The 576,716-nt window shown below is 34.9% G+C and overlaps 1 protein-coding gene, 1 long non-coding RNA gene and 5 pseudogenes across 5 annotated transcripts; 3 read left to right on the top strand and 4 right to left on the bottom strand.

Moving 5' to 3' along the window:
- The first annotated feature begins 70,473 nt into the window (after positions 1-70,473).
- On the top strand, positions 70,474-70,592 carry LOC118609281 (annotated as a pseudogene).
- Positions 70,593-102,001: 31,409 nt separating this feature from the next.
- On the bottom strand, positions 102,002-137,956 carry LOC107517909. Its single transcript, XR_001598685.2, has 3 exons — positions 137,373-137,956; positions 105,260-105,379; positions 102,002-104,373 (listed from the first exon to the last, which is right to left on the bottom strand). It is a non-coding gene; the product is annotated as an uncharacterized LOC107517909 (long non-coding RNA).
- Positions 137,957-184,912: 46,956 nt separating this feature from the next.
- On the top strand, positions 184,913-462,362 carry PPP3CA (protein phosphatase 3 catalytic subunit alpha). 4 transcript variants are annotated; one of them, XM_016159033.2, is made up of 14 exons: positions 185,336-185,472; positions 321,590-321,790; positions 392,658-392,782; positions 400,998-401,109; positions 402,120-402,265; positions 405,034-405,173; positions 413,859-413,936; positions 415,687-415,781; positions 431,636-431,761; positions 433,985-434,059; positions 449,649-449,733; positions 454,350-454,447; positions 457,424-457,453; positions 460,544-462,359. In XM_016159033.2, exons 1-14 carry the CDS (start codon positions 185,415-185,417, stop codon positions 460,738-460,740), a joined length of 1,566 nt encoding a protein of 521 aa, XP_016014519.1. In that variant the 5' UTR covers positions 185,336-185,414; the 3' UTR covers positions 460,741-462,359. The 4 variants fall into 4 exon arrangements, with proteins under 4 accessions (XP_016014520.1, XP_016014519.1, XP_036083558.1 ...); XM_036227665.1 differs by lacking the exon at positions 185,336-185,472 and adding an exon at positions 281,324-282,364 and having other exon boundaries at positions 460,544-462,362; XM_016159034.2 differs by lacking the exon at positions 457,424-457,453 and having other exon boundaries at positions 184,913-185,472.
- On the bottom strand, positions 273,445-273,563 carry LOC118608923 (annotated as a pseudogene).
- On the top strand, positions 319,343-319,460 carry LOC118608741 (annotated as a pseudogene).
- On the bottom strand, positions 384,440-384,558 carry LOC118608971 (annotated as a pseudogene).
- Positions 462,363-496,766: 34,404 nt separating the features above from the next.
- Positions 496,767-497,076, bottom strand: LOC107517879 (annotated as a pseudogene).
- Between the last annotated feature and the right edge of the window lie 79,640 nt (positions 497,077-576,716).

Consider the following 576,716-nt stretch of genomic DNA (forward strand, 5'->3'; position numbering starts at 1 on the left):
CACCCCCATCAGCCCTCTAGGGTGCATCATTGCATCACCAAAACTCTGTAGGGGCCAATCCTCTGCCACAAAGGCTATTAGATGAGCACAGGCAGCAGATGTCCCAAGAAGTTAGAGAATTAAAATGTTTTATCTACCTCAGTGCACTCAAGTTACTTAGCAGATGACCAGAAAGGGTGGCTTAGTGTCACACAACCACTGAGAGCATGGACTCCCTGCCCAGTGCTCTTTCTCAGTGCCTCATGCTTTCTGGAGAGACACCCACACTTCTCCAGCCTCATGTTCACCAGGAAGTATGCCAGGCCTCAGGGGGCCATGCAGAGCCCTCAGATACACATCAAAAGGTAGGCTTTGTTTTAGAGTTGGCATTTCTGCATGCAGCATTGTGCCAGTCTTCTGGAAATCGATATTTCAAGGAAGTATGTGTCTCTCAAATGTAATTAAGTAATGTCAAATAAGCCAGATACATGACTCTTTTAAAGACTTCATTTTATCATATAAAAGGCAGAAATATAGTATTTATAATTATCAAATTTATCTTTGTAGATGATCTATTTATACCAAAATGTGGTTCAGAAAAATTACTTAACTATCCATGGTAGCCAGACTCCATAATGGTCCCCGATGATCCTCACTGCCTGGTATTCACACTCGAGTGTAGTTCCTTTCTGTGTTGTACCAGGGATGAGCTATCTGACCCATAGAATAAGGCACAGATAATATATCAATTTTGAGATTAGGTTATAAAAGACACTGTGGCTTCCATCTCGGCGGCTTTCTCTTACATTCTTTCACTCTTGGCAGATGTTGGGCAGTAAACAGCCTTATGGAAAGGTTCACATGGCAGGGAAATGAAGCTCTCGCTGCGCATTTGAGTGAGCTTGGAAGCAGACTCTCCAGCCCTCATCAAAGTCTTCAGAGACAGTAGCCAACACCAGCAGCTTGAGAGACCTGAGACATCACCACTAAGGCATACCCAGATTTCCGACCCACAGAAACTGATGTCATAATAAATATTTGTTATTTCAGGCTGCTAACCCTTGAAGTGATTTGTTACAAAGCAAAAAATAAATAAAATTAAAAAAAAAACTCAGCAAATATACTTCTAGGATAAGATGAAGTTTTGGCTGGGGACAGGCGTGGAAGCAGGGCATTACTAATCTGCCGTTCCTAGAAGTGGTCTCAAGAAATAGTATGTTAAAGAAGTTACAGATGAGAAAAAAGAAGACAGTTTGAAATCGAAATGCTGCTATCAAACAGGCATGGCAAAAAGATAGAACAAAGAACAAAATTCAAAAGAAATAGAGGGCATGGAGCCTAGAATGCCTCTTCTGAGGCTGTGGGATTGCCTTACATGGTTTTTGCGCCCTGGCAAAGGGCATGCTGGAAGCACTTAAAGAGGTGCTCTGAGCAGATGTTAATGTGACATTAAAGGACGGTCATAGTAGGGACCAATCTTATCTTTGCCACTAATCCTATCTCTCAGCTTCAAATAAACATAGTAGTTTCTTATTTTTATGGAAGCCATTATATCCAACAGGAATTCCCTGTCTCCTGCTATTCACATGTCCTCTTAGACTGGACTTATCTTTTGGAGCTGATCTGATTCCTTTTCCTCTTTGTAATCTCCCCTCAACAACAAAACTCGTAAAAATTGCTCCTTCCCCTTACTAAGAAATCAGCACTTGTGCCACTTGCACCCTCTCTTCATTCTTCATGCCTATCTCCACAATACGTAAACAATTCTACAGTGCAGGAGGCCTCCCTAATGCATTATTATATTTTCTACAAAGATCATAGTATGATATGATACCATTTCTTTGGCAGTAATGTAATAAATATTGGTTAATCGACTTCTATAATTTCTCTTATTACAAAATGAGTACCACTTTTTTGTGGACAGTTTTAAAGTCGATTGAAAATAGAAAAAAAAAAAATTACCACCCAACAATAACCACTCAGTATTTTTGGTGGTATAGTCTTTTGTGCAGATATGTGTGAATGTTATGTGTTGTGTGTGTGAAATAGAATCAAACTGATTATACACACACACACACATACTGTTTGACAATGACTAGCTAAACTTATTTACCTAATGCCCCATTTCTAGACCTAAATAGAAAATCCTTAGAATGTAATTTTTTTTTGATGTAGCTCCATATTAGTAAAAGGTGCTCTTTGAGTATAAAAGCAATGTGTGATTTATTTCAGACCCTCTGTGGGCTATTTCTATTAAAAGTATCATTATGATTATAAGTAACATTCTCAGTCAGTATGGATTTCAATGTCATGCCATAAACAATACCATCCACTACAAAGGAAGTAAAAAACCATCAAAGTATTTCAGTGAGATTTAAATAAAATGGATAAAAAAGTCAAGTATAACTCAACATCCACGTCTAGCAGATGGTCAGAAAGGGAGGCTCAGTGTCACAGCTGCAGACAGATCTAGGTTTCTACTAATGACCATGGGAAGAGTTACTGCTCCAAGAAAATCAGTCTACTTTCATTTTATCACATTTAAACACAGTTCCGAAAAGACAGAAAATGATAGAATTGCAACTCATTTTCTAATTTCCCTTATCTCTCCTTTTCTATAGTTAAAAAATTTTTCTAAATATACTTATGTTATTTACCTATTCAGTTTTATAATCTGCGAAATGGAAAAGATAATGGTACTTACCTAATAATATCTGGCACATAATAAACACTTAAAAATGTTACTACATATTATACCTGTCTTGTTTTCTCACCCTAATAAACACACTTTTGCACATACACGCAACACACACATATACACACTTTCTTAACACCAGTGAAAAGAACTCTTACAGGCTCCTTGATGTGTGAGTTGTGTCTATATTTCATTCCTGATTACTTCAAACAACCATCAGTTAAATAATTAATTAAGCAGATAAGTATCTCACAAGTAAAGCCAACAGATTGTTTCTGTTAAATAGTACAATGTCCATTATTTAAAAGAAAGTATAGATTAACAATCACCGGGTATTAATGCACAGTCAAAAACTTGTAATTAATATGAGATATCTTTTGTTACTGAGAATGAAGGATTGGAATTTGTAGGTTCATAATCTGTAGCAGAAAACTATATTAAAAGCCCTGACATTTGATCAGAATATTTTCTTGGTACTCTCTTAACAATTGTTAAATATGCCATGACGCTGATCATGCATCTTGACTACAAATCCAGTATGAACATATAAAGTCCCAAGCCTTCAACAGACTTATTACTTGCTCAGGAATCCCACAGACCATGAGGTGGCATGGACAGGACTACCTGCCCTAGTCACGGCTGCAACTGGACCATAAATTCCTGACCACATTCTCAACTAAACATGGCAGCAGCAACTTTGCACTCAGTCATACAACTCACTCTTGAACAGCAGTGAGAGCGCTGGGAAGAACTGGGTAGTACCATGTTGTCGTTCTCTCCTTTCTTTGTCACTTTCTCCCTTCAGTGTGCTCTTCTCTCCTGAACTAACTTGCACCTGCAGAAACCTTGGGCTTCCTTTCCTCTTTCTTACCCAAACTATTTACACTAATGTACAAACAATCAAGAATTCTTGCAGTATTATTTATTTGCATTCATTTTGGGCCATGCCTTAAAAAATAGAAACATCTATAAAAGTTAAAATTTAAGCATCAGTATTAAATTACTGGTATCTGGGGGACCAAAAATCTTTGAAAACACATCACATGGTCCCATAATTAGGCCATCTTATTAGCTAATTTGAATTTGAGAATGCAGTGACATATATCTGGTATTCTGTCTTGCGTCAGCTGAACAACTTTTACAGTACTTAGATCTGCTTTTGTATCACTAGAGACTAAAGTTATAAAGCAGATGGGGGGTTAATAATCAACTGATTTTTAAGAATTTACATATTTTATAAATACAATATTTATAAAAATTGAGTAATTTTATTCAATAATCCCACCACTCCAATAAACCATTTTTCTTTTTTTCATGTACATTAGTAGTTCACTTATCAATGTTTATTGAGAATCTTCTCTACCCCAGGTGAGTTGCCATGCTCCTTTCCAATCCTTCTAATCCTTATCCATGCAAAATTTTAAATAATCTGTAAATATAGAGTAGATAGATTTTTTCACTTACTATATTATAAGCATTTTTATGTGCTGCTATTTAGAGACATGACTTAAATTTGACACATTTTCCAAAATAATAATAATAATAATAATAATAATAATAATAATTTTGCTTGAGATTAACTGGGAAATGTGTCTTTCTTGGAATTACTGGGAGGCATTATTAATGTCATGAAAGCCCTTCCCATAATTCCAAACTTTTTTACCTGGAAATTTTCCAAGAAACATCATCATTTGTTCCCAGTGCAAGAACAAAGCAGCTTTTACTGGATTGAAGAGATACTAATAGCCCTCTGAGAATTTATTACGTATGATTTATTTACATACTAGACATTAGTTTGTGCTCACGAGGTGTTTTTCGGACTTCTTTGCACAAGAGCAGGCTTTAGTAAGAAACTGATTTGTTTCCAGTAAAGCTTCTAGGTCTTACAGTCTTGCCTGTCAAGGTTCTGATAAGTTTTAGAAACCAAGTGAGAGTGATGGATTTCCCAGGCCAAGGCCTCCTCTGTGTACAGTCATGAGTTTACTAAAGACTGAGCTGCAGGATCTATTTTGTTTTCGGATAAAAGAAAACTGCATAAAGACACAGGCATTGAAAGGGCTGTGAAGTGATCAGAGGAGGGATGAGTACAAAGAAATAGGGACTATTAAATTTAGGAATATTCTAAATTTAAGAATCAGCCTTCTAGGCTACCTTTCTATTTGTTTAAAATAAATATGATTCAAAGAAGAAGGCTATAAAATAGTTTTAATCTTCTCCTTCTCCATCCTTAAAAATATGGGTGAATATAAGCAAAACTTTCCTAAATCAGGCCCTGAAAAGAAGACAAAAGTCACATGCTGAGACAGGGTAAAGAAAGAAAACAGTGTAACCTACAGCCAAGTGCTCCCTGTTAACATGCTGCTACAACATGCAAATCTTAGTTGCCATTAAATAAGAAATTGAAGAAATGAAAGACAAGAGTGTGTGGATTTGATGTGTTTGGTAAGGTGACACCATAAATAAGTGAAATGTGGTTAAAGAAAAAAATTTTTTTTCTTTCTTTCTTTCTTTTTTTTTTTACAGAGACTTTCTGTTGCGATAAAAGTTCATCAATAATGAATTCTACTTCCTTCATTTTTTTGCCCATGACTGAACTGAGCACCTACCCACCTTTCTCTTTTCCCAACTCTAACTAATGGATCAACTTGTCCTTCTTATAGTAAGGGGGACCAGCCCCCGATATGTCATGAGTCGTCACAGAATGGTACATGCTACTTCTCCATTCTTTGCATTCCCTCCTCTTTCTCTCTCTTACTTTCTCCTTCCCTATTCTCTCCCTCTCCCTCTCTCCATCCCCTCTCTTCACTGTCCCCCTCCCCACCCCCTTCTTCCTCCCTCTCCTTCTCATCCCTGGCTCTTGAAGTACTACTAACATAGAGAACGTGCCAAATATATTTTTAAAATAGCACTAATCTCTATCAGTATATTACACACAAAAGACAGTAAAACCATAGGAAAAGTTTCTAAGGCCTATATTTTATGCTTTTTCAATGAATTAAACATAATTCAATTTTAAAGTTCTTATAGAACTAAAAAGAAAAACATTTAAAAAGAAAGAGAAAAACGACCCATCATTTCCTCATGTGGCAAGACAGGTTAAATAACTACCACCCAAATAAAGCGAAACTGATTAAGGAAATAGAAGACAGGCATCTACCTCGACATATTATAAATTTGTGTTATCTAATTTCAACTGAGCTTTCACTGCTGCTTGGCAAATCTCGCATTGATTTCGCAGCACATTCTTCAGAGCAGCTGTTACGACCCTTCTGCTTTCCCCAGGTCCCCATCCTGCTTCCCCCAGTCCACCTCTCCCCACCCCAGTCCAACCCTCAGCAGATGATTTGCCTCCTACTTCACAAATGGTAGGGCGAAGGGGGTGTATCGAGCATAAATTCCTTCATTTGCTCTTCTTACTCCCTCATTCTCTCTAATTTCTACTTGGCCAGCTCCTCCCTACTTTACACCATTCTGCACCCTCATTTCCCTCCTTGCAAGCATCTCTATCCTTTATCCCTGTGCTTTTTGCCTTCCCTTCTGCCTTTAATAGAGTTGCTTTATTCCCACATCTTCCCACTCTCTTTTTTCACTTCTGGGAAAAAAATATCAAGAGCCCAAGTTATAATCTAAGAAATCTTTGCCTAAAGCATCTACCAAAATTTGTCGTTTATTGTTTATTTATTTTTAATAGTGACCACTTTTGGTTTCTGTGTAGTGAATGAGAACAGTTGGGAAAAAGAGATTTCCTATTTCCATATTTAATAACCCTGAGAGATAAAATGAAGTAGAAATATACAAATGTATCACTAATATAAGTCTCAATTCAAAAATTTAATTCTACAAAAAATTCAATGTCTGGTTCAACAAGTCCCTGACAGTCATCTCAGCCCTATGAAATTCATTTTTTAGCGGGGTCACCTCGGTATTCTGAGGTGCAGGAAAATTAGACCATTAGCTACCTCTTTCTGAGATGTCCACCATTTATATGGACTTCAGTGATTGTCCCACACAGGTCACAGCTGTATTCTTCCTTATGCTCACCCAGAGCAGGACTCTCCTCACATCTCTCCCCTCCCCTCCATTCTGTATCTGCTGGTCCCTTTGGGAGTCTCTGATGTCCATTCTGCTCCTGCCTCATGCTGTAATACAGACAACTGGTGACTATGTCACACATATCTGGCTAGACAAACCACTCAGGTGATTTTTCTTAGGAGTCTTGTCAACTCCTTGGGTCTATGTGGGAAAAAAGGTACAAGTACCTTCTGCTATCACATCCCCCAAAATTTCTCTAGGGTTTGGTTATCACTGCTAAACCTCAGCTTGCATGGAAATAGTTCTCCCCTTTTTCAGACACCCACAGTGACTATCCTTCTCACTTTGCTTTTACCTCTTCTCACCCCCAAATCCAAAGCCTCAGGGAGTTTCAAGACTTGTTCTGACTCATCAAACATTCTTGTTCCCCTAAGTTCTCTTGGGGGATAGAACTTTAAAAATTTCACTGAGCTTCTGTTGCAACATTTCTTCCCTAAGGCAACTGATACTGTAAACTGACTAAATTACTCGTTACTATGTACAAAAGACATCCCACCACAGGTCTTTTCCCATTTACTCTAAAACCATTCATACTGATACATTTAAACATCTCTGATATTGGGGCCACCCAGCCCAAGGTCACAGCGTCACACCTCGCCGTGCTTTCCTACAACCGTCACCTACCACCTTCCTGTTGAATGAGGCACAGTCCCATGGGTGCTGTATCAGTACTCCTGCCCGCTGCAGCTCTACTGCTCTGCTCCCGAGCGCCCGCTGCTACAATGGCTGTTTGGCACTGGAGGTGCTGGTACCATTGTTGCTCAGAGTGGCCCTCTGGGACTCCGAACAGGATGGCTGCCGTGTTCCCTGCAAGTTGCAACTCTTGCTCAACCAGAACAAGTTTCTCACTGACCTATAAGATACTGACCATCAAGAATGCTTGGTTACTACGGTGGACAATTTCCTCAATAGAGAGAAGCAAGGACTGACTAAGAGAGCTACGTAACACCACTGAGCACCCTTCCTTCTCCATCCCCACCCAAAAGTCTATTGCCATCCAGTAGTTAAAGCAAGACTTAAAACAACAAAGCCAAAGCATGATGTTCATGTGCCCAAAGCTCTCCAATAGCTCCCCACATGATTGGGAGTAAAAGCTAAATCTTTATTAAAGTCTACACAGTCCTCTGGTCTCCTATCATCTCCCTATATTCTTGCTTTTTGCTTGTTCTGCTGTAATCTTTCTGTCTTTAACCCTGGCCCCGGCACACATTAGCATTGTCCCAGATCAGTCTTTGCACTGAGACTGTCTCCTTTCTTTATAATACTCTTTACTCTGATGATCTGGCTCATTTCTGTCTCTCTCTCAAATATTTGCTCCGAGGAGCCATTCTCACCGAAGTCTACCCTAGCTGCTCCATTTAAAGCTATAGTCTCCAGTACTCCTTACCTTCTTCTCAAATTTATTCTTCTTACTAACATCTATGACCTTCTAACACATGTCATGCATTATTTATTGACCTTGTTTATTGTTCCCCCTCTTCTATAATGTAAGTTCCATGATGGCAGTAATTTTTATCAATTCTCTTTTCACTTCTCTATTTTCAGTACTCTAAACAATGCCTGGTACATAGTAATATGTACAATAAATATTTGTAGAATTAATGATTGATGTGTTTTTCTCAGGAGCCCGCTGAGAAGTGAAGAATGTGGCATTCTTCCACTTGATATCAGCAGAGCTCCTTCACTAAATCCTCCAAGAAAATCAGTCTTTTTTGCATCTTCTTTACCTCAGCAGGGGTCTCCCTGTTTAGTAATTCAGTCTCCAAAGGAACTGAGTAAGCATTCATTTCCCCCCTTTTTATGTGTGAGGGATCTGAGCTGGTGCCAGAGACTTTTCTTTTCCACAGATATTTTATAATTTGGCTCAGTAAGTTCAAAGACTTCCAAGCAAATCAAAGCTGTGGTAGTCTTTTCTAAATTCTTAGTGTTCTAGATGAACATGGTCTTCCCACAAATATTAGCATAATAATGAATAAATGCCTTTCACAGAGCATCCTCTCTGTCAGTTACCATGCTGGGTGCTTTATATATGTTCATATTTAATCCTCAGCACCACCACGTAATGGAAGTATTAACTCCATTTTACACATAAACATGAGATTCAAAGAAGGAAAATAATATTTCATAGTTTACGAAGCTAAGGATACCGTAGCTCAAATACATTTCAGAAACTTTGTGAGCCTCTGTAACTCCCATGAAGATATCTATTCAAAAAACACAAAAGACTTTCATCTTCACTCATCTATAGTCTAACAAATGTACAAGGCCTATTGGGATCTAGGCTGTATCAATAGCAGCTGGTATATATTTGCCATATATTTCCTGCTAAATAAATATTGATTAAATTCAATGAAATCAAACTTCATACCATGCAGTAACATGATATTTTGACTCAATGTAATCCACAAAGGTAATTTATTAAATGCCTTAATATGTCTTGGAATAAATGATCATCAGAAATTTAGACACATATTAATCCCCGAGAAAGGAATAAGAGAAAGAAAGACTTGGATAACTATTATAATTTGAGCTGTGCCATTGTGTGATCACCAATTTTCAGCAATTAACAAAAATAAATATTATTTTATCGGCCCTGGAACAACATTCGTAGCAACAGAGTAGGAAGTAATATTCTCATGGAAATGGTCAATATTCAATCTTTTATTACTATTATTAATATTCTCTGAAATAATGAGCCACCCCAGGGAGCACAAATGAAGATATTATTATATTGCCATAAAATCCACTTGAATTATAGGTGACCAGGTGTTGATGTGGCTAATGTCTTTTGCATAAAATTGCTTTTTTCACAGTATAGCCATATCGTACCTATTTACTATATTTCTGCACAATATTCAGACATATTAGAGTTCCTAAAACATTCTGAATTTCTAGACTACAACAGAATCCTAGTAAATTCCTTGCTATAAATTTAGTTTTACCTCTACAGTGAGTTGAGTGATTTCCATGCTGACCATCTGGAACTATGACTAGGCTTAAAATGGTTTTTAAGTAAAAATACCACACTAGCTAAAATAATATTTCTAAGACCCATTTTCCATTTGCTCAGAAAACAAATGTACTCAACCTAAAAGGAAAGAGATTATTTGAGTTGCCATTTAATCCCTAATAGTTTTATTGTATTACTTACTCTTTTTATGTCCAACCGGAGATACTGCCTCTCTCTGGGGAATTGTTTCTACCGGCTGTGAGACTTGGAAAACCAGGATTCTAGGACTACTCTGCTACCCTAGCATTATTAGAGAAATACAGCATTTGTACTGGTTTCCCATTTTTGTATTCTAAGCTTCTTTGTTTCTTTCACAAAGAGAACATCATACTCTCAAAGAGAATCCTATCATTCGAAATTACTTTCATATAGATAGAATTTTGAAATATCTAAATGACAATAGCCTAATTCCTTACCAGGAAGTCTACTGAAGCAATCATAATAATATACATTAATAGAGAAACTAAAAACAAATTACCATACTCGGATAAACACTCAAAGTAGTGAGACAAAGTACCCCATCCATCAACTTTAAAGGATCAAAACATAGAGTATGTTATTCATTATCATTCCAATATAAAAAACAACTAATTAAACAAAACATATGAGCTAAACAATTCCAGGTTAATACAGTTAAATGTGATATTCCCAGAGATCGTATTATCTCAATTTCTAACATGTTTTTTTTATATAATTGATTGTTTTTAGAAATAATTTCAGAAGTCTAAATTTGCAGACCAAGATTAACTAGAAAAAGAGGTAATTAGTATCTTGATCCAAAACATCTTAGAAAGTTCAAAGCCGAGAGAGTGAATCCAAAACATAATTTCTCTCTGCCATGGGAAAATAGTATTATATCTTATTTGTACTTGTCTATTTTGAATAAGCCAGAGTCAACATGGACAAATTTCAGATCAAGTCTATTTTGCCTGACAGTTACAATGATGTAGACCTCACTCCAGTGAGACACTTCCAGGAAGACCAGAGTCCCTCCCTAAAAGAAGCAGTTCCTTCAAGTTTAGAACATGAATGTAGTCCTTTCTGTTACAGGTTTTTGGAACTAGAGCATTCACAAAACACTTTGGCATTCTAACCAAGAAGCCAGCTTCAAACAACTTTTCTTTCTTGCAGGTGTTGAAAGGTACTACTCTCCAAGTGGTAAACATCAGTGATTCATTAGCATAATGGCATAGAAAAACAGATGACCAATGACTGTGTGAATAGATTATTCTATTGCTGGGAGTTGTGGTGATGAATCATTATTTCCACTCAGTACTCCTCCCTTCTTCATATTTTAAGTAACTTTCCTTCTTGAAGAAAGACATTATGAGGAAGAGATTTTATAAGCCAGAATTGGTGAATTATGCCCTTCAGCTCTGACTCAGAAGGTTGGCTTAAGAAATTTAACTACCCATACCAATATTTCAAAGTTGAGTTCGATATTTTCATTAACTCTAAACAATCTGTTTTTTCTACTTCATTTTTACACAATGCAAAGAACGCAAATTTCACAAACACACACACAGACACACACACAAATGGTTAAGGCCATTTAAACAGATGACCAGAGGTCCCTTTCATAAAATATTTTCTCTTAAAAAATATATTTTGATAAAGTCCAAAGATATTTTTTGAATATCAAACTTTCTCTTCTTTTGAAATAAATGGGTGAGAATTTCTCTTAATCAACTTGACTAGTCTTGGAGAACGTCTCCTGACCAATGATTTAAAAGTTTCTTACAGTGAAGTAAAGTAAAAAAGAGAACCAAACCTCTGAGAGACCTATGAGACAGAGGAAAACCTAATTCCATCTAACAACTTTCTCAGAACCAGAGCATACGCTTATATTTTCATCTCTAGAATGCCTAATTTACAGGTCTGGGGAAGAGCAGCTATTAGCTCATCCTTCAAGACCTTCATCTCCACTCATGTTCTCATGCAGTAGACAATGGTATAGAGAGAAAGGAGGGGTATGAAAAATAATTTCTGTGAATAAGATAAAGTATTAGTCTTTGTTTTGGGCTTTTTTCTTTTCAACATAAAAGTCTGTACTAAGCTAAACCTAGGAGTAGAATGACAGCTGAGAAGCCAGATGAGAGGCAACAGATAATTAGTGGGAACTGGATTGAACTGAGAATCAAGAGAGCTGTATCTTACCTCAGCTCTGCCCCTACCTGGCTGTGCCACTTTGGCAAAGCGTCTTAGAGTTCTACTTCTTCATTCCAATTTCTACATTAAGGGGATTTGGACGAACTGAGCCAGTTCCAGTGAGTTTCTCCCATCGAATGCAAATTTCTAACTAAATAAGACAAAGCTAAATTGAGAACACATTATAATCTCTTTTATCTTCCATTGAAGAGAGGAGCCAAGTAATCCGTGTTGGGGAATATATTCCTGGGGTTCGGTCCTGCTAGTAACCTCACTGTATTCCACCAGGATACCTATTTTCAGTTTTCTTTAAAAGGTTTCCAAATCATAACACTTTTAAACGTAACCTTGAACAATATGGCTGAGAGCCACTATATAATAACCAACGTGATCTGAATCATTACAATATGTCTAAGATTTTGTAGTTACTAATAACTACATAGATATCAAATAGGTAGTATCATTATTTTCATTTTATAGATAAGAAACAAGATTCATAGAACAGAAGGATTTCCTTTTGAGGTTATAGTTATTGAAGAGAGAGCTGGCATCTGAACTGAGTCACAGCCTCTCCTCTCCGAAACTACTGCCTCTCTGCTCATGTACAGCTTGTCTGGTTCAAGATACAGTTCAATTTTTCAAAAAAAGGAAACATTCCTATCCATGTTATGGAAAATCATGCCTACGATATATGCCTGTTTTATCAGTTATTTAAGACTACCTCACCCAGGGGCAGCTAACAGAATTAAATAGCAAAAGTTGTGGTTTGCAGGGGAACAGTATATCTTATAAGCGTAAGGATGATAAACCTATAAGATTTCTCCTTTTCTCCTTAGCAAATTTTTCAAAATATTTTACCAAAACCGGAGAGTTACCTTTCATTCACTTGCTCTAATAGAGTAGAAACAGAGTAGAATTGACAGGGTTTCGGAAAGTTAAAGAAAATGGTTAAATATTATTTTTATTTATTCTTGCATGCAGTTTGCGTTTCGGGTTCAGAATAGTATTGTGTTTAGTCTCTACACTCTTTCTGAGAACCTGCCACCAGGCATGTGAACAACCTCAGACCTAGATTCATCACAAACTTTATTTGTGGACCACTAGTTCTTACTACTCTTTTGATAATTCTCTTGAAAATAATTCCTCTGTCTTGTGCATCTATCCCACCTTATCAAGGACCAGCTGTAGCCATTACAACTTAAAACTCGTTTGCACTTAGTTATGCTGCTAACTGCATGAAAGACATTAGTGGGTTAAAATAAAGCACATATTTAAAGTATGTATAATTTTGAATTCTTTTGATTCTCAAATTTGATGTGCTCAGCATTGTAGTCCATGCAAAGCAAAGCTATTAGCTGTTGAAATGAAGATATTTAAACATTCTATGTTTCTATTCTTTGATGTTAAAATTAGAAATGGAATTGCAATAACTCCTTAGGTACTATAAGATTAAAGTAAATAAATGTCATTAATATGAAAGCCAATTCAATACATTAGGCAATATAATGAAAGTGGAAAAGGACTTGAATTCACAGTATATTAGTTCTGAAGAGAAAATATGATGGAATAGAAAAAAACATGAGCTTTGGAATAAGTTTGCTCTGAGCTGAAAAATATCCTAACTTGAAAACTTACCAATCTGTTATCTTAACAAAGTTACTTAACCTTTCCAAAACTTAGCTTCTACATCTGTAAAATTGGATCCATACAATTTAACCTCCAGTATATTTATAGAAATTCGAGATATTGCATATAGAACAATAGGTGATTAATATCAGTTGCCTTAACTTTCTTGTGCCTATTCAAAACAAATGTGGTTAATGTCAAAAAACATAATTTATTATGGACCAATCTATAAATTCTAAAATCCTAGCAACAACAGCAGCGGAAGATTGCCCTTGGCTAGAGATTTTATCTGCTATTACATGACACACACGGTGCTTTCCTTTGGGAGAAATAGCAATGACTTTCCTAGGTTTCTCTCTCACTTGTAACTTTTAAAAATTTTCCTAATTTTCAAAAGATGTGAAATTAGGGAATATGTGAAACTAAACACCTATTTTTTGTCCCCCATATGAGGGTGAATAAATCCGAGGCAATTAGACTTCTGTGAGAAAGAAAAAGTGAAGAATGTGGTTTAAATGTGTGGATACCAGAAAAAAAGAGACTTGCCCACATAGTACCTGGGCAATGGTCCTGACTAGACCCTCCCATCTGCAGGGCAACCATGGGATGCACATGCAACACGAGTGAGGAAAGGAAAATATATGATCCTTGCATGCAGCTCATGTCCCAACAAAAAGAACTGGTAAAGATATGATGATACAATTCCTGCCACCAGACTCACCCACCGGATAAAGTCAATACATCATCCTCCATGGTGCAAAGTGTGCAAGAAAGTGGAGAGAAGCCAGCAGAACTCTACTCTTAAAGACCCCTTCACATGAAAAGAGATTATCGAGAGTAGAAAAGGAGTACTCCCTCACCCAACATTGATAAATTTACTAACCCCTTTTTGGGACACATATTTTAGCTGATGAACACAGACAAGTTACAAAAAAGGATGACCTATTCAATTAAAATATTTGCAAGCTATCCGAAACAGAAATGTACTCACTATGGTAGACGAAAGGCATGTAACAATGATAGTCATGACAATCACTACCACCATATATTAAGTCAGGCATTGTGCTCTATCTTCTTCCTGTATTACTTAGTAAACTATCTCAGAGCAGGTATTATTTTTCTCATTTGATCTCTTATAGAGGTTAAATAATTTACATAAAATCATACAACTTGTTGTTACATAGTAGAGCTAGAACTTAAATCATAATCTGTCAAAACAAAGCCTGTGGTCTAAATATCATATACATATATGCTTTTTGCTATAACAGGATAAATTCCTGTATCTTTGTTCCACTTCTCCAAGATAGAATACAAAATCAAGTAACGAGTCTGATGTTCAGTATATAAACTCAGCTTCTGTAAGTCCAAACTGACAGGAAGAATATCTTTCACTGAGTTTTCCTCTTCAAGGATTCATTAAAAGAAAACCCAAATATTAATCATTTGAACGGATTTTTCTAAGGCTCACTTATTGTACTGAATCAGAGGTGCCCAGTGTAACCAATCCATTAGACCTGACATTTAAGCAGCAGCCCTCCTGGCCTGCCTCAGTTCCTCATAATGTAGCTCAAATACCTGTAAACAACAGGGCCTGGTGTCAATGCTAAAGCTAACATAGTCTAGCAGTTTGGTGCAAGGCCCGTTCAATACAACAGCTGGTCCTGCAGTGTTTTCTCAGATGCTAGGGAGGACAGGACTGTCTTCAACAACAAGTGTCCTATTGGTTTATTATCAGTGTTATGGGTCATTATAACTTGGTTTTTTTATTTATTCATTTGCATGGTTCCTATTTATGCATAAGTTTGCCAACAGACAGCTAAGTCAAAGCAGATTCCAGTATAAACCACCTAAAGGACCTTCAACTTTCTTTTCGTTCAGGTGCTAGCTCATTGTTCCTCTTTCTGTCTCTTATTTCGGCAGCCTTGTTACTTTCTTTACCACACAACCTTGTTAAAAGATTCCTATCTATTCAATATTTTTAAATAACTTTTACTTCACAAAAAAGTACTTCAGGTCTTGACCCCTTCCTGCCAAAAAGATCTCTCTGCTCATAAAACAAATCTCTGTAGCTTTTTACCAACAATTCCCAGGTTCCCATAGCAATGAATAGGAAGAGAGGGCATGTTATAAGGCATTCTTTTTTTTTTCCTACCTCTTCTCATTTCCCAAACATTGCGTCACTCCAAAATAAGTGTACACCTTATCTAAATAAAATTTATATATTTTTTCTCTGCTATCATATGTATGGTACATATCTTCAATATATAAATTTGTATTGATCATCTTATCTTTCCGTCTAGTTTGAAAAATAATCCTTCTCTAAAAGTAATTCTGTCTCGATCCTGCTCTTTCCTAACTGCTGAGGGAACTCACACCTTCTTTCTCTCACTGAGTACACTTCTCAAACATCTTTTCCTTGTTTGCTTTTTTATCAGCATGCTTGCATTTAGCATCATCTCCCACATGCACACCCATGGCCTAACTATCATTATTTCCCTGTCAGGTTTCTTGAATGCATTATACATCTACACTTATTGATTTTATTTCCTTACCTTCCCATTTCTTCTGAACTTTTTTTGCAATCTATTTTTCCTAAACGATCTCTATCTCTAAGGTAAAGAATAGCTTTTTTTTTATTCTCTCACAAAATCTAATATTTTCCCCCAGCATCCTTTCTTCCGTTCCTCCTTATGGTAACTGGCATTTATTCTTTATCCCCCACAGCTGTCGTAGGCCTTGAACTTTGACATTTGCTCTTATTTTCTGTACTAATTCCATGAGAAACATCACCTACTTTCACAGATTGAATGACATCTGATTCTCAAATCTTTATCTTAGGATGTGACTTCTTTGTCAACTTTGAGCCTTTTTCCCCAGCATCCAACTCACACTTTGAATGCTCCATGAACTCAGTGCATCTAAACTGGATTCACTTCTGTCCCCATTCTACCTCCATACCCCAAACTCCTTATTTCAAAGATAAACATTAAAAATCTTAAATTTATCTTTTATTCTTATTTTCTTTTAATTTCTTATATTTAGTCAGTCATCAAATTCTATAAACTTATCCACGAAAATGTCTAAGATATGTCCTTTTCATTTTAATCCAAACTCTCATACCTTTTTACCTAAGTTATTGCCATTGCTTCTCAACTTGGCCAATCTAATTTCAGTCTCTCTTTCTTCTACATCCTGGACACTGTGTTCAGTTTAGTTGTCTAACACACAACAGTCCTATTTTCAGACTTATAAAATAAAATCAGATTGCTCATCCTGGCCTTTTAGCTTATGAAAAAGTGGTTTTACTGATTTCTCCAAACTTCTATTGTTTCGAATTGTAAAATTTTCTCCAGTTATATTTTTCTCACCACTTCCCCCAATTATTGCCTAATTTCCCCTCCCACCACTATCATACACAAGCATTCCTTGTTTAATATTGTCTCCAAATTTTTTATAATTATATTCTTAGACTAAAATAATGTATAAAAATGTTATTGAAGATAAGCCTCTCCTTCAAACTATTTTTGCCTCTATTGCTTCACTCTCTTCCTCATTTAACAGTTGTTAGTCACACTGCATGCTTTGTACCATACCAGGGGCGGTTATTCCTTGAAAAAATTAAACTGGGTTTCTTCCTAATTTAAAATTTTTAGATCACTGCCCAGTTAACTTACAGTCTTCCCTATTTAAAATGCTATTTTAGTTATTCGGATGAAATTATGATGATTGCCTCATTTAAGCACCATTAGCATTTGTTCAGCTCTCTAACTTGTTTATGCTTATGTATTCAGATTACAATAGCTTTATTGGCAGTCACTCGGAAGAGGAAAAGCAAAGCAGGAAATAAGACCTTATATACAAACTACTTTGAATCAAAGCATGAAATGAGACAGCATATAGTAACTACTTCAGATACAACAAGTCCATAGAATTTAAGAGAATGAAGAGAATACGATTCAGCAGAAATTTTGTGAGCATGTGTTACGTGCAGTAGCCTAAAATCTTTAGTGAGACAAGGCCCTTGGATTTGTAGAGTGGATAATCAAATGCAGGAATTTATTTCTTTTGCAATGACACATCATCAATATTTTAAAAAATATCTTAAACTTTAAATAAGCCAAGTAGAGGGTGGTATGCTCTTTTAATGTCATACTAGATCATTTTAAAAGACCCAACCAAGAATTATTTAATTATCTATATTAATTATCTTTGGTTAACTTGCTATTTATATATGAAAAAGATTAGTTATTGTGAAGCTACATAATTTCTATCCAGTAGAAAGATACCATAAAGGTTAGAGTTATTGTCCTGTAAGACATTAGCTATTTTTTATAGCTAACCTAGCAATCTTTTTTAACTTAATTGTCTTTAAATGCTCTTATAATTAGTTACTCCAATGAACAAATATGTTCATTTCATATCTGCATGACAGTGAGAACTAAAACCAACATAACTTCCTGCCCTTCCTTTTTTTAAACACATACAAGGATGAGGCATATTTTTCTGTCTCTATGTTAAACAACCCTGGGACCAACTTAAAATTTTTTTTCTGCCTGCTCAGTGAAATATATATGCTCCTAAAAGATAAGACTGTCAATCAATAAAAACAGGATATGTATTAAAACTCACAGCTCACTTATCAAGATTTGCTTCAAAACCTTTGTTTTGCTGTCCTCACCAAACCAAAGTTTTTACATATAAACTTAGCCCAATCCTAAACAATTCTCTGTCTTACAAACCTCACCCTAAAATCACCCTACTCAGGATCTAAAACCCCAAAAATAAATATTCTTACTAAATTTTGAGACCTCACTGTAAAATTCTCCCAAATGTCACCAAACAAGAAATTAATAAAGCTAAGTTTATCAAAACTACAGAAAAGCAGAATACCATGTTAGCAGCATCTCAGAAGACAGGATCTTGGGGGAGAAATTTATAAATTTTTGACTTTTGAGTTCAAGTGGTTTATTTAAGGCGGGTCTTTCAAAGTTTTCCGGGGAGGGGAACGTAAGGGGGAATGGGCAAATTTTGTAATACTTTGAGGTTGGTGAATGCAGTGAGATGAAAGTCTTGAAGCGAATCTTCTTAAGTAAATTACTATTTGAAAAGTGAGCTGCTTCCCAGATAAGCAGACTGTTATCTCAGAAAAAGCGATTTACATGAATTTTCTAAAGCAAACAGTGTGAGTATTTCTTGATTTACTGTCTTATCTTTCCAGAGCAAAGATTTCTTGGGACAACAGCATGTAGGTGCACTCATCTCAGTTCTTAGGGCCAACAGCTATATTTTGATGTAAATGGTCTCCTTTCTCACTAGGACTTGATCAATTTGGTATTTACCTTAGCTACAGTAAATCTAATAAACCCAGCTTTACTAGTTCAATCTTTTGGTCTTGGAGTCATTAACAGTCAACAGGAATTGTATTTTTAACTCAGAAAAAGTATGCTGACTTGTAGGTAAAATGTAAATAGTCTAACTGTAAATAGGTGATTAACAAACAATTGCTGAAAGAAAAGACATCTTATGACGTAAAATATCATAAAATTATTCTATTAAAAATAAAGAAGCTATATATTTTTATTTAGGTATCTAAAAATGTCATTATTGAACTACTTCTATCATTTTAATGACAAAGTTTATCTCTTTCATAAATATATGTATTATATGCCAGTAGATTACAAAGAACATACATGCAATGAATGCCATAAGTATGTCATGAGATGAAAGTTCCGTTGTTGTAATGAGTAATTTTATGTGTCAACTTAACAGAGTTGAAGGATGCACAGAGTTGGTAAAGCATTACTTCTAGGTACGTACGTGAGGATGTTTCTAGAAGAGATTAGATTTGAATTTGTAGACCGATTAGATAGGAGTTCCTTCACCAACACAGGTGAGCGTCATCCATTAAGGGCTTAAATAGAATAAAAAGACAGAGGAAGGACAAATTTGCTCTCTGCATGAGCTGGAACATTCATCTTTTCTTGCCCCTAAATACTGGCACTCTTGAATCGCAGATCTTCAGACTTGGCCTGGTACTCAACCCATAGGCCTCTGGTTCTTGGGCCTTGAGACACTTCACAATTATTTCTGATGTCCCACTATTGGCTCCCCTGGTTCAGGTCGTTGGGTTGGACTGGAATTCCACTATCTGCTTTCCTGGGCCTTCAGCTTGCTAATTTTGAATCATGACACTTTTCGGCCTCCCTAATTGTGTGAGCAAATCCCTCATAATAAATCTTTATAAAAATATACTATTAGTTCTATCTCTTTGGAGAACCCTGACTAACACAACTGTCAAACAAATTTGATAAATGATCATTCTGCAGTTCATATTAATATATAAATAGAACTGAGAAGCTTTATATTAAAGAACCAGTTTAAATTCTACACAGCATTTCCAAAATTTATTTGACCACAGAACACTTTATTTTATAACCTTTAACAGACTACAGGACTAGGTTAATTTATTTGGGGGAGAAATAAATGGTGATCTTGAACTTGTTCATATTTCTGTTATAATATGAGCTCAGGGCCATAGATACAGTCAAAGCTGTTATTGCAAGGCATACACATAATATTTACTTAGACACTTGATAATAATTATGATTGTTTTAATAAGTAACTTATTAAATAGGTAGTAAATGGCCTTTTTACTACTTGTTATTGAATTCCAACTTGCTAAAACTTTAGAACTAAAAGCTATAAATTACATTGAAAAATAAAACTAGTGGCATTTCATTACAAATTTTAACAGCAAAAAATAATCAAAATGTATTATAGTTTTGGGGTAATCAACACACTACAATTATCTTTAATGATTCTCAGTAATTTCAAAATAAAATTGGAATTGTAGCTCCCACTATTTATTCCATTGAATATCAAACCAATAGGAATGTTTCAATGTTTCTTTTTTTGAAATTATTTCAGATTTTAAAAGCTGAGATACTGATATCTTTACCTGATAATATGCCCATAGACATGTTTTTAAAAATAACATAAATAAAGTATTTTGAATTATCTATAGGAAAGCACAAGTTTTGTTTATTAAAATAACTTTATAAAGATAAGTAGGCTTTCTTGGCATTTTGAATTTGAGAATGATTTTTTTACAGAATCAGGCCTCTTTCTGTAGGAACTGTAATTCAATAGCAAGTAGTAGAAAAAAAGCCATTAAGTAACTATTTAGGAAAAATTTTTTACTTTCAGAAATGATTGGCCCTAAAATGTTCTCCCTTAATTTTATAAAAACAAGATTTAGGTAGAACTTTATATATGAAAAGAAAGTAAGCTAAAACAAACCAATAATGACGAAAATCATAAAAACTTTTAAGATTTATTGTGTTATATATGTTTTAGAGAACAGCCTTAGTTCTGAGTTAATTACTTTTTAAAGAGAGTTAGTATTCTCGTGTCTTATGAGTACCTTGAACTGTACTTTAGGAGAAAAGGGTGGAAATAATCAATAGAAAGAGCTAAAATCTTAGTGAAGGCGAAAGTCAGTTCCCTGGGCCTCAACCGTCAGCACCACTTTCAGCACAGTCGGCTCAAGCTGTCAGCATCCTTGCAGAAGCCTCCCTATCAATGCTGATACCATTCTTACCCATTTCTAAAAGGACTTGCGGCTTACCTTTCCAAGAAAACAGTTGTGCATGACACAAACAGCAAAGGAAGCTAGTTTATTCTAGAGCTCTTCAAGAAATTACAAGTAAAAAGAGAGAAAACACACACACGATTTCCCAGCATTGATTGTGCTTTATAAATTTTGAATACAAATTGAATATTCAAAGAAAAAAGACTCAAACAATTTTAATAGTTCTAATTTTTTCTTACATATCATACCCATGAAGAGTAGGGTGTGGATCTATTTCTAGCTTATCTCAAAGCCTCAAGGCACCCGGGGAGGATTTTTTTTGCCAGTTGATTGGTTTGGTTTTGCTTTGCCTTTTCCCACTTGAGAAGTCTGAGCAGTGACTAATAGAGGAGGAGATTTCCCTGGAATTTGGATGAGGTATTCGAAAAGTCACATAGACACTTGAGAGTTTATAAAACCTGCAACAGTGGCTATGTCCCTCCGGGCATAACAGTAACTCATAATTAGTCAACTGTTAATCAGGAAGGAGACCTCATTCTCTCCCTAAACGAGCTTTATGCTCTAGGCTCTGTTTTCTTGCCAGCAGAGAAACGTGGAAAGCAAGGCTCAAAAGGGCAGCAAAAGATTTAGCATTTTCTTACTAAGACATGCATCGCTTTAGTGTGTCCTTTAAAACACTGTGTTTAAAGCATTATAAGAGCACTGTATCAAGTTATGACAAAAGCTCTAATATTAAATTGAGTAGAAAAATGACAGGAAGGTGCATAAGTAAGTGTGAATTTACTAATAGCAAGAAGGCTTAGAAGGGATACAAGATATCTGTAAATATAAGTAGTGATACAGCAAAATTTCTGCTTCTCCCTGACCACATGCTGCACTCCCTTTTTGAAACAGTCTTTTAGAACACAAAGAGCTCAAGGCCAGTGGTCACGTGGCATAAAATTGTAGCATCTCCAAATTCAGAACCTCATATACATAAACTTTTCTTAAAATAAGTTCCAAGAGGAATTATGTTCACCCAATGTGAGAAGTGCGCTAGCAAAATCAAGTCTGAATTCATGGTGTCTAAAAGTCATTTAAACTCAACTAATGAATAATAAGACAGGTTATGAAAAACAATTTTTGTTTTTAAATATTGCATATGAAAACTCACTGATCTTGCATAGTCATAGGTAAGAATTTCTCAATAAGCAAATTTAACAATAGTTTTTGAGTCAAGCTTTTAATTTTTCTTCACAAATTTAGTAGACAATACTTCTAAAATGATTACACCTTCCCTGTCTTACCAAACAAATAAACATAACCTTTTGTGGGTGGCTCAACTTCATTAATAAAAACAGCAACTGTAATAAAGTGCTGGAAAAGTACTATTACCCTTGGTATTCCTGAGGTTGGCCAGATCGTTATTCCTAAACTAAATGTATCAAGATTTATTTATTTTTATTTATCATAACTATTTTACCCATTTTTATCCTTCTTGTCAATCTATTAGCTCTCGCACTAACAGTCCCTTTACTCATCATATTCTCCCTGAGTTTTCCCCTTCTAAACTGCACTAATGAAATGTCACATGTTGTCTCTATTTAAAAAATGAAAAAAAAAAAATGACCTGTATTTTATGACTGAAGAGCTGTGGAGTTCCTCTATGAATAAAGTAAAAAGGTCCATGAGCTTAAACCCTAGGATGTATCTTTTATCCCATGCAGAACTATTTTTTTAGTTCAATCTTTTTCATGTATGTTCTCTAGTTAAGTAATGTACCAGAAAAGTTTCTTTCAGACTCGTGAGTTATTATTATCTCTATAAAAAAAAGAAGGAGAATCTTACATACCGATTGATTATATAACATTTTTTTCCTAATCTCTTATTAGGGAAGATCGAACATCTCTTATTAGAAAGTGGTTTACCTAGCATGTAGTAGGCTCCCATAAATATTACAAATATTTATTGGATAAATCCATGCATGCCAATATTTCATGTATATATACATATATCTGTACGTACATATATATATATGTGTGTGTATATATATATTGCTTGTAATGGGTGGGCAGTTTTAAGTAGAATATAAACGTAGGAACTCCTATTATTATTTTAGTATTCATATGAAGTATAATACAAAACTAAGATTTTTTTCCCATTTGATTCCTTTTTGTCAAAGACTGGAGACATTTTTTTCTTTTGTCTTACTTTTTCTGAATTCTCATCTCTACTTTCTAAGAAAACTCTTCATCCTACCTTCCATGCCTAGTCTCCCTCCAATGTTCTTTGCAATTAAAAAACAAACAAACAAAAAATCTTAAAATGGCCCTGCTCTTTGAATGTAGGCCACGCACATTCCATGTGGCAACTTAAAAGGATGCAATAACAATTCCTTCCTTGTGCCTAAGTGTCCTGATCAACAGATGCCCAGGAGGTTGACTGTAATAACAGCTCAGGGTAGATGGTGGTGTTTATTGAGACATCACATGGAAAACAGATGGTTGCGACCTAATCTCCCATGACTGCTCAGCATGACCTTGTCATCACCAACTATACGGTGTCATTAATCTTACTTTGTGAACCAAATGCAAAGCATCCCATTTCTGGGATATTCACTTATTCAGTAAATTTCTTGGAGTTTCTCGGAAGAAAATCACAATCGTATTCAATCAATGGTAGATATTTGAAAAAAAAAAAAAAACCTGAAGCTTGGAGATTCCCATATTATATCAGAATCAGAATTCACAAAAATTGCTTTATTTTTGTTATTTAGTTGGAGAGGCATCAATTAGGTGTATAAAGAAAAGTACAATCAGCGACACTCCTCAGAATCAGAAGAACACATGCCCCATAATTTAGAAATATATTAATCTCACTCATTTCTTTTTCTGATTACTTATTAGAGAAAACTTTTTTACCTGATATATAGAAGTATCCAAAATATTTATTGAATGAATGAATGATATGCTGATACTTGATCAAAAGTTCAAGAAGATGTGTTTTCCTTTGGGCTGTACCAAAGAATTGCTAACAACCAGAGACAGGTGCTCTGGTATTCCATAGTAAGGCTGAGTTCCATTATGAAATAAACAATTACCAGCACCATTGACAGATCCCGTCCATTTTACATTAATTGACTCTGTCAACTCTTTAAATCTCCATTTAAGTAGTTTAAAATGTATCCTTTCTGAATTCTGAGGGGTTTGGGATGCTGTGTAAAGAATGCATTGTCTCCCTCCCAAGAGAGAGAGCCAGCCCACCACCATGCTCCTCCGCTTAGACTCAGCTGTTATTCCAGGGACTGAAAACAGTGAGGATCCCAGGGGAGTGCTGAGCTCAGCGTCTCTTCCCCCAAAATGTGTGCATATCTTTCACCAAAGTACAAATTAAAACAAAGGTAACTGATTCTATTTCTATCAGTATTTATTAACTCATAAACATCTGTGTCAGGGTTTCATCAGCTGTTCAAAGTCTAGATCCTCTCAAGCAAACCTGTTTCTCCCAGCACATATCCCTTTCATCTTTTAAAATGGCTATTGGCCTCTGCGACTTGTTTTTTGTTTTTTTGACTTCCTACATTTAAAGAAGAGGAAGAAAACAGGAGAACTAAATCTGCCTTCTTTTATTCTAACTCAAGTATTGTTTTCCTTAGAATCTTGTTTTAAAATGTCTCTTAGTCAAGCTTTTTTCTTCCTTTTAGAAAGAGATAACTCACGTTTATTTTATTAAACAATTGGAGCAAATTATACATACTGTAACAGACTATCTTTCAGATAGGAGAAAAATAGATTTTGCATAGAGAAAGTCAAAATTAATGCATTTACTTAATAAAGAGGAATGCTCTATGTTTACAGTGTAAAATTAAGAAAGTTACTCTTTTCTCTAAAACGACCTAAGACAAACTCCTTTGGCTCTATCCTCCAGGTTAGATTATCTTCTGATGGTAAAGAAGAAAGGTCCTAAAACAGCTTAAAATGGTAACTAAATGGTCAACTAACTTTAATCCAGATGAGAAAAGTTTTCCCTCTTCACTTAGTTCCAAAGGAGAGAAACTTTAAGATTTATTCAGATATATATAAAAATCATATTTTCAGATACTATCATATTTAACTTTTTCATTCCACAAATGAGGCTAGAAGGCCCATAGAGAGAGGGCACTTCTCTTTAGTAAAGAGCTATATGCAGTGAGAAATAATCAGTGATTTATGTTTAAATAAACCTCACAGCCATCGCCCGAGAAATATTTGCAACAGCCCATATTCTGCTCATTCCATCATTACTCTGTATTCTTTGTTTCCAAAGAATCAGTTTAATCATGAGGCATGATGATGTTAGGGGCTAATTTAAGACCTTTAGAGACCCTAAATATTATAAAGAGAACACACCCCACACACATTCAAACCATGACCAGTACTAAACCATAAAATCAACATTAAGAATTGCAATAAGTTTCTGATTTTTCCCATATCAACTTTTTGAAAAATATATCACATATACACTTATTTTTAAGAACCATTTGATGTTCTTGTTTGCTGAGCCCTATACACAGACTTTACCAGCCTATCGGCCATTCCATCAACAATATCTCAAACATTAACACTGCAGTATCACCAACTTTAGCATTTAATCTGTTTCTTTTATACTCATCTTCTTGAATATTTGAATTAGCAACCATTTTAATCACCACATTGGAATCATCTAATATAAGCCTACTTTGCAATACATATGGAAAGCAATTGTGTGCCACTGAATAATGACACTCCCAAAGACACCAGGAAAACGGCTTCCCCTAGTCTTTTCTGTCACTCTGCTACTTTGGAAACCAGTACAAAGGAGAGGAGAGTAAGCCTCAGGTTGCACTAAAGTCAAAACAGAGTAGTAGTCCTTCAGTATCAGCAATTCTCTTGATGCCAATAGCATGAACAATGGTGACACTCCCTGCACATGCGCATTTCTGTAATCTCTCAGAAACAAATTGGGAGTGGCTGGGCACTGTCCATCCTCCTACAGCAAAAACTTCCTGTTACTGCTGCTACTGTATTTATTCGGTATGGGCAGCACAGAATAATATTTTTATCTTGTCCAACCCATATTTTTATTTCAAGTAATATGTTTATACTATAGAAAGATGAGAAATGCCATCAAGCAAAAAGAAGACATGTAAGATCACCCTAAATACCACATCTTAAATATATTTTCTTTTCACATTTCAACATTATAGAGAATATTTCCTGGTAACAGCAGCTACATCAACAGTGGTACTTTAAGTAATGCTACCCAAGAGAAATTCTATACTATTTGGTCACACTCTCAGCTTGCAGAGAGAATGATCAAAATGGGAGAATTATTAAAATAAAATAAAATGGACACCAGGCTTGAAGATTTCCTGAGCAGACAAAACGGATTGAGCTACATAAATAAAAATTAATCTAGATTATTCTATGATTATTCTATGAATGTAAGTAAAATTTAACTTAGGTTATTCATTGTAAATGCCTCTGATATTCATAAATGCCTCTAACATTCATAAAAAGAAACCTCAGTTGTCTTAAATTGTATTAATCACTTTTAACCAATCCCATGCTGTCTGGAAACCCCCATTGGAATAATCAATTATTGTAAAGGTTAAACAATTGCCTTATTCACTCCTTATAAACCATTCTATAACATCATGCTTCTGAGCTTTATACTACATCAAGTTTGAAGTTTCCTTGTTCACCAATGTTTTGTTTCTTGCTCAAAATATTCATATAAAGTAAAGGTTTCTGAATTTTATTTTTCACAGTGTGTGTGTATGTGCATATATACACACACAGACATATACACATATATTAAATACAGTTTATATATAAAACATTTACATATAACTAAAGTATATTTATGTATATGTAAAATATACTTTCTTTTTAAAGAAATGGGATCATATTATATATCTGTTTTTTAACTTACTTAATCCCAGCTCTGCCACTTACAGCTTAGGTCAAGTTACCTAATCATTCTATCTTAATTTCTCTATAAAAAAGGCATTGAAAAATAATCCTTATATCATAGGATTGTTATAAAGATTTAACGAGTCGATACATGTGAAACACTTAAAACAGTAACCCACAAACAAACTAACCAACGTATGTTAGTTATTATAATACAATGTATTAAATGCTTCCTTATTATTATTCATATAAACTATAGCCAGCTATTTCTTTCATTATGCCAGATGAGAACTCTAAACCCAAAGAAGTTAATTGCATTGACAACTTGAAAGAATCTGACAGAACCAGGATGCCAGGGCTCATTCCAATACTACCTTCTGCCTACAACCAACAGGACAGCTAGTAGCAAGAACTAACATGCAGAGTGTTTCCTAGATGCAGAGTCCTGTGCTAGGAACTTTGTATCCATTAATTCATGCAATCTTTACAAATAACCTTAAAAAGGTGATTGTGTTGTGTTTCTAATCTTATCCATGAAAAAAACTAGGATATATACAAGTTATGAGTTGCCAATTTTACCAAGTTGTCACAATTAGCAAGTGGTAGAGACGCATAAATCCAGGTCTTCTGACTCCAAAATCCTTGCTTTGTAACACTATCCTATGGCTTATCACACAAAAATTTCTTTATACTAATATTGATGAGCCCATAAATCTATTTTATTATTAAGATTATAAAGGTCATTAAGACAACATATTTCCCAAATCACCTAACTCATTATAAAGAGACTTACACACCACAAAAAAATCAGTGGCCCAACCTTCAAAGAAATAACTCAGTTCACCAAGGTACTCACATTCCTTCTCTCTGCCTGAGTTTCTCAGGCACATTTACAGCATGAAAATCCCCCTCTGTGTGTCCATATCTCAGTAGACCTGTTTCCTCGGTTTTTATAAAAAAATAACGGAAAAAAAAAAAAACACAGTTGCTTTCAGTTGGGTTTTGAAACCAGCTTCAGTAATAAGAATAGTTTGGGACAAACGTTCTCAAATGGTTGGGGAGGGATTAGGGTGTTTGTCAGGCTGTTCTCCCAAGGCTGTGGGATACATCTGCTACAATGTAGGAAAGAGCAGGCATGCTGAAAATGTTGAATAGGTTTGTTTATGAGCCAGGACAGAAAGTCATATTTCCCCTTTTGAATAGAAAAAATTCCTAGGCAATCTTTTGTGTTGAAATATGAAATTATTCCATCCTTTCAATTCTTTGTTGCTCTCATATATTGCTCACTTGTATTTCATAGTGACTCATGCCTGCAGCAATCTAAGGCTTGTCTGCTTCATTGTAACCACCTGCTTTCTCATCAGCTCAGTTGATGAAAACTTCAAGTCAAGCTACAATATATGATTTTACTGATTTTTGTATCCAGACAAAAGCCTTCAAATGAATGTTGGAAAACTACAGCCACATATTTCAGCCATAAACAAAGGAAACCCAAGGTCTGAATGAAAGGAAAACTGGTCCTTTTAGTATAAAACTCTACATGTTCATTTCATAGGCCAGTTATAAAAAGTTCACAGAATATTTTATCCTTATATACAAATAGATACTTTTCTCTTTAGTAGAATTTGTGGTTTTGCTCAAGGGAGGTCCTGATAGAAGATGCCACTTTGAGTAAATAATGATAAATCCAAGAAAGCAAACTGAATAATAAGAATTTGTAGAATAAATTTTTTAAAAACCACCATTCTGCACATCGATTCACCCAATTAACTCTAGAATCCACTAGCAATAACCATGAGGGGTTAGAAGTTAAGAATATGCTGGAGCATATCAGAAAGACAACTCAGACACATCATACCTGGGTAATACTATTTCTCCAAACTGTGAAAGCTAACTTAACGCAATTATGTATTTAAATACATAAACAGTGCTATATATAGTAGATGTCAAACAAAAGTTAATTTTTCCCATGAACTTTTATCTTAGGGGAGTCACAGACTTTTTTTTTAAAGCCAGTGAATGATGTGGACATTCTCCCATGAATATACCTTGGAGTATTTGCCTCTGAAAACTTACCACGGAAGGGTAGAAGACATAGACCTCTCAAACACATCCAAGCAGCAGTGAGGACAGCTTCCACAGTCCACAGATAAAAAAGTAGGAACAAACTATTCCTTCAGGAAGCCTTCCCCCAATTAAGGATATTATTTCCATATCCCTATCATGGGAATTAACATTCTCATTCTACACTGCAAGCATTCTCTATAGTCTGTAAAACATGTAGAAACATTGAAATGTGCTAACGAAGTTGCTACATTAAGTTTAAAATGTCATGTGACTTTCAATTAAATTCAGCGACTACCAATATCACTGATAAAATTGTACTCAGGGTCTTCTTAAAATCCTTTTAGTCCAAGATTCTGAAATTTTTAAAAAATGTATAGTTTGCCTTTGTTGACCTTAAATAGACAGGCAGATATTTCTTCAGCAAAACAGATTTATTCAGAAACAACAAATAATTGCAATGTAATGACAAACCACACACAAGTCCAGAGAAACTAAGGAAGGGAACACTCTTTTATAAACTTGGGAAGAGGTGCTGTAAACAAAGAGTTCATTGACTCTTTGAAGAAACTGAAAGTTTGAAATATAGTGACTTTTCATTGGCTGAGCTGTTACTGGGAGAGGAAGAGTCTTTTCTTCCTCCTGCTGAGGTAGTGTAGTATTACTTCCTGTTGGACATGCAAGGTAGCCTCTTCCTCTTGGGGTCGGTAGTAGGCGTTAAATGACATGAGTGTGAGAATTCTTTCTTCTAGCCTCTTAATTCCATTTTAAGTAAGGTTCTGTTTATTAATTTGTATACCTTAATTTTTATATGTAAAGACTTAAGTGTGTCTTTCTGGTCTTAGATATTTTATATCATGTCTTTCATATAATTTGTTTAAGAATTTAAGATATTTAAAGGTCAGATCTATTTCACTAGCTCTTTTTTTATCATTAGATTCAATAAATCACATGAGTTCAAAAACAATTTAATTCAAGAGACATATAAGGAGCAGCAGTACGGTTTTCACTTGAGTGTATAGTAATTAGTTCTTATAGAAAGTTAACTTGGAGCTCAAAAAATTTAAAATTGGCAGTGAAACAAACAAAAAATCTTAACAGGCTTGTTTAGAGGTTTTTTTTTTTACAATTAATAGCACAAATACAGGTTTTGAACACTAATATGTTTTAGGCTTGGCTGGGATTGTTAGGTCAAGTAGAATCCACACAATTGTAGGGAGACCTTGCAAATATGAATAATTGGAAAACTATATAATTAGAAAATTGTTTTCCCACCAAGTAGCTGAGTCAAGATGCTGAGTCTAGCCTAAACCCTGAAACCAGCTATATGACGCTGAGTCACCTAACCTCGGCATTTATTCTCATCTGCAAAGTAAGAAAATTTCAAAGGAGGTCTACATTCCTTTTTACCTCTAAATTATGGTTACTTCATGTAAGTAGCTCTCTGATCAACCATTTGGAGGAAATAAACTGAGGGTGACTTCCACAGTGTACCATTTGTAATCTAGTTGACTACATCAGCTATGGTCTGATAAACTGCCTAGGAGGTGGGAGGTAGGCAGCTCTGAAATGCAACATTTGCCAATTTCCATGGTGTAAATAATCCCACCTTTGCCAATTTCAAGCTATGTGATACAACTGAACATAAAATTGGGAAGAGATGCACATACTCAGTTCTCAGGAACAGGTACAGTTTCAGCTCACCTCTGACTTAATTCTTCATGTTTAAAGCTTAGTCTGAAGCTGTAAATGACAAACATTCATTATCATGTTAAATGATGCCTTCATAATAAACCAAACCAAAGCTTTCCTGAGGCACATTTTTCTATTTGGATGAGAAGATAGAGTACCCATTTGTCTTGGCCTTGGGGAAATAAAAGTACAAACTAATATCCCTGAATGAAATGTACAAAAAAACATCTCAGTTTCGCTTCGCACTAAAGTGGGTTGCAAGTCTGCAAATTCTTATTCAACACAGCAGCCGAAGTGAATCCTTTCACTCCCATAACCTGGGAAGACATCCCTTAACATCATGCTACATTTACACCAAATAAAGTTGAGGAACAGCTTAAAGTTAGAGAAATTTCAGTTGACTAATTCGATTGAACACATCTAGAAATCTACAGGAGGTAGTTCTTCCTTTCCTGAAGACATCATTCAGAAATATCTTCTATACTGAAAGGTCTCACTACACCTTCACCATTTGTAGCATCAACCATATTTACAGTACAGAGAGACTTTGAAGAAAAGGTATATATATATTATCTTGAAAACTCAGCAGAAAGTAAACTGAAAAAATTAAAAAAAAAAAAAAAAAAAGAAGGCTTACCTGTGGGTAGTTTGTTTCTGGAAATGATCCCGGGGACTAAAAGTAGGGGATAGGGGAAAATGTAACAGGGAAAGAAGTAAAACTAATATTAAAGTACACTGTCAAGCTGGCCTGTGCTCCAGGCAACAGGACCTCAAAACTCTCTGTATGGCTAATCAATCTCAGTATTTTCTTCTCCATCGTGGGAGCTGGAGAGCATTTACTAACTATCTTTTCTACCACATTGGTCATGGGTTGCCCAATAGAATTTATTTTTCTTTTAATATTTTATTGAGATAATTTACATATAATATCCTGCATAGATTTAAAGTATATAATTTGATAACCATGAAACTCTCACAATAATTATCACTTTAAATATTTCCATTGTCTCAAAAATTTCTTTATGTCTCTTTTCAGTCTTTATGCCTCCTTCTACCTTTGTCACCAGGCAACCACTTACATATTTATTTCAGTGTGGTTTGTTTGCATTTCCTAGAATTTTATTTAAATGGAATCATTGATTATATACTATTTTGTCTAGCCTCTTTCATTCAACATAATCATTTTTAGATACATTATTTTTGTTGTATTTATCAGAAGTTTTTTTTTTTTTCCTTTTGATTATTAAGTGGTATTACATTGTTTATATCCTACATTTTTTTAAATGCATTTGTCTATGGACATTTTAATTGTTTCCAACTTAGGGCTATTACAAATAAAGCTACTATGAATATTCAAGTACAAGTCACTGCAGAGACATATAATTTTATTTATTTTAGGCTGTATAGTAGATGTGTGTTTAACTTTTTAAGAAAATGTCAATCGCTTTCCAAACCGATTGTACCATTTTACATTCCCGCCAGCAGCATATGGGAGTTCTAGTTGTTCCATATCCTTGTAAACACTTGGTATTAGCAGTCTTTTTAATCTTAGTCATTCTAATAGGTGTGTACTGCTTTTTCATTATGATTTTAAATTACACTTCCCAAATGACTAATGATGTTTTAATTATTCCTTCACATGCTTATTGGCTATTCTACTTTGATTACATGTCTGTTCAAATATTTTGCCAGTATTATATTTATGTTCTTTATCTTCCTATAATTATGCATAAGGTTTCCACATATATTCTGAATGTAAATTTTCTGATGTAAATTTTGTGAGCATTTTCTCTTCTCAATTTGTTGTTTATCATTTGTTTCCTTGATGATGTCTTTTGAAGAGCAAAATGTTTACTTTTGATAAACTTCGATTTAACAAAAAAAAATTTTGCATCCTGTTTTCTGTATTCTATTTAAGAGACCTTGGCACATACCAAGGTTATACAGATTTTCTCCTATTTTTTCCTCTAGAAGTTTTAGGTTTTCGTTTAAGTCTCTGCTCTACTTCAAAATAATTTTTTTGTGTGTGCCGTAAAGTTGAGATTTACATTCATTTTTGTTTATATTGATATCCACTTGTTTAAGCACCACTTAGTAAAAAGACTTCTCATTGAATTGTCTCATCACCTTAAAGTTGAAATACTTATACATAATTAAAGTTTTACTTTTCCCTTTCTTTTCTGTAACTTTGTAACTATTTTTCAGATAACGAGTCCATTTCATTTTTCACTATCTTCAGTTTCTGATTATGATTTCTACATATTCAATGGCTTACTATTTTTTCTCCTTATTTTTACATACCTCTCTGTACTCTAACCCTCTCAAAATACACTTTCTTTGAAACTTGAACTCTAGACTCCCTGTTTATTGATGTTTTTAATTCTCTATCATACTAATTAGAGATGTCTTTACATTAGAGTTTCTTAACAGTGGCACTATAGACATTTTGGACTTAATTTTTTGTTGTGGGGAGCTGTGGATTATAGGATGTTTAACAACATCCTTGGCCCCTACCAAATAGATGCCAGGAGCACTCCCCAAGTCTTCACAATATAAAAATGTCTCCTGAAAGGCAAAATTGGCCATGATTGAGAACCACTGTTTTATATCCATGTTTATATCCATGGATTATTATAGTCGAACATGTATATGATTTGCCTAAAATTTGGAGGTAAAAATAACCCTCAAAACATGTCATTTTTGAAGTTGGTATATTGAGTCCTCAATTTTAGCAAGTAACAAAGTTTTTTCTTCAGGTGTCAATTAGCATATAATATTGCATGAGTTGTGTTATCTATATAATGCTTTGTTTCTTTACCTGATTAAATTTTTTTTTGTCCTTAAAGAGCAATAAAATCAGCATAAACATGTGAATTTTACCTTAAAGACTTGTATTTTAAGGGAAGTCTTACATTCGAATTTCAAATTTATGTCACTTTTTATTTTATTTGCACTCTGAGGCAGTTGACTAAGTGGTTCAACAATCAAAAATAAATTTGTTTAGTAGATTAATGCTCATTTAGGTAATTTTTAAAGCATTTTTTAAGAGAAAATAACCATATTAAAGGAACATCTCTTCCAAAATAATAGTGGAAAAACTTACACAGGCCAAATATTTGAATATGTTTAAGAGCAGTTCTTCAAAGGTAGGGGGGTTAATTCTATACACATAGTTATAGTGATAACGATCTTGCTGAATATTAAAAAGAAAAACTAAAAGACATCAAATAAAAGCTGTGCTGTGTTAGGTTTAAAGTTTCAGCTGAGAATGAATCAATGTTCATAATCTTCGTTCATAGCTCGTTATGAGTTAAATAAGTGAAATGTGCATTAACTAATTTGGTTCTTTCTGTATCTTAACTGTTCTTGCAACTAAGAAAGATTTCTGAGATTGATAATAAAGATACTATAATTATTTATAAAAATTTCTCATTCACTATGCATATTATTATACATACTTGACATATTTAAGACTCTAAACTAATATATTGCTAATATATTCTTGCATCTCTATATATCAAGGAAAGTCACAGCCAAGCATTTTAGAAATTAAGCTCTAAAATGAAAATATAAAAGTGGGTATATTTGTGGCTAGGAGGGAAACAAGAAAGAAAATAATTAAAAGATAATTCATAATTTAAGCTATATATGTTATGTCAACATATCTTCTATATTCTAATTAAAGACCCAGGGATTTATATTAGAATTTTTGAAAATTAGGTACACTTCGGGAAACATTTTTAAAACATTTCTTTCTAAAAATTGTTTATAATTTGTACCATCTAAGAAAACTGTGACTTGTTTATTATAAAAGAGAAATGTTTTGTAATCATATTTAGTCAATATTCTCTAGTGTGTAACTTATCTCTTGTGAAGTTTGGCTTTCTTGATAGAAGTCCCTGGAACATTTCCAAAAAGATAAGCAGTAAGTAGTAATTAAAGACATTATAGTTCAGGAGGTTTAAGTCCATTTTTCTTATTGCCATAGATAATCCAGAATGCTAACTATACAAAGCAATGTAAAATTACTGTTTCATGAAGAAATTGAAACTATAAACCAGTTGTATTGGAGAGAGATTAAACATTTAGCCTTGAAAACAGGTTGACCTGGGTTTGAATCCTAGTTCTATGCTTTCCTTATCCATGTGGCTATGGTGAGGTTTTTTAACTTCCATGAGCTTCCATTTCCACATATGTAAAATAAGAATATTAATACCTTCCTTACAGGTTTGCCATGATATTCATTAACATGGCTAGGGCCCAGGAGGGCAAGGTATTGAGCTGATATTATTGTTGAATGTTATTTTTGTTGCTCTTGTTTTTTTATATTATTCATAATAGTACTAAAACTCTTCCACTTGAAATGGGGAGATTCAATTTATGAAAATTAAAAATATTTTTAAATTAAAGCCCCAAGGTACTTGTTATCATAGTTAAAATATGGAAAACATATGATAGGATCCAAAACTTTGGTGATACTTAAGACTGCCTATCTCTGGGACTCTGAGACAGCTAAACTAGGTTCCTCCTACGAATGTCTTCTCTTATCTCTGCCTGAACGTTCTTGATACTTGCTGACATCCATCTGCATGTCATCCTTCATCATAAACTTCCTACTCACTCCTGGGATTACACCTTTTTCTTTATTCATAAGCTTTCAAAATTCATGAAAACCCCCAATCACTGTCAAGAGATACAGAAAAATCTTTTTGTCTGTTTTCAGCAGAAGAGATTGATTTTCTTGCAATAAACTCTTTTAAAACTTATGTTTTAATATGTATTTCTAAGAAGAAATAAGTTAATTTACTTCATCAACATCAATATTTATGAAGTAGATAAATATTATAATTTCATTATCCAGAATGCGAAATAACAAACATAAGAACATGAGTATTTTACCCCGCTAAAATGACCTCTCCCTCTCATCGCCTGCCTCTATTTGGGGGCAGGCAAATCACTGCTTTGTAGGTGTTTTATTCAGGTGAACTCAGTTCTAAGGTAGCACAATGGAATCTTAAAGGAGAAAAAAATTACACTAAGGCCAAAACGCAATATCTTATTTTCTAAACATACTTTTTTTGATTATTTTATTCATGAGCTCTTCTCAATATTATCTCTAAGGACCCTCTTCCCCGTCCCCCTTATTTCAATAATTCACTCATATATATACTTTCTCTAATAACAAAAATAGTAATAATCATAGTTATTGTGTTTCCTATAAGCCAGGCACAGTACTGGGTACATGGCATATATTAACTCCATTGCAAGATGAAAGAAAGGAAGCAATGCAAGTTTAAACCACTTGCTCAAGGTTACCAGTTATCAAAGAACAAGGAAGGACTGAAGATAATCAGGATACAAGAAATTCTTGAGCTATCTTCGATCTAGTTAAATATGGAAGCCTTAACAAGTGTCAGCCACATACACTGTCCAGATGTTATCAACAATATGTTACTATCCCAAGGCTGTGCCCTTGAAAATAGCTCCCACTGTGGGAATGGTGGACAGAACATACATTCTAAGGACGGGTCCAGCTTGTGGGTCAAGCAGCAGTCATGTCCTCTTAGTGACCAACTCCAACAAATAATTTGTTCAATTTAGATCTGAACCCGAGGTAGTTTAAGTCGTGAATTTATGTACTTCTTACTGTATTAATTTGCCAAAATAGGGGTTGTTCATTAGTCCTCAAGTTTCTGATTAAGAGATAGCAATGATCCCCAGAAACATTTCATTTACTTTAAGGATTTGTTTTTTCTTTCTTTAAGGCAAAGAAGTAAAGGGCTATCAAAGCATCTCTCAGGAAATTCAAAAATATTTCCTTCCCCAAAACACCGACATTTAAGATAAGTGCTAACTTTAGGTCTGATACTTGTCTCAAAAGTCTGAAGCTGCAAACTCATCTAAGCTCAGAGTAGTTCCATGGGCCCTCTTATCAGACACCATATTATACCAAAGATGAGAGATGTACTGGGAGTCAAAGAAAGGGATAAGGTAAGTAGAACATTCATTAAAAGATCCTAACTTGCCAAGAATCTGGGGAGTTTTGTTTGTTACTTCTAAAAAAAGCATAGGTGAATCATTTTTAATGTTTATTTCTATTACAACCTCAGAAATACCTTCCCGTCTCTTGAATGACAAGATGGAAAAAAATCACTATGAAACTTTTGATTAAACAGATACATGTTCCAAAATAATCGCTGAGGACATACTTTTTCTTATGTAAAAGATGACATCATAGAATTACACTTCGAGTCTTTTCCTACACTCTAAACGACTAGCAATGATGGATATAAAGTGAATCTAACCACTAAAATGTGGCAAAACTAAAATAAAATGAAACAAAGAGATAAACATGTAACAGTCAAAATCCCAGAAGGAAACAGATGTCACCTTTCAACAGGTTTAAACTGTAAAGAATTAAATGAGGGGACTACCTGTGGAGATATAGTCAGGATTAAAAGAATCAATAAAGGATGAAAGTCACCCAGGGCCAGGTAGCAGGGAGAAGAATGATGAAGGAAGGGAATAATGACTCCAGGTGAGAACGAGAACCAAGACTTTCTTTAAAATAAACTCATCAACACTGGCCAACCTTATCAAAATTAAACAAATTATATTGTTCATTTTTAAATTCACTATTGCAGGTGCTATAAACCAAGACAAATAAGGTTCACTTTACCTTAGATATTATGAATTTTACTGTAGAGGCTTAATTTGTCTTAGTCTATTGTCTTTCACAACCAACCTTCTATTGATTTACTCTCTTTTTCCCTTCAAAGACAAAAATCACACCCACTATCCTCCATAGCACATTTATGTTTCTTTGTGACTTCCGAACTTATTAGAGTCTCAATCACCAATGTTAGTTTAACTCTTAACTGAAGTTATTAACTTCTGTTACAGACCAAAAAATACTAGAAACTAAACAGAACTGTCTCTCACAAACTAACCCGTTACCAGAATAGCAGTTTCAGAAACACCTGCACACCATTATACACCTCTACATAAGGTAGCCTGTATTATTGGTCCCAGTTCTTCACTGCTCTGCTGTAACATTTTACTTTCACACATTCACCACGGCCTCATGGTGGGTGAAGTATATTTCTTCACCCATTGACTTGGGATTGGCCACATGCCTGGTTTTGGCCATTGGGATGTTAGTGTACATGGGGTAAACAGAGTCTTGAAAAGCTCTTTCATGAAAGGGCACGCCCTCTTACACTCTGGTGACCTGGCTATCCCAGAAACATGCCCCAGGTAGCTAATGTCCTTTTGTCTATACCTCAAAACAAATACACTTGCATCATGGAGCCTGTAGCCTGAATCCCAGAGGTGGGAGTCCAGCCTAACCCAACAAATTGCAGACTACCTGCAGACATAGCAAGGAAATAATTATTTATTCTTTTAATCCGCTGAGTTTTCAGGTCGTTAAATATGCAACACTATTGTGGCAGTAACTGACTGAATCGTAGTACAGTCATATATATGCCTTTTATAGTTGTAAAGTTTAATAATAAACATGTACACTAATATAAAATATTTTATATCTTTTTCAACCAAGTAACTGATAGCCATTGTATAAAATATTTGTATATGTATCTTTATTGTATAAAATATATACCCAGATAGTAAATTTGGAATAATTAGTCCTATTGATTTGCAGCATGATAAGAAGTTTAAATAGTTAACCATTTTAGAAAATACTATTATTATAATATCGTTTACTTGTCAACTTAAATTGTACCTAAACATTTTATAAAACAATAATAATTTAAATCATAAAATTAGTTTATAAAATCAGAAACTACAGAATAGACTTTTTATGAATAAATAAATATGTCCTATATAAACTAAAACATTATAAAATATAACAAAACATGTTAATATTTTTTCAGTTATAATAAAATTAGGGAGATGGCATATATTGTTTTAAATCAAAATTATTAAAGCAGCATAATTTGTTCAAAGATTCACCTGGAATGGGAATATTGCCTTAACTCTTTCTAATATTTATATACTAAATATATTTTTAAATTCTTTTTTGTTTTGCTATTTTCTTTAATGCAATTTTTTCTTTTTTATTTTAATACTTTATTTGGACAAATGTTAATCCTAGAAAAGTTAAAAGTATTGACCACTAAATATCCATGTATAACTATTGCCTGGATTTACAAATTATTAACTTTTTGTCATATTTGCTTTATCTCTCTCAAAAGATACATTTTTTTTTACATAATTTTTTTGGGAGGAGAGCGTTACATTTAAAGAAAAGTTGTATCTTTTGTACAGAGAGTTTCTATACATCTTTCACTCAGTTTCCCCTAATGCTAACATCTTACACAGCTTTGGCCCTGCTGTCAAAACTATTTAATTCACATTGGTATATTACTATTAACTAAATTATCAACTTTATTTAGACTTCAGTATTTCAATGTACATAGAAGTACTGAAGTTCTTGTTCTTTTTCCTTGCTCTTTGTCTGATGTCAATTATATTTCTGTGCTTCTTATCTTGCAACCTAGCAATCAAGGTCATTATTTTAAACTTCTCTCTTTTTTTCCTTGAGGTATAGCCCAAAAAGTATTTAAAGTTTTTTTTCCGTTTATTAAAATTAATGAATTCTTGTATTTTAAATTTATATAAGCCTTACTATTCTTAATAACCCAACAAAAACAATAACTATGTTTAACTTGAGCAGAGTTATAATCTAATTCATCAATTTGTCTTTGGAGACAAATCACATAATGGGGTATTATTATTAAACTCTCAGGCAGGCTAAGAAACTCTGTTGGGATTTATAGTTTTATTTCTCCCTAACACATCAAGTGTTGCTTTTGGCAGTACTTAGTTCAGACTTTGGTCAGACACCATTTTATTTGCTTGTGAAGCTTTTCGTCACATCTTGACAGGAATCATTTATATATTCCTATAGGATTCCCTTATTTGTAAGAGAAGAGAGAGAAATGTCATATATCAGAAATCCACAGATTTCTAAGAAACAATAAAGACAAGCTGGAAGCCATAATTTTAATCCAAAAACACTCCGAACTATTTTTAAAATTTGGATCCTAAAAAGGCAAAACTCAGTTTCAGAAACTCTTTTCCAAGTCATTCAAGTACATGAAAAAATTGTTCAACTTTATTACTTATCAGGTAAATGCAAATTAAAACCCATTTGGCCACTTACCTGATAAATAATGGCCACTCAAATGGCTCCAGATAAGGAGACCGGCAACATTCAAAGTTTCTGACACAAGTGGAGCATTTGGGACTCTCAGACATTCCTAGTGTGAGTATAAAATGATAGAAGCACTCTGAGAAATAGTTTGGAAGCTTCTTATAATAAAAAGAAGCTACACATACCCACTGCTGCAGTGATTCTACATCAAACATATTTACATAACTCATGTTAAAATACATGCACAAAAAGCTGTGGATAAGAGTGTACATGTCATTTTCAGTTATAACAACCTCAAACTAGAAACAATCTGAGATTCCATCAACAGGAAAATATATGAACCAATTGATACTTATACACTGAGATATTGCTCAGCAATAAAAAAGAATTACTAGGACAAGATGGACAGATCTCAGAAGAAACACACACACATGCACACACACACACACATATGAAAACATGTTGTGTAAGTCCATTGATATAAAAGTCAAGGACAGACAAAGCTAACCTTTAGTAATAGAAATTAGAAAAGTAGAGAACAGTGGTTGTCTTGGTGGCAGAAGGGGGAATTATTGGATGTAATGAAATTATTCCTTATTTTGTTTACATATATATATAATTATTTGTCACAATGTATTAAGATGTGTGCATTTTACTAAAGGCTTTCATGGTTTTAAAAAAATCCATTATAAAAAATACAAAATTCAGGGTATTGTTTACCTCTGGGAGAGTCAGCAAAACCAAATAGACAAAGAGCAGTACTGGAACATTTTAAGGTTTTAAATGTAGTGATATGTTTATAGATGTTTATTTTATTACTATGCTATATAATATACATAAATTACACATGTAAATTCTTAATTATGTACAGTTGATCTTTGAATAACATGGGGGTCAGGAGTGCTGATTCCTAGCCAGCAATCCACATATTATTTTTGGCTCTCCCAAAACTTCACTAGTAATAACCCACTAATAACCTACTGAAGAATTACCAATAACAATTGATTAAATATATTCTGTATATTGTATGTATAATATATTTCATTCTTACAATAAAGTAAGCTAGAAAAAAGAAAATATTATTAAGAAAATCATAAGAAAAATACATCTGACAGTATTTATTGGAAAAAAATCAGGTTATAAGTGAACCTGCACAGTTCAAACCTGTGCTGTTCAAGGGTCAACTGTGTATTGTTTTCATTTATTAACTATTATAATATTTGAAAAAAATTCCCTCTTTTTTCACTTTTATGAAAGTTTAATGTTGCAATTGTATCTTGAAAGTTGGAGAGGAACCACTTATAAAACCAACCCTGTCTACAACATGCTACCCTGAACAAGCTAGATTTTTATCTGATCTCAGAAGCCAAGCAGAGTCGGGCCTGGTTAATACTCAGATGGAAGACCACCTAGGAAGATCAGGTGCTGCAGGCATAAAAAATTAAAAAAAAAAAAATAAGAGATTATAAATTGACAAAGTCCTTGCAATCTGTGAGGTCAACCAAGGGTTATCTCGCCTAAAAAAACAAACAAAAAACAAACAAACAAACAAACAAAACCCTGTCCTTGAGTTTGCTTTGAGAGAAGATTTTTAACTAGTAATATAACTTTAATTCTTAAATCAGTTTTAGCAATTATCTTTTTCTAGAAATGTGCATATTTCATCTAAGATTTCAAACTTTTTGACATAAGGTGTTCATAACTTCTCTTAACTTTCTTTCCATAGTCTACACTTTTTTCTTATTTATTCCTAATTTTTAAAAAAATTTTTTCTGGCTTTTTTAAATCTCTCTCCCCAGAAAGACTGATGTTTTTTTTGTTTTTTTGTTTGTTTTTTTGTTTGTTTTCCTGATTCTTTCTGTTATATATTTTCTCCTTCATTAATTCCAGACCTTATATTAATTATTACCTTTCTTATGATTTTTTAATATTAATTTTTAACTCCTTATGTTAGATGCTTAAAACATTGACTTAATTTTTTTTCTGCTTTTCTAATATAAGTATTAAGGCTTTATATTTGCCTCTAAGTATTGCTTTGGTTGTATACCATACATTTTTATACATAGCTTTTTAATTCTTATTTATTTATAAAGATTTTCTAACTTACATTATGACTTTTTTTCTCATAAGTAAAAGATTTCCTTATTTCAAAAGTATATATTTTTTTCTCATTACATTTTGTGATTATTTTAAAACTAATTTTAGTGTGATCACATGTGTGATGCTCCCAATCATTTGAAATTAGTAAGGCAAATTTGCAGAAGTTTCATTTATTCTACAGATTTAAGTTTCTATATATATCCATTTAGGCAAAGCTCGATACTTCTATTGCTCATTTCTTTTTAATATATGTGAGACAATATTCTGAGTGAATACAACTAAGATAAATGCACAAACAAAAAGTTTATTTATTCAATTAATTACTGCTTATTGGTAGTATTTAATTATTATTTAACCATATTATTTCAATAAATATTCAGTTAGTTCCTATTACATGATTCAAACTATGCTTAATGATCAGGGCCATAAGACATTTTATTTCACAAATATTTATTAACACTTCTGCCTGGTATTCTAACAAGGGAGGCAAATAATATAAACAGATACAATATTTGATAACTGATATAAACATAAGTTTATTTAACAAGATCACAGAGGTGAAACTAAAAACTTGAGAGATACCAGTAAGTCTTCCTAAAAGAGGCTGTGTTTGAGCTAGCCCTTAAAGAATGAATGGAGCAATATCTATTCGAGTCCTCTGTCCATTTTTTAATTGGATTATTTGTTTTTCTGATATTGAGTGTTTGAGTTTCTTATATTTTGGGGATATTAACCCCTTATTGGATATATCATTTGCAAATACCTTCTCTCATTAAGTAGGTCGCCTTTTTTCATCTTGTCGATGGTTTCCTTTGTTGTGCAAAAACTTTTAGTTTGAAGTAGTCCCATTTGTTTATTTTTGTTTTTGTTGTCTATGCTCTAGGTCTAGGAAACATATCCAAAAAACTATTACTAAGATTGATGTCAAAAAGATTACTGCCTGTGTTTTTTATCTAGGAGTTGTATGGCTTCAGGTCTTACATTTAAGTCTTTAATTCATTTTGATTTTATTTTTGTATCTGGTATAAAAAAAAAAGTGGTCTAGTTTTATATTTTTGCATGTATTTGCTTAATTTACTTCCAAGATCACTTATTGAAGAGACTGTCTTTTTACCATTGTACATTCTTGTTTTCTTCGTTGTAATAAATGGACCACATAAGTGAGGGTTTATTCTAGTCTCTCTATTTGGTTCCGTTGATCTGTGTCAGTTTTTGTGCCAGTACCATACTGATTTGATTACTATAGTTTTATACTGTAGTTAAAAATCAGGAAGCCTTGATGCCTCCAACTTTGTTCTTCTTTCTCAAAATTGCTTTGGATATTTGTGGTTGTTCGATTCTATATAAATTTTAGGATTATTTATTCTCGTTCTGTGAATATTGCCATTGGTACTATGGTTACTATTGGTTTTAATAGTGATTACATTGATTCTGCAGATTGCTTTGGGTGGTACGGACATTTTAAAAAGAGAAATTCTTCCAATTTATGAGCATGATATATCCTCCTATTTATGTCTTCACTTTTCTCCATTAATGTCTTATACTTTTCAGAGTACAGGTCTTTTGCCTCCTTGGTTAAATTTTTTCCTATGTATTTTATTCTTTTTGATGCTGTTGTAAATGAGATTGTTTCCTCTCTTTTTTTGTTGTTGTTATTAGCTATTCATTTTTTAATTAAATTTATTGGTGTGTCACTGGTTAATAAAATTATATAGGTTTCAAGTATACAATTTAATAATACATCATCTATATATTGCATTGTGTATGTATTTACCATCCAAAGTCAAATCTTCTATCGCAATATGTATTGTTTTCTTCATTTCTGTTGTTGACAGTTTGTTGTTAGTGTATAGAAATACATCAGATTTCTAAATATGAATTTTGTATCCTGATACTTTACAGAATTCATTTATTAGTTCTAACAGGTTTTTCGTTGTTGTTGTTGTTGATTCTTTAGGGTTTTCTATATATAATATGATGTCATAAGCAATTTAGATACCTCTTATTTCTTTTTCTTGTCAGATTTCTGTGGCTAGGATTTCCAATACTATGCTAAATAAGAGTGGCAAGAGTAGCCATCCTTGTCTTGTTCCTCATCTTAGAGAAAAAGCTTTTGACTTTTCTGGAATATTTCTAAGCCATAAAAAATGAAATCTTGTTATTTGACAACATAAATGAACCTAGAGGTATTATGTTAAGTGGAATAAGTTGGACAAAGAAAAGTAAATATTGTATAATTTCACTTATAAGTGGAATCTACAAAAACAAATAAAACAAAACAAAAATAAATCATAGATATAGAGAACAAATCTAATGGTTGTCAGAGGGGAAGGAGGTGGGTGGATGGAAAAAAGAGGGAAGGTGATTAAGAAGTAAAAACTTCTAGTTATAAAATAAGTCACAGGATACAATATACTGCCTAGGGAATATAGTAGATATGGTAGAAACTGTATATAGTGACAATTGGTTACTAGTCTTAGTAAGGTATATAAATGTTAAATCACAATGTTGTACACCTAAAACTAATGTAATATTGTATGTCAACTATAATTAAAAATAAATTTTAATAAATCAATAAATAAAATTCCAAATATATACAAAAAGAGAATAGAAAAAGAAATTTAGCACCCAAATTAAGATCTGCTAATGGGTAAAATATATACCAGATTTCAAAGACTCAGTACAAAAATATGAGATAATAAAACATCTTTATTAATACTTTTAAGATGTTAGGTTGAAATAATATTTTAATTATATTGGGTTAAATAAAATATTTTATTAAAATTTTAAAAAATGAATGAAATTTCTGTGACCTAGAGAAATGGAAAGCAGAGTAGAGAGAAATGGTATTTTAGATGAAGAGAACAGTGTTTGATTAGTGAAATTGCCAGCATCTCCATATTCCATAATTGGAATATGACGTGCTTGTGGAGGGTGGTAAAACAGGAAGGAGAACATATATGTTGGAGTCTAAATGTAGATTCAAGATGTGCACCAGTGAAATACATAAGTATAAATGCAAAGTATATTAGGATAAAATGAATGACCTGAAAGAGAAATTGATAGAAACAGGCCTGTTGAGAAGGTGAAACTTAGGCTGTGTGCTAAGGAAAGGAGTCTTTAAACAGAGTAGGACCAAAACCAAGAACATTTTTTAAATGATTAGTAGTAAGGCAAAGGCAATGGGTCAAGAAAAAGCAGATTTTTGAGTTCCTCTGGTGTTCACAATGGAAAACAATGAAGGGAAGTTTGAGAAAGATTAGGATAGGACTGAAGAAATCATAAATGCCATTCTAAAGGGTTAGTAATTTTTCCTATAGTCTCTTTAGTTACTATAATTACAAAATTAATTACACACTTAGAAATAAAATTTTCATTCATGAAATAAATGTTTTACAGTCTTTAAAAATAATACCTGTGAGTTATTATTAAGGACTAATATTAGGGAAAGGGGGGTGAGCCAGGGAAAGATTTTCTAGATCAATGATCTTCAATATTTTTTCTAAAAACACATCTAAACTTTTTCTTTATAATTTAATTAAAAATGTTAACTTGTGCTTATTGTAGTAGTATATTCAATCTTCTGATTGAATCATTACAATTATCACTAATATACATTAATTTAAGTAAGACTATATTCTAGCTTTTGAAAAATATTAAATGTGCCAAGTACTTTTTATTGGAAATTCAACCTATAAGAAAATGAATGGAGCTTTTTACAATTTGTTTATGGATTTGTGGATACATATTACTACTTGCTTAAATAATTTTTCATATTTATATTTATAAACAATGATAAAAGTAGTTTACATAAATAACTTGAGAAAAAATAAGTTTTTATAGGACTATCACTCAAGTTGTTGAAAGCCTTTAGAGTTATATATCACAAATTATATAATGAGCATTCACCAAATATTTTTAATAATTTACCAGTGAACCCAATTCTTTTTAAAAAAAAAAAACAAAGTAGAAACCATCTGACTCACCAAATAAATTTTTATCCAGTCATAGTGAATCATTCATTTTCTCAATTTCTGGGAAATATACCAAGAAACTCTACCAGGACTTACCAATGATTACAAAATATGCTTATAATTCTTTTGATAAAATTTGTCTTATTAACATGACATATTTAGAAAGGGTTGGTAATAGCAAAATGTTAATTTTAATATGCACTCTCTAGGACATTACTTTTTCAAGAAATTATTTAACTTACAATTTAAATATATATTTTTCAAAAGGGTTGGAACTGCAAACTTAGCTCATTAAAATTATAAAATGTTTGCTGTAAATTTAGTAGGCAATGCTTGTCTTCATTATCAAACCAATAACGTTTATTTTCAATCAGATAAAATATGGTTTAGTTTTTTAATTAAAATAAACATTTTAATACACACACTCATAGCAATCATTTCACTTCTGAATTCCAAATTTAAAAAAGATAGCTCTGGAAGCTGAACATGGATTTGATGTCTGAGTACAAAAGTGATCAATGCCCTCTTTGATTTGCTCTCTCAAATTTCTCTTTCCAAGAACTCAAGTAAGAAAAAGGTATATCTTACTTTTATAAAGTGAAAGAAGGATGATTTACCTGAGGAAATGTAAGAAAAAATAATTGGAACAACGTTGACCATTTTTGAAGAAATTATTTTTAGAAATACAAACATTTTTAGAGAAATTATTTTAAGGATGAGTTCATAGGAAGGTTGAGAATCTGGGAGTTGATTCTTTTAAAACTAGGTAACCATACAATTGATTAGCCAAACCAGGATTCTTTGAGAGTTAAAGGGGACTGATAAAAGACCAGCAATAGTGGCATAAGTCGGGACCATGATGAATAAACCAGGATACATCTGATCACTTTACTTGAAACTCTCTTTACCCATACAGCCTTTGGAAAATCTTCATCCACCCCAAAGGATACATATATCCAATTCGAAGACAACTGTCCCAGGTTGTAGACATGGGAGCATTTGCTAACATTTATTTGGGGAGTACCATCATCCAAGAATGGTATTATGCAATTTCTTTGCTTTAAATTAGTTAATCCTATTAGACTTTGTATATAGATACTCTTATGAGTTCTGTTTTACAGATAAGGAAAATAAACATAATGAGATGAAGAGAGGTATCCAAATCTACATAGAGTATATAATTGAACCTAAAATCATGTTCTTCCAAACTCTCATGAGAGGCTCTTAGTGGTATCAGCAAACATGGCTATGTAAGGGAGCCTGGCACTTTATCAATCTTCATTACAAAAGAATTATTTTGCTGATTTATTCCTTTATTCAGATTTTCATATCACTTATTCTATTCAATTCATTTGCTAAGACTCTGTTATATACCAAATGTTATTTTACTACTTACAAAAAAAAGCTTTATTTCATGCTTACCACTGCCCTGGGCCATAGGTCTTATCCACAACAACAACGAAACTCAAATAAGATTGGTAATGTATTCAGGGTCACACAGCTAGAAGGTCAAATGGTTTAGTTTAAACTTAGTTCTTTTGATTACAAGTTCTCAGGAATGTGTAGCATAAATGTTGAAGTAAAAATAAAATATAAATGATACTACAGTGGTTCTATGTATTTTTCAACAGGCTTTATACTATACATAACTTCAGGCTTCCCAAGAAATTCTTATTATGATATAATGTTTAATATTATTAAATTATTTTTACCTAACTCAACCTGACCATGAATATTGATAAATGAGACCTAAATGCTCTTCTCCATCATAAAAGAGCAGTTGAGTGGTTTTAGGTAGAGAATGCTGTTGTTTGCAGTTCTTAGTAGTTTGGTTACCTGAAGCTCCAAAGCTCAGAGCAGCAATTTAATATCTGAAAACCAACTATAGTAGATTAAAGAATTAATGTTCCTTTTTATAATAGTATCTCCAGAAAACATTTATGAAGTTATCTGGGTTGAGTTCCTGGTATGCTAATGAATATAGCTGATAATCATCATCTGTGAAAGGAGAATTATCTTTTAAATCTAACTCCAAATTTCAATGCAATTGATTTGCTAAGTCATTTAGCAAGCACCTCTCTCTACTTTTCCATAAAATGTGTCTTAAGAATATGAACAGAGATCTTAAAATTCAGTTACACAGACATTTACTAAATGTATATAAAAGGATATGGTGGGTCAGTTATATTGGTTTTCTCAAATCTGAAACTCTATTCCCTCTTAAGCCATCAACTACCTCTGACTGCATTTTCTAAAATAGTAATGCATTTTCACATCTCTCTCTCTCTCGTCTCTCTGTCTCTCTCTCTCTCTCTCTCTCTCTCTCTCTCTCTCTCTCTCTCTCTCTCTCTCATACACACACACACACACACACATACACAATCAGTATTTGAAAAACTCACTTTGTGTACTATATAAACTCCATAATATTCTGAAATGCAGCTTAACTTTTTCCTAGGGATACAAAATAAGTTGCCTATCCTAATTTGTTGCCAAAAAATTACATCATGCTACAAAATTAATTCATAATATTTTATAAGAAAAGATTCATATTGAAAGTAAAAGACTGACTTATTTTGTATTCTTTGAAATTTCTCTCCTTGTATTTGATCCAAAACAGTTACCAAAAAGTTATTTAAGATAAATTAAATTGAGGTAATGCCACCTATTCTATTTAATTTCACTGAAATATTATGATTGCTAAAGCAAATGCCACTGGCTGTCAGATTAGTCTTCCTAAAACACCACTATATTGCACATTTTTCTTTCTTAAGAACTTGTTTCCCTGCTTCTTACTGTAGTTGCATTATATTCAAACTCTTTTTTAAAATCGGATTATAATCTACAGACCACATTTTTCAATGGTTCTCAATGTTTATACCCCATCACCTTCTCCACTGCAGCCCTGTACCTTTCCATAAACTTTATTAGGAAAAACTAGTAAAGTATTTGTAAGGAAAATAATAAAAATTAGCCAATATGCTGAAGCCCCTGTATTTACTACCAGTCACCCAGTATGGCCACAGACACCCTTTTTATACATTGTGTGGTCAGCGCTCAGAGATCATGGACAGACGGTCACATTCCTATACTAACTGGGATTTTGACTCTAAATCCCCTAGTTTCCTAATGAGCTTGCTGGACCATGTGTGATCATGACAACTCCTCTAAGAGATAGGATAAGAAATTGAGGAGAAGAGATATTTTTCACTACATAAACTATGTGAAATCTTTGAAGATCAGGATATCAAAGATAAGTAAAAGAACAGACTGCAAAGGAAAGCTTGCTCTCAGATACCGTACTTTATTATCTTTTCTCAAGTCACATCAAAAGATCATCTTCCATTAATATGACCCAGTTTTCTCTTTTTCTTCAAGAGAGAGTTAAGATAGTCTTGAATACTTTCAAGAAGAAAGTGTGTATGAGCAACAATTTCTATTTTTCCCTTCAAGATAAGGTTAAAAGATGTCACCAGAATAACTGAAATTTTCCTTAATGATGTTAGTCCTCCATTAATTTATTCGTTTAATAAATATTCATTGAATATCTACTACATGTTATGCTTTGTTGTAAGAGTTCAAAATACGGAAGTGTGGAAATAAACAAAGACCAGGGGAGTGACATCACCAACTAACAACTATTCAAGAATGAGACACCACTAAGAGAATCTTGGAACGTGGGGGTAAGGCCAAAGCACCCCCTGCACCACAGAAACCAAGACAGACTCAAGAGAGGATCTTCGAATCTCTGCCAGCCCTAGAGCCCAGTACGCCCACACCCAGGCAAGGAGCTAAATCACAGCCCCATTTGCTGTGGAGAATACCTTCCAGCCCCATCTGGCCAGAAGGGCTGGCAACAACTCCTGGATGCAGTGCTGCGTGGTGGGCAGACAGTAGCTTTTAGAGCAAAGCCAATGGCTCTGTTCCATCAGAGAACCTGGGGTGTGGGTTGGCTTGAGTTAAGAAATAAATAGCTTTACCAGCTTTAGAGCTGCTTCTCATGCCGCACCCACACAGGGAATCCAATTTATAGCCCTGCTCATCAAGGAGTACCGTCTTCATGCTGTCCGGCCAGGGTACCTAACCAGAGCACATGAGACACATTTAACAGTACTATGTACAGAGACACTTGGACAGAGAGCATAGCCCGTGGCTGTTCCCACCTGCAAAGCAAAACCAATGGCCTCATCTGACCAGGGACTTCAGTACACACTCTGGATTGATTAGGGTCCCCAAACAATGAGCTATGCAGGTCCTAAGTTCCGTTCTGCTGCCCTGCTTGTTAATACCATAAAAGCATAAAAAGGTAGTGTAAATCTCACTGGTAATGAGAAATTATATAGTCATGATTAGATTCTGCAATATGGTAACAGTGGCACATAATTCACTTAAAGCCCTCATTTAAAAGTTGTAAAAGATGAACATAGTAAAAATAATTATAACTTCAATAATCTGTTATTAGTAACAAAATATAAAAAACATGTAAATTCAAAAGAAAAGCTTTCCTCTTCTGAAGCCTCGTAAAGATATAATAGAGAGTATGAAAGAGTAACTTATTCTTCCTCATTCACAATGACTCCTAACCTTCCCTGGAGCCTCTTCATCCAGGCCCCAGTCCTTCTTAGAGAAGCTCAGCTTCCTATCTATCCCTACTAGGTATTTACATGTGTTGCTTCCTGCATGGTTTTTAGTGTAACTTTTCTATCTTTTTTCTGGGAATACTTATTTTCAGCCGGTATAGACTGTGAGTCCCTATATACAGATATATTATATTCTCAAAAAAAAAAAAAACATTTATTAAGTATATAACACGCCAGCCATTGAGCCAGGGAATGAAGAAAGAAAAATGAATAGGAAAGAATGTCTGCCCTAGAAAACCTACAGTTTGGTCGCTATTATCATATTCATTTCTGTTTCCCTGACACCTTAGTGTGTGGGGGTGGTGGGGGATGGTAGGAAGAGAGAGGGAATGAGGCAGCATCTAATGTAATGTTTGCCATGTGCTAGGCACTTAATATGTCAACATTAAATTTCACAACAAACCTATTATCCTTATTTCACCAATAATAGGTATGAGAATTAGCAAGAGTAAATGTCAGGTCTCATAACTAATAATGAGTGAAACTAAGATTGAAATTTAAAACTGTCTGACTCCAAAATCAATAACCTTTCCACTAATTAGGCTATAGGTCTTAATCATCAGGTTAATTAAAAGAAAAACTGAAAGAAATTAAGACAGACAATTTTCTTACTGGTATATTATCTCCTGATCTAAGAATTAGAGTCCATTTTCAAACATCCACTTTTATTTATGCCAGCCTTAAACTTGTCACTTCTTTACTCAATGTGATCTCAGCTGCTTTCTGTATATGTCCAGCAGATCAGTTATTTGTAAATGTAATCCATCACAAGTTTATTTTAGTACTAACCTGAGCATACACACTTAGGAAGGTTAAAATAAAGCAAAATGAAACGGTTAATTCTTAGTGCCTGAGAATGTTCAGCTTCTCAAAAGCATTAAATATGGCAAGCTCTGTGATGCAAGGACAAGTATTAGACCACACATTAACAGTTTAAAAATCTTGAAAGGTAAATCAAAATTTTCTCTAACAGTAAAATAATTCATCCCTAGATATTTGAGGTCGACCCACAGGAAAGATGGGAAGTAGCTGGGAGCTGGGAGCTGATAAATCCATGGGAAGAGCTGGATCAGGGCACACGGAAGAAACACCCAAACACACTGCCAACAGCACATTGACTGTTGGTCAGACATCAGCAATGAAGACATCAATATTAAATTACTAGTGTTTTAGTAACCTGTGATGAAGGAAAGTTTATCGTCTTCATTTTATAGCAGGTAGGTTGAGGTATGGAGTAAGGCATAGGTCTCAATCATAAAACTGAGACCAAGACCCATCTCAGTGACTTTCAGGATTTTCTACTAGATCACATAGCCTCCCCCTAGAGAGTTTTGTTAAACTAATTATATTTTGAGCTCTACATGCTGCTGACTTCAAATTTTAGACATAGATAAACTTTAATAATAGAGGTGAATGGTTTTAATTACCAAAAGCCAACCCTCAGAGTATTGTACTAGCAAAAGAAAGCTTCACAACTCCTTGATCCATAAGAAAATAGGAAATCCTTCTTCATCCTTATCCTACTCTTTAGGACTCTGCACATCATTTTCCAACAGTTGTGATTGGCCATAAATAACTTCTCTTGATTTTGTTAGTTGAAGTTCATTAATAGCATTGTACTTTCTGATAGTTTTTTCTTTATCGAAATCACCATGTGAATTCTACAACTGGAATAATCTGTCAAAAATGAATATGTGCTTTGTGGCAACCAGTAAAACTCATGGGTTAACATGAAGAGATATTATTCAAATTTAATTTATATTGTATAACCCAAAAAGTAAAAGCTCTTTATTCTACAGATAGATCATGTTATGAGTATTATAATAAGAATATATCATAAGTAATATTAACACGAGTTTGGTGTCTGTTCTTTATATACATGGTTTTATATAACATGTCTTTATCTGTACTATCTCATATTTATAGGAATTTGTGTTTTCAGTGAAAAAAGTACTTAGCTTTCTCTAAAATTAGAAGAAATTCTATTCCATTGTCACTTCTTTTCAAAAGTGTTTCTGAAATAGTTTCTTCTCTAAAAATAGGGGAAAAATGGATTGCTTAGGATCAAAGAGGGATTTCTTTTGTGAACTGCCAAGTTCAACTTAATTGAGTAGAGGGTATTTTTTATTTTATTTTAGTTAAAGCTGGAAAAAATTATTAAGTGGAACAAGGAAGGAGATACAGTTCAACAAAATTAAAAATCTATAGCGGTACAGGTGAAATACTAGGAAATTTGACTCCATTGAAGCCAAACTTATTGCTACATAAACAACTTGACCACGAGGAGAATAAGAGGTTGCTCTTACTTTGAAAGAAGTCCTAAATAATATTTTTGTTTTTTATGCTTTCCTTGTACCACATATGGGCTCTTTTTAGTGCTATAATTAAATGTACACTTGGTAAAATTTCTATTCTAATATCCTTTTCTTTCCTATTCATAATAAACATTTTCAGCAGGTTTTCCTTGCCTTGTCCTTGTGGATTTAGGTACACAGTGTTTAAAAGAGTGGGTTCTATATAGACTCAGAACAAGGGTCAAAACTTATTCTGTGGCTTTCTGGCCAATACAGAGGTATCTGAAGGCTAGTTGGGGTGGTGAGGTCCAAGGCAGCACAATACTTTTTAGGTTTATCGATGTTGCCGATGGTAAGATTTCATTCTTGATCTTTGGAAACATGGCAAAGGGAGAGATGTCCCCAGAGCTCTCCCCTTGAAATAACAATAAGCTGAACATCTAAAACTCAAGAAAAAAACACCCAAACTGCACACCATCATGTCTGAGCATGAGATCTGTGGATAATAGCTACCATAAATCAGAAACCCGGGTGCTGGGAGGTGGACAGGAAAAAATAAAGAAGCTACCCCTCTCAGCTGCAGAAGCTACCTGTAGGAGGACGGGAAAGGGAGAAGGTGCAGCAAGTCCCATGAACAGCCCTGTCTGAGAAAGCTGTGAGCTCCCTATGGCTGGCAGCAGAGCCCAGTCATCAGGGCAGAGAGCATAGAAGTGAAACAGCAGAAAACAACAGTTGATTTTTACCAGCTGCAGTTGCAAAACCAAGGCTAAGCTGCAGCCCCCAACCCCCAACCCAGAGGGCCCCTCCCCCCATACTGTGCCTATCCAGGGGAATTTGAGCAAACACTACCAAAACTGTTGCTGACACTGACAGGGACTGCAACTGAGGATCGTGAGCATGATTACATATCTATCAGAAAATAAAAAGGCATTTTTTAGGCTTTATATAAAGCAGGGATCCAAGAGTTTTGATGTCACCTATGGGAAACCAAAAGAAAAACACCTTCTTTGCAGCAGGCTAAAGAGAGACCTTCATATAATAAATCTTCTTTCTAGAAAAAAAGCAAAATATATTTCCATTAATGCCTAGGTGGAGAAATAGAGCATTAAACACCATGAACAACCAAGATGACAAGGCATCTCAGAAAGAAAAAGAAAAATTTCCAGAAAATAAGCTTATAGAATTACATGACTTAAATGACAGAGAATTCAAGATGGCACTTCTGAAAAAACTCAACAAATTTCAAAACAAGTCATATCGACAATTTCAGGAACTCAAAAAACAACTAGACAAGTAGAGCAAGGAGATGGAAACCCTTGGAAAGAACGAAATAGAACTTCTGGAGATGAAGAACACATTGCAAAAGTTGAAAAATGAAATAGCAAGCTTGGGAAATAGAGGCAAACAAATGGAGGAAAGGATCAGTGATATCAAAGACAGAAATCTAGAAATATATCAGAAGGAAGAATAGAGATACTGAAGAATGAAAAATAATGAAAGAGAAATTCAAGAACTATCTGATACCATCAGGAGAGAAAACATAAGAATAATGGGCATTATTGAAGGCAAGGAAAAGGAGAGGGGACTAGAAAGCATTTTCAGACAAATAGTTGATGAGACTTTTCCAAATCTAAGGAATGAGCTGTAGTTTGGAATTCAAGACGTCAATAGAACACCTAATTATCTCGACCCAAAAAGGCCTTCACATTGTATTAAAATTGTCAAATATCAACAGCAAAGATAGAATTCTTACTTCAGCCAAAGAGAAGAAAACAGTAACTGATAAAGGAAAACTGATTAGATTATCCTTGGACTTCTCAGCGCAAACCTTACAAGCCAGAAATGAATGGAATCAAATATTTAAACTATTAAGTGAAAGGAACAATCAGCCTAGACTAATGTATCCAGCTAAGCTCTCCTTTAGTTATGAAGGAGAAATTAAGACTTTCCAGACATACAAAAAGTGAGGGAATTCTCTACTATGAGGCCTGCACTACAGGAAATACTGAAAGGGGTCAGCTTGTCTAAAACAAATTACAAATAATAATAATAATAATAAATAGGAATAAAGTGACTATCAGGCAAATAGAAGAGGAGGAGTGCAAACTTTACTTAGAATAGGGGATTATAAGCTTAAATAATAAGAAGAGAATTATTATAACAAGATAGTAATGAATGTTCAGCACACATAGGGACAAATTGAGATAACAATGACTGAAAAGGGGAGATTCAAAGATCCAGATTCACAGAAGGGAATGGAAATAAGGCATGTGCAGAAGAAAATGGATGACTGGGTATGTGTGTGTGTGTGTGTACACACACATACATACCATCCTTTACAAATTCATAATGGTAACCACACACGGGAGATTCAGAACTGAAGTATGTAACATAAAACAAGAAGAACCAGAGGGAAAATTCCCAAAAGTCAACCAAAATAAATAAAACAGAAACACAAAGACAAAGAAGCATTGGAAACACTGAGCTACCAAAAAGCAAAAGATAAAGCTGTTATAAGAAGACTTTATATTTCATAATCACCCTAAATGTAAATGGACTGAACTCACCAATAAAAAGGCACTGAGTTGCAGAATGTATCAAAAAACAAAACCCAACTATATGCTGCCTTGAGGAGACACATCTGAGCTCCAAAGACAAATATAGACTCAAAGTGAAAAGGTGAAAAATGATATTTCAAACAATGGCGTTCAGAGAAAGCAGGAGCTGTGGTACTAATATCAGATGAAATAGACTTCAAAATAAAAAAGGTAAAGAAAGAGGGACTCTTCATAATGATAAAAGGAATCATGCACCAAGAGGACATCACTTATTAATACCTATGCTCCCAATCAGGAAGCTCTGAAATACATAAAACAATTACTAACAGAACTAAAGGGAGAAACAGACCAAAACATTATTGTAGTAGGGGACCTAAATACCCCACTGTTGGATATGGACAAATCATCTAAACAGAAAATCAATAAGTAAATAACATCCTTAAATGACACATTAGATCAACTAGACATAATTGACATTTACAGAGCCTTTCATCCCATAACTGCTGCTTGTACATTCTTCTCTACTGCACATGGAATATTGACAAGAATCAACCACCTACTGGGACACAGAGATAGCCTCAAGAAATATAAGGGGGGTGAAATTATACCAACCATATTCTCTGATCATAATGCTTTGAAACTAGAGAGCGACTGTTAAAAAAGAAAATGGAAAGAACCACAAATATGTGGAGAATAAACAACATGCTACTAAAGATTGACTGGGTCGTAGAAGAAATAAAAACAGAGATCAAGAGATACATAGAAACAAATGACAATGATAGTACAACATATCCAAACTTTTGGGATATAGCAAAAGCAGTCGTAAGAAGAAAGTTGATATCATTAAAGGCCTATTTCAAAAAACAAGAATGAGCCCAAATAAACAACCTATTGCTTCATCTTAACAACCTAGAAAAGGAAGAACAAATGAGGTCTAAAATCAGCAGAAGGAAAGAAATAATCAAGATTAGAGCAGAATTAAATGAAATTGAAAACAAAACAAACAAAAAACCAATAGAATGAATAAAAGCAACAAAGAGCTGGTTCTTTGAAGTGTAATAAAATTGACAAACCCCTGACTAAACTCACTAAAGAAAAAAGAGAACGGACACAAATAAACAAAATCAGAGATGAAAGAGGAGAAATTACGACAGACACTGCAGAAATATGAAGGATCACACAAGAATACTATGGAAAAAATATATAACACCAAATTTAATAACCTAGAAGAAATGGACAAGTAATTTAAAAGGTACAACCTTCCCAGACTAAATCAAGAACTGGAAAATCTAAATAGAGTGATCATCAGTATGGAAATGGAAGCAATCTTAAAAAACCTACCAAAAAGTAAAAGTCCGAGCACCCGATAGCTTCACCAGTGAATTCTACCAAACATTCAGAGTAGACTTAGTACTTATTCTCCTCAAACTCTTCCAAAAAAATCAAAGAGGAGGCAATATTTCTCAACTCATTTTATAAGGCCAATATTACCCTGATATCAAAACCTGGTAAAGGTAACACAATAAAAGAACACTATAAGCCAATATCTCTCACAAACATAGATGCAAAAATCCTAAATAAGATACTGGTGAACCAAATACAGCAACATATTAAAATGCTTATACACCATGATCAAGTGAGCTTTATTCCAGGGGCACTGGGATGGTTCAACATATGCAAATCAATTAATGTGTTAAACCACATAAACAGATTAAAAAATAAGAATCATATGATCATATCAATAGATGCAGAAAAAGCCTTTGACAAGATACAGCATCCATTATGATCAAAACACTTTACAAAATCAGTATAGAAGGAAAATACCTGAACATAATAAAGGCCATATATGACAAACCCTCAATCAACATTATACCCAATGGTGAAAAATTAAAAACCTTCCCTCTAAGATCAGCAACAAGGCAAGGTTGTCCACTATTACCACTGTTGTTCAGTATAACATTGGAGGTCCTAGAGAGTGCAATCAGGGAAGAGAAAGATATAAAAGGCATTCGAATAGGAAATGAAGAAGTCAAACTGTCAGTATTTGCGGATGACATGATTCTCTATATAGAAAACCCTAAAGACTCCACAAGAACACTACTAGAAACAATAAGCAAATATAGTAAAGTTTCTGAATGCCAAATCAATGTTTGAAATTCCATAGCATTCCTATGGTCTAAAAATGAAGTGTCAGAAAACAAAGTGGAAAAAATAATTTCTTTTGCAATTGTAACATAAAGAATAAAATATCTAGGAGTAAATCTAATGAAACAAATGAAGAACCTATGTAATGAAAACTATAAGACCGTATTAAAAGAAATAGAAAAAGATACAAAGAAATGGAAAGATATTCTCTGTTCTTAGATTGGAAGAATCAACATAATTAAAATGAGCTTATTACCTAAAGCATTGTACAGATTTAAAGCAAAACCCATCAAAATCCCGTTTGCATTTTTTAAAGAAATAGAACAAAAAATCATCAATTTGTATGGAAGCACAAAAGACCCCGAATTGCCAAAGCCATCCTGAGAAGAAAGAATAAGTCTTGAGGTACCACTCTGCCCAAATTCAAATTATACTACAAAGCAACAATATTCAAAATGTCATGGTATTGGCAGTAAAACAGATTCACAGATCAGTGGAAGAGAATTGTGACTCCAGGATTAAACCTATATTTATATGGGCAAACAATTTTTGACAAAGGAGTCAAAAACATACAATGGAGAAAGGAAAGCCTCTTCAATAAATGGTGCTGGGAAAACTGGAAAGCCACCTGCAAAAGAATGAAACTAGACTGTTATCTAGCACCACACACCAAAATTATATCAGTGGATTAAAGACCTGAATATAAGATCTAAAACAATACATTACATAGAAGAAAACTTAGGAACTAAACTCATGGACCTTGAACTCAAAGAGGGCTTTATGAATTTTACCTCAAAGGCAAGGGAAGTAAAAGGAAAAATAAATGAATGGGACTACGTCAAAATAAAATCTTCTGCACAGCAAAAGAAACCATCATTAAAATCAAGAGACAACCATCCAAATGGGAAAAGATATTTGCAAGCAATGCCTCCAATATAGGCCTAATATCCAAAATATACAAAGAACTCATACAACTAAATAACAACCTACAAAATCAAATGATCCAATCAAAAAATGGACAGAGGACCTGAACAGATACTTCTTCCTAGAGAACATACAAATGGCCAGCAAATATTTGAAAAGATGCTCAACATTGCTAGCTGTTAGGGAAATACAAATAAAAACTACGATGAGATACCAACTCATGCCTGTTAGAATAGCTATAATCAACAGGACAAATAATAACAAATGTTGGAGAAGATGTGGAGAAAAAGGAACCCTCATACACTGCTGGTGGGACTGCAATTTGGTACAGCCACTATGGAAAACAGTATGAAGTTTCCTTAAAAAGCTAAGAATTGATCTACCATAGAATCCAGCAATCCCTCTACTGGATATTTACCCCGAAAACTTGAAAACCTATATTTGAAAAGATATTTGCACACTGATGTTAATAGCAGCATTATTCATGGTGGCCAGGACATAGGAGCAACCAAAGTGTCCTACGATAGATGATTGGCTAAAGAAGCTGTGGTACATATATACAATGGAATATTACTCAGCCATAAGGAGAGATGAAATACTGCCATTTGCAACAACGTGGGTGGACCTCAAGATAATCATGCTCAGGGAAATAAGCCAGACAAAAAAAGTTGAAAATCACATAATATCATTTATATGTGGGATATAAACCTAAAAGCAACAAATGAGCAGGATAAACAAACAGAGACTCATGGACATGAATCATAGACTAGTGGTTACTAGAAGGTAAGGGATGAGTGAGGAGGGGGTAGGTAAATGGTTAAAGGGGGTCATATATAGAGGCGTAGGTGGAAGGTGAAGTGGGTAAAGGGGATCGAATATATGGTAGCTGAAGGAAACTGGACTTTGGGTAGTAAACACACAATAGAATATACAGATGTCAAATTATAATGTACACCTGAAAATTATATAATTGTATTAACCAATGTTACCCCAATAAACTTAATTTAAAAAAAAAAAGAATAAGAAAAAGAAAACTCATTCTGCAACTTGCTTGATCTTTGACCCTAAATTCTTTGCTTCTTTTCACATCCTTATTCCACTTTGAGATAGGACTGACTGTATAGCCTTGTGGTATGGATACATCAAGCCCTTAAAGTTATTAAGTATAAATTCAATCAAGCCCACCCCATGATGTCTCTATTTCCAATTCATTGTTTGGTTACAGATTCTACTCCATCTCTCGCACAAGGGATTTTTAAAGGTTTTTGATAGGCTGACAATAATCACCCTTTAGTTCTTTCAGAGAATGCATAGCTAATTGAACATTTTCTAGCACTACCATAACTCAAAAGAATCAGGAGGCACCTAGAAATCTCAAATTTCTTTCTGTCTCCAATAACCCCTATGGGCTTAGATCCATCAGTCAGCATTAGAAAAAACTATAATGCTAAGAGCCTCTGCTCTAGGATCAGAATTGAGTCTGCAACTGCAAGACACTGTGAGAACTCCTTGAAATCTAGGGCTCTGCATCTTCTCTGTTAGTGTGAACTTGTCCTTGCCTTGGCAGAACTTGTCTTCCTCCAGAAAACCAAGTCCTTTCAGCCCTATTCTTTCAGAGAGTTTTTAGCTCCCCTTTTACTCAACATTTCCCCTTTGGAGAAGGATCTGGGGCTTTCCTTTGTGTCCATAGAAGTTCCACTGAAGAATATTTTCTTAAACAAAGGAGCAGTTTTCCTGAGTGTTAAATATTGCCAACGGTCTTGGTGCCATAAGAGCAGCCTGCAGGTAACTTTCAAATGGCGTATTTCTGATTCTGATATGAAGTGTTCATATGCTGTGATTGGAGTCCTTACAGAATCGAGGAGAAGCCAAAAGGGGTTAGTAATCAATTTTAACCTGGGTCCTTGAATTATAAGTTTTGCGAGCAGACATGGCAGGTGGGCACAACCCAGGCTATGCCTGGAGAATTGCAAGGGACTTGGTCCAGGTGCAACACAGACTGCAGTGGGAAAATGGGGCTCGGGTGGCAGGCAAGGGCCAGAGATGGACCATATATATCATAATAAAAAATCTGGACTTTATCCAGAAAACACGTCCTTCCAAACCTGGATGCACATCAAAACCATTGGAGGTTTTTGTTTTTTGTTTTAAAAAAACAACCCATTCCAAACCTACTAAACCAGAATATTTACAGGGAAGGCTGGCCTATATTTCTTAATCTAGTCATAATTCTTATTGTTTCCCACATCTCACTGTAACAGAAATCAATATCAAATTAAAAGAGAAAAACTTTACTAATTTTGAAAGTCTTGTAATGGAATTTCATACTGAACATGAATTATATGGAAATATGTAGCACTGTGCAGAGATACTAGTTGGTCAATAATTATGTGTTTGATTGAGGTCCTTTCAGCATTTAGATATTATAATAGGATTATTCTATATTCATTTGTACTTTGTTGATGATATTTAAATCTCACATCTTTGTCATGATGTTATATCATAATCATATATATAGATGAATATTTGTTCTTCTTTATGGCCAAGGAGAATAATAAAAAAATAAAGAATGAAGGAAGAAGACTGATTTGGAGAAAAATGATTGATATAAAATATAGAATATAATCAGGTACTATAATATTGGTTTCTCAAAGACAATGATGGTGAGAGGTAAAACTGGTATTGTCCCTATAATCTGCTACTAGAGCCTCTTTAAGAGAAAGATGATACAGTCTAAAGAGGGCTGTAGAATCTACTTTCATGTTAAAGAGATGGAGTTGACCTTAAATGATCACACCAACTGGGACTGGCATCTCCAAAATATTCAAAAGCTCAGAAATAAGCCAAAGTACACAAAACCTGTGATCTCTCTTCTGTTCTCCATGCATACCATCAGTCACGAGTCTTGATGATTTGTCTCACAACCGTGTTTCTCAGACTCACCTACAATCCACACTCCTTACAACTGACCTAGTTAAGTTTCTCATTTTCTCTTGCTTCTACTCCAACGAGCCTTCTCACTATGCATGCAGCCTTCAGCATCTTCCTACTGTAATCTTCTACATGTTATAAGCGTATCTGAAAACAGGCTGATGCTGGGATGATTGCCAAAATGTGAAGTATCATCTTGTTTTTATAATTAAAATATCTGATTACTCCAATTATGTTTTAGATCAAGTCCAAATTCCTTAACCTGGCACAGAAGGTTGTGCTAGGTCATGGGCTAGTCTTTTCATAATTCTGGTGACTCAGTAAAAAATGGAATCCTAAGGAATGTGATCAGGCTTTGGCTAGGATTGTTTTACAAGGGAGTAAATGAACAGTTGAGTGGTAACAGTCTCGCCCCCTGTCCAATGCGATAAAAGCTGACAGCCTCCATCTGCTACTCTGAGGTTTCACTCCATAGGCCACACTGCCTGTCAATTTTGGATAAGCCTGGAACCAGAGGCTAGTTACTTATTTGTTTCTTTATCTCCTATATTCCTTGCATAAGTTATCTGCTGATGTTGGTAGTAAAGCAAAGTAGAAGCAAATTTGAACATGATCTGAATAGTGACTCTCATTATTCATCAAATCTAGACCGGCCCTTTCTAGTCTGGTTGGAGATTTTTGCTGACATAGACCCTGCTCACACGTGCGGGCTCTTTTCCTTCCAAGTCTGTCACACAGCACTTTAGTCCAGGCACTCGAAACCACTCATAGTTCCCTCACAACATAATGCCTACGCAAGCATCCCTGCTTTGTTCTTGTAATTACCTTCTTTGTCTAAATATAACTCATCTTTTAGGATTCATTTTATGAGTAATTCTCCCAAGAAGATGCCACAGACGCTGTCCTTTCCCACCAGACTAGGATGGCCTACATTCACTCTGTCCTTTCTGGTCTCTTACATCCAGTGGCTAATGTACCTAACTGCAGATACAAAGAATATCCAAATTCTTATGCATCTTCCTATGGTCCCAAAAAGTCACGTCAGTTTAATTTGTGTTACAGGAGAGTTCTATGGTATCCTTTTCTTGTTTTGTGTTCGAAAAGAAAACGCCTTTGCATACTGGATGAGCAATCTCTGATGTTCGCCTCCACTTGAGAACAAACATAATGAGGTTACATTTGGACTAATTTTCATAAATAATAAGACAAATTGTATTTGTCCCAAGATGAAGAATTAGGCTAAGTAGAAGACACATTACAACCTAATCCTATGATTGCATTTGTTTACCATTTAAAGTGTGCCAAATAAAAACTTTGTCTGTATTTTGCATAGAGATTTGGGGAAAAATAAAGTCAAATTTATGGTTTCTTCTTATACCTACTAGACAACTCACTGATGATCAACCAGGACAAATTGCAAACCTTATTAAATAAGTTGTGTATAACATTATTAAACTACTATAATTGTGTTTATCACGTGATGTTGGACAGGTCAACTAACCTCTCTGCGCTTTGGTTTTCTCATCTGTAACATTAGGCATTAAATTAATCTATCAAACTAACCTTCTAATGATCCCAGTTAGATTTTAAAAGCAGATGGATATTTGGGATATAAAAGGAAACTTTTAAACATCAAATTCTTCTTTCAGATAGTGTTGCAAATGAAAAGAGTATAGATTTTGTCACTTGATACCATGAATTTTACTCCAAAATATAAAATTTACTAGTATATGATCTTGACCTCTTTGTAAAATGAGGAAATAACTATTTTTACTGTATAGGTGTCATAAGTTTTAAAAATGGTGTAGAAACTGCTAGCATATCATAGAGGCTCAATAATTGTAGTTATTTGGGACATAACTGGGTACTCACCCCAAAACCCTTTCATTCTTTTGCATCCTCACCTACGGTAGCAAAGTGCTTTTTACCATAGGAATTTATGGATGCTGTGGATGAGAAGTGATAGATGTCAATAAAAGAATAGTGTATCGCTGCTCTATATGTCACTATTGAAAATTTTGAACAGCCCAAGCAAACTCTCACTAAGCATGAGTAACCACAACACGAGAGGCTAAAGAAAAAGTCAGGATTCTAGTCTTCTGGTTGGGACCTCCTAGGGTCAGCTTTGACCCCTTTGACATTGACCACTTAAATGAGATCAAAAAGAAGGAAAATAAAATAGAAAGAACAAAGGAGATTAACAAAAGGGAAGGCCCTCTGGACCCTCATGTGAGGCCATTTCTGTTGGGTTAACATATGGTTGTTAGTAGTTATTAAATTAAAATTGGCTAGCACTTTAATTAATTCAAATATCTATGTGATGTTACTAATAAGATTTTGTTTCTTCTCTACCAACCTTTCTAGGTGTGCACAGTGACCTATCATTACAAGGAACAAAAACAGGAAAGATTTTATTTGTAATCTTTTTTTGTGCACCAACACTGACAATCTAAAGAAGAGCCAGTCACCTCTTGCGCAGATAAAAATGGCAGATGGACTATAATTCCTTATGTTTGCTCTATATGTTACTTTAATTTATATTTATTTATTCATCTACATCTACTATTAGGTCTTTAATTCTAAATAACCAACTTGCCACTCAGATAAAGAGAATGATTGATTTCCTGTCTCTGACAAACTTGCCTTACCACTAGTTCTCCTCACCTCACTGAGCATGGAAAAAAATCTCTAATTATCACTTCTTGTTCTTTTTCCCTCATATCATATACCCAATCCAACAGAGGCCATGTCCCCTCAACTTCTAAAATGTATCCTAATTCTTTCATCTCTCCATCTATACTATTTCCAACATAATTTAAACACTACAATGAGAATGATCTTTTAAAAAATAAATCACATCACACTGCTCCTAGTTTGTAACATTTCAATAGCTTCTCATCAAAATTAGAATAAACATAAGATTTCTTACCTTGGCCTACAAAGCGGTTCCCTCCTTCCTCATGACCTCATCTCCTCTGTTCTCCTCCCCACCCACCAAGTCCAAGGGCCTTCTTTCTCATTCTAAAAAGTGCCACATTCATTTTTGCTGTAAGGCCTTTCCCTAGTTCCCCATCTGCCAGCTTCACAGGTATGTGACCTGTGCAGTCACAGATGGCCCTGGTACCAAAAGGGGCCCACACTTGGTTTAATGCTCTATTGCTGCTGTCTAAAAATTTTTAATTTCACTTTTTAACTTGTGTTTTGTAAGTGACATCCGATGGCACAATGGAGCACATGGGTGAGCAGAAGAAACGTGCAATATTTCCATCATTCATTACCACCTCATTTGCATGTAGCACTTGCAATGCCTCATAAGCACAGAGTTCTGACGGACCTACAATGTGTAGGAGTTCATCCTGACTCAAAGTGAATACAAGGAAAGCATGTGATGTCTAGAACTGAGTAAGCAGGGACACTGACAGCTCTGAGAGGACACGCCTTCTGTTGAGAACCAGAACTTGCTTCACAAGTAGAAAGGAAGCAGTGGTGTTCTAAGAAATGTGAATGATCAAAGAGCACTATCAAAACCTTCACTGCTCATGTAACTTCCCAGTATTATCAAACCACCTACAACAAAAACTAAAATAGATAAAATAGAGAGAGAAAGAGAAAGGGTAACGCATAGTTCATTTTTATTTAGTCCTTTCTTTCTCGCAAGTAAGATCAAGGTAAGAGCATGCCTACCAGAGGTGAAATAAAAACAGTTGAATCAATTTTGTACAATGTTCCTGGTAAGAAGGAAATACATGTGTATACACAATCTATGAAATCAAAACTTGTGTAATTTCAATGATGCTGCCTATGAGTTAAATGCTCTCATTTTTGCTTTTTTAAACTGGCACCATACAATATAAAGATGAATGGTAATTCATCTAATAATTTAAAATTTTAATTTTATTTGCTTAGAATAACTTTAAGATATCAGTAGTGTTAAAATATGACAAATAACAGACACTATGACTAGTCCAGGAAAAGAGCATACAAAAAACGAGAGAGCTTTATATTTGAGTACATGTAATGGTACTTTTTCTGCTTTTAGAATAAGGGCACTCACATTTTCTTTTTGCAAAGTGCCCTGAAAATAATGAAACCAGCTCTTCCTGCAACTTCACAAAGCTGGATCCTTCAGGTAATTCATGTCTTTGATCAAACTCTCTGATTCAGCTTCTTTGAGAAGCCACCCCGCACCCACTAGTCTAAATCAGTAGCTGAGTATTCCCTCCCAAACCATCCTGTCTCAGTTTTCTGCATACAATTATACATGGATATTTGTCTGTACATTTCTAGCTGTCTGTCTGTATCCTCCCTTGTGGGAAAAGAACTTTGGCTTTCTTGTTCCCCACATTTTGGAGCCATGAATAGTGGCTCACACTTATTAGGCATTCACTAAGTATTTGTGGAATGAGTGAATGAATAGCTATAATGATTACTACAGTACTCTATTTGAAATAAACCTTTTTGAAGCTACAATGTAAAAAAAATATATAGTGCTTTCACTATTTAAAAATTTTAGAAGGGAAAAAAATCAATTTTGAACCATAGAGAACCACAGATTAATTTGGAAGTGAGCAACATCTAATTTTTGGCATATTTTATATAGTATGGTTACAAAAGTAATGGTGTCGCAATAATATTTTTCTGCTGTTGGTTACATACTTTAAAAGAAGCTTTCATTTCCAAGTAACTTTTTGTTTAAATGTTTCCTATGAATGACCAGCTAGAAGTTTCTAAGAGCATCATGCTTTTTATTTTATTTTTAAATAAATTCCTCATAAAACATCTAGAATAGGGAAGGCCAGTGCACTTCATCTTGTGTGTTATGTTGCTGGGTGGAAAATAGTTGTCTGAAATATTACATTTAAAATAACAACACTTTTTTTTTTTTTTTAATCTATTGCCATGTCACCCTGAACTGCCTGATCTCATCTGATCTGGAAGCTAAGCAGGGTTGGACCTGGTCAGTACTTGGATGGGAGACCACCCGGAGAGACCGGGTGCTGTAGGCATTAAAAATTTTTTTTTTTTTTTTGCTTTACTCTTTAGAATAGACTGCCCCAACGCATTCATGACACCTCCATGGTGTCGCCTCCGTGCACCTCCGTGTCATGTACCTGAGGTCATGAGTATCTCCCCATGCCTCATCCAAATGGGCATGGTATAAAGCTAAAAAAAAAAAAAAAAAAAAAAAAAAAAAAAAAAAAAAAAAAAAAAAAGATCTGTTTCTCTGGTCTAGAATTAAGTGTACATTTTTGTGCTACCAAGGCAACAATTTTGCCTTAGGCAACACTGAAAATAACTGTAAACGATAATAAGAAATCAAAATTCTACAGAACATGAAACTATGTCACCCTGTGATTTGTTATGAAATAGACTTTCTGTAGAGCCAAAAATATAGCTATATCCAGTCATTATAAATACTAAATTATGTTTTCATCTTTAATAAGTTAGAGTATAACTTTTTGGAGGGAAACGATAAGTTGGCATATTTGGGCTATTTGGTATATAAAGGGAAAAGGTATATATGTACTATATGTTATAAAAAGAATCTGATTTTCTTTGGAATAAAGGATTAGAATGTACTCTGCCAAAAGTCTTTGCAAAATACTTCCGGCTGTCGGTACCTGCAAGAAATTTTTTACCATATCCAATATTACTGTCTACACCAAAGATAGATAAAGTGGCATTTCATTTTTCTATTTATCACTGAGTACTCCATGACACCTGTTTGGAAATGATTATACAAGTTATACAGATCTCAGGTACTTCAAAGGGATATTTATGGTAAAATAACATATTCTAAGTAAATAAAATGTCATAGATAACTCTATAAAATGATGTGTGGGAATACTACCAGCAACTCTACATAAGTAAATCTGACAATAAAGACAAAATGAACCAGTTCCTCAAAAAGTAAAACTGGTCCAATATTTCAATGTCAATTAATATATTCCATTATATTAATAACTAAAGAAGAAAAATTACATAACCAGATTAATTGGTACAGAGTAAGCATTTTATAAAACTTAATACCTATTTATGATTTAAAAAAAAAAAACTTAGAAAACTGGAATAGAGGGAAAATTTCCCCCACTATCATTCAACATAGTACCAAAAGTTCTAGCCAGTGCAAAAAAAAGTCAAGAAAAAGAAATAAAAAACATAAAGATCATAAAAGAGCTATTCATATGTACAGATGACATTAAAATCCCAAGGACTCAAAAACAAAACAAACTCTTAAAACTGAAAAGCAAGTTAGGCAGGGTCATAGGATATAAAATTAACATGTAAAAATTAATTGTATTTCTATAGACAAGCAATGGATACATGAAAATAAAAATAAAAAAATATATATTTCCATTTACAATTGCTCAAAAAGAATGAAATACTTAGGTGTAGACCTAACAAAACATGAAAAGGCCTTGAATGCTAAACTCCAAAATGCTGAAGGAAAGAAATCGAAGAAAATCTAAATAAACATACATATATACCCTGTTCATGGATTGGAAGAATTAATATATTGAAGATGTCAAATCTCCAAATTGATATAGAGGTTTAATACAATTTTGTTTTTAAATCTCAGCAAACTTTTTCATAGATATAAAAAGTTCTAAACTTTATATAGAAAGTCAAAGGAATCAGACTAGGTCAAATAACTTTGAAACAGAAAAATAGAGTGGGAGGAATCGAGCTACCTGATTTTGAGAGTTATTGTCCAGCTACAAAAATCAAGACTGTGTGGTACTGGTAGAGGGATAGACACATAGATCAATGGAATCAAATCGAGAACCCAGAATAGACTCACACGAGTATAATTACGGTTGGCACAATAATAGCCCCCTACAAGTATATCCAACACTCAGAACTGTGATTATGTTAGGTAAAATGCCAAAAAGGGGCTTTGTAAATGTGATTAAATTAAACTAAAGATCTTGAGAAGGGGAGATTATCCTGGATTATCTAAGTGAGTACAATGTAATTCCAGGGGTCTTTATAAGTGGAAGAGAGAGGCAGAAAAGTTAGTCAGAAAGCGAAAGCGACTGAGGATGCTATATTGCTAGCTTTGAAGATGGAGGAGTGCCATGAGTCAATGAACCCAGGTTCCCTCTAGAAGCTAGGAAAGGCAAGAAAGACTTTCCTTTATCACCTCCAAAAAGAATGCAGCCCTGGAAATACCTTGATTTAGCCCAGTGAGATCCATTTTGTATTTCAGACCTCTGGAACTATAAGATGATAATTCTGTGCTGTTTAAGCCACTAAATTCATGATGAATTTTTACAGCAGCAGTAGAATACCATGCCCAACTCATTCTTGACAAAGACTCAAAAGCAATTCAATGGATATGGGATAGTCTTTTCAACAAATGGTGGTAGAGGAATTGGACATCTATTTTAAAAAATTGAACCTTAACCTAAAACTCACAACTTATTCGTAAATTAACTCAAAATAGATTATGGGTTTAAATGTAAGATATAAAAGTATAAAACTTTAAGAAGAAAGTCCAGGAGAAAATCTTTGGGAAATAAGGATTAGGGCAAATTATGTACACATGAGGTCATTTTATATATATACATATATAAATTGATTTTATTGTATATTTATATTATATTATATTGTATATTTATATGTAAAAATCTGTATATATATCCATATATCTATATCTATTGTCAATGACTTGGAAATATGTCATAATTTCATAAAGAAATGTCATGAATATTTGAATTTACTAGCCATGATAATATATCATAACTAACATTTTTGCTTATACCTTTTCCTTCTGAAGAAAAACTACTAAACATTATATTCTTCATTTCCTTCTAGGGGCTGCTACCAGGCACTTTCAGGTCCTTAGTTAGTTAAATGGTATTTGAAAAAAAAAGTCAATCACTTCCATGTCATAGGGCACTTTCTAAGTCAATGCAGAGTGCTAGTTTGTTACACTGTTCTCCATCAGCTCGGGACTATTTTCATTGCAAAGGCAGACAGTGGGTTCATTCTAAGCCAACAGGTAAGAATATTGGAAAGAATTAGAAAGCTTAAAATTAAGTTAGGTATAGAAAATTATAGCTCTTTCTTGAATCAATAAGTAGAGACTTTCTTTTCGCATTGTTTATGAGGAAAAAAAATGGCATTTTTTTCAAGATAGAAAGCATTAATCTTCGCAGAAGAAATTTTGCTACTAATTTCTCCCATTTACATGTGTTAAGATGTTGAAATAAAATGGCTTTTAAAGTAGTGTGGGCCAGATTATTGTAATCTTTTCAAAGTCTTCCACATTTCAACATAACTTTCCCCTCCCCTACCAAAAAAGCACATTTCATTTTGGAAAGTGATGCTTATTTTGAAGAAAACCTCTCCAGGAGATTCTAATGGTCTGCTCCTGATTGAAGAAGTAATTACTTACTTCACTTCCAGCTTTCAGTTTTAAGAAATTAAAAAAAATCTTCTGATCACTTAGCACAGAGGTCACCAAATTTCCTGGTATACACCCAAAATTCTTGGGCCTGCAGATCTCTGGGCTCCATGCCCAGAGATTTTGGTTCTCTTGGGGAGTCTGCATTGCACAAAGCTGCCCCTGTCCCAGATGGTCTTGGTGCAGCTAGTCTAAGGGGTGTAGTTTGATAACTACCAATCATTGGATGGTGGTTTCTAAACCTGAAAGGTCATCAGAATTACTCAGAGTATTTTTTAAAATAAAAATTATTTATCTCCGTAATTAAGTTCTGTTAACCTGGTTGGTCGCAGAGTATAATGTATGGCTATCACCTTTATTTTTTATAAGTTCTTCACATCATTTTAATGTGTAGCCAAGTTGGGAACCACTGCTTAGGGAACACTAGCGAAGTTCACAATGTTGTCAGTTCAGTCCTGTTATATCCTCTATGCTCTCTTTACAATAAATTTACTTAAAGAATATTTAGCATTCCACGGCTCTGCTACCCTGAACAAGCCCGATTCCTTCTGATCTCGGAAGCAAAGCAGTTTTGGGCCTGGTTAGTAGTTGGATGGGAGACCACCTAGGAAGACCAGGTGCTGTAGGTGTAAAAAAATAAATTAACAAATAAATAAATAATAATAATAATAAATATTTACTAAATACAGACAATGTACCAGGCACAGAGCTAGTAGGATACAGAGATGCAATGACATAGTGTGGCTCCTGAGATGTTTATAGTGTAAACTCTCAAATGAAACAATTTCAAGAGAGTGATGCTCAGTAATAGAGATATTTGCAAGCTGCTAACTACAGTGACCCTATGTGTTCAAAGATGTATCAGAACATATGAACAATGTAACTGAATCTATTTGGAAAAGTACATCCTCCTTGACAAGAGTGAGAAAAACAGGGAACAATTATTGACTTTCTAACATATGTTCTTAATTATGCTAGCTGCTTTTCCTACTTCCTCTCATGTAATCTCTGCAATATCTTGGAAAGGGTTCTATCACCATCCCTCTTTTACCAAAGAGGAAACTGCAGATCAGAGTGATTTGACCAAGGCTTTTTAAAATGTCTTCCAGCCAGCATCTCAACTTGAATCCATCTGACTCCAAAGCCCATGCACTTTCCTCTCCACCAAGCTAATGTTTACAGGGGGATGATAACCTAGTGTGTGCTGTACATAGGTCTTTTGTTCTTGCTTCCCTACACCTGAATTACTGATAGTACGAGTAAGCTAATTGCCCTCGTCTCTAAGAAGAAATACATAAACATTTAGAATATATATACCATTTTAAAATATTCAAAATAAAAATTTTGGCATAAAAAGGTGCTGAACCTTTTGCTTACAGTGAGATTTGAGGAATATCTATAAATTACATCATGTTATTCCTAGCCCTGAATTATTTCCTGTCCTTATACATTTTACTCTCTATTTCTTTCCCCGGGGGAGTAACTCATAAAATTTAAATGTGTAATTAGAACAAGCAAATACATACATACACACACACATACTATGTCCATATATGTATATATATATGACATGTGTGCTACATGTATGTATGTAATGTGTGTGCATATGTTTATATACATACATAAAACACTATATACACACATGTCATAGTTGAGGGATTTACTTCATTCTCTAATCTGTAGTTCTAGACATACAGGAGTATAGCAATGAAAAAGATAGACATGATTCCTTTCCTTGAATATATTGCAGTCTGGAAAATAATAAAGAAATAAAGTAATAATAAACAAAAGAAAGTATAAATGTATACACATGTTAGTGAACAAAATATGGATGCAAGATTTGGTAGTGAAAAGAAATCTTTCTCTTCTTTAATTTTTACAGAAGTTGTTACCTTGGTGATGGGTGCCATGGTTATTGATCAATTCTGGTTATAAAATAGAACACTCAACTCTGGTTGTAAAACAAATAAAATGTATTTCATGTCTTCTGGAAGTTAGTCAGAAAGTAAATAGTCCTCCCAAAGTCTAAATAAGATATTGATTCATCTGAAAGCAACATGAATTCAATATCCTCACAATGAGAAATATCCATAATCATAGAAAAAAATTCTATCCCCTGGGGCTGTCTTAAGAAACTATAATCTATTAATGAAGAGTTAATAACAAATTTAATTTTCTTAGTCACAAAGTATTTGTTTTCACTTGCAGCATGGCAGGAACTTTGCTAATTTTTGCTATTTTCCTTATAATAATGTAAAAAGTATTGTTAAATTAGTTTGATACTTTAAAGAAACAATCTGGAGTAAAAATTGCCTAACATGAAAAAATTTTCTCATAGAGGAATTTCAAGCTAGAAGAGAAAGTTATTCAGCAAGTATTTGTCTTAGGACTCTTCCTTTTCTAAAATCTAGAATGTGTTAGTACGAGGGAGATGTGTGTGGGGGAGAAGAGGAGAGAGAGAGAGAGAGAGAGAGAGAGAGAGAGAGAGAGAGAGAGAGAGAGATCCAATAATACATATCTTTTGTATAACTGTACTAAATGATCTTATTTTGTGCACTGTATATATCAGAGTAGGGTACATTGTCACATAGTAAACAAACAAAAAAACAAATTCACATATAAACAAGCAACTATCCAAGTGTTATGCCACCCAAAACAACAAATAGATCTTAAAAAGAGAAGAAGAGGAGGAAGAAGAGAAGGAAGGAGGAGAAGAGAGAAAAAAGGAGGAAGAGAAGGAGGAGAAAGAAAAAAAAAAGAGGAGAGGGGAAAGGAGGTGAGGGAGGGGAAGAAAGTGAAAAATAAAGTCTAACCACCACTGACGCTCATGGTCACCTTAGCTGACTACAGTCAAAGCTGTCCAGTAGGAGTGAGATGGAATCAACTTCCTCAGAAGTGTTATCTGACGCTGAAACACCAAGTCTTTTCAAGGTTTTTCTCTCTACATATGACAATTCGTCCCATCTTTACACTGAAAAGTAGTAAATACCTCTTTTATTACCTCTCTTTACTATAGCTATGCAAAAACTTTTCTTAGTTTCTTCTGTTTAAAGTCAAAACAGAAGCAAAGTTGACAAGGTGGAACATCAAAAACAGTTAATCGGGAGAACTGAGGAGCTGGTAGTTTTATGCACATTATCCATGAGGTCTCAGAGGAAATTTTTATAGCCCCAAAGAGTCTTTTCAGTCACATGATGTTCAACAAAGAAAAAAGTTATCATTTTATATTAATTATGATGTAGGAAAATTTGAATTATAGAAAAATAAAACTGTGACTTTATGTTCATCTAAAATTCGGGGCCATGTCTTCACATATAACTCTTAACAGTGGAATGAGTTTTGAGAATTCTGGCTTAATTGACATAAGAAAAGATATAAACTGGGAGGCAGAGATGATCAATAAAATAACAAGAGAAGCATGCTCGGCTCTAGGTGACCACTTGCCAAAGTCGCAAATAAATATGACCAGTAAAGTCAGAATCTATGCACAGAAAGATATGAAAGTTGATGGAGTGAATTCTGAAACATGGTTAGCCAAATTCCCAAATGCAAACTCTGCATTAGATCAGCTACCTCATCTTATTCAATACCTTGTTTGGGTAGACTAGTGGTAGAGCTGAGATTAGAACATGAATTTGTGGACACCCAGCCAAGGCATCCTTCTACCCAAATTTATAGTGCCCAAATTTGATTCGGAGGAGTTTCTTAACATTCCTTATTGAGTATAATTAACAAATAAAAATTGCATACATTTAAGATGTATGACTTGATGTTTTGATATACATATAATTGTAAAATAATGGCCACAATCAAGCTAATTAACATATCCATCTCTTCACACAGCGAAATGGGGAGATGTTGGTGAAAGTGTAAAATGTTATGCAAGAATGAGTTCTAGAAGTCAAATGTACAAAAAGGCAAATATAGTTAATATTGTATTGTATACTTAAAATTTGCTAAGAAGATAGATCTTAAGTGTCTCGACCACAAAAAAAGGTTGGTTTTAATGTTTTATACATAAATATTTAAGTCTATATTTAAATATATATGTTGCTGTCATGGTTAAATTCCAAGTTTATTTGAAACCATTACTAAATTTTTAAGTAGTTTTTATGCATTTTGTATTTTTGTCAATAAATGCATCAAGTCTGTGCAATTTATACAATTTTGTGAAATGTAGAGATGTTAAAAATGGATCTTCCTGAGTAACAGTGGTCAGATTATTTTCTTTATGCCTATTATGCATAAAGATATAGACTCATAAAATACTAAGTATGGAACTGTCACAGATACCTTGCTACCGAATTTCAATGATTACTATGACAAATATGAATTCTCAGTGACCCTATAAAAAACATTTGTTCTAGTGGCAGAAAAAGAGCTGAATGGACAGTAACTTATTTACCCTTTTAAATAGTTTATATCACTGTTTACTAGAGAATATGCTAAGTCTAAAAAACACATGCATCAGGCAGAGAGAATGTGGTCTCACAGGTAAAATCATTTGCTAATAGTTTCTAACATTTGCTTTCAGATTCCTCCTCCAGAAAAGCTCATACTCCAAGGGGATATTTGACAAAATGAGAGACCTGCCATGCTGACTTCCTTAGGTCTGGTCCCTCTGCTTTCTCCACTGGGCTTATTTTCTTACAAAATAACTCATCATGGGTTGCTATAGTTTAGGAACTTGCTATTTTTTATTTTATTTCTCTACAGAATCTAAGACATTTGAAAGAAACAAAGACAAGAACAAAAACATCTCTATCTTGATATAATGAGGGACTGGGATTCCCCACCAAACCTGCTGTCATTCTTGGTGATGTCAACAACTGCAAAGAAGCCATCAAACTCTGTGGCTTCTCACCCACTATTACTTCCTCTACCCCCATCCCACCCTTTGCCACATACTTTCATCGTCTCCATCAATAACTAGAGTAACACTTTTGAAATCTCAATGGCCAGCCAATACTGATTACCATCCTCTATTTTCTTGCTTATTACAGAATCTCAATAGCTATAACACTTTGTGGTAATTTCTTATCTTCATCAACCTCACCAATATCCCCTTTCTATCTCATCCAGTTATGTGGTTTGATATACTATCTACCTACTGATGCCTCCCAAATTTCTCCTATGGTCTGTTGAGGAACTGCCACAGCACAACACACTTAAGATTCTTAGATACCCTTTTTTTTTTTTTTTTTTTTCAGATGAGAGAGTCTGTTAAGCCCTGGTTGAGCAATATCCTTTAGCAGAGGATTGTACAACCACATACACAATTTAATGTTTATCCAAAAACCTCATTTGACTGAGAGTTTTTTTACCAGCTGGGAGAAAGAGAATGGGAGGTTGTTTATCTTCCAAACTAGCAAGTTCTGAGTCTTCTCTATTTCCCATAAATTCTGCTTGCAAACTAACCAGTCCCTAATAGCATATATCTCTCTTTCTGTACCTTATTATACACTACAGAAAGTAGCACCCTGGCACATTCAACATTCTATCTATAGATCTCTTTTGCCAGATCCACAAGTCTATTAGGTATATTCTCTATCCTGGAGTTTACCACAGACAATATTTACAGTAATTGTACCGTAATTCTATAGCACGGGTAGCCCTTCCCAGCCTCTACTAGCAATCGCCTCACTGCTCTTCCAGCCTCCTGTAGTAGTCACTGTCTATCATTGACCCATCACTGGTCTCAAACCCAATGCCACATTTTTTGTGTATGTTATAGCTGCAATTAACCTCTAGGTACCAATTTTGGTCTCAGTTAACCATTAACACATTAAAAATATTCCTCCAAGAATTGGTGGCTTAAAATGACAGTTTATTGTTGTTCATGACTCTTGGATTGACCAGAAGGTTCTCTGTTGGGCTCTCATGTGATTGAGTGGGCTGGTGGATTGCCTGGGATTGGAAGGTATAAGTTGGTCTCTCCCACATATCAGACAATTGATGCTGGCTGTCACCTGGGCCACTCTCTTTATGTGATCTCTTATCATTCAGCAGGCTACGCTGAGTTTTCTTAGATAGTGGTGAAAGCATTTCAAGAATGTGAAGGCTGAGCTGCAAGGCCTCCTGAGATATAGGCTCCACAACTCATATATCTCTGCTTTCTCCACATTCTATTGCCCAAGCAAGTCACAGGGCCAATTCAGATTCAAGATATGTACAGAAACAAACTCCTCCTGATAGAAGGAGCTACTAAAAATAAATTGTGGCCATATTTAACCTACTACACTCTATAATGGAAAGCATAAGAGTTTATAAGTTTAAAAATAGCAGAATAGTTTCCAGTGAGAGTTCCTTTGGCTTTGGAAAAACATTGGTTGAATTTAAATTATCACTGTCTCTTCCTTCTTATGTAACTTTGGGCAAGCAACTTTACTGCATTATTTCTCAGTTTTGTTATTTTTCAAATAGAAGTTTATATTTCTTTAAATAAAATAATATAAAATAGTCTTCATGTATTGAACAGCTAATGTCATTATTGGAGCAATTCTTAAGAAAATGAGGAGGAAAATTAATTCCCAACAGGGAACACTTTATTTTAAAGTGGGTATGAGCTATCCAGAAAGAAGAGAAAGGGTGGATAGCATCCAAAGAGACAGAGAGGAGCTGGCAGGACAGTGTCATGTAACAGTGATAATATATAAATGTCATTGAGCAGTAATTTTTTGGCAATTGCTCTCTATATTATCTCACTTAATTTTCACATTCACATTATAGGTGGCTATTATTATTCCCATTTGCACTAAAAAAAAAAAAAAAAAGGTTTTCAGAGAATTTCCTCAAGCACACAAAAATAGTAATTGGCTAAAGTGAGCTTGATGTCCAGGTGTTTTATTTATTTATTTATTTAAAGACAATAATCATTCTATTCTGCTATGCTAGAAGTGGCATTGTCTGATGAGACACTTATTGAAAAGCCCTTTTAAAATCAATTATAAAAGATGACTGAAAGTTAAGAATGAAATATGAGCTGGAGTCGACCTATCAAAATGAGTTTTCATCTGCAATGGTTGCCTTTGGAACCTCCTTAGATGGAGACCACCATTCTCTCAATTCTGTTTAGTTCAACAAATGTTTTTTGGGTATTCACTGTGTACCAGGCACTTTATTAGGAGCCTGTATATAAAGTTTTATATTGTGATGGGGAGAAGAAAATGGACATAGATTTGGGTTAAAGTTGAGGCTCTCAAGATTGCAAAGATACACACTGATCTGTGTTTGAGGTTCCAAGAGCCAGAGCTAAGGAGCTAGGGGTCAGGATAGAAATGGGGGAATCGGACTGAGAAGAATTTAAGAGGCCGTGAGTAACTGAGAGAAATATATTCAGGAAGGAAACTGAAACTTTTTAGTTTAGGTTGCCTGAAGGTTTGGTGTTGTTCCCTAAAACAGTAGGAAATAATAAGCTTAGAAGCATGTCTGGGATTTGAGTTTATTTCTGGAGAATGTTAAATGTATGTACAGATATATCCAGGCCAGGTGGAGAGGTGCAGCAAACAGTTTTAAAGTGAGACTGATCTGGATGAATGCCTTGGAAGTTATCACTCTATAACATGACAGTTAAACCTAAGCCCTCCAAAGCTCTGACATAATTACACTTCTTTGCTTCATGGAAGGGAGGTATGAGGAAGTTTGGAGATTAAGGGAGTGGGTTGTTCCCTGGTTGTTTCAGGCAAAGCCAAAGTGCTATATTTGACTAAATCATTTCTGCTGTTGTCATCTACATTTTAAGTTATGTAATTCTCAGATTAATTATCATACACTTGAGTTTAAGGTGCTATTGATGATAACAAATTGAAAATATGATTTTGTATATTTTCTAATTTAGGACCAACTGCTTTTTAAAATAGTTCACTAGCACTGCCTGGGTAATAATTATGTAAAAGAAAAAGCAAATTGACAGCAGTTTGGGGCCTGTCTTATGATACTCACTTTTCTACAATATTATTAAGCCTCTCCCTGATCTTTCGAGGTAGGTATTATTGAGACCATAACTCATTTCTCTGGATCTCTCATATTACTTCAAAATTACACTTGTTTGAAAAAGTGGTCTAGGCTTTGATTTCCACTTTCTCACTCCCCAGACTCTTCAGTCTGTTGCCATCGAGCTAACCACTAAACTGTCTTCATGATCAATTTTTCTTTCTCCGTGCAGTTGGATATGGTATGGCTTATTCTACCAGCTTCATTTACAAAAAGTTACCTTTTGCCTTCTAAAAATTGCTAAATCCAATGTTACTCCAAGTAAAAAAAATCTCAAAGTCTGGGGCAATATTATAAAACCCAGGCAATAAAAGCATTTCCCATAATCTAGCTGATTCTCTTTTAAAAACCCAGGAGGAAAAAATAAAAGAAAAAGCTAGGCATCATTTTTTGTTTTTGTTTTTGTTTCTTAGGCTAGCCATGCACTATTTTACTTGACCTTGTAGTACCATCAGAGCAGCAAGAAATTCTTACCATAATTTTTTTTTCTTTTATCTAAGTAGAAATTAAGGTCTATGTGATTACCACGGTAACTCTTAGTCATAAATTTAAATTTAAAGTTATTATTTGGGCTTCTAGGCAGAATTTTTGTCATCTATTATGTCCTCTGTAAAAAGTTTTATTGCTATGTCGATTGTCAATAGTGCCTTATAAATATCTTCTCTATTGAGGCTCAAGGGCAATATTTTTCTGATGCTCTTTGCAGAAGCCCAGTTTTCCAGGATTCAGATCATGCAAAGGCTGCTTAGGAAGACATTGGAGGTACATCTTTCACCTGTTGGTTTTAAAACTAGAGGTAGGTATTTGAGTCTCCTAAAATAATCACATCAGTTTCTGATGGAGTAGAATCTAGGATTGGAAGTAATTCTCAAATATATAAGCCAGACCTCTTATTAATTCAAAAAGAGATAACCTGTGGATACTAGAGAGGATTGATCTTATTGTAATCAAAGCCACTGGCAGTACTTTGGGCTTTGCCATTTTGAGATTCTTGAGAGCTTTGTTAACCATAGTTAAAGAATTGCCTTGTTCTCTTCATCTTCCCTGAAATTTAGACAATAAGAATGTGGCAATTTTGAGTGATTACTGTTTACAGAGTTCATTAATAATGGTATCCATGTTATGTGTGTCCCTATTAATGGAGAGATAAGTCGGAATTTCCCATGGTGGGACTTTAAAATCATATTGGCCATTGCTCCTATCAAAGAAAAGTCTCAATTACTTGAAGAATGAATAACAATAATTAGAACGTATCCATAGCACATTTGATAATATTCAAAGTGTTCTAAGGCTTATGTTTCCGTCCATGCCCTATCTTTATGGGTTCACCAAAACTGTGTTATTAGCAGGGACAATATGCCTTGAAATCTTCAATGGTACCCTTAAAATATCCAAAAAATTGGCTCAGTACCATGACTAATTTATTTCTGTTACTGTAGCATTTTGTAAATTTCACTTTTTTTTAGTCATAGAAACCTCCTTAGGTAATAGCAAAAAAGTTTCAGTTTCTTTAATTTGCCATCTATTTTCCAGGGGATCCTGTAGTAGTCTGGAAATCAATAAAACCCAAGCAATTCAAACTCATAAACTAACCCAAAATCATGTATCTCCTATCAGTATAAATATTTAATCTTTTACCTTTTCTTAGAAGGCAGGTCTGAGCAATAGCAGTTAATTTAGCCATCTGAACTGAATTCTCTGAGAAGTTTAAATTTTAAGAATTTATGTCTGTGATAGCATAACCAACATAAATTTTTAAGTTTTCCTTTTTAAAAATAAACATAAGTAAATCGAGATTACCGAAGAGCAATTGGTATGGGGCACAGATAGTTCTCTTAGGCAAATAATCTTATAGTTCTCCTGCCAGTAAAAGAAATAGGTGACTGGCTTCAAAGCATGGTCATGATAAACAGTTCATGTGAATGAAGAACGAAACACTATTTCATAGTCTGACAACTGGGTGAACAGTGCTAAGGCTATTTTGTTAATAGAAGAGTTTACATAGCATGGGAAACCATTAAGCTAAGTGGGCACTTTAAACCAACTGAAGTTTTCACAAGTTTTTCTATTACCGTATTGTTTTTAGTCAAGGAAATATGTTTTGGTCATCAAATCTGAAGGAAAACTGAAGTAAGCCATAGGCCTCTGATGATTTACACATCATTGAGTCATACCTCTAATACTTGTCCAGACTTTAAATGAACAAAAAGAAAAAAAAGGGAGGGGAGAAGAGGAAAGAAATAGGAAAGAAAAAATTTGTGATAGAATTTTAGAAACAAATGTTTTTGGTGAGAGTTACTGTACCCATCTTTGAGCTGAAACAAGAATTTTTTTTTAACTTAAAAACTATTCAAAAGATCATTTCTATTTAGAAATTTCTAGGAAGAAAAACATTCCTTAATTTTGGGGGTTTTGTAATATATATTAAGTTTGATAGATAAAAGCTTTCATAACAGTTTTATATTAATTAAAACTTACAGATTTTTCAGACAAACTGAATTGTTCCTGTGGTCATTTTTTTTTATAGGGCAAAGGAGGAAACCTTTGTGCTACCTAATGACCATTTCAGGAAACCCAAAGATAGTGTAGGCATAAAAGACATCTTAGTAGTTTCTTAATAAACATTTTTATCCTAACTTTATTTCAATTTTATCAAATATTTTTAAATATTTTAATTAACAGTTATCTATAACTTTTAATTCTTAGGACTTTGTTGGTATATGATTATTAAGGCAAATCAAAGGCAGTGAGAAATAGTCAGCATGGACTTGGAGGAGAATCAGTATTAGCTCCTGAGGTAACCACCTGTTGTATAATAACAGAAGCTTTAGTTCGGAGGAGGGCAGATGGAGAGAGGAGGCTGCCTCCACAAGCAAGGGAATTTCTGGGGAAGTTGGGGATTAAAGATCTCGACCTCAGCCCACATTTTTACAAATGTCCTCAAACCAGGTCTCGGGTCCACTTCTTTCCTGCAGTGTCCCTGCTTTAGAATGAGAAATCTAGCATTTAACTGGGCTGCAACTCTATAGTTCTCACACACATTTCCAGATTTGGAAGCCCAAGAGAGCAGGAGGAAAACCTTCAAAGCTGCCCTGGAGCCTTCCAATCTGTGTTCTTAATTGTATTTTTATGGCTCTTAATTTCTGTTCCTGCTCTCCGAGGCCCAAAAAGAAAAACTAGTGATTCCCCAGTCTTGATAATCATATTGTTACAAAATAACTAAATTCCCCAGCCAATCCATCCATGTCTTGCCCCTCTCCTGTTCCTTATTTCAGGCTCTCAAGCATGACAATGAGAAAAAGGGAGATTATATTATAAACCATAAATTATCCATGTCCCTTACATCCCGGCACAGAGGTTATCCCTGAGCTCCTTTAAATATAAACCACCCAATTTCAGACACCCATCTTTAAGGTGCATTTCTTGGATTCACTTGCAATACAAAGTATTTTATCAGTCAGGTTCCCAACAGGAAATAGTTGGCACACTCATGTTAGAATAACTCAAGGAGTAATTATTTACTAAAGAAGTGTTTGCAAAGATGTTGCAGGACATAATGGAACACAAGCAATGGTACAGGATCTTAAGGTTAATTAAGAACTCTTATCATCCTTCAGACTGATAGGATAAGAGGAAGGAACAGTTACCAAAACCTGGAAGGAGTATTTAGGAAGAGAGGCTAACTTGAAAGCACCTGCTGTCAAGGGACACAGACTTCCTGAAGTAATCTTGAAGGAAGGGAGGCAAGAGAATAATTACCTAACCTCACCCTTCCCTGAACCCCTGAACTCCTGTGGGTACCCTTCATTGGCCAAACCCAGTTGGAAGCTAGAAGACAAGGAAGACCACCAATATACTCCATTCAAGTCAGCCTTCTGTGACAGAAAGAAGGAAAAGAGAGATGAAGACAAGATCTGGAGAAGAGACGAGATGAGGTCTGCCTTGCTTGTGTTATTAGAGACATTCCTCTGTGTTCTTGATTTAGCTCTTCTGGTAACTAGAGTCATTGTTGGTACCTTTCATGAAATCCTATACTTCCTGATTTCCTGAAAAAGGCCTTTCTAATCTTTGTTTTTGTAACTCTACCAATAGTTATCTAAGCCTCAAATTCTTTATATTAATTTTCTTTCCACTAAATCTACCTGGAGTGGCTTCTGCTTTCGCAATCAAACCTGACTTATCAGAGAACATCACCTCCTTTAAAAGGGGCTCTATCGCCAAAAAGTAAGTAATCGGAGAGAAACAAACCCAATACTTTTTTCCCCAACTCTTCTGGCCAGGAAGATAATGAGAGCTGAATAGAGAGGAGAAGATGTTTTTCCTTTTGTTTCCTTGGAGACCAATGACATTTAATGAAAGGTCATGAGAAGTCTGAAATAATATATTTAGCCACATCTAGGAACACAGCATTTCAAGATCGATACACTTAAATGTGTGTATATAACACTAAGGCAGATAGATAGAGGTTTGTAAAGGCAAAATTCCTATAAAGGAGTGTTCCTTTTTTGTTCTTTCTCTCTCTGAGCACAAAAATCTAGACTGCAACAAATATACAGAAAACAACTAGAAAGGATCTTTCAAACCTGGAGATGTTTATTAATTCAAGACAGATGAAAAGTAAGGACTGAAAGTAAACGAACACATACTTTAGAATAAGAACCATCTGTAGGTCACTCTGCAGTTAATTTTGTCATGAATCTAGACAACAAAGTAAGGAAAAAATCTTACATTTATTTTTAGGAAAATTGTGAAAACCTTTTTAAATCCTGTCTCTAGTTCAGTCCATGCTGTTTTTCTTCCTACATCTAATGTCACTCTTGTTTGCCACACATTTTTTTTTCCCTCTTCTTGGTTCATACTTCAGTGTTATAGATAGAGGCTTTTGATTTTAAGTACCATACATATACTTCCTCAAAATTTATTTTAACTACAGCCTTTAACAATGATTAGCTAGGGGCAAATGAGAGCAGCTGCAAACCCTTGAGTACTTACTGACATGCCTGTCATTGCATTAGGCTCTCTGCATGTAACTCTAACAACTATATGAGCTAGTTTGTTATCGTTTTTATTGTTACCAATTCGTAGGTGAGGAAATGGAAACTTAAGTTTTCTGCCTAAATCCAAAGTTGGAATGTAAATGCAAGTTTCACTGATTTTAAAGTCATTGTTTGTAACTCTTACATTGTGCTTCTTTTCTAAGCAACTTGCCACCTATGCTGGGAAATGCCTTTTTTCTTGGTTTCCACAATAGTATTGTGCTTTTGTGTCTCTCTCTGCTGTGAAGTGATAATTCTATTGCCTGTCTTTTTTCCTGTATTAGTCTAATAGCAATTACAGTGAGGGAAGGGATTATATTCCTTTTTCAGGAAGAAAAACTTACCAATTGGAGTAAAAGCTCCAATGGAGGATGTACTGCTAATTTCTATGTAGCACTGTGAAACTCCCCTAGAGACAGAACTATTTCATGTCTTCTTTGGTGAGTGGGGATCACAAGTTGAGTTTTTACCATCCAATTACACCTCACATAACCTAGAGCCACATCCTATCTGCAGGCCCTGTGAATTCACAATTAGCAATGACAACTATTATTAGATAAGGGCTTAAATGACTCAAAGAGTCACTTCTCCCACCCTCCCTTTTTCATTTCTAGAAACTGTTCCCATTCTCAACAATTGCTTTCAAGAAAGGGAACAGCTCACATTTATCTTTTGTTTTTCCCTTATTCACCACAAAGAGTAGTCATAAAGTAAAACAAAACTAAAGAAAATCCAGATGTGAACACATACTCTATTTTAGCAGCTAAAAATATTTTCTCTGGATTGCTCCTTAATCCAAAAGATTTTAAAGTGTTTATAAAAGACAACTAACTAAGCCTTGCTTTAGTCTTATACACCTTACTAGCTTTTCTAAAGCACTTTCTTACAAGGTTTTGAAACTTTCAAGGAGAGCTTTTAATTCCACTGCAAACCAAAGAAAAAAAAATATTGTACCATCATGCCACTTATTGACAGGTGAAAAGTCAATGTACTCTGAAGTGTACCTGAAATCTGTTTCGGTGATTATCCGAAGCCCTCCACAGACTAGGAGAGAGGGCCTTCCTATCTAACTAACAGAAGGTGGTCAGAGAGGGCCACTCTACAAGTTTAAAAAGTTTAAAACGATGTTTTATATTGAAGGGTTTGACCAAGATCTGTAACTGACTCAAAATCCTATGCATGTATTAGAAAATGATGGAACGTTCAAATTCAGGTTGAAATTGCCCTGCTTAGGCGGAATTTGTTAAGTTCTTGGTGTGGATTTAATTAATTCAATTTTGGTCTAGACGTAGTGTATCCTGTGTGAAGAAGCCTGTTTGCAGAAGGCTTTTCTTAGGTACTTTTCCATGCTGCTCCACATGCTGGTGAAGTTGGAGATCTAGATCAGAATGTGTCACTCAGAGGTGGACTGCTTTTTTATGCACGTAGGGAGAAAATGAAACAAAGACTTTGCTTTTGTACACATTTCTCATGTTTCTTGCCTGATGCCATTGGAGGGCAAATATCTGTACTACATTTTTAAACACAATGACCTTAATTTCATACGTATTTAGCAGCTAGTGCAAAAACTAAATAAATTATGGACAGGACAATAAGTCCTTACCCTCAGAGAACTGCTACATGTACACTCATGCTCTCTTCCAAAGTAATACAAAATGAAACTTTCCCAGTAACAAATAAATTGTAGTTGTAATAAGTTGAGCAGCTTTATGGCTTACTAGTCATTTTCTTGGTAATATCTCTGATCATTTCAAATATCCACACAATATGAGTTTTCAAAATGGGAAAGAGCACAGAACGTTAAGGTAATGGGTTCAAAGATTGGAAGCCAGATTTATATACCAAAAAGGCTAATTTCCAATTGGTTTAAAACTCCACATTTAATGAAAGGATGTTCTTGAAGAAATTACCACAATATCAAGAGTTACTAATCAATTATGCAAATATTTGTTCCCAAGGGTGATTAAAATCTAGTACAAGTGCTTAATTCAGATGTATAACTGGCAAATTAAAGCTAATTGAAAATAGCAAATTTTAAAAATTAAACTGAGATAGTCCAGATGGCCTAGCTAAGAGAAAAGCTTTGTTAAAAATTGGAAAATAAATATAAAATAATAAAATGTTGTTTGAAAGGTGAACCTGTGAAAAACTCATATCTCTTCATAATAATTTTGAGAAAATGTCATTGAGTTAGAGGTTAGTGAGTAATCTCTTGTTAATCAGTCCTATGGAAATGCTAAATGGACAATCAAAATTTTCTTTTAATTATATATTATGTTTTGTATTTTCACATGAATATAAATTTATCTTCTGAGAATTTACAATATGGTAAAATAATTTATATACTAGTGGTTCAGCATTCTTGATAATTCAAATCTGAGTTTGGAAGAAGTTTATCTTTATGCTACCTCTATAAATAGAATTTTATTAAGCAAATTAAAATAATAAATGAGATTAAAGAGGAATGCATAACATCCTAAATGCATTGTCTTGAAGTGCTTCATAATTATATTACCCTACAAGTTAATTTATCAAGTGCTCAGCATTTTACATGTATTATTTAATTCTCATAACCTATGAGGAATAATGTGTATATTACTAGTATACTTGTTTCATAAGATGAAGAAACTGAGATGTAAAAAGTCTAACTTCTTTCAGGCCATTCAGTCAGTAGGTAATGGAATTTGAATTTGGTGAGTATTAGACTCTAAACCCCTCTCTCGCGCCATGCTCCTTCCTGGTGAACTCTGAAAAAGATGACCTTTTGCTGTAAGAATGTGGGAGTGGGGTGGACTATAAACAGGGACTCTTTAATTGCTTCCCTATTTACTCACATACTGTCACAGAGCTGTAGGAACTATTAGCGCACTGCCCAACCTGCTTTCAGTGCAAAGAGGTGATGCTTCCAGTAAAAACATCCATTAATTTATTGAACACCCACTCTATTCCAGGCACGGCTTTTAATGTTTGGAATACATCAATGAATAAAACAGGTAAAGGTATATATCTAGCAGGGGGAGACTGACAAACTATTAAAATGACAAATAAGTATATTATAGATCAATTTAGAAGCTGATAATTGACAGGGGGAAAAAAGAATGGTTAAGGGGATAAGGGAGTGTGAGTGGTAAAGTAGGCAATACTTTCAATAAGGTGATCAGGCTATTGAGAAAACACTTAAAAGAAATAACAGAGTTAGCATTCAGAGATATCTGGCGAGAGAAATGCCAGTACAAGGGCATTGCTGTAAGATCTTGCCTGCCAGTTCAAAGAACAACAAGGAAGCAAGTGTGATGTGGGTGGAAGGGTGGGTGGGGCAGGAAGATTAGTAGGAAGGCAATGCTGGTGCTGCTGAGCTAGCAGGTTTTCTTCGTGTAGGCGGAGGCATGGATTTTGGTTTCTTCTCTAAGCAAAATGAGGAGACACTACAGAATTTTGAGCACAGGAGTGACCTGACTTAAAAGATTGCTATGAATGCTGGGTCGAAAAGAGATGATAGGGAGCAAGGGAACAAGCAGAACAGTTGCAGAAATCCACATGAGCAACGTTGGTGACTGGGACCACAGGGGTAGCAGTGGCAGGAATAAGAAGAAGCCGGGCTCTGCATTCATTTTGAAGGTAGATCCAATGGATTTTGAAACAATTGGATGTAGACTGGGACAGAGAGACATAAGCTCTATGGAAAGCAAAGAAGCAACCTTAAAAAGGAAAACAATTCTGGCATGTGCTACAACATGGATGAACTTCATGCTTAAGTAACATAAGCCGGCCACAGAAAGATAAATGTTTCATGACTCCAATTATTTGAAGTAGCTACAGTTGTCAAATTCATAAAGACAGAAAGACAGAATGGGGGTGGTCATGGCTGAGGAGGAAAACAGGGAATTGTTGCCTCAGAGATACAGAGTTTCAGTTTCGCAAGGTGAAGAGTTCTGGAGATTGATTGCACAACACTGCGAATGAACTTACTACTGAACTGTACACTTAAAGATGGTTAAGATGATCGATTTTAAGATATGTGTATTATACCACAATTAAGAATTTGTGTGTGTGTGTGTGTGTGTATTTTAAGGAAGTAAACTCTAAGCCAAAAATGACTCCAAGTATTTTGTCCCAAGCAAATGAAAGAATGAAATTGCAACCCTAGCCCAGGTGTCAATTCTTATCCCTCTGAGAAATCTTCAAAAAGAAATTAACCACAGTTCTCTACAGTCCAAGGAATGTTGTTCTCCACTGAAATGGTAGTACTGTTATTTATTGTTAAGTCTCCTCTAGGATGAGAGTTTAACATATATTCTGCTTAGGCGTTCTTCTTTTGATGCTAATTGTCTTCTATATGCAAATACTAAGTATATACCCCTATCTTAAACACACTAGTTTAATATCAGCACAATCATGTGCTTCTTAGTACATACAAATACATAACAGCAGCTCCTATGTGTTATTTCTACATTTTAATTGCTTATTAGCATCATCGGTCATGATGTTACATTTCAAACAATTACTTATTATACTCTTTTGTTTAGACTACATCTGCCATTATAGTGACTTGCAACTTTTATGATAAAATGTGTTATTTCCACATTTTAATTGCTTATTAGCATCATCGGTCATGATGTTACATTTCAAACAATTACTTATTATACTCTTTTGTTTAGACTACATCTGCCATTATAGTGACTTGCAACTTTTATGATAAAATCCCTTTAATGGTATTACTTCCAACAACAGAACACTTTTTTCAAGTAGTTAGCTAGCCTTTCTGTATTGCTTTCTCCCATTTTCTCCATTGTTTCTCCCCAGCCTGGGACATGGGACGTTGATATCACACTGAATCCCTCCGCTGCTTTCCTTTCCTATCTGACCCACCATGGCCTGAGCTACATGTGCATGTGTAAGTTCCCCCTGGCAGCAAGCTCTGGAGGAAGCTCTTTCTGCTTCTCCGGGACCATCTTCTTAGGCTAAAGGGACGATGTTGGGAAAGTGGAGGGTGGGGAGGGAGTGGAAGTGGGTGTCACTCTGATTCAAGATAATCAAATATGACCTGTGAATAAAAGCTATTCCTTTCAATTAGTCACATTAATGGGACTTTATCTTCAGTGTTTCTGTAAGAGATTTTTTTTTTAATTCTTTAAAACAATATCATCAATTAAAGTGATAGTTGTATTCTGTTGGATTGACTCCCACACTCTTGATTCCTACCTTTTTTATAGAGTGATTTCTTATATTGCTGTAGTGTCTAGAAAACCAAAATCCATATTTCCCATACTCCTATAAAATCAGGATTCTAAAAGCAAATTAGCTTCCATTAATTATATGTAATCAAGTTAAGTTTTAAAGGCAAAAATGAAAATGAATCCATCTTTTTTGTCTCTCTTGATGGTTTTATAAAAGATGGTTTTAATGTAGGCAATTTTTTCTTGATCTTGTCATCCTTATCCCCAAATCACAGCTATATGTCCCCCCTCTTTAATTCTCCCCACTCCACTTTCACCCCTGACCTACAGATGTTGCTGTCTCCCCTTAAGAACTGGATTTCTAAAGGCGAGGCGTCTCCTCCCACATGCTCGCGGAGTGCACCCAGGACCTGGCACACTCGGTGCACTCGGGGGACCTGGCACACCTGGGACATGGAGCCACCCCCTGAGATATTTTATTGAACTCAATATTGAAGAAGTGGTCACAGAGGTTGCAGAAGAGTTCCCACGGCCTATCAATTCTGAAATAGTCCTTGAGAATCATCCTGAAAGCCCATCATTCCAGCTGTGCCAACAACCCTCTAGTGATTTGTAAGTACAGAAATGGATGGATTAAACCCCTGCCTTCCTTAATTGGAGAGGTCTGTTTTCAGAACTGAACATTGAGTAATGTATGTATGTGCACGTATACAAAGAGATGCATTCGAGGTCATGCAATGTAGAGCTGGTAGTAATGGCAAAAAGCTAAATATCAATAAGCAGACAGTGGTTAAGTAGATATCACTCTAACTGTATAGAGAAATAGGGGGATCCCCAGTATTTCCTAGTCAATTCTTATATTTTCTTGCCATTTCTTTCCCATCTCCATCCTGCAGTTTTGAGCAATTTCCCAGGCTGAAGGTTAGGTAAGTTTCAAGAGGCAATGCCTCAAGGAGTAATAATTAGAATGCACAAAGAGATCCTAAAGGAAAAAACTGGATGAACATTGTTTTATTACATGAAAAACTGAACCTGGCTGAGGCCTTAAAAACTATTACTAATTCCGTTTCTTATTCTTATTTTGTGGATAAACACACTGACCCGCCACAACTACCCTTATTTTTCCTACAGTGATGGTGATTTGTCCTGTTTATTTCACAGAAAGTTGTAATATTCAATGACTTATGTTTTCACAAGGGATAACATGATATGTAATATATAGCTAAAAGTTTTAAATTTTAAAAACAGTTTAAAGTAACAGTTCAATGTTTCATACAGATTTTGTGTCTTCCAAACAATGACCCATGCTTTTAAGAACAGAAATCAATAGAGCCACAAGCTAATTTATAAAACATTCTAATTACATGCTCAGTTGAAACTCGATAAAAACATATACAGTAGTGGAATCAATGGTGATTATGGCTAAATAAATCACTTAGAGAATGTCATTGTTGTAGAGTGCAAAGACCACATGTGTGGGTATAATAAGAATGACCGATACGGTAGGCCATTAGATTCACTCTCTTAACTTCAATATAGTCATTCTGGTAACAACAACAACAACAATAATCTAGCTAACATTATTATATGCTAGACACAGTGTTTTTTATTTATTTTACCTTCTCAAACCTATGTGATACATGATATCATCTGTATGTACGGGGAAACTAAAATTTAGAGAGGCTAAATTAATTGTCAAGTGTTGAGCAACTAGCTGATTAGATGGCAGCCCAGACTTTGCTAGATGCCCAAATCTGAATTCTTAGTGACTAATTTACACTATTGGTATCTGTGTAATAGCTACATTTATTTTGTTTTTATTTATATGTTTACTTTCCTATGATAGAGTGATTATGTTATCGTGGATTCAGAAAAGCCCTTTTATTCTGCAGGCCATCCTACAGGAAACAAAAGGACAGAGATCCATCTACATGAAGATGTTTTTCCAAGAGTATAAATGTTTGCACCTCCACCCCTTGGCAGATGAAAAGCCATATTATATAAAAGTGAACCATAATTTTTATATCTAAGACTTAATAAAAAAAAATCATATCCATCTGGAAGAACAAAAGGACTGTACATAATAGAGACACTGTCTGCTACCCCTTTGGTGAGGCAGCATGCTGAGCCATTTGCAAGAACAGCTCTCCTACTCGGGATGTTGTCTGGGGATAAAAGATATAATCCAGGGCCAGCATTCTTGGCAAGAGTGTATCAAGTGGAAAGTTCCTAGGCTTCTGTGTATTTGCAATTTCAACTGTGATAGAATATGGATATTTTCTTTCATTTCCCTTTCATGGATGATGTAAGTCTTCACCTACTTAAAATACAGTTTACATATAGGATGCTTTCATTGCCTTTTAAGATTCTGGAAACTCCCACATATAACAACTGTAAAACTTGGCTAAGGGAGTTGCCTACCTCCTCCCTTCTCCCCCATGCGTAGACATGCACAGCCCACAGATCTCTCAGATAGCAACTGTAATAAAGTTTGCCTTGACTAGTATTTTTTTTTTTACTAGCAACTAACTCAGAAGACATCAGAAAATATAGCAACTTTCATCAAAAACACTTGGTAGAAAGTCAAGCAGAACTGCAAGGGACATAGTATTTCAAAAGGTGATGACCCTATGATTGAATCTTGCTTTCTTGCAGTATTCCAGAATTCCAAGTAGGAAAAGGCAGCAGGAGGTATATCCAGAAAAATTCTGCCTATAGGCTTCAAGTTCTAGGCGATTGCTTGGCATCATGGATGGATGCTTCTGGGGCATAGACTTCTGTGTTTTGGGGTTCCTTAACATGAAACTGATATGTCATATTCTTGCGTACTTTCTTTTGAGGGTTGCTTTGATAATGAGCATAGAATATGTAAATGAAGAGAAATGAACAACATAGATTGGTTTCAGGACCCCCATACATACCAAAATCCTCAGATGCTCAACTCCCTCATATAAAATGGTGTCATGTTTGCATGTAAACTACACACATCCTCCCATATACTTTAAATCATCTCTAGATCATTTATAATACCTAATAAAGCATAAATGCTATGCAAATAGATGTTATACTATATCATTTAGGGAATAATATCAAGGAAAAGAGTCTGTACATGTTCAGGATAGTTGCAAATATCATAGGTCTAACTATATAGTATATGTCAGCAATATAAATTTTTTTTCAAATATTTTCAATACAAAATTGTTTGATACATGGAACCCATAGATACATCGGACTGACTGTATTGACTTTTTGTCTTCTCAGAGTGCAGATGAGCAAAGCCAGTTGCCCTTGCAAACAAGGAAAGAAAATATTCCCTCCACAGGATTCTGTCTCTCCCCTATACCTCAAAATAGGTAATGAACACTAATTTATTTGTACTCCATGTTGTATTCAAATAATTTTGTGTTTGAAGAAAACTTAGTTATTTACTATAAACAGACTTGTTTGGTTTTGCACCTATCATTTCTACAAGAAGGTACAAGAATAAGCAACTAGAATGATAGAAGATGGGGAAATTGGTACATGTGGTCACTCTCAGTATATAGCCAATTTGATCCTCTCAATGTCAATTATGCTACATTTTTCCCTTTTAGAAAATGTAACAAGCTGTTCCTTCAGCTTTGACAAGGCACGTAAATGATAGATCTGAGGAACAACTAAATTTATGTCTATGGTATAACTCTAAAATATTTTAAAAGTGAAACATATAGCAAAGTCTTCAGTGGTTGTTAATATGGCCAGAACCTTTTAACTGAAAAATCCAGCCTCATTAAGTTTGAAACATTAGTATTGCTCCTGTGTTTTCTCTTGGGCTAAGTTCCTATGCTCAATTTATGAGGAAAAACTGATGAACAGATGTAAATGAAATTAATGGTCTGTCTAGCACTTTGTATAGTTAAGTGTTAAATATAAAAACCCTTAAAAAATTAGGTCTTGTTCAGGTTTAAGATTCAAGTTCAAGTTTTAAGAACTAGATTTGCTCACTCTGGGTAGAACAGTTTTTACTGCAAAAATATTACTTTTAGCCCATCTAATTCACATACCTTTTCTTAATAATATCTAAAGGACTAAGCCCTAGGTCTTAAGCCAAGAATAATCAGACTTACCCATTGTAATTGTGTTCAAAATTAAATACAAATACATGCTTGTGTACATAAATATATACATATAAATACTTACTGTACATATGACAATTAGAAGTAACAATTGTCCCCACAGTTACCATGTAGGTGTTGTTAATGCCACTTCTTATATATCTCATAAGCTGCCTGACCTTCTATCTGAAGCCATTAAGAATTTCTCTCTAGGGAATGTGAAAAAAATATAATGGAAATATGAATAACTGAAAGTCTAATGAGAACTACATAAAGCTGTGAGGCTGAAATCCCCAGGGCAGCCTAATTCCTCTGCTGGTTTCTCCAGCTTGTGCACACATTCCAGACAAACCCCGCTACCTTACCTATATATTCCATGGTTCTCTTAAGTTAGAGTCAGTTAGTTTCTTGCAAACAGAAATCCTCGACAGAGCCATGTATCCATATGCATACATAGATATACCACTATGTTATGTATGGCTGTCATTACAGAATAGTTTTGTTGGTACATATAGCCCCTCCTCACTAGAGAAGTTATGAAGTACTTAGCTAGGAGTAGCCAAGTGGGATTCAGCTGCAAAAAGAAAATGGTAATGATCCTTAGGTTTTGAATAACTATTTTAACATCTTTGAGCTTCAATTTCCAAATTAGGAAAATGGGCATAGTGATACCTATTTCAAAGATTTTTATGAGGATTTTATTTCAAAGATTATGATGAGGATTAAACATGATAAAGCAATAGACTCTCTGTCATACTGAAGCCATTTATTTTGTCATCTCCTTTTTCATCATTACCATCCTGTGTGATTTTGTCTGGTCAACATTACACACCAGCCTGGAACAATGGTCACCCTCTTATACCAGAAATGATACTCCATTTCCTCAAAGTTCGCGCTTCAAAAAGAAGTTTAATTAAACTACCTTTTGAAAGCTATAACCATTTCATATCCTATAAGTCACCCTATCCGCATGGAAGGCTGATATTTCATCAATGTAAACTATACAAAAATGCTTACCACAATCATTCTGTACCTGTGTGGCAGTGAGAATTTTTTTTTTTTAGACTAGTCAGGATTTTAGTAGGAAAAGAACAACTTATAGATTAACTACAACCAGAAAAAGTACTCTATCAATACTCAAGGATATTCTGTGCTTCCTTTCTGGGTTTTATTTCCAAAATCCCTGTCATCTTACCCAGCAAGATTCTGTATCCCCTTGTCCCCACTATCCCAGAAATCACACAAAGTCAATGGAAATATGACTGCTGAGTTTAACATTTTCAGCATGTAGAAGTATCCACCCACAATGTTTGCTTAACTTTGAAAATATTTTTTACCTTCTCCAAGATGGTTGCCAAAAGACATCTTTGAGTCACCGGCTGTATATAGGCACAGTTTAATCTGCCACATGAATTCAGACAAGTTAATTGACACTTTTTGGTCCATGACTCACCATGTCCTGTCAATTTATATGAATACTCCTTTGTCAGTTTGTGGATTGAAAGGAGTTATCAGTTTGTCAACCATAATATTGGATGATTTTACTTTACTTTTTATTTTCATTCTTTTTCTCACTGTTTCATCTATGGCGAATGACCAATTCGATCACATTGAGCAAAAGAATAGTGTAAAGTGAAACATTTCTCCTCAAGTTCTCACCCTGTTTTCTTCTTGCTTTAACTTTAACTGACTTTTTTTGAAGTTCATACAAATAACTTTTTTTGTTTGTTTATATTATTTAGGAAAAGCACAGATTAGTACTGGTAGAGGCAGGTTATTTGAGAAATGGCAATGAAAATGGACCAATTGTTTACCTCAAGTAGAGGAATTATGAAGTTTATAATTAAAACAGAGGGAAGATGAGTAACCAGAGGGTATAAATCCTTGTAGAAAATATGAAATAGAAGAATTAGAAGAATTCATTAGTTTTCAGGAGAACTCTTCAAGGAAGATGTTTTTATTATATATACTTCATCCTGATTCTTGAACAAAAATAATCTTAGAATAGAGAATTGAAAATTTAGCAGTTCTTCAGTGCTTTGAATCTGTATTTTACTAACAGTTCTTCCTAGTTATTTGATTTCCTGTATTTATCTGTATATTCAACTCCCAGATCAGCGCACAGCACGGAGGAGGTTCTCACTAAATGTATGTCAGCATGATAAAGGAATAAAGCTTGTCTGTTTGGAAGGAAGGTATAAAAAAAAATGACCTTATCTGTTATGTCACCATGTAGCATATGAGAACTCTAAGTGAAAGAATGAGAAAAACTCAGTAAAATTTCTCATCACTACAGGTGACTAAAAGCAGATGAGTGGCCTACAGATTAAACTGAATTTCCAAAAGACATTTCAAAGGAGTAAATATAAAAGAGATTTTGCTTCTCAAATGCTTGTGTCATTAAGCACTTATTTACCAACTATTGTTTTTAGGGCATTGTAAAAACAAGCTTGAAAGAACTGATTGCTTTGTGCCAAATAAGATCTAACAGATGTAAAACATGCATAACATAAAATGCAGCAAAAGTAAAACCTTTTGAAATATTTCTATTTAAATATATAAAAAATCATAGTAAGGAAGAAATTGGTAGACCTGGGATTAAAGAGGAATTTGGGGAGCATGTAGTGTTTTGCGTGAGTCTTTAAGGGGAAATAATCTTACAAACCCTTTTAACTTCCTACCTAGGAATCACGATGGTTAGCTTGTACTATACTGAATATTTTCCCCAAAAGAAATGGCAATGAAAACAGACCGATTGTTTACCTCAAGTAGAGGAATTACGAAGTTTATAATTAAAACAGAGGGAAGATGAGTAACCAGAAGGGCATAAATCATTGTAGAAAATATGAAATAGAAGAATTAGAAGAAATTCATTAGTTTTCAAGAGAACATATACATATATATACACATATCCACATATCCACACACACATATATACACATGCACGTACATTTTTAGAGTATATATCCTCTAAATATATATAATTTTTAAAAAATGTAAAATCAGGATTTTCATGCAAATATGAAATGAATACATGTCAAGGAATTTATTCAATTCATTAATTAATGAAGGAACCAGTAAAATATTATGACCAGGTCAAAAGCATTTTCAAAGCTAGCCTTACCTGCAACTAAATGTAGAACTGCTGGAATAAAATAGGTTAGAACAAAACTTAGCAGTAAGCTGTATCCTTTGGGGTGGCCTCTTCCACAGGAAAGGAATTATTTGCATTTCTGCCTGACAAAAATCTGCAAGTTAACCTCAGCCCTACAGTGCTATAAAACAACCCAACTTCTAGAAAGCCCAGCTGGCCCTGCCTAGAAAGCGCATTCAGCAATCTCTCTTGCCTGTTTACAAGTTTTAGAGAAGTTTTCTGCAGCATTAATACATTTTTATTTAGCAAGCTTTCCTTACTGTGATATATTTAATGAGCTCAATGTTTATTTTTTCAAGATTGTTTCTAATCTTAACTTGTATGGAAAAGAGGTAAAAAAACAGAAATCGGGAAATTATAGATGGTTACAATCCTCTGACTGTATCCACTTTTAAAATATAAATGACAAGGTGGATAGATAAGTAGATATGAGCCTGAGGGAGAAAGACAATGAAGGGTTAATGAGGCCCCAAAATGGCGCAGCAGAAGAATGAACACAATAAGGTATCTGGCAGCTTATGGAGCCTCCCTCCTACTCCCAAGGTCAAAAGCCAGATTGACAGGCAAAGTGTTGAGAGGCACCTGGTATCTTCCTGCTCCCCCTCACTCCCCTTCATTCCCTGAGTCAGTTAACTGCGGATGATCATTATATGAACTAACTCAGTGAGTAATCTACTGTTATGAGTGAAATTAGTCTACTGAGTATATGCCTACCCTCAAAGTCCCCAAGGTGCAGATGTGTGACTTATCAATGGGCACACACTGCACATGCTATGGCCAATTCACAGTGGGAGGGACAGAAGGAGAACAAAAAACTCTGTGGCCCATAAAAACTCACAACCTCAATTTCTCCAGCTGCCGCTCACTTGGACTGTCTTCCAAGTGTACTTTGCTTGCATTACTTGATAAAATCGTTTCTGTTTGCTGCTTTTAGTCTGTTCTTTCTTCTCCAAGCATCCAACCTCTGTGCAAATCTTTCGTGGAAGACCCATGGATAGAACTCCTGACTCCCACAACAATGCAAACACCTGATTGCTGGTAACATAACTTCTACTGTAGCAAAATATTTTGGTGTACAAAACACACACACAAAGTAGAGACTGTAGAGCAAAGAGTCAAAAAGACAATCTCCTCTGCTATCATGCACTCCAGTAGCTCTTAGTACATGTGACTAAATAAGAATGAAGTGAATGTAGTACCAAGGAGTGACTGTATCAGTCAACTGAAGACAACTGCTTGGCACTCTTCATCTTTAAAAATGGACAATTTACAGAAGCCACCTTGAGGATATATGTAAATAAGAATTAGCAAACTCAGGATAAGACATTGCTAGAGATGAACTTAAGCTTCTCCCTCTCTGCCTTCTCTGCCTATTCTTCCCTCCCTGACTTCTTCTCCTGCAATTTTTTTTTCTTGTCCTCATTGCTCACTCTTAAGTGTGTCATCTGTTGTCTCAAAAAGAAAAAAAAAAGCCATTAACCTACCACATTCCATATAAAGTCCACAGAGAATTAGAATAATGAGATATCTAATTAGCTGCGCCTACATCAGGAAAAGCCTTTAGCACCACGACAAGTTATGGGTTCCCGCAAGTCTAGATTAAGCACTTTTGGATCAAGTGCATTTCTAGTACAGTCAGTGCCTATTTGTATGCAAAAGAAATGTAGCTTGCTTCACTGAGACACAGGTGAGGTGCACTTTCAGGTAGAGAAGAATGCTAGGCATGATGGCCTTGTGATTATGTCCAAGATTAAAATCTAACAGATTTCATTCTTTGTTACTTTCTGCAATTTTAAAAATAGTTTCTTATAGCATGTACATAATACCTTTTAAGTTTCCTTTTACTATAAACAGAAATGCATACTCACTTTAGAAACTATAGAAATTATAGGTAAGTAAAAGTCAGAGCTTGTAATTCTGTTACACAGAGATTGCCACTGGTAAAAAGTCTGATAAGAACATATCCATGCAATGTATGTATATGTAAAGATAACTGAGATTTCATATATATATGTATGCATGTGCTTTTGTATATGCATATATTGTAATATCTCTAAACATATAAAATTTCTAACCTGTTCTTTCACTTAACAATAGAATAAAAATTTACTTAATCTCATTCAATATTCATTATTAATAATCTTAATATCTAGTTAGTATACCAATACATGATTCTAGTTTGAATAACCTTATTTATCAGTCTTATATTGTTGCCATGTAGTTGGAGTCCAAATTTTTGCTATTAGAAAGATAATATAATGAACAAAGCAATTGAGAGATGTCTCTACACATTAATGATTATTTTCATAGGCTTCATACATAGAATTCCTATCAGAAATAAATCAGTTTGTAAACAATCAATATACATATATTGCCAAATTATCCTCCAATATGCCTACAGGAAATGTGTAAGAATGGTATTCACCATACAAGTTAAACTTTAATAGGGTTTATTTTTAAGTGTCAATGTTTTGGTCAAAACAATATTAAATATAAATGTAAAATGTCTAAATGACTAATACATCTATGAAAAACATTCAGTTTTTTCTATCATGAGTTGCTTAGGCACACCAACTTTCTTTTTTATAAAAGGTTTATTTATCATAATGATATTGATCCATTATCTGACATTAAAGCAGCATTTTTCACAACTTATTATTTGCTCTTTAATTTATTATGAAAAGAGTTTTAAATTTTCATGTAATCAATATTATATTTGCCTTTAACCCATTAAAGTGATATATTAATACAGATTCTTTTTTAGTCACCCTTATATATCTTGAAAACATTCTCATTTTGTAATTATTTTTCTTCATTGAATTAAATATTTTAAAATTGATAATAAAGTATAACACATAAACATAGAAGTGCACAACTCTAAATATACAACTAAATGAATTTCCACAGAGCACATCAGCTTTGTAACCAGCACTCAAATCAAGAAAGAGAAGCCCCTCTGTGTTATTTTCTAATCACTATCCTCACCATGAGAAATCAATGTTCTGATTCTAAAATTGCCTATTTTTGTAATCAGACAAAACATTCTATTCCTTCCACCAATAAAAGTAATTTCTAGGCTGATTAAAGAAAAATATATATAATCAGAATTAGTCCATAACAATGTTTAAAAAATTGAATAAGTAAAATGTTTTCATTAAGAAAACACCAGGCCCAGACAAGTTTATAAGACAAATTATTCTAAATAATTCAGGAACAAATAATCCCACTCTTAAACATACTTTTCTAGAAACAAGAAAAAGAGGAAAATGACTCAACTTATTTTATGAAACTAACATAATACCAATACTCAAAAATTTTAAAGCAAAGTATAACAAAAGAAAATGACAGGCTGTTGACTTTGATGAACATAGATAAAAAATCCTAATTAAAATATTCTAAACCAAATCCAAGACTCTATATAAAAGAAAGTATAGCATAAGCAATTAAATTTATTCCAAGAATTTAACACTGACTTGATATTAGAAAATTTTATAAACTTAATTCATGTATTAACTAATTACAGAGAAAAAAGTAATATCAACATATGCAGGAAAAAAAGTGTTTGATGAAATTCAACATATATTCATAATAGAAACTTTGAGTAAACTAGAAATTAGAAAGAAAACCTTTCTAATTTAAAAATCATATTTATAAAACTCTCACAGGAAATCATTGTACTAATTTTAAATAATAGCATTTTTTAAGATATTAGGAATATATTAAGCATATCACCGTTCTTTCCATGATTGTACCGGAGTTTCTGGCAAGAATAATAGAAACAGAAGAAGAAATATAAGTATAAAAATTAAAAAGAAAAATGATATTATTTTGGAAGGTATAACCAAAAATTTAAGAACTGAAAATATGTTTGAATAAAAAAGTATTAATAAGTTGCCTACATATCAAATCAACATATACAATCAAATTACATTTTTACATAACTTAAAAAATTTAGAAAATATTTTTAAAAGATACCATTTTTAAAATAACAAAATAAAAAGTAATCAGAAATAAATCTACCAAAACCTTGTTGATGCTTGCCATAGAGAAAATCATAAAACTTTATTAAAGCACATTCAAAAACACTACCTAAATACAACTAAATAACACCTACTAGGATAGAAAAGGTCTGTGTCTTAAAGATGTCAATACTTCCCAAACTTCAAAAGATAGTTAAAATTTCAATACGGTTTACACAAAACTTTAAAATAAAATATTAAAATTGATGTATAAATATCCAAAAATAACCAATAAGCTCATGAAAAAAAGAAGGGTAATTCTAGGAGACTTCTTTTTTGAGGTATCAGGGCCTATTTCCAAGTTATGTTGCATAAGATAGTGTAGTATTGGGGCAAAGCAAGTGAACATACCAAAAAGTAGAATGAAGAGTCTAGGAAGAGAGTCGTGCATACTTATAAACTTGATTTATGAAAAATGCTTGCATTGTACATCAATGGATAAAGGATGGGTTATCCAATAAAGACATCAGATGGCTAAAAATTTAGAATCAAATTATTATTGTAATGTTTAAACATACATAAAAATCTAAAAATTAGTAAAATGATCACCTATATTCTTATATTAGTCATGGTTCTCAGTGGAGAGGGAGGGGTAGAGAAATAGAGTGTGTGTGTCATTTTAAGGAATTAGCTCATAGATTTGTAAATTCAATTCTATGGGTGAATCCAAAATATAATGGGCAAGGCCCAAAGACTGGGGACTCACTGGAGAATTGTAGTTTGAGTCCAAAGACAGCCTGCTGGCAGAATTTCTGCTTTCTCAGGGAGGTCAGTATTCCATTAAAGCTTTCGTGTGATTGAATGAGGTTCACCCACATTATAGAGGGTAATCTGTCTTCTCTAAGTCCATTGATATACATGTTAATCTCATGCAAAAAAAAGTTCCAAAAAACATTCAGAATAATATTTGACCAAATATCTGTGCACTGTGACCCCACCAAATTGACATATAAAATTAACCATCACTGTAGATATCATCAAAATTTAACTATTAATATTTTGCCGTCTTTGCTTCACCTGCATTTCTTGTTATATTTTGTTTTTGCTGAAGTATTTTTATAGTAAATTTACATCATGATACTTCACCCTATATACCTCGGCATGCCTTTATAAAAATTATTTTCCATAACCACACTAACATTATCATACTTAATAAAATTATCAATAATTCACACATATAGTATGTAATTTCATTTCAGGATTTTTTTATCCCAACCATCTCAAAATGGTATTTATATTTGATTTATTCAAACCAAGATCCAATTCAAAATCACACACTTAATTCAGTTGTTATCTCTCTCCAACCTTCTTTAACTAGATAGTATCGCCACCCCATCTCATGTTCCTCATTAAAGAAATGAGGGTTTCCCACATTCAAAATTTGACTGATTAAATCATGTGTTATTTTAACTTCTCCCTTTGTTTTCTTTTTTCTACAAAATGGAAGTTACGTTTAAAGAATAACTCAATTCAGAGTTAATATTTTTGCAAAAATACTTCATAAGTGATGCTGTGAACTTTGTTTTGTATTATATAATACTCATAATGTCAGCTTGTTTCACCTGATCAGAGTTAAGGTGATAATGGTTCCTTCTATTCTAAAATTATTTTCACCATGTGCCCAGCTAATTTCATGGTTACTTTGGAGCCATGAAATTTTGCAGTTCTTCATCCATATTTCATCTAATAGCATTTACATCCACTGAAGATTTTTGCCAGAATCGTTTGAACATCAGTTAAATATTAGAATCAATTAAACATTGTTTGACACTATCATTTCTTAGCAGACATTTTTCTGTACAGAAGCATTTACTCTTATCAACTGGGGCTTTTGATAACTCCAAAATAAAGTTCCTATCAGAAAGGTTAATTGATGCTTATTTATTTCCCTTTAATCACCATTTTTGAGTAGAGAATATAATAGCAATCTATAATGATTTTTAAGTAAATTTTGTTAATTTGGGCTTTGTTGGTTATTTGCTATTGTTTTCAGGTTTTTTCTTTTATGAGTATCCTTATAGACTAACTAATTTCAATCAACCCATTATTTTGTCTATATTACTTTCATACTCAAATTGAACCTTTTCAAGCTTGCTCCTGCATTCTCTTTGATAGAATCCTTTTGGTCTTGGAGAGCTTTCCCATTTTAATGCACAAAAAGATGCCCTGCCGACATTGCCTAGCCCAAAATTGAAATTGGCCAATTTTTAAAAGTTCTACTTTCCTTAGCAAGAAATGGTATTTACAGACCAAAATCAGGGCACTTGCAGTGCACACTGGTATTAAAGTGTAATTTCTATAGGCCTTTTCAGTGTATAGAAATAGACATTCTATATACTTAAAATCATGAGTTCACATTGATATTTTCAATTCCAATTTAACTGTGTATTTGTATTGGAATCACATCATTTTTCTCTAATACCAAACCTATTTTATTTATTTTGTAATAATATCAATATAACTAATTTCTTGCCTAATTCTACAAAATAAAGTAATTTTGAAAAATACTATTACTACAAATAATAAAACTATTTTTAAAGTTTAAAATTTCTAGACTATTTTTTTTTTGGTTTTAGACCATATCCCACTAAGAATGTGTGATGATAAGTTATTTTTACAACTATACTTTTATGCAATAATCTGTTTCATTTTTCTTTACACAATGTTTATAAGTTCCCTACTATCATCAACAAATTAATTAGCTTATGTTTTTCTACAACTTACTTTCTCATTATCCATCATCCAACATCAAACATCCCATCTGAAACAATAGCATTGTTCTGATTTTTACTTTTGCACTCTGAAATACACTTAAGCTTCTACTGTTCAATTTGACAGTTTTAAATAATATCCATTGATTTCCAATTTTTACCTATGAGGCATCAATTATTTTATCCTACTTTTCTCCTTTGCTCCCTTTCTTCTCTCTTTTCTTTATAAATTGTTATTTCTACAATATCAGAGCACATGATACTAATATACTATTCTTTGCCCTTATGCCAATAATTATTTTAGACCATTGATTATATTAAAAATTCAGCACCAGTTCTTTTGTTAAAGTTTTACCAATTATAAATCTGGCAGATTCCTCAGGAAATACTCAAAAACATAACAATTCTTTAGCTCCAGCATATTCAAAATAGTTTTTCTCTAGTCTTGATTCCTGAAGGATAGCTTGTCTAGATATTATATCATTAGCTCATTATTTCTTTGCACATCTATTACATGTTGTCATTCATTTTTTCCTATAAAATATTGCTGCTGAGCGGTCAGATGCCAACCTGCTTTGATTTTCTTTGAAAGAACTTGGTCCTTTTGTCTGAAGCCCAGAAAAGCTTATTTTTAGTGTCTAATTAATGCATATAGGATATGCTCCAAGTTGGCAAGTCACTGTATAGATTCAGTCTTTTGTAATTTCAAGAAATTTTTTTGAATATATTTTTAAATATTTGTTCTGCTCCATTCTAGTTCTTCTTCTTTAGGATCTTCATTTATATATTTATTAAATTTACTTTAACTTTCTTCTATATGTATCAAGTTTCTCAGATTTTTTGTCTCTTTTTTTATCTGCATAGTTTTCTTGAACTCCCTCATTTCCGCATACCTTTATTGTGTCATCATATTTGCTCATCCCTGTGTGTCAATAATTTATTTTTATCTTATATGATTTTGTCCTTTTTGAAAAAAATTTTAAGTTCTCTCTGATATCTTTTGACATCTTGTTATTTAAGCCATTTCTTCTGAGTTTTTAATTGTTTCTGCTTCATAATTGTTTTTTAGACTTTTGAATGCTTCATTTTTATTTCTGTGTTTTATCTTCATTTTGATTTTCTTGTGCTTTGTGGCTTTGTCTCATATTTTTATTTACAAATAATTTTAAACTTTATTATCTATAGTTTTATAGTGTCTGTTAGTTTTGGCTTGTATTTTTATTTTTAAAGACGTTAGATATTCCTAGTATTTTAGTTAATAAAGGATTCTACAGATTATGGTACAGGAGGTGAAGTGGCATTTCTACTTTCTTAACTCAAGGGTTCCCTCCTTCTGTTGCTACAGAAGGAAAGTTGTTTTATATGGTACCTTTGTGCGGTCAGCTTTTCTCTGGTTCCTTATTCCGATTACATTCTACAAAGGCTACTTACATTTTTAATCATGGTTGCTGTTTTCAAAGGACACCTTCAATTTCCAGGTTGCTTCTCTTTCTGTGCCCAAGAATTTCAGCCTTTCTAAGACGCCAATTCTAGTCCCATGCATTTTGGAGCCTATTGCATTCAACTTCTCGATTATGAGTCCTCTGAACTACAGAATCGCACATCCACTCTCAGCACATGCCTTAGGGTTGGACACTTTCCTTCTGAAGGTAAACTCCTTATCTAGTCTCTACCACTGTCATCATGCTTTTGTACTTCATAGTTTTCTGTACAATTTTTTTTTTGGGGGGGTGGTTCTATATGATATTAAGGGTTCTGGCAACAGCTCTGCCTGTCTTGTGTGTTTTCTCTAATTACTTGCATATCAGAGTTTATAGTCTTCTCGGTCTTCAAGTTACACTATAAAAGTGAGTTGTGGGAGTTTTAATTTGCTCTCATTTTCCTGTTTCTGGATAGTAGTAGGTTTCAGGTGATTCCAATGTAGGTCACTGCCATTATCCTGGAGAGCCTGAAAATCCTAGATTGCTTCAGCCTAATTTAAATAAAGAAATTCATAATATTTAGAAGAAAATATAGGTGATTATCTGTATAAATATAGTATGTGGAAGACCTTCTTTAGTAAGACTTGAGAAGTTACATTAGTCTACTCAGCCTGCCATAACAAAACACCATAGTCTGGGTGGCTTTTACAACAGAAATTAATTTTTTCACAGTTCTCACTGGTGTGCGTTGGAGCTCCTTATTTCATTCTACAAATTCCCATCCAGGCTAAATGTAAGAGGTGGCTCTGAAAAAAAAACAGGCATAGTTGGAGAACTATATTCTCAGCCTTCAGAACCTCAAATTAAGAGTTTCCTATCAGACAATGGGAGGCAATGAGAGACAACCAAGCACTGAAAATTAATTTAACAGTGCTGTGTTCCCGCTGAAGCCCAAGCTGCCAGATTCCATATAGTATCAGAGTAGCCAAAATAAAACTGAGGTAGAACATGATGTGTGAGCTAAATGGCAATTTTATAAAAGAGGTAAGCTGAAAATCTTGATAATTTTTCTAAAGAACATCTTTGAACATATAGACAAGAGCCTGTCTAAGTCAGAGAGAGCAATTATATTACAAAAAAAAAATTATATGCCTGACCCTCAAAAGCTTGTGACTATTTCATCCTCTGAAATAATCCCCTAGAGTCAAACCAAATCAGCAGGAAGCAGGTGGTGAAAACTGTTCAACTTCCACTACTAACTTCTGATGTGACTACAAAAGATAATGGAATAATGTTTGCCCTCAGAGGGCAAATCCACAGGCCACACTGAATAATGGACTAGGGAGTTCTGCTCAGAAGGCAGAATCAATGTTGAAAGGAAGAAATGTCTCCATGATCAGAGCAGGGAGTCAAAATAAGTCCTTCTCAGCAAGATTTCTTTATGGCTGTGGCCCAGTAACTGCTGTACACTTCCTGTTCTTCACTCTTCCATCTAAGAAATTATTTAAAGGTAACTAGTTCAAACCTATCATTGTATATTGGGTGATAGGAGGGCTGCAGATAACACTCAGTTGGGTCATAAACCACAGGGCTACAGAGAGCAGCAATTTGACCTGGACACAATCAGTGTAGAGGACTATGTTGTCCTCTACAGGAACTGAGTATGTTCTAGGTGTGGAAAGACAGGCATACCTGGAACTGTGAGAACCAAGTGGAGCAGACTCTGACGGTGACAGCTAGTTGTCCACTAATTTCTATTCCTCCCTTCTTGAATTACGCAGCTCCCGAATTATAGTTGTTCATATACCGTACCTATAATAAATAAGAGATTAATATCCAAAATTTACAGTTTCTGAGTCATAAAACATAAAGAAACATATCTCGACATAAAGAAAAATCTCAAAATGGGATTCTTATGGTTAAAGATAGCCAATTGAGCTCATGAATTACCACTAAGTTCTTCCCTCACTCTCCATCTCGCCTCCCATAATATCAAATAAACAAGAACAAAGGGATTAAAAAAAAGGAGAGGTGGAAGGGGGCACAATTCGCAAAGGTAAAAGGAGAAGAAACAAGCAATAGTATTTTGGAAGCTGGAAAGCCACAAATGTTGGTAATCTTAAGAAAACTGAAACCTAAATGTGCAGTGGGGAAAATATTTGTGCTGCAAAACCCCCAAAATACTTGAGAATGGCAGCTGAAGGCAGCTCAGGAGGTGAAGCTAAAGGTGGAGTTAAAATGGAGGATAGAGGACTGTTTAAAAGTCAGTTTAGGAAACAGTAGTTGGATTGACACTCTCATCCTTCACTTCACACAGTAGGCAACTGCCCCCACACCCAGTAACTCCTGGATTCTCCCTTCTTGCCACGTTTTTATCTCTTACCGGGGCTACCAGGAAAGACTAGAGGGTTATTCTGCGGAGAGGGTAAAGTAGAAGGCCTCTAGGTGAAGAAGTACCAGATATTATTGAGGACAGAGGAACTATACTAAAAGCAGGAGGATTATATGTATTTACATTGTTAGTCAGAGAACCACTAACTGCTATTCTTGATATAAAATCTTGGTCTCACTACTACACCTTCTGGTTGATTTTCATTTAAGTTTATTTAATAAATATGTATGTGTGCTTAAATATATTTGCTTTTCAGCCAAATTGAATTTTTTTTCCTTTTGCATGCTGGCTTAATTCATTTATCTTCCTTTAATAAATGATTTATCTTGTCTTACATCTGATATATTATTTTATACATGTTTCGTGTTTTTAATGCTGTTTGATGTTATTTTGTTGCCGATTTTCTTGAATTCAAATATATTTTCTTTGCTTCTATGTTGTTTCTATAAGGTGCATTTGTTATTTCCAGTCTACTTATTAACCTTTAACTTTAAGACTTTGAAAGGCAGCATTAAACTTGCATTGTAATTAAAATCAGAGCCAAGATGAAATGACATGGTTTTCTGTCTGATTACGTGTGTGCAGTGTTTCCTGTAACCTTCTCCTGATCTATATCACACTAATCTAGAGTTTTAAATCCAAATAACTGTTTTTTCATCTTTTCTTCAGATAAAGTCTGTTTTTTATTTTGAGAATAATATTTGTTGGTTTTATTCACTTTTTAAACATTCATAACAATTTGACTTTTGTACATTAACTAGTTTATCAGAGTCTAACCAAAAAAGCAAAGTGGTTTTACCTGTGCAGCCAAAGAATTTAAGGCAAGGAATTGACTGCACAAGTAAAAGGCAGGCTGAGAAGCCATGTAAAAGGCAGTAAGGTAACCTAGAGTTTAGCAAAAGTAAGGAGCCGCTACTGTCCCTAGGCTGGAGGGACAAGAAGAGGAAGCAATGATACTGGCCTAGATCACCTGTAATAATCATGGTAGGCCTGTCCAGAGAAAGCTGGCACCACCAAGAAGATGCAGCCTCTGCCAGATATACTGTGGAGGAAGCTACGTTCTCTCATTCTTTTACCCTTCCATGAAAGCCAACCATTCATTAAACCTCAGCTGGAAGCCACCTGACAAGGGGGGTTGACAAGAGTTAGACCCATATGAAATCTGGCAGAGCAAGGAGAGGGCAAGAAATAGATCTGAGAGCCAAGAGCTAGGACTTTCATCATCCACTTCCTCTATTACTCAGCATCCATTCTCATCATTATATTCATATTTAGTAACTACATGTTTTCACTTAACATGAAGCACATATCCATTGTACAAATACAGATAATCTCATCTTCTTCCCAACAAGGGGAAACACTAGTGACCAAAAGTCACTGAAACAAATTCAAGTTTAGGATCTCCAAGATAATCAGTCCTTACCACTCAGGTCTAGATATGGTTCCTTATAGACCATGACCTATGAACCATCATTGAGTACTATATACCTTAAGGATATATATATGACTGTTAAAATTCTTGAGTCTATACCTAATTTCGAGGTCATATTTGTAAGTTTCTTCTTCCTGCCACTTTGTTTTCCTTGCCTTCTGCAGTGCCATGATGGAACCGAGGCAATGTAATTTACCTACCACTAGAAGGTTAGCTGGTCTCCCTGGAATGGAGCCATACCAGCTCTAGAGAACTGGCCTCTGCTATAGGTGAGCTGAGCAGCCAGCAGGGCTAGCAGCTATAACAGCCTTGATAAGGGAAGGCCATGTTGCTGTATCCATACAAAGCTCTCAAAGCCATTTTATACAATGATAGGATATCTAAGGAAAGAGGCTTGAGCCAGCTCATGAATTTAATCAATTTATTTTTGAAAGTTTCTTCTGCAGTAGCCATATTTTTATGAGAAATTGCATAGGACACAATACCATCCCACTCTGTACCCATTACAAGAGGCCCGTCTACATATGTCTTCTTCAGACACCTTCATCATCAATTATTCAATTCTACTCTTTCTAAGTTGCTGACCAACAGCCAAGCCATTAGTTGCCACCAGTGAATAAGATCTTTAGTCCATGTTTCCTTCCAGGCAAAGGGATATATATATATATTCTGATTTTTCTCTTCACCAGATGGTCACCTTTGAGTGGGCATGTAAAACAGCAAAAGATCATTCCTAGCTGGTGCCAGCTTATCCTGCTGAGCTCTCCATAACAAGGCCTGAGGTATTTTTTCTTTATATGTCAGCTAGAAACTCTCCATGAAGCCACAGGCGTGGGCAGAAGGAATCGTGACAATGCAGAATGAGTAGGTGTCACGAGAGCCCGAGCCACCTGTCCATGCAGTTTTCTTTTTTCCTCTATACCTTCACAAGTCTAATCTAGATCATACTTCAATTTCATAATGACTGATCCTGTGTAATCTTACAGGTAAGTCTGATAATACCTAACTCATAGTGGACATCTCAGATTAGTATCTTTATGTCCAGTGGTCTAGCACTCAGCTTCTAACAGGTCTCAATAGCAAGTCAGAAGGTGCTTCTCAAAATGAAATAGAATCAGCAGAAGATTTTTGCCTCACAAGCCTAGGGAATTGTGTAACGCTTCCTTTGATATTGCTTGGCAGAGATTCCATATGGCACCCTTATTTATCATTGATACTTGGAGTACCACTGAATCTGATGGATGATAGGGCAGCTTATAATAGCCTGAACCTGTTGCAGTGTCTTCTTTTACTCTGCTCCCCTTCAAATGAACATGCAGCATGATAGGCTACTAAATGAAAGGCTCAGAACATCTCTCCCAAAAGGCCTTCAGAAGAGTGTACCAAGTGTTGTACTACTTCTTTAATGACAGGCAATGCAAAAAAACAGCATCTTAACTTAGGAAGATATAGCACAACATGCCTAAGTCCTTTGAACTCTCAAAAGTTATTGAATTGGCAGGTCCCCAAAAAGAATTTCTCTCTCAAATCTAGCACATATATATCCAACTAAAGCATCTAGTATACTTGTTATTTCTCAACGGTCCATTCTGCATCAATATTGTGCTCCATAGTATGATGTTCTGAAATCTCCAAATGATCAATGTTGGAAGAGATTACCATGTATCAGTTAATAATCCCAGGGAAGGACACTAAACACTCTGCTCATTGCACATTGGTATCAGAGTAACCAAGAACACAATGCAGAGAAGCACTGGGTGGAGCAATGCCTTTCTTACATAGAGAACAGACCGAGCAAGATAAGCCTCTATGGCCAGCAAGTGTCTCCCTGGACATGAGGCCTCCATGGCCAGCAAGTGTTTCCCTGTGGCTGAAGCTGGGCAATTTGCCTCCCTCACCTGTCTTGTGCCACAGCAGTAAGACCCCCTTCACCTCCCAATGGAGGACAGATATAAGTAGGGTTGGCCAAGTGCCACGTTATGTATAGACTTCAAACGAGGACAAAAGAGCACTCTTTGAGCCCGAAATAGGGAAAGATAGTCCCACATAAGGTAATAAGTCAGGTACAGGCTATGTGGACTATTTATCTCTTGGTTTGGAAATGTTCCAAGCCCAAGGCCCATTCTTATTTGGCTGAGTGGGGGCCAAAAGATTGACTGCCCTTCCCAACAATCAACATTCCACTAGATTATATGAATAAAGAGATTTAAAAAGTCATGACCAAGAGGTAAAACAGTGAAGGTACACTTCTTTTCATGTCAATTAAAAATGAACTGCTTTTCATTATTTTGCTGATTCCTATGATATGGTAGGTTTCTTGCAAATATGAATGCAATAATTCCTCACACTCCTATATGACACTTCTTGACAATGGGACTTTTCCATTCTTCATGTGAAGTAGCGTATATTTCTCTACCCCTTGAATCTGAACTGGCTTTGTTCTTTGTTTTGACCAACAGAACACAGTAGAACTGATACTGCAATGCTTCTAACTCTGAGCCTCAAGAGGCCTTGAAATTTCTGCTTTTACCCTCTTTCTACCTAGAGTCTGACTTGTGAAGAAGCCATAAAAAAAGATACCAAGGAATATGATAACCTTTTGTTTTACTATTTTGGAGATAAGGGGCAGTTCCAGGGGTTTCTCCTGTCCCAACTTCCCACCATAGAGAAGCAATGTGGAGATTTTTCAGTGGCCAAAAATGTTTAGTCCAATTCTGCATTCAGTATCTGAGAAAATATCCATAGTCTGGATCTGTGGGCCTACTGGGCCCTTTGGGAGATGAAATCAAGTTCACAAAATTTTCAACACAGGAGTGACATTTCTCACATCCACTCAGAGCCCAATCACATGCCTGTGTCTACCAATAAGGGTGCTGGAAAACATGCAGAAGGACATATTTGTAGATATTTATTGAGCAGTAAATTCCATGCCACAACTGTCTGTTGCCTTTTGTTGGAAGAAACTAGTTTTATTTCCCTATAGGTAACTTTGTTGGTTTTGTTTTGTTTACTTGGATATTTTATGGTATTTTTTTTCTTTATCTTTGTTGTTTAAATGTTCCCCCAAGATGAATATAAGTATAGCTTTGTTTTCATTGATTTTGCTAGGAACATAACTTTCTGCCATAAGTCTCTGACTATTTTCTACCTGTTTTCTGAAAGTCACACTCTCTGGATGGTAGTGTCAGTTTTAGTAGTGAAATAGAAAGTTGGAAAAACCAAAGGCAGAGGCAAAAAGTATTATGCTGCACATATGAAAGCAGAAAACTGAGAAAGAATAATATTTTCTTTTGGTTGGCTCAGATCTTGAGTTTCTGCATTCATTGACATGGTGAGAAAGTTACAAATTATCTTCTTGCTTCTTTTAAGGAGCAAGACAAAATCTAAATGTGCAATGATGTCAAGCCAGATTAGGTTTTCTTAATTTTAGTCCTATCCTGCCTTATAGGAAAGGAAGACTTTTCATAGTTTCCAACTATAAGTGGCTTGTTGTTTGCACTTTTCAGCTCTATAATGAATTTTCAGCTTTTTTCCATGAGGTTTTATTTTTTTCTTTTTTGTGGAAGACTAGAATAGACCACATAGACATGTGCCTTTTTATTCCAGAGCACAGCATGCTAATTTAACATATTGTTGATCACATCATATACTCAAAGCTCATCAGCTTTGAAAATATGATTTGGAGTGGTCGAAATATCTTGCTCCGTGGATTGGCAATTTCACTAAACACAGAACCTCATTTAAAGCTCTCTGGCTCTCCTATGCCTTCCACAATATGCCAAAATGTTCCAAAGCCTCCAGAAATATTAGGTTGACTTGTACTCTGCTCACTGCCTGTATGTTTCCCAGTCCAGCCATAAATCCCACACATCATGGACACTCACCAGCACAACATGTTTCTATTTAAAGATGTCTGGAAATGTTATTTCTTTATTGAAAAAAAAAATGTATGTAGAAAAAAGCAGTTTCCAGCACATGTATTTTCTTTTTCTATCTTTCCTGTGTCTTGGCTATTTCCTCATTTGAACAATTCACAGAGAAGAAAGAAATCCTAGAGACAGAAACTCTCATAGGCTAAAGCAGAATGAATCATGAAAATGTGTGCTGTTGTAAAGTTTTCAGATTCCAGGGCTGTCCACTGATTCCTAGCACGGCAACATGAACATTTTCTTATGACTAAGGAAAGGGAAAGTTTCCTTTTATTATTTGTTTACAATTCCTACATATCAATTGATGGTTATCTGTGTGTTTATCTAACAGGAATATATCGAGTAGAAATAAGTATATAAGTCTGATGCATATTTTTTACATTTTTCTGATAACTAACCCATTTTGAGAAATGAAGAATATAGAAAATACTACACAGCTGCTCAGTAACCATTTCTTCAATTTAGAGGGAAATTTTGTTGTTTTTTTTTTTTTAAAAAAAGGGAAATTCTCTAATTTTCTGTCATTATTCACCAATGCCCTCACTCAGGCGGGTGGCTCCAAATGTAATAAAGTGGTAGCAAGTCAACTGTAATAGAGCCATAGTTTTTCCTTAAGGAAAATAGTCCCTTTTACATAAGTGAGTATTCACATATGTGATAGAATAAGAATCCTCCAAGAAAGGAATGATATTTCAAAATACACAAGCTCTCTTCTGATAATATTTTTATAGCATTGCAGATAGAATTGGCCCGATGATGGAAAATTATCTAGCTAAATAACTAAAGACTGTATAAAAACTGTATGTATTTTTATTGACCTGTATGTAGTTCGGAAAGGCAACGAAAATTATAGAATATTTATCAGAATACTGATAATAGGTTAATATCATGTCATTTTCCACTTTCTTATGAAATATGTCATTATTATAATTCTTAAGTTTAGTATGACTACTCAAATTTATGATAAAATTTTCTTTTTTCAAAATGTATATATTTATATCTTAAATCCTTCCAAAGATTTTAAGGCAGATTATAGAAATAAATGCAATATAAAAAGATTTTTATACCCGATATGTAAAACAGGACTTAAACACAAGTAACTGTACTTGATTATTTCAGGATTCTGACCAGAAATATATCAGTGCTGAGAAAGCCAAAAGAAGAAACTATAAAGTAATTTAAAACTTTTGGATTTTTTTTTTAAGGAGTACAGTGTTTAAGAGAGTAAGCTAAAGCTTACTGGAAAAATTTAAACTCCCTAACAAATTTTTTAAAGAACACACGACAGAAATAGAAATAACCATCTACTTTCACAAAGCAACCTAGACAGTTTAACTATAAAAGATATTGGGAATTAAATATTGTCAAGAATAGAATCTATTAAACAAGTCTTTATAGAATAAAGAACAATTGAATGATTAAAACTTAAATGTCAATGTGGAATTTGAAAAAATTAACTATTCATTTTCAATGATAGAAAAGCAGGATTAAATTAAGAATAGAAGAATGTTTAATTAACACAATCCAGGATATCTATGTAAAAACAACCAAAATGTACATGTGAGAAAAAACTAATGGTTATATTATTAAGACGAATAATACTAAAAGATTGTTCTAACATTTATGTAATATTTTTTAAAGTGATAGCCAATGAAAACAAAAAAAAATTTTAATTTAAAATAGTCAAATTATCATCTACTAAGAAAATCCAAAAAATTACCTGAGTGAGATAACAAAAAATAATATCTAAAATTGTGTATAAATAATTTTATAATCACTAGTGAATGAAGTAAGAACTATTTTTTCAAATTTATAAAAGAGAAAAATCATCATTTGCCTAGGAAATCCAAGGTAATTGGCTGAAAATATTTTTACAAAGAGAATTTAATGAGGTGATGCAATAAAACATGCATATACAAACTCAAAACACTTTCTATATACCTGCAATAATTACTTTTTAAACATTATGAAATTCCCAGGTAAATTGCACAATTTAAATATATTTATTTACTTCTACATTCTCTCAATATAGCAATAATTTAAAAAAGCTTAAGGCACTGATTTATAAAGAAAAAAGGAATGCTACTCATGGGAAATAAAAGCAGACAAAGAAAATCAGAGAATTTTAGAAGCCAAAGAACAGATGGATCAGACAAGAAAAAGATAAAAAGCTAAGTGTCTCTGGTAGGAAAAGTCAAGAAACAAAGACTGACACTCTCTCAGATCAGCCAAGAACTGGAGTGTTCAGTTACCTTTGAAGTTGAGAGAGCAGGGCATCTCATAGAGTTTCTATGAAAAAAAAATTAAACCTATATGTCCACTACATCCTTCTATGCATGTTAAAAAAGTCTCTTTAATATGAAAATGGAAACCAGGAAAAACAAAGTGGAGGTGGGAAAGTAAAGATATTTTCAAAACTATATAATTTTATCCTCAGAGAAATTTTTTAAAATGGTAATGAATTCTTGAGAAGAGAATGATGTTCTAAAAGAGATATGAAAAATTTAAATATTATAAAAGAAATGAAAATTAAATAGAGGGTAGAAAGATGAAAGAGCTTTTGAGGAAAGCTCTCGTAAAAGTAAAGAAATGAAAAGTAGGAGAAAAAAATATTTTTAAGTTGTTTTTTTCAAAAAGCCTATTATGCATACAACAGAATTCAAGAAAAAAAGAGAGCAGATAAAATGAAAGTGGAAGAGAAGAAAACTATGGGAAACTACATTTAAAAAACTACAAAAAAGACCCACTGAATACACAGTATATTGGATGTGGAAAAAAGAAAATTCATATTGTTACTTTATCATAAAATCTCAAGGTATCTGAAGAAGAGATACTTGTATGTCCAAAACTTTTAGAAAAAAAGTGTCATCTGCAAAGGAATGGGAATAAAAATTGCATCATTTAATATTGTATTACAACTATATAGTTGTTCCCATTGGGTATATCAATGCCCCAATATTGGGATAAGCCAGGGGGAGGATATATGGTATTCTTTGTGCAATTTTCCAACTTCTTGTGAGTCTATAATTATTTTAAAATAATCTTTTAAAAATAACATCAGACGTTTTAACAGCAACACTGAAAGCTGAGAGACAATAACTTACTTAGCAAAGCCTTCACAAATCTGATAGGAAATGCCTTCCAATCTAAAATTCTACACCCAGCCAAACAATTACTCCAGTTGAAAATAAAGTAAAGATATTTTCAGATGTGCAACGTTTCAACAATTTTATTCCAATGACCGATTTCTTATATTACTGGAAGATGCTCCCCACCAAATAATGAGAATAAATCCAGAATAAGATATGAAATGCAAGAAACATGAGATTCAGACAAAAGCGAGTCTTAGGCAATCTTCACAATGATGATGAAGAAGCAGCATTGGACAATGCTGTTGCAAAGCCAATAAGCAAAAGACCAAATTGAGGGGCTGAAGGCTCCCAGAAACGATATCTCAAATAATAAATAAAGCTGATATATTACATGATATGTTTGAACTCTTTAGGAAGAGATTCTTATTTCTGGTGAGAATCTAGGAATAAATTAATAATAGATATATAGAACAAAATGAGGCAAAGGAGAAAGGAATCCCTTATCAACTCAAAAAAAAAAAAAATGACCGATAGCAGACATAAGAGAGCTAAATACTCATCTTTCACAATAGGAATGTATGTAAAATATCTGAAGTTCAAAGATTAAAAAAAAAAAAATCTAAGCATGCTACTCAGAAATGTAGAGGCAAAAACAAAAATAAAAAGCTAAAATACTGACAGTGGTCTCCACTGGTGTATCATGATCAGATTGTGGCAGAATGGAGCAGAGGGTTCTCATTTCTAAGAACTATTTGACTTTTAAATATATATGTGAAATACTTTGAATAAAATTAATTTAAAATAAAAGACAAAGAAGCCTCTAGATTTTCTTGACAGAAAGCGAACAATACCTAATTCACATACCCTCAACTTCCCATTTATATAGTTGTGAAAGCAGGTTTTTATTTTAATATTCCAAATTTCAAAAGCACTGGAAACCTAAATTGTAAAAGCCACCTATTTTCACAAAGTCAGATAGTAAGGGAATCAGTAAAATCTTGGAAGAATCCCCTTGCAGAAGAAATGCAGGAGTAGAAAAATACATAAGGAGATCTAAATTTAAACAGATTCCTTTTACTCATCAGAAAGAAAGAAGTCTCCAACCGAGGGTGTGGGAACTGCTTTCTCCTGGAATGACAGCTCTTCCAATAAACTCCTCCCCACCATCCTTCCCTTTAATAACTTTTTTGGCACCAATTCTGGAAATAATTTTCCTGATAATACGCTTGCACTAAAAGGCACTTACATGTGTATATCTAGTTGACTAGAAGATACATGGAACAGAGGATCGAAGAAATTCCAATTTGGTTTGTTTGGAAGGTTTGTTTTAATTCAATATTTCTAATTAGAAAAGAATCCCAAAAATCTTAAGAATATTTTAAGAATAAAATTTATTTCTCAACAAAATAAGCCCAAGAAATAAAACAAGACATCATTCCTTCTGCCTAAAATATCCAAATTAAATTCTTACACATAGCAGAAATCTGGCTAGACCTTTACAGGTTAAAATAAAAAAGGAATCTCTTTCTTTAAAAAGGCTTTCCTGACAACTTTGTAAAACATTGCAAGCACCTCCCCCCACCCTACCCCACCCCCCGCCACTCCCTGTATCATTATCTGTTTTACATTTTTTTCAGAACCTTTACCACCATGTAACATACTATGTACTTTACTTATGCAGATTTGATTTTCTTTTCCCTTCCCCTGCAACAAAAATATAAACTCCACGAGGACAGATATTTGTATTTTTTATGTTTTCACTGTTGAAACCTGACGGCTAGAATGATACCGGCACACTGAAAGTAATAACTATTTGGTAAATAAGTGAGTTAATTACAACAGGCATAAGATAGAAGAAAGTAGCCAGGGACAACCACATACTCAATTTATAGAGATCAGGCCTAGAAAGAACTTTCCTTATATAAAAACAAAAAGAAAAAAAATTATGAAGTCTATTAAAATAGCTTATAATCTAAAGGACCAAAGATGTGACGGGCATTTTTAAATTTTTAAATTTTTAATACATGATGTATTCAAATGTTTCAAAATCAAAACCATATAAAGAGATGTAGACAGGGAAACCTAATTCCCATCCCTGTCCCCATTCTTCCCATTCTTCCAGTTTATCATTATTGGTCTTCACTCTTCCTAGTTCCTGTGCTTTCTTTCAATATTTCTTTATGTAAATTCTTATTTCTCCATTATTTCAGAAATGGGTTATTTTTTAATTTATATTTTTAAATGTTTGTTCTGTCCCATGTTTTGGTTTTCTCCTGCAGGAATTTCAAATATATATATAATCAATCTCTTTGCCTATCTCCTAAGGGTAAAACTTCTCTCTAATCTTTTGAAATCTTTCTTGCTTTTGCCTCATTTTGTTTGCTTTTTGCCATTAAGTCAATTCATTCTTACTATGCATTCTGTGATATCTATTCACTCTCATGTCATGTAACTTAGTTTTCACTCTTGAAATGTTTTTCTCATTTACTTCTCTTTTTTTTCCTGAATTCTGCCACTTCCTATTTTCCCTCCCCATTTTCTTGTCATTGGTTCCTGTTGTCTGGCTATATCTTTCACTGAATTTTGTATTATTGTCTTTAGTCTGCCTTCATAGCTGCAATTATTTCATTATGCTTTTCTTATTCAAGTTAGAATTAGGTCATTATTTTCTTCTACCTTGTGGCAATATTTTTCTGTCATTTTTTTTCATATGTAGAAAAGTTTTTTTGTATACTGTTTGTCCACAGTTTCACCATACAGAGGTGGGATTTATCCCTTCGTACAATTCATATTGGAAGAGTTGAATTCTTTTAAACCAGCTTTTAGCAAGAAGTTCCTGGAACAAAGGGGAAGGGCCAGGGTAGCTGCCCAAGTTTCATTGATTGAGGGATCTCTCCATAGTTTAATATACAACCTGTCTGGGGCTGTGATGAGTGGGAAATGGGGATTTGTTGTTACATGAGTATAACATTTCAGTTTTGCAAGATGAAAATTTGAGTTCTAGGGTTTGGTTGTGCAGCAATGTGAATGTACTTAACTCTATTGAGCTGTACACTAAAAAAAATGATTAAGACAATCAATTTTATGTTATGCGTATTTTATCATAATTGTTATTTTAAAAGTTTAAATGTATTTATTTATTTACATATTTTAAACATATATTTGCTACATTATATTTTAATATATGACTGTTGTATATTAAATATTATATATATTATTTATAAATATTATATATTTATTTATAGATAGATAGATAGACAGACAGACAGATAGACACACCATGCATAGCCATACCATACCACTTTTATATCCCAGGATCTAACCTAGTTGACAGCCCTTCTCTAATTGCTCTGCTTTCCCTGGCAGTCTACCTGGATGACATTATGAAGGGACACAACTTTCTTTCAAATGTTTCTTTTCTTCTAGAAGGAGGTGCTCTCTGATGTCTGCCATTTTAGGATGTTTCTATGGACTTTCCTTTCACTCTTTTTTTTTTTTTTTTTTTTGCTTCTCCAAGTATTCTTGAGCTATTTAATTTCAATTATGCTTACAAAAATTCTAACCAAAGAAGGGACACTCCCTGAAAGAGAATATTTGCTAGTAGCTTCTGAGACCTATCACTATTTCGTCTTACTTTGAATAAGATCTTGAGTGAGGTGAAGTGAAGGGAGACTAAGATGAATAAGATGATAGTAGCTAACTTTAATAATGTTCTTAGTAGTTCACCAATAGAAAACAGATGAAAAAGGAGGTTAAGGATATTTTTTTAAAGGTAGCAGTATAAAGGCGACTATAAGAACCAAAACATAAACCTTCATATATATAAACACATACGTATATATAGCATAATATATATGCAAGAGAAATGCTACACAGAGAATGATTTGGAGAGAAAGAAATAATTATAGGTATATGATTAGTACGTGGCTTTTGTAGCAGTCTAAGCAAGAAATGTTGGTGGGCTGTATGAGAAGGTAAAAGAGCAGAGAAGCTGACGGATTTAAGACACATGGAAGAAAAAGAGTTGAAAAACCTGTGATGTTTTGTGTTGTATTGTGAGGACGTGATACTGCGATGTCATAGGGTATGAGGACAGCTGGCACTGGGATGGGAACATGGACACTTCCTCCCTGGTATCATGGAACGCGAGCAAACCAAAATAGCTGTCCTTGCCTACAGAAGTTACTTTCTAATGACTTATATTTTCTGTGAAGTTGGCATAGTGTATTAATGGGGAAAGAATATGTACTATTCATTGGAAACTATATTGAGTCAACACTCAAACTATTTCAGTGCAAAATACAATTATAGCCAAATCTGAAACTATACTCCAAAATAAATTTCAGATACATTAGAAAGTTATATATAATACATAGAATAACAACAAAAAAGTTTTAAATATATATAGTGAATACATTTCATTTTGGCGTGGAGAAGGAATAAAAACAAAAGCCATAAATATAAGTAAATATAACCATATAAAAATAAAGTATGCATAGTAAAGAAAAGACTATTCAAAAATTAGGAAAATAATTGCATTATATATGACTGGAAAAGGGATTAATATTCTTGATTAATAAAACAATTCTTACAAACAATTACTAAAAGTATGAGCATGCTTTTTTTAAAAAAAAAGACAAAGATTATAAATAGGCAACTTAAAATTTTTAAAAAGGCCATTAGCTTTAGAAAGAAATATTCATCTTTAATAGCAATCAAAAAATGCAAATTAATAATAATAGACTCTTTTATCAATTTGTGAAATATGGTTATTTAAAAGCTCTATGAAGATACAGTACAAATAGAATTCTCATTATAGCAGCTAATAGTATAAATCGATATAAATTTTCTGGACAGAAAATTTATAGATAAATTTTCTGGACAGAAAATTTATAGATAGAGTATAAATTTATGACTTTTTAAGTATATTTTTAAATAAAATTGATCTATTTAAAAATATTATATATTTCTCATTGACTAAGACAATTTTTTCTCAAAATCTAGTTCTGCAAACCTAACTGCAAATCAGAATCACTAGAACAACTTTTAAAACTACAAGCCCTGAGTCTAGTCCTGGATGTTTTAAGTCAGCAGTTTTGGAGCCTATCTAGAAATCCGTATTTCTAAGGAGTTTTTAGGTGATTCTAACAGTAAGCCAGGTCAGTAAAATGCAGCTTTGGGTGATTAATAATTCCATTTTTTGAACTTGTCCCAACTTTCATCTATGAATAATAACACCAGTAACTCTAGAAAAAATCATAAAGTATCTTTGAAAATTGACATAATTGAACTAAGTTGGTCTAAAGGAAACTTACGAAGTCATCTGTCTAACTGTTATTTTGATATAGCTTGCATCATTCTAAAAATTTACTCAGAAGAATTATGATGCTATTCTAAGTCCACATCTATGAAAGTTCTATAAAAAACTACCATTCTTTCATATTCTTAGAACAGAGTTAAGTGGTAACAAAAGTCTTTTACCAATAGTGAAGAAAATAGCTAAGAGATTATATCTGTAGTATTGTAAAAGTAGATTGCTTCCCTTATTTTGGAATTTTTACATTATAGGAAAATCACATTCAGCATTTAGTGCAAATGAAAGGCCTAAGAGTAATCTTAATCACTAAAAGCAAGAAAAAATACTTACTTTTGTTGAATTCATGAAATTCTGTGGATTAAAATTAAAAGAAGCATAATATGTTCATTTAAGAGAAATGTTAGCAGGGATATATTTCCCTTTGAAAACCAAATTCTTTTCCTTCTACACAGCCATAATTTCTAATAAAATACGAATTCTAAATTCTAATCGAAAATACACTGTGTAATATTGTTATGTTAGTGGTTTTACAAAGAAACAGTTATGAGGCTATATTTTTAATATATTAGCAGAAGAAATGGAGCCGTGTTTAGTTGCTATTTATTTGATTTGAGTAGGACTAGTGCAGGGGCTGCTTAAGACAGATTTTACCAGCTGAGACTTGATGATTTGTGTTCTAGAATTCTTAACACTTTTCAAAGTCTAGGATTAAGAGAAGGCTTGAAATAAATGGAAAGAAATGATATTAATGTTCTTTTTAAAAGCTGGGAGATCAGAAAGATTTCAGCCAAGTATGGTGTCATTGTTACATTGTTCAGGAGAACTACTTTTTAAAAAGAAACAGGAAGCTGAAAGTTGAATTTATTTGTGATAGTGTCATTTGTTTACAACTACAGCAGCTAGAATAGTGACTTGCAATTTCTTTATTGTGTCATATAGAAAAAACTGCCAGGACAGGAAGGAAGACCCTGCTTGGTGTTCTGGAAAGTACATTAGAGTTAAATGATCCAAGAGTTTGGTTCAGGTCATCTACAAACTTTCTGTTTGAATTTGAGAAAATCACTTACACTCCACAAGCATTAATTTAGTCATCACATGTAGAAGCAGGATGGTGGTTCAAACCTTGAATTTTAGAGCAAGCTGCCAGATTTGAATCAGCTGTGCCATGTTTAAGACATACAATTTTGCACAAGTTAATATTTCTGTGCCTTGGCTCCCTTGAGTACAAGATAGGAATAGTAATAGCACTTACTTCACAAGGTTATTGAGAGAGCTAAATAATTTATTATATATTATGCACTTAGAAGAATACTTGAAACACAGTAATTGTTTTAGCAATTATATGATGAGAACTTTGATCTATAACTCAGTGGTTTTCAAATTACTTTAAGCTATGGGACCCTGGTTTAAATGAAATGTCACACAGATGTCTAAATAATAAAACAGATGGAATTAGAGATGTTTTCATTGGACGGGGACAGAGGGTTTGAGAGTCATGCCTTCCATCTTTCCAACCCTTCCCAGGTGACCCCCTGGACAACATCAAGAAACCACAAAATGATGGAGCGCAGTTTTAAAACACTAATGAGCTCTTCCAGATCTGTCAGAGGTTATATATCAGATGGGAATTGTGTCTAGTAATAGAAATCTGACAACAGTGGTTTAAACACGTATGGATTTCATCTCCCATCTAGAAGTTCAGCAGTGGACAGCTAAGGCCTGGATGGCAGCTCTCCAATGCCATCAGGAAACCATGCTCTGCTCTCTGGAGCTTCGTCATCTCATTGATGATCCAGCAGAAAGAAAGAGAAAGAAAAAAATAACACTTTCAGGTAAGCCTCACCCAATATCTTCTATTAACAACTCAGTATTTATCCCTAGATACAGAGGAAGGTTGAAAATATAATCTTTTAATTGGATGTATGTCTATCTGGAAATGTTCTGTTACCATTGAAGAAAGTACTAGATTTTGCTAGGCAATCACCTTCTACATACTAATTTTAAAATACCGTTGTGTTTTATGAAAAAAAGGAATGTTAAGGCTGCTTCCTTAACACTGGATCAAAGGGGAAAAATTAATACAGCAATTAAAATCTGACTGTTTTAATTAGGTTTTAATCACCCTTAATTTTTATATGGTTTCTGAAAAAGTGTATTAACCTTTCTAGGAATTAAAATAGTTCTCAATGAATACATGCCAATAAGTTTTAAAGTATTTCCTTCTTGACCAGGGAAGTAAAAGGTTAAGTAAATGTCCAACTACAAAATAAAAATTAACTTGAAATTATAAAATAGATAATGTACACATGGAGTATAATGTCCAGCACACATCTGATTTAAAATAGATGATAATTTTTTATTTCCCCTTTATTACTCTGAACTCCAATTTCTTCATCTACATTATGAGGTATTTAAGCCAAATAATATCTGAGGTTTCCTAAAACTAAAACATCTTGTGAGACAATAAAAAAAAACTCCCAGAAATTAAAAAATATTTAGAGAAGGGCTTTACATACTTTCAAAAATAAACATTAAGTATGTGACTTCAGGAATCTAAGTAGACCAGAGATCTTACCAGGATGTGACTAAAGCTAGTTATTCCTCAAAGGCAAACAACTCTGGGGAGGACATTTTGCCCCAATTGTCAAGCTAAATTTATAGAGCTGGAAAAGAGAAAAAAAAAAAAAAGCTTTTCACCCTCAGACTACTCATTTTACCTAACTCAGCTAATTGGAAATTATCAATATGCTTATTAGATTCTTTGAGCTCCTACTATTTACAGGGACACTGCAATTTATAGGACCTTATGAGAAACATAAATAAAATAAAGGATGAAGTGCTTAACCTCAATAGTCTTGAAGCCTGGCAAGCAAAGGAGCACTTGGTCAACAAATATTCACTGAGCTTCTACTGAGTGTCAAGTTCCATACAAGAAACTGGATAGTAAATGTTGCATCAGATCCAAGGTCTTGATATCAAGGTAAGTCTGGCCATCAAATGTTATGCCCAGGGTCACTATACCCCTTGCACAAATAATGTTATATTATTACTCAAAGCCAACTTTAAAGCATTGTCTGCCAAATAGCACTTCCTGTCCCACGAGTCTTCTAGTCTCTTCAAACTTAAGACTGACTTAATTTCTTTAAACCAAAGAAAACTTCACTCCTGTACAAAATAGATCCTTGGAGAGTTTTCACAGGATATGAATTGTTCTCACTAAAGCTAGAAGTAAAGAATCTTGTTGAATAAGGAAATTTCTTTTTAAAGCATACATGAAAATTAGCCTCTGGAACTTTTAAGAACATAAAATTGGACTTAAAATAAAAGTCTGTCTCTCTCTTTTTCCTTTTCTCTTTTTTGCCTTGAAGTTACAGTTTTGAGTCTGTAGAGAGTGAAAAACAGCTGGAAGTGACAGGCTGAGCATGTAAACATCACAAGTTTTGTACTAGGCCTCAGAGTCCGTTGCTTCCTTATATACTGTACCTTTAGGAGGCCTGGGAGATATCTTTATAACTGTCCTCTGATTTTCATCACGTATTTTATACTTTAAAATCTCAACAAGTTTGGAGTGTTGTTGTTTAGTTAGACATACTCTGGATGAATATACAATTTATGGCTAAGTACTAGGGAACAGGGCTAGAAGAAAACAGAGATGACTCCTATCCCAAAATAAACAGATTATCACCAACAAAATTGCTATCATGCATTGGACCAATACAAATATCTTCTGAAAGGTATCAAAGAAATGACCCAAAAGGAGTAAGATTACTAATGACAAGTGCTGTATTAAAACACTCCATGTACGAAATGCATCGAAGTTAAGATACTGTTAAATGAAAGTTGTGGTATTATTGAATAAGGCTGAAATCAACCTCAAAAGGTAAATAGCAAGGTGTCTGATAAAAGGACTTTGAAGACTAGTAACCAGCTAAGTACCATGTTTTGAGCCTCAACTTCTTATACACTAGGAAATCAGGTGAATAGATCAAACTATATTATACGAATGCATGGTGATACATGTTACAAATATATGTTTCAGTATAAAGCTCATAATTTGGTTTATAAAGAAGTCTGGATTATTGTCCCTTAGAGTTAATATTGTAGGTTGTTTTTTCCTGAGATTATCATTACATATGATAATATCATTTAATATAATGAGACAATTTATAACTGGCAAAGTAAAAAAAGCTAGACTCAGTAAAGACAAAGAAAACTGCTATAAAGAGGTAACAAGAAAGATTCATAACTAATCCACATCTTTCTAATTCTAAAATTTAAGCCCATGTAAATAGCAAAACAAATACTTAGAAAAGGGGAAAAATCTGCTTAAGACAATAATATCACAACAGAAAATTACAATCAGAAAGAAATGAACATGTCAAACAAGTATTCCAGAAATATCATTATGTGTCAAAAGCATGACTTGGCAATAACATTCAGAAAAATCCTACTGCACTCTGATTCTCTAGGAAGTGCCAAGACAAAATATTTCAAGAGGAAGGCAAGAATCACCACCTCTAAGTTGAAGCCCAGTGCAATTGTCCATCACCCAAGTTATTTCCATTACAAATTATAATTAATTAGAAAGGTTATTCTCTTTAGAATCCCTTGTGAAAATGAAATGTTTATGGAAAAGATCAACCTTTCTTTACCATCCACTAGGGAAACCTAGAAAGAGCACTGATCTTAGAAGCAGTATTCTTGGTTTGGAATGCAGTTTTAAACTAAAGGTAATAATAATAGTTGTCCAGAGTTGTTCTTGTGAATTTGTAAGTGCTGGTTAAAAATGCCCATGAATGCTGTTTTTTGTTTGTTGGTTTGTTTTTGCATTCTAAATTAAAATTCACACATTTCATTTGATGAAGAAAGAGAAGGAAAAGGAAATTCTTAGTAAGATAAGTAAGTTAATTAACGTGTTAGTCTTCTAAAATAGGAAATCTATGGACATTACCTTTTGTCTTGAAATAGTAAAATAGAGTTCTTCCACTTACATAATGGAATCACTTTTCTTCTAGGAATGTCTCGTGTGAAGCCTACTGTGTTAACAGGAGTTTCAAAGACTGGGGGAAATATAGTTTTAAATGGATCTAGGGCACTTAAATATATGTCCAGCATTTTGTTACTAAAGGTTCTAACTTGAAAAGTAGCTGTGAAAATGGTTACTTGTAGGAAAAAATTGTTTCTATAATTGTGGTGGAATAATAATATAATCCTTTACATTTAGAAATGACTATCATTCCAAGAACTTAGAATGCTATAAAGATAACAGATCATCAAATACTTACCACTTCCTCAGGATAGAAAAACTACCTATTTTCTCTTCTTCAGGAGAAATCCCAGGTTCTTCTGTTTTGGCTATGAACTTAAACATTCCAAGAATTCCCAGAGAAGAGTTAAATTTTTACAGAAGCCTAGTCCTCCCTGGTTATTACCTTTATGTTTCTTTTTTGATGAACTTCTAATACTTCTCTGATCCTTTGATGAGTTTCTCTAGTTGGGACTCATTATATCAGAAAAGGGTTTATCTTTTTATATATATAAAATAAAAGCTCTGGTTTCTATTATTACCTTTAACACTTATACTTCTTGACTTCAGTAATTTAAAAATTTTGCTCAGCTAGGCGCTTTCTTCTCCACCTGAAACTGACTGGGGCTATAGTCATCTGAAGTTTCAACTGGGCTGAAGCAACCACAGTGGCTCACGCATATGGCTGGCAGCTGAGGCTAAGCTTTACAGGCTGGGAACTCAACTGTCGTCTGGAACACCTGAATGTATGCTTTCCACATGGCTGGGGCTTTTCACATCATGTCAGCTGGGGTCTAAGAAAATGCATCTCAACTTCATGTATTTGAAGCTGACAGTGTTTTTAAAGTGTAGGCCTAGAACAGACATAGAGTCACTTCTATCTCATTCCATTGGTTAAGCAGTCATAGGGTTTAGTCACCGGCCCAGATTCGGGTAAAATGAAAATAAATTAAAATAGAATTCCCAGCCATTTGCAGTTCATTATAATCCTTGAACAATAAATAGTGCTATCGGCACACCGAGGGATGAGGTAAGGGACAGTGGTGAGGTGACAGTGCAGATAGCAGCCGTGAGTTCTCTCCAGAGGCCAGCATCTTTTATGTAGTGACCTGGAGTAGCAGCAAGTAATGTTAGTTGACAGATATTGTCAGCCAATAAGGAGTTTTGGAGAGTTGCCTAGTTGCTGACTGATAAAATGGAAATCAGAATTTTCAAGTGGAAGAACACAGAATAAAACAGAGTCTAGAGAAGTGAACGCTCAAAATGAGATAAGTTCAGGAAAGGTAAGTCAAGGAAACCTGGTTCTAGGCCCAATCTCACTCTGGGAGGTAACAATAGTGGAATTCAGTTGACATTAAATGAAAACCCTGTAGAATACACACAGCATTTAGCAAAATGCCTTTTTAGAGGATATAAAATTGAACTCTAGAATATGAACATGGTTAATTTAGTTTCTTTTCATTCAAATTGTTGTTCCTAATCTGCCCCTGGATATCATCCCTCCCCTTCAATCAGATAAGTATGCCTATTATTTTAACAAACAATAATGATTAATTAGAAGTTTTCTTAAACTACCATGAAGTATAGTCTATCCAATCAAAGAGAATTTTAAATAACATTCTGTTACAGATGTGAAGTAATGGAGACTGAAAGAAGTTGAAAAAAACTTTGAGCCAAATGTGGTTTTTTTTTTCTATTTGAACTGATTTACTTTTCAACTATAAGCCAACTTAAAAACACAAAAATAACTATCACTATTACAAACTCATTGTTTCCAAGTGTTCATGTATATTGCACTAGTTGGTTTTAAATATGTCTTCAATTTGCTACCTTTATATGTGTTTCTATTTTATTTATCAGAGATTTTCTGGGAGAGCAAATGTCCAATTTTATTATGGAAGTCAACAAGAAGATCAGCTTTCACATGTAGAGGATTGCTTCCATAGGCAATATTTGTTTCATAAAGAGAGAGTCATCTGTATTCTCTAACTGACAGTTCATAGCTAGTAGCAGTTCCATGACATTACTTTTCTATTACCTTAGCATCAATTATTTGAGATTAGTTTATTTGGATGGAGAGGGGCAGAGAAAGACTGTGAAACAAATAATTTCTAATGGCTGAAACAGGAATAGTCAGGCAAAGTTCCAGGGAGCAGCCAAGGCTATAGCTGCCCAGTTCCCACTGACACCATGAGTAATAAAACTAAATCCTCTGGAGATACTTTGAAATTTTAGCCTGCAGTATCTTTGGAAATATTTCACAGTGAAATTGTATTTCCAATTCCACAGCCAATAGTTGTCCCAACCACCTCCTTTCCATTTCCCCAAACATGCAATAGCTTCTAACTCTGTTCATTTACAGTGATTACTTCAATTTATATCAACAGTGCACAGTGAAGGGTAAGTCAGGCAGCCGCTTCTAATTTAGTCATTTAAAAACTGTGCTGCAATAGCCCTTTCCCTTGTCCAATTAACTGAAAAATTGTGCAGTCTTCATCAAGTGTTCTAAGCTCTACCAGAAGAATGTTCAAAGGAGATGATAGATAAACACTGCAGGTGAATTGACTCTTTAGACTTAATATATGAACCTCACTCTTTCTCATAGACAAAGAGAAACAGAAGGGAAAGATTAAACGGTTCTATCAGTTTCAACATTTTTAAATCTTTTTCAGCTACTGTAAAAGAATGTGATGCATATTTACTTGACTTCTTAGTACCTCTCTATGCCTCACCTAATGAGGACGTATTCAGAACACTTACCCTACAGGGTGGTTATAAGAAGTAATGAATGTTAAGTGCTTAGAAGAGTGTCTGGCACATGAGAAACATTCAGTACATGTTGTCTGTGCTTATCAATCTTTACACAAGATTTGGACTGATATGCATCACAAACCAGACCTGGTCCTCTCATAAACCGGTAACTTATACCACACCCTCTACCTACTCTTGCCCACACTTTTTCCATACATATAAAGTCATTATATTTTATATACAGAATTCTAAAGAAGTAGGTCAGAATAATGAAGTTAGTGACACCAATGACTGATAGAATGGTAATACATTTTTTGAAACTTTGGAAATCAGCTACCTTTGAAAATGATGATGGTGGTAGTGGCAGCAGTTTTGGTGATAGCTCACATTTACTGAGCACCAGATGTTGTCCAGACATTGTGCTCTAACTACATATTAGCCTTTTTATACAAGCATTCCTGTATCTAACTTACAGCTAATAACACCGAGACTTAGAGAGGTTTGATAAATTACCTCTACCTCCCTCTTTCTGTTGCCTTTGAAGTTGTTTTTAAAGTGTTGTCTATTTACTTGAATCTACTTCCTTAATACCACTGACTTGTTAACCTAACCAAGCCCCACTTTGTCACTGAAATGAAATAAAATCATCATCTCTTTATTGCTAAATCAAACAGCCCTTTCTCATCTTATCTTACTTGAAACTGGTGACCACACCCTCCTTCTTAAAAATGCCTCCTATCTTTGGTTTTCATAATATCATATTCTCCTGATTTTTGCCTTTGTCTACTTATTGTAATCACTTTTTAATGTCTCTATTCTTCTGTTCTTTCAGATATTGGCTTATAAATATTTCTATTGTAACAATGAGAGAAAATATATTTTAAATCACAAATCTGCACTCAAAAACATATTTCTAGCATTTTCTGAAATGATACTTTCTTACTGTGTAAAAATATATTCTGATGAATTTACTTTATCGCATTAAAAATAATGGTCATAACTCATATTGATTTCCAGTTTTTACATTTATTTTTCAGCATTTTGTCATAACATTTTGTTTTCTCTTGCATGTTATTCAAACCAACCCTGAAGTAACCAGTCTGCTTGGTCACAGCTATCCAAACATCTGTTATGTACTATCACAAGGTAGTAGCAAAACCCAAGAGACTAGGTGATAGCCTTAGTTAAACTCAAAAACGCTTGAAAGAGAATTATAATTAAATCCTCAGAACATTTTTTTTTAAAAGATGCTATAGATGTCAAAGAGGCATTTTGCTACACATTTTAAATGAATGAACAAATTCTACTTTGGGGAATGAGCCATAAATATTACAGAACAGATATCCTCTCTAATTTGAATCAACAAAAACTTCTACTACCAAAAAAAAGCCTTTTTTTAAATGAGTAAATTATGACACTAGGATTAATTTCTAATTTTAATATTCCATTTCCTGATTTTATTCCTAATGAGAAAGTAAACAGATCTGTGCATCTCTTAGCATCACTTCAAGCATCACTTGTTCATTTATTAATTCATTCACTTAGCAATAGCTATTTATCATTTTCCACTCACAAGGTATTGTACTTGACACCACAAGGATACAGATAAATCAGACATAAACTTCTCTCTCAAAGATGATATATGTTATGTATTTATTTATTCCTTCATTCATTTACATATCTTTAAATAATAATTATTATTTGTGACTACTTTCCTGTCTTCCAAACACTCATGGATAGATGACTCATCAGCCTCTTAATCCAAAATCAATACTTTTAAATCATTCTTATTCAATTACTTCTATAAACTCAAATCCAGCAAGTCATTTGCATGGGGGTTTTTCTTTTTTTTTTTTTTATTATTATTTTTTGCATAAAATTTAAGTACTCTTTTCAGCATGAGAAAACTTTATCTGTTGATAAACAATTAACATTTAGATCCAAATGGGTGAATGATTAGCTATGATCCAGCTGTATTACATGCAGTAAATGTTAACCGCCAAGTAGATTTTAAAAGTAGAGAACAAAATCCCAATAAAGTGGATTTTTGTCTATTTTTAGGACTTGCTTTCATGACTTAAGCAAAATCCATTATTTAGACAACAACCTGCTATTCATTGGTTTCTAATCTCAAAGAAAATGAGAGATTATGTTTTTATCTTCTCAGAGCCTGCTGGGTAACAGTATTTTTAATCTAGTAGAATTATTATCCAGCCAAGACCCTGACAAAGTAAAGTAATCATTCAGGCTGTGAATAATGTCTAGTTCTGTGGGTACTTTAGGAATGAATGTGGTGCCCAAGAACAGGGTTCATGCTACATATACTGTTGGGCCAGTTAATCATGCCAAGTATAACATCCCAGATGATTTATCTTTTTCTTTTGGAATGGCAGCCAAGCGTGGCAGCCCAGGTGGGAGAAAGAAATCTTAGTATAAAATCATGCCAAGGGGAATTTGAAGATACACATGTCCTACAATACGGAGTTTCTACTTTGGGATATATTTTCTTGCATATATGCCAAGAAAACATGGCCTATCTATGAAAATGTTCCTCTGAGCATTATTTGTAATAGGAAAAGCTAGAAGGAACTCAAAAGCCCAACATAAACACACATAGACACACACACGAACAATAAGAAGATTCTATTGGATGAATACTATAAAATGAATAACCTAGAACTAAAATCATCCTTAAGCATTAATCTATTGAATGGTAAGAGTACAATTCAGAAAGACACATACAATACGTATCACATATGCAAGTTTTAGGAGCATAGGATGGTTTGAGAGTATGGTAAACAACAGAAAATAGCTAGAAGAATTTATACTACCTTTACATTTTTCTTCTAAGTAAGGTGGAAAAGGATAGGATGGGAGAGAAAGAATTTCATTTTTACCTTTAATAGTTTTTTTTTTTTTTTTACAAATTTGAAATACATATGGCCAAATGTTGACATTTGTTAAATCTGGGTGATAGATAATTCATGGTTTGTTTGTTTGTTAGTTGGTTGGTTTATTCTCTTTGATATTCCTTGTAATTCAAATATATGTGACTTTTAAACTATTTTTAATAACACAAGTAACGTAAATGAGAATCAGATCTAAGCTGAAGTCATTATCTAGTTTAAGTCATCAAATGGTCTTTGTGCCTCTCAACAAGATGATGGTGCGTTTATGATTCCAAGTTTGTCTAATTTGAAGTAGATCCTAGATGAGGATATTCTGTAAGCCATGCTCACAGAGGACAGGCATGTTGGTCAGGGTCTCCTTTGAGAATGCTTCTCTCCACCCAGGATGGAAAATAAAAATACTAAGGAGGAACCTAGTAGAAATTTAGTGTACTGCTTGGGCTCCCCTAATAGTCAGGGGACACCAGATAATAGGTTACAAAAATAAAACAAGTTGAGATTGACCATACCTAATATTTTTTATGGCATTCCTAATTTTCTACATAACTCTGTCAAGCTATATAAAGTAAGGTATTATGCCACATAAGCCCTTCATATGCATTGCTTCATTTTATACCTGTGTCTAGATTTGATATCATCATCTAATTTTATAGATAAGGGAACTGAAGCATTGTTACCAAGTGTTGGAACTGGAGTTTAGCCTAGATAAGACAGTGTAACAAAATGGAGAAGGAGAAGGAGGAGGCTGGGGGAAGAAGGAGGAATTTAAAAAAAAAAAAAAAAAAAAAAAAAGGAAAGAAAGAAAGGCACAAAAAAAGAAAGGGAGAAAAAGAAAATTCCCCACAGTATTCTTCAGTAAAAGCAAGGTTAAAATGATCAGGGACAAAAATATTCAAGTTACTATAAGGCCAATGAAATTTCTGTTTTTTTCCATAGGCAATCCATTGTTGCCATAGATGGAAAAGCTGACCAACAGCACCTTTGCCTAAAGAACTGGTAGAAACCGTTTCTGTGAAAACAACACTCTTGATTCTATGTCAAAGATTTATGTAGTCTTTTTCATGCCTTAAAAACTGCAAATAGCAAGTAAAGAAATATAAAATAATCCTGGACAAAAAAGAAAAGGATAAATGATTCCACACAAATTTAAATCAACATTCAGTTGAAGTAGGAGAAAACTGAACATATATCAGTCCAATGAGAATTTTATTTTTATATCTTATATTTAACATTCTAGTCTTACAATGAAAAGTCATTTTGACCTTTTGCATGTGTGTGTGTGTGTGTGTGTTTAAGTAGAATCAATTTTAAAAGCTATGGTTGGTTTTTGTCATAAGGCTGTCTCAAGAGGCAAAATTCAGTATAAACCGAAAGTATGAATGACTGAAGATCCTTTGGGAAAACAATTATTGAAGTAACTTGAAAGAAATATGAGGTGGGGAATGACCTAGGGAATAGGTTCTAAGAGAAATAGCCAAATCATGAGTGAATTGTGCTTAACTTTATAGGACATATATTCTTAATTTTTTAATTATAGATCATCTTTAGTGATTATCAAATAGAGAATTGAGCATTTTTTGTTCTCAATAGCTGAAAATAAAGCATATTTGTGCGAAAGGAATAAATAGCAATTCCTAAACCCCTTTTCTCTGCATACCCTCCCCCCTTACACATCAGGAGAGAAGCAATGAATTAAGTAAATATAATTAAGACCTAAATTGCTCTCTAGATAACAAGATGAGGAGCTTTTCTATGATTCTGGCAGGAACCAAGGTAGAACAGAAAAAAACTTCATGATCTCCAGTGAAATTATGGGGCCCCATTGGCTCCAAGCTGTGCTAATTATAAAAAGAGCTTTTCCTCAGTATGTACTGTCACATGTATTGCTACAAAGGAGAGCGTATGATTAAGCTGGGGAAGTGAAGAAGAATAAATATTGTTTTCCAAAGGAAGCATTAGACAAAATGCCAAATTTATAAAGCAATTAAACTTTAAGAAAAAAAAAGTTACATGAGTCTTGGACTTATCAGCAACATTGAGGTGATAAAAAAGTCAAGTTATATGAAAAATTTGTGAGGAAGTTCTTTGGATAAAACTCTGGAACTGAAGAGAGAATAAGCAACCAGATAAAACAGTAAAGTTTGAGAAAATTTCAGATAAAAGAGATCCAGAAATGGAGGAGGACTTACACAAAACCCATAAGAATGATCCACAAAAGAAAAAATTGGCTTCAAACATTTGTTGGGATCAGAGAGCATAGAGTCATCTTTTGCCAACCTAGTCAAAATAAGAAATTTTCTATTCATTCCCCCTCCTTTATGCCCGCTATGCCCTTAAACCCATGTGGGATGTAAGGACAGCCAGTAAGTAGGGATGGAGATAAGGAAAAAGAAAAAGCAACTAAACATTCTCCTTTCCCATCAGGCATAGAATAAGAATAAAGAAGGACCATAAAGACACTATAAACAAGCAAGGCCAAATATTCTCCACTTTCCCCTAAATGAATGGAAACAATGAGAATAGACTTCTTTTCAGATCTCTAAATATATGTTTTAACTTTCTTTATGCATTTATAGTGAGTTTTTCATTTTTCAAAATATCTACAAACCTATTTTATTTAGTCTGTACTGAATCCTTACATATAGGTTACCAGCTCTATTCGAAAACAATTGCATTACTCTTTGTGTGTCAATAGTAACATGTTTACAATATAGATCTAGGGTTTTCATTTTTATTTTTCACCTATGAGTGAGAGCTAAAAAGGTAAGAATAGAAATTTGAAGAATCAAAACATTGCCACATTCTTTTACAGAATCCTGTCTTTTCATGTCTAAAGATTCCATGCAGGTAGTAGAGTGTAAACGTGAGCCAAAAAATTTAATTTCTCCATTATTCACTACATGGAAAAAGCAAAGGGGTCAAAGACCTCATTGTACATAACATTAACAACTCAAATGCAGAATCTGTGCAAAAAGCAGTCTAACAAGTAAAACTGTAAACTGTCGCTAACAATAATTACCTAATAAGATGGCAATACCAACAATATTCTTTTCATGGAGAGATTTAGTTTAGCAGAAATTAGTTGGCATTTAACTTTTAGGATGCTAATTTCAGAAGAAATTTTTTTATTGCATTAATTTAATTTTGATCTGATTCTATTTACTCTCCATCTCAATTTAAGTTATTACTTCTAAACACAACTTTCAGTACTTGCAAAATCATTCCATTTTTATTAGAAAATGTTAGTATCCTGTAAATGTCACTAGACTCGATTACCAAAATACAAGCAGTCTCTAAAAGAAAATTCTGTTCTAATGGTTTAACGCTGCTCATCTACTTGCCACTAAACAAATTTTAAACATTCCCGCTTAACCAAAATTTATCCAGTCTGGCATTCTCACTTCCTAGACATTGTGTGAAGTGAAAAATTTTACACACAAAAATTAATTATGCACAAAGAGCAGCGACATTAATGTTTATATCTTACCTTCATCTTACAAAGTCTAGGATGATCTTTGTGAAAAAGCCTTCTCTAGCTCATAAGACTTAACAGAAGTTAAAGATTTCTTCTTGCAAAGGAAAGGATATCCTTTTCAAAAGGCTGGAAGATACTGAGTGAGTGTGCTTGGCTGAGGGTGCAGCCAGCTCAGAGAGAAGCCTTGTCAGGCTGCAGAAAGCCCATAGGGGATTAACAGAGCTTTGTAAACCCCTAACCACATCAGCCTAAACCTTCAGCATAATTATCTAAGATGTTAGAAAAACTGCCTTCAGCAAGGCATAATACTAAGCTTCATCATCTGGGTTTCAGGTAAACTGATAATTCTTGCTAATTGTCATATAGGAAGTAGGCATCACACATGCTCAATCATATGGCAATCACTTAACAATAACTAAGCTGTAAACACATCTAGTCACTGAAAGGAGAGTCTAAGTATGGAAAGTCAGACTACAAAGACAGGACCCACAGAAAAATGTTACAATCAGGAAACAAACAACTTTGTTAATGAAATCACCTTTCTAATCACATTATTAGAATTGAATATAAATAAGAAATGATGGGTACAGGACCTCTTTGAGTCCAGTTCTACAACATGAAGAGATCATTTGTAAAAAGCATTTAACCTTTTCTAAACAAACTGTCTACCACTGAACAGCAGCTTCTGCCAGCTTAAAATGTGAAGACAATCTCTCTCTGCTGAATGGAGTGGATAATGGCCCCTTAGGGTCACAGATAACCATAGCACCACATTATTCAGTTGACTGAGAGGCTCTAGATAGATCAGCAGTTCTTAGCAGAAAGTTCACAACAGAGGTCAAAAATAGATAGATAGATAGATAGATAGATAAATAGATAGATAGATAGAAGAAAAAGAAAAAGAAAGAAAGTAAACGATGTACATAAGAAAATCCAGCACCTGAGCAAGTTTCAGAAAATAGAGTGAACAAAAGAATTTATACCAACAGAAATAAAATAATGAAATAATCTGAAAATGATTTTTAAAAATAAGTATATGTAGAATATTCAAAGATATGAAGAAGTAAAGTCTTTGAAATGAACATAGATTACTTTCTTTAATAAATGGAAGTGCTGAAACTGGCCTTTGGAAATCTTGGAAAGAAAAAAATGCAGTCATAAAAATTAAACACATAATTAGTGTATTTTAAACTGGAATTTAAGAAATCACGTAGAACACAGTAGAAATATTAAAGAGTTAAAACTCTTCTTAAACGGAGTCAGAACTCAAATTCCCAGACTACCTGAAAGCTTGGATACACAAATGAGACCTACCTGTTTGAGATTTTGATTTGAAAGTGAGCCAAGAAAGGAATTAGTCTATTAGTGAAACTTCTACTTTTTCTAGCATGTGTATTGAGAGAGCAATTGTTATGTTGGTGGTGGCAGCAGAAGCAGGAGGGACTTTTAGCAATTGCGAGACAGTCTTCCTGGTGCAGAAGGGGCCTTGAAAGCCCGGAGGGGCTTCTCTCACCTCCACGGACACTGGAGAAGCAGAGACATAGCCGTGTGTTTATCGGGCAAATTCCCTACTGTAGTTTTGGAAAACAAAAAAATTTGTTATGCTTAGAACTGAACCAAGATTGCAAATGGTGAGTCAAAATATTGGCAAACTTCATTAGCATCTACATCAATATCGTATGCAATTAATTACAATAATAATAATTTTTATGTTTAAAACACGACTTGGTATCCCAGAAATCCATGCTTTTATTTATCTTAGCAGAACATCATTAAGGTCTTTTTGAGTTTCAAGGTCAATTCAACAATATTTAACCTAGAAAACAAGCCGCCCTCAATATTTTTGACTAAATTTATTCTATAAGAAGTCCCTTGCTCGGGGACAAACTATGTCCTAAATAGATCAGATATATATAATATATGTATAGAAATACATATATAGGATATATATACCCCTAAAATTATTTTAAGATATCAATTAGTTTTCTATTTTAACCCATAGTTGTCTAATATAGCATATACCTAAAGAATAAAACCAAGAGTAGAGAAGAGCTAGTTGAGAAAAAACTCAGGAAATGTATGATGGTAAGTGACATAATCAAGAAATATGTTGAGAAAATGGTCTGAATCTTTGGGATAAAGCAAAATGTGTATCTTTAATAGGAGTACTCCAGATCTTTCAAAAAGAAATATATATATAGTTTTATATTTTCTGATGATTATAAAACATTTTTGTAAACCTTAAGTAGTTGATAGAGAAATGTATTTTTAAAAAGTAAAAATTACCCTAAGTTCTAATATACAGAAATAACACCTGTTAACAGACATAGCCCTGATTTATAAATGCCAATAATTGTTCTATGTACATATAAAGATATATGTTGAAGAATTAGATCCTAGTATACATGTCACTTTTAATTGCTAGTAAACCTTTCTAATTATTGATGGTGAACAAGTTCTGACCTCTTCCTAAAAATCCAGTGAAATTTAATAAAATAAGAAATAGAAAAAAATAAAAAAGGTAAGTATAGGAAATGGAAACAATAAAACTGAATAATTGTATACATAAAATAAAATGGAAAAAACAATGGATCAGTTAACATAGTTAAGTCAAATAATTCGACTTTTCCTTTCAAAATATAAGGACTTTCAGTTTGCTTCAAATGCAAAACCCCTGGTATTTATCACTAATAACTAGCATTCCTAAAGCAGAGTGCCAAGAAAGATTAAAAATGCAGGTATGATCAAAAATATTTCAAACAAACGTTAAGAAAAAGAAATAGAAATACTTAAATTACTATTTCATTAGCAGAATTTAAAGCAGAAAAATCATTTATTTGGTAAAAAAGGGATATTTTAATAATAAATTTTTTTTCCAATAAGGTATAATAATTATAAGCCTTTGGATCCTAATAAAAGGAGCAAGGAATGCTTCTAGAGTTATAAAGAGAAGCTGACAAAACCGTTACTAAGTATGTTTTAATATACCTCCTTCAGAATGTAAAAAATGCAACAAAAAAAAAAGCTGCAAAATGTAAAATTTGAATATGCAGTAACAGAGCTGAAATTAACAGATATAATAAACTTTACAATAAAGCACAGAATTCACATATGTCCTGAAAATATAAGCTGCTAAGTTCGGGAAAAGCACAGAAAACAAAACGAACAGAAAGGAAGACAAAAATTAGAATTAATGTAAAAGCTAATACTGTATGGTACTCAATGATGGACATACCTATTAATAAAAAGAACAAAAAGAAAAATAATACTTGAAGTTTAAAAGAATTAGAGAAGGATTTTCAGTTTTCAATTCTGCATGTAAGGAAATTTAAGTCACCACTCCATCCTAACAAGTATAAAGGCCGAACAGACTGAAAAATCAACAACTCTTCTTGGACGCCTGAGAGAGAAGGGCACAGAGCAAACTTCTGCCCCTGAGATTGGAGACACCGATAGGGGATAGATGGGGAGTAGCAGCTTACCTGAGTGGAGACTTGCTGGCTGAAACTACCTCAGGAACTGGTGGCGGGAAATCCAAACTGTGATGGATGATTCGCTGAAGACTCAGTGTGTACCAGATGAGAATTAAGAACCCCAGGGAAACCCAGTCATAGCAGGCCCCCCCACAGTGTTGAGAAATTTGCCTTCAGAAGCTGGAGATTTTCACAGTGAATACTGGAGAAAAATCCCCTGGGTTTCCACAGGGCCCATTTTGAAATTTGCCAGAGCACTCTGTTCTTCTTTTTAACAAGGCCTACCCTCAGAGGAAACTAGTTAAGTAGAGCCTTATCTGCTGGGGTATTATCAGAACCAAACTGGCTGAGGAAGGGAAATACCCAACTCTAGTTAACTCTAGTCATCATGTCCCACCTAAGGGAAGAGAAAAAAACTGAGAAACACCTGTGAACTTCACAGCCCAGAAGTATAAGATCACTAAAAGACTGAGACCCAATTATAGGCATATAGAATGCTTCCCTTCCCCCACACCTCACCACCACAGAACACAAAGCCTATTTACGGCTGTTCCTTTTATCTAGTACATCATGTCCATCTATCAAAAAATAAAAATTACAAGGCATACCAAAAGACAAAAAAACACAATTCGAAGAGACAGAGCAAGCATCAGAATGAGACATGGCAGGAATGTTGGAATTATCAGAGCAAGAATTTAAAACAACTCTGATTAATATGCTAAGGGCTCTAATGGATAAAGGAGATTGTATAAAAGAACAGATACACTGTGTAAGCAGAAAGATGGAACTCCTCAGAAAGAACCTAAAAGAAATGCTAGAGATAAAAAGATAAAAGAAAAAAAAAACCTACACTGTAGCAGTAATGAAGAATGCCTCTGATGGGCTTATTAGAAGACTAGAAACAGCTGAGGGAAGAATCTCTGAGCTAGAGGATACATCAACAGAATCCTCAAAAACTGAAAAGCAAAAAAAAAAAAAAAACAATATCGGAGAACTGTGAGACAACTACAAAAACATAAAATGTGCATGTGATTGTAATACCTGAAGGAGAAGAAACAGAGAAAGGATTAGAAGAAATATTTGATACAATGACTGAGAATCTCCCCAAATTAATCTTAGACACCAAACTACAGATCCAAGAAACTGAGAAAAGAGCAAGCAGAATAAATGCCAAAAAAAGTTGAAAAAAAAAAAATACACGTAGGCATGCTATCTTCAAATTATAGAAAATCAAAGATAAAGAAAAAATCCTAAAAGCAGATAGACGGAAAAAGGAATTTCTCCTGGTAATTGGGATTAAATTCTTCCTCTGGCATTGTATTTTGAAATGGCCAAAAGCTTCCAATTCTTCAAAATCATAATTTTCTTATGTACTAGTTCCTTTACATCCATGCTTAAGGTCTTGAATACAAGAAGTAAAATTTCTTGGTTGTTAGAATGACTATTTTAACGTCTAACCCTTGTTTCTGGCTATAGAAGAGACTGCATGATATATGGCCTGCTGGTTTAAGGCATGTGCTATAAATTTACGAGGTTTGATCAGTAGCAGGAGCCATAAATAAATCTTCAGTAGGCCATTCCAGATCCTATAAACCAGCTGATTTTTTATTTTTATTTTTTATTTTTGATGATGTGGCACCTGGTAAGTCCAATAAGTTTCATGGATATAAGCCTATTGTTGAGATATATGCATAATATGTGTGCCTTGGTCAGAAGCATGTTTTTTCAGGACATAATGACATTTGCTAGTCCACAAATCAAGGTGTTATCTGTAGATAGAGAAAGGCTGATGAAAGCCTGAAAAATGTCTAATTCCATGATGCAAAAGTGTTTGCCCCTTTTAGTAGAAAGAGTTGAATATAATCAATGGTGACCAGCCAGGTATCATACCCCAGAAATTGTCCATATTGGGTGCACAGCAACAGCCTCTGTTGCTGTCAGTTTGGGACCTCAACAATGGCAGTCATCAGATCGGATTTGGTGAAGAAAAGACCATGTAGTTGGGCCTCCTTCCCTACCATCATGGTTATTTTGTTCATGGGCCCTTTGTGCATGTCCGGGGAGATTTAGGGGAAAAGAGGCTGATTCATTTTGCAATCCTAATTATTAAGAATCTCTTTCATGTGGTTAATCCTGGTGAGCATTTACACAGGATACAAAGATATTTGCTCACTTTTCCCATTACAAGAGGTGTAACCATATATATTTCCCCCATACTAACTAGTCACCAATCTACAATATTCTTTGTTCCAGGTCACTAAGCAAGTAACCAAACAATTATCAAATGCCCATAAGTCAATGTAGACACATAACTCAGACCATCTTTTCTTCCATAAAATAAGGACAACCAAAGACTATTTTCTTGAAGGATTTTACTTCACCACACACTTTCAGCGCTGCTTCCCAGAGGAGTTATAATGCAGAAGCTATCCTCTTCTACCTGACAATAGTCTACCATGCAGATCTATCCATAAACCAGGTCCATCATTCTTTGTTCTTCATTAACTGGTAACAGGGAGCTTCCTGTGAAGCTATAGTTATGAACTGAGAAGGAGACAATGAAGGAACAGATACAGCAGGAGTCTGAACCAGTGTTCATGTAGTTTGCTGTTGAATTCTAGACCTGTTTAAACCAAGTCTTAAATAAACTACTTCCTTTTTATAATGGAATGCTGCTGTGCATGCAGTTTTGTTTCAATAGATCAGATAATACCCAGTTCATAATGAGAAGCCTAAACCACATGGTTTCTTGATGTCCCATGGTCAAGTGTTCTGTCTCTGCATAGACCCAGTAGCAATCCAGTAGAATGTTAAACAAAGAAAGCATAGCTTTACTCTAAAACCGTAAATACATGTGACGTTATCTCTTCTAATCACTTTTTGCAGCATCTTTTTTGCCTTACATAGTTCCAATAAAATTGCATTCATCAGGCTGTAAGAAGTAAGTTGTAGGGCAGTATACATCACAGCCTGGAACTGCTGCAGAGCCCTAATTATATCCAGGTTTCACTCAAAACTAGCAGCAGTACTAGATATTGAGTAAATGAGTTGATAAATATATCTAAATATGCTATATGTTGCCTCCAAAATCCAAAGAGGTCCACGAAGCAGTACATCTCACTATTCATAATTGGTGCTGCAAAGTGTAAAACAAGTCTGCCACTTTATATATGTCCACATAGAGGATATCTAATATGGCCCTGAACAGAGCATCCTAGAAGCCCAAACAATGTGGCAGTCCTCTGATATTTTGCAGAGATTATTTTTCATCCTCTGGAATAAATAAATCTTATTAAGGCATCTAAAGTATTTGTTACTTTATTTTTCCTGGGTCCAATTGTCATACTCTCATCAGCATAATAAACCTGTGTACCAAGATAGTCAAGAAACCGCTGACCTATGTTACAAGACTGAGAGAGAACATAAAATTTGACAACGTCCTGGGGCAAGTCAGAAAAATAACACTGTTGTCTCTGCCTTGTAAATGCAAACTGTTTCCGATTTTGTGAACTGAAGGAACTTGACAAGACAGCATTGGCCAGGTCAATAATTACATATAAAGTTCCAAAGGCTGTGTCAATCTGCTCTAGTAAAGACACCACACTTGGAATTTCAGATGTGACGTCCATGGTTACATGATTATATATGTGATGATCTAGTCTAGTTTTCCATGGGCCATCAAGATACTGAGTTTCAGTTAATAGTCAAATAGTAGAGTTAAAAGTAGATAAGATATGGTAGAAATTACTACTTGTGTATCTCTCAAAAGCTTTGATGGTGGGACTGGTTCCTTTTTCCTGAGGGATACAGTATTGCTTTTGATATCCAATTGTGGGGAGGATTGCTGGAAACAGTTGCAGAGGCTTCCACTTGGTTCTTCCTGCTCTAATAGCTTTTACTCCAAGGGTGATTGACAGGTATTAAATATACATTTACACTCTGGGTCTGGGAAAATAATAATAGGACAGGTCTGTCAACTATCTAGACATATGTGAGATGCGATAAAGCCAAAATTCTATCCATGACTTGACCTGCATAAGCCACTTCTATGTTTGGTAGTTCATTTTGAGTCTTTGGGGGTCAACAAAAATTTGAAGTATCTTGTTAGCCCTAGAAATATCAGTTTTGTTTTGCTTTTATTTTTTCTCTAACATTCAGTCATTTAGATCAATAGGTGAGGTCCCTCTGGGGAAAGCTTGGAGGAAGATATACAGTATGCATCTTATTACTACTCTCAGGTGTTATTAAAAGTTTAACAAAGCCAAATCCAGAATTCGTGCAATCCTGCCAATGAATTTGGCCTGATCAAGTCCTTATATGTCTACCCCCTTGCTTTAATACTGCCACACATGTTGCCCAGGCTGTTCTTGATAAAGATCAATGATGTCTTTTAATTTTTGGCATATAGTTATCTCCTCCTAAAATTCTTATACCGCCTCATCTAGACTATCTGGAAATTTAACTCTTACACTTGTCTTGGAGGCAATGAGAGTAGATGAAGATGAGCCAGAAAGAAAACTGGCATCACCTTGTGAGAAAACTATTCCAGAGAGAGTGATTAAAAAGACTATTGCCTTGAGGAGGGCTGTTTACCTCAGAGAGCAGAGATGGCCTTCCTCTGCCAATAAGAACATATCAAAATAATTTAAAGTTTCAAAGTTTTCAGCCTTTTCCATGCCTGCTGAAAAGTCCCCATCCCTGAAGCCTCTGTCTTCCCCACCAATGCCTTTACTTTAGCTTTGAAAAACTTAACTTTTAATTGTTGCTACAATTCTGTAATCCTTGCAGTCGTACCTTGGGCATGGTCCTGAGCCATATTTGCCCTGCACCTAAAACAGATAACAGATAACTTCAGACCTGCAAGGGGGTCTGATAGTCTCCATATTTCTTCTCAGATGTGAATTCATAGCTCAATATCTCCATTTTCCCTACTTACATCTCTAAGAATATAAGAAGGAGCCAGTTGACTCCTCAGTCTTTATCATTACTATTGTCATAGAAGCTAAGTTCTATAACCATCTTATCTACTAATTCCTTCTGCTGAATATCTGGCATGATTGATATCAGTTCTATCAACAACACCCAGGAGCTTGTTAGAAAGTCAACCTCTTAGACACCATCACAGACCTACTGTATCAGTAATAAGAAACTGCAGTCGTTTGTATATACATTAAAATTTCAGAAGCACTGTCCTAATTCTTGCCTTCTTCAGGCACTACCATGGTTGATAGTTTAAGTAATTGTGACACCACTGCATGTCATAGATTTATCTGTCTTATCATTCCCTTGCAAGAAAGTTATATCTCTGCATTTCTTGGTTTTATGGGCAACCCAATCTCAGATATAATTTTGACAGTCCGTTTTCTGGAACCATCTGCAGTACCAATTACTTTATCAATCAGTGTTCTGACAGAAAATAAATGACAAAAAAATAAAAATAATTTAAGGATGGTAACATAGGTAAGGACAGAATAATATATCATAAAGTTGTCAAAGCACATACACATGTACATACCAGAGAGTTCCTTTATGTAAAATTTAGCCCCGTTTAACATTATTCTTAATATTTTATGTAATTTTTGTACATCCTTTTATTTTATTTATCTGTACTCCTACTTTGTTTCTTAATTGAGGTTAGGAAACAGGAAACAGCATAAAGTGGAGACAAAGTAAATTTGAAGGAGAAAATAGAATGGAAAACCAAAGAACTATAACATGAAGTCAGAAATGAGAAAATAAGACTCTTAAAAAAAATTATATGCCATATACATGGGACCAAATATAGCTAGCTATACACTTCTAGCAATGAGCAAAGAAATATTCACAAGGCTGGGTCTTCAGGAGTAACAGCTTTCCTAGTTAAACACAGGAAATAAAAATCTCTTATTCAAAGAGAGAGTACTATGTTATATAGTGGCCATAATTCTTAACAATGACTTTACCGTATAAGAATGACAAGTATCTAAAGTTTGTGGATTGAAAGATTAAATCAACAAAACTTTAAAGGTACTGTTTAGCATATAAATACTTTGTCCCAGTGTCAAATACTTAGCAAGTCAAAAAACTAACAAAAATATGTAAATACGGATCCATAATCCCTTATCTTAAATTCTTAAAGTAGCATGTGATTTGCAATTAGAAATTTTTTCAGTGTTATAAGTGTAATATGGGGCACACAGCATATATGAGAAGGCATTCCCAGTGGAGATCTGAGGCACTGAGGCAGCAGGCTATCATCAAACACATTAAAACATCTGTAGTGAAATACATGAATATTCACATGAAGTGGGATTAATGAGGACTATAAATATCCTCATTTCAGTCCAAGGTAAGTTTTATCACTAAACATCACAGAACTTTGGGTTTGGTTCTATTTTATATTTTAAAAATTTTGGACTTTAAAGTTGTAGTTAAGGGATTGTGGCTGTCACTCTATTGTATTAAAAAGTAGGTCGTATTTATTAATCTATTATTTGGTGAGAGCAGTATCAAAAATAACTTCAGTTGTTTAGACTATTTTCAATAAACAATATTCTTACATTGTGGAAATGACAGTCATCTTTATGATAACCAATAGAGAAACCCTCTCCAGGTGATACATCAGAACTCAACATCTGGTAGGGCTGACTACAAGAAATGTTTATTGTCAGTATCTTGTTTCTGTGGGTTGTGGGAAGGTATAGGAGAGATAAATTCTGTTTTCTTTCTTTAGGTCTCCAGACACAGAAGATAAACTGGAGCTGATGCAGTGACTACTGTAAATCATCTGGTGACCTTGTACTTTGAGCTAGATGCAGTGACAAGCAAAGATTTTTGGATTGTCTATTATGGAGAAAAGTTGAATATTTTTTATGTGTGGAAAGAATGGCGCAAAGCTTTCTGAGTCAAATTTTATAAAGGCCTTTTGACAACAGCACAAGATGCTGTGTTTGGTAGGGAGTGTGAAATCTATCAGTTGTCTCAACTCTACCCTTCTCATCTCCCCCTGGTCCACACCCCTTAGTAAAAAAGTTTGGTCACTAGGTGAAGCTATTCTCAGAAAGGCATCATTTCCTCTTGTGTGCTTACTAGTTAATGATCAGGATAAAAAAATAATATAGATATAGATATAGAAGATATAGATATATATATCAATTTTCATTTTAATACCAGCAACAAGCAATTAAAAATAAAAGTTTAAAAGATAACATTTACCATTATATTAAAATTTATGTAGTACATAGAATGTACAACATCAAGAATGAACATTAATGCAAACTATGGACTTTGGGTCATAATGATGTGTCAGTGAGGGCTCATCAATTGTAACAAATGTACCAGTATGCTAGAGGATGTTGAGAATGAGGAAGACTATTCATGTGTGAGGGCAGGAGGTATGTGAAAAGTCTCTGTACCTTCTGCTCAATTTTGCTATAAACCTAAAACTGCTCTAAAAATTAAAGTCTCCTAATTTAAAAATATATGTAGTATTTAAAAATAAATCTACTAAGATAAGTATAATACCTCTGTGGAGAACCTTTACTGAGGAATATTAAAAGAATATAAATACATGGAGATGTACCATAAACATGGAGTGGGAAACTTATTATAAAGTTAAATCCTTTCAAATTGGAGCATATGCAACCCATATACAAATCCTAAATCTCACTCCCAACCCTTCACTCCCACTCTAGAACTTAAGCAGAGTCTAAGTCAAAGTGATAAGGGACAAGAGTGACCATGGCACCTATGAAGAAAAAACAGCTAGAAGAAGTTGCCTTACTAGATATCAAGACATAAATTTATAAAATTAAGACAGTTCTATATTGGAACAAGAACCAACAAACAGACCAAAAGACCATAAAAGAGAGCCTAAGATATGTACACAAGTGGACACTTGCGAAACAGTTCAGTAGAGAAAGAATGGTGAACAGAACTGTGAAAATTTAGTATCTAACTAGAAAGCACAATTGGATTCCTACCTTTATCACGTACAATTATCAAGTCCAAGTGGATGAAAGACTTACATACAAAAGGATAAATAAATAAACAAATAAAATATTAACATAGAGTATATCTTCATGACTTCGAAGTAGGAAGGGACTTCTTAAACAAGCACAAAAATCAATAGTCATAAAAGTGAAAGGTTGATAATTTAGACTAAATTAGACTTATGAAATTTATTTCTAAAAAGAGTAAAACTCTAAGACGAAAAGTAGGAAAACATATGTACATCACATATAAGCCACAATTACCTGCACCTAAAATATGTAAAACTTAATAAGGAAAAAACAAACATCTAATGAGAGAATGGAAAACAATACGAACTAGCAATTCACAAAAAGGAACATTTAAATTGCCAAAAACATGCAAATATGCTCAGTTTCACTGGTAATAGAAAAATACAGATTAAAATAACATGATATATCAAATTTTAAAATAATGTAATTAATCTGAATTCCAAACAGATATGTGCAATATATGTATAGATATATAGAGATATAGATATAGATATATACATATATAGATATATACTTATATATCATTATTATACCTATTACAAATATTAGGACAAAAAAGTTATCCAGTTTTCAATGAATATGCTACAATAACCTTACTCCAATTATTTATCCAATTGTTGCTTAGACACCTCTAGATATAAGGAACTCAAGGAAATCCATTCAATCTTTAACAGCTGAAAATTAGAAAGTCACTTTTTCTTATTTTGTTGTGATTGAGTTCTTTCTTTTTTGAATTAATATTTGTCTCCTCATTGTTTTTTTTCTGCTTGAATTTTGTTCTAGAATGAGTCAATCCTTTTGCACCTGATGCAAAAGACTTCATAAATTAAAATGCTTCAGTAATAAAAATTATTTCACTAGGTATAGACTTCTACTAGATATGCGCAAGCAGAGGATGAATTATAATTTTTCACAATATTATGGAAGGTCACATGTATTAAATAACTCTCTAAGATACTTCTAAGAATATATTTCATATAATTCAAGCATTATTCAAAATTCTTTACAATATTTCCTTTGGAAAACATAACCCATGAACACAAACCCTCCTGTCTGTCTCCGGATCTTATGCCGGAAGCTGCAACTGGATATTGCCCGAATGGCAGCAATAGCTTGCTGGACAGGAACAGGGGGACCCTTGGGGCCTGAAGACCATGACACCTTACCAAAACAAGGACTTGCTCAATGTTTATATGTGTGTAAGAGCAGGTACTATAAGCCTTATAGCTATGCTATCCAATATGGAGCCACTAGCCACATATGGCTATTAAGCATTTGAATTATGGCCAGCAAAAAGTGAAATATGCTGTATGTATAAAATACATACTGAATTTCAGACTTGGCACAATGTAAAATAGCTCATTAATAATTTTTATAATAATTACATGCTAAAATACCAATACTTTGGATAGCTGAGTTAAATAAAATACATTATAAGAATAATTTTGTCTGTTTCTTTTTACTTTTTAATAAAGCTACTGGAAAATTTTAAATCAGACATGAATTCACATCATATTTCTATTAGACAGCTCTGCCTTAGAGACTTAGGTAGGGTTCACAACATGGTACTTTATAAGATAAACACTGTGTGCAAAAGTGCTTTGTTTGTCCCTTCGCAATATTATTGAAATTTAGACTTTGCTGCTAAGTTTGAAAACTCTTCAGTATTCTCATAAAACTGAAAGTTTTTAAATAATTTTACCTTTATCGATAATCCAGATCAGGCATATCTTGGGCTATTTTATCATTTAACAACAGTTGTCTGGAGCAGGATTGCTGCTGACTTTTTAGAACAGGTTTGCCACTGTATCACAGTCCCCAACATTTTCTATTGCTAGTCTTTCTGCCCTTTATCATCAACTGTATTTAAATATGTTACCTACCCAAGCGCTGAAGGCTTTTGAATTTGTAAGCCCTGTCTTTTAAGATGAATATTTGGGCATTCAACTTAAAAATGGGGAGTGGATTGTTGCCATGTTTAGGGGGTAGAAAAGGTGGATTTTAGTGGGGTATTATTCCACTGGCCTATTTTCTTATTCATGTGTTAAAAAGTGGAAATCTGAATTTGCATGTGGAGAAATCACCTGTGGGAGCAATTGTTTTCCATTAAATCAGTCAAATAAATGAAGTAGATGAGGGTTTCTGTCCACTTGCTGAAACAGAGGATTTTGTTCAAAAGCCATATGAAGATATCCCACATCCTGAGATCAATAGGGAGTAGCGATGCATGCGTATACTAGAAAAGAATTTAACATTAAGTGGTTTGTTGATTCTTCTTGAAGAGAAACCAAATGACAGTCATCCAAGCCTTAGAAACAAAATCAAAAGAAGCTACAAATTTGAACAAATAGGGAAAACTTAGGGAGGTAGTATTCAAAATCAGAGTAGGCCTCTTTCCTCTACAATATCAGATTATTATGTGGCCACCAGGGAAGACCTAATACTTTCGAACATACTGGTATTTACAATCATGTTATAGTCAAGACGGTGTGATAAGAGTTCTTTACACACACTGTCCTTCCCAACATTTCGGCTTCTCGCTGATTACCAGCTAGCCATTGATAGGGTTGGTTTTCTAAAAAAAGGCACAATTATACATTGTTTTTTAGGTCAACATTCTTCCAGACAGAATTATTGAGGAAGCATTATGCAAATCTATTGTTTACTAAAGCCATAAAACCATTTGGTCATAGAGGTTCATTTTTCATAGCTGACTTTTGGAAGCTATCATGGGTTTCACTTCCTCTGTCCTTCCTATTCTAGTTACCAAGCCGCTGTTGACAAAACACAGGTGTTTTAAGTTTCTTATTTGTGACTGAGCTTGCATCCTGATCCTTACTGCGTTTATATTTGTCCTATTTTCTGAAAAATCATCTTATCTTCAGCATTTACATACTGCTGTCAATTTCAAAAGTTTCCTTTGAAACCCGTCTGAGTATTTCCAATCTTAGTCAAATATTTATAAGAAAATCTCAGAGACACAGAGCACATTTGCAGGAAGTCACAAAAATGACCTTGGTAATAAAACCTGAGGGAATGAACATAACATTCAGGTGACAGCAGCTACATGCTACAAAATAACTATCATACAAGAGGTTTTAAGTTTTCAAAATTAGTCTCTTATCCTACTCATATATCCACACATTATGAATGATATTTAAAAATCTAAGACTTTGTTGCCATTAAATAGGCTTAATAAGTATATTTAACTTTTAAGATCACTATAAAAATTATACTCTTTCATTCCTATATTTTATAAGAATCTGAAATATTTATTTTAATATGTCACTGTTCTTTAACACATCACGGGTCCTTCAAATCATAGCAATTTCTTCACCTACTTTAGGAATGGAACTGTATTTCTGTCCACAATATTTCTCCACCATAATCTATGGAGGCTGAAGCAGATCATAGTGTACAAGCTGAATGATGCTTCTTTTTAGTCTATCAATACCCTAATTTAGGGCAGCTGTCAATTTGGAGCAGTTGAGACTATCTCTTAATCTTCTTATCATCTGTGTGAACATGAACAAGAAGCAAAAAAATGAAGTTATCTTGTTCCAATGACTGATACAAGTAAAGAGACACATGCTACAATATTTATTTTCTATGACATTTAAAATGTTTCCAACACTGAGGACTTTTAAGACCACTGTAAACAATGATAGTTTCACTAGATTGTCCAAGTACTAGTAGAACAAGTTAAACATTCTGTGTGCTCAGATAGTTAGGAATGAAAGTCAACCAGAGAAGAAATTCTGAATGGTTTTTTGAGATAACGAAGAACAGATAATTTTTAACGTAGGAAGATAAGCAACTGCTATTTACCTCTTTTTCCTTGATTGCCCTGATAGAACTTTTTAGCTAAATGAACTTGGTTATTTAAAATTTCCAAAGTCTAATATTTCCTTAATTTCTATACCCTGTATGCTGTACTAAGATTATTGTGAGAATTGCTGATGAAAGAAGAGGGTATGATAGCAATACAAAGAAGATGTGAACTTTGGTTAATGTCAGAATCCTGGGAGTTGCCATCAGCTAAAAAAAGAACAAGTGGGAGGAGGATGTGGCTCGTTGCTCAAAGACTTATAGCTCTACTCTGGCAGCCACATCCTGCCTGTGGCTAGGTGAACCCAAGTACCACATCTTACTGTTTTCTTGAATGATAAAATACCATCTACTATTGAAGAAGGGGTCTCTCTTTGCAATAAACCAATGTCAACTTGAAAGGTTAAAAAATATTTAAAATTCTAGAACTCTTGGGACTTTGATCATAATACATACATATGAAAATGTTGTTGGCCAAGATCTTTTATTAATAATAAAAGATAATATGTCATCATAGAAGAGAATTTGAAAAATGCATAAAGGTGCAAAGAAGAAATCATTAAAAGTCACCTCATCTAGGACACCTACTATGTATGGCCACTCTACTGAGAACAGGATACATAGCAGCCCTACTTAATAGAAACAAACACAGAGGGGCAGCCAAAGTGGGGAGACAAAGAAACATGTCCCAAATAAAAGAAAAGAACAAAGCTCTAGAAAAATAACTAAATGAAGTGAAGACAAGCAGTCCACCAGATACAGAATTCAAAACAATGGTTATAAGGATGCTTAATGAACTTAGGGGAAGAATAGATGAACTCAGTGAAAACTTTAACAAAGAGAGAGGAAACATAAAAATAGAGATAGAAAACATGAAAAAGAACCAGTCAGAAATGAAGAACTTAATAACTGAAGTGAAGAATACATTATAGGGAATCGACAGTAGATTAGATGAAACAGAGGACTGAATCATCAATTTAGAAGATAAGGTAACAGAAAACACCCAATCAGAACAGCAATGAATAAAAAATAATTTAAAAAAAAATGAGGATAATTTAAGGGGCCTCTGGGACAACATCAAATGTACCAACATTTGCAAAATAGGGATGCCAGAAAGAAAAGAGAGAAGGCAAGGAATTAAAAACCTTTTCGAAGAACTAATGACTGAAAACTTCCCTGACCTGGCAAAGGAAATAGACATACAAGCTCAGGAAGAGCAGAGACCCAAACAAGAGGAACTGAAAGACCCTCATTAAAATTCTTCCCCTAAGTTCATTAAGCATCCTTATTACCATTGTTTTGAATTCTGTATCTGGTGGACTGCTTGTCAAAGAATAAAATGTCAAAGAATAAAGACAAAGAGAGATCTTAAAAGCAGCAAGAAAAAAGCAGTTAATTACCTATTAGGGAGCTCCCATAAGACTGTCAGCTGATATCTCAATAGGAACTTTCAGGCCTAAAGAGATTGGCATGAAATATTCAAAGCGATGAAAAGCAAGGCCCTAAAACCAAGACCACTCTACCCAGCAAAACTATCATTTAGAACTGAAAGACAGATGAAGAACTTCCCAGGCAAGAAAATGCTAAATGAGTTTATCGACACCAAACAAGTATTATAAGAAATGTTAGTGGAGTGAAGAAGAAGAAGAAGAAGGAGAAGGAGAAGGAGAAGGAAGAAGTCGGATAAATGAGGAGGAAGGGAGTGGAGGAGTAGGAGGAAGGAGAGAAGACAAACGAAGAAGAACAGAATAAGAAAAGAAGAAGCAGAAAGAAGAAAGAAGAAGAAGAAGAAGAAGAAGAGGAGGAGGAAGAAGAAAACATTGAAAACATGAATAATAAAATGGCAATAATTACAATCTATTAATAAATACTTTCAATGTAAATGGATTAAATGCTCCAATCAAAAGATAGGGTGGCTGAATGGATAAGAAAATAAGACTCTTATATATGCTGCCTACAAGAGACTCACTTCAAATTGAAAAACACATAGTGATTGAAAGAAAGGGGATGGAGAAAGATATTTCATAAAAATGGAAGGAAACAAACAAACAAACAAAAAGCTAGGATAGCAATACTTATACTAGACAAAATAGACTTTAAAACATAGGCGATAAAAGAGACAAAGAAGAACCCAGTAATTACATTTCTGGGTATTTATCCAAACAAACCCAAAACACCATTTTGAAGGGACCTGTGAACCCGTATGTTCAAGGTAGTATTATTTATGATAACCAAGGAATGAAAGCAACTAAGTGTTTATCACTAGACGAATACATAAAGAAGAGGTGGTGCATTTATACAATGAAATATTACTCAGCCATAAAAAGGAATGAAATCTTGTCATCTGCAATATGAACGGACCTAGAGGGTATTGTACAGAGTGGAGTAAGTCAGACAGAGAAAGACAAATGCCATATGATTTCACTTACATGTGGAATCTAAAGAACGAAATAAACAAAACAGAAACAAACTCATAGATACAAAGAACACTCTGATGGTTGCCAGATGGGAGGGGTATTGGGAAGGTGGGCGAAAAAGAGAAAGGGATTAAGAAGTACAAATTGATAGTTGCAAAATAGTCATGGGGACGTAAAATATAGTATAAGGTATATAGTCAGTAATGTTGTAATAACTATGTATGGTGTTAGATGGGCACTAGCTTTATTGGGGTGATCACTTCATAGATTTTATAAATGTCGAATCGCCATGGTGTACCCCTGAAACTAATATAATACTGTATGCCAACTGCAATTGAAGAATTAAAAAATTAAAATTAAAGAATTAAAAAAAACCTCCTCTGGTATATCAAGAAGAGCATTTTGTTCTGCTAGTGTATATGTATGTGTGTATGTATACATGAATATACATGTACATGAATGGTTTTGTTTTATAGATAAGTGATATAAACTCATGTATTTAGAAAATGGAAATTTTACATAATTTTCATGATCATATTAAATAGGAACAATTTTTATTTTTATTTTATTTATTTAATATTAGGTTGTAAGAATTTGTCCATGTTGTGTTCTTTGTAAACATTTTGAATGTCTGTGTAATACTTTGTGACATCAGGGATTGTCAAGCTTTAATATGCATCAAAGTTATCTTGAACACTTTGTGAATGCTGGACCCAGTCTGAGTTTCTATGTAAAATAGTGTCAAGGAGAGGCCCAAAACCTGCATTTCTAACAATTTGCCTGGTGATGCTGACCTTGCTGGCTTGGGGACTACACAGTGGGTGACTAGATCACATAAACATGTTCTTATAACTGGATATTAAGATTATTCATCATAAATGACACTAGACTGGCAATTTATATACATGACAATTTTCATGGAATAGGTTTCTGTAATGGAAATAACTGACTAAAAAGTTGTGAACTCTTTGGACATTTTCAATATGTATAACCAAACTTATCTAGAAAATCTGTATCAATTTATATATAGCACATGTAACTGCTCTATTCTACCAAATACTTCTTATTACTTAGTATATTTTATGTCTTCTAAGTACTCAGTCAAAAAAACATCTTATTTCAATTTGTATTTCTTTGATTATCAGTGAAGTAAAATATTTCATCATTTTTTTCAATATCCTTTTGAAAGAATTGTAAACAAAACTCTACAGCTGTTTTCTTCAAGCTGTTGAAATTTTAAGATTCGTCTTACATATTTCTAGGAACCCTTTAAATTTTCAGATTATGAATCCCTAGTTTGTCATCTCACCTTATTGTTTGCTCCTTTATTAATCTGCTGTTTTTGACAGAGTGGTTTTGTTTTTTTTAATTTTTATGTAGCCAAGTCACTTTTTCCTTCATGATTTATTTTACTTAGGAAATAGGAGTCCTAAAATAAACTAAATGATTTCTCAATTTCTTCTCTTTCTTATGGTTTTACACTTTGTATATTCTTTCATAACTATTCTGAAATTTTTTGAATTTCTCTTCCTTTTTTCCCTCCATTTTTCTTTTTCCTTCTTTCCTTCCTTCCTTCCTTCCTTCCTTCCTTCCCTCCCTCCCTCCCTCCCTCCCTCCCTCCCTCCCTCCCTCCCTCCTTCCTTCCTTCCTTCCTTCCTTCCTTCCTTCCTTCCTTCCTTCCTTCCTTCCTTCTCCTTCTCTTCTTCTCTCTCTCTCTCCCTCTCTCTCTTCGTTTTATACAATGTAAAGTGAAGCCAAAGTAGTTAATTACTCAGCACCATTTATTAACTATTCCTTTTCTTATTAAAATGTGATGCACAATCACAAGTAAATTTGAAAGCCAGAAAATTAGTTCTTGGTTGGTATTTGTAGGAAATGTGGCCTGATATAAGATATTGTTTTTGTAAGCACAACAGGAAACACATGTATGACAACTAATGAGAAAACCAGAAGTGGAGCAGTGGTAAAGCACTAGTAGCTCCAATGTCAGTGTGTGTCTTGGCTTCAGGTTAGGTTTCCAACCAGTTGTTTACCAGGTTTCCTTGCTCATTGCCTCAAAAACAACATTCTCAAAGAGACCAAAAAAAAAAAAAAATAAAATAAAAATAAAAGTTCTCCTTGCCTTCAGCAAATATTGAGAGTTGAGTTGTTTCCCTGAGTTTGAGGCAAAGGGGAACTGTTATTTTAAAATCCCACTCCATCATTGTACGAAGAACATATGTTTATCATTGTTCTTGTTTTTTATCCTTGTCATTTGATTTGCCAAACACTAGGCTTTTCTCAGTCTATCATGTTAAATTTTTCCCACCCAACCCACCCATGGAATATATCAGATCTACATGAGGTATAACATAGGGTAAAATAATCTCTTGACATTTGCTTTGAGAAAAACTAGTTTTGTTTACAAATGTAAAAGTTTCCCTCATAAGTAGCTATCAACAATTCTTTAATATTACTGTAGCTCCCTCCATCAAAAGCATCTCAATGCAGTGCTAGCAAAAAAAAAAAAAAAAAAAAAAAAAAAAAAAATACTATGAAATATAATCTCTGAAACAGTGACAATTATTCAGCATTTTTTTCAGTTAGCTTGAACAATAAGTGTAATTATCTTTAAAAGACAGACTTTGTTTTATGATGATAAACTGAGGAGAAATGCCAGTCTTTCAGACAGAATCAAAGTGATGACCAGTTTCCAGCCCCAGATGAATGAATGGCAGAGTAATAAGTATTTTTTCCAACTTGATTTTTCTAAAAAAATCTTATAATTTTGAAATAGGGAACATTTTTAACAGAAAAATAACACATGTATAACTCAAAGTTAATTATGTTTTTAAAATACATTTAGCAGTTGTATCTAAGATTTTTTTTTTTTTTTTTTTTTTAATTTCCAATAATTCTGGCCCTATAGAGATTTGTGAAGGTTCAGTTTAGGTCCTGTAGAAATAACACCCAGGCGCTCTGTGCCATCCTGCTTGACCACATCTTCCCTTTTCCTATTCTCATGTTGATAATAGTAAATCAAGCTGACATATTTTTATTTTTTTCCCCATTCACCTAGCCAGTGATACTGATATGAATCAAAGATGATAAATATACTACTTATGTACTACACTTTCCAAATCTGGTCTCATGACAGGTATCACTAATCAATTGCAACATTTTTTCTTTATATTTGCTATATGTCTCTTTCACAACTCTTCTAAAGACAGGGAGGAAACTAAATAGTTCAAAGGTCACCCCTGACACTAATCATGGGAGGTAACCTTATACATCATTTCCTTTCAACTCTGTGTGACAGAAGGAAGTAACGGTGTCCACAAGAGTAGAAAGCAAAGTAAGAATTTGTTGCAGACCCTGAGTCTAATCAAGCTGCTGCAAGTTACCTGCTGAAATAATGAGAAAGATATGCTGGTTACTGGTGTTACAGCAAGGAGCTATGTTCATAGTTCTCCTAGACTAAATGAATCCCAAGTATAAAGTTCTCCCTTAAAGAAGGCTACGTTGTCACAGAAAATTAAACCCTAGAAGCAAGACATTTTCCAGTGAATAGCATGGTTTTACTCCTCTCTTTTTTGGTGAATATATCTAAGTAATGACAACCATTGTACCTAGTTATGTATTTTTTTTTAATCAGACCCACCTTATAAATAATTTCTTGAATTAGAATGTACCCATCTAAACTTTAATAAATGTGAAAAGTAAGCATCACAATTTAGAACTATAAAATACATTTGCTTTCTCCCTGAAAGTTTTGAAATAATAAAAAAAATTTGATTAATTGCTAACATACATAGAATCACATTTTTTTTCTGCCACAAGAAATAAGATTGCAGCAGAAAGAACATGTGCACACAGCATCTGCTCTTCCACAGAACCCCCAATATTCCTGGCACAGCCATTCCTGCAGGCCTGGGACAGTGGAGGAGGAATCTAGTGCCTTGGAGATCTGCAATAGTATTTGGCTCCCTTCTTTTATCTGGTCTCTACACTAGGATCATCATTAGTATATTTCCAAGAGTTACATTTAGGTTTCTGACATAGTGGAGAAGGTTACATATAGCTGTATAAAATGTTTAATATATTCTCAGGCAATTTTTAATCAAAATTTAACTGATGTTCTCTAATTTCCATCTTTTTCTCTTCACCCACTTACCAACTGTCACAATCTAGATCACAGTTAGCCTATATTTGGCAGTGGGGTTTTACTCTCTCCATCTGGCCCCATCACAGCCATCACTAATGGATCACAAAATACTTCTCCATCAGCCTCAGAACCATCTCAACACAGGACTCTGAGCAGCACATTCCAGACTATTTCAGTAGGTATAAGAGATGAAACCTGGTTAACTCCCTGAACCAATCTGAGGTCATGGGGATAGAGAAGAGATGTTCCATGTAGGGCTGCACAACAGAATCACCGTGGCATGAAAAAAAGAATACTTGGATCTCAGCTAAACCTATCAAACTAAAATCTTCAGTAGTGAGGGTCCTAGAATTTATATTTTGAACAATTTTACGAGGATGATTATCATGCAGCCAGTCCTTTACAGGTAACAGGATGGCATTTGCAGGGCATTGCTTGAGAGGAGATAAATTAATAAATTTAGTTAAGATCGTTGAACTTTAGTTCACTAATCTATGAAAACAGTATCATAATATTTTCCTGAATGGCTTCTCTGAATGAAAATGAAATCATGCACTTGGATTCCCTAAGTGCTCAGCCCAAGTCTAGGGCTTCCCTTTTGCAATTTGAATTCATGGAAGACCATCAAATTGTGATTAACTCACTAAGGCCTTAATTAATGGTCAAGGAAACAAAAAAGGCATGTATCTAATTCTCTAATAGACCTGTTATCCGTATTGTTCCTAATATGTTTGAAATCACCAGTTTTCTTGTAGATATTTGACATTGGATGGTTTTTTCAATAGCATACACGTCACATGATAAAGTAAGCCTTAAAGCTGTATTACCTTCTGTCACCTTGAGAAAGAAATGAAGAAGTGATATTGATCTCCAACATTAGTCAATCAAGACCATGGAATCTGAATAGTCTATATCACGAGTTGATGAGTGAAAATTGATCACACCCTTGAGATAATATTTTAACAGTATCCTTCTGGTTAATGTCTGCACCAAAAGCCACAACTCACCTAAAAAGAAATAAAGGCATGATTGAATGGGAGATGCATGGGTGTGTTCACTGAGAAGTATTTGTGATATCCCTAAAATCATGTTAAATTTAATATTTTCCTTTTATTGCTTGCCTAGAGAGCCAACTTTTTTTTCTCAAAGATCTTGAAAACCTTGAAGAAGCTGTACATTGAAATGGAGAGGAGTGGGTGTCAGGCAAGTGTGGTGAAAAAATTGTGCATAAGATACTACAATTGACCCCATCAGAATTAGTGCCCTGTGCTCATTCCTGTGGCCTGGGGAGGTGAAGCTATAAGAAGGTGAGGAGAGGGGGTGATTGTAAGCATCATCAGAACTACATGAACTGATGGAGGAGTGGTTTCCCCAAGGAACAGCGACTGGGCAGCCCAAAACAACATATGGCAGATACCTTACAATATCAATTTCACTTATAGATCCAGATTTTTTCTGATCACATGACATTAACATTTGCCAGGCTAAAATGAGTATTAATTACAGTGAAATACAAACTTTGTCATCTATTTTTTATTTCTTATGCTACATGTTTTGTGAAGAAAAAAAAAAAGCTCAATCTAGAATTTATAATCAAAACCAGTGAGGAAAATGTCTCTCAAACTTATCTAAATGGAAGCTGGCTGGCAAAATAAGTAGGGATAATTCTATTCTTAAAAAATGGCATGTGTTTATCCTAAAACAATGAAATTAGTTAAATAAAAAAAAATATAGATGTTACTTAAAATTATATGCACTATGCTCAACATCACTAGCCATAGTCATACCACCTTAAATCTACTAAGATATCTAAAATTTAAAATCTGGTCTTTGACGAAGAATCAAGGACAATGAAATAGAGAAGAGATTGTCTTTTCAACAAATGTCACTGAAATAACTCTACATCTGCGTGCCAAGAAAACAAAAAACATGATCTAGAAATAGACTTTACACCCTTCACAAAAACTAACTCAAAATGAATCATGGAATACACCGCTGCGTTCATTGGGGGCATTATTTACAATAGCTAAGATATGGAAACAACCAAAGTGTCCATCAATAGATGAATGGATAAAGAAGATGTGGTACATATACACAATTGAATATTATTCAGCCATAAAAAAGAACAAAATTTTGCCTTCTGTGATAACATGGATGAACCTAGAGGGTATTTAAATAAGTGAAATAAGTCATATAGAAAAAGACAAAGACTGTATGATTTCACTTGTATGTGGAATCTAAAGAACAAAATCAACAAATAAACAAAACAAAAATAAACTCATAGATGCAGAGAACAAATGGATGGTTGTCAGATTGGAGGCGGGTTGAGGGGGCGGGTTAAAAAGGTGAAGGGATTAAGAAGTACATATTGCCAGTTATGAAAACAGTCATGAAGATGTAAAGTACACCAAAGGGGATATAGTTAATAATATTGTAATAACTATGTATAGTGCTAGACGGGTACTAGACTTGAAATATTCTGGATGCCTTCTCACTCCCTTTAGAGGGAGAGGAAAATAGAAAAGCAAAAGGCCTCATAAACCATAGTGAGTACTGTAAAAGCACTCTTATCTAATTCTTATCTAATAAGATTAGAAGCAGTAGTTGGTCCGGTAATCAGAAAAATGAGGTTAAAACAAATAATCATATAAAATATATGCACATACTGTCAAGAGCTCTGAAGACTCTCAGATTTTATAGGCTCCATGCAAGCTAACAGGACTGCTTGCCAGAGTTTTAACCATCATAAAACTTTTAAAAATTATGAGTAAAATATGTTGAAAAAATTTTAAACACATTCCTGAAAAGGAATGGAAAGTAAGGGACATATTAGAAGAAAAACAAATAAAGCAAAATATGAATTCAACCTTGAAGCTAGTGACAGTCTAAAAACATTTACAATCCCTGATGATGTCAGTCTTGCACAGCTGGTAAGTGAGAAGTGTCATGCACATGGGAGAGTCGGAAACAACTCAGAAGCTCTATTTTCAAGACTTGGGTATGACATAAGCAGGTTACCATGCAAAGGGGTTACTGCCATCATGGTTGAATCTGGAGAACTAAGCATGAGCCTGCAGGTAGGTGCTAGGGTTGAAGGTTTATGACCAACTTGAATCTAGTGATGTAATAACCACGCACTTTAATTCTCCCACTTTCAATGATTTCTTAAAGGCATAGGTTACTCGATCCTACAGAGGTGTATAAAGTTGCATGTGCTCTCAATATTCTAGAACAGTGTCATTACTCTCATTAGCACCTTATTTATTGGTAGATCAAAAGCCATCTCAAGAGGGTCTGAACAAAACAGTTTATATTTATAATTTAAAGATCAGTTCCAGGGGCGAGGCTTACTCCTTTTTTTAACCTATATCTTGAGAAGGTCAAACTATTTTATTTATAGTTTATTTATTTATTAATTCCTGAAGGAAGAGCTGGTAAAGGGCTTCTTCGGTTTGTACCTTTTCTCAGAATGGGAGGGAGTTTGCATGCTTATCTCCATGTGGAAACTGAAGTTAGAAATAGTGATTTGTAAAACATCAAAATTATAGGCAGGATACTACCCCTCCGTTTCGTTTTGTCATCAGATTACATTGTTGTTAGCCACTTGGAGTAGCTCCTAAACACTTGCTCTCAACAGTCTCCCTTCAGAAAGAAAAAATATCAGTTTCTTGGTTTTGAGCTTTGTGGGCTCACCTCTGTTCATACTGTAGCATGACTGACAGGCCCTAAAATCCAGCCTGCTTCACATAGCGAGGTTGCTAGGAGTGTCTCGAAGTTCCTCTGCCAAATTTGTGGGAACTTTGCATATCAGCAGGATAAATGTGAATCCAGCAGGATAAATGTGGATCCAGCAGAGCAGGTTCTTTGATCACTACTCCACCTTCATATAACTTTTATAGTACAAAATACTTAATTCATTTTGGAAGATCCAGTATATTTGCTACTGTTGATTATGTTAGGTACTAATTGATAATAACATGCTTTGGACATCTTAATTAAATAATGCTATTTATTTTATTGGCACAGACTAGTTGACTGTGATGTGAGGAAAATCAATGATGTCTTCGCCTCAATAAGGGGAGAGCTTTGTGGCTAGGAAGAATACAATACATTGTGGCGAAGTAGGTTACAATGTGCTAAAGAGAAATATTTATATGATGCAGGATGTAACATGTGAGAGGGCCATTTATTCGTTTCATTGCTACATGAAGTACACAAGTTAAATATCACTGGCTGTTGGAACCACTGGATAATACCGCAGTTCTGCCCGGGTAGGAGAGATGTAAGCACATTGTTACCTTGCACTGTGCACTGCTTTCACTGAGTGTTAGTAAGGAAGTTCTTCCTAATAATGCATCAAACAGGGACATTTCTTTAAAATATTAAATACTGAAAATCATTTTTAAAGGGCTATTTTTGGAGAACTTAATAAAGCCTGAAAATTCTGTTTCTTTTTTTTTTCCAGGGATTTTATGTTTTATTTTATTGAGGATATGAATGTGAAGTGTGTTGAAAATCCCTGAAAATGTATAAAAATCAAAATCACTGCCAAGAATTATCAATATTGTGTGTGACAGAGATAGAAAAAAAGAGAGAAAAAGGAAGAGAGACAGAGACAGAGATAGTCACATGAACATGTAGTAAGCTATTTTAAATTACCCTGTCATTTTAAGACTATAAGTGTTTTCTGAATAGAACAAAAAACTTAAGATCAATAAATGAAAACAAAAATATTCTAAGTTTTATTGTAATAAATCTATTTTCTCAGAAATTAAACCAAATTACTCCAATACTAAATAAATAAACATTAAATCATCACTACAAAATTTTAACAAAAACTCTTTCTCTTCCTCTTATCCCAAAACACTAGTCTCCTATTCTGAAAGATGTTTGCAGAAATGATTTTACCAATTCTTTTCTGCAGTAGTCTGATATATGAATGACTTTGCTTGAAAAACAAGAAAAGAAAAAGGATTTATCGGGGTGATTACCTCATAAGTTATATAAGTGTCTAATTACTACTTTGAATACATGAAACATATAATATGGTATGTCAATTGTAATTGAAAAATTAAAAATATGTATTTTTTGAAAAAAAGAAAAAGAATAAAAGCCCAGAGGTATGTTCCCCAGAGGAACCCTTCACTTTCTTCTGCAGCTCATTATGTCAAAAGATTGAGTAGACAGGAAATCTGATCGATCAGTGACCTCAGAAAAGCCAAAAGAAAAATAAACTGTACTAAGACCTGCTACTTCTTTTACATATCATTAAAACATTGCTACCTTAACATTTTTGAAGGTAATGCTAACAATAGGTTTACATTAATTATTTACCCTTTGGGATCTGCTCATAAAATAGAGATTTTCAGTCTCTTTATATGAAAATATTTGATGTAAGGATTTGTTATCTTGGTTAATGTTCCTCTTTGTCAATGAGTCCTCTCAATCACTTAATTTTTTCTCTAACACAACTTTTTATTCTGATATATAATTATAATTTCTTCAGCATCATTGTTTCTCCATTCTCTAAGAAAGATGAATGTGGCAGATGTAATAATAATAATAATAATAATAATAATTGAGAAATAAAGACAAAGATATAGACAAAGAAAAAGAAACAGTTTGTTGGGTTTTATTATGTGCTAGGCAAATCTTCACTTATTTAAGCTTCTCGAGAATTCTGTAAAATACATTTCATTTTCATTCGCATTTTAGATATGAGAAAACAGAAGAACAGGGATATTAAGTAATTTGCCCAAGATCATACAACAGTCCCCAAACTGTAGGCTTTCAGCTGAGTCCCCCCAACATGACTTAGGTGTGCACCCTGCCCTTTACGAGTACACTCTGCATCTACTTAGTACAGCTTCTGGAAAGCTCAAGTGCGCATCTATTTCTTCCAGAAATTACTGGAAAGAATCGAGATACAGTACATCATGCAGTCTCAAACCATACAACTTAACCTGGCACAAGCTTAAAGTTTTACACTCTCTTTTCTTTATTACTGACCTTTCATGTCAGATCACCTTTCTTAAAATCCTGGACTCAGGATAAGGCCCTCCTTTGTGTCTGGTATCAAGATTCCCAATAAAGCCAAGTCTAGTTAATCTCCTTCAGTGTGGAGCCAAACTCATCAAGGTCACTCCATTTAGCCTGTTTTTCTTGGCACCTCCTTACATGATTTCTCCCTAGATTTTATCAGTAGCCTTACAATCGAATGTAGTCTACAAAACAGCAGCAGCTGCTGCTACCACAGCAGCAACAGAAGTAGAGCAGCATTACTCGGGAACTTCTTAGAAATGTCCCATCGAGACCTACAATTCCTATACACGCCATGTGAGAAGTATCACTCCAGGACATAGTCTGCCCTTTGATAAATAGACCTAAGCCTCTAATACAATGGTTTTCAAACCCTAGTGGACATCAAAACCTGAACTTCTAGATCCTACTTGTAGAGCGTCTGATTCAGTAGTCCGGGGTAAAGGGACCAAAGGTTTTTTCTAACAAGTTCCCAGATCCTGTTGCAGCTGCTGACACGTGGGCCATACTTTGAAACTCACTGCTCTAACTTTTCCTGGATTCTCTCCTCTTCTATATTCAAAACAGCTCTAGAAAGTTTTGAGTCCTCCCTATGTTGTGTGAGGGAGAACATTTCCCCTTGGTGATTCAGACATCAAATTGATCAATGAGGCTCTTATACGAAAAGAAATTGTAGGCTGCTGAGAGGTATCACGGGTATGGTGGGGTGCAGGGGTGGATATCTGAGATTCCTATCCTGACTAAAACAGTGTTCCTCCTAATCTGATAGGTTCACAGGATAATTTTAGTTCCATATTTAAATGACATGTTTGCAATTACAAATTAGGTGGGGCAAAATATATTTTGAAGAGTTTGTTATAGAAGCTTCTAAACTAGTAATAAATGTAATAAAGAGAAAAATTTGATTAAGAAATCCACAGACTTACTTCAGGATCATGGTATAAAAGGTGAATTTTGGTTTGAAAAGAGTGATTACAAAATAGCACATTAGTTGTCTGGGTCTTTACTGGGGAAATGTTTAGGAAGTTTTAACTCCAAAATTGTTTTAGAAATTAATATTTAAAAAATTTTTAATCGTATAAACATAAAGTTAACAGTTATTTAATACCAAATCACTAAGAAAATATAAATCAGCTGGTCATCACTGATATATAAGAGTGAAAAAATTTAAAGTGTGAAATTGTGGAATATTTCTCAGAATGTTCAAGCTTTTATACAAGACAGCTGATGACTTTCCAATACAATGATCATTTCGAGGCTCTAGAGAAATACTCAGGACTACTAATTATCAGCTCTCTCTTCTATTTTATAGAAGTTATTAGAATATAAAATAAAGGATTGGAGCATTGAAGATACAAAATACAAAAGACTGAAAATACGAAAGCTAACAAGTTTTTTTTAAAAAGAGAATTGGTACTTATTTAGAATAATATGGAAAAAATGAGAAACAGTAGTTTTATAATTTATTTAGATTTTCAGAGATTCTTCTATAGCAAACACTATTAAAATTCATTGAGTCATCCAGTGATGAGAGCTATGGTTTTCCAATAGACTTGAACATAAATTATAAAATAATGATAAATAAACTCTTCTGTATTCTTCTTTATAGATTTATAAATAATTTGGAAGAAGTCTACTTTAAAATCTCTGAGTCCATAAAGAGTGTAAACTTTTTACTGCAGTGAAATTCTAAGCTAAAGAAGATAAACTGCAGAAATCTTTTTTGGTATGAGAGGACATAAAAATGGCAAATGAGTTTCTGTATACCAAAATCCAGAAAGAAAGTTCCATAAGAAAGATAATCCAGATTTTACTTGCGGAATGGCAAACTCAGAGACAGCAACAACCCACAACAATCCAAATAAAGAACTAAGCAATCATTATAAACCTTTTCTAAAGACAACGGTTCTCTGTGATGTCTCAGAGAAAAATATTTAAAAGCTAGTTACTCTTAAAAGAAAAGAAAATAATGAAAAATGTGTTTGGATATTGCATGGAATCATAAACAAAGATACAATAGAGATGGAGCCCAATGATGGACTTCATAAGAGGTGGCAAAACTGTTTAATTAGATTAGAACTCAAAAATAAAAATTTTCAACCTGCAAAAATTAAATACTGACATGAGATGAAACTCTTTGATATATGAATTAAGTAAAGATATAAGACAGCCAAAAAAAAGTTATTTTACACAATGCACATCTAAATTAACATTATATCCTAAGGATTCAAACAAGTTAAGAAAAATAAATAAATAAAAACATTCTGAAAAGTTTTTGATGCCACTATAGGTAATGCCCACAGGATGACTTTCTTTCTAAGGAAAAATGAAGAGGAGTGTATTCTTGTTAATTATTATTATTATTATTATTATTATTATTATTATTATTTTGGTGTGTCTTTAATCTTTGGAGTGAAGACAACCATGGATAACCACCATAGTCTCCGGAGGCCATATTTACTGGCAAAATATTAGGCCGGATATACTATTCTATTTTATTATGTTATTTTATTCTTACTGTCTATAAAAGTAGCTCATTCTCTGATAAATTAAAGAACAAAATTCTCCTTATACGAACCTCAGCCCTCCTGCCCTGTTCCTTGTGCCTATCTCCTATCTGGATGCTCTGCTGTCCTACTGCTACCTTCCCTCCCTGTTATCTTCCCACTATGCTTTATTTTCTGTTCTGCAGCAATGTGTTGTAGGCCACTTTTGTCACTTTGTCTCTCGTTTTTACTCTCCATAATTTTGTCCATCTCCAATGTTCTAGCCTTACTGCACTTTCTCTTTCCTCTCATTTTCTCTCAATCCTTGTTATTTGATGTTTTGGAGATTCACAGGGGGAGAAAAGTTGGAGAAGAAAATGGAACTGTAGGAAAAGGCGGAGGAGAAGAAGCTTTCAGATGAGAAAGAAACTTTGGAAACTTATACGATATCTGCTATGTGTGTAACTAAGACTATAGGGACACGCAGCTTGGTGGTATTCTGTCTCCACTGCCCCCTCTCCACACTATTCCAAGTAGGTAGCCAAGAGTTTGGCTATGATCCTTTGAATTTAAAAGACTAGAAAGATGCTGAATTAAAGAAGAATATCCCAAATGATCTGATTATGTTATTAAAATACTCCTCCCTTTTCCAACTACATGTCTCTGTAAGACTGGTTTTCATATATTTGCAATATATGCAAACAGTTCTTCAATGAGTGCAACCAAATACTGCAACACACTAAACGCAGAAACATGTGAGAATCCGGCTCATTTTCTATTAATTCAGACATTAAGGAGATACGCAAAAATATAAAACAATACTGTTCCCTTATTATTTTTTTGTTTTGGAAAATATTATTTTCATAAAAAATAATATATTTTTATTAAAATGTAGTGGATTTACTTTGACTATTTCAAAATAAATTAATATATAAAAATTTTTAATCTCTTAGTGTTAATTTATAATATAATAAATAATAATAACTGAAACCCACAAAAATAAAAGATCTTTGATGTCCTTGATAATTTTGAACACAGTAATTTCTTCATAAATTACATTTTGTTGTTAATAATATCAATTAAAACAACAGTTTGTTGGTAGAGGGGCCTAGGAAAGGTTGTTGCTTCTGGATCCGACGGGAGTTTAGGATCCTGACTGGTAATCAAGGCCAGCCATCATGAAGAAGAGTTAAACATAGGGGGAAAAAGAAAGAACAAGGTTGAAACCACAGACTTCTCTGCATCTAATTCTCACCAAATCTAATCAGTCATGATAACCTTCAAAGCAAAATACCAGCTGCGTCACTTCTACACTCAAAATCTCACACAAATTTCTCTTTGGCCAACTCTAACTGAAGCCATATAGGGAAAGGAATTCTCAGAAACATAGGTCTAACCCAACCAAGTTGACACAGAACAAAACAGAGAAATAACGAATGATCCACCCAAAAGGAAACCAAATGGCCAGTAAAATGCTAAAAGATGCTAGACTTCACATTTACTCAGAAAAACACCATTCGAAAACACATGAGATACTCCTTCACATGCACCTGATTGAGTAAAGTTTAAAATCTCGGTGAAGATCATATAGGCTGGCAGAGCATAAATTGGCTCATCTACATGAACAAGCGATTTGGAATATCAATAAAACTGAAGCTGTGTGTACCTTTTAACCCAGTGATTCTACTATTAGAAACGCACTCTTCACACAGGTACACAAAAAGAAGCTTACCAAAATGCTCATGGCAGCTTTGGTTTTAATAGAAAAAAAAAGCAAAAGAAAATTAAATATTTATTTGGAGGGCTTTAAATAAACATTTATTTATTCATATAACAAAAAAAAACTATACAGTAGTTAAAATGAAAGACCTAAAAAATGTATGAACATGAATAAGTCTTAAAAAATATTGAAAAAGGAAGGTACTAGAAATTATATAGAGTAGAACGGTCCTATGATTTTTTAAACATGTAAAGTAACACTACATATATTTGTGGAATTCATACATATGTAGTAGAAAAATAAAACATTCAAAAGAATGATACCTAATTCAGGGAATGCAGTAAGAGAGAATTCACAGGAGGCTAGAATTGTATATGTAGTAATTTTCTTCCTATTGGTATTGGCTGCATTATTGCTTGTTTTATTCTCCTAATGCTTTTTATCCCTCTGAGTTTATTTACTAATTAACGAAAAAAGAAACTTAATCTTGCCAAGCATATTTCATCCCTCCTACCCTTAAAAGTAGTCAGTTACCCTCACTCAGAGTGTTTTCTAAACTTAATTTTTTCTACCTTTTATTCAAAGTTGTTTTTCTTTCTTTATATAGTAGTAACTGTACTTAGATATTTTTTAAGGTATGATTAAGGCTGAGCTCTATTTTTTATTGGATAATACTATTTTGTGATTTTTACATTATTGAACATATTTGGTTACATTTGATATATTATTCTGTATTCAGATAGCATCTTATTTTAGAATTAATTTAAATAAAAATAAAAAGGCATTTACTCAAAAGGATTTAGAGGATTTGTGCCTTATATTAAAAAAAGTGAGAATATTTGCTCGCTGGAATTTCTAGGTGGTGACTGGCATGACATGGCAGAGAACTAGAATAGCACAAATGCAAAAGAGTTTTAATGGCCTGAATGTTTGTATCCTTCAAACTTCATGTGTTAAAATCTGAATCCCCAGTGTGACAGTATTAGGAGGTGGGGTCTTTGGGAGGTAATTAGGTCCTGAGGGTGGAGCCCTTGTGAATGAGATTAGTGTCCTTATAGGAAGAAACATGAGAGCTTGCTCTCTCTGCTCTGCTCTCTTCCAAGTGAAGATACAACAAGAAGGCAGTCATCTGCAAACCAGGAAGCAGCTCTCACCAGGCACCAGATCTTGGTGGCCCCTTGATTTCAGACTTCCCAGTCTCCAGAACTGTGAGAAATAAATGTTTGTTGTTTAAGTTACTCAGTCTATAGTATTATGTCATAGAATCCTGAACTGACTAAACAAGAGTAAATTGTCCTAGTCTATTCATTCTTCCATTCATTCATTTATGTGAAATTAATAAACATGTGCTATGTGCCAGATATTGTAGGAGGTGTTAGACAAACAAAATAAATATTTTCCATATGTATATTTAGTAGGACAGGCATATGGTTATAATCATTTTGAAAAAGACTGTATCATATGTGATATGGTGATATAGGTCATTCACACAACTCTAGGTGAAATGCTGAGGAAAGAGTCTCTCATCTGGAGATGGGGACCCCTATTTCCAAGTTGTATATCTTTTATATACCATATATTTCTGTTTTTCTCTTTTGTAAAATAGGGATAATTTTAGCATTCACCGTACAGATTATGAGGATTAATAATATAATACAAATAAAGTGATTAGTGAGTTCTTATGCCCATGTGCAAATGAGCATTATCCTGAAAACTTCAGTGTCCAGACTAAGCAAAACTAGAGTCAAATTTCAAGTCCATTAACACTTCCTCAAAAGCATATATTGTAACCAAAAAAATTTAAACATCTAGTATTAAAAAAAAAAAAAGGAAATATGTACAATACCTCTTCCCAACAAACTATTAAGCAATATTGGCAGAAATTAAAAACCTGAGTAAATGGATAAATACACCATGGTCGTGGATTGGAAGATCAATATTGTAAAGATGCCACTTTTCCCAAAATTAATCTAAAGTTTGAATGTAATCCTTGTCAAAATCTCAGTGTAGAAATATATATTGAAATACAAATATTGATAGAAATATATATTGAAATGCAAATAACCAGGGCAACCCTGAAGAATGAATTGAGAGAACTTGCTCTATTCATATAAAGATAATTACAGAGATACAGATGAATAAATAGATAGACGGATGGATGAATAGAAAAATGAATCAGAACAGAAGGTTCAGAAGCAATGCATACTTCATTTACATCTAATGTGGCACTACAGAATAACAGCAAAGCAGAGTCTTTTCTCTAAACAGTGTTACGTAAACTGGACATCTACATGGAAAATGAACCTTAAGCATCACCTCACACAAAAAATAAAAATCGATTTCAGATGAATTGCATAGCAACATGTGAAATGTAAAATAATAAGGTATCTGGAAGATAACGTAGAGAATATCTTCACACACTTGAGCTAAACCAAGATTTCTCAAAACATAAAAAGTGCTGACCATAAGGGAAAAGACTGGCAAATTGGACTACCTTAAAGTTAAGAATATCTCTGCATCAAAACACACAATTAATACTGAAACCAGACTCAAATAGTTTTGTTTTGTTTTGTTTTCTAGATTTTTAGTGTCTTTCCAGAGATAACAATAGGCCTCCTCACAGCATTCTGGAGACCACCAAACCCAGCCAGATCAGACTGATCCCAAAAGCTAGAGCAGGCACAATTAGCAGCAAAATGACCCTTAGCTGACATTGAGAGCACAGCAGAACCAAGGTTCACAAAACTCAAGTAGCAAAGAAGCTACTTTTACCAGCCAGAATCCATTAAGAAGCAAGGGGTCCAGCAATATGGAAGATCAGGTGCAGAAACCAAACTTGGACACACATAGGACTAAGTAACCAAACTCTACAAGTTTGGAATCTCTTTGTTCTTTCTTGCTCCTTACATGTTCCTTACCTTAGATCAATGAGTTCCAAGACTGTCAATCGAAACCCCTTAAATTAGAATTAATGAATATGCATAGCTCTTTCCAAATCTCATCCTTTAAATTTAGGACAAGTCTTTGTCTGGAGACTGACCTGAGCCTTGCCTCCTGTATCCCCCCATCTGACTCTTTGACGAATAAATCTTTTCTCTGTGAAACCTGTTGTCTCAGTCTTAGTCTTCCGTGTGTGGATGTGACAGCATCAAAGTCATTTACTTTGTTCCATAACATTAAGAGAGCAAAAAGGAAAGTTATAAAGAGGGAGAAGATATAACCAACCAAGGGCTTGTATCCTAATTATAGTGTGAACTAAAAATCAATAAGAAAAAGACAATCTAATAGAAATGTGGCAATAGTCTTGAAAGTTCACTCACAAAACGTATACAAAAATGGCCAAAAACACATGAAAAGGTGCTCGATATCATTAGATATCAAGGACATGTAAGTTAAGACGTATTTTTGTAGATTTGTAGTGGTATGCCACCAGAATGACAAAATCAAAAACAACAGAGAAAACAAAGTGTTTGTACAAATATGGCACAACAGAGCTTCTATAAATTGCTGAGGAGTAGAGTGTAAATTGTTACAGCACTTTGGAAAGCTTTTTAGCAATATTACTCAGGTTGATCATAAATGTACTTCACAATCCCTCAGTTTAACTCCTACCCTTGTACAGTAGCCCCCTCGCCACCAGTTTTACTTTCCAAGATTTCAGTTACCCACATTCAACCACAGTCTAAAGATATTAAATGGAAAATTCCAGAAATAAGCAATTCCTATTTTAAATTGTGCATTATTCTGAGTAGCACGATGAAACCCTCAGCAGCCTGGCTCCATCCTGCCTGGGAGGTGAGTCACCCCCCTGTCCAGCATATCACACTGTATACGCTCCCCGCCTGTTAGTGACTTCAGTATTGTCTGAGGTTTCAGGCATCCACTGGGAGTCTTGGAGTGTTTTCCCATGGATAAGGGGAACTACTGCACTCAAAAGAAATGACACAAGTGTAGCAAAGGAAATATTCAGGGATGCTGCAATGTTAGTCAAAACCTGGAAACAACCAAAATGTTCATTAACGATAAAATATTTAAATATATATACACACATAGTAATACTATTCAGTAATGAAAAAAGAAGAAAAATAGAGTTATACACAAAAAAGAGATAAGCGAAGTGAAAGGCAGACACATCATGTTAATACCGTTTGACTCTATTTGCATAAACTTCAAACTGGCAAAAACTTTTCTATGGTATTATAAGCCCTGACAGTGGGTACAGTTAGGGAGAAAGCGAAGATTAATAACTGGGAGGGCGTCCAAGATGGAGAGTGAGAGATTCTGGGCTGCTAGCAGTTATATTTCTTATGTTTGTTGTGGTTACACAAATGTGTTTACTTTGCATTATTCATTAAACTACACATTTATGACTTTTCCACTTTTCTGTATGTATATTATACTTCAATGGTTTATTAAAAAATGGCACAGATTCAAATGAAGTGATCAAAAAATAATAGTAGTTAATTTTAAAGCTTTCGTGGTGGCAACTTAGATTAGAAGAACTTTCTAGAGAATCTGATCAATTTGATAATATTCCCTCTAAGCGACCTACAATTTATGTGGTATCAAATTTATTATTTATGTGTTATCCAATATATTCTCTACTTCATTTTAATGTCTTTTCATAGGTATGAATATTTTAGAGCATAAACACTATGTAAGTGCTTGACATTTTTTAAAAATCATAAAAACAATATCTGGGTAGTTATTATTATTCATATTTTTCAGATTAAGAACTTGAAGCTTATAAATGTTAAGTAAAGTGGCTAAGGTCATATGTCTGAAGGATATATGTCTGAGGACATAGCTGGTAACTGTCAGAGTTTGGTTTCATATAAACTACATACACTGGAGATGAACAGTGTGACATGAAAAAGACTTAAACTTTACTCTCTGGCTCTGCTGTCACAAGACCTGAACTCATGCACTAATGCCATCATTTACTACTCGCAGAACCCTGGAGCAAGACACTTAACCCTTAGTTTCCTAATTTCTAAAACAGAAAACTGGAAATGTTTTTGGTGCCCCTCCTAGATTCCCTTTACCATCCGGAGCACCCATTTCTCATCTGTTGCGAGCATTGACTGATGATGGCCCTCTTCTGACAAGCTAATTGTTCTCAGAATATTAGTCAAACAGAAACTTCCATCTGTCGCCAGAGATTTTTACCAATGCCTGAAGGGTACAAAAGGCCCGCCTCTTAAATCATAGGGATCCAATTCTGTAATGCAATTTGTGCTCAGAGCTTTTCGGTGAGGTTAGTTTGAAGCTAATGACTAGTTGAGACCTTTTTCTTAGCTTTTATTTCCTGTCCTGTCCTATTTCTTTTATTTCTCCTTTTCCGAATGGCATTTTCTCAATAAATTCTTTGAAAAAAATTTCCATCTTAGGCTTTGCTTTTGATAACCTGAGACCAAAAAAAAAAAAAAAAAAAAAAAAAAATCACTCAAATATTGTGAGACTAAAGTAAAATAAACATATATTAAAAATTGTATTAATTTTAGAATATTCTAAAAGTTTGGTAGCAACATACGTAAAATTATAAAACAAGTAAAATTTATTATTTTTATTCCTTTTCCCTTGAATATAAAAAACTACCACCTTTTAGGTACCTAGTGTACTTGTGTTCTCTCCTTTCTCTCACATGCCAAAACAAGAAATTAGTGAATGCTTTTATATCTAAGTCACTCAGTTAATCAATCCATGTTGTGGTCTTAAGGTTGTGAAGCATTCAAGAGTTTGAAAAGAAAAAAATGGGTTAGGTCAGCTTGCCTTGGTCACAGTGGTTTGGTCTGCTTGAATACATTTTGCTAATCTAGAGGTATTCAATGTTTTTGTTCAAGTACATCCTAAAGTAATTTTTTAAATTATATTTTTTCCAGTTGTTATCTAACGTTTTATACTCAGGGTTTATAGTTAAACATGATTATAAGTTCTAGCAATTGTATATTGCATTTTTATGTTAAAAGTTTTTCATCAAAACATTGGACAGTGAATTTATTTAGTTCATTTCTGCCAAAGAATTTAATTGCTAAAGCCAGTTCTTAATTGTGAAACCAAAGATCTAAATTAGGCTTTCCTGTGAGGAAAAAGAAACTCCAATTTTGTTTTTCAATCACAATAAACATGTAACTATATGTCCCCACTAGCATCTCACTTCTGAATTCTAAGATACATACATAATGCATGGTTTTCTGGAGTTAAAGTCACAGGAGTCCAGTCATAAGTTCTTCAGCTAGGTAAGGAAAGAAACCATCCTTTCCAATATTTTTACTGATGCCTTTCTTTACCATCTTGTGATGCTCCCTCAGTATCATTTCCCTGTTTGTTCGTTTGTTTGTTTGTTTGTTTTGAACCTCAAAGGATTTCACACCCTGGGATAAGGAAGCATACTGATTTCAGACAAGTAAGAGGAAGTCAAAAGAGTCTGTGAAGAGAGCTATGAGAAAGGAGAAGTGGCAGCTCACAGATTTTTTGTCAGTTTTAAGAGTAAGCATGAACTTTGAGAATTTCGAAAATTCTCTGCAAAGTATTTCTACCTGGGTAACCTCTGGAAAGCCTTCTTATGTCTCTGGGGCTTTGTGTTTCACCACCTTAGTCATTGAGTCCACCCTTGTTCAAACAGACACCTGTAAGTAAGGGTGTTTTTACCGTTCTCTACTCAGGATTCCTCCCAGGCAGAGTCCACAAGCTGAGAAAATTTGTTACTCTTAGTTTCTCATTGTTTTTTTTTTTTTTTTTTTTTTATTACTCTTTGGTAGCACATACCTGAACTTCAAACCAACTTCAACACAAGATGGGAATGAACGATAAGAATAGAATGAGTCTCACAAACCCCAAGGGCTATCATTCAGCTGGGCCTCAGGAAAATAGTGGAATCAGAAACTGGAATGCCAGCCATATTCCTCTGTCTTTCATTTCTCCTCTTCTCTGCATGTTTGGTTCATATTTCCTTTTCTTTCTGTAAAAATACGTTCTCTGCTTTTCTGATCTATGGTGTAGAATAACATGTCTGCCATAAATGCTTTAGTATAAATATGACCCATTTTCTACAGAAAGACTGAATTCGATTCTCCAAAGAAAGGAATCTATCTGATGGGGGAAGATGGCATCATGTGCCCAATCTTGATATCTTGGCCCCATGATTCATGGAGAATTATGAAGATGAGTCAGGTTTGAAATGAGACTTTTGAATAGATAAAACATCTAGCATACTCCCAGCGCATTCCAAAGCTGGGCAGAGGACCTAGCTGCAAACACCAGGGACAGATAGCAGTTCTGAGTTGAATCAATGTATTTCCTCTTTTAAGAATGTTTTCGCATTAGTCTATCCATAAAGGAAATAAATGCTATGTTTTGAGACTTAAGAATTTCATGCAATAGAAAAGATATTATTTGAGGTAGGAGTGAGGCCATTTGCCTATGAAACCATATCGTTACTTTCTCGTAGGATGGTGAGTCCATTCATTGTGGAGGTAGGAGGAGGCTATTTGAAGTTCTATAAGAGATGCGATTTGTTTTTTAATTGCACACTTTCAGTGAGGTAATTAGGTCATTTTCTTTGCACCATCCCTTTATTTTATTGATTTTTAATCATGACTAGCAGATGTTCTCAGTGCCCACTGCTCTCCTTTCCAACCCTTTTTCATTTCCATACACAACAGCTCTCTGAGTACTTTCGCTTTTATCTCTATCAGAGCGCAGTTCTCAGGCTTCCCTGTCCTTTGCCTCAGTGTGGAGAGAGCCAGAAGTGCCTAAGAACTCACATCTCCACTAATGACTGGCGGGTAAATACACTCAGTTCCCTAGGACCCAATGGAGACAGCTTGGAGCTGCGACTTAGAAGTCCAGAGAGTTCCCCTGCAGGGCTAAGCCAAAGTAACTGTCCCCAGGTCTTTGCTTAACTTATCCCCCTGGCCTGGCTTCCTTCCCTTCCCTCTCAGTTGCCCTACTTTCCTTTGTTTTTTCCTTGGAACACTCTTTAATAAATCACTTTTATGTAAATTTTTACTTCAGGGTCTACATCCGGGGATCCAAACCTTCGATATCTGACTGTCCATTAGAATTACCTGGAAGTTAATATATTTGGGACAGTACAAATGCTTCATCCAGGCCATGAGTGAGAAAAGCAAAGTTATGTTACCCTAGATAATTAAATCAAAAATGTTTATCTTTTAATGAATTTATGATGTGCTACCAAGTGATGTGTTTTATGTACGTGTGTGTGCATGCCCATGTGAGAGGTGGATAGAGACAGAGAGCTATGGATGAATAAAGAGACATTCAGTCATGATATTTAGAATAACTGCTGACCTTGAATTAGAAAAAAATACACATTGTAGATTTCAATCGGAGTTTGAAACAGAATCAATACATAGATACGTGTGTGTATAAAAAGATTTGTTTAAGGGATTGGCTCACACAGTTGTAGGATGTTGAGTCTGAAATCTACCGAGCAGACTAGCTGGCTGGAAATTCAGGCAGTAGCTGATGCTGTAGTTTTGAAGCAGAATTTCTTCTCTAGGAAACCTCAATTTTCACTGTTAAAGTTTTCAACTGATTGGATAAGGCCCATCCACATTATTGAGGGTAATCTCCTTACATAGCCAATTGGTTGTAGATGTTAACTACATTTTCAGAATACCTTCACAGCAATCCCTTGACTACCGTTTGCTTAAATGACTGGATAGTGTAGCCCAGTGACGTTGACACAAAGGACTACCCATCACGGTACAGAACTTAGCAGAGTGAGAAGAGAAAAATTATATTTTGCTGTGTCAAAATAGTACCAAAACATGGTATTCACAGAAAATCCTTGGCAGTTTTGCAGCTTAATAATAAGTTTGCATATTATTAAACTGGTCTTATTAACTTTTCATCAAAGTTGGTGATCCACAAAAATAAATCTAGACTATATGCTGTAAATCTATATGTTGATATATTCATGTTTCTAGGTAATCTGCTTACATCTTTGAAAATTAAAAAGGACTTAGTGGTTCTAGTTGTAGCTAAGACACTCGAAGAAGAAATTATTTGCCCCATCCAGTTTGTATAATATTAATAACTGTCAACTATTGCCCAACACTGCCCATCCGCAGAGGCACTGGATTGCTGAGAGCAGCTAAACCTTGACCTAAGAGGGAACTAGCAATTTTACAAGAAGTAATGATACCAGGAATCTGGTTTAGGACTGCAGGGCCCTAGGGAAGATGTAGTAATATCAAAACCAGTCCAACTAGAGCATATCTGATTCAGCCCAGCTGAAGCCATGACAAAGGGATAGGGGAGGTTCAGTACAAGAAGCAGATCAGGAGCCACAGTCATAAAGGAGTATCTTGCCATTTAAAACAGAAGTATGACATATGTCCTAGTCTCTGGGTGTCAAATGGTATCATAGAGGCTAGATGGGTGATTTAGAAATGCTGATTGGTATTATATTACCCTTTAAAAAATTTTTGGTTTCTCTTTAATTTTGCACTTGTGGGAGCATCACATACTTCTGCCTCCTTTGAAATTAGATGTGGCCAAATGAGGAGTTTAGGCCAGTGAAATGTGAGGATAGTAATTCATGAGTGTCACTTCTAGGCAGAAACACTTGATTTCTGGAGCTCAGTTCTTCATTCTCTCCACTCCTGCTGGGTGACAGTGAAAGCATGCACTGTATGGGTGCTGTCTGATGGAAGCAGGCTGGAATTCCGAGTAAGCACACGGAGGATGGCTGCCCTGGGGACTGGCCCAGACCTGCAGAGGACTTCGAACTTTGTTAAGCTACTGCAATTTTTCAGTTTTTACTGCAGCATAGCCTGTAACCTGCCTGGTGGTGAAATGGAAATAAGCATAGAGAATATTCAGTTAACTAGCTCCAAAACTTACCAAGAAGTTAGAATCTCTCTCTCTCTCTCTCTCTCTCTCTCTCTCTCTCTCTCTCTCTCTCTCTCTTTCTCTCTATTTCTCTCTCTTTCTCTCTCTCTCTCTCTCTCTCTCTCTCTCTCTCTCTCTCTCTCTCACTCTTTCCCTCGTCATGCATATACTGTTTTGATATTTTTATTTTTACACTGGGTGTGCTATAAAAACAACTGGGATGGGAAAGGATGGGAGCGTAATACAGTCATTTTTCAAATGAAGAAACTGATTTCTATAAGCACCAGAATCAGAAGGTATTGACTTTTGATAACCTACAAAGGGCATGCTATTCTTTTTATCTTCCATATCATTTAGTGAGAGGTTTTTGGTTTGTAAGGAAAAGAACTCTAACGAGCTCTAGAAAACAGGATTTATTGTAAGGATATTGAATAGTCTCATAAATCCAGAAAAAAGAAAATGAAATAACCAGGGCTTAAGAAGGACAAAAAGGAAAGCACATTCAGGAATTCCTCTGTCTCTCTCTCCTTCTTTACCTCTGCTGAATCTGTCCTATGGTCCCTCTGGCATGAATGGCTTCGTTTGTTTCCTCACTCTACACATGAATCATTTGTTAGAGACCATCTTAGTCCGAGCCTGCAAAATCCTTCATTTGAACAACCCCCCACAACTTTCCTCTGGATTTTTAAGTCATGCTCTTCCCAGAGGGTATCTGATTAGCCTAGCTTACTTCTGCAAATTAGTTCAGGAAAGTTAAAGGCCAACGGCCCTTTGGTATTCTGTAGTTAGATGTTCACAGACTCTGGCCCAATCCCCTGTAATGGCAGCAGTTGAACCTGTGACTTGATGCTCACTCAAAAGATAATGTGACTGGGCATTTTATTTAAAAGAGGAGCATAATGGAGTAAAAGGGGTCAAATATGTAGTGACAGAGTGGTGAACACACATTGCCATATATATATATATATATATATATATATATGCCATATATGCCTTACTGTTGAATCGTACATGTGAAACTTACTGGATTTCATTAACCAATGTCACCATAATGAAAAAATGCAAAATTAAAATAAATAAGTAAATACATACATAAATACATACATACATACATAACAAAATAAAATAAAACTAGCTGTAATTTAAAAATAAATAAATAAAAAATAAAAGATAAACAAAAGAGGAGCATGGGCAGGACCGGCACCCTAAAGTTTATGCAGTGCAGTTTCCCCTCCTAGCTGGATTTCTTTGGGCTGTGTATTAGGGCCACCTCGAAAGAGAGAAAGAAATTCTTTTAAGGGGCTTCTCCTAAATAACCAAATCTAAACCCTGCCTATTTCCTCTTGAAAATTGCTAATGTCTGGCCTAACTTATCACCAGGGAATAACTTAGTTGTTGTAAACAATAGAACCCTTTGTGTATTTGGAGAGAGGAGTTATGAGTAATGCTATGCCCTCCCCTGGATTTACACATAATTATTCTTAGAGTGGGGATATATGAGAGACACGCCTCATGCTACGACTCAACTCCTGAGTCCCTATTCTACTTCTCATCCTGCAGGCTTGAGTCAACACTTTTTATTCTATGAAAGTTAATTCTATAACAAAAAAAAACTAAACATGAATTTTAATTTTTTCCTACAAATGCTTTGAAATGCTCATTCCTCCCCCCCCCACTAGTTTTATTGATATAATTGACATATAACATTGTATAAGTTTAAGGTGCAAAAGATGATTTGATATATGCATTTATTGTGAAATGATACCACAATAAGATTAGTTAACCATTATTTAACCATTTTTTTCTCATGATTAGAAATTTTAAGATTTACTTTCTTAGCAACTTTTAAATAATACAAACAGTATTGTTAATTATAGTCACCATGCTGTATATGACATCCCCAGAGCTTATTTATCCTGTAACTGGAAGTTTGTACCTTTTGGTCACTTGCACCTAATCACCACCCCACAAAATGCTTATTTCAACTATTGAGAAAATCAGAAAAAGTGGCCTGGCCTAGCACTGTAAGTGAATAGTCATTCTTCCAATAAGCATTTTATTAAGGTCCTAGTATGTGCTAGGCATATTATAGGCACTGGAGATTCAAACAAACTCCCTGCTCTCAAGGGTCACATCATCTAGCTGCAGGAAGAGAAACAAACGCATCATACACAGAGCACATGCACACATATAATGTCAAGTAGTTATAAACATGAAAAAGGAGCTAAATCAGTATAAAGATGCAGAGAGTTATGAGGTGCCATTTTATGTAAGTGTAAAGACTGCTTTGTTAAGATCACCAGTGATCTTCTCTTTGGTCAATATGCAATTCTCAGTTGTCATTTTACTCAATGCATCACCATTGTTGACATCACTCGCTCCATTTTGTTGACCTCAAGACACCATAATTTTCTAGCAGAAGTTGCTCTTTTCAATCAGCTTTGCTGGTTCTTCCTCTTCTCCTTAACCTCTATACCTGAAATAAAGTATTACCAAGATGCCACGAGTTCCAATTTTATGTGTCATCTGCCTGGCTCTCTTCTCTCAAGTCCAGGCTCATATAATCCACCTACCTACATGTCATCTCTACTTCCACGTATAAGATATATCTCGAAGTTAACATATCTAAAACTAGTTTTAGATCTTCCACAAAATATGCTCTCCATTTCCAATGTTCTCTTTCTCAGTAAATGGTAACTCCCACCTTCCATTTGCTCACACCCCAAACCTTGGAGTTCTTGATTTCTTTTTTATTTTCCTGCATCACTTATCCAATCCATCAGCAAATCTGTTAGCTTTACTTTTAGAATATGTTTGGAATCAGAGACTTCTCATCACTTCTTTCCAAACTTTAGAGTTCAAACCACATTATTTCGAGCCTGGATTATGACAATAGTCTCTTAAGCGGTCTTCCTATTACTATCCTTGCTCCTTTCCCACCACTACATCCAGTCAGTTCTTACAAAAGAGTGACCATTTTCTTTAAACTTGAATCATAATGTGTCACTTTTCAAATAAAATACCTCTCATTTTACCAGAATAAAATTCAGAATCTATTCTTCGGTCTACGAAGCCCTATATGATCTGACCTTACATTATCCCCTGGAACTCATCTTGTACCACTTTCTCTAGTTCACTGTTCTCCAGCTAGACTGGCCTCCTTCAACAGTGTTTAAAACTCTTAGTTCAAGGCCTTTGCACATGCCGTTCTGTTAACCTAGAACACTCTTCTTAGCTTTGTTTGACTCTGTTCAAACATCACTTTCTCAGAGAGGTCTTCTCTATACAATCTGTCTACAATAGTGAATAGCACCCCTTTGCCCATCACTTCTTCCAATTCTCTTACCACTGAGCATTATTTTTATGCTTATCGCTTAGTCCATCTGACACATTAGATGTGTGTTTATGTGCGTGTGTGTGTGTAATTGCTTTTAGTTGTTCTTTTTTATCATCTGTCTTTCTTCACTACAATGTAAGGTATATGAGGAGAATGATTGTTTTTTTAGTTAAATTCTCTGCACCTGATACATGTTCAATTGAATATATGCTTTCCAATAACCATCAATACTAGCAAAATGAAACTTCACTAATTTGAAGTAAAGGCTGATCTGAGTTCAAGATTCTTTTCTAATAATAGAATATGTACTTGCAAATTATGATTTTTTCAATCAATAATGGACAAAAGTTATTTCTGATAAAGTTAATTTTCTGCTTTCATGAGTGAAACTCATTCTAATTACTATATCAATTTTGTATATGCAAATGGGCTTTTAAAGAGTTTGACAAACTTTCTCCTAAATTGATTTATTAGGTCTCCTACAGTTGAGTAGTACTTTTAGTTTGATTACTAAACCTTCGCTGTTGAAGTTGTACTCAAAGTACTTCAAATGTAAACTTCAGCCATTTCAGGCGAAATATTCTGAAATTCTGATCTTAGAAAAGACAGAATATAAAAAGTTTTACAGTATAAATATCTCATGGATTTTCATTATAATAGCACATATGTAGCTATTTTAAATATAAACATTAATGATTTGGCACCATTAATCTAATCATAAAATTTTAAAATAAATAATAAAATTATAATTCAAATTACCTAGGAAAAAAGGCTAACATTTTTCTTCAATGCATGTGTGTATGTGGGTGTGTGTATGTGTGTGTGTGTGTGTGTGTGTGTAGACTGTATATATATACTGTAATGTATTTCTCTCTCTATAAAATATATAGTAATATACAGAAATATTGAAATATATATTAGTAATATTGAAATATCTTTGAGAGCAGGGATTGTGGTACTTAGCCTAGTGACTCACATTGTAGATGCCAATATTCATTTTTAAAATTCGCTCAACAAAATTTGTTGTGTGCCCTACTATGTGCCCAGAACTGGGATATGAGATAAAGATACAAATATAAATAAAACAAATATAAGTAGATGTTTATTGAATCCAAATAAATGATGATCGCTTGTAAGGTCTTGCCAAATTTTATGTAAAACATATCTTTTCCATCTTAAACTTAGCATACAATTTCATAAGTTTTAATTTGGTCCTTGATGGAAGAAAAATTAATTTATTCTTGAATACATTTGGTATAACATATTTTTGTTATTTGAGAAAAAAACTTCTCTAAATGAGTAAACTGCCTTCTGGAAAAAAAAAAGTTAAAGAGCAATCCAAAAGATAAACAAACAAACCCTTTTATTTTAAAACTCATTACTAGTACATTTTGTAGAGCCTCTATAGTGAATAGTGTAGAACTTCACATGTTAGAAGTGAATGTCAGGGGAATGAACACTAAGATAATAAATCAAATTCTCATACATAACCATGGCCCACCAGGACTGGCTGTCTAGTCTGTAGGTTCTTCAGTACTAGACTCTACTAGCTCAGGTGAGAATAGGTCAGACATACTGTCTATCATCAACTACTCAGAATAAAGTCCAACCCTCAGAAGACCCAAAACCAGGAGTTATTATTCAACTCTTCATGTCACAATGATATTAAAGTCATCCAAGAACAAAAAGAAAGTCCAAAATTTCAAAAGGAGATTATTCTTAAAATAAGATATAAAATATCTTTACTTCTTTTAAAAAAAAGCCTCTAGATCTAGCAGAGCACTTAATAGCAAACTGAAATTGGTCATTTACTATGATTTGCACCAATGGAGGTAAGCTGTAACTTGGAGTATTTGAATGCATAGATGCCAAATCTTTAATAATTTTTTTCCTACACACATTTATCTTTGTATTTCGTTTTGATGAAATCTAAATAGTAAAATCAGTCTGCATTCTTCAATAGTGAGAGGACGTAATGCCTTACACCTAAATTTTTGCAAAGATAATGTATATAATTCTTGCATAAGACTTCGAGATCCTTAAATAAAAGGACTAAATCTTAGAATTTTTTACTTTACACATACATGCACCAACTAGCACAGAATAGGTGCTCAAAACAACTTGTACAGAATAGCTGCTCAAAATACGACTAGTAAATAAATAATTCATTTACAAAAAAGCAAAATTTGATGCTCATGTGTTGAAAGAAATAATATTTTTAGTTTGGTAGTTCAGTTACATAATAGATATACAATAATTCTGGATTTTACTTTTTGAACTAACATTTCAAACAACTTCTGTGTATTCATTTGGTAATACTAGCTACTCTAACAAGCATATCCCCAAATTTCAATAGAGCAACACAATAATACTAATTCTTTTTCATGTAATATAATGTGGATTTTCCTAGTAGGTGGGCTATATTCCTCCACTATGGTAATTCAGGCACTTAGCTCTTTCCTTTTGGCATTATGCCTTCCCCTGGGCCCTAGAAGCCTCTGTGTTCGGCTAAAGAATGGGAACTCATAGGCTGGAGAATGCATATCTGATGCTTAACGGTCTTGGCCTGAAAGTGAGGAAACACTTCGGCCTATAGTCTATTGAGCAGAATAAGTCACATGGACCCACTTTGATACAAGCAGGTGCAGGCCAGGAAATGGAATCCCTACCCTGGCAGATGCTTCCCAGACAGAAATATATCACAGAAGGGGAAATACAATTTTTTAGTAGACAGCAAGTTGTATTTTGCCAAGATTTTTTTCTCTTTCTTTCTTTTTCTTTATAAGCAGAGGATATTGGGTAGGTCAGCATCCAGGAATTGCAGTAACTTCTTGAAAATTCCAAGTATAAGGTAATCTTATGCAACAATAAAATTAAAGTCTGCCTAGGCAGTATAACAAGATCAAAAAAATAGCAGTAGCAAGTAGTAGAATATCTAAAAAATATATCTGAATAAAAATGACAATTTGGCTATTTCAATAGGCAAGGTTTGAGGATATAACTAGTCCATAGTTAATATGCTGCTGTCTATTTTTCCTTAGAGTAGGGTCCAATTTTGTTTAGGATGTGTCCATGTTGCAGCAGTATGGAACCTCACATGCACATCAAAAGTACCTGATGATATGTTAGAAAGTAATTATGATTCATAACTATTTTCCCATACATACCTCAGCTAGGAGGTGTCTTAGACTTATAGCGGACTAAAGGGTGTGCCTCAAAGGTGTGCCTTCATTTCCTATCTGTATCATATGACTTTTTGATGGTGCTGACATTTTAGGCCTTCTGATCTCGGTTCAAAGGTGTTTTTCCTAAACGTGCAAAATAAGCCCACAAAACAGTGGGAACTGCATCTCTGTTTGCAACACGTGAGAGAGAATGCCGTGGCTTTGGAAGTGAGCATCCCTAGACATGGTTTGCAGGTCTTTCCTCAAGCAGGCCCTCTTCTTCACTTACAGGTCTTGGCATTCCTGCCTGGCTCTGTGCCATCTGGCCACGGACCAACTACCCAAATCTGCCTTAGCAAGTAACTCTGCCCCTGCTGAGGAGGCTGTTTTCAATAACCCTCTCCTGAGACGATACTGTGGCCTCTCAGAGCTCATATTTTTATGGCAATTCTATTGGACTCTGGGATTTACTGAGGGCAAGGACCATTTTCAAACAACCCCCTCCCACATACACGCATCCCACAAATAAATTACCTACCACAGTATTTGGCATATAAAAGGAGAACAATTCATATTTATTGCATGTACTCTCTGTTTAAATACCATACACTATCCTGGGGTTGTGAATTGGGCAGCAGAATCTGGGTGCCAGTGCCAGCCTCTCTAGCTAGTGGGACACACCCTGCTCGGTCTCCTTTTAAGATAGGCCTCCACAGAGGCTCGCCTGCCTTTAAAAGTGAGCTGTTTTTTGCAGACCAATCTGTGCAAGTTATACTCCAGCGCCATCAGTCAATTCCTAAAACTTATTTTCAAGTTTGAGCTTTAATGTAATCCTTGTCCTGAAAACTCTTCTTCTAGCTCCATCTCCTAGCTCCCTAAATCTTTTGTTAAGACCTTTTACTGAATGGTCCAATTCGGGAAGCAGGAAAAACCTGATATTTAAGGAATTTGGAAACAAAACAGGAAGTATGGACGGTGAGAAATTTATTCAGTTATTATTCCCAAAGAAGCTCCAACCTCCTTGTCCGCCCTTGGTACGGAGGCTGGTCACGGAGAGGGGCTGTGCAGAGGTGACCTTCTGGCATAGGGAGTCCCATTCCTCATTCTGTGGCGCAGCAGGTAAGTCAGAAGGTAGCATCTGGGCCACTGTCACCTTCTGGTCTCTGCCTTGAATTCTCTTCTTTACTCTTTTCAACGGGAGGGACCAGAGTGTGAATCCGCCTAGGGCTTCAAGGCCCTGAAAGCATCTGGAGTATCAAATGGGTGCCGGGTAATTGGAAAGAGCAGGGAAGGGAGGTACGGTGTTACCAGTCCTGAGCAGTGGCTGCGTGTGCTTGTGAGCACAGAAAAAAGGCGACCCTCTTCGGTGTTTCTCCTCCCTCATTTCTCCCTGGAGATCAGCAGGGCTGTCCCCGGTGACTCAGAGTTGCCCGGGGTCATTTTGAGTCCCGTCCCCATCCTCCTTGGATAGCCAGCTCCTGCATCCCCAGCTCCGCACGTTCCGCCACGTCCCCGGCCGGCGACGCTCGGGAGCGTTCCCCTCCTCGGAAGGTATGGAGGTATGAGTAGAAAACATTAATAAGCACCACGTCGCCCACAAAAAAGCCCCGGTAGCAAAACACAACTATATGCCCATCACAGGCGGAGCCCGGTTCCCAAGGTAAGTTGTTTATTCGTGGCCGTTTTGGCGATTCTCCCTGGACAGCTGCGGCAGCGACAGCAGCTGTGCCGCGGGCCGCGGAACTCCCCGAGCTCTTCCTTCCTCCTCCCTGTCTCGGTCGCCTCTCACCCCCACCCCCTTCCCTCCTCTCACGGCCTCCTCCCTTCTTGCCCTCTCGCGGGCCACGCACACACCCGGAGACACCCTCCGCACTTGGCTACTCACACTGCGGCTTAACCCAGCCGACAAGGCACGGTTGCCAAAGCGGCGCGGGTGTGTGTGTGGGGTCCAGGGGCGGAAGCCAAATGGGGCTGGAGGTGGCCTGGCAGAGCCCCTCTCCTCCCAGCCGCGCCCCCTGCCTATGCTCCTTTCCTAATCCCGGCCTGCCAGCAACAGTGACACCTGAGCAGGGACTGGGTGGTGGAGGCGGCAGGCCCGCTGGACAGGCAGCTGGGAGAAAACAGAGCGGGGGGCGGGGACGGCGAGGAGGAGCGGGAGGCGGGCGCAACGGCGAGGCCGCCACCTGGCGGAGAGTGGCGCGTGTGCCAGCCAATAAGCGCTTGCAGCTCCGACGTCGGGGCGGGGAGCCGGGGCGGGCTCGGCGGGGAGGAGGAGGCTGCCGAGGCGCTGGGGGCGGGGGCCGGGAGGAGGAAGGGGAGGAGGCGCAGGCGGGCGCGGTGGCGGCGGCGGCGGCGGCGGTGGCGGCGGCGAAGGCGGCCGAGGGTAGGGTGCGCCCGGGACTGTGTCTGCCGAGCTCCGCAGCCGTGCCTGTGTGAGTGAAGGAGCAGCGCGAGGAGGCAGAGCCGAGCGCGGGCGAGCGCGGCGGCGGGACGTCTCCGGCGGCCGCGGACCAGCGGCGGCACTCGGCGTGGGGCGGCAGCGGCAGCGGCAGCGGCGGGCGCCTCTCCGCCGCCGGGGACGCCGAGGCGCGGCTGGCGGCACTGACATCGGCGGCCCTGCCTCTCCTCCCTCGCCCCCGGCCCTCCCCATGTGATCGGTCTTAATCCCGGCAGTGTGCGCGCGTGGGGCTCCATTCCGCGGTGCCCGGTCTCCGTGCCAGGGTGGGTGCTCGTGTGTGCGCCTCTCCTCCCCATCCCCCTTCCCCAAGAATAAAAGAAGAACCAAGAGGCGTGCTTAGAAAATAAATAAATAACCACCACACACGCGTCCCCAGAGCGGAGTCGGCGGGGCTGGCGGCGGCGGCGGCGGAGGAGGGACGCGCGGAGAAGGCAGTAACTTTAAAGCCAGCTCAGAGCCCAGACCTCCAGCCGAGCGGTTTGCAGCGCGGCGGCGGCGGCGGCGGCGGCGGCGGCGCTTAGTGTCTGGCCCGCCGGTCCGGTCGGGGTGTGCAGTAGGACGGACGAGCAGCGCGTCGCTGTCCCCCGGCGGCTGGAGATGTCCGAGCCCAAGGCAATTGATCCCAAGTTGTCGACGACCGACAGGGTGGTGAAAGGTAAGCGGCGCGCCGCGGGCGCCGGGGTGCACCGTGTGCCGCAGGCACCCGGGCAGCTTGCCTCCCCTCCCCCGCCCTGGGTTCTCTCCCGGCTCCAGCCACGGACCTTCTAGGATATTGTGCAACCCTCGCACCCCCTCCCTCGCGCGCCCTTACCCCACGCCTCCCACCCAGCCTTAAGTTGGGGCATTTTTATTTACGGGGGCGTCAGTTGGCAAATGGCTGAGCCTCGGGAAGGTGGCTGCGGGGGTGGCGGTGGCGGGAGGGGGCGCCCGGGGGGTGGTTGCTGGCAGGGTGTAGCTGCTGTGACAGAAATAGGAAGTGGGTGGCTGCTCGCAGGCTTGCATAGGATCGGGTTTATGGTTTTCTTTTGCAGAGGGAGGGGTGATTTATGGCTTTTAAAAAATTAATATGGCATTTTTATGTGGCTGTGGCTTTCCACCGACTGCCTGGCTAGGGCAGGGTTCTCTCGGCGCTCGATTGCAGCAATTCCCTCCGCGCCCCCTCCCCCTTCCCCTGGAAGGGCCTGCACAGGACTCGCGAGAGAGAGGGAGAGCGTGGGGGGAGCCCGGCGTTGCCTTCCGCGTGGGGCGGGGGCGGCCTCAGGCGGAGCCGGTGGCTGAGGGGACGCGAGGGGCGCGCGGGAGGCCGGGAACGACCCGAGAGTCCCGCTGCCGCCACCGCGGGATTCCCCCGCAGGTCCTGAGAAAAGACACGAAAAGCATCTCTCCAGCCTCCCTCGCCACCCCCAGCCTTCCCCCGCGGACTTGTCATTGCTCTTGAATGGTTCCCCAGAGGTGGAGCACACCTCCCCAGTGGTGAACTCGCCCCGCTCGCTTCTCGGTGTCCCTGTCATCTCCTTGTTAATGGGCCGTTTGATTCTCCCTGGGCCTGGGATCGTCTACTCCTGGCGGGATTGGCTCTGGGGTTGCCGGCAGAGAGAAGTCGGGATGGATGCATAGGACGAGGAAGAGGGACAGGCAGTGGTCTCATTCTCCGTTGCACTGGGGCATCCGCCGTCCTTTTATTCCGCGGTGGAGTAGGGAAGAACCATCCTACGAATCCTGGAAGGATGAGACAACAGTTCCACCAGGATTAAGTAGTATCCCTCATTCCTGGGGTCAGGACACAGAGCAGAGCTGGGTTGGGTATGGGCTAGGCTCAGAGCGGGCCTCTAAAATTGGAAGCAACGCTGGCGGGTGTTTGTATTTGCGTGTGTGTGTTTGTATTTGCGTGTGTGTGTGTGTGCTTGTGTAGAACAGAGATAGAGATAGTATCTAATGTGGCCAGAACATGCAAGTAGAGTGCAAAGCAATAAAGTCGCTTGCATCATGAGCCCTTAGGTGAAGTAACCCAGCAGCCTAAAGATGGTGATAACAGAAGTCATTCTGGGGCTTCAGAACTGTTCATTGCTCCGTTCACATTTGCTCAGTTTTTTAAAGTTGTGTGTGTTTTCTCGTGGTGTTGGAGGAAATATGGTCTCCTTTTTTAAGAAAAAGAATAAAATATCTTACTTTGTTTGGTTATATTGGAATCATTCCTGCTTCAGTGCAGTATTCATAGACCCATCAAAATAAGGACATATATCTGCAAAAATGACTGGAAATAGACGTAGAGATAGATGCACAGCTATTCTTTCTGCAGGCATGGATCCTCTTGTAACGGTCAATTCACATTCATTCAAAAGAACCATGTTTGTATTAAGGGCTTTTATTGACATTTAAAACTATTAAGACCTTTTGCTGAACTATTAGAATAACAAATCTCTCCCTAACTTGTGAAATTTAGATGTAACTCCAATCTGTATGTTAAGAGCACCTGTTTTCAAAATAATTAATGTAAAGCTTACAATTCAAATGATAGCAGTAAATGTGTCAGCAATTAAAAAATACTCCTGCACACACAAGATCACATTCCCTGTTTTAAATCACAAAGTGTATATTCTTAATGTAAATGTAAAGTTATCAATTGATGAATGTAAAAATGTTTGTTCATACATTCAGGCTTGGTATTTTTACCAGTTAATGTGAGAGTCCCTCCAACCATTGCATGGCTATTTTGTCTGACTTTTTTTCTAGTGCTGTATTATATATATATTATAAATGGCTTTACATTATAAGTATGCACACTTATCCATAATTATAAAAAATTGTTTTACATATTGTTGCAGAATTGAAATGTAAATGTGGGTAATAGGTTCAAAACAGGAAAAGTTAATTTTGCTTTTGTTTTGATAGGGTGATGTGAAACAATGAAATCTTGTTTATAGAAAAAAGTTTTATTGAGGAGTTCTGATTTTTAAGGTGGACACATTGTCACTATTTTATGTTTTCTTACAGATTTTATATTTTTGGCTTAATAGGCATCGAGTGTTGGATGCAACATTTTGTCATTTGCATGATTTTTACAATTACTTGAGATGATCTGTTTTGATGATCAATCTACTATGAAATAGGAGTTCCCCTTGAATATGTATATACACATGCTTAGTGAATAAAAAGTACATGTATGATGAAAACATTACCAAACAATTTTTCGTATTTATAAAAAGATATGACAGTTCACGAAACCATGACTTGACTTTAAATTTTGCTAGAACTTTATCTCAGTGCTCTGAGATTGATTGACTTATTTTTTAAATCAGGAAAGGAATTATCCTTGTGGAAGTTTCTGTGTTTCGTACACTTTCTTTCTCTCCTTTACCCAAGTACAGGTAAAGGTATTTGCTTACACAGAGAAGTAAGACCTATTTGGATCATTATTACTATGGCGTGCCATGCTGTTGTTTATAGTTATCTTCATTAGTATGTGGCTTTTGTTACAAATTGCTATTTACAAATAAAGCTGTGCTGTGGTTGTGTTTGTAGTAATACCATGATGTGGCAGCTTTCTTGACTTTTACTTCCAGAATGCAACTTTAGAAAGGTAGGTTGAATTTGTTTCAACTAACTGTGTAATGTTTCAGGTTTGCAGCATCTTCTAGAGTGTATTTAGAGACCCTGATCAGTTTTCTAAACCTTAAAAGTGAAAGGAAATGAATGGCAGCATTGGAGATGAAAAGCATTCATTTAGATTACCTCAAAAAAAGTTACTTCATTTAGCAGAACTAGTGCTGTTTCATTTTGACTGTTTTTGGATAAAAATAATGGAAAGTATAAAAATTCAGAGAGAACATCTTAGTAATGCCATTTATTGGAAATCAGAATAATTTGATTCATTTACTCTTGTACATTTTTAGAAAAGAAATGTTACATAATATAAGGACAAAGACCGAGGGCAATAAATAGAATAGCTACTCCTCTCTTCTCCCCAACCGTAGTCTGGTTTTTTCCTGCAGTGGTGCTCCACAGACCTTTTTCCACACTTAGGCTTCTCTTCATTTTTTCTTGCCTGTTCCAGCCTTTAACTTCTCATCTGGCCCTAGCATTCCTTCTGGCTGTAGAACGTTGGTACATGACAGCTAAATACTTGGAGGAAATTAAACTGTATGTGGCCATTGTGTTATTTTGTTACATCTCTTGCCCTTACCTCTGTTCCCATCTCCTAGTATTTTGTAATGGGATTTTTACCTTTACCTGAACTAATTTTAATGGTAGAAATTCCAGATACCATGGCAGGTTGTTAAGGGATAAATTCCTGGGTAGAGTTGTGGGAAATTTCTCAAAGACTCTGGGTAGGGCCTTCTTGTCAGATTGCTCTTTACTATGGGGAGTCCCAGAAAAGGAGCTGTCTTTCTGTGCATTGTCAACTTATGTACTGTTTGTGTAGAAAAAGTACACATAGGGAAGTTCTGGTAAGATATCTAAGATCATATAAGCAAGAAGATGGTATCTAAGTAAAATATTAAGTAAGGATTCAAGCCACCAGTGTTTCTAGCTTACGAGACTGGTAATAAGTAAAAAGAAAACAGAAATACGGAGTATTAACTAATACTGTTTCTTTGCGGTTGTTAAGAAGAGCTTATTGTGAATTTATTTTACTGAACATTTCTTAACATCAGTTGAGTTATTCTATGAATCTGGTTTTCCATTTGAGTGTAGTAAAACCTCATTAATTCAGTGTCATTAATTGAAAGTTATTATGATTAAATGTCAGTGTTCAGTGATGTGGAGAAAGGGGTCCGCTAGTATAATTAATACTATAAACAACACGATTTGGGCATAGTTAATATATTTGAGAACAAATTTTTTTTAGGACTTAGTGAACTGTGCAAATTAATGCTGTTAATTACAAGTTAAATTGATCTGTTTGTCACTATAAAGTAAATATAACACAAATGAATTGTTTTCAGAACATTCTGTAAAATTAAGCGTTAAAGCAACAGTTGAGACTGGGATTCAGAGAAATTGCAATGATTTAAAAATGCCGTCAATAATAGTTTTTTTGGGATCTGTGGGGCAGAACCTTTAAATGAGCAATCTATTTGAATATATTTAGTTAAAATGTCAAAAAGTTAATACCTTAAAATCTAGTTATTCTAACATTTGTTTATATTATGCTTTTAAAAATCTATTTGTGTCTCTATTAACTGTTTTTATTTGTAATTTTAGAGATATGAAATATGATTTTGATATACTGTATATTTATAACTTTTATAATTGGCCTCTTATGTTTTTCCTTATCTTTTTTGTGTCAGCCATGTGCAAAGTTGAAACTAATTATGAAACCAAATAAAGAATCCATTTAGAGTGACCTCATTGGAAAACAGCATTTTTTTCTAAACATACTCTCCTTTTAGCACAGGAGTCCCCAACCCCAGGGCCGTGGACCTGTATTGGTCCATGGCCTGTTAGGAACAGTGCCACACAGCAGGAGGGTGAGCCACCAGCAAGCAAAGCTTCATATGTAGTTGCAGCCGCTCCCCAGCGCTAGCATCATAGCCTCAGCTCCACCTCAGATCATCAGGCATTGGATTCTCATAGGAGCACCAGTTCCTGGTGCCAAAAAGGTTGTGGACCGCTATTTTAGCAGATCCAATTAAATTACTATTTTGAAAGTTTTGTGAAGATCTTGGACACTTGTGTAACTATAAAGACTGATGATGATTCATGATATGGAATTTTGATAAGTACTCAAAAACCATTTTGTCAATTTTTTTCAGCAACTTTCTGGTGTAACATTCTCTTGATATTCAAGAGGGATATAGTGAGATTTTGAATTATAACTTTATGTCATTACAACTTTATGTCACAGGCTACTTTTACCATACATAAAAATGCAGTAATTATACTCGTCATCATTTGTGAGAACCAGAGGATTGATCATTAAGTGGGATCTGAGAGCCTGAATGGTTACACTTGGGCCACTCGTGTAGGCATGGCAGTTCAGTCGCTGTTGAGACAGAATTACAAATGATGACGTGTGGATGTATATTCAAGGTCACTCAAAAATAGTCAGAATCATTAATATTGAAATCCACGAATACCTTGGATGTACAACAGTGGCTTATGGTGTTATTTTATAGTTGGAGAAATGGAGGCAGAATAGAGAGAATTGTCAGTCACAGGTGGGACTAGCATACAGGTAAGTGTAAGCAAATCTTTACTGTAGCAAAGATGCTCTTCTCTCTTGAAAATCTTTTTGAAACTGTCACTTCTTTTGGTATATTTAAGATAACATTTTTTTTTCTAATTTTGCTTTACTGAATTGTAAATCATAACGTATATATAAGATAGTTTTATTAGGAGAAGTTTTATAGTTCTGTATTTAGAAATTTAAATTCTGATGATAAATATAATCTGGTTTGGGCTTGGCATGTGGTTTACTAAAGGGAAATTGTTAAGCATTGTCTTCTGTTCAGGTAAATATATACACAGAAATAGAAATAGCATACTCTCTTTAAGGAGTGTTATTTACTATTATTTGGAAGGGTGTTATTTTAAGCCTCTTCATCTAAACTACAGATAATGACCCATACTGTTGCTCTGGTTTGAGGATTTTTTATTTCTAGAGAAAGCTGAAGTAAAAATATCAGCCATCGCTTTTATGCATTCCACTCCTTTTTTTTTTTTTTTTTAAAAAAAATACAGTCATCAGGTGAGAATGATATGGGCTCTGAAACAGTTTATAAAGACAGTTTATAGACTGTCTTTAGTTGTCTCGACATTTTCAGCATTTTTAACATTTTGTTCTGTAATATTTTCAACTCCTATATTCATAACAGGCTGTATTCATTGACAGGCCTTCAGTTTTATTTCATATAAGAAGTCAAATAAAACATTTCATATTCCTCCATGGTTAGTATTCTTAATAATGGCGTAAATCAGAAGGACTATCGGCTTGAGGACCTAGACTTGTTGCTGGGTCTCAAATCCATTTTACAAGTGTATACTCGGGTATACATTTGTATAGTTGAAGTCTTACTATTAAAAAAACAATTACAAACCCTGACTGAGGAAGCAGTGATCAGTTATTAAAATGCTGCATTTTTGAAATTAGATGGATTTTTATTGAGATCAGAGAGAGGAAGAACTTTGTGTTTTTCTTCTTTTTTATGCCCCTAATTCATGCTTTTGCCTCACAACAAAGTATATTATGACTCTTTTTTAAGAAGTTGTCTATCTGACTTCTATGAACTTCTCTTTCTGTCTCTTGTACCTGGAAATTCTGCACATGTCTGCAAAAAGAAAAACAAGGAGATACAAGAGGTTTATGTTAACAACTACCTCCAGATTATGACATACCATTTTACAATGTTTGTTAATTTCAAGTACTTTCTACAGTTATGAAACCAGAAAAATGATGGTTGATGTTCAAAGAGAGACTTTTATTCATGTGGAGCTAAATTAAAAAAATTCATCAGCTCTAAGATTCTAATACTTAAAGAGTGTCTTCAGTGTCTGTATAACCCCAGTTTTCCTTTTTTGGGGAGGAGCTATTCTGATTTAAAATGTTTTTTTGTCTCTATGTAGCATTAGAATGTTTTGGAAATTCTGGTATGTCATTTTCTAAACTGTGTCTCCCAGGTAGCTGCATATACTTGGAAATTATTTAACAATTGTTAATATGTGTATGTAAGGTTTTAATTTGGGAAGTATGGTCATCGAACCAGTAGTGCCTAGCCCAGTGCCTTGTTCGTTATGCACTGAATAAATTCTTATTGAATGATTTGGGCATTGCAAAAATTTTTACATGCCCCTGAAGCAATAAAGGAGACAAATTGTATGTTTATTTTGAGTGTATTATATTGAATTTTGATCCTTTGTAAATGGTTCTATATGGTAACCGGTTAATTGGAATGCTTCTTTCTCCAGCTATATTAATGAGAAGGAGGCATTATAAGGAGGTGACACAATTTGAAAGCATTTTTGTTGTTTGGTCATTTGGACTGGCTTTTTGCCATTTGAGTTTAAAAGGCTAAATCCTTTTTAACTTAGCATATTAGCTTGAACTTTAAAGCTTTCTTTTAGTTTTTGTTGTATTTCACCTTAGGCTGATCAATTTTTGAAAAATGCAAAAAGATATGTTAATCACCCAGTGTTTGATTTATTGGGTGATTTGTATATTTTAATTATTGTCCACACTTGGACTTCAAAAGAAAATGACCTGGCAAATTTCATTGAAAACAAAACAAAACAAAACAAAACAAAACAAAATCCTCTTCCTTAGTTTATATCTCAATTTATCATTCTCTGTAATGTTTTGTAATCCAGAAATGCAGCCTTTTCCAGTATAACCTCCTGCCCTGATCTGGCCCCCAGAACGTCATTGGATGCTCTCCAATGGGAAGTTACATAGGCTGTGAGAAATTTTTAAAAAGTGGCACCAATTCTGCTGACTCTTTATATTCTCCTAAGTGAGCTTTAAGCCATCCTTCGATATTTGTTTTTAAATATCTTGTACGCTGTTCTATTTTTTCAAATTAAAAGCACAATACGTTCTCTTAAAATGACGGAACCAGAGTCAGGATTTCAAGTTTGTTTTATTATTATTATTTTTCTTTTTACAAAGTAATTACAATTTTTTATTAAACCTGACACTGTTGGTCTATTATGAATATTTAATACTAATAAATTAAAATACATGCATATCTTCTCTGTGTGGGTCTGATTATTGGCATGATAACAGTTCTCATTTGATTCTCAGTATTTAATCTTCAGTTCAAATGTCATTTCCACTGGTACTCACATCTCCTGGTACCTTCATTTGGAGTAAAGATACTCTGTTTCTTCATTCTCACAGAGGACGTCTCAAACAGAGCATGTTGCTGTGATGATTTGTTTGCCTGTCTGCCTTTCTTCCCCAGGAAGCAGCCCAGGAGAGTGGGGCCTGGTTCCATGTATCTTTTTATCTTTAGCCCCCTGTGCAGTGCCTGCTGTAGAGTAGGTATTTGGTATGTGGTTGTTAAATGAATGAAATAACAGATAATGAATAAGAGGGATTTTAATCTCTAAACTGTGGGGTTCTTTTCTACTTTGAAATTTTGTGGATCTTAAATCATGGCAGCTCACAAATATCTGATGAGTTTCTTGATTTGTAAGTGCCAGTCCTTTTTTTTTTTCGTCCTAAAGTTTTGAAATGCTGTTTCATTTATTGGAATTATGTTTTTTGCCTAATAGCAAGTCTGCAGAAACATAGTTGGCAAGAATGGCTTACCCAGGGAGTGCTTGGTTTTCAATGGATCAGTGTCAAAGGATGTATATGTCAATCTTCTCAAAGGTGGGTGATGGTTTTTACCTTAGGAAGATTAGTGGTAATAGCAGGTTGGGGAAAAGCTTTTGTCACAAGCATCTTGGAGGCCCGGATTAGATCTTATAATTCTGTTGCTTACTTAGAGAAATCTATAAATGTAAATGAATAAAAGTTTATACATTAGGAATCAGAACAGAAATATAAAACATACTGCAGGCTCAGCTATGAGGTGTCTGTGTAATACTTATAAAAGACCTTGAGGCCCATTGCATGAATACAGGCTGCTTGTGAGTCAGCTCTCCTGATCCATCTACATGGTGAATGTTTTGAGAAAAGCCGGCCCTGGGATCCACATCAACAGGAGGCAAGTATGGTGAGGCACCTGCTCTTAGCCTGGTTCTTACAGAGTCCCACAGAACCTGCACTAGCCCAGACATGGTCAGGTGGCCCCCATTAAAGCAGGCTGGCCAGGGCTTTCCAAACTCTGGTTTGTAGGCCCTTGCGCAGAAGTACTTTTTTTTCAAGGGGTTGAAGACTAGAGAAACTAGTTTTCTACATAAAATCTTATTGTCAACTTCTTTGAATTTGCATTCAGCAGCCAGGAGGGAATCTCTCTTGCTTTGACTTCTGGTCAGAATTCTGCTTGTACTTCCAGAAACATGTGGAAAGTTTGGAGTATGTTAAAATACTAAAAAAAAGGTCTCCCTTCCACCCCCAAGTGATTAAGGACTTTAAATTGCAACAGGAACTGAGAGATTATTCAGTCTTAAAAAGAAAAAGTTGACTGGCAATTCAACTATAGATTTCAAGTATTAAAAAGTCTCTTTCACAGTGAATCACACTCATGTCTATCACCACTAACAATAGAGTACGAGAACACTATTTGGAAGCATCAGGGAATTAGGTGACTTTTCTTTTTATCCAGTCAAGGGCATTTAACATTGACATAGATTGTGGGGATCTTCTGAACTGAGAGAATAAATGATCTTCATTTATTTGGGTTGTAAATGTGATCTATATCTAAAATTATGAGATTTGAAGCTGGAAATATTGGAAATCTATCTCCTTATCTGGAGCAGAGCCAATCTCTGATTAGGTACTAGGGAGAGGGAGTTGAGCATACAGGGATGGGGGGAATCTTTTCTCTCTCAACGCTTGCTTAGGTCTGAGCCTAAGCTAAACAAATCAGACTCAGACTTGGAAGGTGCACCAGAAACCTAGCTCCGGCCATCTGCAGTGTGGAATCCCCTGTCCAGCATCCCTGACGGATGGTAAACCCATTGCTGTATGGACACGTTTAGTGAGAAGGAGCTCCCTGCTTCCTAAGGCTTCCTGTCCTGTCCTGGCCATTTCTGTGTGCCAGACTGTTTCCTTGTTTGCCCTCAGTTGGATACTCTGAAATACGCAATTATTGTTTCTAGCATTGTCCTATAGACTTCGATAAAATGAACCTTACATGTCTTCCACAGGAGAACTTATTTGATATTAAAAGCCACTTTCATGTTTTTAAGCCTTCTAGCTCTTCCCCACATTGCATCATTTCAGGGTCCCTCTCAATCCCAGTAGTCTTACTTTACACTGTGTCAGGTTGTCAGTGTTTGTTGAAAACAGAGAAGTGAGCAAAGGTTCGTCTTGGCTTGCCTCCTTGTGAGGAACCTTCAGCACCTTGGGCTCGGATGCTTCAGTACTCTTGCTTTGCCCTTCGGTATCCTTTTGCTAACCTGTAGACTTCTTGGAACTCAAGCCCTTCATGGTGGCCCAGTCTAGCATCCGTCTCATGGTGTCCCTTGGCTGGATGAGGACTGCCGCTGTCCCGATGCTCTCCTCATCACCTTGTTATGGAAATTCCCGTCAATTGTATCTTCTCCAGTTCCTCTGGAGGTTTAAGGCATCAAATACCTAATCTGCTCTGTAAGGAGGAACTTTCCAGAAAGACCGAATAGTGATACATTTTAACAGTGACTTTTTAGAGGCGTTGTTTTCATTGGGCTTGCTTTTATTCATAATACGGGAAAGTAACCAAGATAGCATGATCACATGACACCATGGTGGTGTTAGCGGGGGAATTGAGGACAGGATAATTCCTTCGTTTACTTTCAAATCACACCATGAAGGCAGCTCAGCACCCACTTCACCAGCGCTGAACCTGCCTCTTCTGCCTGCTCGTCCTTCTGGCACCCAGTCTTAGAAGGTTGTTGATAAACAGCTCCTGAGGCCATTGAATTTGGCTAACCCAGTGAGTTCAGTTGTAATTTGATAACTAGTTTAAGTTTCACTGAGGCCTGAAAGAGGTCAGTGACTTCCAGTTGCGGTGTCACAACACAGTTCTGTGTTACACTCAGCTGTGAGGCATTAACAGCTACCGATAACATACAGAAGTTTGCAAATAACTTATTTCAACATATCTATGTATAAACTAGGGTGGCTTCAAGTTCAACCCTAAAATGGTACTTTCACTTGTGTTCTGATGTGTTTTCTTATGCAGGAAAGTAATGGTGGGCATTTTGCATAACTGGCAGTCTCGAATTTACCAATATGCCTTTAATCACAGTAGAAGTTGCACATTCTTGTAATCTGTGGCAGTGTTTGCCTGATTTCCATGAACATTTATTAGAGTTTGGGTGTACTCATGTTAGTGTTTTGTGCAAGTAAATGTAATGTCATGTTCATCTTGATAGGAAAAAAAGACTGAGACCTGAGATTAGGGAATACAGCTTTGCTAGCCAGATCTGAAGATTGAGTAAATCTTGAAACATATAGGTAGGCAGCTCTGGGGTGATTTCAAGGTACTCTGTGAAACTTGTCCTCGAACATCTCCCAGGGGCCATGCCTGAAATTCTATGAGTAATTATTTATTTAGGATAAGATTGGCTGCCTTTGATTGAAGTTTCAGAAGGAACCGATCTTTAAAAAATAATTCAGCGAATTAACTAAATTTTTCATTTGCCTTTGGGTAGCATTGAATCCAGGGAACTCCTGTATGTCAAGAGCCTTTTTGATAGTGAACTTTCATGTCACTTTTTAAATCTAAACTCCATGTCTCTCGTATCACTAAATTTTCTATCTTGCTCCCCTCAAGTATGATATAATATCCCAGTTGGTCAATTAGATTAAGAAATCCATTATCGAGTGTAAAACGGCCATTGAAAAAATATTATTTCCTTCATTTATCAGTCGTTCCTCCTCCCATCCTGTCCATGCATGCATCAGTTTTAGTGCCCACCGCTTGCCTGGCTCTATGCTTTGTTCTCAGGGCTTAAAATAAAGCAAGCAATCTTTAAAGATTACTGTCCAGCATGGAGTTAGGGGCGTGAAAGCAAATCACAGTGTAAGTTGTAATTATTTTAATAACACAAGATGCAACATGCTGTGGAGTGTAGAAAGGGGAGTCATTAACTATCTTCATAGACTGTACTTTCATTTTTTTTTTCAAAAATAAATGAAACCAATATTATTTTGTGTATGTGTAGTATATATAGGCACATCATTAGGATGTGGGCTTATTTTTAAATGAAGGTGGCATAAAAAGTGCTGCAAAAGTAATGATGAGCGTTTTATATCTGGAATTCCGTGGCTGTGATAGCTCACCTGTGAGCCAGGTATATGAGAGAGAATCATGGATTCTTTAAAAGTAAACTAGTTCAGCTGTCTTCCAGAAAATGTTAAATGGTTAACAAGTGCCCCCTCAGGACACTTCCTTACACAGCACTTTTAGTGATGGAGAGGCAGCATCAGTTTGGAAAGAGCGTAGGTTTATGGTTTGATACAATCTGCATTTATACATTTTTAAATTAATTTTTAAAATAATTTTTATTTTTCAATTAAAGTTGACATTCAATATTATTTTATTTTTGTTTCAGATATACATCATATATAATAGGCATTTATATAATTTATAAAGTGATCCCCCTGACAAGTCTAGTACCCATCTGACACCATACATAGTTGTAACATCATTGACTATATTCATTATGCTGTACCTTACATCCCTGTGACGATTTTCTAACTGTCAATTTGTACTTAATCCCTTCACCCTTTTCACCTAACCCCCCAACTCCCTTCCATCTGGCAACCACCAGTTTGTTCTCTGTATCTATTGAGTCTTTCTGTGACAAAACCTGCATTTAAATCCTGCTTTTTGCACGTATTAGCTGATTGTTTATGGGGAAGTCATGTGACCACCCTGAATCCATTTTCTTACTAAAAAGTGGAAATGATCATTAGTATTATCATTGCAAGGTGGCTGTAACCATGGGAGGGGCTGTGAACCACCAGAGGGCTCAAAAAGAGCCCTCAAAACAGGTATTATTTTATTGTTGGACAGCTCCTTTGAAAGCTCAGCTTTCTGCTTCTAGGAGTAACCTGCATTAAAGTATATACTTCCTCATCTCCTACCCACTATCCAGTCCATCATAGTGTGGGGGCCTCTACCATTCCTCTGACACAGCTTGGCAAAGGTCACCAGTGACTGTCTAATTGCTGGTTTCTGTGATATTTGACATGTTAGGCCATCTCTTCTTTAAACGTTGTCATTGGCTTTCACAGATTTCCTCTTTCTCTGACTTGTCAGCTCCTCTTGACTGAATCCTAAGTGTTGATGTTCTTTTATCCTTTTACAAGTTCTTCCAGGCAATTTCATCTCCTTATATTTAGAGTACTGACTACTGCTTATAAGCTGATGAATAAGACATCTCTTTGCAACCTATCTTTTTTCCAGAGCTTTCTCTCAAGCCCTGTGCACAGCAGTTGCTGTGGATAAAGTGAGGTTATCTGTTCTCCTGTGTTTGCTATCCTGGGTGATGTTAACACCATCTATGCAGTTAATTAAACCTGTCTTTCAGTTCAGGTCTTTTAGATATTTCACCTAGTGCTGTAGTAGCCTCCCACCATTAGTCTCTTTGCTTTCATACATTAATTTTATTATATTGTTACTACAGTAATTATTTGAAAATGAACATCTGATTATGCTTATCCCATACTTGATAATCTTATTTATTTATGGGAACTCTTTATATATTATGGAATCTAACCTTTCCGTACTGCATGAATTTGAAACTATTTCTGTCATGTCACAGTGTACTGATTTTAAGTCTATTACAATGTAAGTTCTTAAGCCCAGGGAGAACATCTTTTTATTCATATGTGTTCTGAGTGTTTATCTGTGTTTGGTCGATATAAAGTTGATTGAACTAAACTACTTAAAAATCCTAATGATACTTCCTGTGGCTTTGTATTTGTTTTACCTTTGCAGACTAAGCAAAATAAGCAAAGAACACTCTTGCTTATTATTGCGTCCCTATTCTATATAAAACTTCACCAGTTCTCTCAGGCACAGCTATCTGCTCTGCTTCTTATACTTGGTACACACAAGGTATCACAAACATTTGCAACAAAACTTTCTCTTTAAGTGTGAAGTCATCCAGGGCAAGACCTCATCTACTTCTCCCCAGTGCCGTGCATGATTCCTGGAACATAATTAATGATTCTTCCCTTCTCCCAAGCAAACAGATTAACTGGAAAAGGTATATGTGTTCGTCACAAAAACATAATGATCTCAGTACTTCCTTTTTTATTTTTATTTTTTGCCCTTCTAGTATCATACTTTTTATTCATGTAGCCCAAGTCAAATTACTTTTTCCAGTGCCCTTGGCATGTGGGGTACCTGACCTCTTCATCCCCCTCCCCAGGAATTTTCATGTAAACCTATTAGCCAGGTTCCCTTCACTCTAGATTTTGTAATTATTTTATACAATTCTAAATACAAACTTAAAAGTAATGCCGTAATTTGACTTAATCATACCTTGTCCTCTGGTTCTAGCTTTTTTAGATCTTTTATGTAAACATCTGGATTCTTTTCTCTCTTCGTTTTAGTTATTTGCCATAATTTATATCCTTGGTGACTTTGCCTAAGCCTTTGCCCAAGCCTGGCAACCAAATGAAGTTTTGGAGCCAGTTGATCTGGATGCATGAGTTCACAAATCTTTATTTCAGGTTCTGCATATGTAACACGGGGAAAATATCCTCCCTTGTGTTAATAAGAAGCTTGTGGCTCCTGATAAAAATAAAAAAGAGAGGTGCTTGAGTAATTATCTTTGATCTTTTCCTTACCTAATTGTTGTATTTTTCTATAGCCGTACTTAGGAATGATAAATTAAAAAAAAAATGTCCAATGCTTTTGCTTACCTTGAGATTTATTTTAATCTTTTGTCATCTCAGGGAGTGGAAAACATGAATTTTCCAGGGATAATGATTAGAGAGTTGGCGTGTTTATTACTGGCATATGTTGTGGTATACATTATTTTACACAGTTATATTTGAAGGAATACTTTGTTAACTTGTGGGCTGCTTTGCTTCTCTGTGGGATCTTGCTCAAAGTAAATAAATAATAAAGTGCCTTTATATGTTTTTGAGATATAGGTTCTCTTCTAAAAATGTTAATGACATGAATCTGTGTGCCCTGCAAATGCATTACCTAATTCTGTCCTTCCAATGACTCTGAGGCTCGGGGAGGCTCAGTGCCTTTCCAGGGTCACACAGCGAGTAAGTGGTGGAACAGGAATTTGGACTCCAGCAATCTTGACTCTGGATCCTGGCCTTTTACCACTATAACATTAAGTTGAAGTGCACAAACACAAGGCCGAATTCATTAAGCAGTGTGAATAAACTGATAGAAAATAGACTTTGTTAGGGATTTGTTTTTATATAAAATATTGTGGGTGTAGGAAATTGTTTAAGTGAGAACAGAACCGGACTTTTCTGTGGGAGAAAAATTGAGCAGTTCTGTGGGGCAAGTATTTCCGCTTCCTTTTTAGAAAGATGTACCTGAGGCTTAGAAACAATTGGTAAACTATAGAACAGGCTTTCCTTGGCATTATTGACCTTATTGTGGTGTTACAAGACAAACTAACGTAAAACATGAAAAGTCCTGACTATGAATTGCACAAAAGAGGTATTTGAATTAGGGTTTGAGTTTTCCTCTAGGTTAAACTGAAAAAAAAAAAAAAAAAAAAAAAAAAAAAGAAGAAAGAAAGAAATCTAGTCCTAGCTATTATAAATACTTCTGGCCTTTGTTTTAGAGATTTTGCTTCTTTATATTCATTTTCATATTTTTGTCACTAAAGCAAATAAAGGAAGCCACACATAGCTAAAGTGAAAGCCACTTCAAGGAGACGTCACATGAAACATTTTGAGGAGGGAGTTATGTGGTTTCATTGTAACATTTTAGATGCAAATACGAATTGTTTTGAGATTAGGATTTTTCATTTACCATTTATAATTTCTGTACTGTGATGGATGTTTAGGACCAGCCTTGTTTAATTTTTATATGGATGTAATTATTTAAAAGAGTGATGATTCAGATTCAGAATTTTAATGCTTCTCTGAGGCAGGTGATTAGAGAAATTTATTTCTTTATTCACATGATTACTAAACACATTTCTGATCCAGCTGATTTTGGTTGACTGAGAAGTCTTGTGGTTATGAAGCAGCTGTAGGTCTGAGGCTCAGGTGGAAAGGAAGATTAGCACCCTGCCTTGATTCCCTGAGTCTGTAAATTCGTGGAGCTCCAGTTTCATACTGGGGCCTCTGGCTTTCCCTTGCTCATGACTACTACCTCTCTCGGTAGTGGGAAAATTTATTCCCTGCTGGAATCAGCTTGGGTTCAAATTTTCTTTTCCTCTTCTTTTTCCCTCTGACTTTTTGTGAACGTTGGACTTCAAATATGACTTTTTTTTTTTGGTGGTTATTTAAAAGTGTTCATTAATAGAAGAATAAAATCAAGGAACTTTAATTCTTAAGTAGGAGTACAACTAGGGTGTTTTAGTTCTGATTTTGTTACATATATTGAAATGTAAGGTATTTCATGGCCTGAAAAAACAAAATATACATTTCAGCTTTCCTGCTGTGTGTTTATTTTAATTCTTGAGCCAGACCTTGTCTGAAATAAGCTTTACCTTTTAAGGAAGTTGATACTGAAATATGATTATGCCTAGTGTTTATTGTTGCATATACAGATAATTTGAATGTTATTAGTATAGGGAAAAAAATCGGGTAAGTCTGTATTCAAATAGGAATATCTAATTAAAATAACCAATGATTAAGTATTCCATTCATTCCACATATGAACTTGAGAAATATATAAGAAATATGTTTGGATACTGTTGATTAAAATGTGGCTTTAACTTGTGTCGTAAGAGTGAAATTGAAAAATAGAAGGTTAACATAGAGAGTGCTTCTTTTGAGAATTCCCCCAGTAAATACAACTTCTGAACTGCACTGTTTTTGCTCTTTCTTGAACTAATGGGGAAGACTAGCCTACTTGTAGTACATTCCAGGTTTTAGCATTTTTTCTTGTGGAAGAGAGGCATGTCCCTGGAGTCCCATTTCCACAACATTTGATTAGAATTCAGTTGGAATGGATATAAGTGAGATACATTATGCCATTGCTTCTTCAGGTTCTTAAAAAAAAGGGAGATGTGCATTAAGTTGTTTTCTGTATATCTGCTATTTTAAATAATTTTTCCCTTTCACTCTTACGTTACATGGTGTATTGTGAAATCGTGCACTTCTGTGTAAGGTTTCCAACAGTGAGGTTTTGTGAATGATTTGATTTATTTCGGAATGATGGAATTGTCTGAAATAATGTATATTTTAAATGATTATCTAATTATGTTGCAATTATGTTACAGGTAATAAAGGTGCCATCTGTTCTTGTTTGAACTTCTGTCCTTTGAAGAGATAGCACCAGAAACGATATTTTGCTTTTGATTATTTGGCATATATTTAAGATATTACTTCCTCCTGAACTGCTATCCCTACTAGTTTGAGATTTTCATGAATGAAAGGAGTGAGTGGGAGAAAAAGCTGTGTTTCTTGTAGTCAGGGCAATAGTATAGCAGCTAGAAGTGGTGTTTGTCTATAGGTCACCCTTAGTTAATTTGTGTTGTCATGCAAGAAACCTTTTCATGTATTTAGCCCAAGACATGACATTGTGGAGAATTCATTATGCGCTCCTTCTGTCTCTTTCTGATGGAATCTGGTCTAGAATGTTAAGAGGCAATGGAAAGGACTGAAAGGGCGGGACAGTGGCATGCCATCTTCATAGACCTGCCTGCGTCTGTTGTAGAAACACTTTTTGTGTCTCTTTAAATTGGAGCCATTTGGATTAAAATTAATCTTCATGAGGTGACCGCTTGGTTTCAGTTATTTTAATTTTTTATTTAATTTTTTATTATTTTTTTGTTTCAGTTATTTTTTAAAAATGCTTTTTAAAAAATATCTGTGGTAATTCTTGTGAGGTGGTTAATGTGGAAACTTATTGTACTTAAGAATATTTTCTGGGTTAGAGAAGTTAAGTAATTTGTTTGTGATCACAGAACTAATCAATAGTGAAGCTGAGATTCTAAAACAGAACACTTAAAATTATTTTGAAAAATTTCCAACATATATAGACATTGAGAGAAGAGGACAGTTAACCCCCATGTACCTGTCCCACAAGTTAATCATCAAGATATCTGGATTTCCTTACATTTGCTTTATCTTTTTTCTTCTTTTCTCTTTGCTGAATATTTTAAAGGAGATCCCAGACATCATGTTTTCAAATGTGCAAATTTTGAGGTTGGGACCACTGTTTTATCTCTATACTAAATTGCCTAGGTATGGAAGAGAATGACATAACACGAAGACTGTGAACAAATAGAAACTATACTTTTCTAGAAAATGGGTTTGTATCTGTAATCAGTTTTCTTGATATGGATAGTTATCATTTGTTCCTCATTTATTAATAAAATAGTAATAAAATAGCTAATACTTTTTGAGTACTGATTTTGGGCTAGAAATAGCCCCTCATACTTCATGCATTTTAGCTCATCTCATTTATGATAAACTTGTGTTTTGTAATCTTTTCTTTAGGTTCCAGTTGCTTTTTAAAAATAAGTATCTCTTTACATAAAAGTAAAATATTCTACATCTCATTAAATTGTAATACCTTTCCCATTCCTTCTCAGCTCTAATACTAATTATAGTAGCATATTGATGGAAGGATAGAAGGTTACCGCTGCTCACAAGTGTGGTCCATGGACCAGCAGCATCAGTATTGCCCGGGAGTATTGTGGAAATACAGAATCTCAGACCATCTCCCACACCTTTTGAAGCATAATCTACATTCTAAAGAAGATCCTCAGATGATTGAATGCATATTAAACTTTAAGAAGTCTTGGATAGCACTTAAACATGGCTGTGATTCCAATCACCCGAAAAACTTTAAAGGTACTAATACCTAGCCTTACCCCTAAGTGAGATCCTAGCATCTTTTTTTTTTTTTTTTAAAGGCTCCCAGGTGATTCTTAAGGGTGGCTGGGCTTTGAAATTCACTGGTTTAACAGGACTAGAGTACCTTTCCTTCCTGTTTCAGCTACTTTACACTGAACCAAACATTTCATCTTATAAATTGTATATTGAAAATAATGTTATCAATATAAATGAGAGCTGAAGATGAAAGAAATTCTGGACTAAAATGGAATCGTTTTGGTGATGATAATTCATTGATAACTCTGTAGAACATAATTCCCTTTTATGTAGGACCGAACTTCACTGTTCTTATCCTTCCTTGGCACTAGGGAATGAAAATGCTGCTAACATTTATTGTCCGTGTTTTTGTTCCATTCTTTCCTTTAGGCGAAGAATTATACGAGGGAAACAGGGAGATATGGAATATCAAATGTATAGAAACTGGACCTAGAGTCATTAAGTAAATTTATGAGATTACACGGGATAGGATTCTAAGTACATCGATATTTGCTTTTCTTTAAGTCAGTGTCTGTAATTTTAGGCATATAGTTGTTTGTTCACCTGCATTTATCAGGTGCGTAGTAAGTGAGGCCCAATGAGCAAAGGAATTGCACAGAAGAGAGAAAGGGAATGTTTTGTGCTCCTTCCCTAGTTGCATATGGTGGAGTGGTTTAGAGCATGGACTCTGGAGCCAAACTACCTGCTTGCACTCCAGCTCTGCTGCTTATTTGCTGTGTAACCAGGGGCAAGTTAATTATGTTCCTCACTTGTTTGCTTGCTTGTTTTTTAATCTGTAAAATGGCAATAACAGCACCTACCTGTAGAGTTGTTGAAGTGATTAAATGAGTTTATCATATGTGTAAAGCACTAAGAAGAATGCCTGGCACTTATTAAGTGCTGTGTAAGTTTTTGCTGATAGTATTACTATTATTAAATATTCCATACCTCAAAGAAGAAAAGGTGGCTTATATATGAAAGCATAGACTCTCACCCCAACTGTTACAACATCTGAAAGATCCATTACGTTAAAACAGGATTTTTGTTCGGGAAAATTGCGTCCCTTGATTACACAAGAGGTTCAGACATATTCCTTATTACATTGGGTAAGTGGGTTAATCAGTCCACCCTTGACTGAAGGGGGTGTGTGTGTGTGCCAGCAACACTTATCTCACCTACACAATTAAGCTTAGTTTTGTTGAAGTACTTTATATTCTTTGAATAAGAGCCACTGAAGAAATTCAACTTTTAGTCTTTAAAATAATTGCTTTCCCAAAAGCCCTCTAGTAGCACATTTGAGTATTTTTAAAGCATTCATTAGATTAGTAGCCTTTTATAGTTTGGCTTTATTTGAGGAATGGCTTAGACATGGAGGAAATGTGGCAGACAGATTAGGAGGCAAGCACGGTAGGCCTGGAATCATCGGGATATTAGAACCATCAAATATGGTTACTTCTTGGGGCTAAAAGATTACATTTTAGTCCATTGCCTTTATTTCACAAATGACAAAATTATGGCTGAAATGTGAAGGTTTTAATGCTCTTAATGAGAAATGCACATTGTATTTTCACTTATTTTTAATACTGTTCACAATTAAATATATATGTTATACATATATGTACATATATATATATCAAATGTAGCAAAAATAATGTAGCAAGCTTGGATATTTTTCTACAATAAAATATTTTTGTGTCTATTTTTATATCTCTTCAAAGTTGTGATTTCAGCTAACTAGTGGATGACATGCATTTCGGAATAGAATATGGTATCTCTTTTTTTATGGGCAAGATTAGGCGTGTTTTTATTGGCACTGAAAAAATTGCTGTGTGACAAGAGTGACTATTATTTAACATTTAACTTGAAAGTTAAAATGTGTTCAAAAGAGCTCATTTGACAACAGTTCTGAGTCACAAGTATTAAAGGATAAATGAAACAAGGATTTCTTATTCTTAATCAGGGTTGAGGGAAAGAGCCAACCTTCTGCAGAGGAAATGACTATAAATGGTCTTTGCAGTTAAGAGATCGTCTGTTGCAACAACTGCCTTTCTGGTTGGCCTGGTTTTCCCCTTTCTTCACAGAGTATTGCTGCAAAAAACACCTTATTCTGCCATCTGACTCTTCGGTTTTCTGTTGTTCCCCGCATAAAATTAAATTTTCTTGCTCTTGGTTTTGAAGCTTCGTGTGGCCTCGGTACCACCAAGCTGCTGTCTCTGTTTTTGTTTTGTCATTCTCATCGTGGAGACTTGTTCACTGGTGTTCAGTATCTTTGGAAGGGTTCCCTCATTTCATGCCAGATGACAACAACAAATGAATCCTGCTCCTTGGTCCTTTTATAGTTAGCTTTTGGGGGCAGAAAATTTAGAGAGAGAAAATGAGAAAAAATTGTACTCTCAACACTGAAGTTGAAATGGCATTCACTCCCACTGATGGACTTTTTGGTCCCTGCTGATATTTTTAAGCCCTTAGGGTACGGATTGCTTTTCCTTGCCTTAGCGATGTAATAATGCATGCCAAGGTAACACCCAATACTAATTGACTGTGAAATGCTCTTGCGTTTGTTTTAACAAATAAACACCCGTAGTTTAAGAACTCTGTTTTTAAAAATATAATTCTCTAAGTCAGTTGTACCAAAGGACTTGTGTTTCTACCTTTTACTTAAGAGTTAAAAATGCACAAAAAAATAAACATGTACGGACATGTTCATCTCTGTAGATCTGCTGTCCTGGTGTTTGTTTATAAGCATTACCGACAGTAACATATAGGTGAGAAAACTGAATCACAGTTTTGGATCACACAGATTACTGACAGACTTTGAAGCACAAATTATGTCTAGTGTATAAGAGTCTTATGATAGCCAGTAATATAAATCACATCAAAACCATATTGTCTTGTAACTGGAGGTCTAAGGGGTAGATGTGCCTTGAAACATACACATCAGAGTTCTTTTTTCCCCTCTTTGATTCTTCCCTTAGTTGACTTTAAAGTCATGCAGGCTTTTTCCAAGTAATGATACCCACCAGGAAATCCAGACTTACACAGTCTTTTCCCTAGAGACCTCAGAGTAGGCCTGACCTAGTATCCATCAACGTCCGTATGATCTCTCTTAAAAGATTCTGATCAGATCATATGCCCACCTTTGGATCAGTCATTGTGTCAAGGTCTGATAGGCCAGCTCACTTACAAAGTAATGACAGCCTAATTAAAAATTAGAATATTGTTTGTTGAACTCAAAATTGGAATGAAGAAATAGCTGTGATTGTGTCCTGTTTTGGTCAAACTCTTGTAGCCTGAAGCATTGTCCTTTATCTACTGCAAATATATTTCTAAGAACCTTAACCAATCAATCACCTAGAATCCAAGCCCTCTCCACTATAGGAAACACATTGAAATGTTGTTATTATTATTATTATTATTATTATTATTATTATTTGAATATGCCATTGAAACTATTCAATGCTGTGCTGATTTGTTTTTAAACTACCATGTTCCTTTAGCACCTATACTGTTGTAATATCAATATAAAATATAAGTAAACAATTTAGTTTTAATTGATTATATTTCAGGGTAGCTGTTTTTGTGTAGTTTACAGAGAATGCCTCCCTAATGCTAATACTAATCTCAAATGTGAACTCTTGTCATCACAATTTGGGGTAGCTACTTCTGGATTTTTTTTTTTTAATCTACTGCAAATGTGTATATAAATTCTTAATAGTTTCTATAAGATAGAATACTATTTTCTGATCTTGTTCTTAGATTGAATGATTTTTGCGTACTCTTGAGTAAGACTAGTTAGTTTACACAACTTGTAGCTGTTCTAGAAATTTGTTGAAATTATATAACACTAAACAAACGCCTATGGGTTTGAATGAACCTTAAATGGGGCACCTCCACTAATTTATAGACTTTCCTTGGAGACATGCCAAACAGCTAAAAATCAATAGACTATAACCTTAGTCACATTTAAATAGCATATCACTAGCTTTTAAAAGTGTTGATGTAATGTGTTCCTCATTCTTTTTGGGGGCTACACATTATCGAAGGAAGGTAAGATAACTTTCTTTTCTGTTCTTTTTTTTAAGCCAGGCTGCCTTTTTCAATCTGCTCTAACTCAGAGGAAATTCTTTGCCTTTAAAAGCTCCGTAGCTCATTGCAAATTCTCTCAATGTGTGCCTGCTTTTAAAATATATATTTTTTTCATTACATTCTCATTTGCTGCCAATTTAAAGGTTTTTAAAATATTTTTGTCGAGAGAGAGTTTGTCCAGCATATATGGACCTAATATACCTTGAGAAGTATGGAAGCCTGAGTACAACAATTTAGGAATATAGAGCATTTAGAAAAAGTGAGAATCTCCAAGCTAATTATTATTATGCATTTCTTAGATTTCAGGTCCTTTCTTGCAAAGTCACATGCAAATGGTAATGTACAGAGGACAGAACTTTGTACTATCAGAATTCTCTTGAATTTATAGTGGATTTTATGTTCACATTGAAAACAGTAAGAGAATGCTATTAGACTCAAGTATAAGTTTTAGAGACCCTAACTTTAAAGAAACCTATCAAATCTTAACGTCTTCCATATTCAGCTACAAAAGAAAACTTATTTTGTTAATGGAAGATATCTATCATATTTCTGTTCTTGGTTATCTGTTGCCTATCTTTATGTTAGTACTATGTACTAGATATACAAACAGTAGTTATTGCAATACTAAGTATTTATACAATCCTAAAAATGTAGTTTTAAGAAGCCTAATAATTTTAATAAGTCTCCTAGATTAATAGTTTAAGATTGATTAGGTAAGTATGATGCCTACTTCTTATCAATTTGTCCTAAATCTAAGTACATTATTAAGCCTATTTATTTACCACTTTCATGGTTTCTTTCAAAAATACTTCATTATTCAAAGAAGGGGAAATATTTCTCTGTGTTTCATGGGAAAATATTTTTAAAAATTTAATATTGAAGTTCCTTTTCTTAAGTATGCTGTAAACTTATCAAAAAGGAATAATTTAATTTGTACTGGTTTTTTTTGAGGTCAGGTCTTTTAAAAACAAATGTGAGTAGGTTATTTTAGTAGTCGAACTTTTTTTCTACCATTCAGTGGTTTAAATTTTTCTGAATCCACTTCTTAAAAATGCAAATCCCATATTTATTCTAAAGCATGTATGTATATTCTTTATTAGTAGGCAATTATATTCCAAAATTGCTTCAATGTTTTAATTAAACTATTTTTTTTAGAAAGTGAGAAATAATAATAGTCAACATTTGTTAAGTGGTTATATGTATCAAGTACTGTTCCAATCTATTTTCCATGTAGTAATTTATTTAATATACAGAACAACTCCAAGAGGTAGGTACCATTATTATTCCCATTTTTCAGATGAAGAAACTGAGTCAGAAGGACTAAGTTCCCAGGGTCACACAGTTTGTAAGTAGTGACATTGGGATCTCAAGCCAGAGACTGTGGTTCCAAAGACATCAGTGTATGACGATTACACCGTGTGCCTCTCAAAAGACTACGCTTGCTGAGATTGTCAGCAAGTGATAAGCAAGTGAACCTAAATCCGCAAAAATCCAGTTCATTAATTAGCATTCTCTGATTTTGAAAGAAAAAGACAATATTGTCAGTCTCGAAATATTATTTATATGGCAAGTAATATTATGTATTTAATTGTGACATTATTTCTGTGATTAATTTTGAGCCTCCTATTTTAATAATGAGCATAGAAATCTATCTAAATCTAAAGGATGACAAAATACGCTAGAAGATATCAAACGAAGCCATATAAAGAGTTTGAAGAGACAGGGAATGTTTAGTCTAACATTTAAGATTGTGGGTAGATAAGGACATTCATTTGTCTGATAACTTCACAAATACATGAAATTGAAAGAAAATTTTTGCTATCTCGATTATGGATTCAATTAGTAGATATTACATCACTTTACCATTGGAGACATTGAAGGGTCGTATGTCTGTGTGGTTGTGGCTATGGTTGTGGTTGTGTGTGGTGGAGGGTGGAAGGGGGGGCCTACTGAGATGAGGAGTGTCACAACCATGAGGGATGACCTGGTTTTATTTTGCTAAGGACTATTTGGATGGCTTTGTCTAGCTAACTGCAGTCATATTTTTATGAAAAATGACTGGAAAGTTGAGAAGGTTTATGTGACAGAAGAGAGGGCAGAGGAGTAGGGTAAATGTTATATGTGAAATGACTCTATCTTCCCTCAATAACTTTTGTAAAAATCTATTTTATTTGGTTAGTGCTTTTGAAGCTAAGTTTGTGTTTTTCTCAAACGCCTCATAATAAAAGACAAACTTCTGGAAGAGGAGACTGGCTCGTAGGTGACAGCCTCAACCAAGAAAGCCCACTTACATTCAAGTTACAGAGGTACAGATTTCTTAATAATGTTTTTAAGTACTAATGTAACTATAACATATTTGAGAATAGTTATAAATCTATATAAATACTTAGATTACTTTAATAATTGAAGCACCTTTAAGATTTTATTCCTTATCAACATTTGCATTTTTTCCTGTGTTTTTGTTTTGGTTTATGACCTCTCTTTATTTTGTTTCTGTCCTCTGGCTATTAGAAGAGTGTTAGAAGATAAATAAATGACCTTTTAAACTCAGTGGTACCCTCACTGGTAGAATTTATTTAATACAATGTACTGTATTCTAACTCTGGAAAAAGATTACCATTTATAAAGCAAATCCCACTCAATTGTGTCTGATAGATTTGGCAATTTTTTATAATGTAAATGGTGAAAATAATTTCTAAAAATGCAAAACCACATGTATTTATTTGAGATGAGATGAGATGAATCCAGTTGGGTAATGTAGTCTACCTAGGAAATAATACTAAGTCTGTTCTCAATTATTTCTAATTTGCTTGAAAAATTTGGTAATATTATGAATAAATTGGAGAATATATACAAATTTCTATGGCAGGTTAATCTAGTTGCCTCCAGATATCTATTTTTACCTTCTATTTTAGTAATAATAAAACACTGGTTTTAGCTCCACACCTTGCTGTCTACCCAGAACACCTACATTTCTCTGTCTCCTTTATAGCCAGGTTTGAATGCATGTGACTTAGTTCTTTTGAGTAGGAAGAAGTTGAGGTATTGAGTGTTACTTTGAGAAATAGCCTTAAAAAGGAGGGGTAACACATTTTTTTTACTGATTTTTTTTTTTTATCTTGCTTTCTGGAACACAAGTGTGATGGCTGGAGCTCTGACAGTCATTTTGGATGATGAGGAGAAGAATCACATTCTAGAGAATATGAAGGAGTCAGCTAAAAGGAGTCTGGGTCCTTGATGACTGAAATTTCCCATCTTGACTTATTTTCTGTGAGAGAGAATTATACTTCTACCATATAGTAGCCATTATTATTTTGGGTTTGTCAAATGCATCTGAATCTAATTCTAGCAGTTATAATTCCCTTCCCATACAAAAAAAGCTAGTGAATATGATCTTTTTTGGATACTTATGACTCCATTCCTAGGGGCTTATTTCTGGATCCTGAATGAGAGACTCTGATTACCACCACATGTAAATATCAGTGAACAATGAGAAGCAGCAAAGTACATACAGGAGAAAGCATGAACTTGACTTTGAATTCTACTGATTATGTGATTTTGGTTTAGTTATTTAACCACCTTGAGTCCCAGTTTCATTTTCTTTAAAACTAGGGTTGTAGTGTTTTCAAAAGATTATTGTTGAATAAAGATAAATGCTTGGCTTAAAGTGTAGCACATAGTAGGCTTAGAATTTACATTTGTTACTTCCTGTTTTTCCATTATATTAAAGGATCTGAGATCATGTCAAATGACATATTTCTCTAATGACACTTAGGAAATAAAGAAGCCAGAAAATGGAACACGTTTAGTCTATTGGCAGGGGGAAAAAAAAAAAGGGAAGGAAACTTATGCCAGGTAGGAAAGTCATCAAAGGCTACAAACCAAAGATCAGTCACAGAAGGCTTCAGGCATAAGGGTGATTCAAGAATTCAGTGCACCGTGGAATAAATATTGGGTTTTTAGAACTTAGAATTTATGTTTTAAGGCAAGTTTCAGAACTTTATATAGAATGAACAGCCACTTAATTGACATAAGTTAAGATTTCTTTCACTAAGGAGGACTGTGATGCCTAAATGAAAAATCAGTCAAATCAAGAGCTAGTTATGTCTAATTATGTTTTGAAAAAATACAGAAAAAATATGTTGTCCTGCTGGAGAGCAGTTTTAGGAAAGAAGAGAATAAACAATGACTTAAAATGAAGGTATCCATTCTGATAACCTGAAGTAACAGATTGGAGGAATTTTTGTATTTTGCTTCCAATCTCCTCTTTTCTGATTCAAATGAAAAAATGTAGAAAGCATCTCATAGGGAATACATTTATTCTTTTAAGAATATATCAAGTTAGGTATTTTTTATTAAATTACTTAAGATGATAAATGTTAAAAAAGGTATTTTAGTGGCTTGTAGTATTTACAGCAAAGAAACAAGCAACTTAAGAGTTATCATTTTGAAAATTAAATCTTGGTAACTTGGCAGATAATATCTCCTTAATTAAAATGTGATAAATTAAAAGCCAAAACCCGTTCTTTAAAATCAACATATGTTGAAATATCTACAGTGATGTTGCCAGTACAAGTGTTGGATAGTGTAATGCAAACATATTTTTGCAAATATCTATTTCCCTTCAGTTTCTGGATTGTGTCCCAGTTTTAAATGTAGGGTAGGTGATGAAATTGTGAGGCATTAAATGCACTTAAAAATTGCAAATGCATTCTATTTTCTCTCACAATTACATGGCAGCTTCTGACTACTCTTTCCTGCTATACAGTAATGACTGCAGTCTTCTGGTATTTGTCGCTCAAGTTAAGTCTTCCTTAGAACAAGAGCTTTTGGGATCAGTTCCCCCATTTTTCATATGTTCATTAATCAGCTAGGGTTGCATTTAATTATTCCAGCCTTCATATTCACAGCCATTTAAAAGTTAAGTTTAACAGAGCTTTTAAAAATCCAACAAGATGTATCTTATATAACTTTATTTTCATTAAAAATTGTTACTAAAAAAGCCAGCATAGCCATTTGGTTATAATAAGTCATGCCTCCTTCTAGGAATTTTTAAAGTTTGTTTAATGGGACTCCTGAGTAGACAGCTGTGCAGTCTGAATTGCCTTAGACTGAAAATATTTCATTTGTAAGGTTCTCCCAACATGGAGTGCTCATCTCCACATGTGCTGGGAAAGAGGCTGGTTGGGAAAGTTAGATCTGGGATGTTCTCTTGCAACTCAAAACAACATAAACAGAAATTAAAGGAATTGCATAAAATCTCTTTGTCTACCATGTTTGCAGATGTTTGCAGCTATACAAATAGGAACATTAATTTGAACCTTCAGAAAACGAACCTTCTAAAATACATCTTGGACAAGAAGATAACTCTCCATTTGCTTTAAGTCACATCATCATTGCAATAGACATATGTGGTATTATAGAACTGTACACTTAAAATGTATACAATTTTATTAATGTCACCCCAATATTTTTAATAAAATTAAAAAAAAAATGAACCTCATTTGGTATATCCCAGAGATTAATTCCATGTATTGGACTCTCTAATACTTGAGAATTTCTTTGTATAAAAACTAAAGGAGAAATGTTTATTATAGAAAAGAATGCATTCTTACTCATGGGATTTTTTGGAATAAAGAATGATGAAACTTAAGGAAAATAAAAGAATTTGAGAGGTCTAGGTAAAGGGTTTGGTTAGATAAGAAGAAGAGAAGGAAAGAAGAAATAAACTTTTGAAAATGTATTAGAATGTTCTTACATTTTGGTTTACATTTTAAAAGTGTTCTTTATGTATTTCTCCCATCTTGTGCAGCCAGAATATTAATATAAGAAAGACACTGGTTTTGCCCACCACTACTTTTTAACATCTTCAGTGGTGTTATCCTCTACAGAAAGCAATTATACTTTTTTTTAAGTTTTGTCTTTTATACATTTTGTTTTTTGTTTGCTATTTGTCTTTATTATACTAAGCTACACATTTTATTTTTTTAAAATTATAATTAAATGTTACTTGAAATTTCTTTATAAAATGATTCTGCAGCTTAATTTTCCCAAACATTTTACTAAAAGAGGAGCTATTTTTACTTTTTCATTTTATACGGAATCTCTGTACATTAACAAAGTGAATGGTTGTTCATCTAATTTAACAACCAAAACAATTCATGAATGTTAGTTCTGTAAGAATGTAAAAATAGGATTCTAGATATTTTATTTTAGAGATTTGCTTTTACTTAAATAACGTCTCTTCTCCAAAGTAAATTATTCTGTTAACTATTCACAAAATAGTATTTGATAAGTTCTAGCTTTCTTTTGTATATCTCATATCATGTAGAGCTATAATTTTTACACTTTCAGTGGAAATGAAATTGAATTTATTGTAAAGATCCATGTTATACAATTGCAATATTTGCATCACACAATAAATATGCTATGTAGATGTTTATCTTTTCAATTATGTATATAGTTTGAGAGTGTAGTTGAAATCAAAAGTGTGATCTTTTTTACTTTTCTTATTCACTTAGCTGAAGCAAATCTGTGTATATTGATCTTTTCATATAGCATGTAGAATACAGAATTAAATGTTTGAATCTGTTAAATCATTAGGATAAGTTGTTGAATACATGCAATCTTTTTAAAATAAAAATATGTAGCATATTTTTGAAGTATTTTTCTTATTAGATCAATGTAAGAATATTCTATAGAAACACTCAGTTGTTTTATGCATTAGAGAACAGGATTTCCTTTGGTTGCCTCTGACTGCTAACCATTCTTGTGAAGACTATAATAAAAATCAGTCAACAGAATAAAATCTGTTCTTATGCAGGCACATCTGGATCTCTTTTAAAAAAATATACAGTTGAAATTTTTTTAGGGCTCTACACGCAAATATATATTTTTTCTTTTAGCTTCTTTTATTCTCAGGCAAGGTCACATTTCTCGTAATTGATGTTCCAGTGTGCCAAGTTTTCTCTGAATCCCAGAACAAGATGAAGATTATGGAACTGCGAAGTGTCACTGCCCTCCCCCTCTCAATCCCCGACACACAGACGTTTTGCCTTGTGGGTTTCAAGTGTTTATATGAAACCTGCATCACAGTATAACTACTTCAGAGCCTGACTGCCCCCACTTCAGAAGTCATATTTCTTATATTCTATTATTTATGGGTTATTGTCAAGTAGAAATCTTTGCCATTTTATAATATTCCCAGGAACAAAGCCCCTTACAACTGTAAGCCACAGGAAGTACCAAGATAGTACTTGATATGTAGTATCTTTTTTTCCTTTCTGTTCCCTTAGCTTTTATAAATCATAGATGACAGAGGCCTTGCTCTCAAAGTGCAGAAAGGGAATGGCAGAAGAATTTTGTGCCGGGACTGGGAGAGTTCTTTATGTAAAATCCTGGTTCCTTTTTCTGGGAATTACCTTTCTTTCACTAGTATAAAAATTTTAATCTCATGTGTACATGTACAACATTTCACATTTCAGGAAGTATGTTTTAATGAATAATGAAGCATTTTGTGGATAATAATTTTTGACTAATAAATTTTTTATCAAAAATAATTCTGAAATACTATGTAAAAGGGGATTTTTGTGAACATTCTATATGCCGTATATCATAACAAAACTATACACTATCGTGCAATGACAATAACACAAAATATTAGGCTTTTGTACAATAGTTTCGCTTTTTAAAATCCAGGATTACTTTGGCTCAGGTATAGTCATCTTGTAAGAAAATATTTTTTTTTAATTCCATTTTAAAGCATGAACAGTTTTAAATGTAAAAAAAAGAAAAACAACAACATAAAAATCTTGAAAGATTACTTTTAATTTCACATTCCAGTCCAGACTTTAGGAGCCCTTGTAACGTGTAGACATAAGTCATTACAAGACGTATCGTTAAGTTGTTTGGGACATACCCAATAGATGAAAAGTCCCCAACATATGTAAGAGGTTACTAGGAAATTCTCTCCTGATTATTCAATTACCATTGTGCTTTCTCTATCATTCATTATTTTTGGATAAAAGATTTAGTATCCATAGTAAGGATTCACATAGTGAAGTAGCCGTTTGTGTCCTTTAATGAAAACTAATTTACCATAGAATTGGCGTATAGATATCATTTTTAAAGAAAAGTGTATCTTAAAAAAAGCAGTGAATATTTCAGTTATAACATCATTGGTTACTTTGGTCTGTGGAAAAGCATCGAGCAGAATTTTTGCTCCGAAGGAAGACTTCACATACCAGGCAGGCATCGAGTGTCCAAGTGTTGGCCCTGAGGCACATCTGGTAGATTCAGAAATGTGCAAGAAAATTCCAACCAAAAAGTGTCACAGAGTTGACCATATTTTAACTTTTTAACAGTGCCAGTTATAGCTACATTTTATAATCAATCAAGATAGTCATTAGTCGTCACATAATTGAGACAAGTCATTTGCTAGGAGAAAACTTTTTTTAGGGCGTTAGCTTGTCCATCTGTAGACATTAAAGTTCAACTAAAGAAGGTTCATTTTCAGCTGATAAGTCAGCTAACCATGGTGACCTATCTGGTTTCCTAGGTTTGTGCTGCCAAACTACATTCTTAGAATTGTTTTGCAGAGGTAAAAGCCCAGAAACACTGGAAATATGGCAATTATTCATCTTCATTTCAACATACTCTGTGTTCAAGTTCCCTCGGATCAGAAAAAGCCAAGCTATAATCAACATTCACTGGGGTAAAAGTTTACAAGGCAGTGTTCTACCCTCAGACGTTCTTGTTTTCTTTGTAATATGGGGTCATTTGTATAAATACAGCATGCCAACAAAATCTGGTTTTCTTCAATTTGAAATGAAATTAGGGCAGTGATTTCTTTTAATTCCATTGCAGAATCTTCGAGTATACACTCTATTATGTTATGCTGGGAAAAACGTGTTTGCTGGAAAAATATATGTTTAGTAGTGCTATAATACCATCGGTACCATCCTCAGAATCAGTACTTTGGAGGAGAGAAGTGGTGGTGTTGTCCCTGAGATGGTCAACAAATGCTCATGGAGGGAAGGCAATCCAGGAGAGGAAGAGCTTTGTCCTTGACTCACATTCCTCTCCAGCTCTGAGACCTTGCACTGGTTGTTTCTGTCTTGCTTATCTGTGCCATATTTCTACATCTCAAACTAAAGGAGATGACAATAACAAAACAAAAGAAATGAGAGTACACATTCACAAAATAAATAATCTGTATGAGATAAAGAGAGTTGGATTTTGTCCTTTAGTCAGTAATTCTATAATGTGTGACATGACAACTTCAGAATTAAGGTACAACTGAGAGGAAAGAGAATAAACTCTGTAGCTTGTTTACTTTTTGATTTGCTCCTACTGAAAATTTTTTTTTTTGGGTCCGAATATGAGTATTTTTGTGTTCTTTTGTTCTGAGAAGTGAGGATGGTAGCGGATGCACAGCCCATATTCCTTTACTTTTTATGTAGCTCTTGTATCCGTTATTACTGTTGGTTTCTTAGTGGAAATTTTTCTTTCACCCTTACTTTGGCTTTACCTCCAAATGCCTTCTCCTGTTGGCCGAAATCTAGCACTGTAATTTGTGGCTTTCCGGAGAGGGAACCTCTGTGGTCAGGTGGAGGAGGCAGGCTGCATTCCAGCACTGGAGTGGTAGGTGTCCCAGACAGAGTGCTGATTCTGGAGTGAGTTGGGTGTTGGGTGAAAGTTGGCTACTAATTCAAGCCTCACCTGAGGCAGTATTTTTTAAATAGAAAAGTGTCCTCTGTAATTAGCTGACCCAATATGCAATTAGATTAATGACAACCAGCCGATTTAGAAACCTCTTCCAGAGTGAACTAACCAAAGAATAGATGTTCCAAGGACATGACAAAGAGCTAATTTTCCTGCATTAAAGAATTTGTAGTTTTACCTTTTGTATTTGTGGTGGACTGCCTCATCACCTTATGTAGGTGAAGCACATTCTCTTTTTTGGAAGGTAGAGTTAAAACTTTCTGAGGTTCTCCTTGGAAAAAAAAATCTTACTTAAAGTTACCTTTCCAGTAAATCCTATGCTCTCAAAGCAGCGTGTGAAGCTTTGAAATTAACTGGTTTAATTGATAATAAAGTTCTCAGGTACTGGAGGTGGATGTATTTTCATCATTTAAGATTCACTGATTATATGATCATTTTTGTGAACCACGAAAAACACTTAGAGTAACTATTTGGTTGTTAGGCTAGATGTATTTTAATGATAATGAAATAAGAGTTCTCAAAAGTTTTTATACTGTTAGATGCTAGAAGAAGATATGTATACAAGTTAAAACTTTATATCATCATTGATATTTTCTACCCCAGCCCCAAACTTTTGATAACCTTTGTTGTCTGGTTTTGAAGTACAAATGATTTCATTCTGAAATTGCACTTGAATAGAAAGTTCTGATGTTAACTAATTTTATTTTATTCTATCAAAAGTACATAGTTTACCACCTTCTACCTTTTATATGATTGGTATGATTTTCCCTTCATACATGTACTCTAGAAGAAGCATATTCTAGGCTTTCTCATTAATTAGCCTGGCAATCATGGAAACAGATCATTATAATTCAAATTTTAAATATTTGTTGATTTTCTAGAAAACTTCAATTATGATGAAAAAGAAGCCATTTAAGTTCATTCACATTTTTTCCTGAGGTGTGAAACACTGTTTCTGCAAACTGCAATTCATGGATGCAGACTGTAGTATTTTATTTCATTTGATCATTTAAAAATGTGACTAAAAATGGTAGAGGATGATAGAATGAAAGAATAATACCTTTCGTAGTCGCAAATAGTCCAATTTTCAAACACGAGCTTTAAGGTTCACATGAACAAAAATTAACTATAAAGCAGTCAAGCTGCTTGAAAAGCAGGCAGTTTTTCTCACCTAGATGCTGAGAAATCTTTTCTGAGCCATTCCAAACCACTGGGATCATTTACTCTGATTTTAGATAAGCAAAATAAAATAAACTCTTGGCCATGTGGGAACTGGTTCTGCTGTCTCTTGTTCTTACTCTGAAAAGCCTGAATGTCTCAGGATCTTTGAATAGGGCTCATTGTTTATTTATTGTGCTTTTCTCAAGTGCTTGTAACTTCACCCGTTTTACTAATAACTTTCTTCTAAAGCGGGTTGATATTTCAGTTAATTTTCAATGGCCTCAATGTATTTCCTTAAATTGGGCCAAACCTATGGGCCTGTTTAAAGTTAGTCTCATATAAATTGTAGCATATAAAAATAAGGAATGTTTATTAGAGATTTTTTAATTTATTTTCCTATTTAAAAATGTAAGGTCAAAGAGAATTTTTTCTTTCATATTCTTTAATTATTCATGTTGGTAAATTAAAGAAACGGGCATAGTGTTTTGAACCTGTGGAATTTGTAAATTTTTATGTTAAAACCCACTAGGTATAGAAATATATATATTTATTCATTTCTAAATATAATACTGTTTAAAATTTTAGCATAACAAAGTTAGAAGATTAATCAGTGATTTTTTTTTTTATCCAGATGATATTGGACACCCTACACAGCATTCACTGCTTAGACTTTTTATTGTATTAATTTTAAAAACCATAAGTGACAACTTTTTGATCTATAGATACAAAACTAAAAATGAAACTACAGGTGAATGTGTTCCTTATACCAAGAATTAAAACTTAAAAGTTACAAGGCAGTATTGGCACAGAAATGGGCACCAATAGGCAAAATCCAGAAACAGGTTTAATATTGAGGGCAACTTAATTAAATGATAATATGACATTTTTATTAAATAGAAAAAACATGGATTATCAAAAAATTATATGGCATAACTTTTAGCCATATTTGATATCATGTATAAAAAGAAATTCCAAATATATTAACAATATAAATAAAACTGAAAAATAATTTAAGTAAAAATATTAGGAGAAAACATAGACTACCCTGACGAAGGTGGTCTTCATAAGCTTGCCAAGAAATTTTGATCCATAATGCAAAGGTTGCAGATTTGGTTACATAAAAAGTAAAACATTCTCATTTGCAAAAGACATCACAAACAAAGGCAGGAAATATTTGCAAAAAATATGGTAGACAGAAATTAATATAATTATTATGTAAAGGCTTCAACACATTGACAGAAACAAAAACAAAACAATTTGGAAAGGATATGAAGATAAGGGAAAATACGGTTATGGCCAGTAAAGACTTATAAATGTGCTCAACCTCTTGAGAGATTAGGGCAACACAAATGTAAACGGTAATATGTTATGTTTATCCCGTCAGATTGGTTAACTTAAAAGGACTTATAATAACTAATACTAGTACGGATGTGAGGTAATTGATATTTTTATAGTCTGTTGATAAGAATGTGAATTTTTTACACCTGAAATGTACATCACAGTGAACCTATCCTTCTAGGAATCCATCCTATAGAAAATGCCAATACATAAGGATAGAGTACAAGGAAGTCTTTTGTTAAAAAGCAGTATATTGTTAAAATAAGTTAATTGTTAAAAATGTATTTTTATCAATTAAAAATCAGTGAAAACTTTTGAATCAAATGTAATGTACTCAAGGTATGGAATATCATGCAGTTATATTAAAAATAATTGGCAAATAGCTATATCCTTGGGAAAATGTACATGATATTTTTAAGTGAACAAAGGAAATTACAGACAATTATGTATATATATAAATATGTGATCATGTATTTTATATCATTTTGTTAATAAAAGCAATTCTATAAAATGTATACATTGTGTATTTTTATGTACACATAGTCAAATTATGGATATTTTCCTTAGAGTGGGTTAATGTGAGATTATTGGAGAGGTGGAGGTAAAAGTAATATAATTTTTAAAGTACCAATACACCTTTAAATAGAAATTTTGACCATTTTACTTTTAGGAAACGTTATTTTGAAATGACACAAAATTACACATCTGTGAACAAATTACTACTGAATTTAGAGGCAAATAAGTAAAACCGTATATTCTGCCATTAAGCTCTTCTCGTTTTGACATAGTCACAGGAAAATGAAGCCTTTCTTGATCATGAAACATCCTTCCAGGGTTTCTTAACTAAGGGATGAGTTTTGAAGTGGGATGTAGCTTTGAATAACACTCAAACTATATTTAATGGCCACTTCCAGTTTTTAAGTGAGACATAAATTTGGCCCTAAACTTTCCGTTCGATGTCTGCACTTGGTTTGTAATTCTGCCTGAGAGTGGTTCAGGAGGCCCTTCTTGCCTTACTCCTAAGAGGCAGTGGCTGAGTGAGAACTTTTGACTTGTGTTGCACTCTGTCTTGCTGACAAAGGGACAAATTACTCTCATGGCTCTGAGACTTGACTTCTCCTTTTTCAAGTGCAAATGATAATAGTGAAAATTAACTAGTTAACACTTTTAGATTATTTGGAGCTCTGAATAAAAACATATGGTAATGACAGAGAAGGCACATTCTGTTAATTATCTTCTTGTTAGTGGATGCCATAACAAACTGTTGTACAGATCAAGTGTTGTTTATTACTCTGTGGTAGTATGCTAACTTAGAAAAGTTTGTCCTTGCTTATGGGATTATGTAATACTAAAGATACTTGCAATAATATATCATTGCAGCTCGATCTTCTCTTAGTGTTAGAGCCAGAAGGGACCTTGAAGATGAGGCGACAACTACGTTTTAAAGATAATCAACAAAAAAGTTGAAAAGCACGTGATATCATGTATATGTGGGATATAAACCTGAAAGCAGCAAACAAAAAGAACAAACGATTCAAGGACATGGACAATAGACTAATGGTTACCAGAGGGGAAGGGAGGAGGGAAGGTGAGGTAGGTAGATAGGCTAAAAGGGGTCAAATATGTGGTGAGAGAAACCTAACAGGGTGGTGAACACACAGGGCCGTATATATATGCTTTACTGTTGAATTGTACTTCTGAAATTTACTGGATTTCATTAACCAATGTCACCATAATAAAAATAAATAAATTTAAAAAAAAAACAAAAATAAAGATAAACTGAGGAGGTGAATTCCTTGTCTGTGGGTACACAGCTGGTTAATGACAGAGCTGGGACTTCATTTGAGCAACCTTTCTGGCATAAACGAATTAATATCATCACTCTCAGTATAGGGCTCTTTCTATAGCATTTACACATTTTATTTAATGTTTCCTAATCATGCATGGAACAATGAGATTACAACATAAAAGAAAAGGTATACTCTTTTAAAAGCTGGGTAGCTTTGCTTTCAGTTTTTTGTTTTATGTCTTTTATACTGAAATTTCTTTGGGATTTTTTTATATGCTACGTTAAATGGACCAATTGTTGCAGAAAACAAGTAACAGTTACTTATTTGTATGTTTTATTTTGATTGGACCTTTAGCCGGTGGTTCCCTTGTGTTCATATTTAACATATAAATATATATTAAACATTTTTTAAAGGAAATGTGTTATTTGGAGTAAGCACTGTATTGTTAAGTATGTACAACAGTAAAAAGTAATTTTTAAAATATGTAAACCATCCTTTAAAAACCTAATAAGCAGGATTACTTTCCCTAGAATTGAGCATGGTTGTTGTATTACTTGAGTGAAGAATGATAAGAGAATTGGGTGATGCAAACACTAATTTCACTGGAAACATTTGAGTGAGGGCATCTAATGAATAATAAGCAGTGAGTATCATGTTTTTGATATTAAATGAATCGAGCTTTGTAGTCTCAGTAAATTTTGGACATCCGATGGCATGAATGCTTGCTTTATATGTTACGTGTGTGTGTGTGTGTGTGTGTGTGTGTGTGTGTGTGTGTGTGTGTTCATATAAATGAGACATTGTATATACAAATTTATGTGTATATTTAAAGTTTTGTTTAAATATGTTTACTGCGTTGGCATTTGAGATGATTCTATTTGTGATGAATGATGGTGACTTCTGTTGAGGACCTTTGAGATGGTTTAAAGTAAAATTCAATGTCTTAAATTATTTCCTAAGATCGAGACACTTTTAGTTTAATACTTTAACCCCCTTATTTCTTATTTCTCTCTCTTTTTTTAAACTACCAAGTTATCCATGAATAGTGATAGAAAGTGATATTCTTAGTATGGAGAGAACTCAGAGTTACTTAGAGATACTCTGCTTTTGGGGAGGTGAATATACAGTACAGTCTAGAATGACATTTAAGACCTCTATGTGAGATACTATTTTTTGTGGCATAAAGTGATTTTAAAGATTAACTTAAAAAGTAATGGGGAAAAAAAAATTGTTTCATCACCATGGTAACACTGATGCCCTGTCTTTAGTAGGTTGTCATCACAGTTTGTTTTCGATATGATCTTTGTCCTTTATGTGTCAGGAAAACCTAAGCCAAGATGTGTGACTTTGCCAGTCTTTGATCCAAACAGGTTTTCTGGCTAAACATGTTTTATAGTGTTACTATGATTCACATCTTCCGGATACGAAGTATTTACACAGATTGTTTGACTTGACAGCTTGAAATGTTTAACATGTATGTGCACTGATTTTACTAGTTTGTCTCAGTTGAATAAAGTTGGTAATATTTTTGCTTATTTGTCCTTATGACCCAAATTATCTCTCTCAGAAATAATAGTCAGCACGTTAGTGTGTTATCTTCTAATTTATTTTTGTTCTTCCTCTTTAGTAGACTATGTTCCTGGGGAGCAGATACCATTATCTTAATTAACGTCATAAACCTAGTACCAAACAGAACTAGGCATATATAGATATTTGTAAATATAGATAAAATATAGATATAAGTATTCAATAAAAGTTTGTCAAAAGGAATGCCTTTTAAACTAGCTGTAATATCATCTTTGATGATAAAAAAAGATAGTAGTAGAAATACTTTACCTACTAATGCTTATGACCTGATGAAAATAAGTTAGGCATTTTTGATAGAAATTATAACTCATTTACTCAGTATCAGTTATTGACGCTTACTACATATTTGTTACAATGAGGTGTTAAGATTAAAGAAAAAAAAAACTGTCCTCTAGCATTTTAGAGTTACAGAAGACAAAACTATAGCATTCTAATATGTAAAATTAATTAAAAAAAAAAGATTTCTGCTAAGGTATAGGTATGGACAGCCAGTTATTAGGTGACTTTGAATGAAAGTTCCTTTGCCTCAGTCCAGTTTTAAACAAATTAGGAGACTTCGTGGTGCTGAATGACTTTGAGGTGCACCTTAGGGACTCCTGAATTTACCTGGGGAGCACCTTTTTTGTACTGCCAGCATAGAAGGAGCTGTGGGACCTCCTGGGTTGTGCTCGTTTTGAGACCCGTAGGGGAAAGGCTAGAATTCTAGATTTTTGGAACTGAGAGGAACCTCTGGAGTCATTCATTGGAATCGACCTGTCCCTGCTGAGAAAGCCCAGCAGGGATTTGACCCTACACACAATTAAGTCTGAGCAGAGCCACTTTCTTTAAGAGCTGATTCTCTGATTCTAGGCCCTACTGCTTTGCATCAGCAGTGTACTTTCACTACTGAAGTAGTGGAGATAAAAGTAAAAACAGCCGAGCTATTAAAACAAAAGGAGCTATAATCAAAACATTACAATAAGGCATGGAAAACCGATCAAACAAAGCAAACCTGCATGGTTTTACTTAAAAATGACTAAAACAGTATGCAGCAGACTTTCTGTGTCTAAGATTTAGGGCAAGGAATCTTCACTGCACATATCAATATTCTTGCACAGAAAAACAAGGGAAAAATCCTGTTGTCGCTTCTGCCTTGGTAGGTTATGTTCAGAATTTTTGCTAACACTGGTAATAAGTGTGGGTGCTGGCATGGTTGTCTCTCTCCCAGGTGTTTCATTCAGTGGGTTCCCCTTCCTGGCAGCCCAGGCAATTGTCCAGTACTCTCTCTACAGTCAGACCGTATGGTTTTTAAAAGAACTTGGGCCAGCTTCAGTCACCTTATATTGATCTGCTGGTGTTACCCTGTTTAAATTAAGCAACGACCTTTATTGTGAAGCCAATTATTGATGTCTATATGATAATCACTTAGGACATGGTAGATGAGTGTGATGATGATTAGTTTTGCTCCATGTCTGAAGTTCTTCATTTTGAAATGGAAGCTTATAGTTACTCTTGAACTTACTGTGTGTTAGGCACTCTGCTAAAATATATAGTATTTATTATCTTGAGTAAATCTCATTGCAGCTCTTAAAGAAATAGATTAGAGAAGATAAGGGAGTCTCAGGGAACTTGTCATTTGCTAGTAACATTGACAGAAGGCAACCAAACTTCGTTAGGTAGACAATAAGAGAAAACAAGGAAGGCAATAATGTGTATTTCGTGTTTCGTTGTTATATATTATTTCATTTACTACCATCTCTGAACTGGTGATTTTTGATGTGAATTTTATAAGTTCCTAGAATGATATTGTGTTTTGATTTTACCAATTTTTTTTTCTAAAGAAGCTCTCAGTGTTTTAAATATATTGTTGCTTCATGTATTCTTATTTAACTTCAAAACATTTCTACAGTGGCTCGATTGAAGACTTATGTTACAGAAGGGACTGTTACGGGCACATTAAATTAATGACTTAGCAGTGTTTCAGTATGAATCATTGACTAACTTTAGCTGTAATTTTAAATCACCTAACTTTTAGGTATATGATTGTTTATCAGTGGTACTCACTTATGCATATATGTAAATTTTTGCACGTCTGCAATAAATTAACTTTAGAAAACCTATCTTTAAAAAAAAGTTATTGGGAAACAGAGTGATTTAGTAGAAACCCTCATAAAAATAAGACTGTGACTAAATCCTTAAATAATATGACAAAGTCTCTAGAATCTATAAGAGTGACAGTGGCATGTGGGATTCTACCTTTAAAGAGAGAATGCACATATTCTAATTACCTCGTGATTACTTTTGAGGAGTTTAACTTAAAGCAAAAAAAGAAGACAACTGGTTTACTAAACCCTGGAATGTAATGAAAAGAGTTCATTCGTCTTCTTTTTATTGCTCCTTAGCTTTCTCATATAGCCATTAAGGAATAGTAAAATGAACAAGAAGTAAAAACTGGGAGAAATGTAGACTGTGTTAGACTGTAGATGAATAATAAACTTAAAAATTTGCATACATATGATGCCTATATATAATTGTAGAAGCAAGTATACTAGCTTCTAGGTAGTGGTTAACTCCTGTCTTCCACTGTGAGAGGCTCAGTTAGAATATAAAATGATATGAAGGTGATTTTATTTGAAAAACATTGAATTTTATTTGAGAAAAGTACCCACTTTAACAAGGTTGGTGATTCTTAACAAAGTGTGTAAATTCCTCTCATCCACCATGTAAAAACATCTTTAACATGTATAATTTTATTTCTTAAGGTTAAACAGTCAATCGGTCTCTCCTTTGCCACATTTTGCTTGAAAGACATGTCATATTCTTTAGGATATATAAAAAAAACCCTGTCTTCTTTCAAATCTGTTGCCAAGGAAAACTCAACAAGAAGGAACCATTCTTGAGGCCTTACAAATAAGTGTGTCTAAAGTTTATAAGATGTTGGTTCTGGTCTGTCAGAAGCAACCTAAATGCCTATCAACAGATGATTGGATAAAGAAGTTATGGGTCATGTATACAATGGAATATTACTCGGCCATTAAAAGAAATGGAATCCTACCATTCACAGAGATATGGATGGATCTAGAGGTTATTATGCTGAGTGAAATAAGACAGAAAAACATAAATACCCTATGATTTCACTTATATGAAGAATCTTAAGGAACAAAAAAGACCAAACTAATCAAAAATAGACTCACAAATATAGAAGACAATCTGGCAACAGACAGAGGGGAGGGGAGTTGGAGGGCTGGAAGAAAGGGGTGAAGGGTTAAAGAAGTACAACTTAGTAGTTGATAGATGGTCACCAGGATGGAGAACATGACATAGGGAATGAAGTTAGCATTAATATGATGGTCAAGTGGAGAGCCAGAGGAGAGAAAGAGCAATCAGGGGGATCATTTTAAAAACTATATAAATGTCTAACCAATGTGCTGTATATTTGCAACTAATAATTGAAAAAATTGATAAAGATCTCACTTTCTAATGTTAGACTTGCAGAATTTGAGTGATTTTTTTTTTAAACCTCTTTCCTCTGGTATTCAGAACCCGTTAAGAGGACTCATGGGAAGTGATGGAAACATCTTGAAATCATTACAGTAGATAATGCCTACGTGGCAAAAAGTTATTTGTAGATTTGCTCATTATCTAGTTGTTTATTAGTGTTGGCTAATTATAGCAAAAAGCTATAATTTAGACCCCAAAGAGAAAAGTTTGAAGCAGAGTAATCATATCAAAAGAATCACCAAGTCTCCATTTTGTTTTATTCTGTCTAGATGTAGTTTTAAATGAGATCTACAATGAGATTTTGAATAAGGGTGCCTTGTTTTCCAAAAGGAAGTTTCCAGAAATGTTCAGGAAATGTTATTTAGAATTCCTAAAATGTCTCAGAATATGCATACACTTGTAGTTGAAGTTTTCTGCCCGTATGCTTAATGTACATATTATGATAAAAGTCATTTGTCTGATTATTCATAAAGGTTTTTAAGCCACTAACAAATGAGTGAATATTCGTCAATTAGTAGCTTTTTCCCTTAAGTAATTGCCTATTAGTATTGTAGCCCTACCTTGTGTAAATGGATGTTTTGTGTCCTGAGACCCTAGATTATTAGTTAAATTATTTTAATGTTATCCTCCTAGTGGTCCCCAGTATGGCAGGGCTGGGGGCATATTGGCAATGTCTGGAGACAGTTTTTTTTTTGTCATAACTTGGGGTAGAGGTCAGGTACTGATATCTAGTGAGTGGAGTCCAGGGATGCTACCAAACATCCTAAAATGTACAAGACAGGCCCCCCCATGACAAAGGCGTGTTCAGCCCAATATGTTGGTAGTGCCGAGGATGAGAAACCCTACCCTAAATGGAAGGAGCCATCTTTCTTTCTCCTTTGGCATATATATAGCATTTATTTTTTCATCATTAAAATTCATGAAATATATTCTTAGAATATAGTAGTATGAGAGACTAAAATTTAGCTCTTAATGAAAGAAATGATTAAAATTAGCTACATATGGGGCATATAATTATAGCATCTAGATGACAGATAGATATAAAATTATAATACTGAAGCATACCTGAAAAAAATAATAGAAATTTGGTAAAGTTTAGTCCATGTCCAAAAATTTTATATTGAAAGCTAAAAGGGGCCTTAACGATAATCTAACTTGGTGGTTCATAATGAGGTGATGTGTCAATAGGCATCAATTCTTCAAAATTACTCGAGAAGATGCGTTCTTCAAAAAAATGCTGAGTCCTTCTCCAATTTAGTACTGTTTCTGAGTGGTTCTAATGACCTTATTCATATCTCCACTTCCTCTTTGAGAACCACTAGTCTCTTCTACCCCATGTTACATGGAGTCTTAAAGATGCTGGCATCCTACAAGTAGCAGGTAACAGTTAATCGGTGGCTGCTGAACTAAAAAGGCAAATCATTGTTCTTCCGCTATTGCTTTAATGGGATTGTTTTTAAAAATGTTGAAATATTGATTTTTCTCTCTCTATATGTTTAGTCTTATCCATACAGAATGCCTTTTAGGTGCCTGCTGGGGGATAGGATGGGAAGGTAGAAAAAGGGAGATCATAATACTGCCTGAGATGGAGCCAGAAAGTAAGAAAGGAGACCAGAAAAGACTCAGTGGGGTTGGAACAGAGAGAAAACAAGGCCATATTTTCTAGGTTTTCTACCCTCTCCCGTCCACAGCTCCAGAATCCACTTGCCCACAGGCCATGTTGTAAGTATGGGTTTTGTTTCCAGACCCTTTCCCACAGCCAACTTTAGGTATGCATTTTGACTTTGACTACAGAACTAACAGTACTGTGGTACCAAACTTTTAATATAACATTTTTTGAAATAGTAGATTAGATTTGGGTCATATGGCTAGCAAATTAATTTACTAAATTTATAAATCATAGCCTGTAAATGAGCACATAGATTTGGACAAAGATTTAAAATATATTTAAATTTATGGTATGATACATGTGATCATCATGTGGAGAAACACTTCAGTAGAAACTAGATTCACTATTCACCATGTGAGAAAACATTTTTCCCCCTTTGTCTCACATCATCTTCTAAGAATATGTTCAGGAACATATTGTGCCCTCCCCTCTCCCCCCTTGTTTTTTGTTTAATTGTTTGCTCTATTTTAAGGACTAAAAGCTGTATTTAGTTCCACTTAGTTCATCATTCTTTTAATTTCTTTTTTTCCTAAATTGAGAACAGTCTGATTAAGGAGTATTATGGCAGTAGAAATTCTCCAGTTTGTTGTCACGACATAGTGGCTCCTGTACATAGTGCTTAAAAGTGACATGCTCTAAAGTGGTTATTTCCTCGGCTTCTAAGAGAACTTGCATTAGTGAAAGCAAAGCAGGAAGTTATTTTGACCTACAAAGAGGAGGCTGATTTTGAGGTCACATGTAGACGCCATAGAAGAGGTGCCTGTACTGATGGAGTTTAGGATGAGCAACCTCATAAGCTCTCAGCTGTCAAAACAGATAAGAGAAAACTGGGAATCTGTCAAAAGGCGTGAGATGTAAGTAGGGCTAGATACAGCATCTCTGGTTCTTTTCAAAAGTTTGAATACAGAATGCTCATATTTGAATTTAATAAACATTTATTGGAGACTTATTTATTATATGCCAGAAAGGAAAATAGAAAAGAAGGATTGTACACAATATTCAGAACCTTTTAGAAAAGACACAACTCTGTTGTTGGAACTGTGTGTACATAGGACAATAAGTTGATACCTTCAACCGGCACAGAAGAGGTGAGGGAAGTTGCGGGCCCTCCGGAAGGCCAGTTTGGTCACCCCACCCTTCACGCCACCATTGTCTCCTACACATCATTCTGTTCAAGCAGTCATTAACCTAAATTTGCTTTCATAACTATTGTTTAATGATTTCCCTTCCTTTTAGAAATGTCCTTGAGAAGGACTGTGCCTTACTAGGCTTATTCTCAGTGCCTGTCAGTGCCTGCTAAACATATGTTAGATTTTATGACTGAATGAATATGAAGGGATTAATAGGTAAAGCTTTGTGAAAGGAAGAGGTGGATAGGCTATGAGTATGGATCGGTAGAGAGTTGAGGCTGGGAGTAGAAGGTAGAGGAAATATTTGAAACCCACACAAGGCCATACTGATGAGCATGGCATGTGCTGGGAGGACAGTTTGTGTTGGATTTATATAATAAGTGGTAATGCATATCAATACAGACTCATTAGATTACGAGTCATAGGAAATGCAGCGGAGAGTGGGCTAAACAGCACCACAGCAGCCAACTCTAACTTTTCCAAATGAGGAAGTGGCCCCAAGAGAACTGTTAGTGAAAGCAAAGCAGGAAGTTGTTTTGCCCCATATAGAAGAGCTGATTTAGTTGATTTAGACGCTCCTATTACCCTAGTAAGTGAGAAGCCCAGTCAAGGGCGAAATCTTCTGATATCTTTTTGAACAAGGCAATTAGATGATGCTACCTGTACTGGTTATTTTGCTCTCTTGGGCTATGCCTTCTCACCTGTGATGGCTTCATTCTCATGACTGCAGAAGGGCTATCATAGCTCCAAACCTCTCGTGATCACGACAGCAAACACAGTGAGGCTTGCCTGCGCCAAAGTCTCTTGCATCTGAATGACTCTGATCGTGCTCTCTGCACATTTCCAAACCAAGCACTGTGTCTAGGGAGTTGGGATCAACTGTTTGGCTTTTGTCACTGTGGCCCCATCGCATGATCCAGTATTTACTAACTGCCTGCATATTCTCATTTAGGGGCTTGAGATTGCATTTAAATTGCAATTGCATACCTCCACTCTCACACTGGCAGTTTCTGTGTTCCTTCCCTGTTTTGTTTTTCTACTTTACTTTGTAACACACTGTATGTTTTATTCTTGCAGTAGATTGTCTCTCCTTGTTGGAATGTACGCTTTACCAGGGCACACATTTTTGCCTGTTGTGGCCACTATTCTATCCTCTTTGTCCAGTGTATGTAGATGCTCAATAAATATTCATTGACATGAATGAAAGAAGAGACAATGTCTTTACTTTCTTAAGCCTATGTTTTCGTGGGGTAGACATACGTTAAATAAGAAGGAAAAGTACTGTTAAAGATAAAACATGGCGATAGGACAGCATATGCAGGAGGAGTGGTTCAGTTTGGGTGGCGCTCTCGCCTGGAATGCATGGATGCTGACCGGAGAGGGATGGGTTACCAAAGGATATTCCTGCGGTTGCACTAGCAGGAGTCAAACTGATAGAGTTAACAACAATGGTGTTCCTTCTAGAAGGTGTCTTATGGCTTCATCAAATTAGGAATTCCTTTAGAGAAAGCACTACTTCCAAGAATTTTGCTACCTTCTTCCTAGCAGGTCTCATGAAATTTTTGACTTTAACTCCATCATTTATCTTTTTTAAATGTACGTGACACATTTCTGATACCAGGCTAGCTTCCTTCCTAAACTCTTCCTTGTACCTGCCTCCCCCTCCCCACCAATATGATCTTATGGCATACAAGCCCATTTTAGTAGTGGTCTTGAAACAGAATTAGAAAGGTACTATTCTCTCTTCTCTCTCTCTTTCTCTCTCTCTCTCTCTCTCTCTCTCTCTCTCTCTCTCTCTCCCTCTCCCCGCCACACACACACACACACACACACACACACACACACACACACACACACGTGTTTAAAGTAATTTGGGGATTATCTTCTGTTTTAGGTTATCTATGAGTTGCAGTTAACTAAAAATTGGTATGGTACTTATGTGATATTACTAAACCGAGTGTATAACTGGAATCAAGTGATAATTAAATGAGACAGAATCATTTTATAGAAGTCAAATTATGTTCATTGAAGTCACAGATGTCATACTACAAGCTCATATTTGGAGACAGGGAGAGAGTTAGTGTTGTAAAATGAAGAAGTTTAGAAATTCTGCATGTACATCTATATGTTTATATCTACAAAAAACGTGAAAAGATACCCATCAAACTGTGAACAGTGCTCACATCAGAGAGTGGGTTTTAGGAGTTGGGAGAATATTGATTTTATTCTAGACTTTGGCAGATATGTGTATAAAGTTTATCTAGAAGCATGCATTATTTAATTCTAAAACATGAATAAAAAATTAAGAGCATTTAAAAAATTGACCTCAGCGTTGTCTCCATAGTGAAATAATTATTGGATATATGTTTCACTTTGCCACTCCTGATATTATAAATGGGCATGAACATTTTGTAAAGCAGTGAGATATAGTTTCTAAAAAATTGTTTACAACTTTTGACTTATTAGGAATAAATAATTCAACTGAGAAAGGGAGCTGTATTACATGAAGTTGCTCATTGTAGGTTTAGCTACAGTAGGAGACAAAAAACTGGAAACATACTAAGTGTCCAAAAACAGAATAATGAAAATCATTATCATCCACCCCAAATGACAGTGATTCTAGTTAAAGCCCATTCTGTAAGACGGCAGGGTAAAATAGGTAAGCAGGTGAGTAGACAACTTTTTAAATTTGTGGAATATTATGGCATCCTTAATGAAATTATAACTACAAATAGGTGAGGCATATGGAAATGTTTATGATGAAATGTTAAGTGAAAATGCAGAGTTCTACTGTAAAGAACCATGATTACAACTATAAAATCAATATGTATTCTGATATGTAAAGATGAAAGAAATATGTAAAATAATGCATATTTTAGATTGAAGCTATTTTTATTATAATTTTACTTTATGAGTATATTTTATTAGAAATATATCTTTTTAGTAAAATTGGATTGGTATTAAACTTATAATGGTGGTTTATAAAATACAGCATTCTCACATTTTTCTTTTTTAAATTGAAACCCGTGGATAAGAGCTTTATTTTTTTTTTAATCATGCACAATTGGGACAAATATTTGATGATGACCGTCATTTCAGAATTTCTTTCTTGTAGCCAAGTTGGGAGGAAATACCTCAGAAAAAGGCAGGAGAAAGGGACACAGGTACCGCATTGTGATTGTGTGTGTGTGTGTGTGTGTGTGTGTGTGTGTGTGTGTTCTAATGGGTTAAAACATTGCCTCGGCTTGGATTATTTCTTTCTTCAGAACAGTAGATTATTTCTATCCTCAGAACATTTTTTTCTTTTTTGGGGGGGAAGCTGAAATGTTTAGACAGCTGCTTCCTTTATTTTTTTTTAAATATACAAATAATATTTTTACTACCTCACAGAAATTATCATGCTTTTGTAACTAGCATCTGTTCTACTCATGTAAACCCCTTAACTTTATTTCTGCTTTTAGTAGCACTATTTTGATACCGATCCCTTTTTGTCTCCTTTAAAAGAAAAAATAGTTATTTATGTCTTTGTTTGATGTAAGGATGCCTGGAAATTAAGGTAATAGTAATAAGGTTAATTGATTTCATATTTAGTATTCTGTATTGACAACTTCGTAGTATTTTCTTAGGGAGGTTTGTAACCATTTTTTTACCTGAGCAAAATAAATGGCCTTTATGTATAAACTAAGACATGTAAAAAAGTAGGGTAATGTCTTTTACCTGTAACTGCAACACTGAATAATCCACTCACTTGTGGTTTTTCAACTTAACGTGGCCATTTTAGTGATTTATTAATTTAATTTATTAATGTGGTAAGAGAGGTTAATTCTATAGCTCTTTCCGCTAGAGCCTGAAGTTTTTATCACCTCTTTTGCGTTGTCGTCCATTTAAACTGTTGGCTACACAGCGTGCTTTGCTTTCCCTGGATTCCTTAGACTCCTATTTTTATAACAGGTTCTACTTTGGTTGCTGGCATGACTTTAACCTGGCAGGGCAAAGGGCTTTCTTGAAGGTGACTGTCTCCTCAACCTGTCTGACTTCAACAGTCTGGATGAAGAGGGAGAAAATGGTACAAGGTGGCAGAGACTGGGCTGTTGGAAACTTGTTTTCATTAGCGTTTTTTGAGATTGCATAGAATTTAAGTGACCAACCATTGATTAGCAAAATGACTTTACAGTTTGTCTTTGGACAAGTTTGCCGTAAAACACATTTAGGCATTTTCCCCGTGTCAATTTAAAAACAGGTGGGGAGGGAGTTAAGAGACAACCCGCTACTATTATGTTTCTTTTCTTATGCCACCTGGTCCATATATCTTGAAGGCAAAAAAGTAATTCTGTGCTAATTGAAGTGGTGAGCACCTTTCTTTCCCTGAATGTAGAACGATGGGTCCTTTTAAGCTGCAGACTCTTGGCACTAGAATAAGAGGCTGCCCAGGGCATCTGAGCTTCCTACTCCCACGCCCAGAGCCGGACTATAAATCTAAGAAAATTAAAGTGCTCTGCCACTGTTTTGATCAGAACCGTGAGTTTCCATGAATATTTTCAAAACAAGAGCTCTATCAAGAAGAAAAGGTCAACATCAGTTCTCTCTAAAACCTTTTATCTCTATTTCTTTTGGTCAGATTGTACTAAATATATACATTAGCAGGAGTGTAGAAAAATGAGTGTCACTTTTAAGTAGTGTTTTTAACAATTTAAGTGTGTATATTTAAATATGTTTAATCAGTTGTAAAGCCGATAGCTATTTCAAAAATTTTAAACTTTGCTAACGAAAGGAAAATTACCAATGGTATTTATGTTAGTAGTAGTTACTATTTTTTTTCCTGCATTTGTTGAGTTTGAGAAATGAAATACAGGTTTGAGAATGCCTTTTAATTTAATCTTTAAACATTAAATGTTTAGTGAGCACTGGCATAAAGTCCTTTTCCCTCCTTATTTTAAGAGAAAAGATTATTAACATTATACACACAACATTCCCCCTCCCCTGTGAACAGCCTAAAACCTGCTGGAAAAAAAAAATTATGTTTTCACTAGAAAAAAAAAATTGCCAACAACTTTTAAAAAGCCTACAGGTTCAAGTCCCAGCTGTCGAAAACTGACCCTGGGTTGCTCCTGGGTTGCTCCGGCGACTGCATTCTCCTTCGAGAGGGTGAACCCTGTCACAGATGACAGCTGACCCACTTACTCAAACCTTGTTAAAGCACTAGGTTCCTTTTGTAGGTCTCAAGATTCTCCGGCCTGCCATCGCCAACTAAGGCTGCTCAAGCTGAATCTTATACTTAATTTTTACAGCGTTAGTGCAACTAATTACTATCAGAGTAATGGATAACATGAATCTTTGACAAAATTCTGACACCTAGAAAGTAGCTTTTAAAAATCATATTTAGAGTTTCATTTCAAAATGAAGATGAGGCTCACAGGTGCTATAGAACCCCTTCAACTGTGTAAGGAAATTTTTGTTTGATAATCAGTGGTTCGACTTATTAAAGTAATCAACTCCATAACTTCCATTCATGATAAACTATGATATTTCTGCTTTCTTGAAAACTTATTAATATAGTAAATATTTCCAGGTGTGCAAAACTTTATGACTTAATTAATTCATGATTCCCCTCCATGGTGTATGCAAGTGTTTCAAAGGAGTTCGGTGTCTGAGGGAAAGCCATGCCAAGATGTGGTTGTTATTTGTGTTCATTTGCTTTTAGATATACTTACTGTCTTTACTACATTTTTCTCTAAAGAACATATGTTTTAGCCATTGGAATTTAGGGTGTTTTTGTTTTTGTTTTTGTCATGTAAGTTATGTGCCAAAACCTTTACTGAATGATGGCACATTGTTGGTCTGTACGCCCGGACTGCTTTTCGATGAGTCACACTACCATTGGTTAATGGTATGATTCAGAGCAGCACCTCTAAGTCCAGGGCCTGCCCTTATTGACTTTGTGGGTCATGCTTGATAATATTGGGAGAGGTGTTTCTCCAAGGTAGGAATGGCCAACACCCATACACATTAGAAAACTCTGTGAAGAGTGTGTGTGTGTGTGTGTGTGTGTGTGTGTGTGTGTGTGTGTACTGGTGCTTGAAAAGGAAGGGAAAAGGGAATAGTCTTGGTTTATTATTTGAAATGTGTATCATTGTTTCAGAAGATTTGGAACATTGGTTTATGTGATAGGAGCAGAGGGAAATCTTTGCTTGTTTACACTTAAGGAAAAGCCATAGAAAAATATGGATCTACAATGAGTTGATATGTGCAGGGGTCATAACCATTTTACTCCATTTCTTCATAGACCACAGTCATATTAATGCAAATCTGTAGGAGGAAAACATGTAAGTTATTTATCTTTAATGAAAGAGATGGATGAGAGGTCATAAACTCCTCCGACATGTGACAGAACTTGACCTCAGGAAGGCAAGTATAGTATAAGAATTATTTAATAATAATCCTTTATGTCAAAATTAATATCACATGAATATTGAATTCTATATTTATCTGAAAGCAACCGGTAAATTCTCTCTGTGGGTGGACGGTTCTAGAATTCACTACAGTTAGATGGGAGACAGTGAGTATTGTGGAGCTTCAGAATCCTTGTCTACTGTCAGTATTTAGATTTGTGTTTCAGAGGTTTTTTTTCAGTTAGAAAGAATGTGTTGTTTTATGACGATGCCCAGAAAACTTGCTTTAGCAAGTTTAAATCTATCGATGCGTAGGTATGACATTTTAACCCACATATTTTAAATTGTGTTTGGTTACTGTTTGTTTAAAAGCAACTGAATAAAAACATCTTCAGCTATCCAGATTTCGATCTGTACAGATGACTAATCATGTGGCAGATTTGAACATAAAGGTTCTAGTGAAAAATAAAAATTACAATAAAAAATGTATTTGTCTGCTCCCTTGGTTTAAAAGTACAGAATGTTTTCTGTGTCTTTGAGATATGGGGAACTATGACATTGAAAACAATGGTAACCATGGCAAATGCACCTTACAAAATAAATAGAAAAAAAAAAGAGGTGGGGGTGGGGAGTGGGAAGGAGTTGGTGTAGTAACAGCTTGGTGAGTAAATAGATATTTAAACTTCATGCCTGGTTACTATGTAATCTTGAGATTTGCAGTTATGTTATATATTAGAGTTTAGTTGGTATCTTATTTATCTTGTTTCAGATAACCTATTAAATCAAATTTAGGTGTTGTTTAGAAGCAAGTTACAGGCTTTCTGGGTCTTAATTTCTTCATGTGTAAAAAACAGGAAATCAAATTAGATATGGGGTAAGGTTTTTCTAAGTTCTTATATTCCATGACCCAGGAGGAGTCTAGGAGTGATGCGAGTAATCTTTAAGTTTTGAAGTGACATTAACTCCAAGACTTAGAATCTTGAGAGTTCCCAGAAATCCTTTCAAGATTTCCAAAAAATTACAATTATGCCTCCTGTTAAGACTCTTATGAGTGCAAGTATAAAACGAAAACAAAAAACAAACACAGGAAACAAAATAAATTCTGATGCTAGCAGCTTAAGAAGAGAAGTTTAATGGAAGGGTCCTGGACAGAATTCAGTAGAACTTTCTCGGATGATGTAAACATTGTCTAAATCTGGGATTTCCAGTGTGGTAGCCAGCAGCCCTACGTGACAACTGAACATTTGAAATATGGTGAGTTCAACTGAATAATTGTTTTTTAACTTTAGTTTTAATTAATTTAAACTTAAAAATTTCAGAATTTAAAAGAATCCTGGGATTAACAGCCATCAATCTGAAGAAGGGTAGAAAGGAGGCAGGGTGGCCCAAGGGACTCAAGAAGGCTTTGGGATTTTTAGAAGCAGGAGTGGTGGACCCTTTAGTATTGCTGTTATCATGACACAGATATCAGCAGTGCCTAGCGTGTGTTTATCAGATCAAAATGACAGCTTCCAGGGAGAGACAATCTAATTGTCATAGCTTATTTAGGTCTGATGTCTACCCTAAATCAGTCAACTCCAGTTTGGGTTGAAGAATTACAGTATACATATATAGGAGTGCTGATGGCAGTTCTCAGGAGAGAAGGAAGTGTAGCCAGGTAGAAGTCTTCAGAATTGTCTGCCACATTACTTAAAATTTTTTTTCTCTGGAAGCATTGATTTTTTAAATTTAAAATATATTTTCTTAATTCACTCATACCAAGCCTATTTACCTTTTACTATTATTATTATTGTTATTATTCTTACAAATTAATGTAGTTCCACTATGTGTTGATAGAATTTACGAGCCTGGGAGACTAATAGTATATAACACTGTGTGGACGGAAGTCATAGAACATGACAGCTAAAAGCAATGACATGAGTACATCAGCCAGTGCTCCCTTTTTACAGATGAGGAAACCAAGGCTTAAGTGTTGTGCTGCCTCAAGTCACAAAATTAGTTGCCACGTTAGGGCCAGATGCTTGCTTTCATCTGAATCTATAGTGTTGACCAGTTAAATGTTAAAACCAGAAGTTTGAAAACCAGCCTTTTTTTTTTTTTTTTTTTTTTTTTTAAAATAATAATGCCAAAAAATTTTTAAAAACCTGAGCAGGGCAGGTTTGGATTTTTAACCTTTATTTTTTTCTAAACATGAAGTTTTGATTTAGAATATGATATTTGTATCATGTGAACTTATAAAATCACCTCTTCTTAATATATTCTTACTGAATAATTCTTGACTCAGTTAAGTCAAGTATAAAGGAAAGACACCACTTACAATGAATGCTGATTTTATTAAAGGGGGAGAGTTTGAGTTTATTAGTGGCAGAGAGCCGTTTAAAGCCCATGATAAATGTGTCGAGGCCTTCCAGCAGGTTGTCCTCTCTGTGGGTCCACCATGTCTCAGTAGTGAAGCGGAGTGGGAGCGTTCTTTGCTCCCTGCACCTCACCAGGTTCAGGGAGGGGAAGCTTGCTAAGGTGCTAAGCACGAGATCCATTATATTAAGTTATCCTAATAGCAATCTATGGACATCTATCGAAAATAGAATTGGGGTTCAAAATCAACAGACAAATAGGTCATCTGAGAAATAACGTTCAGGGAAGAAGAATCCAGAGCACACCATGAGTCAGACACTAGCTCTACATGGGAGGGCAGCCCGGCAAGCCCAGAGATCATTGAGATCGTAGAGAATATGCCGCACACCCTCCCATTTAGAACAGGGCATGGAGAATGCAGGGCCTGATTTTCCATGTGTTTATACCAACATGAAGCAATCATCTGGGAAGAGGTCTAGACACATACCTCACGGATTGAAGTTCACAGTTGAATTCCAGTGAGGTCTATCTATCACATTTCTTCCATCCTAATCTTCACCATCTTCTAGTTTTCACAGACAGGCTAGAAAGGAAAAAATCTTCTGTTTTTCTGTCACCACCTAGCTGGGCTTTGCTGCCACCAAATGGGTGCGAAGTGGTTATCAGTGCTCAGACTGTCTAAAACAGCACCACTCGAAACAGGTTTAGCAGTCAAGGTTTAGGTAGTTAAGCCAGATTTAAATGATTTTGGTAGTGGGTTTTTCTGTGCTCATATAGAATATCTGCAAGTCACTTTTAAACGGTCATAGATGAGAAGATAATCTATTCTTGTTAACTGGACTAGCTCTCCTCCCAGGACAAAGTATGGCGTTGATGGTTATCAAAATTAAATATCAGTTTTTGTATATATGAAAAGCCCCATGGCTCTCTAAGATATAACCGAATGTGTGCTGAATGCAAATTCTTCTCCATTTTCCCTCCTCCTGGTTTGTCATTAGTTACATGGGAACCTAGTACAGGAATGAACACTCTTAAAAACTGGCAAGCATTTTCATTGAGAAGAAAGATTATTATTTTATTATATAAAATTAAAATGAAGTTATAGAAGTTGCTCCAACAGAGAAAACATCCTCACTCAAGGCCTTTGCATTCGGTTCCGTCTGCCATGCTTTTTTCCCAGATGCCCACACACTTGTCTCCTCCCCTCCTTAAGTTTTTGCTCAGATATCACCACTCTCAAACCAATCATTTTCTCTTCACATTTTCTTTCTATTTTTTTATTTTACATGCTGTATATTTGATTATTAACTGTCTTTCATTTCAAGAATATATGTTCTATAAGGGTAGCTACTTTTGTCCATTTTATTTATTAATTGTCCATTTTTCCAGTTCCTATAACAGTGTCTGATCCATAGTAGTTACTTAATTAACATATGTTGTATCAATAGCTACATGAAATCTATTGCAAGAATAATGCTATCGTTTAATTCAGTTCCAGGAACTGAAAATCTGAAAGAGCTTCAGTTGGTTTCTCCTTCGAGGCTTTGCTTTTAGATAATTTATGTCTTTGAGAGAAATAGCAACCCCTTACTCTTAAAGGAGAATTTTCATTGTGTCTTCTTTTGCAGCTACCTCTAAGCAAATTGCTCATCTTAGCTGCTTCTTGGAATGAGTTTTGCCTCCTCTGAATTTCACTTGGCTCATTCCTCTTCCAGCTTGGCTTCTGTTCACCAAGCTCAGTTCTGCTTCCTGACCTCACAGAGCTCGCCCTTTTTATAGTAAAAAGTCTGTGGTGATGTCATTGGCTCAGCTGGTTTCAATCAGGTTTCAGACTGAGCACAGTTGAAGCTGGTGAATGACTCTGCAAGTTAGCTTTTGCTGGGCCAGACTAATTCAGACACAAAACAAGTTAGATACAGCACAAGCTGTTTAGCAATGATCACATTCAAGTCACAGAAATGGATTTCTTCACTCCTTACGAACGGACATTCTAAGTGATCCTTGGCTGTCCATACACATGGGGCATGGTCAGGTATCTGATGTTGGTGGTCATCTACTTATTGGCTGTCTCTGCTCCCAGACTTCCTGAAGCATTGTTGGTACCCTTACTTTATTCTGCTTTCTAAATATCATTCCTCAGACCCTTAGTTAAACTACCTGAAACTCATCCCCTGCCTTGTTCTTACTCATCCCTCTGCTGCTCGCAGAGCACATATTTTTTTTGGCCTTGCTATGTATAAAGTAAAATTGAATTGCGTGTTGCATGGCCAAGCTTTCTTTTTTTCTTTATTTGTTTAAACATTGACTTGAATTCTAGGTGTTCCTCTTTACTATTAATCTTGGATTTCTTACACCAATTCTTATTTTGACTTTAGAACCTTGAGTAAACTTTTTTTAGTGAGAAGATGAATGGGTAGAGGGTGGGGGTGCTTATGACCATGACGACTGTATAATTTATTGTCCAATTCAGGATGCTCTGAAGATGAAAGTATGTGAGGTGAAAAATTGGGACTACATTATGCCAACCCTACCTATGAAATCGGTAACACACGTCAGAATTGTGTGTGTGTGTGTATGTGTCTGTGTGTCCGTCTGTCCATCTGTCCATCCATCCCTCCATCCATAGAGAGAGGGAGTGTGAGAGGGGAGAAGGTGGGGCTCACACTCGGGAAGCACGCAGTTCAAGAGCCCTGAGGTCAGTTTGGAGAGGTCCTTTTCTGAGCAGGTGTTATTTCTGACCCGCAGCAGATGGAAGCATGGTGAAGGGGAGCATCAGGTTTCTTCCTGGGCAGTTAATGGAACTGATTCTGAGGGCTAATGAGAGGCAAAATTTGGAGTCATGATGTAGTAATGGAGGAGTGACAAATGACGGGGAGATTATAAACTAATTTAAAAATATATATGTAAACATTCTTACCTCATTATAAGCTTATAGTTCTTTTTAGATGCATAGGATAAAATAAATGCAATGTTACCTTTATTCCAAAACATTGAGTTTAAAGTCATAGGTCAAAGAACTCTTACTGTTGTAGTAATGGCTTTTACTTATTATTCATTTTTGTTTTCTGCTAGATTTGAGAATTAAGAATTAAGAATTAAGATGTAGCTCTCTCTATTTAAAAATGTAGTTTTATGTGTTAGTCAGGTTCAGCATTGTGACTTGGTAAGATACCTGGTTTATTTAGGCTTTAAAGGATGGATCCCAGGAAGATTAGGGAGGGGACTTACAAGACTGTAAGAAAGAACATTGTATACCATTGATATGGACAGAATTCTGAATGCTCTTAAATTGTTGTACAGTAGACATTGGAGGCCTTGTTCACAGACAACTAGTGACTTGTTTATAATAGATAATAAGTATTTCTGACTTCATTTGGGTGAGGGTTGTTACTGAAAAGAGTTGAAGCCAGCGCACACTTACTAATCCATTTAATTTTGGGTGAGCATTTTTGCGAGGCTGTGTACATCTTCTCTGTAGAAGGCTGATTTTTTCTTTTGGTCTAACAGGAATTATGTGCATGTGTGAATTGAGTATGCACCATACTTCATCCTAGATAATGGATGCACTTCTGAGGAGACCAGAACAACCAGAAACTCTTGCACAGTTAGTTGTGTAAACACTGATAACTAAATAGAAGTGAAAGAGAGAGTCCTATCAAATTAGGACATTTTTTAAAAATCAAGTGTTTTTGTTTTGATATTAAAAAATGAAAACGGTGCTCCTTGACATTTACCAAAATGATTTGGAAACTTATGTTCATATGAAAACCTACATTTGAATGTTTATAGCAGCTTTAGTCATAATTGCCAAAACATGAAAGCAACCAAGATATCATTCAGTGAGTGAATGGACAAACAAACAGGTACATCCAGACAATGGAATATTATTCAGAGATAAAAAGAGAAGAGTTACCAAGCCACAATAAGACGTGGAGAAAGTTTATTGCTATGTGAAAGAAACCAATCTGAAACCAATGCTGTTCAATTCCAACTATATGGCTTTCCAGAAAAGGCAAAACTAGACTGATAGTAAAAACACCAGTGATTTCTGGGGGTTCTGGGGAGCATGAGAGAGCAGGAGGGAAGAGCAGGTGAAACACAGAGGATATTTTAGGGCACTGAAACTATTCTCTGTATTTTAACAGTATATACATGACAATTATGCATTTGTCACAATCCACAAAACGATAGAAGATACTGAACTCTAATCTTAATTGTGGACTTCAGTTAATAGTAATATAACAATACTGGCTTAATCGCAGTAAGTATATCACAGGAATGCAAGATGTCGATAATAGGGAGAGCTGCGGGAAAGGGGCAGGAGAGATATGGGAATTCCGTATTTTCCATTCAGTGTCTCATTAAGTCTAAAATGGCTCTAAAATCTATTAATATGTTTTATAAAAGGGCAAACCCCATTTTCCAGTATGCAGTGAATGTCTAATAAATAGGTGGTACAAGATGGGATGAATGAAGACGTGAACCAGGTGATAATGTATGTGAAAGGACCACGTAAACAATGAACTATTTCACAAATGTAGAGAGAAAAACTAATAAAGAAAAATGAAAAAGTGTAATTGTGAAAATATTCAGTGAAGAAAATTGAGATGGCATAAGAGGAATTTAGATTTGAGTTAAATATTGAAACTATTTTACAAAGGTTATTCTTTAGAAAAAACAATTACTATTGTTTCCTTTAAAGAAAGGTTGATAACTATGCTTCCAAATTGTGTAAATCAGACACTCTCATAAATCAAGTTACTGTTTATGTATTTGGTTGTGTTCTAGAGGTTTCAGGTTACAACCTTCAGAGGGGCCCCTTCTCTAGAGATATTTTTTGTTTTGTTCATTGTTTAATGTGGTCAGGTTTCCATACTCTTTTTATAAAATCTTGATAAGATATAATGTGATCTCTGTATAGAACAGGCTTCCAGCAAAGAAGGTTGAAAGGTAATTGAAAAAAAATATAGGTGTACTATCATTTGCATAGTATTATATTATTTTGGGTCTTTGGTCAAAAAAACCCCTCTAACTTCTTAAGTCCTGAGTAAATTTTGGAATGACATAATTTTTTAGTCTTACCTACAGTAATAAAATACAAATATGTTGAAGTTGTATTGCTGTTTTTCTCAATAAGCCTCTTAGTTGCTGTTGTATTTGGAAATAATTTAAGAAATAGCTTTGTAATGATTTCTCTTACATAGAAGTAAATTTTTTTCAGCCTTATATCTTCATTGTGGTGGTCTACAGAAACATGGATGGTGAAAGGTTGTCAGCCTGTCTCTGCAGGATTTGACATGAAAGAAGGTATAACTTTCTATAGGTTGTTACAGAGAAGGACAAGATACTGTAGGAGCAGAGGCTGGATGATTACCTGCAGCCATGAGGAGTCAGACAAGGTTTCCTACTAGAAGTGACAACTGAATGGGATCTGAGGGACAGGTGGCATGTAACCAAATGAGATGCTAAGAGAGGAGGGTGTGCAGGTAAAGGAATAGCTTATGCAAAAGCTTGGAGTCAAGGCTGAGGAGAGTTTAAAGAACAGGAAGATGTTCATTGTGACTGGCTGGAATATATACTGTTAAGTTAGAGGGTCATGAGATAAAAATGAGGCTAATGAGGAATTTGGGTCAGATGAAAGGCCTGCAAGCCATGTTAAGTAATTAATTTTTGGAGCCCAATCGTCGGAAACTATTCAGTTTTATTTTCGAACTTACGAACATCTTGTGATTAAGACACTAAAAATTAGATTTTAATGATTGATTTTTAAAGGGTTTAAATGCTATTGTTCATATATCTTATCTGGTAAAAATTGTGTCATTGCTCAGAATGGCTTCGAATAAAATAAATCACCTGTTAGAGCTTTAATAATCTAAATGAAACTTCAATTTAGCTTGATGGGAGTCTTTTATGAAGTGAAACATTAAATGAATTATATAGACTAGATTTGTGGATAGGAGAGATTTCTTTAAAGGCAGAAAAATGCAAAGATTTTAATAATGTAGAAAATGCATCAAATATTCCTTTTTTATAATCCATGACTTTCATTCCATAATATAGTCAATGGAAGAAAAGATTAACTTCAGAAAGAGGGCATATTTGTGAACTCTGGAAGAATATCATTTATTAGAAGAAATCGGGAAATCAGAAAGTAATGTTGAATAAATTATGCCCTAAATTACTAAATAATTCAATAGATCTCCAGTCTGATTAATTGAAATAAAATAATTGAAGATTTTGGAAGTTGTAGCAAAATAATAGCTGGGACATTCTTTGGTAATAATTGAGTAAAGACTGCCAAAACAGACAAACTTAGGTACATTTTCGCGTCTATAATACTCTCCTTTTATCTACTTTGTTATTTAAAGAGTTATTCTGATGTTTCTTTACGTAAAGCTTTTTTTTCAGGTGTCTAATTTATTTCCTCAAATTTTTAAAAATTTAAGTTATAATAGCCAACTTTCTATTGCCTTTTTGTCAGAATGTTTTCATATTTCTTTTTTTAAAGTTTTCAGTGTTGATAGGTATTATCATTCTTGTAGAAGTCATAGCACCTTTAGCAATTTTTCTGAAGGAATTCTTATGTTCCATTCCTTCATTCATATTGATCCTAGAGGTTTGTTATATATTGAAACTTATTTTCAAGAAGAGGGGAATTAACACTTCTTAGACTTGGGATTCAGTTTCATAAATGTGACTTGTCTTAATAAAATAGTAGCTTTAATTATTTTTATTTATTAAAATAGAATCATAAAAAAATTGTATTAATCAATTCTTTAAGTATTAAAACCTATATGTAGGTGTTGGGAAGTTACAAAAAAATAATCTTTCTTTAGAAAGTAACACATAACTAGTTTGTATTTTCAAAATATCAAATAATATATAACATGCTTACATCTATTATTTAAGTCATCAATTGAAGGATCATTGTCAAAATCCACTTCTTTGATCTAGGGGTAATCTTAAGGTCTAATACTAATTCGAATGAGCTGAAATCAACCTGGAAAATGTTTTGAAGCCATTTTAGTTTCTCTCCTCCCAACTGTTCGCTTTTTATTCCTACCTGGAAACAGTTGTTCATTGTCCACCCTCTCAACTAGCTTCCTTGCCCTAAGGAAATGTTTAAAAGTGTTTGGGTTACAAGGTGTTTCCCCATAAATAAAGTACATGTTGTGCTGTCAATAGAGTTTGCCATTAAGCAGCTCTGATACAATATACCCATGAAGGGTGTTTTTGTTTATCAGACACTTACCTAATCCTTACTCTGCCAGGGGCTGTTTCAAGTCCTTTATAAATATCAACTCAGTTAGTCTGGAGGTAGATAGTGTTGTTATCCACATTGTGAGGAAACCGAGGCATAGAGAAGTAATAGGGGAACTGGGATTGAAATCCAGCTTGTCAGACTGTATAATCTCTGGGCTATTGCCTTTCCAAGTGTAAAGAAAGTATCAGCACTAAAGGCAAGTATGCTAATGGTTCCTAATGTCAAAAACATTTTTCTTGGATATGCTTAAATTGAATAGATAAATGAATCTTGAGATGGTTACTATATTGTCCTACATATTATGCTATACTTCTTATATATTATTGGATACGGCATTCCATTTCTGGAAGATACCTAGGCTTTGATACTTAACAGAACTGGGTTTAAATTGTGATTGGTAACTTAGTTATAATTCTTATAATTACTTATATTTCTAGATAAATGTCTTCACATATAAAATAGAACTAATAATGCTTTCTTTATAAGGTAGTTCTGGTATTAAATGAGGTAATGAATATCACAGGCCAGGTACATTCAAAGCATTCACTAAATGATGTGTAATATTAAATGTTATAACTAGAATCCCATGGTAGAGGAGATGACTCTCAGAACAGCATTTCAATATGATTGTGTTATCAGCTAAGGATGGTGAGTGAAGTGCCTGCAAGCAAGTGTCAAGATACCTAACCTGCAGGTGTGGGGAGTAGAATGACAGGGAAGTCTTTTTGAAGCAAATTAGGCCTAACTACTAATAAAGAAAAGAACATTATTGCTAACTCTTAAGTGAATTAATAATCATTGCATTATTATTATTACTATTATTAGGAATGACTAAGATAATAGTGTATTTTAAATTTTGTTTTAAAAGATAAATTTTATCGATGAGCAACACAGACTTGGTTTAGCAATAGCATTTTTGTTATTTGTAGTGTGTGTGTGTGTGTGTGTGTGTGTGTGTGTGTGTGTGAGATTTTCCCATCACAGTTTTGGACATACCTTTCACCTTTGTTTGTGATTTGGCTGCATTGTGTCATTCCATGGAGAGAAGACTTTTCCCTTAATAAATAGCAGGAAGCTGTCCATTTCCAGTGGTGCTGACTCATGCAGCAACAGGAAGATAAAAGATGCCTGAAGATGGGGGGGGGGGGGATATGATAAGATTTCCATTTCCCCCTGAAAGTAGACAAATTCAAGCCAGAATTGCAAAGCAGTATGTATGATAGGATAACTAAGCCACAAGTCAGAAAATCTTGTCCTTATTTATGGTATTTTTATTTGTGCTTTATTCTTGGTCCACTGGCTTACCCATGAGAAAACAATTGCTAATGCTTACTGCCTTTTAAATTTATGGTTCCTTTCTCCAATTATAAGGTGAAATGGGACTATCATATTTACACATAAAGTATTAGCTTCCACTTCTAACTGCCGGTGTGTATAGGGGAAAAGAGAAAACTAGCACTTATCAGTCATGCTTGGTGCCAATAAATTCTTATTGGTCGAATGAGAGAAATATTGTTGAATGGATTTTGATTATACCAGGTGTAAGTAAATGCAAGAATTATTAATATTCGTCATGAGTTGTTGACTAAATGTTGCTTTTTAAAATTAAAAAAACATTTAAATTTATTGGGGTAATATTGGTTAATAACATTATATAAATTTTAGGTATATGACTTTATAATACAATGTCTGCATACTCCATTGTGTGCTCACCACCCAAAAATGTCTACTCTCCTTCTGTCACTGTATATTTGATCCCCTTTACCCTTTTCGTCTTCCCTCCCACCCCTCTGCTCTCTGGTAACCACCATTTTGTTGCCTGCATTAGTGAGTTTTTTTGTTTTGTTTTGTTTGTTGCTTTTTGTTTTATATCCCACATATGAGTGAAATCATTTGGTTCTTGTGCTTTCCCGTCTGACTTATTTCACTTAGCATGATGCTCTCAGGATCCATCCATGTCGTCACAGATGGCAGTATTTCATCTTTTTATAACTGAATAGTATTCCATTATGTATATATACGACATCTTCTTTATCTAGTCATTGGTCAAAGGACACTTAGGTGGTTTCCATGTCGTGAAAGGCTGCTTTTTAATTATTGAGATTTAGAAAACATGTAAAGTCCTATAAACAGAAATCCAGAGGACTTGAAAAGAGGAGTAGGGAGCACTGATAATTTGGAGAATTGTGTCTGCATAATGTGCAGTCTCTGAGGGACCTTGAAGAGCACGTACATGAAGTGGCAGGTAGATTCGTCAGTTACTAAAGCTAGCTGCCACCCTAACCCTAGGCGAACCACCCCCTTCTGCATATCTTTCAGGTACGGGACTTCTTGTTTTCTTTGTTTGTTTTTTATAATATAATGCATATTATATTTCATAAATTTAGCCACAAAATAATGTCTTTTAGAGGAAAGCGTGGCTTGATATGGTTAAAATGGGCAAGTTTTATAGCAAAGTTGATAGGCCCACAGGTCTTGCTTGTTTTGGAAGGCAGGAACTTGGGGCCTAACAAAAAGTTGTTAGAATGATTTTCACTTGTTGGTTAGTTCGAACATCCTTATCCAACACTTGATGTTAGACAGTCCTCTATGCCTTGTGCTAGAGCAGTAGATTGAGGGACACATTGACAACTAACAGTTTTTATTCTTAAAATGTGTTTGGATGTATAGATGTTTATGCCCATGTATAAATGGCCTGTATTCTTCATGGATCTCACAGATGCTTCTTTTTAAATTATAGCTACTTAAAAAGTTCCAGATGTTAGCTAATAAAAATGCTATAAATTCAGCAACTTCTTTTTCATTTTGACCTCTTGAAAAGTGCTATCTGTACACAGTGTTCCTGAAAGAACTTAATTGCATGTAGCATACTCTGAAGCACAGAAGGTACATTTTCATTACTATCTCACGTGTTATGTGTGCTTAGGTCCCTTGGTAGTAATTCCTCTTGACATTTGATGAAATCCTCAGTGGCCGACCTTGTGCTACAGAGATTACCATGGGAAAAATGAACACTTGTGAAACAATGCATTACAGGAAAAACCTATGGCCAGCTTCTAGAGGCTGGCTAAGTAAGGGCCTTCCTTCTGTTAATACATTTCTGGAATACTGCCGTGTTTAGACTCTTATCTTACAAATACTTGTGTGTTATCATCCTCATGATTTTCATGTTTAAGTGCTTAATTATGACAGCAGTATACTTTCTGTGTTTCACAGCTGTAAAACAAAGTGCATGTCACGGTACACCTGCATTTCCAGCAATCCAACTCAATACAAGGGGATTTTCTGGGTTCTGAGGATCTAACAGAAAAATATATGTGTGTGTATGTGTGTTTGCATGGGACTTATATTACTTTTTTTTTTTTGATCCTGTTTTTAATTATATGGGTGGTCCATCGGATGATTATTATCAAACACATTTTTGTATAGTTACACTTCTGTGTATGATAAGAGAAGGCCAAAGTAAATAGCATTTTATCCCTCATGGATGGAATAATAATTTAATATTGTTTATTTGAATTCCAGAATATATGTTAGTAGATTGAAAAGGGTGGGCCCTACTGTGCAACCTAAGAAGATGAAGTCACTTGTGACTATAGAGCTAGTGAAGATTTAGGTCAGGATAGGGACATGACTGCTGCTGAGCTTCTGGTAGATTATTCTATCATCAGGGTATAAGGTAGGTTATGAGCAAAATTATAAGGAAAGAAGGAATGGTCAAGTTTATGTCTGGAGAGATTTATTATAGTCTATTGTAGGCAATGGATGGATAAAGGTGGAGAGGCCAGCTGGGAGAGTATCACCATATTTTAGGTAGAAGTAAAAAGCACCCACAGCAATATACTGGCACTAGGAGATATACCTGAGAGAAAGAGTAGAAACAGCAACTAAATATAAGACCACAGAAACTGCATGCATGAGGTGACAGAACTGAATGGGTTTTGGATGACCCAGTTTCTGACTTGCCAGTAGATTGGAGTAGTAGGTGTGGAAAAATAAGTATGTGAAGAGTTTGGAGAACAATTGAAGCAAGGTAGAGATGGCATAACCAGGGAGTGAGGCAGTGGGTAAGAAGTGAGGAATTAGAGCAAACTGCGGCAGTCTTCATTTTTAAGACATTCTTAGGACAGAGAAAGCAGTCACAAAAGTATGTTAAGAGGGAACAGGATCAAAGGAAAGGTTTTTCTTTTTTATTCTTCTTCTTCTTCTTCTTCTTCTTCTTCTTCTTCTTCTTCTTCTTCTTCTTCTTCTTCTTCTTCTTCTTCTTCTTCTTCTTCTTTCTTTCTTTCTTTCTTTCTTTCTTTCTTTCTTCCTTCTTCTTTCTTCTTTTCTTCCTTCTTCTTCCGTCTTCTTCTTCCTTCTTTTTTTTTCTTTTTCGCGTAGAGGAGGCCTGAGTGAGACTTTTGTAGGAAGAGAGAAAAGAGCCAATCCACAGGGACAATCCAAAAATGTAAAAGAACTATTCTGCATAATTGATAAAACAAGGACTAGGGCTAGCAAAGAGGCATTTTCAAGAAAATGGGTGTAAGATTCACCTTAGCAAAGAGGAGGGATGCTTAAAAATTCAGAGAAAGGGCTGAAGGGAGAGTGGAGGAAGCAGAGGGATTTTGGGTTAAAGAGAATGGTAGCCATGGAATCTCACAGCAGCTGGGCTCAATCTTCCTGGCAAAGCTTTAGAAGGCAGGCTACAGGGTTACTAAAAAGTAACAATAGAATGAAAAATGCTAGCTAACTTGGTAATAGTAGACATAATAAATACATTTGGTGACTGCTCTTCTATAATTTTTATAGCAGTTTTTTTCTGGGCTGAACAAATAATGTTTATGAACTTTGGACAGATATTTAGCAGGAAGTCCCATGAGCCATTCAGTTAAAAGAATCAGATGCCAAGATCGCGTTCATGAACATGACATAGAAATCAATCATGAAAACATCTTTGGCTTTCTTCCCGTAGCTGCTTAAGGAAGATATCATGAATACACAAAAGTCTTGGGCATATGTTACTTACATGTGTGACTAATGTATTAATCCTAATGTGTCTCAGCACATTAATGTAATTGGTATACTATTAAGATAATATGGTATTTGACTCTTCTTAGGTTAGTCTGGGTATGGAGGTGAGATAAAGTTGAAATTGCATTATCTTTAGTTCACAGGTAGTTAAATGATGGCAGTGTTACCCTATGCGTTGTTCACTCCCTGGCTTGCAGTACTTTATAGTGGTACTAACATGTCTAGGGTATGATTCTAGATGAATATGATTGTATCTGTTCCAGTCGATTTTAGCCTTGTGGTCCCCTAGCACTGAGGAGTCAGAATAAGAACTGACAAATCAGAATTACTCCCTACACTTGCTGAAGGCCCACTAATCAGTACATACCACCACAGAATGTTAACCACTAAGATGCAACACAGTTCTGCCTTCTTCCACTGATGATTAGCTATGTGAAGATATTTTTGCAGAAAAGGTGTAATGTCCCTTTCCCATCAGCTTTAGTTGAAAATAGACTAATTAATGAGAACTTATAGATTTTTTTCCTTCTCCATATTGACTTTAATCTAGGCTATTTATTGTATCCATAAAAGAGAGGAAATTATTTATTTAAACTGAAAAAGTTGAAAACCTTAAAATTTTCTTCAGCACTTCTAGTTTCTCTACACACTGTCTGCAGACATGGTAAGTTTTCTCATACAAATTGTCACTCTTAGTTGTGACTCCATTAGCTTCTAAATTTTAAAGGCATTTAATTTCCCTTTCTACCTTTGTGCTTTTTTTTTTTTTTTTTTTTTTTTTTTTTTTTTTGAGACTGAAATCCTACTATACTTATAAGGAACCTCAATGATCTGTCTCCCCAGAACATGCCATGTGCTTTCTGGTACCCCTGTTTCTATATCTTTGTTTATAGTGACTGCCCATTCCACTCCAGTTTTCAAAGCAATTTGTTTCTTTTTCTTCGAAACGCACTTCTACCTTCAGAAAATATTTATTGAATTCAGTTAACTACTTAATAAGAGATGAGGTAAAATTTTAAAAGATTAACTGGAATCTGATTTTAGATGTCATTATGTATTTAAATGTTAGGCCAGTATTTAATGTAAAGGCAATTCTGAGGCAGTTCAATGGCTGAAGTATGCTAGCAGTGGTACCCTTGCATATCATTCCTTTGTCTAAAATTTGTTAGTCGTTTCCTTTTATTTAAAGGACAAAGTCCAAGTTCCCTTTATTAGTGGGTCCCTATTTGCTTCTCCGCCAGGCCCACTGTGGCTCCTGTCTTGGCCCGTGGGCTTGCATCTGGCTAGAACCCACTTCCCTACACTCCTGTGCCAGATTAGCTGTCACCTCCTTTAGAAACCATTCCTTAAATCCCTTGACACCTTCCTCTTCTAGTCTCAGTAGACTATAGGCTTCACGTGCTTCCATTATTAAACCTTGTGCTGATGACCAAAAGCAGACGTCAAGCACAGTTTCTGTATGTGATTGTTTATTTGATTGTCTTTCCCACTAGATTATAAGTACCTGATTATAACCCCAAGTATGTAACACAAGCTCGACCAATTCCTAGGCCCTGAATAAATAGGTTGAAAAGAAAATCTTCATTCAGATTTATGGATAATTCATACATATTGTATATTACATTGAGTTAGGAAAACCTTTTGATTTAGTAGAAATAGTTTTATTCAACTTATCCTATATCTAATGTATATTCTGTGCAGTATATGAGTTTTCTACTGATATGTCTTTTTCTAAGATTCAGGTAACTGAATTCCATTTTATAGAATCCTTCCTGTCAGTACCAGGGTACGGGAATCTATACGTACATATTATTTAATTCCTGGGTAACGAATGAAGCCTCAGGGCAGAAGCAGAAAGGTAAGAAGATGTTCATTATCCAACTTCACACTGTAGCTCTAGTAGTGATCGGAAAAAGACAGCCTGGGGTGATCATGTGGTGCGTGGGTGTCTTGTGTCCTTACAGTATTTGGCTTATTTGAAGACAAGAGTTAGTTGGTCAGATTCTATAGATGAGAGAGGACAACAGCAGTAACTATCTACTCTCTCGTTTCAGAATAGCTGTCCTCTTACCTTTCTTCTGTGAATATGTTTGTATTTTGAGACAAATAACCCCTAGTTTAAAATCCTTTCACTAGTTGAACTCAGGTTCAATTGGGAGACTTCAGTGTGGACTGTATTCCTATTTCTCATCATACTGTCTCTGAGTCATCAATGGAAAGTCATTGTTTTGTATTAGTCCCAACCTTGACTTTTCTTTGAGATTTTATTAGGTAATTCTTAGTTACAGGTTTTAATTCTGTCTTCAAGCTGTGATTGGTGTACACCAAGTTATCACCATGATTTTAAAGGAGAGACAGTCACTCAATTTATAATAGTGCAACTAATTTTTATAATACATTAGTAGCTGCCACATAGCCAAGGCCACATCTGAATTTAATAACTTCATTGAAAAAGTATATTTACTTGATAATAGTATTTACTTTTTTATACATTTGGTGTTACATATAAATCATAAAGGTAAAGGGCTATATGTACTTATTATTTTTCTTTTGATTTATTTTTGGCTTTACATATTTTGACAGTTTAAAGGAATAAGAGTATGGGAATTGATGAAAGAAAATATAGTTTTGGTGAAAAGTAGAGTAAATGAGGGAAGGAAAGAAGCTCTAAAAACAATGTAGAGTTATAATTGGCACTTGGTACAAAAGAAAACCCATTGAAAAATAAAATTATCCTACTATCTTTTTTTGTATATATGAAGGTAGTTCATGTTCAGGAAGAAGTAACATGTAAATTCCTTTACCCTCTAGTATGTTGTCACAAATACGTTTGTAAAAATTTGTATATTTTTTCTGAGTAGAGCATGCAAATTGCATTACTATAGAGACAGTTATCTGTGTCACTTTGCTTGATTTATGTACCTGGATTACATAATTAGGTCTGTCTTTATCTTATGAGGAAATGACCAATGCAGTTTGTCAGTTCAGTTTTATTCTTTTAGAATCATGTTACAGGGGTTATGTTTGGTTTGAGGCAATGTTTGTTTATTGGCTGCTAATCTTGAGTGATTTTTATTTGGTTTATCATTTTACTTTGGAAGTTAGCCATTCCTTACCTTTCATTCAACTTCTATCCCAAAATGCTGATAGAGATAGAGGGAAAGTATGAGTGAGCAGAAACTGTTTATGTTTATTCATGTTTTATTCATGTTTCCAAGTGATTCATGTTCAGTTATCCATTCCCTGAATCATCATCAAAAAAAAAAAAAAAAGATTCAGTCTTTTTGTTTATGTTCTGTATTTGTTAGAACATTCTTAGGGGTTTAGACTAATTAATTTAGAAAAACTCAAGATGAAGTATCTTGAATATCTTATAAAGAAAGCAGATGCTAGTGAGTTATCGCATATGAGTTGACAAATTGTAGACTACAAGAAAACGAAGTTCAGCGAATGCTTATGGAAACCAGTAGTGTACATTTTTTGTTCCTCTCCTAAGGACGAAAAATTGTCTTTTAGTCGTCTGGCTCAGAGGTAAAAGCTGCCTCCCAGCTCACAGAGCATTATTTGGCCTATAAAGAGATTTAAATAATTTGCATTAGTGTCCAACATTCAGGATCCAGAAGTTTTCATATATAATCTGACTTTTCCTAGCTGCCTCTTGCGATAAGAGTGTGTGTTGCCAGCATCCCCCCTCTCCCCTTTTATCCCCTCTTCCCTCCATATACACATTCAATTGCTTTGCTTCCCCTGGCTCGTAGGTATTTGAGTTTGCTTCCCTTTTTTGGGTGATTAAACGAATTATTCGTTTAATGATTATTTGAATTGCAAAACCATTGTGAGATATTGCGGGTCATTGACCTATGCAACTAGGCATTTAGGATCTAAAATAGCCCTGAGGCTGAGGGGCAAAGGTCAACACAGTGAACTGAATTTTACGTGCATTTGTACATTATGTATTTTTCTGTGTGTTAAACTGTAACAGCTTGCTGGATTCCAGAAAAGAGGAATTTCTTTCCTTCATCTCCATCAGAAGTTATTTCAGTTTTTATTTTAATGATTAAAAAACTCAATTCTTCTGAAATTTAAAAAATCCAAAAATTCAAATGTAATCGTGAAGTACAGTACTTCCTCATTTACTAATCAAGCAATGAGTCTTTAATAAAGAGAGAAACAAGCAGTACTTCCCCTGCAGGAACTTACTATATGGACAGAAAGATGTGAAAAGAGACATATGCTTTATTTGATTTATTTAATGTAAATGAAATACTTTTATGTGAATGTACATTAAAATGTTCTACTTGTTTCAAAGTCTATATGTAAGGGCAAAATTGTGAATTAGTATGAGAATCAGTACATTAAGATAATCTTGTGGAAAGACAGCTTTGGACAGTGACTTTTCCTCATAATTATTGTGTCACACTAATCGAAGCATTCTCTTCACCATCTTCTGTTTCAACCCAACTGACCTCACTTAATAATTTGGTAAAATGAGAAGAGTGATCAGAAAAAGGTAGTTTGCATAGCGTATCTGGATTTCTGTTCCACTTTCCTAAAACCCGTGAATGGTACCTTAATGGACACGATACACAATAAAGCTAATGTGGGTTAGATAATAATGTGGTTAAATGGATTTTTCCATGTTTGAACAAAAGAACTGATACTTTAATTAGTGGATCAGTGTCATTCTGTAGAGGTGCTTTGAGTGGTGAATGGGGACTCTGACCTACGTGTATATATATATTTGAGGGGAGGGTTGGCATTTTGCCATCAATCATGGCAAAAACAAAACTAAAACTAAAAAAACCTCAGGTGATGTCACAGTAGAAATGTAATGCTGACAGTGAAAAATAAGAACCCAGAATTTTAGAAAGCTACCCTCCTTGGAGGTAAGAAATACATTTTGTCTTTTTAAACGTATTTTTTTTTGATGCTCGATCATATTGCCCTCTACGAAGGAGGAATTGACTGAATCATTCAGTGATGTGCAATATGTATTTTGGAATAACAGGTACAGAATGGCACTGATGCCTAGGCCTCCACTCTTAGAAATTCTGATAGAATTGATCTGGAATGGTGTCAAGGCATTAGTGTTTTGTATAAGTTCTTCAGATAATTTAAATGTTCAACCAGGGTTAAGGGGTACGTGTTAAGTCATTTATAAGTCAAAGATTTTCTGAGATAGATGGAAGACTGTATATTCCTATATATTGTGCAGTAGCTGTTAGTAATACATATTTGTTTCAGAATTTTGCATTATAAGATTGAGAGCTGAAGGAAATGAAAATATCCCTAAGAATATGTGATATAGCTTTCCAGCTTAAATGTATTTTCTGAAGTATGTACACATAACATACCTGGGTGTGTGCATTGTGTGTCATAAGTGCATTAACATTATATGTGCTGTGGATTATGGTGGTGCGTTGACAGCCTCATTTCTCCCCAGTTGCTTGCTTTCCAGCATCCCTCTCTCCCTTCAAGCTCTACTGAGTCTCCACTACTTAAGAGAGCATCTGAGGGCCACTGGGTTAATCATGGGCATAGAGCTTAATGGATATTTTCTTCTCAGTAAGTAGCTGGGTGACTAACTAGGGAGTAAAGGGGTCAGGTGGGTGGTTAGAGCTAACATCTGATTTGCATTTTTCTAATTATTTTTGGAAGGCATTTTGTATAGTTGAAAGTTATGGAGCATGCTATACTCCCAGAAAATTCAATCTGTGAGAGTCAGGAGACCTGCATCATGGTTTCAAATGTTGAAGGGCCACCTAACTTTGAGTTTAAGCAATTTTTTTACCTGCTCTTGCTTCACTTTTCTTCCTGTAAAATGAGAAGCTCCGATTAGCAATCTCTCAAGTTCCTTTTAGCTCTTAAAATATAAAATGCTACTTTTGTTATTAGTTTAAAAAAAAAAAAAGCATTCACAGTAGCTAAATACTCTCTTCTCAGCATAAAAAACATGTAGTTAGTATAACACTCTGGTGAGTGGTGTCGACAGTGGGGAGGCCATGCGTGTGCACAGGCAGGGTGTATGGGAAACCTCTGTGCCTTCTCAGTTTTTTGTGAGCCTAAATGTGTTCTAAAAAATATAATCTTAAAAAAAAAATTAAGCAAAAACTAAATAAAAATTAATGACTTTTAAACTTTTGTGATTTCGTGTATATTCTTAATTTGGGGTAATTTTAATTAGAATATGTTTTAGGGTTATGGGTTAAGATTATACCAATCTAAAAATATTTTTATGATCTGGATGAGAGTGAAGGCTGGGGATATATATGTATACTCTTATTATTGACTTTATTTGGAGTGCTTCTATAAAATATAGATAATGTTGCTTTTGATCGCCTATTTGTGGAGTGATTATTAGTAAAAAGGGAATGGAACTGGTGAATTCCTCTTTTTCTACTAGAGAAAAAATGTAATGTAAAAGCTATTATGTTAAAAAATTAGTCTTTATGGTCTACCTTAGCTCATGGTCAAAACTTAACTCACTGAATAATTTTTAGAAAAATGTTTGAAAATCTTTTTTTAGTTATTATATAGCAAGGTTTATAACATCCCTTAATAGTTTATATTGTAATCTTATTAAAAGGTGTAAGTAGAGTAGATTAGTTTACATGTTTCTGGGGAGAATAAATATTAGTGCTGATTTTCCTTTTGATAAATTATTTGTGGGGTTAACAATACACACTATTGTTTAAGTATTTTTTAATGTGATCTCTAGAAGAATGTGTGAGAGAACTCACGATGATTCTATAATTAATTTGGGAATTCGTGGAGCCACTAGTTAATTAGGTATTTCTAAACTAATATGTAAATCTCTGGCCAGTGCTTTGCAATGGGATCATTGCTACCTTTGCAGAAAATAAAATTTTGTTTTTTTAAAGTGAAAAGAATTGTACTATACCAGTACTATATGAAGGAGAGTGCATGATTTTTTCAGAATGATGTTCTAAAAACAGTGTGTGATGTTTGCAGATACTTGGGAAGAAATGCTGTTGCTTGGGATGTGCCTCTGAGAAGTCTGGAACAAATACAAATTATGGAGTGATAATTATGGAGTAATAATGTACTTTAAGATAAACACAATATCTTCTTTATAAACACTAAAGAGTAAAGAAAGTTATACTATGGCTTCAAATTTAGAAATTTGGTTCTGGAGTTGTTAAGGATAGTTAGATACATATATTGTTTCCCTTTTTAGGGAATTTTCCATCATATCCTTTCACTATGACTGAAAACTGGCTATCAGACTTTTGTCATTTTTGAAGGAGTTACCCCAATATGCTGTAAGAGAGCCTTGACTTTGATGCTTTTTACCTCATTTTATTTTGGTTAAGTAAAGTAGCCAGACCTAAGCTTCATTATCTCTAACCTGGAAATATTAATGGTACCTACCTCACATAGTTTCATGAAAATTAAGTAAAACAATGCATATAAAGTGTTTAACTAGAGACTGCTCTATAGTAAATACTCAGTAAAATTTAGTGATAATGTTGTTATCTTGCCTGTGAGCTAAAAGTTATTTGTTCCTTTGCTGTTGGCTTTCTCTGTGCTTTCTCTTGTGAAAGTGATAACTTTAACTTTTTTTTTTTTTTTTTTTAAGATCTCATGTGTCCCTGGGACAGAGAAAGTTATTAAATGATTTACTTTAATGAATCTTCTCTTCTAGCTTATTCTAGATAGGAATAATCAGAAAGTAGGTGACCATGTTAATTAGAAACAGAAATTAATATTTTTTATGAGAATACTTTACCTGATGATAATAACTGAAAAATGATTGTAAAATTGTCAGAGGGCAGTTTATAGAATGAATTACTTTAGATGAACAGAAGTTGTTAGTTACAGGGGAAAAGGCACGAAATTTGGATTTATATTTCAGAGAGAGCTAGAAAGCTACAGTGTGCTGCTGACGTTCATTCTTTAGTTAATAATTTGGTTCATTAGGGTCATATCTTATAGTTGAAATAGAACTTGCCTCTAGTGATGAAAGACTATTTGAAAGTTCTAATATCAAGTATTATTTAGATGACACCCTTGTTATTCTAAAAAGATCTTAGGGAGTCCCATATATACCACAATAGTACTAGGAAAGCAAAAGATTTTCTGGGAAGTCAGATATGCTATTTTGAGGAATAGGTTTATTAGGTCATTTACATTTTGTGTTGGACATTGAATTCTCGTTTTTGGATTAGAAGTGCTCTATAAGATGAGAAAGGAAGCCAGTATCATAGAATATTTTAAGTTATTACATTTCTAATACTATAATACTATTATATTTCTAATACACATATAAGTCCCTCATCACATTTTTTTTGTCATCTCAGAATTATCTAAGGAAAAATTTAAATAAGAAATAGTATAAATCCCCATGATCTTTATTAAAATAGCAATTTTGCACCTTGCTTGTTGGTATGAAGCCTGTCTTCAGAAGCCTGTGCAGCTGAAGATGAGTCATTAAGAGAAACTGGCCTCAGTAAAACTGCATTTTACAATAATGCTTTCTAAACTGGTCATCTGGCTAAAATAGACTGGAGACGAGAGCAGCAGTTTCTGCCATGAAAGGAAAGAGTACGAAGCATTAAAAGTGATCTGGAAGTATCTTAAGTTCTCTGCCTTAGCATTTTATTAGCATATGTTTTGGAAACAAGTTGTGTGGCTCACATAGACCGTCACGGAGACACGAGTCTAATGGAGTAGCAGCAGAAGCAGAGTGCAATAGCCTGAGAGAAGGTTGCGTATGCCAGAAGGGTCACATACTTATTTCGGTTTGCCAGTCTGGATCTACCGCCCTTATACAAAGTCAGCATCTTCTGGTCGGTGTGGTGGTTTTTGATCCAAGGAATCCAGAACACCTTTCGGAATTTTTAAGTTGTTATGAATGTAATGATTTCAGTGTACCACTATGGATAAGTCTGGAGTTGCTTTATAATCCTAACCAAGTTACTTTTATATCATGCCGGATATACTCAGATGAACGCTTTTGTTAGGCTAGTACTCAGATATTTCATTTTTAGCTCTCATGAAAGAAAATTCTTGCCTGGTATAACAAAGCTGGCAGCTCTGAGGTCAAGGCCCACACTTTGGGGACTGGGCATGGGAGTGCAGGGGGGCAGAGTTGTTGGGATTCACTGATCTTGCTGGTGATCTCAGCCAGTGTGGCAGTCAAGCTCATCGTGGACATTTGTTGAACGAATGATTGCCGACCTGTCAAGTGGGAGAGGAACAATGAAACCATGAATTAAAAGAGAAAATGCTCAGCAATAAAGTTCATAACAGAACTTGTAGTCTTGTTTTCCTCAGAGTAAAGAGAAGGAAGTGTACAGAGTAATAAAAGCATTTAAATATAAACTGAAGAAAACCTCTGGTTCCCATTTTTGGTAGATGGGGAAACCCAGAGCAGAGATTAAAGGTATAATCTGCTCTCTAGATGGAGTCAGCTGAAGACTCGAAAAAGAAACCTGATCTCTGATTATGGGCACGTGCTAGATGCTTCCTTTAGCACTGTGAAGACCTGGCTGACAGTCCTGATGTAGAATGGTTTGTTGAGTTTCCAGAATCCACAGTACACTTGTTTTCTTCTCAACAAGGCTTAATTTCTCAGAGATTTAATTTCTTTCAAGAAAGGAAACTGAAGACTTCATTGCCAGGCTTTCACCTTTCTGAGTTTTATCAAAGGAAAACTCACTGTGACTCTTTGGGGAGTGGAAGAAGGAGGAGACCTGGAAACTAGTGGTGGCAGACAACTGGTTTAGCTCAACAGCAGGTAAATAAAGAGAGAAAATTCAAAGGAATGAATAATTCCCCATGGAGAGAGAAACTTATGGTTACGTGTCAAAATTACACCTTTCCCATCAAAGCAGAGGCATTTAGGTGGTATCTGTTATGTTTCCACATGGGAAGTCAGTGTCTGAAACGGTGACAGATTTGAGGGAACATACGATTGCCTTCCTGTCGGAGAGGAAGACTAACTTGTGGCAGTGCTGCAGCCTTTTGTCTAGCGCCCCTTTTCTTCTGTTTGTTGGTGGTTCATTGCTTCATCAGAAAATCCAGGCAGATGGACCATGGAGATGTAGACTAATTCCTCCACTTCAGTGATAATCCATTTGGGTCATTCCTTATGTATCCTCTACAATGTCCATTTTTTTTTTAGTGAAGTTTTGTGAAGTTTTCCTTGGCTGTGTTTTTTTAATCAATAAATTTATGAGAATTTAGTATTTATATTTAAGATTTAGTGTTTTTTTCTGTATTCTTGATCGAAGTTGAGATTTTGTTTTTCTAGTTGACTTTTTGTTGTTTTGAATGCTTCAGTACTACTGGAATCATGCATTCTTTTTTTTTTTTAATATTTGTTCATTTATATATGATCATTTGTTCTTACAGCAAATATTTATTGAATACCAGTTGTCTGCAGGCAATTTTGTTTGCTTTCCTGCCCCTGGACAAGTAGGATGTAATATTAATAAATTTGTTTTGAAGACTGTTTCATTCGTTAACACAGTTTTAAGAGGAATTATTTCTGGTGGTCACTTTTGGGAAACAATGATAATAGATACTGAATTCTCTAGATAAAAGATAGATAGAAAAAAGTTAAAAATGTTCCTGGAGCCACTATAAATACAATTCATACACAATCGGTAGTTAAAGTTCTTAGACTAAAAATTAACAAATAAATACAAGGTATTTTTGTGGTTAAGCATAAATCCTTTACATGGCCATTAATATTGTCAGTCAGGAATTATGGAATGTTCTGTATATTTCATGGATGAAGAGGTACATTATCCAACATAATAAAAATAAATAGTACTTTATAGAGCATGCTTCATGCCAGATACTGCTCTGGGTATTTTACACATATCGATTCATTTAATTATTAGAGCAAGCCGGTGTGATACAGTTTATAGACCCAAGCAGTAGTCCCTGATTTGCAGACTATATGTAGGTGAGGTAGACACAGCCCACAAACAATAACTATTTGTGGGCTTCACAGCAAACTCATAACGAATTCTAAATGTCAAATAAAATGGCCAATGATCCACCCTTAGTGTTAAGTCACCGATCCTGGAGCACTCATAAAGTGTCTTCTGTGTGTGGATGGAGGCCTCTAAATCTGACGTGGGGTGGCAGTAACTAGCCAGACCATTTCTTAATGACTTTCCTTTTGAAACATTAACTCGCCTTATCTCTATTAAGCAGCCCCCCACCAAGCATTAATAAGAAAGAAGACAGCAAAAGTAGAAGAATTGGGAGTGAATAATTACGTGGAAGCATCTTTAGAGTTCATTTTAAAGATGTGGAAACTGAGTCTCATAAAAATTAAGTGACCAATGAAAGTCACACTGCAGGGCCAAGATGAATCCTATAATCAGTTATTTAAATTTAAACCTCCACCTTCCCCACCCGATAACCCTGGCAAAATTAACCTTTCACGGCTTCTTCTTCTTTGTGTGTGAAAAACATAGCAATGATAAAATTTACTTTGCAGCATTAACAAGAATACTGAACAAATTAATATACTTGGAAGTATCTAGTTCAGTGCTTTATTTCATATGAGGCGCACAATAAATCCCAATTTTCCTTTGTTCTCCTTGTCTCTCTTACTCTCCATGACTTAATATGCTACACGAGGACACAACCCTGAAATTACCTTGCTACTCATGGGACCAGACAATCCCACTGGCAAACACTCCCAACACACAGCTGTTTCATAACAGGTCTGTTGACTCCTTCAATCATTAAAATTCTGCAGTCGTCCTATCTCAGTTTAACTTCAACAAACTTCTTAATGGTCATTTAAACAGAAATTCCTGTTGTGGATATGGTTTATTTGATATTAGTGAATATGAACACAAGTGAATGGCAGCCTTGCTAGCCAAATATTTGCCTTCAGAGCTGACCAGTAATCACTTTTATAGTCCATGTAGTTATACTTCTAGCAGATGGACATTTGAAATTTTTAGCAGTTATGTGCTATCATATAGTTAGCAGCAACCTGTTGTAAATCATCCAACCAGTGGTGATTTGCCAGAATGAACAATAGTTGAGATTGTGCATGGCTGACTTTTAATATCGTAACTTGAAAACATCCTTTTTCCTGGTTGGTATGAAACTCTTCTAACGTTAAATGATTTTTAAAAAGTTAACTCTATCGATTCTGACTCTGATTTGAGAGCAGAGTAAAACAGTGTCTATATAGGTCTAGTAACAAATCTCTGTTAAGAATCCATATGTGCCCCTTTGTTAGGATTTGTAGTGCGTGTTTTCAGTAAAAATCTTGATAAAGCAAGAGTGGTGAATGGAAAAGCACTACCAGATTCAAGGGAAGAAAACAATATAAACTTTTAGACATATTTATAATTTGCCAATTATTTTAACCATTCAGTGACCATAGCATAAACCAAAGAGAGGAAAGTGATTAAAAAGAATTTGTTATGCTACTTTAAAAGGGAAAAGAAAGGTAAACAATAAAGTAGACATGAGGATTATTTTATGTTTCCTTATAAAAAAGAAACTTTAGTACAGTACCAACAGTGATTACAGTAACAAAACAAAATGGCCAGCTAAATATACCCCTAATGTGTTTAAATACATGTAGAACCACACAGAAGGGTGAGATGTAAAAGGAAGAGAAGGAATAAAAAAATCTCCCAATTTAAATGTTTAACATTTTGCTTCTACCTTAAGAGGGTTGACATTTAAATAAGAGACTACTTGTATATTTTCAGAAATGTTACTTTTAGTTGGTAGTAAGATGTTAAAATGGGCTTTTTATTAATTTAAAAATAAAATTGGACATTAAAATTTGACAAATGTGATAAAATATGATAAAATATTGGCGACGAATGTCACTGTCTTAATTTGTTTTCTATCCTCATTGTTGCTTTCACAGGGCAGGGCTTTGTATTTCATTAAGTGTGAGGTGAGCTATTTATGTTGCATTGAAAAATGTAATAACTAAAAAATGAAAAAATATATAATTTTCACCTAAAAGCAGCTGATACAACATGGAGATACTATGTTTTTTGCCTTTTTAAAAATAACAATGATGATAAAGAACCTCTGGTGTCTGGTGAAATAAGAATAAAAACTGTCTGCTGAGTAGGGGAGAAGTGGAAGGGACAGTAGAGGTGTCAAGTTGCAAATTAGATGTAAATACTGATTCTCCATCAAATTAAATTGCTGACATTCCCTCCCCCCCCCCCCCACTTTTTAAAAAAAAACAGAACAAGATATTTTGCCTCAATTATTTACAGGTTAATAAACACAAGTATTTGGGTCTGTTGGTTGTTAAATATTGCAGTGTGAGTTATTTTCTTGTTTTCCAAAAGTGACATAAACTACACTAAGGAAATGGATGTTTTAATCAGTGATAAAAAGGAGGAAGTCTTAGGATGCTTGTTGTAGGAGAAATCTTGGAAGATATTACATGATAGCACAACTAAGGATGGATTTACAGTGGGTTAGGGGGCAGGGTAATTGGGAATGAGGAGAAACAAAATTGGAAGTACCAATGAATAAGCTTTTCCATTTTAGTTATTTCAAATTTGCGGGATTTTAAGGTTTCTGGCTCCTCAAAGAAAATCAGTGAAGGAAACGTTTTCTTGTACCATGTTACATCTTGATCCTGGGACTCCTGCTTTAAATTTTTTTCCTCATGCTTTTATATTACAGTATTGGAGAATGGAAGACTTTGTGCATTCTCAAATTGTTCATTTTTTATTGATTACATATAAGGCTCTGCATTTTGCGTATAGAAGAGACAAAGATTAATTGGATGAGGGTGGAAGGGTTTGTCTTGAGAAAGATATAGTTTAGAGAGAGAAATAAGCTAAGGTCATTAAATGTTGGTTGAGAATCTGAGTGAAATATTTATAGACAATCATAGTTTATGGGAGCAAACTTCAACAGGGCAAGAGTCAGTAATTGAGGGAATAGTTAATTAATACTTATTTGATTTATCTTATTAAATTTACTAAGTGAAGCTGATCTTTAAAGTCCATATAGACAACGTTCTCTCTGGTTACTTCTGTACGAATGATGTCAGTGAACACTGTTCCAGTTTTCTCATGGTATGAAGGAATGCTTTAAAAATGTATGAATTATTTAATCTTTATTCATAGAAACATTGTCAAGAACTATCAACATTAGCTATTATAATAATTAACATTTTGGAGTTTGAAGAAAGTTATAGAGCAATCATCAAATCAATGATTCTTTTTAAAAACTTAAAATGCAAGGCAGTTTTTTAAAAATGGAAATAAAACTATTTTTCCCCACTTAGAGAATGTTTATAGTTTATTCGCTGATCATCGGTGTGGGCCCAATATATAAATTGAAATGATGAACTTATGAATTATATCCGATGTTTATGTCTTTCATTATTTATTAAGTGCTTAATATGTGCTAAGTTCTCTTGCTGAATGCAGAGATAATGGAGACTCAGCCCTTGACATCACAGTTTTAGTGTTTCAGACAGATACGTAAACCGATACCTTTAGTACAAGTTGCTAAATTGTAACTGGAAGAGCAAACTCTACTGGGAGTTGAAAAGACTGAGTCATACTGAGTTAGGTCAGTTTGGATACATATCTTGAAAGATAAAATGATTTTTTTTTTTCTTTATCTTTACTGGCATGGGTAATATACAACTCTAAAATTCCTATTACCTTAAAAATTAAGTTAAATGATAACAAATTGGAGGTGGGAAGGTCAAAAGGTGACTACACCAACGAAGTGACTGCCTGTACTTTATAGTTTTCTAGGCTGTGTCCTTTGCCATGTCCCTACCAAGAACACTGGAATTGACTTCTCTTTTTCTTAGGTAGATCATAAAGAGACAGGTTCTATCTTTTCCCCTCTTCCTTTCACATATACATGTTGATGTGATGCAAGATGGAGTCATTCATTGGAAAGCCTAGAATAGTGTGAATGTAAGGTGGAGGATTAAATGTTAGCTCTTATTTAAATCATAATCTACCAGTTAAGGTGTTAGCTTAATCAGATAATCTGCACACATGCAATTTAAAGTCTATGGAGTAAATCAGACTTGTTCAATAAATAGTCATTGAAATGAATGAACAGATTGGGACATTGGAACTTTTTATTGGAATAAGTGATTGAGGAATTTAAGAGAAAACTTTTAATAATTAGATAGGATGATGATCCCAGGTGTTTGGTGTCATGGGAGATAATGGGCAGGAAGGAAGATTAGGTTGCAGAAAAGAGATGTGAAAGTGCCAGCGATGTCATGAGACTGTTTGGGGTTCAAGTACTGACAGTTCTATGTTTTTGAAAATCTTAAAGTCACCCTTAGAATGGTAATTTTAGGATCCAGATATTTATGTAAATATATGGCATTCAATATGACTTATCAGGTCTTTGAAATGCAGTTATCAATATATAAGGCGTGTACACACTGAAAATCCATATAATATACCCCTCCTCCCCCTTCTTCTTTTCTGGAAATGAAAGTCAGCAAATACTTACCCTTCTATATCTGGGTCTCATTTACATAAATGAATAAAGTCTAAAATTTTTTTCCAGTATTTTTGTACATGATTTTATAAGTTATAATTGTATATGTACCTTTTAGATATAGTCATTTAGAAATAGTAGACTAGATAGATTATTAGAGACTAAAATGTATTTTTTTAAATTTCCTTTTAGTATCATATAAAGGACATAGACCCTGCAGTCAGGATGTCATGTGAGTTTGCGTCCTGACTCTGCCACTTATATACTGGGTGACTTTGGGGAAGTTAATTATCTTCTCTGTGCTTCAGTTTACTCATCTGTGAGATGGAGATATTAATAGTGTCTTTTTTTTTTTTTTTTTTTTTTCGGGTTAGGGACAGCTTCATGAGCAAGCAACCAGTGACACTGCATGTGGTCTGGCACGCAGAATGTGCTTAGTGTTTAGTGCTCTGTGGTCACATCTCAACATTTATAACAAGTTTTACTTTGGATTTATATTTTGTAATGAAGTCATATGGGACAATGAGGCATTCACTGGGGGCTTGGAGTCTTGGCTCACATGTGGCTCCCATCTTTTCCTGCCTCCCACTTCTCTGGAGAGGTTCTTGGCTGCCCCTTCTCCTGCTCTTCTGCCTCCCTTTGTTTCTGGTGTGGCCCGGGCTTGGGGCCAGGGAGTTGGATCAGCAAGTGGCACCTGTGCTCGGTGTTGGGAGCAGGAGAGGGCCCAGGCACCTGTGAAGATCAGCTTTCACCTTGCAGATATCTCCTGATAGGCTGAAAGGGACACACTATGAAATAAAGGAAATGCTTTATTCCTGCAATTTTGACAAGGGAAACTGCATTTTTGTTTTGTGTTGGACCCTGCAGATTACAAAGCTGACCCTAGGTAGGGTGTTTGGGGACTGAAGAACTAATAGGTGTAAAGCAACTAGAACTGTGCCTGACATATATAGACAGTACAGAAAGGTGTGCTGTTGTTACCTAGGATATTTGCATAGCTAACTTGTCATCTAGTTAATTTGCAACTGCTAATTACATGTGTTATAGTACATTTACATAACAATAATTTTGTAAAAAGAGATAATATATTTCCTTGTCCATGTTGTCATGAATAATATTTATTGCATTTAGATGGAAATATATCATTTTAAAATAAAGGATAGCCTCTAATGGGTCTTAAATATATAAGGGCTAATAAGTAGTATAGATTTCATTGTTGCATTTTTTAGTACAATAAGTATTAAAAAAAATAAAGTTTATACAACAGTACAAAATATACCCATTTTTGTACTACAATTGAATTTGAAGCCAGAATGCTGTGAAGATTTTCCTTCATCAACGTACTTCATACTCTCTAATAGCAAATGGAAAACAGACTCATCAAGAGTGTTTAAACTTTGTTGTTTTTCTTATATTTACTCCTGTGGTATGTGAAATCTATTATCTATTCTCTGTGTCCTTTTTTTTTTTTTGATACAATCCTCATTTAAAGTCATTGATAGGTTCTTGGAAACTTTGACTTTAAGAGAAACAATGCACAATGAAATCAGTTTTACCATGGACTGATTTATATAAATAAGAGTTAAGTTCCTACAACATATTTCTGGTCATAAAAACGTCACCAGACTTCTAAATAAAGACCCAAAACACTTCTAACAGTAAACATTGGAATAAGTTTGAGCTATATATACATTTAAGAAAGATTCATAAAAACAAGTAAGATGATTATTTTCCAGTCCAGTTATTCCAGGTCAGGGGCATGAGTGACCTAAAGCTGGCAGCTCAGGGCTTAAGGTGAGACCCGCCCTGGACCAGACACCCTTCTTATTGCGTGGAGCATCACACCCATACTCACACTCCCTCATACTGGGACCATGTAGGCACTCCAGTCCACCTCACATGCATAGCTTTGGGATGTGGGAGGAAACCAGAGTCCCTCGCAGAAAAACCCACAAAGATGGGGGAGAGCTTGCAAACTCCACACAGACAGTGGCTCCTGCCGGAAATCAATATTTTTTTCTCATCAATGGCATAAGGAAATGATATTATTTGAAGACCTGCTGTACAAATTTTTAAAAATCATTTTTCTTCTCGTTAAGCTATCTGTGGGGTACTTTTGAAATAAACGTTTTTATATAGATGTTATTTAATAAAATGAAATTAAAATAGATTTATATGTCAGAGATAAGTCGTTACCCTTGAAGGTGCTTGGGTATGTATTTCACATGTTGAGAGAGCTCACTCTTGGGGGCTACTCTTGACTTCAACAGCATTATTGTCTTTCTTGAATCTTAAAGGAACATTCCGGACTTAACTAGCTGCACCAAGAACAGATGGTGGAATGGTGTCAAGGTGACATTAACCATCTGCTTCTCACATATATAATTTTTTATTCTGAAAAGTATTATAGCAGGGATCTTCTCATTAGTGGTTATTGATTATAGAAAGTATGCCATTTGAGATAATCAAATTTTAATATGAATACTAAATTAGGTTAACATTTAAAATAAATCTCAGTATGTGGTTTTGTCTGCAATTTGTATGTGTGAAAATCTGTTGTTTCTGATCAAAAATTAATATAGGACCAGAAATCTTAGAAAAGTACAGCTGGTTGAGTTTGAGCAAATACCTTGAAAGATTAAAATGTGTCTTTGCCTTAAACTGGTAGCAAGCACTTTTTTCCCAGGCTTATTTTAAACCGGGATGGAGGGAAAGATGGGTTTTGGTGAAACAACACTGAATTCTTACATGTACTGACATTTCTGGATAGAACAGTAGATGTTTCTGAATACATTTATCTCAGACTTGATCAGAAGCAAACCCGGGCCATCCTATTACAGGAAAAATGAGGATGGGTAAGCAGAACTTAGAATTTACTCTTGGACCCTCCTAGCTTGATCAGGGTTGGTTTCCCAGTTCCCTGGAGGGGGTGCCCCTCTCTGTCAGGTTTCTCAGAGTCATTTTCTCTCTGCGTGGGAGGCACATGCCTTACCAAGAGGCAGCACTCCGGAGCCAGCTGCAGGAGACAGCCTTGGCCCTCCACTGTTTCACTTTCCCCGGATATTAAGTGTGGGCTTGATGGTAGAGTGAGCCGGATGTGAGAGCTACTGTCAAACTAGATACATATATCTTTAAGAAATTCTTCAGAGGAGGGGAAATGTGACATAAGGAGTAGAGCCTCTGAGCCAGGCTGCAAATATGTAAAAAATAAATTATTAATAATAATTTGCTTTGCACTTTCCGATATCCATTAAAAACAGAGTTGCACCTATGTGGACCCAGTAGATGGTCCTCAGGGGGTTTGGGAACTCTATAATTCCATGCAGCATTTTTTGTATAGATGTTTTTAAAAACCATTACCATGCAGTTAAAAATATGAGTAGAGGGATTTTCACCAGACCCTTTTTTTCATCTGCTTCATAGTGGTATGTTTAAGCTTTTAGTGTTGCATAATTACCAACTGAGAAAAAAAAATCACATGTAAATCAGAAAAAAAGATAAATTACGTTTTAATTGAGTGGGTGTTTATATTCTTTTAGTAATTCTCTACTGGATTTACAACCCTACCAAAATCTCTCTTTATTCATAAGACAGACAAACCAAGAAATAATTCATGTATACCATAATTCTTTTGAGACTAAGGTAGAAAAATAAGAACAGTTTAAAATGGGAGTGTGCTGGTACTATGGAGACTGTTATGGTAATTTTGGTTAAGAATTTGGACCTTGAAGAGTAGGTTTGAATTCTTCTGCATGTTATTGATTGTCATTGTACATGTAGGCAGTTTCTTTATATGGAAATTGAGGATAATAATGTACACTCCTTAGAGTCAATTTTGTCTTAGAAGTATAGTTTCAGGAATAAGAAATGGGGACTAGCCACCTTTTCAGGAAGCTGTGACCTTTCTGAAAAGAGCACTTGCAGGAGATTCTGGTACTGAGTTTCTTAAGGGATACCCGTTTAATTCTTTGCTTAATGAAATAGAGTATTGGCTTATCACTTATCCTGTGGCTCTCATTACCTCCACAGACACTACCTTGGTATTTACACGCATGCTTGCTTATTATAGTCAGAGATTGTGATCCCGTTTTGCTCTTTGCTTTTGGGAATGGTAAAAGTTTCTTCCAGCTGACTAAAATCAATACACACTTTATTTTTGAACCTTTTAGGAAAGGAGAGAAAGAGGGTGTTAGAATGTACTTTAATTGAAGTGGCAGTCATTACTGTGTACCTTTGATTCATCTGGGACTTTCACATTGCTTTTAATCTCTACAACATTTTTGTGTTCTATTATTCAGGAAGAGTGTTAGAGAATCCCCACAGTTAGCAGTTATAGGACATTTAACAAATGATCTGTGATTCTGGAGGACAAAATGTCAGAGTACTGTATTCCAAAGGAATAGTCATTGTTGGATCCAAATTAATTTTGGCCTTGTGTAACTTATATGGATATTTCTATTTACTTTTAGCAACTAGGAATACTTTGTGTCAATCATATTTTCACACAGCGGAAAAATCTCTGGAATTGACTTTGGTCATTAGCAAAAATCTTTAAGGCCCTTCGTCTATTGGTAGCATATACTATAGAATAAATTAATCTTTGGGAAAACAGAGAACTATATTTTTAAAAAGTTCGTGTATATATATATATATATATATATGTATGTGTGTATATGTATATATAGTATGTGTATTCTTTTTCTGTAGTGAATGAAACTATAAAGGATTGTCATTTCTCACCATTCCACATTTGTCTCCATATAAAGATAATTTTATGAGATAATTTGAGAACTAAGAAAATCATTGCTAGTTCTTTCTTATAAGTTAACATTAATGTATAATAAAGAATTTAAAGATAAATAATGTGACAGTTTTCTTCGCATTCAGAGGAAGTCCAGTTTCTCTTATAAAATTGAAAGCATTCCTGTTATCCGGTTGTACAGCTATTTTATTTGAAAGAAGGAACAACCTTTTTTTTAAATTTTCCTTTTTATCATTGTGTTAAACTAATTCTTCAGGAAAAAGTCCATTTGTTGATCACAGTTGGGACATTTCACTTGACTTAAAAAATTTATTTCCCCTTGATATAAAGGTTAACAGCCTATTGTATTTACAGAGAGAATTACACACACTCATTAATGCTATTAAAAATTTTGCAGTTGGAAAAAAATTAACCTCACTTAGGGAAAAAAGCAAAGACTAATGAGTAGAATGGAAAAGCTTTGTTAAAGTCGCTTCAGATTAGCTAATTATGCTAGTTTGATACGGAGGTGGCAAAAGGTACGGGTTTGAATTTATGAGATTCACATAATTAGGATGAATTTTAAAACTATACGGAAAAATATGTATTTAAAATTTTAAGCCATTAGCAAGTTAAGCAGAGTATCATCTTGGTGAGTTATAGATAAGACAAATCTGGATTGTATGTAGCTATTTCTTTCATAAGGATTCAAATTCACATATGTTTACCATTCTTTTATGTACCATGATTGTACTATTCAATTTAATCGTCATTTGAAATACTTATTATGTTTTTTTTACAGATGCAGAAACTAAGGTCATAAAAGATTCAGTAACATGTATTAAAAAAAAAACACAGTAAAGGGTAGAGTGTAGATTAGTATCCAGGTCTGTCTGACTCAAAATTCTAGGCCGTTTTACTGCACCATTCTAACTGTATGATCTTGACCAGGGGGCTAAATTTATATAGAGGACAATTTCTTAATCTATGAAGAAAAGATTTAGACTAATTTATATTAGAAATCTCATTGCCTCTCAAATTCTCATAACTCAGTTTTTGTCATTGTTTTAAAAATTTACACCATAAAGTATTACCAAGGTTACATATTAAAATATTGAATAAACCACTACCTTGTTACCTTGCAGTAATTCAGTATTACAGTCTATAGTCATCCAAAATCAAATGTTAAAAGCCTACTCAGTTCCATTTCAGTATTGAAGAAATTAGATAAACAGTGATTTGCTATATAACTTATGAAAAATTAACTAGAAAATTAGTTTTCTATTTTGTACTATGTTCAAAATATATTGAAGAACACTTCAAAATATGATATAAAAATATTAAACTTATTTTGCTTTGTGATAATTTAGCTTTGTTGTATTAAAACCATTTGCTAATACATCATACAACTAAACAGGAAAACTTGATAATATAATGTATTAATATAAATAAAAGTAAATATTTTAAAAATGTCTATAAATTAAGTGTGAAGTTAAGAGGAAATATCTGCTAAAAGTTCTCTGTCATGTTCTTAAAACTCAATTATGATAATTCGAGTGCATATATCAAGAAATTTTCATGTTAACATATTGCCCTCATAAAGTAATACCTCCTTAACTTCCATGCTTACTCTTCTTTTTTAATATTTAATTTTGGTGTTTCAATGAGGAATGAATACAGAAAAAAAGAGGAACACATTTTTTTCTTGTAGTGGATGAAAAATTTCTAGCGATCTTGTTTGAAGAGAATTTGTCATGTCATACTTTTCTTTTTTCTTTTTTTTAGGCGAGGCAACCCTTGGTTTACCTCTCACAAATTGCAAGGACCTTGTAATCTTACAATCTCTTATTTTTTTATTTTTTACAACTACAGCACCTGGTCTTCCTAGGTGGTCTCCCATCCAAGTACTAATTAGGCCCTATCCTGCTTAGCTTCCGATATCGGACGGGATCAGGCTTGTTCAGGGTAGCATGGCCGTAGACTGTCATACTTTTTAATGAATGCTTTAATATACTGATAAATGATAGCAAAGACATTATTTTAAGAATATTTTATATGACAAAAATGTAGAGCTAAATTTGTCTTAATTTTGCTAACGGTGTATTAAAGTTATGTCAAAGGTAGATACAATGTCTATAAAAGAGGAAATTGAAATCATTTAATTTTAATAATGCCTGCATTTAAAAAAAGTATTAAAATCCAAAAAGCAATCATTTATTTATATTTTTGCTGTGAAGTGTTGCTAAACACCTAAGAATCTCTGACAGATGCCTTCAGGATATTTCAATTCAGGTTTGAATTACAAAGAGTAGCTACTAATGAGGAACAAACAGAAAAAATAAGTAGAATTGCACTAATTAGGAGTTTGACAATTTTGTCAATCTGTTGAAACTGGAATCCAAATCTACATCTTTAGTGCTTAGGGGAAAAAAGGACATAAAATACTTTGAAATGCAAAACAGCAACCCAACATTTATCTTTGTTAAGTCAACAATATTGATTGAGCTGATCTCATATGTCCATCTGTCCATGTCAGCGGTGATGACAAACGCTATCTCCAAAACAGGTAGATATACAGTGGAATTTGATAGAAGTTTGCTATTTACTAAAAGTGATGATAAATATATACATTTCAACTTTTGAAAGATGAGAATTCATATTACATTTTTTGATATAGCATACTTTCTGTTGAAAACAGTGATTTCCTTTTAATTCAGTAGTTGCCCTTTCTTCAGGACTAATTATGTTTTGCACCCCTTAAATGCATTATCTCTAATTCTAACCAGAATAATGCAAGGAAGGAATTCTAGTGTAGAAACTGAATGCATGCTCAGTTCTGGCTCTAAAACTCAGTTTTTTCTTCACAATGTACTACCTTCCTGTGACGACTTCTTCAGTCCGAATTTTAAAGTAACATCCTATGCTACATTGTACATTATTTTTTGGGAAAGCAAGAAGACCAAAGTGAGGGTTACAGGAGAAAGCTGCCAATTCAAGGTTCAACTGATTGGCTTAGGAGTTATCCTTTCACCTTTGCGTCATTAGCAACCACAATTTAACTGAATGTATTTATAAATCACAAGTGACAAAGCCCTTTAATTCTATACCTGTAGCAGCAGGCCTCAATATGTTCACATATATGTTGTGTCATAGATAAGTATGTAAAACACATGCACACACACACAAAGTTACTGTGTCTACACTGATTTTATGTGCAATTTTACACTTAAAGCAATATGTAAAGGTTATTTTTTGTTTGTATAAAGTACGAGACTAAAAGTAACATTTTAACTTTAAATAACAATTTAATTGAGATTTGATTATCTTTTGACTAGAAAATAGATGTCTTCTTTTTGAACATCTTTCTAGTATTCTTGGATATACTTTTTTACTCTCCTGTGCGAAAGAGGCTTAAAGCTTTGTTTTTACAACATTTCGAATCGTCCTCTTGTTGTGACTTTACTGGTTGAAAAGTATCAGAATAAAAAGTAGCATCTCTCTGGCTTCTTCCTCTTCTGAAAACATACCGTTATTCTAGTGTGTGGATTGCAGTTGATACCTCATTCGAATTAGGCATTTCTTTGTGTCAGATATGGCCCTCAACACTAATCATTTAGTCCCTACTACATGCACGTTTGCTGGAAGTGAAGAAAACACTGATGCTCACACATCGAACATAGGTATATTTATTAGGGAGATTATGTTCTAATTGGGAAAGAGAGAGGCCAAGTGTAGGATACTGTGATTGGGGAAAATTTCATGGAGGAATTTATGGCTGAGGTATGACTTGCATCAGGCTTTTGAAGACTAAGCAGGATTTGACTGTATAGAAAAGAAGAGGCAGAGAAGGACAGAGAGACAACATGAGCAACTGGGCTGAGAAAGAGTTGGATATAATGTACTTACAGAGACCGGGCCGTCTGCATCACGGGCGAAAGAAGAGATGGGAAGCCAGTGACCATGGGTCACAAGGATGGAAGAGGGGACCGAAAGCCAGGGAAGTGTTTGGAATGGATACAAGATAATAGCATTTCTCAAACTGCACCACTGTTGCATGTTTTGGGGAAACAAAGAGTCCCTTGATCAAACAAGTATGAGATATGTTAGATTAAAGAAAGGTAAACTGACTTCTGCACGTCAAAACTAAAAAGATTTTACTACGTTAATGTACAAAGTAAAATTCCAAGAGGGAAATACAGCCAGCAAAATATCTGAACCTAGTTGGCCATGGGTGGTTTTTTATTTTTCTTGTGACAAGTACACTTGTGAAATCTTGTGATAAGAAATAGGTGCAACCAATGTGAGTTTTAGAGGACAAGTCGAATAGTGTTTGGGGAAGCTAAGTCTTCTAGAGATAAACTAAATAAAAAGAGGATAAAGAATAGAAGCTCTTGAAATGCTTCAGTGAGGGTTGAAGACTGCCTGGTCTCGGGTGGTGGCAGTGACTTTGGAGGATAAGAGGTAAATTCAAGACCTTTTTCAAACAAACAAATAAACAAACAAACCTACAGGATGTGGCAGAGAATTGAATTAAAGTGATGCTAAAAGTGTATGGTATATAGTGATTGAATGCAATTCTTATTACTGTTAGTGATAAAAAGGTAAAAAATCAGAAACCAGTCCTAGGTGTTTTATTCAAGGGCATTGCAGGGATGGTGGCACCACTGAGACTGAGCCAGCATGAAGAACAGCTGGTACTATGTGGGAGAAGATGTGAGTTAAGCATGAGGCAAATCAGTGCCGTCAGGTAGTGAGACTGGAGGAATGAGGAGCTCAGGGTTGGAAGTTGTGCGGTGAATTGTGCTCCTTTCCCTTTGTGTAATCAGATTGTGTCTCCTTTTATATTTTAAAAACCTTGATGGGAAGCCATTTAAAAAAAAATCCACTCAAGTATGGAGAAACTACCAATCTCATTAAATTTCACAAGATTTCTTTGACATAGACGCTGGCTGACAGTTATGATAGTGCAATTTCATATGTAGAGTCAGTTTTTCTCCCTTTTCTTTTTTTGTCAGTGATGTGTGTAAAACTATGACATACTTTGGAAATAATTTTGAAGAATTTCCTTTAAAGCTGTTTTGTACAGAGTCATGCATTTGGTGTTTCTAAACATTTTATAGGCAGGTACTGTGGTGCAGAATATAGAGTTCTGACTTGGCGCCAGTTTGACCTGAAATTCCACATTAACTGATTCCATACTTAACTAAACTAGATCACGTATGGTACGACTTCAAGGAACAGCTACTAAAGTATTTAAAATTCCTTTAAAATATACTTGATCTTAGCCAAAAGGCCGAGAAGTGATTTAAAACGCCTTTAAAATATTGAAAGTGTTTGTCACATCAAATAACAGGATTTATTCTGTTGTTTTCCTGCCGTAGCTTTAGTGTGTCCTCGTGTCTGTGAGCTGTTGGCTTCTCTCTTGGCTGCCTGGGGACAGCATACTCTGTAGTTGTGCTGTTAGTTAGTCCCCATTAGCACGATAGTGAGGAAATTATTTCTCACTTCCTCTTATTTTAGGGACTTGATTAAAATCAGCATGTTATGTGCTCTCAGAACTTCATGTGCTAACTTCTTTGTTTATTCACTTTTCTCACCAACGTTACGAAAATGAGTAAGCAACAAAAATAGGAGCTCCTATAGAAACGCATAGACTCCAACTCTTTTGGTGGAGAGTGGACATTGCCTAGTAGAGAATAAAGATATGCTTATTATTGGAGGTTGGTCCTGGTGTGACTTTTCTACAGAACACATTTTAAGAAATAAACTCATATACAGGAAGCATGTTTTAAAATAACACATCAGAACTAAAAATTAAATACAGTCATGCATGCTTAATGATGGGGATACTGTTTTGAGAAATGTGTTCTTAGGCGATTTCTGTGTGAAAATATAGAGTGTACTAACACTGACCTAGATGATGTAGCCTACTACACGGCTAGGCTGTGTGGTTTAGCCCATTGCTCCTAGGCTACAAGCCTGTACAGCATGTCACTGTACACAACAACATGAAATTAAATAAAACACAAGAGAAAATGATTCAATTAACAGACATAGTAAACATGAGATGTCTGAGGCTGCTGCCAGCTTAACATGGCATTCTATTTGACAGCAAACTCTTTGTTTGTAAGTAGAGAGAGTAGACTCTAAGACAGTGATAAAAGATATAGTTTAGTAAATGTGTAAGCCAGTAACATAGTTTCTTATCAAGTATTATGTACTGTACATGATCGTATGTGCCATACTTTGATACAACTGGCAGTGCAGTAGGCTTGTTTACACCAGCATCGTCACAAACACTTGGGTGATACATTGCACTATGACCTTATGAAGGCTGTGACATCACTAGGCGATAGGAATTTTTAGGCCCACTGTCCTATATAATGTCCCACATTGACCGAAATGTTTAAAGACAGAGTGACTAATGTATTTCTCTAATATTCAGATGTTATCAACATTTGGAAAATGTTGTATTCTTGCCTTTGTCATAAGGAAGCCTACATGCTACTCCATAATAAACGATGATTCAACCATCATGAAATAGAACATTTTTAATCCTATAAAGACGTACCAAAACTTTATCATATAAATCAGAAATTCCACTTCCCTTTGAATTCACTTTTATTCTTTCAAGAATTAAGAGTTTTGAACTGAAAAATGTGCTAGCTATTTCTTCATCCAAGATTCAGTGAGAGAAATGAGAGTTGGAAAGATTAAAAAACCACTCAAGACCACACAGGCGTGAAGGGAAGAATTGGGATTTTATTCAGGATGTCTAACTCTTGGCCAAGAATTATTAACCATGTCCTTATTTTCACAGCCCCATTCTGTAACTCAGTGTGCTGTTTATCAGCCTAGAGCATATATAGGTGGTTCAGTATAGGTAATGTTTTCTTTGTTCTGAGGTGTGTGCATAAGAGCATGTACTGTGTCCCTGAGGATGTGTGTATGTGCCTTTGCATATGTATGGTGTATTGGACTTATTGGTTGTGAAGGCTGGGATATAAGAGAAAATGGTTTTGGTTTAAATGTTTTCCAAATTTTTGAACCACGCTTGGTTTTTAGAACCACTACATCCTCACCATCAACCTTTCTGCTCATGCAGTGGACTGTTACTGTGTTAAAGCGAGCAGAAAGGTTGATGGTGAGGATACTGCCTCCAGTGACAGTGTTTTGTATCATGGTTTAACATTTACAGAATCCTTCCACATGCTATCTTCTGTGGCTTTCCTGTCAAGACTATGAGATGGCTAATAAGAATGATATTGCCAGTTTATAGATGAAGTAACTTTTCATAGGAGTGCAGAGATTTGCCTAATTATAGAATGTAAAGCTTAGTTCATTTCTTTTTTCACTCTACCCACCGTCCCCTTGTAGGAAGAACTTTGCTTACATTCTCATGTGGCTTACTTTTGCCTCCAAAGGTCTATATGTGGATCACTTGGACCTAGGACAGAGATTCATATTAGTTTGCATTCTTCTTAGGTTGGACAACAGAAATTCCATCCTTAGGTTTTTATTTTTGTAACTTTTAGAAAGATTTTCTGAATATTATAAAATTTTGTATTTTAAAGTAAATTTAAAATACTTAGTTTATTCACAAACATTTTTATATTTTTGTTTATCAGTTTGTCTCTTTGGTTTATCCGATTCATAGTTTTCTTTTTAATTTTTTAAATTTTATTTGCGTATCTGAACTTTTAGCATTCCAGATTTAAATTCAAAGGCCATCCTGGTTATTTGTCCTTCAACACAGAAAGAAATTGAAATAAGGAGGGGGAAAAAAAATAAAGCTGCCCATCAGTCATATAATGGGCCTCTCTAATAGACCTGATTGAATTGAGTACTGTAGCAGTTCACCCAGTGGAATAAAAAGCGTAAGGCACTCAACATTTAGTTATAAATTTATTCATTGCGAAGAGCTACATCCCATTAATTTTATGTAATTTGGCAATTCCCAGTAGCTGCTGCTGAAGTATGTGATCCCTTTTGGTTTTGTGTTGTGATGTTCTCTGGAGAGAGGAGAACTCTATTGTGTATATAAACTTTAAAGGGCCAAAAGATTTTCAGAGCATTCACAGTCCCAATTGTTGCTTTGATCCTGTGTACTCTCACTTGTAACAATGCTTTCCTCTACTGTGACTTCTGAACACAAGTATGTATAGAACTTAGAGTAAAATGATGTACAGACCAGTTGTTCTTATGTTCCAGTAGCTACCCGAGAAAGCAGTTACCATCATCTCCTTTTACCCTAAACCTTCATAATCAAAATATTCTAGAAGATTACATTCACTTAAGATCTAGCTGATGTCAGTGTACAGTCAGATGTGTCTGAGCCCACCACCCTAGAGGAACTACAGTTTAATTCTTACTGTGTCTAAAGAGTGAGATTTTGGACTAGCTTGACATGCTAGTCCAAATTGATTACCATAAGGAGTAATGACTTTGATGAATCAGGGTTAGCAGGTGTAGGAATATCAACTTCTCTTGAGTGACAATTCTGTGTACAAAGCCCATGACTGCCTTCAAATGCCTTCATGTTTTTATCTTAATAGTATGATTGAAGAAGATTTGAAAAATCAGAAATGAGTCATTAAAATGATTATCTGGGTAGAATTTTTTCTCCTGGAATTGCTTTTCTTCTATAAAGAACATTTTACATTCTTTTTTTATTTTTCCACCTGTCGGTGTGTTAGTTTGCTTTAAATTTGACTATTGAGATTTTGACATTACGGAGAAAGAGAAAAGGAGTAATCAAGTGTGACATAAAAGTGCTTCAGTGCTTTAAGGAATAATAAATGCTTAAATTTTGTTGGAAAATAGAATTCTGTGAGACTGTCACTTTTTAAGAAAACGATTTATTTTCTTCTGTCAGGAGTGAGATGTTTATATTTGCATATAACAAGGTACAAAGGGAGGACAGGACAATATAAATTACATATGTAACCTCTTGCTGATTTGGCAGAAATAAATTTTTGTTTCAAGTTCTGCTTATGGGATTCAGTGACTCCTCATAATCTGTTTCCTGACTTTCAGTGAACTTTCTTTGAATAATAGTGTTTGTAGATAGAGGAAGTTAATTTAATTGTTGGAGATAGATATGTATGTTTCAGTTATACTAGAGAATACTGGCAAATGGGAGAATGGATATGTTAGAGTTTTGATCCTAACAATAATTATGAGTCATCAAAGTGCTAGTAAAGCAATAATTGTGTAAGACATTCAAAGCATCTTAGGTTAGAAAGAAAATTAAGTCTCAGAAGGCTAGTTGAGGGTTAGGTGATAGGAGGATATATTCGAGAACATAATTCTAATTTCTGGGGAACAGAGTAGATTCTCTTTTTACATCCATTAAAATTGAAGAGCTTCCCACCTAAACAATTAAGATTCTAGCTTGTGGTCTGAGATAAATATTGATTTTTGAATTAGAAAAACTATTATTTTTGTATCCTGGTTCTTTAAGCTATGTACTTTAAGACTATAAATAGCCCCAGGGGAATTCATATATATATATATATATATATATATATATATATATATATATATATGAAAATAAACTTGAATGTATTTCTTGCACCTCCAGTTTTAGTATTTCTCCTTATTTTTTGATCTTCAAGCTAAAACTTTCTTTTCTTATATATTTAATTTTCATCATTTTATATAATGCAATTAGAATTATACTAAAAGTTGTAAGTTTTTCTAAATTAAAGAATAGATATTAACTTGCTTTAAAAAACTCGAGTTTTTTATTTCTTGAATTAAATCATTTTTGCCTATAAGTAAATATTAGGCCTGTTCCTATGAAAAAAGTGTGTTAGGTATGGTCACTTAGCAGAAGTGAACTGGATCAAGACATCTATTTTAAGCATATATAATTTTCTCCATAAAAATAAAAATAATTTTCTTGAGATTTCTACAGAACTGATGTCATTAGCCTTTAATTGGTTTATGGTCTCTGAGTGAGGGACAAGATGTTAAATTGATTCAGGTAGTGATTATTTTCATTTGACAACTGATTAAATAAAGTAGGAACTGACAAGTATGACTGTATTTTTAAAGTTTATTCGCATCTTTATCATCAATTTAACTGTTGGCTATGCTTTACAAATGTGTTTTTTTTTTTGAAAGAAGGTAAGGATGGGTCTAGAGGCAAAATCATTCATTTATTCTACCAGTATTTCTTGGGTGATGTCTTAGGGCAGGCTGTGGGGAAACAGAGTCTGAGATTTGTGTGCAGCTCTATCGGTGAGCACTTTCAGGATTAACACCTATGGGGAACTGAAGGGAGTAAAGATTGGAGAGAGGAAGAACTTGAACTGTGGTTAACTCTGGAGCTAGGATGGCCCTCCAAAGCTGTTCTGAGTTTGAGGTGAGGGCACTGGGCCTTTGCTTATGTGATGTAATCTTGACCAGGTTAATCCTGTATTGACCGGAGCAGTGATGCATCCATGAGTGTACAGTTACCAGCAGTCAGCAGCCAGAACTCCTGGAAGCTGGGAGAAAGAGAGCCTTGATTCTGAAAGGGGATCCTGACTAGAGGAACTGGGCAGTGCCCCGCAGCATCTACTGCAGTTGCCCACTAAGATTCTGACTTTGTTCGAGGCACTGGAGGTACCACATTGAGCAAGAGCAGACATGCTCTGTTCTTTGAAGAAGTTGGTGTCTAATAAGAGACATTTAAAAACTATGCAAATGAAAACAAACTTGTGGTTGTTACAGATGCTAATACATGGTATTATGAAAGCCTATATTGAGAAGCCAAGAACCTGTTATGAAGCTACAGGTAAAATACTTTAAAAATATGTACTGATGATAGTCAAGCTAATTCTTATGTGAGCTCATCTCTGGTTTGCCTTCTCTAATGTAAGCTTATCCTGTATTATATTGTTCATGCTGTTTTGTGTGGACATTGTTTAACTACTCAATAACAATTTCCATATTAACACGCAAACCCTCTCCAGAATGCTGAAGAAATCTCATTCAGATGATTCAGCTGATATAACAATGATAATGTTATATTCCAATAATAATGGAAAAGTGTTATTATACACACATTGGACTTGATTGATTGAGAAGTCACAATTGCAGTTGTGCTATTTTCTGTTGGACTTGAGGTTTTGAGGATAAATTGTATTTTTTAACTAACAGAAAAAGGATAGCCAATGAAGGAAAACTTCTGAGGCTGCTTTTTAATAAGAATTTTATTAAAAGAATAGCAACTATTACTTCTGATTATAATAATGTAATTGCCAAGTGCTTATATGGATTATTTTACTTAATTCTTATTAGCCTACTATTCTAAGAGGTTTACACAGATTATGTGATGTAATCTTGATAATATCTATGAGAAATAAATTCTATTATTATCCACACTTTACAGGTAAGGACTCTAAAACTAGAGTCTTCACAGAATTAGTAAACAGAAGAGCCAAGATTTTTAAAAAATTGGCCTTCTGGGTGTAGAGCTTTTCTTAGGGACGTATTGGTTATGTTTATTTGAAATAATGTATTGGTAGGAGAAAAATCAGGAATGGTTGAAAAAAAAAGTTCATAAATTTAGAGGAAAAGAAATAACTTTAAAAAGTGCTCCCTTGCCTTATACAGATGGTGAAATTTAATAAATGTATCAAGGCAAAGGTTTGGCCACCGTCAGTTCCCATACTTGCTCCCAGTCTCCTTCCTCACAAGGCAAAGAGAGATCTTCTGTTGGATCCTATTACTGCCCTGCCTAAACCTTGTAATAGCTTCCTGTTACATGTTAATATACATTCTTTGGTGCTTACTCCTGTAACCACAGATGGTGTCCCCACCCCGGCCCCATTCAACTTTGCTCAAGTCACAAGGTTTCTTTCAGTTCTTCTAAATGCTAAGTTCTTTCCCACTTCAGACTTTTGCACTTGCTATTTTCTATGCCTAGAATGTATTTCCTTCTGCTTTTCACATGACTGAGTTTTTCTCATCCATCTGATCTTGACTGAAATGTCACTTCCTCAGCAGAGCCTGTCCTGACCATACTATTTTAAGTTGGTTTCCTCTTTTTCTCTCTATCTTTGTACCCTGTTTCCTTCATAGCACTTGCCGTAATTTGTGTTTATATTATTTGTTCCTTTGGTTATTTGTCATTTAGAGCCTCTACAGTACTACAAACTCCATGAGTACAGGGCTGGAATCTATCTTGCTCCCTTTGTTTTTTCAGAGTCTAGCCCACTGTTTGGCAGAATTGGTGTTCTCTATTGTTTGAATGAGTCATCATCTGTAATAATATAATGGTCTTTTTAGTCAAGGCACTGTGAATTTGACTTTTTTAGTTACTCTCCTTTTTTAGATCCTTTAGAGATAGAATATAGATTTAAATTTAAATATGGAAAATATAAATTTTATGTGAAAGTCATGTGGGCCCTGCATAGCACAAAAGGTGTATGACTATTAAAAGAGTTCATATTCATTTTAGTAAAAAGTTTATGTATTACCTTCTATAACAATAACAGTGGGGAAAATTTTTTTTCTAAATATGAGATAAAACAATTTTAGACAAGTTGACTATCAAATGGTTATAATACTGTCTTGTCTTTGGATAAATATTAGTGTATGAAAAGTTGCTCCCCAAAATAAATCTGATTCAGCTAGTTTTAAAGTTAAGTTCACAAACGTTTACCATATATGATTATTACAAAAGACAATTCGATGGTCATAATATTCTTTATTAATTAAACACGTTTACTGAGTATCTGCTGATGCCCAGGGATATGAAAGAGAAACATAAGCAACCCTTGTCCTCATGAAGCTTATAGTCTAGTGAAGGGAGAATGATTTAATTAGCAGCCATTCTCCATTGTATATGAATTTACATTCACATCATTGCTAACACTGATCCAGATACACACATTATATATCCATATTGCATGTGATTGTGTAGAAGTCTGATATTACTTATGCACATATGGATCTGGTAACCCTTTCATGAGTCCTAAGTGACAGAGATTGCAGGTGACTGGTAGACAGAATGGTCAACTTCAGTTCTTTGAGGCCCAAGTAAGATGCCTTAAAAAGTCATTTTCATTTAAATTTTTTTTCTAAGATAGTTCAGCCCCACACTCCAAATAAGTTGGATGGACATAGCTTATTTTTAAAAATGAGAATGGGGAGCACAGCATAGGGAATGCAGTCAGCATTAATGTGATGGCTAGGTGTAGAGCCAGATGAGAGAGAGCAATTGGGGATCGTTTCATAAACGATATAAATGCCTAACCAATGTACTGTATACTTGAAACTAATGATAAACATAAGATTTTAAAAAGGGATTTCTTCTTAAATTGTATAAATAATGTGTAATTTGGGCAATTTAAATTCAACTACATAATTTTTTTTAAAAAGCTTTTTATCATTTTGAACTAATAGCTCAAGCACCGTCTTTCATGCATTAATAATTTATGTTAAAAAAGCCAGTTATCTATGTTTTACTCACTAGTAATATATGTATGATTGAAAAGTTTGTTGTTAAGAAAGCCTGTTTGCAGTAATTATTTTTGAATAACCCTTGGAGACTTCACATTTCTTCTAAACAGATTAGTCCTTTGCTTCTTTAATAATTCTAGAATAGTATTCAGACTCTATAATTTGAAGATTAGAAAACAAACCACAGGAGAATTTGGTTTTCAGGCACAAAGACAAGGTTAAGTAAAAGGCAATCATGCCATGCTAATATTTATGTTTGTACATTTTCCACTTTGAACATGTAAATTTCTCACAGTCCTATTAACTGCCTTAATTCATGTTAAAATGGATGAAGTTTCTATTAGTTTTAATAATTTGCTAAAAATTCAGTATGACTTTGTGATACCAAAAAAAAATTTCTTTTTTTGATTAATAGGTGCTTTACCTAACCTAAAACATTTAATAAAAAAGACCTGAAAATTCCTCCATTAGGACTTCACGAAATAGGTATTTTCATTTGGGTTAAATACCTAATAATTTAGTTCATTTAAATTATTTTTCATGACTTTTAAACTCATGCATGAAGGCCAGTTAACTTGGTAATAGAAAGTGAAAAGTAAACATTGTAGGCTAAATTCCCCTATTTACAGAGTGGATTTTCGAAAGCGTTTTAGGATTTATTTACATTTTCCTTAAAATATGCAAACAAAATAAGCATTATTCTGAACTGTTTTAAAAAATGAAAATATTAAAAGTGTACATCTTCTCTTTAAAATGTCTCTGATTTACTTTAGTTCACTGCTCTGTAAAGCGATACTGAAGATCTAAGTCTTAGCTTGCTAAGTCACGTTGGGAGGCCAGCTGGTTCCCGCACACAGGGACTTTTTTGGTTTTAGCGTTGAAAACAGTGTGCTGGGGAAGCTTCCTCCTCAGTTCAGGATAAATCAGGGTGGTTGGCTACACTAATGTCAAGTTTAAAATCCTTCTTACCTGGTACTCTTCCATTCAGGTTTCTAGATAGCTATTCTTTATATGTGTCTATTTTAAAATTATTTGTGATGTAAATTTTCAGAGGTTCATTTATACTTTATGTATAGTGTCTTCTGAAAGTTTACTTTTTAGGAAGGTGGTCTTCCCTTTGAAAGTAGGCATAGATTTAAAAAAAAAACCCGACATTTTCATAGTTCACATTAAATTTAGATAGTTTATTTTGGAAGAGGGCCGCCTAATAAGTAAACTGACAAATAAATAAGAAATAAGAAAATCAGAGATAGTGAGCTGAAAAATGTGGTCATGCTGGTTCGTGCTGATGACGTCGCTTTGGGAGCATATCAATTTACAATGAAATCCTTCAAATGAATATGAAAAGAACAGCCCGATTTTATTTCATTGGTAGATTTAATTATTTAAACAGTATTTTAATAAACTTTAATAGATGTTTATAGTTTTATTTATTACTGAGGATTTTTTTGTTGTTGGAATACCAGAATATGTATTATGAAAAAGGAATTATATCAGTTATTAAAATTGGCATTTTCAGAACAAATAAAAAATATAATATTCTAAATTTGAGATCATGAAACATTTAAAACTGAAGAGTATTAGGAAGGAGGTTTTATATAGAAATTGGAAAGCAGTGAGATATGCCTTTTTCTATGAAGCCGATTCATGGTATGACCAGTAAGCAGTTGAAGGAAAGCATGTAAAATTCAACTCATAACTATTTGGTTTACATGTGGTCAGTCATACGATATTGAGGCCCAAAACTGACTCACATATGAAGGAATTAGAGAAGATCAGAAAGTCTAAAGGCTCCCAACAAGAGATTAAGCATTTATTGCTATTGCGTATGCTCTTGGTTATTTTATTTTGGCTCTTAGTAGTGTCACTTTGAGTAAAGTAGCTACAATATTTTTAAGAAAAAAACTCCAGCTCTACTCAGTGGCCAAAAATTATATCTTAAATCCTGGCAGGCTGTAGAAAAAATGTGTGCCATTGATCCCAGGAGGAACCAAATGGCTCAGTCAGCACAATTCATCATTACTACTGGAAAAAATAACTCCGCATGCCTGCCCTGCTCATGGTGAGTCAGTGGCATCATATTCATATACTGACAGCACTTTTTTCTTTTTAGGAATTACCCTCTCTATCCTGAGCCAAAGCACATGGCAGTAAGATTAAATTAAGTATCAGTGTTCTAAAGAGGAAAGGCCGATATGTTAATTTTAAATTAGTGGTTCACTCAAAAATATTGAGTAAGGTTTACCTTAGGTGCCGAGATGATGACAGAGGTCAGTCTAATTTCCGTCTTCACTTTGGGGAGCTTTTGCTCTTGTGAAAGATATGAAATATATTGAAGTAATTTTATAGCATATAATGCCGAGTGACAGGTAGTTAAGAGTAGGGAATGAGGACTTATAGTTGGGAGGGATTCTTTTGTTCAACAGTAGTAGGAATTTTTAATTTAATATTTTAATTAAGATTTAATTATAGCTCTGATGGATCCAATAATCCATCAAAAATTTACCAAACACCTGAATAAATGAAATATTTAAGAGAATAAAAGATGAGTAATAAACAATTTAAGTTTTTTAAGTAAGTCACAGTCCAATGAGGGAGACAGACATGTAATGAGTATTTACAGCAAGATATGATAAATATTATAATGTGTCTGTAAAGGATATTATTTTTTTGTGTTTATGGTATTTTATATATGTTTTAAATATATATATGCATATATATTATATATGTATATTATTTATATATATATATATATATATATATATATATAGTTTTTTCACCTAAGTCTTCAACACTAGGTTTAGTTCAAATGGGAAAATATATACCACATTATCTGATTAGTATAGCTAGTCTTCACTTGTCAAATCAATAAGCCAAATCAGACTTAACTTTTGGTAAGAAAAAGTATGATTTAATTTTTCAGTATAAATAAACTATGCCTCCTTCCCCAAGCATCTCATTTCTGATTTCTAATTCTAAGATAGATGAACCGACAGATAGATAAATAGGCTGGCCTACGCATTGGTAAGGGCGTGGAGTCTGGCCATGAGTTAGTGGCTGGATGAAGTGACCGCTGCCTCCCACACTTCTTGCTTTGCTCTTACAGGCCTCTCCCTCCAGAAGAGAGGTCTGAGTTGTCTCTAGTTGCTTGATGCTCTGGAGATTTTTAAACCCTTGGGCAATGCGTCATTCTAAGATTTGCAAAGTGGATAAGAACACTGGTGAAAGAAAAGGAGCAGGAGTGTTGGTGGGAAAGAAGAAGCAGAGTGTTCTCAAGGAAGTAGTTTTAAGAAAGGAGGAGATTTGGGAATTCAAGATTTGGAAATGGACTTTTATAAAATTATCCAAACTCATATGTACCTTGGAATGACTGTATTTTGAAAACACTTCATGAAAGATGGGTTATGAAGTGTGAATAGGATTTTCCTAGATGAGGAAGGTGGGGAGGAGAGATAGTTCATGGAAAGGCACGGACAGTTCACAGAATACATAAAAAGTCTTGAAAAGAACATGCTGTATTTATGGAAAGTAGAGATTCTCATGGTGACTTCAGGATGGAGTTATGTTGTGGGAGTGGCAGGTGAGACCAGAGAGCCAACTGGGTTTGGTTTGTGAAAAACTTTGCACGCTATTAACATCTAATTTAGATCTTACTTATATAGGCAGAAGGAAGACACAGTGGCTTTTTAGTTGGACAGTGCTGTTATGTGAAGATAATTCACAGGGAAGAGTAAAGTTTAGAGGGGAAGTTGGGAGGTAAGATAGGAAGCAGAGAGATTTCATCCATTCTAAAATGAACATTTTTTCCCACACATTTCTGAAATTGTGGCTTAATAGTTGATGAAAGTTATAAATTAATGGCAGTATTTTTTCTTCCTTAAAGATGTATAAAATAATGATATATTTTAAAGTAGAAGTGATGTTGGTTGTAAAAGTAGGACCTTTCCTATTTCTCCATTTGTTCTTGTCATCTTCCTTTCTTGTCCTGTTTGCCTGGGAAAGCAGCTGATCACTCTGAAAGCATCCACCTACCTTTTAGTTCCCTCCTTTTCTCCTCTCCCTTTTCCTGCTGTCTTGTGACAATACTGAGAATAATATATAAGACCAAAGGGAGCAATTAACTCAACATTTGGCCCAGGGATTATAGTAGAGACTGGACTAACTTGTGACTAACTCCTAAGGGCTCAATTTATGTTAATGCTGCCTTTAGATTCACTTTCTTCACCTGAGAGGAGACTGCCAAACTCCCTAGTTGTTTATTTAAGCCAAGGTTTACTTTTGCAAAGAATGAATAGATCAATATAAGAACCAAATAGGGTCCTTGTAAAGTGCCAGTCAGAGAAAAGAGGCTCTCACAAAATCAAAGTTTTGCTCAAATGCGTGTCTGTTTCTAATATACTTGGTAAATGAATCTTGAAGGACAGTCACCTTCTTTGCACAAAGGAATTTGCAGTGACAAGACCCCTCAATAGGTAGCTGGCTTCCTAGAATTAGTCTAAAAACTCAAGCCGTCTTTAATTTGGAACTAGACACTTAAAGTTCATTCAGAGCCTCTAGGTATTATCTCCCAAATGTATTGTTTTTATGTACATATATAGTGTGTATAAAATAATGAATAATAAATCTTAATTCTGACAATTACATTACCCTTTTAGTATTGTATTGTGTTGCTTCTCCGTAATTTATTTCTTAGTTTGTCTGGAATTATTTTTCAGTTGGTCCCTAAAAATAAAATTCTGTATTTTGTACAACTGCAGCACATATTTAGAGAGATACAGTTATTTATTAGATTCAATTTATCATTCTATTGTATACTTCAGCCATTTTCAAGCTAATATAACATTACTATTAGCAATGGCTTATTGTTTCAGTGCTGTTGAGTGGAGTGGTAGGAGTTTACATGCTGGGTGTCCCATCAAAAATAAATTCTCAAAAGAGCCCTTCCATTTTGCAAATTGGAAAATCAAAACCGGTATCTCATGGGACAGCACCGACTGGACTTTCCTGGGCAGGTTGCCTCTGTAGAGTTAATATCTACTTACAGATCTTATCTCATTAAATGGCTGTCTTTCAAAATAGTTAATTGCCATTGCCCCTTGTTCTCTGGTGATTAATAAAAGACTATTTTACCAGAGATAGAATTTACCTTTGTTGGGTTGCCTGGCCCTCTCCTGGTTCCAAAGTTTAAATCTTTAATAGTTGGTTCTTTATGAATTTCATCAAATGATTCTAATTCACAAAAGCATCTTTAGAAAAACAGCCCTTTGGTATGAAGGATTTTTTTTTTTTTTTTTTTTTTTTTGCCCAGATATACATGGAGAGGCTTTGTTTGATTTCTCACGAACCAAATTAAAGAGTTCTGAATGAAAACAATTTGAAAAGATAGAATGTAAAACTCTTCATTGCATAGTATCTTCAATCAAGACTTTTTATATTATTTAAGTGTTTGGTTTTAAGTTTCCATATCTAAGATCGAAATGGTTTGTATTTAAATTCCATGCTTTATACAGATTTCTACAGACACTGTGGATGCTGTCCATTAATAATTTCGAACTGTGATTCACTTCTCATAAAAGTTTCTACATATTGATAATCTGCATTTAGGATTTGAGATTTTTACAATTCTGTAGCAGTGTTTCTGGAGATATATACTGATATATGCTGAAAGAATCATCTCATGGTGATTTCAAGAATTCCCTGTTGAAGTGACTAGGGAATTCATATCATGAAAAAGAAACTGAAAAACAAGTATTTTAGATATTTGTTCTTTAGTCAGGAAAAGGAGGTTGTGTTTCTTTAAAATTATTTAACATAGTAAATATTTTGTGCTGTGTAATTTTATTTGTTAAGTACAGCTTGAATCATTGAATAGAGAATACCCTTGAAAGGCCTGTTGCAATGAGAAGAATTGTGTTCATTCTCCTTGAAGCACCACTAGTGTGATTGGAACATGTGGAGGAGAAGTTAAAGTTATTTATTTATTCTTTCATTTATTCACTTAGTTAATCCAAAAAATACTTACTGAGTGGTCTTCTGTGTGTAAGGTATTGATCTAAATATTCACTTATCCATAAAGTATTTCTTGCCTTTCAACTGTTACACTATAGAGTGAGAGGAAGACAGTTGACGAATAATGGTAGCATTATATGTGCTAAGACCACACAATCCTGCATATAGAGCAAGAGGAGAGAATATAGAGTATGAGGACAAAGCACAGGTCAGACATAAGGGAAAGATTTCCTTGGATCTTAAATTATACATAACCCAATCGATCTCTTAAGAAATTGATGGGCATTTATTTGCCTAAGAGGAACTAAGATGGTATGAGCTTCCCCCCCCCCATAAGTGTATTATATTAATTAATATAGTTAATGTGTATATAAGTATATGCAATAAGTAAATATGTCTGTGTATGTATGAATGTATAAACCTATATACCTATATACCATTACCTATATATACCATTATATAATGGTATATAAACCTATATACCATTACCCTACAGACTTATCCATAGGACCACATTTATTTTATTTTTGGAATGCTTATTTATAGTAAACCCTGATTTATTATAAAGCACCTGTAAACATTTGTTTCTTGGTGTCAGTATTTCTCAAACATTTTTATCAGAGGACACCATGGCTTCAGAGATGAATGAAGCAAGTGATCATGTTCTTCTGGGTTGAATGAGAGGTAACAGGTCTCAGACGTTCTTGGAAGGGGAACGTGTTTTGAAGTTTTAGGCTTTATGTGAAAAATCATGCAAGCATTTCGCCCTCCTCCAAATATATGTGTTTGTTTCAATACAAGGAAATATTTTCCTGTTAGATCTTTGAGTGGAACTGTCACTTAAAGATGTGCCAGGTTGTAATGACTTCCTGGTGCAAGAAACACAGCTGTGCATTTAGAAATTTAATTCAGAGTTATTTCTAAACTGGGGAGTTCAGTGAATTAGACTTGTTATGCTTCTCTGACAGTCGTTGAAAGGGTCCTTAAATAAACTTATTCATCTAGCAAAATTCTTCATATCGATGGTCTGCTGTCCCTGACTTTGGTCATCACGTTTGTACTGTTCATCTCGTTTGTGCTGTCTTTCTCAAGTTTGTACCATCCATCTCAAGGAAGCCTGGGCAGTCGGAACATACGACTGGTTTCCAACTAAACATAGCAGATGTCAGGTGGTCCTAAGTTTTTAATTTTATCACTCTTTTTAAGAAAGTTTGCCTAGGTATGGATGTAATAACAATGAGGTTGGAGAAAAGAAGGAGACTGTGTTGGGGGGGAGGGGTCGGGGGGAAGGGGTGACCATGGGAGGGGAGGAGTGTTCGCAAGGAGCCTGGATTCTCAGAAAGCTCACGACTCATGTTTTAGACAAGCTGTCTCAGCACAAATCGGTTCACTAACTATGTTAAAATCCTTCAGTGCTCAGGTCCAATATCTATAAGATTTTCTTCACATAGAAAGAAGAATAACATTACTTTAATGTTGGAATTTCAAATTTTCAGGTACCTCAACATCAATATCATGACAGTATTATATAGCATCGTCCATTATCCATCAGTAGTTTGTATTCAAAGCAAATATGAATTTTGTATTTGTTCACCACCATTTTTTTTTCCTTATTCCCCACTCTCATGCACTAATGTTCATGTTTTGATGGAGAAAACTCAGAATTTGATTACCAATGTTTCTGATATTGATATTTGTGTTTTATAAAGTTTGATACAAAATGCTCACTCTTTTTTTTTTTTTTTTTTACAATTTACTATTATTATTGATGCCTGCACCACCTGGTCTTCCTAAGTGGTCTCCCATCCAACTACTAACTAGGCCCAGTCCTGCTTAGCTTCCGAGATCAGACACTGGGCTTGTTCAGAGTGGCATGGCTGTAGACTATGGACAATAGCTCCACTGGGGTGCGAACCCAGGACCTTCTGCATGTAAAGCAGATGTGTTAATCACTACACCATGGAAACAAGTCCCAAGATACTCACTCTTCAATCTACATTTATCTCAGATATTTCAGAAGCAAAAAAGGAAGGTTCTTGTTTTCCTATTAGTATTTTATTATAATTTCCTATGAGTATTTTATATATAACCTACTTTTTTTTCTATTTAAAATTCCTCTTAACTGTCATAAAATGTGTATATTTAATATTGTTTTTAGACTTATCCTTAAACACATAATACAATTCTAGTTTGCTGTGCCTGTTACTGATAAAAACATTCTGGAGCCAATACATTCTTTGAAATACAAAGAATTCTGTATTTCAGAGATACTTAAAGGGACATTTACAAACTGGCCACCATTTTTACTGGAAATTTAAAATTATCTTTAAGTAACCAAGGCTTGCATAAAGATTTGTGACCAATGTGCCATTATTGAGAGCTTAGTACATTTAAGTGTTACATTTCTTATATTATTAGTTGATTTATATATTCAACAAATTTTATTGAGCCTCTATTTTTTAGCAACAGTCATTTTTTTTCTAAGATCTGGAAATACAGTAGTAAGCACATTCAACAAACATATCTTTGTCCTCATGAACCTTGTATTCTGGTGGGTCTGTGACAGAAAAAGATAGGTATGGCATGGTACATCAAATAGTGATTTTATGGAGAAAAATGAAACTAGAAAGGAACCTGGAGAGTGCTGGGGATGTTCAATATAAAATAGTGTGGTCAGGGAAATCTCAGAGGTGACATTTGGAGGAGGAGCTACAAGAGGTGAGGAAGTAGCCTGGGAGCTCACATGGAGGAGTTACAACAAGAGCAAATTTTAATCGCTGAGGTAGCAGCGTATCTGGTGGCTCTGGGAATCTCAGAGGGTTGGGTTGGCTGGTGCCTAATGAGTAAGGTGAGAGAAGAGGGAAAAAGGAGCTCAGAAGAGGGTGTGTTGTTTGGGGGCAGAATGGGAGGAAATCATATAACATTTTGTGAGGGCTTTGGCTTTACTATATAGAAGACGAGAAACCTCCCAAAGTTACATACTTTGTTATGTAACTTTGGGAGGGGAACACACAATACGATATATATATATATGACATACTATTGAATTGTATACTTGAAACTTATTTGATTTTATTAATTAGTGACACCTCCATCATTTTTAATTAAAAAAAAAAAGATGAGAAACCATTAGAAAGCTTTAAGCATGAAAGAGTTAATGCAGAATTCTTAAGAAACCCTAATGGGACTTTGTACAGTGAAACCTCTTATTGATAATATTGACTGGTTTTTCTACCCCTTCCCTCAAATTTCCTTATTTTTCTGAATATTGAATTTCAGAAAATGTTATGTTTATAATATACATTCCTAAAATTAGCTGTGGCAGATTTTTCAATGTTTGGTTTCATGATTTAAAATATAGAGCAATTATTAGTGCAGGCAGAAACCAGACTACTGATTTCTCCTTAGTACTCTGGCCGTGACATTTTGAAATAGAAGCACAGAGGTCTTAAAGCTGAGTCCGTAGAAGTAAAAGCTATTAAAGGAGATTTTCAGACTAATAAACATTTTCTTGCCCTAGTTAATAGACAAAATCGGACATAAAGAAAAGAAGGAGTTAAGTGGTTTCACTAATATTTTCCTGGATTGTAAAAGAAGTAGGGGTAGGATGGAATGAAGGGAAAAAAATAACGATCTAAAAAAAAAAAAAAAAAAAAAGCTTGGGAATCCTTGAAAAAAAAAATCCAGCTGGTTAAGACATAAAATTAAAGTAACCATATATCCTGTTTATTTCCCAGGACAATTTTGATTTATATCTGTTGTCCCAGTATAATTATTAATAGTACCCCTTTTATTCCTCAAAGTTGCCTGATTTAGATCATAAATAATGTAGTTACCCAACTTGTAACTCCATAATTATTTGTGCTTTGTATCTTTTATTCTAAATCATTTCATTTTTTGGTGTTTTCATAATTTTAGTTTGATTTGGGGGTATTATTAGTATTCATTAGTTCCATATTTTGTTTTCTCTTTAAAAAATTGTCCCCTGTGGGAATACTTTTACAGTTTAGATTAGAGATTGTTCACTTTTTAAGCAATTAAGAAAAGTATGCCTTATTTTAGAAGATGCTTAAATTTAAGGTGTGTGGTTTTTTTTTTTTTTAATGTTTTTGTCTTGTGAATGCTTTACTAATATATTACCTCAATTGGAAACATCATTATACTGGAAATATCACTATAATGTTCTTATACATATAGCATTGTGGAGTCATGGGAACAGAACTAAATTGAGAGTCAGGAAACTTGAATTCTAGTTTTGTTTTATCTAGTAAGTGGCGTTATAATTTTGCCATTATCATTTATCTTGTCTGTGCTTTAGGGCTCTCTGGCCTAAACTGTCATATGCTATTGTGTGGAGCCAAAGAGCTAATATGTTTCAAAGAATTTTATAAATTATCATTTCTATCTAAATCTGAGATTGCATTAGAGCTGCAGAAAAAAGGAAAGCCCTCTTAAGTGAATCAGTTAATTTTTTTTCCTAAGGAAGTTCTGAACCAGTAAGTTAATTACCTCTTTTCCCTAGGGAATGAATCAGCTAATTATAAAGAAAGAGCCAAGGTCAAATTTAAGCCAATCTTCCCATTAGTCTAAGAGACGACTCAGTTCATCTCTTGCATGGAGATAATGCAGGAGCTAATGTGAAGAGTTTGACAAGTCTAGGAGCCTGTGCAAATAGACCTGAATAGACTTTTCTGAATGACTTAGTAATTTTATTGAAAATAATGTGCATTAATAGGCTGTCAGAGATACCCAAATGTCTATCTTTCAAATACAAATACGTTCCGGATTATGTGCCCCAATGACCTAAACAATTGGCATAGATAATTAAATTTTAACTATGTCTTTGCGGCTAGCCAATCCACCTTTATATCTGTGTCTCAATGTAGGACATATCTTTTATCAGAGTTACTGGAATAAGAATGACTCTGTTTAAATAGGCTTAAGCATATTCCTTTTTAATAATGTTCATTCATAGTTTTATTGTTTGAGTAGATCCTCCTTCTGTCCTCCTACAATTGGCCTATCTTTGATATAAATGATATTTTTATGAACCACATTTTTATCAGTACAATGAATCATCCATTCCTGGTTACCTGCCAATAATAGATAGTCATGACCTTGGAATAAAATAACAATTGGGAAAAATAATCTGATTTCCATATGTGATGTTGGGCAATGTAAAGAGTATAAGGTGTGCCCTTTCTCTAGTGCACATTTACTCACACATACAGAAATGAAGGAAAAATGAAGTTAATCTTTCGTGTGATATTATTTTTAAAGATTGGAAAAACAATGACTAAAAAGAGCAATTATGGTATACCATTGTTATTGAATGTATTTTTAATGTGTGTTTGGGGTGGGGTTAAGGGTGGAAAGTTTTACAAGCTAGATATTTGATTCAGTATGGGAATGAATTCTGTCCATTTATATTATGTTTCTCAAATATGTTTTTTGAAATTAAGTGGCTCTTCTACACTAAAAAGAAAAAGTAGAAAGAAAAAGAATGAATAAGGAAAAGAGAGACGAAAACAAAACAAAAGATAACAAAGGAAAACAGAAGAAAAGAGAAGGAAAACAAATAAACAAAAGCTCCTGAATAACTCCTGAGACCGGTTTTTGGTATAGCTTATTTTAGCTTTGGGTTTTGTTTTACTGATACTGGTGATGCTGGTGGTGCTGGCAGTGGTTGTTGGAAGGAATGGATTTACATTTAAATGTGATGTATCAGAATAAGTAACAACAGATTTTAACAGTGAAGATTTCAATAGGTAAAGATTTTGTAATTCTCAACAGTTCATCTTTAATATTACATAGTATCGAACCAAATGGACAGGAAGTCACATGCATGATTTCAAGAGAGCTTTGACTGAAAAGTATATTGATATGAGAAAATTAAAAACAAAAATGTCAAGCATCTTGTATATTTTTAAATTTAGAAATTTTAATAATTTTTCCTACAATAGTATTCTCTCGATTTTCATTTTTAAGGAAAATATTACAAGCATGTTTAGCTTTTGCCCAGTGTTATGCAGAAAATGCTCCTCTAAAGCTAGATCTCTGTTATGTTGGCTGTAAAGATCAATTTCAAATATCTATGCCATCCCATTATTTAGAAAGGGTTTGTCTGACCTTTTTGATTTTCAGCTTTACCTAATAAAGTTGTTTGTCATGAGAACCTAATCAGGTAATGCATATTGAAGCACCCAGTGTGGTGCCTAACTGGTGAGCCCCGCAATGCCTGGTCCTCCTTTTGTCTTTGAAGATCAGTGCAAATAGCTAGTAGAAATTCCAGGGTTATGTAACAGTGTGCTTGCCACAAAGCTACCGCTGTTACTTCAGATGACTTCTAAAGTAATATACACTGACCAGAGTGATGATTTTCCAAGTGGTCTAAGAAGTTTGATAAATGTTTATGATGATTTAAAGTATTTTCAGAATTCACTTATAACCTGAGCTCCTAAATTTAAATACAGGTTATTTTATATCTATGAGAAGAAATGAGAAAATTTCAATAGGGAAGATCTGTAAAAAAAATAAAAACGAATTAAGGATTAGTTAGATATCTTCTCTTCATTAGATATCTCCTATTTTTAAGTGTGTTTTGATAGTGTTAAGAACACAATCTAGAGGAGAGAGCATATGTGTAGTTTAAATTATCTTGGCTATCAGGTGGTGCTTAAGATGTGCATTTACTTTCAGAAGGAATGGATTTTGTTCCTTGAAGCAGTTTAAAAAGTAACTAACTAAAGTCATTATGTATTATTTTTGTACCATAAATGTGTTTGGAGTTGTAAATATTATTATGTATTAGAAATGTGTCTACTCTGGTGTGATACGGTCATCCCTCAATGCGGACAGGCGGGAACCTCAGATTTGCCTTACACTTCTACATATGTGCCAGCTGCCTTTATTAGAATTGATTTTGTATGTGGTTTTTCAAAAAATACGCTACTTGAAATAGTTTCATATATTCATGGTTTTTAGCAAAATGAGCAGAAGACTTAGAATTCCAATTTGGAATTGTTGGTTTTTTTTTTTTTTCCATCTGTGAAGTGATGCTGGCTAGAATACCTTTTAATTCTCAAAATACGATTTCTCTTTAAAACACACATGAGTGATGTGACCGTGAATATATCAGACCTGACAAGATTAGAAGTCTTTTACATTTATGTAAAATATTATTTTACTGAGAATGTTAGTATAGACTTATTTGCATCTATTATGCATAGCAACTACAGAGGCAGCTGTATATTTCATATAATTTGATGTGAATCCTTTATAAGGGGCACAGTAGTGTGACCTTTTTATGGTCTTTAGATAACCTAGCACCACATTTCATATTTTATACAATGTAGCATTGGAATTAGTGCTTTCTACTACATAGCAATTAGTGGAAAATTTTTATAAAACCTTGAATCAATAGAAGTAAGTCCTGTATTTGGAGGAATTTGCAAGGCTCTCTCTTATCAAATTATATGAATGATTTTATCTTAGAATTGTTGAATTCTATTTGACATTATATTTGATAATAGAAATTCCCTGTTCGCTGGAATTTCTGGTGCAAGACTGGCTTGGGGTGATTTGGAATAGACTACTTGGATTTTAATGATGGTTTACTTCAAAAAGGACAGTCTGTTTCAATAAAATCGCAGGAGGAATTTAAGGCAAAGGGGGTCATTTGGGTTTAGCCAACATTTCATAATGCAGACCTACATTCAGGTTAATTTTAATTTATCAAACTTATTAAAATGTGACTAGCATACATGCTGTAATTTAATATAACCTTTGACTGTGTGTGAACGTGTCTGTGAGTTATTGATAGGGAATGTGCAAGAGAGTGATTAGATAACAGATGCTGTCCTCATGTAAATTGGGAAATTGGAGAAGTAAAATAACTGAAGCGTTGCATTTGCATGTAGTAGGTAGGGAGAATAATTACATCAAGAACAAAAAAAAAACAGCTATTTCCATAGTGCTAGTTGTACCAAGACAAGTATATTTTTTCTTGGTATCAGAAAAGCTAGATCTTTTTATTAAAACTTATTAATCTCCAGCTGAGGAAGCATTAGTAATTCTGTTAAATAAAATGCACTGTTAATACTGTCTATTTAAGAGATTATGTTTTAGTTTTATTATTTTTTAAAAAGGATTAAAATAAAACTACAACTGCTTTTGGTGAAACAGGATAGGTTAATTTTCCCTTTCTCATTGGACTATTATTTTAAAAATTAAAAGAAACAAACAAAAGGAAAAAGAAAACCCAAAACCTGCTGTAATTGTGGAAAGCAAAGCATTGGGTATATATAGTATCATTTTAAGAATGTGTTCTTTGAACTTGTGTCAGAGGGTTTGATAATTTAGGTCTTGTAAAAAATTAGGATACTAAATAATCTGATTTCCTTTATGATAAAACTATTCATATGTATTTGTAATCTTAACTATGTAAGTGTCAGTGAAACATGTTTTCTTCCTAAGTGTGATCATCTGTTTTACATTTAATCGGAGAAAATGTCTCCCAGTTTTCTGATTATAATGATAACATGGCATGCAAGAAACCAGAGCATGCTAATCAGACCTCATGATTATAAGTATCTTACTTCATGGAAAATGATTATTATGGATGTTCAATAACATTCATGTGACCACGTTTCATGTTAAGTTTCATTCTTAATACTGTAAAGTTATGCATTTTTAACTCATTCATGAAGAAAATTGGAAATTTTCTGACTTTGAGTTTTAATTCTCTCATTTCACTTTGCAACTTATACAATAGAGTTTAAAAAAATCAGTCTGCATCATTTCATAGAACACATTTTTTTTAACTGACCCCTCCCAAGATGACAGAACCGAAGACTGTTGTGTGTGTTGAATATTCATTTTGTTTTGGTGTTGACTACCTTTTAGATCGCTTTAATTTAAAGAAAATAGAGCTTTGAGGAATAAAAATTTTGTTTATCATGGATAGTTCAGAATAATGTGATTTAATTTCCCCTTTGAAATAACTTATAAGCAATATTTTCTTATAAGCTGGCCTACTGAAAGCTAGATAAAAGAGAGAATATGTGTTTAACTTAATAATGAGATTTTATCATCATAGTCTAATTATTTTTTAAGAAGAGATTAGTTCTCTGCTGTCTGTCTTTGCTCCCATGCTACTTTTTAATATTACTCTTAAGATTTGATTTGGAAGCTATCTCTTGAAAAGAATATACTAAAGCTTTACTTATAACTATATTTCTACTTTAATGCAATGTTCATAGTACTATAAAATACTTTTTAAGGGGAGAAAACATTTTATTAAAATATTATGCATATATTATCCTAAAGTAGAAGAACATGGGTATAAAATATTGGTGTCATTAAGGAAGTATAAGTTGGAAATGTCACAGATGTTCCTAGTGACCATCAATCATTGAGGCAATAATATTAGTTTTTTAAATAGAGAGAATGTCAACAGTATCCTGTGTATTTTTTTAACCACTAACTTTATCTTCAGATTTTCTCTAAATATCTTACTGTGATTTTAGGCATTTCTCTGCCTTTCTGTTGAGAGCCAGGTTATGATTGCTGTGTACATGGGTAGTTGGCATTAACACAGGTGTATTCGAAATATTCCGTACTGTAGCATTTTTCCCAACTTACCTTCTCCGTATTCAGTAAGCCCACATTATGCATGAATTTTTAAATTATTTTTTAAATATTATACTTTCCAGATGCATTAATTAAATATTTAGGAAAATTTTAAAGATGCACAAGATGATAAAATTGTAGCATATCAGATTTCGGCAGAGAATATGAGAACCCTAACCTCATCCTTCCATTATTACCCATTCTTATGCCCTGCAGCAAAGTAGGAATTTTAACATTGATTCCTCAACGCTTTGCCCAGTGTCTGACAAAGAGACACTTAAAAAGGTTTTTAAATGAATGAATAAACTCAGATCTCCAGCAGATGTTCTTCAAAAGGACCATGTGTTTATTTGTGATATGCAGGAGCATATAGATATCCAGTAAAACCTATAGAGAGTAAATAATGATAGAGAACATTCTTTTTTGGCTGCTGATTACTTATGTCTGATTTGAGACTTAAAAAAATAAGTATAATTCTGCCCATTTCAGCCCTCAAAACCAACCTGTGACTTTTGCTTTCACATTCATTTACTCCATTAGTTATCTGTTTCTTTTTTTCCCAGAGAACAGTTTATTTTATAGGTGAATCCTCACTACTGAAATGTTCTTATTTGTGTTCCTATCTTATCTGAATGTTGGATGAACTGTACTTTCTATTGTTACACATGATTTTTTCCTTTGTTTTCTTTAAATGAATTGTTTCTAGAAAGAAATCTAAACCATGGGTAATTTTTATTCAGCTTTCCTAGTGTTTGTGAAAACAAAAGTTGATGTTTTATACATTGAAGAGCTATGGGAAATCTTAGGTCATAACAAATTTTTAAAGTGAAGGGAAAAAAATAATTCAACAGTGAAGGCAAGAGAGTATGCTTCAGTTTTTCCACATTTCAACTCCAAAAAAAAGTTAGTCAATAAAATAATGGCCATTTTTAAGGAATTTTTCTTAGAGTAGTTAATTCTTTCTCCCTTTTCTTCTTTCTCCTTTCTTTTAATACTTTTTTTTTTTTTTGGTCATTTTCTCTTCTTTCTTCCCTTTTTCTTCCACCGATATGTATTTACTAAATCTTCTCCCTAATGAGCTCTTCTTCAGGATAGGAGGTTTATCCTCTAGGTCCAAAAGTAAAGAGGAATAATGAAACCATTACATTAAATTCTTGTCTCACTGCGACAAACAAATTCTTTATTAAGATGTAGATCCCTTCAGCATTACTCAGGGTCACTGGTTGGCCTGCATCCACCCTGGCAAGGAAGTGGAGACGGTACAGGGTTTACTCATTTTTGACCCTCAGTTTCTGACTCATCCAAACACTTTTGTGCAATACCCACACTGTACAACTGAATGCACAGGCCTGCCTTATGCTGATTTCTGTTTTTAAAAGTGTTCCTTCCAAAATTGTAGCCTGAGGAATGTCTCTAGCATTTGTTAAACCGATGAATTGGTTATATATTAGAGGTGAGTACTCGAAACCTTTGTGTAGTTTGTGTTTTCAAATGGAAAAGAATTTGGAGCCTATTAGTTAATTTCCTTATTTTACAAACAAGGAAACTGAGAAATTCAAAAGTGAAGTTTTAGTGGTGGAGTCTGAATCTCTGTGGGCTAATTAAGGACCAGTAAACGTTTCATTTACCCAGCATATAGAAAAAATTAGATTTGATAGTCTAAAAGAGGAATATTTTTGTGAAAGTTATTTTGAATACCAATTTTATTCAATAAATTAGGTAGTTTAGCGTGATATAGTGTAAAGAATTGAAATCAGATTTACCTGCATATGCATCCAAACTCTGTCAATATTAGAGTGAACTTCGACAATATAGTAAACCTTTTTTAATCTGTCAAGTGGGAACAATAAACACTCATTTTATATGGTTATGGTAAAGACAGATCTCAAATTCAAATAATCAAAACTCTTGACACAAGAACAAAGTGCTCCAAGTATCAATAAAATCCATACAGAAGGTCCAGCCTCAGTTTACCCACTAGTGTAGCACATTTCTGCAACAAATTTTGGAAGTATTTCTAAGAGCTAGCACAATTTAATTGATCTGTGCTACAAAATAGCATCTTTTACTTATATAATTATTGAAACATTTTTATTTTCTCTGACCATTTGAGATACATTATTAATATTTGGATAACACTTTAGGGAAGGGATTTTTTCAGCAGCTACACTTTCAAAATGGTGTTTGATATAATTTACCATTGATGTATGTGGTGATTTTACTCTAAGAAATAGGTAGTTGTTTTCAACAGGACATTTTGTAGCAAATGAGCATTTCTAGAAAAGTTTTGAAGGACTCACATGTTTTTGGAACGTAGGACCCGCAATCCCGTGATCAGCTGGAAATATAATTTTTAGCACCATGACTGACAAAAGTGCAGAAAATTCAACTTTCAAAAAAGTAGTTGTGTTCATTTGCTATCACCACCAGTTCCTTAATTTGGAGCAGTTGTCATTCATTTTGCAAATGAGAGGAAATACTTTATATAATTGAAGTTTATTTGGGGACCATGTTATTATTTCCCTGACACAGTTCAATGGCTATATAATATATTTCTGAACGAGAAATCATATATAATTCTGTGCAGTTTATTGATAGTGAAATCTCTTTCCTTTGTATTCATATGCAAGTTAGCCAAAAAGTTCACCTCAAAAAGCACCTTCATTCTTAGATCCTTCTATTAGATGTTGTTCATTGTTGGCACAAAAGTTCAAGACTTAAAAAGACTTTTCTTTTAATAAAGCCAGATACTTGTTTAATACAAGATCCTCTAAATTTGGTGATGATGCTGTCTGTCATCTATTGAATATGCCTTGTATTTCTTCACTACTTAAGTGCTGCTCTTATTGAGTTTTTGTGACACAATTTTTGTGTTAAATCGATCATGTTATGCTTCTAAATCTTTGCTCAGTGGCAAGCATTTTTAACACCGTATAGTAAAGTGTATCATACATTTTCAATAGATTAGCAATGTTTTAGAATAAGTTTAGTATATTAGCAATGCGAGGTTTGTTCTGGTGCAAATTATGTTAACTTTATTAGGAATTTTAAAAATGCTGAAATAAAAACAACTGAAGATTAGTTTTATTTTGTATAAAAAGACATTCGGATAATGGTGATCAAGTCTTGTTTCTGAAATATGTAATTGAACTTTCTCCTGTTGTTTATCTTTTTTACCAAAGGAAAGAAAATGTTTGCATAGTAACAAATTAAGAAGAAATTATGTTTTGCTTAATAGGTAACTGGATAGGTAATTAGGTATAGGAAAAAATAGAGAAAACTATGATTTCTTTTCTAATATTAGAAATGAGCAGTTTGGAAGAAATCAATATAATGTGTATTAACTAAAGCATTCTGTGTTTTGATAATAACCTGTTCAGTTACATACAAGTATTTCTTAGAAAATGAAGTGTATATTTATATTTTCTCATATTTTGCTTGATATTTCTTGGCTAGCTGAATAGTTTTTTTTTCTTTAATTTCATAGTAATTTGCATTTATATTTAAAATTTTCAAGACAATTTTCTCTTCTTGGCTTGAAGGCACTTATTATTTCTGGTAAATGTACTATTTATTATATTTTACATTATTTACATGATTAATTATAAATATTATTATTATAAATGCTAGCAATATAAATATTATATTTGGCAAAATGGCATTCCCTCAATGCAAATTCAATTCAGTGAATATATGTACAAGGTGAAATCCGATCAAAGGACTTGTGAGTTTTCTTAGCAAAGAGGCACATAGTTATACATAATTACTCTACAAGGATAAAAAAAACACTTGGTTATTGCTATTAGGATTAAAAGATTGTGTTCTAACATTTTTCTCTCTTTTTTAGCTAAGGAATTATATTAATTTAAATGAAAATAAGGGAAATCAGTAGGAGGAAAATTGCTATGGGCGATTATTGTCATGTACCTAATCGCTGTGCCAAAGATTTTGGATTTCTTTGCAGTCAGACTGTCACAGCACAACTTGGATTTTCTTTGCATTTGATTGCTGGTTGTTTCAATGCACTCTCCCAGGTGATCTCGCTGGCTAGTCACATCAAGAAATTTACCTAAATCACTCCCCAGATCACACTAGCTTGATAATAGAGAGCCATTACAGTTTCTTCTGCTATGGGCAGGGTCACATTCTTGAGTTTTAAATTTTGTTTATCTAATAGGTAGAAAGAGAACTTTCTCCATGGAGACATTTGTCAGTGCTGTTAGCCAAAGTGTACCTATGGCATGGGAATCAGCGCAAAATGAAGGCCTTTGATGATTCTTCATCTCTTTCCTGGTAAATCACACCTCGGGGAGCCACTATAGTTTTTCTGTTTTTGCTCTCATTTTAACAAGTCTCATAATAATAATACTAAGCTCTTACTGAACGCTTAGTGCATGTCAGCCATTGTTCTAAGCTTTTGCATGACATGTATTATTGAATCCTTACAATAGCCTTGTGTGCAGTAGGTGCTATTATTATATGCATTTTACAGATGAGGGAACTAAAGCACAGTGAGATTAATCACCCCAAAACTGAGACCCATTAAATAGCAGAAAAAGGATCTGAACTGAGTTTATGGGGCTTCAGAGCCCTGGGCAACCACACCTGCATCACCTAAACTTCTTTAATACAAATCTTTAGAAGAAGAGGGAGCAACTCTTTTATTTGAGAACAAAACTTCATTGTAATTAGTTTGAGTAAACACTTAAATGATTGACAGTGTTAGTTATCTATGACTGGCATGTTAAAAGGATGATCTGCCCTTCCAGATCACAGATTTAGAATGCTAGACACGGGTTTTGAACGTGGAAGGAAGACACGTGAGGTGCCTGCGGCTATGGCAGTCACGTCTGTCAAAAAACAAAGGATTTCTTTCCTTTGGTTAGAATTCTTTGGTTTCCTTCTTCTTTAATTAGCTTTTTTTTTTTTTTTAAGGGAAATGGCAAGTACCTTTGACAACCTACAATTTGTAGGCGTTTTCAGATTAAAGTCGTGAGCTTCAGTGGAGAGGGCATGGGATTTGGAGTCAAGACTGTAGGATTATGTTTTGGCCCCCCACACTAGCTGCTCTGTCTTTAATGTGTAATGCAAAATATTTTTCTTATTTGATTGATCTATAGAATGATGAACATTGTGATGCCTGTCACATAGCATTATTATGAAGATTGAATTAAATCATACATATGAAAATGTTCTAAAAATGTAAAGCATATACAGATATCATTTTTTAAAGTTGAAACTCTTATGTTCGTAAAATAGTTCTTTGTTCCAAATGACATTTCTCCCTGCCTAGTAGAACAGTGAGATTAACACAGCTAGATAAGCTTTAAACTAAGATAATTCATTAGGAATTTATTTCCCCATTATTGATTTGAAGACACTAAATGGCATTTAGTATCTTTACATCATATTTGACTTAAACTAATATTATATGGCTGTAGTCATGAACCATTAAATCAACAATATGTGCATTATAGACTAAAAACTTAACTTTCGTTGCATGGTAGCACACTGTTCATTATGAAGCACATATGAGTAAATGGATATGTGAGTAAAAAGCAAGTTTTTCACTTTTGAGTAGGAGACTTTGGAAATTGATAGCTAAACAGACTATATGTCCTTAGCTAAAACAAACTAACGTGTTTATGATTTTGATTTAAATTTCTGGGCAATTTTACTGATATCCTCTATTGTTAACTATTTGTGTTTGTGTGAATTGACTGACTCACTATGTCAGAATTGTTGAATTGGCTATTTGTTTATAGTAGTTTTTCACAAAACATACTGTCTCAGGAAGACCAAGTTTTATGGGAAAAAAAGTTGGGAAATGAGACATGATTGATTTTCTTCGTAGTTAGTCATAAGACACAATAGCATATTCAGATCTCTGAGAAAACTCGTCATACATAAATAAGCCTATTTAACCCTGTTTAACATAGACGTTCTGAAGCATTTTTTGGTCCCCCAGAAAATGTTTTTAATAAAATGTCTATTAGCTCAGAACCGGAAATGCTGTTAAACACATACGATCTGATGTTTTTGGAAGGACTTCTATGTGTCTTGCTCGTCTGAACCTTCCACTAAGGTCACATTATGCTCATAGGAAGAATTTCATATGTGCCCATGATGCTGAATACATTTCTTGATTAGACAGTTATCTTGGGGACATATTTAATGTCAGTTGGCAAGATTAAGTTCCTTCCTGTTAGGCTGCTATATGATACAGACATTTATTTAATCCTCAGGGTTTTTATGAGGTATAAATGTGCCAAGTGTAAATGAGAGTTTTTAGGTAATACAACAAAATGGGGGCAAAATACAGAACAAAAAAATTCCTTTCATTGAAGCACAATAATAACAAATAATAAGAAATATACGTACTTAACAAATCTGAGTTCATACCTCACACCATGTATTGCACTAAGCTCTTTTGCAATATGGTCTCATTTAATCCTTTCAGCAGCCTCTCTAGAGGTAAATATCTCCATCTTACAGAGGAGGGAACTGTGATTTCTCAAGGATTTCTTAACACACATAACTGTTAAAGCCAGAACGTGAAGATAGGTGATTAGGTACTTTAGAATGCACAATGACCATGCGTTGTGGCATTTAGAGCTCAGATTCTGCTCCGTATTGCTGAAAATTATTATGGGAAGAAGGCTAAACAGGCTTTCTAAGGAGTAAAGATTGGGGAGGCACACTTTAAAAAAAAAAAAAAATCAGAGGCTAGTCTGAGAGGCGGCCAAAAGTCACTGACGGAAAACTTCTGGGCTTTGGCTGGAACCCAAGCTCAATGCTCATATGTGGAAATTCTTTGGAGGCTCCTCTTGCCTTTGGAACAACCCATCAGAAACTAAATTATAACAAAGACCTTGTACCTTTTACAAGCTGAATAGTGAACCAATTGTTCCTTGCAATATTCTGGTCTCTTTAAAACTGGGAGCAATTAAATAGGAAGACAGAAAAGCCAAGGAGCGAACTGCGTAAGATATTCAAGGAGCAAACTGCATTCAGGATAAACATTACTGCATTTAGAGAATTCTGTGATGAGATGTGAATCACATATCAGTAAATCATTGGACAAATGCTTTTTGAGTGTTTACTAAGTCGATCACTCTGGGTAGAGAATAGTGAAGTCAAAAGGAAATAGCATTCATTGTTCAGGGAATCCAGAGAACTAGGTGTGTACTTCAGATTTTGCCTTTAATTATCTTTGGATTAGTGGATGAGTCACCTTTTATCTACAGAGGCACCACAGCAAGCATTAAAAACAACTCTAGAGCCAGGGGCCTAGTGTGAGCCCTGGTGTTCCCTACTTATTTGCTATGTGAGCTTGGTAAAGTCATTTAATTTCTTTGTGCCCTAGTTCTTGCATATGGAAAATAAAATAATAGTATCTGCATCACATCACAGGATTTTTATGAACATTCAGTTAACACATATAAAGTGTTTAGAATGGTGTCTGTGATGGAAGAAGTGCTATGTGTCAGTGATGATTATATTATTATTTTGTGGTTACTATCATCACTACTATTTTCATTCTCTTTGAGCCTCAGTTTCTTCAACTAGAATATTAAAGTGTGAAATTAAATGATATTTAAATACATAATTTCAGGTTTATACACATTTATTGAACTTAGAATGGAACTCTTCTAATGATTTGTGGGGTGTTTTATGAGTACAAAAAGTATGAAAATTAATACAGGCAGCAAAAAGAGAAACAAAACAAACAGTTAAAAAACTTTGTGTTTTAGCAATCAAAGTGCTTTTTATTAAGTATTGAATACTTAAGGATGTGGAGTTTGGATGGAAAGCAGCCTCTGAGTCTTTTCAGAAGTTGTGACATTTGAATAGGGATGATTAGGAGGTTGCCTGCTGAAAGAGATAAGCAAGGCAGTTGTTAATCATAGCAAATACTTATGAAGTACTTACTATGCCAATAATATTCCTAGCACTTCACCAGTATTGGTTTATTTAATCCTCGATTTGCAGATCAGGAAACTATTGCATAGAGAAGTTAAATTACTTTCCCATGATCATAGTTGGTGAAGTTGTGATGTAAAGCCAGACAGTCTGGTTTCTGAGGTAGTACTTTTATTCCCTTTGCCTTAATTGTCTCTGAAAGGCTTGAAGAAACATATGAAATTACTGGGAATACTTAGAATATTGAGTAATTGCATAGGGTTTTAGGATAAAATGGATTAAGGGGAGATAACTAGGGATTTGAAGAAACAGTCTGACCATTATTTTAATAATATAGATACTTGTGTAGTTGAGCAACTAGATAAGAATGGTTACCATAGTAATGGTGAAGAAGCTTTGAGGGGACATGGGGAATCAGCCTCTTTGGGTCGAGGACCTTTTTGAGCATCAATTAAACTGTGAGGTTCTCCCTGTAAACTTGTGCAACATACAAAATTGCCACAGAATTTCAATAAATTCACAAACTCTTTAATTTATCTGATGCTTTACACAGCTTGGTTTTCCTCCCTCGTAATAATTGTATGCTTTCTTAAAAAACTGCAGTTTTTCTTTACTTTGTGTTTTGTGTTTCCTTTTGTTAATCATACTTTTTAATATTTCTCTTTCTTTAGATGCCTGTCCTTTGATTACTAACTTTTACAAAATATAAATTTGGCGAGTTGTTGATGACCTAATCAACTTTGTATCCACCCTGAATGAATGTACCTAAATAAATGATTGCCGTGAAATTTCCGGTAATTTTCTTCCTTTGTTCCTTGAGTAAAATGGTGGTGATAGACCTTGCAGCCAGTATGTAGTCTCTACAGTGATCAACATTGTTCTGTTTGTTTATGAACATTTGTTATTTAAATGGCCGTATCTTGGATGGGAATATTATTTGCATTAAAAAGAAAAAAGAGCAATCCTATTTTCAAAATGCACCTGAAATGGCCTCTTGTGAAGAATAGTATTCAAGATTCTGTCTGCTTCTAGGACAGACATTTTTGTCTCTTGTGCATGGAAACCCTTAGGGTAATTAATAGTCTAGAGGTAAGGGACTTCAGAAGAGGCTTTCTTACTGATTATCCTTTGTTTTGTTTATTATTTGGTATGAATAATAATTGGGTCCCCCTTGGCTATGTGAGGAGTAAGCTTTATCAATTCCTATGAGAAATTGCTCTAGTAAAATTCACATGCTATTTAGGATTTTGCTTTATAAAAAAATACAATCTAACTTGGCAACTTGTTGAGCTGAACTCAAATTTATCTTCCTCAAGTGATGAAAACCAATTGTTTTCTTTCTTTCTTCTTTTTCTTTAATTTTCTCTGAACTTTTATTGCACTTTGGACTGTATAAATTATTTTTTTTGTAAAATTATTTCTTTGTACAAATGTAAATCTTCTCAAAAATCATGATATTATGAAGAGTAATATCAGAAAAACAACTTCATGGGTTTCTCTGTTTACTCAGACTTTAGGCTTATAAAAGGAAGTTATTTTTAGTTTGTATTTATGGAATCAATAGAATTTTTATGATATTTTTCTTTCTCCAGTCTAATGTATATATTCTATATATCATTTCATAAAATATACCTACTACCTAGAGTATTAGCAAATCAAAGACTATATTGAGTTTCATTAAGAATGTCTGAATGTACTCTTTTGGGAATGAGGACTTTTTTTATGATTTGAATTTTATTTCAAAAGGAATTGACAATATATAGAAACCTTTGTGTGCTATGATCATGGAAGGAGATAATTCACTGAGAGTGAGACTATCATATTAGTGGACATAATAATTTTTTTTAAACATTAAATCAGTTAAAAATTCTATTTAATGAAAGTATATCAAAATCATGTTACCCTTTTTCCTCTTTGTAACAGTGTATTGTCTCTTTTTCTGGATTAAGAGACATGTATGAAATGTGGAACGTATACCATCATAAAGACCATGGATAAGCCCTGATGTTCCCCAGGGTTGTTGTGAAATATAGAACTATATACATGTACGTTCAATTATGCCAGACCATCGTCCTTTTCTCTTCAATTTATTGAGAATGGCTCTATTTCTTTCCTGTGGAGTAAAGGGCATAGATTTTGTGGTGAGCGTTCTCACCCTTGCTCAATGTTTCTTTTAATCTCTAGGGTGAGTGATTGTACTATAGTTGGTGAGAATGATGGGAACCAGAACTCTGAATAAGTGGGATATTATTATGTATCAAGGGACTTAAAACACACATACACACACATACACACGCACACATAAGAATAATATACAATAGCTGGTGTGTGTGTGTGTGTGTGTGTGTGTGTGTGTGCGCGCACGCGATACTTTTGTCAGGATATAGCCTAGATCTTATATTTTGCATTAACTTGGTGGTAGTTCTACATTTAATTATAATTATTTCTTGAGTGGGAATTTAAGGCAAGGAATGATTTTAAATATTGTCATAAAAAATATACCATATTTCTAGTCTGCCAGTTATGAACTCTGCACTTATATCTTTAACAGAAACACTCATAGTGCTGCTTAAATGACTCACCATCATGCCTAAATGAGTGTCTTTACTTTGGACAGTGACAAATTTATGAAACTGAAGCTTTTTGGATGTTTTGGGGAAACATAACCCAAAGTCATATATCACGGGGACGACGTCGCTCTGTTAGTGTGTATGTGCTTAGCGTGAGTTAGATAACCTAGTTTTTAGCTATTCTTGGCAGCTGCATTTCACAATAAATTTTTCACTTGTGTTTACTAGTACGATTTGGATTTGCTCTGACTGGTAGTTGTAATTCCTCAAGAAGATACTAAAAAGAGGGGAAAGGTGGCCTTTCTCCTGAACTGCTTCTAACACTGAGGATGCTGAGAAAGTGACAGTCTAATAAGTCTCAGATATCTCAAGTTTAACAATTAAAAAAACCGATTTTTACTGACACATTCTTCAATAAGTATATATTAATGGCACTTTTAGAACCTAGAAAAATGTTCTTTTTAAAGGAAATATTTTAACTGCTTTCTTAAATTTTATGGCATAGTACCTTATGAGCTTAAAAACACCAAAGCACTATGGTACTGATGCAATATTATTTTTGTTGTTATTGGGTGCATTTTACATCACAAATAATACATTTCATTGATAATCCTATATGCATAAATGGGATTAAAAACATTTAGTACTTCAAACTTTTTGTAGCGATTTTTTTTCTTCCTCTCCTTTTCAGTTTTCTTATGCTCACTTTTAGATGATATCTATCTGTTTCTTATTTGGATGTGGACCGCTAGCTCCCACCCCACCACCTGACATCCATGGTCTCTATCTTGTAATGAGTACTTTAAAAGAGATATTTGTTAAATGAAGATTTCAGTGTCTGAGTTATTTTGGCTATTGACTATCTTTTTTATAATTACACACTTTTAGATCTGAACGAGGCCATTTTTTTCCTACTCTCTCTTCTTAAACAACTAGTACCACAGGAATTTTACTCATATTCTGAATGAACAAGAAGAAAAAAAAATTTCTATATTTTTTTGACTAATTCAAAAACACATTGATCGAATATCAAATGCTTGGGCATTAGACTAGACTCTCAAAGGAACTTGATTGTTAATTGTTGTTCTACTTAATCATTCTGATGTTTTTTGAGTTGTGAGGGTTGATTGGCTCATTTAAAGAGTGAGATTTGGCATTATCTGTAAATTTTCAGTTGGCATTGTAATCCTGGCAACCTGTTGCCCTCATTATTTGAGAATCTCTTTTATGCACAAAATATGCTTCATGTAAGTGGAATATTCTTAACGACGGCTTTTTATTGACTAAGGGAATGCAGTCTGTTGCAGCTTTATTATGAAATTGGCCATTTTCCACTTGATAGATTAAGAAATTCCTGTTTGATTTAAAATCACAACTGATATACATTTTAAACATAAATGAAAATGAAGTTTGAAAGGATACAATTATAGGTGGTATTCACTAAAGCATTCCAATTTTTAAATAGTTATGTGAAGATTATGACTTGAGAAGTATATATTTGAGGTACTAAGCATTGAGACCTCACGTATGCTTCTGTATTATTCATGTGAGCGGGAGGTTCTTAGACATTGCAGACCAGAGGGAGTGGATGAGAGCAGATAAGTCTTCAGAGTGGAGCAAACAGTGTAAGCAGTACTGAAAGGCCCAGAGGACCTGATGTTTCCCTATGAAGCCTGTGGGGAGTAGGGAGCACAGAGCCAGGGCAGGGGGAATTACATGTGAACCTGGGAGTTTAGCTCCTGCCCCTTGGCTTTCAGGAGGGTGACTCTGAGGCAAAATATTTCGATCTTTGCTTTACTATGGCACATAGATATAAGACTTTCTGCCAAATTTATTATTTAAAACAATCATCTTTGATATGCAAACATGGTAGCATCCTTAAATTGCCACTTAGGATTTACATTATTTGGTATCATTTGGGACATAGATTTGCCATTTCATCAAGACCTTTCAAAGAAGAGAAAATGTATTCATTTAAAAAAATTACTCTGTTGCCTGTAGGTGTTTTAACTGCAGGGGATGGGGACTGTGGGTGGGCATGTGGGCACAGAAATAGTGTGGGCAACTAGAGCTAAATGATGAACTTGAAAGGAAAGAGCAGTGTGTGGGCATAGATTGATTTTTTTTTAAACATCAACTTACAAGTTTAAGATTGAAGACTAAGAAGGGAAATATATTTTACAGGTTTGCTATTTTTAATACAGAGATTTCTAAAGTTTATATTTATTAAGGAATTTCTGATCAAATAGTTCCAATATAGATTAAATCCTTGCTTATATTTCATGTCTTAGGCCACAGAGTTGAGGATTTCAGAATGGTAAAATATCTTGGGTTAAATAAAGTTTTAGAATCCCTGGGTAGTCTTCATTTCTAAGAGATAATTATCATGTTCAAAGGGACCTGCTCGCTTGGGAAATAAATCCAACTTGCCTTCAAGTATCTTGTTTGTTTCCTCATTTTAATCTGCTCTTGTGACATTTCTCCAGAGAAAAAGAAAATGTTTAAGGCCAAAGATAAATAAAAAGCCCTCTGTTTAAGCTTATCCCAGTGAGTAGAATTTTATGCATTACTGTAAGTTTGCTATTCTAGAGATTACTATAAGTGCTATTTGTTGAATATATTGCTATAATCACTTCATCCTGTGCTGAGATCCAGTATAGTTGGTCTACCTACTTGTATAACTGAATATAGCTGGCTATATATTTTTTAATTAAAAAAACACTATAGAGTAGACCCTTATAAAACAATACATTTTCAATTATCGTGAATTAAAATATTTTAAGTATTTAGCTTAAATACTTAAAATATTTGACATTTAATTAAAATTCTTAGTTTAAACATTCAATATTATCTATCAAAACCAGTAAATATAATTTTGCTTCTATCGTGTACATATATAAAATAATTTAATTGGTATGGCTCCCATGTTAATCGCTGGACTTGTGCATATATCTTCTTTTATTAACAACAAAAAAATCAGATCTTATTTAAGCTTTTTTAATAATGCTGAAATATTTGAAACTTAAAGCTTTTGTCAGTCTTTCATGTTGAATCATTATTACATAATTCATTACGTAAGCCACTTTCAATTTTTCTACTAATTAAATAAACTAACCAAAATATCAAAACTTCCAAGGGGTTTTGTGATAGAACTGCCTGAGACTACGTGTGGAGGTAGTTGTGGCCTGTCACCTATTCCTGTACCCTTGAGTTCTTAGCCTCAAGGATGCATAGTGACTAGAGAATGAGAAAAACTTTACCTGCAAAGGGTAAGAGGTAGCTATATATCAGGAAGCATGTTGAAATGAAAATAATTTTGAATTTTAGATAATAAACCCTAATTTGTATTATTAAGTTCTCATTTTCATCTATTAATTATTAATCCTTTGTCATTAGAATGATAATTCCTTTAATTAGTGTCTGATCTTTCTTAAAGAATTGCTTGTAGCACATTTCAGATTTAGGTTCAGAAAGTACGGTGTGTATAATAACTTACTTATTTCGTAAGCCAGGGGAAAAAATTCACTTATTTTAATAAATACTTTGAGTACCACAGTGCCCTTTTATTGATAATTTTGGGATGGTACATAAAACACCATTGTGCTACATTTGCATATAAACATTTAGGACAACCAAATGAGGTGTTCAGTTTGCTAGTGAAATGATCGGTACACAGACTGTGTCTAATGATTGAGTACATTGAAAGCTCAGTATTTGTGTGGTATTATTCAAGGGGTGGGTAAAGAGGTCTCTGTTAAAGTGGACAAGGTCACCATAGCAGTAGGGCAAAGCATACCAGTAAATTAATAAATTGGAGTTTTATTTATAGACCTACTGTGAAGAATTTTTTTTTAACTTAAGTAGGACTGGATATTTCTGTTTACAAAATTAATATTTGACTACACAAGATGGGCAACCATGTTATAAATTGACAGGCAGTAATATCTATAATGAAAGCTAGAGATGTTCAAACAAACAGGTGAAATTTATCTATAGGAGTAGCATAAATAGGACCCTAACAAATAAGTTTCTATAGTTTTTCTTGGAGACTTGCTGTGGTTGATTTTTAAGCTCTCTCTCCCATAGACAATATGGTTTGCATATCTTTGCATATAGACATTATATGCATGAATGAATATGTATCCCCATACTGATAAACCCGGAAGAATATAAGCCAAGCCCAACTGCTCAATGTTTGAACCCAAATAAAATTTAGTGAAAAGTCACTAATGCTTCTTTTTACAGATTCCGTCATTCTTTATTGAGAATTAGGATCAGATTTCACATATTCTAATGATGATGATAGAGTTACTTCTGTATATTATAGCTAGAATATTGTATCTTACAATGAGCATGTTCTGCATTTTATTACTTATCTTTAAAACAGAACCTCATCTTCTGGAATCATCTGAAAAATTAGATATTTATTATATACTTTAAACGAAAGAACTGTGCAACTACATCTAAGAGTGTCTATGAACACAGGTATAACCCTGAGGATAGAGAAAGACATTATTCTTACTGTTTACATTGTCTCCTCCTTTTTTAAAAAAAAATTTTTTTTTCTTCACTTTTGCAGTTTAAACACTTTTCCAGATACTCAAGAAAAAAGTAATAATTATACTACATGATAAGCTTTTCAGAGTCTGGTCTGCTTATGTTCTCCGTCGCTCACTTCGCTCTGTCCCTTCTCATAGCCTACCATGCAATACGGGGTATGGTGGGTACTTAATAGGTGCTCAATGATTGATTGGTTGGTTGATATGGTTTGATTAGAATAGTAGTTTGTGACATATACAGATGTCCATGGGGAGTAGATGGAATGCCAATCCGTGGACGTCAGGCCAGAATGTGTTTTAAGTTGTGTCTGACATGCGATACCCTAAGCTGTTCTCTTAACATGTGCTGACATAAGTTACTTAGACAGTCCTTGTGCAGACAGTAGCCACATGAAATATGGGATGAGAGCTGTTTCTGTACACGTTCTGATTACAGAGAGGGATGATATAAATGTGTCTGGACTTGCAAAGACATTGCATCTGCTGTGGTTGATTGACATTGTGGAGCTTGTTCGGGGGCAGGGGAAATTAAACTGCCTGGTGTCTTATATGCCTTTACTTATGATATAGTTCAGTGAATCCAAATATGGACTTCACATTAGTATACCCTGGGTTTCTTTAAAAACATGTCACAGCCCAGACCCTTTCCATAGACAATTTAGATCAAAATCTCTAGAGGTTGGGCCTGAGCACCATTTGTTTTTAAAAGCAATTCCAATGTGCAGCCAGTTTGGAGATAGTTTGAAGCTTTATAGGAACCAAAGCTGGAAGAGAAGAAAGATTTCACTCACCCTGTTCTCATTTACTTGCTGAGAAGGATGTAACGCTGTTCAACAATAATCTAATAAGAAGCCATTTGTGCAATTTTAAAAGTTCTACTGACTCAATTAAAAAAGTAAAAGGAATAGGTGTAATTAATAGTAATAATACATCTTATTTAGCCCAATATATCCCAAACTTTATTATTTCAATTTGTAATCAATATAAAAAATTAATGAGATTATTTTACATTCTTTTATTTTTTTCCTTTGTGGCGTGTCCTAACTCCAGTGCATTTCATAGGCTTGCAGCACATCTCAGTTTGTACTAGCCCCACTTTTCAAGTGTTCGGCAACCATACATGTATTGTCACTTCCCTACTGGATAGAGCAAATCCAGAGGGTGAAGTGCTGGAGTACAAACCAGGAGACTGAAAGTTTAGTGTTGGTTTTGCCACTGACCTTTGACCTTGAACAGTTCACTTATCCTCTGGGCTTCGATTTCTCTTTAATATGAGGGGTCAGGAATCAGTCTAAATTTCGAGTTTTCTAATTTTGCTCCAAAGAACCCAAGGTTTTGTGAGGCATCCTAGGGGAGGAAAGAGGCAAGCAAGCTGCTTTAGGCTCTTTTTCCCTTTGGATATCCTTGAATTTCCAGATATCATTTTGTTTGAGGAAAAGAAAAACAACAAGCTTGTTTTCAAGCAAAACAAAGTTTTGAAAAAAATCACTAAACTAAATGTTCTTAAGTCCGTGATTCTCTCTTGTCAGCATTTATGACGACAGTTACTCCAGGAAGAGGTCAGGCAACTGGTATCCTGCTATTCCTCCCCGTGAAGGTATCACCATGACAATGATTCTTGGATATTTCCTATCGAATAGCAGAAATCCTCTCAATAGTGGCTTAAGTGGCTCGCATTTGAGGAAGAGAAATCTCAGATACTCAGAGTAACAGCAGACCACTGTGGTTAATAAGGCACACAGTGGTTATCTGAATCTGACAGAGCCTAGATTGCAGGAGAAGACCCCTGACTCTCTCTGAGGAGTGGTGCCATAGTCTCAGAACTGAGGGCTGGGAATACCCTGTCTACAAGGCTTTCTGACTCCCAGTGTTTTTCTCTACTGGTGAATGCATAATTGACAGAAACTTCAAAAATTGGTATATAGATGCCAGTAATGGGGAGACACATGGTTTTGGTTCCCAGACTCGTAACCTTTTTTCTGTATCAGATAGATGAAATCTCTGGTGGCAACAACAAATAGAAAAGAAACAATACCATATCCTGTTCATTGGAAATCAGTCTCTGCCAGATTTCCACTGTCAGTGATATGGGAACACGATCCTAGTCTAGTATGTTTACCTTTTAAAGCCTTCAGTGGTGGTTTGTCAGGAGTCAATCAAGGACTTGCATATCCCAAATTTTAGCCACTTGGCTGTTGTGTTTGAGGGGAAAAGATGTTGTTGAGTGGGAATTGTGAAGTGGAGAAAGTTGAGAGGGTTTCTATTTTTAGAATGCTTCTAAAATATTGTAGCACCATATCTATTCTTAATAGATAATTATAAGAAAATTCTTTTAGAAAGTGTCAGCGCAAATATCATCAGTTATTTCTGAATTTTTATTAGCATGCGCAAACTTAATTCTTCTAGTCTCAGCCTGCTCATGTTTCAATGAAAGCAGTTACTAATACTCAAAGCAAATGAGGGAAGGGAAAATCCAATTTTATTGTATCAAGCATAGCTATTTTACAAGTTAATGAAAGAAGTGTTTACTAAGCACATTGTATTTTTTGGTCGAAGTATTTTTGCTCAATATTTGGCACAAGTCTGCATGTAGGACTCTAGGTGAACAGAGAAAGCAAATAAATGTGACCTTTGTAAGGCTGGTATTTTCTTTATGAAGCCAAAGGGTGCACAAATACACAAATATTAGCCTGCTCTTAATTTTGTGCCAGAATACTTCTCTCTGGATGGCAGCATCTCTGTGTTCGATCGTTGACATCGTCACTGCTCATCTTGGTTCCCTGCGTGCCTTACCATCTGTTTAACTGATAAAGGGTCCCATCTCACCAGTGTCCCTGTCATCCAACTGAAAACACAGCCTCTGATTGGCCTTTTTCCTCTTCTCATTCCTGTTTATTTGGAACAAGCGCCAATATCTCAAAGCAGGTGGCTTTACCTTAGCCAATTACCTAGGATTAGCAATTACTGGAAGGCAAAAAAGCATGGAGCATCTGTTATTGCAGTAATCTTTGCCTTGGAGAGAGTCTAGGGACTTAGAGAAAGTCTAATGTATGAAGGTGATGCCTCCCTGGGGTGCTCCCTTTTGGCCTCTCACCTTCTTAAATGCGTGGGCTTTTTCAAGTCTAATACTTTAGTCTATCTTAGTTTAATAAAGCTAGTTAGTACATGAGTGGTAGAGACCCAGTGCTTTTATCTGCCTGACAGTAAATCAGCCTTCGATGTCCCCACATTTCTTGTCTGATGGTACTGCAGAGTTACTTAAGCCTTTATAGTTCTCAGACTCATATCTTGGGAAGTCACTTAAAGAAAAATCAGCTCTTGTTTTTACCCCATGTGTCCTTTTGAAGTTTCTCCCTTTCCATCGCCCCTTGTCCTAAATCTAGGGAATTTTGAGGAGTCACCAGGTAAGATTTTTTTTTAATTTCAAACTGTATGTGAAGAACTAAGTAAAGTAATGTGGCCATCAACAAGTTTTCATGTTTTCTTAACAAGCATCTATGTTAGTCAGGCAAGAAAAAGCGGGGGAGAGGATGTGGTTTCATAGTGTAGCGGCAGCACGTCTGCTTTACACACAGAAGGTTCTGGGTTTGCACCCCAGTAGAGTCACAGTCCATCTTCTACGGCCATGCCACCCTGAATAAGCCTCTGATGTCTGATCTCAGAAGCTAAGCGGGATTGAGCCTGGTTAGTACTTGGATGGGAGACCACCTGGGAAGACCAGGTGCTATAGGCATAAATAATAATAATAAAATGTAAAAAAAAAGAGAAGAGGGAAAAAAAATCTAAATACCTTAAGTCTTAATGACCTAATTTTCTTCTTTTTCTTTTCTTCATCAAATTCTTAAATTTTTTTTTCTTATTTCAGACTACGCTTTGGCATATACATCTTGTCTTTCATCTTACCTCACATTTTGTATTATATATCTATTCTAATAACAGCTGCCCTTGAATAATTTTTTTAAATAAAAGCAATATTTTAGGAAATACCTCTCAGTATTCATTAGAATTTCAATTCTAAAATGCGATTTGCTCATCACTTTTTAATTATTAAGCACTGTCTTAAGTACTTTCTGGGAAGTAAACTAGTGCAGTTGTTAAAACAGATACTCTGGCATCGGACTGCTGGAGGATACTCTCAGTGGGCCTACATATAAATCTCTATGTGATTATCTTGGGCAAGGTGCTTAATATTTTTGAGTATCAAGTTCCTCTCTCACAGTAATGTTATGGGGACTAAAAAAGTTTATATATAAACATATGTACATAGGGTTTACTCATCTTACAGCTTTACTGTTCTGTCTGACTTTATTACCCAAACATTGCCTGTCATAAAATAAACACTCTCTACATGTTAGTTACTACTATTACTATTTACTTTAGTTATTATAACAATCCTCAGATAGATATAATCCCCACTTTACAGGTGAGGTAACAGAAAGCGTAGGAGGTGTTTTAACTTGTCCAGGGTCATTCAACTGGTGAGTGAGCAGAGCCAAGGCTTGTCCCGGGTTCATCTGACTCAAAAGCCATATGCTCATCCACTGGGTCTGGCTCTTCCACTTCATTCTGGCAGCATAGTTAAATAGATGGGCTTGGAAGGTTAGGAAGTTCAAACATGCATCCACTAGTACAGGTTCATTTCCTCGTTTTTTTTTTTTCTCTCTTAAGTAGTTATTTCCCTTGCATAACTAATCTGTGCTATTAGATTGCACAAAATTTCTTGGCCTAGTTCTACCATAAATCTTGCTTCTTTGAGACACTTTTAGGAAGTAAGAGGGCCAGGATTATCCCTTAATATATATATATATATATTTTTAAGAGCGGAATCATCATAAGGAAACATTCTTATGTATGTAACATAATGCATGTGGCAGATGAAAATTACATGAAACTGCTTTTAGGCTCCTTCCAGATGTTTCTAACAGACTTGAATTGTCCAGTAAATGAACCCTCATGTGAAATAGAAAAATAGCAAGTTTCCCTCACTAAAGGGCCTTTTTGGTCATTTATCATAAATTTAACCTTTATGATATCATCTCTGTCCATGGACTTGGAGATGTCCTGGCCCATTATAGGTGTTTACTGACCTTCTCCCCAGTGAATGACTAAAGAGAAATGTCTTCACAGATGTGAGGAATTGACAGTAGCTACAAGAGAGCTTCTTCTTACTGTTAAGAAGGCATGGCAGGTGTGGGAAAGAGAATGGTTGGTTCTAAGTCTGAGCAGTAAGTGGCGTTTGTCATTGTTTCATATTCCTAAATATCTGTGTCTCATCCCTGACATCATACTGTCCCCTCACTGTTCAGGATGTTCCTTTGGTACATACACATACAAATTTTGATTTCTTATTCAATATTCTGTACATTTTTGCCTTCTTGCTCTCAGAGTCCTGATCTCTCTTTAAACAGTGAGTCCATCAGTTTACTCAGAGATGTGACTCAAAAGGCAGATCTGGTATCCAGACCTTTTCCCATTTCTCTAATCCCAGTGGAGGAGCCTGATTCGTAATGCAGAACCATCTTTGCTCAAGCTGATTATGGTTAGATCTATAGGAACTATTTCATTTTGCGGAATTGATTACTGCTTAATAGATACAAATCTCCCTTTTTGTTATTAACTCAGCATCTTCTAGATGCCAGAGATAGTGCTGGACAAATAATAACTGTAAATTTCTTTTCAGCTCTCACTTTACATCTAGAATCAAAGAGAGTTTCAATTCTTGAGAACCCTCGATCATTTTAATTTGGGAAACTTTCTAAATACTGTAAATAGGTGGTGATAAGGATAGATATTTAGTGGTTTTATTGAATTGTTTGTTGTTCAGTTTTGGCTAACAGAAGAATTTAACTTTTTCTCTTTCAGCTGTCCCATTTCCTCCAAGTCACCGGCTTACAGCAAAAGAAGTGTTTGATAATGATGGGAAACCTCGTGTGGATATCTTAAAGGCACATCTCATGAAGGAAGGCAGGCTGGAAGAGAGTGTGGCATTGAGAATAATAACAGAGGGAGCTTCAATTCTTCGACAGGAAAAAAATTTGCTGGATATTGATGCACCAGTCACAGGTAGGTCCTGAGGATGGAGACCGCCCACTTGTACCCATACTTTGTTATTTTTAACATCAAATCAAAAGTCCAGTGAGTCTTTTAAGTAAGCTTATCATCCTCCCCTTTTACTGTCAAATCTGTACGTTAAACTAAAGATACTCTACATATATACAAATATTTGTATTTCATGCATTAAATGTCTATAATATTGTGATCTAAAAAGTGGTATGCAATTTAAGATGAAAATATTCCAAAGCGATGTTTTAATTAAGAAGTAGTATTATTTGTCAGTGAAACCTACAGGCACAGAGAACATAAGATACTTATCTAGAAAGATTAGACCAAGTATACTAAGGCTTCTACAGAAGTTGAGTAAGTGACTAGTTAAAACAATGGTTTTCAAAAGTGTCATTTCTAGACTAGAATCACCATCCTCATCATGACTAGAAACTTGCTAAAATGTAAATTCTCAGGCCCCACCCCAGAAGTACTGAATCAGATTCTCTGGGATGCGGCCCCACAGCCTATTTAATCAAGTAGTCTAGGTGATTCTGATGCACATTAAAGTTAGAGAACAACTGAACTTTAGAGAGAAGGCCCCATTTCTCTCTCCTAACATTTTCTGCTTAGAAAATATGTGCCTAATTTTTGAGTGTTTTTGATATTGCTTCTTATGGGCAAGTACGTATTTCGTATAAGTGTAACTTCTCTTAGACCATAAAAATTAAATTTCTTAAAAAGAAATCAAGCCATAGACTTACTCTGTGTGTGACTATGAACCCCTTTTCCATGAGTTAAAATGGAGTCATGTGTTTATTATCTCCAACCCACACACTGAAAATGTGTTTGGTACAGAGAGTCAAATATGAGAAGCTTTTTGATCTTCCCTTTGTGCAATTTTCTAAACTTGCAAGTTTTTATTTTTAGAGAAGCTAAAAAAAACATTTATTTTCTCCTTAATTAATTTCATTCTGGCAAAGGAAAAAAATTAAAAACAGAACATTGTCCTTTTCAAAATAAAGGGGAAATTTAAAAATATTTCATGTATACTACTTTTTATTCTCAAATCTTCATTGCTTATATTATTCACCTTCAAATGTATATTTGAATGTGACTTGTAAAGATAATCTCTCTTGAATATCAGACTAGACCTTTCTTGGTCAGAATGTTCCTAAAGATTCCTATTCCAGAGAAATCGACGTTATTTACCTTATATTTTTGGTTGGCAGTGCTATTTTTCTTTTTTGTAATTTAGAAAAATAATGAATGTGTGTGAGGCCAAGCAGCAGGAGAAATTAGCTCCACTCGTGTTAACTCAGTGTAGGATCAGTGGTAAATAAGCCACAGACTTATCCTGTGTGTAGCTATGAACCCGTTTTTCATGTGTTAATGGAATCATGCATTATTATGTCCACCTCATTGACACTGAAAATATAAGGGCAAAACAAATATGAACACGTGTTACTTTTTTAGGTGCTAATAATGCTATTTTTTTTTTTTTTTGGTATATAAATATTAGTTTGGAATCTATCAGCCAAAAAAAAATTACTTTAAAATTGACTATAAATTTCACTTATAAATTAATGGTAATATATTAGATTTAAATAATACCTTTGCGATTTATTAAGCTTTATTGTTTTTGGTGAGAATGAATAGCTTGATATCTTATTTATGAGGTTTTTTTTTTCCTTTCATATGGTAACGTGTGATTTTTAATGATGAATTTATGTTAAATTCACTAATAAGCCCAGTAAATAATAATTATAGCTAAATAGAAACATGTAGAGTGGATATTTAGGGCAATGTATTTTCTGGGATGCAGTCAGCTCTTTTTGATTAGGCGCGGTCCTGAAAGGAAACATAAGGAGAATTTTGAAAGAGTCAGATTTATGATGTTTTATCCTAGAATCTTTCTGGAGTCCGTAGATTAATTGCCCTCATGTTTAGTAGAGATCACTCTTGGTTATTTGTAGTGAGATCCTAGTGGACAATTTGGCGAATTTTGAGATATAGCCATGAAAAGACTTTGGAAATCAGGAAACAATTATATATGACTTTCTCTGGAGGAGAAAAATTTTTTTTTCTAAAATCAATATTTTTTGGATAGTGACAGAAGGAGCTATGGAGACATCATAGACAACGTGGCACTAGTGAAATGTAACCAAAGCAGGAAACACCTTTCTCTGGAGGAGTGTTTATGTTTCATAATGAAAGCAGGACCCTAAGGAACCTCCAGTAGATTCTATTGCAGTGACCTCTTTCCCTTTTTTCTGGATATGGAACCAAAGTAGCAGAGGGGATGGGAAATAAAGAATTTATTTTAACATTTTGATACAAGGGAGAAAAAAGCTTTTGTGTATAATTCACCAGAAAGCTAAATTCATAGCTTTATGTTCTCCTCATGAGTTTCTGAGAAAAGGCTGAAACATGGAGGATTGAACACTAAAAGCAGGATGCAATGGTCAAAGAAAATCAGAATCTCTCTGTATTTTAAGATTCTTTTTGTAATTTACTGGTAAAATTTTATGACATATGATTGTGTTCTGAGATTTTATTTATCTGGATAGCTGAACCAGCAGTGTAATGTTTATTTTTAAATTTAGAATATTTGTTGTTTGGATAATTGAATCAGCAAAGTAGAATTTTATTATTGATACAAAGTTATGCAATAAAAGGCATAGTTCACATTTTAAAGTCTTTAGGGTGGTGTATTCTTGATGTAGTTTAGAATTCTACCCGTAGAAATATGGAGAACTTAAGAAACAATTCCGAGAAGAAAGAAGAGGAAGAAGAAGGAAGTAGATAAGGAAGTGGAGAAGAAGGAAAATAATGTAATTATAAATGAGAACCTGTGAAAAAGGTGAAGTGGCAGGAAGCAAGGGCTTTTACTGTAGGGAGGAAAAAGCCTGCAGCCTGACTGTGTGATGCTTTCAAAGTGGTAGTAGAAATTGTCTCTCATCTGCACATGTCAGATTCCGAAAAATGGCAAGATAAAAGGATCTGAGTAGAAACTGACCAGCAACTTCTTGTGTAGAATTCAACTTTTAAGTGTAGTAGATATATAAACTCTCAAATAAAACAAATTGTAACTATTTTATAATTATACACAAAAGCCATTCCCAGCTTTCCCTCTACTCCTCTCCTTCCTACTTTTTATTAATAAAAATGTTTCACTCTCAAATGTTTAGAGAGAAATTATGCTAACATCTGTGCCATGTTTTGCCTTCGTTTTAAGAAAAAATTAGAAATGAGTGTTCTTGTTATTTGAAATCTGGACATTCATTCCTTTAGCATTTCTTTGATGTTTAAATGTACAAAACCACCTGACTCTTCTCCCTCAAGTGTTTATAAAGTAGTGAAAGGTTTATGTTCATTGAGGATTATTTTTCCCTTCAAATTCAGTATATTTTATTTTGAAGAGACAGAAGGACCAGGAAGCTGCCTGTCCCAACCTGGCTCCTTGCACACATCCCTGGGGAGGAGAGAAGCCTCTGTTGTATACCTTGCTCTCCAGGAGCGGGGATTTAGGTAAACCAGTAAACCCTCTTCTTGGGAGCAGAGATGAGAATTGCCTATGGGTCCCCAGTCAAAAGAAGGGAGATATGCAGCTTCTTCTGCTCTTTTCTCTAAATGAACTTTCCTGATTAGAATGCTAGCTGTTTTAGAGATACATTTTGAAAAACGGGTTTCCATGGTGGAGGCATTTTGTGAAATAAAGCATTTTCCCTCTTTTACTCTTCTGAAAATCGAGGTGAATTATCCTTGTTTCCTTACAAACATACAAATGGAACATTAAAGAATGTGGTCATGGTGATTTGCTGTGGACTAAATTTTTGTATCTCCCAATATTTATGTGTTGAATCCCCAATGTGATGTTATTTGGTGATGAGGCCTTTTGGGAGTTAATTAAGTTTAGATGAGGTCATGAGGATGGAGCCCCCAGGGTGAGATTACTGCCCTTATAGAAAGAGGAAGAGAGAGAACCTTCTGTCTTTCTCTTCCAAGTGAGAACACAACAAGAAGATGGCCATCTGCAAGCTGGGAATAGGGCCCTCACCAAACACTGAATATGCCAGCACCTTGATCTTGGACTTGCCAGCCTCCATAACTGTAGAAATATTTGTGGTTTAATCTACATAGTCTATGGTTTTTGGTTATAGCAACCCAAATGAAGACACAACTCATTTTGGGAATCAAGTTTGACAAACATTTATTGAATATTTGTCTGGTACAGGTGCTATGGGTTAGAATAAGACCCAGTTTCTGCTCTCCAAAGGCTCAGAATATAACAGGAAAACTCAGACAGCTATTTGCCCAATGATATGTATGTTAAACTCTTGATTAAATGAAAGGATATGATCTGGTTTTATTGAAGCTAATTAAGAAGTATCCAACTAGATATAGTTAAAGCCAAAAGTTTTTACTATATTATAAATGGCTCAGGTTTCTCTTACAATGTCCATTGATTATTATATTCTATCTTTGAATTAAAGAAGCCAATAGCTAGCACAGTACCTATGCTGAATATGGATTGAGCACTCTTTCAGACGGGTTAGGAACTGTGAATGATAAAACGCATGACACGTAGAAGGTCCAGTTGGGGAGTCAGATATATAAATAGATAATATATAATTTGTTAAGAACTGTAATGCAGGCACCTTCAAACTAGTGTGGAGACTCAGAGAAAGGAATGCAGGGAGGCTAACAAAGTATATATTCAAACTGGATTATGTATTATAAGTAAAATTATACCATGTGAAAAAGCTAGAGAAAGATATTCTGGGCAGAGACAACAGCATACTGAAAGCACTGGTGTTTTTTGTAAAGTGGCAAGGTGTGCTCTTGGAGGTTTGCTGTGGGAAGACAGGGTCTCAGAGGTGTGTGAAGGGTGGGCTGGGGTTAAGATTGAGCCTGGATGGCCAGAGTCAGATAAAGGTCTCTTCTAGGCAGCACTTAAACTTTCGGGTACTATTCTATGGGCACAGGGGAGTCGAAGGGGTCTTTGAGCAGGAGAGCTACATTACCAGGTTTGCGGCCAGGATGGCATGCTGGATGAGACAAGGAGAGGGGAACAGAGTGGGGAGTGGAGCGAGTGGGAGTGAAGTTGGTTAGGAACCTTTCCTACTTGTCCAGGGAAGCCATGACGACGACTTTGGCAGGGTAGAAGGCTTGGATCTGATTTTGATTACAGGACTTTTAAAAAATGATAGTTAAAACATCTGATTATTTTGTACTTAATCAGTATCTATTAACAATTTCTGGAATATGGTAGGATGGTTTGGGCAGTAGTCCAATTTACTACATTTCTCCTTGAAGTTCTCACATTTTCCTGTTTTCCCTTTGATTTAGCAGAGAACATTTCCCTCATTTGTAAAGCAGAGAAGACCAGGAGATTAGATTTTTGAATAGAGTGATTTAGAACTCATTTTCAGCTTTCTGGGCTGAGGGGATAGGCCAGCATCAGTTGGGCAAACTGCTAATCTCTCCGGTTTGTCTGTTTCCTGCAGTGGGGGATTTGTCCCTCGGGCAGCAAAGGATTCCCTCAGTGGCTGCTCCTGCCATTTAGCATGTCAGGCAGTTGCCAGGAGAACCCTCTGGCTTTGTTCCTGGATGTGAGAGTGGACCAGTGGCCAAGTTTAAGGTCACGGCATTCCTTCCCTTACAGCAGCTGACGTCAATTAGGAGAATTCCCCGGGCCTTTACTCTGGGGAGAGTTAAGTGGGGATAAGAATCCAGTGTCTTTTGAGACCTTAAAGGTCAGTCTTTATTCTCCTCATGCTATCGTTTGTCACTATCAAAGCAATATGGCCTTAGTTTATATGGGGATAAAATATTACCTCTGGGGCGTTTTGCCCGCTTGTGATTTTAGTAGCCAAATCTTCAGGGCCTGCCCTGTAGCCAGGGGCCTATTTTGATACCCAGCCCACTGCTTGCAGTTAGCACACTTTAGTCCTAGCCTGTGGCAGCAGGACATCATTTTTATGTACTTATTCCCATTAATTTGGGTCCTCGATTAATAATGATGATAATTATGATGATGATGATGATAAAAATTCACTGTGTAAGAGACAAAGTCCATTTCCCTAAGCTGTTTACTCTGGTTTTGCAAGGTGGGCCCTAGGAAAGCCCATCTTACAAATGAGGAAATTAAATCTTAGGGTTTGTCAGTTGTCAGTGTTTCCCGAACTTGAGCATGAATCAGAATCACCTGGAGGGCTTCATAAACCACAGACTGCCGAGTCCCACATTCAGAGTTTCTGATTTAGTAGGTCTAGAATGGGGCCTGAGAATTTGAATATTGTTAACAGTATGATCTGGAACCACACCGTGGGAATCGCTGGCTTAAGTACCTGGTCTGAGGTTCACAGCTAGTAAGCTGACAATCTTGCTTTGAGAGGATACCTGTTTACATAACTCATGCTTAGCTGTTACACTATATTGTATACATTATTCTACCTCTGTATTAGGCTTAAAAAAGTCAGACATTTCAGTTCATCTGACTGGAATTTGTTCTTATTACTACATACGAAGAATGCTTCTAATAGTTTTCAAGAAATTGAAGGAATAAATTATTTTGACTGTTGATTATAACTTGTTATACTTTAAATAAAAATGAATTGCTCTAATACAAGGGGGCAAGACAGAACAGTTGTGCTTAGCATATTTAGGGCACAGAGTTTATCTATGCAGTTTTTCCCAGTGAAAAGCCTTTGTAACACTTTTTTTTTTTTTTTTATGAGCTTTCTGAGAGTTGGCTATAGAAAGCTATTGTGAGGACAGTTCATAAAAATAAAAAAGAAAGATTTGTATCAAAAGCATCTTTAAATGAAATATGTGGTAATGAATACAATGTTACATTAAAAATAGCTGAACCATCGTAATTCATCACTTTTGTATAATGTTCAAATCAGTAATAATCTATTAACATTAATAAACATATAATACCACCAAGAGGAAACAATTTGGCAGTCAAAACAATTACACTATAATTACATGAACTGATATTTTGCTTTAAGACACAGTATACCCTGCCCTTTTCAATTTGCCACAAATCAGTACTTTTCACAAATACCGTAATGAGGTGTCTAAGCACCATTGGTAAAGCAATACCTGTAGTTGTTTTCATAGGAAGATAAAAATCCCCAAAGCTATTATTCTTAAAATCCAAAGGTTATTATCACTTGCAGTAATAATATTCTGATGGTTTTGGAGGAGTTCGAAATATATTATAATTAATATTGCTGTGTCTTTAAGGGAAGACACAGATAATAGTGAAACACTTCCAGACAAGAAAAGAGCATTCTTCTTAGATACCTTAAAGAAAAAATGTAGATGTACTTTTTTTTGTCTACCCAGATTACATTTATGTTTTCTATCTCATTTCATGTTTTATTTTCTCATTGGAGTGTCCCTAATAATTTCAGACTCCACTGATTTTATCCTCCTTTGAGCCAGTAATGTTTATGGTCTTTAATGGACATTCCTAAATACTGGTCACAGACTGGCACTGGTCTATGACAGTTTTCCCTGGTCCAGAGTAAAATGAGTATCGTATCTAAGGTTATCCAGCTAAAAAGTGCCAAAACTGGTTTTCAAGCTCAGGCAGTTCAGCCATGTCTGTTCCCATTTTATTTGCAGGTAGAAGTTAATATTACAAATCCATGAAATCATTAAATCTGGGGGTAATCATATAGCATGACATTTAACAATATTAAATTTTGACAAAAAATTCTGATCTTTTTGTTCATTTCATGCTATTATTAAATGTTAATGTCTGAGGACATGGATCTTGTGTTATGGTTTTGAAAATGTTCCCCTATTTCAAAATAATTTTAATGTAAATGCACTTCTGATTTGTTCATAGTAAATTATGATAATAATATAATGGAAATACCTAGGAACCTCTAACTTAGAGTATGTATTTATGTAAGTGTGTGGATATATATGTTTCTGTGTGTGTGTCAGTGTAATCGTTTTAAAAGCAGTTATCTTTTTATTTTGTTCTTTTCTCCTGAATAGCTGTTTATTGATTTCTATCTTACGTGAAAGATTTTGGACATATGCTGGATAAATAAAATATATAAACTTGTCAGAAGTAGTTTCTACAGAAGAATCTGTGGTTTAATTGGTAGAGTGGTAAGGGAAAACATTGTTTCAAGGCATCTGCTCTGCCATTGTTTAAAATGACTATGTTGGCATATAAAAATATGTTCTTTAAAATATTAGTATTCATTGGCTTTATACACACATTCTTGCTAATGTTTCCTCAGAGCAGGCCTTTAGGCAGTTCAGACCCAGCTTTGCTTTGTCTTGGGGGTCAGATAGCTTGTCCTCCTCCTATTTTGCCCAGCTCCCAGTCAATATCATTGAGAGAGCATTGCCTTATGAAGTGACACGAAAATCCGTGGAATAGTTTGAGATTTACGTCAATCTGTTGGGGAGGGGAGGAAAAAAAAAACTTGAAAAAAGTCTAGCATTCTTTTCCTGATATTAAACTCTAAAAGGTGAATGTAAGATACTTTGTATGTATATAAATTACTATCCAAGCATAAAGTACAAACGGGTAACAAGTCTCCTTTAAGTCGCTTTCATCATATGAAAATAACATTTCTAGTAAAATGTATTTTGTAAAAATAGGATTTTAGTGGTAATAGGATGGTAGGAAATAAAAACAACAAACCAACCCTAAATCCAAGGGATAAGCAGGTCTTTTTCAAAGATTTTTACTAAACAACATTTTATTTTAGATCCCTGCTATCATATGGTTATTTTTGGCCACTAGTTTGATGTATAATGTGCTTTGTGATTAATTTTGTTCATATTTGACATTGTGGTCCATGTATCAGTCAGTTTTAGACATAGCAGCATTGTTTCATCCTGTTCCTTAAGATATTTAAGGTTTGGACACCAAGCCTATTGAATTTCAATGTCATGAGAGCCATATATGTAAGCGAAAGGAAACTTGACCTGTTTTATTCTTTCTATAAGATTTTCTTAATTTTTTTTCTTAATGCTATCTGCTCCAAACTGTCTTTCATCACGTTTATAATAAACAAAGGCCTGCGAAAGAGTAAAATTAGGATTAGTGGGAAGGAAAGTTATAGGTAAAAATGAAGAAAACATAAAATTATTAAATGAACTTTTTTTCTCTTATAACTTCATTTGTAATATTTATTTAAAAATGAAAATCGATGCCAGTTTATTAATAATGTCATTCTTTTCAGATTATTTTCTTTTTGTGTGTGATATCTAAGACAATATTATTGTTGAGTTCTTTGGATTTGATTACTGTCACATTTTAATATTAGAAAATCTATTTGTAATTCATGAATTTCATTCCATTTCAGAAACTCAGTTAACTCTCATGATCTCTAAATATGCTATCTGATTTAAGATGCCATCTGGTGGTATGCATTTGATACATCTAGTTGTACTTTAAACTGCCATCAGTCTTATATTCTTTATTGCTTATGAAGAAGGATATTTTTGAAATGACTTACAAAGGCATTTGTTTCCGCTGCAAACATAGGATCCTTTAATACCTTACTTTATTTTCTAAAATATGCATGTTTGCTTTGGTCTTTATTAACATAATCTGATTCCTTCTTTTAAAAAAGTTGCCTGAAAATCAGGTTCTAATTTTAAGAACTCGGATTTAGTTCACAGAAATTTGTAAATATTCAGCATTCTCTTTTTAAATCCGAATTACATACATTTTTCATTTAGTTTTTAAATAGTAATATTTGATTGGCTCCGTGGATGTCATGTGATAAGTAGAAGATTATCAGGTAATCATAAACATGAAACAGAAATTATTCATTTGAAATTTTTTTTCCTCATATTTTAAACATTAAAGACCAACTCCTTCAAAGGTGGACCTTAGCTTAATCTTAACTACTGCTTTCTTTGCCTTCTTCAAGAGATAAGCTGGTAATACTTATTAAATATATATCAAAGCTAGATGAAAATTAGAAAGTATATTGTCTGCATTATTGATATAAAATATCCATTTCACTTGAGAATCTGAATTGAGGAAGTGTTAAAAATACATGAGATTTTTTTTTTAGGCCCTTTTAAAATTGTGACTGGTTAGCTTAGTTTATTAAGGGCATGGTGGAAGTGAGCCAATTTATAGATTCTTTTCCCACTGCAGTCTCAGATTATACTCAAGCTTCTGGTCCAGCCAGTTTACCTAGAGGGAAGAATGAATGACATGAGAAGAGTTGAGAAAAGGAAATGTGATTTAATCCCTGCTGTGAAGGTCACCTGAGATATATCTCCTAATGACAGTGTGACAGTAACTTTATTCACCCTATGCAGCATGGGTATTGGTTAAAATCATGTATCTTTAGATTAACATTCTGGATCTGCAATTTCCTAGCGATTTACCTCTGGGCGAGTTCTATCTCACCTCTGCAAATATCAGCTTCCTCATCTTCTAAGAGATGACATGGTCTTAGTGTCATACCTGTTGCTCAGATTACGTGGAAGACTGCAACTGCAGCACGAAGAGTAAGTGCCCAGTGTCTAGTAGCTGCTTTGTTATCTTTGCTCTAACCATTTTCATCACAGCTGTTATTGTGTTATGTAGCTAATATTCCAACTATCACTTCTATTCCATCGTTTGGTGGTTAAGACCATACAGAGCTTTTTAACTATATGAATTTGAATAATATAGCAGGCATGACATTTCCCCTCTTACGGATGTTAGTAAATACTGAGAGGCTGTGGAGTGAAAGAGAAACCAGACAGGTCCTCTTGCTTATAAGCTCTCCATTACTCATCCTCTCTAAATCGCAAATGAGTTTTAATTTTAATTAAAGAAAAATAAATTTTGTTTTTGTGGACATTTTTCATGTTGTCAGTACATCGCTTAGAAAGAAGAGAATAAAAAAAAAAAGACAGAAGCATGAGCTATTAAGATGTCTTCTAGAATCAGAAGTAATTAACCATATATGGGAGGGTGGGCCTTGCTCAAGCGTCCCACGTCAAGTAATAATTCTTCCTGTTTGACAGCTGAGAATCATTCTGACGCAAATACATTTTCATGTCAAATTTGGGTGACTGACTTTTAAAATATGGTGCATGGGAACTACCAACAAAGTGTACATTATTAGATTTTACATTTCCTAAGTAATGTGCAACTGTAGACTGCTCTCTGACATTTAAATTAAAAAAAAATATGACAAATTTCCAGTGATTTTTTTTTTCTCCCCCTGGCTATCCTTGGGCCAAAAGTCACTGATAAATGGGACATGTCTTATGCATAAGACAGCTAACACATATTGACACATTAAAACGATTCAATTTTTTTTTAGTTTTCATTTATTAGGCATTTGCCCTGATACAGGCACTGTGCTAAACACATATATACGATGGTGTCTAACTGTTCTTAGCATTAAGTTGCAAAACCTAGGGTGGTTTAGAAAGGCTTTCGTGTTTCATTCCCTGTATATGTATGTCTTCAGTCTTATTCAATACGTGTTTCCATCATTATCTCTATATTTTTTGTGACCCATCTACACTGGTATTTTTTCAGTTCCTTGCATGTGTCATTTTCCCTTTCAGTAAGAGATTTGTCACATGCTTCTCTCTTGAATGCCCCTCGCCCGCATCCACACACCCAATAATCTTGAATCATGAGATATCAGCTTAAATGTTCTTTCATTTCTTTTTCAGGGAAGATTTCCCTGACTATCCCGGTATAGTTTCATGTACCTTTTCTTCGAAATATTTATCATTGTAATAATATTGTTATTTGTGTGATCATTTTATTAAGGTCTCTCTTCCTCACTAGGCTATGAGACCCTATGTCTGCTTCTGCCCACCATTTTACCCTCACTGTGTAGCATTATGACTGCCTTTTGGTGGATAATCATTAATATTTGTCAAATGAAGTGATGGCATATATCATCTCAGTTTATAAAGTTTACTAATATTTCTTATGACCACATGTACCATATGAAGAGAGAACTAGAGCCAGGCACCAGTTAAAAGAGATAAAAACAGATATTATTCCTAAACTGTTGCAATAGGAGAAAATAAACCACAGTAGAGAACTGAGCTCAATTTGGAACACAACAGGCACAAGTGGGAATTCACAGCCAGAGAACAGACAAGGGGGTCAGTGGACGGACCGTTACTAAGAGGAGACATAAAGAGCAGGGAGATTTCGTGCTGAAGGCAGTTCAGGGTGATAAGATATCAAGGGTAGGGGGATTCTTGCTAAAGCTGGAAGACAAGGCACAAAGGATGAGGCCTAGATGAAAAGAAGGCTAGAGGAACCATGTAGTTTGTTTTTTGTCAGTCTCTCCTCTTGTTCAAACAGAGAAGCAGGATTCTTTTTCTCTCTAAACAATTTGAGTTTATTTTTCATTTAGTTACTTTTTGTTTCTTAAAGACCAACTGAACCATCCATTGAGACTTGGTGACTACTGCCAGTTGCGGTACTATGCAACCCAGAACTATTTAGTAAGAGGTACTTATGAAGATAGAAAGGCAGAGATTAGAGGCTGAATCGGTCTGTATGTCTAACTTTGTAAGCCTTCAGGGGTCCACCAGAGGAAGTCCCAGAACCAGTCATCTTTCCTTGGTGGCATCAGGGCTATGGCAGTAATGCAAGGAATTTCATCGTTCACCTCTTGAACCTTCCTGGTTAGGTTACTGGGACAAAGCTGTAGTACCCTCCATATCTAGGGTGATGCAGTTAGGGAAGACAGTGCACTGGATTCTGACTGGAATCTGGCAAGTCAGATTCAAAACCAGTGGTGATGTCACCCAGGGTCAGGGTGCATGGCTTCAGCAATGACTTTGACATGGTTCTGTTGTTGAGTCACACCTCTTCAGCCAGGTGGTAGATTCTTGGGAATGGTATCTAGAAGGTGGCAAACTTCTCCCAAAAGTGGTGAGGTTGTTGGTGGAACTTAGGCCCAGTCTGTAGAGGTTTTTTTTCTAAATTGCCTCCCCAGGAAATGGGATCACCTACAAGGGAAGTTGATGTCTTGGATACCGCTTCAGTTTCTACAGTGAAAGTAAGATGAACAGGGAGGGAATGGGTGATTGTTTTAGAGAAAGGGAGAAAATTGTAGAGGCCAGAGTATGATGAAGAGATTAGTGAGATTGGCGAGTTAGTGAGATTCAGTCCAGTTGGCTGGTAACAGCCAATAGGCTTGGGTTTCACAGACAAAGTAAGAATCTGGAGCTACCCAGGGGTCACAGATAATTAATTATCTGTTAGCTAGGGTGATCAAATAATGCAAATTTTGAGGATAGGCAAAGGATTCGTCAAAGTGGTTCCTGTGATTGGATTGAGTTTGAGAAATTTGGGCAGGAGGGCTCTTAGAGACATTTCCATTGATAGAAAGGCTATCTGGGGGACCATAGAGGCCTGGGGACTTTATGTTGAATTTAGTGATGGCTAGGTCAGTGTAATGACAAATGCTCATTTCAAGAAAGGGACTGCTGGTAAAATTACAATTGAAACGGACATGACCCTTGTGAGGATAGACTGGAGCAGGTTTGGGAGTTGACTCATGGTAATTTTCCAGCTTAGAATGACGGAGAGAAAGAGAGGAAGGGTCATGGTAAAATGAGCATTGCGATCGATCAAAGGAATCTGGGAAATGTCAGTTGTGCCCACAGGAAAGGGAACATCATACCAATAGTCCATCCAGTAGAGGTCAATAGGAAACAATGTGACTATATTTGTCAGATAGAATAAATTATTTTAAGAATCAGTAATGATCATGATTTTAAATACATTTTTTCAATGTAAAGCAAGGTTTCTTTTTGAGCAGGTTTTGATTTTTTAAGTTAGGCCTAGTGCAAAAGCTAAGTATTCACCATGCTACTGGCAAATAAAGAAATTTGAACATTTGTGAAGAAAGTAAAACTGAAATGGAGTATGGCTGTGTTTGATCTTATATTCTAGATTTTTTCAAGTAACATCTGCATTCTGCACTGAACAGGTATGTTGTCAGGAGAAGTTTTGTCACCTACTGAAAAGATCTTTGGCTCAAGAATCAAACAGACATCAGTTTTAATTCTGCTGCTGACAAGTTACCTAACACATCTCTCCACATTTACTCATCTGTACAAACGGCTAAAGTATTTGCTGCCTTACACTTCTGTGAGACTTGAGATAATGTTTGAAAAGTTTCTCACATAATATGTGACCTGTTGCAGGAGCTCGTTGAACAAAAAAGATCATTTATTACGTTTAACATCGATGCATAACACTCATACCCGTGAACCTTCTGTACATGGATGAATAACTATGTTTATATTTAGTTAGAACAGAAAAATTATATTTCTCCTTATGTAGTGTTCTACACTGGATGGTGCTATATGTGGTTGGAAAGACTGTGGTATTTTGTTTGCTAACATTCACAATCATTTTTGGTACAAAAAATCAAATATCTGCTGATTTATTCAGCACTTCATATCTGCTCTTCTGGTAAAAATCAGAAATCATTAAAATAATTTATGATTGAAAATCATTAAAATAATTTATGGTTAAAAAATTCAACTCAGAAAATTTATATGAGCTCTTTTCTTGTCTTGTTTGGTGTGCTTTCTTATCATTCCACTTTCCAACTGATGCTCATATGAGTTATTTGACATTTGTTTTGGTTCCAAGTAGGGATATAGTTGTTTTGTTTGGGTCTTCTTGTCATTATTATACTAAAATAATGCCTTTTTCTGAGCCTAACAGGAAAAGGAAGATGCACATAATGCTAATGGTGAAAACTGTTTTCTGAAAGCAGAGAGAACACGTATAGGACTGTGAATTAGGAATCTGGAGAAGCAGTGCCAGTTCTGACAGTTTCTGTAGTTCACGAGGGGATTATTCTAGATGATCTCAAAGCCCTTTTCAGTTTTGAGTCTGTGAATGTAGTAATGTATTTCTTACTCAAAGTACATATTACATGACTTCAAAGTGAATATCTTGATTAGCTACTTCATTAACCTTAATCATGGTTTCCTCCTGCCACCCTTTAAAAACATCTGTGTCAAAGTGACAGATAACCCCACCTTTTGTTATTGTGTGATTTCCCTTCCCACCAAGTGATGGTTTCCTGAACATTTCAGAACCACTGATTTTATTTTTGTGAGTTCTTCAATACCCAGAATGACTCTGTCATTAGCAATATAATTGGTATTGTTATAGCTGAAACTTCTCCACCCTTTCCCACACATGTGTATCTCTTCCTTTAAAATATGGAAGGGTCGTTTTACCAAAACATGTTTTCTGCTTAAAGTATATGCTCTTTACACTTTTATAATGTAAATGATAAGTGAATTGAGTGATTTTTAATTTGAATTATTTTGGCTGTAGAAAAAAAGCATGGTAAAAGGAGATGGATTCGTGAATTTTAAGTAAAATAGTCTACTTTATCCTTATGATATAATAAGAAATATATTTTGGTCCCTGCCCCTGGTTCCTGACCTTGAGTTCCTACAATCCTTGTAACTTCCTGAATGATGGTGCAGATAGGAATGTCTTACACAGTGTTCCTAACCCCCTTGGGATTTCCTGGGTTATAGGAGCATCTTTTGTTCTAATGAGGCAACCTTTGGTGGGCTCTTGGATAGCTGCAGGATGGGGGCTGGTCACCAGAAAGACCAGACCTCACCCCCCACCCTCCAGAGAGGAGAGAGGGGTTGGAGATTGACTTAATAATCTATTATGCCTGTGTGTGAAACCTCCATGAAAATTCCTACACTAGGGGGTTCAGAGAACTTCCAGATTGGTGAACACACCCACATGCTCGGAGGATGGGCACCCCATCCAGACCTTGCCTTATTATGCCTTCATTTGGCTATTCTGTAAATCCATTATAATAAACCAGTAAATGTAAGTAAATATTTACCAGAGTTTTGTAAGCTATTCCAGCAAATTATTGAACCAGGAGCAGGAGTGGGTTGTTGTGGGAACTCCCAACTTTGTAACCAAGTCTGACAGAAGAGTGGATGTTTTGGAGACCCATTACATGCAACTGGCGTCAGAAGTACTCCACTAACTCTGGGTAGTTCATATCAGAATTGGATTCAATTACAGGACAATTGATGTTGTCAGTGTTGGGAAATTGGTAGTTAGGTGGGGGGACCCCATCCCCATACATATGGTATCAGAAGTGTCATGAGGAGAGAAACATTTTTTCTTTAATCACATAGCTATCGATATTTTATTGGATACTGGCCTTCCTTACTGTTTGTTGTTTGTTCGGTTTGTTTGTGTGTTTGTTTGTTTGCAGAGGGGGAGATTTTTATAGTACTCCCATATTATTAACAATAGTAATTTAATAAACACTTTCATTATCCCTCTAAGGGTTAATGATTTGTTTATATATATGATGACTGGTCATATCAATCCCTGTTATTAAATTCTTGACTTTTTAAAAGTATTTGGATTTTTTTCTGTGATTATTTTCCTGCTATGAATAATCATCTACTTTTATTTTTAGAAGAGACTTAGAGACCACTCTAGCTACCAGCCTCACAGATCAGGAAGCAGGATCAGGGGCTTAGCCTGGTGTGGTAGGGTCATGCACAGCTAGTTAGTGCTGAGGTAGGCTGGACACTCTGGTCTCCTCCTCCGTGTCCTGCTGTCCTCCTTTATTCTGTCATCTATTTCCTCCTGAACAACCATAGAGAACATTGATGATTTCATGTCTGTATCGTGTCAGTGTTATTTTTACAATTTAATTTCTATTGACTTTATTAGAATTTAATGAATATTTATATATATATATTTAGCATATTTTAAGTTATTCTTTAGCAATAGATTTTAATTTTTCTACTCTTAGCTAGTAATCTTAGATCACGTATTAACTCATTTTCCCCCAGGAACCTGTAAATAGAGTGAGCTGTTAATGTCCTTCTCATTTTGTCCATGACCTGGAGCTTTTTCTGCTTTTTACATCATATTTGGCAGCAGGGCAGAGGTAATGACCTGTGAGGCGTGATGTTTGTCCATTCCATGACCATCCCTATTTAACTACTGGGAAAGTTTTCCTCATCTTCCCCTGTAATTACCTTTAAATGTCTTGAGACTTGAGAAAGTAGGCTTTTATGGAGACCACATAATGCTAATGGGAGTCTACCACAGATCTCCACTCTCTACTTCCTGTGGAAAGTAGAATAAAATAGAACATTTTTAGTTTCCCAACCTTACTCCTCTGTGTGGTAGAATCAACCTTATTCATCATATTTGCACCTAAAAAGCAAACAACATTTGGCCCCACTCCTTGCTGGGGTTTCTTCTTGGCCATCCCTCTCAATTTGAAAATAGAAGGTGTTTCATACACTGAAGACCATTATTTTCCAGTTTCTTCTTTCTCATCTAGCATTTAGAGCAGGTTTGGGTATACGTGTCTTTTAATACCGTATACAGCTATTGAAATTACCAAAAAAAAAAAAAAAAAGTCGATGTGTGTGTATCAGCTTTAACACCCTTCGGTCTCCTTACACATTCCTTCTTTAACATCATAAAAAAATATAATAAATCTGGAAGATTTAAGGATAAAAACTCAAATTCTGTACTGAAGGGAATGGTAAACTTGTCACTAATCAGAAGGAGTAATCTTGGAGCAAGACACTTCAACAGCTATGCCTCAGTTTTCTCATTGATAAAATGAGCCAGACAGCAACGTGCAAGAATTACCCGGTCATCACTTTTCTTTGGTTTCATTCACTTAAATTGGTTGTCTCTGTTTTCTGAGAGTCTGCGACATTCAACTCTAAGTCCCCGTTTAAGCTACTAATTTGAACATTTCCTTTCATTTCTCAGAAGAGAAATTTTTCTTCTCTAGCCCCCTACTGATTTCTGTAGCTTCAAAAACAAGGAGAGTATCATTCTAGCTCCTTCTTCTAGGAAGCCTTTATTTCCTTTCTTTGGTCTGTGTTTTAATCTTTGCTTCTAGGCATTCTCATCACCTTTTCTTCCATCATTACAGATTTCTTTGATGTCTTTTTCATGTCTCCTAGTATTTTTCTGGACTTAAATCTTACCTTAATCCTCTGGCGCTCCATGCCACCCCCATTTCACAAAGCACACCCCTTCACAGCTATATGGTGCCTAATTCAAATCCCAGCTGAGTCACCTTCCAGCTCTGCAACTATTCAAATTCCTTATACTCTCTGTGATTCAGTGTCTGTCTCAAAGAATTGTTATGGAGATTAAGTGAATTAGTATCTGTAAAGCTCTTAAAGCACTGTCTGGCACAAAGTAAGTGCTCTGTGTTTGCTGGCTATTGTAATATTACTGCGGGCTTGTTCCCTTTCCCACTTCCCTATACTTGGCCAGCTGAGGGTCTCATCTTGCCCAGACTCTGACAGCGTGGCCTATTATGTTATTTCAGATCATGAGGTCCACATAAGCTGGTGCCCACAAGCTTCCCTTAATTACTTCAAATTATGTATAATCTCATATATGTGTTTATGTATCCAAACACACATACTTTATAGTCCTCTCTTCCTAAAAGCCATTCTCACAATACTTATGGCTTTTGTAGGATGTTGGGAGAAAATGCCGAACCTGATTCAAGAAAATGTTTTTGAAAAGATTTAAGCCGCATTATAAAATTACATAAATAAGCAAGGATTTATTGTTCCTTTAAAAAAAAAAAAAAAAAAGCACACACCTAAAGACTATAGTCTTTTGTGACTTACTCTCCACCCTCAGTTAATTTTGTGATATCCTAATGAGAAGAGGTTATCCACTAAATAGTTTGGTCGTTTTGCTTCCTTGAAATGAAATCTTATAGGTTCATGTTTTAAAAGAGCTAATATTAACCAAGTAATACTGCATAAACCAATCTTATTGATATAAGTATTTATATCAATAAGTATTTAATAAAACCATAGAATATCAAAAGTTTAAAAACTTAGAGTTCATCAAATTCAGTGATTTCCAAACTATTTTAAAACATGGGTTTTCCTTTTTAATTTTAATTTTTAAAATATTCTGCAAAACTTCAAACACAAAACAGAGAGGCCCTGGTTAACAGAAAGATGATGCCTTTTTTTCTCTGTGACCATACAAAGACCATGCAGAAACAGACTAGGGAAATGTCAGCTCAGCTAAATTTCTCCTGCCTCTAAGGAAACAGGTTCAGAAAGGGTTGTTTCATTACAAGGACATTTAGCTAGTTAATAGCTGAACTGGGAGTAGAAATCAGCTGCCTTAATTCCTATAGGGATGTGATTTCCATACTTCATTCCACCTTTGCCCTAAGAAGTTATTGTTACAGTTATCTGTAATCATTTGGAAGAGTAGGTGTTTAACAGCTGGGACTTTGTGGTTAGACTGATCTCAGCTCAAATTCTGAATCTGCCTGTTTTGTCAGGTAGATATCTCTGCACCTTATCTCGTGGGTAAGATTATCTTATCTGTGAAGTAGGAATGATACTAATGACATATACCTCAGCTTTTGTAATGCTATCATATCACATCAGATGTTATCTATTATTAGCATTGATGTGGTCATTGTTAACATTGTATTTAGTGAGCTAATTATTAAACAGGAATATTTAGATTGGAAAATTAAGCTTAATTAATTTAACTTAAATTCATTCGAGAAACCTTTTTGCCAAACTGTTATTTGAAACTTAGGCTCACAGAGGGTTCTCATCTTCATATCCACATCTGTATTTCTATCTCTGTCTCTCTCTATATAAATCCTGACATCACTGCCTTTCCCAGTGCATAGGAATAAGTGTGTGATATAAATATAACAATTTGTTTTTTAGCTGTTAGTAAAAATGTAGATTGCTGAAGCTGTGGAAATCACCTACTCTTTCATTTCACTGTTGCAAAAACTAGGCCCACTAAAGATGGGAGTTTTTTTCCTTAGCACTCTGGGTTTACAAAATTGCATACATCCACGCACTGCCTTTCTCCTACCACAGGGTGAATAAACTCTCTGCCCACCGTACATCCATGGATTACTCGTAGTGATGTAGCTGGGCCTGTAGGTCATTTAATATGCCTCTAACAACTCCTCCCCACCCCCCAACCCCCGCCATAAGTATAACAAACGAACAAACAGAAACCCTCTTCCATTAATCCCTAAAAACCATTGTCAGTGCCCAGAATCCATCTTCAGCAGTTCAACCGTGCTATTGCATTGGCCTGATGATTCTGTTCCAATGCTAAGAGGCAAAGGTGGTGGTAGGGAGGAGCCTGAGGAGGGAAGTGGGTATTTGGGTCTCAGTGTATATATGGATTCTCACAAATCTGGGAATGCTGAATTTAGATGTTCAGGTAACTGAGCCTCAGTGCAAAGAAATCTAACCTGTAGCTACGCAGTGAATTGATTTTATTAGTCTGGATGGTAATAATAAAGCAGTGCTGTAATTTTGTAAACCTTTTTTATAGGATTATTATAAAATGTATTAAAGTGATGCCATGGTTTTTAGAAAGAAGTAGAACTTAGAGACTTGTGTTTAATATGTCTTATGGGAATGAGAAAGCAAATGAACTCCCAGTATAAGTTAGAGTCTGTCCTGATTTAAAGATTAAATCTGCCCCTTTTTGCATTTGTGAACTAGGTGATTTCATGGAAATAGGTCTAAACCTCCTAAGAGTCACTGTAGAAGGGGCCACATGGCTTAGAAGGAATCTGAAATGGGGGAGGGAAACAGAGAGCCCCTTTCAAAATTTTAAAGGGAAGGGGAAGTGAGAATAACATTTTAAGGACATTTAATCTCAAGGGAACTGTGACTAACAGTGTGTCTAACATTGTGTACTAACAGTACACCATGCTGGGTACTTTTATACATGTTTTCATATTTAAAGCCTTTAACAGCACTGCAATTCGGTAATTTAGTGCCAACTATATGTCAGACACTATTTTAAGTGTTTGGAATTTATCAGTGAATAAAAGGCAAGATTGGTTTATACTTCTCTTTATAAATAAGATAGCTGAAGTACAAATTTTTAATGATGTTAAGCAGCTTCCTAAAGACACAAATAGAAGTGTCAGAAATGGGATTTTAATACAAGTCTCTGATTCCACACTTCAGGTTTTGGGACTATAGCACGAGCTGGTAGGCACACTCCTGTTGAGTGTTTTTGCCTGCAAAATATGGTTGATAATACCTCTGTAATCTGTCTCCTGGGCTTATTATGAGAATCAAGTGGTACTTGGATTTGGTAGGTTTTAGTTTCTCTCCTCCTGTCTCCCACTGCTCTCTGTTGATACTTTGATAGAGCATTAACGCTTTGAGTTAAGTGTGTTTACAGTTACGACCCCTGGAGTAGAAAATGCACATCTGCATTCTGCAGACTCATTCATACAGTCATCATTCAGTCAGCTGGTCAACAAATGGTTATTGAATGCTGACATGAAATAGGCACTGTGCTAAATATGAGGGTGCTGTGGTAACTGAAACATGCTTATTTTCATATATTTACATCCTAGCAGAGATGGGTATTATACAAAATACACAATTGTTTATATTTGTGATAAGTATTACAGAGGAAAAATACAGATAGTCTCTCTTAAAGCAAATGACCCTGATTCACACCCCAAGGTAAACACCGATGATTTTAAAATTACACAGAAGGAAATTACATACATGGCAGAGCAGGAATGTCAGCTACCAACAACCACCCAAGGACTTCTTAGCTCTGTGTACCTGACCTTGAGTGAGTATTGATAGCCACTTGGAAAAATGTGATCAGTAAGCAAAACAAATGCATATTAATACCTATATACTTTAGTTAATTCTTTTCCAAGTTGGATCTACTTTTAGTACTTTTTCAAAATACCAAAATGATTTATTAATTGCCCAAATAAGTTTGACTAGCTTAGGATGTGAGCTCCTGGAGGAAAGAGATTTTTGTCAATGTCACTAATATATTGGAATATAGTAGATGCTCAATAGTTAAGAGATGAAATGAATCGAATGAGTTTTGAAAGGGTTTAAGATAATTCGGAAGGGATAAGAAGGATGAATTATAGTGTGTACCATAATTTTCCAGAGAAGGTAGATGAAACACATACTGATTATTCTGTAATTTCTCTGAGTAAAATCCTGGTATAGTTATATCTAAGAAAGGTGCAGAGACATAGAGAACAGAAGCTGGGTGTGAGGTTGACTTGAGCATGGTGCACATTTTGGCAAATAAAATAGTCTCATTTTTTCCCACTACCTCTCACTTCACCCCTGTGGTGCTCTTTCTCAGGTCTTAGCTCCTTTCCAGTTAGTTAAACTCTATTTAATTATTTGAACTAACATATAAAATGTTTATTGCTTTTGTTTCTAAATTCTGGCTGGTGTTCTGCATTTATTATGTGGTTAACTGTGGCTTGTGAATTATCAGGAAGAATTGTAGCCTTGAGGGTCAGGAAGATTAAAGGCAAATGTCTCAGGTACTTTGCAGTGGTTCTGGCTTTTGATCTCAAGGGGTGATTTTCAATAAGAGGCAGCATGTATTTTTTTTTCTGTCTTTCTATATAGCTGTATATAATTACAAAAAAAAAATAATGTCTTGAGGCTTTAAATAACTGAGATTCTGTGTGATTTGTTTTAAGGCCGCTATTCTTTTGTGATTTCAGTTGGTAATCCAGAAATCTTAAATTTTTGTTGGTGAGTAATTTAAAATCACTGTGGTATCCTGTGTTATGGTTCTTAATTGAGCTATGATAAGGATGCTGCAAATAAGAAAATGATGGTAAGTAAGTATTAGGTTTCACATTGAAAATAGGGGAAATGAGCCAAACAGCTTGGGCCTGCCTGATAATTCACTTTCTCGATTTAAAATATGTCACATGGCACTCACTGTCAAATAAAGTTGTGTTTTTTGTTTTTCTCGTTTTTTTTTTTTTTTTTTTTTTTTCTTCAGAATCGACATGGACTCCACAAATTTCAGAGAATAAAAATCACCAGCGTGTCTTGAAAACATGGCTTTTACATGGTTTCTGAATAAGCATTTCTGAAAAGGTGTTTTTTATTGACTGCTTTAAGGTTGCATTTACATGCTCCATCCCTGCCTTCTAGAAGTTTACAATCAAGTGCTGAAAACATTATATTCACATATAGCAAGGTAAAGACTATCAAATCCATATGTAGGCATTTCGTAACTGTCTCTTACTGCATGACACATCTTTGCAGGCCTGTTTTCAGTTTATAGTGATCTCAAAGGATATTTAGCATGTGTGTGCTATTACTGTGATTGCTTTTCAACTTTAGGATAAAAGTCAGAGGCTGACTGATGTTCCCTAGGGCTGCGACATGTGGTTGGCCAGGTTTGCCCTACACGTGTCTTGACCTGGCAGCCTAGTGAACAGCGCCCTCTGCAGTGGTGCAGGGCACAGCTGCACGGTCCATTGTAGTAGCTCTGGGCGTGTGTACCATTCATCCTTGTCTTCACTGCCTGAGAACTTCTCTAGGCACTGTGCTAAATCCATGTAGAAAGTATGAGTGATGAATTTCACCGAACAGCTTTACTAGGATTTAGGTAAAACACTCAGTTTCCTAAATTGCCTTCTCATGATTACCATACTAGACACTCAGTTTGTTTTTCTGTGAACAGACAAGCCTTGGTTGTTGACTCCTGTGTCTAGAAATAATTGCTTAGCTGCTTATCTGTAGTCTCTTACTGTAATTAATTGCCCTTGTGAAAAAGTATCTCAATTTCCTGTTTGCAGTTGATAGTAAAGTCATCGAGATAGCTTTTTCATTGTTTCATTTAATGAATATTATTGATCATCCAGCAAATAAATATAAAGGGGAAAATAGGATTATCAAGAATTAGTTCATAGGATTTACCATTGCTTTTTTAGGCTAAGATGGTGGATTTGGCTTATGTGTTATTATATAATCCAGTGTAGCAAAATAAAGATGAAAGACTTGGTGCAAACTTGGTGCAAATATGTAATATTAAGAGAATTTACTTGCTAGACATGTGGATAGGCTGACACAGTTCCTAAAAACCAATTTCTAAAGATTGATGTCTCTGGTTTTAATAGATAAAATTCAGTTTTACGGTACCTGAATTTTTTTTTTCTTTTGCCATCAGCCAATTTTTAGTCCTTATTTTATTGGATTTCTTGACAAGTTGATGTTCCTTCCTTCTTCCAGTACTTTCTTCACTTGGTTTTCAGGATACCACACTCTTCTGTTTTCATTTAGTTCACAGCCATTTTTTTTTTTTTTAAATTCTCATTGTTGGTTCTTCTTCCTCTTAGAGTGTCCCAGGGTTTAATCCTTAGACTGCTTCTCTCCTCTATTTACACACACTCTCTGAACATCTTGTCCATTTTCTTGCTTTCAAAACCATCTTAAGTCTGGTGCTTCCTAAATATATCTGCATCTCTGGCCCAGTTTTTTCCTCTAACTCCAGTCGCATACTTCTAACTGCATGTTTATCTCCATTGGTCTGTATGAGGGACATCTCAAATCTAAACGTGGCCAGCAAAATCACACTCTTTACCTTTCTTCATATCTCTACCTATTGTCCTTTCTTGTAGTGTACAACAACTATATTCTTGACATCTCTCTTTGTTTCACATCCTGTATAGAATCTGTCTGAAAATTTTTATGGCTCTGTCTTTCAAGTAGGTGCAGAATTTGATCACGTCTCATCCCCTCTCCCTCTGCCCCAGTCTGGGCTGCCCTTGCCTCTGTTGTTGCAGTAGCCTGTGTCTAGGTCTCCCAGCTTCTCCCTTGCCCCACGTTCTAAACCCAGCAGCCAGTGTGATCCTGGGAAAACATAAGTAGGATTATACTACTCTTTTGCTCAATCCCTCAAGTGGCTTCCCTTCCCACTTCAAAAGTCAAGAGGATGAGTGTTCACCTTCATCCTTAAGGCCTTACGGTTTCTGACTCCATCTCCCCCCCCCCTTTCTGCCTTTATTTCTCTTTAGTTACATCTCCTATTTCCCTCTCCCTCAGTCATTCACTTCAGCCACACTGATCTCATTTCTGTTCCTCACGCATTGTCTGTACTTGCTGTAGAGCTTTTCACCCTAATATCTCTACAGTCTTCACCTTCTTTTTGTCCTTATCATAGGTCATCCCTCCAGCAAAGCCGGTCCTGACCACTCCATAGAAAGTGGGAGCTCCTGTTCCCCACCCTCACCACTTCTCAGGTGCTTGCTATTGTGCACCTATTTTATTTCTTTCATTGCATTTATCCAAGGGTACACTTTGTAGCTCAGTTTTTTTTCACTTGTTTATTATCTGTCTTTCTCATTGAAGTGTAAGCTCAAGGAAAGCAAAAGTGCTTAACTTACTTTTTCCATTGCTCTATTCGCATCATCTGGAACAGTATCTGGAACATATTTGACACTTGGTAAATACTTGTTCACTCAATTAATAATGATTCATATATTTACTAAGCCCTTTTTTGATGCTTTATACTATAGCTGTCTAGCTGAACAATACTGTCTGACCAGTAACCATGTAGCTGGGATTTACCCCCCAAAACGATGCTGCTCTACGTGCATCTAGAAACAATTGATCTTAAATTACCTTAGCCAAGAGTCCCTGCAGTGATGGCAGCAATCATCTCTGTTGTCCAGTAAAGACTGTGGCTCCTCGGGCTATCATAATATTGACCATCCACAGAGCCTAACAAGTTATTCCTCCTACGTAAATGTACTTTAGTATTTGTCCCACTTTCTTCAATTAATGATGTAACATCTGAAAGCATGGGATTTTGGATTCTGACTTTAGTCAAATAATTTCTCTCCTAATTTTCTTCTGAATTCAGATTAAAATATTCAAATGAAGATATAATTTAAAAGGAGCTGAAGGAAATCACAAGAGACTGGCCATGTGCTATTATTTCAGTCTTTAAAATTGTCTTGTTCTCAAATAACCTAGTTCTTATTGACATCAACAGTACACAGCAAATAAGTCATAGTGTTTTGGCTTGGACGCAGTGTAGCAGGCTCTCAAATGTAATAATGTACCCTAAGGAAATATAAAATATAAGTAGAAGTCAATAAATGTATTCATGTTATTAATGTTGCTTAAGAATCCTTAGCGATAAGATCTTCTTTATTCATCTTTTAAACAATGCACTAGGTACATTTGGATGATTGGCTTAATAAAGGGAACAATGCGTATGCGGATCAAAAAAACAGAAGTATTTTCTAAGAAATAAACTAGGCAATGTAGACTCACAAGGGCAGGTTGTGACATATGGTGAGCACACAGAGTGCTGTTTGCAAATACAACTTAGGCAATAAGAAGCTGAATTTAGGAAAATTTTTTCTTCTCTTTTTTTAACTCTTCTCTGGAGGAAGAAGAGTGTTCAAGGGGAAAAAAATATCCTTAGGAAGCAAAACGAATTGGCTAAAATAAGTAAACACGGAATGTTTGAATAAAAATTTTGTTTTTGTATATGAATATCTACTTTTTTGGTTGAGGGCACTGTACTGCTCTAGCAGGGCGATTGTATGTTACTTTGGCACAGAAATGGGTTATGAGACACCACTGGATTGTGTACTTCAGAAAAGCTAATAGCTGCTTCAGGTGAAAAGGAAAATCTAACTGATGAAATTCAACTGAGTTTGGAAGAGAATATGTTGGTATTTTGTTGCCTGTAGTATTATTTCTTTGTCTAGGAGTACTTTCTGTGATGTAAATGGTTGTTGTATATGTCTCATCCTAAATACTTTTAAGTTGAAACGTGTACGTGAACTCAAGTTCATATTTTTGCAGTCTGCTAAATGAATGTGTTCAAGCTTCTACTTAGTTATATTCTTATCACCCCCTATGGTTTTGAAATTTTATTTAACTAATTTAGCAACTCTGCCGTCTACCACTGTTGCCAGTTCCATCATTATGTCATCCATCCACCTTTCTCTGAATTAGGTAAGATGAGTCTTGTTTAACATAGGAATCATTTTTTTTAGTTGGGGGAAAAAAAATTATATATATATATATATATATATATATATATATCCATTTCCTGGGTGTCACTAACAAAGAAACTGTTCCAGTTTAAGTATTTATAACTGGATAAATTTCTTTTATCTTAATGTAAAAATGCCTACTGTCTCATAACCAAGTGCTACATGTTTGTGTGTGGCCTGTCATCTTGAGAGTAGATAAATTTTGTTGATGTACACATATATATTTTATAATTTTGGGGTAGCTTAGACAGTATAAATATCAAAGGAGAAAGCAATTTCAGATGTCCAAGGATTTGTCTTCTTATTTTGAAGTAAAGCGATGTGAGAAAAGGATCTAATATCAAATTTTAGAAAGTTAAGAATTATACCTGACTGGTTAAAAGAATACAGAACTGCATCAAGCACATTTAAGTGTTGATATTGTGTTCCTATTTCTGTAGCTGTCTAAAAGATTGTATAGATAACAAATTGACATAGCAAATATTTTACTATTTGTACAGAAGATAATCATTTATTCTGTATTAACAAATGGCATTATTTCATGTTGTTGAGTCCCAAATCTGAATTGCTTGGGAGAAAGATTTTGCCTTTCTGCAAAGGGAGATGTGGAATAAGGAACGGAATATGAGAATAAACCACACAAAAATTCCTCATTATCTTATCAGTAGGATACACAACATCAACAATAAATGCAATAACATATACATAAGCAAATTATAAAGGATGTTAGAAGTTGATAAGCACCATAGGAATAGAAAAAGTAGAGTAGGATGAAGAGATGCCAGGATAAGAACAGACAGCTTTGTTAAGTAGGGTGGTCAGAGTAGGCCTCATTGAGAAGTTGAGTGTTGAACAAACAAGAAATAGATGAGGAGGTATCCAGAGATGTGTGGAAGAAGGGCTCCTCCTAGGGTGAACAGCTAGAGCATGGCTCTAAGGCAGAAATATGTCTGGACTGTTCAAGGAGCAGCAAAGAGGAGAAAGTATGACTTTTACAGAGTGAGCAACAAGCTGAAGAATAATATACTTGATCATTGATCCTTCTAACACCATCCTTAGAAATTTGTCACCCTGAAAAATACTGAGTTACGTTTCTTCTGTTTACTTTGTTTTTATAAAATGGAAAAATGAGTATGTATTAACCTTGAATTTAGATTAAATTATGTAATATGCTACATATAAAAAGAAGAGTATTTTTATCAATATTTTCTCCCAGCTATGTCAAGATGAGTTTCAGTGGAGAGGATGATGGCCTGGATATGGAATTATAAATACCAAAGTTTGTCATCTAGCAGTTTAACTGAGATCATGAGAGAAATCGATTTATGATAAATAGCTACTAGCTGAGCCTTTGGCCCTAAACCTCAGTGTAATTAATGCCTGAAGAGCTAGGCTAAACCAAATGGAAAACTCTCCTCTGTTCCCCTGAAGTAAACTTAAAAACAGTGGAAGATCTGCTTTACCTATTTCCACTCCTAAATTCAACCAGAATCTTTACACTACAGTGTATCTACCTAGAGAAAAACCAGAAAAAGGCAGAGAAAGGTGAACAAAGTGTGTTTCCTAACACTTAGAACTGTGTTTCATTAACCCAGACCAGGCTTGCACAAGTGCAAGGAAGAACAAGAGAGGAGGAGAAGGAGAATAAGAATGAAAAATTACACACACTTTTCTAGAAGGTGATTTGAGCCCTGTAGAAAGGGTGGGAATAAGGAAGGATGAGGGAATAATGACCTGTTCTCTTTATAATCTCTGCCAAACAATTGCAGAGACCACACATGCTTGTGCTAAATGCTTTTGTGGGGTTTCTTTAAAACCCTATAACCTTCACTTGTCAACTAATAAATATCTTGAAATTTGATAGATCCAAATTGTCACTTTTTCTTGGGAGAAAAGGTTCAGGAAATGCTAGATATTTCTAATAGAAAGTAATTTAAAACAATGAATTCCACAAAATTGTCAAACGGGATAGAGCATCTTTCAGAGGTTTTTTGTTGTTGTCATTGTTCATTGCACTGTAAACTATGAACAAATGTCTAGAAAATTACTATTTCCATCCACGAATGACGAAAAACACTGACCGACTGGTCATTGGTAGTGGAACTTGGAGTTGTCAGGCAGTAGCCATGTCAGGTGCTGGGTTAAGAATGACTCCTACCTTCCTTCACTTTTAACATTATATGAGTACCTTTCACTGGCTGAATTTAAGCGTTATCCAGAACCCTAATGGCAAAGGATTCTGGGAAATATAGTTCTTAACCTTCTGTAATACAGAGAAGAGTTTAAAAGGGAGTGGTAGGTTAATGAATGTGGATTGACTAATAGTTTGCCAAAGATTTGCCCATTTTCTAAAGGAAGAAGTGAGCTAAATGGAAATTCTCAAAGGAAGAGGATAAGTAAGATTTACTAGTGAGAAATTTTAATCCCAAGGACGAGATACTGTACACTGTATATGGGTCCCTGGGAATGACGTTCGAGTGCATGACTGACTAAAAAAGTAATTTTCAAGGGTTAAGGAGGAGAGCCCCTTTATTTTCTACAAACAATGGAAAAAGGAGAAATCAGTTGTTTAGTTAACTGATGTATTTCACTTTTTTTAAAAAAAACGAAATGTGGACTGTAAAGTTAGACTTTTCCTACAGAATGCATGTGTAGCCAAGCCTTTTACAGACTTCTGCCTGTGAAAAAATATCAGCTTGCCTGCTTCAGAGCAACTTCTATTATGGAGAGCTGGTGAAGACACTGTCTTCTTTCTTCTTTTAGGAGCAAAAGAGTCTTCTCTTACACACTAACTCCATCTGTTCCTTTTCCTGGAGTCTTCAGAAATTTGCAACAGTAGTTGAATTTGTTCAGAATCCTTTACCAAGCATTGCAGGATCTACACAGCTTTCACCTTTATGCATTAAAAGGTTTTTAGGATTGTAACCAAATTGTCAGATAAGCATTGTTTCTTAATCTCTATATTTAAATGATTCTTGTGACTGCCAGTCTTTTAGAGTTAATGAATTCTTTCCCATTTGGCAGCTGAAAGCTTACTGCCAGCCCCTTCGCATCTGATAAATGTTCCCATAGCAACACTAAGGCAATCTGTTTAGTTTCATTAAATGCCAAAATTATAGCCTGAGAAAATGTATAATGTATTATACCATATTATAGCACCTCATAAAAGAAATCGTGGGTGATTGAATTCATTGTGATTTTTGGACAGGGTATGGCGGGTACTTGTTCAAATAATCAATAAAACTATTACTGTTTCTTTTAGGAAGGGGGAAAAAGAAACACTTGAAACCTGAGTCATTATTTTGAACTTCAACAAAGAATCAGATTTATTCTTGATGTTATCAAATCTAAATTTCCTAAGCTCATTTTCTCTCTATTCCTAAAACCTGTCCCCTTATTATCTGTCACCCACACTCATATTCTAAAGAATGCACACATTTTTATGATTTTAAAAATATTTTTAAAGAACAGATACAATCTGGGTGTACAAAAAGAAATATCTGTTGATTCAAATGTCTATCGAAAATCAAAAGCGCACCACCATCTTTTCCTGCAGCAGAATAGTGCAAAGGTGTCTGCTGCTTGAGAGGGTTGCTGCGCCTGTTTGACGCAACCCAAATAAAAGTCTAGCTTCACAGAAAAGAACAAAGCAGACTCGGGGGGCAGAGGGGGTATTAATCATCTTGCAAGACATATTTTGCTTCTACAGACTCTACCGTCGTTATTCTTTTGTGTTTAACATGAGCGACTCCCACATAATTTATTTATACATAAATTTAGGGATATTATTTTTTGACCTGGTTGATGAATATTAAAGCTTGAAGAAACTAAAGAAATGAGTCATGTTGGCCATTCTCCTGCTTCTTGAGATAAAAAAAAAAAAAAACTTGGGGTAACATTATGTCATACATCTTAAATAATACAATTTTCAGTTTGCAATAATACCTCAGTAGAGCTGGGGGGGGGGAAGCTTTAAAAAACAAAATATCTTGGGACAGAAAGAATAAGTTATTTGCTTAAAGTGAGCCAAGGCTTATTTGTAAGGATGAGAAGTATCTACTATTAACAGTCTTTGCCAAGTGGGTTCCATGGAGAAATAAATAACAGGTATGTCAGAATTTTGTTAACCACTTGATCATTGCAGTTGTGCTTACCACACTGTTAAATTACATGGCACATAGAAGTTCAAAATACAGTGTGGAACGTAGCAGCCATGCATCAACCATACTTTTCTACTATTTTACCTTTTCCTGCGGTACTTTCCAAAGATAATTGTCACCTTATCCTATTTTGACTATTATAAAGATGCATACCTGAATATTTTTTCTGGTAGTCTCTTTTCAGTAAGAACCATACGGCATATTTTACAGATAGCTCCAATTTTTGTAACTTTAAGAATAATACTGCCCCTACCAGTGGCCCCATTTCTGTGTACAGATGGTTTTGATGTATATATTTCAGGTATCTGGAGCAATGCAGAAAAAGGCAGTCCTGGTTGATACCTATTTTAGAATTAGCCCTACATCCATAAATGTATATTTTTGAAACATTATGTAGTCCTGTAATAAGACTAAATTTTGTTCTGTGAATTTTTTTAGTGACAGTACAGCATTAGTGTAGGAATAATTTTAAGACTAGGGGCATGGTGAGATTTTCGGAATCTATTTTACATAAAAAATACAGCTGTTCGTTTAGATGATTATTGACCATTAATAAACAAAGCTGTCTTTCTGTTGACATTAGAGAGAAAGCCACTCCTGTTCACTGAATTGGAAATAATCTTATGGTAATAAACCCATTATAAGACTAAACCTGTTTCTTAAGTGGAAGTGTTGGATTACTGTGAAATCTATGATCTCTTTCTTGGAGATAGTGTAAGTCCCAATGAAATCAGGGGCTAGCCACTGTTCTTGTCCTGGGATGGGAGAGGTGAGGAGGAAGAGTGAAAGGAAACCACCAAATACCTCCGTAGCTCAGTGTGGTATGTGGGAAGAGCATGGATTTCTGAATCAAAATGCCTGTTTCCTAGTTCCCACTTTCCCCTTCCTCAGGAGCTCTGGGCCAGTCCCGGGGCCAGACTGCCAGGATTGGTTCTCATCGTCACTGACAGTATGACTTTGGGCCAGTTACCTAAAACCCTGTGAGCCTCAGTTTCTTATCTGCATAATGGATACAGTATTAGGACATTCCTTGCGGAATTGTTAAGGATTAAATGAGCCAAACCCCAGAGTTAGCTAAACCAGCTCTTATTATCAGGGTTTAAATTTCTTAACCATCCTGAGCCTTAGTTTTTCTCATTCATAAAATGGAGTAGCATGGTAGTATGAAGATTACGTATAATGGATGATATTAATTAGAAGTTCTTAGCAAATATTACTGAGATGTGAATTAGTTTTTAGGTGAATAAAATGCTTTAACTAACTAGCATTCTCTATTGTATCAAATATTGAATAAGAAAGCTGTCACTGTGCTTATTAGTAAACTGCAATTTACTCTTAGGACATACAGGTTTTGGGATTTGGTTATTGAATGTCCAGACATTCAATATTCAGACATTATTTATTGAGCCATTTATATGCGAAATCTCAGTAGAAGCTGAAGGTGAATTCACTGAGGCCCAGAAAACTTTGACCTGTCATGTGACCCCTAGTTTTAACTACTCTCATTATTTGTCTTATTATGATAGGGTGCATAGGCCCAAAGCCCCAAATATTGAAAGTGAAAGGAAAAAGGAGTGACCCCTAATGCATGGTTGCTTTCGACATCTATTTTTTCATTTGAACTTCCAAAAAATTTTTAAGAATGAAAAAAAATTCCTCTCCTCTTAAGTACTACTTTTAAAACTGCCCATATTGCACGCTGCTCCAGATTTTCTCTTCTCACCAGGCTCCTGTTTGTGATCCTTCTGAAATAACTATTTCCACATAACACATGCTCTGTTTACTGCTGATCTTCCCCTGAGCTGCTGCTGCTTCCCCATGGGGAATACAGATGAGGCTGGTGATCCAGCAGGAGCAGCCAGGGGACACTGATCTAATGACTCTTTGTCATTGCGAATAATTCTCTCAGTTTGAATTCTCACCAATTAATCAGGTTTCAGGTGGGGGTTTCCCCCTGCCCCCCGTTTTCTGTACCTTCTTGGTATGTAGCTAGCTTTAATGATTTCACAGAATATTTCTTACCCTGAAGTTTTTCCTGTAAAACAAAGACAAAAAATTAACAAGTTATTTCACCATTGGCTTTTCTCTCTCCATTATGATATAGGATATCAACATGACATTATTATTTAAAAGCACGAAAGTTTAAGCACTTGTAGCCCTTAGATACTGATCGAAATGGAATTATCTAGAAACTAATTATGAAAAATGGGAGTTTTTTGTAACTGTCAAGGAACTGTTTGGGATTCATGAAGTATTTTCTGAAATAAGAGGCAGAACTATACTATTTTGATTTGAGATTCAAGAAATTAGAATACCGCAAATCTGCACTTAAAGAGCAGAATAAAGTGTTGAGTAAACTCCATGTCCTCCAGGATTACTTTCAAAAGAACCCTAAAATTATCCAAGTCGCTTCTCTTCTTCCAGACAAGAGTTCACTTCAATCAGCCTTTAAGATCTTTATTCAGTATTTCAGTATACACAGACAACAGACAACTGTCACGTTTCCCTAGGTGCTAGATTCCCGCTAGGTGTCTTATTTCTGCTCAGGGCACTGACATGCTCCCTGTCTCCTAGGCCTGAAACTTTAGAGGCCCTCTTGATTTCTTCTTGTTCCTCATCTCCCATCTCAAGTTGGCCACTAGGTCCTAACCATTTCTTTCTTCTATCTTTTTGTATCCATTTTCTTCTTAACTTCTGCGGTATTTTGGTGGCTTTTCTCTTCTTGACACAATACCTAGAATATGGCAAGTACAAAAATGCCTGGATGTACCCAGGGGATGAATGTATAGAACTTTTACAATTCAATCACGGCCTCATTACTGTAACTCACTGTTTATTTCTACACCTGTAGTTGTGGTTTACTTGGAGGCATTTTGTGTAAAGAACCATATTTTATTGCTTAATGAGAATGGATGAGGGTAGGACCCTGGGTTAGGAGGAAAAAATGCAAAAACTCACTGAGAATCAGAAGCATGGTGCTAACTAACAACGTACCTTCACAGATCGACCTCAGAACCCCGACTCTGTACCCTGGAAAAATTAGAAATGAGAACATTTGGAGATCGCTTGGGAAAAGCTGACACTGTGGATGTTAAATCGGTGATTCCCAGCGGCTAGGGTATTTCCTGCCTATTCTGCCTGTAGTTTGTCTCTTTCTCTTTGAATTCATTTTTTCAGTTGCTAGATTAATTTTGCTAAAATACCATTTTGTTTTCCCTCATCCTCTGTTTTAAAACCTGCAGTGACTCACCATTAGTTTTAGAAATTAATTCAAAGTCCTTAATGCAGCTGGTTTTAGGCTTCCTACAATTTGGCCCATGCCCGCCTATCTTCTATTCTCCTTCATAAACCTTTCAAATCTAGCCAAATTGATTTGTTCTTTATCCCTGTAGTGTACATTTTCCTATTTCTGCCTTTTTCTGAAATTTTAGTATAGATTTCAAATGTGACACCCTCCCCCCGCCCCCACCGCCTTTTTTATGTTTGGCGTGTGTGCACATGACTCTAAAGCTCTTTATTCTTAAGCAAGCATGGCCAAGAAGGATGTCAGGCTGCTGGGTCACAGAGAGAAGAACCCTGGGAAAGAGTCTGTTGAAGGACATAATTTTCTAATTATGATTCTCTTTCTTTAATCTCTACTGTGTCTGTGTTCAGACCTTGTAGGCTTGGCCAGTGACCTAGGTGGTTGTAAAGGCCACACTGGTTAAGATGTAGGAGAATTCCATGACATAAGCAAATGTCATTACTTCAATTATTAATGATTATTGATACAAAATATTAATTGAATTAAGACCGAGGGATTGACCACACACTAAAAAGAACCACTCATGAATTCCATAATTGAAAACATTCCATAATTGCTTATCTTTGGTAATCCTTCTTACTTTAGTAAAACAGGCTTCATATTTTCACTGAAAAGTCATAGTTGGATCCTAGAGGAGGTACTAGAATCAGATGTGAAGCCTTACTCTGACTCCCAGCTGCTTAATCTTGGGCATAGTTTTCATGTCTCCGAATGGGTGTGATAATGACACCTACCCACCTGGGAGGGTGGTTGTGAGGATAAGATAAGTGTCCAGCACATGGTAAGAGCTCAGTAGATAGTAGCTGCTGCCATTAGTACTAGTAGTAGTAGTATCGTTATACCTATTTTCTGATAAATTTGATATTTTTTCTTTCAGCATTTACTTCACCACATTTAATTTTAAGTTAAAAGATATTTCCTGCTTTGAGAATGAAATCTATTTCAAGTTCAAATAAAAATTCATCTAATATACCCTTAAGTAATAATGAGGCAGTTAGTGCACTGAAGTAGTTATGTGCTTCCCAAAGTGGGAACTTAAAACAAAGGAATCATTTAAGCCTAACAATTCCTTATATTAGTCATGTAATTATCCCTTCTCTTAGAAGCCTGAGGCCAAATGGATCTGTTCCCAGGAGAAAGACACTATCTCTCCTGGCCGAACAAAGGTTTTAATATGAAGGCAATCCACTCTGATCCACTGCTGAGCCCCTGATCTTAGAATGCCTGCCTCTCCCAAGAGAAAGAAGAGTGGGTGAGGCAGCAAAAGCAGGAAGGACCTTCTCTCTTTCTTGAAGCCAGCCTGAGGCTTAAGATGCAGAAAGAAATGCCTACCTGAGTTCTTCAAGGAAAAAAGGCCCAGTGATGGTTTTCTGCATGTGTGGATCTGCTCATTCATTTATTCATTCATACATTTACCCACTCTTTTATTATTCATTCAACTCATCCACCATTTATTGAGCATATACTTGGTGACAAGCACTGTGCTAGGTATTGGACATTCAGAGGAAAAGAGTGAGATTTAGCTCTCTGCCTTGAGGTTAGGGAGTTTTTTTTGTGTGTGTATGTGTGTGTGTCTTTCAACATAGCAAAGTCAAATTGAATCTTAACAGACTTTTTCTGGTAATGAATACTTTCTGAAAAAGATTTATATTTGCTAAACTTAGTGGCCAGTAGAACAAATGCATATTTAAAATTCATAAAATGTAAGTCCTTGAGCAGTTGGAGAAGCTTACTGAGATGAAGAAACCCAGTTAGACTTGGCATCATGATGACCAGGTAACTCTGGGGTAGGTCCTAACCAGCAGTTTCTAAAATCCAATCAGTCTGTATATCCCTGTGACATTTAAATGATACTACTAGGCCATATTGTTACCATATGGGGTAATCTAGATCCATCACTGCCCCTTTGGTGCTTATGGGACCTCGGTTCTTTCTGGTGACATGGTAAAGAATTACAGATAGCGAATTTTAGGAAAAGTAGGATTTATTAAAGTACATTTCTGGTATTCCAGGATATAATGGTAATCTTTAAAGTAAAATGAGTGTTTCAGGGAGGTCCTAAGGGAGGTTTCTGGGCTGGGCCCTCATTCTCCCACTCATGTCTACCTATCTGCCTAACAATATGATTTTTACATGTGTGGAAAATACCTTCATTGCCCTATAGCATAGCTTTGTAGTATTTGTCTTACCCTTTCTACCAGTCTGAGAAAAGAACCATTTCCAATTTCCTGCGTATTATGACCTGCATGCCACTTAATTGTTGGGACTAATTTCAGTTTTGATCCTGTTTGTAAGTTTTCTAGTCAGAATTATGTTCCTGTGGATGCGACTTTGGGTTTGAAAATTTTATTTTGTTTACTTATTAGTAGAGTCTCTAAATAGCAAATATTATTCAACATTATAAACTTTTTCTACCTAACTAGTAGGATCATTTACAGGTTTTAAAGCACTGTGACCACAAAATAATTTGAAGAGGACGAGGGAAATATTCCTCCTTCAGAGGCAGGCAGGCAGCATTCATGATATAAATGAAATATACAGGTAATGTACTTCAAAAATAATGGTACTTCATAAAACATTGAATTAGTTCCTTTGTTAGGGAGAACATTTCCTTCTGTGATTTGCAAATTTTACTTTTTTTCTTGAAAGTAGCCATGGACTCTCTTTAATGATTCTATCCAAGAGCAGCAGACAAGGCCATGCATTGTTCAGACTGTCTTAGTATTAAAACATGACTGTGACGGTACCTTGGAGACGTCGCAGAAAGTGTGCCTGGGCACGCAGTGGCCCTCTTCGGTGAGGTGCTGAATGATTTCTATGCCGCTTGTCTTTGTTGACTTAAGCCCACCAGGAGGAGGTCATCATTAAGGTAAAAAATTTCTCTTTGTTAGCTAGAGGAGGTGTGGGTGCTCGTTTGGTTCTTTCAAATCAAGATGCATGCCTCATTGACTGCTAATAGGATCCTAAGTTTGGTTTTCTAATTGGAAGCCCTAATTAAGCTCTGACAAGATCTCTCTCTGTTGATGTTTTGACACTCTCTCTGTTGACCTGACTCTTTGTTCAGAGATCTTTTATCAGCTAAACAAACAAATGTGAGGCGATGATTAGAATTTTATATTACACGTGCCCAAAATACAATTCCATATTGCCACTAATGTATGATATCTTCGGAATCATACATTGCTATATGTGTGCTATTGAAACGACTTTTTTTTTTTTTTAAAGAATCATAGTATTTTATTTCTTGCTAATAGTTGAACTTATTAACAAGGGCTGCCCCTTTATTTGGTACAATATCATGCTTTGTTTAGGTTCCACATTGAGAAGAAATCTGAATTCTTTCTTTCTCATAATGTCTGCCTCGCACAGGCCCACGCACAGAAGCTCTGCACATACATGTCGGTCCCCTGCTCCTGCACAAAACCCTTCAATAGCTTCTCTTCAACCTTTGGACAGAATCCAGACTTCTTATCACCCCGAATGCTCAGAGGACTGCTTACTTCAACTTTCTCTGAGCCCTTTCCACTTACTCTCCAGGCCCTAGCCTTTCTAGATATTTTATATTTCATGGAATTTGTCAAGCCCCCCTTTAACCCATATAGTCTTATTTACCCTTTGGGTCTCAGCTTAAATGTCACTTCTGTGGAAAATCTTTCCTTATCCACAGATGTGTGCAGTCTTTTGCCTTCACACTCTTCCTTTTGGTGAGATTAGGGCACCTAATTTTACTTTTGATCAAGCATTCAGTGTCCTGTTATGTGTTCCCTTTTCGACTTTCTGTTGATTTCTTGCAAAGAAAAGACTGTATTCATCTCTCTTTGTCTTTTCCCCTATTGTGTAATATGGTGCCTGCCCTGCCCTGTGGTTGGTTATCTTAAATATTTGCTAATTGCCTTGTAGTGAGAAAAAATATTGCAGGTATTTATGACATGTTGGAGAAAACTGTTTCTAGTAGAAATTTACTTGAGTTACACTTATGCTTTTTATTTTTCGTTACATAATCTGGATGAACAATTGCCTACTTTCTTTAAATTATAAACAGAATTTATAAAAGTATGATAGTATTATAATATCCTGTGAATTATAAAGTAAAATATCTTCATTAAGCATCTACATTAGAATGTGATCAGTTAGATGGTCTGAACTAATAATTTTTAAAGATAGCTCATGAAAAATCTTTTTTTAAGCTTCGAACAGCATTATAAATGCATTACTTTACTTCTAAACATTTATACTAGTAATTCTCAGTAGTTCTAATCTATTCCTTATAAAGTCCCATAATGACCTCTACTGTTATACTATCTCATCCTGGATCAGAGTGCCTTATGCATTTTTCAACTATTTAATTGCATTTTTATATGTATTGAATCATTGATTTGGTTAGTCGGTGCTTACTTAGTGGAGCAATGAATAAATTCATTAGTTAAAAATTTAATACTAGGTTTTTAAGTTATGAGTATTTAAAAAGAAATGTAAATAGTACTTCTGCCTTTTGGAAATATTTAGAAACTATTTTTAATGTTTGAATTTTCAGCACTTCAGATATACCCCCTTTTTCAAGTTAGGCTATAACATATTTAGACTTTCTGCATTTTGCTTCTTACTTCTTTATTCATTGTTCTACAACTGTGTATCATTTAGTAATATTTTAACTTCAGTAAAAGATACTCTGATTCCAGTGAGTTAATGGAAAAAAATGATAGATCTCAACTACTCTATTAATCTATAACATTATACTGTAATAGTGATAATAATAGTTACATAAAGAGCTGTATTCTTAAAGAAATTTAATGTGTTCTCTAACTAAATAACTAAATCAGGCAAGTCTGGTAAGAGTTAGCTTCATTTACTGAATGAAGAAACGTAAAAGTTAGAGTTATAAAGAGCAAGACAGTCTTAAACCTGTGTCATCTGTCCCAATGATAACCTCTCTTCATACTGCACGATTCTGCCTAGAACTCCCAAGACTTTGAAGCAGCGAAGAAAAAGCTCAAGAACTATCTGGGATATAAGCACAGAATTTGAACCTATCTCCAGATAGTCAGACCTCAGGAAGAACTCATTAACCTCTAGAATAGGCTGTCATGTATAATATTTTAATCTTTGGATTTTTAACAACTATGGGCCTATTTTGAATCATCTTACTTCCTGTAAAGTTCTGATGATCCTTCTATTCAAGTTTTTGCATAGCGAGGTTATGGTGAAAATTTATACATTGTCATTCTATCTATTATATTGATATGGGTAGTATAGGCTTGAGGTCAAGAATACAGACTCTGGAATCAGATGGCCTGGTTTTTAAGTGTTGGCTCCCACCATGAGTAGTGGTGACTTTGGGACCATGATACTGTCTTTCCTACCCTTAGTTTATTCACATCTAAAATGGAGTAAGAGTTGTATGTGGGTATTGGATTTGTGTGAAGTTTAAATGCATTAATCTACATACAGGCCTTACTACAAGGTATTATACATTGTAACTTCAGTAACCCAGCCGTTATTAGATAACGATCTAATGAGATAGCAGAAATCTTAGCTGATACTACCATCATCAATCACTTAAGGTCTAAATTACAATTTCATAACTGTGCCTGATAATTTGTCAGTGTTTGACAAATGAGTAATTAAAATATTAGGATCTGGTGTGCTTTGCTCAATTCTTAACTACTGGTTAAAGAAAATCATGTCAGTTGTAGTACAGAGAAACACATAATTGTTTAGATTTGTAATGCCTAATATTTAGTATGAAAAAATACAAGTAAAGGCAAAACAAACAAACATTGCTTTGGTTCTGATGCTGAATTTAGAACTTCCAGCAAAAATCTTTCGTTTTGGTTAATGTTTGACTTTCTCCTTCTTCTGGAGTTGAATTAACACACCATTTCGAATGCTAATCTTTAGTTATACAAGCTAGACAATAAAGCCAATTACTTTTCTTATTTTCTGGTTAAAACATGCTTGGTTGGCTTATACTCTGTGTACATCAGTAATAGATTGAAAAACAGTATTTTCTAAAAGAGGCGAATAACGTAAGAAAGTATGTGAAGTCAAAGTTACTTTGTTCGACCAGCATGACACATAGCTTTGCCTAGTTACTGGTGTTGCTGTAAGGGTATGATGTGATAGATGTAAAGAAAGACAGTACCTTACACATACTAAGTGCTCAACAAAAGTTACAATTATCCTTATTTCAATTTTATTTATTTTTGCCTTAAATAATGTTTTTAGTATGTAACAATTCATTTTATATGTGCTCATGGTTTCAAATATATCAAATTGCAGCATTTTCTAGAGCAATGTTTTCAAAAGTACCAATTTTTGAAAACCAACCTTTTCATCTCTTTTTAAAGATACTTAACAGATTAATAAATAACCTAACTAGGCAACTGAGTTAAATGTTTAGAAATAATTCCAGTTGAAAAAAGTCATATTGAGGAACAATAAAATGTTATGGAATGAATGTTTTTACCCCCACGTCTACCTCCCAATTCCTGTGTCGAAGTTCTAACAACCAATATGATGGTATTCGGAGATGGCACCTTTGTGAGGTAATCAAGGATAGATTAGGTCATTAGGGTGTGGCTCTTGTGATGGGAATAGTGGCCTTATAAGAGGAGAAAGAAAGGGGTACAGAATTTTATCTTGGGCTTCCGGCCTTCAGAGCTGTGAAAAATAAAAATAAATCTCTATTGTTTAAGCCACCCAGTCTCGTATTTTCTTATGGTAACCCAACCAAACTAAGACAAATTGTAAATGGGAATACTTACCTTGATATAGTTGTTAAAAACTATGCATTTAATTTGAGTCAATAATTCATAAATCATATTCACTTTTCCTAGCCCTGATTTTTATTTCACGTCTAAATCAAAGGGAACTTTTTTCTAGCTACATTTTTAAAATTCTATAAGACCTGATTTCTTTTTGATAGTGTGATGAGATATAACTCCATGTATTTTAATAATAATTCTGCTTTTGATGTATCCTAAGGAAAAACAGTCTTATATTGGATGAGTTAAGATAAACATTTTAAGAAAGGACTGATATTGCCCAAGACCAGTAAAATTACACGATTATGTCTATTTCAGGAAGAAACATGAACCTTATTAGAAGACACCAAGTTATTTAATTACTAGATTTTGGAAATGTCCATCCTCCCTCACAATGACCAGAGACCTGTGACAACTTGAAAAGATAATTCAGTTATATTTCATCTTGTAGTTTTAAAAGTGATAAATACTAGCTATTTTATGGTCTGGGCTGTTATTAGCCACAGAGGAAGAAGAGCATGATATATGAATGTATGATTCGAATCTGTAAATGTGTGTGTGTGTATGTGTGTGTAGGGTGTGTGTGTAGGATGTGGATGAAGCATGGCAGAGTACGGAGGGGAAAAAGTGGCAATTGTAACCAATGAATTGAGTGTATTACATTTTTAAAAGAATAGCTCTTGGAAAGAATTCATATTGGTTCCGTTTCAAATAGCAAAGGTAATGATATCTGTGAATTACCTGTATGCCAACATTCTTGTATTATATTTCAATGGACTCAGCCTTTTCTCCTCAGTGTAATAGGAACTCTGAGTCTTTTTATAGTTAGTGGCCTTTGATATTCTCAGATAAAAGGCATCCTTCTGAATTCTTTGATCATACGCTGTACCAAGCCAGGAAACTCTCACTCCTGGCATCTTTGAAAAATGCCCATATTCTTCAAATTCATTTTAAATTATTTGATAATACAGTGACTTTTCTACAGAGTGTAAAGGAGATTAAGCCAGAATTTAATTGTATGCTCTAACGAAGAATTAAAGGAATGGGAAATTATTGGCCAGAAAGGAAAAACCTCGAACTCTAATTATTGACTCATGTTATCAATTTTCAACTATCGACTACGTTTATTTAACAGCAGAGAGTCCAATGGGAACAGCCTAGACTTTGGGAAAAGTTGGGTTCAAACCACAGCAATACCACTTTAGTAGCTTGTGTGCCATGTATCAATTATTTAATCATTTTTCTGCTTTAGTCTTCTAATCTGAAAAAAAAAAGTGTAAAAATAGTATCTGTTTCAGAGGGATGTTATACAAAATAAACGAGATATTATATGTAAAGCACAATGCTTGGCAGATCGTAAATACATAATCAAATGTGGTTCTTTTCTTGGTTTTGATGTTGATTTATATACATCCTTACTGTATGTTCTAAATCATGTTGCATAGTTCTTCCTTTGTAAACAGAGGCGAACATCGACCTTTAGGACTATTGTTACCATTACGAATGACAGGAATCACCTAGTGTGTTACCTGACCTGCAGAAACACTTGATCAGTGGTAGTTCCACTACAGAGCTCCTGCCCAATCTTGACTATTCTTTGAAGTGTTTTGGATCAGAGAAGATGAATTTCATGTCCGTAGGAACTAGAGTGGTAGAGATTAAAACAGAAAATACATTCACACACACACACACACACACACACATGCACGCACGCACACACATGCATGTGTGTGTGAATATGAGACTATTCCAGCATTAAATGTGAATGGAGAAAAACTTCTTCAATAATAATTCTCCTATGTTTCGATTCCTGATACTTAGATCTGGACTGGGCTGAAGTTTACTTTGAAAATATCTTCCAAAAAAGAGTTTATTAAACTAAATAAAATGTGAATCATAGTTCAAAAGGACATGATTATCATTTAACATAATATATTTTTTAATCAATTTAAGATCATAGCTTTAAAACTGCTTTTCTATATGTTCATTAAAGCCAGGACTGTCACATATTTTTAATAGTTTGCAGCAATGTATGAACTTCAGAAAAGTACTATGTTATTTCTTTTTAAACGTTCTGTAATTTTTTCCACTTATTTATATGGATGTTCCTATAGTTTGGGGAAATTATAAATGTTTTCCCATAACATTTATAGGTAAATAGTAGGAGAAATGCTTAGCTAATTTAGAAATATAAATTTCTTAATGTAAGATTTTTTTCTAAAACATTATATATATAGAAGTATTTTTCAAAATTTGTGTCATAATCTCTGAGATATAAAAATAATATATTATTATCAATCCAGTATTTTTAAATATAATATAAAAGACAAATAAAGAAAATATGTTTATCATAAATAAGGGAAGTATCCATCAATCTTTTATTTGTATATATGTTTATGTGTAATGACTTTTGATGTAAAATATATTTCTAACCTTAGTTTGTGATCAAATAATTTTAGAAAGCACTGCCTACAGCACAGAACCTTGCATAGAGTTCCCATTGTACAGAGAGATATAGCACCGGAAATACTATGAAAGAGGTTTCCTTGAGCATAAAAAATTGACCTCAGGGAATATATAGAATAAATTAAAGTATATTAAATAGAATATTCATTCTTCTATTTAGTTCAGAAATATTTATTGAGCATTTACATCTCTATGATCTATAGGCACAGAATTGATAAATACAGGCATACCTTATTTTATTGTGCTTCACTTTATTGTGCTTCACAGATGTTACATTTTTTTTTTTCAAATTGAAAGCAAGACTTTCCATCAGCAAAAAGATTTAAACTCGCTTTGTTGTGATACTCACTTTACTGTGGTGATGTAGAACAGAACCATATTTTCTCTGAAATATGTCTGTATATAGCCTCTGTCCTTAATAACGTCATAGTCTACTAGAGAAGACAGATGTGAACTAAATCTGTGTGACTGAGAAGGCAGTGATGCCACCATCCAAGACAGGATATATGTATAGAGGCAGGTCTGTGTGAGAAGACAATGGATTCATCTTAGGTTGAGTGTAAGCATCTTATGTGACACCCAAGCCAAGTTACCAGTTAGCTGCTGTGTATGTTTCTCTAGAGTTCAGCCAAGAGATCTGGGTTAGTGAGGCTGCTCTGGAGCAGTCATCATAAAGGCAAAGGTAAAGTCATGAAAATGGATGCGGTTACCAAGGAAAAGGTAGTAGGGTGGTAGTGACAAACCTGGGGATAATGCCTGTGTTTAAGGAATAAGCAAAGGAAGAGGAGCTACAGAGAAGATTGAGATGTGGCTAGAAAAGTAAGTGGAAAACTTACTTGTGTGTCCTCCCTAATTCACATGTTGAAACCTAGTCCCTGATATGATAACATTTGGTAATGTGCCCTTGGGAGGTGCTTAGGTCATGAGGGTAAAGCCTTCAGGAATGTGATTGGTGCCGTTATAAAAGAGACATCAAAGAGCTCTCTCACTCTTCTGCCATGTGAAGTCATAGGGAGAAAATGGTTGTCTCTATGAATCAGGTAAGGGACCTTCAACAAGCACCAAATCTGCCAGTGACTTGAATCTACAGATGCCTTGATCATGGATTTCCAAGCCTCCACTGTGAGAAATAAATTTTTGTTGTTTATAAGCTCTGTAGTCTTTGATATTCCATTACAGCAGCCTGAATGGACTAAGACAAAAAAACAAGATGATAGTGTTAATAGAAATTGAGGTGAGAAGGATTCAAGAATGCCTGCTGGGTTTGACAGTTAGGAAGTAACTGTCCATCGCAATGGAGTACAGTCAGTTGAGAGTGATTAGGGTTGGAGGAAAGGAAGACAGAGTAGACCACTCTTTCAGGTAGCTTGACTGAGAAGAAATGTACTGCAATAGCACAAGAAGATGATAGTGACAGGAAAGACTTTTTGACCATGAAGAGACTCACACGTTTATAAGTAAAGGGAAAGCACCCAGTAGAAAAGAAGTCAGAAAGATAAGAGGCAGAGTAAATAATTGATGGTGGAGCATGAACCTTAAGAAATTAGGCATGGAAACACTGATGATCTAATTAGCTCTAGGTAGAAGTAAAGACCTTTGAAACCAAAGGGAAAGAAAAAGTAGAGGTGAAGAAGAGAAAGGTAGTGTAGGGAGTAGTCAAAAAATGAAGAATGTAGTTCCCAGCTCACTTTCTCTCTTGTGAGGTAGAAGTTGAATTATGTGTTGAGAGTGAAGACTTAAAGGAGGACGAAAAACCTGGAGTGGTGTGGGAACCTTCCAAAGGGGAGATGGGAAAGAGTGGTGACAAGAGGAAAGGTAAACGTGTAGTGAGTATAGTATTCGGGCCAAGACATATAGCCAAAGAGATCACACACAGCCCAGCTCCAGGCGACCTATACCTCTGCACCTGTGTATTGTGGTCACCCTGATTGTTACAGATTAGCAAGGTCTTCCTCAGCTACCTTTTGATAGAAAGCTGAATTCTACAAGGTGATTTATAAGTTCATTTCAAGTATGAATTTTTTTACTAGAATGCATTATGAAAATTCTTTTTAAAGAATTGAAGGTGTTTAGTTTTAAAATAGTTTGGAAGGAGGGTGTTTATGAGTCTTAAAGGAGGTTATGATGTAGAGTGCTTTGTACAGTGCTGGCCTTGTAATGGACACTCAGAGGGTGATAGGTATTATTATCGTTACTGTTATTCATTCTGAAAATCTATTATGTGTATTTGGGCTATGCTTAGCTTTCTCTTTTCTTGCTGCCCCAAGTGTTCAAATGATATCACTGCTCTCCTAACACTTCTAATTCCATAACCAGTTCCTCCTTGTATGTCAGAATCAGGTATAAACTAATATATTGGGTTACAGTGTATACTCTTTGAACAACTTGTGATACAGTAGTGAACAAAACAAAATCTCTGTTCTCAGGAGGTCGTATTCTAGTGGAGGAGAAAAGCAAACTGATACATCAGTTTTAAAAATACATAACGGGAGGGAGGTCGTAACAAGTACCATGAAGGTTAACTATTTCCTCATCCTCTCTGGGTGTGATATTTACATCAAGAAAGATTTAGTACTGGATACTTTGCTTCCAGGCCAATAGTTAAAAAGGTATCCAGGTAGGTGAAGCCTCCCATTTCTAGTATATTTTGCTTCTATAATAATCTTTTGATCAGTGCCTTTAATATATTATCTATTTTCTTTACCTGACCAGATAATTTATAGTCAATCACAATAACTTCTGTTTTTTTCTTAAATCTTAGTCCCCCCCCCACATGATCTAAAATGACATTTGATGCTTTTTTAATATCATCTTCCGTTGGCACACTAATGATAAGTATCACTGTATTACAATTAGGTGAAATTTATGAGGTTATTCACTACTTTATATTACAACTGCAAATTCAGCCTTTGTATCACCCATCCTCTTCATTCATTCATTCAGGAGATATTTTGAGCTAGTCATTGAGCAATATGTTGGGATACAGCAGTGAAAAATCCAAGTCTCTGTTTTCAGGAAGCTGTGTCCTAGTGGAGGAGACAAGCAAACTGATAAGTTTAGGAAATATATAACCTACAAGATTGTATGAGTGCTGTGAAGACCAAAGGAGACTAAGGAATGGAATGTGTCTTGTAGGGTATGGAAGTTGAAGATCAGGAAAGGCCTCCCTGATAATATAATTTATCAGCAGAGTACTGAATAGAGCCAGAGGAGAGGACACATGTTTAGGGAGGAATTCTCCATGCAAAGGAGTAATGAATGCAAAGTCCATGAGGTGGCAATTGGCCTGGTGTCCTTAGGAAAGCAAAGCCAATGCGGCTGAAGCACCGTTTGTGCCTGGGAGAAAGGGAAGTTGAGATTAGAAAAGGAGCTGGGAGACAAGAACATTCAAGCCCTTTTACTCAATTCAAACAGGATACCACAGGAGGGTTTTGAGTAAAGACATAAAATGTTGGTCTTATGACATCATGAGATTGTATTACTTCTCTCCCTGTTATGAGGTAGCCTCTCTTCTGAATCATGAACAAATAATCAAAATTACCAAGTCTTCCCTGAAAAATGTACTACTAGAGAATGGTGTCTAATAGTTTAAGCTCAAGTCCCTATGTCTACCCATTTTTATTCACGTGAACAAAATGATTGAAACATAATATTGTTTCTATTCAGTTTGATCATGCATTTAAAGAAAATATGCGTCTGTGGATAGAATGCGTTCCAGACCTGTAATTCCAGTGTTGTTTATACTTAACTGAAATACTCTGAGAGCTGCAAATTACCTACATGATTCTTTTCTTTGTCTGTAAAAGAGTGTTTATGTCCTGGTCACAGATACATTTGACTTTTACAAAATGACTTTAAAACAGAAGAGCAAACTTGAATTTTTTTCTTCCCAAGTAAAAACACAAATTAGAGCATATTTTTCTGTTATTCTGAATCACATAGGTAACGCATCGTATCCAGGAAAGATAATGCTGAACAGGGGATGAGAGAACAGGAAAGAATCCTAGGTGTCTAACAGTACATGATTAATGTGCTAAGTATCACTCAGGAGAGTTGTTTCAGTCTGCCAGTAGGTACCTGTCATTAGTGTGACCAGGAATCTCCATGGGGCATGGAGCTTAGTTGTCTGCAGAGATCTACGGCTTGAAAGAGGATTATTTTGAAAATGGGAATATTATTAAGTTATTAGTGCTGAATTCTGCACTCATAACTCAGTACAGGTATACACTAAAATCAAAGTTAATTTGAAAAATAAATTGCAAAGAGAATTATAGTATGAATTCCACTTTACTGAAGGCAAATGGGCATTTTTAGAAGTAATCTTCAGAAGACTAAGATAGAATGAGATTTAGATAAATATCAATTACCTTTTTAAAAACTGCTGGGTAAATAAATAAGTAAATTGCTTGGAATGGGGAATTCTTACTCTAATCATTCATTTCCAGTTAGAAATCTATGTTAGGCATATATGAAAGTACTATGCAGAATTCATTGGAAAAGCAGTACAAAAAATATAATTTGGACAAAAACCTAAAATTATAGAGTAATATCATTTTGCCAGAAGGCTTAAAAACGCCCAGGAGAAAATGAAATTTTAAAGACTTTAGAGAATTAATTGTATTACCCTATTCACATTGGCATATTTTTTCAAGTAGTAGAAGTTGTTGGAACTTATTTAAACTCAAAGCCAGTAGAAAATAGAATGAAGTTACTCAAATCCCTTTATTTTATTCAGTAGTTAGAGGACAAAAATAAACAACACACAAAAAAACCTGTTTTGGGTGGAAGATCCATTCCACTTTGTAAAAACACCAGGACTCTCTACCCAGGTGAACTCTTTGGTGCTTGATACCTAAAGCACTATTCACACATTTGTCATATTCTTTGTAGGGATCAAACAAAATATTATTGAGCTTCCAAACTGGACAAATGCAAGGCATGATATTGGCCACTGTAGAGGACACAAAAAGGCAATCTTCGTCCTCTAATTACCTTATCAAATTTGAGATACGTGAGCATTATTATACAAAGAATCATAGCAGTCCTGGTCTGACCTTGTCACTGACCAGCCAAATCATTTTAACGGGCCATGTAAATCTAAGACTTTCCACTTTTATAAAATACTTAAACTTTTTACTGTGAAAGCTTTTTTCACAATTGTTCTTCCTATGTCATATTTTTAAATCATTTTATATCATTTTCATATCATTCATATTTCATTTTATTTTAGTTTCATATGTTATAATATGAAATTATTAACCATATATGGTGACGTATATAACCTTTTGCTTATATAACCTTATGTATATGTAATCTTATAACTATGTATAAAGAGGCATATAAAACCTTATATGTAACTATAAATAACTGTATATGTATTTATTACAAGCATAAAATGAGTATTAGAAAGAGTAGAATGCTTCTGTTAGGTACCATTTATATACACTTGCTATATGTCAGAGAGTGTGCATGATAATGAAATATAATGTTACACAATGAGCCAATGAGTATTATCCCCATTTTAGAGATGAGAATGCTAAAGTGCGTTAGGGTTTAGTTACTTGACCAAAAATAATGCATTTAATAGCAGTAAAGCCAAGATTCAAATCATAGCACCACTTCTCAAAGGGATTGACTGGAGATTAGGCTGAGGAGATGGAATAAATCCAGGTTATATTGAAAGGAAAGGACATGGTGGTGCCATGATAGAAAGTTTGGATTTTGCCATTTCGTCAAAAGGCAGCCATTAATTATTTCTGCCCAGAGAAGTGATGTGGTATAAGCAAAACTTTAAAAAGATCAGTAAGATCTCAATTTCACAGAAGTGGCCATACAATTGCTCATATTAATGACCCGTTTTCTATAACAGAATAATGAAGACAGAGCCCTTGCTGGTTTGAGTTTTTTATTTGTTTTGTTTTGTGGGAGGTTTTTTATTTTTTTTTTCCTTTGAGGACTGACAGCTGTGAGTTATAATAGTCTTCTCAAATTTATACATGCCCACTCTCAGCCCATGGAGAGTAATAGCTCTCGTTCTCATGACACATTTATATCAAGAGAGAGAGGGGAGCAGCATAAACTAATTAAAATTAATGTGAGATGATGAGCCTCCAAAAAGAATAAGATCATCAACGATGAAGAGGAAAAAAAATAGCACACAGGCAGGCACGTAAACCAGAGACAGTGGTGACTCAGGTCTTTGGGAGGGCTTCAGTCTACACCTGCGAAGGCTTAGCCTTTGGTTTGGTTGGGTGGGGAAAAGAGGGTAGCACTGAAACAGTCCACAGAGAGCTGTGGAAATGACACAGCTCCCAAAGGCATACCTGGGAGAGTGGGGACATGTTTATGCACCTTCTCACGCTAGCCAGGCAGGGCGCCTAGAAACTGCAAACCATTCCCCAGCCACAGCCTGCTTTGTGATTCCTTATTTAATGCGTTCTTTCAGTTGCATATCAAGGCATGATCTGTGTGATCTCCCATCCTTCCCCCTATCTTTTTTAAAATTGCTTTGGGATGTAAGAATCAGAGGTTCAGAAAGTAATTTAGCAGTCCTCTGCTCTAGACAATACCAAAAATCCCCTCTGTAATAGGCCTGCCAACCTCTATTCCAGTAAGCAAATATTTATTGAGTCCTTCTTTAGTGTAGTAAATATACGGGTACATATTAAGAGAGACACTTTCTTATAGTTGAGGAAAACTATAATCCAGTAATCGACAATTAAATATTTCACTAGTTCTAAAATGCACTCTTTTCATAGTCTAACTTCTCTGAAATTTGCCCAGGCCTCAAAATCACTGTCAAATAAGTCAAGGTGTAGTTGTCATTGCCTATGCATGCACAGACTTGGTCATAGCTCTTCATATTGTTGTCTTTTTGAGTTATGTGACTTTTTGGAACCACATGTTTTGAGTTGGATTGCTGATTACAGTGTCTTCAAAAATATTATTTGGCATTGAAACTAAATGTTATGTAGAAAGAACCAGAAACAGGACAGTGAGGTACATGCACAGTTAATATTAAAGAAGAAAATATTCACTCTTGGAGAACTGTCTGATATTTTTTATTTTCACTCAAAGCAAAAGCCATGTGTTTTTCAGGACCTGAGAAGTAATGATTACCATGATCTGATGGAGCCCTTTATATTTTCTTACCAACATATAAGCAGAGGAATGCCTAGGATACACCAAACAAGAAAGTCTAGCAACAAAATCCTAGTTATAATACTGGAGCACTATATTAAGAAACAGTGCATCACAAATACTTTTCATAGCATAGATAATGATATTTGGTAAAAAAAAAAAAAAAAAAAATCAATGACTGATGTGAAAGAGGATTCTGATGAGTCAAACTCAGTGGAAAGAAGATTCAAGAATATGTTAATGTTTCTCTTATGAAGTATAAAATAAAGATTTTCAGTGGTAAGAAAACATTTCATTGTTTAATTTTTTTAACTTAGTGATACCTAAAATACTGGTGTATTGTTACAATCGCAAATGTGTGTGTGTGTGTGTGTGTGTGTGTAAAAAACATCTTTTTTTTCATTGAATAAAATTGACATGTAACATTATGCTAGTTTAAATACCATATATTTCTTTGATACATCTATATATTGTAATATGCTTGCAAATTTAGTGCTATTTCTCACATTACGTAATTTTAGGACAATGTTATTATCTATATTCATTGTACTGTGCATGAGATCTCCATGGCTTATTTACTGCTCATTACAAGTTTGTACCCTCAAACACCATCACTCTTATCCTCTTTACCCCATCCATCCTGTCCCCTAGTAACCACCATTTTACTCTTTGTTTTTTACAGGTGTAGTGTTTTTTATTCCACATGTAAGTGATATAGTACTTGTTTTTCTCTATATTATTGTCAGTCTCTCCCTTTATGTCCATCGGTATTTGTTTTATATGTTTAAGTGCCCCCATGTTGGGAGCATAAATGTTTACAAGGGTTCTATTCTCTTGTTGGATTGACCCATTTATCATTATGAAATGTTCTTTGTCTCTTATTATGGCCTTTGTTTTAAAGTTTATTTGTCTGATGTATATATTGCTATCCCAGCTCTTTTTTTCCCCTTGAAATATCTTTTTTCATCCCTTTACTTTCAGTCCATTTTTGTCTTTTGATCTGAAGTGGACCTCTCATAGGCAGCATATGTATGGATCTTGTTTTCTCATCCATTCAGCTTACCTATGTCTTTTGATTGGAGCATTTAATCCATTTACCCTTAAAGTCATTGTTGATAGGTACTTAATTATTAACATTTTGTTATTCATATTTATTCCTTCTTCTTAAAGAAGTTCCTTTAACATTTTTTGTAATACTGGTTTGGTGGTGATGAACTCCCTTAGCTTTTTCTTGTCTGAGATAATCAGTGGTGTCTTAAGATCATTGAAATATGGTAATGACAAACGGTGCAATATGCTTCTTAATTCTTAGAAAGCCCTGCAAGATGAGATATTATTATTTCAGTTCAACAGATGAGAACATTGAGGTGAATAGTCAATATCTTAGAAAGTTAATTAATGGTGGTTAGGAAACAGGTAGCTGGTTAATGGTGAATGCCATTTGAACCAGAATCCAAGCTGTTTACCATAAGTGAAGAGAATGATTAATCGAAAAGAAGAAAAGGAAGGGGGCGGGGCAGGCGGGGGAGGGGCACAGGAATGTGATGGAAGGAGAACAACTCGGTGCTTTACAGGAGGCTTGACCATTTCTAGTGTGGGTGAGCTCTTTATTATCCCGCACTACACGCCTTTCCATCTGAATGATTTTCTTGTTAGAAATGAATCTTTTAAAAAATTTATTGAACAAATAGGCGTCGTTTTAACTTGCACTCATTTGCTTTAAGTCTGCCCTCAAGAAAAGCAAAACAAAACAAACAAACAGACAAAAACCAGAAAATTAGCCTGATGTCTCATCCACGGAAGGCTCTCAAATACTCAAGGACAATTACCATGTATTTTGGTTTCTGGGCTAGATAGCCGCTTTTTTTCTTATAAAACTTGTTTTCGAGGCCCCAAATAATGTTAAACAGATTCCCTTGGGGCATTCTGTTTTGATGTTGTGTGTTTAAAAATATGGAGTTCAGAGTGAACTGTTGCATCAGGACTTTCAGCACAGACCTGACACACATTATCATCTAAAACTTCAAAACCTTTTCATGATACTAGTTATGAACCTAGGCTTCTCTCATCCTGATTTTTTTAAAATGGACTTTTATGTCATATCTCAGGGCACAGAGCCTAACTCTTCCTGAGATAGGGCAGACTGGAACAGTTAGTGGCCTAGACATCTGCACATGAAGGATAGTTCACCATAAGACTCAGGTGCTTGTGGTTGTGAGAAGTCCTGTCTACATGGCGGAGACGTGATGGCTGACGTGAGGGGCATTCGGAGTAGCATGAGGCCCAAAGTGAGACTTTCATCTGTGCAGCTTATCAGCATGGGCAAGTTACTTAACCTTTTTCAACTTCCTGTCTGGAAAATTATGATAAATAATAGTCATAACTCTTTGAGGATTAATTGAACGTAAGAAACACTGCTTAACCTACTTTAAGAACCCGAAATGTGTGTGTGTGTGAGAGAGAGAATTTCAGAAATCTGAAATCAGGGTGTTGGCAGGACCACGTTCCCTCTGATGCCTCTAGAGGAGGATCCCTCCTTGCCTCTTCCCACATCTGGTAGCCCCAGGCCTTCCTTGGCTTGTGGCAACGTGACTCCTGTTTCTCCAATTACATGGCCACTGTGTCTTTGTGTCCATGTTTTTTCTCTTCTTATAAGGACACCAGTCATATTGGATTGGGTCCACCCACATGTTAACCTGATTATATCTGCAAAGACTATTTCCAAATAAGGTTACATTTGTAGGTACCAGGGGTTAGGGCTTAGACTTGGACATATATTTTGAGGGACGCAATTTAATTCAATATCTAGTATCAGACAAGTTCAAAACAGAGGAACTGGGTGTCCCAAAAGCTAGCAGAGGAAGCTTTGGGGAGTGTGGGATCTAAGAATAGGTGATGTTTTGAGATTTAACCAGTGAATACACACTAGGGGTTTATGGCTCAAACCAAACCACTAGGCTAAAAAAAGGAAAATAAGATTTCAGTCTTCTCTGGGGGCAAATTTGGACCCACGTCCTGAAGGACTGACGATACTGAACAGGTTACCGAAATATAAGGTATAAACCCAAAGTCGGCCCTGTGGATCCATTTCACTTTTGGAAGTGCCTTTCTTCAAACTCAGAATCAAGATCTTGACAATTCTGAGGTGTTAATGTAGCTTTAAGAGCCTTTATAAGTGCAGCATTATAGATTTTAATGTCCTGGCCAGTTTCCAACACACGTAGTTAGATTTTGCTTATGTAAGATGCATTTGAATTCTCCTGCGGGTGAAAATATGTTTATTTTCTAGTTGAAACACTTACCTAAGAATTTGCTCTGTGTAGCCATTAGGCATTGTCTGTTCTTGAGAGCTTTGTTGTTGGATACGCATGAGTTCATTAGGTTTGTAAAGTGTATGAAGATACTATGAATTAAAGGTGCATCATAAATAGAGTTTATTGTGATCATCTTTGTGTCTCTACCATCAACATTTCCAGAGCAGTCAGTCTTGATTTCCCAAATAGAGGATTTTGACTGCAAGTAAGGAGCAATATAACTGAAATATTAAGAAACTCATCTCTTTTGTATCTCCGTCGGAAAGTCTTTTGTAAATGCCATGTTAATGACAGCTATGGAAAGAGAAATATGGAAAGAGTGCTTAATGTAGAGTTTTCTAATCCTTGCAGGAATTTGAATCAATTTAAGATTAGATCATCCCCTAAGTGGGTTTTTATATAGTTGTTTCGTTTCCAGTTTTCCATGACTTTCTAACACTTGATCTTTGTATGAAAACTGCTGCCATCTTCAGAGACATGAGTCATGGTACTTAAAATGTTTTCACCATATTTTAGACCTCAGAGGATACAGTAGGAGAAGAGCAGAGTCTTGGCATTCACAATTTTTACATTCTAAGACTTGACCTTTCACAGTAGTTCATTACATGTATTAATTTAGCTCATGCACTAGGCTAGCAGACGGCTCAGTGTCTAATTTCATTTGGCTTTTTTCATTTTGTAAGTATTGTGTGTATGTTTGTGTTTGTGCGCATATACTATGTGCACATATTTTCTGTGAAAGAATATACCTATGCAAAGATAGCCAGTTCCATCGGAAGTGAGAAATGATGAGGTGATGATTTAATAGCCAGAAAGAAAGGTTTTAGGTAAACTAAAGAATGGAATGTCATATTCTTCAGGGATTTGGGTCAGTACTATAAATGAATCCTTTGTAAGTTCTGTGCAGATATTAAACAAAGTGAGTATCTGTTTCAACAAAGTTTCTTGGTCTTGCCAACTTGCTCAAATAAGAACTTATAACTTTAGCAAAGGCACTAGAATGGCTATTGAAATGATCTTTAAGTTAAACAGAAGCGCACAAATTTCAACCTTTTAAAAAAATGCACAAAATGCTGTGTGTGGTTGTGTGGAATATTTTCCCATCCTCATTCCTTTTGGTACTTGACTTTGCCCTCCTCCCACGAACAGCAGAGGAGCGGGCATGTGGCCCAGGCTTGGCCACTCCGTGTACACCATCTTGTGGACACAGTGATGGATTCAGGAGGGATCAGGGGACCTGCAGGGGTCCAGTCACAGTTGTTTCGTGGCTTAGTTTTGCTGGCATTGGTGGATCCACCTCTTATTTTAGCATGCTGCAGGGTGTAATTTGGAGGATACTTGAAATAGTCTAACTACAATAGGAGAAAATAAGACGAATGTACAGAGAGAAGCTGACTTAAGAGTGAAAGTTAGGGAGGTTTTCTTTAAGCCCAGATCCATTTGTGCCTGAAGCCAGTGCTTGTATTTTACTGCATTTTGTGTGGGGATACCATGCTTAGTAATACTTGCGAATTACAGGATTTTCACACATCTTGGGAGCAGATCCTTCATGAGACTTTAGGTTCTATGGTATCTTATACCCTCCTACCTGTACGCTAACAACCATCTAGACTTCATTGCTATCTTTGAGGCTTTGATGAATTCTGATTCTATTTTAAGACACATTGAAACTCCTGCTTCATTTTAAATATATTTACAAACAGTGGAAATCATTGTGTGCATCAGTTAATAATTCAGAAACCTGTAAATGTTTAGCTGCTTTAATAATGAATAATGAAGTTAAGGGTCTTCATAAATGATGGAACTTTAAAACCATGTAATAAAAATGTGCTATTCAACACCAAATTAGTAATTTCTAGATAACTTATTCATGTGTAATTTCTATTTTAAATATTCCTGCAGATAGTTTTTCTGATCTAGTCATGTTGTTTGAAAAGAAGTGAATAAGAAGGCAATGTCGCCTTGTTTGTACTTTGTATCTACAGATGTAAAATCAGGACTATCAGCCACTCATTACATAGAATTAAATAAAAGAAGGAAAAATACTGATATAAGGTGTATGGAACTCTTTATTCAGACTGATTTAATGATATTTTAACTTTGAAATATCGTGGTCATTTATTCAGGGGTGCAGCTTCAATCATGTACAGCTGAAGAGAGCTGTGGTATCATAGAGATAAGGAGCTTATCTTAACTTACTGACCTGAGCCAGTAACTACACTATCAGATTTAATATTTACAATGCCTGTGCATGGTACCTCTACTGTCCTTATTCTACACGTTAGGAACTCGAGGGTTACAGAAGTACAGTGACTTACCAGAGGTACGATAGAATATTTCCTCTTGCCCAAATCCCTTTAATGGCTCCTCTTTGGATGAAGTTCAAATTTCCTAACTTGAATGACAAACCTCTTATTATCTTGCCCTTGTTAATTTTTACAGTTTAATCTCTTTTCATTTCTTGCCTAGACTCCAAGTTTACAGGTCTTTTTTAACTTCAAAAAATTGTCACAAATTGTTTCTTCCAATGTGAGCAATGTTCCCTGTTCCTGTCCCCACCAGTGACTGACTCTTCTTCATTCTTCAGGTTCTAGCTTACATTACACGTCCTCCGGGAATCTTCACCAGGTGCACCATGCCCATGACATTGTTCATCCACTTATTTAGCAAATAAATATATCGAGGATCCCCTTTGTCCTAGGTACTACCCTGGGCACTAGAAATGTTACAGTGAGCGAAGAAGAAAAAATATGTATCTACCTTTAAGCCGGTACTCTAGTATTACTATTTAGTTCAGTGTCCCTCATTAAATGCTTGTTTCATAAGGGGATTGATTATGTCTAAGTTGTTATGTTACTTCCTTAGAATCTAACACAATAAGGTATTGTAGGAATGTTACAGGCATTTAATATTGAATTGGAGCACAAATGAATGACTTCATTTACTATTTAATTTATAGTGGTTGTGTAGAAGTATAAGAATGTTTTATTTGGCCCCTTTTATCTTTTCACACTGCCATCATCATAATACTAGACCTCACTGTCTTATGTCTGTATTAGTGCAGTAAATTTCCAATTGAAAGCAACCTTGTTTTCAAATTTTCTACATCATTGGATTCTCCATAGAGCTGTCAGATTTATCATCTTATCTTACTGGAATTGTTCTGCTTAACACACCTCATACTGAAATCCAGTTCTTTCATAATCTGATATTGCCTTTCTACTCTGATTTATCTTCTGATCTTTCACATATACCTTCTAATCAATCCAATTTTTTGTAATATGCCTATTCTGGTTTATTTGCACCTTCCTACCTAGATATCACTTTCTCTTATTCCCGGTTTACTACAATTTTATCAACAATGAAAGTCACTTCCTTTTGATTAAGTCTTCTTTGACAATGTCAGTCAACTTTTATTTCCATAATTTCTGATTTTCTGTAAGAAGTCTGTAAGACTTTTGGTTATAGCAGTAGTATTCCTAAACAAGTTTTAAGCAGCAGAATCTACCCTGTACACCTACCTCCAAAACACACACACACACACACACACACACACACACGCACGCACACACACACAAGGAACAAACCTCATATGAAATTCCAAGATGAAAAAAAAAATGATAAAAGGAGAGCTTATTGTAATAATGACCCTTGATACTCTTCGTGAACCCTTTAGCTCTGCAGAGCACATTTGAAGCCAGTGTATGTGACTTCGCCCACACTGGTCTTTGTTTGGTATTAATGTTAGCAAGGGAAGGTCAAAAGTGGTCAGGATGACTTATCACTGCTGAGAGGAAAATTACTTACGTATTAAACAGAAGGAAGGGATCATTCTTGCCATGCCTGCCACAGCAAACATTTCAGGTCCCATGTTTTTGGCTTCTTACCGCTTCCCAGGAAACATCTGTAGGAAACAGAGCATAGAGTCTCATTTTATTCCTTTCTGTAGTTCTGAGACATTTGAAATGTTAGAGAACCCCTAAGCTAAACCCTTCTGAAACATTTTTAGCCATCTGCATTTCCCATGTGCAGAGGCCACACAGTGAAGTCCATGGTCAAAGGTCAGTGTCTTCTTATTGCTGAAAGTCAAATCAGTAGCAGTTAAGTCATGGGAAGCCCCATCTGGTCCCTGTTCATAGGTGTAAGTTTTAAATCCCAAGTACACCTTATGTTTCTTAAGGGAGTTAATTGTATTTATAGTCTTTTACTATAAAATTATATATTCTTTAATTATTTCATAATGATAAAAGCTTCCCATCAGTTTTAAAGAATGATTTTTTTTTTGTTTTTTTTTTTGTTTTTTACTTTTCCATAACACCTGTCACCTACTAATTAAGACTGAATAAAATACTGTGGTTTATGAAGTTGACTTCTATAGGATTATACACAATTTGTACACTCTGACTTGTGATCTCTCCATATAAAGTATCAAATCATCATAGGACAAATCAATGTTCTTTTGTAAAATGTAGTTCAATTTATGATGTGAGTAATATCAAAGAGAATTCATATTTCAAAAGATAGCTTTGTATGATGAACATTTTTTAATTTTTGTTTAAAATACATTAAGAAATATAGAAGATGGAAAGAGTTCTGGAAGTTTAATTAAGTAGGTCTATAAGGAAATGTAACTTAAAATTATGCGATTTTATAAAACAAACTTTTCCCTAGTAAAAATCAGTTTAATAACTCACCAAACACATTACAAACATGCTTTTCAATTTTTATGTTTTGTCAAGGGAAAGGAAGTTGATTGACAATCCTGATTAATCTTTTCTCAATTCAAATATATAACAAACATTCATCATTTTTAATTGACGAAAATTAAACTAAATTTGAAATTATGAATACTAATGAATCCCAAGTTGTGATGAGTTAGCAGCTATTTTCTGTTTTCCAAACACCTGCATTAAAATTTGCCATGATCACTCAGTTTATATGTTATATATAACATATTAGGCAAACATGATTTTTGTATAATTTAATTAGATATTTGTCAAATGCTGAAGAAATAAAAAACATAAGATATGTTCATGCTCAAATTGGAGACAAGTACATGTGAATGTACAGAATATACAAAGACTTTATTGATGCTATGATTTAAGTTCATTTAGGTAACTGTGACCCCCTCATTTTATTCATAAAGATAAATAAAATTAATGGTTTATTTCACTGTGAAATGTAATCTTCATAAGAGGAGTCTTCAGTGGAATAAATATAAGCTGCAAATTGAAATTAGATATAACCTATTACGAGTTTTTAAATTTTTAAATTGCTAACCATTTTGCTAGGTAAAAAGTAAGCAAAACAATCTCAAACCTTTTATTAATATAATTTGAAATTTCAAAATAAAAACATCACTAAAAGTAAATATAAAATTGTATATGCTCCTGCCTCTGTTAAGAAATTTGGCAGATGGTAACAGGCAATGGAATGATTTGCCCACAGGAAATGTGTATGGGAGACCTAAGTCTTAAACCCATATTTCTTGACCATAAACCAGTGCTCAGAAGTTTCAGAATGGAGAGGGAGATACTCCGATGTCAGGAAGCCAGTACTTTTTATTACATTTTATGTATATCTTCTCAAGTATCCTGTAAAGTTCTTGAGACTGTTTCATGCCTTCCACATCTTTATTGTACCAATATAATAGATCACAAATAAAAATGAATTAGTTTTTGATGTTGTTTACTCATCTTTTTAATGTGGCATATTTAGTAAATATTTCGTGTTTCAATGTTTTATTTATTTTTTTCAGATATTTAACAGAATAAATAATTCTGAAATATCTCCTTAAAGAAAAATAGGTAAGGAAATGATAGATTAAGGAAAACTAGGCAGACTTAAGAAATTAACTTATTGTCTTTGTCAGAGATTTTCCAGAAACTACTTTTTAAAAATAAATTTTAAGTGAATGTTTTCAAACGTGTTTGAATCCATATATTTTTAATAATTCCTCAATTAAGTATTAAAACTTCCATTTCTAAATTTGCCTCATATAACAAATAAGCTTATGTATTTTTACTGAGGGAATGGTAGCATTTAATTCATTTAACCCTTTTCATTAAGTCATTCAAGTTTTTTTTTTTTTTTAATGGCACTTATTAGCTTTGTTCGCTTACTAGTAGGAATAAATAGAAGCTACTTGAATGTCAGTGATTGGTCAAAACACTTTCTAATATCCCCACTACTTATAATTGCCAAATTAATGATGAACATGTGAACTTTATAATTAATTATAATTAGCTTGCTTTCTTGAATTTAAAAAATATTAAAAACAAAATAATATTTTAAATTGTTAAAATTTGAGGAATATCATGACAAGAATAGAGATGACTCACTTTTTTCCTACTTAGAAGATTTTTCTTAACTGAGTTTTCCAGAAACCAATAAGAGCTGGCTTTTTAAAAAGTCCATTTGGTGAAAATACCTTATATTTCTTCCATTTACTATGTCACTTTCAGCTTTTAAAACGTTACTGTTCTTACATAACCATGGAACAGAGTGGTCTTGTAAATGAGTTTTGCTACAAAAGAAAATGAGACTACCTGGAAACTTATCATGAGGCTGTTACTCGCCAAAAGATCGGTAACATCACTAAAGCCGTTTGGAGATATTTCCACTCTTAAAAAATGAAACTTGTGGAGCATGAGACCTAATATATTTGATTTAGCCTTAACAGCTTTCAACATATGATAGCATGCATTTAGGCAAAAGTAGAAAAAATAGAGCAACGTTTTGTGTGTTTTATTTTTGGCTACTTTGAGTACAAGTACTTAGATCATCTATCTAAATCTGGCAGAGCATTCAAGATGTTTCTTAGGTAGATACCTTCTGGAATAGCTGCCACATCTACCATTTCACAGTGTGTCTGCACATTCCATGTGCCACAGCATGTTAAACTTTTTTCTCTCTTATATTGTTTCATTAAATTAAAAAACAACAACAACAACAAAAAAACAAAAAAACCTTATTTTATAAGGTTTGTTATGAAGCTCTTTATAGGTGAGGCATCTGAAGTCTTCTACAAAGATTAAGTATCTTGTCCTAGTTACACAAGTGGCAGTTTACAGAGCAAGATGGTCTAAGCCTAAAGGTAAAAAAGAATAGACTGTGCCTATGTAAAGGAGGAGATTGAGGAAAACAAATTGGAAGAGTCCATGGCTTCTATAGATAATAAAGCTGATTCAGGGCAAATGAATAAGAAAATGATTAATGAAGTCACAGCTTATTGATTAGGGGAAATCAGGAGGAGTATACATACAAACCAAAAAACTAACAAACAGCAATTATGAAACCAAGAGGTAGAGCTTCATAGTTTGTGTTTTTAAGCATTTCGCTCTACTGCCTCTCTCCAAGGAAGAAAAAGAAAAAGGCCAAGTTACCAAACAGTTTAAAACAAACAAACAAACAAACAAACAAAAAAAACAAAACAAAAAGCCAGCAACAATAAATCCTTCCAAAATATAGGCTTAGAAGACCCAAGATGGGAACCTGAAGGCATAGATCTGTAACCCCTAGATCCGATTACAGTAATAGGAGTCCATCTTTCAGGGTCCTAGAGGGAGTGTTCATGTGAATCTGTAACCTGGGGTTGGTATTTCAAAAAGCAAAGAGAGCAATCATTCATTTAGCAGTAAATATATAAGTACATAAGGTGTCAGATTTATTTATATTAAGCTGGAGTTACATCAACTCATAGTGTTTATCCAGTACTCTTGATTGAAGGGTGATGACAATCAAGGGTCTAGTGAACTACATATGTAAATAAATCCACATACCATATAACCAGTACTTTCCAGGACTGACCGAACTTGGACATATAAACACAGTGATGACCAAATTTAATTAAATATCACTATAAGTATTGTACATACTTCTTTTATTTACTTATTAATGTCGTGGCCATGACCATGACTTAAATAGTTTCATAACGTTATTATGAATACTTAAAAGTTAAAATCTGAATTGTTGCTCAAATGGAAAAATTGTGATAACAGATGGGGGAAAAAATGTATTCTTATTCAAATGCATTCTTATACATTAAGTTCTTACAGTAAACAAAATCTTGTAAAGCATTCAACCCATGAAGTGGAGGGGTGGACTTCAAAAAATAATTTCAATGGCGAGAAGCCTCACCTTTAAGATAAAAAGATAAACGTTGGTTTCAATAATTTATTTTTCTATTGATTGGAATATATTATCAACATGCCATGGTGTTGTGTGTGCTTGGTCCTATAAAATAATTTTTAAAATGCAGACTATTCTAGTTTTTTTCCCTCTGATTATAATGATAAACCAAGATTTAGGGGATTCATGGAGTATTTAGTACTGGATTGTTTTAATTGTCATTATCTGTTATAAGCTACAATATATTCTGCTCTTATTTCTTCAGTCGTCCTGTTATATTTTTCATTAACACTGGCTAATAGTTTATGTATTTTTGTAAAACAGCATTATAAATATAAAAAAATATTTGAAATTACTGCTACTAATCTGCACCAATGCTGTTATTGTTTTGTGTTTAACTTTATAGCTTTTTTCTTTCTTTTTTTTTTTTTTTTTTAAGGCGAGGCAACTCTTGGTTGACCTCACAGATTGCAAGGACCTTGGCAGCTTACAATCCTTTTTTAAAAAAATTTTTTATGCCTATAGCACCTGGTCTTCCTAGGTGGTCTCCCATCCAGATACTAACTAGGCCCAACCCTGCTTAGCTTCCAAGATCAGATGGGATCGCATTTGTTCAGGGTGGCATAGCCGTAGATGCTTTTATTATTTAAAACACTTTAAATTTCAGTGTTTAGCAAATTTTTCTTTGACTTAGAGACTTTTTATTATTGTCTGATAGTACCAAATTATAATGCCCTAGTTAAGAATTTGTATTTTGTGTTTTACAAAGTGCCTAGGACATGTGTAATGCTTGAAAAATAATATGCACTATGAGGAAAATAATATTATTTTGAAGTGTACCTCTTTAGTGAATGTATTCTGTTATTTTTTCTGTTAATTTATTTTACAGTTGATGAAGATTTCTAGAGATAAGTGAATGCTGTAATAAAACTAACTTTTATCTCAGTAATTGCCTGATTTCAGAAGTTTACACATTCTGCTAATAAACTACACGTATTCAGGCTGGCTAGTTTGTACTTGAGTTTATCATCCACTAAAGGTTACATAATTCTGGATTATCAACAGCAGGAAACAGATATGTACTTCCAGTGCCCACTGTGTTCAACCTCTTATAAAACCTCTAAATGTGAGGTTTTTCTCTGCAAAATATCAAATTTTGGAAGAGAAAAAGTTGTAGCAGATAGAGCATTCAAAAACCAAACCAATAAATTGAATAGGTTAATCCTCTTGTGGTGAGAATTAGACATAATGATAGTTCCTTAACGTTAGAAATTTTATTGTTTTGGGAATGTGGCTATTATGGAAAAATATCGGGTTGAAGTAAATGAAGCTGAAAGTAGAGTGGAACTCTAATGGTGAAAATTGCTTAGCAATTCAGTAATGTCTTTTCTAAAAGAAAAATTACAATCTGTTAGTTTAGTATGAACTGGAAAACTTGTAGAAGTTATTCTATTTCATGGAAGTCTTTCAAGATGATAAAAGCCAATATTTGGAGGAAGTAAAAAGTCTTTATAGAAAATAGTGAGTCAAGAATTAAAAGCACTTGACTTCTAAATCATAGTATTGATGTCTTTTTGAAATGCTGGTCCATTAAATATCTGTTTTTAACCTGCAATTTATTGTTTGCTAGGTATTTGTTTATTTGTTTTTAACAACTCACACCTTTGTCCCTAGGCATCCTAATTTGTACACACTTTCTTTAACTTGGAATTCTGTGACATTATAAAATTTTTGGCTAGTGTCAGTAAGTAATTGACCTAATGATCTTTGATTTGTTTTCTTTTTTATAGGCAAATAAATAGGACCAAATGTGCGAGTCTGAGCATTAATTATTTTAAGGAGTTTTATATAAAAGTATATGTTTTACATTACATTTTTAAAAAATATGTCTTTTACTCAGAATGGTAGTTTTTTTGGAGTCATTTAAAAGCTGTGATTGTATAGCAATTGTACTGGAAACTCATTCTAGTATGTTCATTACTGTCTACTGTTTACATTTTCTAATGTAGTAATTTATCATCAATGTGAACTTAGAAACAATAGAATCTTTTGAAAAAATAATTCAATTATAATGTGGGTATACTTGATTACAGATTCACTAAATTGATTTAGACATGTATACCTAATTACACTTATAATAGATGCATACATGGTTGTTTTGAATACCTATCCCTTCTTATTGGAGAGTTACCAGCACTTCTCTAGTTTTAAGCTTTAAGGCAAAGGCTTGGTCCTCTTTGTGGTTATCTTTCCAACTTCCTCCTTCCTGTGCCTGAGATTATTTTCTGAAGGGCCTGTTTGTCCTCAATATGCTGGCCATTATCTTCTCTACTTAGCTGTGTGCTGATTTTAGGGCCTCTTAGACTTGCTCTGTGACTGATTCATTGTCCAATTTGTAGATCACAAGGGCTTAGTCAGCTGACTACAAAGAGCCCCTTGTTACTGCCCCAGCCGTTTATGGCTATTTCTCTTTAGCACTACTTTTCTGTAATCTACAGCAAGTAAAGTCTTAAACTTGTTTAATGACTCCCTAACTGCTCTACTGACCACTAATCTCAAAATAATTCCTCCTTTGTGGTGGGTGGCTTCATACACACACACACACACACACACACACACACACACACACACACACGTGTGCAGTTATGCGCATTTATGCTTATATGTACTTGAATCTCCTGAGCCTGTGATTTCAAAAGTCAAATAACTAGCTCTCCAGCAATGACATTAGAAATAAAGACTATTCCCTTCCCTAAGAAATAAAAAGAGTATTTTCTGTAATTTTCTGTTTCCTACTTTAAAATTCTATACTCACCTTCAGAAGACGTAGATCAAAAGTTATTGGCACCACTCATGTGTGAGAACCATTTCTAGTAAAGTTTTATTTAATGTGAGCTAAGAGTCATCAAGGTAAGAAAAAAATATTAAATGGCAATTACTCAAAAGTACTTGTTTGCTTAGGTATTACTTAGCAATTGATTATTGAGGTACAATTTGTATATTTCCTGATAGTAGCAGAGAGAAATGGAAGAAGTATGTAAGCATCAGAGGATGTGAGTCACTCATGTGCCATTTTGTTATCCTGAGGATATTAAAGTAGCCAAGTTCGAAACCAACTTGTCATGCCATTTAGGGAAAAAATCAAGATAGAGATAATGAAAACATTGCCACCATCTCACCAAGTAGATTCAACTACTTAGTGTCCCTGGAAGTTTTTATTTCTCGAGTGTAAAAAAAATGGAGGACTGCTTCTCACAGGGAAGATAACCATCATGTTTTGGCACTGCTAATGGATAAGGGTTACAATGGTCTAGGGAAAAAATCTTTTGACTTCATTATTTTTGATGTGCTAATTTCATTAAATGCCTAACTCTATTTATTTCTGATAGAAATATGTACAGTTCTGCTAATAATCTATTGAAGGCATAACAATTTTTTTCAGAATGTTCAGTCAGATGGATGACTCTTTTCATAGAGACTAGGTATGATGTTAGACTTGAATGATGGTCTTGTAATGTGGTTGTGTATTGGCGGTTATGTATTGGTCCTGCATTATAGGTAGGAATCCACTATTGGGACAGAATATGGAGAGACAGAATGGTTTACTATAGGCAAAGGTGTCAGACAAGGGTGAGTTTTAACTCTCTATTTGTTTAATCTTTATGCAGAGAATATATGAAAAACTTGGGTAGACTTGGGGGAGAGAGAGTTGAAAATTGGTGGAAGAAATATCAATAACTTATGATATGGAGATGATACCATCATATTGAAAGAAATTAACAATGATTTGAAATGACTTCTGATTAAAGTTGAAAGAGGAAAGTGCCAAAGCAGGACTTCATTTGAATATCAAGATGGCAAAAATCATGACTACAAAAGAAATGCAAAATACTAACATAGACAAGGAAAACATTGAAGTTGGTAAAGATTTTGCTTACCTTAGTTCAGTCATCAATTCAAATGGAGCTGCTGCCAAGAAATCAAGAGAAGGCCCAGACTTGGAAGCACAGCAATGGGAGAATTAGGAAGATCATTAAGAACAAAGATGTGTCAATAGAGACCAAAGCCAAGATCATCCACACCCTCATATTCCCAATTAGTGTGTACAGATGCCAAAGTTGGACAGTGAAGAAGGCTGATAGGAAAAAAATTGATTCATTTGAAATGTGATGTTGGAGGAGAGTTCTACTGAACTGCCAGAAAGAGTAACAGGTAATTCTAGAGCAAATTAAACATGACACATCACTGGAGACAAAAGTGACAAAACTGAAGCTGTCCTACTTTCGACACATCATGAGAAGACAGAGTTCTTTGGCAAATACAGAAATGCTGGGAAAAATAGAAGGCAGCGGAAAAAGAGGAAGACCAAGTATGAGATGGATTGACACCATAAAAGAAGTCATAGGCGTGAGTCTACAGGAGCTGAGCAAGGCTGTTAAGCCAGGACATAGTGACCATCACTCATTCATAGGGTTGCCAGAAGTCAAGAGTCCACTCAACATCATATGACAAGGAGTTCTTTTATTACCTGTATTGTGGTCCTTTGTTATTGGCACTTTTTTGTAATTCTATCAGTGTTCACCCTTGGTTGGATACCCACCCCACCAGCAGTGTTCCATTGAGAATGAAAAGAAAATAATAGGAAGCTAAGGAAATGCAGAGAGCAGAGGTATATAGTGGTCAAGAATGAGCTTGCCTTAAAGGTATAATAGAATCTGTCAAAGCCTGGTTGTTCTAGAAGTGCTGTTAAAATTAAGTGACATTGAAGATGAAAGGACCTAAAATAAAAATAATGAAATCTTACTATTTGCAACAAAATGGATGGACCTAGGGGTATTATGCTAAGTGAAATAAGTCAGACAGAAAGATAAATATCATACGATGTCATATAAATACTATATGATGTGGAATCTAAAGAACAAAATAAACAAACAAGCAAATCAGAAACAGACTCATAGATACAGAGAACACACTGATGGTTGCCAGATGGGAAGAGTTGGGGGGAGGCCTGGGTAAAAAAGGTAAAGGGATTAAGAAGTACAAATTGGTAGTTACAAGACATTCATGGGGATGTGAATTATGGCATAGGGAAGATAGTCAATAATATTGTAATAACTATGTATGGTGCCAGGTGGGTACTAGATTAATCAGGGGAAACATTTTATAAATTATATAAATGTCTAACCATTAGGCTGTACACCCAAAATTAACATAAAATAATACGGAATGTCAATTGCAATTGAAAAATAAAAATTGAAGAATTAAAATAAAATTATAAAAAAGAAAAAAAAGGATGAAAAGACCTAATCTCACGAGGAATTGGAGGCTGCAAATAACCAAGCAGACAGCTTGCTTCATTAGCTGCCATTTGTTGCACTGTACTTCTCTTTGGACACCAGTGTCCTAGACACCCAAGAGGATGGAGGGTGGGGGCCATGGCATCATGTAGAGATAACCTTTCCTCTATGTGATATGATCACCTTTACCCTCCACTCTTTTGGGTACCTAAGTATGGATACCTCTTGTATGCCTCAGTATGGTGGCCACTTTCTTCCTGAAGTTTGGTGTCATAATGACAAATGTTCCCAGATACCAGGACATTGGGATAAATCCATTATCTTAAAGCTGAAATGCCAAGGGCCTGAGTTCAAATGCCCAAGGAAATTTGATCTTCGTTACTCCTTTCCTTAGGTCCATCCCTCTCTTCTAGACTGCATCAAAGAAACACTTCAATATTATCCTTTCACATCATAGGAAATCCTAATCTCACACTAACCTGGAGTTGGCATTGAAAGAAGTTGCCTTTTCAGTGCGTATCTCTTCCACATATAATTTAGCCTCATGGTCTGAGTATGCTAAGTCAGAGGCTTAAAAGTGTAGATAGGAATCATCTAAGAGCTTGTTATAAATTCGTATCTCTGGAGATTCTGATTCAGGGCCCAGGAATCTGTACTTTTAAAACCTCCCCAAGTGTTTCTGATGTAGAACCAGGTAAAGAAATCACCATAAGATATGTGGGGGCCCTGCATTCTACCCTAGTCTTGAACATTGTTTTGAAAGATGTGATTTTAGAAAGACAAAACAAACATCATCTCAGAGAAGTTGAAGGCATTTGGCTTCCACCAAAGCAAACTCCACAGGCCTGTCAATCATCTCTGTCTATCCCAAAGGCACCTCACAGTTTCTAATTTCTTAGTGAAGTTAGAGAATTTCTTAATGAATTTCTAAATTAAGTACAGCACAGGCCCAGTGGAAGACTCTTGGGGCAGTGCATGCTTCTCGCGTACCTACTGGCTAGGTCCTGTTCTTGACACTGAGGCACAGTGAACAAGACTGATGAATTAGCCAGCTTCTTAGAGGTTATATCCCAATGGAGAGAATCAGGGAAGAAATAAGCATGCAAATGAATCAAGAAGATAATTCCTGAAACTAATAAGTACTGCGAAGAAAGTGAAACAAGGTTATTGGATGAAGAGTGACTTTGGAGAGAGGTAACTCCTCTACATAGGATCATCAGGAAAGACCTTCTTGCACACATGCCATGTAGCTGAGACCTAACGGATGAAAAGGAGTCAGCCTGTGAAAATCAAAGGAAGAAATGAACATGGCTTTAGGGCACAGAGAAGACTGGCATTTAGTGAACAAGGGGATTACTGGAATGGTGGCTAACTAAAATGGCTCTGCCTTAAAAATTGATTTGGGAAATCCTTAAATTCCCTAATAAAATATCTCCAATTTTCAAGTATATTTTTATTTGATTTACTGTTTTCTTTTGTTGGGCTTTGAATTTGTTTATAATTTGTGTGCAAGTTGTTTTCCTTCACTAAACATTATCGTAAATGGTCCTTACGGTAAAAGCATGATTTGAATTGTGTGGGTGTTCTAAGGTAAAGTCAGTGATGATGTGGCCATCATACAAGTAAGTGGATTTCAGGTTATTTTGTTTTCCATGCTGAGTTTATAGCAGTTGCTCTACTGTTTTATATCATCAAGCAAGATCCAGTAATTGCACTGCTTTTATAAATCATTGAGATTATCTCATCACATAGTTATTATAGGCCAGAAAGAAGAGCTCACTTTCCAGTTTTTATAAAATTGCATTCATGATAATCTACTTCTGTACTCCAATGAAAGCAAAGATATCCATAATGTTTGCATTGTCTAGAGCCTCATTTTTGTAAAATTTTGTAATTCTGGCAGCCAGATTATGCTACAGTTTTATGTCGGTAGCTAAAATCACTTAACTTGTAAGCTATAGTCTACAGCCTGAATCTATGTCTTGTTATTTATGTCATTGATGTAGAGAAATGAAAAATAATTTTCCTTGAATTTTCAGCTATGACCAGGAATTGAAATGAAGGGATCAAAAATAGAATAAAGGCTAGGAAGAGGCAAGAAAAGTGAAGAAGATGCTCCAGAATGCCTTCCACTTCTTCCTCCAACCCCAAGCACCAGAATCCCATCTTCTCTAGGACCTCGATATTTTAGATACTACTATTTTGAAGTGCCACTTTGATATAACATTTGCCAGATCCATATCAGGTTCCAGGAACTCTTCTATGCCCATTACAATATTAACACATTTAATTCTCACGATAGCCCAGTAAAGTAAGGTACTATTTACCGATACTTCATTCTGTGAACCTCTTAGTGTTCAAGAAATAGTCACATCTTATTTATCAGTTAATTGAAAAATTAGTTTAAAATATTAAACATCTATATTTATAGAAAATTTATAAAATATCAAAAATATTATAATATGGTGGTTGACAGCAAAAGCTTTGAATCTGGCAAATCTGAATTTAAACCCTGGATCATCTGTGTTTACCAGTGACCTTGCCTACCCACATAGCCTTTCTTTAGCTACACTGTTTTCTTACCTGCATAACGAAGATAATATATGTGGGTTTTTTTTTTAGGATTTTGAAAGTAGTAAATGAAATAAAAAGTACTGACTCAGTGGTTTTTGAAAAAAGACTACATAGCTCTTTCAAGAATTTTGATTTAAAAGAGAAGAGAATGTTAAACATCAATTCCCAGTGACCTTTTTGTACTTTGTTTTACAGGATTTTTTTTCATTTCATGATTAATTTATTCATTTTAACATTTGATATTAGAGTGTGTCTTATTAAAAATACTTTGTTATAATTTAAACTTAATTTTTTTTTCTTACTGGTAACATAATGATTTTTTTAAATAGAATGATTTTTTTAGTTGATAGATTTTTAGATTTAATGAACTAGATTTTATGATATATATCAACTTCTTTCTTTCAGGAGGCAGTAACATGTAGTAGTTACACATTCAGGTTTCAGTTTATGTGTGTGTGTGTGTGTGTGTGTATGTAATGTCAAATAAATAAACCTTTTTTGGTCTTATCTCTTATCTGCAGAAGGAAATGTCTATTCCATGACATTATTAATATTAAATTAGGAAATGTGTATAAATTTCTTAGCAGTGTCTGATGCAGAATTGTTAAATGCGAAGTAAAAATAGACATTATTATTATCTTATTTTCCTAGTTAATCTGTGAATTAATAGAGCTGGATACTGGAGCCAAATATACCTCTAATCATTAACTTTGGAATCTGTCTCATATTCCTGTTTTACAAAAGAATGTTTTGGCTAAGATGACCTCTAAATTCATTCTGGCTCCAACATTTTGTAATTTTATTATCTAATTCAAAGTCTTAACATAATGTGACCATAAAATGAATTTCTTTGTTTCTTTCAGTTTGTGGGGACATCCATGGACAGTTTTTTGACTTGATGAAGCTCTTTGAAGTGGGGGGATCTCCTGCCAACACCCGCTACCTCTTCTTAGGGGACTATGTGGACAGAGGGTACTTCAGCATCGAAGTAAGTCCACATCATTTCTTTTTAGCTGCTCAGTAATGGATCAACAGCACCTTAGAAACATAAAAGTGGTAAATATTATTGCCTTAAGGAGATCCCTCGTCTATAACAATGAACTTTAATACACTTAATTCTTGGGACATTACATATCTTATTTTTAGTTGATTCCATATGCTTTTTAATGTACAGAGATGATAAGGAAATGACTAATAGTCTTTTCTACCTTTTATATATTTGCAACTTTGTAAAACTTCCATCATATTTACATTAGAAAATTTCATTTCCTGTTGAGAACTAATCAAAGTTGATTAAATAGGCAGAAATGTGTTTGCATGGTTATACCTTATAATTATGAGGCAATAAGTTATCTTTGTAAATTGATAGTCAAGTGCAAGTGTGTCTCTGTCTGTGTGTGTGAGTGCTTTGTTTTGTCTTTTTTGATACCTGTCATCTAACTGGAGTAATTTGTCAGGCTCGTTAATTAAAACAAAACAGATAACCTTTGAGTAGAGCTTCTTCCTCAGCCTCTCATCTGCATCTGCTTCAGGTAGAAATTACATTCAAAATAAGGGCAAGGATCTTTTATTCGCATATTTGTTCTTCCTGGTGCTTAACATGTTGTCATACATGGAAAGAGCCCATTAAAATTTATTAAAAGAAACGGTTGAAATAGGAACAAGTTTTAAAGAAACAGCTCATACCAGAGGAGCTGACATTGTAAGTGTTCTCGAAAGAGAAGCATTAAAAAGAAAAAAAAATTTTTTTTAATTAAAGACAAAGTTCAAATTTATGTTTTATGTCAATATCATTTATTCATAATAGTCACATAGAAGAGATTCTAGGTTTTTAAATTTCCATCATAATATTTACTATAGGAATATTTAATGTTGAAAAATGTGTCATTCTTAAACAGCTTTTGTTTTTAAGACTATCATACTAACTTTATTTTTTGGTTATTCAGTTCACCTTGACTCATTAACTAAATATGTATCTATAATATTATATTTCCACCAATATATTAATACTTTCTTCATTTAAAGATTACAAATTTATTCATGATGATGAGGGAGGGAGGGGTGGTGTTGGTATATAAATCCAAAAGGAGAAAGTTCATTTTTGGAATTTCTTCCATTTGGCAAATGTATATTATCGAGCATATAAAATGTGTGTGCACTATGATCCAGACTGTAGAGAATTCGAAGAAAAAAATATCCTTGCTCTGTAGAAAACCCAATCTATGTAGGAAAATTTAACTACAAAAAGCTATCAGAAGCCTAGAATAGGTAGTCATCCAGTATTCAATTATTATTTGAACCAGTTATTAAAATCTTGTGATAAAAGAGGTACAGAAAATAATTGCCATTGGAATATAGAAAATTGGGAGAACATTGGGATCATACACATAACTTGGGAAGACTGAGTCAAAGAACAAATTGAATTTAGCATGGTAGGAGGGAAATCAAAGCAAGAAGAATACAGAGGAAGCAATTAGTAAACTTATAAACCTCACTCATGGATTATCTTGGCCAACTTGACAGGGAACTGTAATTGAGTACAAATTTTTAAGAACTTTGTATCACATTAGGCTAGTATCTGCCAAAAGAAGAAGGAAGAACCTATATAACAGTGTTTTGAGCAAGATAGAAGTTTTTTTCTCTCTTGAGTAAAAGCCCACAGATGGGCAGACCAGGCTCGTGTGATAAGCGTGGTGCCAGGGCCCAGGCTCTTTCTGCCTTCTTGCCCTGACGTGCATGACCCCATTCCAAAAGGAAGCCTATGACCCAAGATAGCTACACCAGCTTCCCTACATTACATTCAGCTAGAAGGAAATGGAGAAATATAAGGGCATGTCTTCTCATTTAAGATGTTCTCCAGAAGAGGCACAATTACTTCAGCTTGCATTCCATGGTCCAGATTCATTGATACGGCTATAGGTGATTTCAGCTTGTAGCCAAATTTAAAAAAGACTGCCATAGGCAGAAAACAGCAGTGGAAGAGATAGAATTTCTGCTACTTCCCTTAAATTGGGGTTGTTTTGAGTCTAAATAAATATTTTTTAAATTTAGTAACTCTAAAGTTGATCTTACTTTTTTAACATTTATATGCTTCTATGAAAAGTTCTGAAAATAAATGAAACAAATATTCTACTTTCCTTGATACCCACCTTCTGAACAAGGGACACCCATGACTGTCCTGTTGGAAGTGATTATTTTTATCAGCCAAATTATGGAGTGTTATGTTGGAAACTTTTTTTCAGTTACTTTGACTTTTTTTTTTTACCTAATTAAAGACAATAGTAGTTTCTTATTAATTTGGTAATAAAGCGCTAAATTATGTGTTGCTTGGGTAATAGCTGGCACATTAGACTTCTTTATCTCACCAATTCCATTTTTGAATAATGTTTCTTAATCACATTGGTCTTTATTTACCTTTTATTTTTTTTTTTACTGGAACAGTTCAATCATCTGAATCTTTGGCCTCAACCCATTTGAAATTTCCTAAACTCACCCTAATTAGAGCTTTTTGAACTCTGTTTCTTTCAAGTAAAGAAGTTGAGAAGCAGTAATCACTGATTTGTTTCTCAGCAGGTTTTTCTTTAAGTGTACAATTAATCTCAATGTTTGAACTATGAAAGTTGTGATATTGTGTATAATATACATCTTTTGAAATTCAAGCAAAGGATCAAAGAATGAAACCAAATGTTGGTGATGTATCAAATGTAGGTATTATAGGATATTTAAAAGTTCTGAAATACATATATCAGAGTCCTCCTCATCAAAAGAGCTCTTTAATAATTAAACTCCAAGAGTTCGAGAGTACAGCCCCAGGAACTGGCCACATCAATACAGAAATGACAAAAATGTGATAGCCTTATATGTAAAAATGACCATTAAAGTGTGACCTTTGAGGGACTCTGGGATGGCTTAGTGATTTTGTCATATTTAAAATAACACAGATATTTATATAAAATATATTTGCAGAGACTACTTTGAGACCTTTTATTGTGGATTAAGGAAGCTGACATTGTTTGCATGCTGTAAATGCTATCGTTTGCAAAGTATAAATGATCTTATTTTTTCCTCACAGTTCTGCAAGGAACATGTAAATGTCTTTCTTTAATACCTGTGGAAACCTAAGCTCAGAGTGTCACACGCAGAGTGGATGGCAGTGAAGTTTGTGCTCTTTTCACTACACCCCATGCCTTGGTCATGTTGTCTTCACTAAAAGAACCACAAAAAAAATGCACACATCAGGAATGCAGAAACTGATAAACACTCTCTCATTCACTTATGCATGTACACACACACACACACACACACACACACACACACAATCCTCTCCCCACCCATATATTCTCAAGGTCATAGCATTCAATATAAAATGTTCTCACTGAGTCCAATGCTGTTGATTTAAGAAAAAAAAAAAAACTAAAATAAAGAGCTCAGTTTTACAGTGTACACTATCCTAGCAGGTTTCGAAAGGTTCTTGATTCATCTCAATAATTCGGGGCACCACTCCGGGTATTCTCCTTTGGCTATCCTCTGGGCAAAGAAGAGCACTTGCTTTTAATTTTTACCAAATCAACTTTGAAGAGTGGGTTCAGATTTCTTACAATCTGTGCTGGGTCGTATTTACAGGCAGTAGGTAATGTGCTCTGGGCAGTACATAGAGCTCATTTTCTGTTCTCTCTCTCTTCCTCTCCTCCCATCTTCTCTTTTTGCCAAGATTAGAAACCATTTCCTACAAAGTTAGCCCAAATAAAACAAGCAAGCTTTTGAGTAGTGATGAAAGGGGTAATTTTTTTCTTGAGTAATAATTTGTGTCACACCAAATACCATCCTCTTTCTGATGATTGCATTATGCTACCTAATCTCTTTGATCAAGCATATGTGTATATATAGGTCCATATCTGAGTGTTTCTCTGAGAATGCAGGGAAAATAGAACTGCAGACAGAGGCACGCACAGCTGTTTCCTTCTATTCACTTCCTCAGGCTCCCTTTCTAGCCATTTCGCCTGGCATTGCCTTGAGCTTAGCATCAAGCTGCTCTTCCCCTGCCCCCCCACCCCCCGCCGCTCCCCCAAACCGCCTGCCGTACTTACATCCAGATCTCAGCCCAGGCCTCAAAGACGTTTAAGCACTAAGAGTTGTGTTTATTAGCTGTGAACTCATAGACTAGAATGAACCACAGCAAGTCAAGCAATTTCCATGCTTCTGCCTGAGAATAACAAGCAAACGGTACAGCAAGTGATGTTAGGTGACAGAGTAATGCCGCAGGCACAAGGAAGAAAGTGTCTGGCTGTCTCCTTCACAGTGCACTGCTGTTCCACTGCTGCTTCTCTGCGTGCTTGTCAGACTAGGCAAATGATGTCTTAGAGGAGCTGCATTTGACATTTCAGGAGTTTGGATCTTTTCCCAACCAATGCACATCCTTCACATAATTGTCTTATGATTGAGAGACAGCATATTTGATTGGAATGTGTCACAGCACAGCTATTTTAGAGAGCTGATTGATATAATTTGAAATTGTATATATATATATGTTTTTATTTGCTCGCTTCATCTTTTACATCCTTCTTTATTCCCCTATGCAAATTTTCAAGAATAGTCGTCATTAAAAGGCATGCATTACAAATAAATCATTACATTACTATCATCGATGAGCCAATTAAACTAATAAATGATATCTTTAGTGTTGCTTCATAGAAGACAGATTACATAGGAGAAAACTATGTTTATGATGAAAATTAATAAAAAAGGTAGAGGATGCTCAATCTTTCTATTGATCAATCCAAACTAATTTTAAATTGTAAATATTTGTTTAATTGTTTAGAATAAGACAAGAAAGACAGTCAAGGTCCAGTTGAAAGTGATTAGTGCAACCAATTTACATCTCGCCGTGCAAAAAAGACCAGTGTAACTTGCTTCTGTTCCCATTTTAACCATTTAATCCAGTGAAAATTGTATTCAAATTAGCCATCTGATACCATAGAGGTGAAAATAACCAATTATTTAGCTGATTTATATTTTATTGTTTAGTGATTGTGTTGATTTTTTTTATAAGAAACTTTCCTTTTTAAAAATAATGTCAGGTTATGATTTTGTTTAAGATCTTCAGCTCTCCAGAACGTTAGAACTTTAGATGGCAAAGTAGTTGCCAGTAAGACAGTGTTGTGCTTGGCGGCTTCCTCCCGCCAGATGTTGAGGGTGCAGCCTGGCAGGGCTCCACTCTCCAGTCCACCCTTGCCTTTTCATTTACTGTGCCACTTCTTCCATATTGGCTGCATTTGTGGTTTTATTCAGTGTTTGGGAAGATATTTTATTCTTGCCACAGGGGAGAAGGAAATAAAATGTGAAAACAAGATTCTTATTTTTAGGGTATTTTGAGCCAAGAATTTGGAAATTGAGTTATGTTTTCTTTCTTCTTCTTATTCTTTTCTTTCCTTATTCTTTCTTTTCTTTTTTCGTTATTGCTGGGGGGCGTGCGTCGCGATTCGGGAGAGGCTGAGAGCGAGACCGAGTAGATGCGAGACGAGCGAGACGCCCGAACATCCCGATCTCCCCCGAAGCCTCACCCTCCGCTCCTCACCCCCTGACGCCTGCTCTCCTTTCTTCTTTCGGGGGGAGAGCCTTCCTTTCTTCCATCTCTTCCTTCCTTCCTTCCTTCCTTCCTTCCTTCCTTCCTTCCTTCCTTCCTTCCTTCCCTCCTTCCTTCCCTCCTTCCCTCCCTCCCTCCCTTCTTTCTGTGTTTCTATATTCTCATTTACAGGAAAGGAACTACTATTTTCTAGACTCCTACTATATACTAAATGTTTTACATTCGTTAACTAATAAGGGGCATTAAATGTATATTGAATCACTTAAAAGGTTAATAAATATGATAAGAACATCATAGAATATTTCTGTATCACTCTTTGAGGTTTCAGTTATACAAGAGCCACAGTAATTAAGACTAGAAGTGGTAAAACCATGTAGTAATGTCAAAATAGGATCTGTCACAAATGACAAAAAGAAAATATAGTCCATGTAATGTGATTCCTCCAGTAATATTTGAGTTTGTTAAAAAAAAAAATTGCATTTTAGGTTTTTGTTGGAGAGATAATAGCTTTGCTTTAAAAGAAATTGTTACTGGCAAAACTTATCTAAAGAGTTCAGAATTGTGGTTACATTTCCAAAAGAATATTGATTAGGAAGGGTCACAAGGGAGCCTTCTGTATGCTGAAATGTAACTGGATTTGGGCAGTAGTTTCATGGGAGTATACATATATAAAACAGTTATTGACCTGTACATTGAAAATATGTGCACTTAATTGTATATAATTTATACTTTAGTAAAAACAGAAAACAGAACCTTTCTAAAATGTAGCTACAGTATAGCTAAAACATGTATTCTTTTCCCCAACGTATAAATGGAATACATTAAATAAAGCAATTTCAACAAATAAATATAATTTTAAAGACTGTATATGCCTATTTCTATTCAAAATTTGATACTCAAATTTAACAATTTAGAAGTGTACATGTGTGTAAATATAAATATTTATATATAAGTGTATGCATGCATGTGTATTCTTTCACATTAAGCCTTATAAATTTTAAGGTGGAAGTAGTTCTCTTATTAACATTAATAACAGTTTATAAATATCTTCTTTCAAATGTGAGAGTTTGAGTTTGAGTAATACAAACTCTTTTTATGAAAACATGTAAGTGCTCCTACCAAACCGAATACATAGTGATCAGAGACTCATTGAGCCACCATACTACCCACTGAAGTAACAGGGAACGTTTACACATATCTATAGATCATGATGCTTCCAGGGTCACTTGGATAAGCCACTTGATCAGCTTCTCAGAAATAGTTACGTCATCTGTCACGTGAACTTTAGGTAATAACTATAATCAGAAAATGGTAACTAAAAAAATTAAAGTAACTATATATATATAATTAGATGTCAGCCCCTTATTTTGGTTTACTTTAATCACAATTACATAGTTGAAGACCATATCTGGCTTGAAAAACACAAGAATACATACTTTTTTTCTGATAATAAGTATTTTCTCCAAAACTTGGGCTATATATATTCAAACATAGTTATTTCCACTCATTTAGTAAATTGTCAAACAAGTTGACAGACACGATTATTCACAGGTAGCACAACAAATGAATTGCCAGTAGCTTTGCCCTATGGACATTATCCAACATATTTATTATATGTTGGAAAGCTCTTTCTTAAAATGTAAATATTGTGTGTTTTTTTGGTTTCAGATTTTAGCAACCACAATAAGACTTATCTCAATATTTTTATGATTCTGTATTTTCTTAGCTTCACTTTTAGAACATAAATTTAATTAGGATAGAAAAGCATACTTGTTTTCAAAGAGTGGTTTACTGTTCCCTGTGGGTTCTTAATGAATACCAGTCAAGGATAATGAAATTGATGTCAATAATTGAGTATCCAGTATCTTCGTGCACACTTCAAGACTGTGTTCAACATAGGTTTACTGTAAACCTGGTGAATTCGTAGCTGGCCCTCATTTTCACGCAAACCGTAATACCCAAGTAACTAATTTGGAAGTTTTAAGGTATATGAAATATTTCCCCAAGCTATTGGCCACATGTGTACTAAGATTCCCTACCCTTCAGTTTAATTATATTTACATATTAAAAAATGAAGGCTTTATATACCAACAGCACTGAAATCAAAATCAAGGTAATGGGAGAGAAGAAGGCTAGTGAAGGAGAGAACATAATATAAAATACAGACATAGTCCGAGTTAGTCTGAGCTTGTCAGTGTTTGCTTCAAATTTTGCCTTGCTTTTCCTCTGATTTAAAAAAAAATAACTAGTTTTATAGAGAGGTATCCTTGTTTTATTTCCTAATTGCTAATCACATTTCCTGTCATACTTTTACATCAGTGTATTTTCGTTTTTAATGTATTTTCATTCAAGTTTCTTCCAATAGCTTGTGTGCAGTTCACGGTTTTCCTGTGGTGGATAGATGCGTAGTGAATGTATATATTACAGGTATACATAAACCTTAACCTTGTACCACAATAATGTTTTCTGTGTTTCATTTCCTCCTTAATAAGGTCTAGCCTTCTGGGGACTTTTGGTCACAATAGCACATTTGGTTCATGTCTTTTCGATATGTCAGCAGTGGGATCCTTTAGTATAATGGAAAAATATTTATTTTTATATTCTTATTTTGTTTTCTCAGTGTGTGCTGTATTTGTGGGCCTTGAAAATTCTTTACCCCAAAACACTGTTTTTACTCCGTGGAAATCATGAATGTAGACATCTAACAGAATATTTCACATTTAAACAAGAATGTAAGTATATTTCTGCCCTATTCCTTTGATACCGTAAGTGCTTAATAATCATTTTAATCCATAGTAAGAGCATCTTACAATATGATCCATTGCTTCAAAGTCAAAAACTTTTTTAAAAAATCACACTATTTTATGTCATACCATATTTCTTTCTAAGCATGCTTAACTATCCATGATAGTTAAGAGAACTCAGGATTTCTTTTTAAGTTATAAATCATCTATAAAATTATCTAAAACTTTGAATTAATATTTGATTTAATTTATCCTAAGAAACACTGATTACATTACCTTTTTAAAATAGCCAGAATGCTACTGTTTGGGATATAATCCTCCCCTTTAATTTTAAATCACTCCAGAAAAGCAAATAGAGGGCTGATTCAACCTCATGCCTTTCTTTTTGGACCCAGTAGATTTACTAGCTTCTAGTGGATTTTACGCAATCAAAGCTGACACATTCTTTTAGATATAAATACTAGGAGCGAGGAGTACTTCATATAGATTTTGTTTTCCTTCTCTCTTATTTTTTCCCATTGTCCAGTGAAACAAAATTGTCTCTGTCATTTAGTCCTATATTTAGTGAAGCATCGTGACTCAAAGCATTAGCTATAAGTCAGTAAGAGAAAAGCAATGTGCGGTGATACAGATACAACTTTAGAGAATTTTTGCCCTCTGCTTTTCTATAAGATCATTCAGGAAAATTAGCTTTATCACCATCCTTCTGTTGGTCTCCGAGTCATTTGTATATATATTTTTTTGAGATACATCTCCAGATAAATAGCAAAGATGGATACAGAGTTCTCTCCTCTGCTATTTAAAAATTTAAAAACTGAAAAATATAGAGGAACAACAACAACAAAATAGATAGCTTAATGTTAATTCTTTGAAAAGTTTTATTTAATCATATTTTAGAACTTTGCAAGAAAATATTTTTAAAAAACTGTTTCAATGACAAATGATCCTAACTATGAAGTAATGAGAGTAAATTTTTTTTAAAAATGATGTTTTAAAAGGTAAAATAAAATATTCAGAACGTGTCTATGATGCCTGTATGGACGCCTTTGACTGCCTGCCTTTGGCTGCCCTGATGAACCAGCAGTTCCTGTGTGTACATGGTGGTCTATCTCCAGAGATTAACACTTTAGATGATATCAGAAAAGTAAGTTCTGTTATTTTCCAAGTCTAATCATTCCATATGCTACAGTAATAAATAGAAGACCTTCATTTCTTTGCCTTTATCACTCACTTTATCCTTTAGAATCAAAACGATTTAAAGTGATCATGAATCTCTTTTTTGTATTTGTTACCGAGAAAGAAAGATACTTGGAAGAGTTTTCATCTCTACAACTTCATCTTACCATAGGACATGTCATTGGAAATGTAAAATATTTGATCACTAAAAAAAAAAATATGCTGTTTCATTTCCCTTTGGTTTCTTTCAAATAGAACATATTGTGTAGTCATGGTATATTATAGTTAGAAATGTTGCTTTGCTCTTGGGAAAATATCATTTGACCTTTAAAATGTTCCCATATTATTATTTTTTGAAATCTATTTGGTAAGGCTTAAAACTTTAAACTAGCAGTCTAATAAAGACAATGAGGATATTCTGTTGATCAGTTTGAGTGGCTAGGTGAATAAGTCAGTTTTTCCCAGAGGTGTTTTTTTCTACTTAATTTAATATTAGCTATTACTTTTATTTAACCAACAAAAAGATGAGTTAAATTGAATGTGGAAGTATCTTTTTATGAGAAAATGTAATAATATGGGATAGTTTTATGGAATAGAAGAGACAATCTTTTATTTCTTTGGATTATGCTCAATATTCTTTTAAAAGTTCATTGTTTTTAAAGAAAAACTATATTTAGGGAAGTAAAACATTCAAATTCTACCTTAGTACTCTATCATTAAGTTTCAGGTCTTCAAGTGTAAAAATAATATTGTATTTACTTTTCTATTAGAAAGTGCATGCATGATTTTTATTTTTAAAATCAGAAACCTTTGTTTTCTACTTTACGTTTTTGTGTCCTTTTTTAAGACACTATTCCATATCTGTTTCTGGTATTTTGTGGCACACAGAGCATTCATATTTGCTCTATATTTAAAGTACCGTAGAGAGAAGACACTGAAATGCAGTCATGGAGCTCAAGTATAAAGTGGTTCCTTTTCTGCGTGAATGTAACCAATGTATTCTTCTACAGTCTGAGGGACTCTTGAAATAATTAATTACCTTCTTTTCATAAATTAAATAGATCTTGGAAATATCACCTGCTGTCCCCAGAACTGGCATGTTTCAGATATTATATTCAATTTTTGTATACATCATGAAGCTCTAGACTTAGTCGTAACATGATTTTTAGGTTTGCATTTTGCCATTTGTCAATAAGAGTTTCCACCACACTTTATTTAATGCATTTTTAGTTGTTTATTCTTACCGAAGATGGTATTAATTTTAGAATGCAGTTTGTAACTTTTCCAGAAGGAATTCAATATTCTGGTTGCCTTACCCTTTAGCTAGGGATTCATATTCATCAGAAAGGCTTCTCTCCTCTGCTCTTCTACCTATAATAATCATTTCTTGTTTCTCAGAAAAAAAAAAATTGTATTTTTATGGACATTTATTATTTTTCTTGGTTGAATTATTCCAAAAGCATAAATTATTTAAATCTCTTTTAAAAGTCTTAAGTTTGCAATGAATATTTTATGAATAACATAATGGCTGGAATATAGAGGGTCTCGTCTTATTGAAGTTTTTCATTGCACATTGAAAATGTGATATATTGTTGGATTCTTTTTAGATATTAGTAAAAAAAAATGGTGTGTAATGAAACTGTGATTTACATGACCTTTTAAGTCTCAGGAAAAAGAGGGAATTTGATGGGCTGTCAGTCTCACATCTTCCCCTATCCGCCTGTCCCTATGGGTTTTTTAAAATATTAAGATACCGAATATGAAGAATATCAGTTTTTAATAGGTTTTCATACCTGTTTTATGCCTTTCTTTTCAAGAGAATATAAAATCTGCTAACTTCACCAAAGATCCTTTAATTGCAGTTAAATCAGGTTAAACTAAAGGAAAGTGACAGTTTTATAAAAATTGTTGGTGAAATATCATTTGCAGTTATATTGCTCATACCTTCTAAATGCACCTTTTAAAATTGAAATATGACTTTGCTAAACATTTGTAGCTGGAAAATAGATTCCATATGAGGGATTCAGGTAAAACTGTGAGCTGAAGAATGACAAGCTAAATTTGGGTTTATTTTACTGTTTATCATTACTCTTGGTTTGTACCCAGTAATATAAACTATAATAAGCTTGTACTTTAATTAGAAACTTAGAATAGCCTCTAATGAGTGAGTATCCAAAATGTCATGTAGCAGGTGCTACTCTTAAAATGAAAGCCGTCTGTTCTCAAAATCATATTGTTAAATATAAACACCATAAGTTGTTCTCATCTAGATTTCTAAATCAGAATTTAATGGAAGCTATAATAGAAATTTCCCCAAAGATAAAGACTCCTCCTCAAGAAGTGAAACACAGAGTCCCATCAACTGGTAATGATTAAAATACTTGGGTAGTTAAGTTAGGGAGAAAAGAGAAAGATAAAAAGGGAAACAGAAGAAAGGAGAAAAGGAGTAAAGAGAAGGAATTGGAAAGGCAAGAGGGAGGACAAGGATGAAATGAAGGCACATAACAAATGAGCTCATCAAGAGAAAGAAATAAGGAAAATTGGAGAGAGCAGAAGAGAAAACCGGGAGAGGGAAGGGGAGCAGACAGAAAGAGAGGGAGGTAGAAGACAGTTCGGGCTGTACTGTGGTTGAGGAGAGAAAGTTGGGTGTTGCAAAATTCTGTTTGTTGGTTTTTATCCCTGAATTTCAGGTTTCCAAAGATTAGTATTTTGCTCTCTGTCTTCTATTTTTCTTAGTTAGACCGATTCAAAGAACCACCTGCTTATGGACCCATGTGTGATATCTTGTGGTCAGACCCCCTGGAGGACTTTGGCAATGAGAAGACTCAGGAACATTTTACTCACAACACAGTCAGGGGATGTTCGTACTTCTACAGGTGAGGATGGAGTGCTCGCCTTCCAGGGCACTATTGGTTCGTAAATACTGAAATTTATCAGTTCATGTGTTTGATTTATGTATGATGTTTGTATAATTTCTCTATGAAACAAGTATAAATGAAGGTTCATTTTAAAGGCCTGATTCAAATTGGTTCTTAGCACTTGAAAAACGAATGAATGAATGAATGATACGCCTATACAAATATATAGATATAAAAAAAGGCATAAAAGAGGCATGTGATGTCAGGGTAGTGAAGCAGCTAAAGAAGATAGTAGGATTTAGTAGAAAATTTGTTCTGTTCCAAGAACTGTAGGAAAAATCCAGTGCCAGCTTTGATTTTTTTTATTCGATTATGTAATATCTTTACATTTTTTTACCAGTTTTCATACCTTAAATTAGAAAAAAAAAACATTTAAATTGGCAAATTAACTTATATTTAAGATATTTTTAAATTCCTTTGTTTATCAGAGTTCCTGGAAAATTAAAATGAACAACAACTTAGTAGGTACCATAGTAAATTTATTTTTAGCATATTGACAAACCATGTTGAAAGCATTTTATAGTAATTTTTATGTTTGCCAGTGAATGGGGATTTGCCCATTCCATCACATTTCAGAGCACTTGAGAAAGAAATCGGCAGCACAGTTGGGTTTTCGCAAGTCCTCACAATATTTCTGATATCTCACATCCATTTTAGCCCATGCGTTTGATTACCTTCAGTTTCATAGGTTCCCTTACAGTCATTCAGTTTGTATGAAAAGGGGGAAAAGATCATGGAGAAGTTGAGAATTTTAAATTCTAAAATATATAGTCTGAAAAGAAAAGAAAAGAAAAGAAAAGAAAAGAAAAGAAAAGAAAAGAAAAGAAAAGAAAACACAGACCAAAAAAAACCCAAACAAACCTTAAAAAACAAACCCGATGTTCACTGAAGTTTATTCTCAATTCCAGCCCTGGCAGCTAAGCAAATGGCAAGGCTGGAAGAACTCTGTGAAATGTGTTCAGCCACGTATCTTCTCTCTTTAGAGTAAGCAGATATCATCCTTATGTGTAACATTGATCAGAGTTCATTCAGCAGTGGAACATTTAGTTTTCTTTATGGGGGAGGGGAATAATCTTTTATTCATCTCTTGATGTGATTAGGAAATTGAAGTTTGATGGAAAATATATTTTCCTTTTATCATCTGTTGATGTGATTAGGAAATTGAAGTTAGTGAACAGAAAGTCTTGTATGCTAAAAACGTACCATTCAAAGAGTAGTTTTTGTTATAAATATTAATAAGTAGGCTTGTTCTAAGCTTATTTACCAACCAAAAAGTTTACAGTTATTTCTTTGTTTTGGAAATTTGGGAACCAATTCTAATGAGTCTGTTTTAGCTGAAATGCAGAAGCATGATATTGTATTTCTGAAAAGACTAAGGTTTCTTTTCAGTAATTACTTAATTTGGAAGTAATCTTTTATTAAAGATGTTCAAACTTTTAGTGAAAAGTTAGGTATTATTGAAATATCAAAGCCAATTGTTCAATTTTCAAATCTGGTGTTAAATCCCTAATTATACCATGAGTGTTTAAATTACCTAATACCACTGAGTTGTGCTTCAATAATATAATAAATCAAATCCAAGCCTCTTGGTTTTAATATTGAGCCATTATTAGAGTAATCTTTCTTTAATTCAGAGTATGAAGTTCTATTAGTTTTCTGAGTCAGCCGTTCAGATAAATCATACTCTAAATAAAGTCTTGTACTGAACTTACATAAAGTTATGGTATTTTTCTTTTGCTAATATAGACACAGATGTGTTTACATCAGAGATAAAGGTCATCAACTCGATAATTAGAGGATTACGCATGTTTTCACACTTTTGTTCTCAACAAAATGATTATTTAACTCCTCTCATTAGAGGTTGTTAATAGATAATGATCTTTACCCATGACACATGCTGAATATCTAAATCCACAGCCTATAGTCTAAGGGCAAAACAGTCTGTATTATGTTTTATCTAAGTAAGAGAATATGACTCTTTTTATTCTCCTAGAGCTTTTAGATCCTTTGTTTTTAGTGCCACATTGAAGGTGTCAAGGCATTCTCTTCTTTGTGGTTGTGGATTATAAAGCTGACCTGGAGGGGCACAAAGGAACAAGAAAATGGGTACAGAAACTTAGTGACAATTACCTGTTTGAGTTATTGTCATTTATTTTGATCCACAACTCCCAGTTATAGTTTACATGTTTATATAGAATTTGCATATCAATTTGCCTTGACATCCTAAGCACGATCTAACATATTACCTGAGCCATGATTTAAATAAAATTAAGTTATACAGAAAAATGCATCAGTAAGAATGTATTAATGATGTTCATGAGTTATAGAAAATGGCACTGTGACAGAGAGGAAAGAATCCATAAGAACACTATTTTGGCTCAAGTGCCACCATTATCTTTACAACCTCAGACTAGAGTTTGCGTATACAAATGCATATAATTTTGAGGCAGGTAGTTGAGATACTTGAAGCAGACTAAATGTTAGGTAACAAAGATTAATGAGGACCACGAGAAATTGGAGGTAAATTTTTCACTTTCATGAAGTTCAAACAAAAACTTTCAGCTGGATTAGATATTTGGGTTTTCAGTTTGTAGTCTGCTTTGGATGAATCATGTTAAGCTTTACATTCTAGATTTAGCTTCTTCAAAAGAAGTGAGTTAAATCAGACATCTAAAGTTCCTCTAAGCTATGAGATTTCAAGAACATCTTAACGGTCATTTTAAATGTGTTTTTGAAGCTGCAAATTGAAGCTCACTCAAATAATTACCGGTCTCTTAATCACAGATCAGCAGCCTTTCTTCTATTCATAGGCCGCCCCACTTCTCTTCTGCAAGTGACTCTCACCAACCCCTTCCACCTTGAAATCCTCTGGTTCCTCCTTTTTCATGTACATGTATCATGATCCTCCTTAGACTTATCAGAAAGATCCCTGCCTCTTCTGCTTTCTCTTTCTTGGTTCTCCTCCAGTTTCTGACATTGTGTTCTTCACATTTTCCACGGAACTGCAAGTATTCCCTTAGCTTCGCTGTAAACTATTAACCTCTGCGGTTTGATTACAGATCTACATCTAGCCCCTCGTCTCTTTATCTTTCCTGAGCTCGAATTCTCTCTTTCTAGTTGTGTGCTGGAATTTTTTATCTAAGATGTTCCATTGTCACCTTAACCTAAATTCACCTTGCCTGAATAAAGCTTATTATTTACTTTCCCATCTGCTTAATCCTCACTAGAGATTTCTCCTGATTTTTCTGTTTCTATTAACAGTTCATTCTTCCAGTCATGTAGACTAGCAAATACCTTTCCTTTTTCTTCTTGCATTGAAATCACCACCCGTCGGCCATCTCATTAACCCTTTCTTTATAATATCACCAGCATCTAGACCATCCTGTCTTCCCTTCCTCTCACTCTAAGTTCAAGGCTTTCATTCTTGGTCTGTTGAAATCATACCTGATTGCACAACATCCTTTTCACCCCTCTCCTCAATTCATATTGTTCCATTCATGGGTATACTTTTGAATTCATTTACTCATTCAATTATTTAACAAACATTAACTGAGCACATACTATATATATATGCTTTCCGTGAGGTTTTATAGAGTCCCTGCCTTCAAGGAAATAACAGTCTAGTGAGAGAGACCAATAAGCAGAAATTGACAAAACACAAGGTGTTTAGTGCTGTGATAAATGTAGAGGTTATCTCTCTGTCTCTCTGATCTCTCTCTCTCTCTCTCTCTCTCTCTCTCTCTCTCTCTCTCTCTCTCTCTCTCTCTCACACACACACACACACACACACACAGCTGAAGGACCTAACTTAAATAGGGATGAATCAGAGTGTAATGGACTACTCATAAAGGAAGTGTTATTAGACCTGAATTTTAAAGAATCAGTAGAATATATCCAACCAGTCATTGGAGAAGGCTCTTGCAGGCAAGGAAATAGCGTTTATGAAAACATGAGAAGAGATAACGCTGGGAATTCTAGAAAGATGACCATGCAAATGGTCTCATTTTACTTCTAATCCTAGATTACAGTTAGCAGCTTCAGTATACTCTAAAGCTGAATGTTCATATAACTAAGCTGTTCTGCTCCTATTTCTATATCCACTAGAAATGTTTACATATGTGTACTGAAAGACATATACAAGATTGTTCACAGCAGCAGTATTCATAATAGCCAAGAAATGGAAACAACCCAAATATCCAACTAGTAGAATGAATAATAAATTATAGTATATTTGTACAACTAAATACAGCAAATGAGAATGATTTAACAAAAACTGCACATAACAACATGGATGAACATCACAAGTATGATGATGAACAGAAGAAGCCAGAAACAAAGAGTATCTTATTCCGTTGAAATAAGAGTTCAATGTTAGAGAGGCTAATCTATAGTTAGAAGCCAGGATGGTGGTTTCCCTTAGTGAGGAGGTGATAGTGACTCGGAGGAGATATGAAGACTTTTGAGGGTTCAGGTAACATTCTGTATCTTGATCTGATTGTTAATTACAGGGTGCTCACTTTGTGAAAGGTCAACGATTTTTTAATCTTATGATTTGTGCAGCTTCTGTATAGATGTCCCAATTCAGTAAAAAGTGTGCCTTAAATAAAAATTGGCCCCTGCCCTTGTGGCTGCTGGCAGCCAGGTACAAGTGAGGACTTAAGCTCTGGTGAAGTTCTGGCAGGAAAAGTTAGAGCCCTATCAGACTTGATCAGTGCTGGGTAAGATGAAATTAATTGAAGAACCCTGGGGCAAAGAAAAAATACAGCAAGTCCTCGGAACAGAAAGGCCTGACAGTATCTGGGCCAAGCCAGGACACCCCAGGGCTGAGTTCCCATTGCCAGGCCCCAGGAAGCAGAGGGGATTGGGCAGAGTCCTCTGTACCACTGGGCTACGAGAGGGGAGGGTGGAGGCTTCCTCTGGGTCCCTTGACCAGGAATTGCAAGCTCCCTGCTTCTGTTTTCCTGAAGCTGATGAGGAAAGGAAACCCTTGGCATCTCTTACCTTCTTAACTGCCCCTGTTGAGGCTACTCCAGCAATTGAATTTGAGTTTCAATAAGCTGGAAAATGGCTAATAAAAGTTTAGACTGAAGACAAAACAGTGTTCACCTCTTAAGGCATATACTATCACTGGAGAGCAGAGGTATAAACAATTTGCACTACAACATGACAGGTGATGTATTGGATTCCTATGTTACAGGAACATGGTGAATGCAGCAAATGCGTACACTTAAGGGTGAGGTAGGTTTGAAGGGAAAGGTTTACAGGTGATAATTTAGCTAAGTCTTGGCAAAAGAGTAGGTCTTTCTGGAAGGAAACGATACTCAGAGAAAGTGTGTAAGGGCATAAAAGCATAAAAAAGTATTTTAATAATGCCCTGGCTGTATTGTGATTAAAGAGCCTGAAATCTGAGAGATGGAAATCAAAATCCAAAATATAGTTTAATATTGCAAGAAACAAAAATAAGAGAATAAACAGGTATTTTCTCTAGTGCCAAGCCGGTTTTTCCACTATTTCTCATTTGTGCCTTTTCTACCTTCTTTACTTTTGCTCATCCTCAGTCCACTTCCTGTCCCTCTCCCTGTCTTTGTGGCATTCTAACCCCTTCCTAGCTAGTAATTGCTGCACACCATCACCTCTAAGATCTAACACAAGTCCCAACTAATAAACATAGTGGTTACTTCCAGAATCTGGGGTTACTGATTCACCATTCTGTGCTGCATTCTTTCTTCCACTCCATGGTAGAGAGAAAATTAAGATTTGTGAAATGTCTACTATTGAGTCAAGCACAGGACTAGGAAATTTACATACAGTGCTAACTTTTTAAATCTTTATCTCAAGCCTATGAAATAAATAATACTTGTCTGCATTTCTACAAATTAGGTAATATAGTCATATGAGGTTAAACAAAGAATTTAAACAATTGCCCAAAGTTTACACAGGAAATTGAAATAAGGACCCAGATCCAAGGATCCCAACTATTCGATTGAAATTTTCACCTTCCTTTCTATGCAGAGAAGATGCATTCTCTAGTGCTTAAGAAATAATTATGTTCCAATAGAAAACATTTTCAAAGAATAACAGCCTCTTCCCCAAACACTGCAACACATGCTGGTAAATTGCAAAGCCGAAAGCATCTCTGGCTTTCGCCAGTTTTTGCAGCAAGTCTGATTTAAGACATGTCACGCCACTGGGCTAAACAAAACCATTCCAAGGTTGCCCCATACAGACAAGGGTGCCTGACAAGGGTGCCCATGGAGAGTGTGAGTAAGGTTGAGATCCAACCTCTGCTCAGAAGGAATTGGCCAGGAGTTGAACAGATCAGCCTAGAAGAAGAGGGACTCTTTGTCCTTGATGAGCATAGAACACAGAAGCTTTACCTTATTAATGCAATGAAGAGAGGAAAAAAAATCTTGAGCGAGATAGATGTTTTTCAAAAATATTTCCTCAGACCCATATGCTTTCTTTCTTGCTTTATTTTTGTTTCAAGAAAACTTGTACTATTTTATCTTAAATCTATTTTATTCTTCAGTAGTTTTTTAAATTAAAACAAATGTTTTACCTTCCTACCTAGAATATAAATACCCTCAAGGCAGTAACCACACCTTACACTTATCATAGCACCCATCTCTGTGCCTAATACAGTCTTCCAGCAAATGGAACAGATTCACCAGTGAGCCTTTGCTAAATTACTGATGAATAAATAATTTTGAACTCTCTCCATGGTGGTAAAGTATTGTGAACTCTTCTTTTTCTGCCATTCTACATATATCTTTTTTAATGCTTCTCAGCTTGAACACTTTTTGGCTTATCATTTCCAATAAAAATCATAAAAAATATTATAGCTTTTACCCCTAATATAATTTACAACTTTAATGTAGCCTACACACGTAGCTTACCAGTGATGGGAATCTAGTTGATATTCAAGTATTTTCTAAATTTATTTAGAAAAATGTTTGTAATTCTTAGAAAGTTTGAGTATTGGCTTGTGTATCCTTTTATATTTCTAAATATTTTCTTCAGAATCTGTTTCCTTCAAGAAATAATGCAAATGTTCCCCCACTTAATGCTATTAACCTCGCAAAATGCTGCTAGGTTAATTTTATTATCTTCGGATTTCCATTAAAAATCAGATCTATATTTCCATGGAGGAAAACTTAGCTTAAACACACAACAGTATCAAACTTAGCATGAAGAAAATATATTAAAATGAGACTAGAATAAGTTCTTTCCAAAGGAAAAAAAAAAATTTAAAGAGCAGCCAAGCCATTTTCCCAAGAGTAAAAGAGTGACAAACCTAGATAAATAACCTCTGCCTTACAGTGTAACAGCAAGGCAAGAAACTCCTTTTAAAGAAACATTATGAGGGCACAAGAAATTACAAGTGACTTAAAGAGATAAGGGAGGAACATTTAGAATGTGTGTTCTAGAGGACACATACACATAGCGCGCGCGCGCACACACACACACACACACACACACACACACACCACATGCAAATGGGCATCCATGCACAAAGACTGTTTTTAATTTCAGATCTCACTTTTGCCAGAGAGCTGAATCTTTTTCATGATCGGTATTTCTAAAGTGGTATGGAATCTTATTGGTATTTTTTTCCTGTTGATCAGTTAAGTCTTACAAAATCTATAGCATAGAAACTATTGTCAACTTTTATAGTAAATTATTCGAGTGATATATACTATTAAGTATTTTCCCAAAGTGCTATTTTTGTAATTACTGAATTGTTTCCTGTAGTGTATGTAGTTAAGTTTCGTGAATATCTGCAATTTGTTTAAAGCAAACATGGGTTTGCTGTCTCTTGGTTTGAAATATCTAAAATTTATTTATTTTTATGACATCCATTTATCTCATTAAAAATTCTTAGAACAGAGACAAAGTGATTGCAAAGGGTTTTTCGAGTTTAGTTTGTAATTTGAATTTTATTTTTAATAAAGTTTTCATCTTAGATTTCGAGACTTTCTTAACAGACAGTATCATCTTGATGAAATTTTGGTATTTTTGTTATCAAGATGAAAACGTGTTAAGATAAAATTCTGTTGATCATATTTGCGGTACACATTTTAAAACCTTGTGGATTCCATAATTCTGTTTAGGTTTCAAATGGTACAACCAGTTAATGTACCCATAAGTAAGTTGATAACTTGATTTCCCAGAAGACATCGTCTCACTCACTCCCAGACTCCGTCCTCTCTGTCGAGCCCTTAGCCTTCCACACATACCCAAATACAAATAGTGCTTGCTGTATTTGGAAAACTGAGGTTTTCATTTTAAATTCTATCCTCATGTTGTATTTATTCTTCTGTTCACTTTCTACTTAAATGTAGACTTGACAATATTTATTTTCTCTAAGAGTGGACACTTTTCTAGTGTTTTTACATAATGGCCTGTGTTCTTTTTTCCAATTGGTACACCTCCAGCCCTTTCTGGTTATGTAAAAAGTTACAGCTGTAGGTGCTTTTTCTGCCACAGGGGAAAAACTGTCCTTGGAGAGCCAAAAGGCTTGTTTCGTGAATGATGTATGTTTGATTATGCTGTATTAAATCACCTAGGTGAATGTTACAGGTAAATGTGCTATCTTTGATGATTTCATAACAGGTGCTTCTCTTTTCTTTTTGTCCCTGGCAGTTACCCAGCTGTTTGTGAATTCTTACAGCACAATAACTTGTTATCTATACTCCGAGCCCATGAAGCCCAAGATGCAGGGTGAGCAGTTTTGTGATTTTACAAAAACCTTGCATTGCCCCTTTGTCATAACTCCCTTACTCTGCTCAGGTCACAGAGGTGGCCTGTTGTCAGGCTCTCTCCCTAAAGGAATTAGATTGTAAAATTGTCTTCTGACGACACAGATATGGCAGGGTCCTGGAGAATGAATGGCTGCATGTGTGTTATAAAGTCCCAGTTAAAATTTTTTTCATTTCTAGCTTGAACAGGTAAATTTTTCACCTGGCTTTTGGAAACACTGTAAGAGCAATTCCTCTTATTTCAGTTCCTGCTCTTACTACTCTCCCAGAAGTATATAAATTACCAGCTACTTTTCAGTCTTGGTTAGCAATGTGAAAGAGAATTACACATAAATATTTAATAGATATTTTATGTTATATTCTTGTTTAAAGAATATCATTCCTAATCCCTGTAGAGTTTTAAAAGACAAAACTAGAGACATTTAAATAATGGGGAAAATGCTATATTCTAACTGATAAAGGCATTAACATGATTTTGTAATATCTGCTAAATTTTCAAAACAGACAAATTTTAAGGACTTAGAAAACTAAGAAATGTCAGATATTCAGTTTGATAGTGTATTACATCGTCATTAAGGAGAAATAGGTATAATTTTAGGATTGAAAGTTCAATGCCCTTCTCAGTAGGCTCCACTGAAAGCATTGTTTGCCTTCAGATCTCAAACTCATTCCTTTATATTCTGAGTTTCCTAAAAAGGAAGAACAGTTTTTATACCCTGAGTGCTGAAATTGGCAATATAGATGCCTACATTCTGAAGTCAGCCCACGTGATAATGATCCTGAGTCACGGCCCATCCTAAGTTCCTTTCACATTAGCTTTCTTCAAGTAATCAATCAGCAAGTATAAACTGATCCAATATCATGTGCTCAGTCCTGTTGTCACTGATGTTTGAAGTAATCTGTTGATATGCTCAACCAGTCAGGTCCTCAAATGATCATTTTTTTTTTTTATTTTTAGAGGGCAGTGGTGTCACCATGCCTTTTTGGCTGACTGTCCTACCTGAACATTTTAGGCAGATTTATCTTAATCATACTATGGATCAGAAATCATCTGTTTATTTGAAAATATGTGAATTGCATCAATTAAAATTTACAAGTTTGTTTGTTTAAAATGACTTGATTGATTTATTGAGGAAAATTGAAATTATGTCATCCAGTTTCTTTGTTTTTATTTGTTGTCACGCAGGCATAGCCAGCCATGGTTTATAAATTCAAGAGACTAGGATTGAAAGTTTTACTCTCTTTCACATTCTGATTCCCGCCCCTCTCCCCCCAACAAAACTCAGGCCCATAAGCAAAATAAATAATAAATCTTTTGCATTTCAAAAGATTTTTAAGAGGATATTTTTGAAGGAAGAGTAGTATCAAAATATTTATAACATTATAAATTTTAAGGTGGCTGTTTATCTAAAAGTACTATTTGATGCACCTTTAGAACACAGCTAAATTAGACATGCCAGAAATAACTGATACAGAATAACCAAGGAATGATAAAATTTTGTTTCACACTTTATAGGAATATTTCTAAACTAATTTTCCTGAAATCTGTTACCTAGAAATCATGAGATATGTTTTCACCTTGAAAATTTTTACTAAGTAATTGAATTCTCTTTGAATAATAAAACTGAACTTTAATTTTTTATTTCCAAATTGATAATTTGATATCTTTTTCCCTTCCTGGCCTGGTTTTAACTTGTACTTATTGTTTTTAGGTATCGCATGTACAGGAAAAGCCAAACAACAGGCTTCCCTTCTCTAATTACAATTTTTTCAGCACCAAATTACTTAGATGTATACAATAACAAAGGTAAGTTGTTTTCAAGCCCTCCTGCAGTCTTGTATAATATGTGTAATAATTCTCAAGCTGTTTGATTTTGATTTGGTTTTAATTAAGCATTTTTAACCATCATTTTCCCCTTTACTTCATTTATTGTTTGATATAAATTTTGTATCTCCTGAGTTAAAGGTGGGGCCTGGGTGCTGTTATCTTTTAACTGTTCTCCAGGAGCTTCTAATGTATAGCAAGGTTGATAGCTACTGCTCTGGTAGATTACAGGCTTTAAATGAAATAATTAGCAGTAATCCAAAACTGTGCTTCTTAAGAAGGATGTGGATTTAAATAAGAATAGTGTAATCATGCATGTAAAAAATCAAGAACAAAACAAAACAAAAAAATAAAAATAAAAACATAAATAAGCTATAGCTTAAAACTCCAGTTCAAATTGCATCTATTGAGAACCTACCATGAATAAGATCCTCTGCTAAGACAGTACATCGTCATTTAATTTTTTTAAAAAAAAATTGTGTTAAATTTCAAAGTAAACATCACCCCCAACCCCTTTTAATATGCACAATCAGTCTCTGCTTAATTGCCTTGCCCAAGGTCACTCAGATAGCGATGCACTGGGATCAAACCCACATCTGGTTTGACATTCCGCACTTCCTTCCTGAAACTCCATACCTGTGTGCCTCAGAGAGACCAGGAAACAAGAGGGCATTTTATACTGACTATAGGGAAGAGAAGAGGAGTAAGGGACACATTATCTTCTTTCATCAAGGTAATCTGTTCACAAACGAGAAGTGTTACATGTGTGGCAGAATGGGTGATAAACTATGAAAAAGCCATTAACCCTAGTTGCATTGGTCTGGATAGTAGTACAAAGACAGCATGTCTGAGATTAAGAGAAATGGAGACAGAAAAAGAGAAAAAGCGATCAAATAGTGTACATGAGGTGCGATACAGCCCAGGAGAGGCAGGAGAGGGCAGCCTCATTTTAGAACCAGTCTGAACTCCTGGAATTAAGAGCCATTTCCATGCCGAAGTGAGTTGTGATGGGTTCTTCCTTTCATAGGCTGGTATCCAGAGGTCTGAGGTGGGACGTGGCCACCCTGATTCTCAAGCGCCCATTCTGTGTCCCCTGTCCTTATGAATAGGTTGTTCCCTTTGTTTCAGTCTTGTATTCAGGTTCCCTGTGAAAAGTAAACCTCCCTTTGGTCCGTGTCCTGATTTCCTGCTTAGGTAGCACTTCCTCCCCGCTCCTGCTTAGGGCAGCACCCTGGCCCCCATCCTTCTGGGTCTGCTAGGGATCCTGCTACACTAGGCAAACCACATACAATTGTAATGCTGCCACACATCTCCTCCTGATTCTTGCCTCTACCCAGGTACATCTGCTCTATTTTACAGAAATCATGATTCTCAACCTCCTCCCCCATAACCCTAGAGCAACACCTGCTGGATGGAGTTGGCTGTAGCCATGCGTTCTCTTAGAGTACCATGTTGACTGTGGTGAGCCCTCCTCTGTGGCCATGGAGCATGGTTATCAGTGGGCACAGTGCAGTTTATGTCACAACCATGGATGCAGGGGGGCAGGGGACAGTTGTTCCCCTTTTCTAGTTGCTTACTTCCTAAAAAAAAAAAAAGAGAGAGAGAGAGAGAGAGAGAGATGCTGCCTTTAGTACTCTGTGGCAAGAAGCATACAAAGTTAAAAAAAAAGAAAAAAAAAAGATGTTCTCAGAAAGCCAAGTGCTTATAAGCCTGTTGACAAAGTTAAGACATTTGAGTGATTTAAAATATATATGTAAGATACAATGTGATTTAATATAAACTAAGAGAGTCAAACACTAAGTACACTCAAGGAGTAATTTTCTAAAATGGTCAGAAAAAGCCTTGTTTAAGGTAAAATATGATCTGGACATTAAAGAATAGTTAGTATATGTTCAGAAAGAGGAAATAATAAAGACCAGTGTTTTTGATACTTTTTTTTTTTATTTTTGAGCATCAAGCACTTCTTTTCCCAGTCAAAATCTCCATCCTGAAGCCTTTTTATAAAGTCAGTAAGAACTAATTCCCTTTGATTGCATGAGGGTTTCCTACCTTGTCCCACAGAGTTCTCCTATGGTACCCCCAAAGAATGCAAAACCTGGAAGTCACCTTGCATGCCCCACCATAATCCTATTATTTGGCAAAAGTATTCTGTTTACCAAAAGTATATAAAATGTGAATACTAAGGTTTTAATTGTTTTATGGCATTAAAATTTTTTTTTCAATAAAACCTAGTGAAGGGAAGTGCCCATATAAGTAATTTTATTGACAGAGACCAATTACCAAGTAGTATGTGCTATACTTACAAGTTTTTTAACAATTAAAATAAAAAAGAAAGAAAGAAATTTGGGATTTTACTCCATAAAAATAAACTTAGAGCTTTTCTACTTATCATCATGCTAGGCGACCTAGACGACCATAATGACCTCTGGAATTATATAAGCTAGTAGTTGCAGTATGATTTGATTTTTCAAGCATCTGTGAATTAATGCAGTGTTGCTTGAGACCAATAGCTACTTCCCACATAAGGTGTGCATTGCTTCTTTGTCTAAGGTTCTGATTTAACAAGCTTGAACCAAAAAAAAAAAAAAAAAGTAGGTATCAACGCATTGCAATCTTTGAGGTTCTATAGTTCTTTCACTGTGTTCTCTGGCCTTTGGGGTAGATCACAATCTCTCAGGAACAGTATAGAAACATTTCATTTTGGGAACCTTTTCCTAAAAGAAAAAGTTCTCCTGAGGGAAAAAGATAAACTGATAGGAAGAAGGAAGATATATTCTTCATTTTGAGCATAATTTCAAAAGGCTTTTGTGTAAAGTTTCTGAAGCACTTTAAATCTGTTATGCTAACAGTGTATACAGTATGTGGGAGTAGGAGTCAGCTATTCACTGCTCAAGAGGATTACTGTATTTGAATAAAATAAATGTTAATGAGAATTTTAAAATGCAGAGCAATAAAACTGGGTTGCAAGCACCTTTAAAACAGTCAATGGAAGGATAGCAATAAAGAGTCTCGGAGTTAACTATTTGATTCTAGATGACCATAAAGGCCTCTGGAATTATATAAGCTAGTAGTTCTAGTATGATTTGATTTTTAAAGCATCTGTGAATTAAGGCAGCAGTAATAGCTCTCTAGCAAAATAAAAGAATGAGAAAAATAAATATATTCTGCCATCTTAAAATCAGTACTAGTTACATGATCAGCTTCATGTTCAGATGTCCAAGTGTTCTGATTTGTAGTTCAGACTTGTTTGCAATTAAAAGCAGCTTCCAGAAAGTTACGACTGTCAGTGTCCCATCACTCGGTGTAGCCCACGTTAATTCCCTCAGTCCTTAGCCTCTCCAGCCTGCATTAACACAGCTGTCTTCTCACTCATCTCCTCGCTCCTGTTACCTCACTGACAGCTCTTGCTCACTTCTGCAAGATACCAAAAGCTGTACATGTGAATCACAGCTCCGCCATTAAAACCTAACTTACCTAAGTTTATTGGCATGTGGTGACATCTCTATAAAATGAGAAAAACACTTTTTGTGTGTGAATAATAGATGAAATTGCTTTGAAAAAAAAATGCTGTGCAGTATTAAGATATTATTGTCTTTGAATATTTTATGTTGCTGCTATTGTGCCACATGTCAGTGGCAGAAGCTCACGGCAGAATACCTTTCCTCCTCAGCTTCTTAGTCATAATTTCACTTTACAGGTCAAAACACCTTTATGACCTATCCCTCCACTTGTCTTTAGGTAAACCTTTTACTTTAGCGAAGTAGTTCTGCTCACTGCCCTGAACAGCTTTCGGCTTCCCCTTTCTCCACGTCTTTGCCCATACACTTTTTTCCATCTAGAATATTTGTCTCTTCTCTGCACCTCTAAACGGACTAGACCCACTCCAGTTTGCGTTGCTGTGAAGACTTCGGTTGGTAGTCCTTCTCTGAATGACTCCAACGCCCATCATTTGCCCTTGTACTTATCATTTACTTTTGTTTTTTCTAGTTAGCTTTTTCTAGAATTAGCATTCCTATAACTTCCTAATCAGATAATGATAAGTTTGAAGCAGGGGCTCCTTGATACACACTGTAAAGCCAAGTAGTACACCTTATACATGTTTGGCAGTTGATGCAGGGATTCATTGAAGCATTTTCTTTCTGGGAATTAATAGTGGCCAATAGTATCCTGTCAGCATTGACCCACAAAGCTTTATCTTGCTTTAAATTACTGCCGTAACCAGTGCACATACCCTTTCCAGTCAGAGTTAAACATTTGCAGAGCACTTTGCACATTTGAATTGTTTTTCTCCTGTGACTCTGTAACCCTAAGGGAAAAGCAATTTTACTATTACCTAAGTACACCAAACACAAGGAAATGCAGTGATGAAACATTTCTTCTCCTTCTTCTTTTTTCTTGTTGTTGTTTAGTTATTGTTGTTGTTCTTCTTCCTCTTCTTCCTTTTCTTCCTTTTCTCCTTCTGCCTCCTTCCTCCCACCCATAAAAGTGACTTCAACCTCATCCGCTCACCAATACAACAAACTTTATTGAGAACTACTATATACCAATCACCGTGATATAGGTGCTGAGGATGTGAAATAAATAAGACAGACATGGTCTTTGCCCCAGTGCAGTTTATAATTTTGTAATAGGGCAGACATCAAATAAATAATTCCACATATAATTATTTAAATATATTTGGAAAATACTACAAAGAAAAGAGTGATATGAAATAAGAGTAGAAGTTAATTTGTAAGGACAGAAAAGCTTAACTGAGGAAGTAACATTTAAGAGTCAATCCTATAATTTTAAAATAACATCTCAGGATACAGAATACAATGGCAGATGAGAACTGTGCTTTAAACAATTCAGTTTGGCTAAAAACAATAATGAACAAATGAAAAAAATGTGTTTTAAACCTTAATGTAAACAGTGAAATTCTTTATCTTTCTATGATATAACTGTGCTTCAAAAAAATCTGAAGTAAATTACAGTAGGTTCCCATGTGGTGACAGTTCTCTGTAGTTTAGAGGAATTGTCATATGTGTAGGTGAGTGGATGGGTGGATGGTTAAATGATAATAGGCGTAGAGAAATATACGTGCCAGGGGTATATAGCTCAATTTTAGGAAAAGTTACTCTGAGTAAAATTAAGTTATTAAGAAAAATTTATTAAATGAAATGTATTTTGGATTTCAGGGGAAAATCAAAATGGAAACCAAACTAAGATAGCAATCAAGACGAGATTAAAATGACAACCAGGAAAAAAAAATCAATTCAATATTAAAATAGGTTAAGGAAGAGAAAGGTGGAAAATCAGGTTTCAAGAATGGACAAGAAAAGCATCATTTGCTAAAATTCTGAGGTGCAAATATCTACCCTTTTTGATAGGGAAAAATATATTGTAGTGTTTTGAACTCTTAAACTAGGCAACATAATGGAATTACTTATAAAAAGCATTTTAGTCTTACCAAAACTTGACATTTTCAACATCCTCAAATATTTTTCAGTCAAAAAGTAATCAGGGGGTTCAAGAAGATACCATTTATAAACAGAAAGAAAATTTGTGGCTTGACAAGAAGATACCACTGTAAAGGAGGACTGAGTTGCTAAATAGTGAACTGAGGCAAAAATCTTATTGGCGGTCATGATGTGAACATAGAGGAACAAATGCAGCATATCTGAAGCCAGCTCACCTCGGACCTCTGACTTCTAGCTGGAGCACTCAGGGTGCTCAGGGACACCATCAACACAGTGCGGTGTTCCCAAGCCTGAGAATCTCATTTTGTACTCCACCACAGTTCTTCACACTAGGAGCTTGTTTCCGCGTTCAGGAGTAAACGTCACAAACTTAGAGGCATCTGGTACCCGCCTGGTTCAGAAGCCAAATACAGAATCATACAGATGAGACTGTCATCCTGGGTAGGAGAGTGAGATGGGGGTTCTCGGGAAGGGTATAGAATCAGTGCCCAGGCAATCCTAAATAGCATTCTCTGCCTCTTTCTCTACAGCATGTGAAAAAGCTTACCACCCTCCAAAGGTGCCCATGTTTTACAGCAAAAGATCATTTCTCTAGAGTCTTAAGCCTGTCATCAGCATGGGCAGAAACTTTGGCATTGACATAAACATTTTTAAAGTCTTTCTGGAGTCTTTACAGCCATAGACATAAATACAATCACTAGCCGCTTTATAAGTTGGATAAATATAATCCAGGTACTTTGTTCAATGGCAGTGATTTTCTCAACCCTTTTTTTCTGCCATCATCTCAAATCTAAAGATCCTCTTAATTGGTCTTGAGCAACCGTTTGTCCTGATCACTTATTTCAATGTAGAAAATGTAAATACATATCACTGTAGCATTTTATTAGATATTCGCTGATATATTGTAGAACAAGTAGTTTTTTATTACTAGTGCAAAACAATTACATGTCACCTGACCAAAAAAAAAAAAAAAACTTCATTCTTTCATTTATTTAATAAATATTTTTATTCTTTAGCCTGATGATTATTGATAGAATTATACACATTAGGATGATGATTTTTTCATAATTTATTATCAAGCCTAGGATAGTCTCCCAAGAAATGGTACAGAATGTAAGAACTTACAAAGGAGCAAAGCAGAAATCATGGACAAAATTCAGTATTTACTTCTTTAATATCAGTATGAGGTAGTAGAAAAGGAGTTTGTGTAGACATTTAAGGCTGAAGAGAATTCGAGATTTGGAAATTGCGATTGGTTTTCAGAGAAATCACCTCTCTGAGATGAATGGATAAAATTAACTGCAGAGAAGCGTCAGCAGTGTCTTCTTTCACTGCCTTTTATGTACAGGACTCTTTCACATGTGGCATTAATCTGTGATTTTAATTTCCTATGCCATTATTATTATTGTCATCTCGAGTGATGTAGTTTGTTATATTTTATTTAAAGTCTTAGATTGGTAATAATATGTTTAGAAAATGTGAGATAGCGTGCTATACAAATGCTATTTGTTTTATTCCTAAAAAAAGAAGGTATAATAACAACAATAACGATAGCTAACTTTATTGAGCACTTCCAATTGCCGGGCACTGCTCTGCATTTCCATGGATACATGAACGTAATCTTTCAACAATTCTATGGATTGCATTATAATCTTGATTTTATTGAGGACAGCTGGGACACAGAGGGGTTACATACTTTCCCAAGGCTTCACGCGAACTAGTCAGGAAATAGCACCGAAGACTGAAACAGCAGATGCCACGGTCCACAGGTTAACCTTCATCTAGGCCCTCTGCATCACCTTTGTTACGTGGAAGCTTTTAGGCTGATGTTTGCACTACTCCCCTATTCAGTTCATGGCTTCATTATATGTAGGTGACTATTCTTCAATAAGGGAAGAGTCATTTGTCATCACTTTAAAATTACATGAGTATTGTACATCCAAATATGTACATTATTAAAAGGATAGAGTATTATTTATACTTTTCTAAAATAGATAATTTTGACTTCTCAAAATTATTCCCTAAAATGCTTATCCTTTTGGCTTTTGTTTATTCAGTTCTGCTGTGAAAGTGTCATTGCCGGAGGCCACCTTCTAAATAGATTAGTTTCAGTCTAGTCATCAGCTTGCTTACATTTAAACATGTAATTAATGAGACAGAAGGAAATAGAAAATCGATGAAGATTTAATATTTAAGAATTACTCTCACTATATATTTTATTTAAATTAATCAACACATAAGCTATGTATCTTTGCTTTAACAAATGATCTTTTCAAACTCTTAATCATCACTACTACATAATTATAAATTTCGGCAATTAAGTAATTGTGGAGCATAAACAAAGAAAGAACACAGTGGGTGAGGTAATCTTTGCTTTTCACAAAGCTTTGCCCATAGAATTACAGGATTTCAATTCTCAAAGTTATGCAAGAACTTAAATGAGGTTGGAGACAAGATCTCCAGCACTGCGGAGTCCTCCATACAGATCCATTGTCAATGCTCTTCTTTTGCCTGTTTAACAGGATCGATTCAGCGATGCATCTGGAGGTGTGGCATTTATTTTCTGACGGATGGTTAGAAAATTCTTACACTAGACTTAAACCACTTCTCTAGAAATGTAATTTTCTGTAAAACATTAACAAGGGAAAAAACAGGGATGAGTATGCGTATGTGGTGTGTGTGTGTGTGTATACATATATACATACATATATATATATACACATATATATGTGTATATATATAAAGACGTGAATCCACAAGTTATTTTTCCTATTCATTATCTAGATTTTCTATAACTGCAAGAGTCTCTCTGACTTTACCCTGACAAAGTCAAAAAGTTTTCAGTGACATATTTCCCAATAATGTAGATATCAAGTGTATTGGGTTTAACATTAACTCATTTCCAGAGCTATCTTGAATATAGCAACCTGAAACCATTGCAACCTACAGCTCAAGGCTCCATACCAAGTGCAAGCTCAGAGGTAAGGGGGCGTTCTGTGATTGCATACTGATACTACCAGTTTTTTAAGTACCTCCCACCAGGGTATAGTTACCCTTGTTATTCATTGCAGCTGGTAGTCATCAACTGTATTACATGAGAGCAAGGCATGGGTATAGCATTTTCTATGTTCAAGTCATCTCCTCCAGTAGCTTAAAGCTCCAGCTAAATCAATCTCTCTCTCTCTCTCTCTCTCTCTCTCTCTCTCTCATTTAGTATAAAGTTACTCAAGCCTTACTTTAGCATTATAATATAGATTATAACTTAAAGGGAAATACCAGCTAAAACTGGTAAGGAACTCATAATTGATTCTTTATTGTCAGCTTGGTGAAAATTATTTAATATAAGAAATTTAAATTTTCTACGTGAAATTGTAATGTTAGCAGTGATTCACAATGTTTGACTGAACTTGAGCTAATTCCAAGTATCGGTTTTTGGCCCAAATTCTTTGGATCCTAGTATTTAGATGTATCACATTAGGTAGGAATTATAAAATGGCAGACTATTAAATATAGCCCTCCCATGCCTGAAGAATACTTTACATTTTTCAGGTGTCAAATATTTTATTTGATTGCATATATTATTGCATATACTAATCACATATTATTTTATATGACCTTCATACTTTGAAAGTGCAAGTATTATTATTCCTATTTAATAAGTTTAGAAGGTAAAGCTCAAATAAAGAGAAATATTTGCCCAAGTTCACAGTTACTGTGTGAGAGAACCAATATACTTTCACTCTTATCTGTTTTAGAGACTCTTTTACAATTTTAAAATAGAGGTGAGCCTCTGAAGTGACATATTACCTATTTCCTAAGTTCATGCTTGCATTCAAATTTTGTTTATATGCAGTTAGATTTTTAGTGTCCTGACAAGTTTTATGTTTTATATTTTTGAAATTTTTTCTTTGCTTTCCCTTTTTCTGCTTGCCTGCCTTTTTTTCTTCCTCTCTTTCTTTGTCTTTTCTCTATTTCCTTTTCTTAGGTTGTTTCTTCACTCAACACTACTGAATATTAACCATTTGCCAAGTACTGTACAAAGTACTAGAAAAGAATAAAAGAGACCTATGCTTTCTTTACCCCTTTCATCATCTTCCTCCTACTTACTTTACCAAAAGTTCTGTTTAAATAATGACCTGGTTCAGAATTTATCAAGATGATAATAATAAGAGAAACTCAACACATATACAACACACATTTACATATATATATGCACAATCATAAGATTAGCTCACATTATTTTGTATATATATCTAGTACTGTCTCTTTCCTTTATTTAAGTAAGGTTATATCCAAATTTTATATAGAAGACTTGCAACAAAGGTAAAGAAGGTGTTAGTGTCATAGGTGCCATGAAGGACGCATGCGTAAGGTAAGAGGAATGGGGCACGGGTTAGATACAGGCATAAAAGGATGATATATAGTAACGTGTGTGTGTGTCTTGATAAATGCAAATCATTAGCTCATAGTTCATTAGATATATCTAAAGAAATCAGATATATCTACTGTTTATATCTATTAATAATAAAATAGTTTAGGTTGGAAGTTACTGAGAATCTGCCTGCAAAAAAACCCTATGTTAAGTACTGAATCAAGCAATTTAAACATTAAATTTTTTAAGAAACCCATACTGAAGAATATCATTATGATAAAATTACCTAAAAATTACCTAGAAATTGAGGACATGAAATTCATCTTTATAAATAACTCAAACAATTACTTTGGGTCTAATCTTATGAACTATAGAGTAAAAGTGAGTTATTAGTCCTTACTCACCAAATATAGTAAATCTCATGAATTAGTAAGTTTTCCTTAACATAAGCAGCTGATTATAATTTAAAAAAAAAATCTTTTTAAAACAGAATCCATCAGGTAAGTAGAATATTTAGGATAAAAAAAAAATTAGAAGTGAAATTTTGAAATGGAAGGAATCCCAGAGATTGTATTCATAGATGCTATAATATGTACTAAAAAGACTATGACGTATGTAAATATACATATTTATGTTCATAAAATCTTAAATGAAAATTATACCCCAAAAGACAATTTTCATGGGAAAATACAATTAAAAATTTATTGCATCTCTCTCAGAATCAAAAACTCTTTCATGCAGCATACCAGCTTAATCTTAAACGATGGCCAAAAGATATTAAACAGGTCCTAACTCAAAAATTTTATCTATCATGCCTCCCTCTGTGATGGTAGGACTTTGCCAAACAACACACTAAGGCTAGTTTTTCTACTAAGCTATCTTCAGGTTGAAGAATTGAAAAGAAAAAAGCATCCTGGGTCTATCATGCATTTTTTTCTGTTTCCGGATGGATTATAATGATTCCGGAGTGCCCCCGTTTTCTTTCTTCTCATCTTCGTTTCTTTTCTGTTCCTTTGTCCCTTTTCTTGAAGGTGGGAATGGATAGTAGATTAGAGTTAAGGAGATAAAAAAATGTCAGCAGAAGGGTGAGAAAGGGAGTAAAATTTGTCATTTCCATTCTTTTGATCACTCCACTTCCCTATTTTAAAACAGCCCAAGTATTGAGAATGCCAGAGGTATGTTGGGAGCATTATAGTTACTATAATGTAAAGCCTTTCGGTAAAGGAGCTTTATATTCCCCTTGAAATCCACTTGGAATATGATGAGTCCATGGCTTGGTGAGCTGGTCAGTACATCTTATGAGCAATATTTTGACAGTTTCTCTTAAATTAGAAGCTCTCTTGTGATCTTTTTATTTTGTCATCTGTTGCCCTGTCATAAGCCTTTTTTTTTTTTTTTTTTTTTTTTTGGTGATGGTAATTGTAAAGAAGTTGTTAAGAAATGTTATCAAGTTCCTACGAAATGTTGGTTTTTGTATCATCAAAATTTCAAATTTTGAAGTAGACAAGACCCTTTTAGTTTTGGATATGGCCTAGTAATTTAATGCATGGTTTGGTAAACGGAGGAATGGACTAAGATCTAGATTCTGTTCCTTGGATTTCACTACACTCAGGGGGCGTGGTTGTGTTATTAGAAACAATAGCCCCTTCCCTATCCCCGAGTAGGAGCAGTACTTGAATACTGATTTTATATCTTTTACATAAATGTGCCTGCCATGCTTGTGTAGGGTTCTGCAGGTATGATAAAATGATTGAACCAAGTAATGGCATAACTTTAAGATCATACTTTTGGCATCAGAAAGAACTGGTAGTCGGGCCTCCAGATTCATGAGGGATTAATATTCTTTCCATTACATACCTACTTTTCTTCTGGCTGTTCTTAACACCTGTGTGTGCAACAGAAGAGCCTTTGTTTCTGCGCTGTCTGATCTGCTCTAATTTGTGATTATTAACTTGAGGCCCATACATGTCATAATCCCTCTCTGGGCCTCCGATACAATTGGTAGATGACACTAGGTCATGAGGAATAGAGGAGAGAGGAGTTCCCTGATGGGAGACTTTGTTCTTTTTTTCTCTCTTTCTCAGACAAGGTCTCAGGTGGAGGTCTCTAGCAATTCTTGAAGTATAACCATTTGTATTATTTATATTGCACTGGAGATAAACGTCTTTCAAGTACTTCAGAGAAGAGCACACTGCTAGGGCTCAGTTGAGTTTTGTAATCCCAATGACAGAGGCAGGTGGCAGGGGCGGAGGGTGTGGGAGGTGGAAGATGAAATGCTAACTGTGAATTTCGTGACTGTAGATATTTGGGACTGTTTTGGTTTAATTTTTTGTATGTATTTTTGTGATATATATATTATACAAAACATAAAAATTCATGAGTAACTTATTAATGTGATGTTATTCAAGAAATGTTTTGGCATGAATATTTTATGTTTCTTAAGAAAAAATACATATTGGGACATTTACATTAAGTTTTTCTAATCTATAGAAAAATAAAACAGTTCTATTAATAGTCTGTAGACTTACTGAGAATATTTACTGATCATTGCATTAATGATGAGATCTTTGTTCCAGAAGTTCGTTAACATTATTCAGATCTGGAAGAAGTCATAAATTATCTTGAAAACTCCATGTAGTTAGGTGAGGTAATGGAGACCTAGGGACATTTAGTGACCTTGAGTCTCGTGAGTAATTAATGACAGAATCCATTTAGCATCTAGGCTCTTGGCTTTCCAGTCCAGTGCTCTTTTTTAAAAAGAATAAATGTGGAAGGAGAATCTGTGTCCAAAATTTGGTAGGCATTGAATGATTTATGCAGTTTGGGTGAAAATATGGAATCTAGAAAGATCAGGGACTTTAGAATCTGGCCAAAACTGAGTTTTGCTGCTTCTCATGTGTGACCTTGGGCAAGTAACCTCTCTGTTTGTTTATTTTCTTAATGCAAATGGTAATAACTATTTTTGAAGGTCATTGTGAAGATTCGTAATTATGTTTATAAAAGACCAAATATAGTGCCTGGTGTGTAGTTGTTTTGTAAACATAACTACTGTTAAAATTTAGCATTTCTGCTCTTAAACAAAAATAAAATCTGAAGATAGTATCTGCTTTATCACTTGGCACTCAGATAAATTGTGTAGAGCAATGTCAAATGAATAAAGCTTTATCTCACCAGCCACAAAACAATTGTGGCTGGTGAGATAAAGACAACACTTACCCTCACTTGTGAATTTACATCTTATTTCATTTTGCTCAATCATGTATTTTGGCAAAAGCTAAAGTGTCTTTTATTAAGAATACCATATTGAAAGTTAAGTCAGTCTAACAGCTAGGACTAGAATTCATAGATTTATAATTTATGAGAGACAGAAGGGAATGGTAGAAGGGCAATGAATTTGCTGTCAGTAAAAACTGAGTTTAAATACAAGGTCTTCCATTGACTGGTTGCATGATCTTGAGCAAGTCACTTCATTTCCCAATTCTAAGTCTGTAATATAAGGGTAGTCACACCTGCTTCTCAGATCTGTAATAAGGATTAAATTACTATAGAAAGCCTCTCCCATTCCTCCAGGGCTCTGTTAGTTGTAACATTTATTTTCTTTCCTCCCACTGTACCAATCTAATGCTAATACAAAGTGGAGAAAACTCAGAGGAGAAATTACTCTTCAAAAAGACACCTTAGAACCTTAAAGCATTCTTTTGAAAATATGAGGATACACTCCTGTTATGCATATGCAGTATTCCAAAATAGTAAAGACCTTTAACCAGTGCTCAGGTAGCAAAGGTGGGAAATACTTGACCTTTGCCATCTGGCATATCGGAAACATTAGCATGATAATTTGCCATGTTTTTTATATTTTACATCTTTTAATATTATATGAATATATCTTTAGGCCAGATGACATATGGCGTAAATGATAGGATAATATAAAAAAGAATGGGTTTACAGAAATATATTCAGGATTCAAAATTCCATGGGAAGAAGAGAATAACTCCGTTTATATCAACACTGACTGCACTATCTGCAGTTCTTGTTCCCAAAGTGTCTGTAATTCTTGTTTCTGTGATTCCCCATTGGTCAGGCAGATATAATTCAAAGCAAAGACCATACTGTTCTCAAGTATGATTTTAGTTAACTGCAAGCTGCTGAAAACATCAATATATTATTAGGCTGTAATATGATATATATAGTATCCAAATCACAGAAAACTCTACATTCTCTCCATACCCTGCACTGATCTAACTCACTAAGATTATATTAGTTCTGGACCACACTTTAACAGCAATATTGCAATGTGGCATGCATCCAGAATAGAGATGCACAGGATGAGGAAAAGGCTATAGAAGTCATCTCATATAAGGAAGGGTCAAATGAACTAAGAAGAATTTTCTTGAAAAAGGTTGTAGGGAAAATATCAAGATGTATCCTTAGCTTCTGAGCATCTATACTGAGAAAATGGTATATGAAACATAAAGAAATAGAAAGCCTGATGTATGGTACTTTTTCTTGGAGAAATAGGGAGAAGTTGGGTGTATACACATATACATAGAATAGCTATGACCAAAATTGAATAATAAATGCAATATAGATGTATAAATCAAGGGCTTTTGGAATTCAAGGGATGGAAAGATTACATCTACCAGAAGAAATAAGAAAAGATTTCACTGAGGGTATAGTGTTTGGACTAGACACCAGAGGATGGGAAGAATTTGGATGTTCATAGGTTTCTGAGAAAATATTCCAGGTAGAAGAGCAAATGTAAAGTTATAAAAGCAATGTTATATTAAAGATGTTAAGTAAGGAGTTAAGTGATATTAGTGTAAACATTAATGGAAAAGTTCAAACCCAGTAAATTTTCAGTAACTTTTCAAATATCAATTTTCAAGGACTACCTTTGTTTTACTATCTATAATTACATGTTATTTTATCTATAATACAACATATCCTTATGTAAAAGTCAGTCTAAAAATAATTTAAAAGCAATAAAATAGTTATTTTTTCTATACTTTAGACCTCTAAAAAAAGAACAGAACAAACCCACTTGACATCATTTAAGATCTGTTCAATAATCTCCACTAATAAATTTTTGGTTATGCTATGAAAGGATAATAAGAGTGAAATCTTGCCGAAGTTCAGGATACCGTGATGTGAAAGTATTGTTCCTAGTATTTAAAAAACTGTCATTTAGAAGCGGATGTATACTCGTTCTGTATTTTTCCTAAAGGCAAAACTAAGATCAGAGAGTGGTTTAAAAGAAAAAATATATGGTTTAAACTCAACCTGAAAATTCCTACAACTTAAAATTGTCTATTTATAGAATAGATGACCCCATTAAAACAGGTAGCTTTTCCTTCATTGGAAAGTACTCACAGAGACCTGCTAATCCTCTATCAGGATTGCTAGAGAATGAATTTTTGAATCTGGTTAGACCTGAGACTCCTAGGATCTCTGCAACCATAAAAGTCTGGGTAGGGGTGTATCTAACCTATAGACACTCACAAAGCAGAGTGAAGCAGACAGAGTCATCTTCCTCAGAAATCAAAGGTGGAGTCAGATATCAGCATATTCTTTTATGTAGAATTCAATCCAAACATTTTACTTTAAGTCAAGAATGCAATCTAATTTAAACTATTTTGTACAACTATTTCTACTGGGAGAAAAATGTGCTTAAAAATATAAATAAATTCCGTGTAAATATTTGAGATTATTACATTATGTCAAACTAACTTAGCTTGATTCAATTCCTGACAGACATTTGATTAATGATTTTATATAAGGACTTGCCAAATTATAATGCTGTTTCATATTTAGTATTAATATATTATGCAATTACAGAATAGTGAAGTTTAAGCCCATAAGTACCATAAACATTCATGACTGATTAAGGGATTCACCTCCGTGGTTCGGAACTAAAGTCAAATCGTTGAATTTTCTTGATCAACTAAAGCCACGTGGAGAAACAGAAATATGTGCTTATGAATCTAACATCCTTTTTGGTTTTTCAGCTGCGGTATTGAAGTATGAGAACAATGTCATGAATATCAGGCAATTCAACTGTTCTCCTCATCCTTACTGGCTTCCAAATTTCATGGATGTTTTCACTTGGTCCCTGCCATTTGTTGGGGAAAAAGGTGTGTTGTAGAATTCTGATATGTCCTTAATAAAATGGTAGAGGAAAGAGATGTAGACTATTCTACCGTGAAACACACAGAAAGAGAAACACTGAGGCCTAATGTTAGCAATAAAACTCACAAGCTGCACCACCAGACGTGATTTGAAAGTGTGTCAATGAGGATCCTGTTAACAAATACAATGAATGAATGAAGGGGGCAACAAAAGAAAGGAGGACTATTAGAATAGTATTCTCTCACTGGAGTAATACAACTCAAAAATAAAAGAAATATAGTTTTAACTGGCTGCAAACTATAATGACTACCTTTTTTTCCTTACCACTTTGTATTATAATTTAAAAATAGTGTTTTATTTTATAAGCTACCTGTCAAATTAAAAGGTTAGGATAACAATGCCTTCCTCACATTTCTCATGTTAAGAATAATCATTGTATGATTGTGATTAATGGCTACAATATTTTGAAGGATTACCTGTACAACAACAAAAAAATAGATTATTAAAAATACAGTGGCCATTAGTGTGTTACAGGTGAGACAAATTCACTTTAAAAAGTTGTCTATTAACTTCCCCCAGTTTTCCAGAAAAATTGACCTCATTCCCTTCCTCCTTCCCCCCTTTTTTTAATAAATATATATATATGTATAAATATATATTTTTAATATATATATTTTAACCTAAACCTCAACAAAAATTTTGAGAAAAGACCTGCAGCCACTGAGCTTGAGCTTTTTAGTTCAAGAGGCCAATTGTGGTATGGATCATTCCTCATGCATGGTCTCACACATCACCTGAGAAGGTGAATGAGGATTGCAATAAAGATGTGAGTTTGCACATGTTTCAGAAAAATGATATCCTATGAGCAGATTTTAGGTAAAAGCTATACATATTTCTGAAATATCTGTTTACTTACAATAATCAACATATGTAACAATATTAATATGGTAATATGTTAATATTACTGTAGATAATATTTATTTTTTGACAGTATTTATTTTTTTAAATGCCCTGAGATGACCAGGAAGCTATGAATTGTCAGCAAAGAAGACTTTCCTTTATACACCAAAACAATTCTGAAGTAAATTTTAATACTCTCCGATAAAAATGCCCAGTGCTATTCCGTGCCGACACTTTCTCGCTCTGATCATATCGGTGTTAGCGTCGCCTCCTTCTCTAGAAACAGACGCAGTACTAACTCCGGCAACTCCTGAGCACCATGTGAATACCTTTAGTTGGATCGTTTCCACTAATTATTTAGATTTTGAACATCTATTATTTAAAAAATTAATATGTTTATATACCTAATTCACTTTTGATAATTAAACTGAAGCTCTGGATTAATGTCGGCTCCCTTGGAGTTTTATTCTTTATACTATATCTTCAATTTTAGAAGAGCATTGGTTTTTAAAAAATAGCTCATGAAGAAATAGTGGACAAGCTTCTTTTCACATTCATGGTAGAACGCAACCTAATTTTTTTTTAATGTTAAATGAAAATAGCATGCACCTTACTGTAAAAGTGATGCAATAGTAATTTTCTGTGTACGTTTTTATATAACTCTATTATAATCTACTTACTCAACCAAAGTTTTTATTAAATTTATCTAAGTTTTATTTTTAAAGCCTTTTTAAAAATAAAGTGTAACAACATTTATATTAAAACATTCAATTTTTAAATTAGTATTCTCTAAATGACTTCAGATATAATATGTTATCAACAAAATAAAATCAACAAATTTTATTAAACAAAAAATCACATGCCTATCACTATTCTGAGTTCACTGGGAAATTTAAAAAATAAAAAAAGGAGATCCAGCATTCACTTTGTCTCTGCCGAACAGAAATTTGTAATCTGGTTTAGATGCTGCAGCATCAGTGTACAAATTATATATGAAAATTCAAAAGTAACCGTTTTTTCTTCATAGATTTACATATATTCACATACACATACTTGATTTGTTTATTTATCGATCTAGATAGCTCATAAGCATTACTGTTAGTTTTCACAGGCACAGGCTAATAGTATAAACATAAAGCCTACAAAGAATTGCAAAACCTGTTATCTTTTACAATCTGGGTTTTATAGATGCTACTTTGCAAGAGATTCTATTAATAAACTAGATGAGAAATGTTATTGGTACGCTTGCTCTCTAACAATCCCAGAGTCATAACTAAGGTTACAGTAGAAAATCTGGACTTCTCTCTTTCTTTCCTGTTTCTCTTTAGTGACTGAGATGCTGGTAAATGTCCTCAACATCTGCTCAGATGATGAACTTGGGTCAGAAGAAGATGGATTTGATGGTAAGAGGCTTGAATCTTTGTGGTAATGCTATTTCCATGGTGTCTCTTAGCTAACCCTAAAAATAAATTTCAAAGATTTGGATTATGTTTCAGTCATAACATACTATTGAGAATGAAAAGTATTGTTATAATTTCTATTTGCTTTTAAGAAATATACAAGACAAAAAAATCATCGGAATGTTCTCATTACCCTGAAAACATTGTTGACGTAGTGAATGATTTTTAACCATCTTTCAGTATCTTATAATTGCTAAGTGACGTTTTTTGGCTCCTTGATAAAAAAAAATATATAATTGTTTTTTAACAGATGTTACCATTTACTGAGTAACTTTTGAAATACCCTTTAATGAAGTTGTTTCTGTCAGTTATTCAAATTTTGATGTCTACGATAGAAGAAAATATTTACACATTGATACATTGGTATTTATGTCGGTCCCAATATTTTTTCATATCTATAATAATTAATGAATGAGCTATGAGGTTTTTATTGTTATTTTTTAAGATATTATTTGCTACTCAGATACTCTTGAAGAGTACACTTTCTCAATAAGAAACAAAGATTTATGAGCTTAAAGGTGAAGAAAAAAAATTGCTCTGAGTCTTACAAAAGTACACCAAAATGAATAAAAACTAACAAAAATGAAGTTAGAGGAAGAAAGTACAAGAGTACTTTACTTCCATAAATATTAGTGTGTAGGGCACTCAGGATGCCAGCATGCTTTAAAGACCTGTGACTTAATGAAATTGCAATCTGGTTAGAGAGACTGATGTGTAAGCAGATAATATCAATAAAATAAGACAAATTCTAAAAGAGCGAAGGTGGCAGGGGAAACTAGACATTGTGGCAAATTTAAATTGATAAAATTTTTACCTTTAAACTCTACTTAGGTAAAATGAAAAGAGAATGTAGCCCTTTCTGAAAGTTAGTATCTGAATAGCATGATTTAATGTTTAATGATCACATCTATAAATGCAAAATACCTAATGCTGCAGGCGAAAGTAAAATAAAAGTGCTCATATACTCATATAACTATAATCTAATACTCAGATAAATTTAGTGTACAATTATTCCTACCATCTCATAATTTTTCTCCTTTCTGTACCTTCTCTTTTCTTCATTACTTGTCTCTATGTGCTGCTTTTCAGTCATGTATCATATTGCAAGGAGATGTATGATATGTTTATATCTATAAACTTTTACTAGGTCTGAATTACCTACAGAATAGTCATAAGGACTCGCTTAAGTAAATATATTGATACGTTTTGAAATATTCTAGAGATCGATGGATATATTATATTTTAGTGAGATTCCAGATGTTTCATATGTTATAGCCACAGTTTGATACTGTTAACTTTTCCAAGGATAGTGATATTTAAAAGATAATATTTCCATAGCAGCAGAGACTTTTTTCCTAAAGAGAGAATACTAATTTGGTGGAATCCAAATCTTAAAAGTCAATAAACATTTTTCAATAGATACCTTTCATTATGTTCCTTTTATTCCTCAAAAGATTAATTAGCATTAATAAGTTTAGCATTAATTTATTAGCATTAATAAACAAATCTCTATTGTAGTAAAGTTCATTGGCCAATAATTATAATATAGACAATATCATAAAAATGTAACACATATTGAATAACTAGACCTGCATAGGTTTGTAATTACACATTAATCCATGTGCTCAGCAAATATATATTGAGCATCTATTATGTCCCAGATGTTATAGCCAAAAATGCCTCCACATTTCAACAATACCGATGTTCCTGCATAGTTAAACATTACCAAGACTAACTCAGTGTTTACTTCATTTATAATGAATTCTTTTTACCCACCCTCTCAGTCACTTACATGAGGATATAGTTCTAGACTTAATCTACTTTAAGATAATCAGTTCCAATCAATGTGCTCTGCTCATTAGCAATTGCTTTTGAACCTGCAAGTTCCGATTATAAGAGTGCATGTTCTTTTCAAGGCATTTGGAAGAATTTTTTTTTTTTAAGAAGACCACTGAAATCTCACTCTGCCACACTTAAATCTTAGGTCAATCCTGCAGAGAAATAGGTAGAACCTCTAAACATGATCTTTTAGATCAAATCTCATAATATGCCTTGTAAAGAAAAAAAAAAAACAGAAATAAAAGTATTAATTAAAAGTATGTTTAACTTAGGATATCATACATGTCAGAGTAAATGATCAGAAATTTTCTTTAGTACTTTGTTATGATACCAAAACTATGGATTTCTTCAAAGGTGCTCAAGGAACAACTTGTAAAACTTCCCAGAACTCTGACCCTCTTTGGGACTGCAGTTTTATTGAAGTTTCTTTGTTTTTGTTTTGCTTTTGCTTTTGCCTTATTATTATTATTATTATTATTTTGTAATGCTGTTTTCAGCTTTAGGATGTTTCTAGTCCTCCCACCATGCCTACCACTTGCAGCCTTCAGAGTCTGTCTCTCTGAGGGTCAGCCCTCCACTCTGCCTATCAGGCTTCTGGGCTTATTGGGTACAGAGATGAAAGCAGGAATCAGAAGACTTCAAAGAGCTTAAATAAAGCTCTTCCTTAAATTGCTGTTTATAAGGGGGAGGGGCATCTCTTCATGAGTCACTTATGAAGCCCTTCTCAATATTTTACTCCCTATTTAATGTCAGCTGAAAAGTCAAAGGTAGTAATGGTGCTTTTACAATCCATGACTATCTTTTTATTGCATCATGCTGACTTCTTAGTGTCTATGAAATCTATAGAAAATAGAGATTCTTATTTCCTTGAGGACTGAAAGATGTAGGATGAATTTTACTTCCTCAGTTTCTGTCAGCTCCATTTAATGATGATGACAATAGCAAACCACTTATGTGTTAGGCATTATTCTAAGCCACTTATATGTATTAACTCTACTAATTTTACCTTCTTGACCAACAGAAATTTATAATTATTAACTGTTATTCATTTTAAATATATATATATAAATTTACTAGGTAATTTATATTACCCCTAATCCTCAAATCAACCTATTGACATGGGTACTACGGTTATCCCAATTTGACGTGTGAAGCGATTGAGACCAGGTGGCCTAAGGCCACACAGCTAGTGAAGCAGTAGAGCCTGGATTCAAACTGATGTGTCCCTGGTTCTCGAACTCTTAAACTTTCCACCATCTGTGACTACAGAGCACGAAATCCTCTTTGAAACAGGCTGATCCTTTTTTTTTTTTGACAAAACAACATTAACAACTAAACATCATATACTTTAATTTGTTCTGTTAAATATACTATAAAGAAATTGATACTTTGCCCTGTTAGTTGGCCATGAGAGTCAAATATATCCAAATAAAAGTTTCATTCTATTCCTTTAACCATAGGTTACTCCAAAAGTTAGAAGTGTTTCATGAGGTTAAAAATTTTGGTATATCTGAGCAGATGAAAAGTCCTCTGGCTCACCTAGACTTCTGCTGGGTAAAAATCATGTCATGATACCTCCTCCCTCACTTCTAAAGGAATTTGATAGCCTGTCTAGAAAAAGTTTACTGTTTTCAATTGGTCTGTGGTTCTTTTATGTCGAAAATAAAATACAAAACTTCTGTTATCTTGTAAAGTTTTGAAGTAGTTTAATGCCAATGAATGTCTGTCGAGGATCTAATTTATATGTATTGGGGTCTTTGCTTCCTGTTTCCACTTCTTCTGATTTTGGATGATAAAATGATAGTCTGGTTTCAATTTGGAGTTGGTATTCGCCAGACATTTTAGGGAAGGAAGAAATCTAAGTAGATGTACCTCATTTGGTAGTCGATTCCTGTTAATGAAGAGGGTTCATTTCAGACCAAGGATTATTAAGTGATCTCAAAGTGAAGGGAAAAGCTGATAGATATTAAGTAATCTGCATCACATAGGTTTCTTTAATGTTCTTTATTATAATAAGAAAGTCTGGAAAGAGCAGCAGAAAGCATTAGAAATAACATTTTCATGAACTAGAAATGTTTATTTATTTGAAACTTTCTTTTTGGTCCTAAAATCTTAGACTCCGAGATCACTTTTTTTATATGTTTATGCAAATCATGTGTGAGACTGTGATATGTGATAAGTCTGGCTAACAAGAAAGAATTGTGGAGGTGAAACTGAAATCCTATAGGATAATACACAAAAGGGGGAAAAAACATACATTTCATGCCAAATATAGTTTCAGGCTACACTTGCAAGACTAATATTAAATTAGAATTTATGTCTCTGCTTTCATCTAAAGAGCAAACCACATGGTGGAACTCTTATCCTTTATCCACATTTTTGCCTTATCCTAATATTAACCACAGACAAGTCACTGAATATGGCATCAGAGCAGTTTTTCTTTCGTATGCCTTTAACCATCAAAATTGTGTACCAAAAATTATCTTCTATCGTCTGCTTTGAATTATTAGATAATTCTTCATATCATGGGTTCCCAAGTGTCTCCCCACTACTTTCTGTTTAGTTTTAAAAAGTCATACAGAGCTTTTAAAAGTGCAAAGTTGCAAATTAGTAGGAATAACATGTCATCTTATTGGTCCTTAAAGAATGCCTCTGTGAGGGTTTGGGTATATTATTTTCTATAAAAACAGTAATAATTTGCCATATCTAATGTTCGAGATGAAGTTTATCTTAAAAACTCCCCTCCGCTTTGTGAATCCGGCAGCACATATACTAAGAGCCATTAATTAGCTTAGAGCTCTTCTCATGGCTGTGTTATTGTCTTTGCTGAGCAACTTACTTTAACATTCTATATTTCAGGTTCCCACACTGGGGAGAAAAAAAAAGTTGTATGTCCTGTAATAATTGACAGTTTTAGGGAGGAAGAATCAAATTTTAATATAAAAAAAAATAGATGTTTAGAAATATAAAAGTAAAGCACTCTGAGGATCACAGAGACAATATGGTTTTTGTTCTGTCAACACTGACATGTACGTAACCCATAGTTGGTAAGCAGAAGAGTAACAAAAGCTGTATTGAGAAAAAGCAAATACTTTTTCCACACTTAGAAAAATGCTTGGAAGATGAACAAAGGATGAGGGGAATATAATTTAGGAACTTAATAATGTGTCTGAAAGTTGAGGTGACTTGCAATGATAATGCTAAGAATAAAGTAAAAAGGGAACTATTTCAAAGAGCTGTCCAGGGACTTAAAACTATGCGACCAGTGGGGCAAAAGAAGCAAAATTTGATTTAGATGATTTAAACCTAGTTGCCCAGGAGGTTGAGAGCATTTATGGAAAACTCATCAGTTTCAGGAGAAAGATGAGTCCAGTTATAGACATGCATTTGAGTGAAAGTGACACATGTAATTCTGGAAATGTCCAAGCAGGATTTGGAGATGGAGTCTTGGAAACTGGGAACAAAGTCTGGGCTTGTGACAGAGGCTTGGAATTAAAAGCCACAATTGAAATCTATTAAGAATGAAATAGGCCTCCAAAGTTGCTGATGTGGAAGTAAAGTCAGAAAATTGAGAACCGATCTTTAAAATTAACCCTTCTTGATTAGGCTGGAGAAGAAAAATAAGCAAGGGAAGGAGAAAGAGGGAGTGATCGAAGAGAGAAAGCACAAGAACTAGGACTGTGTTCCAATTCAGGCAGCAGCTACTTAAAAGTAATATGCACCGAATGCAGAAAAATGACTGTGTGATATGTTTTTAGCCGGAAAATAAAATAATAGGACATAACTTTGGTTGTCAGATATCAGATTATTGAAAGAGGCAAATAGCAAAATTTATTTAAATTTTACTATGACTAGAAAATTGGAGTCATTGGAAAAAGGCCAAAAAATAAAATGTAGAGTATCTCAATTTTAATATCATATTTATATTATATTTTTATTTCTATGTAAAAATATTTATTCATGGAATTCATGGTAGGCAAACATGCGGTCTCTGCCTTCATTGATCTGAGAGTCTATTGCAAAAAGAAACCAACTTTAAATATGCTAGTCTCACAAAGGATTTAGAGGGTTGGGGGAAGGAACATGAATTGGGATGAAATATTTGATAACTAAAGGAGGAAACATGGAGGACATCTTTTTTATCCTCTTCTACTTCTGACAAGGAAAAGAAAAACTTTATGTATTTTACTGCTTTAGGAAGTGTGGCCATGTAAGAAATCCATATAATTTTTCCAGGAAATTATATGCAAAGATGGATATCAGTTTACCGCTTATAAATTAAGAGTATATTTTTATAATAACTAAGTTTGCATGATGTAATTAGAGATAAGAAAAGGAAGACATTTATGAGAAGAAAGATTATTCTATATTTTATAAAAGGCTTTGTAATTTCTTCTCAGACTTTTGTTAATTAACTTCCAGTTTATTGTTGATTTTTTTCAATTACTTACTATTTTAGTATGTAATTTAGAAACAATTATTTTTGTCACTATAAATATATCCTTTGTTCTCTACTCTTTATGTACAGCGACTGCTTTTTTCATCATGGTTATGCCATAGAAAGGAAAAGTTATATCCAGTATATGGCTAAAATTGAAACATGTCTAAAAAGTTTATGGGCATTTACTAGCTGGTAGGGTGTACATGCCCATCACATTTATAGCTATTGATGTTTGGGCACCTTGACTATCAAAAACAAGAAGGTGCCTGGTTAGCCATCATATTTCAATCAGTATCGAGTCTGGATTATTATATTTGATTACAGTAATTGAAATCCTTTTAAGTTGCTAATTAAAATGATACAGTAACACGGACATTAAAAAGTACTTTTTTTCTTTCATATTATACTACCATGACTTTACACTAATGTGTTTCTTTATTACCTGGCATAATTTTCACATTGGGTAAAAGTGCAGACTTGCAAAGAACAAATTAAATCTTAAAAACCAGCCATATCCCTGTTACAGCTAATTAGTTGTATAATGGGATAATGTTCACCATTGGCTAGAATATTATACTCATGGTAAAATAAGACTCCAGAAAATACTTTAGACTTTATACTGTGTTCCCTGAGACACATGTATTATGCACATATATAATATTTTTACGGTGTTTTAAAAATCAGTGATATTGATAGCATTTGATGAGCCTTCCTTCGACCAATGATGACACCGGACAACTTACTCTAAGCATTAGCTAATGCATATCTAAGCATACCCTTCAATTCAGTGTATTTATGAAATTTATTTGAGAAGGAAATCCATGTTGCATAATAAGAAGGAGAGTAAGCATGCCCTCTCTCAACATTAGTGTATTCTTTATCTGAAAGGCATTGAAGTGAGAGCTCTCTTTAATGAAGGCAAAGATTTTGTGGATATGTATGTCTCAGTGTTTTAGTAAAATATCACTTCTCACCAACAAGTTTCGGTAATTGGCATGCAAAGAGACATTCTTCACAGAGGGAGCTATGGTGGATAATGTCAGCTTGCTGAAAATTGATACCATAAGAAAGTAAGATATGTTTTTCTTGTGGTTCTGGCAGAGCTTTTATGATTATTTTTATACTAAAGAATTTTATAAGTCCAGCTGAAATGTCTTTTGTAAGGCATAGGCTGACTATGTGATAGTTTCTTGAAAAATCAGTGGAAGCTCCATATCTATTTAAAGTCTTCAGTTTCCATCCAAGTTGTTACTATGCTTACAGCCAGTTTCTTCAGCTCTACCAAGCAGTCACGGAACATATGGAAGACAGTGTCTCACAGAGTAAAAGTCCATGGAATCAATTAGAAGTTGTAAACAAAAGTAATTTTTAACTAAGTAGGAAAATAATCAAATAATGGCAGTTATTTGACATTTGAGAGTAGTCTGTACATTTCTGAGACTGCCTATGCAAAGAATTCAGTTATGTTTTATGACAAGAGAAGTGGAAAAAACATAGTCTAGGCTATAATGGCCTTCCTTAAAACCCATTGCATAAGAGAGACTTAAATATATATTAAAGTATCTTATGTTACTTTCAAAAGTAGGATATAAGATAGAATAGTCTTTTGCCAAATATTACACCATTGTGGTTTCTATTACATGCTGAGATTTTAGTTGAGCTAAAAAACATATGTGAGAAATTCAGAATATGTGGTTTTGGGTGATTAGCCATTATGTCCCAATTTTATCACTTATGGTTATGTAATATAGTAAAGTTAGAATCAAAATTAGAAAAGTATTCCAAATAGTTTGTAATCTTCAAATGATTAATTTTACAGGGATTTTTAGATTTTGTTATCCTGAAGATGTTTTCCTGTACCTAATAGAGTAACCTACATAAGCATGAGCAGACATACAGCTATTTTGCGAGAGATGGCACCTAACAACCTTTTGAGGCTAGAGTTAATCAGCACTGACCCTAAGTGAATGAGCAATGCAAAATTCGCTGGTCATGACTGATCAAGAAGATCTTCCAACAACTATCAGCTCTAGAAACTGAGTAATCTAATTCTTGATAGAGCAGCTATATTCATGCCAGAAAATTTTTACTACTGGGATGACACAAAGACATTTCAAGAGAAGTCTTAAGGAACTCCATTTCACATCTTCAGCTTCCAAGTGTCCTCTTTCCTAAAAGTGATCAATCAGCCTGGGAACTCACCTGAGCTGGAGGCCACAGGCCTCATTGCAGCTTCTCCTTTCCCACCTCCTTCTCAATTATCCTCCTTCCATTTCAGCAGAAAGCATAGGTCTCCATAGACATAATTACTATGAACATGGCTTTGAGATATTTAGTACTTAATTACTAAACAGAGAGACACTGGGAATACTTTGTGGGTCTAGGAAGTCTCTTTAAGGCAGTGTAACCTCACTCCCACCCTTATCATTAAGGGATGCATCCCAATAAAATTTTATTTCTATGATTTAAAATATTTATAAACCTTTAACATATATTTGCCCTACCTAGCTTAATTATATACTACTAGTAATTGTAATCTTGATTACAAAGGAGTTTTGAACACTTAGAGGCTTATTGTCTCAGGAAATTAAAAATATATATTAATATAAATTTCTAAACATCTTTCACAGCAAAGTACAATGTGGTGAAAAAATATTTTAAAGTAAAAACATGTAACTTACTAGCATAAAATCAGGGGAATTGAAATGGAAATTTTCCAAAGAAGAAAGGACTAATGAATAATTTTTAAATATTAATGAATGTATTGTTCATGGACCGGTTTCTTTAAATGGGTGATAGTGGGATGAAATTGCTCTGATATTTTATGCCATTGGTAAAAAATAAAAGTATGGTAGCCATTTCATTTTAAAATGACAATGTTTACAATATTATATTCTTTACAACTATTTAAATTTGAAGGTGATAATAATATTCTTTGGAGGATATTCTTCTATAGCTGCATGAGTAAAAACTGTAAAGGTTAGGTTTAAAGCCACTCTATTACAGTGAGCACAGTTGCTCACTAAATCCAGGACTCAAGTGCCTGGCGGTTTAAGAAAATGTAGTGAAGCACTTATCACACTCATAGCCAAGGGCAAAACTGTGTGGGTCTCTGAATAAGTTTTGACTTGTTGGGACTTAGAAGCTCAAGATTTTTTTTATTGTTAAACTAGGTAAGGAAGGAAAAGACAAAAAGATAAAGTTTAGGGATTAAATATAGCACATGGTTAGGCCCATAGTTTTATGGGAGCAAATTGGAACATGCATTCTTCCAAATAAGACAGTCTGTGTATTCGTAATTTCATCATCGTCCAAGGTTTCTAGAGGCATCCGATGTTGTATTCTGCCTTTGCATTATACCTTGTATTTCAAAGGTGCTGATTTTGTATTGAACCAAACCAATTTTTGTCTTTAATAGAACACAACAAAAGATATTTCTTATCTCAGTACTTCATGCTTTGTTCCATTAATAGCCTTTATTCAAATTCAGTAATTGCACTATTTGATGAAAAATAAAATCTGGAGGCACATCTAATGGTAATGAACCATGATAAAATTTTACTTTAAAGTAGAATAGGTTTGCTACAGAGGTGAACATTGTTAACTTTTAACAAATGTGAAAAGAGGTATGTTTTCTGTATTTTCTTAAAATTTGAATTAGAAATTAAAAGAAATTTGAAGTTTACTAACAAAATGCAGTTTTTAAAATATAACTTTCCTTTGAAAACGTGTGAAATGTTAGTGTATATGCACACTTTTTTATGTTTGTTTTACTTAAAAACATATACTATGGATATGTTTGTGTTAGTTAAAGAAAGAAGCCTAAATAATAGCAAAACATTTGAGGCCAATATAATAATGAAGTAGAAAACTTCTGGTAATTTTTCCATTAAGTAGGAAAACAACTCAATAATAATAACATTCTAATAATAGGAAAACATTCCTCTTATATTTCGAGTATGAAATTTTTACGTAGCTGGTCTTTTTCATTTCTTATAGTTGTAAAAAGGTGTTGAAATCAATTAGAATCTGTTAGATTGGGATTATAAAACAAAATTTTAACGGTGCAGTTTTCTCCTGGGGCTGATTACAGGAGGTCTGGGGTGAATGTAACCCCACCAGAGAACTTTTCTTCATTACCTCATTCGATGAGGCCATACAACCCCCTTATAACACAAATAATGAGAGGGACAGAGAGACCTCTCTTCCTAAAGCTGCTATCTCTCTTTTCCCTCAAAACCAAGCTCTCTCAAGTATAGTTTTATTTTTCGATGTTTCACTATGAAACGTTTCAAACATATAGGGATGTTGAAAGAATTGCATAATTAATACCCATCACTTACTTTCTGCAATTAACATTTGACTATATTTGCTTTGTCCCCTATCTGTCTACCTGTCGATTATTTTGTTTTTCTTTCTTTTTGGAGATGAGCGACAAAGTAAATTCTCTGTATCTCTCTTATGTGTTTGCTAACGTCTAAACTCTTTTTTTGTTGTATGCTGCTATGCTAAAGCCTTTGCAATTTAACCCCGGGCATCTCCAGCTCCTCTTCTCACCCTACCCTCACCCCCCACGTGCCCAGATTCTAGTCACACCAGACTTCTCACCCATCATCTGAACATAACGTGGATCATTGTTGCCGCCACATGCTTGAGAATTCTCTTCCTTCTATGAGAAAACCATTCTCCCTGATCTCTGACTCTTATCTTCAAGGTCCTTCAGCTATCATTTTGGTGAACTTTTTTTTTTCTCATGCCTCCAGGCAATTAGCTCCTCCTTCCAGTGGTGAGCTGGTAAATGTTTAACAACCTGTTTACCAGGAAAAGGCTCATGTTGGTAGCATTTGCAAATTTCCATGCTGTAAATTCTCTTTCCCTATAGCTGATTTCAGGTTACCAACATGAAGTTACTACTGAACACAGAGTTAAGAAGAGGTGTGCTTGCTCAATATACTCTCACCAGCTGAAAGATGCTCCAAACACATCACTCCTGCTTTTTCTCTTGACATTTGTCACAATCCATTACGGTTATTCACATGATCTCCTAAAGTATTTCTGTTGGTAGCAGTTAGTACATGGAAAGCTGTACAGGATAGGATCCACAAGAACACTTAAATGAATGATTTGTGTAATAAATTGTATATATTGAGCTCTCTAAACACCCCTAATTCAGTTAAAACTGAGGAATTTAGGACGTGGTTCCATAGTGTAGCAGTTAATGCATCTGCTTTATGTGCAGAAGGTCCTGAGTTCACGCCCCGGTGGAGCCACAGTCTGTGGTCTCTGGCCATGCCACCCTAAACAAGCCCAATGTCTGATCTCGGAAGCTAAGCAGGGTCCAACCTGGTTAGTACTTGGATGGAGACCACTGAGAAAGACCAGGTGCTGGAGGTATAAATAATAATAAGTAAAATAAATAAAAACTGAGGAATGTATAGTAGCAGCTCAAGGAGTGGGAACTGTGAGCCAGATCACAGAGCCCTCATCCCTAATGTGTAGCAGATAACCCACGTGGTAAGAATCTCTCTATGCCCCTCATCTCTGTGGTACTGATACAGTTTTCCAGTTCCCTTCAAAGGCTGAAACCACCCTGTGGTGATGCTGAGCTCACTCAGCAGGCCATTTAGCATAGATACCTATACAGCTGCATGAGGAGTCAGCAAGGTGCTAAGTTAAGGTCAGGAAGGACACATGTTAAAAGCATATCTTTAAAGATTCTGTCAGGTTGTACATTAGCCTCCTTCCCTCTAAGGAAAATTGAGTGTGCAAAGTTGCCTAGTTTCTGGAAATAGTACCATAATACCCCAGACATAAAAGAAGTTTAGAGCCTAAAAGTTGAAGAACAAGAGAGACCCAAAAAAAGAAAGCATAATTATTTGAATGGAAACACAAAACAAAATGTTACTTAATATTATATTACTTGATATTTTATTACTTAATAAAATGTTGCCTTTCAGAAAGTATTGGATGTTCAAGTTAAAATTTTTCATTGAAAAATAGTTACCACAGTTTTCATATAAAAGGTATTTTATGTGCCTTCATTATTTAATATACTGATTTTTAATTGGTGCTACTGTGGTACATTTCCACAACTTAAACAGAGCAAGTACCAAGAGTCGAATATGACATTATATTTGCATGTTGCACCTAGTAACTGTCTTAAAAATGTGCATTTTTTTTCTTGCTCTTTCTATTGAATTATGGATTGCAAGGACTTGCAATGGAACATAAGTATTCAAAAAAAGTTTTAATAACCTTTGGAAAATACCAAAACCAAGAGTAGCGATAGGAAATATACAAGGACTTTTACATCTGAACTTTCTGAACTTAAATCTATCCTGCTGCTGTTCAGCTCCTTTAAGTTCAATTACATATTAATTCGGATATTTTATTTGACTATTTAAATTTTTTTGTGAGATTACAAATGTGTAGTATTCATTTAATTTTGATGCTCGTTATATGGAAAATATTGAAGGTAACCCCAGTATAAAACTTTGAGACATTGGTTTTTACTGTCTTTTCTTACTGTTTATGATTAGGTTATGTTACTTTTTGAGTAAATATATTCGAATTTTATAAGGGATAGCAAAGCCTCTTATTTACCTGGGTTATTGAGGAATTTTAAGACACAGCAGTTCTTCATTAAAAATGGCGCTGTAATATATGGTGAATAATCACCATTGTTGGGAGCACAACTATGAATACATAAAGCAGAATATCTGTTACATGCTTTCCAATAAGTCATCTGGTCTGAAAAAAAATAAGGAATGATAAACTGGCTCTGTCAGAATATTTATTTACATTTAAAATGTAATATGTGTTTGAGCATGTTCCTGAACATCAGCTAATACTGAGCTCAGAAGAACAGCCCTTCCAACTTAGTGTCTTGCTTTTCTTTGTTCTAGTTATGGTTTTTACAAGTCCTTTATTAAAAAATTTCTGGGAAAATTATATTATTTATATATTTTTCATTAATTTTATTTTATATTTTCCCCTTCTCATTTCTCTTAAATAAATATATATGGTTTATTTCTAGACATTTAACTACCCCTTCTTGTTGCTTTTCTTGTTGCACTTCTAAATACAGTCCTAATTTTTGGAGCTCTTGCACACTTTTCATTTTCGTGACTGTGGGATGGATTTTATGGTCTAGCCATACTGTTTGCTATAGAAGAGCAGACTCTTTTCTCTCACTTAGCACATCATGACCTATGAGTGGATGGGTCAATCAGAACATTAAACATAGAGTAGTAATAACACAATGTTAGACTAAAAGCAACATTTAACCGAAATACTGAAAAAATTTATAGATAAGAAGAATACAAGGAGACTAATTTTCATCTCATTTTTTTTCTTAACAAATGTCTTTTAGTAGTCTCTTGATCATAAATTATGTAAAATCCAAGCACAAAAGTCTCAGACTTTTAGATGGTCTCCAAGACAGGATTTATTGTATAAAGAATTTTTAATTACAAAACATAGATAATAAACATTTTTGAAAACTCAGGATGAAGTTCGAGGCAGGGATCCTAGACCCACCCTATTTTCTGCTCTAATGTTCCAACTAATAGAGTATAATAATTCTAGTTACCAATAGTGAATGAGGATCCATGGTTCCACTTAATCATCACAGAGACTGGATGAGAGAGTGGCCTTCAGCCGTATGGATTTAAACTTACTCTACTCATTTGCAGATAGAATAGCTGACAATTATAATAAGCCCTGCCAATCAGATGTGTTGCGAGATACTGCCATGGCGTGATTGCCACAGAGAGAAAGAAATGGGCAAAAAATATGGGCTATTTGAGGGCTTTCAGGTCAGAGAGAAGGTGAGAGAAAGCCAGCTCACTGGTACACATCTTTGGTGGAACAACTGTGGGCACGCGAGATGGGAGTGCATCATTATAGTTTCTAACAAATTAACGCACTCAAGAGAAGAAAGTGGTCCATTATGTTTTGACTTCCTCAGGGTAGAGAGGAAAGTAGAGGCCTTTCCTTCAGTCATTTCAAAATTGTGTGAGAGTGTTGGTGTGAGTTTTCTTTCTTATAGAAATGTTAGGATGGTGGTTGATTGACCCTTGTCGAACAATGAAAAAGATTCCGGATCACATTCTTAAAAGTCCTCTTTCCTTCCAAAAATATCACAAAGTTTATTCTTATCATGGACTTAAAGACCAAAATTTACACCATTTGCCATCTGTAGACTTCAATCTTAGAACAAATTATTTGACAAACTGTTTGGATTAGGAACATTTCTGATATTTCCTAAAAATAATATTTTGTTGTATTTCTTGTTAGTAAAATTAGAAAGACATTGTGCTTATGTTAACACTTTCTACAAAATCCCAAATGATGTATAAAAAGGACAATTTATCCTTCTTACCTAGGCTTATAAAAATTTTCAGAAAAGTACGTTTCTGAAATTTGTACCTTTCCAACGTGCCTTGGCAATTTTAGAAAAAATAAAATGGATTCACTAAATAAATATCATGTAGTATTATTTTGAAAACAATGATAAAAATAAAATGTTTATAGTAACAATAATCTATGCAGATTGATTTTTTTTTAATTTGGAAAATGTAATAAATAGTAAACCTAACTCAGACAGTACTTATAAATACAATCCATGTACCCCATCTCTCACTAAAACTAATTCAGTAGTTTTTTACTTTTTCCTCTAGAGCTTATGAACCAACCAAAAGATGTAAAAGTTTCAGGTGTTAAACGAATGTTTTATGGCCATTAAATACTATGCATGATGTTCCAGGGAGCATAGCGTGCTGAGACTCTCTAGTTTGATCATTTGGAAGGAGAAGTTTTGAAAAAGCAGTTTGCTGTAGTAGTCTTCCCAGCATGGAGACGGGAAATGAGATCCCGGTCCTGGTGACTCACTTTATTTTTCCTGCCAATGCACACTATCTTTATAGAAATAAAAGAGAAGGGAATTTAACTAGAAGGGAAGGGTAGGAACCTGCTCTATCTGCCCAGTAATTTTTCAGTAGTTCTTTACCCACCTCCCCTTGGAAATGTGAAAAGTTGCTCTGGCATTTCAGAGACCTCTCAAGAATCACATCCAAAGATTAATGGCCAGATGCAAAAGTTTTTAAATTAATTCACTGATAAATCCTCTTAGAGGGAGGGGAAAAAAATACTGGTTTTGCTTACTATAGTGTATTATATGTGAAAATTTGTAAAATAATTACAGGTACATAAAAAGTTACTAACTAGTCAATTCTCTGTTTTAAAATACAGGAGCCACAGCTGCTGCCCGGAAGGAGGTGATAAGGAACAAGATCCGAGCAATAGGCAAAATGGCCAGAGTGTTCTCGGTTCTCAGGTGGGATCATTGTTTCTTTATTTCCATTTTGCATTTGATTATGTGTCACTTAATAAACATGTTAATGCTTTAATCTGGTGATTTAAGTGCTTTATTAGATGACATTTGCTTTGCTGTAATTTTTTTTCTTTTTAATGGAATTGACAGTTCCTCATTGTTTTAGCCAAATTGAAATACACCAATTTCCATAGACTTATTCCACGTTTTATTCTTCTATTTGCTGACAAATTTTAAAACATTTATTTCTCAATAAATTGGCCATGTGGTGAAATAGGAGAGCTATTATAACCTTTTTTTTTCTTTTTTTTTCATTCTGGCTCTGTGGTAAAAAATGAATTTATTGCATGTATTTCACTAGATTTCTAGGAAATGAACAACAATAAAGCCCATTCGTGTGAATCTATATTGTTGTAACAAATCATTGAGAGAAAAAAATAACTATTCAGTATGTCAATTCCTATGTAATAGTTATTTTTTAAATAGACCACAAATTGTGTTGTTATTAAGCCTGGATTCGGAAAACAAGAATTTTCTTGAAGAGAATTAACTGTATTTGTCTTAAATTCAATTATCTAATCTTGGATAATACAAAAAAAAACTGTATTTCTCACAAAAATTAGTTTAAAATACAGCATGTTTATATGTGAGGAGTGAATAGTTAATTCACAAACACACATTTAAAAGGGTAAATAGGAAAATCTTGGGAAATTATACATCTACATATTGTATAATTTTATAACCTAAGTTTTACCAAATTTTTTCTTCAATTCTTTCTCATAGAGTAGCTACACTGGGTCTTTTGATTTCTCTCGCTGTTTCAATCCTACTCCTAGTGGTCACAAAAAAAGTGACTAAATGACTTGATGCCTCAAGCAGGGAGCCATGAGAAGGATGAAAAGTATCATTGTCTCAAAGACGCCAGCCAAACCTTGATAAGTCATGTTAAAATTGAAAATAGAGCATTGATGCTTCCCACGGCCTGATGAATGAGGCTGCCTTTGCTCTAATGCTTTCCTAATGGAACTTTTCGGACTCATTCCTTCATTCAATAATACATATGATAAAATTTAAAGCATCGATTCTGTACCATTAAGAAAATAATAAAGCAATATAAAGGCATAGCAAGTGGGAGATGAGGCACTTATTTTAGTATGTGGTCAACAAAGAAAGTTCTGAGTAATGGCATTTGAGCAAATGTGGGGATGACCTGCACAGAGAGATGGGATAAGACTGTTCAAGGCCCAGAAAGAGCAAGTGCAAGACTCTTAGATAGAAACAAGATCGGCAGGCTTGAGGACCAGCGAGGAGGCCTGTGTGGCTAGATTTAATATGGGGGAGAAAATTATAGAAAGATTAAAAACTGAACTGATACCTTGGCATAAACGCTTCCTATTTATTATATCTCAGATTTACCAATGAATGCTCTTATTTCTTTTCTTATATGAAATCTCTTCAAGGAGAAGTAAAAACAGCTTCAGAATTTCCATGTTACAATAAACTTAGGGGAAAAGGAGAAGTCTTTTTTAATTAAAAAAAAAAATTGTTTCTATCTATGTTAGTCTTCAAAGCACGTAAAGGTGGTAGGAGCAATGCTACAAGTCATAAGTAGCTCTTAAAATTGGAAAGTAGGTCTAGTACCCTGTAGACTGGTACAGAAGGTGTAATGATGCCCAACTGGGAAACAGTCTGTTTGAACCCAGTGATGATCAGTGACTTGACTAATATTGCACATATTGATAGAAAATAAAAACAGAGTATATATTTTGTTGCCTTTATATAATAAAAACATCTCAGTAAATCTGCAAAACAGAGGAAGGGTCATATCTAGAGAAAAGTAAGTTAAGCTTATTAAGTAAAGATTGAGCATTAAATGTCTACCATGTACTGAGTTAGGCAAAATGGGTACCAAAGTGGAATGCCAGACATGTAGACCATAAACTAATAATATAAGAAAACAAAATGTGTGCTAAATACAAGAAGAGATGCTCTGCTATGGAAGAGCACAAGGAGCCCTCGTATTTCCTGAAAGGAATATTTGTGGAGAGGTTGGTGTTGGAGGAGTGTATGAAGGATAGGCTGGATTCCACTGAGGAGAGAACGGTGGTGAAGGCATTCCTGGAAGCTGAGAAATCGTCGAGAACACAGTCACACAATTCTAAGAGCAACATTATATGGGATGCCGGTTAAGTGCCAGGAGCCATGCCCCATGCTGTACGCACTTGACAGGAATCCACACAGCAATCTTGCAAGGTCAAATTGACCTCAGTGAGAACATTGAAACTGAGAGAGGCTAAGTAGCTTGTCCAAACTTAGTAAGCAGCACTAATGAGAGTCTGATTTGAAAGTGAACTATGTAGTCAATGAATTCCAAGTATTTAAAAGAGCTGGATAGTGAGGCATGAAGGTGAATTAGAAATCTAGTTAAAAAAATGAGGATGAAAATGTGTTTAAGTCCAAATCCTCGATGGCCTTGAGTACCATGGTAAAGCACTTAATTTTTCGTACATAGGAAATGAGGAGTCAAGGAATGGTTTTCATGAGATGAGAGGCAGCTGTTATCCAAGTTTAGATATTGTATAGTAGTGATAGTGTAGAGATTGGATAACAAGATGACTTATTGATGTCAGAAAGAATATGAAGTTTCTCTGGCCAGGGTGTAGTGGTCAGTGGACCCCAGAAAAACAAGGGAACAAACTCCATAGTTTTCCAGGAGTGATAAGTGCTTTAGATAAAAAATAAAATACGCAAGGGAGAATAGAGAGTATAGGAGGTGCATGTTATTTTAAATAGCATTCTCAAGGATGTCCTCACGATAGAAGGGGATGCATGAGCAGAGCTGAAGGCAGGGAGTAAGTGAGCCATGCAGATGTCAGAGGAAGAGCATGAGAAAACAAGAGCAGAGCCCTGCGGTGAGGAGGTGCTGGGTATATTTGAGGAGTGCTAAGGAAAGTAGACACTAGTAGGAAATACAGTCCAAGAGATGGATGAGGATGAAGGAGTGTGGATTGGGGGCTAGTTTTTAAGGCTCCTGTCAAACCTAAAGATTCCGCCTTTTGCTCTTAATGAGAGAAGAAGCCACTAGAGAGTTTTGAATAGAAGAGTGACAGAATCTGCGTAGGTATTAAAAGGCTCAGGATGGCTGCTATATGGAGAATAGTTATGGCGAGGAGCGGGGGGCAGTTGAAGGGTGGTCATGTTATGGGTTTGGAAGGGTAAGAGCTTGATAAGGATAGAGCAGAAAGACTAGTCTGAGACTGCCGGACCAATCAGAGAAGAGATGCTAGTGGCTAGCAAAAGAAGTCAGTCACAAAAGGCCACATGTGTGATTTCATTTATATGAAATATGGAAGAAACAAAGCTACGAAAAGTTGCTTAGTAGTTTTACAGGACTGAAAAAAATGAGGCGTGACCTCTAATGGACAAAGAATTTCTTTTTGGGGTAATGAAAATGTTCTAAAATTGACTACGGTGATGGTTTCACAGCTATGTAAATATACTAAAACCATCGGTTGAATCGCACGCTTAAAATGAACAAATTGTAAGGTATGTGAATTATATTTCAATGAAGCTGTTTTTTAAAAAAAGAGTGAGAGAGTAGTATTGTGCAAAGTGATAAAATACTGAAACTATTTTGAGGGTGGAGCCCTCAGATTTGCTGACTGAGTAGATGTGACATGAGAGGATATAAGCAGTTAAAGAGTGAGTCTTTAAGCATAAGTAAAAGATGGAGTTGAGGAAAGATTTTGGAAGGAGCAGGTTTGTCGGGCAGTTTAAGAATTATGTTTGAGTCATCTTAGACATCATAAAAATGTAGAGTAAGTAGTTGCACATATTATAAACACTGGATATATAAAAAATGTAAATTTGTTTTGGTTATATAGGATTACAGTGTCTACTATGTGGAAAGATGAGGTTATTCCTATTTCATGGTTATTTAAGCATTATGTTAATTCTATGCTGTGATTAATAAAGATAATTGAAATAATGATGTACCTAAAACTGATTGTAAAACATTTTCATAGTGAGTAATAAAATGATTTTATATTAGCAAATCATTGGAGGAAAGAAGCCATTGAAAAGAAAAGCTGGGAAATTTTACCAGTTGCATTGTTGGCTAATTGCCGTTATTTTGCATGTTTATCATGTAATGTCAGAATTCCTTAACAGCCTCCTGTATGTAACTCCTAGTTTCCTAATCCATAGATGGATTATTTTTTTAATCTCCAATATACTCTCTAGTTTTCTTTCCCAAATTAAATCAACTTCATTTGTTTTTGCTGAGCCTAGGCTGAAAAACTTACAGGATGCCCAGCAAACACTATGTTGTAATGCCTGCTTACTAAATCAGAACTGTTTTCTGTTTCTTCAATATTCAGAAGAGATTGAACCAGCGCAATTGCGTCATTGTAAATTTTATCTTAGTCATGTCGTTTACATAACATTACTTCTATATGAACTTAGAAAAATATAGTATGTTTTAAGTTAAAAAAAAAAATCCACAGAACCAAGATAGATGTAAATGTGAGTTATTATATGCATTTTGTCTTTCAAGTATTTTTCTTTCCTTAAAGTAAAACGTAATGTCCTTCCCCCTCCCCAACATTGTGCCTTTCCAGAGAAGAGAGTGAGAGCGTGCTGACGCTGAAAGGCCTGACCCCCACAGGCATGCTCCCCAGCGGAGTGCTTTCTGGAGGGAAGCAAACACTGCAAAGCGGTAAGTGGGCCCATTGGTATAACTGTGCGTCTGGAGCATCTCAGTCAGCTGTGTCATTAGAGCCCTGAGTTATTCATTCATTTAAGATCCATCTTAGCCTTAAGTTCTTGGCTCAAAGAAGGACTGAAACCCCATATCAGCGTGACCAACACAATAGCTCCTTCATTCACTGGAATGGAGTCTTTACCCAACCCTGCACATCTTCATTTACATATTAATCACGATTCAGCCTTCTCTATAAGACTGCTCATTTTAGGTTGCTTACACACACAATAGGTTTGACCACTTTGAGTCAATGAGTTGCTATAACAAATTTTTCATTACATTTTTACTAAATGTTCTGGTTATCTATTTGATAGACAAAATACACACACACACACACACACACACACACCCTTTAGTCTAGATTTCAGTGGAAAATGGAGGGAAGAATATAAAAAGAGTGATTTCATTATCTCCGTGAATAGAAAGTGGGAGTCATATATGTCTTTTTTCTGATTTATACACCCAAAACATAGGTGGGTAGAACCACATTTTATTTTTGGAAATGAAAACATTTTTTTTAATCAAGATTTTGCATTAAAATCTTTAGCTTTCTTAGACAAGTGCTGTTCAGTAGAACTTTTTGTGATGATGGAAATTTCTGTATCTATACAGAAACCACTGGCAACATGTGGCCTATTGGACACTTGAAATGTAGCTAGTACAACTGAGAAACTGAGTGCTTTATTTTTTTCTAATTTTCATTAATTTGATCTAAATAGCCACATGTAGCTAGTGGCTACCATATTAGATAGCATGGTATACTCTTTTACTTTCGTTACTTATTGTTATCTAATATTATCATTAATTAGAGTCTAGTTTTAACAATGCTTTATGGAAATTTTGCTGTTAGATTAGACTGTAACAGAAAAATTAAAACAAAAATACCCTGTAACATTTTCAAAGCAATCTTAGCCTCTTGCTTATTTTTCTATATCTTTCCCTGAATCTTTTTTTCTATCCCTCTCTCTCAATCTAGAAGATTCAGATGTTCTTACAATGACATTATTTAGACATTCCTCTTTTACATAGAGCAATGCTCGGCTTCATGAATATGCTGCTAGGTGGTCACCTCCTAGCAGCATCGCTCTAATCTGCTTTATATTCATATGAATTTATTCTAAAATGAATATTTTTCCATTTCCACAAAAAGCAAACATTTTCTAAATGAAGGTAGGAAAATATATGAAACTGAAGTAAATTCCCTCTTCATAGCTAAAAATTATTTAATAACTTTTTTAAAAAACACAAAATTCTTCCCACCAAAGTGAACATACTCTCAAAACATTAGCATAAATTAATCCGTCATACTCATAAAATGCACAACTACCTAATTGACTGAACTCTGCATAGTTTTTGATGAGCACATTTTAAAGTACTCGAAGTGTATTATCAGAAACTATGGCTACATTTGTTTTAGAAGGATACATTTAATAATGGGCAGTACATATTTCTATTATGTCGGTGCTGGTATGGTTCCACATAGTTTGCTTTACTTTTAAACCTAAGTTATTTAAGTTATTGCGATTCTTAGTTTCGTTTCCAGACTTTTACTGGTATTTTAACTTAGATTATTTTGTTATTTTCTGTTACTTTATTTTAAATCCACTGTTTGTGTTATTTTGTGTTGGATTCACGCACACATAAACCCACATGCACATATAACAGACAAAAGGTTTGGAACCTCATTAGTCCTGAGAATTTGAAAGCTCAGAATATATTTTAAGCCACGTATGTTAATGCAACTTCAAATTCCATTATCTGATGCCCTTCAGTTTGTCAAAAGGAGAAACTACTTCAAGCTTTACTATTCTCCATAGTGGTAATCATCCTACTTTCTTATTAGAAGGAATTTAGAATGCAGTGTAAGTAAATCGTAGTGCACATTTGGCAGTTGTCCTAGATTTAAAACCTTAAATTATAAGAAATATGCAAATTAAAGTCATGGGGTAGAATTTTAATAGTAAACATTTTGGAGTTACAGAGAAGTTTTGCATGTCAGCACTTAATTAGGGAAATATCAACTACCTTGATGGCATAGAAAGATTCATACACCTGTGCAGTAAATAGACCCTAACCTTATTATAAAAGTTGCTGATAAAGCAATAAGCTTTTAAAGTTTTGTCTCAGAAGTATGCTGATCTTTCTGGATTTAAGCAGCCTTTTATTTAAAGTGCTGGTAGAATTATTGCTGCTATTGGCATGTAACATTTCAAGAATTTTGTTCCCAAAATGATATTCCAATAAGAAAAACTAATTTTAAATTGGATTACTTGGAAAAAGAAATCCACACTATATGATTCTCTTCCTTTTCTCTTTCTCCTTCACCACTCCAATAATGCTCAGTGTTTGTCTTTAAAGAATCATGGGCATTATCAACTCAGATACATCAATTTTATTCTTCCTCTAAATTTACACCCTCTTGCTTTTCCATTGCACTAGGCTATTTAATATGAAGTAGTATGAATTACTCCGCTGACATTATGGTACAATTCAAGTTCTGCCATTTAGTCTGGCATTTTAAAACTACATGTCACCATCCATAGCAGTGGTTTTCTTGAAATTCGTGTGAGTCAAATGCACATTTTAGACTGACTTTGTCCCTTATCGATTCAATCTAAGTAAAAGAAAACTTTCCTACTTTCTAAGAGGTAAATCATTTTGTCATTTATTTAGTGGGCAAAAACCAAAACAGTTCACTCAGAGAGATATGTCCATCTCATAAGTTAAACTTATCATTTTATTGTGTTTCTTCTTCCTTTTTTTTTTTTTTTTTTTTTTTTAGCATTTCTGTTTTGTTGTCTGTGCCAGAATCCAGCACTTACAGGAACATGAATTCTCTTAGCTCCCTTGATCGTCACTGATTTGTTCTTAGAATTAAAAATCCTCTGCTCATTTTTCTCATTCATTTTGCACTCCCTTTCTTCTCTTCAGCTACTGTTGAGGCTATTGAGGCTGATGAAGGTAAATTGGCCAGTCCCCTTTCTGTTGTACCTGCAACAGATAAGGGCTCTGCTGGGTGTATTCATTTTTTTTTTTTTTTTTTTTTTTTTGCTGTAGCTTGTACAGAGTGTGTGGGTGTTGGGCTAACAGTTGTGGCTCAGTATTAACCAAAATGTTCTTGCTTTAAAGGGGAAAATGTCCTTTTCTGGTTTGTTTGTTTGTTTTTTTCCCTTAAAGCTATGTTTGACTTTGTATACAATGAACCTAGGATAATCACAGAAAACAAAAGGATTATATATCTTGAAAGATGTGGGGTGGGGGTTATGGCAGCTGTTTTGACAAATGACACATAAAACAATATTCTTTGAGCTGAACCATGTCCCTCCCTTAAATCACTTCAGTTGGCATTAAAAAGGAGAGAATAAAAATAGCTTTATGAATTCTAGTCTTCAGAAGTTTCTAGCAAGAAAAAAATGTTTATTGGAATGGTGCTTTGTTGTAGTTAAACATTAATTTATGTCTCTAAAAAATATTCCAACCTGAGACAGCTGTGTATGAGATAAACGGTTCTGCTACACTTATCAAATTTGAATTTACTGGTATCTGTATTACGTTTAGCATCAGCAAAGTGGCTGCGGAAGTGGCCACAGGTAATAAAAACAGTGAAGGTGGAGTGAGCACTCAGTGGATTAATGTTTACGGAGTGTCTGCTTTGCTCCAGGCACTGTGCTAGTTGCGGGAGAAATCAAGACATGTCTATCACCAACTGTCCTGGTACTGCTCAAGGACATTAGACTTGGCCCTTTAGCGATTATTTTTTAACTGAATGCTTTTTAAATGTATAGTTATGAGAGAAATGCATTTCAACATAGTTTTTAATATCTCTATACCATACCCTCTGGAAATTTTAAAAAGAATAATTTGAAGTTCCCCTTTAAAACAAAATTTTTCAGTTGTATTTTGTTCTTGCAAAATAACTTTTTATTTTTCCCAAAATCATGTGTATCTAGTTCTTTGATATGATGTAAAAAGTGCCACTTTAGATTCTTTAATTTGTCCATGATTTGGATATGGCGGGGGAAATGATAGCACTGTAAGAGAAAATACAACTGCTTCCTAAATAGCAGTGAATAAACTGCTATTTATGTGGGAATTTTCTATTCCTCTTGGCAAATTCTAATCTGCAGTGTGCATTCTTGTTGATAGTTTGGCTGTTTTCTGTGGTTTCTGTGACTCTGTGTTGTGTTAAGTATACTACCAATGTAAATTGCTAATACCCATTGTCTGACCAGCAACTACAGCAGAGCACATTCTTCCATACCAGGCTAGACAAAAAAGGTTAGAAATGGAGCCCCATTCTGAACATATTCATTGTTCTAACTAGATTTTGAATTTCTACACTCCCACCTTATTGGCTTTTAAAACCTAGAGATTCCACTTTTATCATCGAAATTAATAAAATCATTTTTTAAATATGATGAACTTTTTATATTTACCAATGATGATGAAATTGTATTTGCCGTAGTTTAGAAAAAGAACACTACCACTTTGTGCAATTGTTTTGTCCCTCCAAATAATCGAGTTAGTTTTCAGGGTGGGTGCTCATTATGCAGCTCTATTATGTTGTAATTTATTACTAAATTAGAGAAGAATTAAGAAGCTTTGCTTTGGGCCTTGGTCTTTCTCCATTTCCCCATCTTCTTCCTCTCACAGTTGACTAATCACCATGATGCTAACCTTTAAAATGTAGAGGGGGAACAAACTATTTCTCATCGTTTAATGAGTTTAGAAGCAACTGTGTATATCTCTTAAGAATCTCATCCATACTAATCAAAGGCACTGCACATTTGTGTAGGAGTGGCTGGCAAAGGTTCAGCTTAAAACTGCTTTCCTTTTTTTTTCCCAAATATGGTGGTGGGGGGTGGAAGCTGGGGGAGATAAAGGTACCATGAAATTGTCCTTAATCAGCCATGGAGATGCAGCCCAATTCAGCATTGGTGATTGGCCCTTCAGTATCTGGCTTGCACTTCACAGGGAAGTAAAGCAAACTGATGTCATTGGTTCCCCATTTACATACTTTATTTTCAGCGTACTGATTGGTGCACCCACTGGGGAAATTATTAAGTTTCTTGCATAAACACCTTACCTATTTCTGGAGCACACTAAAGGTTACTAGGGAAAAAAATCAAATGTCAGTGCTCTCCCTTAGAGAATTCCATGTTTTCATTGAATAGGGCCCAAACCAGTCCTATTCATTTTCCCTGTGTTATTCTTGAACCATCACTATGTCTACACTGACCTACCAAGAAAGAGTTTTCCTTTAATTTAGACAGGAATGGATACCAGATGAACATCAGTTTGGCCTGTTCACTGCTGAAGGGCGGACAAGTTTTCTACTTAGTGATCTGATCTTGATTTTTCTGGGTTCCTCGTATGGTGTCACCAACTCCACCTGCTTCGAAAGTTGACTGCAGAAGTGGGAGTTTGTAATTTTATTTTTTTCATGCCATCATTGAGTTGTTTTCTGAAAAATCCTGTCTGGGATTCTGAGCTGGCATGAAAATGACCTAAGTTAATTCCTTTTATCTTCTTTTAGCTTCTGCTCTAACCCTATGACCAGAATTTTAGGTATACCTGCCTCAGTGATTCTACTGACTTTGCTATTACTAGCTGAGTGGAATAGTTAAGTACAGGGCTATGTTGCAGTCTGCCTGAGTCAGGGCGTTGGATGTAGGAATTCAGCTAATGATGTGGCCGGGTGGTGCTGTGCTGGGTCTAGAGACCTGTCCCTGGTAGCATCATTCCTCCTCACATATCCACTTCGGATTTTGTTGATCTAAACTTTCATGAAGACAAGAGAAATGTATTCATCTTACTAACTCGAAGAGGACATTTTGGTTGGCAAGAGACATTGGCTGTTTTCAAACCTTTTGGTTACCTTCAGGTATGGTAAGGAGTCTGTTATGTTGTGTTCAGGTCCCGTCACTTGTTCTTTACTAAAGGACTCCCTCTCTCACTGCGAAATCTCTAACATCACCTGATGCAACAGCTGCACCTTTTGTCTTCCTCTGGCTAACCTGGTTTTTCTTTTTTTAATGGTTTTCTGTTTAGCTATCAAAGGATTTTCACCACAACATAAGATCACTAGCTTCGAGGAGGCCAAGGGCTTAGACCGAATTAACGAGAGGATGCCACCTCGCAGAGATGCCATGCCCTCTGACGCCAACCTTAACTCCATCAACAAGGCCCTCGCCTCAGAGACTAACGGCACGGACAGCAATGGCAGTAATAGCAGCAATATTCAGTGACCACTTCCTGTTCGCTCTTTTGTTTCTTTTTTTTCTCTTTTCCTTTTCTTTTTCTTTTTTCTTTTTTCTTTCCTTCTTCTTTCTTTTTTCTTTCTTTGTGTTTTATGGTTTGGGGGATTTTTTGGGGAGCTGCAGGGCATGGTGGATCGTTTGCTGCATATCAGCAGTTGGATGTTCTTGCCTCTGAAGGTAGCTTATTTGCTGTAGGGGCCAGGAATTGGATTCAGTTTACACTATCATTAAAAAAGAGGGAGAGATATAATAAATTATATTTTGATGGGGATGGTGATTAAACACCTTTTTGGGGTAATGCCTTTTAAAAATGCTTATAGGGAAAAAAAATAAAAAGAAAGCTAATGCTAGTATATACTGCTATGTTAGGGAGTGAACATGTTTTCCTACTGCATTGGGGACTTCTAGATAGGTTAAAGATAGGTCTTTTATTATGTTACTGGACACGAAAACTTTGTCTAATTTCTTACTCTATTGTACGTTTACAGTTGCAGCACTAAAAATGGATGACATCAAACATTTTTAACAAAATGATGTATAAACTAAATAAGGACTATTTATTGATAATGTTTTGCTACTCTTGTCAGACAATGGCTATAAAATGAATTAGGCAGTCTTAAAAAAAAAAAACAGAAAAAGAAAAAAAAAAGAATGTTGCAAATTTATTAAAATGCCAAAAAGGACAGTTTAATTTTGTACAGATTATGCTTACCTCAGGTTTCTTTAGTGTGCTTGAATGCCCTTCTTTCAATATAACACATTAATTTAGCAATGAATATCTTTTTGTTTCTTTTCTTTAAGTTTAAAAAAACTGGAATAATTACATCCATCTTTTTTTGCTGTTTATATTTAGGGATTTTTGTTGATAAATCAAGTCTTGGTTGTGGCTTGCTGAATTAAATATTTATGAGTGGTGCATTTTTAAGTATAGTGAACAAGACACCATATTAAGTACAGTGATAAAGCATCTATATTCTGTAAAAAAAAAAAAAATCTGCCTATGCATGTTTTTTAAGAAAAAAAAATGGCTGTTTCGGCCTGTATGGGACTGTAATGCGCTTAGTGGTCTGACATATACTGGAAATGTATGTATACTGGCGTACTTTATATTCTCTAAAATGCTTAATGCCTTTGAAATTTTGTAATCAAAAAAAGCTTTGAAAAAATCTAAAGGGGAGAGTATTCTTAAAAGTTTTTAACATAAGCTTGTCAGTGCACATATAGACGGTTAGCATGTTTAGCAACCTTGTGAAATTTAAATAAGTTTGTAGTTACATGTGAAACTCTAAATGCATGGTAACTGTTAATGTCATAACGGTTTAGTTATTTTGTTCTGTTCTGTCATGTGCCACACACTATGTACTTTTTTCACTTTTTTCCCTTTGTATATCAGTTACGGGTTACAACTGGTTCATTCTGAAAACAACAACAAAAGTCCATTCATATTTTTTAACAATTGTATAAGTGCCCAAGTAATTCACTACAGCCTAAAGCCTTGCCTTTGTAATCTGACTTCTGAAATGTTGGCAATCAAAGCATGCACTTGTAACAATGAAAAAGAAAAAGCATTTTATATTACTACTCAATAAAATGTGCATGAACTTAAAGAACTCTCATCCTTTCACTGAGTCTGCTGAAGGGATTTCTGTTCACAACCACCATGCTGTCTGCTAGGTGCTGGGCCCACCACCATTCTTCACAGATTTACTCTCAGAGGCTTCCCTGAGGGCCTCGTGATCTACAGTGTGGTGCCTACTTCCACTGAAAGAAGCTTGGTGGCTTTGTGTCTCAAATCAGACAAGAGAAATATATTTAAAGAGCAAATGCCATCTTCTGGCTCCCTCGAATGTGGGAGCCAGTTAAGAAACTATAGCATTCCTTTTTATTGAAAAAAACAAAAACAAAATTTGTTATCAGGTTGTTTCAGTTGTATTGGATGCCCTATCCGCTAAAGCAAAAAGAACTAAGCTACTAAGTGCATTTTCATCACAAAAGAGAGTTGCATTTGTATTGATATAAAATTTGTATACCGGCGCTTCAGCTAATATCTAATCACCTGGAGATTTAATAAGATACACCAAATTTCAGTTTGTTTCTAACATTGTTCATTTTCAGTGCACTTTGTTTTATGTAATAAAGTATGCCTGTTATATTAAATAATAAGAATACGGCAATTAGTGCTATAGTGTACCAAAACAAAGATGTTCTAGATATATTCTCTGACAAAGACTATCCCAAATTTATTTTAATGAATCCATACACTTTTTCCCCCTGTGGATATTTTCTTCCTAAAAAAATGACATTCAAAGAAAATATTTAGATGCAACTTATAAGAATGATGTGAAAGACATGATAATTCTGGTACCAAGGTGTTTATTTTCTTTCTTATATCTTCAGAGAAAATATCCTGACAAAAAAAAAAAAAATCTTTTTTTGGATTCTTTTCTTTTACAAATTGTGCTGAGGCGACTATGGCATAGAAATAAACATTTGACATTAAAATAAGAAGTTGATGTGAGTATTGCTTGGTCTTTCTGGTCAGTAGTTAGGAAAGTAATGCTATATGTTTTTGCATAATTCAGTTTATCAAATAAGTCAATGTAGAAATAAATTTATTTCTCTGAAAGGTATAACACTGCCAGATCTATCTCCTTTGCTTTGGGAGAAACTGTTGAATTTTTGAGTTGCATTTGCCAGTGAATCTTTGGCTGCGTGCACACGCGTGCACGCGCGCGCGCACACACACACACACACTCACACACAGAGAGAAACAGCCTTCTGTCACCTCTATCTCCTGCCTTCCCTCACCCGCCCCCACGGTGACTTACCTCTCATGGGGTTCAAACTCAGTGCTGAGTTTTTATCTAGCTTTTCAAGGGTGAAGAGCTAGCTTTGACTGACCCTCAGTCAGCTATTTTATCTAAAATATTCTCTACTTTATATTCTTTTAAAATATTTTTTTGAAGAAAAGAAAGAAAAATCTTCAGAGACAAAACTTGCATGATGAGGGGAACAAAGTGGAGAGGGAGAGGAGCATGGCCGTGCACAGACAGAGCCTTGCCCCTGGGCAGAGCATTGAAGTGGAGGTACCGTGTGACATCAGCCCAGAAAGTGTCATGGTGATGCTGATGCTGAAGCCCAGAATGATCTCATCCTGAAACATTCATTTTCTTCCCACCCCACTACATCCATGTGAAATAATGAATTTTATTATACATCCATTTTTTTGCTCCCAAACCAGGGCCCCTATGTGAAGCTTACTTAAATGTATCTGGCTTTTTCTTGATGACTTTATGTGTCCCACCCACTGGAGCACTCTTGTCACACTCCATTAAGAAGTCAGGACCTTTCAGCTTGCTCTGCCTGAGTGCCTACATTTCTTTAAGACTGGAAGCTCCCTGAACCAGACAAATCTTGAGATCCCCAAACTAAAGACATTTCCTTTTTCCCTGGTATGTGGACTCATTTTATTCATTCCACAAACATTGATCTTCTCTGATATTCCTCTCACTACTCTAGGTTCTTATTTTTTCCCCCACAAAAAAAAAAATGTCTATCAATTTTGATAACATATCAGTTTTCCTTATGATGGTTAAACATCAGCATTTCATCAAATGGTCAGTGTCTGGCTTAACACGGAGCTATTTTTTAATGCTACTTTTACTCTAGCTCATAGATGTTTCTTTCATATATATTTTAAGGCAATGCTAACCAGAAAAGCCCTTAATAAGCCTCCTTCATGAGAAATTCATTTTTTAAAATACACATTTGTAGTAACAAGAGGCAAGAAGTAGCATAAGAAATATAACTGTGTCTGGTGGTCACACTTTCAAGAGGCAACATGGACAATTGGATGCATGTGGGGGAACTGGGGTGCAGCAGAGGAGAGGGTCTTTTTTAAGGAAAGACTAAAGAAACAAAAAGGTGAACAGAAGGAGATGTAATAGCTATGTAATTGAGCTGGTTATTCCCAAAGACCTTGCTTAAATAGAAAAGATACCTATCTATCATAAAGTAGAGGTTGTTAAATGAATGAGCCTGTTTGACCAGAGCCTGTTGAACCGCAGGAGAATGCGGGTGCCTCCCCTTCGCTGGGTTGTGTACAACCTAAACCTGGGCCAACTGGGCTGAGTGCCACGAGCATCCCCTGGGTGCCGCTGCATGGAAGGAGCTTTGCTAGGCGGTAGAGGGGCTCTCTTCAAAGGTTACAACAAAATTACCCTTCAATCTTTATAGTGTTTTGGGAGAGTAGGATTTTGATTTGCAAACTGTTCACAAGAACCCCAAGCTTACAGAAAGGACTGAGCTTTCTGCGTCAACCAAAGGAACCCTTTTATTTGTTTTTGCACAATAAGCTTCTATATAAGTCAGCTGAGAAGAATCTCCATTAATTAGATTAACATAGCTCAAAACCGACAATTATAGAATATTAGCTGAGAACAAGTTAAACTCTAGTCCTATGGTATTCTTGTCAAGTTACACTTTGAAACCATTTTATACCAAGCGCTAGGGATAGCGAGGTTTATTCCCAACAACTCCAAATTGTCTCCAGAACTAAGCCCACCATCTTCGGGGGGGCATGCAAGGCCATTCATGGTCTGACCCTCACTCGTCTCATCTCCCTCCACTTTCTCCAACCTAGCCCCAAGCTTCAGCAAGGCCAGACATTGAACAATGCTCAGCAAACAGGTTTCCTTAATCCTGTGGGTCTTTATTCACATGTCTTCTATGTGGAATGACCTCTCCTTCATAGATGTCCAATTTGCCTTAAATACTCAGACAAGGTGTTTCCTCCTCTCTAAGTGCATGGTATCCTGTGATACCTATTTTAACACTTAATCCACTGTGTATAATTGTTTATTGTCTTTGTATGGCACTTCAGCGAGAATCTTTGCTTATCTTTGTTTTCTCAGCATATAACAGTGTCTGGCATAACGTTTCTTGGAAGAAGGCAGGGAAAGAAAGACAATGAAATATTTTTCAACTTGGTCTCATGAGATGGGTGGGTTACCTTGGAGTTTAACTGGCAAACCCTGTAGAAGAACAGTCGAAACACTTATCCCAGTACAGTATTTTCCACATTTCTAAGTATGAACTAGAGCCTACAGATCTGAAGTGGAGCTGACATTTTAATGAGCTTCTACATGAATTCCTATGATCAAACAAGTTTGAGAAACCACGTCCTAGTTTATTTCTATAACAAATTTAAAGTCCATTCCTATATTTCCAACTCAACAGCTTACTTAGCACGGATAAATATTTCACTGATTACACAGAATCACACATAATTTAATTTTCATTTATAGTTGCTTAATGAATATGAATTTAGATGAAAATATAGGAATTATTTAAACCTTAGCATTCGCTAGTAGACAGGTTATGGGGAGGAGGCAATAGCCTTTTTTGAGTTTTTAAGACTTCGCTTGGAAAAAAGATTAAAGCAGTAAAATATCTGGACACTCTTCAATGAAGAATCAATGAAAAAGCCGTGTGTGCCTTGAAGAGAATGAAATACTTTCATATTGAAAAGATTGCTTCTTTCATATCACTTTTCCCACTTTAACAACCTCATCCACCATCATAACCAACTTTTCACTCTTTGTTCAAAAAATGCTTTTTCGAATATATATTTGGCACAGGTTGTCTTCAAGAATCTCAATGTTCCTAAAATTTTACCATGAGAGAGTCATTCCTTTGGGTTCAATAGCACTTTCTTCAAAAGCCCTTTATTAAAAGATACACATTAAAGAAGGGAACCACAAGCCATTGTCAGTTGCTAACATCTTAGTGAGAATTAACTTATCACAGTTCTGACAGGGCTGCCTAAGGCTAGTACAGATAGGTGTGTTTATAGAGAAGGGAAGGCCACAGCTAGCACCTGGGACAGCATTGTGGCAAGCAGCAGAGCAAAGGACTTTCATCTGATCTCTGGGAGCATTTATTGTGTAGCTCTCTGTGCAAGGCACATGCCAGTGGACAGGAAAATATAATGGAACTCCCAACACAATCTCTTCTCTCATGATATGTAACAGCAGTGAAAATCATGATTTATGCCACACATGCTCACTTCCGTGTAATAGACTCTCTTTGAGTTCTAGTCTGGAGCCAGGACTGGGCTGGAATTTATAGCTCACTACTTGCCATTGTCTGTGTTACCTTGAGAAACTGACTAAGCCTCTTGCAACTTCATTTTATCCTTGGTAAAATGGAGACAATAAGAGAGAGTAATTTGTAAACTTTTCGTGAGGTTTTAAAAGGACAATTCAAATAAAGTGCGTGTCATGGTGCCTGGCACAAATAAGCACTCGATAAACTTTAGTTTTTGTTGTGGCATTCAGCAGCAGCTCAATCATGTGAGCACGTACAATAGATATTCTGTAGATAAAGGGATTCGTGTGTGTGTGTGTGTGTGTGCGTGCGTGCGCACGTGCACGCACATGAGCCTGTGTGCGAGGCAGTGGTTAGGAATATATGTATAGTAAGAAATGGCACTGGGTCGGAACCTTCCTAGGAGCGTGGGTTGGTAGGGGAAGGAATTAGGGGGGAGGGTGGGAAGATACTCTAGTCTGGGAGAGAAAGTAAGAGCAAAGAGAAGGTCCAGAGAAAAAGTGATGTGGACCACGGTGAGTGAAGCATACGGGGAGTGCAGCACAGGAGGAGAATGACAGGTGAGAGTGGAGCCCAACGAGTTACTCGTATGAGGAGGTCTCTTGGGCACACCTAACCAAACAAGGTTAACTGTGCTCAAACCATAAAGACATTTGCTGTTGCTCAAGGCATTTGGGACTCTGTGGTCCCAGGATTAGTTTGATGTCTCAACATTATCATCAAAGAGCTAAGCTCTTTCCTCTCACACTCTTCTTCTGTTAGCTTCTGTCTTTGTGGCTGCAAAGGACTGTCACAGTTTCTGGCATCACTTTCTTATACAGCACTGTCTGACTACTGGAAAATACTACCAAAATAACCTATAAATAAAGCAAAGCTGAATTTACTGCCTATGGTAGTCATGTAACCACTGCCCCGGCAGAGTCATAGTAAATCCAGAAGGGGACAAAGCAAAAGCATAATATTTACAGGGTTTCTTTTTTCTGACTAAGGTGGATCTTTCCATGCAGGAGTCTGGACAGGCTTGGGCAAGGTTTGTAACGTAATAGTTTAAGGTTCATGGAAATAGCAAAGGGGGAGTTATAAGTGAATTTTGAAAAGTTAGCAGTAAATATCTGAGTTAAAATAATAAACATTATTTTGGTCTCCCAAGTCTTTTGGTCTTTAAGATATGTATGACAATTGAAAACAAAAATTGTAAAACAACAAAATGCTGATGAAAGAAGTCAAAGGAGACCTAAGTAAATGGAAAGACATGCTAGGTTCGTAAATTGGAAGACTCAACGTACAGACATATATCACCTATTGACTGGCAATATATTCTGAGAGACGCATTACTTGGCAATTTCATTGTTTTGTGAACATCATGGAATGTTCGTACACAAACCTAGATGGTATAGCCTACTACACACCTAGGCTGTGTGGTGTAGCCTGTGGCTCCTAGGCCACAAGCCTGTACCGCCTGTCACTGTACTGAACACTGTAGGCAATTGCAACACAATGATATGTATTCGTATATCTAAAGTTAGAAAATATACAGTAAAATCTGACATAAAAGATCAAAAATGGTACACCTGTATAAGACACTTACCATAAATGAGAGCTTTCAGAACTGGAAGTTGCTCTGGGTGAGTCAGTGAGTAATGAATGCGAAGGCCTAGGACATTACTGTACACTGCTATACACTTATAAACACTGTCCCACAAACCCTCCCTTTGCTTCCTTCCTACAGGGTCAGAAATAGAACACCCAAGCTGTCAATGCTGCTGTCAATGCAGGTATGTGGGCTGGATTGATTGGAAATATCAAGGAGAAACTGTCCGGGTCACGTGTAGGTTGCCATAACAGTGACTATCAGGAGGGAGCGAGAGGTGGCCTGAGGATCAGTAGGAAGAAGAAATCAAGGTGGAGAGATAAGGGAACCTAGGGGATTTTAATGGCAGTGTGGTTTTGGCTATTGCCTGTTGGAGCAGTGGTCAGATTAAGGAACTTTGTTATTCATTTAAAAAAAAAAATATGTCTGACATGGAGAGTATGTAGAACTGAGGACTCAGTATTTTGACTGGGAATGTTTTCGGTTCCATTGGCCCTCTCTGGCAAAAAGAGCTCTCTCTGGCATTGAATTGGTGGAAGAAATAAAACTCATCTATGCTTTATTATCATTACAACCCGAAAATACTTCCAAAGTACAGGGACAGGCTGGCTCCTACTACCACAGAGAGCTTTTACTAAAGCAGCAGTGGCACTTAATCCTTGGGGCCTGTATCCACAGGATCTTAGGTTCTCAACAAAGAATTTACAGCAGTGTACTCTGAAGACTATCATGCTGGATCTAGGAGGGGTGGGGAGACAGCCCCCTCTGTGCTGAAATAGGTTGGTGCCTGACTGAGATGTAGTCTGTGCACTCGAAACTGAGGTGCTGTGAGTGAGAAGGAATCTATAGCCAAACCCTATAGACGTAGCTCCCATCAGAGAAAAAAAAATTTCCTCCTGAACCATATATCCTTCCATTCTTACAGGAAATGTTGTTCCATTACAGTCTTATGGGACTACTATCATACATGCAGTCCATCTTGACTAAAATGTCTTTATGTGGCACATGACTACACTTATGATGTCAATTTCTCTCAAGTAAATCTATACATTTACTGCAATCTCAGTCAAAACAATAGCAGAATTTTCATGTAAATACAGACGAGTTGATTTTAAAATCTGTATTGAAAGGATGAAGAGCTAGAAAAGCCAAAATAATCTGACAAAGTCAAAGCTGGAGGACAGCTCATACTACCCAACTTAAAAATCACTCTAAATCTACTGTAATCAAACGAGTGTAATATTGACGAATGGATAGAAACATAAATCCATGGAGCAGAATAGAATCCAGATCTAGACCCACACAATGGTCAACTGAGAAATGTGCAAAGACAATTCAATGGAGAAAGGATAACTTTTCAGTAAATAAAGCTGGAACAATTGGCGATACATTGGCAAAGAAAAAGTCAATTCAACATTATATCTTATACAAAAGTTAACTCAAAATGGATCATATACATAAATTTAGAAATTTCAAACACAAGGCTTTAGAGAAAAGCTTTGTATAATATTTTTGAGATTTTGGGGTAGGCAAAAATTTCACATATATTTCACCAAAAACACAACCTATATAAGAATACAAATTGATAAATTAGACTTCATTAAAATGACAATGTTTTTGCTTTGCAAAGGACATTGTAAAAAAAACATGTAGGAACAAACAATAGCCTGGGAGAAAATGTGTTCAAATAACATCTCTACCGAATGACTTATATACAGAATATATATAACTCCAAATAAAACACCAAGCGAACAAACAAACCACTGAAAACATGAGTAAAAGATTTGAACAAACACATTAAATAAAACAGACTGTGGTAAACAAGCACGTGAAAAAATACTCAACATCGTTAGTCACTAAGGAAATATATATATAAGCCACAATGAGACAGCAATATACAGCTATTCAAATGGACCACACACACAAACACACACAGAGCAACATAAAAATAATAATAATAATAATGACAGCAAGTACTTGTGAAGCTGTAAAGCAACTGTAACTCTCATACTTTGCTGGTGGAAATCCAAAATGATACAGCTGCTCTGGGTTTCTTATAAAGTTAAACAGTTCCAGGTAAAGTTACCATATAACTCAGCAATCCCATTCCTCGGTAATTACTTTAGAGAAATGGACACTTACATTCACACAAAAACTGTTCACAAATGTTTTTAGCAGCATCACCCCCAAATTACCCCAAACTGGAAACAACCCAAATGTCCTTCAACAGGTGGATAAACAAACTGTGGACAAACAAACTGTGCTACACTAATCCAATGGGCTACTACTCAGCAATAAGAAGAAACAAATTTTTTGAAATGGGTTGAATTGTGTCTCCCCCAAAAAGATGTGATGAAGTCCTTACCCACAACATAAGAATGTGACCTTATTTGGAAGTAAAGTCATTGCAGATATAATAACTAAGATGGGGTTACACTAGAGTAAGGTGGATCCTTAATTCAATATGACTGGTGTCTTTAGAAAAGAGCTGTCATATGAAGGCAAAGACACATAAGGAAAACACCAAATGATGATAAAGACAAAGATTGGAATTATGCAGCTACAAACCAAGCAACACCAAAGATTACTTGCAAGCCACCAAAATAAAAAGTTAGAGAGAAACAAGGAAGAATCCACCTAGATGTAGCAGGAGTGTGACCCTGCACACTTTGATTTCGAAATTTCTAGCCTCAAAGACTGAGACAATACAATTCCTTTGTTTTAAGCCATCCATTTTTTGGTACTTTGTTGTAGTGACCCTAGGAAACCAATGCACTACTGATACACATAATAACATAGTAAATCAACATGTGTTGTTCTAAATGAGGAGACATTAAGAATTGTGAAAGATCCGAGGTCTTAACTTGCTCGCAAACTGACAATTTAGCCTGCCACAGTTCACAGATGCTGACAGAAGACAGAGACTCCTGGGTCGGGGACAAAGGACTTTATTACTCACAGCACAGCAGCCAGCATGAGCTTCATGTTGGAATCAGTTCCCCTAGTACCCAACCCATGAGCACAATGTAGAGACAGATCCAGGTAAGAAAACAGTGGATTTTTGTCACAGCTGACGAATCCCACCTTAGAAAACCCCTCAAACTTATAAAGGATACTTCAACCAATTCTACACATTTGCCTTATAGTGAGACCTAATCTTTATGATCCTGGTCCAGAAATAAATCTGCCCTCTGCCTCAGAGGGAGATGCAAATTCTATTTTAGCAAACAGCTTTGAAACAATAATAGCAAAAGGTCTCGAAAAGATAATCTGTAACACAGCTGTCACAAGACATGTAGAAACACAATGGAGAATTATCTCCTAACAGAAGCTTACATGCTGTATGATTCCATTTACATGACATTCTGGAAAAAAAACAAAGCTGTTAAAGATTGATCAATGGTTCTCAAGGGTTAAAGTCGAGATGAGGAAACCTTTCTGCGTGGCGAAACTGTCTTTTGACATAACTGTGGTAGTGCTTATATGCATCTGTACATGTATTAAAACTTAGAGTTGCATGTCAGAACAGAAGTGAATTTTACCGCCTGTAAATTAAGGTATTAAAAAATTAACGAAAGTTAAATACTAATAAACAACAAAAATTATTATAAAAAGAAGTCATTGAGGCTGAAAGAGTTACAACCAGTCCTATTTAGAGCCCATTGATAGTTTCTAAAATGCAGCTTCTATGGAAGGGATCAGTGGTTAGAGGCAGCCTGGTACGAACCGTTTACACAAGCCTAGGAAAGTTCATGTACACAAGTCCTCAGGAAACACACACAATAAAGTCTTTGAGAATTAGAAGACAAACATTAGCTTTTTAATATCTGGTTCTGACATTTGCTCAATTTAAGAGGTGTGAGTCTTCAGGGGAAATGGTTCTCCAATTGTGCCAACTTTCAATTACTTTCAAGCAACCAATCGCATGATCTATTTCTTTAAAGATAAAGTTTTGACCTGACCTCCTTGGCTGAATCAGAACACTAGATTTTTTTCTGCCAATATGAAGGCATTTTTCTTTTAGAAATGAAATGGAATACTATGTTACACTTGACCTCTTTTCCCATCACAAACCAGGCCATCTGTGCTGAAACTCTTTTTTTCTCCCTTCAGTTCTAATTTCTTTTCCAATATTTTTTTCTCTGTAAGGAACATCACCATTTTAAACTCTCTTAGACCCTATGCCGAAGTATAGTTGATGCTTTGGAAACCTGCTTAGAATATGGTTAATTAATTTCACAACAAATATTTTTGACCTCCTATTATCTCGGCTTTCTGCAAGGGGCAAATATTATATGTAAATTAAGCCACTTAGATCAATAGAGTAGCTTAAAAAATGATAAAATGTTGCTGCATTTAATTTGGCACATAAGTCTAAGTTCTCATCTATGGCTTGTTTTACAATCACAGTGATTAAAGCAATTCAACCTTTTTGATTCTTGAAAGAAGGAATAAAAAATAATAATAACTAGCCTGCTGCACTTAGGAAGTTACCTGAAAACACTGGTCAATTGCTCCTGATCCTAGATGCTTTCCCCCAAAAAATCTAACCTTTTTATTTTTCTATGTGTTCTCTGTTGAAGTTGGTTTCCTTGGGTTGCTTCCAGTCCTTCCTTCCCAGAACTCTGCCATATCCAATCCTTAGAGATCAGACGTACTCCAGACACATACTTTTTATGTCACCTGTTTGCAGCCTTAAGCTGACATAATATCGTGTTCTTTTGTCATTCCATTTATTTGATTCTCTATAATATTTATATGTTCATACCACATTTTTTATTAAGCATAGCATGGCATTTTGGGCTATAACAATTTTAGGCTCAATTATAAACAAAAATTCGGAAGGCAGAATTGTTCACATGACTAACTATGACCAGGCCCCATTCTAATTATGAGAAAAGTTTTATATTTCAGTTATCTGAAGATGCTCTAAGCAATGACAAAAACGGAACTCCAAGTCTAAGACTGCCTCCTAATCTCACTGCTCTGAAGAAAAGACTGGAATAAGCTAATTTTAGCAGTTAAATAGAATACTTTCTTGGAAATTGAAATTAAAAGAGTATTGAATTTCCAGCAAATTTCTAGCAAAAATCTACAGTGAAGCTACAGCTCCTTCTCTTAGATAAATGGTGTGTAAGCTGAACGTTGGAGGAACAAGTCATTGCCCTTTACAAACAGTTAATTTGGAACACTTGTCCTGACTGCCTCTTCAAAATGTATCATTGGCTTCACAGTTCCATCCAATTCAATACAACCTTCTGGCCATCACTCTCAGAGTGTTCCACCATCTTTTCTCAGCCTTACCTGTCTTCATCTTACACCATAGGTCTTATTGTTGCCTTCTCATGGCTTCTTAATATTATTCCTTCAGAGGGCTTCTCTCAAATTGGCCCAGTGTATTTTTAAAGAGATTTTTAAAAGTACCTACTATCTACAAGTTCTGAAATCAATCTCTTGTGCTTCCAAATCAAATTTTACTTTAATTGATTGATGTCATGCAGAATTGAGGTGCTCGCCAGATTTCGATATGCATGCATGTTAACTTTCAACCTACTTAAGGACTACTGGGCTTTTTCTGACTTGAGGTGCTCAATACATACATACATACATACATGCATACTTAATGAATCACCAATAATCTCCATTACCTTAAGGAGGTATATGACATACTAAAAACAATTTATAATTTATTCCCTAGAAATCTGAGTTTGGATATAGCATAGTGTGGGTGATAGGATTCACATTGTAATAAATGAAAGTTACTTTCTAGAGGATAAGAATCCTCTTCTAAAGAAGGCAGCGTTGGTGGTCTTGTGCCCTTTCATTCAAATATGACAAGAAAATAAAATAAGAGAACACTGCTGGACAAGATTGACAGCAGGTTGGGACTTATAGGAGGAAATATAGGATATGATCAAAAAGGAGGCATTAAAATAGATAATAAATTAAAAATATAGAGGGTTTACTTGAATAGGAACCAGTAGCCTGTGAGCAGCTAAAAACCCAAATCGCCGGAAGTTTCTATTTTGAACCGAATGTACAATTAGAAAGCAATCGTCATCTTGTGGGAGTTATCAAACAGCATTGGCAGCAGCGTAAGAGACATGAGATGTAGAGTTGGACTTTAAAAGAGGTCCTTAACTTGGAGGCAAGTATTTTTCTGAGCTCACACCTCCCCACTCAAACATACACACACACACATGCACACACACAGACCACACACAGGTGCACACAGTATGAGTCATCTAAAATGAGGAAAGATGTACAATATTCACATTTCATTGGGAAAAGAAAAGTCATAATCATGTCCCCAAGTCATCTGATAGGGTTAGAGAAAGAGTACTCGAATTAGAACTTCAATTACTTGTTGAGATTTGGCCCAATTAGAAAGGTGCCCATCATTTTATATGGAAAGTTACACAGAAGTTTTACCTTCTGAATTCATTGAAAAATAAGCAGACCTAAATCTGTAGCCTGCTAATACTAAAGAAAAGAAAACAATTTGTAGGATTTCCATGATTCTCAAACCCACCTGAACCAATAGTTAGGAGCCCTAAAGATATTTTAAATGAGAGTGGGAAATCGTGCCTTCTTCAGAGTTTAGGAAGAAACTAGTTTAGACATAGAAGATGATATACTCTAGACATTAATTAGCTCATAGTTATTTCCACATTAGGTTTGAGAATTACCTACTGAACCAGTCAACTAATTGGTTTAGCAAAATTATCTTTTCTGGACCAAAGTGTAAATGCACTGTTTTATATTCCTACGGTATTAAAAGGAGACAGAACAAGCTAAATCTCTATAGATATGTTTATAAATATAAGTGAGATTTCTAAGTAAACATACTAACTATACTTGCTAAATATTCAGGCAGTGAGAAGAGTAAGGAGGCAGTTAAGGGTTTATTAAAATGTCTTTATAAAAATAGACTACCTACCATTAAAAATACTATTTTATTCATTTTTGAGAACAATTTCCTTAGCTCAGAAAATCTATTCCACTCTCATATTAAACATGATTAGAAAAAGCTGCTTAATGAGAGACTACTCTTTCCTGGTCTTCCCCTCACTCCTTTCTTTTCCTCTCCTCTCCCCTTTTCTGCCCTGTGGTCCTCTCCTGCCCCCTTTTCTCTCTCATTCTCTCCCATCTTTTTTTTCTACTCCTAATTTCTTTTTCATTTTCTTTCTTTCTCTCTTTCTTTCTTTTTTTCCTGTTCGCCCCAACCCGATCTTATCCTGTCCTTAATTGGGAGTAGAGCAAAAAGAATGTCAAAGTGAAGAAAAAGATGTTTTTATTCATTTCATGAATAACTATTGAGATCCGCCAAGTTCCAGGATTGGAACTAAGCACAGTTGGCCATGAAATGAAGATGATAAACATGGTTCCCACCCTCAAAGTGCATACCATTTAGCAGGGAAGGCAGACAACCAAGTGAGTAAGAACAAAATGTGTGATACATGTAATGGTTGGTATTCTGATAGCACAAGCCATTAAAGGATCCCAGAGTAAAGGAACTTCACATGAGCCATGGGAAGCTCTGTGTTATATCTACACAAACACATGGAAACATTATCTTGCAAAACTTCTTGAGAGACTCTGAGTAATAGGGAACTATTAGATTTTAATGGACTCCACTCTACAGTTTGACAAATTGCTCCTAGTTATTGATTTTTTTTTAGCCTTATAGATAGTTGTTATGAAATTGAACAAGAAAAATAAAGGATTCTTGAGTGGTATTTATGCAGTTCTAAGACAGATGATTATATATATATATTTTTTTAATTATAAATAAATAAATTTTAGGGGTCTTATTTTAACTAATCAATGTTTTTTTAACCAGGGATTTCTTTGCTCAAGTCATTATGCTGGGCTCTGGGAATGAAATGGTGGATAAAATTTGTACTGTCCTTGCTCTTGTGGGCATTTGGTAAATCGAGCAGAATTAAATTTAGATGCCTTCAGTAAACCAGGCATTAAATACATCTAAGGAGTGGATGGTGTTTTAGTTCCCAAAAGCAAAGCAGGAAGGAGTAAAGCTTAGGATGCTAGTAGTTTATCCCAGGAGGCAGGAGTGAGGGAATAGAAAGGGTGAGACTGAAGGATTGCTAATGTAGCCCAGGCTGGCTTGATTCTACAAGGACCCGAATCTTTGAAAAGTGCAGAACAGGAGAAAGAACTGCCCCCTTGTAAGCTGAGAGATGGGTCTATTTATCCACTCACTCTTATTGTTTGAGGGCTGCTCTCCGGGGGCTTATAACCTCCTAGATTCTTGCTCTGTAGGACACAGAAGTTCCAGCTTTGTCTACGAAAGACACAGGGCAGAATGCAAAAAGACACATTTGCCTGGAGACTGACACTAAGGCTTGTCTATGAGCAAAGGAAATGTTAGCTGCAGCTACACTGAAACAGAAGTGCTCAGGAGATGTGACAGAGGCCCAAGGCATCACTCCAAGAGGCACTCTAAGATTGCCTTAACTGATGCTGAACAAAAGCACCAGGATTCAAGTCTTCAAGAGAGAAAAAAAATCAGTAGAATGTAAATCTGCTCAACTGACTTATAAAATTGGTCTGGGGATGAGATCCAGCCCCAAATTATTTCTTCCCATTAGTCATTTCCAACTTGGGAAATACGTTGGCAACATCGAAATCAAATATTTTGGTCCTTATGGCTTTCTTTTCTGCCTTAGCTTCACAGTCCTATGGCCTTATGTTGTTTGAAGAAAAATTGACAGTAGTATAAAGGAAACACATAGGCATGAGGCTACAGATAGAAACAAACAGATTAATCACATAGGCTTTGCCAAAGGAACAAGCAGGACTATTTTTATCTACAAGAGTTATGCTCTCATTTGTGCTTGAATACTGTGTTCTAACTCATCACCGGCACAGTCTAATGCTGTTTTTTTCCTGAATAATAGTGATGGGTTTACTTTCATCATTCCACATCTTACCTTGGATGCATTTTTGCCAGTAGCAAGTATTTGTAATTAAGTAGTGTAGATGAGGGTAGTCCATGCTCTGAGACTAAGTTCACAAATATTTGATATATTATTCTTTATAAGTGCCAGTTTGGTTAAATATTTCACGTTAATGTTTGCAACTTTACAAAATGTTAAGAATTTGTTAATTAAGGTGAAGGCAACTTGGGAGTCTGTTTATTATTTTTTACAACTTTTCTATAAGTTTAAAGAATATTTTTCAAAATTGAATGTTAGCAAATATTGCACAGTACTTAACTACATAAAAAACACGTGATTGATGAAATAGGGTAGAAAGTATAAATAAATGAGATGAAAAGTTAGATCAAGAAATATCACTGCCCAAAAGAGATCAGCAGGTTTTGTTATATAATCTTCTAAATTTTTCATGACCCATAAAGAAGAAATTAATTAATCACTTGAAATAAACAAAGAACTTACACAGATATTAGAATTAGCAGACAAGACCATTAAAAGAGTACTAGAATTCTTCTACTTCAAATGAAGCAATGTCTGAGAGTGAGTATTTTCTTAAATTTTGTGCCCTAGATATGTCTCATGCCTCACTCTAGCCCTGGTGCTCATTCTAGACGTTCAAAAGTTAAGTTGATACATAAAAAACATATTTAAAAAAACTCAAATCAAAGTTCTGGAAAGGGAGAAAACCAATAAAGTATCCCTAAGGCATCAAAAACAAAAACAAAAAACAACACACCTCTAGAGATGGAAACTACAATGCAAGAGATGAAAAGATACACTGAATTTGATTAATGGAAGAGTAGATATTGTAGAAGGAAAAATTAGTTATATTAAAATCATAAGAATAGAAATTATTCTAAATAAAATAATTTTTAAATAATGGAAAGACAATCTGTGAACTATGGGATAACTCAAGGGGCTCAATATATATGTAATTAGAGTTCACAAAAAAAAGACAATAAAAATATTTGAAGAATAATATTCCAAAAATTCCAAATTTGATGAAAATTATAAAACTGTATATATAAAAAACTTAATCCTAAGCACCAAAATCATAAAGAAAAATGCACAAAGACACATCATAATCAAATTGTTCATAACCAATGTCAAAGAGAAAATCTTAAAAGCAGCCAGAGGAAAATACATCTTATGCATAGAAAAAATATAATAATAAATGTCTCATAGGAAAAATACAGGCAAGTAGATTATGAAAGAATGTTTTAAAAGTACTTAAATTAAAAAAAAAAAAAACTGTCTCCCTAGAATTCTACACTTGCAAATATATATTTCAGAAATGACGGCAAAATGAATACTTTTCCAAACGTACGAAAGCTGTAAGAATTCATTACATGCTGTCTTACACTTCAAAAAATGTTAAAGGAAGTCCTTCAGGCAAGAGAAAAAAAAAATGCCAGACAAAAATTTCTATATAAGGAAATAAAGAGCACCAGAAATAGTAATTATCATGAATTTTGAATGATCTGAGATTTCACCCCTTTGCAAGTTAATGTTACCCTTCCACAGTTTCATGGGGGCTGGCAGAAGATACAAGACTCCTGGGTCAGAAACAAAGAACTTTATTACCCATAATACAGCAAGCAGCCTGAGTTTCACACTCATGCCAGGTCTCCATGCCACCCAAGTCCCATGTGGTGAAACAAGTTGGCCTAGATGTATGATGCACATGGTCTTTGTGTTACAATAAAGAAACCCTGAATTTAGTAAAATGCATTTTTTTAATAATAGGCTGCAAGAAAATCTGTTCAAACTTTGCCCAGGAGAAATGTATTCTCTTTAACATAAAAGACAGCTAAAACTCAAGCCTTCTGTCCCAGAAGGAGATACTATTTTAGTCTCATCGAAGACAGTTCATTATATAAACATCCTTGGAAAGATAGTCTGAAACAAAAGCTTTTAATGCCTTTGCTCACAAGATGTTAAGACATATGGGAAAACCCATTAAGAATTGTCTCACAATAGTAACTAGATGAGCAAATACACAAGTTTTCTTTCTTTCTAATTATTTAAATGTTTTTATAAGATCATGGATTGTTTAAATAAAAATAATAATGAGAAGTTTAAAACATATATAAAATATAATAAAACAAAATGGCACAAAGCTCAGGAGGGAAGAAATGAAAGTACATGGTAACATCCTTATACTACACACAGGGTGTTTTAATGTCACTTGAAGGCAGACTAGGATAAGGTGATGATGCATACTATAAATTCTAAAGCAACCAATCAGTAAATAACAAAACAAAGAATGGTAGCTAATTAGCCACAACTCTTCTGGGTTTCTTAAGATGGAAGCAAATCAACCTAAAATAAGTAGAATAAAGAATGTAATAAATGAGAGTAAAAATGAATAAAATAGAAAATGGAAAGACTATAGAAAAAAAGTCAATGAAATAAAAAACTAATCCTTTGAGTTCTATAAAATTAATAATCCTCTAGAAAGAATAATCGGGAAAAAAAGGGAGAAGAAAAAAATGACCAATATTAAGAATGAGGAAAATGACATTCCTACAGATTCTACAGATATTAAAAGAACGAGGAAATTTTACAAACAACTATATATGGCAAAAAATTCTCTAACTTAGATGAAATAGAAATTCCTTGCAAGAAAAAACTACTTAAGCTCACTCAAGAAGAAATAATTTGGACAGCCCTATATTTATGTTAAAAATTAAATTTGTTGTTAAAACTGCACCACAAAGACAACTTCAGGCTCAGATGGTGTCTTTGCTGAATTCTGAATTTAATGAAATAAAGACTAAATAATACCAATTACACACAAATACTTCTGGAAAATCGAAGAGAAGGGGCTACTTCCCAAATCATTCTATGAGGTGAGCATTGTCCTGATACCTAAACTAGACAAAGATACTACAAGAAAACTACAGGTCAATGTCCATTATGAGCATACATGCAAAAATTCTAATCAAAATTTGGCAACTTGAATCCAACAATATATAAGAAGAGTTGCATACTACAACCAGGCAATTTTTTGAAGAATACAAAGCTGGTTCAGTATTGAATAATTTATTAATGTTATCCATCATATTAACAGTCTACAGAAGAAATGTGAGATTATTTGAATTAATATAGAAAATATATTTGTCAATTTTGACATGCATTACTGATAAAATCTTAGCAAATTAGAAATAGAAGAGAACCTGATGAAGATGGTATACTTATTAACTATAGCTGACACCATGATTATTGCTGAAAGACTTAGAACTTTTTAACTAAATTCAGAAAAAAAAGTCAATATATCCACTCTGGACACTTCTATGCAACATTGTAATTGAAGTTCTAGCCAGTAGAATAAGTCAAGAAAAAGTTATCAAAGACATCTAGATGAAAAATGAAGTGAAACTTTTTATTTGCAGATATGATCTCTATGTAGAAAATCCAGTGGAATTTACAAAAAAAAAAAAAAATGTCCTCGATCTGATAAGTAAGTTTAGCAACATTTCAGGGTACAAGATTAATATACAAAAAAATTTCTAATTCTATATACTAGCAGCAAATGATCAAATATTGAAAGTTAAAATAGTATGATTTACAATAGCATAAAAACATAAAATACTCAGGGATAAATCTGACAAATCTAGAAAACATTCTGAGATAAATTAAAGAAGCCCTAAATAAATGAAGAGATATACTATGTTCATGGGTGAAAGACTCAATGTTGACAATATGCTAATTTCCCCAAAATTATTCAATAGATTCAATGGAATTCTAATTAAAATCCCAATAGTTTTTTCTACAAAAGTTGAAAAACTGATTGTAAAATTCATATGGAAATGCAAGGCATCTGAGCTAGCCAAAAAAACTTAAAAAAAAGAAAATGGGCAGACTAACACTACCTGGTTTCAAGGCTGAATATAAAGCTATAGTAATCAAGACAATATAGTACTGGTATAAAAAAAGACAAATAAATCATAGAACAGAAAAGAGAGTACTCAAATAGACCCACACATATATGGACAACTGATTTTCTCAAAGTGCAATGGCAATTTAGTGGTAGAAGATAGTCTTCTCAGCAAATAATCCTGGAACAATCGATACCCACATATAAATTAATAAACTTGATCTATACCTTGTAACACAAATCCATACATACGAAGTAGATTGTTGACTTAAATGTATATCCAAAACTCTAAAACTTCTAGACAAAATACATAAGATAAAACTTTTTGTAATCTTATTGTGTTAGGCAACTCTTTCTTAGATATAATACCAAAAGCATGATACATAAAAGGACAAACTGATTACTTGGACATCATCAAAATTAAAAATTTATACTCTTCGTAAGACAATACTAGAAAGAAAACATTTGCAAATCATATAACTAATGAAAGACAGATCAAGAATATGTAAAAATTAAAAGCTCTCAAAAACTCAAGAATAAAAAAACAAGACCAAATTTTATAAAATGAGGGCAAAGGGTTCGAATTGCCAGTTTGCCAAAGATATAAAGATGCCAAATGCACACATGGAAAGAAAGATGTAACATCATTAGCTGTTAGAGAAATGCAAACTAAAATCACGAAATATCACTATACCCTACTAGAATGGTAAAAAATAAGAAGACTGATCATACTAACTTCTGGTCAGGATCTTGAGGAACTAAATTCTCAAACATAATGGAAATGTAAATGGTACAATCACTTTGAAAACAGTTGGCAATGTCTGCAATAGTCATCCCTACATATAATTCAGCCATTTGAGTCCTAGGCAAAAAAGGCACAAAGACTTGTACATGCACATTTATAAAGCTATATTTGTCATAGTCAAACAGTTGAAACCACCCAAATTTCTATCTACAGGTAAATGGATAAACAAACGGTGGCATGTGCATACAATAGGATTCTAGTATCTTTGTTAGGGCTGCTGTAACAGAACACCACAGACTGGATAGCTTAAACAAACAACAAAAAAATATTTTTCACAGTTTTGGAGGCTGCCAGGGTGCCAGCATAGTTGGTTCTTAGTGAAGGTCCTCTTCCTGGTTTATAGAAGGCTGTCTTCTTGTGTATCCTCATATGGTAGAAAGAGGGCAAGCTTTCTTCCTTTTCTCATAAAGACACTGATCCACCCTCATGACCCATTACCTTCCAAATCCTTCACCTTCTAATACCATCATATTAGTTCTTCAACATAATGGCACTAGGCATCATTAAAACAAAATGAACTTTGGATATGTGCTATAGCATAGATGAATCTTAAAGTAATTATGCTTAGTGAAAGAGGCCAGACAAAAGAAAACACGGTATGATTTAATTTCAATCATATTTGTGGATAGGAAAGAGTATCAGGGATGATCATGAGAGTAATATTACCAAGAAGCATAAAAGTTTTGGAAAGATAGACTTTAATAACGGCAATGATTTTGCTGGTGTAAAATTTAGCAACTTGTACACATTGCTGGTGCTAAAATTTAGCAACTTGTACACTTTAATTATGGGTAGTTTATGGTCAGTAAAACTTCAATAAAGCTGGTTTGTTTTTCTTTAAAAAGCGTCTCCTGATACCTAATGGTAAATTTTTGTCTAGGAAAGTTTCCCCTAACACTTTCATATCAGCACTAAGGGAGAGTGATGGCTTTTCCTCGTCTTTGTCACACTTGCCAATCCCAGAGGTGACAGAGACACCTCATTATTTTCCTTTACGTTTATTTGACTACTAGTAAAACTTTCTCTTCTTTTCAAATATATAAACAAATGTTAGTGTTTGCAAATATGGAATGGAATTTGCCTAAAACTAATTGGCTTTGGTTATTAAATTTCTGTGCAGGATTATGCCCAAGAGACCTTAGATTCTGGCTCACTTGACAATTATTTGTATAAATTGTAAAAAAAGAGAGAGAGAGAAAACTGACAATGAGATGTAACAAAATATAAACACGACAAGTTGAGTAAATTCTCTGAACCATTGGGAAATGCATGTGTGTATTAAAATGTCCTTGTCTAACTGAAGAGGGAAAACACAAATAAAATGATCCTTGTTCTCCTGATTCTCCTCTCCTCTGGTTGATCCTCTGAACCTCACTTCTATTCCATATTTGGACAACGGAAAATACAATGCTCCATCCACATGTACAAAGATTTTCCTTTACCTCCCTTTTGCTGCCTTCTTAACAGTGCTAAAATATTTTTGAAAATCACTGAAGAAATAAAAATGACCTTTGTAAAAATTGCAGCTGGGCCATGGCATAGAACCAGCTGGAAGACTTCAACTCCTCATGAATTTTGCCAATCATTCCTGGCAGGAAGCATCAGTGTCTGCTCAACTCCCCATGGAAAGCCTCAAGTGGGGTTCACAGAGAAGCTAGTAGGATTCTGGGAGCACAGAAGTTGTTCTGTTTATGAAATCTACTTGCAGATCTTGGAGTTTCAGACTGGAAACCAATAGAAATGGCTGTAGAGCTCAAGAGGTTTGGAGTGTGCCCTTTGCGGATGGCTCAGAGTCAGTTAGGAAACATATATATTATTAGTAAAGGACCAGAACAGGGGGTCAAGCTAGGGAAAGGCCTACTTTTGGGTTATTCACACTCTTGCTATCCTTCTCTCCAATTCGGCTTTCTTTTTAAAGTACATTTTTATAGTAGAACATTTCAGATAAATATAAATGCAGAGAGGATAGCATTCTAATGTAACTCTCACCCAGCTCAAACAATGGCCAGTTGTATTTTGTTAAACTAAAGCTTCTCAAAATTCAGTGCTCAGAAGAATCAACTTGAATATTACAATGCAGTTTTTTATAGTTTCTGGCCTGAAATTCCTCTTTTTTAATAAGCTTCTAGATGATGTGGATTCTGCTGGCCAGTGGATTATGCTGGGAGTAGCAGAATTCTACACCCTTACCCACCTTAACCCTCACACACTCAATATTTTGAAACAAACTTCAAATATTATGTCATTTCATCCATAAATCCATAAATATTTCAGCATGTATTTCTAAAATATGAGTTCATTTGAAATAAGTAGTTATAATGCCATTACTCTACTTTAAAATTAATAATTCTTTTATAACATTAAATGTTCATTTTTCAAATTTTCCTGATGGTCTTTTAGTTTAATTTTTTTCCCCTCACAGTTTATTTGAATTGGAATTGAAATAAGGTCCATACATTGCCATTGATTGATGTTTCTTAAGTCTCTTTTAATCAATGGATGTTCTCTTGTTCTCTCTCCCTGACCCATCTTTTTATAATTCTTTGCCGTTTATTTTTTTGAAGAAATTGAATGATTTGTCCTGTAGAGTTTCCAACAGTCTAAATTTTGTTGCTTGCGTGGTTTTCATTAGCATGTTCTTTGGCTCCTCGTATTTCCTGTAAAATGGTAGTTATAGAAGTTTAATTTGGGAGGATTGAGATGAGGGGTAGGGGTGTAGGAGGCAAGACTGTTTCATGGATGGCGTTTTGTAGGTAAGCAAATGTCTGATTCTCTCTCATGTGGTCATGTTAGCAGCTATTGTTCATTGCCTAGATTCATTCATTAACTAGAGATTATAAATGTTGATCGTAGATCACTCCTTTAACATTTATTATCTGGCATAGATTCATAAAAAAAAATCTTTCTCTATCAACTGTTTACACTGTATATCTTGTATAGAAGGACAAGATAAATGCTTGGTCCTGTCTCCTTTACAGTTTTTGAAATAACTTTGATTACCTCATGTGCTTTGAAGGTGACCAAAGATTATATATATATTTCAGGGAGTGTGGGGGATACCGTTATGAACACAAAGATTTAATTATATATGATACATTTCACTCCATTGCAGTTATTATTATTATTAATGCTCAAAAGATTCTATGTATGTCCATCATAACCTTCTTGAGTGAATACCGATATAGTGCTGTGCTGGCAAAGAAGCTCTAAAAGAAAAAAAAAAGACCATAATATGTAGTATTTGCCAATTTGGGGGCAGTTTGTTCTCCTCTCCCAGCATGGCCAATTTATTTCAGGTTACAAATATTTTAACAATAGGGTCAGAAGAAAATGGATATTTAACAATCAGCTATAATTAGCCTATAGGTCCTGGCTCCAGCCCATTACTGCTCCTGCTTTTGTTAGAACACTGAAGCCTTTGAGTGCCACCTTGCTGCCTTGCATGGCAAGATATTCCAAGCTTGTTTTGAACACTTCCGGTCCCAGGCCCAGAATCAACCTTGACTCCAAACAGCCCTGTTTGCTTTAAGAGGGATTTGAAGAATGTTGGCCCATATGGGTGCACACAGCTGTATGGTGAGCTCTTGTTTCTAGAGCTTTCAGCAAATATGGCTAGGTACTTTGTTTCTTTTCAAAGATAATCTTATTATAAGTTTGAACTGAAAATTTCCATTTAAATTCCTGACTACAGTGTTTTTACTTAACTTTATCTTTCATCTATTTCTCTTTTCTGTCGCAAAGAAAATCCCAATTTCAAACGAATCAACATAATTACTCATTTATCCCACAATTTATGATTTATCCCACAATTTAAGTGCAACAATCTTAGAATAACAATACCAATACTCTCTCCACCAATGTGGTTACTGAAAATATTTTAAGATTTATTAGTTTTCCTGTAATTCTTTTTGTCTTATAATGTATCTTGTTCAGAACATTTTAACAATTTATTCTATTGTAAAGTTGATTGAAATAATTATTTCCATGTAGTTATGCTATAAGCTTAATAAACACTTAAGTGGGTTTGTTTCATTTTTCTTTTGACTTTTAGGCATTGCTTTTTTTAAAATTTAATTTTATGTTAAAATTATACAAAAGTTCCAAAATAAGATTTACAAAGCAAAGTATATGTAAAGAAGTCTATCTCTGTTCCTGTTCTTCTATACTCCTTCCTCTCTCCCCCTATAGATGTTATTTTAATAACATTTTTTGGTTTATCCTTCCATTTAAAGGTATGAATCTGCATATATACATACATTTGTATTCATTCCTTTCTTACATGAACCATACTCTGCACATTTTTTCTCCGTTTTATGTTTTTTACTTTATGTATTATTGAGATCAATTCACTGCATTACATAGAGACACTTCTCATGCTTTATTTACAATAAAGCTTTATAGTACTCCATCATATGAACGGTAAAATTATTTATTCAACCAGTGACTTGGTGATGAACTTTTGGGTTGTTTCTAGTCTTGTGCTATTACAGATAATGCTGTACTGTGTTTTGAAAATGGCGTTCCTAGGCGAAAGAATAAATAGATACATAAGTTTGCTAAATATTTTTGTCTTAATTATTGACTACCTTTAAATGCAGAAGGCAGAGAATGATAGAAATTTTGAAGCTTAAGTTCACCAATCATTGGTGCTGATTTTTTACTCTTAAGCTCCCTGGCTTCAATAAACACTTGGTACTGCTCTAAGAAATATTCCCTTTGTCAAGACCACTTCATGCTCTTTCTAGAAACATCAAATATTTTTAGGAATTTGTAATATGGCCTAATTCATTCTAAAGATAATATTATACAATTATAAGAAAAATATCAAGTTTATAGAATTTGAGTTGGAATGTATTGAAAATATTTTCCTTCATTAACAAAAGGGAGCAAATAAATTCTAAACAAAATTATCAAGATTCAAGAAAGAGTATGTTATTGACAGAAGCAGGGTTAGAATCCTGGCCTCATTCTCTAGGTTCACTACCCATGCATCTACATCTGAGATTCTCAAACTGCCGTGCCAGAGGACACATGGTCCCATAGGGAAAACATGGTGAATCTTCTTAGAATTTGAATGCATGGTCACTAATTTGATTCCACGGTAAGTCAACTTTGTTCCATGGTAAGTAATATGAAACATTTTGTATTAGACATATTTTGGAGTAGAAAGAAAGAAATAACAATCAATGCCATTCTTAATGATAAAATGTGGAACATTGAAAACCTTCCCAGCTTGTAAAATGCCACATAGCAATGTGACAACCCTGGACCTCCAGGGTAGCAATTTGTTCTCCTCTGCCTAAGAGCATTTTCTGGAAATGTTGGAGAAGCATTGACCATCACCGTGCTGGCTTTCCCTTCGAATTGATGGGGATTATTTCCACCAGTCCAGTAGTTAGCATTTTCACATCCTACCTGGATTGGGCTAGGTATGTGAATGAGGAAGAAAAAGAAAATGAGAAAGCTGTTGTTTTATCCTGTCCCCAGAGATAAATTGATTTCCCTTTGATCCACATTGAGGTAAAGGCAAAGGGAGGAGCACCTTGGCCTGCTTACTCAATATACTGGTCTCTTTCACATACACTGGAGGGAAAGTTTTGTGATTTCAGAGGCTGAGAAGTCTTAGAGCCTTCTCTGCTGCCTGCAATGTAAAGACTGTCACAAAATGAGGAGGGGCTGTGCTGGGTAGGAGCTACGATTAAAATTTTTTTTCCTCAGTGTATTCAAGAGGAATAAATAGTATAAGTAGCTATCATGTAAATATCTAAAGATAGAGCATATCATTCTAAACAAAGATTAATTATGAAGAAAAGTTGCTTACAGTCTAGCACTGTAGTTCAGTCCGAATGTTTTCATATTTCTTTAAGGATCCCTTAGTTAAGGGGTCCCCAAACCCTGGGCTGCAGACTGGTACTGGTCCGTGGCCTATTGGGAACCGGGCTACACAGCAGGGTGTGAGCAGTGGACTAGCGAGCGAAGCTTCACTGTATTTGCAGCTGCTCCCGAGCACAGCATCACCGCCTCAGCTCCACCTCAGCTCACTGGGCATTAGATTCTCATAGGAGCACCAGTCTCTAGTGACAAAAAGCTTTGGGACCACTGCCTGAACTCATTTCCTCTGTGGAATCACAGGGACCGAGATCTAAAATCAATGCAGAAAACGAAAACGAAGTATGGAAATAATTACCATTTTAAATCCCTTAAATAGAGTAAACATGGTTCTATGAACACAATGTTATACAGTGATTTCTTTGCAAATCCAGAATTTGAACAAAGGAAGGAACAAAAGAAGAGTTGTGTGCAGCTGTCTAGACAATCAATCCATTTTGTTTGAAGTTATCTATCAAATTCCTACAAGTTAATAATAGATGAAAAAAATTCTAAAGTTCTCTTGCTTATAGGATTTATCCTTTTCTTACTCAACATTAAGACAACTTCAGTTATCAAGGCTCATATTCAGATGATACAAAGAGATAAGCAGAGACCAGTTATTACAAAGCCTGTTCTGATTGGTTGGTGCTTGTATACGGTTATTACATTTGTTAGGTATATAGTAGTAGGAATCAAGTGAGATGTAGCAGTTGAAGCTTACCATATACAAAAAAATTGAATACTTCAAGTTCCAGGGCACAGAAAGTGGTGTTTATATTTTATAGTATTTTTTCTCCAATAAAATATATTTGTATATCGCAGTCTTCTTAAGTCACCACGACCCAAACTATATACCAACAAAGAAACAAGGAAACAAGTAACTAAGTCAAATTGATTGAGTTGGCTCTGCTAGGAGCTTGGTTAGCTAATTAACATTGGAGGTTCTGAGGACTGTCCATAATAGATGATTTTGGAGACAAGCCTGTCCTTATGCATACAACCTCTTGTTTAGAAGTCTGGATGCTTGTGCTCTGTGAAGTAATTGTCATTTTTCAGTTGTAAATTTGCTTAAGCCCTCGTGCAACTGAGAAGCAGAGTTAGTGGCTTCCAAACAGTGGAAAAATAAAATTGGCTGAGAAATATTTGAGGATGTTTTAATACTTTTGGGTTGTTTGCCATAATATACTTTCAGTTTTTCGATCACTAAATGTGCCACCTTCCCAAATGTGCCTTTTCTTTTCCATTGAAGAATTTGCATGAAGTATCTGTTTGATCAAACTTACTACTTGGAGAAACTGCAGTATAAAAAGAGCACAAAGTAGTGAACTGTACCACACTGAGGAAGGGATTGAAAAGCCCATTTGTCACACTCCAAAAGCCTTTGATGAATCATGGGATTGAGGGATACGTTTGGGGAAACTTGAGGAAACATGAGAGAGGAGAGCTAAAACCCAGTGATGTCACATTCACTTCAAACCACATGAACAGTAACCATGGTGGCCAGCACATCCTGTCCTGGAACCATCACACTTCACGAGTGACCAAATGGTGACCACCACGTGAGCACACGCAACTCTCGGGGTTTTCACCTTTCCCCACCACCTTTGCCTTACAATATGCAACCTATCAACATATTTCTCCCAACCAAATTATGGAAAGTTTATTTCATTTCCTTGTATTTCCTGTAATTTCTTAGTGCCTCTCATTAAATAAGCCCTTGGAGAGAGCCCAACTGACTCCTATATAGGGTTTGAAGCAGGACCTGGGTGTCAGTCAGAACTCAGTTTTTTATCTGACACTTACAATTTTGTGCCTATGGATAATTTGTTTAACTTTTATAAGCCTCAGTTTTCTTATCTGTAAATTGGGGTAATCATAATACCTAATAGAATTATATGTATTAAATGAAACTTCCTATGAAGTCATTAATACAGTGCTGCACACATGAGAACCACTCTATAAGTGTTAACACTGTGTATTTTTTAAACTGTTAAGAAAGGGATTGAAATTTAAAGGTGGAATCAAAGGAATCTCATTGATCTCAGGTGCCCCATGTCTCTGTGCTTTGAAATCAGTTTACTATTAGAGTGAACTAAATGTAATCACTAATGTCTGACAGGTTCTGAGTTGTAGAAATGACAGTTTTACATGATTCAACCTAATGTCATTATGGTCAAGAAAAAGTAGAGACAAATGATTAACTTGATTAAAAATGTTGCATCATGTAGATTCTCTCCAAAATATTTACTATGCACTCACCCTGGATCTCTTAATTACTTCTATACCTGTCTTGAGATCTAGGCAACTCTGAAAAACTATGTCTGTACTAGAGCATAAGTTCTTTGCAGTGGTCGCAACCTTTTTTGTACCAGGGACTGGTGCTCCTATGAGAATCCAATGCCTGATGATAGAGGTGGAGCTGAGGCGGTGATGCTAGTGTGGGAAGTGGCTGCACATATAGATGAAGCTTAGCTCACTTTCTCCCTACTCATCGCCTGCTTTGCAGCCCGGTTCCTAATAGGCCAGGGATCGATTCCAGTCCACGGCCCGGGGGTTGGAGACCCCTACTTTAGAAAATAATTCATTTGCCTTGCTATATTTACTCCTGAAAATATGGCCTTCTTAATATATAAAGCTCAATGTAATAACAAGTGTAAATGTTTTCTCAGGAGAATTATTGGAATTCCAAAAATGACAAAAGGAAAGGAAAGGAAAAATCTTGCTCTTTTTTTTTTTTTTTTTTTTAACTTTTTTTGTACTTCATACTTTGCCTTTATACGTCCCTGTGGTTTTCCTAAGCAAGAATGATCAGGTCATCACCTATGTTGGGGTGGGGAGAACCCTTTATTTTCAACCTATTGTTCAAAGCAGCTTATTTTCTAAAACTCTTTCCACTGGAAAGAAAGGAAAAAGAGTATGTTATGTCTTTCATGCTAACATCAGAATTCAGGAACTCTGGAATACACACCAAGCATCTCATTTAGAGAATTTGGACAAGAATCACAAAGCAAACCTATATGGCGAAAGCCAAAATGAAAGTCAGTTCTTTCTTCTTTCTTTGCCAATTTCAGTGGCAGGCCCTGGCCTGCAGATCTCGGGATTTTTAAATGTCTTTCCAGCAAAGAATTGCTTTCATGTTTGTATCCTTATTGCTAATTTTGGATCTCTTCTCACAATGCCCTTCTTGCATTGTGTCCAGGAGCTCTTTTTTATTTGGAAGAGTTCTGAGTTTCCTGTTAATGGAAACCAAACTCCCAGTTTACAATGATCTAAATGTCCTTCCCGCCTCAAACATTGTGGAGCATGCTTGCCAAAATGCATTAAAAAGTGAACTCTGTTTGAGTAAAGGCCATGAAATCAAGTTGTTTATGAGCTGTCACGTTCTTGATTAAATAACTTCAGAATTCATTTTTAAGTATTTCAATATGGAAGCTATGAAGAGACTGTCACCCAGTTACAAATAACAACAGAGAGTAACAACCCTAAGCGTTACCAAAAGTCTTGAAGGACTTGTGATGCCTTATCTTCCAGATGTCTTTCTTCTTCGTTCACTTTACTATATTCTAAAATTAGGAAGCCTGTGATGTTTTGTAAGCAGAAGACTGTCCAGAGTCCAAAAAAGAGCTTGAAGAATGAAGTCCAACCTTGGTATTTTTGTGCATCTGCCCTCTTTCCTTAGTAGGCACTGTGGATACAAAGACAAATGAAACACACTTCCTGCCCAGAAGGATTTTCTTATCTGGTTAGGAAGGAAAGATAGACATCAAGGATTAGGATGCAAGTATGCATAGGTTGCCATGGGAAACTAATGAGGTTACTAAAGGGTTACAGGAGAAAGTATTTTACTTATATCTTACAAGAAGAGCAGGGCAAAAATAAACAAATAAATAAATAACCAAGATGTAAAATAATACATTTTAACCTAAGAAAAAGCATATTCAGAGCATACTAGGGTGGCTGTCTCAGTCCATTTGGGCTGCTATAACATATTCCATAAATGAGGTGGCATGCAAACAACAGAAGTTTATTTCTCACTATTCTAGAGGCTAGAAGTCTGAGATCAGGGTACCGCATGATTGGGTTCTGGTGAAGGTCCTTTTCCTGTTGCAGACCCTGACTTCTCGCTGAGTCCTCACATGGTGGAAAGAGAGCTAAAGAGCACTGATGTCATCCACGAGAGCCCTCCCCTCAAGACCTCATCACCTCCCTAAGGCCCCACCTCCTAATGCCACCACACTGGGGATTAGGATTTCAAATATGTGCTACTCAGCTTGAGAACCACTGTTACAAATGATCCTGTCTCTAGATGGAAGCTTGTGGTAGATGAGTAGACATAAGGCTTGTAGACATTGTTCACTAAATCAAAGCCCAGATTTAACAACAAAGGTAAGAGTAGTCCTAAGGATTGTGTACAGGTGAGTGGCAAGATCAAATTTCTATGTTAGAACAAGCACTTAGCTGGGTGACAGTCGAATGGTAATAGATGCAATATTGTAGATACAGTATTGTGAGTGTAGGTGTGTGGGTGGAGTGCAGGTGTGTGGGTGAGATGAGGAAGGAGATGATCCTGGAAAAGAGGAAATAGAAAGGCTTCTTAGAGGGACTCTATAGCTGGGCATCAGAAAGCAAATGAGGACAGGTAGCACTGAGGTGGTGCCAGGGCTCCATAACTTTTGTGGCCTGATCGAGCAGTGACAGATGAGCATGGGAATTATTACTTGGGTAATTTCATACATACACCATATTTTTCACGACTTCGAGATAAAGGGAAGGCTTTGTCTGATTTACCTGGATATCTGCCCTCTGTGTTTTCCTTTATTTTATTTGTGGAGAATAGTCCTTAGGGAACCTCAGCTGAGCTCAAAGCCAATCATGAAAGGTAAGCATCTTTTAATTAAAAAAATGAGGTAATGCGTGGGGCCTTTCTTTCCTTCCTTTCTTTTTGCAAGCCAAGGCACATTTGCTTGTTCTACCCTTGGTCCTCTGAAAAAGCTGAAGTAATTTTAAATAGGTCATTCGCCTGAGTTCTCTGAGAATCTCTTACTATCTTACTGAAACTACTACCAACCAATAGAGCAGATTCACCAGATTTGAGGAAAAATCCTACCAACGGCTTTGGCCTAGAAGCGATTTCTCTTCTCCCACAGAACTTATTTCTTCTGGTACAGTTAAACAGCAAAAGAGCTAGCAAGTGCCCTATCAAAATAATTGTGGCCAGAAGAGATGTAGCAATGGTTTCTGGCTAATTGGCAGGGCTAGCTCTGGCTTATGTAACAGTTACCTCTGGCAATTTGTCCCAACACCCCTTTGGGCAGCAACACTGTGGTATTTTTAATGGTAAGAGCTTGGCCAGCATTCAGCCAATCAGTGTATTCATTTTGCTGGCTGCAATTAGAGTTACTGTTTCTTTCACCTTCTTTCCAGCCAGACCTGGTTCTGTAAATATGTCACTGGGGATTTGGATGGAGTTGTGTTCTGCCTCGGTGCCTTAAATCCATTATTTCAGTTCAAAAAGTCATTTTACCTTTACATAAAGAGGATCCATGATGCATCTAACCTTAATCCCAGGTGTCAGTTGAATCCCTAGAGAGGGAGTTAGATGTTCCAGATTTGAATGACACTTTACAATTTGGAAAGAGGATTTGAGGACGGGCAACAGAGAGGAAAGCAGCCTGGCTGTCTGGTGTGGTGGATTTATTAGGAGCTGCCTTATGTCCCTCACGCCACTCATCACCTGGTTGTAGTCAGTGGCCATAATTCCTGACGGAGTTTCCTGACAGAGTGCGGAAAGGGGAAAGGTGGTTCCATTAGCCAGAATTCGACGTCTCCTCTCTACCATTATCACCCCTGCCAAGATTTTTTTCTGGAGTTGCCGGTACTAACTGTGGATAAACAACAGAGCTTCCTTATTTACCTTCTCCAGACTTAGGAGTTTTTGTGTGTGCATGTGTGTGTGTGTGTGTGTGTGTGTGTGTGTGTGTGTGTGTGTGTGTGTTTAAGATGGACTTTATATCAAAGGAGAAAACTAAGTGTATCACATAAGAAATACCCTTTAAAAAATCACGAAGATTGTTCTCACCAGAGAGGAAGTTAAGACATCTTTTGTCTTAATATTTCTGAGAAATTGAGACAAAGACAATGAAGAGAATTCTGAGCAGCATGAAAAGAGAAACTCCCCTAGGACAGCCAGGCAGATCTGCTACGTGCTGCCCCTCCAACCACCTCCTTTAAGTTAAGGGCCTCAGAAGGTCACTTCTAAATTTTCCTCTACAATCAAAACTTCTCTAAGTAACTTGCTTGTCCAGGGTAATGTTTCAGGCATGCATGCACTAAATTAATTAATTAATTAATTAATTAGTGTTACTACAGGTAATTTGGGCTACATAAACAGAATAGCCTTCATAAGTGTCCAGGATAATTTTGAATAAATATATTTAGAAGTAGTTCCTATTTCAAATTATATATATATATAAAATAATGTATTTTCCAATCTCCAGAATGCCTCCTTTTTTTAATGTATTCTTACCATTCTTATGCTATCACTGTGATTTTTTTCAATTAAGTAATGACGAAACTGTAAAATTTGCTAATCTCCATTTTAACCGGGATGATCCAGGTACTTCCCTATGCTATCAGAAGCAATTCTGGAAATTGGATTAAGACAGAACAATGGAAGAGCCCTGGGGTACTAACAGGAACTCTTTCAGTTACCTTAACTGTCCTCTGGCTTTAACCTTGCCCAGACCAGGTTAAAGGACTGGGCAGCAGGACCACTCCAATTACTTGGGAAAGTAAATTGATCCAAATCCTGCTGAAGTAGTCAGCACTCTCAAGTGGGAATTAAAAAAAGAAATCTAGTTGGCATCCACCTAAATGAGTGTTTTTTCTGGCACACATGTGCAAGCAAAGTGAGCTGAAATTATAAAGCTAAATAATTCATGAGCATGCCTAATGCTTTCTCTGGAAGCTATGATTATTTTATTGACCAAATCTTAACCCTTTAATCCACCTCTTAAGAGGTGGATTGGCTAGGAAAATCTCAAAGGAAAATCGAATGAAGTATGAAAACTGTAGAACCATGAAAATGTTCTACTGATTTTTTTCAATACTGAGTTTTCTTTGGCTAGTTGGAAAAAATTTAATCAGTGACTGCAGAGCCTAATGCTTGGTGAATTACCACAAAATGAAGTTACTTGTGCATGCCACCCAGACAAAGAAATAGAACATTCCTAGAACTTCAGGATGTTGAGCTGCAGTTCCCAACCTTGCAATAAATGAAATAAAGTGTGAATAGATTTTGAAACAAGGTAATAAAACTCTCATTTTCCATGCCGATATTATTGTATAATTACAAATAATTACAATTATTATGTAAATTTAGCAAGCTCACGGAATACAAAGTCGATATGCACAAATCAATTTTATTTCTTTATACAAGCAGAAAACAATTAGAAAATGAAATCTTAGATGATAATTCCATTTATAATAGCATAAAAAAATGAAATATTTAGAATAGTTTTCAAGGTATGGTTCAATGAGCCAGGAGATTCCAAAATTCCATTTCGATGGTCCTTTTTCACTTTTATTTTTCGTGAGTGAACAGTAAAGTTTTCCAGAGATACTCGATATGTGATAAAACGTCAAGTTGAAAGCAGAAGTAGATCTGAGAATCTAGCTGTTTTCTATTATGAAAAGCTTTAAAGAGATTTGCAAAACTGTAAAACAATGCCAGGCTTTTTTTTTTTTTTTTTGTCTGATTATACAGAACATTAATAGGAAATGTGTGTTAAAAATTTCCATGGAGTTGTGTATTTGTATAGTTCTCCTTTTAGTGTTGAAAGATCTCTCCTTTTAATTTTAGATTTGCTTTATATATCTTAATTTAGAACTATTTTATCTTCCTGGTGAAATGAACCTTTTATCCTTATGAAATATCCTTTTTTACCTTTATTACAGACTTTTGCCTTAAAAGGTACATCGGGCATTAGAATAGTTATACCTATTTGTTGTTAATGTTTTCATGGGATCTTCTTTTATCCTTTTGCTTTCAGTATGTGTATCCTAATTTGGAAATACTTCTTTTTTAAGCATTGTATATTTTTATTTTTTTATATTCAGTCTGACAACTTATGACTTCTAATTTGAATGCTTAGTCCATTTATATTTAATGTAATTACTGCTATATTTGTGTTTACATCCCAAATCTTCTTATTTGTTTTCTATTTTTTCTACTTGTTTTGTATTCCTTTTTCTCTCACTTCTTATCTTTTGGTTAATTGATTTTTTTATTGTTTCACTTTTCTCTCCTATGTATTATTTCTTTGCTACCCCAGATACTACAGCTTTAATATTGAATCATTAGAGTCCAGTACAAATTAATTTTATTTATTCTCACACGATGCAAGAATCTCACAGTGTTCTGTGATATTTTTATCATGTTTTAATTTTATATATAATTTAAACTCCACAATACATTTGTACTGTATTAATAGTCAACATTTATTTGTATTTACTCACAAATTTACTTGTTTTTATTTTTATTTTGTATCTTATTCCCTTTTACATCTCCTTGTTTCTGTCTGAGGTCATTCCCTTATGCCCAAATAACTCTATATATTTCTTTTAGCATAGGTCTGCCAATAATGATCTTCCAGATTCAATTGGTATGAAATGACTTTATTTGCTTTTTGTTTCTTTAATCATGCCATGTTTTAATGGGTACACAGTGCCTTCACTTGGCATCATTTATAAGCTGGTTTTGAAATAGTTCAGTATGACGCCAGCTAGGATGATTACTGATCAATTCCTTTGAGGTGACTCTCCCCCAACAGGGGACAGGTTGCATTGTTTTCCAATTTGTGTTGCTGTATATGTCCATGTAGAAAGTGGCTCCACTAACTCAAACAATATTGCCATATTTGTCATGGAAATCAGGTGTCTGTTTCTGGTGGATCTGCCTTGCCATTGTTAGCTCAATGCTTTGAACTCAGAGATGACTTAAGGTATTTTGGGCCAAGGGAAACATTGGGAAGCTGAAGACAGAACTGTGGCTGCTGGTTTGTTGGAACTTAGTATTAAATACCCGTGTAAAGAACCCTCTATTTGCCTTTGTTTTTGAAAGATATTTTTCTTGGGTGTGGAATTCTAGGTTGGCAGTTATTTATTTATTTATTTATTTATTTTGGCATTTTGAAGATATCATCCTACTGTCATCTGGTTTCTGCAGTTTCTGTGGAGAAGTCAGCCTTTAGTCCTGTTGATGATTTTGATAGCTCTTTGTTTAGTTACTGTTCTTAAGATTTTTCTATTTGTCTCAGCTTAAGTAATTTTATTTCGATTGTTATTGATAAAGATTTCTCCGTATTTGTTAAGCTTGGAACTCAGAACTTCTTGAAACTGTGGCTTAATGTTTTTCATCACTTCTGGAAAATTTTTAATATTTCTTCGAATGTTACTACTGCTTTGTTCTCTTATTACTCTTCTTCTGAGATTCAAGTTACAGATATGTTAGACCTTTTACCATGTTCTATATATCTCTTATTCTCATTTATTTCTTTGTTATCAATCTTTCTGTTTCCTTATGAATATTCTTTTTACCGCTATAACTTCCAATTTACTAGTATTCTCTTTGGTTTTGTTTAATATGCTATTAAAATAATCTATTGCAATTTTTATTTCTATATTTGTTTCCTAATTTTTTAAATTTGCATTTGATTTTATAGACTCAATTTTTGCTAAAAAGGTCTAACATAGCAATTACAATTATTTCAAAGTTTACGTTTGACAAAACAAGTATTTTTATCACTTATAGATCTGTTTTAGCTATCTGTTTTCCTTTTGTTTTTTGATCAATTGGTCCTGTGTTCTGGTATGCATGACAATATTTTATTGACTGCCAGATGTTGTATATAAATAATTGGAAAGATTCGGAAGGATGTTTTCTCTCAGAGAGTATAATTTTGCTTTTGACAAGTATTTTGGTAAAAGGGATATTATATAATCCAGTCAGAGATTAAACTGATGAAATATGAATGTCATTCTATAAGATTTTATTTATTTCCAGTTCACATTTACTTCTGTTGTGTGGTCTTTCTGGGGCCCCAATAGGAAGTTTATGATGTTTACTAGTTCTATTTCATATTGATAGATCTTGAACTTTATGTTTCTCCAGTATTTATGAGATCATCCTGTTTAGATTCTCTCTCTTTATGTTTTGCTTCTGAGATTCTTGGCTCCAATCTTTTTATGACTGGCAAATGCATCTAGGGGAAAGCAACGAGAGTACTTGACTCACCTTGAGGCATTTCCTTGTCTCTGGGACCTTGATCACCTAAAGCCTTGGCTGCCTGGTACTCTCTCATGCTTTCAAATTATTTGTTTTTCTGTTTTATTTTTGTTTTCATTTTTTTTTTTAATCTAGCTTTGCTTCCTATTTTTGGTGTGAATTTGGTCTGATGCTGTCCAATCTCTAGAATTGGAAATAAAGTCTTCAGAACTCATCATTTTCTCTTTCATCATTTACATGGATTTAGTTGCCAAGGTATGAAACTACATATCTCTAAAATCTATACCTTTCTCTCCATTCTGTGTGCCATACCTTTTACTTCAGGCCCCAATTTTCTATCATTTAAATTATCACCAGGGGCCAATTAGTAAATATCTCTGCCTCAAATTATTCTGTATTCACCTTAAACATTATCTCCAAGGTGAGCCATAACTTCTCTCATTTAACATATCTTGGGATTTATATCATCTATAAAAATAAAAATCCATGTTCTATACAAGGGGCATAGACATTGCAGAAGAGAGATGCTATATAAAATGAAAAGTTATAATATTTTATTGATAGACAAAGAACAAAAACTGAATAAAATAATTGCACAGAGCAGGATATAAAGCAGTGTTCCTCAGAGATTGGTTCAGGCTTTCAAGTCTACCAGAGTGCCATATGGAAATGTATAGCTAATGATGACTGAGTAAAAACTCAGGGGTGAAAATCTCTCCTTAGTCTTTCTCAATGTTTGTTTTCAGTGTTATGTGTAACCCTGCTCTCAACCCTTGACTCATAAGTATGCTGGGTCCTGGCTGATTAATTCGTTATCTATAAATAACAGATGCAAAAGATACTATCATTCAATTCTCAGTGTTTACCCTGAGACTATGCGAATTGAATGACAATTTTTCAAGGTTAGCATTCCTCAATAGGTCCAGATTTCAAGATTGTCTGTCTTTGTATCGATTGCTCCCTAATACACTCTACTCTTTGCTTTGCCAAAATACCTGCCTCTCTTTCATTTTTTTTCATACATTCACATATGTTGTGGCTTCTGTCTCCATTTTTCCCTCTGGAAAATCTCTAATTACCATTTATGAATCAGCTCAAATGCTGCTTCTTCTAAGAAGAGTCCTAACCCATCTTTGCCTTACATTAAAAATTAGATCCTTCCATTTCTTTGTTTATAATACTTTGAATATTACCTCTACTGCAGCATTCATCTCTTTGTGATTATTTTTTTTATTTCTATCTTCCTAACAAGAATGTGAGCTTTTATGTTTGTTTGTTTTTGTTTTAAATAAACAGAATTTTGAAAGAATAACCTTGACTTTGGAGGAAAGAGTTTACAGGCTCATAGTTGAAGAAAATAATTGTGGAATCATATTTCTCTGGAGATGAAACCTAAATTCTTCTTCACAAAACCAAGATTAATTAAGGATAAAATCACTGGGGCACATATAGTTTGAGAAAAATCAGTTAATGATAAGGCCATAAGAAAAATATGCCAAGTGTTTAAATATATAATTTTTCTTAAATTTTGCCTGGTGAGCCATTAAAATTATACTTCATAAATGTTTAAAAATTAAAGAGTACCATGTCTACCTCACACTGCTCCTAAATTCTATGAAAGCTTCACACTGTGCAGGCAAAGCTCAATTGCCATGAGGTTATAGATGGACACTTAATCCCTAGGGATTTGAAGGAGTGAGTTTTGCTCAGTCAATGAAAGATCATTGGCAGAATTTCTGGGACATATTTTTATGTACATAAAAAATAGTTTCAGAGATATGTAATTGTGGATTTTCATTACAGAATCTACAGGTCAAATTGTATTTTACCAGAAGGTGTTTTGAGAAGTTTTTAAATCCAGGCAAATGAAAAAGATTGCTTTTAACTGCTAATGAATTTTGCAGTGGTTTTTTTGGGGACCTGAAATCAGAGCAGTTGGCTGTTTTGCAAGCTATTCAATCTCTGCATGTTCAAGAAAGTTGGAATTTGTATGTTAGATTGATTAGAATACATCCACACTCTAAAGTTGACTTTCTGTATGAAGGTAATTGCTGAGTTCATAGCATTTTTTGTTGATCTCACAGCTGACATAATAAAAGGGAAAACTTACCAAACATAAATTATTTTGAGAAACTTTGACATATAGATGGTTATATGTTCTGAAAATATTTATTCAGGCATGACACAATTAAAAATAGATTATGTTTGACATTAGCTATTTATAATGTTATTTTTATATGTATAATAGTATAAACAATTATTGTTTGGCTAGATCAGTAGTGAAAAACCTCTCGAATTCATTATATTACTGAAAAATTACACATTTATAATGAAGACTAGTACACAAAATATAATTAACACACTAGGAATTAAATAAATTTCAAGTAATATAAAATTTTATTCATTTTATTAAAAACAGAGTCTGGAGATAAAATAATAATAACAGAAATGCAAAGCTTTGTGGAAATTTGTTAAGAAACTTCCAGAACTGTAAAAGAAATTTATATTTTAAGGTATCAATTATTTTCTTGTTTCCCTCCCATATTATGTGAAAATCATTGGCGTTTTCTCTCGGTGGAGATCTAGTTGTGCCTCATGTTTACCAACCAAGGTTGGGTTGATATTTAGCTATCTAATGGGAAATAAATAAAAAGAAAGAAGAAAAGTAAAAATTTCAAAAGTAGCTAACATGGAAAATAGATATACATCTCATAAATAGATTAGTTAAGTGTTAGTGAAAGATAGGATGTAAAGATAGGTCCAGGAGCCCAGACTGCGTAAAATCTTACCAGAAAAGGAGGTAGATTAGGAGGAGTTGTTCATGTGAATATTATTTGCTTATAAACCAGAAAGTACGTGGCCATCTACAGAATGTTCTCTTTATTCTCAAAAAGATTATCTATGTCGTGGTCAACTCCTGTCCAATTGTGTTTTTAAATATATTGTCCCTATCTTCTCTGCTCAGGTACTTGATAATAAATGTCTCTATTGATGTTGCTTTATTGTGTTTTTTTTTTTCTCTTTCATTGACATTTCAAGATTTTCTATTTACTTGTCATCAGAAAACATCTTTTAAACTACTTCCCCTTTCCAGGAATGTTTTTAAATAAAAGGCACAAAATCGCAATACCTCCAAGTAAATAGTTTGAATTAGGTTACCCTCTAAAGAAAAACAAAATCAGGAAATTAAACTTCTTTCCAGCTTCTACTGCTGATCTTCTCAATATCGTATCAACTGCTGCTGGTTGGGACATACCCATAGAGACAGGGGTAAAGGTGGGTAGGTAAGCGTATGTATGGTCATAGGGCTGGAGCTAAGAGACAGCACCAAGCATTATGAAGCAGAAGGGGAAACTATGTGTTTGGGTTGGGACACTGTCAGAGATCCCTAAAACACAGTAGCACTACATCAAGGATTTGTCCAGCCACTCTGCAGCCGATTCCAAGAATCCCATCTCTCATACTTACTACCTGCTTACCGATGGTCTTGAGTCTTAGAATTCTTTATCTGCTACAGCTAGCGTGGAAAATAGAGTGTACATGATGTGGTTCCTTCTAGACACACATTTTCATACAGAAGGAAGTAAGGGAAGATGCTGGCACAGTGATCCATCTCTCCTTGCCTGCCAGCAACCGTGATAGGCAGCAAGCTCAATGCTCATGCCATCTTGATGGTGAGAACCTTCCAGTAGTCATGCAAGTGCTGCATAAAATTCTATATGGTTGCACCTGATACCCTTTTGACTCCCTTATTTACTTTGAACTGAATATGAGAATATTAAACACACCCATATTGAAATATAAATATCCACATGTAAATAGTTTAAGCCAAAAGTAAAGAAGGGCCAAATTATTTGGAATTATCTAAAGCATATCTGAAGTATATCCCTTTTCTCAGCATAAGTAGCACATATTTAGATATATGTGTTATATACATGTGTGTATTTTTATGCACCTTCTTTTCCCCTGATGCTGGAAAAAACTCTGAAAATATTGCTTCAGAGTTGTTCTTTTGATTTTATTGCCAGAGCATTTATTCAAGAGAATAAATTTGGCCATTTTCAAGCTGTGAGAATATGGAATGCATAAATTTTCCTGCTATAAAATTCTTTTTTGGTGTATTTATGAAACTCGAAACAGATGCATTTACAAAGTTTACACATAGAAACACAGATTATTGAAGGCAGAGAGTCAGGCCTGGCTTAGAGAAGATTTTGGTATTTTTATTCTACAAACATTTCCCATGTGTAAAATTGGTACTAGGGACTTGGATCCAATGGTTGGGTTTTGGGCAGATTCCTTCAAAATGGCACAAGATGAGCATCTGACTACAGAGCATTTCAGTTTTAGGTCTGCAATCTTAGACACAGTCATGTTTATTTTGAAATTGAACTGGAGAGAAGTCAAAGGTTATTTCTGCAAGATTTTCTGAAGAGTGGTACATTGTATACTCTGAAATTACACCAAGCTTAAAAGTTGAATTCTTCTGGCCGTTGATCAAATCAATAATATGGTAATCTGCATTAGCTGCTAAAATAAATTGAACCTTTTTTTAAAATAGGGTTTTGGAGTTCGTAATTTATTATGCAAGCCACAGATTCTCTTTATGGTGTGATTGCAGAAATGAGATCCTAGTGTTGATCTATGGATTGAGGTAGATTAGTAACTATCTTAGAGCAGGCATATAAAATTCCTATCCATTTGCCTTCTGAGAAAATAAAAGTCTAACAAACATGTGGGAAGGTTGGTAAGGACTGGTGGATATTTTGGCTCTAGCAATATCAGGAAGTAGTTAAATACATGGTTGCTATTAAAGTTAATAAAAAACATAGATCTTTGATACTTATTCCCCAAAGCTCTCTTCTTATCTTCATTAAGTAAATTGTCACATTGCATGCCCAGACCTCCAGTGGATAATAAATTTAAGACAGATTTGGTCTCGATCTTTCATGTACTGGATATTTGTTGAAAAATTACTTTATGGTAGGCACATGGAGTGATTTTGTGCATTTTTCCTGTTAAATTAATAAGATTGAAAATATTAGTTTTTATTAAAAATCTCATTTTTCTATTAAAAATCTGATAAAATAACCACTTTTAAGGGGAATTGATATTTTAAATTTCATTTATACATTTAAGATATTTAATTCTTTTAACTATTTCAATTACATGTCTAACAAAAACAAAATACTTAAGAAATTTTTTGCTGCCACTCTAATAATGTAGATTTATAAATACAGTGTATCTTAAAATCACAAGTGTAAATTAGTATTAGATGTTTTAAATTGTACTCAAAACTCTAATATCATAAATATTTTTAAACTATTAATGTATGAAATTAAAATATGCAAAGATTATTTCTTAGGTAAATGCAAAATTAATACTATGGGTTTAATTAATCATTTTTTAACCTTAATTCTCCATCTTCCCATGGATAAAGACATGTTTACCCACTAATTAAATGATTTTTCCTTTCACATGCAATTTATTATTCATCCCAAGTGAATTTGTATTATTTTTTCAAGAGGAAAAGAATTTAGCTAGGAAATGAGGTCCATAGTGGTTGACATGCAGGCTGATTTTTTCCATGATTATGAGAAACAAGTCAGAGCCATTCTAAATGGTGGATTGGATTTGGGGATGGGCATCAATAAAAACATGAAGTTTTTGGTGCAGGCATCTGGACAGAGAATGGTACTATTTACAAAACTAAGAAAGATGGGGAAAAAATAAGACTTTTAGAGAAAAAGTCTTAAACTTTTTAAGTTTGAAGGGCCAGTGGATGTTGGTATTATTCAAAACTGAGTCTTAGATGATCTGTCTTCTCAGTGTATTCTCCTCCCTTGGGCAATCTATTCTACACCCACAATTTTAATTATCCACTGTTCTTTGATGACTCCTACAGTTATATCTCTATTAGGATGTCACGAAGCACCTCATACTCAAATGTCCAAGATACATTTCGTGATCTGCTCCCCTTTAGCGATTCCTCTGCCATCTGTCTAGAAACCTCAGTTCTCTTCCAGTGTCGCTGATGTATTCGAATGATACCACTGTTCCCCAGGGGGTGGGTTAGACGCTTAGGAGTCATCCTTGTCCTCTTGCTATCTCATCCAATGGCCGCATCTGCTTCTGCTCCCATGCTATGTTCCTCACACAACAGCCAAAATGACCCTTAAAAGTATAAGCCAGATTATGAAATTCTTCTGAAAAATATCGTCCATTATCTTTCAGTTTCACACAGAGTAGTGGTCTATGGCCTCTACTATTTCTCTGGCCTCCTTTCTAGTGTTCTCCCTCTTGCTCACTCTACAGCAGGTAATATGGTATATTTTCTTTTCCTAATACACCAAGTAGGCTCTTACTTAGGGTAACTGGCTGATTCCTCTTTTTGGAAAACTGTCCAGAGACATTTGCCTCCATCCATTAGGTCTATGCTCAAACGTTACATATTGCTGATTTCTTTCTGTTTGTCTTATTCTGAAATTTTCTTCTAAATACTTAACCACCATCTCATATATTTCATGTGCATTATTATTTATTTGCTCTCTGTTCTCTTTCTTGTTCTCTCTAAACCACACGCTTTCTTATTTTAATAACTTGCTCTTGTCACATGGCTGCATGTAATGTTTACTTTACTTGAAATATTTTTTTCAACCTTTGCCCTGTACTCACTCTCTGCCATTTTACCTAGTTAATACTTTCAGGTATATTTATTTCAGCTTGCATGTCACTTCATTAGGGATGCCTTGTCTGATCCATAACTCTTGTCAGTATCCTTTGTTCATGACTTTACAAAAACATTTTCCCTTAAATTTATAGAGCGCATCCATACTCATTACTATACACTTAATTGTATGTGTAATTACTTGACTATTTTGCTCAAGTTTCTTCTGTGTCTAGCTTACAACCAGCACATTCAAGAACTCGAAATATTTGACAAATGAATAAATGAGCCCTCAAGCCATTGTCTCTCTTTTTGTTTGTTTGTTTAATGACTTCCCATCCCACCCACAATTTACTTTGCAATAGTTCACTATCTTCATTTTTTCTTCCTTCAGTCCCCCTTACATGTTGTTTCCAAATCAACCTTCCTAAAACACACCTCAAACACATCCCGTTGATGGCCTTTCATTCCTTTCATTCCTTTGAAAAGAAAATAAGAACTCCATGCTCCTCCTTCCCTTTATTTTCTGTCTTACCTTCTCTGTATGGGTAGTTTACAATTAAGTATAAATTTTATTAGTAAATAATTTGTTTCATTGTACTGGTGACCAACAAGCATAAATGAAGTTGTAGGGTATGATATGGTTTGTATATCACACGATTCCATGCAAGATTGGAATTGTTCATATTGTTTGTATTTCTTAGAACATATCTTTACTAATGAGATATGCAGCATTAAATAGTGCATACTGCTGTTAGAGACTATTGTTTATCCTTGCTTTGCTGAAATGTGATTCTTTTTTGAGGGGCTTTTTCCTAATTTAGTGTTTGCTTTTATTATAGTCCATGATTGAGGAGAAAATTATTTCTTTCTCTATAAATTAAACATATTTTCCTTTGTTTGTGGTCTATTTTTTTTTCTAGGTTTTAAACCTAATAGATTTCTTTTTGGTATGACCTGATATCCTGCACATATTTTGATAATTGGCTCATCCTTAGAAACGGAAAGCAAGCTGTTTTATTGGCTGATGGGGTCAGAGTGAGACAGTGCCTCTCCTGCAGTGACACCTGATGATTAAAATTTTGAAAAGTTTTTACCATTTTAGAGTTGTTAACTTTTCTTATTTGAAATAAAATAAACATTATTTAAAATTCTTAACCTACCGTATAAATTTGGAGTGTGATCATCATAGTCCTTTATATTTTTATAAAACTTTATAATGTACAGAACACGGACATGCAAAGGTTGTTTTCAGATATCTCAAAGTATATAGGACAGGCTCTGTTTTAATGTTTTATAGGTACAGACCCTGCTGCTCAGTAGGCGGCAGAGTAAAGCACTGGTTAGGTCTCCTGTCCTGAGTGTTTTTTGCTTTGCTGCACAACAGCTCTCCATGAAGTATAACCCTATTAACAGCACTTTTAATTCTGACCTATTTTGTCCTTCTGAATGTCTGAGTTCTAAGCATAGGGGGAATAAAAATGTAGAAATATGGTTTTTTTCAAATATACGAACCTAATTTTCCATCTCGTTTTCCTTCGACTTCTGAGGCAGTGAAGCATTTCTGCTCAAAAGCGAGGGTTGTTGATCTAGCTTAAGACCTACTCAAAAGATATTTATTTACTCAGAGGATTCACAGAACTTATGAGTTAACATGAGCTGCCTCTAGCCCACGTGGCAACTTTCTTCTCCTTTGGGCCGGTGAAGTCTTGGGATGCAAAATGTGGCTCAGTGAATGAGGTCTGAGATGCAATTCAGCCCGATTCATACTCTTTCCCGATACCATTGTGTAGGACGATTCCAATGTATCTAGAAATACTGGACTTGCCTTTAAACAACATTAAAGGAAAGAAAGGTGCACTTATTATCAGACTAGGTTGCTTCCTGAGAACTTGGTGCTATATCTCAAAGGGTAACTCAAGAATAGACTTAGTATTTTCTTCTTTGTACACATACCACACAAGACCTGGAGCTATCTCACCCATGGAGTCATGTGAACTGGATATTACCCAGGCTTATTTATTGGAATCTTATGAATGTTAAAGAAATTGCTTGGAAGTTACCTGGCTAGTATAATTTTACTACTGTTTTCTGGGTAGCTAAGGGAGTCACAGGTAACCCACTGACTACAACTTCTGAGCCTCATCCAGTTGATTATGGAAATTCTGCCCAGAGATCCCAGCATGGGGCTAAATGGAATTCATACCTAGCTTTGTCTGAACAACTCATGAGAAGCCCATTTGCTTGAGGACAGAGGAGCTTCTTAGGAAAATTCATCCTGAGGGAAAAAAGACCCAGGCAGAGGCTGGGCTACAAGAAATAACTTGTCACCTGGATGGTGGTAGTGATCTGCATTTGACTCGCTGGCTGTCAGTTGAATCTATCTTGGGCCAGCCCCTGGAAAAATGTCTGATACCTCAACTAAGCAAAAATAGAAGAGTATTCCATGAAGAACTTTATAAATTTGGGGTGGTGGTTCAAGCAACTTAAAGATGGGATTCTTTTGATAGAATATGATGTGGAGGGTAAAAGACATTCAGTCTGTACATGCTTTAATACCTTATCATAACTTATCTCTAAATGAAGATTGTATGTAGCTTGAAGATGAGATCATTGAGCTCAACAAGTTTTTTAGGACAAAGATGATAAAGTATTAGGGAGGGGCAGCGGTGCTTCTCTGCTTAGCAAGTGTCCTGGTCAGTTAGTTTGAGGAAGAGATGAAGTTGCCTTCGCTACCCACAAATAATGCTCTCTCATCCCAAGAATCTGAAGTTAATTTCCAGTCTCATGTCATAAATATATGCTTCTAATACAGGGGTATTAAACATAAAGTGTGCGTGCCTTTTTCTTTAAACATACAACCACGGGAAACGTGGCCAATCCATCATGATGGATCAGAGTCCGAACATAGCCTGAATAGTTTCCTCAACACAGTGCTCCAGGGAGTTACTAGAAAGTAATTTGCAACCTTTGTTCGTATATATTTTGGAACAAAAGTATAGTAAACTGCTGCCATCCAGGAACATGGGTTTTATATTGGAAAGGAAAGTTAAGCCTCAGGTCATGCTCCATTTATACAAATGACCTGTTTAAGATAGTTGCTATCTATAAATGGGAAATTCTTATAGGAGGAAGCGTCTTTCCTGACCTCAAAGCCCCCATCTATGTGTAATTGAAAGTTGAAAGGTTCTAGCTGGAGGGTTCAGATTGTATTTTGAAGCATTCAAGATGCTAAAAGCTTCTTTTAGCCTGCCATTCCTAAATAGACATGATTTGCAATAACAGATCAGCTTGCCTTTGGTTTTCAAAAATGGATTGAATAAAAGGGATTCAGCATAATAAAAAATATGTCGAATATATTGGATCTACAAATAAGTTACTTTTCTTCCCTGGTCTTCTTAGATTCTTTTCACTCCTGAGTTTAATGCATGCATGTGTGTCTCCGAATAAAACCAGATAAAATGAAATGGGTCCCTGTTCTTTGAGGAGCATATAAACAACTCTCCCAGGGAATGACTTTAAATGCATTAATAACTATTAATAATTTAATACTTATTAAATAATTTTAATAATTTCTTTAGTTTCTTTAGTTTCTATTGGCCCATTCTTTTAAAAAGGCCACAATCAATTCCTGGTCAGAACAGATACTCACTCATCTGTCTATTAGTCATTGAAAAAGAAAAGGTAAAAAATTCTGTTACTAGGAGCAGTGCCATTCTTGGATAGCATTACAAATGGTTAAAGAGAATATGTAGCCAGGAGGTAGGTGGCAATAATAGCAGGTAAGGTGTTTTATTGGTTAGGCAATTTCCCGGCCGGATAGGGTAATGTATGAAGGTCATAGAATTTGGGCTTTAAGACGTGTGGCACATTAATCAAAAGGGAAGGAAGAGAAGTTCCAAAATGGGTGCATACTTTAAAAAAATATTAAGGCCTGATCACCTTTTTGATACTCAGGTAAGCTGTTTCCCATGGCAACTACAGCCCACAACATTTAGGTGTGCAATCAATAGCAAATATAGATTACTTTTGGACTGCTATACCAAGATTTTATCACTTGTAACTCAAAATTACACCTATCTATGTGCTGTTATTTTAATATTCCCCCTTTTGACAATATGTATGAACTTTATGTAGCAGAAATGATATATTCAGCAGTATAGAAGAGAGATTGAGTGGCATAGAGAGTATTTAAGAGCATGAAACTGAAATAATATACCCCTGGTACTTACTAGTGGAGTGACACTGTACTTATTATAAAACTTTGCTAAACTTCAGTTTCTCTTTTAATAAAACAAGTCTAAAATAATAATAAATAATAATAATGACTTTATGATATTGTTGTGGGAATGAAACACATTTTACATATATCTTGGATAAAGTTGCCAGATAAAATACAGAACATCCCATTAAATTTGAATTTCATATTAAAAAAAAATTTTTTTTTTTTAGTTTAAGTATATTGCATGAAATATTTAGGACAAACTTACACTTGTTTGTTGCTTATCTATATTTTTATGTGTTTCATCTGACAGCCCCAGTCCTAGAGGATGAGTGGGCACAGAGCTTCCACTCCCAGTGCTGTTGGTACAGCACGACTTTGGTGGGCAACAGTGGCAGAGAGTGCCTGGGCCAGTAGTAGAAATGGTGCACTGTCTTTATGGGCACTTTAAGATTTTGTGGGCTTAGCAGCAGATACACGAATAGAGATCTAAAAGTTGGATGAAAGAGTAGAAAAATGGTAGAATCTGTCTGACAGCTAAAATACTGTGTTTATGACATGTTGTATGGATTCGGTTAGATGCCCAAGATTGAGAAACTGAAAAGTAAATGGAGATTCCATAATGAACTCAGGAGCCCCAGATAAGAGGGAATACTGTTTATAAATTAAAACGAAAATCCTCAGGTGATGATATAGCCTGAGAATACAGAGAGATGTAAGAAATAGATTTCCTCTGTGTGGCTTCAAGGACAAACTCTAATTCTATAAAGAGCATGGCAAAATCAGAATGTTGGGTAAGTATTTATAACAGAAATACAAAGCACCCCTAAGCTTCCAATGTGATTTAAAATGGTTAATCCATTGTTCCCTCCCTGATGAAGAGATAAGATTTAATAATTAGTGTGTGGGCTATGATTTTCCTCGGTGCTGTCCTTATGGAAGGCAGTCAGCAACATGACTCCCAACTGGATAATGTTTGAATTTAATTATGCTCAGGGACTACACAGAATGCATCAATTCATTAACTTTGTTTACTTCAAGACAATAAATTGATGCACTTACTCAAATAAGGTGATTTCATATACTTATCCTAGACCTCTTACTTGCAAAAGAATAATATCATCTTTAAACAAGTAATTATAGCCAAAAGGATATAACTAGAAAACATTCCATTAGCATCCTGTCCTGAGAGAACTGAAGGGCCAGTCCAACACATTTTAAGCAGGGCGATCGACTGTCGCCCTCAATCTATATACTTCACACTGCCAGCCCACACTCTCAGTATGGCCGACATGGCTTAGGTTTTCAAAACTGTAATTTTTACCCATGAGAGAGGGACGATCAGACTAATAGACTTCTAACATGGGGGACAAAGTTTTTGTTTTGTCCGCAATCTCAATAGAAAAAAATTGCATCCACATGAAATACTATTATTCTGTATTATTTTTCCTGTTGCTTTAGAAAAACTCCAAAATCTACAAAATTCCTACTTCCACAGTCACTTTATGGAAGCTTTTCCAAGTTATGTCTCCTTCTCACCTTTTTTCTAAAAGAACCTCTCTTGTAACTGGATTCCTTGGCCCAGCAATAATTCTAGAACATCTAAACCTTACTGCCAGCCAAGTAGGCGTCTGACTACACTAAATCCACTGACTTCAGACATCCGGGGTTTCTGAAGAAAGTTGGCCCAGATCGTATTTTTCTGTATAGTTGAATTTCAAATTGACTTTACAAGGTCAGTAAGAAATCTCCAACCTGTGAAATTAAAACTTCGTGATTGAATGAATACTAGGGATGGCGGGTAGCACCTGTCAAGATACACAGTACATCTCCAGCCTAGACTGTTCCTTACCCAACTTCTCCCTGAACTTTCTTTCTTGTTCTTTCTTCCCCCAAGCTGACACTTTCCCAGTTCTTTGTACCAGCTTTTAAGGCTCTGCAAACAGCCAGTTCTGTACCAAGTAAGATCTTTGCAATGAAAGAAGGGGACAGTATTTTTCTCCAGTTTTGCCCATTAGTGATGGCTAAAACATGAGGCACAAAGTTGGAGCTTTTAACACACGTATTCGCTATTCCTAGTACCTACCTAGCCCAGGGCAGAGATAGTCTATATCTGACATTTATGCTGCCACTCTAACCATATTTCCATTCCTACACTCATGATATTTTTTTTTCTACCAAGAAGCTTCAGAATTCTCTCCACAGCACTCAAGACATCCACTACCAAATAGAATTTCTCTGCTAGTTGAAAGCACTGTAGAATCAGAATAATGTCCTTACTGTGGGAAAATCACACAAGTCACCTCACTCTAACTCTGAATCTTTCTTTTCAGGTCCAATCACAGTGAAAACAACAACAATGCGCGGTAATAAAAATGTCAGGCGCATGCCAGGCACACCTCACACATTCTTGCTGGTCCTCACAATGGTCCTGCAGGCATTTATAAAAACGAACGTGAGGCCCACAAAAACAAGAGCGTGCTCAAGCACGTAAAACCGGGAATTGGCAGAGCTGGATTCACACTCAGGAATGTCAGGGGGTAAAGCTAGTGCTTTTTGTAAACTATTCTGTTGCCCTCAATTATGGGAACTTTTTTCCAAAAAATTTATACATTTATTTTCAAAAGAGAGGTTTTTCCTTTTGGTTCCCACCCCCTACTCACATGAAGAACCTCAGAGTTGGTATCTTTCAATCCCTTTGCTGAATTAAGACTTCCTGTTTTGAGTTACTAGTCTAAAAAAATTACTCTCCTTAACACATAATTTTGTTTCCTTTAGTCCTTACCCTTTGCCCCTTTTTTGATAGAGTACCCAGTCAACTCTGCCCTTTGAATCTGGTTCTAATAAAGGAGGCTAATATTGCAGTTTTCATCTGAAAGAGAAAATAAAGGCAATTTTTCTGTCACTGATTTGTCTAAGGCATATAATAGCAGGATGTTTTGGTAGAACTTATGCATGGACTTTGGGCTTATGCATTGATTGTCATTTCCTCTGATGTTCATTCCTTTTAGCAGGTTACTAATTAGCTGAGTTGTGATATTTCAGAACATCATGGGCACAAATATTTGTACTATCAAAAGGAATATCCTCCAACAGTCTAATCATTGCTGAAGAAAGAAATATATGAGATTGACTCTAAGTCTGTTTCTTCATTTATAAAGCAGTTTTTGAACTTTTTAAAACTATAGGTCTTTTATAAAATAAATCCTATAAAACTAATAGAAATAGAAACACTCTGATTAAAAAGCAGGAATGGTATACACAACCAAAAGCCTCACCCGGGAGTCTCCTTGGTCCAACCCTTTAGTAGCCTTTGGGGCATCAGTGTAAGAAGCTTTCTAAGACACAGTGTGACAACCTTGAGATTTTCTTAAAGGTTATCTCCAGGTGTGGCCTTCAAGGACCTGTGGATTTCCCACCCTATCATAATGTCCTTCTGATCAGTGGCATGAAAGGGTGTTCTTGCCCCTTCCTCAGGGGAGACAGACTGTAGTTCCTCGTCCCTCTCAGCCCACTCTTGAGATGCTCCTACCATTCCAGAAGGCTGATGATAGCTTCTCCTCCGTGCCCATGCCATGAAGTTCATGGTGTGGGCCTGTCCCACAGCCTCTATTCTCTAGGCACTGCTATTACCAACTTGCTTTGAGAAACTCCCTCTGAACCACGAGCTTCATTCTCATTACATATGGAGACCAGGACATTGAACGTCCTTAAATAGTTTTCGAGAGATATGTCATCGCAATTGAGTCTTAATGGTCTGAGGAAGGAAGAAACTGTTACATACTTTCTTGTAGAGATGGAGGGAGACCCCAGCTTGAAGAAAGTCAATGGTGTCTTCAAGATACAGTGTTGCATTCAGACTACTACTGCCTCCTAGTGGTTCTCCAAGAGGATGGCAGTAATGATCTTTCAAAAGAGGAATGAGAGCTGATGAAAAAACACAGCTGACCCAACTTAATGCAACACAGCTGAGCCCTTATCAGCCGATATTTAGGAATAGCACCGTTAGAAAGGGGCCGAGTAACTGCTGAGCAAATGTTTTCTGGAATCTGCATTTGTATCTCAGCTTTGCCAAATTATAAGCTGTGTAAAATTGGAAAACTAACTTAACCCCTCTGAGCATTAGTTTTCCTTTCTGCAGTAGAGATAGTAACATCTACACTGAAAAGTTGCATGAGAATTAACTGACGTGCCATGTTAAATTTCCCAAGTGCCTGGTATGTAATTAGGGCTCAATTACATACAGACTCTGGACTAACTTTGTGACTATATCCTGTAGCCAAAAGCAGAAGGATAATTTCACTAGTGTTCGGTAAAGAAAATATCATGATTAATTTTCCCTTTTTTCAGGCAAATATTAACTAACGCTATGGACATTATGCCATTTTAGTACAAAAATCAGTGTGGTCTCGAAAACTGTAAAAGAGCCAATGATGTAATTTTCCCCAAAGTGTATCATATTTAATTATCTTCTCAGAATATAAAAGAAAAAAGAAAGAAATAGAGGCTTTGAAAAGCACAGAGCATCATATGCTTTTAACTGTGTCATGCAATGGAGTTCAATCCATAAATCATTTTTCTTTTCTTTTAGATATATCTTCACATAAAAATTATTCAAAGAATAATTGTGCCAACTTCTTTTCTCTTTAAAATTTCTTTTAATTTGCTTTAAATTGTTTTCTTAGTATATTTATCATGAGGAGTCAGTGGGGATGGGAATGCTAGTTGGGGATAATCTTTAAAAAAAAATGATCCAAAATACTCCACAAAGATGAGCCCCCCTCCCCTCCAAAAAGCATTTGAAAGATAAGAAGCTAGATGGGTAGGTTTTACGATTCATATTGCATGCCCTAGGAACTTACTGACAAAAGCCAGCACAAACTATTCTTTTTCACATGTTGATTATCACCTGAAACTTTATCTTGTAATATTACTTCCAGGATCATAACAACTGAGTGATCAGAGACACGTCACTTAGAAAGGAAAATGTTAAAGAAAGAATTTACAAACATTACTCAAATACTGTATATAAGGAAACTATAACAGGCAAATTTTATATAAGCTCCAGGAATATTATGTCTGTGTATGTCTCTTCTGTAGCTAATTTGGACTGTACTTACATACACAGCTATGTTTAAGCAAAACCAGTTACCATGGTGACACAGTGCCACTTCTAAATGCAGCATGTGATATCTAATTCTGGCTGTATATTAACTATTTAGTTGAAAATGAAGAGGATCTTAGAAGCCACAGACAAATTGATCAAGATTAAGTTTCTTTCTTTTCTGCCTCTGCCCTGGTCAGTCTCTTCTCCCTTTAGACCAAATGTTAATTTCTCTTCTTTACATAATTAAATGGATAAATATTTCTTCCCTTCTAAATCTGATTGTACATCTTCAAAATTAATGCAGAAAGACTAGCTATTTTTTCTGTTAGGATAAGACAAAAGTTCAGCATATTAAACAAGTAAATTCATTTTTAGAAAATTTCCTTGTTAGTTCTCATTAGGAGTGGCATTTTCAAAATAAATACCTAATATTAGAGCTTGTTGGTCTCTCTAATTTTAGTCTTTTCCCTCCCACAACCAGTCACGAGTTTTTCATTTTAGAGTCATACTCTCTGGCTGAAGTATGGTGAAGCTGTTTCATAGAAAAAATAGAATACAAATACATGTTAAATAGGAATGTATAAATTTCAATCTTTTTAAACAATATTTTTAAAAAACAATATCCAGTAAGAGCCCTTTCAATATTCATAAGAACAAATGGTAACAATCAGGTATTTTCTGTGTGATTGTATGATTAGGCATGTGCTTAACTTGTTGAATTATCATTAGGGGCATTTCCAGGTAAAACTACAAAAGAGGAATGAGGAGGCCTAAGATTCTGACTATTGCAGAGTCTTCATTAACATGGCCTGATAGGCAGGAATACGTGGGCCATGAATTAAACACATTGTTTCCAGCTAAATCTCCTATAAAGTTATTTATCAGACAAAGTCTAATAGTTGAGTTTTTACCTTTTGTCTTCTTTTCCAAATTGTAGTAGGTGTCCTCATAAATCAAGCTTCCAAAAAGCAGGTACTACATGAACTGACGAACTGAAATATTATACTTCACTGGTGGACGAACTAAAAGATTATGGCCAGAAAGTCCAAGGAAGAGCAGTTGCTGTCACTTTGTCTGATGAATTTAGTCTTCACCAATTGAAGTAAGTGTCTGTTTTTGGCAAGGCACTATACTTAGTGCTATAAGAAATTTAAAAAAGAGAAAGATTCCATCTGATCTTCTGAGCACTCGTAATTTAGTGTAGAAATAGGAATATATAGTTTTGTAGCTAGTTGTGAAGCACTAATCTTTGTTTGTTTAATGTTTAAAGCCTTGGGAGTCCATTTATATAAAAAGAGTAATTTGTTCACTATAGCTGGGAATCTTGGAATACCAGAGATAATCACAGAATTTCTTGTTTTGAAAGATCAATAGCTATTTAAATTAGATGGTAATAGAAGGTACAAATTCTAGTGTTGTGTGGGTGAAGAGAGCCAATCTATAGACTGTTGGGTATTGGAAGCGTACTGTGTGATCTTTTTCTTGTACAAGTGATCATTAAAACTTATGTAATGTCTATTTCATTTGTTTGCAAAGCTAAATGAACATTTCTGAGAAATAAGATAGAACTTGTACTGAAGGCTGACAAAGTCAAGTAAACTTGTCTGCTATATCCTATGTGCTCTATTAAACTAACCATGGGTGAAATAAAAGCCATTGGCACATGGACTTATTAATGAGTATTACCCATACAATAGAGATTTTTCTGTTTTCTATGCCAAATAAATTGGCCCAATACTTTTGTCTGTGTCTTAAAGGAATATTAGAGAAGAGTATCGTATTTTAATTTTCTGAATGAACCTATCATTTGCTGTTACTAGTCTTATTTGCTTCTATTTGACTGTGATGCATATTATAAATTATTTTCTTATTTAGGTCTTTTTTAATAGGATTAAATTGACTGTTTTTTAACCTAGCGTCTGAACAATGCCTGGAATATTTTTAAGGAATATTTGTCGAGTGTATCTGTGGAACTTAATGGAACTAAATATCTGGTAATCAACAAAGCAGGTTTTAAAGGTATCATTTCATATCATTTCTTTGTTCATATTCCATACTTTTAAAAATCATCTCACAAATGTGTTATTTGAATCTTGATCATTTGTCAGGCACTGTATTAGGCACCAGAATAAATTAGACACAACCTTGTCCTGGTGCTCTCACAAAAGTGTTACCTGGCCAAACCAGGTCTTATACTCAGGAATTGCCAGCCAAAAGACAATCTGAAGAGATTTTATGAGAAAAGACATACTTTATCTCATGCCAGCAGCAAGGACACAATGGAAGGGGAAAAGGCACTTTCCCAAAGTGGTGTGTCCCCAAAGGACCGAATTTGTCTTTATTCAGGGAAATCACACATACAAATCAAGGTGAGCTTTGTCATCACATGTAAAGGCGAGGACATTCCTATGTATGCACAGTTAAAAAATATGCCTATACAGACACCACATGTTCAAAAATGGTGGAAAGTTTCCACCCCTGGAAAGAGATTTTAGTATTATAATGAGAGTATAATGAGAAAAGTTCATGAAGAGGTAAGTAGAGGGTCCATCAGTCTGCTTTGGTCAGCTCCAGGTGGTTTAAGCGGAGTTAGCTTCAGGGTTCTGCAAATCGTCCTGGGCTTTCACTGAAAAGACAGGTCTGGCAATTGTCAAAACATACGTAGGGAAGAAAGTTTAGCTAATTAAGTCTCAGTCCTTCTGTTAAACTCTCAACAAACTGTGTAACATTTAGGGGGATCTAAGTGGTTTATAGGTTAATCTAAGCAAAGTTATGAATTCTAAATAAATGTCTATGCTAAGCTACATATATATTATATATATATAAAACATATATTTGTTGGGTTACAAAAAGACATTGATGGAAACTAGACAGAACAAATATCTTATTACACTAAATAAAATTAGTTCATAAGTATCTTATTGAAACTGGGGAAGATAAACACTAAAAAAAATCTGTAACAAACAAAAGACTAAAAAAGAAATCAATTATTTCTAATACAAGGTATGCAAAATCTAATTTTTGTCTTCGTTTCATTTCTGTTCATTTAGTCTTTATTGTTTCATATTAATAAATATATTTTTAGATAGGATCTCAAAGATGTCAACATCTACTTTTTTTCTGGGGAATTTTATCAGTTAAAAATAAAATAAACTATGGTGAAAAATAGACTTTTGCACATTGGCTCAAAACCAGTTGGAGGTGATTTCTTGCTCTTATGTGGAACAATCGGTTAGTAGTTTTCTCCATGGTCCTTTGGGGAAGCAGCTTCCTTCTTTTGGCTCCACCATTCTATAGGCCAATAGTTCAGGCCAATGATTTTTCAAGTGTGGTCACAGGACCACAAGCGTCCCCCTAGGACCTTATTAGAAATGCAAATTTGTAGACATCAATCTAGTTCTAGTCCTACTGAATTAGAAGCTCTAGGGGTGGCGTCTAGCAATGACCATTTTTAATGCCCTCTGTGTGATTCTGGTGCAAGGTAATTTTTGAGAACCACAGCTCTGGGCTTGCATTCCTGTATTGTTTGCATTCAGTGGGTGAATGGGAAAAGGAACACCTGCTTCTTAAAAGTCTTGACCCAGAAATGTCACACGTTAATTACTTCCTCCACATTTTATTGTTTAGCAATCAGTAACATGGCCACAGCATCTTTTCCACAGAAGCCTTAAATGCAAATTCACATACTATGTAGGAGAATTGTGTTTTGTGGGTGACTCGTTTCTGCTACAGTGGGATGTTCTTAAGCATGATGCTTATTGGGTTGCAGAAGAGCTATTGTGCTTTGTAGTGGCTCTGATACAATTTAATAGACACTGGCAAGATTTGGGAGCGGACAAAACTTTCTTTGTACTTTAGTGATCTATATATTTTATTTGAACAATGTTGGGTAAAATGGCAAGTGGGAAATACGACTCCACCATGAAGAATAATTAACTAAAAGAAATGGAGCAGGAACAGAAACTTGCATCAGCTGAATAAGGGACGTAGGTCAGTTATTTTTTGGAAGGAGTGGAAGAGGATGTGGAATTGAGAGCAACTTTAGAATGCCTCAGACTCCTCTAGAGGGCTGTTGAAATGCAGGTTGCCAGGCCCCACTCCCAGAGTTTCCAATTCAGAAAATCAGGGACGGAACAGGAGACTACGCATTTCTAATAAATTCTCAGGCGATGCAGATATTGCTGTTCAGGGACCACACTGGGAGCCTCACTCTTAGGAATTGTAAAAGGAGGCTTTCAGATGAAACCTGGATTGGGGGGAATCCTCTTTGCCCTGGGACTTTTTGACAGATGCTTCTGTGAAATGCAGACCGGAGCTTTTAAAAATTTTTCCTGGCAAGGTAAGATGTATGCTCCTGACTTGAAAATCAGAGAGTAGATGTTGGCTGCTATCCAAAGGAAAAAAAAAAAAAAATTAACAACTCTGCACCTTTAGGGAATGTTTATTAATCCTCATTATAACAGTAGTTCCTCCTGTAGTGGAAATAGGAGCTAAAGGTGTAACTTATTTCATTAATTAGACAAATAATTTCTTTTCAGTCACAAAAGTATTTTATTACCATGTCTTCCTTTCTTACACTACCCATCAACACTTTTGAACATTTTCAAATTTATACAGACATACTACACAGGTATTCACACACACTACCAATACCTTTCACCTTCGGAAAAAGATTTAGCTTCATGTAGCTGCTAAGATATCAATCTTCACTATGGTAAGGTAAATACATTTGGACTACAAAATTATCTTGCTTAGTTTAGCTTCCTTAGTGAATATTGTTTTTTCTGCAGTTCAGGCTGAGTTTGTAAATTCATTGAATTTAATTTCTCTTGCCACTTTCTCATCTCTCTTTTCATTGTTGATTCTGAATTAAAATTCAGTGTTAGCGGCAGCCCAGTATTTTTTTGCAAACTGCCAGAGGTGTGTACTTTTCTTGTGTGTTATTGTTATTATGATATTAATTATAATATACACCATCGACTTGATGTCAGCAATGTCCCAGGATTTGTACTGAGCAAAGATTTTGACAAGGTCCCTGTCTGGGGATTATGTAAAAGCCATTCAAGTAGAATTGAATTAACATATGACTTAGTTTAGTGTAGCTAAACTTGAATATTGATTAATTCTTTGGTTGTGAAATGAGTTTGTGAGAGAGCAAAATAAATTAACCCTAGAAATTTTAGAATCCATTTTTCTAAAATAACTCATGATTTCATATAAGGATTTGGTTGCCTCTGTAAAACTTGTTTATCATATTATTTCTTGGAGTTAAAAAAATAGGATCCATGAACTCAAATTAGCTTTAGGAGAGTGGAAATTATATCTGATGTTTTAATAATCTCTCCTTTTGGTCCAGCTATGTGACTGTGCTCCAGTTACTTAGCCTTAGCTTCTGCATTCTGTCCTTGTGTTATAGGTGGATAACTTGTAGCTCTTTGTTTAATGTCGGAAAAGTTTTGAAAATTCCTCTATTTGTCTGGGACACTTTCCTTATCTTATTTAACATTTTTTGAAACTGAAATTTATCATACATATGAGTAAAGTTCATAAGATGCACTAATTGTAAATGCATGGACTGATTAATTTTTTAATATCTACACTTATATAATCACACTCAGCCAGAGACAGAATATTCTCATACTACAGAAATTTCATCATTTTCCAGTCAATATCTTTTTAAAGTGATCACTACTCTGATTTCTAATATCTCAAGCTAGTTTTGTGTGTTCTTCAACTTAATGTAAATAGTATCATACAGTATATTCTTTGTGTTTGGTTTCTTTTGCTCACCACAATGTCTGGGAGAGTATGTGGTTCATGTCTGTGGTTATAATGTATTCTTTATTGCTCTACAGTGTTCCATCTTATAAACACACACAATTTATTTATTCATTTTCTTCTTATTGAACAGTTGGGTTGTTTCTAATTTGGGCTGTTATAAGGAAAGCTGCTATCTACATTTTTGCACATTTTTTATGGTCACATGAACTCATTATTACTTTTGATTATGAAATAGGCATATGATTAACTTTAATTTAAAATACCAGTATTCCAAATGATTATATTAATTTATACCTCTCAGTCGCTCCACATTCTCCTCAACATCTGTTGTAGTATAAGTACATAAAATATTAGCTGTTCTGTGGGTATGTAGTAGTATATCTCTGTCAGCCTAGTTTTTTCATCAGTTAATGAAACTTCTAGATTAAGTGAAAAGAATTCCTGAGGTTGTTGACAAAAAAGTCAGTTTGATCAGCTGTCGATATTTTATTTTTATTTTTTAGCTGTCAGTATTTTAAAGTCAAAGAGGCATCTGTGTAGTTATTTTAATTAGCCATTTCAGGAACAATTGGTGAGCTGTGATTTGCACAAGACAATTATTATATTTATTAAATACTTGCAAGTTAAATAATTTGCTAAATTATTTATTCATAGTGGCTCACTTAACCTGTCAAATTTTGTATCCACATTTCTAGCATCGTTTCTTAAAACACGCTCTGCACTTTGGGCTGCTTTTGGCCACTTAATACGATTTAGATGTCTCCATCTTCCTGAAAAGAAAGAATCCATAGTCTTCAGATTCTCAAGTGCTTACTCTGACAACAGAGTGGAGAAATAGGGACACATTGGTAAAATGGTACGAATTTCAATTATAAAATAAATGAGGTCTGAAACTCTAATGTATGACATGGTCACCATAGTTGACAACACTATTGCATAATTGAAATTTGCTAAGAGAGAAGAACTTAAATGCTATCACCAAAAATAAATAAATAAATAAATAAATAAATAAATAAATAAATAAATAAATAATGAGTGAGGTGATGGATGTGTTAATTAACTAGATAGGAGGAATGTTTTCATAATGTATACAGATATCAATCACCACAATATAAGCTTTAAATATCTTACAAGTGTATTTATCAATTATATCTCAAGCTGTAAAAATAAAATCATTATTTGAATGTTAAAAAACATTTTATAAAAGATTTTCTCCCGAATCTTTAGCATTAAATAATCGCCAAATTTCAACCCCTACTTCCTTCTCAATAAAAAAGTCAATGCAAGATATTGCTTGCTCTGTTTGTTATAGAGGTAGCAACGGAGAAAGAACTGAAAGGGGAGAATGTCGAGGGGGAAAGAGAGCGGGGAGCGAGGAGAGAGAAGCCTCGAACTTTTTGAACAGATTTTTAAAATAAAGCAATCAGTCCAAAATCTTCCTCCCTTAACTTTCTTCTCATTTTTAAAATTCCAGATTTTTAAAATTCTAAATCAACCAAGTGCAGTAATTATGTGTCTACCGTTAAAGCTAATATACTGATTTTAGTTTTATGTCTCTTTAACAGTACAATTAAAGTTTTCATTTTCTAAGTTGTTTTAGTACACTGGAGTTCATTGTAGCATTGTATAACGTACACTTAAGACCTTTTTTAGGACCTAGAATGTTATTCGACAAATATATTTTAAAGGGTTTATTGTTGTTATATTTTTGCTTCTATGATATACTGTGAAACATTTATATGATTTATTTGGATTTTATATAAGAAATAAAGTCTCAGACATTTAAGGCAAAATGTGATTTGCTTTTAACTTGATTTTCAGGAATGCATTGAGATAAAATGGAAATGCAAATGAAATGAAAATGAAATTACGATGCATTGAATTTCAGGGAGTCCCCTGCTTTTAGATTCAGGGAATTCCTGAAGACCAGACTTTATATTCTGTGCTGGGAGGAGAAATACTGGTCATCCATGAGTTGATGCTGGACGGTACAGGTGCTGGGGCTCTGTGCATCCGGGCACCAGGAGAAACAGTGAGCACGTTGGTAAGACAGGCTTTTTTGGTTTGGAGGCAAGTAAGTAGTCATGAAAAAGATGATATCTCTCTGTATCAATGACTTCCTGATTTAAAAAGCTAAATTTAACTGTCATTATCAATTACCAATAACTTTGGCGGAAGACCGTTATTATTATTTTGCCATTATTTTAATGAGTTATTGTTTTTATTAGTAAGTAAGGGTTTTGAAATAAAAGTCTAGAACTATTCTGTTTTACTTCTGTAATGAATGCCCGAGTGTTATTCATCTCCATAGCAAAGTTTCCTAACTTCTTTGCTAGGACAATGTGGGATCCTGGTTTGGGTCCAGGAACAGGAAAAGGACATCAGTGAAAAAACTGGTGCAATTTGAATAAGATCTCCATTTAGCTAATAGTGTGTGCCAATATTAATTTCCTGGTTTCAAATATTGTACTCTGATTAAGTAAGATATTAACATTAGAAGCATGTGAAAGGTATATGAAAAATCTATGTAGTGTTTTTGCAATGTTTCTGTAAGTTTAAAATTATTTAAAAATAAAAAAAGTTGAAAAATACAATTAAAACCATATGAAATCCCATCACTGGAAAAAATGCTAATATAACTATGACTTTTTCTATGGTGTGTGTGTGTGTGTGTGTGTGTGTGTGTGTGTGTGTGTGTGAGACAAATATATTTGAAAAATGAGAAGAGTAACGATAGCAGTACTCTTACAGGGTTGCTGTGAGGATGACATTAGCTATTACATTTAAAGCACTATTTCTAGCACGTGACAAGCTCTCGCTAAATGTTAGTCATTGTAAAAATTTCTTACTGTTTTGTAACCCCAAACTAAGTAAGTACTTAAGGACTCTGAGTATTTAATGGCTTGCGTGAGATACTTGGATAGGTAAGAGATGTTTCAAGACTGCAGGAGGTAGAATCCTAGGTGCAAAATTCTAGAATTACAGACTATAGCATTAATATAATTACTGTACCTTTTGCTTAATGGGTAAGTATTGAGTTTAAAACTCTTCTAGGTTATCAGTTTAGATCTTCTATCTAACTATACAACCACAATTTGTTTATTTTTCCCTTTAGTAACATGAGCATTAAATTTTAACAATGAAAGAATAAGATTATATGGAAACAGTGTGATAAAATACCAAGTATGTTTGCATCTCATTGACTTCCTTTCAGAAAGTTCAGAAACAACAAGGAATCAAAGCAGAAACAGAGGAGAGAAACGTTCCCACCACCAATAGCACCAGCTGCCAAAAGCCATGATCCAACAGGTTTGGGAAGCCCTCGTCTAGATATGGCATGCTGAATTATCTGGCCCCGAAGGGCAGCGTCTCTAAAAACTGAATAGATTTTGAGAAGCTTGTCAGCATTTTTGAAAGTGAACACAGAGCCAACATAGAACTCTGTCCAAGTACTTTTTCAAATCTTCAGGTCAACAGGTACACCAAAAGGAGGGAAAGTAAGATCCTTTTTCCCCTGGGCAAAGACAGATATTCCATTCTGTGAGTTACAGTTATTCAGGACATTGAGAGTCACATATTTAAGCTTTCAAAAACAGCAACAATATTATATTGTTGGCTTTTTCCCTTGTCATCTATCCTATCCATATTGTTTCAGCTAAGGCATTACTGAACAGATGGCTATGTCCTGAAGGTTAGGGGAAACATAATAACAACTCGGTTGATGGCCAAATTGGTAGAAAAACAAGTTTCAGTGGTACCATCATGTTCTGAAAATTCTCTGTCTTGAAAGATATGTTATCTCTAAGGCCCATTGGCATTTTAGGAACACAGCAGCTTATTTTACCCAACCTGTCCTTCAGAGCAATGTAGATTGTTGAATTTAAATCTGATAAAGTATGTACAGCCTTTTCCATAATTAACATAAGACCCTACAGTTTTTGTCACAGTAAATTGCCTTGTGTGGTTTTCTTCTCCATTTAGTCTTTTACAACCCCATGAATAATGTGAATAGAGAGACATTTATATCATCAAATTTTATTTTACCTGGTGTCAAAGACCAGGAAAAATTACCCTGACCATTTGTGATGAACTTCCCCAAGTACGGGAGCGTGTTGATTCGAGCTCTGAAATACCCGTTTGATTTTTCTCTATCTCCTTCCCCATTGTCCTCATCTCCTCTCCTCTGCACATAGTGCAATGCTCAGTTAGTCTTCCTCCTTTTATTCCATTCCCTGCTATGAGATGTCTTTTAAATTTATAAGCAATTATGCCATATCCCTGAATCAAATTCTTTAATAGGTCTTTATTTTCTATGGATTGAAATTTAAGCTTCTTAGATTACTTATAAGGATTTTCACAATCTGGTCTCAACATGCCTTTCCAGTTTCACCTACCCAAACGTTTTTGAATCCTGTGCCATGTGACACACATATCATATATGCTCAGACCACCATGACTTTGCTCTTGTTCCTTCTGCCTAAATGGCTTTCTCTCTTCTGCAATGGTCACTCGCTAATACTATAGTCATCTTTCTCATCTCAGCTCAATTATGTTTTCTCTGATGCTCTCCCCTCTATTCTCACCCAGACTAAATTAATAACCACCTTATTACTCTATGAAACTATTTCAGAACATGTTTTAAAACATCTGATTTTGTTGATTATAGATTATAAGTTCTTTGAGAGCAAATTTCATGTCTTACTCATGTTGGTTCATCTCAGTTTTTCAATGCTTTGGAGAAATTTAATAAATGTACCTATGAGTGAATGAATAAATAAATAATGTTTCCCAGGTCTTCAGAGTCTCCCCAGAGACTTACGTAAATTTAGACTAAATCTGTTAGCATTCGGATGAGACTGTTCTTCCACCTATGGGACCATCCCTTGCATTGTGGACGTTAAGCCTGTAAATGATGCTCTGAAGTTATCACAACGATCCAAAACACTGCCACACATTCCCAAATGTCCCCTGCCTCCTACAAGGGTGGTACTTTCTTGGTTGTAAACAATTTCTATCTTAGCCCTTGTATTGTGTTTCATAAGCAATTTTAACAGATAGGAGTTGTAGGGCGGACTATCATGCATTGTGCAGCCTTCTCCCAGCTTACTGGCTCCACCTCTCTGCTTTTTTCCTAAAGTTTATATTCCCAACTCTTGATCCTTCTTCTGCCTTTTCTTCAACAGGAAGTATTATCCAATCCCTCTCATAATAATTTATTTTCTTAGGGACAGTGGCCCCACCTGGATGGTCTGCCTTGCTGGTAATTTATTGGTTAAAACTTTATCTTTGTATTATTAATGCAAATAATATACATTGTGCTAATAATCAAGTCATAGTTCTAAATTTCCTGTAGGATTCTCAAACATTACTTACAAGTTCCTGGGAAAGCTCATTTTATTTAGTGGTCTGTTATGGACTGAATGTTTGTGTCCCACCTAAATTTATATGTTGAAGCTTTAATGCCCAGTGTGGTTATATTTGGAGATGGGGCCTTTACAGGAATAATCAGGGTTAAATGAGGTCATAAGGGTAGGAACCTGATTCAACAGGATTAGTCTTCTTTCAAAAAGAGACACTAACATAAGAGACACTCACGCTTGCTCACTCTTTCCTTCTCTCTGCACACACATTACCAAGAAAGGCAATTTGAGAACACAGCTAGATGGTGGCCACTATAAACCAAGAGAAGAGGCCTATGAATAAAACCTTTGTTGCTGGCATCTTGCTCTTGGATTTCCAACCTCCAGAACTGTGAGAAAGTAAATTTTTATTGTTTAAGCCACTCGGCCTGTGGTATTTTGTTATGACAACCTGAGCAAACTTCTACAGGGCCTACTGTTTATTCCTCAGTGTCAAGGCTTGAGATAGCTGACTAGTGAAATTCTGAACTAAATTCTGCTAATTAAGATGTATATTACAGAACTACAGTGAAGCTTAAAATACCTTCCTTCTCACGTAAACCCTGCCCATGGGGACTCGACCTTCTGCCCCAGGAAGCTGCACAAGTTCACTATTCAGTAGGATGACCAAGAAAGGAAATGACACATTGGATTAGGCTTAGATGAACCAGAGATCCCTGGCTATCAGTTTTTTGGTGACTCTCCTGGTGTCATAAGAGATAAGTCACAAAAGCCCTGTCCTGGTCCCAAGAATGATGGTGTAAACCCCAAAATCCTGTGAATTATCAGTAACAGAAACCCATATTCATGTGTCTGAGGGCTGCCATAATAAATTACTATGGACTGGGTGACTTAAATGACAAATACGCATTTCTTACAGTTCTGGGTAGTTAAAGGGCAAGTTGCAGGCAGATTTGGTGTCTGGTGAGGACCTGCTTCCTGGTTTGCAGATGACTATTTCTTGCTATGTCCTCATATTGTCAAAAGAAAGAAGTAAACTCTCTTGTGTCTCTTTTTATAAGGCACTAATTCCGTCATGAGGGCTCCACTCTCATGACCTATCATAGTTAATTTTATGTGTCAACTCGACTAGGTGAAACAATGCTCAGACAGCTGGTAAAGTGTTATTTCTGAGTCTGTCTATGAAGGAGTTTCTGAAAGGGATTAGCATTTGAATTGATAAACTGAGTAAAGAAGATTGGCCTCACTAAATGTGGGTAGGCACAGGGGACCTGAACAGAGTACAAAGGCAGAGAATAGGAAAATTCACTCCCAGCTAGGACATCTGTCTTCTGTCCTCAGACATCAGTGCTCCTGGTTCTCAGGCCTTTGTATTCAGATTTTTTAAAGTAATTTTTTATTTTTCAACTATAGTTGGCATATATTAGTTTCAGGTGTGCAACGTGGTGATTAGACATTTATATAACTTATGAAGCGCTCACCCCAATAAATCTAGTACCCATCTGACACCATACATAGCTCTTACAATATTATTGACTATATTCCTTATACTACATATCTCCATAACTATTTTGTAACTACCAATTTGTACTTCTTAATCCCTTCCCCTTTTTATCTATCCTCCCAACTATCATTCCATCTGGCAACCCTAAACATTTTCTCTGTATCTATGAGCTTGTTTCTACCTTGTTTGTTTGTTTGTTTTATTTTTTAGATTGCTCATATAAGTGAAATCATATGGCATTTTCTTTCTCCGACTTACTCCACTCAGCAAAATACTCTCTAGGCCCATCCATATTGTTGCAGATGGCAAGATTTCATTCTTTTCATATGGCTGAGTAATAGTCCATTGTATACATGTACCACCGCTTCTTTATCCATTATCCATTAGCAGACACTCGGGTTGCCTCCATATCTTGGCTATTGTAAATAATGCTGCAATGAACATATGGATTCACGTGTCCCTTTGAGGTATGGTTTTGGGTTTCTTTGGATAAATACCCAGAAGTGGGATTACTAGATCCTTCTTTGTTTCTTTTTATAGCCTTTATTTTAAAGTCTATTTTGTCTGGTGTAAGTATTATCACCCCAGCTTTTTGTTTGTTTGTTTTCATTTTCATGAAATATCTTTTTCTATCCCTTCACTTTCAGTCTGTGTGTGTCTTTCAATCAGAAGTGAGTCTTTTATAGGCTGGACTCAGATTGAATTACACCACTGGCTCCTCCGGTTCTCCAGGCAACAGGCTGTGGGACTCGGCTTCCATGATAATGTGAGTCACTTCCTATAATAAATCAATCGCTCTATATTTTCATCTCTATCTGTCTCTGTCTGTCTTTATCTCTGTCTCTACCTATCTGTCTTTATTACTATTATCTCCATCTATTTCCGTCTCCATCTCCATCTCTATCCAACTATCTAGTTCTCTATCCATCTTCTATTGGCTCTGTTTCTTTGGTGAACCCTAATACATGACCTTATTACTTCCCAATAGTCACCCCTCTTATTACCAACTCATTGGGGGTTAGGATTTCAACATATAAATTTGGGTCAACACAACACGTAGTCCATAATACCACATTAGGTTTGCCCACAGAGCCACTCTGAAGAAATAGAAAGAGCCAGCAGTGAGGCCACACAAGTGCACAAATGAAACTCCATGATGAGCAGGTGGCTGGAGGCAGCACAGTACCGTGTTGCTACCAGACATGGAGGAGATGGATGTATTGTTTCAAATTCCATATAAATAAAGCCTTCCTGACTATGGTGTTTTGTACAAGGTATTGTAGCAGGTGAAGCACTCAGCTCCTATTGAGCGACCTCCCATAATTCTGGCCTGGTTCTTCTCAGACCTCCTGAGAAAAAATGACAGTCTCTATAAATCCATCCATATTTCTCTCCCTTCTTTGTGCTTTTCCTCTTGAACACCCATATATGACTTATCTCACTGCTTGCTGCATCTTTTGATCTCAGAAGAGAAAGTCTCTGATAAGGTCTGCACCTGTAAGTGGACTTAAATATGTTGGCATCATCAGGTCTCTAACTCTTCCAACCTACTTTTATAATCCTTATGCCATGCTTTACTGGCAAACCACATCTCTCTCCACCCTCAAAATTCTGTTCGATCTGCCTCATCACCGTGGAACTTTCTCAGGTGGATTCCTGCTTTAACACACATCAGTCACTTCACAGTCTTCTCAGCACTTGTGTTTAAATATAGCTTGTTTATGTTCCTAACTGTGCTTCTGCTTTTATTTTTGTTTTGCTGTTTTCTTATAAATTTTGTGGATGTTTGCTTTTCCCCTCTAACAACAGCCAGCTACAGAAGTGACAATAATAACAGCACTGTCATTTGTCGAGGTCTAACTCTGTGACTGTTACACACTTTAGAAACGAACATTTTGTTGTTGTTGTTGAAACACAATAATCCTCTGAGTTAAATATTTGAGTTTTTTCTTTTAAAAGTAATATATTAATGAATGAACATTGTAAGATATTTAAAGAAATAAATATTTTATAGTAAAACTTGAAGGCGCCCCTCCCATTCTGTTTCCTATGGTTAGCATTATAGTGGTGGAATGCATTTCCTTCTGGATTCTGTATGTGTGGCTGTGTGTACATATTTGCACTAGGATGCAGATTTTTAATATAAATGAAATCATAGAATAAATATAATTTTGCAATTTTCTTTTTCACTTAACAATATATCTTAGAGGAAAAAATAACTGTCCTTATGTCATAAGTAAAGAAACAGAGGTTTAGAGAGATTAAACAACTTTATCCTATTAGGTAGCAGTTTACACTGCATAACAGGTTCCTTAAAAACAGCATGATTTTTCTGTTTTATACTGAATTCCAGTGCTTTCTACTCCAGTTTTCCCAGCTCCCTATTCCAGAAGTTTGGTGCTTCCCTTCAACTCCCACTTTTGACCCCGGACTCTTATTTCCTTCTGTGTGCCTGAGTCTCCAACAGCCTACCTGTACCTTTAATTTGAGTTAGGCTTTAGTTTTACTATGTCTTTTCTAGGTGGTGATCCATCTGAAGGAATTCAGGCAACTTCCATCTGCTGACAGACTTCCCGGCGTTGCTTACCTGCCTATGGAATTTTCCTTGCTCCTGAATTTGCTGCTGTTATACTCTTCCGGCTTGACAGTTGATTTACTGGAGCTACCCATTCATTGTCTTTCCTGCCATCTGTTGTACTGTCATTCAGGCTGGGATTATCTCCTAGTACGTGCAGCTGAGTCTCCTTTCCTCACATTCCTCTTTGCTCCTATTTCTCCCCTGCTACATAGGATGGATCCCATTCCAGGTCCCTGGCAGCATGCTTAATCCTACCAAAACCCTGCCTGCTTTACCTTCAGGTGAAATGCAACTTGCTATTTAGGAGAATACTAGATCCATCTTCAATACAAGATGAGATTATAGTATATTCCATTAAGAACAACACATCTACAGTCAAGGCTTTGACATGAAATAGGGCAGATAGAGCAAACCAGTGGTTCACTTTTATATCTTTCATTTCTTTAAAATTTATGGAATAATAATAGTCTTTTAGAAATTGACGATTTTTAAACCAGACATTTGAGGCATTCATGAGGCTTTTCCATATTAGTAAACAGTTTTTCTTCATTTCTCAGAAACCTGTCTTATTTCCCTCATTTCTTTGTCAGTGATACTATGATTTTTTTAGTTACCGAGAATGGAAACATGGGAGTCATTATGTATCCTTCTTATTTATCCTCCAGTGCTGCTGCCTGTGCCCTGGCCAGGGACGCCGAATTACATCCTTGTTCATCTTCTAGATTCCAGTTTGCCCCTTCCTTCACCTCTCACTGTCCCCATGTTGTACTATGCTTTTCCTGTAAGCATTTGTATATTATATAATTTCTTATATTCAAAACCTAAATAGCTTCCTATCATTTCCCAGAGCTGGCTCAAATAGATAAGAATTGCCTGCTCTTTTCTCCCACGTGTCCAGCCTGGGCTACCGTGGGTGTGCCAGAGTTGATCAGACAAATTCTAATTTCAGGGCTTCATTTGCAGGTCAGATAACTATTCCTGGGAATGAATCAGAGGTCCTGATTTCAAACTTCAATCTAGTTCCCTCAGAGAGTTGATCTCCAAGACCCTCCATAGCCTAACACCACTCAACTCTCCAATCTTAATCCCCTCTATTTCTCAATGAAAATCTTTTCATTGTTCTAGAAATATGCAGTGTATCTTTCTGCTGCCAAGCCTTCTACTTATGTCTGCAACACTCTTCCCTTTTCTTCCGATGAATTGGAAGTGGAATGGCTGTAACATCTGTCATCCTTGGCCTCCACTTGCCCATCTTGCACCTTTGTAGGAATTACCAAAAAGGTGTTGTTGCTAGATGAATCAATTATGTGAAAGCATAGTTTTCCTCAAATTATTGCATCTTTCTGCTTTGCTTAATAAGCTGGTAAGGATTGGATTTTGGCCCCTACTCCCTCCCTCCCTTAACAAGGGACCCTTTTGCACCATACGAACTATACAATGGTATATAGCAACCCTATTCAATCCATCATTCCAGGGCCAATTTGTTTGACCTGACTGGTAAGGAGAATTTTTTTTTCTCTTCCAATCTTTTCTCAGCCTATTGAAATCCAATACAATCTTCATAGCCCAGCTGATAACTTACTTCCTGCATAACGACACCAGTCATCAAAATGTTCTCTTTGCTAAATAGCATGTACACGGCTTTATAAAATTTACTTCTTGGTGATAGTCTGTCTTGGTTTCTGAGTGTTTCCTGGGTTAGATTAATCTTTTCCTATTGTGAGATTTTTACAGATGGAGAATACGACTTAGATCTTTTCTCCAATGAATAAACTACTCAACACAAAACCAAACGTCTACATTATTTTACGTAATCCAAGTTGTGATTAATTGTAAGATATGTTGTGATTCTATTTGCCACTAAAAAAAAGAAAAAGAAAATAAAACACTGAAAATTAAACTATAATTTAGAATTTCTATTTTAAGTTTATTGAAAATGATTTTTAGACTTATTTAAACAGATTTTAGCTATCCACCACTTTTATGCATACATAAAATAAAACATATAAGCTAAATATGTTAGTTAGGATATTCCTAAATTTTTTCACAGATTTTGACTATTTTGAATCATTTTTTGACTCGCTCATCGATAACCTGTGCTTTCCCGCAGTGTGATGCTCTGTGCTCTCGAGAGCAATGGTGACGCAGCTGTTCTTTTCAGAGTGCTTCACTGTTTGGCGGCATTTTCTTTCAGTCTGCACGTACCCAATTTGCACATTTTGATGCTGTATTTCTCTTGATCTTACCAGACAACGTTAACGAAACTCAACAGCTAAGTCGTTAATTCCTTAATAGTACTTAAAAAGCTTTTTCAACCAAATATCAAAGGGTTGTAGTTGTCCAGTTATCCCACCGGAATGTCAACTAAGATTGTACGTGAATAGGTAATGAATGACACTCAACATCATTACTGACACCAGGCTAACAGCAGCAATAAGTTACCATTGCTTCTAAGATTCATCCCTATTTTAGAGATTTTAAAAAGTGGAAAAATTGTCTTAGCGAAGATGGAATATAGGAATAATTGTTCAGTTAACTTATCTCAGTGGATTAAAAGAGAATGTCAGAAATTTTTAAATGAGAAAAAGCATGTATGAGGCACCACTATTATGTAGAAAAATCACTGAGCATGTATTTTAAGAATTTCAGTCTAGGTTTTGCCATTAAGTCATTTGTCACATTTTTATTTCAGCTATCTGGATTTGAGAGTCATTGTTTGAAGAATGAGGTCATTGTTCTAAATGATCTCTGAAGATTTTTCAACACTAATAGTCAAGGCACCTGAAAACAATGAGATTGAACTTTGAAATTATTATCCCAGATTTTTATCCGAGAAAAAAAATCCCTTGGACTACAACTCTGGCTTAAAGATTTGAATTTATCTGATGAAATCTAGCATAAGAAATGTGTGGCAAAGGCTGGACTCATAGGGGATAATAGTATGCAATCCTTATCCATCTGGGGAGAAAGTGTCCACATGGAAACTCTCCTGGCAGGACTGGTGGGGAGGAGAAAGTAATTGAGATGATGAACCTGAGAGTTCATTTATATAAAGAGAGTTGGACTCTTGGAGATCTCAATTTTTTTTTTTCCCTCGGAATATTGACAAAGAACCAGAGGCATTCTGGTGGAAGAAAATTAGATTGCAAAATGGTTAATCCTCCCCAAATGGAAATCTGGTAAAGAATTTATTCATGAAGCTTGAAATATACACAGCAGAGCCAAGTGATTCAGTCAGTTTAGAAAAGATCACATTTTAATTAAATACAATGGGAGAGAGAAAACTGGAAAAATGTTATCTTGCTTTTCAAAGATACATAGAATCACTGTAAAAATGATAGGAAAGTAACATTATTTGCTTTTTTATTCTGCATTCAACCATGCAATACAAGCATATGGGTATTTTTTACTATCGTGATCCTTTAGCCCCTTTCCTTTGTAGTTAGTCTTCGAAACACAAATGCCATTTTTTTAAATTGAATAAATTACATACAAAGGAAGGTGGCTTTAAAAAACGAAGTTCAGGTCCTAAGAGGACTTAATGTTTTGTTAATTTTTTTTCTTTCACATTAAAAAAGCAAACAAAAAATTGCAATGGTTGGATGAGACTGTTCCCTGCTTAAGAATATCTTTATACATTCTAGTTACGTATTAGGACTATCTTGCTTGAATCCACAGACTAGGATTTGTAATTAAACATATATAGGTCTATTTCATCAGACCGATAGAAAAGAATAAATGGTCCAAAGGGATATGACAATCTCTCTGAAATTTTCAAGTTTTTAAAATAGGCATTTGTTTGATCTCCCTAAGTTCTAGTCTTCTAGGTGAGAATCTTTAATAGTATACTTTCTTACATGTAGAATCAGAAATCTTAACACCTAGTACTTTAACAGTTTAATAAGATAGAGACAACAGAAAGAACATGGGTTTCATATTTAGACAAAACTAGGTTCAATTTCTGGATCAGTCACTTATAGCGTGACCTTAGTTAGGTTCCTAATCTCTATGAATCTTGGTTTACTCACTGATACCAAGACTGATACTTAGCCCAAAGACTTATGGCTTAAATATAATAGATGAGAAATTCTGAGCACACAAAAAACCCTGAATGAGTGGTAATAATACTACTACTACTAATAATAGTAATAGTAATAATAAAACACATTCTGAATATTTAAACCAAGCATCTGAATAGTAAATAGTGTAAGAGAGGAGAGTGGAAGTGGTAAAATAGGTCTTGATTATCAGATGTTGTTATAAACAATAGTCATATAAGTTTTTAATCCTAAAAAAATGCTAAGAGGTAGATATCAAATTTTCTCTCAACATTGTGGGCATGGTTCAATTCATACGGTTACATACAAAAGGCACGCATTATGTCAAAATACCCACTGAGCAATTTTTAAAACATGAATAATTTGGCATCATGTGGCACAAAAGCATGGCCAAGACCAACTTGCTGAAGCACGAACTGGTTTGTAGAGGTAGATATTACTGTCCTCAAGTATAGCCATTTCCTCCCTTTCAGTAAATCTCCCTCTATTCAGAGAGCTTGATTATCCTTTTTAGGGTTGTAAACAGAGAAAGAGAAAGTTACATTTGAAATTAGTGCTGAGTCTCAGACTTTGGACAGTATCTGAACTTAACAGTAATAGGTTTATTACTATTATGCTTATAAACACCACCACTAATGAATCTGATATTCCTAGGTCTTGGAGAAACTGGAATGTAGCATTTCGAGTGTGTTGTAGAACCCGAACTTGCTATGTTTCTCCCTTTGCCTTATGGAACGTTCTCTGCTGTCAAGAGAAAACTGCATTTGAGGCCAGTCCTTACCTCCTTTTGACTCATTTGTGGTTCTCATTTAAATTTTAAATGTCTCTACTTTCAGGCTATTAAATAGTTGAGATGCCATTTATAATATATTTACTAGAAGAATTCTGAAAAACAAGTCATTAGTCAACTACTTTGATATGGTTCTCTTAATCAAAGATTTATTGGGACAGTTTAGAAATAGTCAGATAAACGTTCTGCCTACCTGGGAGCTAGGAGGCGGAAGAAGTGCTCTGTGGAAGATTTATGCTGAATTGCTCTATGCCATCCTGCATTTGATTAACTTTTATCAACCAGAACAAAAAACCCTTTCCCACTGCATCATTTATATGACCTTTATAAGTGAACCATCTTTTTATTGCCGACATAATTTGCTATGAAATAACCTCTTAAAAAGTCTCTAAGGAATAAGCAATTAACATAGAAGATATTTGTATGATATTTCTGCAACAATTTTATTCTGAAAAAACTGAATGTATTACTCTGCAATCTGAAACTATAAAAGATTGATATCAAGTTTCAAGTGTTCCTGAGAACAAGTAGAAAAGGTAAGCAGTCCCTCCTTACAACCTTCTTGGTGCTACAAATTGTCTTTGATCAGAGTAAACCAAGTCAAAGGCTGAATAAAACACTTAGCTCATGAGATATGAAGTGTGAGTCACCTAGGATCCAAAAGACAACATACAAGTTTACTTTGCCATTTGTACAGATTATATTTTCTCAGTCTGAGATTTTAAACAGACATGACGATGGTGTTTTTTTAGATCTGGAAGACAAAATTTAGGTATATTGTTCTGAATGCTCAATCATGGCACTCAAAATTGATTTTTAATTCCATTAAGAAAGACACTCTTTAAAAGATCCTTTCAGGTGAATGTGAAAAAGAAATGTTAGGTATTTTGAGAATTCAAATATATTTTGATTCTTGTTGTCCTTTTACTTCATTAGGTATATCTTCTTAATGAAAAACTACTAACATAGACATTTCTTTCGTATTAAAAAATGAAAAAGGATAATAATTAAGGTGAAGGGCTTATGAAAACATTCAAAGCAGAGATAATTTCCAAAAATGATTTTGACTGTCCCTGGATGACTGATTGGTATTTTCGATCTCTTTGGCATTTTTGTGGCCACAAATTCTTTTCATATACTTATGTAAAAAAAAAAAAAAAGGTATAATATTTTTTTCTCCTTTCTCCTCCAGATTCATTGTCTGATTTTCTATTCTCTACTCTACCCACAGGAGGCTGACCTCTATGAACTCCTTTGCTCTCTGGCTTCTGTTAGGTTTGCCTAGTGGGAAACACTAACAGAAGATGGAGACTGGGAGGGAAGAGAAGTTGGGTATTAATTCTCCTGATCTCTCCTTGACAGGAAGTGGCTATGTACCTCCACATCCACAGATGTGTTTCAGGGTCTATAGAACTCTGAACTCTTCTTTATTTTAGTCCCATAGCCCTAGGGATGCTATGGGATTCCCGCAATTGTAATCACCACACCCTATTGGTTTTCTTAACCTTGTCTACTATGCTAAATGTTCTCTTTATTAGACTCTCTTTAATTTCAGTTATCTAAAGTATTTTAGTTCTATCTCCTTCATATTGGGACCCTGACACATGTTTTTGGCATTTTACTTGGGGAGATATGCAGCCTACTAATATATAACACAGAAATAACTAGAGTGAAATGAGCATTTTTGAAGACTGAAAAATCACATTGAAAAATAGTACCAGGATTATTTCCCAGTCCTGCCAATAACCAGCTGTAGTACATTGAGAAAGGTACTCAACTCTTATGAGTCTCACTTTCTTTAATTGTAAAACAAAGAATTAGTATAATGTTCAACTTTAATCTAAATCTGTATAACAATCTTGAAAAATGAATCTTTTATCTAAACCCACAGAGAGCAAAGATTATCGTACCCTTTACAATGTTTAGCTCTGAACATCAAGCACATGGACACTGAGGACTTGATGAAGAATTTGATTATTCTGAGTATTCACATTTACCGACATGCGATCTATTATGCTTATACATTGTCATTTAAAATTTGCCATAGAGGAAAAAGTAAGCCTATAATTTTTCACCTGCTTTATTCTGTAGATGGACTTCAGCTTGTTTGATCGAGAAAAGTGTAATTAAATTATATTATATTTTTTCGGAACTGAAAATATATGCAGAGAAAGAATGCCAAAGACGAAATAATAAGGACTCGATTTATGTTCACACCTGCTACAACTAAAAACCTAGACAAAATACACTAAAAAAACCAGTTTTAAAGATATTAGACATCAGTAACAAAAGAAGTGATTCCTAGTGACAGGAAACAAAGGAGCGAGCACTACAATCAGTCCGCCTAACTAATTTGAGTGAGCTTCTGGGTCACAGCACAGGGAGGGAACCTCAGGCAGAACCGTCATTCTCCCTAAGTTAAGGAGATAGAACTGGAAACCAGGGAGGCCAAAAATAGCTAGAATTTGCAGATCAGAAAACCAGGGTGAAAAAAGAGCTACATAGAAAAATAACTCTGGAGATCTGGAGATTCGTTTTAGTAGTGGAATAAAATTAACCAACATTTTGTAAAATTTAGAATATCCCATAGATATTCTTGAACTTTGTTCTGCGATGTAGTTAAGTTACTTGAAAACAGTTTTGATCCTTGCAAGTCTTGTTTTTAAGTTTTTAAGCTCTTTTAGACAAAGCTTTAAAGCAATATTCTGAAGGATCAAGCTGGCTGATATACCTGTAACCTAATTGCATCATGAACAAAGCTCTAAGATATGTATGGGAATACAGATATATCGACCACCCAGAGAAGTAAAATTTGTAATGTCCTGTATCTAATAAAAAAGTTTTCAGACATGCAAAGAAACAGGATATCACAACCCATAATGAGGAGAAAAATTAATCAATAATAATTGACTTGAAAATGACACAGATGCAGAATTAATGGGAAAATATTAAAATTGTTATTATAACTGTATTACATGTGTTTAAGAAGCTGGGAGAAAAGCTGAATGTATTAAATAAAGAAATAAGCAATATAAAAAATTCCCAAATCACACTTTAGAGATGAAAACTTCAGAGAGAGAAAATTGTCTGAGAAATACAGTTGATTTTACTGTTTTGGTAGTTAGGATCCATAAAGTTGTTACGAACGATGAATGAGTAAATCTGAAACAATTGTTCCTAGGGGAAGTATGAAATTAGTTTTCTTTGAGCCTCTGGTCATAAAATTTTCATTAACCAATCACTACATAATCTTGTTTTATGCATGTTGTTTTTTTAAAGACTCCATATTTTATATACATTGTTAATATATTAATATTGAACTCAAGGCTAATAGCGCAATACTTACACCTGAATGAAGTTCATCTACCACATGTATTTTCTCTATAAGGGACACCACAACCTTCTTGCGCTTAGGAACACTGGACAGCACTTCAGAACTATGCTTGGGGATCATTTTGAAGAGTGAAATCAACAACAAAAAGTTTAAAAATGTAAACAATGTGGCACTAAATAGATTGTTTAAAAACCCACTTGTTTACAGTATGGCAGCTGAAACAGAGTGTCGCCTCATTCAGTCTCAGCTGGGAATGTGCGTGTTAGAAAATTCGAATTTTTTGCCTCTTTGCTTGTGTCCAAGAATGACCATGAAAGCGCAGGGAGTATTGATTTTGAGATGTTAATTAAATTTTGGTGAGTTGGTGAATTTTTAAATACAGAATCCAAAAAAATATGAGGATTGACTCTATCCTGATGGTATTAATAAAAGATTATGTATTACAGATTAAAAGATTAGTACACTCGAAGAAATAGAAATAGAAACCATCCAAAACAAAGCACTATAAAAATGAGATGAATGATGTCAAGTAGAATAACATACATGTAATTGGAACTAAATTCCCAAAGGTAGAGAGTAGGAAATGTATTTGAGAAAATAATGGCTGAAAACTTCATATTTGATGAAAACTATAAGCCCAAAGGTACATGAACCTAAAAGAAAAAAAGAAAAAAAAAAAAAAACTTCATTAAACCTTCCCCAAATCCCCAAACAAGAAATATTGGCAGAAGTCACCAAGTTATATCATAATCAAATTCCTCAAAACCAATGATAAAAAAATCTTAGAAGTATTCAGAGAGAGAGAGAGAGAGATACAAAGTGTGTGTGTGTGTGTGTGTGTGTGTGTGTGTGTGTGTGTGTTAGGAGGGTGCATGGATTAAATTATGTAAAGAAAAACAAGCATGACAGCAAATTTGTCATTAGAAACAATTCAGACCACAAGACAATGAAGCAAGATCTTTAAAGTAATGAAAGAAAAGAACTATTAACCTAGAATTTTATACCCAGGGAGTATTACTCTCAAACATGAAGGTAAAATAAAGACATTCTAGACATGGAAATGCTGAAAGAATTCACAAGCAGAAGACATCATTAATATCAAGGTATATTTCAGAGAAAATGACATAACCGGTGATCAATTTATTTCATAATGTTTACCACTTAAAATATATCCAGTCAATTCATCAAGGAGGCCTATTTTAAGTGTGTATGCATCTAATAAAAGAGTTTTGAAATCCATTAAAAGTATTTGATGAAAATCTGGTAGACTCACAAATAGAAATAATAGACATACATGTAATGGTAATCAGTAATTTTCATACCCCTCTCTCAATAACTGATACAATAAATGGACATAAAATTAGTAAGGATATATGAGGCTTGGACAACGTCGTCAACCTAATTGACATAACTGATGTTTATAGAACACTTCACTCAACAATGACAAATGTACAAGGAATATTTACCAAGAGAGATTATGTTTGGGTAATAAACCTTTCAATAAAGTTAAAAATGACTCAAGTTATTCAAAGTACTTTGACCCTGACATACTATGAAACCAATAAAAGAAAGACATCCAAAAAGATCCCACAAATTCTGTAAACTAAACAATTTAAATAAACTGGGCCAAAGAAAAATAAAAAGAAAATTGGAACATTTTAAATGAAATGAAAATTAAAACAGAGCATATCAATATATTTGTAATGTAACATTACTTAGTGGGAAATTTATAGAACAAAATGCCTATATTAAAAAGAAAACACAAAGTCATAGATACAGAGAACATTTTGATGGTTACTAGGTGAGAGGAGGTTTGGGGAAGGGTGAAAGAACAGAAAGAATTACATGTACAAATTGCTAGTTAAAAGAACAATCACAGGGTAAAGTACAGCATAGAGAATATAGTCAATGATATTGTAATAACTATGTCTGGTGTCAGATAGGTACTAGTTTTATCAGGTGATCACTTTGTAAGTTAAATGTCTCTGTTACACACCTCAAACTAATATAATAGTGTAAGTCTTTGGTAATTTTTTAAAAATTGTATGTATGGAAACTCTGGCAAGTCTCACTAATAAACACTATCAAAAAAAAAATGTTCCCAAATAAATAACTTCATTTTCATTTAAGAAAGTAGTAAGAGGAGAGAAGAGCAAACAGAACTCAAAGTAAGAGTAAGAAAGGAAATAAAAATTGGAGTAGAAACCAATTAAATTGAAATCAAAGACAGCAGAGAAAAATCAACAAAACTAAAATCTGGTTCTTTGAGGAGTTTCATAAAATTGATAAACCTCTAGTCAGAGTAATCAGGCAAAAAAAAAAAATACATAAGTGACTAATATCATAAATGAGAGAGGTGATGTCATGGTTTTACAGATATTTTATGAATAAAAGAGAATCAAATGAACTACTTGATGTCAATATATTACACACCTTAGGTGAAATGTATAATTCTTTTGAAAGGCATGAACTACCAAAGCTTATTGAAAAAAGATGTAATGCAAATATCCGTATGTCTATTTAATAATTTTAAACTTAAGTCACAAACCTGTACATAAGGGAAATTTCAGACCATGATGTTTTCAGTGATGAAGTTTACCTAACATTTAAGGAAGAAATAATACCAATTATATAAATTTTCTTTCATAAAATTGAAGACAAAATATTATTTCGTACTTCATTCTATGGAATCAGAATTATCTTGATACCAAACTAGAAAAATGCATTGCAAGAAAAGTAAAGAGTAATATATTTCAAAATATTAGCAAATCAAATTTAACAATATATAAAAATATAAAAAGATAATACATTATAATCAACTAAGATTTATTCCAGAAATGAAAGTTTAGCTTAATATTTGAAAATCAGTATAATCCACCATACTATAACACACACAATCATCTTAATAGATGCAGTAAAAGCCATTGTTAAAATTCAAAATCTCATTAAATTGATAATAGAAGGAAAATTTCTCAATAATATAAGGAATATTTTAAGAAAAATCTTCATCTAACTGTAATTAAGAGGGAAAGAAAGAACATTTCTTTCTAAGGATGTCTGCTCTCATCACATATATAACATTGTACCGGAGAGTCAAGCCAACAGACCAAGTAAAAGAAATAAGATTTTCATGTAAGACATGAAGAAACAAAAATACTTTTTATCACAGACTTCATAATTATTAAGGTAGAATATTTAATGACATCTATAAAAAAAGTTACTAGAGCTGAAAAATAAATTTAGCAATTTTCCATGATCCAAAATAAATATTCGAAAGTCAACTGTGTTTCTGTATACACTAGTAATGAACAATCAGAAATTAAAAATTTGAAACATTATTTATATTAGCATTAAAATATTAAGTACTTAGGCACAAACATGACAAAAGATGTGCAGCAAAAACCAAAATGGCTCCTGAGAGGAATAATGAGCTAATTCTAAAATTCGTGCAGAAATGCAAAGGACTAGAATAGCCAAACCAATTAAACAATAAAATCAGAGTATTTATAATAATGAATTACAAGACTTACTATAATGTTACAATAATCAAGACAACATGCCATTTGTGTGAAGGTAGATCACTGGAACATAAAAAATAGTTTAGAAATAGACCTATACATATATGGTCAATTGATTTTGACAAAGGTACAAAAAGTTGTATGGAGAAAAGTTAGCCTTTTCAAAAAATGATGGTAGGAAAATTAGATATCTATATTCTCCCTCCCCAATCCTTCAGTGTATACCTCACATAATATATAAAAATTAACTCAAAATAAATCATAAACTTAAATGTAAATCCTAAAACTAAAAATTTCTAGTGAAAAACGGAAAAAAAATCTTTGTGACCTGAGGTTTGGCACAGGTTTCTTAGACACAGTGCCCAAATTATGCTTTTTTAAAAAAATAAACTTCATCAAAATTAAGAACTTTTATACTTGAAAGACACTGTTAAGAGAATGAAAAGACAAGCCACAGGCTTCAAGATTTGTAAATCATATATGTAATAAAGGATTTGAATGTAGAATATACTGAGAACACTTAAGGCTTACAATAAAAATCAAACAACCCACTAAAGGACTAGTGGAAGATTTGAATAAACACTTCACCAAAGAAGATATGTGGATGGCAAATAAACATGTGAAAAGAAGCTCAATGTCAGTAGTCAGTACACAAATATAAACTAATTAAAGTGACAATGTCTAAAAATAAAAATGTAAAAATGTCTAAACTATAAAACCTGAACATATCATGTATTGTTGAGCAAGAGATGGCACAAGTGGGAGTTTCATACACTGCTGGTGGAACTATAAAATGGTACAGCCACTTTGGAGAACAGTTTGTAGTTTCTTAAAAAGATAAACATACCTGCCATCTGACCCAGTCATTTCAATCAGATCCGTTTCAATCCAAGCAATATGAAAGCACATATCCACACAAAGACTTAAATAAAATTGTTCATAACAGCTTTATTCTAGTAGCTTAAATCTAGAAACAATCCAAATGAACACCAATGGCTGAGTTGGCAAACAAATGATGTTGAATCCAACAACTGAATACTACTCAGCAATGAAAAATAAAGAACAGCAGCATGCATGAATCTCAAAACAATTATTCTGAGTAAAATAAACCAGATAAGAAAGAGTTCATATTGTATATTCCATTTACATAAAATTATAAATATAAAAAATAATTTGTAATGACAGAAAGCAAATCGATGTTTGTCTGGTAATAGGAAAGAGGTAACAGGAGCAGGAAGGAAGTATTACTATGGGCACGAGGAATCTTTGGAGAGTGGTGGATATGCTCATTAACTTTATTGTGGTGATGGTTTCTTGGGAGTATACACAGTTCAAAAGTCATTAGATTATGCACTTTAAATATGTGCCATTTATTGCATGTCAATTAAATTTCAGAGAAGTTATCTGGGTGTATAAGATAAGTAAGATCTATTATCTATCTATCTATCTATCTATCATCTATTATCTATCATCTATCTATCTATCGTCTATAAAAAGAGAGTATGAGAAAGAGAGAGAGAGAGATTGATCTCTGGATGCTGGAATGTATTCTTATTAAAGTATTTGATTTTCATTCCTAAAGTGCCCTTGGTCCAAAGCAACAACAACAAAAAGGCAAATAACTCTGTTAATCCGTCTTTATTTTGATAGCGCTTTTAGTTTTGAAAATTTAAGGTGTAAAGGGCCTCAGAACGGTGGATCCTTTTTTCTGTGACACTCCTTATAATCCTTTAATAATCCTGTGATTTGGGTGTGATTATGCACATTTTACAGTTTGGTTGCCTGAGACACTGAACAGAAGGTCACTACCAGGAATTTCATGCTCCACTGCACATGCTCATTTTACTGTCCTGAGCCCACTTCTGGAGTCTGGTGGTTTCATGGCAGAGTATTTTGGTGTCCCCTTTCCCTCAACATCTCTGCCTGTCAATAAGACTTGTGTTTTTCTTAAAACCCATTTAATAAATATGAACACAAAAATGCATTGCCATGTTGCTGTCTTTGACCAATGAAAGTAGGCCCTACCCTGTTTTTGCCTAGGGAACTGACTCAAGTCATTGACATTTCTTAAACCAGCAGTGAAGTTTTCCTGTTGTGTGAGGTTAAGATTTCCATTCTGCCTGAAGGATAAATGTAGCCACTTCCAGATATTGACACCTGCTGGTCAAGAACATGAACATCTAAAAAGGAACATGAAGCAGAGGCCTCTCTAATGGAAACCATAGTCAGAAGTCATCGCCAATCTTTCAGGATCTTAGACCTTCAACAGTAAAAATATTTAAGCCTTCACCCGCAATATATGAATATTTATATATTATGTGTAAATAATCACACATTATAAAACATATCAAAATATATTTCAAGTATAAATATAGAATAAACTTTCATTTAAGAATATATTTTATTCATGAGGCCAAAACCAATATTTTGAAAGCAATGTTAATGAGTATCCTTCACTATTAAAAACAAAATCTTGGTTTAACCCATTGTGATATACAACAGTGATTATTTGGTTTATCTTATTTAAATTTTATTGAAGTAATGATCTCAATGGCTTTCATAGCTAAAAATGTTACTGCAGAAAAAACTATAAATGCAAATGAAGGTGATGCACACTGGCTGTGCTTAACTAAATCAATAGCTGCCACGCAGTTCCTTTTGTTGCTGTTGTTCTGTTTTTGCAAAATTTTGTTTTAAAAAAATTCTTGTTATAACCCTCCATCTCCCAGATGTAAATTAGTTGTTTTTGCAAATTTATTGGAAGAGGTGTTGCAACTAAAATTTTTTTAAACAAATGAGCTTAAAATCTTTCAAAACTTCATTTGGAAGGTTCTGTTAACAAGTTTTTAAAGAATGTAGATGAGATTTTTACGTGACAGTAATTGTTTTCAGCAAAAGAAATAATGAGTAAAATAATGTCAAATATCCATTTCAAATGTTCTCTCTATATCTCAGCTTTTTTTTTTATAAAACAGTTACTTTCTCATTATAAAAAAAAGTCACCTTACCTATGAAAGACAGGTTACTGTGTTTATTTTAAATATCTGCATTTAACAACAGCCTTTCTATAGCATAGAAGGGAAGCAAATTTGGAACACTTTTCTCTTTTTTTAAAGGCAAAAATATGTAAGCCATCTCGAAGTTCTGTAACTCTTTTATGTGCTTTGTCACACGATGACAAGGAAAATTCTCCAGAAACAAAGGATTTTCCTAAGTCATTTCACATTTCATTATATCTGTTGTAAAGATACCTTTCTATTTAAAGGTCTCATTGAAAGCAAACAAACAAACAAAACCTTTACCTAATGGACAAAACTATCATTGTGCATTTTTGGCTGGTCCAGGAATGATGCAGTGATTGATTTGCAGATGTTATTTCTGTGACTTTCTTCCAGAATTCTTTTAAGAATGCTGAAGTGTCTGCTATACCAGGGGTTAATTTATGCAGTATTTTTTTTGTCCTATGAATTATGATGTAAAAATAAGTCATTTACTTTTGAGAAAATATCTTCTGCTGTACAACTGTCCTTCAATGGTTCACAAATTGTAGTTTTATGTGTGTTTTGTCATTGAAAGACCATCTAGCAAATACCATAAGCTGAGCACAATAGTAACATCAGTGGTTTAACTTAACTGTATAACAAACTTCCTACATTGCTTAATTGATTCTAATGCCTGTTTCTTTAAATTATTAACTATGCTTCTCTGTAACTTCAAACAGTATCTTCTAATAGTAGAATGAATGTTGATTTATTATCACATTGATTTTTTTTATACTGTTTTGGTCATTTTGCCATAGCAGAAAGAAGTTCCTCAAAGATATAAAGATTTTAGTGATTTAATAATAAGCGAGAAACCCCCACAAGATGTGTCATTATGGTTAGTGAATATTTATAAATTACTGGATTAAGTATTATATGATTTTAATTATTGCCAAGAAATTCTAGAGAAATGCTATTATAAACTTTCATGTTAGGAAAGTTTATAATGTTAGCATTTGCTTCAATCACTATTTCTTTGCAAGAATCTTTATAAGGCACCCTTGGACTGTGTGAGGCTTTGTTTAGTTTAAACTAAGTGTGATCTGTAAATGCATCTGCCTGAGCACTCACTCCTGCACCTGAGGGAGAACCAGCTTTGATTCCCACCCAGTAGCACTGCTACTCTCCCCACTGTCCCCTGGCCTAAGTGTGTGCATGTGTGGAAGGAGACTGTTCCACTAATACTAAATAACTACATATTATTTTCTTTTTGTACTTCAAGCATCATTTTTTATACCATACCTGTTGTGTATACATCACTTTCGAGACCACTCTTACAGAGGAGTCTTTGCATAGATGAGACCAGAGTAAAAAGTCAGGATTTCTGGCCTTTGGAATGATTGCGACTTAAATGTTAAAGCACAGAGAAATATTGCACTCTGACAAGTAAAAAATGTTGAGATAATGAGGGGCAACTTGTGCATCTGTAATAGATGATGGATTATAAAGATTTCTAGAAGCCACCTGGTTTTCACTCAGCTTCATTCATTTACCACTGAGATAACTGAGTTGAAACTTTTCATATTTAGAGAATTTAGGAAAAGTTGGGAAAATTGCTGAGCTGTTTAGACATCATTTGTATTGGGAAAAATATTTAATTAAAAGAATTTTTATTTGCACACCAATAATTTTTTTAAGTATTTCTTAAAATGTCAAAGTACTCCTTCTAAAGAATATTAACATTGCTTTGACAGGGATCTAATAAGACTAAAATAATAATGAAATGCATTGAGAGGAGAAACAATTCAGTTTTATATGTACTGAATTTGAGACCTTCAGGAATTTCATCAAATACAGCATTCAGTTTCTTCTTATTGACTGCAGTTTGTATATTGGAAGGTTGATACACTTTCAAAATGATAGTCATGTATAAAATATGTCATGAAATGTAACCATCTTGCTTGTCACAGAGGTAGTTTAATTTGATTATATATTAAGTGATTTCTGTGTAAAATGGAGAGACTCTTCAAGCAAAAAGTGAGGAATCCATTATGGTGGGCTTCTTTAGCTCTCATGTCAAAAACATCTGGATTAGATAATTCAAGGCAGTCCCAGAGCATCCCCTTCTATTAGGAGGATAATTTGTAGACTGGGACATTTTGGTGAATACTTAGAGATAGAGACTAAAAATTCACATTTTAATACTGCATTCCCAAGATTCTAATTAAACATGCTTTTGAAAGAGTGTTGTTGCTGCTGTTGTTGTTGTTTTGGAGGAGGCAATTTTGTCTGCAATACTGCGACTAAAATTAATTTTCTCTTTCCACATCAGACTCTTCTAATACCAGCGTGCATGCTTATACTGCTATCATTATCTATGTCATTCTTTGTTGGTTTCACTATAGTGAATCTAAATATAGATTGTGTGTGTGTGTGTGTGTGTGTGTGTGTGTGTGTGTGTGTGTGTGTGTGTTTGTCTTATCCTTGGGACCTGAGTGCTTTAATATTCCAATCTAAAAAAGTGTGTTTATTTATTTATTTATTTTGAACATTGTTTATCCCTCATTTCTCTTTTATTTCCTCTGAAATGTCAACTAGATATATATTGGAACTTCTCTTTCTATTCTCCTTGTCTATTATCTTTTCTTTAATATTCTCTCTATCATTCCATGTTACATTCAGAAATGGTTTCTGCAAATCTTTCTTCCAATTCACTAGTAAGCTGTTTAACCTACATTTGAGTTTTTTTAAAAAAATTAATTTATATACTTTTATTTCAAGAATCTCTTTTTAGTTCTACTTAAATACAGCCTGTCTACTCATTTTATATATTCCATTATTCTTTCTTTAAACCTGTTACCAACATTATCTATTTGACTACTTAAACACATTCATTTTAAGATCTGTCCTACATTTTTACATTATTTGTTGTTCTGTGGTATGAATCCTTCAGTGTATCACATTTGTGTTTATGCTTTGTGGAAATTTGTTCCTTCGCTTTTTTTTTTTTTTATAAGTTCGACTGTAAACTCATCTTTTGAAGAAATTCTTCCCATGGAAGGCCTGCATGCCCTCATGTAAAAATGTTACTCTAGAATAGTTTATGGTTGCTTCTGCTTAAGCAATAAGGGTTTGCTCAATACTTAAGTAGTTTCATGTTAATTTCTCAAACTGGAATTTCCTAGCTGTACACATTGAAAGATTGGGTTTCAGATTTCTTGGTTCTCTTTCCCAGCCACTGTCTGTAGCATTGGTTCTATGCCATATTCTGAGTGTAGTGGTAGGATTTTCATAATCCATTTTTCAGGGATAGGTCAGCTCTTCTTGGCTTATGACTTTATATAAAGAGTTCAGAAACAGCACTTGATGTTGAGACTGGTTATAATTCCTGTATTCACAAAGTGACATTCAGCCCGTTAGGCTGGTTCAGATACTTACACGGAGAGAAGGAGAAAAGTAGTGCCTCTTTATTGTTCCAATTTTGAGTTCTCTATTTCTAGAATCAAGAAGTTTTATTAACTTTGAACATAACTGTATTTTAAATGTTTTATTATAATTTATCTAGCATTTTTAATAATCTGAGTGAAAGATTCTTGTGTTAGGTCAATCTATAATATAGATTTTAAGTTTAGATTTCTTTTATTATATTTTTTTCCAACAGTATTATAAAATTTGTTGGAGGAGGGAACTCTTGAAAGTTGGTGGAAATCTTTGTATGGGGTGAAATCTAGAGGGATTCTTAGGTAACTGGATACAAAAATTAAATGAAATTCTCCTTCCTTTAATGTTTCTGTCATGGAAGAGGAGTGAAAATAGAGTTTTTAAAAATAGATTCACCTACAGATGAGCCTCAACCACACCGTGGCTCTAGACAAATACTGACTCCATTTTTTCACACTCTATTTTCATTCTATTTTTGTTTATTTATTGGATATTGTGCTCCCTAGAAAAATATGCAAATACAATGTTTTCCTTTAAGTTGGTACATAGCAATGGTGAAGAGGTGGATTAAAATGGTTGAAAGACATCAAAAATTTAGTTTGAGAGTTTGACCCACAAAGCTCTAAGGTGTGAATGCAATTCTGTGCCACCTGCCACCCGAATCTGTTATTCAAGATTAAAACTTCTCCTGGCTGGTGATAATGTTTTGCCACTTCTCAACAAACTTGTTAGCCATCTCTGTGAATTGCCTTACTGCAGAGAGTCACTTTACATAAGTTTAAACCATCTTCTTGAGGTAGTGCACATCCAATACCTCAACAGTGTTCAAGTTCAAAGTCTTGTTGTCTGAAGTCTTACGGTGACTGCATCAATGCCCAACTCTCCTTAGCTTCCTTCCTTTCTACAGATTATGTTGATCCTGAGAACACATCCCAATCACCTTCCTATGCACTAACCTCTATCTTGGAATTAGCTTCCTGGGGACCCAACCTGTGGACATGAGACCCACCTCCTGTCTTTATGTACAAAGTAGTACAGTGAAAAATGCACTGAACTTAGTTTTTTTTTAAAGTCTGGGTTTAAATCTTAGTTTTGCCGTGAACTGGTAGAATAATCTTGGGCAATTTATTTTATATTTCTGATTATTCATTTCTTCATTTGTAAAATAGAGGTGACTATATTAACATCAAGCCACTATGAAAGTAAACGTGATAATGGACATGATATTTTCTAGATAAATGCCTGGCAAAGAGTAAGTACTCGTAAAATGTTGGATGAAATTGTACAGAAAGCATGAGCATGTTCTGAAAATTGGGCCTTTACATGTATGCCCGAACATCAGGAGAAAAAGAGGTTATCCAGAAGTTCTATACTTTCCTATACAGACACTGTGCCACATTTTACAGTAAAAGGTATAATTAGGCTTAGTGGAAGAAGAGAGGCTGAATGAAGGATCAGGAACACAGGTGAATGAAAAAGCAAAATATTTCCTCTGCAGTTTTGATAGATAATCCCTTCATATTGGAATTTGAACAAGATTATACACTATTAAAGGCCAGAGAACTATTTTTTCCTTTTTTTTCTTATTCAGCATTTAGTAAAGTGGCTTGAAAGTAGTAGCTGCTCAATAAATATTTCTAATATGAGTAATTATATTTCTGCCTATAGAAGTCAAAGTATTTTATAGAGAGCCACAAAAACCTGCATAATCCATTTTTAATTTTTTTCCCAGTGAGAATTATATATATATATATATATATATATATATACACACACACATATATATATATATAAATTCATATTATGAGTAGTTCACATAGCTAATAATTATATGGTAAATGATGCTATTAGAAAATGCATTACAAGAAAATATTTAAGAAACCACTCTGTTGCAGTTAGAAAAACCTTGAGAGGAAACACATTAGTGACCCTCTTTATTATCTTAATATGACAACAAAGATGCAGCTAATAAATGATTCTGAAATCTGAGCTTCATATTCTGTTTTTGCAAAGCTTGCAAGCTAATTTCCCATCTCCTTCTCCTTCTTCCTCAAATAACCAATTCTGAGTAAACACTATGATTTCTTATGTTATCTGATTTTGTGTGTGTGGCTATGATTTCCTAAAAAAAAAAAACCACATTTCTTTTTTGAAATATCTTATTTTCTCCTTAAACCAAATATAGATTTTTTTTTCTTGGTGTTTTTTGTTGTTTCTTGGGGAGGAAACATAGTATAATGGTGAGAACTTGAGTGTCAAGTCACATAGACCTGGGTTTCCTTGCTTCTGACTTATGAATCATAAAATGAACTAGATCTTTAATCCCTATAATATCTTTTCCTTCATCTATATAAAAAGAGGTAATGCCTTACAGAATTGTGGTGAAATTAAATGGGTTTGTGGATTGAGCCACTTAGTACAGACTAGATAACCCTTGTGATTATATAATTATTTTCAAATTCCACTGCGCCAGATGATTTTGAGTCAATGGCACCATTTGTAGAATGAGCCATTCTTATCCAGAAAAGTATCTTTGGCTCCAGTGACAGCCACAAAATCATTTTTTCAGAAATTTTTCTCTAGCACTCATCTTTGTATTTATCCTTCACAATTCATCCAGCTTCCCAAATTATTAAACCCAGATGCAATGGCCTTATGACTTCTGTGCTATACTTGCTCACTTCCTTGATTGCTGGAAGGATCCTCTTTCCACTTTGATACCTAGGTCTATTGGGCAACATTTCTAGAATTGGCTCTAAGCAAACCTAGTAAAAGAAACTTAATAAAAATTGTTATCGTTCATTTATCATTTATTATGTGCTAACCACAAGGTTTTATTAGATATTTTTCAATAATTTAATGATATAGGTTTCTTAAAATCCTATTTTACTGATAAAACTGTGGTTTAGTGAGTTTGAGTTGGTGACCAAAGTCACACACTATGTCAGATCAAAACCATCTGTCAAAATTAGATCTCACCAATGCCAAAGTCATGGCAGTTCACATTGGGCCAGTTTGCTCTTTCTCTTTTTTGGCCTCTTTCTTTCCAATGGTAAACAAGATAGTGAATACTCTTGTGCCTCTGTGTCCTCACTTTTAAACGAATATAAAGGATCAACCACTCTAGCTTCATAGCTATGGTTAAGTCAATATATGTGAAATTTTTTCATATGAAATCTGGTGGAAGCTCTTAAACCCCAAACCTATTAATTCAAAGATGGAAATAAATAATTTTTGAATGTCCATTTTAAATATTTGGTGACATTGCCTGTGGATAATAACAGATCTGATAAATGTGTTGTTTAACCTTTCTCTTCATAATTGCCATCTTATTCTAAGTACTTTGATAGAAAAGGCAGGTTAATAATTACTGGCCAATTTGCTGGCTCTTAAAACAAGTGGCTGTATCATATGCTTATGTGGCCTCAGAAAAGAGCCAGCTCCCTGTCAAAAACCGTAGGCTCACTTTTCTTTATGTAATAATGGAACTGAACGTGCTCAGTTAAATTGGTACCAAGTACAGAGAAGCCTGGTGATTTTCTTTGTTTGGAAAAAATGAGACTTCTTCAGTTCCATAAAACAAATGCAGTGCAACATGAAACAGGAATGCTGTCATCTCAAAAGCTGTTTATGAGCTTTGTGTTTTCAATTGCCAAACAAACTCCAAGTTTTACTTTTTCAAGTAAAAAATAAATAGCTTTTGTAATAGCCTTTCACGAAAGCTATTACACATTGTTTTTACTGTATTTTCCTAAGCCACGTGAGGCTTTTGTTTACCTATATGAACACAAAGAAGAGAAGGAGAAATGAATACTGTGCAATAATCATGATTTCTGAAAGAGGCATAATGTTCCTTCACAATCCCAGGGTCAATTTGTCTAAGGTATCAGCCAAGTCATGTGAAGCCAGAATTAGGATGGGCTATACTATCTGAAGCATTCTGCCAAGGGGAGAATCAGAATTTAGACCAAAATCTCTTACGCAGAGCTGAGAAACTAACCCCAGTGAGACCAATTATAGACACCAAGTCTAAATTGCCAGAGGTGAAATCAGACACAACCCAATGGAGCTAAGAGTTTAGGATCAAATGGGGATGGAAAGAGATTAAGGACAGGTCAGAAACATAAGTCCAGAGGAATTTTCGAGAATATCCTTGGAACATTCATACACATCTATAAGTCTCAGTTTGTGCAAGCCATATGAGATGTCAGTCTGGCTGAAAGAAAACCGGGATACATGAATGTTCACTCTTTTCTAGAGAAGATGTGTATAAGCAGCTGCTTGTAAGATGTAGCTGAAAGAACATGTGGTCAGAGGTGCCATCTTTCTTTAAGAATCCTTTAAGCACAATATAGCAACTCATTCTTCTTACCACACAGGGTTAGGTACAGACCCTGCTGCTGACTCAGTAAGCATCTCTGAATGGACTAAACGCATCTTTAGGTTAAGTAAAGTCCCTCAAAATAGGTTTAGCAGCAAAAGATAGATAGATATAGATAGACGATAGACGATAGATAGATAGATAGATAGATAGATAGATAGATAGATAGATGATAGATAGATAGATAGATAGATAGATAGATAGATAGATAGAAAGAATATATATCTTAAAAACATTGTACTAAGTGATAGGAAACATATTTAACCTTCAGAGATTAATTTCTACCAGTAAGCCACTGAAGAGACTCTAGAATTGACTGACTAGTACAATTCCTAATTTGCACCTAATGCTGCTCCTGCGCTGTTAGGAAGAATCAAAATCAAGTGAATTTGGTCCTGGTAATCCACCACCCATTTGTTCTACTCTGATGTATAGTCTAGATTTTTTTTATGTGGAAGGTGTCTTTGGAGAGAGAAAATATTGATAAATTATGAATGTAAAATAATCACTTAGATTATAACCCGTGATATATTTGTAAATGGGCTATAAACTGGCCAGCCGCATGTCAAAGAAAAACAAGCAGGGTAAAGGATAGTTCTTGAGCTTCATAATACTCTAAATCTGTGACAGAATGGTAAATTATTATAATTTATTATATTTTGTATCTGTGGCCATTAATTAATGATAATTCTTCATTGGGTCCTGGGAGTTTTTCTTTAATGCCTTTTAATTTATCTGTAAACTTGACTTTTCCTCTCTAGGCTGAGGAAACTGAAGCAGTCAATGTGTTTAAGGATTCCTCACAGTGATGACTGTGGGTAATCTGAATTTTCCCTTTTATTCTATCTGGGTTTTTCCAATTCTCTTCAATGGACAAACATTACCTTTATAAACCAGAACAAACATAGATGCTATAAAAATATTATTTTGCAAGAAAACTGAGAAGTAATTTAGGTTAAAGTATCAGTCAGATAATATTTCTAAGGCTCTGGAAACAACCTCAAATTATTAGTGGTTTAATAAAAAAAATAGATTTTTTTTTATGCAAATGGGACCAGGTAACTCTCTGGTATCACTGTTGTTTACATGTTTAATTTAGCAACTGAGCATTTCAGCTTGCTTTAATCTTTTAGTATCTTCATATTAACAGCTGCTCTTACAATTGCCAAGATAAGGGCAAAATTGATGAATTGTATTTTAAATAATTCTAACTGCAAATGTGCATATTACCTTTATTACTATTTCATTGGCCAAAGAAGGAGACAGAGAAATATAATCTTTGCATGTGACTAGGAGAGGAGAATTGGAAATAGTGGGGAGAGGCACTAATTTCTACCACAGACTGCTCATATTGTCACCAAGTGTTAGGCTCATTGTCTTTCCTGCATGTTAAATGTACCCACTCTTTCCCAAAGATGAATCATTCAAAGTCCTTGCTAATAATATCATAGAGCTGATAATTCAGGATCTTTTGGTAATTCATGGTTGTCTGGCAATTAAAGTGTGATGTGTAGTAGTCTTTATATTACGTACAGATGTGGCAGCTATTGATCCTCTGCTCCATACCAACATATGGTGGTGGAACAGGGATAAGATGATTACGAGAAGCATTTTCTTTCAAAATGAGAAAGAGTGGGTGACTACAGAAGTCCCTGGGCTTTAACAATCCTGAGAATACATTTCAATAGCCCCTGATCCTGAGGACAAAGACAATTCTGTTCTCTGGGCAGGTTTCCCCAATCTGTTGTTCTTTGTTATCCCTAGATGTGCTCTCTGAGAGAGTCTTTTCTTTATTTTATCCCTCTTAGCCATATCTATAAGGCCAGCAAATGATACTGGAGAATTTTGTAATGGATTTTAAGTACTTCACTGCTCAGACAAGTCACACAGCTATTCCCAAATTCAAGTGAGTGGAGATCTGCAATGTGTCTGGAAGAGAACTGAAAATATGAGTGAAAAGCACTAATATTCTGCCATTGGTAATGTTATCTTTTATTAGAGAAAATTTTTATTTGCATCTATAGCTCATGAGGTGCTAGTAATCTGGGGTCACATTAATTTAGTTTCTGAAACAGAAACTTTTCTGGGAGACTTGGATGAGGTAATAATAGGGCTGCAGTCTTTTTGAAGGTTGATTAATGAATTCCAGTTAATCCTTTATCTTTAGATGCCACTCTTTGGTTTCCCAAACAGATAGATGTGGTATTTTCCAGATCCCCCTATTCTTCAGGGTCCTTGATTTCACTTTTCGCCTCCCTCACCATTTGCACTGTCAAAAGAACTTCTTAGCTTCTTAGTTATCTCTCCAGAAATGGCAACTACCATAAGACAAAACTAACCCTGATTCTAATGCACCTCTCTGGGGTTCATTTTCTACCACATCTTGCTTTGGAAAATTTCCCATGTTTTTCTAGTTTCCTAAAGATTTCAAGCCAATCATTTATTTTTTTTTCCCCCAAGTTTTCTAGTTGTTCTCAGTCAGCCATTGCAAGAACCACAAGTCACTTTGACCAAGACTTTACTCCCTTATGGTTTTCTATTTGATGGATTAAGTCATTATTTGGATGCCTTGTTATTGGAGTAAGTGCATAACTTTATAAATTTGTTTTCAGAAATATTAGATGAAAGTTATAGTGCACACTATGTTAGAATCTGGTTGTGATTTCTTAGGCACTGTAATTTGAATATAGGTAATTGTCACCTAGTAGATGGAGGCAATCTTTAACATAGTAAAAGGCCATTATTTATCCCTTCTTTTATGGTAAACTATGAGGACCAGATAGATGTAGACATGGGGCAGGGATACAGGACTGGAAAAGTCAAGTAAAATGAGGACATCTGGATAGGGAATAAGCAAAGAATCAAGGTCAGCGTTGGCTTAACATTTTCTTAGTCCTAATGGAGTCAGGATTTTGAGATTAAGGAGTCACCCAGGAGGAGAGTATCTGTCATCACTAAGACTGAAAATAGAACTTCATTGTCTTTGAGCATCCAAAGCTGGAAAATAAATTGTCCAAAGAAGCTTGACCCCCTTAACAACTTTCTCCTTGACTATGTTTTATTATAATTACTCCGTTAAGTGTCTCTCTCCTGCTTGCTCATCTTGCAGATTGAGTTGTCTATTGCTTCACTTTTTTGTTTTTCTATTCTTATTTTCTCCTTCCTTTCTTGAACTTGATGCTACAGATACACATTTGGCAAGCCCAGTCTCACACAGGACTTGGACTTCAGCTGCCCATTGTGCCATACTGACCAGCCCCACACGTTAGCATATCTAGTACTAGCACCGGGAGCCTGAGTTTAAGAAGTGTCATGCTTGTTCTCCATACCTATTCCAGAGGAGAGGTCAGCTATGTCAGGTCTCATCCATCCCAAGAGTGAGTTAGAAGGCTGGGAATGTAGAGAATAATCCTGAACAACATGACAGTGCAGGCTGTGAAATTAATTTGGAAAAGAGACTCAGGACCAGGTCTAGGGCCAGCTTCTTTTTTCAGCCATGATTGAGGGTAAGGGTATGCTTTAAACAAAAATAAAAGCTGTGGTATTGAGAGTTCTCTTAGCTGCAAGATTGTCAGATAAAATACAATGGCTAGTAAAATTTGAATTTTAGATAAACAACAAATAGTTCTTTAGTATAAGTATGTCCTGTGCAATATGCAGGCTATGCTTATAGTAGACAAAATAAAACAAAACAAAACACTTATTGTTTATCTACTATTTAAATTTACTGGGTATCTTGTGTTTTTATTTGCTGAATCTGGCACCCTAAGTCTTGAGAAAAAGCTTCTGGATGGGATAAACTCAATTGTGTGAACATTTGAGAGGCATTTTTAAGATTATAGAGGTCATACACTGTTCAGAAAATGGAAGAATTTCAATTTGGTTGGAGCTTAGTTTGAATAGGAGGAAGCACAGTGACAAGAAATAAGTCAGGATAGAAAGGGACAAAATCCTATTGTAATTCCATCCAGACTAAAGATTTGAATGCTGTAACTACTCAAAACTTCACATTAAATAAGTGACAAATTAATTAAGAGTTAAGGGAGGCAAATAGTATTCCAAATTGAATAGAAATGACTGAATAAGAATTGATTACTTATCAATATAGTCTTTGTTGCTTAGGTGTGATTTAAAATTATGAATCCTTGAGTATTTAAACTGAAATGTTCTAGTTGCCATAACAACATTATAATACCTTTATTATGCACTTTTCAGCACATTACTTAGAACATGACTGTGTTATTTTAAACTCTGGTTGCCAGGAGAATCAAGATGCTTCTTACATTAGGTAAATGCAGTACTCACTCAGAGACGACATAGATTATGCTTTGGGACTGCTAAATAAATTTGTGATGTGGTGAAAAGTGTCATAAACATAAATGGATATTATTGAATTAAAACTCTAAGGTATTATTATCTAAACTTCAAAAATCTATATATGAGAAAGATTTCTACAGATTCGGTAGAAAGTTTCCAAACACTCCACCTTGCTCTAAAACTGCTGTAGCAACTTTTCTGCTTCTTGCCAGCTTCCTCCTGTGGCCTGTGCTTGTCTGAGAGCATGTTTTCATCAAGCCTTGACTATATAGTCATATTCCAAGAGTTTTTTAAAGTTTAGTAAAACTGGACCACTTGCAAAGACAAAACTCTTTTTCTCTTCCCATATTAACATAAGTTGCTTCAACGCTACTAAAACATAGCATTGGTACCTTAAAAAAATACAAGATTTTAACATAAACAAACTTTTAAAATAATATATTTAAAATTAGCATCATTAATTTAATGTGGCACATTGTATTGTTTTGATGAACTGCTATATCTCTGCTTGAAAGATAAATGTGGTAAAGATGCTACAACATCAGCCCTTTAAATTAGATCTTGCTTTACTATGGAACGTATGGTAACTTATTTTCTCAACCAGTTTTCTCTTTTTAAACTACTGTGAAACTTTTTGTTTAGGACGTTATAATCACATTTATATTCACTTGGCAGAAGTCCAATATTATATATGTCCAGTTTTTGTTTTGTTTTGTTTTGTTTTGTTTTTTGCCCTCCTTTTATTAGCTCACAATTAAAGCCACATCTTTTGGGTAACATCAGAATAAATTGGATGCTAACCACTTCGATAAGTGGTCATGCAAACAACCCAGTATATACTTATGCAAACATTTAATATATATTCATTAAAATAAAGGCCCTTGTAGATCTGTTTCTCAAAGGTGTTGCAATTTTTAAAAATTAGTCACCTAGCTCTAAGGTAGTTAAAATTATTAAATTCTTTAAATAACGTCTTAATAAAATGCATAAGTTGAAAGCATTTTCTACGCACAACACAGGTTCAATGTTGCCTCCAGTTCCACCACTTTGGGTATCCTGCAGCAGATAGCAGTTGCTTTCTGAAACACTGTTTTCCATTCATGACCCCAAATCTCCAAAAACTTGCCTCAACATGCAGCCCACCTGCTTTTTCTATCATACTCATACATTATGCTGTAGATCACTTCTTGGTTTTGTGTTGCCTTTCCTGGGCTTCACTCATTGCACGGCTCCTGTACCTAAAGGAGAATCTTAGCAGCACAAATGGCAGGACAGGAAGAGGGGCACACCACGAAATATTCAGGTCTTAGTGATTTTTACTTCATTGAACATATTTCACGAGTTTGAAACTTATTTCCATTTGGTTGGGTATTCAAAGTCTCTGTATTCGGTATGGACCTCATAGTGTTTGTTTTTGTATTCGTGTAGCACCCTGACAGCCAGGGTCACGTGCAGTACCTAACGACCTCACAGTACAGTTTATGTACAGTACCCAGCACACTCAGACTCCAGTCCCATGTACAATATCTAGCACTCTCAGGGGCCAGTTCATATACAGTGTCTGGCACCTTGAGAAACCTGTTTGATATAGAGTATTCCATCTCTTGGCAGTGCTTATTTAGATAGATTCTTGCGGCTCTTTTCCTCGCTTAGCAGGCATAGCCAGAATTTGACTCTTATTAGTCTAATTGTCTGCAGCGGGTAGATCCTGAGAGGAAGAAGCATTGTTTTGTGTCACTTGCCTCAGCTAAATCTTTTGCAGGATCTTCAAACAAGAAGGGGCCACCATCTTCCAACAAAGATGAGTATGCCCCTACTGCAAACCTACTAGGTTTAGGGGCTTTGGCTATTTAAGATTCTCCACAGCATTCTCACAGATATTCCATCTCCAGATTTTTACATCTTACTCTTTCCATAATAGGGTTCTGACCTTGGAGTAAGGAGAACTTTCGGAGCTGAGAATCTTTCTTTCATTGAAACCACCATTCTTTAAATTCAGCACCTGGATTTCGGCTCTGTTTGACCTTCATCTTTGGGAATTTAGAAACTAAAGGCACCATGGTTTTCAATTGTGTTTTGAATTGACAGTTGATCACCCTGAGACTGTCACTATCTTTCTCTAATGAATCAATGTTCCTCAGCAACAGTCACCTAATTCCATTATCCTTATACTGAATGTTTCTCTCATATAGAGATGTTTTATTAGCTGGTATGCCCTCTTCCACCTGTTCCTCATGCCAGATCACCACTGTTGATAGTTTTAATAATTTCATCATTACAGCAGCCAGGGCCTAGCCATACTCCATCTACCTCTAGCAATGGGATTTTTATGGCCAGGTTCTGGCAAGTGATCCAATTCCCAAATTCTATGTTAAAGTTGGCTTCTTGAGACCACTCCCGGCACTGGCTATCTGCAAGGGGGTGCCCTGGAAAGAGACTTTAAGGTAGAGGATTGTGTGTAGATTGTTTATTGGTGATTGAGAGATACATGTATAAAGGAATTAGGAAGGCAGGACTGAGCAAAGAGAGAAACTGACCTGTACCGTGGTTGAAATAGAGGCTTCAGTTGTTCCTATGGGAGTTCTGTAGCTTTGGCATCATCCCAAATTGAGGGAATGGGAAGAGCTAGGCCCTTATATCCCTTTATCAGCCAGCATTAGTCTACAAGCCTTTCCTAGAAGAGGCCTTAACCTTACTTTAGGTGAGGGCTGTGCACAGTGAGGGCTACTGCTATAGTGCATCAACGGGCAGTATTTTGTGCAGCTAGGATTTGGATGAGTGGGGCCTAAAAAGTAGAACTAAGAGCATCATTGAATCCATTAAATCTTTTGGCTCCATTAGATCAAGAGTTCCAAGAGAACAGGGAACTTTGTCAATGTTATTTTCTCTTTTATCCCTAAGGCCTAGAATAACATCTGGCATATAGTCAAAAATAATCAATCATCAAATCCTAATTATTTTTCCCTTTAAATAGTCTTCAAACTTGTATATATTTTCCATATGTACTGTTGTCTTAACATATATCTCCATCACTTATTGATTGATTCCAGAATTTTTTAAATAAATCTTTTTTTTAAACTAAACACTTATTTTTCTAAAAAAAGAAAAAGAAAGAAAGAAAAGAAAAGAAAACCCTTTTAACACAAAGATTATCTTTCAATACCATAGTTTTGATCTTGTTAAAATCCTTCTATGGCTCCTAACTACTCATAGAATAAAAACCAGATTCCTTGGTGTGGGACACAAAACCTTTACAGCCTGACCTAGGATTACCGTATGGGAATGTTCTGTTATTCATCTGCCACATGTTATGCTGCACAAGAAACTGAGAAACTCATTACTCAGGGTCTTTGAGTATGTTATGTCTTCAATCTGCTATATCCTTCTTATTCTTCTCCAACTGGTAACTGTCAGTTATTCTTCAGGATCACAATCTTCTTTGGGTATGTTTTCCAATTTTTTAAGGTAGAATTAGTGGTTCTTTCTCACCACTCCTATGGTATTCAGGACATATCTTCATGATGGAAGTTATTCTAATTGCTAACATTTCAGTCCTCTTTTTTGCTCTGTTCTGTGTCGCTGAATTGGTAATAACCCTGATGGTGTGTAGTTCATCTGTCTTACTCCATATCTAGAACAGAGTCAATATTTGTTAAACAAATGAGTAAATAATTTAATGACTATTGATCAAGGGCCAAATGTGTACTGGCTACTGTGCTAAAAACTAGGTATCAAAAAGAGAATAAGAATGGCATGGTTCTACCTCATGGAACCTATATTCCTGGGATGAGTATTATTATGGATTGAGAAAATGAACGCAGAGAGCCATTAAAGCCTGGCAGTGCAGGGGACTGACCCAAAGACTAATGTTTGATTGACCTAATCACAACTGTAGGGGAAAGTTTCTGTGTGGAATAATTTGTTATTTTGTAAAATGAAACTGAACAGCTCAAAGCTAAACCATCTACTATTGATATTTCCCATTTTGACTTTGCTCTGTGTTCTGCCACTGCATGTACTTAACCCATTTAGAACAGAACACTCTATTCTCACATGACAAAAATGACTATCCTTTCAGTTGTTGAGAGGATCATAACAGTGACTGAAGCAGATGTTGTTTAAATCATTTTTGTGCATAATATTTTCCCCTGAAGGTTTCCTGGAAATAAGGTACAGATTGTTCATGGTGATAGTTTTAGATGATGGTTCACTTTTAAATCTAATTGGTTGTGCTTAACATACCTGATGAAATAATTAATACGTAACTGCAAATTTATTCTCTTGTGATACAAAATTGGTAATATTACAGAGGACTAATCTGAACAAATTATGACACTACTTGTTAGCTAATTCCAAGGACCGTTACATGGAAGAATTAAATTCTAAAAGAACTGTTAAGTTGCTGTAGGATTTCTATGTGGTTATGTTTTATGCATGGGCTTAAATATTGATGTATAGATATAGTACGAAATCACAATTTTCATTAAAGAACACACAACGAAAATAAAAATATATATATGGGAATGAAAAGCCTTTTATCAAATACAATTTTGATGTTTTGTGGGGAGGAAAACACTTGCATATAGATTTAGTTTATCTAAGTTCCATAGCAAAATTGTACATGCAAAGACTGTCTGTGTGAAGAAGCTATATCAACTAACTTTGCCAAATCTACTTTTCTAGTGAAAAGCGAGCCAGAACTTGGTAATAATTAAAGGATACAAAAACCTGGAATGATATAGACTTAGACAATGTGAAGTGTATTAAAGAGACAATTTTAAAGGAAATGGTAGAAGTTATATTTTGAAATGGTGCTTGGTTCTCAACTCTTTATTCAGGTTCTCCCAACTTCTTACTAAAGTAAAAAAAAAAAAAAAAAAAAAAAAAAATTACAGCACTCCTGAAAACTATAGTGACTAGCAACCTATTGTCAGGATCTTGTATGAAATTTCCATGAAAAACAAAGCTAATTCATCAGGATGGAGAAACATCATGAAATAAAGCACTCCATTTTATTAGAAGAAGATACTGGAACATGTTGTACATCACTCACAACTTACCTTCTATTCAATGACCCAGGGTCTGTGTCCACTCAGAAAACATGGAGATCTGCTTTGTCTTGCAAGAGTACTCTTCCTCCTTCACATTTCTACATTCATTTGCATTTTACAGCTTTCAAAAAACATCAAGAATCCTGAGGAAAAGTAGTGTATTCTGGGAATATAATTTGTTTTTTTTCTTCACAGACTTTGTTTTTTCAGAGTAGTTTTAGGTTCACAGCAAAATTTACTGGAAGATATCGAGATTTCCAATAATTCTCCTACCCCAATACATGTAAAGCTTTCCTTATTATCAACACCACACACACAGTGGTACATTTGTTACAATTGATGAACCTGCTTAAACACATTGTTGTCACCCAAAGTCCATAGTTTATGTTGGGGTTCACGCTGGGTGTTGTACATTCTATGAGTGTGGACAAATGTATAATGACAAGTGTCCACATTAGAGTTTTATACAAAGTATTTTCACTGCCCTAAAAATAATCTGTGCTTTACTTAGTCATCCCTCCATCCTAAACCCTTGGCAACCACTGATTTTTTTTACTGTCTCCATAGTTTCATCTTTTAAAATGTGTCATACAGCTGGAATCATACAGTATGCAGACTTTTCAGATTGGCTTCTTCTACTTTGTATCATGCATTTAAGATTCTCCTATGTCCTTTCATGGCTTGATAACTCATTTCTTTTTAGTATTAAATATATTTCATTGTCTAGACATACCACAATTTATTTCCCACCCACCTATTGAAGAACATCTTGGTTGCATCCAAGTTTTGGCAATTATGAATAAAATTGCTGTGAATGTCTATGTGTAGGTTATTGTATGGACATATGATTTCAACTTCTTTGTGTAATTATCAAGGAGCATAATTGCTGAATCATATGGATAGAATGTGTTTAGTTTTGTAAGACACTATCAAACTGTTTTTCAAAGTAACTGTATCATTGCACGTTTCCATAAGCAATAACGCCAGTTCCTGTTGCTCCATGTTCTCACCATCATTTTAGAATTTGACCATTCTAATAGGTGTGTAGTGGCATCTCATTGTTATTTTAATTTGCATTTCCCTGAGTACACTTGATGTGGCACATCTTTATATATTCTTATTTGCCACCTGGATCTTTTCTTTAGTGAAGTATCTGTTTAGGTCTTTGGCTCATTTTTTAATTGGGTCATTTCTTTTCTTATCATTGAGACTTCAGAGTTTTTTGTATATTTTGGACAAATATTCTTTATCAGATACCTTTTGCAAATATTGTCCCCCAGTCTGTCTTATCTTTTCATTCTCTTGGCAGTGTCTTTTACAGAGCAAGATACAGTTTTAACATATTTCATTTTTTAAAGAGATAAGGTAGTAGAAACAGAAAGATTCTTAGATAAAACATATACTGAATGAACACCCATTAGAAATAAGAAATTAGTAGTAGTATACAATAACTTCCCCTCCAGATCTAGATCGAAAGAGAGTCAACTGTCTTCACATGGAGAAGAGGTAAATTAAAAAATCCGTCTGGTTTTTGTCTCTGGTTCCTGGAACAGACAGTAAATCCTTGTAATTTCCCAAGTGATAGGTGCTTTTTAACAATGCATAGTGAACCTCGATAGTTTATGCTAATGAGCAACTCATGGCGAGCCCCTAGCTAGCTTATGCTAATGAGATGACTCATGATGGGACCAACTTTGTAATTAGATGGTTGGAACATTGAGCCATGTGACACCAATCCTCATATTTGGCTTGTGGGAGGGCCCCACCTTGCTGTGTGCTCACACAATCTTTTTTTTTTTATATACTTGCAGGGAAAGAGAGAGAAAGGGAGAAGACAGAAAGAGGGAGAGGTAGAGAGAGAGCTACAATGCACACAAGCTCTCTAGTATCTCTTCTTATGAGGACACTACAAATCCTATCAGATCATGGCCCCACCCTTATGACCTCATTAATTAATTCTTTAGAGACCTCATCTCCAAACACATCCCCACTAGATGTGAGGGCTTCAACATATGAGTCTTTTCTATAGAGTCTGATGCTAAATTCCAGTGGTCATCAGAATTGTACTGTAGTGTTCCCAGTTGGGGGTGAAACAGAACAAGAGATAAAAAGAATAAAGGGATATCTATATTTCTTGTACGTTGGGGTGAAAAATGAGTCATTGCAGCAGACCCTGTGTGTCACATCCCAGGGCTTACCACTTCAGTGGCCTCTGGCAGATCTTCAACTGCCAATATGTGCATTCCTTACCTGGCAGCTGTGGAAGGCAGCCCTACCCAGAAGTGTAACAGCACCTCAACCAAGGTCATTTACAGCTCCCTTGCCTCACGGATAGAATAATTCTCAGGTACATATTGTGTGCTGGCTTCAAGACTTTTCCCATGGATTTACTTACAGTGGTAGCTGGCTTGAAAATGAACCCTTTATTTACTACATTCTCTTTCTTATAGTATCCTTCTTTTTCTATCAGTGTTTTCTTACACTTCCCAAATAAACTACATGTATTAGATCCTTTTTCTAAGGATTGAATTCTGTGAAAGCCAAAACTAAGAGAATCTTTTTTACTGAGAATGAGTGAGAGGGCAAAATAACACATAGCTCCCCACCCCCCACCCAAATGATTGTATTACACTGGAATGAAAGCAGCATCCTGAAAAGGGAATAAATGAGCAGACTTCTGAAAATTTTTTACTATAGAAACACAAAGTGAATTTTGAAAAATGTTTGACTGTATCAATAGAATCAAAGTTATGTAATGTGAATAAACAACCATAAAGAGGTACCAAATTAGAGGCAAAGAATAAAATGAAAAGAGAATTTAGTAAAATAGGGATGGATTGCATGATTAAGAAAACCTTATAGCAGAAAACTAAGTCAGTGTTGTGGAGTGCAAACTTAAAGGCAGAGAAAAAAATAATAAAGAGAGAAAAGTAATGTGAGGTGACATTTAAAAACTAAACATGATGATTCTCAAATACACATTTTAGCTTGGCTGTCTTATGAATTTCAAAGCCATATATGCAACTGACCACAAGACATTTGTTTTTGGTTTTCACATTGAATCTCTAAAGTCATCAGCTTTCCTTCTGTATTGCATGTCTAAATTGGGCTAGGAACAGATCCAACATCCCATCCTAGGCTTTCACATTGAAGCAATCTAAGTTCTTTTGAAACTGCCTGCTAACCATGTCTCAAGGTTGTCCATTTTTGCTTATGTCCACTGCCACTAACCTACCTAATCTAGCCCTTAATCCCCTCACTTTTAGGTCATTACGAACATCTCCAATAGATTCCCTGATGCAAATCTTTCTATCTTCCAACCTAAGCTCCACCATACAGGCAGGTATTTCCCTTCAAATCTAATTGTATAATTTCTATACTTAGAAGCTTTGTTGGCCTTTTATTGTCTTTGACATAGTATCTACATGCATAACTTGCCTGTGTTGGCCCAGAGAGCCTGAACAACTCTCTTGCCCATATTATCACTAGTATACCCAATATGAATTTCTATACTTTCTCAAATATGTTACACTTAACTTCATTTACCTCCAGGGTCTTTTGACATTCTTCTGTCTGGAACACTTTCCTAACCTCTTCACCTGACTAACACCTAATTCTCTTTTTGACTCGCTGGTCTAATTTGGGCCTTTGTGAATTATTGTTCCCTAGTGACCTCTATATACCCTAGCATATCATATGTTATTGGAATTGTGTTTTTAATTACCTGTAATTCCTTCTTTTTTTTTATGATGAGAAAATAGACTATGTATATTTTTTCACCACTATATCCTCTATGCATAGAATGGTTCCAGGTCTTACTTTGTAAATATTTGTTGAATAAATGCTAAAATCAATTAATGAATAAATAATTGAATGAGGGAGGTTAGACTTTAGCTTAAGGAAGTTAGTTATTCCTGAGGAGAAAAAAATAATTAGAATAAAATATTGGTTCTATTTTTCATTGTAATAGAAAACCACAAAATTTCCTGTGGTAAAGAAAAGAAAATAAATGCACAGAGATATAACAAGATAATATGAAGTGATAAATAACATCTTTCCTGTTGTCCAGAATTTGGCTATCAAAGCCTTTAGCTAAGAATAAAAGATGCTAATTTCAGAATAAAAACTATCTCTTGAAGGCTAGTCACTGACCAATAGGGCTTAATGAGTAGTTCATTTTACATATTTGACAGCCAGTCAGTAAAACTTGGGGGGTAAATAAATTGTTTCCTGCCTTAACACTTATTTGTAAGTCACTACATTGGGCTAATATTACTGAAACCTTGAAAAAGACACAGAGAAAAAATTGAGCAATGAATGCAGGGGAGGGGAGTAGCTTACATCCGCACTCTTTGGTATGGAAATTTGTGAGTCAGGTAGGCAACATGGATTGTCCAGATTTTTGATAATTTTCAGAAAAGGCTGTCTTCTGGGTGAGAAAATCCTAGCAGCAAGAGCTGGAGGAAGGCCTTTGGTACTGACTCGGGATATATTAGAAGAGGTCAAGCATGAACTGAGTCTTCTTCACCATGAATGGTATGGGGGCGTTTCACACCAGGGGTTGAGAGGCTGGGTCTGAACTGGAATAACAGAACAACTGTTCTAACACGTGAGCTAATTTAGGGGATTTTTTGAACAGTGGCTCAAATGGAACAGGATCTGATGGCTTAGCCTTGCACACATGACTTGAGGCTGACAATGAATGCTCATTTACTATGTGTTGAGTGTGATCAGGGAAGTGTACCATCATCTGGACATCTACTTAAGCAACCAGCTGCAGAGAGTGGCCCTGCCTGTCACAGACAAGGAAACTATGAAATGTCTAGAGGTGTCGATATGTCATATCTTCAACTAATACAGTGTACGCCCCAAAGAATGGTGGCTGTCTGATTCTCTGTCTTATATTCTCTGTTCATTTGGGGCTGATATGTCTTTTAGTTGCATTCAAACTATAAGTAAAGTGTTTTCTCTGAATAATGCATATTATAGCGTCAATAAAATAAATACTATTAAACACTATAAATCAGCAACCTTTTTGGCACCAGGGACCAGTGCTCCTATGACAATCTAATGTCTGATGATCTGAGGTAGAGCTGAGGCAGTGATGCTAGTGCTGGGGAATGGCTGCAAATACAGATGAAGCTTCGCTCACTCAACAGCTGCTGCCGTGCAGCCCAGTTCCTAACCGATCACGGACTGGTACCAGCCTGTGGCCAATGGGTTGAGGACCTCTGCTATAAACAGTACTTAAACTTTTGAAAGAAAATTAGAATAATGATAATATTTTGTCATTTACTTGTAAAACAAAAGGTTGTTTATTAAACTTGAAAAGTCGTTCATTAAAGAGTTGAGTTTGATTTCACTTGTATATAGAATCTATAAAACAATGAATGAACAAAACAAAAACAAACTCATAGATAAACAAAACATTTTGTTGGTTACCAGATGTGAGTGGATGGGTGAAAAGAGGTGACAGGATTAAGATGTACAAATTGCCATTTATAAAAACATTCTCAGGGATATAAAGTACAGCATAGAAAATATAGTTGATAATTTTGTAATAACTATATATAATATCAGACAGGTGCTAGACTTACCAAGGTGATCACTTCATAATTATATAAAGGTCTAAACAATGTGTCGTATATCTGAAACTAACATAACATTATATGTTAACTTTAATTGAAAAATTAAAAAATTAAAAATAACAGGTGAAGACTATACATAGCTATTTCAAGCATAAAACTTATTTAAAACCCAACTGATACCTACCAGAAAGTCACTCTAAGTATAAAGCCACGAATAGATGAAAATTAAAAGAATGGAAAAGGATGTATCGTGCTAGCATTGAAAAATGCAAGCTGCAGTAGCTATAATAATATTACACAAAATAGATATTAGAGCATAGTTTATTATCAGAAATAAAAAAACAGTCATTCTATAATGACAAAAAAATTAGTTCATCAAAAAATAACAATCTTAAATGTATATGCATTCAATAATAGAGCTCCAAAACAAATAAAGCATAAAAGTATAAGACTGCAAGAAAAAATAGACAATTCCACAACTGTAGGTAGATATTTTAACAGTCTTTCCTTAATAATTGTTAGAACATGGAGTCAGAAAATCAGTAATGATAGAAAAAACTTAAACCGTAACTATCAAAAAACTAATATAAATGACATTTACAAAACACCCAACAACATTAGAATACATATTCTTTTCAAGTGCACATGACTATTTATCAAGATAAATCATATTATGGGCCATTAAACAAATCTCAATAAATTAAAAATAATTTAAACAATAAAAAGTATGTTCTCTAATCACATGGAATTAATAAATATGAGAAAGACATCTGGAAAATATCTATACATTTGAAAATTAAATAACATGATTTTTGAAATCTCATGGGTTGAAGAAATAAAAATAAAAAATAGATTGTTTAGAGCTTAATAAATATGAAAACAAAACATTTTTTAAAATTGTAGGATACAGCTAAACCAGTATTATGAGAGAAATATATAGACAACACATATAATAGGAAAAGAAAAAGATTTTAAATAAATTACCTCAACTTCCATTTTAAGAAAATTAAAAAAAGAAAGAAGAGAAAATTAAACCCAGAGTAAGCAGAAAAAAAGAAATAATAAAGATCAGATAAATAACTCATTAAGTAGAAAACATACAAAGAAAAGGAATAAAATCAGAAACATTCCTGTGAGATTAGTAACTTGATAAACATCTAACCTGACTGACCAGGATGAAAGAAAGAAGATACAGCTATCAATATTAGGAAAAATAGAGATAATATTCTACATATTTATAAAAGATAATAACCTAACATTATGACGAAGTAGACAAACTACCAAAATTTACACAATAAGAAATAGATAACCTGAGTCATCCTATATCAATGAAATTTAATTTTCAGTAAAATATATTTTTTCTGGAAAGAGCTTTAAGCTCAGATGGTTTCACTGATAGTACCACAGAGTTAAAAAAGTTGTCATGATACCAATTCTACACAAAGTTTTCTGGAAAATTAAATAAAATTAAATATATCTGCTATCAGCACATCTATTTAATATTGTCCTGGATATTCTATGAAATGCCATAAGGCAAAAATAGTAAATAAAAGGCAATTTGATTAGAAAGATAGATGTAAAACTATTTCTATTTGCATGTATCATGATTATCTGTGTAGAATATTAGATATACTTGATAAAATAATATACTAGTACTAATAAGTGCATTTAGTAAGTTTGCAAAATACAAGATTAATATGCAAATTTAATTGTATTTCTATGTACGATTACAAATTAAAATTAAAAAATACTATTTACAACAATATTAAATTAGTAACATTTCAGGGATGAATTTGACAAAAGATATATGTCTACACTATAATTACAAAGCACTGCAGAGAGAAATTTAAAACCCTAAGTAACTGGAAAGATTTATCTATTGTTAGATCAGAACACTCAATATTATTAAGATGCCAACTTCCTTCATTTTCTCTATTGATTCAACATAATACTAATGAAAATGCTAGCAGGATTTTGTTTTGTAACAAGCTGATACTATTTCTATGAAAATGAAAAGAATCTAGAATAGCTGAAACAATATTAATAAAGAAGAAACATATTTGAGTCCTTATACTACCTAAATTCAAAATTTATTATAAAGCTGCAATAATCAAAATAGCGCAGTATTTGTATGAGAGAGAAACAATAGATCAATGAAATGGAACGGAAAGTCCAGATATAGACTCACGTATATATTATCAATTGATTTTTACTAAACTGTTAAGAGGATAAAATAAGATATTCTACAAAGAGTGTTATAATAATTGGACAGTCATTTGGAAAAATGAAGCTTGTCTTTTCTTCATACACTGTAAAAGCATTAACTTGAAATGAATCATAGACTTTAATGTAAGAACTAAAAATCAAAACTAGCAGGAGGAAATTTATGAGACCTTTGGTTTGGCAAAGATTTCTTAAATACAACAAACAAAGCAAAAAGTATCAAAAGATAGAATTAACAAATTGGACTTAATCAAAATTAAAAATCTTTGCTTTTCAAAAGATACTCTAAAGAAAATGAAAAAGGAAGACACAGACCGAGAGAAAATATTTACAAAATGTATGTCTGATGAAGGATTTGTATATCTAATATTAAAAACTTACAACTCAATAATAAGATAAACAAACTCAATAAATTGGGCAAAGAATTTAAATAGATATTTCACCACAGGAATATAGATATTAAATTAAATAAGTACATGAAAAAATGTTTATTGTCATTCTTCCCTAGGAAAATGCAAATTAAAATCACAGTGAAACATCTATTACTATTCACTCATTAGAATGGCCAGAGTTAACGAGATGACCACGCTAAGCTTTGTGAGGATGTGAAGCAACTGTAACTTTTAAACACTGCTTGCAGTGAAGTAAATTTAAACAATGACTTCAGAAAAGAGCTTGGCAGTTTTATGAAAATATAAACATACCCTTCTCATATGATCCAGCATTTTAATCCTAGGTATGTTCCCAAAAGAAATGAAAGCATATGTTCACGAGAAAACGTGTATATAGATGTTTATAGCAGTTGTATTTATAATAGGGAAAAAGTGGAAATGACCCAAATAATCATCAACAGGTGAATGCCTAAACAAATGTGGCAAGCTCATACAAAGGAACTCTACCCAGCAATGCAAAGGAATCAAGTATTGATACTTACAATGACATGATGAATCTCAAAATAATTGAGCTGAGTGAAATACTAGACAAAAGACTGTGTACACTGTATAGCTCCATTTATATAAAATTCCAAAAAGCATAAGCAAATATAAAATGACAGAAAACAAATCAGTGGTTGCTTGGCAATGGCAAGACCGAAAGGTAAGAAGAAAGGATGATACATATGCTCTAGGAAACTTTGGAAGAATGCCCATGTTTATTATCTTGCTTAGGTGATAGTTTCACAGTTGTATACACAAGTCAAGACTTATCTAATTGTATACAGTTGGCTCTTGAACAATAAGAGGGATAGGACCACATGGTCAAAAATTTTTATATAGCTTTTGACTCTCCAAAAACTTAACTACTTATAACCTACTATAGAGAGGAAGCCTTGCCAACAACTAAACAGTTGGCTAATACATACTTTTGTGTGTTGTATGTTATTTTATACTGAATTCTTACAATAAGGTAAGCTAGAGAAAAGAAAATGATACTAAAAACATCATAAGGAAGAGAAAATACATTAACAGTATTTATTGAAAAAAATCCACATGTAAGTGGACCTGCACAGTTCAAACCTGTGTTGTTCAAGGGTTAACTGAATTTTGAATACATAAAGCTTATTACCTATTCATTATACTTTAATAAAGCTGTAAAATAAACCTGATTACAAGAAAATAAAATCAAGTGACTGATAAATTTGAAAGGATTAAGCAAATTCAATATTTAATATAATCTCAATGCTTTATATTTTGTTTTTTCATAATAAAAGTCCTTCTTCAGGTCATACAGAGACTGAATACCACTCTGATTTTACCCAGTGAACTGTGCAAATAACACAATTGTGTATGTGCATGTATGTTTGTGTGCGACTGAACAAGTTTAGGAAGTACATGGGAAAAGAAGTTACCATAAAGTGTCAGCAACTGAAAGACCTGTTTTCCCCATTTTTCTAACTGCTTCAACACAAAATGAGACTGTCACTAAAGGTCTATTTCTGATAGTTCTGCTTCATTCCAAAACTCTATGCTTTAAACCCTAGAACCACAAATCTCACCCAAGGAAAGGAGATAGGGGGAATAGGGGTAAACATTGATTCGAATATGTGATTCCAAGTTAAAATAACATGTTTGTCTCTTAAGAACTGACATGAGACTTTCTAGAACAAAATACATGTTATTGAGTCAAACCAGGATGCCAATAAGGAAGCTGGATATCCAGTAGGAAAGGAGGTGGTATTGAACATGACAGGTACCAATGGCTGGATCGAAAGAATGCTTTTCAGGTTAATGCCCCAATAATCAGACTCCATAGTAAACCAGTCACATAGATTTAAAATGTTTTGAAATTTTCATTCAAAATTAATTTGGATACTCACATTAGATGTATCCTTGCAAACATTTTAAATCATATAAATCAAAACAAACAGTCTATGAGTATTCAGGTTTAACTCCATGCTTTCCCCCTGCCTCTAATCTTTCAAAATTATGTCCAAAAGAACAAACTCAGGTTTCTCCTAACTTCTATGCAATGGTATGTAACAAAGTTGCCTCATAAGACCTAAAAATGTTATTCATAGCCACTATGAATGTCATGCAAGAAGCCAAAAGAAAAAAATATTTCCACATATTTTGGGGGTAGGGGCATCAGAAAATGTATTATTCATAAACCATTATTAAAAACTTACTTTAAAAACAACTCCAACAGACCAAGCCAAGCATTAATATCAAAAACTCCAGAGTGGTGAAGTCATAAAGGGACTTCAATGAGTAAAAATGCATTTGATATAAGGTTAAATTGTAAATAATTATAATATATTTGAATATTTTAATTTAAGGAAATATGTGTAGAAATTAAACATTTATTATTTGTGGGCTGGGTTTAAAACTGTAAATAAGTGTTTCTCACATTGTGTTCTGTGTTAGTCTCATGAGACGTCTTGTGCAGATTTCAGTGCTTACATGCTTTTTAAAGGAGCTATTTAGTACAGCCCTGCTCAGCCCTGTGCATTATACAGCATTCTGAAGTCCTGCCTCAAAGCAACAGGTTTAAATTTGTGGAAAGAAGATTCCCCACACTTTATTTCGCCTCAGAAAAATTTCTTGAAAAACACTTTTTAACATGTTAGGAATATTGTATGAATAAAATATTTTGGCAAAGACTGGAAAGATTATATTAGGCAAGAATAATTGCTTAATAGCTCATTTTATTTGGGGACAATTAAAAGTTGTCATTTAGTTCTTGACTTTGATGTTTGGGCATATGTGTGACATAGACAAATAATTATATACACTACTAGATATCGTGGGAGTACTAATGCTTTCATTTATTCATTTATTTTTAGTTAATGCTTTGACCTCCACGGGTTCTAGTGGAGATTTTATTAATTCTCCCTTCAATTCTTCTCAGTTCCAATTTGTCCAAGAATCCATCCATCTGTTTACACTCTCAAGATGAGAAGGGTTAGGGGTTCAACCCACTTCCACAAACACAAAATAAGCGGGGAGTCGTCATCTAGTATTCCCACTGTTGCTGTTACTTCCACATCCTGTACCGTTTGGCAGACAATATAATTTGTCTGCTGGATGTGGTGCACCCTTGCTTGCTCCCATCCCTTCACAGAAACGTGCAGGTGTCTAGATCTCATGCTCAAATACTGATTCCTAAATTGCAATCAAAGATATGGAAGCTGTGTTGCTTTCAGCATGATGGACACTGAACCCTAGATCATGAACCTAGTCTCACTCTGATCAAGGTAACTTTACTGCAGGTGGCTTTGGCCACCTTAGTGCAAACTAATTTCCTTTGTTTTGAACTTTGGGGATCAAGAACTGAGGGACTTTTAATCTTCCAGAAGGCCTTAAACTTCTCATACAAATTGGACACTCACTTCCTAGAGCAGCTTATCACAAAGTATTTAGAAGAAGGCTTGGTTAGACAAAAAGTCTATGTGTCCTTACTCCAAGCCAGGAAGCCTGTTTGCCTTATGCTTATTTAACTAAAGGAGACTACTCATGTTATTCTTCACAAAGTTTCAAATGGATTTTTTTTTTGTCCTGAGCTTTATCAAAAAGCTACTTCTATCTTTGCTTGCAAAGATAATTTTGATTTCTACAGGGAAATGCTCTAGCTTCCTAAGCTAGCAGACTTGTGTACATGCAATTAATTATGTGCAATAAAAATAAATAATGCATGTGTATGTGCCATAAATATCAGGAGTTTACTTATTATCTCACTTAAGAAGAAATCTAGGAGTGGGCAGCCTAAAGAATGTTGCAATTGCTCAAAATGCCATAAAGTTTCCAAGTAGTTTTTATTTGTCCACCATCCTTAGTGAATTTGTCCAGCACCCTTAGTGGATGAAATGTTTTCCATAGTTGCAGCATGATGTCTGTTGCAGCAGCCACAAGCACTAAATGCTCATGTAAACCTGTTCAAAGGTGAGAAGAGAAAGGAAAAGTTTCAGTGGTGAGAAAGGTTATTTTTCATCTCCCTCTTTATATGGAGGAGGAATGTTACCTAGAAGTTCTCCAGCAGACACCCTTTAGGCTTCATGGGCCAGAAATGTTTCATATGGTCCTCTCCTTTGTCACATTGTCCCCCTAGAACTGTGTCACATAACCATCCCATACTTGCATTACACAGCCATCTCAGGAATACTTCCATGGCTACTCCAAAACTGTGTCATATTGCCATGCAGGTACTATATTACACGGCCACCCCAAAACAGTGTTTCATGGCCACTCAGAACTATGTAACTTAGCCACCCAAGGACTTGGTCACACAGTCTCTTTGGAAATGTGTCGTTTCATCATATTGCCACAGCAAGACTCTGTCAGATTGCCCCCAATAACTGTGCACATTGCTACTCCATGACTCTCACATGGCTACCCTAAAACTGTGTCACATCACCACTTCTAGGATCAAGGAAGCCAGGAATGCTGCAGAAGAAGAACTGTCCTAGCAAAGAAGAAAGAAGGAGGAAATGGGTAGACAACCAATCCAATTTTGTGTACTACTAAAACTTGTGTGTGTGTTGGGGTGGGAGGTGTTATGTTAGGGGCAAGAGCTAGAGAGGGAAGCTGAGTTACCTTGAGGTTCGGGGAATCTTTCATGTCACAGGTTGTGTTGAACTATAGACTGTGCAAAGGTTAAATCATTATTGTGAGGAAAAAAGAACGACTGCCGGAAATGATAAGAGAAGCAAATAATGGAGTAAGGGAGCAAACAGGTGTCCATCAACTATGTTTTTCATGTTTCAGTCTTTATGCTCAGATGCAGTTCTAGTACCATTAGGAAGAGCTTCCTGAGGATGTTCCCACCCCACTGTGGAGCTTCAAGAGTTCTTTCCAGGGTCTAGGCTCCTTTCTTCCTACCAGACAGCAACAAGATTCCGTCAGTTCCCCCAGCAGGGAGCGTATTGGGCGAAAGTGGTGCAGGTTCTGCCAGTTCACGCAGCTCCCAGCACTAATGTACAGTGACATGGATCCTTCTTCTTCATGTTTTTCCTTTGGATGAAGCTAGAATCTTAGTACAGAAGTCAGGAAAGGTTATGCAGAGCAAGTACCATCCTCCCAGAGAGGAGGGAGCTGAGAAACCCACTTTGTTATCAGAGCATCATTTCTCTAGAAACTCAGACAACACACAGACCAGACATTCTGCTTGACTGGAGCTAGCAATCACCTTCCTAAGAAAACATGATTCGTTTCTTGTAGTCCTTCTTAAACATGTGACCTGACTGATATTTTGACAAATTAATTACAAAAAAAAAAAAGTTCTTCAACTCATTTCTCTTTTTACTTAGTTCTTACTGTTTACACAAAATCTTAGGAGTTTTTGGCTACTGGAATTATCTATTGTGAAATAAAATGCTTTCGGTCAGCTTCACAAAAAATGTAGACACACATTCAAGAGTCCGCCAAGAGGGCATGATATGTTTATTTAGGTTGTGTTAACTAATTCGAGTTACCTTTGAAATGGCCACAGAGCTCTCGGAATGGGAATGGCGGGCTCGGTGCTCAAGGAGGAGTGGAGGCTAAGGTGTTGTCTGCAGCCTCCCAAGATCCAGGGCTTTTGCAAGCCAGCTGAGCACCGCATCTGAGAAAATTACAGAGCAATGTTCCTCCGCGGGGCAGGAACCAGCCCTCCCGCCCACAGCCTAATTCCAGGCTGCAGCGCCCACCATGTTCTCCTTCGTTTCTCCTCAATGACAACCCGACTCTCAAAAGTGTCACTAATACGCCGGTCCCCAATTAGCTGTGGAGGTTTTTCAGGGCTCTTGGCAATGTTCCCATAGCTTCTGGAGGCTGTTGCTGCCTACAAACGGAGGATCATTTCTCTTTTGCACGATTCAAAGGCGAGAGCTTCTGGGAAGGCAACACTCTGGTTTCATTATTCCTTGCTAGCAGGAGAACAGAATGCATTGTTTTTAATGCTCAAATATGTCATTCGAGGGGGAAAAAAAGCCCTCCTGCTTGAGCTAGCTCTCCATTACTGATTCATGCGAGTGCATGCACACATCCAGCAGCTTATGGTGTTCTCACAGACCAGTCCTCGGGAAACCCAGCACAGCAATTTAGCAACTGAAGAGTAAAGGAAGCCTGAGTTGAGGGTTTCGAATGAGACTGTAAATAAGGCAGCAACAGTGTCTGCTATTTAGCTACTGATAAAGCCGTGGTCCTACTGGTCCACACTTGAGGTGCCTTTGCGTTTGGCTTGAGCTCGAAGTGGGAAGGTCAGATTCATTTGGGTATTTTAATAGCAGGTAGCCCTAGTCTGCCTCCATAAGCCACGTTGCTAGTAAAAATTTAATCACTGCTTCGCATCTTTGCTTAAAATGTGCTTAGGACAAATAGAAAGAAAGCCTTCCTGTAATCCTTGGAAGGTATCAGTGCATGACTGATTTGGCATCTATGGCCTCTAAATACAGAAATGAATCTCGTTTGTCCTCCAAGAAAAGCTCAAGCATTTCAGTCCTCCTGCCAGAAGTTGTCATGGGTTCTTCTGTAGGTGCCCTCATCTCAGGTGCCTGGAAGTTGTATGCAGAAAATCTGACTATTTCCATTTCACAGATGATTTAGGTTGGCTCAATCACCAGTAGAGCATGGCCTAAACCCAAGTCTAGTTAATACTAAATCCCATGCCTAGGCAACTATGCCATCTGTCATTAACCAGGGACTGAGTCTATAGAGATCTCGTATAGGGTAGGCAATGAGGAAAAAAAGAAAAGTTAGATAAAACCCTTGGCACTTTGCACACCAACTTTTGGGGAGGGTACACCAACACTAAAGATGGATGCCTTTTATAACATTCTTAGTCTAATTTGAGCGAAATGAGAAGTGGAATTTAGAAGTAGAAATATATAATTCCTTAGTAAGGGGCTATTTATATGTTCCTTGCTGCTTCTTGCAAACTTAGTACATGCCAAGCATTGCACTAAAGGCCTTTAATGTAATATTAGTCGTGCTTAATAAACGTGTGTTTGATGCTGTTGTCTTTGTTCATAGTCACTCATCCATAAATAGAAGAGATTGACTGCTACACTTTTCATGAATAACAGTTTGCACATTATTTAATTATTTGGAAGAAGTCTGTTTGCAATGTTAATGGTGGAAGTTCCATGAAAGC

The sequence above is a fragment of the Rousettus aegyptiacus genome, unplaced genomic scaffold (genome assembly GCF_014176215.1).
Source record: "Rousettus aegyptiacus isolate mRouAeg1 unplaced genomic scaffold, mRouAeg1.p scaffold_m13_p_10, whole genome shotgun sequence".
NCBI lineage: Eukaryota > Metazoa > Chordata > Mammalia > Chiroptera > Pteropodidae > Rousettus > Rousettus aegyptiacus.

Coding starts and splice junctions, on each gene's coding strand:
- PPP3CA (XM_036227665.1), top strand. CDS start 282,217: ATGCTCTGTTCTTTGAAGAAGTTGGTGTCTAATAAGAGACATTTAAAA. Junction 413,937..415,686: donor CATGAAGCCCAAGATGCAGG/GTGAGCAGTTTT, acceptor TATTGTTTTTAG/GTATCGCATGTACAGGAAAA. Junction 431,762..433,984: donor GCCATTTGTTGGGGAAAAAG/GTGTGTTGTAGA, acceptor GTTTCTCTTTAG/TGACTGAGATGCTGGTAAAT.